At 42.2% G+C, this 576,716-nt stretch overlaps 5 protein-coding genes across 6 annotated transcripts; 2 read left to right on the forward strand and 3 right to left on the reverse strand.

Annotated features, from left to right (window-relative positions):
• Positions 1-19,956: 19,956 nt before the first annotated feature.
• On the forward strand, positions 19,957-101,333 carry CCDC3 (coiled-coil domain containing 3). Of its 2 annotated transcripts, none has more exons than XM_069956190.1 (3): positions 19,957-20,015; positions 60,379-60,544; positions 99,628-101,333. In XM_069956190.1, exons 2-3 carry the CDS (start codon positions 60,380-60,382, stop codon positions 99,901-99,903), a joined length of 441 nt encoding a protein of 146 aa, XP_069812291.1. In that variant the 5' UTR covers positions 19,957-20,015; position 60,379; the 3' UTR covers positions 99,904-101,333. The 2 variants fall into 2 exon arrangements, with proteins under 2 accessions (XP_069812291.1, XP_069812290.1); XM_069956189.1 differs by lacking the exon at positions 19,957-20,015 and adding an exon at positions 51,809-52,354.
• A 35,408-nt stretch (positions 101,334-136,741) lies between these two features.
• CAMK1D (calcium/calmodulin dependent protein kinase ID) lies at positions 136,742-390,198 on the reverse strand. The gene is made up of 11 exons (XM_069956192.1): positions 389,462-390,198; positions 268,222-268,353; positions 202,637-202,711; positions 167,226-167,364; positions 165,622-165,748; positions 164,051-164,126; positions 162,552-162,664; positions 156,724-156,802; positions 147,925-148,012; positions 145,522-145,654; positions 136,742-138,968 (listed from the first exon to the last, which is right to left on the reverse strand). The coding sequence occupies exons 1-11, from the start codon at positions 389,551-389,553 to the stop codon at positions 138,841-138,843; spliced, it is 1,182 nt and encodes a 393-aa protein (XP_069812293.1). The 5' UTR covers positions 389,554-390,198; the 3' UTR covers positions 136,742-138,840.
• A 58,323-nt stretch (positions 390,199-448,521) lies between these two features.
• On the reverse strand, positions 448,522-502,961 carry CDC123 (cell division cycle 123). Its single transcript, XM_069978732.1, has 13 exons — positions 502,593-502,961; positions 501,092-501,163; positions 499,363-499,423; positions 498,068-498,100; positions 496,878-496,973; positions 483,812-483,918; positions 468,567-468,615; positions 466,849-466,924; positions 464,308-464,430; positions 462,759-462,787; positions 458,627-458,743; positions 453,365-453,502; positions 448,522-448,738 (listed from the first exon to the last, which is right to left on the reverse strand). Exons 1-13 carry the CDS (start codon positions 502,664-502,666, stop codon positions 448,703-448,705), a joined length of 1,011 nt encoding a protein of 336 aa, XP_069834833.1. The 5' UTR covers positions 502,667-502,961; the 3' UTR covers positions 448,522-448,702.
• A 110-nt stretch (positions 502,962-503,071) lies between these two features.
• NUDT5 (nudix hydrolase 5) lies at positions 503,072-516,861 on the forward strand. The gene is made up of 10 exons (XM_069978733.1): positions 503,072-503,182; positions 505,357-505,422; positions 506,743-506,810; positions 511,694-511,746; positions 511,832-511,939; positions 513,062-513,157; positions 514,602-514,703; positions 515,064-515,072; positions 515,181-515,234; positions 515,876-516,861. Exons 2-10 carry the CDS (start codon positions 505,360-505,362, stop codon positions 515,983-515,985), a joined length of 663 nt encoding a protein of 220 aa, XP_069834834.1. The 5' UTR covers positions 503,072-503,182; positions 505,357-505,359; the 3' UTR covers positions 515,986-516,861.
• A 17,803-nt stretch (positions 516,862-534,664) lies between these two features.
• Positions 534,665-568,530, reverse strand: DHTKD1 (dehydrogenase E1 and transketolase domain containing 1). The gene is made up of 17 exons (XM_069978734.1): positions 568,306-568,530; positions 559,898-560,053; positions 558,894-559,105; positions 558,417-558,611; positions 554,888-555,157; positions 554,575-554,746; positions 552,099-552,297; positions 551,486-551,798; positions 551,249-551,333; positions 551,004-551,143; positions 549,437-549,587; positions 547,813-547,919; positions 547,510-547,674; positions 543,518-543,600; positions 540,306-540,475; positions 536,883-536,968; positions 534,665-535,768 (listed from the first exon to the last, which is right to left on the reverse strand). The coding sequence occupies exons 1-17, from the start codon at positions 568,475-568,477 to the stop codon at positions 535,667-535,669; spliced, it is 2,778 nt and encodes a 925-aa protein (XP_069834835.1). The 5' UTR covers positions 568,478-568,530; the 3' UTR covers positions 534,665-535,666.
• Positions 568,531-576,716: the final 8,186 nt, after the last annotated feature.

Raw genomic sequence — 576,716 nt, forward strand, 5'->3', positions numbered from 1 at the left:
TAGTCTTACCATAGGCAACAACATATCAAAAGATATGTTTGAGTGAAATATCTCTTTAATGGCTTATACCCAGGATATATCTTAAAGGACAAGTCCGGTGAAATTTTTTATTAAAGTATCGTATTGCCCCCCAAAGGTTATACAAATCACCAATATACACTTATTACTGGAAATGCTTATAAAGTGCTTTTTCCCCTGCACTTACTACTGCATCAAGGCTTCACTTCCTGGATAAAATGGTGATGTCACTTCCTGGATAAAATGGTGATGTCATGACCCGACTCCCAGAGCTGTGCGGGCTGTGGCTGCTGGAGAGGATGATGGCAGGGGACACTGAGGGACACAGGGCACTGGAGGGACACTGAGCATCCCTCTGCACAGCTCTGGGAGTCGGGTCGTGACATCATCATGTTATCCAGGAAGTGAAGCCTTGATGCAGTAGTAAGTGCAGGGAAAAAAGCACTTTATAAGCATTTCCCGTAATAAGTGTATATTGGTGATTTGTATAACTTTTGGGGGGGCAATTAAATACTAACGTAAAAATTTTTGCCGTACTTCTCCTTTAATTATCTAATTTATGTACAGCAAGTTCCATCATTGGAACTGAATTTTATGATCCACACATATTGTATCACAGAGGATTTCACACTGTGAGTTTTGCAGAGAAATTGACTGCAACACTGATTACCATTAAAGGGAAACTATCAGAAGGTTAGAAGATTATAGAAGCAGGTTATAGGATATCTTCCTATAGCACTGAGGATGGAGGTAAGTCTTTTAACTTCCTCCTCTGCACCATTTCTGTGATATTAGGAATTTAACCCCTATGCTAATTAGCTATTTTAGTGCACTGGGGGCAGGGCTACTGCCAGCTTGGCCCTCCTAATGAATATCAGCAGGGCGGGACAGCCGGGGGTGGATCGATAGTCCCACCCCCAGTTCACCAAAATGCCTAATTAGCATAGGGGTTAAAATCCTAATAGCACAGAAAAGCGCCAAGGATGGAGCTAAGAAACTTACCGTCATCTTCAGTGCCCCATGCACAGTAGGAATATATCAGCAGGTTAGATTCTTCAAATCTAAGTCTAAGGTCTAAACCTAAATCTAAGGCACTCCATTCACGCATTACACCACAAGAAAAAAGTGCCATAGCCTTAACCCCTTAAGGACGGAGCCCATTTTCGTTTTTGCGTTTTCGGTTTTTCCTCCTTGTGTTTAAAAGGCCATAGCACTTGCATTTTTCCACCTAGAAACCCATATGAGCCCTTATTTTTTGCGTCACTAATTGTACTTTGCAATTACAGACTGAATTTTTGCATTAAGTATACTACGAAACCAGAAAAAAAAAAACGCATTTCTTTTATTTGGGGGAACTGTGTTTTTACGCCATTCGCCCTGGGGTAAAACTGACTTGTTATGCATGTTCCTCAAGTCGTTATGATTAAAACTATATATAACATGTATAACTTATATTGTATCGGATGGCCTGTAAAAAATTCAAACCATTGTTAACAAATATACGTTCCTTAAAATCGCTCCATTCCCAGGCTTATAACGCTTTTATCCTTTGGTCTATGGGGCTGTGTCAGGTGTCATTTTTTGCGCAATGATGTGTTCTTTCTATCGGTACCTTGATTGCGCATATACGACTTTTTGATCGCTTTTTATTAAATTTTTTCTGGATTTGATGCAACCAAAAATGCGCAATTTTGCACTTTGGGATTTTTTTGCGCTGACGCCATTTACTGTGCGAGATCAGGAATGTGATTAATTAATAGTTCGGGCGATTACGCACGTGGCGATACCAAACATGTTTATTTATTTATTTATTTGTTTACTTTTATTTAAAACCTGGGAAAAGGGGGGTGATTCAGACTTTTATTGGGGGAGGGGGCTTTTTACTATAAACAATACTTTTTTTTTTTTTTTTTACACATATACTAGAAGCCCCCCTGGGGGACTTCTAGTATATATACTTTGATCTCTCATTGAGATCTCTGCAGCATAGATATGCTGCAGAGATCAATGAGATAGGCACTCGTTTACTTCCGGCTGCTGCAGCCGGAAGTAAACGAGTGCCGAGCCGGGGACGGCGCCATCTTGGACGAGTCCCCGGCCGGCATCAGTAACAGAGATCGCTCCTCCGGGACAATGTCCCGGAGGAGCGATCTCCCCCACTAGACACCAGGGAAAGGTTGCCTCCGATTAGCTAATTAGCGGGCACGGCGATCCGACCGTGCCCGCTAATAGCGGTGGTCCCGGGCTACACGCGGCACCCGGGACCGCGGCGCTTGAAAGTGCTTGAAATCGTTACTTAGAAATTGTTAATCGTACAATTGGACGAATTATCGCTTAGTGTAAACCCAGCATAATGGTGCGTTTACACAAACAGATTTATCTGACAGATCTTTGAAGCCAAAACCAGGAGCAGACTAAACAGGGATCAGGTCATAAAGGAAAGACTTGGATCTATCCTCTTTTTAAGTTCATTCCTGGCTTTGGCTTCCAAAATCTGTCAGATAAATCTTTCTGTGTAAACGCACCCTTATGGTGCATTTACACAGGCAGATTTATCTGACAGATTTTTGAAGCCAAAGCCAGGAACGGACCATAAACAGGGAACGGGTCATAAAGGAAAGCCTGAGATTTCTCCTCTTTTCAAATCCATTCCTGGCTTTGGCTTCCAAAATCTGTCATATAAATCTACCTGTGTAAACGCACCATTAGGGTCTATTTACACAGAAAGATTATCTGACAGATTATCTGCCAAAGATTTGAAGCCAAAGCCAGAAACAGACTATAAACAGAGATCAGGTCATGAAGGAAAGCCTGAGATTTCTCCTCTTTTCAAATTCATTCCTGGCTTTGGCTTCAAATCTTTGTCAGATAACCTGTCAGATAATCTTTCTGTGTAAATGGGCCCATAGACTTTAATAGTAATCAGTATCACAGTGAATTTCACTGTAAAACTTGCAGCAATGCAGGACGTGTAAATGGACCCTAAATTAAAGATCTCCTTTTCATTAAAGAGACCTTCGTTTTAAGTTTATTTTTAACAATTTATAAGAGAAGGCTGATAACTCTCCTTTGAGTGGTATGGTGTTTTATAATGATTGTACACTGTTTTAAGTTTCATGTATTTTACTATGTCCCCCAATGCGGAAGTACGAGAGGTTTGCCTTATAAAGGCTCAGTTTGTATTTTTGGAGCCAAAACGCATTGCCCGTTTTTAATAAAGATTGTGATGCGGTCATAGTGCGGTTTGAGTGCGTTCTCTGGGATTTGATGCTGTTTGCAGCGAGTAGGGGGAGTTTATTTGGTGCTCAGGTCTAGGTGGTGGCTCTTGCTGAATATTCTTGTAGCGAGCTGCTGCAATTTTCAGTTTTGTATCTGTATTTCAGCCATATGAAAAACTTGCACAGTGTGAATAGTGAAATTGGATGTACTTGCCATTTTTCTTGTTTCTCTGTGTTACATGTAAATGGAGTGGCTGCCTTCATTTGGCTTCTGCACTCAACCCATTCCATCCCATGGGTAATTAAAGGGGTTGTTGAGGTATCAAAAACCATGGCTACTTTCTTTCAGAAGCAGCACCACTCTTGTCCTCAGGTTGGGGGTGATTTTTGCAGCTCATTTCCATTGAAGGGAATGAAGGTGAATTATAACACCCAAGACAACCTTATAACAGGGGTGGTGCTTTTTTTTGCCAAAAAATAGTCTTTTATCTAATCTAAGCAGATTTTATCTTATCTAAACAGAGATTAGCTGGATCCTTTCTGGTTTCAGAAAGTTGTATAGGTTTGTAAATTACTTCTGTTTAAAAATCTTCAGTCTTCCAGTACTCATCAGCTGCTGTAATTCCTGCAGAAAGTGTTGTATTCTTTCCAGTCTGACACAGTGCTCTCTGCTGCCATCTCTGTCAGAGACAGGAACTGTCCATAGCAGTAAAAAAAATCCCCATAGAAGACCTCTCCTGCTCTGGATAGTTCCTGTCTCGGACAAAGGTGGCAGCAGAGAGCACTGTGTCAGACTGAGAAGAAAACACCACTTCCTGCAGGACATGCAGCGGCTGATATGTATGGGAAGACTTGAGATTTTTAAATAGAAGTAAATTACAAATCCCTCTTATCTTTCTGAAAACAGTTGATTTGAAGGCGAGAAATTTTTACTAGAGTACCCTTTAATAATATCCCAGGAGAGGTCAGTGTACAGAGTAGGTTCCATCCCTCTGAGATCGTCTTAACATGGCAGTATGGTACCCACTATTTGATCAAATCATATGCCAAGAACCTCATTTTTTTCTTATTTTTCCTATAGAAGTTTTGCTTTTCTAAATGCCTATCTTGACCATATGTCTTAGCATTTGCAGTGTGCTGTTGCACGTCAGAACACAGGAAGTGTCGTGTTTTCAACGATAACTTAAAAAAAAAAATGTAAATTGTAAACTTGCTTTTTTTCACATCTACTGTTGATTTAGGTTGTAAAAGTTATAACGACAGTGAGATGATGCAGGATTAACAGGCGCAACTACTCCAAACCGATGAAGTATAAAAAACTACTTCGTTTTTTATACTTCATCTGCTGGTAGTAGTTGCGCCTGTTCATCCTGCTAGAATTGGGAGAGGAGGACTGCCCTGGAGTGGATTTGCAGGAAGGCTGCACACTGGTTCCCTTCTTAAGGATACGCATGGAGAGTTGTGCCTCGATCTTGCTGAACTCAGCCAGGTGAGAGGGGACCCGGTTTCACTCCATTACTGAAATTCTTTTTTTTTTTTATTCTATATTTATTGCCACAAAAACAGCAAATGATGTACAGCAGAACTGACCCCCTTCAGTCTCCAAAACAAATACAAAATTCACTGTAGCACAGAACATGAGGTACAATGAGACATTATTTAGGTGCACTAACAGCTTCTGACTGATAAGGAGAGACCAGGTTGGTCCGCCCACACCACTTAGACCATTTTCACATCTTCAAGTATAGATAAAGAACAAAAAAGAAGAGAAAGAAAAAGAAAGAGCTGTAGAGAGAAGAAAGACAGGGACTGGGCACAGGAGGAGAAGGGAGGGGGGGGGGGACAACAGAGAAAGGATGGGAGGGAGGGAACGGGGAGGGAATGCGTGCCCACGGGCACCCACATAAGGTCCAGCAGAAAGGCCATTGACCCGGACGGCAAAGCCAAGACCTGGTCTACGTAATAATTTAATCTGGGGATCTCAGCAAATCTCTGTACTCAGCGGATTCCTGAAATTGTATCCATGGAAACCAGGTAGCGTGGAATCTCTTATTTCTGGAGTGTAACTCAGAGGTCAAATCTTCCATATGCATTAAATCATTCACTTTTGTAACCCACAATGACAAAGGAGGAGGTGATGTTTGCTTCCAGCACAGCGAGATGCATGCCCTGGCAGCCATCACCAAGAAACTCAAGATTGAACGCCTATATTTCTCTTGTAGAATCTTGCAGTGGTGGAGGAGGAACAGGGCAGGGCCAAGTCTTACAGTGGTACGTGTAACCAAAGTGGTCACCCTTTTCACCTCGGACCAAAAATGTTGCAGTCCAGGACAGTCCCAAAACACATGCAAGAAGGTCCCTTCCCCAGATAAACACCTCCAGCAAGTTGGATCAACCTGTGGTATAATTCTGTGTAACTTGGATGGCACCCTGGACCACCTCGTCAGCAGTTTATATCCTGCTTCCTGGAATTTGGAACTGATAGAGATCCTATGCGTCAGAAAGAAAATTAGTTGTCTCTGATTGTCAGTTAGCGTGAGTCCTAAATCAGATTCCCATTGCAAGAGAAAAGAGGGAGGAGGGTCCTCGGGGGTAGTGGTCAGGAACATGTAAGTCAGGGGTAGTGCATGTCGTATTGGTTCCTCAGCGGCACATAATGTCTCAAAGGGGGTACGCGTCCCAGAGAATGAAACAGGAGAGGGTAAAGAAGTCAGGTAGTGACTGAGTTGCACACTGCGCCAGGGACCCAAAGAACCGGTTCAGTCATGTCTCCTAACATGCCACGGACATCCAATTATTGTCTCGCAAGAAAGTTTCTGCCCGAAATATATCAGTCGCTATACATTTACGGAAAACTCTATCCGTCACACTAGGGGTGAAGTCTGGATGCCCCAAGACAGGAGTCATTCTGGAGGCAAGAGGAATAAAATGTCTGATCACCCTGTCTGAGCACACCTGTAGTGTGGGGCCAATGGTTGGGTGGTATTTGAGTTCCACAAGGAGGTTACTGGGAAGCCAAGCAATGCCATTCAGTGGTATCCCAGTGTACGATTGCTCAATAGAAACCCATGGCTTCCGTCCACCATTCCTACACCAATCCACAATGTGTGTAAGCTGTGTAGCTAAATAATATTTTTGGGGGTCCGGTAGACCCACCCCCCTAGGTCTTTCGGCTTTCTGAGATACGCCTTTCTGATCCGGCCCGGCTTCTCTCCCCATATGAAGCGCGTTTGTGCTGCTACCAAGGAACGGAAAAAGGCCACCGGGACTCGTATCGGGAGACATTGGAATAGAAAAAGGAGTCTGGGTAGTATATTCATTTTGTATATGGCACAGCGTCTAAACCAGGTGTGCAAGCCCTTCACCCAGCGAGTGCAGTCCGCTTTGATGTTGTTCAATAAAGGGACATAGTTCCGCTGATACAGAGTGCTCAGATTTGAGCTAGGTATATTCCCAAGTACTTGATTGAATGGGGGGCCCAGGTGAAACTAAAGGAAGACCGGAGTTGTTCTACCATCTCGGTTGCCAGAGAGACATTCAAAGCTTCAGATTTTGCAAAATTTATCTTGAAATAAGACAGCCTGGCATACTTGGCAAATTCTGCCATCAAGTTGGGTAGTGCTACCCGGGGATTAGATATGAAGAAAAGCAAATCATCAGCATATGCTGCTATTTTGTAATGGGATCCCTGGACTTTGACCCCCTCTATGTTAGGGTTGGCCCTTATGTAGCACAGAAATAGTTCTAGAGTTAAAAGAAAAATAAGAGGGGAGAGAGGGCATCCCTGCCGCGTACCATTATGGATGCTAAAACTGTCTGACATAATACCATTTGTCTTCACTCGGGCGCTGGGAGCAGCGTACAGCGCCGATACCCATGCGAGGAAGGACGGCCCAATGCCCAAAAACTGCAGTGTTTCCACCATGAAGGACCAGTTAACCCGATCAAACGCCTTTTCAGCATCAGTCGACAACAGCTTCAAGGGAGACCCTAGCTGGTTCGCCTTGTGTATCAGGTTAATGGCCTTCATGGTGTTATCCCGAGCCTCCCGCTCAGGCATAAACCTGCTTGGTCCGTATGTATGACGGGTTTCATGAGAACTACCAGGCGAGATGCCAATATCTTGGAGAAAAGCTTTAGATCTACGTTCAGTAAAGAAAAAGGTCTGTAATCGGAGCATTGGGCCTTATCCTTCCCCGGTTTGGGCACCACTGCAATGTCTGCCCAAGTAGCATCAGGCGGCAGGGATGCCCCCTGGGAGATGGAATTAAAGGCTGCGTATGTCTAAGTATGTCTATGAAAGTTTTATAGTAAGTCAACCCAAATCCATTGGGCCCCAGGGATTTGCCTGCTTGTGTAGATTTGATTGCAGCCGCGAGCTTTATATCTGTAATAGGGGCCTCCAACGCCTCAGCATCCTCATTACTTAGAGTCGTATTTTGTCCTTCTAAGTGGGGTCAAGTGAAGCAGGGTTGTCTTTGTCAACAGAATATAGATTAGTATAGAATTGTCTGAATGTCTCTGCTATGGATTCCGAGGTGTGAACACGCGTGTTGGCGGTGGTCTGTATGAAAGGGATATATGATTGTTGTTGCTGTGACCTAAGTACTCTGGCCAAGGCCCGCCCACACTTATTAACATACTCATAAAAGTGTTGCCGGCACTTAGCTAATTTAGCTTTGGCCAATTTAGTAAGATGAGTTCTAGGAAGATCACGGGCCTGCAGTAGCATAACTCAGTCTTCCTCTGACGCCGTTTGTTTATGCTGTACTTCTAAATCTCTCAATTTATCTAAGAGTCGCATGGTTTTAACCGAGTGTTCCTTTTTAAGTCTAGTGCCCTGCTTTATCAATACCCCTCTCGCCACACACTTATGCGCCTCCCAAAGGACACCTGGGGATACATCACCCGTAGCATTAGTGAGGAAATAATCGCTGATGGAGCGCATAAGGTCGGCTACGACAACTACATCAGAGAGCAATGAGTCGTTCAACCTCCAGTTCCATCTACGCGGGATGGGGTGCGGAAGCGTGAGCTCACACCCCTCGCTTTGGAATCGTCTGTAAAGCCATGGTAGGCAGCAGGATACTATCTGTTAGATAGCTGGAACAAAGCATTGGCAGTTATATGAGTTTCCTGGAGAAACGCCACCTTGACCCGCTGTGCTTTTAAAAAGTTAAGTAAAATAGACCGCTTACCTGGGTCATGGAGACCCTTCACATTCAGAGTACCTAGGGTAAAGTCCCGCTGAACTGAGGACGTCATCAACAGGTCTACCCGCTGGACACACACTCCCAAGGGAAGACAAAGAAAGGGAAGGAGCAAAGGGAGGGGACGAGGTAAGACAAGAAACCAAAACAGACACGAGGTAAGGAAAAACCGGAGGAAAGAACCAGGTATGCTAAAAAGGGAAAACAGACAGAAATATAGAAAGTGGAAGTAGGAAAACAAACAGTGGCACCAAAGTGCTTGTAGGTCAAATAGGCCTACTGTTCAAGAAGTGGAGAAGTAGAAAACCATGGGAGAGAGAGTCCCCCCACAGCGGCACAAATCTCTAACAATAATATATAATAATGAACACCTGTAAACAGACCCCATTATCACTATATAGGAAGGAGGGCAGATAAAACAGGAAACAGTAATAAGACAGAAAATAGCCCACAGGGATAAACAATCGGTTCAGAACTGTGAAAAGCATGAAGTAACAGGGAGAATCTGGAGTATAAAAGAGGTGAGCCATACCCATTGAAACTGAATCTTTCTAAAAATGGGAGGACATTGGTAATGGGCTCAAAGTCCAACTAAACTCTGAACAAGGGGGTTATTGCTGACTAATTATTCCAAGGGTTGGTATACGCTTTAGACTGATAATAGAGCATTCACACATAATATGAGAACAACCCTCTAGAACAGGCAAGGGTCGTCTCTCCCTGTGGCAACTCCACATGTAAAGTCACAATCAGGCTTCCTGTGGCATCGGGAGCGAAAGATCCCCAGTGAAATCTTCTTGCATTGGTTGTTCGGACCCATCTCTGGCAATTCTGTGGGATGCCTCCTATGTCTCGGTTCATTGTTGGGTTGGTCTAAGCGACCCAGAGCGAGCCAGTCAGGAATAGGGATCGCAGGTACATTGAGGAAAAGAAGCAACGCAGATAGATCGTCTGGATGTCGTAGTATAAATGAGGCCGAGTCCTTCCTAACCACTACATGGAATGGATGGCCCCACCGGTATGTGGCCCCAACCTCCTTGATCTGTGCCAACAAGGGTTGAATAAACCGACGCATATATAAGGTGCGAGCTGAGATATCCGCGTATACTTGGAGGTCTGTCCCTTCAAAACTGACTTGGTTGTTATCTCTCTCAGCGCCCTCGGGATCAGTTCTTTGTCAGTATAATAATGCAAACGGCACAGCACATCTCTAGGAACTGCAGTAGCTCCCTGGAACATTCTGGACACTCTGTGCACCCTGTCAATCCTGAATTAGGCATCAGCAGGCCTATCAGTCAGTTGGTTAAAGAGCAATGTGACCCGGTTTAGGAGATTATCAGTGTTAGGCAATTCCGGCAGACCTTTAATACGAATGTTATTTCTTCTACCCCTATTTTCCTGATCATCCAGGTGCAGTGCCATGGATTGCAAATGGCGCTGATTCACCCCCGCCTCCTGCTCCAATGCTTGGACCCTAGCCTCCAATGTGGTGACCACCGCTTCATTAGCACTAGTTCTGGTGTCCAATTGCACTATTCCTCCTCTCACCCCCTCTATTGCCTGTTGCTGGGCTGTTTCAATCCTTTCCACCACCCTGTGCAGGTCTTGCTTAGAAGGTAGTGCCTGGATCAGTTCTTTTAACATTTGTAGCTCTCTCTGCAGGGAGCCTACCTGCACCTCAGGGACTGGACCGGGCCGAGATCCAGATGCTGCAGAGGAGTGTGAGGGTGAGGGAGATGGATCGCGGGAGCCCCACTCTTCGGCTGGCGGATTCTCCAGTCTGTCTGGCAGGGAGAGTGAAGGGAATGCCGCCCGGTGCTCATCTCCTTGGCGCGTCGGCGCCATGACAGGCTGCGGCCCTCCACTCACGCCGGGACCGGTGGCGCACAAGAACCGCTCCAGGCTGTGCCGGAGCGACGCGTAGTGGGTCGGACAGTGCACGGGCTTGGCTGGCGTACGTTTACGCCCTCCGGGCATTACAGAGAGGCAGCTGGGGTCTGTTCTTCCCTCAGAAATACGCCGCTGCGGACAGAGCTCCTCACAGAAGCGTCCTCACGCCGCCATAGTTAAGCCACGCCCCCCCATTACTGAAATTCTATCCATCATATTGCATAGTGCATACTGGTCCTGCATATTGCATAGTGCATACTGGTCCTGCACATGGAGCGCTGTCTTTGTTCTCTTGATAACGACAGTGACACTTTCAACATGAGGAGGAAAAAACTAAGGTGCAAAAATGAAAATTGGTCTGGTCATTAAGGGGTTTAGAGACAATTGGTACACCAGAAAGCTGTTTGTGGAGATAATAATGCAGTAGGAAGAGCCCCTTGGGTTTGTTATTTCTTTTGCACAGCCATATACAGTACATAGGACTGGCTGCATTAACACATTGTAAAGCTAGTATTGTATAATACTGCTGTAGAAGAAATGTGTGGCCATCCACAGCTTCCACCAGCAATATCAGCTAAATGCCTGGGGTTTAGCAGCTAGACATGTGGGGAGTGGCAGAATACCAGGACCACTTTATGGTGACCAGTAGTTGGAAGCAGTCCTTTAAAGCAACTCTGTACCCACAATCTGCCCATCCCAAACCACTTGTACCTTCGGATAGCTGCTTTTAATCCAAGATCTGTCCTGGGCTCCATTCGGCAGCTGATGCAGTTATTGTCCTAAAAAACAACCTTTAAACTTGCAGCAACTTGCAGGGAGTATCTGTGCCCTAACTTTGCACCCCTCCGTCCCTCCTCCCCACCCTCTTCATCATTAGGAAATCCCACTGGAACATTTTCTCCATGCTGAATATTGCATAGGTGGCCTAACGATCCAGCCCATGTGCCAGGCTGACACAGCTGAGGAATAGGAGACAATCTGCCTGTAGCATTCCAAAAGAGGGTGGGAAGGAGGGACGGAGAGGTTGTGCTAGCCCAATGCATACACAATCTAAGCCACATCCGTTGGGCTCGGGGCTGCAAGTTTAACCCCTTAAGGTCTTTTTCCACTTTATGTTTAAAAGGCCATAGCGCTTGCATTTTTTCACCTAGAGACCCACATGAGCCCTAAATTTTTGCAAAACCTATTGTACTTTGCAATGACATGCATTATTTTTCCATAACATATGCTGCGAAACCGGAAAAAAACCATTTGCGCTGTCAAATTGAAAAAAAAAGGAATTTGTTTTGATTTCGTGGAGTTTTGCATTTAAGCCGTTCACCCTATGGAAAAACTGACATGTTATGCATGTTTATCAAGTCGTTACGATTACAATGATATATAACATGTATAACTTTTATATTATCTGATGGCTTGTAAAAAATTCAAACCATTGTTAACAAAAATATGTTCCTTAAAATCGCTCCATTCCCAGGCTTATAATGCTTTTATTCTTGCGTCTATGGGACTGTGGGAGGTGTCATTTTTTGCGCCATGACATGTACTTTCTATCGGTTCCTTGATTGCGCATATACGACTTTTTGATCACTTTTTATTACATTTTTTCTGGATTTGATGCGACCAAAAACGCGCAATTTTGCACTTTGAATTTTTTTGGCGCTTACGCCGTTTACCGTGCGAGATCAGGAATGTGATTAATTAATAGTTCGGGCGATTACACGCGTGACGATACTAAATATGTTTATTTATTTGTTTTTATTTATATTTATAAAATGGAAAAAGGGGGGTGATTTGGACTTTTAATAGGGGAGGGGATTTTTTATTAATAAAAAAACATTTTTACTTTTATTTTTACTTTAACTAGAAGTCCCCCTGGGGGACTTGTATATAGACAGCACTGATATCTCATAGAGATCAATGCTGTGTATATACACAGCAAAGATCGATCAGATCGTTGATAGATTGCTATGGCCTGCTGCAGGCCATAGCAATCTATTGCCGAGTCGGGATCAGCGTCATTCCGACGCTGAGGCCTGGCACGGGCAGAAGAACAGATCTCCCCCCCGCGATGCGATCCCGATGAGATCCGTCCCACTAGACACGGGGGATGTGCAGTACAAAGCCTCTAAGTGCAGCTGTCAGGTTTGACAGCTGCACTTAGATGCTTAATTAGCCGGCGCGGCAACAGGACCCGCGCCGGCTAATAGAGGCACTGCCCGGCTGCACATGTCAGCCGGGATCAGCGCTGTTCAGAGCGGGGTCCCGGCGGGACCCCGCTCTGAACACCCCCAGCAGCACCAGGACGTATTAGGTTGTGGGTACAGAGTCGCTTTAATTTCAGCCAGCACCACTTGCAGAGCCAGAAGAGGAAAGTAGGAGCCAGAGGGGAGCACTGCTGCAGCCTGCAGCAGGTGGGTAAGTTTTCTTTTTTTTCCTTTCCATTTTTACTAATAACACTACACTGATGGTTTCTTGAAGCCTCCCGAAAGACTTCCAGATCGGAGGTGTACCGCCCCCCGCCCTTGAGAAAATTCTGCATACACCCCTGGTCAGAACTCACAAAGTGATGCTATTTCCTGATACACTTTATTAACTTGTTCTGCTTGGTCTGATTTAAAGAATCCATCTGTCCTCTAGATGGTGATATTTATCCTTAAATGAAGCAGGAAGGTCCGTGCAGAATTGTTCCTATTCTTCATGGGGTTTTTGTCTTCTGAAAGCATTGCTTCTTTTAAAAATAATGTGTCGCTATACATACTTACAGTCCCTGTGCTACTATAAATACATATACTGTATATCCACACACTGTGTCAATGAGATTTTACACTGCCTCATTTTACCTCAGTTTGAGGAGGATTTCTACACCTTAAAAAGCAACTACTCGTACAACCAATAGTAAGGTATACTTTTTATGGTACGTCATAAATATGAAGTCCATACTTGTATGAAGCACTGGTTTCTTTTACGCTTTATGGATGACTGTATCTTTCTAGTGTTCCACTGTTGTGTTGATTAGCAAGGATTTCTGATGACTTCTGTTCCTTCCACAAGCTTCCTAACACTCCCTTCAGTGCATACATATACAGTACATTGTGGCTTCTGACCTTTAATGCACTACAATCTGGAACATGGCCCATACTTACTATCTCTGGGTGTGATGTGCCTGTTTTGGTGTTTATAGGGAAGTTATACTTTCGTGCAATGCCTGTTTAAGCGATTATAGTCTCTACACGGTGAAGCAATGTCTGGAAACTTTGGAAAAGTTAACTAATAAAAAATGACCAATGCGAACAGGCTTTGCAACAACAACATCCTTCTTACATAATCAGACTCTCACTTTCCAATGGCAATACACAGTGGCACAAAAGCACATAAGATTTATTGTACCGCTAGGCTGATGAAAATTTCATAGACAACCTTAATGCATGAGAGTAATAGCACATTGTTAAAGGGGTAGTGTCACTAATGGATAGCAATGTATACTAACCCTTTAAAACATCATGATGTATGTGTATGTCATGATGCTATTAAGAATGCATAGAAGAGAGCTCAGGAGCTGAGTTGCTTTCTGCAGATAACAGTCATGGTGTAGGAATAAGCTCCTGGGCATAAACAAAATGTATATTTCACTCAGGGTGGCATTAAAAATGAAAAAAAAAAAACATGCTTACCTACCCTTGGTCCTTGGCACCATCACACGAGACCGGACATCTGCCTGTGGGGATCGTTTTGTCTATTTAGACACTTCTTACCTGACTGTTAGGTGTGCTTTGTGACACTTGCGGGTGGAGCATATCATTAACAGTGCCTGATTCTATTATTGTCCTAGTGACATTTTGTTGTGGCAGTATTGACCCCGCTGCCTACTTCTTCTTTGGTCTCCTGATGATCCCAGAGGGGAGAAACGCGTAGAGAGCGGGATGGCAGATAGGTGCCTCCACACACTTTGTAAGATTTAAATTGCAAATAGGGGTATGGTGTGTCATTGCACACATGGTGGAACACAATATATTTTTGGTATAGTGCCGTAATTTATTTATTGACCTTTATTGAGTTTTTGTATATACCACGTTTTTAATGCATATCCAATAAAGTATTTTAGCTTTAAACCTACATGTTTTTCAGTGATAGGGTTACCTACCCTTAGGCCATGCAACTTCTGCCTGATGCTCTTGGTCGTTACTTGTCTCCAATGGTTCCTGGTGACACATCTTTTCAGTAGGAACTGGCGTACTCGGCCAATCACTAGAAACCAGTAACATCTGTGCAGATGCTCAGATTAGGTTTGTATAACTGCTTTTTTACATTTACACCACCCTGAGTGATATATACTTTTATATAATTTATGCCCAGACAACAACTTTAACCCCCCCAGGTGGCACTATTAATGCTGATAGTAGCATCTAGATGATTAGATGTTGAACAGGGTAACATCTGGGGTCCAGTAGCCACCCCTTGCCACAAAGTAATCGGGTGTCAGAGCAGCCCAAAGCCTTTGAAGGCTATCATGTAGGTACATTTTGCCCAGTAAACCCCTTCAAACCCATAAATCTGCAGACACTTTTGCAGGGCTGTCTTAACAGCATTATGGGTCCCTTGACATATACATATAGGGTCACTGTATACCGCATTATACGGTATACAGTGATACAACATGCATAGTTGCCAACATTTTTTCCCAGGGACACTTTAGCATTGACAATATAGGATCTGGCCTATCATGGGTGTGGCTTGTTCCCACACCCACTCTCCCGCGAGTTTTCCAGTTAGAATTTTACTGTCAAAACAACACAAAATAAGAATTACACACCCCACTATTAGGTCACCAGTATATTACATACTCCACTATCAGGCCCCCAGTATATTATACACCCCACTATCAGGTCCCCAGTATATTATACACCCCACTATGAGCTCCCCAGTATATTACACACTGTTTGCCATAGACCTTTGAGAAACTCAGTGAGTTACTGAAAAAAATGTATGGCTAGTGGTATTCTAAATAGGAGAGATGGGAGTTTATCAGATAGATAGGAGGTGCATATATGACAAATCAGATTCCTCAAAATCCTAAAATCAGAATAAAGACCCAGTGGGGATCACTTTGGTAACTATACTTCTGCCATCATCTAAACCTACAACAACCGGGAAAAGTGAGATTCACAGGTTGCTTCTTATGAATGCCAATCAACTGTAGTGTCCTCTGGTGACTATTTCTAATTATAATAAATAATATAATAAAAGTTACAAACACAACAGATAGTTTGTCCTTGCTACCCTAGCATACTTTTAGTTCACAGATCAAGCACATAAGCATGTGTGTGTATGTGTATATATATATATATATATATATATATATATATATATATATATATATATATATATATGTATAAATTATAATTGTCTAAAATAAAAAGCTTTAGCCTCCAAGAAAAACAGGCATTTAGGGGTTAGTACATCATTTTTTCCCCATTATATTACACACCCCACTATTAGGTCCCCAATATATTATATACCCCAAAATCATGTCCCCAGTATATTACACACCCCAGTATATTATAAACCCCACTATCAGATCACCAGTACACAGTATAATATGATAGGATTCGATACAGCAATATGGTAGACAATATCATACTGGATAGGATCACATACACAACTGAGCATAAAGTATCACATTATAGGAAAAGATATAGTGGGTCAGCAGACAAGATACTGGATAGGATTAGGTAAACAGCTGTGCACCCAGTATAACATGGTAATATCAGATACAGCAGTTCAGTAGACAATATCATACTGGGTAGGATCAGATACACAGTTGAGCAGATACTATCACATAATAGGATGAGATACAGTGGCTCAGCAGACAGTATCACAGTTAATGAGCTTAAATACACAGATCAAGCAGGAAAGGATACAGTTGTAGCTGGTAACATGGCTGCTGTGGATGACACTGAACCTTTGGCAGGCATGGGTCACCCTCAGAGCAGCATGCAGGCTATGGCCCAGAATTAGCACTCTACTGACTGACTGTATATAGTGGTAGTTTGTGCCCATATCGTCAAACTACTACCTCTTTGTCATCTTCCTGCCTCTCCATCATCACACTACTACCCTCTTCATCATCCTGCTCCTTCATCATTATACTACAACCCCTTCATCATCCTGCCCCTCTATCATCCTACTACTATCCCCTTCATCATCCTGCCCCTTCATCATCCTACTACTACCCCCTCATCCTCCTGTCCCTCCATCATCATACTACACTACTACCCCCTCATCCTCCTGCCCCTCCATCATCATACTACTACCCCTTCATCATCCTCCTATCCCTCCATCATCATACTGCTACCACCTCATCTGCCTGCCCCTCCATCATCATACTACTACCAGTCTTACATGGCTGTGTACCAGTCACAGCTATAATTTTCAGACACCTATTCCTGTATACTAGCCTCTCACACCTGTATGTATAGCTTATTCCTCATTTAGCATAAAGCTCCCTGCAGCACATGGCCATCTTCAATTCTCTCAGGCTTTTCTAGCCCAGTCATAGGAGTGATATCCCTGTCAGGACCTGTAGAGGTGGGAGAGAGTGGCCTCTAGTGGCTGAAGGCAGGATATACTGCCTCCAGCCAAAACTAGCAAGTTTGCTTTTAAAGGAGAAGTCTAGTCTCAAAATCTGCAAAAAAAGATTCTGGAGCCTCATTTAAGAGTCTCAAAACACAGGGCTAGCCAGATATCCCTCCGGGGAGGACCCAGCCAGGGAATGGTTTCTGTAGGGAAACCACCGTATTAAGTGGCCCTATAAGTCAATGTAATGACAAGGGGAAAACCAAGGCCAGGTAGCCATCCACATACAGCTGTTTCGGGTTTTCCCCTTGTCATTACATTGACTTACAGGGCCACTTAAAATGGTGGTTTCCTTACAGGAGTCACCCATTGGCTGGGCCCTTCCTGGGGGGATATCTGGCTAGTCCTGTGTTTTGAGACTCTTAAATGAGGCCCTTTTTTGCATATTTGTATATCCAAGGGAGCAATGCACCTAGGATTTCACTGTAGAGTGCTTTACCCAGCAGCCGACAATGCTATCTTTGGCTGGTCTCCCTGAGATCAGTGATCTGTTTCCTGTATGGCTGGGTTCACACTGCGTTTTTGCAATCCGTTTTTTTTTCATCCGTCTTTTGCAAAAAACTGATGAAAAAAATGGATGCATTTGTGTGCATCCGTTTTGATCCGTTTTTCCATTGACTTCCATTGTAAAAAAACGGATAAAAATGGATCCGTTTTTTTTAACGGACACAAAAGTAGTGTCAGCTACATTTTTGTGTCCGTCAAAAATCCTGATCCGTTTTGATCTGTTTTTTTACAATGGAAGTCAATGGAAAAGCGGATCAAAACGGATGCACACAAATGCATCGGGTTTTTTTTTTTTCAAAAAATGGATAAAAAAACGCATTGCAAAAACGCAGTGTGAACCCAGCCTATGTCTTCAAAATCTGGCAGGGGCAGGGGGGAATTTGATTAGGAGCATGAATTTATCTCTTCCTGTGCTGGGGGGCAGCATCGTGACTGACCTCGGGACCCCCACAGGGCTCCAGGATCTCCGGCACTGGCACGTCACGACCTGGCTGATGGACTTGCCGCTCAGCCAGTCAGTGATGTAATCAGTGATCAGTCAGCCAGTCTGTATAATCTGGAGGAAAGAAGGGAAAGGGGGGACATGATTGAAACCTTTGAATATGTTAAAGGAATAAATAAGGTTCTGGAGGGAAGTGTTTTTAGTAAAAAAAAAAACTGAACTTAAGAACTAAAGGACACAGTGAGAGGTTATCTGGGGAAAGATAAGAAGCAATCTGAGAAACTTTTACTTTACTGAAAGAGTAGTAGATAGTTGGAACAAACTTCCAGCAGATGTGGTTGGTAAATCTACATCAACAGAATTTAAATTGGGATAGACATATATCTATCCTATGATAATTAGTAGGGAAATACTAAAAGAGCAGACTAAATCGACTCAGTGGTCTTTTTCTGCCAACAATCTTCTATGGTTCTAAACTAGTTAATATAATAAGCAAGCCATTAAAAATAGTCAAACTGGCTCCTTAACCCCTTTACGACCTAGGGCGGCCATGTGGCCCGTGGCAATTAGTGGGCACAGTTCGACGACCGTGACTGCTAATTAGCCATTTAAATGCAGCTGTCAAAGCTGACAACTGCATTTAAATGGCTGTTTTACTCCATACCTGGTGGTCTAGTGGCGGGACCACTCCCCCGTGATGCGATCGTGGAAGAGCGATCCCTGCTTCTTGCTGGGTCGGGGCTTTGCACAGTAATGGTGTAATTTTTCTTGGCTGCAGCAGGTCTGAGCATATGTACATATGTACTGCATAGATCTCCGTGAGTCCCCCCCAGGGGGACTTCTAGTTAGTGTGTAGAAAAAAAATGTTTTTTTTTATTAATAAAAATTCCCTTCTTCTAATAAAAATCTGATCACAGATCATGGCGCAAAAAATGACACCTCACACAAGCCCGATAAGGATAAAAGGATAAAAGTGTTATAAGGACTGAAATATAAAATATAAGGAGCAATTTTAAGAACATTTTGGCCCAGATTTATCAAAGGGTGTAAAATTTAGACTGGTGAAAACTGCCCGCAGCAGCCAATCACAGCTCAGCTTTCAGCTCTGGTGAAAGGAAAGAGGAGCTGTGATTGGTTGCTGTGGGCAGTTTGCACCAGTCTAAATCTTACACCCTTTGATAAATGTCCCCCTTAGTTTAAAAAAAAGTTAAAATTTTTTAAAAGCCATCAAATAAAATAAAAGTTATATAAGTTACATATCACTGTAGGTGTACTTGTCCAAAGAAGATATAAAGAGGTATGGCACTCACCAGTAGATGTCTTCATGCAGGATACACTTTATTTGATCCACATAGGAATACAGACAGGTTACAAACTGTGAGAGGACGCCATCAGCGCTCACAGCGACAGCTGTTTCCTGCCCTTCTGCACTTCGTCTTGGCTGCGTGATGACGTTATGCAAACATCTACGTACTAATATAGTCCGTCCTACTTAATACGAAGGCGTGAGTAGTGTGATTAAAAACAAACATTTAAAAACAACTACAAAAAGGAATGAAGTTAATTTCTATCGTTAAGACCTAGAGGTCCTGTCGCTTCAAAGTGAGAAATTAGGTACGCTTCTCGTCTCAGCAGTAAATCATGTCTATCTCCGCCCCCTTCTGGTGGGAAGACTCGTTCCAGCCCTGCAAATCTAAGCCCATTTTAATCTAATATTTGCAGGGCTGGAACGAGTCTTCCCACCAGAAGGGGGCGGAGATAGACATGATTTACTGCTGAGACGAGAAGCGTATCTAATTTCTCACTTTGAAGCGACAGGACCTCTAGGTCTTAACGATAGAAATGAACTTCATTCCTTTTTGTAGTTGTTTTTAAATGTTTGTTTTTAATCACACTACTCACGCCTTCGTATTAAGTAGGACGGACTATATTAGTACGTAGATGTTTGCATAACTTCATCACGCAGCCAAGACGAAGTGCCGAAGGGCAGGAAACAGCTGTCGCTGTGAGCGCTGATGGCGTCCTCTCACTGTTTGTAACCTGTCTGTATTCCTATGTGGATCAAATAAAGTGTATCCTGCATGAAGACATCTACTGGTGAGTGCCATACCTCTTTATATCTTCTTTGGACAAGTTAAGTCACGACTGCACATAAGGTATAGAGCACCGCCGATGTCAAACATATCATTGCATCACAGAAGCCCGTGTTCCCAGTACCTCTGATATCACAGCCGTAGTGCCGTTTTCCTCCTCTACCCTGCCTTCATATCACTGTAGGTGTACTAACTTGGGGAACATATATGTCAATCTTACCATAAGGCAAACAGCATAAACCCAAAATCCCCCATAATAAAAAAAAATTGTGATTTTTTAATTTTATTTATTTTACCACGCAAATAATTTTTTCCCAGTTTCGCAGTTATGCAAAAATTAAGTCTGTCATTGTAACGTACAATTGGTGTCACAACAAAAGAGGGCTCATTTGGGTCTGTAGGAAAAAAAATGCACGTGCTATTGCCTTTTAAACATAAGGAAAACCGAAATTTGGACAGGTCTTCAAAGGGTTAAAAGGGTTATACAAAGCACGTTAACTGGTTTAGCAGCAAAAGTTACGATACCGTGGAATGTTTTCCAAATCTGTCATATCAGTATGTTCAGCTGATTAATTTTTTCATAAATAGCAAGCCTTTGTGTTTAGCATCTATGGGGAAAACTGTGAAATCTATAGAGACAATGACACTGTTATACTGTCTGTTCTGAAGACAAAAGAGATTTTTTGCTTTGCTGCTTATGTGCAAAAAATGTCTTCAGTCTATAATAATTTGGGCTTATGTGTATAACTAACTTTGAACCAGTCTCAAATTGGGCAATTAGGCTGTGAATAGTTTTATATAAATTAACTTTAGAATTGGTTAAGGTAATCTTGTGAAAACATGGAATCAGCCAAAGTGTACAGTAGGAAAGTAAAGGAATTTTCCTATTGTAAGGCTTTATGTTGCTTGTTCTATCAAATGTTATTAGCAGGGTGAAGTCATACACTGAAACAAATCTACATGTACCGGAACACAGTGGAACTCTTAAAGGGGTATTCCCCCCAAAATTATTTTGCATTAATACATTGCCCACCCGTAGCTTTCCATCTTTCCAATATAAATTTATTAAGGATTCTGCACAGTTTTGCTGTTATCTAGGTGCCCCAACCCCCACGGATTGCATAGAATCATCAGCTCTCAGTCCACTCCGACACCGCTCCCTGCTCCTGGCCCTGACCCTCCGAGACGGCATCACGTGTTCTCCATCTCTTCAATGGGCTGGGTTAGCGCTTCTAACCCAGTCCACTGAAGTGAGGGAGGACAGTGAGACGCTGCAGCTGTCTGCCTCTCTGACAGCAGCACCGCCCACTGTGTGCCCCTCGCCCTGGAGGTCACCAGCTCTATGTAACCTCCCCACCCTGAGCGTACCAACAGTCTGTGCCCCCGTCTCCCGGTGGCCACTGGCAGCCTCTGATAAGTGCAACTGTGTAGCGGCGCCCCCCACAGAGATCACCCATATCATGCATCTCCCTCCCCCCACACTGTGTGCACAACCCCTTCACTCCTCCCCTCTCCATCAGGCTGTGCATTTACCCCCGCTCACCCGGTGGCTGCCCGCAGCGCTCCTGTGCCTGCAGCCCCAACTGTGTGACGCCCCCAGCCCCCTCATCCGCGGCCGCCCGCAGCCTGCTCACCCCTGGACGCCCGCAGCCCTCTCACCCGCGGCCGCCCGCAGCCCTCTCACCCGCGGCCGCCCGCAGCCCTCTCACCCACGGCCGCCTGCAGCCGTCTCATCCGCGGCCGCCCGCAGCCGTCTCATCCGCGGCCGCCCGCAGCCCTCTCCCTGGGCCGCCCGCAGCTCTCTCCCCGCGGCCGCCCGAAGCCCTTTCACCCGCGGCCGCCTGCAGCCGTCTCATCTCAGCTCTGCTACATCGTTCTCACTATCTCAGCTCTGCTACATCGTTCTCACTATCTCAGCTCTGCTACATCGTTGTCACTATCTCAGCTCTGCTACATCCTTTACCCTATCTCAGCTCTGCTACATCGTTTTCACTATCTCAGCTCTGCTACATCGTGCTCACTATCTCAGCTCTGCTATATCCCCATTACATCTCAGCTCTGCTACATGGCCATCACCTTCTCAACTCTGGTACATCATCATCATTATCATCATCAGGCATAAGCATTGCATTATGGGAAATGTAGTTTCCTATCTTGGATATAGACCATCTTTTAGAAAAACTTGTAACTCAGGAACGGAAGCAGCTAGAAAGACGGGAGATGGCTCAAAATTCTCAGGGGGACTTCGTGAGTAAGACTAGCTAGGTTTGGAGGCATTTCATTTTTTTAGCTCTTGGGGGGAATACCCCTTTAAGGCCAGATTAGATGGCTCAAGCTGCACCGTAAATGAGCATTGATCGCCTAGATCATGCAAATCATGCAAAAATTCAGATTTTTTTTGTCACATGAAATCTCGAATTTTTTTTATCAAAAGTGATTAAAAAGTTGCATATATGAAAACAAGCTACCAATAGAAAGTACAGATCATAGCACAAAAATAGCACCTCAAATAGCCCCATGGACCAACAAATAAAAGCTTTTTAAGGATGGTAATAGAGCAATTTTAAACATTTGTTTGTGTGTTTTTTTAAAAGGTTGTAATTTTTTAAAAGTAGTTAAATAAAATGATAGTTGTATAAGTTGTCTATCATTGTAATTCTGTTGACTTGACAGTTTTACCATAGTGTGAACACGAAATCCCCCAAAATGAAAAAAAAAAGCTTTTTTTCTCTTCAATTTCAAAGCGCTAATTGGTATCGCAAAAAATAAGGGATCAATGGGGGTCTGTAGGTTAAGAAAGCAAGCGCTATGGACCTTTAACCCCTTAAGGACAGAGCCAATTTCGATTTTTGTGTTTTCGTTTTTTCCTCCTTGTGCTTAAAAGGCCATAGCACTTGCATTTTTCCACCTAGAAACCCACATGAGCCCTTATTTTTTGCGTCACTAATTGTACTTTGCAATGACAGGCTGAATTTTTGCATAAAGTACACTGCGAAACCAGAAAAAAATTCAAAGTGTGGTGAAATTGAAAAAAAAAACGCATTTTGTTTATTTGGGGGAAATGTGTTTTTACGCCATTCGCCCTGGGGTAAAACTGACTTGTTATATATGTTCCTCAACGTTACGATTAAAACGATATATAACATGTATAACTTATATTGGATGGCCTGTAAAAAATTTAAACCATTGTCAACAAATATACGTCACTTAAAATCGCTCCATTCCCAGGCTTATAACGCTTTTATCCTTTGGTCTATGGGGCTGTGTCAGGTGTCATTTTTTGCGCCATGATATGTTCTTTCTATCGGTACCTTGATTGCGCATATACAACTTTTTGATCGCTTTTTATTACAATTTTTATGGATTTGATGCGACCAAAAATGCGCAATTTTGCACTTTGGGATTTTTTTGCGCTGACGCCGTTTACCGTGCGAGATCAGGAATGTGATTAATTAATAGTTTGGGGGATTACGCACGCGGCGATAGCAAACATGTTTATTTATTTATTTATTTACTTTTATTTATAACCTGGGAAAAGGGGGGTGATTCAGACTTTTATTGGGGGAGGGGGCTTTTTACTAATAATGACCCTTTTTTTTTTACTTTTACACTTATACTAGAAGCCCCCCTGGGGACTTCTAGTATAAGTGCTCTGATCTCTCATAGAGATCTCTGCAGCATAGATATGCTGCAGAGATCCATGAGATCGGCACTCGTTTGCTTTCGGCTACGGCAGCGGAAACAAACGAGTGCCGAGCCGGGGACGGCGCCATCTTGGAGCGGTCCCCGGCCGGCTTCAGAAACGGAGATCGCTCCTCCGGGATAACATCCCGGAGGAGCGATCTCCCCACTAGACACCAGGGATGACACTGCGTCCGGTAATCGGATGCAGCTGTCATGTTTGACAGCTGCATCTGATTAATGTATTAGCGGGCACGGCGATCGGACCGTGCCCGCTAATACCTATGGTCCCGGGCTACAAGTGGCACCTGGGACCGCCGCGGTTCAGAACTCCCTTACCGGCATCAGGGCGTAAATTTACGCCCGATGTCGTTAAGGGGTTAAACACGAGGAGGAAAAAATAAACATGCAAAAATTAAAATGGGCTCGGTCCTTAAAGAAGCAGTCTGTTTTTTTTTTGTTTTGTTTTTTTATTATTCCCTAACATTGATCATCATTGGTAAATATATGTGGCAGCCTGTAATCACCCAGCTGGAAGGGAACAAAAAAAATCCAAATGCTTCTTTTAGGGTTTATCAGTGTTTGTTTCCATATGTCTACATTGGTGTTACTATTAGTCTGTGCTGCTGGGGCAGGCTGTAGTCAAAATAAATCTCCTTTGACAGCGGACAGTAGTCCTTGCTTATAGTTTAGTTTCACAATCCTAACCGGATGAAGTATCTTTTTAGCTACACTACCATGTTACTTTAGATGGTCTGATCCTATCCATATAAGCAGAAAGCTACTTCTTATGGCTGCTGTAAACGAAGAATTACTAAGCAGAGAAATGACTGCAGGAAGAGTGACAGGGAATCTGAGTTTGCATTTTAACTAACAGAACGAGAATTGTTTTATTGAATAGTTTTATTCTTATATAAATATAATATAGATAAAAAGGCCTACCTTGTCTACTCCAGTTCTGAAACAAAATAAAATCTATTTGTTTTGTATATCTGTAGTCCTCTCACTACTTTCTTTCAACAGTTCAACAATTGCAGAGCTCTACAATTCCAGAAAGCATTGCTTTCTTTCAGCTCTGTATCACAGCCCCTCTACCTGGCCTACTATCCTCTGACAGCACTTCTAACAGTTCCCTGGCCAGAGATGCTGCAGAAAAATGCATAGCATAATAGAACACTTAGCAGTGGCTACTGCGTTCATCCCCTGTCTGCCTGTGGTATTGTTCATCACAAAGTAGCATGGTATAAACACACCTCATTGAGATGTCCCAGTAAAGAAATATATGTATATGATGGGGACATAGTGATGTAGGCTGTTGGGGTATGTCCGGGGTGGTGGCATCTCTCAGGGAGAAGGGCTTGAGGTCAGAGACAAGACTTTAGCTAAGCCTCCTGAGACACCAAAGGATGATGCATGATCTCAGGAGGGAGGAGCCAGGGAGCTGCTGAGACACCACACTAAAAATGAAAGAACTACACAACTTCCTGTCAGGGCTGAATCACACTAAAGCATTCTGAAGCCAGTACAATAAGTGACAACACTAAATTAGTAAGTTTGGGTTTGATAGTTTGAATACAATTTTCTGATACCGGAATTCCCCTTAAAACTCTGCCACAGCTAAAGGGTCCTATTTCCAAAGTATTCTTTGAGTATTGACACTTTTTAGTCTCTTCTTGCTATCAGATTTCTTTTCTGTTTAAATTCTATCTCCCCATCCATCTACATACAGTACACACATGAGAACAGCCCTGCTTATCAATAAGTCAGCTTTTCTCCCTAAGACCTTATTGCTTCTATATTTATTTTTTTCCCACAGAGAAAAATTAAAAAAATTAAATTGGCCTAGATTTGTTTATCCAGATGCATAGTAGACTGTGATCAGGCAGCAATATTTGCAGAACAATGAGCATTTAGTAGGCTGGAATCCAGTTGAGGGTAACATATCTGTACTCTGTGGGAAACTGTATCCTAAACAGCAGTCACATGCTCTGTGTCACAGTGGGATGCCGGCTGGAGACAAAAGCAGTTCACAAGTCACGTAAAGTGTATTTGGCATCAAGTGAAAGCTAAACAAAGTTTTGAGTTTACCCAAATGTATAAACTTCTGATTTACATAAAAATTCAGTTACAGAATATACAATGTATACAAATATAGTTCTATAAATGCACAATTACAGCTTCCTCGTGTAACTCAAAGCTTTTTAGATCATTTTAGCCTTCTGTCTGTAAAGTAAAGTATTTGTGCTGTGGTAATTGCTACACAGAGGACGGCATAGCAAACAATGTTCACATATTGCAGTTTTATTGTGTATTGCATCATTTAATTGCAGTCCTGCATTATTTCCTTGTGGTACTGCATCATTTCCTTGTGGGACTGCATCATTTCCTTGTGGTACTGCATCATTTTGTTGTGGTACTGCATCATTTCCTTGTGGTACTGCATCATTTAATTGTGGTACTGCATCACTTCTGTAACATCCCTACCTCACCTTGACAGCATTGTAGTGAAACTCCAAGGTGTGTAAGCACAGCCTTAGTTCCCATTTCATGGCAATTACAGGTGGAGCAAATGTAGTACTTATCAGCCACCTGCATGCATTTTTCTTGTGCAGTTCTGTGCCACATACCAATTATCGTAGAAATTTAAGTAGGACTGTGGGAGACATTTATCAAGGTTGGCATACTCGTATGCCAGTCTTAGATAAAGCCCCTCCCCTTTTCCCAGATGGATTTACTAAGAGGCGTGTGTCTCTTCGTAAAACCGGCCTACCATGTGGCTGGAGCAGGCATTGCACAAAAGAGCTGTAGATGTAAATCTCTGTGGTTAAAGCGACTCTGTACCCACAATCTGTCCCCCCCCCAAACCACTAGTAACTTCGGATAGCTGCTTTTAATCCAAGATCTGTCCTGGGGTCCGTTCGGCAGGTGATGCAGTTATTGTCATAACAACAACTTTTAATCCAGCAGCGCTGTGTCTAACGGCCGGGGCTTACATTTGTATATGCATTAGGCTGGCACACCCTCTCTGTCCTTCCTTTCCACCCTCCTCAACATTTACTGCTGTTTGAGCTTTGCACAGGTGTATTAACGATTCAGCCCATGTTCATTATACACACAGTTTGGGAATAGGGAGCAATCTGCCTGGAGCATTGCTAATAAAGAGGAGGATGGGGAGGAAGGACAAAGAGGGTGTGCCAGCCTAATGCATATACAAATGTAAGCCCCGGCCCTTAGACACAGCGCTGCAGGATTAAAAGTTATTTTTATGACAATAACTGCATCCCCCGCCGAACGGATCCCAGGACAGATCGAGGATTAAAAGCAGCTATCCGAAGGTACAAGTGGTTTGGAGGGGTCAGATTGTGGGTACAGAGTCGCTTTAAAGGAGATTATTTGCTATCATTGTATTTCTTCCATTGCAAGAATAGACTAGGTACCATAATAAATCCACTAAAGAAGTTATAATAAGTGATGAGCAAACTTGGACTTGAGTCCAATGTCAACAATTTGGGTTTGGCCAGTTCGCTTATCACTTAGTAATAATAGTTTGGTCTATTTTGTTAGATCAGAATAATTATTAATGGCATATGGCTGTTCAATTTAAATAAGTATCACTAAATATAATGATATCTCTGTCTGCAAAGTCATGTGGGTTTTTTGTACTTTTATACTTTCCTTAGCTTTCATGTAAATTAGGAAACAAATGAGATACAGGCTCAGTTCCAGGATTTTTCGTGGTAATATTGTTTTGTTTAAGGAAGACCACTGAGTCTCTGAGATGTCTAAGAACATTTACACCTATTGTTCTGAAAGCCATATTGCCATACCAACTTGGCATTCTTTTTAAAAGCAGTATCTGTGAATTCATCTGATGTCATGCTGAATAATGGGACTTTGTTAAACTGTCCAGCTCTCTTCTAAGGGACATTACAAAACGCAATGATCAAATAAATTTAGATGTAAATCTGTAGCTGTGTGCCAGTGGGAAAGGACATTGTAATTCCTAACCTGCAATGCAGTCCTGTTTACCTGATTCCACCAGGAGGTTTCTGTTATATATACGTGTGGGCTCTGCTTGAGGTTACTCATTATCAGGATGGTAACAGGCGATTTTTGTGTCTTTTTCATTCATGTACTGAACATATCCTTTGCTGTTGGCTATTCACTACAGATCATAGCAGGAGCATAACACAAAGTGCCACATGCTTATTAAAGCGTTGAACTATATATAAAAAAAAATACATTTAAGATTAACCCCTTAAGGACAAAGCCAATTTTCATTTTTGCACTTTTTCCTTTTCCTCTTCCTGTTTAAAAGACCATAGCATTTGCATTTTTTTTTAGCTACAGACCCACATGAGCCCTTATTTTTGCTACACCATTTTTGCTGTACGAAGATAGACTTAATTTTGCCATAAAATATGCAGTGAAACAAAAAAAATTATTTGAGCTGTAAAATTGGAAAAAAGAGGAATTTGTTTTCATTTCTGGGGGTTTCATGTTTGTGCCGTTTGCCCTTTAGTAAAACTGACATGTTATCTATGTTCCCTAAGTCAGTACGATTACAATGATATGCAACTATGCAATGATGTGACCAAAAATTGACAATTTTGCTCTTTGGCATTTTTTTTCCACTTTTTCCGTTTACCCTGTGAGAGCAGGAATGCAATCATTTACTAGTTTAGGTGACTCTGCACGCGGCGATACTAAATATGTTTATTATTTTATTTATTTATTTTGTTTATAAGATGGAAAAATGGGGGGGGGCTGATTGAAACTTTTATTAGGTGATGAGATTTTTTTTATTAATTTTTTTATTAATTAAAAACCTTCCCTGTGGGACTTCTAATACACACACACACACATATATATATATATATATATATATATATATATATATATATATAAATATACGGCATTGATCTATAAGATCAGTGCTCCATTACTGTTGTGACGCTGAGGCCCTGGCCAGCCTGGGCAGAAGAATGGATCGTCTCTCCGTGATCGCATTGGAGCTTAAAGGGGTAGTGCGGCGGTAAACAATTATTCACAGAATAACACACATTACAAAGTTATACAACTTTGTAATGTATGTTATGTCTGTGAATGGCCCCCTTCCCCGTGTCCCACCACCCCCACCCGTGTACCCGGAAGTGTGGTGCGCTATACATACCTGTCACGTGCCGACTCATCTCCGATCTTCAGTCAGCGATGTCGTCTTCGGACGAATTCTTCCGTCCGTCCTGAGTGCCGGCCGCCCTCTGCCGCGTCATCAGCTGCTCAGCCGCGATTGGCTGAGCCAAACTGTGCTCAGCCAATCCCGGCTGAGCATCTGATGACGCTGAAGAGGGCGGCCGGCACTCAGGATGCTCGGAGGGATTTGGCCCGGCCGTCCGAAGACGACATCGCTGACTGAAGATCGGAGACGAGTCGGCACGTGACAGGTATGTATAGCGCACCATACTTCCGGGTACACGGGTGGGGGTGGTGGGACACGGGGAAGGGGGCCATTCACAGACATAACATACATTACAAAGTTGTATAACTTTGTAATGTGTGTTATTCTGTGAATAATTGTTTACCGCCGCACTACCCCTTTAATTGCAAGCAACAGCTGAACTGGAGACAAAAGTTGTGTTGTCTCTGGAAGAAATTGGCCATGTTTTTCTAATGCTGGATAACCCCTTTATGGGTAACTTTACAGGTACCGGATTGTAGCAGATTTCGTGCTGTGAGTTCTGCAGTGATACCCAGTACTGTCATTTTCTACATGAAAAATCTGCTGCTCGTATGTAAAGCCATAGAAAATGACAGTACCGCAGTGTTCAGCTTATTGACGAGATTCAGGTCTTCCCTCCCTGCCGGAGGAGAGCATTTCCTCGCTTGAATCTCCCATCACCGCTTTGGAATGGGAGTGGACGATCAAATCCTCCCCCTCGGGTAGGGCTTCGGGTCCAGACGGTCTGACTTTACCGTACTACAAGTCGTTCGGCCCCCTCCTTAAAGACCACTTCTTGTCTGCCTATAACTCTGACTTCACCGGCTCCACTCTTCCCCAAGACTCTCTCCGTGCCCATATCTCTGTCATCCCCAAGGATGGCAAGGATCCTTCGCAATGCCAGAATTAACGCCCTATTTCCCTCCTAAATTTAGACCTTAAATTCTTCTCTAAAATTCTTGCCGCCCGTCTCACTCCCTTGCTCCAGCCTATTATACATCTGGATCAGTTAGGCTTCATGCCTACTCGAGAGGCTCGGGATAACACAACTAGGGCAATTAACATTATCCATCATGTTCATTCCTCGGGCCTTCCCTCCATGCTCCTGTCCACGGATGCCGAGAAGGCCTTTGACCGAGTCAGTTGGCCTTTCCTTTTTGCCACACTTAGACATTTGGGCCTCGGTCCGAATATGTTGGAGTGGATTGGCTCTCTCTATTCTTGCCCTACGGCTCAGGTCTTGGTCAACGCCCTTCTCTCTTCCGCGTTCCCCATTGCTAATGGGACACGGCAAGGCTGCCCCCTATCCCCCCTCATTTTTATTTTGACCCTTGAACCTTTCCTCAGGCATGTCAGGAACAATGTTAACATTGCTGGGGTTTGAGTGGGGTCGGTGGACCACAAAATTGCGGCCTATGCAGACGATTTATTGTTTTTCCTTTCTCAACCCCTTGTCTCTCTGCCCAACCTTCTTTCCGAACTCTCTTGTTACCAACGTCTCTCTAACTATAAAATTAATCTGCAAAAATCCGAAGCACTCAACCTTTCTCTTCCCCCATCTGTTGCAGCCTCCTTGGGGACTTCTTTCCCTTTTCGGTGGTCGCGTTCTTCTCTGACGTACCTGGGGGTCCAACTTACTCCTGCGACAGCCGACCTTTTCAAAGCTAACTTCTTACCCATGCTCAAGCGCATTGAAGCAGACTTGCTCAAGTGGCACGGGGGTACCTTCACCTGGTTTGGACGCTGCGCGATCTTCAAAATGAATGTCTTGCCGCGCTTGCTATATCTTTTTCAAGCCCTTCCAGTTGCGGTCCCCCTATCCTACTTCCGGCAACTGTCTACATTCCTCACTAAATTTATTTGGGCACACAAGCAACCTCATCTCGCCAAATCAATCTTATACCGTCCGAAAGCAAAAGGTGGTCTGGCTCTTCCCAATCTTTATCAATACTATGTAGCTGCTCACCTTACTCGGGTACTCGATTGGCATCGCCACGCCCCCACTAAATTGTGGGTCGGCCTGGAAATGACGATTTCCCCAATCCCCTTATTGGCAGCTCCGTGGATCCCAGCCTTTTGCCGGCTCTCATCCCACTATTGTTCCCACACTGAAGATGTGTCATAAGCACCTTTCCACTGGCTTCCTGGCCCCTCCCTTCTCCCCCCTGTTTCCCATCTTGGGCAACCCTGCCTTTCCGATCAGCTTGGAGGACCCGGTCTTCCGAACCTAGTTGCGAGCTGGCTCCTTCCAAGCCACTACTTTCCTTCATGGCTCAGCATGGCGATCCCTTACTGACCTACGAGACCTCTCGGACCCAGCTCCCTTAGGGTTCTGGAGGGCGCTGCAACTTAACCATTTCCTCCGCTCGCTACCGGACCCTTCTGGTTTCGCTCGCCCCTCCACACACTTTGAAACCCTCTGCTTGGGCTCTGGTCCGCTCAGGCACTCCCTCTCTCTCCTATACAATCTGTTGGGCTCCCCACTGGATCAACCGCCACCCCCCTTCCTCACTGCTTGGGAGGCAGACTTAGATATCTCCCTCTCGGCAGCCCAGGTCGACAGGGTTCTTACCTGTACCCACTCCAGTTCCATCTCTTCGCGCCTTCAAGAGGCAGGCTACAAACTACTCTCCCGATGGTATTGAGTTCCCACTCGACTCCACCGGTTGTTCCCGGACGTTCCGCCACTGTGCTGGAGAAACTGCGGCGAGGAAGGCACTCTCGTACACACCTTCTGGAGTTGCCCCGTACTGGTACCTTTCTGGAAGGAGGTGTGACGTATCTCCTCTACTTTCGCAGATCGCCAGCTCCCCTTTTCCCCGGCACTTTTTCTCTTGCATATTGCGGACATCCCTCTCAAATCCTACCGACGCTCTGTCCTCCGACACCTGATTAACGCTGCACGAGCCTGTATCCCGGCCCTTTGGCTCCGTCCTGATCCTCCCAGTATAGCAATGTGGATTCGTAAAGTTGAGGACACCAAACATATGGAAGACCTTACAGCTCAGCTGCACGGACATAACGCACAGTTTTTTCGGACGTGGTTCTACTGGAACCAATTCACCGAGACGGATGAGTACCGGACCCTTCTGGCTCAGTGAGGAGCGGCCCTACCTGTCCCTCCCCCCCTCCCTACCCTCTCCCTCTTATTCTTTCTTCTTTCTCTCCCTTAACTTTGCCTTCTACTCTAGTAGTCCCCTTTTTGGTCCCCGCCTGGGTAGTCGTGTGCCCCAGGCTTTCTCTCACCAGTGCAAGCTCTCCCCTATAGGGTGCTGTGTGGTGTAAATTGCCTCTTTATTACCATAAATATCAGGTGCTTTTGTTGTCATGGTTTAATCGGGTTCTTTTTCTCTAAAGTATTGTTCCACCCTAACGGGTGTGGTTTACACTGCTGTTTTTCTTTTTCTTTTTTTTTTTATGTTAAATGTTTGGAAAATTTATAAAATTGAGAATTTAAAAAAAAAAAAGGAAATGACAGTACCGCAGTGGATTTCGCTACGAAACGCCCAATGCGTAATCCGCTGTGATCCTGTACGTGTAGAGCTTCCCTAAAGATGCATGGGTGTCACATGTTCATAATTCATCCATGTAACTTGTAGAAGTCTTTTTGTAATTTGGAGTATTTAAAAATAGTAAAGATAATAATTTCCCATAGCAGAGTTTTTCTGACTCAAAGGACACACAGCCAGACATCTCTACCCTTTACTATTTGTTCCCACAGGGCTTTACAATGAGACTTTGGCTAACTTTTGTTGTTGTCTGTCCTGACTTGTGCTCTCTAGGCCAACTTTTATTTCTACAGAGCCTATACAATGTTTAATATGGTTACACCCATTATATATTTACATTAAGTATGAAGGATACTGTGAGGAATTTTGATAATAATAATTTGAATTAAACAGCTATTATAAACACATTAAAAATCAAAGGAGAAAAGCATGACATTTGTGTTTCCAGTCACAGGGTAAGAGCTTAGCAGTTGGGTCGGGGAATCTAATGATTAAACTTAGGTAGAGAGTTCCCACAGTCCTAGGCTTTTTTAGAATAAATAAACAAAGTGGAAGGACTGTGGTGAAAATGCTATAATACGTCTTATAGCATGTATTTAATAATATGTACATTAAACACAAACATGAAAAACAGGTTTTATAATTAGATGATTATAGGTAGAGGTATAAGGGGTAAGGGGTAAAGGTACGAGATAGGTTACCCCTGGTTTAACCCTGCCTATTACTGAAGTGGGACCCCCTGGTTTAGGCGTCCCCAAACAACAGGAGGGACTGACCCTGTGCTAGGGTTGTGTAGGTCTTTCCCGTTACAGATGTCAGTTGTCACAGTCTCTGGTAATACGGTAATATACAAAGTGTGTAGCATATAAAAGGCAGGTGTAGATGTTTTTTTGTCGTGGTTCTGATATCCCTTCTTCCGTTTATCCAACGCGTTTCCCTTGTTCTATGGCGACAAGTTCCTCAGGGAGTAGGAAGAGTGTTGGAGTATCAATGGGATATGCCTTGATACATGTCTCAGTCTGATCCAGGAAAAATTGAATTTACAGATGAATTTTGTGGGTGCTCCCAAGTCTGTTGTAGGGGATCACCGTTGTATGTATAGAGATACGTCTGGTGGACAAGTTGTGGTCACTTTATCCAGATTTGTGTCTGGTCTTGTGTGTTAGTTGTTAGCAGTAGCCAGCACACGAGGACGCGCCTCCATCAGGCACCCTCGCACAGAGGGTAGATGTCTCAGCATCTCTGAGACCTCACAGCAGACTCAGTGCACGCTCCACAGCTCATCATTTTGCAGGAGAAAAGCTATCTGTATCAAACTAACTACATCTGTTTACTAACACCATCTGGGAACTGAGATTGCTGGTTACTTATCTACTACAGCTCGTATTAATACTATACAGTTGATCATACTGTAAAGGCAGAAAACACAACACAAACAATGGCTGTTATTAATGATGATGATCATAAGATTTTTGGTAAATTTATAACTCCTCACATTCAAAGAGTCATAACTCTTATATTTTTCCATATAATGAACCATACAAGGTCTTATTTTTGCAGGACAAATGGACCTTTTTAGTGACATCCTTCATTTTATCATAGGGCATACTGCAAAACAGGAAAAAAAAATATTTATGGATCAAAATTGTAAAAAAAAACAACTAACTATTTAGGGATTTTGCTTTTATATTGTTCACTGCATGGTCTGCATAATTACAGCAATAGGCAGTTTATATCCTTTTTTAGCTTTTTTAGTAACTAAAACTTTTTAGAAAAAAAAAACATGGTTGTGAATCACCATATTCTGACGTCTATACCCTCGTAATTTTTTTAGCTAATTCTGCATTTACGAATTCGAACGATAGTCGTACGTGTAAACACAGCGAACGATCAAACGACGAGCGAGAAATCGTTCATTTTGATCTTTAACCCCTTAACGACATCGGGCGTACCTATACGCCCCCTCAGGGTGGGCTTTAACGCAAACGGGCGTATAGGTACGCCCGATGTTTCCCCGATCGCTGTGTGTTCACACACAGCGGTCGGGGAAGATGGCCTGCTATAAATCATAGCAGGCCATCTTAGCTTCACGGCACGGGGGGTGGTTAACACCCCCCGTACTTACGATCGCCGCTATAGGCTGATCAATTCATATCAGCCAATAGCGGCGATCGGAACCTTTCTGGGTCATCGGCGACCCGATGACCCGGAAAAAAATGGCGGTCGGTGCTGTCCAAGGAAAAAGTAATGGTGATCGCCGTGCCACCGGCCCGATCGCCGTGAACGGCCGGTCGTTCACGGCGATCGGGCCGGTGGCACGGCGATCAGAGTCCCACAAAATAAAAAATACCTGCCCTGGACCCCTCAGCTAGGTAGCCGAGGGGTCCAGAGCAGGTATTTGTACATTACTCACCTGTCCCGGGCTCCTGATCGGCGTCTTCCGGGTTCGCGGCGTCCTCGTCTTCGTTCGGGTCTTCGGCTTCCTCCGTGACGTCACGTTCGGCTTCTCTCGGCTATTTTCAGCTCCAGCATCGGCTTTTTCCGTATTTAGCGCTCTGCTGCCCTCTAGCGGCTGATATGTGTAATACACTTATCAGCAGCTACAGGGATGTTCAGAATGTAGATAAAGTTTTTTTTTTTTTTTTCTATTTTCCGCACCCTATCGCCGCTGAGTGTTGATCAGCATCGCACGAAAGTGCGCTGCTAATCAGCAACTCCTCCTTTTTGGCGTAGGGTGTTTTTTTTCTATATTCTACTGCCACGGCCTGCTTATAAGTGCCGCACATAAGTGCGGCATTTATCAGCAACTCCTTTGTTGGCGTAGGTTTTTTTTTTATACTTACATACTTACTGTAAAAAAACACGTAAAAAACACTACATTACACCACACTACATTGAATAAAGTTTGACACTACACCACTACATACCCCATATACCAATCCCCGTATAAAGATGGCCCCCAGGGTGTTTTCGGTGTCGGACGCATACGTTATTGCCTCCGACACTGAAACAGCCAGTGAGGATGAATGGGGGGATCCTTCTTTCCTCCATTCATCCTCATCATCCTCATCATCCAGTGATGTGTCTGGGGGGTAGCGTAGTGTGCACTGCCCCCCAGACACGTCTTTTCCGCCAGTACCGTCCCAATAAGAGATGACGGTATGGTGTGAAATTCTACAAACTGTGTGAGCGTACCTCAGGGTACACTTACAGATTTAGGGTACGTGCACACTGCGGAATGGCGAAGGATAACCCTTCGTGCATTCCGCAGCTGGCACCCGCCGGCGGACTAATGCGGGCGCATGTCTCCACCCGTGTCATAGACTCCATGTTATGCATGGGCGGAATCCGTCGTCCATCCAAAGAATGAACACGTTGGACGGAGAGCGGAATCCGCCCGTGCATAGAATGGAGTCTATGACACGTGTGGAGACGTGCGCCTGCATCACTCCGCCGGCGGGTGCCAACTGCGGAATGCACGAAGGGTTATCTGTCGCGATTCCGCAGTGTGCACGTACCCTTAGAGTGTATGTAGGAAGGGACACCCGAATGCAGCCCCCAGATGCCCCCTCCCCCCCATCCTCGGAGTTAGTGGGAAGATCGTCCGGGAACTGATCTTCCCACTGCTGGATAAAGGTCACCACCTGTACGGGGATAACCTTTATACCAGCACCCCCTCTTCCGGTCCCTCGCTGCCCTATAGCTTGCGGCACGATCCGAACATATCAGAAGCAGTAATAGAGCCCTAATATTTAGCAGCCATGGAGCGGACCCAGCGCTTCTGGATATGAAGGACGCCGTATCGCACCAGGACAACATTTTCCAGGTGACATCCTCCACACTGGAGAACGGGAGACCCCAGAAGAAGTGTAGAGTGTGGCGTAACAGGGGGATCAGGAAGGACGCCATTTTCCAGTGTGACGCCTGTCCTGATCACCCCGGCCTCTGCATACTGGATCGCTCCAAGGCGCACCACACGTCACTGGGGTTCTACATTATCTAAATTCTGTCCCTTATTCCTATTTCAGGGGTCACGTTGGTCCAGGGATTATTCTGATCGCCAATATGGAGTCGGGAAGGAATTTTTCCCAGTGATGAGGCTACTGTCGTCTGCCTCACGAGGGGTTTTTGCCTTCCTCTGGATCAACACAGGTTGAGTTTGATGGACACCTGTCATTTCCAACCTTATAAACTAATAATTGGCCTAATACCCCCAAATAAATTAGAATTGTCCCTTTTCCCCAGCTAAGTAGGTATGGCCGCCATTCCCATTAGAGGATGCCATGATGCAATTACAAAGCCTCTGTGCGGCCAGGACAGTAGAAACCCCCCACAAGTGACCCCATTCTGGAAACTACACCCCATAAGGAATCTAACAAGTGGGGCAGCGGGGATATGGCCCCCTGGTGACGGCCACATTTGGGACGTGAAAATGAAAAAAATTGTATTTTTTATTTTCTAGGCACATGTTCTACGTAAGTGCCCGTCACCAGTGGGGTCCATATGCTCACTGCACCCCTTGTTAGATTCCATATGGGGTGTAGTTTCCAGAATGGGGTCACTTGTGGGGGGTTTCTACTGTCCTGGCAGCACAGGTGCTTTGTAATTGCGACATGGCCTCCATCCTCCATTCCAGCCTCTAAATGGCGCTCTGTCCCTTTGGTGACTTGCCCTGTGCCCATATGGCACATTATACCCACATGTGGGGTATTTTCGTACTCAGGGGACACTACCCTACACGTTTTGTGTTCATTTTCTTTTTTAACCCCTTGTGGAAATGGAAAAAAATCAAGGCTAGACCAACATTTAGTGTAATTTTTGTAAAATTTTTACTCTAAATCATTAATCTTGTCATGATTTTTTCATTTTCACAAGGGGTTAAAAGATAAAAAAAAACATTTATTGTGTAGCGCAATTTCCCCTGAGTACGGAAATACCCCACATGTGTACATAAAGCGCCATGCGGGTGCAGGGTAAGCCTCCAAAGGGAAGAAGCGCCATTTGGTTTTTGAAGGCTGGATTTGGATGGAATGGATTTCGAGGGGCCATGTTGCATTCAAAAGGCCCCTGTGTTGCCAAGACAGTTGAAACCCCCCACAAGTGACCCCCATTATGGAAACTGCACCCCTCAAGGAATGTAACAAGGGGTGTAGTGAGCATATGGACCCCACTGGTGACGGACACAAATGTGAATACCCCACATGTGGACATAAAGCGCCATGTGGGTGCAGGGCAAGCCTCCAAAGGGAAGGAGCGCCATTTGGATTTTGGAGGTTGGATTTGGCTAGAATGGATGATGAACGCCATGTCGCATTTACAGAGCCCTCGTGCTGCCAAAACACTGGAAACCCCCCACAAGTGACCCCATTCTGGAAACTGCACCCCTCAGGGAATCTAACAAGGGGTGCAGTGAGGATATGGACCCCTTGATGACGGGCACATTTGTGCCATGAAAGTGAAAAAATGAAATTTTTCCCTTTCACGTCACATTGTTCCACATTTGTGCCCGTCACCAGTGGGGTCCATATGCTCACTGAACCCCTTGTTAGATTCCTTGAGGGGTGTAGTTTCCAGAATGGAGTCACTTGTGGGGGGTTTCCAGTGTCTTGGCAGCACGAGGGCTCTGTAAATGCGACATGGCCCTTGAAATCCTTTTCAGTGAAATTCAGCTTCCAAAAGCCAATTGGCGCTCCTTCCCTTTGGAGGCTCGTCCTGCGCACCCTTGGCACTTTATCGCCACATGTGGGGTATTTCCGTACTCGGGAGAAACTGCGCTACACATTTTTTGTCTTTTTTTGCCTCTTATCTTTTTAAGAAAATGAAAAATTGAAGGCTAGAACAACATTTTAGTGTAAAAAAATGTTTTTTCTTTTTTCACGCCATATTGTTCGGAAAATCTGTGAAGCACCTGTGGGGTCCAGATGCTCACCGCACCCCTTGTTACATTCCTTGAGGGGTGTAGTTTTCTAAATGGTGTCCCTTTAGGGGTGTTTTTTAGGTTTTGGCACCCCAGAGCCTCTGCCAACCTGAAGTGGTACAGTCAAAAATGACCAAATATAACGGAGGCGTTGAAATTCACTAGGCACTCCTTTATATCGGAGGCTTGTGGTTGCGTCAAATAGCGCAATAGGGTCACATATGGGGTATTTCTATAAACTGCAGAAACGGGACAATAATTATTGGGGTGCATTTCTCTGGTAATAGGTTTATAATTATGAAAAATATTGGATTACAATAAAATCTCTGCACAGAAAATTAAAATTTTCAAATTCCTTACACACTTAGGGAGGCATTTATTAAGTCCGGCGTTTTTTACGCCGGACTTAAAAATGCCCCCGCAGCTCCGGCGGTACGGGGATTTATGTAGAGGCGGACTGCCTGTACATAAATCCTGTGCGCGCCGGTGCGCACCGCCGAAAACCTACGCCAGCTGAGGACTGGAGTAGGTTTTCGGCGTACATTTGGGCGGAACGGATGATAAATCGCGCGGACTCTGAGTCCGCGCCCTCCGTTCCGCCCACTTCCCGCCTACTTTCCGCCCCCTGGCGTACTCGGCGGAAAGTGCCGATTTGCGATTATTTTATTCGCAAATCGGCCATTTGCGTATAAAATAATACGCAAATCGGCACTTTCCGCCAAAAATCATCCGTCCGCCGGATGATACATGTGGCCCTAAGCTTTTATTTCTGTGACTCCCCTAAAGGGTTAAAACACTTTCTGTATATGCTTTTGCAGAGTTTGGGGGGTGCAGTTTCTGAAATGGGGTGCTTTGTGGGGCTTTCTAACATACAGGCCCCTCAAATACACTTTAAACCTGAACAGGTCCCTAAAAATATCTGATTTTGAAATTTTACAGAAAATTTGGAAATTTGCTGCTAATGTTTTAAGCTTCCTATCGTCTAAAAAAATTAAAGATAGTTTAATAAATGCCGCCAACATAAAGTAGACATGTTGCTAATGCTATTTAATATATAATTTATGTGGTATAACCACTTTCTGTATACGCAAAAAAGTTTCAAAGTTGGAAAAATGCATTTTTTCACATTTTTTCACATTATTTTTTTTTTTTTTATAAAGATTTGTTATGAGTATCGACTTCAATTTACCAGAAATGTAAAGTACAATATGTCACGAGAAAACAATCTCAGAATCAGCCGGATAGGTAAAAGCATCCCGAAGTTATTAATGACTAAAGTGACACTGGTCATATTCATAAAATTTGTCTCTGTCATTAAGGCCATTTCAGGCTCTGTCCTTAAGGGGTTAAACATGTTCTCAAATCATCGTTGATCGTACGCAAAAAATTCGCAGATCGTTCTGCGTGAACAGTCGTTCGCCAATTTAACCAATGTGTGAGATAGGCTTAAGTGATCGCAAAACAATCGCAAAACGAATTTTCTGTACGATATATCGTACCGTCTAAACGCTGATCGTTATGAAAAAAAAATTGTTACTCCGACATCGTTTAAAGCGACTCTGTACCCACAATCTGACCCCCCCAAACCCCTTGTACCTTCGGATAGCTGCTTTTAATCCAAGATCTGTCCTGGGGTCCGTTTGGCAGGGGATGCAGTTATTTTTTTTAAAACAATTTTTAATCCTACATCGCTGTGTCTAACGGCCGGGGCTTACATTTGTATATGCATTAGGCTGGCACACCTCTCCTTCCCTCCTCAGCATTAGGAATGATCCAGGAACATTTACTGCTGTTTCAGCTTTGCACAGGTGTCTTAATGATCCAGCCCATGTTCATTATGCACAAAGCTGGGGAGTAGGAAGCAATCTGCCTGGAGCATTCCTAATGATGAGGAGGGTAGGGAGGAAGGACATAGAGGTGGTGCCAGCCTAATGCATATACTAATGTAAGCCCTGGCCGTGAGACACAGCGCTGCAAGTTTAATTAAAAGTTGTTTTTAAAACAATAACTGCATCACCTGCCGAACAGACTCCAGTACAGATCTTGGATTAAAAGCAGCTATCCGAAGGTACAAGTGGTTTGGGTGGGGGGGGGGGATAGATTGTGGGTACAGAGTCACTTTAAAGAGTAACTGTCATGTTTTTTTTTATTGCAGAAATCAGTAGTATAAGCGATTTTAAGAAACTCTGTAATAGGTTTCATCAGCCAAAAAAGCCTCCTCCTGTACTCAAGAAGCAATTTCCCAGCCTCCCCCCTGACTTCTTATCTGTGCATTATCAGGCAAACACGTCTTCATTACAGAGAAGCCAGTGAAGATGGGCTCTGCTCTCTCCATTGTAAGCCTATGAAGGGGGGAGGGGCTGAGGGAGATGAGGGAGCAGGAAGAGGTGACATGAAGGTCAGCTGTTTGTAGACTCTCTGGGCACCTAAAACGCTAAATTCAGGTGTCAGAAAGGTCAGTGCTTATCTATGAACTTACTGAGAGAAGATTGCAGGGTGTTGTGCTTTGCAGAAATCCTCCGTGCTCAGTCACTCTTTACAGCCCCTCCCCTCTCCATAGCCACATAATGGAGACAGAAATCCTGCTTCATTTGATGTGAGGGGGGAGGCTGGGAGATTGCTTTTTCACTACAGAAGAAAACTCTTTTAGTACATAAAACCTATTACAGAGTTTCTTAAAATCGCTTGTACTATTAATATTTAATGTTTTCAGAAAAATGACCCTGAAATGACAGTTACGCTTTAAGGGAATCTGTCAGCTCCCGGGCACTACCTAAGGTGCTGACAGTGTGCTGTAGGTGGCAGCCCCCAGTAAGCATGGTGCCTTTTGGTAATTTTCTGTGCAGCGGATTATTTACAATCTTATATCTCCTACTGTACTAAAGAGCCACAGAGCAGTTGTTCGTGCCACACTTTGCATGCATCCTCCTCCCTCTTCATGAATAATCAATGCTGCCCGGCCTCCTGCTCGCTCAGCTGTCAGATTACAGATCAGTCCTCTGTAGGCAGTTTATGTCTCAAAGAATCTCTTCAGGCTAATGTGTTGGAGCTGTGGTCTAGGGGGTAGCTCACCTGCCTAGAGACCTGCCAGCAGATCATTCTCTGGTTCGAATCCCCTGATGGAACTTAAATAGATGTATTTTTTTCCCCCATTATTGTATCATTTTTAAGGCTATGTTCACACACAGTATTTTTGTTCAGTATTTTGGAACCAAAACCAGAAGTGGATTGAAAACACAGAAAGGCTATGTTCTCACGCTGTTGAAATTGAGTGGATGGACGATATTTATTGGCAAATAATTACTAATTTGAGACAACATCCGATTTCTGCTTTTGGTTGCAAAATACTGACCAAAATAGTAAGCAAAAATGCTGTGTGAACATAGCCTTAAAATTTATACAATAATGAGAAAAAGGACATCTATTTAATTTCCATCAGGGGATTCAAACCAGAGAGTGAACTGCTGGCAGGTCTCTTGACAGGTGAGTTACCCCTAGACCACAGCTCCAACACATTAGGGAAAAGAGATTCTTTCAGACATAAACTGCCTACAGAGGACTGATCTGCAATCTGACAGCTGAGTGAGCAGAAGGCCGGGCAGAATTGATTATTCATGAAGAGGGAGGAGGATGCATGCAAAGTGTGGCACGAACACCAGCTCAGTAACTCTTTAGTTCAGCAAGATTGTACAAATTACCAAAAATGCACCATGCTCACTGAGGGCTGCCAGCGACAGCACACTGTCAGCACCTTAGGTAGGGCCCGGGAGCTGACGGATTCCCTTTAATCGTATGATCGGGCCAATTATCGTTTTACGGAGACATATGAGGGCTTTTTTTGCACTATGATCAGTAGTTTTTATTGGTACCAACCAGACTTGGGCAGTTGGGTAATTTTATTAGCTTTTTATTTCATTTTATCTAATAGATGATATCACCAATGTTGGCATTTGGTGTTATTCTACATTAACGCTGTTTATCGTGCAGGATCAGTAATGGTTTATTTTAATAATTTAGACAATGCCGCATATGGCCATATCAAACATGTTTTTTACGGTTTTTATTATAAAAATGGGAAAAGGAGGGTAATATAAACTTTTAATAGTGTTAGTTTTTTTTCCCTTTACATTTTTAAGCCCCCCTAGGGACTATAATATGCAATTATTTTTATTTTTATATTAGGTTTATTTTTTCTTACCTCTAGTTGGATTACCCCTTTAGTAAAGGCCTTTTCTTGTCCCTATTTTGTAGATTGTGGAAACATAGCCTAATAGTAGTAGCTCATCTGTGTGTGAGCGTGAAAGGTGAACATCCCAGTGTAGTGCATAAGAAGACAAGTCTTCAATACATATGCAAGAGTTTAGGATGACCTATTTCGTTGAAATGTCCACTTGAAACGGTTGAAATATCCACTTGAAATCCATGATGCATAGATAAAGCAATGGACTTTACTTACAAATGATATACAGTGGTGCCTTGGATTACAAGCATAATTTGTTCCGGGTCCATGCTTGTAATCCAAATCCACTCTTGCACCAAAGCAAATTTTCCCTTAAGAAATCATTGAAATGCAGACAATTGGTTCCACACCCCAAAAATAATCTTTTTTTTTTTTTTTCATTCTGAATATGTGAAACAAATTAAACAAACATTTAGAAAGTTTAATATGTTATATTAAAGGTTACTGTACAATATAACAGTCAGCATGGGGAGTATAATGTATAGTAAGTGCATAAACCCTAAAAAACAGCAGCAGTTTGTAGAAATCAGGAAGTGAGAATCACAGAGCTGTGCAGGAGGACAGTGACAGAAACTTTGCTATACAGCAGTGTGCATAGTGGAGTGTAAGTGCAAGCACATTATAGCAGCAGTGTGTATAGCTGACTGTAAGTGCAGGAACATTATAACAGCAGGGTGTATAGCTGACTGTAAGTGCAAGCACATTATAGCAGCAGTGTGTATAGCTAACTGTAAGTGCAGGCACATTATAGCAGGAATGGAGAGGATGAGAAACACAAGGGCTGACAGACACTGCAGGAAGCATAAAGGAATAGCAGGGCATATGTGAGCACAGTATAGTAGCACTCTCTGTCCAGGGAGAGTGGAGTTACAGCTATGAAGAGATTACCTCCACAGTCCTGTCCCCTGTTGCAAGCCCCAGCCTTAAGTGGATCTGCTATCATTTCTAAGGTGAGGGAGACTTCCTGGGTCACAGTACAGAGCTGCAGACCCCGCTATGCAGACCATCACCCTCCCCTACCTCCCCTTTCCACCCAGTACAGGGAGCTCTTAAACCAAAGCAATGCTCTTAAACCAAGTCACAATTTTGAAAAACTGAGAGCTCTTCTTGCAAAACGCTCTCAATCCAAGTTACTCTTAAACCAAGGTACCACTGTATGTGCAATATAATTCCCCACAAAATTTTCTCACACATCTTATTTTTACAACATATAGACAGGGCCGGCTCCAGGTTTTTAAAGGCCCTAGTTTAATAAATAAAAAAGCAGGGTCCCTTCTAATTTTTATAACCAGCTAGAAAGCAAGCCAAAACCAAGCAGCAGCAGCTGCTGCCTGACGTTATCAGGATGGCAAGGGACATTTATTTTGGCCATTGCCAGCCTAATAATATCAGTCTGCTGCCGCCCAGTCCAGCCCTGGGATAATAACGGGGGGGGGGGGGGGGGTGTAAGTGTTGAGGGTTCTATTGGATAATGCTAAGTAATGGACACCATCTATTAGACTGCTTCCACTACTAAGCCAAAAATAAGTAGGGAAAAAACACAACAAAAATCTTTATTGAAATAAAACTCCCCAGAAAACCCTCATTGACCCTTTTATTAAATGAAAAGTAATAATTTCACTCAAGTACTGCGGTCTTCTTTATTTAAACCTGTAATATAAAAAAGTAAATAAAAATAAAGAAACTGTCACTGGGTAGTAGTCTACTGTCATTATCAGACCCTAATAATTAGGCCCTCCCCCTGCCTCTGTTGAGACCCCCTAATAATGACAGTAGACTAAATGCCACATTCCCCCTTCCCTCAACCAAATTGATAGCATCCCTCCTCCCCCTCTTAATACTTACCAGGTATTCAGTCTTTGCTTGCTTCCTGTGAGAGGTGGGACAACAATGACACACCATTGTGGCCAACCGAGACAAGTGACCTCAGAAGCTGTCACTTGGGGCATAGCCTAAGTGACTCGGGGCGGGGGGGGGGGGAGGGGGGGAGGTTGCTTCCACTGGTACCTACTACCTCCTGCAAATTTCCAGGTGCTCTTCTCTCTCAGTGGGCGGCCTGCAGGGGAAGTGGGGGGGGGGGGGGTCTAGGGTTGGGGGTGTTGTGGCTGCTTGGGCACTCAGAACTTCCTAGGTGCATGCAACGCCAGCCCTGAGTTCTGGGGTGGGGGTTCCTGGCTCTGTAGCTTCATGTCCTGGTTAAACACTGTTTAATCACATGTGAGGCAGGGGAAAGTCATGAACTCGTCATCAGGGTGGTGTCCGAGCTGTGACCAGGCTCTCTGCCTGTTAGCACTATGCAGGAGTGATTGAAAGGCAAAATGGCCTTTAACAGGACTTTTTTCCTGTGACTCACTCCCCTAGAGTGCGCTGATAGGCAGAGAGCCATGACTAGTCATGATTCAGACACCGTCTGTTTGGTTGAAGTACAGTACGTTCAACCAAAGGAGGGGATGGATAAAGGGAAGGGGTATGGGTGGATGAATCTGGCCATTTTCACACAATGTACTTTTAAGAAAAAGAATGGCCATTGTTTTCATCCTTTAATGGTTTCCATTGAAGGGTTCTTAAAGAACTCGGATCTGTGATTGCTGCCCCCCTGACAGATCTGTATAACCAATCCCTGCTAACAGGAGATGTTCCTGATGATTAGAGAGCGGCCAATGTTATACCCATTCACAAGAAGGAGTAGAGAACAAGACAAGATAATGGATCACCTAATGCTACGTTTACACGTAACGATAATTCGCCCGATCGTACGATTAACGATGTCGGAATAACGTTTTTTTTTTTTCATAACGATCAGCATTTAGACGGTACGATATATTGAACGGAAATTCGTTTTGCGACCGCTTTAAGATCGCTTAAGCCGGCCAAGAGCCCGCCTGCCCGCAGCCCGGCCCCCGCTCCTCCGCAGCCTCCGCAGCAATGATTGGCTGAAGAGGAGCTGTTTGAAATTCCCGGCTCCCCTCTTCAGCCAATCAGTGCTCCTCTTCAGCACTGATTGTCTGAAGAGGAGCTGTTTGAAATTCCCGGCTCCCCTCTTCAGCCAATCAATGCACAGCAGCAATGATTGGCTGAAGAGGAGCTGTTTGAAATTCCCGACTCCCCTCTTCAGCCAATCAATGCACAGCAGCACTGATTGGCTGAAGAGGAGCTGTTTGAAATTCCCGGCTCCCCTCTTCAGCCAATCAATGCACAGCAGCAATGATTGGCTGAAGAGGAGCTGTTTGAAATTCCCGACTCCCCTCTTCAGCCAATCAATGCACTGAAGAGGGGAGCCGGGAATTTCAAACACCCGCTATGCCGAGCAGGTAAGGTATGCTTGTGGCCGGGGCGGCGGGGGTCACGATCGGGGTGGCGGGGGTGACGTTCGGGGCGGTGGGGGTGACGATTGGGGTGGCGATCAAGCCGGCGCAGGGGGCTGTAGGATGCGTGGCCGGGCTGCGGAAGAGTGGGGGCCGGGCTGTGGGGGGGGCGGACTTTCGCGACGACCGTTTACACGAAGCGATCAGCGAAATTTTAGCGAACGACCAACGATGATTTGAGAACATGTTCAAAGATGAAAATTAACGATTTCTTGCTCATCGTTTTATCGTTCGCTGCGTTTACACGTACGATTATCGTTCAAATTCGATCAGTATCGCGCAAATTCGCACGATAATCGTTACGTGTAAACGCACCATCAGAATCAACAATTTGATGGATCCAAACCAGCATGGCTTTACTGCCGATTATGTCAGACTAATCTCATTGATTTCTTTGATAATGTCACAAAATTGCTGGATGAAGGTGGTGCTGTGGATATCGCCTATCTGGACTTCATCAAAGCCTTTGATACAGTTCCCCATAAAGAAAATTTGACTTAATTCCTGGATAGTTCAGTGGATTTGTTGTTGGCTGAAGGATGGATATCAGAGGGTTGTTGTTAATGGTGTATATTTCGAGCAGAGACTGGTTACAAGCGGTGGCCACAAGGATCTGTTCTGGGTCCTATTCTTTTTAATATGTTCGTAAGTAACATAGGAGAAGGTTTGGTAGGTAAAGTTTGTCTGTTTGGTGACGATGCAAAAGTGTGTAATAGGGTTGATATTCCTGGAGGTGTCAGTAACTTTGCTAGATAAGTGGTCCAAACATTGGCAATTGAAGTTCAATGTTTCCAATTGTAAAATAATGCACTTGGGGAGGAGGAATCCTCTGAGTATCATATCAGCAGTACTGTGTTGGAAAAGACTTCAAAAGAGAAGGATTTAGGGGTAGTGATTTCTGACAGCCTTAAAATGAGTCACCAATGCAACCAGGCAGTGGGGAAAGTAAATCCAATGCTGGGCCGTATAGCTAGAGGTATAACCAGTAGGAAGAGGGAGATTGTGATCCTGCTGTATAAAGCTCTACTGAGACCACATCTGGAATACTGTGTCCAGTTCTGGAGACCTCACCCAAAAAAGGATATTGATAAAATAGAACGGGTCCAAAGATGAGCTACAAAAATGGTGGAGGGTGTGAGGCATAAACCATATCAGGAAAGACTTAAGGATCTGAATCTGTATAGTCTGGAGGAAAGAAGAGAAAGAGGGACATGATTGAAACCTTTAAGTATGTTAAAAAAATAAACAGGGGCGTAACTAGAAATGGCAGGGCCCCATAGCAAACTTTTGATTGGGCCCCCCCCCCCCACGACTGACCACTAAACAGTCAAGTGAAGTCATAACTACATAACTGCTAGCTCCGGTCAGGAGTGCTTGCAGTTAAAGGGACATTTGCAAAACCCAGGAGACCAGCAGGGCCACCCGGTGCTGAAAATGATGACGGCTCAGGGGGCCCAGTGTATTGCAGGAGCAGGCCATGGGGCCCCCTGATGCGGCGGGCCCCATAGCAGCCGCTATGGCTGCTATAGTGGTAGTTACGCCCCTGAAACTAAATAAGGTTCAGGTGTGAAGTGTTTTTAGTAGAGATGAGCGAGTGGTGAAATACTCGACTTTCGAGAATTCAAATCGAATAGGCACCGATACTCGACTATTCGAACGAGTATTTGATCCCATTATAGTCTATGGAAAAAATTTTTTGCGGCACTTGGAAATCAAAATTCGACCACTTGGAGATCACCAAGTCCCCCATGAAACCTCCCTAAATGAAGCCAACACCTCCGGAATGACACTGGGACATTAGGGGGAGTATGCCTGGGTGCACCCAACACCCCAAAATCACAGTATAATGCCACTCTCTGCAGTTGCGAAGGAAAAATATTTGCGAACGCTTTACGAATGTTTACGGCAGTGTTCAAACATTTAGTTCGTATTTCTTGTGCAGTGTTATATACATGATTCCAGTGTGCGTCGCGTATTCGCGCGTATCACCCTTCATGCTGTACGAACGTTACTGGAACAGTATGTATGACCTGCCTTTTTCTGGGCTACTGGAACAATATGTATCACGTGCCTTATACTGGGCTACTTAAACAGTATATATCAGGTGCCCTTAGTGGGCTACTGGAACAGTATGTATAACGTGCCCTTAGTGGTGTTAAACAGGGACACTATAAGTCACTTGTACACACAGAGTACTGGAATGAATACTCCTGCTGATGCTGATGCTGCTGTTATATCATCTATTTGTTAGCACTGAGAAGTGCTTTTGATTCAGAGATGACTTTTTCGCTTGATTTTAGCCCTAAAAAGGACTTTTGGGTTCTGTAGTAAGCCTGCCTAACCATAACGCTACTAAAACCTATATGTCATGTGGTTCAGCTATCCAATGAGGGTAGACGCCGTTTTCGCGCTGCGTGCGTACTCCCAGGGTCCCTCACGGCCTCCCTGCATGGTCATTGGATTAAAAAAAGTGCCAACTGCGATGGGAGGGCTTTCGAATGTTTCCCGCGTATTCGCCTCACTACTCGATTGAATTCGAATCTTTCGAATAGCGCAATATTCGATCGAATAACTACTCGATCGAATAGTTTTCGCTCATCTCTAGTTTTTAGTAAAATACTGAGCTCAAGAACAAGAGGACACAGTGAGAGGTTAGTTGGGGGGAAGATCAGAAGCAACCTGAGAAAATATTACTTTACTGAAAGAGTAGTAGATACTTGGAACAAACTTCCAGCAGATGTGGTTGGTAAATCTACAATAACAGAATTTAAACATGCCTGGGATAAACATATATCTATCCTAAGATAAGAATGGAAATACTAAAAGGGCAGACTAGATGGACCCAGTGGTCTTTTTCTGCCGACAATCTTCTTTGTTTCTATGTTTCTAATAAGTCTATGGAGACAACGGCTGTTGGCACACACAATGTTTAGGCCGTCAAATTAATGTTCGTACCATTCATTTGCAGCCGTTATTGCGCGAACAGCAGTGGTTATTTTAAGTTGCTCACATATAGTACTCCGTCCTTTCTCCGTCCTTTGTATTAAAATCAAAGGGCTCCTATCATTTAAATAAATTTCTGACATGCCATAGCGACATTTTAGAGGTTTGTATCGGTCGAGCTTCGGGTGCTGAGACCCCTGCCAATCAATAGAATGAAGGGGCAGACGTGCAGCAGCTCGCACTCTGTCTCTTAATCTCCGTCTCACTGCTACAGAGATTGCTGGAAGTTCCATAGAGCTCGATTATAATCCTGTCCACCACTACTTTAGCAGTAAGAGGGAGATGAAGAGGTAGACCTCGGTCTACCCCTTCATTCTAATGATCGGTGGGAGTCTTAACACCCGGACCCCACCAATACAAACCTCTGACATGTCACTATGGCATGTCAGAAGTTTGTTTAAAGAGACACCCAAATGGGCCAACTTTGACTCTGAACCAGAATAATGCTCCAATGACCTTTGGAACATGCTAAAGCACAGCCGTTGCTTGATACTCAAAACACTGGCTGTTATTTTGAGCATCATATAATTCCCATAGAAAATTGTTGAATGTTGAGATGTCCTTTATAACTTAAAGGGGTACTTGATATCAGGTGAAAAAAATATATTTACAAAAAGTATCATGTACTAGGGTACTTGATATATTGCAATATTCATGATCATATGTAGCTTCAAAACACAATACACATGCAAATAAAGGTTTAAAAGTTCATACAACGAATGAATTTTAAAAAAAAGTTTATACAACATCCATAAAGATTGTAGGAAAAGATCAATAAATAATCCAAACTATGGGTGGGTTCAGACTGAGGAATTCTCGCGGAAAATGTCCACGGAATTCCGTCAGCTGTCCGCCCGCACGGGCACGCGCTTTTCCGCCGGCTCCATAGACACCATTCTATGGGCCGGCGTATTCCGTGATCCGCTGAAAGAAGTGACATGACACTTCTTTCAGCGTATAGTGGAATATGCCGGCCCATAAAATGGTGTCTATAGGGCCAGCGGAAAGGCGCCCAGATGTGCGGGCGGACAGCTGACGGAATTCCGCAGACATTGTCCGCGAGAATTCCATAGTGTGAACCCGCCCTAAGGGTGCGTTTACACAGACCGATTTATCTCACTGATTTTTCAACCCAAAACCAGGAACAGACTAAATACAAAGAACAGGTCATAACGAAAACACTTAGATTTCTCCTCTTTTCTAATCCATTCCTGGCTTTGGCTTCAAAAATCTGTCAGATAAGTCTGTCTGTGTAAACGCACCATGACTCTTGGTAGTATGTCATACCCTACAGGATCTTACAATCCACATATGGTAAATATAGGGTTATCTAGGGTACAAATACATATTGTATATGGATGAGTATTATTATGGCAGATGTACTAATGTTAATCAGTTTTACTCACCACTTTTATGATAAGTGTATATGACAGTAGTAGAGGTTAATATGTCCGGGTATACAATACTATGGTAGGGGTATTCGCTTACCACTCCTCTGCCCGCATTGATGTCTGGGGCCCTGGTCTCCCTGGGTGTTGTAAGATAAAGAATTCCCAGCTGCTGTCAGTCTGGAGACTCTGGAGACTATCTACTGCAGGGAGACAGAGATGGCAGTGCGCCAGGGATAGAAGCGCCACTTCTACTGGCTCTATCTAATGATCAGTGACATGAACACTTCTAACACAATGCTCCCCAGCTAAGCAGTGATCGTTTCTAGTTAAACATTTAGAATGCCCTGGTAAAGAAAGTGCTTGCCAGTGCAGTCCTATGGCAGGCAAATCAGGTTAATTGATAAAATGTGAATTTGGGGAAAGTTTACTTATGTGCATATTATCAACTATATTTAATATATATATATATATATATATATATATATATATATATATATATATATATACACACACAGTGGTGCCTTAGATTACGAGCATAATTCGTTCTGGGACCATGTTTGTAATCCAAATCCACTCTTAAACCAAAGCAAATTTTCTCATAAGAAATCATAGAAATGCAGACAATTGGTTCCACACCCCAAAAATAATGATTTATTATTCTGAATAATATGTAAAACAGATGAAACAAACATTCAGAAACAGCAGAATATGTGATATTATAAGTTACTGTACAGTAATGGAGAGGATGGGAAACACAAGGGCTGACAGAGACTGCAGGGAGCATAAAGGAATGAGCAGGACAGATGTGGGCACATACATGCAGCACTCTCTTTCCGGGGAGAGAGGGGTTACAGCTATGAAGAGATTACCTCCACAGTCCTGTCCCCTGATGTAAGCCCCAGCCTGAAGTAGATTTGCTATGATTTGGAAGGTGAGGGAGACTTCCTGGGTCAGAGTACAGAGCTGTAGACCCCGCTATGCAGACCACACCCCTCCCCCACTCCCCTCCCACCCCCTACAGGGAGCTCTTAAACCAAAGCAATGCTCTTAAACCAAGTCACAATTCTGAAAAACTGTGAGCTCTTAAACCAAAACACTCTTAAACCAAGTTACTCTTAAACCAAGGTACCACTGTGTATATATATATATATATATATATATATATATATATATATATATATATATAATATGTGCTGGCAGTACATAGCAAATAGATGTATACATAGGTACCAAGCACAGGTAATTGGCAGCTGTGTTTCCCAGGCATATTATGACTGAGAGACTATTTTAGGATAATAACATGCTTCAGGGCTCAGCCACATGTGAGCCAATTCTTTCCTGTCAGGAATCCTGAAGAGCAGTTCCTCCCCCTGCAGGGTGTCGTTCCTGCTGTTAGCAGACAGGGGGCGTGCTGAGCAGCGCTGGAGCCCCTCATTCTTGTGCTGTGTCCCTTATGCAGTGCTGAGCCGGGAGGCTGGCACTGCTGGAGGGGGGCTTGTATGTGCCATTGCATAGCATTATGAGCACAGGAGAGATGAGTGCAGGCAGTGCCCGGCACAAGGGACTATGACAGCTGGGTGTAAAGTTCGCCATTGAGAAGCAGTGATTTCTCCCAGCTGCAGTCTGCTTGGCTCCATCCATAATGCTGCACTTTGTGCTCACTGCCCTGGCTGTGTGGAGCGGGGCTCTGGGCTGTCAGCTGTCCTCTGAGTGGAGACACCTGAGTGAGGGCTGCAGAGCTGAGCTGGCCCAGATCATCGTCTATGCCAAGGTGCTGGCTGTCCATGAGGAGACCCACAGCAGTATATTCAGCACCATCTACAACTACCTGCCCTGGCAGTATGAGGCAGGGGGCAGCACCTTCTTCTACTCAGCTGAGATAGAGCTGATGTGTGACCAGGCTTGGGGCAGCATGCTGGAGGTACCTGCAGGCTCCAGACTCAACATCACTGGCCTGGGATACTTTGACTGTCACTCCTATACTGTAGTGGAAGGTCACTCCTACTTCTTCTTCCTCAGGTGAGTGCCATAGTATGTGCTTCTCTGCCATGGCTGACCTGGGTCACACTGTTTAGTGATGAAAATACTGTATCAGTTATTTATTTTTGGGATAGTGTCAGAGTTTTCCATTAACAAGTTATTTGGATAGGAGAAACTATTTGCATTTACTGTACTTTATGGATTTTATTAAAGGTTGGATTAGATTTTAATCTGATCAGATGATTTTTCAGATAGATTTTATCATTTTGCCCAATACTGACCTCTGTTGGTTGTATATGAATGACAAGGACTGAATTCCTTTTATATAAAGCCAGCCGGTATGGTGACAGACTGCTGGAACTTGTTGAATAGCTGCAATTTAGAAAACCATTACACTACACAAGTTGTTACTGCTAGGGATGAGCGAATTTACAGTACTAGCAAAGCAAAGTACTTCGCCTTTGAGCTCCATTCCACTCTGCTCCACACCGGGGGCCTGGAAAAGCTGCATCCAGTCCTAGGAAACTTCTTCCAGAAGAGCATATTTACTAGTTTCAGAAAGTTTAGTGTCTAGTCTGCTAACAAGTATCTGGCAGACAAGAATTACGTGCATACTAAGGCTAGGGCCACACTCTGTTTTTGCTGTACGTTTAACATGTCAGTTTAAAGGAAAAAGATGGATGGTAAAAAACAGATGCAGTTGTATGCCATCCTGCAGCATCAGTTTTCCATTGTCTTGAGAAAAATGTTGGAAACTGATCAATTTTTTAAAATATTTTTTAAAAGCTAATCTCTACCCATAGAATCACCCCCCAAACCACTGTTATTGTCATTAGATGAACACAAGTCCTACCCGGGTGTGTTTTTCAAAATGCTTCTGGTTCTGTCTTTGGGGTTGAAAAATCATCTTTATTTCTCCAGCAGCAGTGTCAACGAGGTGGGGCCTAGAGTGTCCGTGCCCTGGCCTTTAGTAGATAGCCCTCTGTGTAGTCCTCCTATTGTAGATGCCCCGTGTTTAACCCCCCTTATTATAGATGGACACCAGTGTAGTCCCTCTTTAGTAAATGGCCTCCTTTGTAGGTCCTCTTTTAGTAGATACCATCCTGTGTAGGTTTATCTTTAGTAGATATACCCCCCTGTGTAGGTCTATCTTTAGTAGATGGGAACCCAGGGTAGTCCCCCTATTGTAGACAGCCCCACTTGTCATACCCCTATAGTAGATGACCCCCTCCTGTGTAGTCCCCTTTATTGTAGATGGCCCCTCCTGTTTAGTTCCCCTATAGTACATGCCTAAGCTCCTCTAAAGTAGATAAATATAAAAGAAAAATAAACAAATTAAAAAAGTTCACCTCCTACATGCTTCCCTGTCAGTACTGCTCCTCTTCCGGTGCACACTTTCTTTTTTTAGTCTTCCAAGATAGGCAGTGTGTGTTACAGATGCTGCCTGCGCCAGGTATCCCACCCACCCGCCTGTCAGCACTATGTCAATTGCAGGTGTGCCCTAAAGGAGCACACACAATTGAATAAAGCGTTTACCCAGGGATCCGGGACAGTCATGGGTGTCATGGAGTCCTTAGACAGCCTGTGGCTGATGCTCCAGTGGTCCCCTGAGTGATGTGCAGCTGCAGTGACTCTTGCAATGTAGGATCAGATGTGGGCAGTTCGTCGGCTGTGGGCACCCAGGATTCTTTTACCCCAGAAAATTATGATCCGCCACTGGTCTGGATATACGCTCACCCCCTCCACGTCTTGGAGGGCTTACTGGTGTGGAATTGCCAGAAGTGAGTGCTGGGGAACAGAAAGCTTCAGCCATCTTCATCTTCCTGGACAACCCCTTTATAATCTATAGAAAAACAGCCACCTGTGCACACAGTGTAAAAAAAAGTTTGTTTTTACAATGTGTGCAGACAGACATTTTTTCATACTCTTTAATGTAGCATATTACTAGATAAGAAAAATAACCTCTTTGTTCCTTTTTTAGGGCCATATTTAACTGTTCGTGAACCTAGCCTGAAGGCTAAAAGTATCAGGAACTAGTTGAACTTTTTATTATATGTTCATGTCACTATAAATCAGTTCTTGTCACTATAAACACATTATAAATTTTGTTCACTAATACAGATGTGCCATCTGTACTTCATGGCCCATGGGCTATAATTGTAATGCTGGATTTTCTCAAGGGGGTTAAAAAAACATCTTGTGCACAATGCAATGTCCTGCATTCCTGTAACTCCTCCAACAACAAGCCTCTTCTTCTGAAGGATGTCCGCAGCCTGCCCTGACTGCCCTGGAGCTTCACTGCCAGGAAGGAACATTTACTAACAGTGGTAGAAGTTAGCAGGAGTTCTCTCCAAGCACTAGGACTGGCAGGGCAGGCTATGTACAGTACAGTAGACTATGCTTAGAAGAAAATGTGGGTGCTGGTATTTGGGGAGACCAGCAAAGCGTAGTCAGTGCTCAACAGTGTCAGCTGTATTTCTGAGTAATACAGCTATACAGATCCACAGTGTATATACTCACGCCAGACAATGGACTGGGCACCACACACACAAACACTGGTAACAGCTGTTTTGTGCTAAAGAGCACTTCCTTAGACCAGTTTGGAGCAGTTTAATTTTTCTCTCAGTCTGCCCCAGACCATCATGATGACTTGTTCCAGCCAGGACTTGTCTCTGCAGATTTTTGTTCCTAATTTTTTTACTGCCCTCCTTACCTTCTACACAAGCTTCTCATCCTTCTAAACCTAAATAGTACCATTCTGTGCCCTTATAACTATAGAATTTTCCCCCAATCAAAATAATTGTGACAGACAGTGTCCCAAATGGTAATTGTACCCCACACAGTTATACTATTCCCTCAACACAGCTTTAGTGTAACCGTGGGGCTTCATTACAGTCTGTTGAGCGAACAAGATGGATGTTCTGCTAAATGGAGCTCACTGCCATGCACTCCTCCCAGATGTACCTCAGGATTGAGGAGTGAGACTCACATGTCATGTCTAGAGATGAGCGAACCTGGAGCATGCTCAAGTCCATCCGAACCCGAACTTTCGCATTTGATTAGCGGTGGCTGCTGAAGTTGGATAAAGCCCTAAGGCTATGTGGAAAACAAGGATATAGTCATTGGCTGTATCCATGTTTTCCAGACAACCTTAGAGCTTTTTCCAAGTTCAGCAGCCCCAGCTAATCAAATACCGAATGTTCGGGTTCAGATCGACTCGAAACCGAACCCGTTTCGCTCATCTCTAGTCATGTCTGATGCAAATGACAGTAACACTTTAAATTAATAAGATTTAAGAATTTCATCCACATCCTGAGGAAAAAATCCATACAAAATCTGTGCATACATTAACCTGTGGTGCAGATTTTAGATCAACAGCACCACTTTTACCATAATGGGGTCCACCAAGTTTCCATCATGGTGTCTGTTGTTTCACCAAAAAAAACAATGCAGCAAGGTGCCCTTTACTAATTTTTAACTGTCAATAGTGCTGATTGGTTGGTTCCCTTTAGCGTGGGGGGGGGGAGAGAAGAATCCTGGATAAGTAAAAAGACAGTTTGAAGGAATCATGCTCGAACAGTTGCTCCTTCTAGAGTCAAACATCCTTCCTTTTGTTGGTACTTTCCGGTGAATACTGAAACATGAGGAAAACATCAGCGAGTATTCTCTTGAGGGCACTACCAGCATTAGGGGTATGTGGGGGCTGTTGCTGGATGGCAGACCTATTCCCTAGAAAAAATGCAGTTTGCAGAACAGAGATTCCTGCAAACTGTGTTTTGTTAAAGGGAACCTGTCACCCCGCGCAGCCCCCCTGAACCCACCCCACCCCTGGACAGGTCCCCGCCTACACACACGTTCCTGCATGTCCTCCTCCTGGTGCGAGTCCTGCTGCGGAGATCTGGCCGTCGGCTCATCTGCGTGCTCAATATGCAAATGAGCTGAGATGAGTCCATTGGCCATAGGAAATCACTGCTCCAGTAATTTCCTATGGCTAGCAGGCTCATCTCTACTCATTTGCATATTGAGCGCATAGATGAGCTGACAGCTCATCTTTTATATTGTGTATAAATACACTAAAACATAAATATAATAAGGAAATAATAAAAATGTGCTAAAAAAGGTGCAGATAATGCATTTCGGGACATAGTGTCCCTTCATCAGATCAGCTGAAGGGACGCCAATCAATGCGCCTTGGATTTTTATGTGAAGCAGCGCCGCAATACAAGATCATACCTTCTTTTTCCTTCATATTTCTTTAATGTCTGGCACAGTAAGTTTGGAGGAGGGAAGACATACAGATTCAGCAGGTCTGACTTTGGAAATGATAGGGGATCTATCCTCCAGGCTTTTGTAGATCATACTATGGCCACAAATTTTGGGGACTTCTCAGAGGCAAATAGATCTATTTTTTCCCCTGCAAAATGTCTGATCATTAAAGGAAATCTGTCAGCACCAAGGCCCTACCTAAGATGCTGACAGTGTGCTATATCTGGCAGTCCCCTAGTGAGCATGGTTCCTTTTGGTAATTTGTCCGTGCAGTGGATTATGTACAATCTCAGGTCTCATATTGTAATGAAGTGTCAAACAGGAGTTGTTTGCTCCAAACTCTGGCACACCTCACCAATCCTTCCTCCTCCCTCTTTTTCATGAATAATCAATGCTGCCAGGCCTCCTGCTCGTTCAACTGTCAGCCAGTGTCTCTGATGTCTCTGCAGATCAGTCCTCTGTAGGCAGGTTATGTCTGAAAGAAACACTCAGATGTAGTTGAATCTCTGACCCATAATGTGCTTGAGCTGTGGTCTAGAGGTAACTCTTCTGTCTAGAGACCTACCAGCAGGTCGTTCTTTGTTTCAAATCCCAGCTGAAATCGAGTGGATGGACGCCATTTAATGGCAAATAATTGATGTTGTTTTGAAAAAATTGCCATCATTTGCCATTAAATGGCAGCCATCCACTCAATTTCAACATTGTGTAAACATAGCATTTCTGTGTTTTCAATCTACTCCAGGGTTTGGTTGCAAAATACTGAGCAAAAATACTGTGTGTGAACATAACCTTAAAAATTATACAATAATGAGAAAAAAAATAAAGACCTATATTTCATTTCTATCAGAGGATTTGAACCAAAGGATGAATTGCTGGCAGGTCTCTAGACAGCTCCAACACATTTGGCTCAGAAATTCAACTGTATCTGAGTGTTTCTTTCAAACATAAACTGCCTACAGAGGACTGATCTGCAATCAGAGACACTGGCTGAGCTAAGCAAGAAGCAGGCCGGGAAGTATTGATTATTCATGAAGAGGAGGGAGGAGTGGTGGGGTGTGCCAGAGTGTGGCACAAATAACTCCTCTATGACACTTCATTACAGTAGGATAGTGCATAATCCGCTGCACAGACATATAACCAAAAGGCACCCTGCTCACTAGGGGACTGCCAGCTACAGCACACTGTCAGCACCTTAGGTAGGGCTGGTGCTGAAAAATTCCCTGAGTGATGCTGTTGTCAGAGTTAGTTTTTGCCCGGACAGGGCTTCCGCTATTTTTGTTTGTGTTACCCAGGACATACTGAGCTCTCAGGTCTGTCCTGCTGTCCAGAGCCAAAGCCCAAAATTCTAATGCTTCCAGGCATAAATTCCTTGACTTTCTGCCTCCCATTTTGTTCACTATGCAGTAAAAGTTTTGCTGTCCATATAAATCAGTACAGACTGTTTGTGGGAAAGTCACTGACACTTGACAAACTTACCTTGCTACCTGAAGTTTTAAAATATTTATGTGAAAGACTTTTTTTCTTTTCACCATGTACCTTAAAGATTCTGATCAAACTGCTTAAAAACGTATCCTTTTTTTAAGGTACAAAAAATGGAGTCAACCTCATTTTTGTATCTGTTGCTAGGGGAGTTCAGAGCGGGGCCGCGGTCCCAGGTGCCGCTTGTAGCCTGGGACTGTGGCTATTAGTGGGCACGGTCCGATCGCTGTGCCTGCTAATTAAGTATTCAGATGCAGCTGTCAAAGTTGACAGCTGCATCTGAGCAATTACTGCAGCCCTTCCCTGGTGTCTAGTGGGGTGGATCGCTCCCCCGCGAGAGGAGATCGCAAAGGGGCGATCCCTGCTTCTTACCTGGGTCTGCTCTGTAATGGCGCTGATCCCGGCTTGGCACTCTATTTCTTTCGGCTGCATCAGCCGAAAGCAATACAATGCCTATCTCATCGAACTATGCAGTATAACTATACTGCATAGATCTTAATGAGAGATCAGTATACTTATACTAAAAGTCCCCCTGGGGTTAGGGTTGTTCCCCCTTGGGGACTTCTAGTATAAGTGTAGGAAAAAAAGTGTTATTATTAATAAAAAAAAAACCTCTCCCCTAATAAAAGTTTGAATCACCCCCATGTTATAAAAAAATAAAATTAAATAAACATGTTTTATATCGCCGCGTGCGTAATCTCCCAAAATATTAATTTATCACATTCCTGATCTTGCACTGTAAACGGCGTAAGCGCAAATTGCAAAATTGCGCATTTTTGGTCCCATCAAATCCAGAAAAATTGTAATAAAATGTGATCAAAAAGTCGCATATGCACAATCAAGGTACCGATAGAAAGTACAAATCATGGCGCAAAAAATGACTACTCACACAGCCCCATAGACCAAAGGATAAAAGCGCTATAAGCATGGGTATAGAGCGATTTTAAGGACCATATATTTGTTAACAATGGTTTGAATTTTTTAAAAGCCATCAAATACAATAAAAGTAATGCAAGTTACATATCGTTGTAATGTTAATGACTTGAGAAACATATATACCAAGACAGTTTTACCCCAGTTTCTATTTTTTTCTGCTTTTGCAGTGTACTTTATGTAAAAATTCAGCCCGTCATTGCAAAGTACAATTAGTGGCGCAAAAAATAAGGGCTTATGTGGGTTTCTAGGTGAAAAAATGCAAGTGCTATGGCCTTTTAAGCACAAGAAGGGAAAAACAAAAATGTAAAAAATTTAATTGGCCCGGTCCTCTAAGGGTTAAAAAAAAAAAAGGATCCGTTTTGATCCTTCTTTTTTTTTTATTTTAAAATAATGAAAGACAATGGGAAAACGGATCGAAATGGATGCACACAAATGAATACATTTTTTAAAAAAACGGATGAAGAAGACGGATTGCAGAAACGCAGCGTGAATCCAGCCTTATTAGGGTGTGTCCTGTCTGACAACTTTAATTTGTTCATCTGAAGGTCACGGTGCTGACCTCTCTCTGGCAAGGCGGCAGATATTGCAACAGTGTTGCACTCCCAATCCACTTGAAAATGAGGGAAACTTTAGGTGAAGCAAATGCTTCATAAAGGGGGTTGTGTGCACTAGTGCCCAAAGAGATAGGAGGTGTTTCTTTATTCATTGTGGTAAATATGGTGTTTGGTGCAACTGTAGTCTTCCTCAAACAAAGACTCTTTACCCTAGACGCAGACGCCGCAGAGGAACATACGTCCTAATCCAGTCATGTCCAAACTTTTTTCGAAGAGTGCCAAATTTGATGAAGTGAACATGTGCGAGGGCCGACCATTTTACATGCTACATGCTATATGCTTTATAACACAGGCAGATAATAGCAAGCTGGATACCTGGGGGGCCGTAAAAGTTCGGAACGTGGGCCGCAAATGGCCCTCCGGCCGGACTTTGGACATGCCTGTCCTAATCCATACGGACTGCAGCCAAACGGTCAGTGCTGTCAGAACCCATCAGCTGGTGCTGGGTAGCTGCCTCCCGAAGAACAAAACAGCTTCTTTCTTGCAAAAACAGCACCACCCTTGTCCTCAGTTGTGTGTGGTATTACAATTTAGCTCCATTCACTTCAATGGAACTGAGCTGCAAAGCAAAGTAGTCATGTATTTCTAACCATTTTCACTAGATAGTGACAGTCTCTTGACATGATACAAACTGAACTAAATGACAGCCTGCACTGCACGCTAGGGATTTGCTAAATCAATTCTTCTACTGTGTGTTTAATCATCATTTTACTTTTTGCAGCATGATTTAAAGACATAGCTGAAAACATTTATTTTATTGTCTTGTAGAATGGATGAGAATTACAATTTGCTCCCACATGGAGTGAATTTTCAGGATGCAATATTTGCAGATACTCAGGACAACTGGAGACTCTTTTCTGGTCTCTTCCAGTACTCCAACTGTTCTCAAGGACAGCAAGTAATGTATGAATTGGAAAACCAAGAAGACAGTAGGGTAAGATTTAAAATTATACTTTATATCATGTCTCATATTCTTTAGGAATATTATAATATTATTAGGAATATTATTAGAATTATTTTACTATCTATATTTGAATAAAAATCCGGAAATCTTCTAAGTATTCATTTTGACCACTAAGCCTAAAACTAAGCTAATATGTTCTGTTTTGTCTGTGATGATAATGAGGCAACTACTGGAAAGTGATGTCTATAGCATTGCAGTGAATGGTAACACAACCTCGCATCCCCTTCCCTGTGAAATGCCCTGTGTAGAGGTCAAAGAACCTCTGTGACACCTTTTCCATTCATGTCGATGGGACAGGTCCTGTCTATGGCCATGGAGCTTGCTGTAAAGCATCTAGGGAGAAAGCATAATCCCATAATAAGTTTCCAAAAAAATAAATAAAATAATCAGAAAGTAATACACAATTAGAAAAGAAAACCTGTTTTGGTATCTGGCTTTAATTAGTTAAAAAAGAACAATGTATTTCCTTTAGGTTACAAACACACTTGCCGGATCTGCAGCGAGTCTCCTTGCTGCGTTTTTGCAGGGAGACTCGCTGCAGATCCCGGCCCTATACTTTCAATAGCAGAGAAACTCGCAGCAGGGATGTACATCCCTGCTGCGATTTTGTCTGCAGCCCGCCCCATTAACCCCCTGGCTGCCAGACATTATACATTACCCAGTCCCCGTTCCTGCTTGCTTCGGGGCTCCCGGTGTCTTCAAGGAACGTGCCGGGAGCTGCCGAAGCAAGCAGGAGCCGGGATCAGGTAATGTATATCCTGCCCGCCCCCCTGCAGCCCCGATCGCCCCCAGCCCCCGGCCGCATGATCGCCCCCAGCCCCGCAGCCCCCGGCCGCACGATCGCCCGCAGCCCCGCAGTCCCCGGCCGCATGATCGCCTGCAGCCCTGCAGCCCCCGGCCGCATGATCGCCCGCAGCCCCGCAGCCCCCGGCTGCACGATCGCCCGCTGGGGGCGATCGTGCGGCCGGGGGCTGAGATGCTGGGGGCGATCGTGCGGTCGGGGGCTGCAGGGCTGGGGGCGATCCTGCGGCCGAGGGCTGCGGGCGATCGTGCGGCTGGGGGCCATCATGCGGCCGGGGGCTGCGGGGTTGGGGGCAATCATGCAGTCGGGGGCTGCAGGGCTGGGGGCGATCGTGCGGCCGGGGGCGATATACATTACCTGATCCCGGCTCCTGCTTGCTTCAGCGGCTCCCGGCACGTTCCGCCTGGCCAATCAGTGCGCTGCCCCGCCGCAAGCAGGAACGGGGACCCGGTAATGTATAATGTCCGGCGGCCGGGGGGTTAATGGGGCGGGCTGCAGACTGCTATTGAAAGTATAGGGCCGGGATCTGCAGCGAGTCTCGCTGCAAAAACGCAGCAAGGAGACTCGCTGCAGATCCGGCAAGTGTGTTTGTAACCTTAAGCAGAGAGGGGAAAGAGCAGAAGTTCTTAGGCATTCTAACAATATCATATAAACCAATTAAAAAATGTACTGGTGTGTACAAAACAATGTAACCCACTTTCCTGAAGAGGAAGTTCATGGCCTGTAACTTGAATCGACCTACCAAGAGCTAGCTAAGCTAAGTGTTACTTACCCTAATGTTAAACAGCACTCTAATTCACCAGTCTGTGCCCCACATGTCTGGAGCATGATATACACAACTGTCAGGTCCTGTCCATAGTTGTCATTGCTATTTATAGGTTCATGTGGTTCAGGAAAGAAAAATAATTTCTCTGGGAATTAACAAGGAGTGATCAGCAACTTATAGTTTTAATGTTTTCTTGTCTAAGGAATTCTATCAGATAAAGCCAATCCCTGAACCTTACTAACCTCCTTATTGTCAGGCAACTTCCTAGACCATCTGTTGAACTTTTTTTTCTTTGCCCTCCAGTTTAAACTGTCATCAACCTTGAAATATTAGACCGTAAAAATGTCTCTGGTAGGGGGTTGGCCTGTGGGAGTGCTGGTAATTGTGTGTTTATATTCATTATTTCACTTATTTTTCATTTCCCTGTCAACAACCTCCTTCCTTGTGATCAGTCATTTGTTATGTTTTTTTGTCTTTACATATTACAAATCATACTATATTCATTTAGCCTTGGAAAGCTGATGAAGCATTTTGTGTATATTTTTGCATCTAACCCCTTTAAGACTATACCGCTTTGGCATTGAGAACCAGAACTGTTTTTCTTTTTCTTTTGCATACATTAATCATATTTAATAATTATAAAACCTAACACTTTGTTAAGGTTATATCTGTTATATATCATTTATACAACCGGTCAATGTGATTCTAGCCAATTTATAAATCATTAAATTTACCAAAAATTACTTCTAACCCTATAAAAAAGCATTAAAGTTTGGCCACTAGATATATCTCTCCCTTGTAATTTGCTGTCCCCTGCCTGCTGTCAGGAGAAATCTATCTCTGTAAATAGATTAGGGTAGATTACAGGAAGGGAGGGTGGGGGCTTAATATTTGCAATATGCAGGAAAGGTGAGAGAGAATCTAAGGAAGCCTGGACTGTGTACCTGCACAATGAACCAGATTCTTTGTTCAAGGTGATTTACACAGTTCCTCAAAGGTAAATCGAGGCTTCCCTCTCTTCTCTCACCTCCCATAAAATTAATGGCAGCTTCCCTTGTGCAAATACCAGCTTACCTACTGCTGTGTGCAGGGCCGTATTTACCACTAGGCACCCGTGGTGCGGTGCCTAGGGCAGCACCTTGCAGGAGGGCAGCACCAGGGAGCAGGGGGAAGGAGACAACCTTTTTTGTTTTTTATTTTTTTAGTCTCCCACTTCCCATTTAGACTTGCCAGTAAATCTGGTGTCTTTTTAAGGGGGTGAGGGGGTATGGTGGAATTGTTCAGGTCTGGAGTTACAACCTACCAATCTACCAATCCTGTGGTGAGAATTCAGTCAGACAATATGCAGACGGCTCTAATTATTGATTCAATGTTGAAATTTATTTATTTTTCAAGCAGTTAAAAACCATGAAAATTGTGACTTAGACAATGTTTCTACATGTAGAGAAATGCATGAGGCCAAAACAGCACTCCCCCACGCTCCCCAAGATGGGGCACCTTCAAGTTTAGTGCCTAGGGCAGCAGCAGTTGTTAATACGGCCCTGACCGTATGTCCACAATGCAGCCGCGTAATCTCCTCCTCCTCCTCCCTTTAGCTTCTCAGCAGGAGCAACAGTAGCAGCTCTATGCTAAGTCTATAATTTCTCTATACTGTGTTGCAGCTGTTTCTTTCTATAAGCCCACATAGCACCTTGAAACCCAGTGGATGAGTAGCTAATTCTCCCCCCACATGTTATTTTCTACTGATTGACTAGAGATGTAAGGGAAAGACATTTATGTTCCTGAACTACTGGCAAAAAAGCTCAGCTTTGGTTCTGCCCCTGAAATGTAGAAATTAATGATTTTACACACATATATTTAAAAAAGTTGTTAACAAAATAACTTTTTTTCTTTCCTTTTTTTTTACAGTTTCAGTTACTTTTAGTTACAAAAAAAACTTTTTTGTGTATATATTTCATTCAGTTTCACTTTTTAACTATAAATCAACTGGGATATCTCTATATACAATACATTAGTCTGTGTACTAATATTAGACAGACTATCATAAGAGCATACCTTAGTATGTTCTACCACTAGGAAATATTGTCTGACAACCCTGAGCTGGTATATTAGGTATGGGTTCTCAGTATTTTCCTTTGAATGCTATAACGAGCATTGATCATAGCATTTTAGAGGTTAAACAGCAGGGAGCAAAGGTTCCTACATAATGATGATCAGCAGAATAACTATGCTCATCTTATTCAGGGCCAGTTTGTGTGTTTTGGGGGAGTGGGGAGCAACTGCCTATGGCCCCATTCCCTAAGGCACCAGGCTTCAGGCCTTGTGTTCTGGACCCAGTAACTGTGTGCATACAGCTGAAATTCTGTACAAGAAATAGTATTTCTTTATGCTATTCCTATATCACCCAACCTAGAAAGACTCGTTATGTTTTTGGCCCAACACTTTTTAAATTTCTTGAGGGTACCACACTTTAATTATGGATTTGCTTCTATGCTATGGGGCAGATTATTTCATCAAAAATTCCACTTCCTAGAGATTGGAGATTTTTGAAATTTTGCTATCTCTGTCTCTTTCACTTTTTTTTTTTTTAAGAAAAAAAGCATTTTTGTTAGTCAGCAGAGAAAGTGCAATAATGTCTATTCCTAGAAACCAGCTGCTTCTGACCAGGTACTGTACTTCCTAGCTCCCCATTGAGTCATTGTTTGTAGTAGGTTTGCTTCTGGTGGTTTACGGAAAGATTACTTTAGGGAACTGTAAAAGATGCAAATTTTACAAGCTGTGTGAGAACCTCTTCCACGTTATTGTCATCCTCTAAAACACTTAAAATGTTTATTAGGCCTTTTATAGTCAAGATTAAAACAATAACTTGTCCAGACAACCTACACATGCCTTGAATGATGCTTATAGGAAGTTGTAATACATGAATCAGGGAAGATGTACTTTTTGCTGTAGTCACTGGGATTACATCATTTTTGGATTATTTTGACAGCTGAAATGAAACCCTACAATATTACAATTCCATTTTGAATGAAGTACCTATAGAATGAGCATAGGTTGCCGGAACACAAGGTCCCATATGTTCCTTAGTATACACCTATACTTTGTTACATTTAGATTTACTGAATACTTAGCACTGATATTACAGTTCCATTGCAGAAATTGTGAATTCAGCCTTATGGAAAAGGTTTTCCTCCTTGCTTTGGTTGCCAAATGGTTTTCTTGTAAGATAACCTGTGATTTTGGGGATGATTTAAAGTGACTCTGTACCCACAATCTGCCCCCCCCCCCAATTCACTTGTACCTTCAGATAGCTGCTTTTAATCCAAGATGTGTCCTGCGGTCCGTTTGGCAGGTGATGCAGTTATTGTGCTAAAAATTTACTTTTAAACTAGCAGCCCCATGCCCCACGGGGGTGGCCTGGATTATGTATGCATTAGGCTGTCACAACCTCTCTGTCCCCCCTCCCCGCCCTCCTCATCATTAGAAATGCTCCAGGCAGATTGCTTCCTATTCCCCACCTGTGTCAGCACGGTACATGGGCTAGATTGTTAAGGACCTGTGCAGTGTTCTGTATGGAGAGAATGTTCCAGTTGCATTACTAATGATGAAGAGGGTGAGTAGGAGGGACGGAGGGGTGGTGCAAAGTTAGGGCACAGATACTCTCATAGGGCACGGGGTTTTAAGTTTAAAAGTTGTTTTTATGGACAATAACTGCATCACCTGCCAAATGAACCACAAATGATCCTTTTCCTGTAATCTGTGCCAGAGCAGCGCAGGTCATTCCCTACAGGCTGCGTGCAATGAAATTACATAATTGTGCACGGTGCACAGAAGACGTGCGCTGCCCTGGTGTATTTAGAATTTTTCTTATCCAATGTTAACAAGCAGTCATTAAAATTAACTTACCCAATTACCAATAAAACCACATTTTAAATTAGATTGTGGGAGTACCAAACCAAAAAGAACTCCATTACCACCCTCTTTAACCCTTCCCTATTTATAGCACTTCTAAGAGTATTTGCACACCACAGAATATGAGCAGAACTTTGAAGTTCTGACTGTCCGGTAGAGTCAGTGATATTCTCAAACAAAATCCGCTGTCTGCCCAAAGAATTTACATGTTTGAGAATATCATTGAGTCTATGGGACATGCAGAACTTTAAGCGGTATCCACGCGCCGCAGTGTGCACATACCCTAAGGGACAACTCTGGTTCGAGCAGGGCTTGCACATACCTCTAAAGCTCAGGTTCACCCTTTCACCTTACTATCTTCTTACTCAACCGGTTACTTGGGTGTTTTTTTGGCCGCTTTACATCTGTGTCTGAAGAAAGCCTTAAAAAGCTGATCTGAACAGTTGTGGAATTTTCTGCATCTGCCACGTAAATATATGCAGGGGTTTTGTAGCTTTTATGTACCATGTTAGGATATTTGCTGGAAGTCAACATGTAGTAAATCAATTAAGCACATTGTAGGACATAATGGTTGAACATGACTTGTTGCTAAACACTGTTTACACATCACTAAGTGACTTCTGTTTTATTGCTGTGTACTTTTTCATTGTATTCTTTTAACTTGCAATAGGCATATTGTGGTTCCTTGTTTCATGGTCTGTTTGATGGTATTCCTGGCTGTTCACAGGGCAGTAAAAACCCACAGCTTTTTACTGCCTCTAGCTCCCTGTACAGTTGCCATCACTAATGCCATGGTAATTATATGTCTACTCATAGTTGGGTAGGAGGCCTAAACACACAAGTTCTGACAACTGGGATATTTCCCACACCATACATTTACATGACTTAAAAGATAAACTATTTAGATACTGTACCTGAATAGCAAGTAGAATGCTGGATTATAGAGCCAAAGGGAAAGTACTACTGTTTTTTATTTTTTTTTGCTATATCCACTGTGGTTAACAATGCCTTCCGCCAATAGATTAGTAACCACAAATTTTATGAATTTATAGCTGTTACATTAAATCTGAACATACATTTCTCACATGGGGTTTTACCAGTTTTTTTCTGTTCACTAGCATAAGTGATATCTAAGAGGTTGGTTTCTAAAGGGAAACTCAATTTGCCTGATTGTACTTTAGTCAGGCCCATAGTCACTAAGCACCTGATGGCAGGTACATAAAAAAAAAAGAAGCTTTTTTTATGTAGGTGCTGCCACCATGCTGTGACCCTGTAGCAGGGTTAACTTGATCACAATGACGCATTTATCTCGACACTCTAATTGACTTAGCATTGCTCCCTGACACAATTGTTGAGTGAGGGATCATGTTAACCCTGGCTACATCTGTATGTCATGAATGTGTTTTGAGATGCGATCTTTTAATTTTCGAATTGTGCATCAGACATAAATGACATTACATGTTGTGCATACTATGCAGTAAACAACTCCTTTGCTATTACAATTAATGAATGATTGTATGGAATATGATGTTTGTTGTTTGGAATCACTAATGCTGGGTTTACACGGAGCAATAATTCGCCCAATCGATCATTTAACGATTTTGAAACAACGATTTGGTTTTTATAACGATCAGCGTTTAGACGAATAAATCGTTAGAAAAATCGTAAGAAAATTCATAAGAAAAATCGTTAATGCAATCGTTTTTGAGATCGCTTAAGCCCATCTTTTACATAGGGTGAATCTTTGAAAGACTTTACACGAAACGATCTGCGAATTTTTAGCGAACGATGAACGTCGATTTGAGAACATGTTAAAAGATCAAAATAAAAGATTTATCGCTCATCGCTTGATCGTTTGCTGTGTTTACACGGAACGATTATCGCTCAAATGCGATCGTTATTGTGAAAATTCAAACGATAATCGTTCCGTGTAAACGCAGCATAAAGGTTTGAGCTTTGTGTGTGAACTGGCACATATTACATCTAGCTCCATTGCAAGGAAAAAAATCCTTTCTGTGTTAACCAAGTGGTGTTGGATTTGTTTTGTTTCAGTACAGTAGGTGAAACTATATTACCAATTGAAACACCTTTTTTGCCACAATTCTGCAATTGTCCTGCAGAACTGTGCGCAAAAACTGGTCTTGGTACAAAATGAGTAAATATTTTTGGATTATGTGTTTAACCCCTTAACGACATCGGGCGTAAACTTACGCCCTCGCGCCCTGGTACTTGGCGCATCAGGGCGTAAATTTACGCCCGATGTTTCCCCGATCGCTGCGTGTTCACACACAGCGGTCGGGGAAGATGGCCTGCTATAAATCATAGCAGGCCATCTTAGCTTCACGGCACGGGGGGTGGTTAACACCCCCCGTGCTTACGATCGCCGCTATAGGCTGATCAATTCAGATCAGCCAATAGCGGCGATCGGAACCTTTCCGGGTCATCGGTGACCCGATGACCCGGAAAAAAATGGCGGTCGGTGCTGTCCGAGGACGGCACCGACCGCCATTACTGTAAAAAGTAATGGTGATCGCCGTGCCACCGGCCCGATCGCCGTGAACGGCCGGCCGGTACCGGCCGGCCATTCACGGCGATCGGGCCGGTGGCACGGCGATCAGAGTCCCACAATATAGTAAATACCTGCCCTGGACCCCTCAGCTAGGCAGCCGAGGGGTCCAGAGCAGGTATTTGTACATTACTCACCTGTCCCGGGCTCCTGATCGGCGTCTTCCGGGTTCGCGGCATCCTCGTCTTCGTTCGGGTCTTCGGCTTCTTCCGTGACGTCACGTTCGGCTTCTCTCGGCTATTTTCGGCTCCAGCGTCGGCTCTTTCCGTATTTTGCGCTCTGCTGCCCTCTAGCGGCTGATATGTGTAATACACTTATCAGCAGCTACAGGGATGTTCAGAATTTTTTTTTTTTCAAATTTTTTTTTTTCTATTTTCCGCACCCTATCGCCGCTGAGTGTTGATCAGCATCGCACGAAAGTGCGCTGCTAATCAGCAACTCCTCCTTTTTGGCGTAGGGTGTTTTTTTTCTATATTCTACTGCCACGGTCTGCTTATAAGTGCCGCACATAACTGCGGCATTTATCAGCAACTCCTTTGTTGGCGTAGGTTTTTTTTTTATACTTACTGTAAAAAAACACGTAAAAAACACTACATTACACCACACTACATTGAATAAAGTTTGACACTACACCACTACATACCCCATATACTAATCCCCGTATAAAGATGGCCCCCAGGGTGTTTTCGGCGTCAGAGGGATACGTTATTATTACCTCCGACACCGAAACAGCCAGTGAGGATGAATGGGGGGTCCTTCGTTCCTCCATTCATCCTCATCATCCTCATCCTCCAGTGACGTGTCTGGGGGTAGTGTAGCGTACGCTGCCCCCCAGACACATCTTTTCCGCCAGTACCGTCCCAATAAGAGATGACGGTATGGAGTGAAATTCTACAAACTCTGTGAGCGTACCTTAGGGTACACTTACAGATTTCGGGTACGTGCACACTGCGGAATGGCGAAGGATAACCCTTCGTGCATTCCACAGCTGGCACCCGCCGGCGGACTGATGCAGGCATGTGTCTCCACCCGTGTCATAGAATCCATTCTATGCACGGGCGGATTCCATCGTCCATCCAAAGAATGAACACGTTGGACGGAGAGCGGAATCCGCCCGTGCATAGAATGGAGTCTATGACACGTGTGGAGACGCGCGCCTGCATCAGTCCGCCGGTGGGTGCCAGCTGTGGAATGCACGAAGGGTTATCTGTCGCGATTCCGCAGTGTGCACGTACCCTTAGAGTGTATGTAGGAAGGGACACCCGAATCCAGCCCCCAGATGCCCCCTCCCCCATCCTCGGAGTTAGTGGGAAGATCGTCCGGGAACTGATCTTCCCACTGCTGGATAAAGGTCACCATCTGTACGGGGATAACTTTTATACCAGCGCCCCCTCCTCTGGTCTCTCGCTGCCCTGTAGCTTGCGGCACGATCCGAACATATCAGAAGTAGTAATAGCGCCCTAATATTTAGCAGCCATGGAGCGGACCCAGCGCTTCTGGATATGAAGGACCCCGTATCGCACCAGGGCAACATTTTCCAGGTGACGTCCCCCACACTGGAGAAAGGGAGACCCCAGAAGAAGTGCAGAGTGTGGTGTAACAGGGGGATCAGGAAGGACAACATTTTCCAGTGTGACACCTGTCCTGATCCCCCCGGCCTCTGCATACTGGATCGCTCCAAGGCGCACCACACGTCACTGGGGTTCTACATTATCTAAATTCTGTCCCTTATTCCTATTTCAGGGGTCACGTTGGTCCGGGGAGTATTCTGATCGCCATTATGGAGTCGGGAAGGAATTTTTCCCCTGTGATGAGGCTACTGTCGTCTGCCTTACGAGGGTTTTTTTTTGCCTTCCTCTGGATCAACACAGGTTGAATTTGATGGACACTTGTCATTTTCAACCTTATAAACTAATAATTGGCCTAATACCCCCAAATAAATTAGAATTGTCCCTTTTCCCCAGCTAAATAGGTATGGCCGCCATTCCCATTAGAGGATGCCATGATGCAATTACAAAGCCTCTGTGCGGCCAGGACAGTAGAAACCCCCCACAAGTGACCCCATTCTGGAAACTACACCCCATAAGGAATCTAAGAAGGGGGGCAGCGGGGATATGGCCCCCTGGTGACGGCCACATTTGGGACGTGAAAATGAAAAAAATTGTATTTTTTATTTTCTCGGCACATGTTCTACGTAAGTGCCCGTCACCAGTGGGGTCCATATGCTCACTGCACCCCTTGTTGGATTCCTTATGGGGTGTAGTTTCCAGAATGGGGTCACTTGTCGGGGGTTTCTACTGTCCTGGCAGCACAGGAGCTTTGTAATTGCGACATGGCCTCCATCCTCCATTCCAGCCTCTAAATGGCGCTCTGTCCCTTTGGTGACTTGCCCTGTGCCCATATGGCACATTATGTCCACATGTGGGGTATTTTCGTACTGAGGGGAAATTACCCTACACGTTTTGTGTTCATTTTCTTTTTTAACCCCTTGTGGAAATGGAAAAAAATCAAGGCTAGACCAACATTTAGTGTAATTTTTGTAAAATTTTTACTCTAAATCATTAATCTTGTCATGTTTTTTCATTTTCACAAGGGGTTAAAAGATAAAAAAAACATTTAATGTGTAGAGCAATTTCCCCTGAGTTTGGAAATACCCCACATGTGGACATAAAGCGCCATGCGGGTGCAGGGTAAGCCTCCGAAGGGAAGAAGCGCCCTTTGGTTTTTGAAGGCTGGATTTGGATGGAATGGATTTCGAGGGGCCATGTTGCATTCAAAAGGCCCCTGTGTTGCCAATACAGTTGAAACCCCCCACAAGTGACCCCATTATGGAAACTGCACCCCTCAAGGAATGTAACAAGGGGTGTAGTGAGCATATGGACCCCACGGGTGACGGACACAAATGTGGAACAATGTGGCGTGAAAATGAAGTATTACATTTTTTACACTATAATGTTGGTTTAGCCTTGAATATATCATTTTCACAAGGGGTTAAAAGAGGAGAAAAAAAACTAAATGTGTAGCGCAATTTCCCCCGAGTCCGTAAATACCCCACATGTGGACATAAAGCGCCATGCGGGTGCAGGGCAAGCCTCCGAAGGGAACGAGCACCATTTCGTTTTTGAAGGCTGGATTTGGATGGAATGGATTTTGAGGGGCCATGTTGCATTCAAAAGGCCTCTGTGTTGCCAAGACAGTTGAAACCCCCCACAAGTGACCCCATTATGGAAACTACACCCCTCAGGGAATGTAACAAGGGGTGTAGTGAGCATATTGACCCCACTGGTGACGGGCACAAATGTGGAACAATGTGGCGTGAAAATGAAATATTACATTTTTTACACTATAATGTTGGTTTAGCCTTGAATTTATCATTTTCACAAGGGGTTAAAAGAGAAAAAAACACACAATATGTGTAGAGCAATTTCCCCCGAGTCCGTAAATACCCCACATGTGGACATAAAGCGCCATGTGGGTGCAGAGCAAGCCTCCGAAGGGAAGGAGCGCCATTTGGATTTTGGAGGTTGGATTTGGCTAGAATGGATGATGAACGCCATGTCACATTTACAGAGCCCTCCTGCTGCCAAAACACTGGAAACCCCCCACAAGTGACCCCATTCTGGAAACTGCACCCCTCAAGGAATCTAACAAGGGGTGCAGTGAGGATATGGACCCCTTGATGACGGGCACATTTGTGCCATGAAAGTGAAAAAATGAAATTTTTCCCTTTCACGTCACATTGTTCCACATTTGTGCCCGTCACCAGTGGGGTCCATATGCTCACTGCACCCCTTATTAGATTCCTTGAGGGGTGTAGTTTCCAGAATGGAATCACTTGTGGGGGGTTTCCAGTGTTTTGGCAGCACGAGGGCTCTGTAAATGCGACATGGCCCTTGAAATCCTTTTCAGTGAAATTCAGCTTCCAAAAGCCAATTGGCGCTCCTTCCCTTTGGAGGCTCGTCCTGCGCCCCCTTGGCACTCTATCGCCACATGTGGGGTATTTCTGTACTCGGGAGAAACTGCGCTACACATTTTTTGTCTTTTTTTGCCTCTTATCCCTTTAAGAAAATGAAAAATTGAAGGCTAGAACAACGTTTTAGTGTAAAAAATAAATTTTTCTTTTTTCACGCCATATTGTTCGGAAAATCTGTGAAGCACCTGTGGGGTCCAGATGCTCACCGCACCCCTTGTTACATTCCTTGAGGGGTGTAGTTTTCTAAATGGTGTCCCTTTAGGGGTGTTTTTTAGGTTTTGACACCCCAGAGCCTCTGCCAACCTGAAGTGGTACAGTCAAAAATGACCAAATATAACGGAGGCGTTGAAATTCACTAGGCGCTCCCTTATATCTGAGGCTTGTGGTTGCGTCAAATAGCGCAATAGGGCCACATATGGGGTATTTCTATAAACTGCAGAAACGGGGCAATAATTATTGGGGTGCATTTCTCTGGTAATAGGTTTATAATTATGAAAAATATTGGATTACAATAAAATCTCTGCACAGAAAATTAAAATTTTCAAATTCCTTACACACTTGGCTTTTATTTCTGTGACTCCCCTAAAGGGTTTAAACACTTTCTGGATATGCTTTTGCAGAGTTTGGGGGGTGCAGTTTCTGAAATGGGGTGCTTTGTGGGGCTTTCTAACATACAGGCCCCTCAAATACACTTTAAACCTGAACAGGTCCCTAAAAATATCTGATTTTGAAATTTTACTGAAAATTTGGAAATTTGCTGCTAATGTTTTAAGCTTCCTATCGTCTAAAAAAAATGAAAGATAGTTTAATAAATGCCGCCAACATAAAGTAGACATGTTGCTAATGCTATTTAATATATAATTTATGTGGTATAACCACTTTCTGTATACGCAAAGAAGTTTCAAAGTTGGAAAAATGCATTTTTTCACATTTTTTCACCTTATTTGGGTTTTTTTCATAAAGATTTGTTATGAGTATCGACTCCAATTTACCAGAAATGTAAAGTACAATATGTCACGAGAAAACAATCTCAGAATCAGCCGGATAGGTAAAAGCATCCCGAAGTTATTAATGACTAAAGTGACACTGGTCATATTCATAAAATTTGTCTCTGTCATTAAGGCCATTTCAGGCTCTGTCCTTAAGGGGTTAATGGCTGGGAATTGTTTACTATAAGCTGTGGAGAAAACAAGATCTTTTTAATCTCAAAAATTCTCCCACTGATACCACTTTTATTGTGTGGGAAGGGTAGCAACTCTCAGCTTGCAATATGCCATTGCCAGCAGTTGCCTTCCTAAATTGCCAAGTTACCACCCTTTGTTCAGTGGAGTCCCCCCTCAGACACAGATCCGAAAAATTTAATTTATCAAAAAACAAATCACTCGTGAAACGTAAATTTAAATGCTTAGAATTGAGAAAAGAGACGAAGTCTAGTACCGCCGCCACATCACGACCCCATATAGACAAGAGATCATCGATGTAACGGCCGTACCAGACCACGTCTCCAAAAAAAGTATTTTGTACATTAAACAAAAAAAGATCTTCCCACCATGACATATAAAGATTAGCGAGCTATGGTGAGAAACGGGAGCGAGAAACGTTTCCTTTTATCCATGTTGCAATGCCTGATCACCCACAGGTGAGGTCCTCTGCACTCCTATTCCGAAAAAGAGAATAGCCAGCTATATTGCAGCAAGTAAAGCATATACGGAGTAGCAGCGGAAAACCTTTTGCTTTTATACACTACCGTTCAAAAGTTTGGGGTCACATTGAAATGTCCTTATTTTTGAAGGAAAAGCACTGTACTTTTCAATGAAGATAACTTTAAACTAGTCCTAACTTTGAACAAATACACTCTATAAATTACTAATGTGGTAAATGACTATTCTAGCTGCAAATGTCTGGTTTTTAGTGCAATATCTACATAGGTGTATAGGGACCCATTTCCAGCAACTATCACTCCAGTGTTCTAATGGTACAATGTGTTTGCTCATTGGCTCAGAAGGCTAATTGATGATTAGAAAACCCTTGTGCAATCATGTTCACACATCTGAAAACAGTCTAGCTTGTTACAGAAGCTACAAAACTGACCTTTCTTTGAGCAGATTGTTACTGGAGCATCACATTTGTGGGGTCAATTAAACGCTCAAAATGGCCAGAAAAAGAGAACTTTCATCTGAAACTCGACAGTCTATTCTTGTTCTTAGAAATGAAGGCTATTCCATGCGAGAAATTGCTAAGAAATTGAAGATTTCCTACAACGGTGTGTACTACTCCCTTCAGAGGACAGCACAAACAGGCTCTAACCAGAGTAGAAAAAGAAGTGGGAGGCCGCGTTGCACAACTAAGCAAGAAGATAAGCACATTAGAGTCTCTAGTTTCAGAAACAGATGCCTCACAGGTCCCCAACTGGCATCCTCATTAAATAGTAAACGCAAAACACCAGTGTCAACATCTACATTGAAGAGGTGGCTGCGGGATTTTCGGCTTCAGGGCAGAGTGGCAAAGAAAAAGCCATATCTGAGACTGGCCAATAAAAGAAAAAGATTAAAATGGACAAAAGAACACAGACATTGGACAGAGGAAGACTGGAAAAAAGTGTTCCCAAGGCTGCTATAAAAGAGATCATTTGGCTTCTATCTGCCCAGTTGTAGGCTTATTCAGCCCAGGAGAAAATGGAGTAAAAGTAAGGCAGCTCACTGAACATCCGCTGGGAAGCCTGGATGGTGCACGGGACAGCTGTATGGCACACAGCAAATGCAAAGACGAAGAAAGAAGATCCGGCTCCAGATATCCAGTCCCATAAAAGCAAACTTTTATTTGAAGATGAAACAGATACTCCTAGTCCAAAGGATCGACATGTTTCGGGCTACATGCCCTTAAACTTAAACAGCCCAGGAGAGGCCACTGCTAGTGTGAAAATGCTAGAGTAGGGTCCATGTCTCGAGGACGCCTTAACGTTGGCGACATGGTACACTCTGTTTGATCAAAAAGATCCTCACTTTTCTAAAAATTTTCTATATTTTAATTTTTAATATCTACGGAGTAGGTGTTTACCGTGTGTACGCTGGGTGGAGTATATAAGGTGGGCCTTTACACCTGTGGGTTGCTGTTGCACCTTTAGTTTTTTGTCTGTACTTAAGCCACAAGCAGCGTGCAACCTGCAGTCATAGATCTGCTGCCAAAATTTCCCTTTTTTCTATTGGACAGAGGAAGACTGGAAAAAGTGTTGTGGATGGATGAATCCAAGTTTGAGGTGTTTGGATCACAAAGAAGAACGTTTGTGAGACGCAGAACAAATGAAAAGATACTGGAAGAATGCCTGAAGCCATCTGTTAAGCATGGTGGAGGTAATGTGATGGTCTGGGGTTGCTTTGGTGCTGGTAAGGTGGGAGATTTGTACAGGGTAAAAGGGATTCTGAATAAGGAAGGCTATCACTCAATTTTGCAACGCCATGCCATACCCAGTGGACAGCGCTTGATTGGAGCCAATTTCATCCTACAACAGGACAATGACCCTAAACACACCTCCAAATTGTGCAAGAACTATTTACAGCAGAAGCAGGCATCTGGTATTCTATCATAGGTAATGGAGTGGCCAGCGCAGTCACGAGATCTGAACCCCATTGAGCTGTTGTGGGAGCAGCTTGACCGTATGGTACGCCAGAAGTGCCCATCCAACCAATCCAATTTGTGGGAGCTGCTTCTAGAAGCGTGGGGTGCAATTTCTCCAGTTTACCTCAACAGATTAATAGCTAGAATGCCAAAGGTGCGCAATACTGTAATTGCTGCAAAAGGAGGATTCTTTGACAAAAGCAAAGTTTGATGTAAAAACAATGTTATTTCAAATAAAAATCATTATTTCTAACCTTGTCAATGTCTTGAATCTATTTTCTATTCATTTCACAACGTATGGTGGTGAAGAAGTGTGACTTTTCATGGAAAACACAAAATTGTTTGGGTGACCCCAAACTTTTGAACTGTAGTATATATATTATGGTTTGTGTGTAATGCAATATTCTTTACCTGTCCCCCATGGGCAACATCCCCTTATGAACTGAAGCTGTGCAGATGTAGCTCTCCTCTGCTGGCCTTACTCATATGTTTCATTTAGATATTCCAGATATTGCAAAACATCTTGGCTCATTTTGCAACCAATTTTAAGCAGTTCTGTTTTTTTATGTTCCTGTTTCTCCTAGGTGTAGGTTTCTCCTACAGAATTGATGTTACATCAATTTTAAAGTCCTGGCAGATAATTTCTCTACTGATAGGACTAATGTGACTTATATTGCTGGAGAAGCACTAGGGAATTGAATGATTCAGTGATTTGCAATTTTCAGGAATTCCTGATTAACTCCCAGAGAATTTCTGAAGAACCCAAACAGGCCTCCAATACAGTTTTATGAATGCTCTATTTGTGCCCAGAGCTGAATAGGAATACCTTCACACATTATTGTGCAATAGTCTTGTTTTATGTTGCTACACCAGCCTGTGTTTATCCTTCATTTCACCCTGAGACCAAAACAGTGTCCCAGGAAGTTAGGGAGAATTTGGTCAGGTGTCTCCCCGCAGGAGCTGGCTTCTTCATGACAAAAAACGTTGGAATTTTGCACCCCTGTATGGATCACTATGGACTAATGACATAAGATAAATATCCTTTGCCATTGATTTGCAAATCTTTTTGTTTTTCAATATAGGGTGAAAATGACTTTCAATTAGCGGCATCTCAGGTGGCTTACCATTGCATTCACATTGCTAAGGGTGAGGGATGGAATATAGGATTAAAATGTCCAAGAAAGACACATAAGGAACTTTGTGATACCCTTGAAGCTCAGCATATGGGACCTCATATACAGTATGTGTGTGTGTGTGATGGGGGTGGGGATTTGTTCTCATGTTCTCTTTTCATTTTAACTCCTTTCAGAAGGGCACAGCAAAAGTCAGAAAATCTTTCCTGAGGTTTGCCAATAGCTGCCAGCAGCTACACCTACCCCCAAAACGAGTATGCACTTTTTACTAGAGTTTGGGGCTGTCAAACTAGAGTTTGGGGCTGTGCAAATGCACAATGAGAATGGCCCTGTATTTCTCACCATGCATGTGCCGCAGCAATGAACAATATACGATGCATTAGTGTGCTGTGCTGCTTTGACCACAGTGCTGGCGTGGGAGGACATAATCAAACCCATGCCAGGAATATCCCTAAGATGAAGAAGGGCAGGCGAGAAGAGCAGTGGGGTGTAGCAGGCCTGGGGCCATCGGACCCGCCTCTTCTGACACTGTTAGTGCAGCAATAAAAGTAACGTTTTACAAAAAATAAAGACAGAGACTAGATGTATAGAGTTATATTGGCATTTAGTAAGGCCTACACAACAGTTCTGTCGGGGGTGACAGAATCCCTTTAAGATTATCTTACAGTTATTTGATGTATATGTGACCTTTCATTTATCAACTTCAAATAGTGAAAGTAACATTTTTCAGTTGTATTACTGATAAAAATTCTAGAATACCCTCCTTTCCATCACAACTGATTTATTACAGCTGTCTCCACTGTTCACCTCTAAAAGCATTTACATACATATATTTGCATATCATAGAAGAAACAATTTCTTATCCAGGGTATACTAGAATAAGGCTTGGTCTTCACAACAACTTCAAGTGTCTTGTGATTTGCGGGGAAACAATTGCATACAACCTTCATTATGGTGCTATTACATGTAGTGTTTTTGTAAAGAACGTTAAAAAAAATGCATAAAAATGCATCTAAACTACTCATTGACTAATTTTCAAGTAATATTTTGTTTAATGACAATTACTCAAAGAATGCAGAACACATGCATTTTAAGGCTGGGTTCACACTACGTATATTTCAGTCAGTATTGTGGTCTTCATATTGCAACCAAAACCAGGAGTGGATTAAAAACACAGAAAGGATCTGTTCACACAATGGTAAAATTGAGTGGATGGCCGCCATATAACAGTAAATAACGGCCATTATTTCAATATAACAGCCGTTGTTTTAAAATAACAGCAAATATTTGCCATTAAATGGCGGCCATCCACTCAATTTCAACATTGTGTGAACAGATCCTTTCTGTGTTTTCAATCCACTCCTGGTTTTGGTTGCAATATGAGGACCACAATACTGACTGAAATATACGTAGTGTGAACCTAGCCTTATAAAAAAAACAGACATGTCACAAGTTTTGATCAGTCAGGATCTCAGTGTTGAGACCGCATTGATCTTGAGATATAGTCGGGAGAAACATGCTTCCCTTCCCAGCTTGGCATTTATTCTGACTCTACTCTATTCTGAGTCTACCGAGTCTTACCACCTACCATAGGAGTCAAGTGCACTGCCGATTTGGAGATCAGTGGGGATCCTATGGTGGGTTTGCGCAAAGATTTATCTGACAGATTTTTGAAGTCAAAGCCAGGGTTTGAAATGAAAAGAAATCTCAGTCTTTCCTTTATGACATGTTCTCTGTTAATAGTCTGTTCCTGGCTTTTTTTTTTCATAACGATCAGCGTTTAGACGGTACGATATATCGTACGAAAAATTTTTTTGAAAACGTTTTGCGATCGCGCGCCCCAAGACAACACAGTCAACCGCAACCCCCTGTGCCGCCCCGATCGCCACCCCCGCCGCCCCGATCGCCACGCTGCCGCTGCTCTCATCGCCACCCCCACCGCCCCGATCGCCGCCGCCGCCCCGATCGCCACCCCATATTGCGAATATCAAAAGTTATGGTTGAGTGGAATACCCCTTTAATGATGATGCTGAGAGCTTCAAATTCCGTTCTGTAGCACATCGTCTTATGCTGCGTTTACACGAAACGATAATTGGCCCGGTCGTACGATAATCGTTACGTGTAAACACACCTTTAGCAAGAACCGTAAGTGCGGAAAGTGTGAATGCCCCATAAACAGCAATTGCTTGACCTGCTGTCTATATGAGGCTGAGACCAAACTTAGAAACCCTGGTAATCAAGAGGTTGGACTGCGACAATTCAGTGGTTTGTGATGTCTCTTACTGACATGCCATAAGACATTATTTTGGGAAAATTTCAGTAATTAAGTGAGCATGCCACACTTATGGCTGAGCTGTTTAGGGCTGGTTTCACATGAACATAATATGGACCATGCCATTAAAGCAGATTTATGGCATTATAACTACAGAATATGCATTGCTCATTAATTGTGTTGATTAGAAGCATCTGCCTTCTGCTTTGAAAGTGTATAGGAGGAAATGGATTGCTGACAGCACAGTTTTCCTAACGCTTTAATGTCTGTAGTGTTCTGTCACACGCTGGAATGTTTCCCAAGAGATTTAGAAAGAATGGCTAAAAAAAGACGCTCTGCAGATGCCAAGTGTTCTTATCTAGAATGTTTAAATAATTACATCAATCTGATGCATCCGAGATCCTCACAATCAGGAATTACTGGCTCAGCATCGATCCTTATGCTACGTTTACACGGAACGATTATCATGCGAATTTGCACGATAACGATAATCGTACATGTAAATGCAGCGAACGATCAAGCGACGAGCGAGAAATTGTTCATTTTGATCTTTGAACATGTTCTCAAATCATCATTGGTCGGTCGCAAAAAATTTGCAGATCATTTCGTGTAAACACTGTAGTTCACCGATTTAACCTATGTGATAGGTAAGATAGGCTTAAGCGATTGCAAAACGATCGCAAAAGATTTTTCCGTACGATATATCGTTCCGTCTAAATGCTGATCGTTATAAAAAAATTGTTACTTCAAAATCGTTGAATTATCGCTCCGTGTAAACGCAGCATTAGTCATGGGTGTAACTATCTATGGCAGTCACAGAAGCTGCCATGGGGCACAAAATTGAGGGGTCCACTCAGGTGCAAGCACTTAGTACATTTTTGTAGTAAATTACAGGGTGGTTGATATCTAGCATTACAAGTTCTGAGATATATGGCACTATTATTTCTTCCTATTGCTGTTTTAGTATGCAGCCTTAAGGTGGTGGTGACTCATTTTCATTTTGCTATGGGGACTAAGAATTCTGTCTATATTTGTAGCAACCCTTTACCCACAATCTGCCCCCTCAAGCCGCTTGTAACGTTGCATTGCTGCTTTTAATCCAAGATCTGTCCTGGGGTCCGTTCAGCAGGTGATGCAGTTATTGCCCTAAAAAACAACTTTCAAACTTGCAGCCCTGTGTCAAATTGGCTATCCGACTGTACAAGTGGTTTGTGGGGGCAGATTGTGGGTACAGAGTCACTTAACGTCAGGCAGATTGTGGGTACAGAGTCACTTTAACCCCTTAAGGACCGCGGGCGTATATTTATGCCCTGCGGTCGGTAAGGAAGTTCAGAGCGGAGCCGCGCGGAAACCCCGCTCTGAACCGCCGCAGTCCCGGGTGCAGCATGTAGCCCGCTAATCAGGTAATCAGATGCAGCTGTCAAAGTTGACAGCTGCATCCGATTACTTTCCGGAGCCGATCCCTGGTGTCTAGTGGGGTGGATCGCTTCTCCGGGATGTTGTCCTGGAGGAGCGATCCACACATCCTCACCCAGTCAGGGTCTGCGCCGTAATGGCGCTGATCCTGGCTTGGCATTTGGTTGCTTTTGGCTCCAGCAGCCGGAAGCAATCGAGTGCCTATCTTATTAATCTATGCTGTATATCTATGCAGCATAGATCTCAATGAAAGATATCAGTGTGCTTATACTAGAAGTCCCCCAAGGGGGCTTCTAGTATAAGTGTAAAAAAAAAAAAATGTGTTGTTATTAATAAAAAGCCCCCTCCCCTAATAAAAGTGTGAATCACCCCCCTTTTCCCATGTTATATAAATTAATAAATAAAAAAACATGTTTGTTATCGCCGTGTGCGTAATCGCCCAAAATTTTAATTAATCACATTCCTGATCTCGCACGGTAAATGGCGTAAGCGCCAAAAAATCCCAAAGTGCAAAATTGCGCATTTTTGGTCGCATGAAATCCAGAAATATTGTAATAAAAAGCGATCAAAAAGTCACATATGCGCAATTAAGGTACCAACAGAAAGTACAGATCATGGCGCAAAAAATTACACCTGACACAGCCCCATAGACCAAAGGATAAAAGCGCTATAAGCCTGGGAATGGAGCGATTTTAAGGAACATATATTTGTTAACAATGGTTGGAATTTTTTACAGGCCATCAGATACAATAAAAGTTATACATGTTACATATCGTTGTAATCGTAACAACTTGACGGACAAATATAACAAGTCAGTTTTACCCCAGGGCGAACAGCGTAAAAACAAATATACCCCAAATAAACAAAATGCGGTGGTTTTTTTTTTTCAATTTCACCACACATTTATTTTTTTTTTGGTTTTGCAGTGTACTTTATGAAAAAATTCAGCCTGTCATTGCAAAGTACAATTAGTGATGCAAAAAATAAGGGCTCATGTGGGTTTCTAGGAGAAAAATTGCAAGTGCTATGGCCTTTTAATCACAAGGAGGTAAAACCGAAAATGCAAAAAATTACAATGGCCGGCTCCTTAACCCCTTAGCGACCCATGACGTATCTGATACGTCATGGTGCCGCTCGGGGTGTTCAGAGCGGGGTCCCGCCGGGACCCCGCTCTGAACGGCGCTGATCCCGGCTGACACGTGCAGCCGGGCAGTGTCTCTATTAGCCCGCGCCGGCTAATTACCTCACGTCCCTGGTGTCTAGTGGGACGGATCTCCCCCCCGCGATGCGATCGTGGGGGGGAGATCCGTTCTTCTGCCCGTGCCGGGCCTCAGCGTCGGAATGACGCTGATCCCGGCTCGGCAATAGATTGCTATGGCCTGCAGCAGGCCATAGTAATCTATGACCGATCTAATCGATCTTTGCTGTGTATATACACAGCATTGATCTCTATGAGAGATCAGTGCTGTCTATATACAAGTCCCCCAGGGGGGCTTCTAGTTACAGTAAAAAAAAAAGTAAAAAAGTGTTTTTATTAATAAAAAATCCCCTCCCCTAATAAAAGTCCAAATCACCCCCCTTTTCCCATTTTATAAATATAAATAAATAAATAAACATATTTAGTATCGCCGCGTGCGTAATCGCCCGAACTATTAATTAATCACATTCCTGATCTCGCACGGTAAACGGCGTCAGCGCAAAAAAATTCCAAAGTGCAAAATTGCGCATTTTTGGTCGCATCAAATCCAGAAAAAATGTAATAAAAAACGATCAAAAAGTCGTATATGCGCAATCAAGGTACCGATAGAAAGAACACATCATGGCGCAAAAACTGACACCTCACACAGCCCCATAGACCAAAGGATAACAGCGCTATAAGCCTGGGAATGGAGCGATTTTAAGGAACGTATATTTGTTAACAATGGTTTGAATTTTTTACAGGCCATCCGATACAATATAAGTTATACATGTTATATATCATAGTAATCGTAACGACTTGAGGAACATGCATAACAAGTCAGTTTTACCATAGGACGGACGGCGTAAATGCAAAACTCCCCGAAATCAAAACAAGTGAGTGAATGGGAGAGAAAAGGCTGGGAGAGTGAATGGGAGAGAAAAGGCTGCTGGTGCACATGCGCACCAGCAGCCTTTTCATTGGCTGGAGCGCATCACATGGCTTCCAGCTTGCTCAGCCCTGATTGGCTGAGCTTGCTGGAAGCCATGTGATGCGCTCCAGCCAATGAAAAAGCTGCCGGTGCGCAAGCGCACTGGCAGCCTTTTCTCTCTCATGGACCCGGAAGCAAGAGACATCGCTGGACGGCGGACGCAGGTGACGGTGAGGCGGACGGCGGGCGAATGGAGTGGCGATCGTCACCGGAGGGATGGTGAGTATGGTGTCTGTGTTTTTTTTTTTTGGGGGGGGGGGCCCGCCGGAGTTGTCCTTTAAGGGGTTAAGCCAATATTGAGGGACTTTAAAAAAAAAAAAAAAAAGACCAAAAGCAAAAAATTGCTGGAAAGAAATATAAGTGTGGGAACATACAATAGCCTCACAAAAAATATGAACCTTTTGAATATATAGGCCCTAAGTTGGCCATTAAGAAATCTCTGTGCATAGGGTTAAAATATTTTTCATTATCTCAAAAAACTTACAGAAGGTCTTCCTCTTATCGATAAGGTATCATAAGATATATCATTAAAGCAGTCAGCTGTACAAAATTAAATAAATTGTATTCAAGGGAGGGTGGGAGGGAAATTCATTTTAAGGCTATGTTAACACTGCGTACGATTCCATCCGCAGTTCTTACGCCGCCGCACATGTGCGGCTGAAACTACAGGCGTGTGAAAAATCGACATGGCGCCGGATGCGTACGCACCGCGAACATACGCCCGTAGTACAGTTATGCTTCCCTAGCTTGTTTCGAAGCGATCTGAAACAGGTCATTTACTTGGAAATCTTCGCCCAGCCCTGTAAACCACACAGAACCTTTTGGATCGAAAAATCAAGTTCAATTTGGCTGAAATAAATACTTCGTACGGGACCGCATGGAAATCCACGGCCGTGAGTTTCAACATTTCCGTCCTCAAACAATGGTCTTGTTCATTTTTCACGGCGCCGTATACGATCCGGCCGTAAGCTCATACGTAGTGTGCACTGTGCGGGCGTATATCGTATACTTTCAAGCGAACGCATCAACCTCAAAACTATGTGCGTATATTCGCTGTTCGCACTACGGACGGATTCATACGCAGTGTGAACATAGCCTAAACATATACCAGAGTGGCATTTTTACATTTACTTTTAAAGCTGTCACTCACCCCTGTCTCTTTGAGGGGCCCCTTTTTCTGAGATCTCATTTTAGTGACTAAAGAATAAAGTAAGACATTATACATTTTTTTTACATATATGGTAAAACAATATATAGGTATCAACTTACCAAACAAGTCATATCATCTTGTTTTTCCATCCCGAAAAAATTATTTTTTTTTAACAGGATTAGAATACTTGAGGCTCTGGACCATAAAATTTCCTGAAACAAAAAATATCATTGGTAATTGGTAAAAAAATGTTTCTGAAAATTAAAGCAGTCAATCATGAAATCAATAGGATAGGTTATCATCTAATCGTGCACGCAACATTCCTGTAATCCTTTGTAATTCCATTCATAGAAATCTAAACTAGTGTTTCATCCATAAAAATAAAGTTGTAGTGTACATTGTTTATTGAATACACATGTTCGTAAAATATCCTTTAAAATATTTGAAGGTGTTAAATTGTATCATTCCTTTTGAACTGTGGCTCATGTTTCTACCTGCCAATATAGTAGTTAGTGCAGACAGTTATTTCCTTTCATATTTGCTCTGGGGTATGTCTCTTAAGAATCATGAGTGTCCTGTAGCTTGCAACCTTAATAACAACCTTATAACTTTAATATTTTTTTATCTTCATTCCATAGTTTAAAAGATTTGTTTATATATATTTACTGTATTTTATTTTATTTTTTATGTTTAACATGTTAAGGCCATGTTTACACATGGCAAAACAGCGGCCGTCCTATGACACGGCCGTGTCACAGAACGGCCGCTGTCTGAGATGTTCACCCAATCGGGTGCCCAGCACTTCAACTTAAGTGGAATGCGAGCACATTTGGGTGTGCCTGTACTCCAATTAGCCTTTACAGACAATGTAAAGTGCGGCTGGGAGCCACACTTTACATTGTGTGCACAGTCTATTTTGTGCGGCCGCTGTTCACTCAATAGCAGCCACACAAAATAGGTATGGAATCCCGGCCGCTGTATATACAGTGTGTATACACTACGGCTGGGATTCCATAGGGGTTAATGCGATCGGCCGCTGTTGCGAACTTACAACAACTGCCAGTGTTTAATAAAAAAAAATACATTGTGTGGCCTTACAGTTAGAATATATGTATAAACAAAATAATTTTATTTATATTGCACCAACACGTTCTGCAGCACTTTACAATTTTGGAAGTACATATATAGACAAACACATGTAACAGACAAAAGAAATGTAAGACACAGTGCCCCAGCATATAAGTCCTTATTTTAAACTTTTAGTTGCAGGTAGGGATCTCTTGCAACTGTACTTAATATTATGCAGAGGGGCTGGGGCCTAGACCTTTGGGCTGGCCTGTTCCAATGGTTGTTGAGAGGGCGTGGCCTATACTCCGATGTCATGGGGCGGGCCTGTGGTGGTGATGTGGGCGGGGCTAAGTGGTGCTGCGACCGTGAAGCCCCGTCCAAGTAGCACAATCCGCAGATGATAAAAGATCACTTTTTACTGGAACAAGCACCATGAAGTATGATATAAAATAAGGAATGAAAACTGCAGAATTTACTCTTCACACCTATGTAGAGAAGTCATAATGCAAAAAGGGGGTGACAGTGTTACTTTAAGTCTATCTGTTTATTGTGATCAATTCCCAACAGTTTTTTTTCCAGTAGTTGATGATTTTCTGAAATATCTGGGATAGAAGAGGAAAATCATTTGAGAGGCATCACTCTTGGCAGGAAAAAAGGATAACAGTATCTTACACATAACTTTACTGTTGACATCACCTCAACTGGCCATTCACCACTGACCTTGCCTCAGAACTGGTGCTTACTTTACTTTCTTCCTGTTTCCGGCAGCATTGGCTCTTTCGCTGGCTGATTATTGGGAATAAGTGTTCCTAAGAACATTCCTTTTGCCTGATAAAAGGCCTGGACAAAAAACACACATGTTAACAGAGTATATGGGAAAATGCAGTAACTCAGTAAATACAGTATAATGGGTAAGACTGCATAGCATTGTCTACACTCATCAGATGATAAACTACAATGGTATATCAGCAAGGACAGGGCGAATAGGGAGTTGGTGAAAACTGACTCTGGAGGAGAATTGTGGACAGATATATAAGGATAAAAACAGTCACACAAAACTGTGTCATTTCTGCTCTGTGGGCGGCCAAAGAACATTGTGATTTATTTCTGTAGATGGGACAGACTTATCCTCTAATTCTCTATATTTTAGAAATGGGGAAAGTTCTGTTGTATACTGCAATACTTCATTCCTGCAGAAATGTTAGCTGTAAGAAACAAAAAAAAAACACAAACCTTTTAATGTATTTAAAAAATAGATGCGTTTTAGGATGAAACCTGGCTTGAGGGTCCTTTTAGATGTAAAGACAAAGTATACACTGCATTTCAGTTTCTGGTTACTCTAGCTATCTTCAGGCAAACTTTGTATTTCTTTTTGTATTTGAACAGTCTCGGTAAAATTGAGAGATGTATGACAGCAATGAGCAGCCAGGCCAGAAGAGACATGCAGCTGGGCTGTAAAAATGCCTGCTTGTCAATGAGGCACAATCGTCTCAGCTGTCTGTCTGCATACTTCATTGTCCAGGATGCTGCTGGACACTGATACTTTCTTGGTTTTGAGCCAGAACAGTTATTTAACCATAAATACTCTCATTTATACAGCAATATCTGTATAAGACATATCACATTTACCTGTAGTAGAGTGCAGCATACAGTCTTTGGAAGTGACAAAATGGTACAGGAAAAAAGCAAAGCATTGGGTTCAGGTTAGTGTTTAGAGACCAGCAACCAGCAGGTAATGCTTTAGCATTATTTAGATCTTCCAATAAATATTTAGTCTTCTATGTAATAGTGACTGGTTACAATTATTTATTCAGGTAAATCTGTGTTTTTCCATTTGTGTAACTGCACCCTAATCCCATAGGTGTCTTTTGACTATAGCAGCCTATCTTAGGGTCAGAGGTCATTACAGTGGCAGTCTGTGGGCAGACAGGAATGTGGGGACAGCTATAACACACATTCCTATGAGATCCTATTGGTCCGTCTGCCTGTACAGTGTTTCAGAAAATCTGCACTGAATACTTTGAGAAATGCTACATGTCTTAATCCCCCAGACACTGTGAGATGACAGGAGGCTACAGACATTCAATGAATTCTCGTAAACATTAAAGTAGCTAAGACAGACAGGCAGTGGGATTTGGAATCTGGATTTGAATTTCAGCACATGAAGTTTGTGCTATTTTAATCTTTGCATAAACTTTAAGATAAGATATGATGATAGACTGATGCTTACATGTAGGTGATTAGATTATGTTCCAGAATAATCAAAAAACCTAATTCTCTCCTTAGGCTTCTGTAGACTAGAGTGTAAATTCAACCAGAATATCGTGTGTAACCAGGAGAGTTATGGGCTCTACCTCTTCTGTAATAGCTTCTTAAAGTCATTCCCACTGCAGTGATGTCAACTTTTTTGCTCTCTTTTTTTTCCCCCTCCTAACCTTATATATTCCAAAGCATTTTGTCTTGACACGCAGCTTTATTTTCTTTTGTGCCATTTGTTTATTTCTCAAAATTGTTGAAAGTTTTTCCGACAGGTTTACAAATACAACTGGAAAACAAAAAGGATATGGTATTAATCGCGTATCCTATAATCAAATTCATACAAGCATAAAGAAAGGGTATAAGCCACAGTGGACAAGGTGTTGGCACTATCCCTAGTGAGTCCAGTAATTAATCCATTTATTTTTTGTACAGTGTTAATGTAACGGAGGTGGAACATACAGTGTGAGATGCCAGTGTCTGGTAACAGACCTTATGCACAGCTAATAACACCCAGTGGTGCTGATTCAGGAGCAGAAATTCACAGTTCATATAGCACAAGCCAGAAAAGAGAGCAATAGGTTGCACTCACCATCCCAAAACTTGTTCTTTATTGTTGAATCTTCAGTACATTAGTAAGACATCACATCGAGGCAGGGAAGGAGGAAAGGGAAGTAGCGGCAGGAACGTTGGCTACAGCCGTTTCACGGACAATTCCAGCTTCATCTGGCCACATCCAGACTCCACAATAAAGAAGTTTTGTGATGGTGAGTGAAACCTACTGCTCTCTTTTTTGGCTTTTGCTATAAAGAAAAGATATAGCTGTAGCAAAAGACAGCCAAGGACATCTCCAATGAAATGATGAACTCTTCCAGTGAGCGCAAAGGACAGAACAATCTCAGAAGATGTGTTGCAGAGAGTCCCCCTTATTACAACACCTCTAGCACCTTAGACTGACTTGGGAGAATAACTTATGTAAGGTCTCAGAGGTATGATACCAGCAGAAAAGGAGCTTTATATTAGTTGCTATAGAGGTAATAAAGGCTTTCTACTCAGATATCATTCCCACTTAGCCATGTTTGAGTATTTATTAGTAGTGTCATTAATGGGGGACAGCAATGTCACCAATAGCTGCTATATCCTACGGGTAGAAGGATTCTGCTTGCCCAGTAATTCTAAGAATAAAGTTTGGAAGAAGGCAAATTGTCATAAGAGGGGATATGGGGGTAGTGGAGAGAGATTAAAAGGTAACTGACAGCACAGATATGCATACATACTTTTGGCAATTCTCTGTGATCTGGCATCATCGGTAATAAGCATCTTTATTCTGAGCTGACAGCGTCACAGAGGTGTGTCTGTGACATTGTCTGCTCCCTCCCTGCACTGCCTCAGCACACCCTGCTCTCACACACAAAATTAAAGCTGATAAACACACTCCAGGCTGATCCAACTTTGGTGTAATGTGCTTTAAACAAGTCAAAATGAAGCTCAGTAGTGTCTGTGGCCTCCACAAGCCTGTATGACCTCCCTACAATGTCTGGGCCACCTTCTGGACAGTCTGTAGTGCTTCGTGATGGTGGATTGAGCGAGACATGATGTCCCAGATGTGCTCAATCAGATTCAGGTCTGGGGAACAGGCCAGTCCATAGCTTCAATGCCTTCATCTTGCAGGAACTGCTGACACACTCCAGCCACATGAGGTCTGAAGAGCACCAAAGGGAAACAAAGTGCAACAAGGGGAAGTACAAAGTGTCTTTAGTGAAAAAAAAAAATGTATGTGAAAAAATACTTGGGACAAGGATTGTGCAATATAATGTAAACATAAGTGAAAAAGTGTAACTGAGATACCTCTCCCTGAAAAATATGCAAAAAACGCATGTGATTTATGAATATGTGGTATGACTGAGATCCGAATTGTGACATGTGCAATAGGACAAACGAGTCCTAAACAGAGGCACGTACAATTACAATACAATTAAGTTGAAACGGTGATAAAACGCTATGTATGAACTGGATTTTGGAGACTTTTTGGGTTCAAATCTAAGTGCCAGTGACACAATAGTATCATGCAAAGGTGATGGTTGTGAAGCTATAAATGTAATTGGTTTTTAAATATAAGAGATAAATAAAGATATATTTTACAGTTAGCTATCCTAAATTTCAGCAAATATATATATATATATATATATATATATATATATATATATATATACACACACACATATATATTTATTTTTTAACCAGTAAACATAACAATAACTATATAAATTAGGTATTTTTGTAATTATACTGACCCACCACAACAAATTGAACTTGTCAGTATTACCGCATAGTAAACAATGAAAAAAAATTAAACGTAATATTTAAAGAATTACATTTTTATTAAACAATTTTATTTACTACGCAATACTTCTAATACTACTATAAAGGTATGATAAAATGAAGGATGTTGTTACATTATTCTAGTTTAGGTGGACTAATTGGCCTTGGAGTGTGTCTTTAATTGTAAAGCCATTGAATTTAATGGTAAAAACGGTGAAAGGACAGTGACTAAAGAAAAACTGTTTGTGAACAAGTAAAAAACAATGTCGGCTCTTTGCATAGATGTCTGAAATTAATTGACATGATGATTTTTTTTTACGTCTGCGCAGATAATGTCTGTATATTGTTATTTTTTTACTTAATTTTTAGTCCTCCTAAGGGAATTGAATATTGTTGATCCCTTGTACAGTAGACATTAGTGCTATTTAGAGATGAGCGAACTTACAGTGTTAGTGAACGGCTTCGCTACACTTGGCCGTTGGCTTGTCAGCCAGCTGCCTTTGATATCCGCTCCACTCTGAGTGCCTCCAGGCACCCATAGAGGAGAAGAGATTAAAGGCAGCTGGCTGACAAGCCAACGGCCAAGTGTGGCAAAGCACTTCGCTAGCACTGTAAGTTCGCTCATTTCTAGTGCTAATGTCTTCCAGTGTGTGATGTTTAGCAGATCACTTTTGGCAGGGTATAGTATAGGTACAATCATAGCTGTCTGGGAGACCTATATAAGGCCCCTGGGGGTAAGGTGGGGAGTTGAACGGTGCTGGAAAGGAACCAGCACATAGAAACTAACTGCTGAGATGCTGAAGTCATTATTGAGAGGTATTGAGCTTCTGTAGGTGTATACACCATAGTTAACAATATAAAAATACATTTATAAAATTAATTAATAAACTTATCTAAGTAGAGAAGGGGAAACAATTTGATAAGAAACATTCTGTTGTTTTCTTTTCTTCATACATAGGACATAAAAGGTATAATTTTTTTCCATTCACATTGGGTATCCAGACAGTAAACCAAACCACACCCAGGAAAGTGGAAAAAAAACAGTGCCAAAACATAGAATTATATTAAAAATAACCAAGTGCCAATGGTCCACTTTTCTGACTAACACAGGAAGTTAGGTAATTCCTACAGTGCACTATAACTTTCCTTCTTGTCATTTTTCTTAAGTGAATTAAATCTCTACAGCTTGGTACTGGCAGCAATAAATAACAAAATCTGTATTGCTTATAATAAATACACATGGCTAACACACTTTTAGACTATGACGCTACCATCTCAGTACCTCACTTTTCTTTGTATATTTGAAAGGACACTAACAGCAGTTTAGAAGACTCTAACCTGGTGTTACCTTGCCATAGAACACAAGACATTGAAAAGAAGGTAGTTTTCTTACCTTCATCCTCAGCACTGGTTTGTGCATCCTATATTCTATTACTATTTTAGTAAGGTGGTTTGGTGCGCTAAAGGTTATACTTCTTGGTGCACGGATCCAAATGAATATACATTTGGAACTCTGCAGTGATAAGTAGATAGAGAGATGTCTCTGCAAAGCGATGCCTTAATATTCTAAAAGAGGGGCAGGCTGAATTGGTGCACTGAGGGCTGTAGTCTCACCCCTAGTGCACCCAACTGCCTAATTAGCATATCAATAAAACTAAGGGTTACACAAAAAAGCGCTGATGGTAAGAAAACTACCTTCTTCCTCAGTGCCCCATGCTCTATGGGAACATGCTCACTATGCAATACTATAGTATAATTGAACTTCAATAAACTGCATAGTTTCACAGTCAGTATATTCTATTCTTTTTAACTTGTCTGAAGAACTTAGTTTAGTTACATGTTTGCTTTAGAAATATGAAGGATTATATTGTAAAAATACAGACTAGACTGTACAATGTTTGTAAGTCAGTTATTCACTGGGAGCTTTAATATGCTTAAATTACTCTTAAATTACTCTTTTTTTTTGTTTTTGGAACAGTGAACATGGGAATCTCTTAGCACATGACATCTAGACAAAGCTATACCTAACCCTTGATAAAAACTTATAATAGCCTCACCAAAAGCGTCTTCTTGAACTTTCACTGCATGTATCTTCTGGCAACAGCCACCAATCCATTCGAACATTCAGCAGCCAACCACAGCTGGAATCAATCTATTTTTCAAGCTAAAAAAAAGACACGTAAGGCTGGGCTTCCAAATATGTATTTGGAATGAAATCCAAACACAGTGCCCCCCCCCCACACACACACACATAGACACACACAGTTCTCCTCCCATGATGTTGCCCATAATCCCTGCAACATTGCCCAGCTATAGGGGCTGAACAGAGGGCATGGTTTCCCCAGTGTTTGAATTGCAGTCTAAATGCCTTAGTGACCAGACATTGGCAGAGGCTTTTGTATCCCACTGTCTGCCCACTCCATGAAGAAGGTGGAGACAGCTTAAAGGGGAACTCCGAATAAGAAAAACTTGTTTTCTATTAAAAGTACATATCTAATTAAATATATGTGTTTATACAATGTATTACCGTATGTGTATGGTTCTGCCACACTGGTAGCTGATAGAAATCCAGGAAGTTAAAAAAAAAGGCCCCTGTGCAAATCCACATTGTCTCCTGCTCCTTCTGCTCTCCCCCCTTAGGAGACAAATCTTCCATGCCTCTGTCTCACATTGTGTGTGTTTGCTGAGATCAGGCTGATGATGCAGACAGGGGGCAGAGTGTGATCTCCCAGGAGGCTTGGCTGGATCCCCCAATCCCCTGAGTGATTCACTATCTCTGTCCGGTCAGAAGCAGCTGCTGCACTAATTTTACTGATTGTGCAGAAGTGTGCAGTGAAATTATGGCTGTGTTCACACATGTTGGAGTGTCATTGCAGTACTGCAGCGTATTCACAAAATTAATGCAGTAACACAAGTAAATGATGCTAAACGGCAGAGAGAATCAGAGCCTTATTGTGGGGCTCAACTTTTAAGATAACAGATGCTTGATCATAATATGTGTGTGGAAATGAGAAGAAAAAAAATTGAAAACGTTCTTTACTTTATTCCAGTATCAGCGTTACAGGTAGAGAATACAGCACGCTGTGTGGTGTTACAGGTAGAGAATACCGCCTGCTGTGTGGTGTTACAGGTAAAGAATACAGCGTGCTGTGTGGTGTTACGAGTAGAGAATACAGCATGCTTTGTGGTGTTACAGGTAGGGAATACAGCGTGCTGTGTGGTGTTACAGGTAGAGAATACAGTGTGCTGTGTGGTGTTACAGGTAGAGAATACAGTGTGCTGTGTGGTGTTACAGGTAGAGAATACAGTGTACTGTGTGGTGTTACAGGTAGAGAATACAGTGTACTGTGTGGTGTTACAGGTAGAGAATACAGCATGCTGTGTGGTATTACAGGTAGAGAATACAGGGTGCTGTGTGGTGTTACAGGTAGAGAATACAGCTGGCTGTGTGGTGTTACAGGTAGAGAATACAGTGTGCTGTGTGGTGTTACAGGTAGAGAACACACTATGCTGTGCTGTGTTACAGGTAGAGAATACAGCGTGCTTTGTGGTGTTACAGGTAGAGAATACAGCATGCTGTGTGGTATTGCAGGTAGAGAATACAGCGTGCTGTGTGGTGTTACAGGTAGAGAATACAGTGTGCTGTGTGGTGTTACAGGTAGAGAATACAGTGTGCTGTGTGGTGTTACTGGTAGAGAATACAGCGTGCTGTGTGGTATTACAGGTAGAGAATACAGCGTGCTATGTGGTGTTACAGATAGAGAATACAGTGTGCTGTGTGGTGTTACAGGCAGAGAATACAGTGCTGTGTGGTGTTACAGGTAGAGAATACAGGGTTCTATGTGGTGTTACAGGTAGAGATTACAGCGTGCTGTGTGGTGTTACAAGTAGAGAATACAGGGTGCTGTGTGGTGTTACAGGTAGAAAATACAGTGTGCTGTGTGGTGTTACAAGTAGAGAATACAGTGTGCTGTGTGGTGTTACAGGTAGAGAATACAGTGTGCTGCGTGGTATTACAGATAGAGAATACAGTGTGGTGTTACAGGTAGAGAATACAGTGTGCTGTGTGGTGTTACAGGTAGAGAGTACAGTGTACTGCGTGGTGTTACAGGTAGTAACTGTGTGCTGTGTGGTGTTACAGGTAGAGAATACAGTGTGCTGTGTGGTGTTACGGGTAGAGAATACAGTGTGCTGTGTGGTGTTACAGGTAGAAAGTACAGTGTGCTGCGTTGTGTAACAGGTAGTAACTGTGTGCTGTGTGTTTTGGACCACAATGAAATCATAAATTACTGCAAATAATTCAGTAACACAATGAACCTGCAATGCGTGAACACAGCCTAGATGTTCTGCAACAGCTTTGGGCGGGGAATAGGCAGGGTGAAGGACTGTGAGGAACAGCTGAGGGAAAGCATTGCATTCGGAAACCTGTAGTACTGTGTACAACTGATAAAACAGGAAGTGCAGAAACACAAAACAGAACAAAAACCCCCAAAACAAATGGATTTTTGTTAGTTTCAAAAATGGAATACATAGGTAATCAATGCTTTATGCTTCTTCAGATGTTTCATTTTTTAACCTCTACCTGGAGTTCCCCTTTAAGGCTGTACCAATGTTTTCCAGGCCGTCCTTGGTCTGCCCCCACCTCCTCCACGGAGAGGGCATGCTGATTGTTCTGCTTCATAGCCCACTTTGGTCATCTTTAATATTAGCCATATAAAATATTGTGGAAAGTTGAGGGAAAGATTCACCAATGCAGTTTTCCCACTTTCAGTTTATTTAATGTCACACATTCTAGTTGAATGCTGGGAGTCCCTGCTCTGAACTGTTTCCCACTCAGCAAGCTTCTGCTCCTACACAGGCCTCTGGCTATACAGCCATGGCCCGGCTTAGGCTGAGCAGGAGGCATACTGTGTATGCCTCATGACCAGTCTGCCATATTGGAGTAGTGAGATGCATTGCTACTTAACTTTTTTTGGTGGTAGACACAAAGTGGCGATCTGTAGAGATAATTGCTTACTGTCCCCTATCCCCTGGGATGAGCAATTTGTGCCTGGCCCTGTGAGGAAGGGGTTATTGGGAGTACACAGCACCCCCACTAAACCACTGGGGATCCAACAGTAAGTAGCCATCTATACAGATCGCTGCCTATTGTAGAGGGGCAGAACACCTGTCAAAATGACAGGGGTTCTGTTTCTTAGTAGGTATTTGGTATCATTCCAATTGGCAACTGTACATGTACTGAACATCATAAAGTGCAGCTAGGAAAATTGGTTAATTGGTATTCTAGAGCCTTTCACTTATTTTTTTGTACTGGTATTGCTGGGTCCAGCTTTTTGAGCCACTCAGATGTCTTCCAACTTCTACTACTTTCCCATCTCACAGCATTTAGTTTGCTCTGTTATGTTTTCTAATTTTGGAGGGGGTTGGGGAGTGTCTTGATTATTTAGTCAATCTACAGGCATCTAAAGGAAAAATTTAACTGCTTGGTGGTTGGGGGAAATGTCAGTAATAAGATATATTACAAAATTGCATGTGTTCATGAGTACTTTTGATTTATAGTAAACAATTATACAGAGACAGGAATGTATGCCCTTGTGCATATATGGATATGCCAGGTGTCGCTGTTACATTATGCTACTTTTTTCTCCCTTTTGTGCAGCATCCCAAAATTCAACATTTATATTGAACAAAGCCTCAGCACTACGTCAACTTTTTGTATTTTGTGTACAGACTAGTTTGTGTTTAGGGGAAGGGGAGCTGAAGGTCGGCGTTTTCATGCCATTTACTGTGCGATAAGTTGACATGTTACTTGCATTCCTCAGGATGGTACCATTATGTTATGTCACACAGTGAGCTATGTAGAAAACGGAGTCAACTGCTTCCTGCCCCATTCACATTATAGTTCTAGCACTGGAGGTGTGCTGAACAGATGAATAGCAAAGGTTCTGGGGGATGGAACCCTGCCCCTCAGCGAAGGCCTCTCCTGAGGATGAGCCATTACTTGTATTTACCCAGAAAACCCCTTTAAAATTTATGTTTTTCTTTGATTTGACTGCTGAAAAACTCATCTTATTGTTACCATGTGGATTTACTTGATCTGTTTGGCAATTGTTCTGCACGATAATCATTTACCTTAATGTGAGGCAAATCAATGTATGATGAAGTCCAACTGCATACTTACACGTTTCTTTATACCAATACTGAGCACATATAAAAAATGTATTAAAATGTATGCTATTCTTTTCAATTAGTTTCCCACTGACTTGCACTGAAACAAAAGTTATTCGTGTTTGGGATCTATTACAGCTAGCACATCATGCTATGGCATTGTGCACATAAAAATGTGTGCAAAAAATGAATGCTTTTTACAATATATTTTTTCTCAAAGAATCACTAAGCAGACATAATTATGGTAGAAACTTAGTGTAGGGCTATCACAGATTTAAATCACAGAAATGCAAACTAAAATATAACCTTTGTTGAGATAGGTTAAAATTACACCCGAGTGCCCATCATTTGCCCATTTCGGCCACAAAACTAATTTCTCGTGGTCTAGGACCTGGTTTATGTCCTTGTACACTGGATTTGTCCTCGTCCGAGGATGTGAGTGGGGAGGGATCTACGGATTCGCTCCCTGGTATGGATAAATGCAACTTCAATCCAAATATGGGCTGTTATAAAGTGCAGATCGCAGTCAATAGAGAACCAATAAGGTATAGGAATAAAAGGTTTATTAAATTACAAACACATTCATGGACAATATGACCACTTCTTCAAGTAACAAAGAGTGGCAAACAAACAAATACACCATTGTCAGGTTGAAAGGATCCTCCCATAGGGAGGCAACCATCGGAATTGAAACAAAAGTTTTTTTTACATGTAAAGGTTACAAAGTCACAGCAGCAGTTTAACATCTATAAAGACATAAAAAGTGACCATAATAGCCAAGATAAGTAAAACATATTTTAGCAACAAATAAATATATTACAGTTCCCACAATGTTTTTTTCTTGACGTTTTACAATTGCTTTTTTGGATGTCCGTCATTTTGACGCCAAAGCATAGCCATGTTATGCAAATAACACGTATATGTAAAAAAAAAAAAAAAAAGACTGGGAGCCATTAAGTGCAGCAGAGTAAACCTAAAAAATTAACAATGGTATGGATGAATATTGCCCTATGCCTAGGTGGAGTTGCTCTCCGACTCTGGAATATATCCATTCCTATTAATCCCTATAACCCAAAGAGGACCACCACACTATAGGTATAGAAAATAATGATATGGACAGTCTCCAGACTCGCTCTACACAAGACCATAACTATCTGTCCTGTCCAGGATAAGGTTAGATAATGTCCACCATTGTACTATAATATGAGTCCTCAGACGTATAGATACGAAAGAAGGCAAATTGTTGTCACCATATACTGTATTTACCAAGTCTGTTAGTGAATATCAGGTATGGCAGACCAGAAGAACTTAATACATTCCACTCCTCTGTACAATTCAACCTATTTCAACCATAGACCTCGTGATTCCAACCAATTACACTTATCAATCAGCAGTCCTAGTCAAGATTAAAAAAAAAAAAAATTGGATAAAAACATCCCAACAGTAGCCAGATACATGCTGTGAAAAAACTGAATGTGGAGAGGTAAGAATAGCATCTTAATTATTTACTATATAGTTGCAGCTGTATATAAAAAGTTCCCAATGGCGGAGTACCCCTTTAAATAGGTTTACTTTAGCCTTCTAAAATTATTTGTGCAGAAATAAAGTAAAACAGAATGTTGATAAATCTGTGCCTTGAAATGTTAATCGTTGTAATGGTCTAAAACAAGAAAAGGAACCTGTTCAATAGGTATGCTTATTCCTCTTATACCAGGAAAGAAGACCATACTAGGCATACACTATAACTTTTATTCTGCTAATTAAAATATCCCTTTAATCAATAAAAACACATAGTCGCATAGCTTATAGAAAAAGGTACCTAGCTTATAGAAAAATCGGTTTGGCCACCTTTGGAAAGTGGGGGTAGTAGTGCTTGTCTACTCTATGTAGCGGTTAGTCTGACCCTACCTTTTGGGGTGACCCACCTCCATAACAGGGTGGCCTCAACCACAATGGCAGTCCCTCCCTAATACTAGGTGCAAGGACTTATTATTAGGGAGGGTCTGCCACCGTGGTCAAGCACTACCCTTAATCCACTTTCCAACGGTGGCCAAGCTGATTCTTCTTTAAGGTATGTACATAAGGTATGTACATGTGTTTTTGTTGATTTTAAAGAGATTTTAGCAGACTAAAAGTTATATTTTAGGCCTAATGTGGTCTTCTTTCCTGGTTTTCAACATTAAAATTTTTTGTCCTTTTGGCGATTGTCCACCCTTAGGGTTATACGAGGACCCCCTCATCGTATATTTGTAAGTGACTTTTTATTCCTCTCATAGCAGAATATTTATTGGCAACTTTTATAGGTTTACTTTTTTTAAAACATATTTTTGTTCTTTATGCTTTCTAAAAGTGTTCTGAAACATCCAATTACTGTAATTGTTTTAAAAATTCTTGTGACAGCTGGTCCATGCTGACAGAGAGAATGAACCGAGACCCATATATGGTCAAAAATTAGTGGGTAAGAGATACATTTCAGTCACTGTCATACCTTACATGGAAAGTTCACTGAACCCTAAAAAAAAAGAGAATTAATTTAGTCTTCTGTAAGAAATGTACGCCCAGCTGAGCTGTCTTGGATATAATATCTTAAAGTCATTATCCCACCTCCTAGGTTCATGTTAGTTTTCTATTGTTGTTTTGCTGCTAAAAATATGCCACTATAAACAGCAGAGAATTCTAAGGATTTTTTCCCTAAATAAAAAGCATCATTTCCCTCAATAGCTGTATATTATTGCTTCAGTGTTGATTTAGGACTCAATCACATGGACTATAACTACTCTGTACAAGCTCTGATTTACATTACATTGCACTAATAGAATTGAATAGAATTTACCCTCATGGTGAGACTGACCATTCATTCCATACTTGTTATTATCTATTCACTCTCCTTCCCCTGGTTCTGAGCTGCTGATTTCTGCTCAAGACACAAAAAAACTGTGTGTGTACTTATTTCTTTGTCTCCCCTTCCTTTCCTTGACAGCTGATGTAAACAAGTCCCTAACTGCAACTTTGTAATGGCGGGAGGATTAATCACATTGAGTTCATTAGCAACTTGTCCTCGGATTAACCCTCTCAGCATTACAAAGTTGCAGGTACAGCCTGCAAGGGACTCATTTACATGAGCCGTCTCAGAAGAGGTAGGGGAAGGAACAGCTCAGACACAGATTTCTTTGTCTTCAGCACAAAGCAGCAGGATCAGAACTTAGGGAAGGAGACTGAATAGGTAATAACAAGTATAGAATGAATTGTCTCACCATGGGCAGAAACATATGAAAAGTTATGTTTGAGCGAAATACCATAATATACCATATCATATTTTCTCCTCTGGAAACATTAGTTCTAGAAGAGACCATCTCTGTAATGCATTGCTGTATAATGAAACTATATAGTGGCACTTTAGAGGTGGCATAATTCCTTAGATGTTTTGACCTGTCATATATTAATTGTTCTTCTTTTTTGCCCACAGCTTATGTGCTCATCTATTCAAAGTGCATTGTTTGAAGAAGAGGACCGGGTGAAGAAACTTCAACAGAAAGTAGCATCACTTGAGACTCGCAACAAACAGTTAAAAGATCGCATGAAAAAAGTTAAGAAATCTTTACGACAAGCAAAAAAGAATGGCAAGAATATGGAAGTGATGAATCGAAAACTGAATGAAAAACTGTCTTCTATGACAGGACAGAATACACATGTAAATTCATTAAAGCAAAAGAATTCCCATTCAACGTATCTGAAAGTATGAACCACATATAGAGACTACATAAGATTTTTAGCATAATTTCCATTAGATGGATATTCCAGGCTGCATTCCAAAAACCCTGGTTACTGGACACAGAGTATCATGTAGAAATAGTGTTCCAAGGGATTACAACTATGATAAAACATTGCACCTGACATGTTGCATGACAGATAAGATAGACTATTGATATGTATTGAATTATGTTATACACGATTCTGTATTTCAAATCAGGGGTTTCAGTGCTTGAAGGCAGGGCTGGCTCCAGGTCTTTGCAGGCCCTTAGGTGACAGAGCCTCAACAGGCCCCTTATTCATCCACTATGTACCAATCAGCAACACACTATGCTGACAAAGACACTTACTGACACACACACTGACAGACATTACTGACACACACATTACTCACTGACTGACACAAACGGCACTTACAGCTTAGGCTGGGTTCACACTCCGTTTTTGCAATCCGTTTTTTTTTTCATGTGTTTCTTGCAAAAAAGTCAACCACGTTTTTGTGTACGCTAAAAAAAAAACGTAGTGTGAACCCAGCCTTAGTCTTCTACCTTGTCCTCTATGTTGGGCTGATCACATGACCCGCAGGTTAAGGACCTGCGGGTCATGTGATCAGGTCCTTCAACCCTCATGCTGTTGTGCTTGTCACATGACCCGCAGAATGAGGACCTCATGCTGTTGGGCTGGTCACATGACCCGCAGGTTGAGGACCTGCGGGTCATGTGATCAGGTCCTTCAACCCTCAGTCTCTCTGTGCAGGATGCTGACAGTTCCAGCTCCTTCTCTGTCTTCTGATGTTCAGCTCGCTTGCTACAGTAAAGGAGCGGGCTGAACATTAGAGCATCGGGCCCCTCTCTCTCTTGGCCCTGGCACTTGCCCGGGTAAGCCCAGTGTTGTTGCTAGCCCTGCTTGAAGGGGTTATACAGATAACAATATTTCTGAACTATTCACAGGAGGGCTGATAAATGTTAGCTCATGGTGGTCCCCATTGTTTGGAGCTCCAGTGATCATTACTGTGGGGTAGAAAGTCCTTTTTTGCCTCATCAACCCATCCATAGTAGTGAATAGTTGCATTTAGCATTGCTCATGCATGCACTCTGCTGATTCATACAACTCCATGGGAGGTACTGAAACAGCAATATGGGAGCACTTGGCTGTCTTCCTATTTTTCATTGAGTTGTACTGAGTGACAGCGGGCATGCTTGATTGCAGACTTGCATCACCTACTCTATGCACCCAGTAGTTTGACCTATATGAATGTGACATAACTTCTTGAGAAACTATTGATTTCATGATTAACATTGTCCTATGTGAGAGTTGCTGGGCAGCTCCAATATATTAAACAGCTATTTCATATGTTGTTTTTTTTTTACCCATTGCCCAGTTATCCAGTGCAGTGCCATTTGTATACTGTATTTTGTAAAAATAAAAGAATACTATAATATTTTAGAAAATATTATGCTCATTAATTCTATTGTGTCCCAAGTACAGTTAGTGTCATGAACCTGTCAAAAAGGCTTCATGGATCTGTATGGAGTCATACAAGACTTGGAAGACGGATGCTATTTCATTACCCTATTTCTTTTCAAAAAGTAGTGCTTGTAATGCTATATTGAAGCAGATTCCAGCATATGAAATTGCACATCTTAGCCATCTACCAGTGACCATCAGCATTCTCTTTGCCGAAATCTGAGTGGGACCTATAGGGGGTAATGTTATTATGTAACTGTAATCATGTGCAGTTTAGTTTCTGAAGCACAAGATACAATTAGATAACACGTAGACTTCAGTATCACTTTAAATAGCCACAGTGTTTCTTTATGCAAGCATATTAAATGAGTATTTATACATATACACATTGGGAGGCACAATGTATGCCTTTTGACTAGCTTTACAAAAGTGCACCTTAAAGAGGTTGTCCTGAGAATTCTTAAAGAGTCACTGTCGTTAATGTTTTTTTTACAGAAATCAATAGTCCAGGCAATTTTAAGGAACTTTGTAATTGGGTTTATTAGGCAAATATGCCATTATCTGCATTTATCCTCTCCTTTCTGTCATCCACTGCTCAGAATCAGGAAATCTCGTTTATTTTTATCAGTCGGATCCTGTCTGGATTAGTCAGAGAGCAGAGAACAAAGGATAACACCACAGGGAGCCGCTGAAAGCCCCTATTCAGAGGTCAGAAAGGTCAGTGCTGATGTCAGAGGAGAGAGCCTGGTGATGTAAATTAACTCTTTGTTGTCCTGTTTTGGTGCCTCATCTCTCCCCTCTCCATAGAGAACAAGAGCTTCAAACTGCTTTTTCATGATAAAAATGTATTTTTCAGCTAATAAACCCTATAACAAAGTTTCTTAAAATTGCCTGTACTATTGATTTCTGCAAAATTAAAGTGTCTCTATTGTTATAACTTTCAAAATCTATATCAACAATAGATGTGAAATAAAGCAAGTTTGTAAATTTACATTCATTATTTTTTGTTGTTATCATGCTGTAAAACAAAACTGAACTTAACAGAAATCCAGGTCCAATGTTCTGAAGGCAGATTTTCTGACTTTTCTGACTGGTTGAAAAAAAAAAAAAAAACAGACTAAACACAGGAATTCCGGCCAGTACCGAAAGTCACAGCTCAATGTGTCCATCAATCACATGACTACCTTCTCTCTGTAAGCGCTCAGATGGCCTGGGATACACAGGAAGTGCCATGTTTTCCATGATAACTAAAAAATAAATAATAAGTGTAAATTGCAGACTTGCTTTATATCACATCTACTGTTGATTTAGATTTTGAAAGTTATAACGACAGTGACACTTTAAGCTATGCATTAAACAACAAACCAGCCATACTTACCCCCCTTACTCCCCATGTTGCTTTCACTGTGCGATCTTCCAGTCCTGCAAGAATGTTCGATACTGATATTTTTCCCTTACATTATTAACTGCTGATGCACTTTTATAGCAATCATTACAAATAGACTAGCAGTACCTGCAAAAGCCACTGTGAATTCCCTCCTATAAAGAGTCGAATAGATGTTCTGGGGCAGTAAAGTGGCCATGGCTGCAACACCTTTCACTGCTGGAAATTCTCACCCTCCCCACTCATCCAGCTATGATTGAAACACGGGGCTCTGTGCTATGAGTTTGCTGGCACAGGCCCAGTGAGGATGTCAGAATCATTGTCATCTGCCTCAGACAGCCAGCGCAGTAGTGTCACAGAGATTTTCTGGGTAACAGAGCCATTGGCTACTTGCCCTGCTAAACACTCTAGTTGCTTCCAGCAGCATTATGCCCGTAGTCATGAGGCGGCTCTCCTTCTATCCAGCTCAGTGCCTTATTGTGCATTTACACAGACAGATTTATCTGACAGATTTTGGAAGCCAAAGCCAGCACTGGATTTGAAAAGAGGAGAAATCTCAGTCTTTCCTTTATGACCTGCTCCCTGTTTATAGTCTGTTCCTGGCTTTGGCTTCCAAAATCTTTCAGATAAATCTCTCTGTGTAAACGCACCATTAGTAACGTCAGTGGGGAGGAAGAGGAGTTGCTGGTGGACTGAATTGAAGCCAGGTGACTATGGGTGTTTTTTTTGTAATTTTACAGAGGGGAAACTACCTGCTGAGAGGGCTAACTACTGAGGGTATTACCTGAAGGAGGTTGCCTATGAGGTGTCCCACTAGGGGTGTTACTATTGTTTACACCCTTTGCAACAGTCTGTACTTTTTGTGGTCTTTTTATTGTAAAAGTAGTATTGAAAGTTGACCACTAGATGTCGCTGTATTATGTATTGATATATGGAAGCTGCACAGCTGAAGGATCGCAAAGGTTTATTGTGTTTATGTGAACCAGAATCTGTGAACCAGTAGGATCTCTGCTTTCTTCTTTCCTATCACCTCTTCTCTCTATTCTTCTATTGCACTCTTTTCACCCAATCACAGCGCTTCCTACACGCTGTAGAGGAAGTTAGTCCCTTGGGTGGGGGAGGAGCAAGAGCTTTCCGCTCGGGACAGTGTGGAAGAAGGATGCAAGCTAGATAGCTCTTCACAGCAGTCTTGTCTGGGCCCTGGTCCTCTGCCAGGTCCCCGTAGTTCAGTCTTAGCCAGTGCCCCGCATGGGTAGGATGCAAGACAGCACACTGTTACCAACTTTCTCTCAAGTACTCACACAAAGCACTATGCGGTGTTAAACTTCTTAGGAGAGGACTAGTCAACAGATAACCTCAACCCATGCCGTGGACAAGAAAAAGTCACAGTGCAGGACAGTATCCACTATAGAGCCTAAGAGCTAGGAACTGATCTGGGTGGAGCAAAGTTGCAGTAAGCCTATGAAATCTATCTTGCAGCGCGGGTGTCAGCAGGGAACCCTCAGCATTACGCTCATCCCAGGTAACAAGGTCTTGAACCTGGGCCTTAGTACGGTTTGGCCAACCCTAGTGGGCATAAGGTGGTGTGAAGACTTAAGGGTAAAGACACAGGCACAGGTGTTCTTCTTCCTCTACACATACTCTATTATATCCTCCAACATCCTGGTAGAGCGCATTACCACATGGGTTGAGACTCTCACGGCATCCTCCTCTCTGCTACTCTACCTCGGCACAACTTTATCTACACAACTATTTCCTACGCAGTACTTATCTCACAGATCTGGTTGTCCTATGTTCTTTTTTTATTATTATTATTATTATTTAAATACTTTATTTTTACCAAATATAACAAATTAATACACATATTGACACTCACAAAATAACCTCAAGTTTAATTAAAGAAACAACTCCCATGTCGTCCATCCCCCCTTCCCCCCGTCCCCTTATCACTCCCGCTGAGTCGCAGAGAAAAAAAAAAACATAACTTATTGCCCCCTACTGCCCTCATAATATTTTTCATATAGTGTACAACACCTTCCCCACTGAACTCTACCCGGGGCTGTCGGGGAAATCCAACTCCGAGCCACTAATAGTTTAACGTAAAGAAAAACCTAAGTATCTTGTTTTTCTGTTTGTTAGAGATCTTCAAAGTCGAAGTATCCCCCAAGAGGGCTAAACCAGGTACCATTGGTAGCTCCACCCCCAGTTCTTTCTTCAGTTTATCATACACTTAAGACCATAACAGGGCAACCTCTCGGCACTCCCAGAGTAATTGTAAAGAACCCGCACCTAGTAATCCACATCGTGGACAACTATCATCCTTTCTTTTCTTAATTTTTTCCAGAAAAACCGGGGTGTAGTAGAGCTGGTGCACTATGTTAAACTGTATTAGTTGGTGACTACCAGAACCCGACACTTTTTAAATATTTTTCTAAATAATGACCAGTCTACTATCCCTTCACCACCTATCTCCTTCGCCCATTTTCCTTGTCTCTTGAAATCCCACACTCTTACTTTACAAAGCCCTCGATATAAGATAGAGATACATTTTTTCTTAATAGTTTGAGATCTAATTCCCCCAACCAGTGGAGACAGCTCCACCATTCGGCCTCTGTCTAATTTAGACCAGGTACACAAGGCACCCCTTAAGCTAGCATACTCCAACCAAGCATTCTCCGGTAGCCTAAATTTCTCCCTTAAGGCCAACCACCCTTTTATTCCTCCATTGTTCCATACATCTTCCAGTTTTTCAATCCCAGCCCTTTGCAATTTCTTCAGACCCCTAAAGGCATCTACAGACGGCAGGTTATAATTCCCCCACAACGGGGCAAAGCCAAAAAGACCCTTCACCCCCAGCCATTTCTTAAGTATTTCCCATACTCTCGTCAGAACCTTAACCATACCCCATCCTCTCCAAATATTCTGTTTCAAAATACCTGCTTCAAGCTTTTGGAATATGTCCCATCTCTGACCTCCCCTCTCTTCACCTATACCAACTAAAAATTTACTATTACTATTCTATGAAAGCCAGTACAATTGGGACACCAGGAAATACAACTTCAGGTTTGGTAGCCCCAATCCCGCTCTCTCCTTTGGGTTGTCCTCAATGTTATCTTAACAGTCTGTGATCATTCATCCCCACCTGCACAGCATATACACCGCAACCTTGGGACACTTCCCTCTTCTGTGGGTGGCGGATCCTACTATCCGGGAGGGTCATTACACTGTTCTGGCCACCTGTGACTACATCATCTGTGAAATTATCCCAAGGGACCCGGTAGCAACCCGGAAGGACACTGACCACAGGGGAAAAGGGTACACCCAGCCTTGTCAACTGAAAGCAGGCGTGCCATCACACCTGTTTGACCACCTGGCACTGGAGTCACGTGACAACATAATAAGGTCTGGCTGTAACTCGGCCATCCACCACCGGAGTGACACCACACCACAACACCTGGCAAGTGACCGTCCGTCCCTCTGATATACCACACTTCAGGAATACACCGCACCTAGATGGGAAACTATTTACAGAGGGGGGCTTACTATCGGGTATGCCCACATAGGGGAATACTACCTACTAAGTAGCTCACTACTGGGGACACCACCTTCAGAGAGGGCTCTTTACATAGGGGATTCTACCTACTGGGGGGCTAACTACCAGGGGGACTAACTACAAGAGGGATAGCTACACAGAAGATACTAGGGGGGCCTACCTGCACAGAGAGGCCTAAATATTGGGGCACAGAGGTGGTCTAATTACTACATGTAGGGCAAAGAGAGGCTCAATACTGTATGTGGTCAGAAAGGGAGCTGAACTATCCCATGGGGACACAGAGAGAACTTAACTACCATATTTGGGGTGCAGAAGGGACTAACTACTATATGGTGGCACAGAGGTGATTTAAGTATGTGCTGGAACAAGGAATCAAAAATGTTTTTTTTTTCTGTCAGATTTTGCAGAGTAGAGATGTGGCCTGGGCCACATAGAAAAGAAAACGAAAAGTGAGAGACTCAAATCAGAGAAGAAGCACCCTGTGAGTCACTGTATATAAGTACACTGTTATTATTTGTACGCTTTACGGAGCCTGTGTAGAATTGGTATCCACCGATGTATAGTTACTGTATAGGTAAATATTGGGCTTAGTATAGTATAGGATTTTATACAGTAACAGTGTTGTGATAATGGTAGTGGTCATTGTGTAATGGTATGATTAGTAATCCCGGTCTAAGGTTTACTCGATTTTCCAGCAACTAGCTCACTGTAATCTTGTTTTAACAAATCTCGTCTGCATGCTGTGACTAAAACCCTCACAAGCACAAGGTGAGTCTGGTAACCATTGCTGGTATCAACAGATTTGGCATCTGACAAAGTCTATGGATTATTACTTTTTTGCCCAAGATGTTTTTTTTCCTTTTTCTTCTCTATGCATACAATTATAATTGCACCACACAGGGAGAAGTCTAAGCCATAGAGCTTGAAATGACATCTTCCTCACTTGCCATATGATTGTGTTGTCTTTGTGTAAGCATTTAAAATGTTTTTATATTATCATATTATGGTTCCTTTGTCCTGTAATCAATATTAGACAGAAGTAAACCGTAAAACAGCTTTTTCTAAGAATTTCCAAGAAGATTCACTTTAAGTCAAACATACTGTATTTGTTAGGTTCTGTACATGCTGATGTCATGATTCATAATGAAAGCCATGTTGTGATGGATTCTTTATATCATGAATCTAAACAGCAAGCCATAGATCCTATTGACTTATAGTTAGGTTTGCCAAGGTTTTCGTCATTTTGATGGCAATAATAAAGCTTTATGCTGCAATGTTCTTGCTGTCAAAAGGGGTTTGACCTACAGCTTGTGTAAACACAGTTTTACATAACCCATTCACATCCAGAGTTCATAATGCTATAGACTTTACAGAATAAATTAAACAATTCCCTGGAAACTCCTCTCAAGAAGTTACATTTAGATTGTGAGAAGTGTAATCTTTACGCCAGGTCATTTACTAGTAAAGAACAAACTCTCCTAAATATCAGTGCACATTACCACACAATGAGCTTACGGTACTTCTTCATATATGTTACGTAAAATATGATATTTAGAGATGAGCGAACCTCAAGCACGTTTGGGTTCGTCCGGACGTGAACATTCAGTATTTGATCACCGGTGGCTGGAGACGTTACATGTAGCCCTAAGGCTGCCAGGAAAACATGGGTTCAGCCATGGGCTGTATCCATAATTTCCAAGACTCCCTAGTGCTGCATCCAACTTCTTCAGCCACCCGTATTCAAATGCTAAGAGTTTGGGTTTAGACAAACCCGGGTGTGCTCGAGGTTCGCTCATCTCTAATGATAAAATGTTAAAAAAAAAAAAAAGATAGCTCCATGAAGTATGAGTCAAATACAAAACTACATTCATCCTTACTTGAGCACTATCAGGCATGTCTTACCTCTGTTATACTGACTACTGTAATTGTGTTTGTTTTCCCACCTAACTAATTATACTGACAAGGATATGTCATTACTAGTAAGGTCTATGCTTTCACATTCTGATAGTTGGGGCTCTGACATCTGGGACCCCCATAGATCCTGAAACAAGGAGACAGAGTGCCCTTTAGCATTTCTCCTTTCAAGTGAATGGGCAGCGTCACAATTACATTTTGTACACCAAATAGTTACAAATGAAATACACAACTTAGTATAGTTAAGAGTGTTAAAAAATCACACAGAGAAGAAATGGGTCATGGACATAGTCTACTTAGCGTGTTAATCCCAGTCAGGAGGATACTACATCTTCAGAAAAGCCCTTTTCACTGACCCTGATATTTTGGAAGCTTTCTATTCTTTTCCAGTCTAATTAAAATTAATGTAATTATTGCTACTTCCCTACTTTTCTTGCATTTACGCAGCCAAGCAAAAACTGAAAATACAGGTGGGTGTGTGGGTTCAAGAAGTGGGTAATCCAATCACAGTTTGTTGGTTTTTTAAACTTGCCTTGATCTAGACATATGATATATGGGTTTATGTGATTTGAAGCAAAGAATTATATAATAGTATTATAAAAGTAACAATAATAAAAATCCTGAAAGGTGAGAGTCCTGCTTAATGTACACTACCGTTCAAAAGTTTGGGGTCACATTGAAATGTCCTTATTTTTGAAGGAAAAGCACTGTACTTTTCAATGAAGATAACTTTAACCTAGTCCTAACTTTAAACAAATGCACTCTATACATTGCTGCAAATGCACTCTATACATTGCTGCAAATGCCTGGTTTTTGGTGCAATATCTACATAGTTGTATAGAGGCCCATTTCCAGCAACTATCACTCCAGTGTTCTAATGGTACAATGTGTTTGCTCATTGGCTCAGAAGGCTAATTGATGATTAGAAAATCCTTGTGCAATCATGTTCACACATCTGAAAACAGTCTAGCTCGTTACAGAAGCTACAAAACTGACCTTCCTTTGAGCAGATTGGGGGAGATTTATCAAACTGGTGTAAAATATAATTGTCTTAGTTGCCCCTAGCAACCAATCAGATTTCACTTTTCATTCCTCACAGGTCCTTTGGAAAATGAAAGGTGGAATCTGATTGTTTGCTAGGGGCAACTAAGGCAATTCTACTTTTACACCAGTTTGATAAATCTTCCCCATTGTGTTTCTGGAGCATCACATTTGTGGGGTCAATTAAACGCTCAAAATGGCCAGAAAAAGGGAACTTTCATCTGAAACTCGACAGTCTATTCTTGTTCTTAGAAATGAAGGCTATTCCATGCGAGAAATTGCTAAAAAATTAAAGATTTCCTACAACGGTGTGTACTACTCCCTTTAGAGGACAGCACAAACAGGCTCTAACCAGAGTAGAAAAAGAAGTGGGAGGCCGTGTTGCACAACTAAGCAAGAAGATAAGCACATTAAAGTCTCTAGTTTGAGAAACAGACGCCTCACAGGTCCCCAACTGGTATCTTCATTAAATAGTACCCGCAAAACACCAGTTTCAACATCTACAGTGAAGAGGCGACACAAGGAGGAAAAAACGAAAATGCAAAAATTGAAATTGGCTGGGTCCTCTAAGGGTTAAGCATGGTGGAGGTAATGTGATGGTCTGGGGTTGCTTTGGTGCTGGTAAGGTGGGAGATTTGTACAGGGTAAAAGGGATTCTGAATAAGGAAGGCTATCACACAATTTTGCAACGCCATGCCATACCCAGTGGACAGCGCTTGATTGGAGCCAATTTCATCTTACAACAGGACAATGACCCTAAACACACCTCCAAATTGTGCAAGAACTATTTACAGCAGAAGCAGGCAGCTGGTATTCTATCGGTAATGGAGTGGCCAGCGTAGTCACCAGATCTGAACCCCATTGAGCTGTTGTGGGAGCAGCTTGACCGTATGGTACGCCAGAAGTGCCCATCCAACCAATCCAACTTGTGGGAGCTGCTTCTAGAAACGTGGGGTGCAATTTCTTCAGCTTACCTCAACAGATTAATAGCTAGAATGCCAAAGGTGTGCAATGCTGTAATTGCTGCAAAAGGAGGATTCTTTGACGAGCGCAAAATTTGATGTAAAAACAATGTTATTTCAAATACAAATTATTATTTCTAACCTTGTCAATGTCTTGACTCTATTTTCTATTCATTTCACAACGTATGGTGGTGAATACGTGTGACTTTTCATGGAAAACACAAAATTGTTTAGGTGACCCCAAACTTTTGAACGGTAGTGTACCTCACCAACACAGTTTTCCCTGTATGTCCCAATTGTACACCCCCTTTGTATTTTTCCTGTTTTATTGCATTACAACATGTATCATATGCTTAACACAACACTCCTACCACTTTGAGGGTGCTAAATATTTTTTAGGCTGGTGTCACACATTAAATCCTTGATGTAAAGTAGAATTGTCTTAGTTGCCCCTAGCAACCAATCAGATTCCACTTTTTTTTTCAAAGAATCTGGGAGAAATGACAGGTGGAATCTGATTGGTTGCTAGGGGCAACCGAGACAATTCTACTTTACACCAGTTTGGTAAATCTCCCCCTAGGTTTTTTTTTCCCCAGAAAAACTGATGTAAAGTGTTGGTGTAAAGCAGCCTTCAATCATGCCACAGGTCGTAATTTGGATTGAAGGACTGGCTTTGACTATGCTATGCTACGACATTTAAAGGGGCATTCTCACCTGGCCAATTCAGCTCAGCACCACTGCGTCGCGCTCTCAAAAGATCTTCTTTTCTTGACTACTAATTTGAAATACTTGAGAGAACAATGGGATCAGTCTACATGAAACTACTCTACAACCTCCACCTAGAATGGAAAATATTTTTCTCATCTGCACCCAAGCGTAGATGAGTTCCCCTTATACGGAAGCATGATGGGGCTGCAATTGTTAAGTTTCTTACTTATGTCAATCCATTTAAATTATGTTTCATATATAGTTTTAAAGGTCATATTTTTTATTTTTTTTGGGTGGGGGGGGGGGGGGTGTTTACAACCCTATGGCATTCTGGGACAAAATATTGCTACCAAGGCATACTGTAAATTGTTTTCTGCAGTTACTGTTTTGCATGCAACATCTAATTAACCATAATCGACTCCCTCATTAGCATATTGACAAAAGTTAAAAGGAACCGATCACGGCCAAAACGGCCATGCAGCTTTACATTTACTGTTATAAAACCCCCAGCACTCCTGTCCAGCCTCTGTATCTGCAGACCACCTCCTCCAGAATAAATGACAGCCAAAGGAGCCGGGGCCTGGAGATACAGCGGCTGGATGCACTAATGCACTAGGTAAGAATGTACTGCTGTGTGATCTGGAAACTGACAGCACAGATATATCTATATCTGTGCTGTCAGTTTCCATGGCTACAGGAATGATACAAGGATCGTTTGTGCAGCCCGGCTGCTTGATTTCTCATGGAATGTAAAGCACTACAAATGAATGCCAATCTCGCTGATCAGCGCTCATTTGTGGCTGCCTGTGGCCAAGAAATCGTGTAATGTAAAAGGATCTTAACGTCATGTGGTTACAAACACATGAAAGCCAAAAGCTGATTTATGCTGCGCTCCTTCTTAATTTGGTATGTAGTGGTTTCTACATATACAATTTAGGCTATGTTCACGCAATGTTTTTGGAGTTGAAAGTATGGCTGTATTTTGATAATTACAGCCGTACATAAAGAGCATGTTCATTATTTACATCCGCAATTATCAAAATGCTGCTGTATTTGTGTCTCTAAAAAGTTGTGTGAGCATAGCCTTAAAGGTAATTGAAAAAATACAAATATGTTTCATGGCATGCAAAATACCAGTTAGAAAGTAGAACTACAAGTACCAGATCATCATTTAGGCAAAATTGCCATAGCTACTTTTTTTTTAGTCTGTGGGCTAACACAGTATTTGCAGTGTAGTTAATGTATATGCTAGGAAAAGCTCCAGGAGTATACATTGAATGTATCTATAGTTAGTGGTAACTTGGCATACATTGGTATGTTTACATATTATTAAATATATAGTATATGAAATATGCTTGAAAATGATTCTGGGAGAGAGTTGAAATGTTGCAGTTGCATCTTATTGATGGAATAAATCACCATTCATTTTATGTTGGTGTGCTGCAGATTTATTTGACCATATGCTGAATGGCCTGTTCATTTACTATAATTAAAAGTGAACATATACAAGAATATGCTTACAATGAAAGCATTCATATGAAGTGAGATAACTGTCTGTTAAATGTCCGGAGCTTCTTAAGTTGTCCTTTCTAAAAAAAAAAAAAAATGATAAAAGGAACATTTTCTCTGCAGAAAATAGCTAAGAATGTGTAATTACTAAGTACGCAGTCATTTCCCATTGCTCTCCTTGTCATTAGAAACTGGAACATTAGTCAAGCAGTGCAGTGTTTTCCATCTCATAGAAAGCTCTGATAAGTTCATTGACCCAAGATGTCTGCCACATTTGTTTCTAATTGAGGGTCCACTAAAAAAAATATATGGAGAGCTGTATCAAGCAGTTTTAGGCTATGTTCACACAGTATATAAACAATGGCTGGTGTTTTGACTAGGCCATCGTTTGCCACGTTAAACAGAGGCTGCTGTTTGACGTGTCCCTGCCATACTGCCATATTGGCTGCAGGAACATCATTTTATTTTATTTGCATTGCCAGCACATTTGGGTGTGCCTGAAATCCAATTACACAATGCATTATATGGCCTTCAGAATAGCCATACATTGTGTGAAGAGAGTGTGAACAATGTTTGTTTATTATTTTTACCAGCTCGGCAGCTATTTAGATAAACGAGGCAGTTACCACATTCTCGCAGTGGAATAAAAAATGTAGCAGTAATGCAGGGCCATAGACTAGAATGGTACTGAGTATCGCAGTGGATTTCAGTGTCAAATTTGCAGTGTGAAATCCACTGCAAGCACTCTATGTGTGAAGGCACCCTATATTATAAGGGCTCTGCCACTCCAAATCCAGAGCGGATTTACCATACCGATTGTCCACTACTCACAGGCCAGTGCTGTGTGCTTGCCCCCAAGCTAAAATTTGCTAGCCATCCCCTGATATTGTGGAACAAGAAATAGAAGTGGGTCAGTAACTTTATTATATAATGTAATGTACATGTACTGAGCACAGTTAGAAACATAGAAAAAGCTACCCTGGTCCATCTAGTTCTCCCTTCTAGTAATTCCTTTCTTATTATCTTGGGATAGATATGTGTTTATCCTAAGCAGGTTTAAATTCTGAGTTCTTAATCTGTGGGAAGTAAAAAATCATTACTTAAAGGCGGTGGGGGTGGGGTAATACAAAACAAGTAAAAGTCACCTGTCTCGGTACCCATGCAGAACCGTGTACCGCTACCACTTTTTTCTGAACTCCCCACTGGTTACGCCACAACCTGGATAATCGTTGCCCCACTCAGCCAGTCAGTGACTGGGGCGGGACACCACTGCACTCACTGATTGGCTTAGCAGGCTAAATCCAACCAGTCTCTGAAGTGGAACCTGGGTCTTGACGTACCCAGAACCAGGGAGAAGATGACAGCCGGAGAGGTCCAGGAGCTATAACTTAATCTATATATTATTCTAAACATCTATGTAAATTTAATTTTTGGTTAGGCACGACTATCTCTTTGACAGTTCATTATTTGCAGAAAACACAAGATGGAAATATGATCAGTTTAGGCCACTTTCAAGGCCAGCAGTCTTTTGGTCCTGGGGTCTATTTTTTTTAAATATTTTTTTCCCTTTGCTCCTGGTTTTGGCATGCAAATACTGGTGCAGAATACTAAATGACTGTCATGTGAAGGGAGCCTTTAATAAGTTCAATAATAAGCATGGGATGTAATACTAATAGGTGGACACATTCAGTTGGAAATCTACAAATCTGCATGGCATGTTACACATGAGGATTTTGTGATGGATTTGCTGTTGCCAAACTTGTAGTAAAGTATATCCTCACACAAAAGCACAATTGCAAATGTTTTTGTACAGTTTCCTGACACCGTATCGGAAAGATCTCTATGCATTTCTATACATTCACTCTGATTAGCCCTTACTAAATCTGGCCAAAATGCTAGTGGCATTAATCATAAAAAGTCAGGCTCAGGAGGAGGCCACACCTTCTCTCTTCCCTTCCTTGTCACCCCCCCCATTAGGCAGACGGGCTTATGTCTAAAAATATTTACATAGTTTTGCAATGCAGCAATAATAATTCTAAGCCTAAGTTTTATTTTTTATTAAATTCCCCCATGCAATGCTTTTTGGATAAAACAGCAAATTATTATTAAAGTTACTCTCTACCAACAACTCCCCCCCCCCCAAAATAAATAAATAAAAAAAAAAATATATATATATATATATATATATATATATAAATGCTTGTACCTTCGAATAGCTTCTTTTAATCCAAGATGTGTCTTGGAGTCCGTTTGGCAGGTGATGCAGTTATTATCCTAAAAAAACAACTTTTTAACTTGCAGCCCTGTGTCAAATTGACATGGTGCCTTAGGCTTGCACCGCCTCTCCATCCCTCCTCCCCGCACTCTTCACCATTAGAAATGTCCCTGGGCAGGATTTCTCCAAATCATCACCTGTCTGAACACTGCACATGTGCTGGTTTGTTAAAACACATGTGCAGTGTTCACACAAGTGATGATTAGGAGAAATCCTGCCTCGGGATTTCTGTGTATGTCTTTTAGGTGGGATCAAGCAGCAATGCAACCTTAACTATAAGTAAAGCATGCATTCACCACTGGCAAGTATTAAAAGATGGTATTCCAGTAAAACTGCTTACAAAGTAATTGGTAAGGGGAACTGTGATAATTTCTTTACTAATATTGACTGTGTCATCTCAGAATTGTATTTTTACCTGTATTGCTACAGACAGACTGTTCAAAAAAGTCACAAAATCCTAGTGTCAGAAATCATTCTACTGCACTTTGTATCACTAAAACAGCTCATTGACAAGAAGTGTGGATTACCAAAGAGAGATTAAACTAGCAATGCCACCCTGCCATGTGACACATGTAAAGTGCTACTGCACCCAGCTAGCCCTGCACAGCAGAATGCCAGTTTTCATTTGTTTATCACCACAACTCAATCGAATCGTGTAAGGCCCTCTGCCAGGAACACGGCAACCTCAGGTATACTAAACAGACTGTTGTCTCATGGACCTAGACATCCAAATTTACAGAACACAGCAGGATCCAGCTAAACACTTCTTCATTTGAAATGTGCCCTGGACAGACTGGTGGAGTACAACAGACACTCTAATGTAGACATCCTTTAAATTCCCTTATGTAAAGAACTGGTATTTGTAATTTAGATATTGACCACATCCTGTATCATGTCTCCCTTTAGGAGATGAACACAAATAAAGTATGTCTGGACTTTGTACTCTTCAAAAATAGAAGAATTTGGAAATATGACTATTGTAAGACAAGTTACCAGTTATCAGAATACAGACTGGAACATTTCCAAAAGAGTAATAGACCGACAGGAAGCAATTACATTCCATTAAATAATGAAACTTGCGTTTTCTACTAGCCAGGACCTGCTTTCTGTAGCTGAGCAAGACATGCTCTCATACTGTATTGTTCAAATGCTGGAAGATCTCAGAACAGGCATTAAGAATATTAATTTAATGTAAATATCAATGATATCATCAGGTACAGCTGAGAAAACTAGGGACCATGTCAATCTGATTGAGACTGCACTATTTTTTCCTAGGTGTGAGTGCTTGGCCTTTGGGAAGACACCAATAGAAATTAATTGCTTTTATCAAGAGCTTTGCATATGGGTCTGGAGAGTTTTTCAGTTATTTTCCCACTAATGAACTTAAAATAACCAACTGTTAAGACATCTAGAAGAAATAATATCTGCAATGCCTAATGGAATTATTGATGCAATAATAGGTATGTATGTATAACCTACTATTTTTTTTTTTTAATACCGAAACATAGTGATAAAAGCAACTTAAGCATGCCGAGTCCGATCATTCAGCATTTGAATATCAGTGGCTGCAGTTGGATGCAGCCCCAAGAGCTCCCTCCATACACATACTCACCTTGTCCGTCGCAGCGTTCCTTCATCCTCCCAGCTCCTTGGTGCACGGGGGACCACACCCGGCCAGGTGAATAAGTTAAGCAAAGCTCTCAATCGTCCCGGATCCAGCAGGAGAGTCACGATTTTGGGGTGCTGTCCCATCCCGGAACTGCACCCTCAGTGTTCCATGTAAGTTAACCTCCTGTTAATTAGCGTCGCTGCAGCCTATGCCCAATACTGCAATGACATTAATTAACTTTCTCTGGAAGACACAGGCCAGGCACAGAAAAGTTCTATCATCCGTACAGGGCTGTTTCTAGAACTGGGCACCAGTACTAGCCCCCAGGTCCTCACCCAGCGGCACTTGACAGCACCGCCACCGCATCCTGGACCTCATTTAGCCAGTATAAACCCAGTGGTTAAGAACGAGTGGGGTTATCGGAAGTGCCCCCTCCTGCGCATACAGCCTTGGAACCCTCAGCATTGACATAGCTGTGCTGCTGGCACACTTTGATAAGGACTGGCAGGACTTCTATGAGTTCCATCCTCATCTGTCAAGTCGCCTGGACAGGGTGAACTCCAACTCCCCTGACAGGTCCTACGCTGCTGATCCCCTTGAGGGAGGCCTCAACTCCCTGGAGGACTTGACTGAGCATGACAGCAACTTCTCAGTCATGGGCGGTTTCAAATCCATGTAGAATCTGGTCAATGACTTTGATGAGAAGCTGACAGTGTGCTTCTGCAACTACACCATGACATGGGCCACACAGTGTGGCCTATCACTGAGGAGGGCATCATGAAGTGTGACGAGTGAGTGTGGCCGATCACCAGGAGCACTGAGTGTAGCCACACACATAAACGAGGGTGATAATGATAGAGAGGGAACAGTGATACCTCACAGTGTCATAGAACCAGGAGTACCAATGAGCTGATCAGCAGCACCAGCCAGATCCCACAGCAGGGCAAAGGACATTGACTATGGGGGCACAGCAGGGCAGGGGGCCTTAACTATACAGGCAGGGCAGGGGGCATTAACTACGCTGACTCTGTATCGTTTATAGATGCAGTGTGCCTCTAATTGGCTAATTGCACCTGACACCTGCCTATAAATCCCAGCTTTGTCCTGACCCCAGCATTGGAGACTCTACATGCTTACCCAGTGCGTGGTCCCAGCTCAGCCCATGTTCCTGCCCGTGGTTCTTGCCGTCCGTGCTCTGGTTCCAGTCGTGAGTCCTGCTGCAATCCTGTTTTTTGGACTTCAGCTATGGGATCATCACATGATAGTTCCCTTTTAACCTTTTATTGTCAGTCTTGCTCTTAAGTTAGGATATCGCCGCAGATTGTATGCTGTAAGATGCACAGATAAATCTGCTGTAATACTGAACACTATTAAATTGTAACCCTTCATTTGCGGGTGGCAGTATACGCTGTCAAGATTCTGCCGCTGCATTACCTGTGCAGGTGTGCGCCAGAGACAGAATTGTTCTGGCAGCCCCATAGATTGCATTGCATAGAATAGCGCTGGCAGAACAATTTTGACTTTGTATCCTGCCATTCTGACATTGTATTTGACATTGTATCCTGCACTGACGCAAGGGTCTGATCGATTGAATGAGCTGTCAGTGTAATGTGCTGTAATGTATTATATATATACCTGCAAAAGTAAAAAGTAAAAAAAATATCACACACACATTAATAAATAAAAAAAAAGGTTAAATAAATAAATATACACATTCCCCATCCCCCCTTTATAAATGATCCCCTATGAATAAAGTACACATATTTGGTATCGCCAAGTCTGTATTTACCCTGTCTATTTACCCATTACATTAATTATCCTGACCCATTAACGCAGTAAAAAAATTAAAAAAACTAACCAAAATGACATTTTTTTGTTAATCCCACTCCCTAAAAAATATAGAAAAAAGCTATTAAAAAGTCACATGTACCCAAAAGGTGTACCACTATAAACGTCAGCTTATGCCGCAAAAAAAAAAAAGCCCTCACATAACTTCATTGCCGAAAAACTAAAAATATTACCACTCTTACCACAATATGCAAGACATAAACCGTTTTTATAGTATATAAATGTCATAAACTATAACAAAAGTTATATAAAATAGATATCACTGTAATCGTACCGACCTGACAAATAAAAATAACATTTCAAATGTAATGTATAGTAAACGGCGTAAATGGCAAAAAAAATGATAAAAAAAGGCTGCTTTTTGTTTTTTATTGATACCACCTCATAAAAAATTTTATAAAAAATTATGAGGATGTCACATGTCCCCACAATGGTACCGATGGAAACATCAACTTGTGTTACACAAATATTTTGGCACTGCAAGGCCTCTGTCACATGGTATAATGGCTACAAAAAAAACTGAAATTAAAAAAAGGCCCAAAAATCCACCTGGTCTCTGTCATGTCTGCGGCCTGTGGTTGAGTCAGGTGATGCACTGCAGCCACATATGGGGGATTTCTAGAAACATTGGAATATGGAGAATAAATATTGAGTTCCATTTCTCAGTTAGTATTTACTGTGTTAGAAAAAAAACTACTGAGTGTATCAACCAAAGTATACCACAAACATAAAGAGGAATATGTCACGAAAAAACGATCTCAAAATAACGTAAAAGCGATGTAGTTATCACTACATAAAGAGAAACAGGTCAGATTTAAAAAAAAACAGGCCCTGGGCATTAAGGCCAAAACAGGCTGCGGAGTCAAGGGGTTAACATAAAGACTAGATTAACAAATGATGCCCTTTTATGATGATACGTTACCTTTAAACCTTTACATTTGTAAACCTCCCATAAAGCTTATCTTGGATCCATGTTTTGACTCACAGATTATCATTATTGGTCACTGTTTTCAAGAAGTTTTTTGAGACAAGTCTGTAATGTACATTTGGATAGATTCCTTTATACTAATGCCTGCTGTTAATTTGAGCTTTTAGCTGTAATAGATGAATCAGATGCTAGGAATGTACTGTGGATGATGTATTTCTTGCATAAATACACAATCTTGTCATAATGATGGTAACATGTCATTTTATTCAGCAGTGTATATTGCTGCTAAAGTTATTAAATTAGTTACATATGAATAATTTGGCTGCTGCACATAGTTTGAATAATACAATGCTTAGGTACTTTGTAGTCAGTTAATGAACATTAACAAATGACTAAGTCAAGGACAGTATGAGATATGTGCTTCATAATATTATAGTAGAATTATGGAGAGTCTGCTATGTATTATAATGGAATGTTAAGATGGTTTGTTTATAATTGTCTTTAATCCCGATGAAGGTCATATAGTATCCAAGAGAACATATGCAAACCAAACAGGATTCTGAGCATCTTTTCCTATTGTGTGGCTATGTACAAGATGTGTAGCCCCTTTCTTAAGCTAGATCTCTAAATTAATAATGTAGTTAATGTTCAGTTTTAGTCAAAATGGGCTCTTGTCAGACTTAAAGGGGTTATGGTATGAAGCAAAGTTGCTAAAATCAGATGTGTGCCACACACATATACTGTATGTAAACAAGCAAAAATGTGCTGTTTACACAGAGAGATGTGTGACCAATACAATGATTGTATAGGATACACAAAAGATCAAATCAGCCAATCAGCTTGCATTTACTCTCTCCTCGGTTGATTGCTGGCCTGTTTACATGGGCCAATTATTAATGAATGTTCCTAGGAGTGCTTGCTAGTGATACTCGGCTCATGTAAAATGACTTTAAGATTCTTCTGGGCTGTTCCTCTGATAGAAGGTTTAAAGGGTTTTCCTGAAAAATATTTTACTAATGGTGCATTTACACAGAGAGATTTATCTGACAAATTTTTAAAGCCAAAGCCAGGAACAGACTATAGAGAACAGGTCATATAGGAAAGATTGAGATTTTTCCTCTTCTCAAATCCATTCCTGGCTTTGGCTTAAAAAATCTGTCAGATAAATCTCTGTGTAAAGGCATCCTTACTGTGCTCATGGAGCAATTAAAAAGGAAGAAAAAAAAAATATGTTTACCCACTTGTTACCCCGCTGCCATTGCCATCTGTGCATTTTTCACCCTCTGTGCTGCATTTCCTCGTATTTGTGTCACACAAGGAACTTCCCGCACCGACTGTCAGTGGCAGGCTGTCAACAATATGGTCAATACCTTACTTAAAACTCCAAACATTACATAAACACTATTAATAGAAAAACTGTACAACAGAAATATGACAATGCACTGGCTGTGTCTGAAGAAAGACATTCCATATATCTCATGCTTCGTTGAACTGCCATAAGAAATAACAAGAAATCTGTGCTTCTGTCTTGAAGGCTTAAATGTAAACACCTAATATTCATGTAGAATGTGGGCAGCAATGAATAATTCAATAAAAGAAATGCCACAAGTCTAAATTTCAGTTTGTCTGTGTTCCTTTCTATTGGCAAGATGTGCTGGCAGCATGAAGGGAAATGGTTTGAATATGCTTGAAGCATCATGACTCATCATTGGCTTGACGAAGTAAAGCAGTAGTCATCGTACATTATTAGCATCAATAGAAGCTAACAGGGCAGGACCCAGCATTGTGTCTGTATTTTTTCACTTAGCTGAAACCTTACAAATTTTAAATGTTTAAATATTGGTTCTGGGCAAAAATTTCCGATAATTTCATTTTTTTTTTTTTAAACAATGAGAAGACCATTTTCAAAGAATATTTAAAGGAGTAAAAAATGACAGTTCATATTAAAATATAATATAATCCTTCATTAAAGAGAAGCTAACAGCAGGTTTTCAGATTCTAACCTGTTCCCATAGGGCACAGAACTCTGAGAATGAAAATCATTTCCTTACCTTCATCCTCAGCACCATTTTCTGGAAATCTTTACTTTATTCAATATGCAAATTATGATTCGTGCTCTGGGGGAGTGGCTATCTTTTACCATGCCACTTGGCTATGTGGATGTGTAAGCAGCTAGGATAGAAGGCATCAAAATGTGTATGTACTGTATGTGGCAGCGCTGCGAGGGGGAGGATTCACCAGACTCCCTGACAGTCAGACAGAATCTTGTTAGGTTAATTGTTGGATGTGCAGGCAGCTGCTGGTGTTCTCCTATTCCTGACCTGCTGCACTACAGATGCCCCTGGCCCCCCCTGAGGATAGGAAATCTGGACAATTGACCTTTCCCCATACCAACCCCCACCCCCAAATGTCAACCTTGCCTCTAGAAGACCTCATTTTATTGCAGTTGTGCTGGGTGGTCTTAAACAGGTTTCACTGTATCACTGTATTATCCACAAATATTGTAGATAAGTAAAGTAAGACAAGGAGTGTACACAGGAAGCGGTATAATATATACAATAATACCCAAAGGGGGTTAAAAAATTAATGGTTGTGATATTGTTTAGGTCAGAACCAGTTAGCAGACAGACACAGTGATTGGTTGCCATACTAGTTCACAGAAAAACTTGTTGTTATATTCAAAGTGTACCTCCAGTTTCCTGCGCTAGACCTGGTGTAATGTAATTCTATGGTGCTAGGTGTTACGCTGGAGACGGGAGCCATAGAAAAATAGCAGGAAGCGCTCTCTCATTAGGTATAATTAGATTTGTCGGGAAGCAGGTAGAACAGGCAATCAGAAACCTATCTTGGTGCCAAAATCAAAAAAAATTTTTTTTTTCAGAAAAACGCACAATTTTGACAGGACATACACTTTAAGGCTATGTTCACACTGCGTATGAATGCGTCCGTAGTGCGAACCGCAAATATACGCACGTAGTTTTGAGGTTGATACGTGAAAGTATACGATATACGCCCGCACAATGCACACTATGTATGAGCTTACGGCCTGATCGTATATGGCGCCGTGAAAAATGAACAAGACCATTGTTTGAGGACGGAAATGTTGAAACTCATGGCCGTGGATTTCCATGCGGTCCCGTACGAAGTACTTATTTCAGCCAAATTGAACTTGATTTTTTAATCCAAAAGGTTCTGTGTGGTTTACAGGGCTGGGCGAAGATTTTCAAGTAAATGACCTGCCTCAGGTCGCTTCGAATCAAGCTAGGGAAGCATAACTGTACTACGGGCGTATGTTCGCGGTGCGTACGCATCCGGCTGCATGTCGATTTTTCGCACGCCTGTAGTTTCAGCTGCACATGTACGGCAGCGTAAGACCCGCGTATGGATTCGTACGCAGTGTGAACATAGCCTTAGGCTGGGTTCACACTACGTATATTTCAGTCAGTATTGTGGTCAAAACCAAACCAACCAAAACCAGGAGTGGATTCAAAACACAGAAAGGATCTGTTCATACAATGTTGAAATTGAGTGGATGGCCGCCATATAACAGTAAATAACGGCCATTATTTCAATACAACAGCCGTTGTTTTAAAATAACAGCAAATATTTGCCATTAAATGGCAGCCATCCACTCAATTTCAACATTGTGTGAACAGATCCTTTCTGTGTATTCAATCCACTCCTGGTTTTGGTTGCAATATGAGGACCACAATACTGACTGAAATATATGTAGTGTGAACCCAGCCTTAAGAAAGATATTTGTATATTTCTCTCCAATTGGTGGATGAAGCCTTACCACCTTCCCATTAGTTCTCCCTATGGAGTGCAAGAATTATCACATAATTGTCCCCTAGGCACCTCATATAAGTGGAATAGAGTTTGATGAGGTTTAAGAAAAGAAATAAAAGAAGTTCTGTAAAAAGATGTGAATAGGGAGAATGAATTACTGGACAATCATGCCAGGTCCACTTTACAGGCATTTTACACATTTATCACTCTATAAATTTTCTTACATCTCTACCATACCACAATTGGCGTACATGGCTAATGGAAGAATTGTCTTGGACTTGTACATTGTAATTGCCTTTCCTGACTGATTTTTTTTTATTTAATTGAAAGTACGGTTTATGTCTCCCCATGTGTCTCATACACGTCTGTTTACCATCTGAGATAGACAGCTGGGTCTCTGATGCCTTCAAACAAACTGTCTGTTTAATTTAGTATTTCTGGATTTGTGTATGTCTAAATTCTGGTTCCTGCATGTATCTACATTTCTGTAAATAATCTGTACATCTGTACTAGTGTCCTTACCTCACCAGGAAACAATATAACATGAGGATTTCTTCTTTCCACCAAATCGCTCAGACAAAGCATGCTAAATCAATTTATAGCAGCAAAATAAGAAGGTTATACTCAGGTCACATGACTCACAGCAAAGAACAAAGAACAGTAAATATTGTTGGATGTCTGTTCTATATTCCAGAAACACAATCTATACCTTTGAAATGTATATCAAATAATCATATAAATAATATATTATTTATAATTTGTTTCACTATAAGGCCTCATGCACACATCAGTTTTTTTCTGTCCATAAACCAAGATCTTGAATTAGGCCCAATTCACATATCTGTAGCCCTCCCTGTAGCCGCAGACCAGCAGCTACAGACAGGACTATGTATGTTCATTCATAACCGTCTGCATTTGCGTGGACCCGTTCATTAAATAGGTGCTGTGAACTGTGTCACAAATATGTATAGCCGGTATAATGACTAGAGATGAGCGAACCTGATGGAGTTCTGGTTCGTATGAACCAGAACTCTTGGCGTCTGATTCCCGCTGTCTGCAGGCTCCGTGCAGCGGGTGGATACAGCCGGAGGACCACCTGGAAAACTGGGATACAGCCTATCCCAATTTTCCAGGCGGTCCTTAGGCTGTATCCACCCGCTGCACGGAGCCTGCAGACAGCGGGAATCAGACGGGAATTCATACGAACCAGAAATATGGCGGGTTCGCTCATCTCTAATAATGACTTGCCTGTTTTTTGGGGGGGTTTTGCCGCACAGATCACGGCCCCAACATGGATTTGTAACACCTACAGATATGTGTATGGTGCCAAAATAGACAATGGGGGCACATGTACAGATCAGTGGGTTAGTCAGTGGGTCAGTTTTAAAGTGATGACATTTGGTGCACAACACTAGGCAGGTTCCACCCAGTGACTTTTTTTTACCTTCCTATCCAAATAACGGATGCATCACTGATGCCATATGGATGGTTTCTCCAGGATATAACTGGTTCTGATTTATAAGGTCCCAGAGGAAAAACTGATGTGTGTGAAAACATTTACAAAAAGATAATATAAAAGGTTTGCGTGTTTTACCTTTTATCTTTCCAGGTACAGTAGACTTTTAAGAAAATGCTCCAATATTATCCTCATCTAATCACTAAATAAATTACAAACAAATTGGATTTTAACCCAATAGTAGCATACTTACAACTATATATTTATTTTTCTGTAATTATAGTGCTTGAAAAAGCACTATATTGTAATCCGTATTCTTCTTCCGTTTCTTCCAGCCATTTTTCTGCGATTAATACAGCCTGAACCGCTTTGCGCACAGACTCCATTCAAACTGCGTTTCGAAGCCCTCGGCGGTGAGAGGTGTGCTATCTATTTTTAATTCCAATCGGATTTGTCGTTTTTAAGAAATTTAAGTTTAAAACCTCTAATTTCCCATAGAAAATAATGGCCCATTGGAAATAATGGCCACACTCTAAACGCTAACAGCCAATCACAGCACATATGCAAATAGCTGAAATATAGCAGCCAATAGAAATTCTAAGGTCTTGTCAGTCAATGCCTCACAACATCCACACAGTCACATGTCCTTTATTGGCCAATAGAAGATGTAGAAGATGAAAGTTTAACAATTTGGTCTCACTAACATGAGTAAGATTGTCATGGTAACCAAGCAATGATTTTTACCATTATAAGTAGCAGAGCCGCTCTTAAAGAGACGGTACCCAAGCCGCTTCTAAAGGGATGGTACCCAAGTCGCTCTTAAAGGGACTGGACCAAAGTCGCTCTTAAAGGGACCTAAGTCGCTCTTAAAGGGACCCAAGTCGCTCTTAAAGGGACCCATGTCACTCTTAAAGGGACGGGACCAAAGTTGCTCTTACAGGGACGGGACCCATGTAGCTCTTAAAGGGACGGGACCCATGTCGTTCTTAAAGGGACGGGACCCAAGTCGCTTCTAAAAAGATAGCACCCAAGTCGCTCTTAAAGGGACCCAAGTCGCTCTTAAAAGGACCCAAGTCGGCTCTTAAAGGGATCCAAGTCGCTCTTAAAGGGATGGGACCCATTTCGCTCTTAAAGGGACGGGACTCATGCCGCTCTTAAAGGGATGGGACCCAAGTCACTCTTAAAGGGACCAAAGTTGCTCTTAAAGGGACCCAAGTCGCACTTAAAAGGACCCAAATTGCCCTTAAAGGGACTTAAGTCGCTCTTAAAGGCACAGGACCCATGTTGCTCTTAAAGGGACAGGACCCAAGTCGCTCTTAAAGGGACGGGGCCCAGGTCGCTCTTAAAGGGACAGGACCCATGTCACTCTTAACCCCTTAGGATGGAGCCAATTTTCGTTTTTGCATTTTAGTTTTTTCCTTATGTTTAAAAGGCCATAGCATTTGCATTTTTCCACCTAGAGACCCACATAAGCCCTTACTTTTTGCATCACTAATTGTAGTTTGCAATGACAGGCTGAATTTTTACATAAAGTACACTGCGAAAACCAGGAAAAAATTCTAAATGTGGTAAAATTAAACAAAAAAAAGGCATTTCTTTTATTTGGGGGGTATTTGTTTGTACGCCATTTGCCCTGGGGTAGAACTGACTTGTTATGCATGTTCCACAAGTTGTTACGATTACAACGATATATAACATGTATACTGTAACTTTTCTTTTATCTGATGGCCTGTAAAAAATTCAAACCATTGTTAACAAATATATGTTCCTTAAAATCGCTCTATTCCCAGGCTTATAGCGCTTTTATCCTTTGGTCTATGGGGCTGTGTGAGGTGTAATTTTTTGCGCCATGATGTGTTCTTTCTATCGGTACCTTGATTGCGCATATGCAACTTTTTGATCGCTTTTTATTAAATTTATTCGGGATTTGATGCGACCAAAAATGCGCAATTTTGCACTTTGGGATTTTTTTGCGCTTACGCCATTTACCGTACGAGATCAGGAATGTGATTAATTAATAGTTCGGGTGAATAAGCACGCGGCGATAGCAAACATGTTTATTTATTTACTTTTATTAAAAACATGGGAAAAGGGGGTGATTCTAACTTTTATTAGGGGAGGGGGCTTTTTTACTAACAATAACACTTTTTTTTTTTTTTTTTGCACTTATACTAGAAGCCCCCTTGGGGGACTTCTAGTATAAGTATACTGATCTTTCATTGAGATCTTTGCTGTATAGTTATACAGCAAAGATCAATGAGATCGGCACTCGGATGCTTTCGGCTTCTGCAGACGAAAGCATCAGAGTGCCGAGTCGGGATCAACGCCATTTTGGCGGAGACCCCGGTCGGCACCAGTCACGAAGAGCGATCTCCGCCACTAGACACCAGGGAAGTGCTGCGTCCGGTAATCGGATGCAGCTGTCATCTTTGACAGCTGCATCTGATTACTGTATTAGCGAGCAGGGCAATCGGACTGTGCCCGCTAATACCCGCGGTCTCGGGCTACAAGCGGCACCCGGGACCGCGGCGGTTCAGAGCGCGGTCGCCGCGCGGCCCCTCTCTGAACACCTCTTGCGGGCGCATGACATACGGGTAAGTCATACGTCCTTAAGAGGTTAAAGGGTCGGGACCCATGTCGCTCTTAAAGGGACGGGACCCAAGTCGCTCTAAAAGGGGCGGGACCCAAGTAGCTCTTAAAGAGATGGGACCCAAGTCGCTCTTAAAGGGACCCAAGTCGCTCTTAAAGGGACCCAAGTTGCTTTTAAAGGAATGAAACCCATTTCGCTCTTAAATTGATGGGACCCAAGTTGCTCTTAAAGGGACCCAATTCGCTCTTAAAGGGACCCAAGTTGCTCTTAAAGGGATGGAACCCATTTCGCTTTTAAATTGACGGGACCCATCTTGCTCTTAAAGGGACGGGACCCAGGTCTCTCTTAAAGGGACCCAAGTTTCTCTTAAAGGGATGGCTCCCAGGGTTAAAGTTTTTCTTAAAAGGAAGTCACTGTTAAAGGGGCGCTCTTTTCAAGCACTATGTATTTCCCTGGAAATGCAAATCAAGGTTTTTTTTTTTTAGTCCAACTAGAAGGACTTAAAGGAGAAGACAGGAGGCAGCTGGCAGGGGCAGGGCGGAAATTGATTTTAAGTAAAAACTTATCTCTCTCCATGCCCATGGTGGTGGCTGGAGTGGCCCGCCTGAAGTGATAGACTGGCTGCTCAACTAATCAGTGACTGGAGTGGTATCCCGCTCCAGTTACTGACTGGCTGAGTAGCTAGTCCAGCAGCCGGGTCGTGATGTGGACACCCTGGAGATCCCAGACCTTAGCATTAGTGTCATGGGCGAGAGGAGAGGTACTGCATTTACTGGATTTAAAGGGCCAGTGTGCTGTTCCATGTATCCTGACCAGTATCTGTTCCTCGGATTATGCTTGCCTGCTGGATACTTCGTTCTTTTTGCCTCTCGACTGACCCAGACTGTCTGACCTGTCTCTGATGTCGCCTGCCTTGATCTTGTGACTCCTTGACTATGCTGCTCTTTCTGCTCTGGTACTATGTTGATTCTCTCACTGATAACCTGGCTTGCTGATTGCGTTCATTTGGGCTGTTCTTGACTTTTGGGGAGACCTGGTGTCCTTTAGCAGAGGAAGTCCTGCTTCCACATCCTGGAAAAGGATGAAGTGTAAAGGCCTAGATGGCACTTAGACTTCACTCCCTGCTGTGGCTCAAAGTCAAACCATTTGGTATCACAGCAGGCCCACATCTGATGCCTGTTACAGCTGCCCCTTAGCAATGGCATAACTCAAGAACACTGTAGAGGGGTAGCTCAGAAAGTAACAAATATGGGCAGGTGGCCATACTGGTGCACCTAGAGGTAAAATTCCCCCAGGAAACCTAATAGCCTAATTTGCTTATCAATAAATGGCTATTAAATAGAAATGGAACACCAGAGGGTCATATTAAAAGATACCATAATCATCAGTCAACATCCCCCACTAGCCTCTGTTTGATGTTCTATTAGCAGTAGTACAAAAGTTTGCATATATCTTTCCTCTCGCAAGATAGAACCTCTATGCAACCTCTATTGCATAGAACTCTACTGTAAACCTTTAAAATACATCTATCTGAATAAAAAATCTTAACTGAATAGAATATTTCATGACCTGATAAAGAGATTGTTCCACTCTTGTAACACGTTGATCAATAGAACTGTGAATCTTCATGCAACCTTGGTTATGGGCACAGCTTTACCTGTTAACAATATAACCATGAAGATTATCCTCGATATGAGTCCTAGAGTAAACCACCATTTTCTTTCCCAGTCCTCGGATTCTTCTACCGAACCCTGTCAGGAGCCTTTGGAAGGTGACCAACATTTCTCTTTTAAATGTTGTGATGATGTGTGCCTTATGAGAGTGTTGATTTGCACAATTTGCAACATTTGGACCCCTTGAAAAAGGTTGTTTACCGAAACGTGCGTTGGGGTGGGGGCAGCTGTCCGGCTGGTATATCGTATCCACTTGGGTAAAGTATAATTATCTATATAGTCATCCTTTGATAGAGTTGGTTTAGGGTTCTGTTTATGGTATTATACCGTCGATTTGTATTCCTTTTCCCTGACCATTTCTCTACACATTGCCTGACAGTAGCACCCCTCATTTGTATGTATTCTGTTGGTTTTAATGTATTTTCTCAGTCGCAGTTCACTGTTTATCATGACTTTTTCTAAATATATGTTTTTTATTAAATAAAGAATCTTTGTATGTTAACTATTTATGGAGGTTCAGTTGTTTTTGTATAGGTATATGATTTATAACTAGAACCCATTGACACTATTCCAATACTACATCCTCCACTCATAGAATAACGCATATGTGTTTTAGTGTGGGGGAGATCTGCTATATCTCTTTCTTTTGTATATAACATTTGACATTAGAGGTTTATTAACTGTCAAACTATGGGAACTGTTATCGTGTCAGGTAACATAGAAACATAGAAGATTGTCAGCAGAAAAAGACCCCCTGGTCCATCTAGTCTGCCCTTTTAGTATTTCCATTCTTATCTTCGGGTAGATGATTATTCAAGGCATGTTTAAATTCTGTTATTGTAGATTTACCAACCACATCTGCTAGAAAATTGTTCTTTCAAGTGACTCTGTACCCACAATCTGACCCTCCCAAACCACTTGTACCTTTGAATAGCTGCTTTTAATCCAAGATCTGTTCTGGGGTCTGTTCAGCAGGTGATGTAGTTATTGTCCTAAAAAACAACTTTTAAACTTTCCTGATATGTTTTAAACTTTGCTGATATGTTTTATCCCTCACACCCTCCACCATTTTTGTAGCCCATCTTTGGACCCTTGTTATTTTATCAGTTTTTTTTGTAGGTGAGGTCTCCAGAACTGGACACAGTATTCCACATGTGGTTGCACTAGAGCTCTGTACAGCGGGGTCACAATCTCCTTCTTTCTACTAGTTATACCTTTAAGTAAACCCATTATGGTGACTCAAAGGTCCTAACTTTCCATTCTTATCTTCAGGTAGATGATTATTCCAGGCATGCTTAAATTCTGTTATTGTGTAGTGTAGATTTACCAACCACATCTGCTAGAAAATTGTTCTTTCAAGTGACTCTGTACCCACAATCTGACCCTCCCAAACCACTTGTACCTTCAGATAGCTACTTTTAATCCAAGATCTGTTCTGGGGTCTGTTCGGCAGGTGATGCAGTTATTGTCCTAAAAAACAACTTTTAATCTTGCAGCCCATGCCAAACGGGAGTATCTCTGCCCTAACTTTGCACCACCCCTCTGTCCCTCCTCCCCACCCTCTTCATCATTAGGAATGCCACTGAAACATTTTCTCCATGCTGAACATTGCACAGGTCCTTAACGATCCAGCCCATATGCCGGGCTGACACAGGTGGGGAATAGGAGGCAATCTGCCTGGGGCATTCCTAATGATGAGGAGGTTGAGGAGGAGGGACGGAGGGGTGGTGCAAAGTTAGGGCACAGATACTCCCGTTTGGCACGGGCTGCAAGTTTAAAAGTTGTTTTTTAGGACAATAACTGCATCACCTGCCGAACGGACTGTAGGACAGATCTTGGATTAAGAGCAGCTATCTGAAGGTACAAGTGGTTTGGGGGGGGGGGCAGATTGTGGGTACAGAGTCGCTTTCAGTAAAGTAATATTTTATTATGTTATTCCTGATTTTTTTCACCCAACTAACCTCAAATTGTATCCCCTTGTTCTTGTGTTTAGTTTCAAATTATAAACACTTCCCTTTTGAACCTTATTTATCTCTTTAACATAGTTAAATGTTTCGATTATGTCCCCTCTTTCCCTTATTTACTCCAGACTATACAGATTTAGATCCTTAAGTCTTTCCTGATATGTTTTATCCCTCATACCCTCCAACATTTTTGTAGCCCATCTTTGGACCCTTGTTATTTTATCAGTTTTTTTTGTAGATGCGGTCTCCAGAACTGAACACAGTATTCCACATGTGGTTGCACTAAAGCTCTATACAGCGGGGTCACAATCTCCTTTCTACTAGTTATACCTCTAAGTAAATCCATTATGGTGACTCAAAAGTCCTAACTTTTTTGTGGGGCACCTTTCAGGTAAGGTTGGGTGTAAGACAAGGAAATGTAAGTGTTGCTGTTGTGTATGGATATGTTGAATTAATAACTTATTATAACACAGGCCATATTTAAAAAAAGGAAATAAGTACAGAATTTAGGAAAAGGAAATAAGTACAAAAAAATATTCATACTTCATATTGAGGTGATTAAACTGGATTTATTAGAGGAAACAGTCTGGAATCCCTTCAGCTTCTTTTTAGGATGAAAATATTGATATGTAAATATGATTGTCAAGGCAGAAAATCATTTGCTACATAAAGCTTCATTACATTTGTGGAATTGAATCATATCTGGAAGTTTAGAAGCTGGCTGTTCTTTTTACATGCATTTTAGGATACAACCCCCCTGTTCACTGAAATAGAGACATAAAGGACACTTATTTTCCCCGCAACAGCAGCATTCATTTGGTAGGCTTCTATTTGATAGTTAAACGTGCAACATATTGCAGTGCATGCTGCATCTTAATACTCTTAGCCAATAGTGTAATTACCTTTCTGGCAAACCGAAAGAAACCACAAAATAACTGTGGCATGGTAAAATTGTTGATGTGGATAGAGTCCTATAACTTTTCATTTTTTAAACATACATAACATATACTTAGTTACACAATGCTACAAAGAACATGAGCACATAATGAGTTAATGGTACATAGAAGAACAAAGGAAATGGACATACAAACATGAAGCTAGAAAAATATCTGTGAATGTTCGGCCAGCTCCCTTACAGTGAATACTTTTCAATTTACTGTCTCTACTTCCAAGAACAATTTTCTTTTTAAGTACAAGCAACATATTTTGCAATCTGCATTAATAGTTATGCATGGGAAATAACAAATAAGGAAAAAAAAAACACCAATTCAGGTCCTGGGATAATGACTGTGCCAAACTAAAATTTTCCATATGGAGACTTGTATGGACATTGTCAGTTTTTGAGTTAAATTACTATTGACTGCCCATCTTCCTTACCTGTTTATATCGAGGATGTTGAATATAAGATGCCAATTCTAACTTACCAAGTTCATGCACTTAATTTGTATACAAACATTCCTAAATTCAATAGATACACACAGTAGTGGGTGAAACAGCTACTGTGTCAGGACAGTGATACACGGCATAAAAAGACAAAGACACATTAAAACATGCATAGAGAACAAGAAACGTTTTGTCAACGCACAGGAGTGACAATTATGGCAAGAGAATCTAGACACTTGACATACTGCATAGATAGTAAGCATAGGACATTAGGCCCAAGAATGTATTGCATCTTCTCAAGCCAAAACCATTTAATAAATCGAGCCCTCAGAATAACTGTTCTACTAAGAACAGACCGTTTAATTTGTGTGGATTGTTTCTCTTGAACAGTACTTTGGCCTGCAATTGTTCCAAAGAAAAGGAAAAGGCAACAGAAGTGAGAAGAGACTGTTATACAGTTCATCATGCATTGTCATTTCATGCAGTTTTATTAGATCTGTAGTATTTTTTTTTTCAATTATCTTTTTATATTTCAGTTTTTAATACTAGACAAGGTTTGCACTAACGTTTACATCAATGTGCAGGTCCATTGGTGCCAAACAGGTTGAGTTTCTTAAGAACACTGCAACTTTGATCTGTTCTGAGTGCACTTTTGCTCCTTCTTAAAATGACTCATGGACAAATAATTTATTTAATAAACCAAATAAAAAAGGTTAAGAAGTGGATAGCCCTGTATCTTCATGTAGATTTGTTTTGCTAGCATTTTCTTTTTTTGTACTTTTTTTTTATTAAAAAAAAATAGTATTACTTTGTAACATTGACATTACATTGATTTTACATGTAGGACTGCTGGATTTGTGTGCATAGTTTTGGTAGTGCCGTAACTTTGGGATGTACTACATTATTCTCAAGGGTTCATATTTAAATAGAATCCTTGCACAAACAAGTTCATTGTTGTGGAGAGTGTTATAAACTAGCAGTAGCTAAACACATTACTATTTGGTTGTAGATGGTATGGTAAGTCTGAATAATGTGCAGTCTATTGATTTAAATGCCCACTTACTCCACGCTAATAAATCCATTGGGTAGAGAGAATCAATGACTTTTCTTGCATGAGTGTTCTTACAGAGATAGATGAGTTGTTAAACATTGTCTAAGACCGTTCTCTGGCAACAGTCTAAAGTTAGGAGGGATTTGAAAAATTAAAAAGTTATACTAAAAGTTTTCATACAAAGCTATATATCAGGCGTGTATCAGTCTACCCATTCTACTCTAAAACAACATGCAAGCAGAGCAAAAGCCATTTCTTTATTGTTATACTTCTGCTCCTTTTTATAGACTTGTGTACAGCATATTGGAATGGTAGGCAGTGGCTATACCTGTGTACTAGCCAATAACTGAGCATGTGAGCATTGCATATGGTTTAAATCATGTCTGAGATCTCATATTCATACAAATTCAGCTGTAAGTTTAGATTAGTAAACCAACACATGGGCTGGGACAGGAGGGTGGGGTTTTGGTTCAGATTTGCCCATAATACACTTGTCTGCAAGGGGCCTTCATGTCTTTAGTACCGTGGAATATGTAGAAGCTATTTAACAGAAATTTGTCAGATGTATTTTAAGATTGGCCAATGTAAATATATTAGGAACCTCAACAAATATGATTCTCATAGTAGATGTAAGGTCAGGCTTACTGACCAAAATTTCTTGCATGGAGACACTTGCATGGTCATTGTATTTATCTGCATTTTACAGTTCACATTTAATGCTCATAATATTTTAACATTAAGCTTCAAACATGCATTATTTATTTTTACTGATCAGTATAGTGGTGTTTGTGCAGCATTTGCTTGGTTTCATACTAGCCCAATACTGATGAATAGGACAGTACCAGAAATGTTAGAGTAAATTTGTTGCAAATCAGAGAAAACTGAGGTCATTGTGTCATTTACTATATTAGTTATGCTTGTAAGTTTTGGTAGTAAAACATTTCGCCTTAAACCTCAAGGTGTCCTCTAAAATGGCTTAGCTTCCACAAAATGAACAATACAGTTTCAAACATACTTTACCTTTTCTGCTCTTCACATCCCAAGTTACTCTGATGGTTACAATCCTCTGCAATGACATTTCAACCATTGTGAAGATATGTCACTGAGACTGGCAATATGTCATTCCGTAGGTTCATAAACACTGGAGCAAAAGGGAACCAAGGAGGAGAAACAAAAAGGTATATAACAAATATATTCTGCTTTGATATGTTTTTTAATCTGTCTGGTGTCTCAGAGTATTTGTGACAGTTTTAAGGGCATTTTTTTCATAAATTTATGTGGCCTAAAAGTACTTTTAATTCTAATGTGCATTTCTTTATTATTCATTTATTTTATATTATTATTTTATTTTCAAATAGCAGATTTTTCTCCTATTTTCCCTTTCGTGTCTCTATGGGAAGTTTAAACCAGGGCTGTGGAGTTGGAGTCGTGGAGTCGTAGTCTGAGCTAGTTTTGGCTGGAGTCGGAGTCGGAACTAGCTTAGGCTGGAGTCGGAAAAAAATGTTTTTTCAAGTTTTGCTCATGAATATATATTATAAGCAACATTCTAATATGACACTGGCCCTATTACATAAGGGTGGTCATGGAAAAGTTGTCGGTCACTATTTAGCAGTTTGTTTCTGAGCTGGAAGAGTCCATTGTGTGGGGGGAGATCTGTGCTGTTCTCTTCCTGGATGCTGGATGACTGTAAATGAGCAGCAGTGTAATATGAAGATATCCTGTGTAATATAGAGGAGGAGGAGAAGACATAAGTAGTGTAGCTGTAACTTCTGTCCTCAGTGCGGTGTTTTCTCTCTGGAATTAGATTGTGTGTTTTTCTTCAGTGTTCAATGGCTGCAGCTGTGTGTGTGTGTGTGTGTGTGTGCGCTATGGCTGCAGTAGGCTGTGTGTGTGCTATTACTACAGCAGGCTGTGTGTGTGCCATGGCTGCAGCAGGCTGTGTGTGTGTGCACACTATGGCTGCAGCAGGCTGTGTGTATGTGTGCTATGGCTGCAGCAGGCTGTGTGTGTGTGTGCTATGGCTGCAGCAGGCTGTGTGTGCAATAGCTGCAGCAGGCTGTGTGGGTGTGTATGTATGCTATGGCTGCAGCAGGCTGTGTGTGTGTGTGTGTGTGCATGCTATTGCGTGCCCCCACAGTGACCTTCTATATCACTGTGTGATCTCTATATCACTATGCGTGACCCCTCTCTATATCACTATGTGTGGCCCCCTGTATATCACTATGGCTGACCGCTATATTACAGGTATCTGGCATTGTTAGCAGTGTTTCTTTAAGTATGGTGAATATTTAGTTAGAAACATAGAAGACTGTCAGCAGGAAAAGATCACCTGCTCCATCTAGTCTAGTTGTGAGTAGTTCAGGACATGGAGGCTGGAGACTGGCTGCATCCACTGTACACACAGGAGAAGCTGCTTTATATGTTTCCTTATTCCCTCAGAAGTCGCCCCAGGATCATGTAGGACATTAGGGAGAAGCTGCTGAGCCAGTGTGATAAATAACTCCCCTGGTTTATGACTGACCATTTATGAAGGAGCAGGAGTCGCAGTCGGTCCTGATAAAATTCAGGAGTCGGAGTTGGAGTCGGTCCTGATAAAATTCAGGAGTTGAAGTCGGAGCTGCGGCTTACCGACTCCACAGCCCTGGTTTAAACCCGTAAAAACTACTAGAAAACTGCCTGTTTTAAGGTTACAAAGTGAAAAAATGCATAGACAATACTAAAACGGCTGGTATTTTTTACAAACCAAAATAATTTCCCCCCTCCCACCCCTTCAAAAAAACAAGAAAGAACGGGTGTGAAGGAGGCCTTTAGACACTCGTTAATGTCTACAGACAGACATTATTATAACTCGTCTGGCAAACAGCTATATTACTTTTTTTTTTTTTTTTTTTTTTTTAACTACACATTCCCTGAAGAGCATTGAGAGGTAATGTACATACTTTATTATTACACTTTTAAAGTGAGTTCTGCACGGACATCGCTAACAATCTCTTGCACCACGAATATCAGTGATCAGTTGACATGTAAGAAAATGCCAGATTCTTGGCTGGCTGTATCTTTTATGTGTCAGTAAAATGTATAGTTATCACCCACACATCTCTCTGTGTAAACAGGAGACAAGCAGCCAATAACGGTGAATGTTATTGGCTGCACAATAAATCATGCCATATGAAGACACTTCAAAAAGGCTTGTGCTGATCAGTGCATGTTTGTGGTGGTACTTAGCGGTATATCTGCTAATGTAAAAGGATCCTAAGCCATAGGCACAGCTAACCTCCTTCTACTGTTAAAATCAGCTTAGGTAAGATGTCTGCCTCCATAATCATGTACAGAAACTATACTTTACGGTATTTATTATAGAAGTACCCTCAACAATCAGATTACTTTTTACTATTTTTTTTTTTAATCTCCCACAGAAGAATCTAGTGGAAGTCTTGTGTGGTGGCTTTTTCAGATCAAGCTAAATTGTTGGGTTACACAAATGTTTCAGTTTCTGCTGTTCATTAGCAATTTAAAAAGCCTATCATTCACAAAAATGATTTTCATACTTTAAATACTTGTGTTTGCTATTTTCCCATAGTTTTATCCTCAGATATAAGGTGAAAGTAACAGAAAATATGTTAAAAATAGATTATTTTTATTTAAAAAAAAAAAGAAAGAAAAAAAGAAAAATACAAAGCAAAATAAATTTTGTATTAAATGATTCAAAACTACATACAACAAAGTAAAAGTAGTTAATGACAAAAGTATATTGAAATACCTTTGCATGAAGTTCTGAAAATAAATGTTATGCCAGCTATTAACAAGTGAAGTCTATGAAACCTACGGTTTTCAGTGAAAACGTTCTGTTTGTAAATGATAACTTCCATCATCTTTCAACTTTCAACTTTTCAATGGATTATTCCTTGCTTGTATTTTTAATACGATATTTGTAGGTGCATCCATTCTGTGTAAATTTACACCTTCACAACAAGAAGAAGATGTCATAATGTTGCCCAACTTTTTAGCATGGCATTATGGTACAATGTGAAATTGACTGTGAATAGCTAATTTCAGAAGTTGAAAATTTTGTGCAAAATATTGGATAAAACATTTGACACATTATGTAATTTGCAACTTCACAAATACTATATTTCAAAGATTTTAAACTGAACATTGTCATTACCCACCTGCATCTTCAAGTGGCATCATACATTTTAATCTATCCTAATAGCTGAGAAAGCAGTTTCCATTTTGTAAAATATAACACTAGAGCAAGTCCCTTACAGTTAAATACTGAGCCCTTTTAGTAAACTTTCTTCTGCCTGGTCTTGGAAAGAAAACATTCCAAGAAATATTTTAGAGAATCACAAAAGGTAAACCGTGATATATAGAAGAGGCACTGCCTCTTTTTGTCTGCCTGGGAGTAAGATGGCTGATCGTGTGTTTACGTCCTCCTAACCTATAATCATCTTTTGTCAGCCACGCATTTCTATTACACATAGTGATGTGCGGCCAACGGCTGATGAAAGTGTAAAGAATATAATAAAGTTCCTACATTACTTCTCCATGATCCCCGGTGTCTTCCTGTCTTCTCCACACTCTCGGGGGAGCATGGAGAGATAATGTATATACTTTATTATTACACTTTAAAGCGAGGTCTGCACGGACAATAAAGGTGAATGTTAATGGCTGCACAATAAATGAGTGTTCCTAGAAATGAAGATTAAGGAAAATTGGCCTTGTAAAAGGGCCTTTACTCTTGGGAAGACAAAAAAAAGTGGAGTGCTTCTTTAAATGGTGTTATCACTGTACAGTACATTTACAGTATGCACTGTAAAAATAATTGCACCTAGAAAAACAATGTAGTGTAAAAACCTCTTGCTAAGTTATCTAAACAAGGATGGGTGAAACAGCTTAGCACAGCCATTAAATATAAACATTGATTTTCTATCTTTGAGATCAATGGGGGGACAACTCCACCACCCAGAAAAGCCCATCGATCATGAATGCAGCACTCCAACACTTACACTGTTAAATGAGGCATGGCAGTACATCAGTACATGCAGCCATGTCTGGTGCCGCAGCTCAACCTCCTTTGTGTTCAGAAGGACCACAGACTTTTCATTCTGCTGAGCAGTGAGGATCCTGATCAGACTTGATGGATTTTCCAAAGGATAGGCCATCAATATGTTTTACTTAAAGGCAGCCGCTAATCTGAAGATAGATGTGAGTCTTAGAGGTAGGACCTGTATCTAGGGGACACTTACAGCATATCCTGTGGAAAGATGTGAGGAAGTGGCTAGAATTGGCTGCTATTTTATAAAGAGGTGTTACTGTTTACATACTACAGTATTTTCCAGTGTTGTCAATTGCACGTTTATGATAAACATTTTTCTTTTTTTTTGTTTTGTTTACTTATTCCCTGTCTCCTTCAGAAAAAAGAACATAATGATTTCAATGCAAAGTATCAAAGAAGCATAAAAAATATAAAGTAAACCACCTAAATTAGTATTAATTAAATAATCCAGTCGAAACCTCAATTAATGAAAAAACACAACATATACAATACCAATACCCACATTGAGAATAAAGCAAATTATCAGAAAAAAATGTCCAGTAGTAAGAATATTGCAAGACTTGTGCAGCACCAGATATAGTCAAGCTATTTTGCCTTATTGGTGCTGAAGCCATTGCAGTTTATAATACATGAAACCATCTCTGTTGAAGTATAAAATATGGCCATAAAAAATTTCCTTTTATATACTATGAGTCCATCCTGCAGTGCACAATTCAGAATTAAATCAAATGAAGAGAGTCTGCTGTCTGACTCGATCTTTGGCTGCTTATTTGCTTCCAGTATGTACTGTTGTGATTGAGGACGGTCTTGGCCTATGATCTCCACCTACTGCTGTTATAGGGGAAGATGAGGTTACTCCGGACAGGAAGCTATATGGGCTGGATGGGGACTTACCTGTGGAACAAAATACAAATAACAATGTAACGGAACTACCAGGCAGCATATTGCTTATAAGCATTACAAAATTAATCTCACTGGCCCAGGTTTATCAAACTGCATGAGTATTTTTCCCACAGCTGCCAATCACAGCCAATTGTTAATTTTACCAGAGCTCATTATGGTATAAAACCTGAGCTGTGATTGGTTGCTGTGGGAAAAGCCAGACAGTGTATGTTTCAGGCAGCTGGATAAATCTGGGCCACTGTCATTTATAGGACATTAAGTATTTTTTGTATCCACAAATGTCATATAATATTTGATAGGCCTTTTCTTTTTTTGTTAAGGAAAAAAAACGAATAATCAATTAAAATTGCATAAATGTAATCTCAGTAAAACAGCTATTAAAGGCAAAAAAGTTACTATGAGAGAAGAAGCAGATATAACACGGAGTCTTTTAGTGGGTACACACATCTATTATTGTACCTTTGCCATGGCTACTTTAAAGAGGCTTTACAACTGTATATGGCAAACATTATAAAAGAGATACTGTATATGTTGCAGTATTATTACTAAACACTTCCCACTGATGTCAATGTATTGTGGAAACAGCATTTTTTGGGGGTATTTCTAGTACCTTTTTAGAGCCTCCCATAGACTGCCAGTACGACACGGAGGTTGACGGGATTCCGTAGAGGATAATTCAGCGAGTTTTACTCTGTGTGATCTGGCCCTTAGGCTAGGTTCGCACTGTGTTTTTGCACCCCTTTCACTGTATCCATTTCAGTATGTTTAATTTTATGGTTAACCATGATAGACATGCATGGAATGGCTGAGCATGTGTAAGTTCTCCTCTGGTGGTAGCTTGAAATCCAACATGGCTGACCTTTCTCTTCCTTAACACCTACCATCAGGGGAAAGCTGGAAAGCCACCATACACATTGGGTGTTTGACTGGTTCTTTTGAAATTGCGGGTTCAACTGACACTCATCAAATGTATACGGCCAACTTCAGTGCTAAACTGGTCATCATATCTGCTAAATTGGCAATACCAACCGAACTATAGTATATTCAACTTGGCAACAATTTTCAGACATGATTTCAGCACAAAGACTAGTATCCTATGAGTACTTTATAGAAAGAGCAGTAGATATCGCTGCAGTTTTATACCACTAACTGCAGCTAGTTGTGTATGACCCTTTTTAGTATTTTAGATTTCTTCTCCAGTATAAATGAAACCAGTAAAATAATCACCTAAGAAGTTTCTGGACAAACAAACTAATATAATATTTTCCTATGTGGTGAACAGTCATTGGAAACCTTATCCAAGGAAGATATGAAGAGATATGGCACACACCAATTGATGTCTTCGTTAAAAGGTGTACTTTATTTCATCCACATGGGAAAACAGACAGGCATAAACACAGTGAGAGGATGCGTTACTTGATACAGATTTAGAAAAGCCAAAAACCATTACCAACTTATGGTTATGTCATTTTCTAAAGCAAAATGTAAAACCTACAGTACAGTTAATTAGATACACTCCCATCTTGGTCACTCATGTTCTCTAAAAGCATATACTGTATAGGCTATGTTTACACACAATTTTTAAAGTGAAAAAAACTGCCTTTTTTCATAATGGGTGTAAAAAAATTATCATGTTTGCTATTAATGACCGTCCTTATCAAAATAGTGGCCATTAATAAATGGTGTGTAAGCAAAGCCATAGAAAGGTTTTGTCTTCATTAGGCCTCCTTTAAAGAAGCACTGTCGCATTTTTTGGGCCCATATAATGCACACCACCACTACTTCTTCTCTATCATCTGCTTTATCGAACCTCTACTGTATCCATTCTTTTATATGACTTCTGATAAGCCACCATGATTTTTTGGATTGCAGGATGCATCAGTGCTGCATCACATGGGCGGCTAGAGACAGTACCATCTCTGCCTGTTGGAAGGGCAGTGTATTAATCCTCATCTCTATATATCTATATATATTGAGGACATTTATTAAATGGCGGAGATGCCATGTTGTGGTGCAGATGGGCCCAATGTGTGTAAATATATTCACAAATGCTTGTTTTGCAAATATTTTATTCACATCAGGCCCTTCTGCACCATTTAAAGCAGAGGGGCGGGGAGGTGGCATAACAGGGAGTGCAGCTGTACACAGAGGGGGCGCAACCCCTGCATGCGTGGAATTTAACATTTTTCCACAGGAAAAATGTCAATGAGAACAGGGACAGATGGAAGTGTTGCTAGTGGTCATGTGTTGTCATGCCTACTAAGTTACTCTGAATGCAATGGTTAAATGGGCACTGTCACTAAAAAATATGTCTATGGGTTGCAGACACAGAAAGGGGATAGAAACCAGAGAGACATATCAAAAGTTTTTTTTTCTTTTATGACAAGTACTCTTTAGTTAAAGGAGATGTCCAGTGAAAGTTTTTATCAAAGTATTGTATTGCCCTCCAAAAGTTATACAAATCCCCAATATACACTTATTACGAGAAATGCTTATATTTGTCCCCTGAGGAAGTCCAGTTGGGTGGACAGAACGCGTTGGACTCTACCGTCGACACCCCGTCTTGTCCCTGTTCCCAGTTGATTTTGATGATAGCTTTACATATATTTGGGTTTCACTTTATTTGTTTGGTCACTGCTACACATTATTTATTTGAGTTTATATTCACATGATTTTCATTATTGTTTTGTACCAGCTTTGTATTGGAACATGGTGCATGATATATCTGTATAGGGGTGTCAATTTGGATGACACTAGACCTTGTGCCTCCATAGTTAGTCTTTTTAAGTGGTTTTAATCTTGGGACTGTCTTAATGTATCATTTTTTTGTACCTGTTGGAATAAAGTACTTATATATTTAAATGTATTCATGACAGTTGGTGTGCTAATTTACTATATGGCAATTCTTTTTCTGCGTCTTTGGTTTGGGAAATGCTTATAAAGTTCTTTTTTTCCTGCACTTACTACTGCATCAAGACTTCACTTCCTGGATAACATGGTGATGTCACGACCCGACTCCCAGAGCTGTGCGGGCTGTGGCTGCTGGAGAGGATGATGGCAGAGGGATGCTCAGTGTCCCTCTAGTGCCCTGTGTCCCTCAGTGTCCCCCTGCCATCATCCTCTCCAGCAGCCACAGCCCGCACATCGGGTCGTGACATCACCATGTTATCCAGGAAGTGAAGCCTTGATGCAGTAGTAAGTGCAGGGAAAAAAGCACTTTATAAGCATTTCCTGTAATAAGTGTATGTTGGTAATCTGTATAACTTTTGGGGGGCAATACAATACTTTAATAAAAATTTTCACCTGACTTCTCCTTTAAGCAAAACATAATATTGACCATATATGACTATTATTCTGTTGTATGTATTTTCCTATACAGATCTATCTAGTTTATTCTGGATAAAGGTTTCTTTAGAGATACTGTATGACAAGATGAAGAAAGTATAATTTCAAAAAAATGGCACAGAAAGGATAACCTAATTCCCAGGTAGATTCTGCAGGGAATCATTAAAATTATTATTTTGGATAGGTATGTCAGCTTTTTTTTACCATTACAAAAAGTAAAATCTGTTTTGCTGTCAAATGAGTCTACTCTATTCTTTAATTGCATTACTAAACCTCATAATTCATGTATGACACACATTCTGATGTATTTATGATCTTGCTAGGAAATTTGCCTTACATTTTATCCTATACAATTTAGCCAACAAGCAGAGAGAGTCAAATATTTTGAGACAATTTGGAAAATAAGTGGTATACCATAATATTACTGTATAATGATGATAATCTTTTTTATAACCCCTTTAACAATAGCCATATATGTATATACATTTCAACTGCTGATGCCCTATGCATTTGGAAAGTATATATCCATGGCTAGTGCGTGTGGTGCTTCTTAAGTGCGAGCAGCAACACACACATTAAAGTGATACTCTCACAGCAGTTTTCTTGTGAGCTGTTAATGGTACCATTAGTTACAGACGGTGTCACTAAGGCAGGCCTAGCATCCATCACATAGTATTTTGGCCAATGTTTCTGTCAGTATTTTGGACAGAATTTCTGTCAGTATTTGTAGCCAAAATCACAATTGGAACCAACAGAGAACAAATATAATGGAAAGATTTGAAACAGTTTCTGTGTTTTCAACTCACTCCTGGTTTTGGTTGAAAAAATACTGCTTAAAATGCTGTGCTAAATACTGTGTGCGAACCTAGCCTTAAAATGTTTGCATGTGACTGTGTTTTTTAATAATTCTTTAATAAAGTATTTTTTCTTAAATGTATTTTGTGCAAGTGACTTTTTGCTCCGCATGCCTATTTCATTATTGGTGATTTTATTGCCTCTTATGTTTTTGACAGCACTACTATATAGTAGAGTTATTAATAAATGAAAGGCGTTTCATCTAACCTCCCTGTCTTTCTTCCTCAATGTTCATTTCCCTTTATACAGTGGTAAGTGACCTTGTCTTCCTTCTGTTGTATGCTTTTAGACATAGAGACCTGGAAATATCAGCTTGGATTTTCCATGATCTGTACACTTATCAAAGCTGCCAGTGAAACATAGTGTATTGCAGTTCCTTGAATGTTAAATAATTCATTGCAAAAACTGGCCTGAAGAAAAAAAAAACGAAAGCACCCTGCTTTAGAATATAAGCATAGGGTACAACAAGACTGGGGTTTTTACTGTAAATGGCATTGGCCTAATATTTTAATTAATAATACATTTCATGGGAAATCTGTCATGAGAAGAGGACCTATTCTTTAGATCACATTTTTATGCTATTTAAAACATTTAAAATATTTTTTAGAATTCCATTTATGTTTTTATCTATTTTTTATTTTTTAACATCTACATTATACTATTATCTTACAACTCACAGTTTTTATTCCGTCTATTAATTCTAATAAAAAGCAGACACTTCCTGTCCTGTAGAGAAAACTTTTCTTCTTTATCACCACAGACAGTATTAGGCTATGTCCACACCATGTTTGTTTGCGAGGATACTGCTGTATGTTTAATATTACCATATTTTCACCTCAAAATGACAGTAACCTATAAAATATGTCTGAAAACAAATGTTATGTGAAGATAGCCTTACAGTAGAACTATCTTAAAGGTAACACCAGTGTATTGTAAGACTGAAACAGGCTATTCACAATAAGGTCATGTCAGAGCTCAGCAGCATCCATTCTACCCGCACAACTAACCAGCCTTGCCAAAGGCAAAACCGAGTAGGCACGAATATATGGCATACCTGAGGGCCTTCATTAGGCCCCCTGCTGCTATAGAAATTCATCCTTACCCCAGTCATTGTAAACTACAAGGCACAAAGGTTTCTCTGCTCTTGACAGTTACAGCAGAGTCCATGTACAGAAGTCCAGTACCAGGATACTTTTGTCTTGTTAACAAAAGACGTATTGTGGTCAATAAGGGGTTAAATGAATAGGGTACAGTCAACTCTGCCTATGTCCATGGAGTTTGCTCTAAAGCATATCTCTAAATGCTTTTAAAAGTAGCTCAGAAAAGATTGCTGCCCCCATAATAATGTACAAAAATTAAATGAAAAAACTATAATCAAAAATATAAACAGATAAGGAAAAAAGAACATGTATCAGTATTTAGGTCTTATCAGTAAAACATCTAAAAAAGGTAAATCTCAAAGGTAATGATATATTGCTGGGATATTTTAGTGAGACTAAAGCTCTCAGCATCTCTTTAAAGGGGTTATCCAGTGCTACAAAAACATGGCCACTTTCTTGTCTGCAGTTTAGGTGGGGTTTTGTAACACATTACTATTAAAGTAAATGGAGCTTAATTGCAAATCACATCTCAACTGGAGACAAGAGTGGTGCTGTCTCTGGATGGAAGTGGTCATGTTTTTGTAGTGCTGGATAACCCCTTTAAAGTAAAGCTCTAATTTTGCAATTTTAATGCTGATTACAAGATTAATATAATTTACTCTGTTGCCCTTTCTGAACTATAAGCGCTGTGAAATAAGGTGGTGCTATACAAATAATATTATAATTATTATTACAAGCAAATTATAGAACCTGTTTATGGCAGCCTATAGTATGTTAATGTACTGCTGGTAAAAAAAAAAAAAGGTATAATCCCTAGGAAAAAAAAAAAACCATGTTAATAGTTTGTATCAGCATTTCATTAACCATTCATGGTACAGTACCTGCATTTTGCTAGCTCCTTCTGTAAGATAAATGTGGGAAATTCTCTGATAATTATTTAATTCTGCATGATGAATCAGTTCTAATAATATTATATAAGAGACAAGGATGCACCTTAGTAGAGGAGAGCACAACTCAAACATGCTCAAGTCCAGTCGTTTAGCATTTTAATACCGGTGGCTGGAGAAGTTGGATGGAGCCCTAGGGGGTCCCGGATAATATGGATACAGCCATAGTCCATCCAAATTCTTCAGCCACCAGTATTCAAATGCTGAATGATTGGAATGAAGCATGCTCGAGTGCTTATCTCTAGTCCTTTGTACTAAATAAAATAAGTCTGTTATCGCTAAGGAAAATATACTTACAGTCTTTTCGATTTGTTCCATCTGGAAGAGAGCTTTCATGGTTATGTCTACTAGGCACATTAGAACTGTCTTGGCTGCTTCCAAGGTGCAATCTTCTCATGTGTCTAACTACTGCTGTAGCATTAAATGCTTGCTGAAAGAAGAATTTACATGTAAGCAAAGGTCATTTGCTAAACATCTTAACAAGTATCATAAAACCTTTTCTGTCAAAAGCAGATTACTAATTTACCCCCTGCCCCCAAATAACTAAATAAATAAATAAATAAATATTATATAATAATATGTTAGTCAGGGATCTGTCATCTAATGTTACTTGTTATCTTCAATCTTCAGGTCAGTACAATCATAACTATGCCCAATTTGTGTAGTTTTTTTTTATGATTTCCAAAAAATAAAACATGGTATTTTTAAATTTATATGGTTTTTTTAAATTTCCCTGAGGTATTTTTAAATTTCCATGCTCTGATGCCTATAACTTTTTTATTTTCCACCTAGGAACAAAGCTGTATGGGGGTCATGTATTGTGCCGTGACCTGTCTTTTTTACTGGTCTGATTTAAAGCAGCTTGGTTCCACCTCTGGGACAGAAAAACTGATTTTTATTAATCACCCCTTCCACTAATATTCCAATATATGGGATGCTGTATGGTGTACTGTCATCTTTGTGCAGATTCCCTTAGGGAAAGACATAAAAATAAGAAATGGTATAGTAAATTTCATACCTGTGTATCAAGAACAGTAGTCTATAAAATATGTAGAATCAGTGTGGATAACTTATATTTGCCTTGTCTGAATCTTTTAATATTGTAGTATCATGTATCTTTATACACCAAGCTATTCCTAAGATAAACTATCTTCTATACTATACCATGTCATGCTAGAGTATTTCACCCTTTGAGGACGAAGCCCCAAATAACCCAGTGGAGCGCGCCAATTCTCATTTTTGCGTTTTCGTCTTTTCCTCCAACCCTTCTAAGAGCTCTTTTTTCAGAAACTGTTGTATTTTGTAATAGCGTCTTTCATTCTACCATAACATGTAAGATGCAACCCCAAAAATATAAAATATAAATAGGTGAAATTGGAAAAAAGAATGCAATATGGTAACTTTGTGTGTGTGTGTGTGTGTGGGGGGGGGGGGGGGGGGGGGGGGTGTTCCTGTGTCTACATTATGCACTATATGGTAAAAGTGACATGATAACATTATTCTATGGGTCACTCTGAACACAACCATATGCAGATTTACAGATTTTCTAATGTTATATATTTTTTTATGAAATCCTGTTTTTTTCCAATGAATTATTAATGAAATGGTCCTATTTTGACTCATAACGGTTTTAGTTTCTCACCTTTGGGGCTGTATGGGGTGTCATTTTTTGCACCCTGATCTGCACTATATATATATATAGTAACAAAAAATCTGTGCTATATGTGCAAGCTATGGTAAATTATATATTTATTTATTTAATTATTTTTATATGTTTTATTTATAAAATGTGATAGCGGGTGATTTTAATCTTTATTAGGGGTGGGGCTTTGCGTACACTGATCATTGCTATGCCTCGCTGCAGCCTGTCACTTAGGACCCGTTCACATAGAGCAAGAACGGCGGAATTCCACGGTGGAATTGTCCGCTGTGGAATGCCGCCAGTCTCCGTGTCATAATGGCGCTCCTCTCCCCTCACTAAAGAATGAACATGTTCATTCTTCAGCGCCGAGAGATGCAACGCGCGCCTCCCATAGAGTGTCATTATGACACGGAGGCTGGCGGCGTTCCGCGGCGGACAATTCCACCGTGGAATTCTGCCGTTCTTGCTCTATGTGAACTGGGCCTAATGGTGAGGGCCCGGCTGCTCACTGCAACCGGCCCCCACCTGCTATGAAGCGTGCTTCTCTCCGAAGCGTGCTTCATAGCACTTTCGTGACCTATGACATACAGTTACGTCAAGGGTAGTCTGGTGACAGACATCCATAATGTAATTGTACATCGTGGGTCGTCTAGGGGTTAACAGAAAGATACAATTTAAATTTTATCTGTCTATACTAATACATTCTGTTCTAGCATTTAATGGCAAAAATATTAATTATGTAGATGGCTAGGAAAAGAATGTAGCAATAGTAGGTCTCTGGTAACTGAATATTAAAGTTTGTAACAGAGTCAAACTTTGTGTAAGACTGTGGTCTTCCACCATAATTTTGAATTCCATCTTCCTCTATAAGTAAATAACCAACACATCTGAATCAACTGTCATAGCATGGCTTGCCCTTTAACACATTTGTGTTTTCTGTTGGAATTTGCGGACCCACAAATTTGTAGCAGTGGCGTCGTCTGCCTTTATAGTAGCTACACCACTGTTTCAAGCATCTGTGGTACTAAAAGAGTAAAAACATTTTTAGAAACACTTACCCTCCATTTGCTTTTTGCAAAGTTTTTACGGATTTGAGCGCTAACAGATTCGTGTATGTTTTTACACAGAGCTGTATCTCCAGCAATCCTGAAAAATAGACCAAATTCTGGTATTATATATTTGCATTCAAAGTTTGGTAAACAGTGATAAATCTTTGTCTTGGACTTTCAAATTTCAAATGCAAAGTGGCAACACAGCTGAAAAGAGCAGCCACGCAACTTAAGGTCTCTTGGAGGTACAACTTGAGGCTCCTAGACCTCATTGAATTCTGTGACCGGGCCCCTCAACTAACATGTGCCATTTACAGTATAAGGCTATGTTCACACAATGTATATTTTTGTAAAACCACGTCCGTTGTATAATGATTTATATGAAAATATACGATTTATACAAAAAAATATATGTGCCACTGCTGCCTATAGGATCCCGGCCAGAGCATATACAAATAGTATACGCTCCGGTCGGGATCCCTAGCGGCACCATAAACAACTGACATGTCAGTTTTCTGCTGCCGCTATTCATTGAATCGACGTCAGTGAACTAACCAGACCTTCCTTCGGGAATGAACAACTAGGCCAAGGAATGTCTCCAATCAAGGAAACCACCCAATCAGGGTATCTATCCACAGACAGCTGTTCTAGGGTATTTGCCCCTCATCATTGTGGAGTAGGTTTCTGGCTAGTGGGAGCAATGCCTAGTAAGTGCATGCAAAAGGACGCTGATTGACCTCAGGGAGATCAACCAAAACACCACAGAGACACCATCACGTGTCTCAACCTCAGTGTATTCTAGAACATTGCCCCCTGGGAAATCAAATATGCAAAAGAACACTGCAGAGACACCATCACATGTCACATCACATGCAGTGTTCTTTTGCATATTTCATTTCCCAGGGGGCAATGTTCTAGAATACACTGATGTCGAGACACATGATGGTGTCTCTGTGGTGTTTTGGTTGATCTCCCTAAGGTCAATCAGTGTCCTTTTGCATGCACTTGCTAGGCATTGCTCCCACTAGCCAGAAACCTACTCCACACTGATGAGGTGCAAACACCCTGAAACATCTGTCTGTGGATGGATATCTTGCTTGGGTGGTTTCCTTGATTGGAGACATTCCTTGGCCTGGTTGTTCCTTCCCGGAGGAAGGTCTGGCTAGTTCAATGACGTAGAGATGGTGCCTCTGCAGTGTTCTTTTGCATATTTGATTTCCCAGGGGGCAATGTTCTAGAATACACTGAGGTTGAGACACGTGATGGTGTCTCTGCAGTGTTCTGCTTGACCTCCCTGAGGTCAATCAGCGTCCTTTTGCTATTCATTGAATAGCGGCTGTAGAAAACCATGTACACTGTGGAGCGAGCGGCTCCGGTAACTTGCTCCATAGTGTGCTGTGGGGAGTTCTGATGCGGGCGCGCACAGATGCGCCCGCATCAGAACTCTTCGGCCCAAAAGATCATCCGGCCAGTACTGCAGTACCGGCCTGGATGATCTTTTCAGAGACCGGCCGTTGTGTGTACACAGCCTAAGGGTATGTTCACACTGAGTAAAATAGGCGGAGAGCTCCACCGTGGAATTCTGCCTGCCTCAGTGTGTTATAGTATCTCTATGGGAGAGCGCACACTCCTCCGCTGCCACCGCTCTCCGCTGTCACTTCTCTGAGCGGAGAGCGGCAGCAGCGGAGGAGCGCGCGCTCTCCCATAGATGGGCTATGACACACTGAGGCTGGCGGAATTCCGCCACAGAATTATGTCTATTTTACTCAGTGTGAGCATACCCTAATGCTGACCATTTTATGGTGCAGAGCTTAGTTATTCCAAAATTATGGATTACAAATAAATATTCATTGTTTTGTAGACTAAAGTGAGGTATATACATTAGATACTGTATGTGTCAGCCAAACCCTGAGATTTTAGTGGGATTGGCCACCCTTAAGCATACAGCAACCTCCTGGCTGTTCCTTGAAAGCATTTGTTAAAGAAATTGTGATTAGGTCATGTGATCTCTGCATTAGACAAAATAAAGTGACAAGCTCTTATAGTAATGAAAATATATTCTTCGTCTTATACAGTGCACACATAACCTTTTTTTTAATATGTTTTTGAATAAAGAATATTTTTTAAGCAAAAAAAAAGCACTGAATCAGTACAGTAGTAGGCTATGTTCACGCTTTTTTTTTTGCTCCATTTAAAATGATGTCTGTCATTTTGAGTCTAAAATAACGGACGTCATTTAGCTGTCTGCTCTTCCCTTGCAATGACAGCTGTTGGTACGTTATTATAGTTTGAGGAGTTTGAGGTTACTAGTTGGACTTTGGGTGTGGCTTAATTGAAAAGTCCTTTGAATTTAATAGTAAAAACGTTGAAAGGACAGTGACAAAAGAAAAATTGTGTGTAAACAACTAATAAAAAAATCCACTGTTTGCAAAAGACGTCCGAAAATAATTGTCATGATCAATATTTTGAAGTCCACGCCAATAACGTCCGTTATTCAATACATTGTGTGCATTGGACTTCCGTCTTTCCATTGACTTTAATGCATTGCAGTCAGTTAAATCACGCCCAAAATGGACGTTACTTTAAATTGCAAAAGCGGCTGCCATTTCTCTATTTTTGACATTGTGTGAACATAGCTGTATACTTTTTTTTCCAACATGTTTTTTCAACATCTGTGTCTTGAAATACTGACCAGAATTGAGTGGCTTCAGCCAAATGTCTGGAGGCCCTTTTACACAGGCCGAGGGGTTTCAGGGGGAGATCTCATTTACTGTGACTTTACAAGACACAAATAATTGTGTGGCAGACCGTATGAACTACTGCTGCATCATTTGCGCAGCCCATTCAATGCATCATTGTTGGCCGCACATTACCTATTTACATAGGGTGATGTAAGGGCAACACCAATGCATTGAATGAGCTGCACAAAAGATCTAACCAGCCAATAAATCGCTATCTTTTTACGTGGGACAATTGTTGGCAATGAGTGTTCTGAGAAATGCCCATCAGATGAGAAGGGTCAGATATGTTGTATTTTAAGAGGTAAGCCAGCACCAAAGCTGTCTGGCAACTATTTGCCCCTAATTTTTACAATGAGGACAAATGACCATGAGAAAATGAGCAAATAAGTGTTCTTGGTTCTACTCCTGCTCATCTTTCTTTGATAACCAGTCAGACACCATGGGCTTGAATACCAGTGTGAACAAAGTAGGAGTAGCGTGGCTTATGCTGACACTTCCCATCCCAATCTTGCACAGGATGGTATGCTAGAAAGTTCTGTTTATTATGATAAATATAGGAGGAAAACTCGGCATCTCCATGTATGTGATACTTGAGAAGTTAAATACTGTATATTGATTTATATAAGCAAAAGGAATTATGTTTATATAATGTAACTACAATTCAATTTGCAGAAAGTATGTAAAAAAAAAGTTCTATATGTTTTGTACTGTTTTAAGCAAATAACTGAAGATCTAATGATTGATGCATTAGCAATTCCTGGAAAAACAAACAAGCCTGTACAAATACATGAAGTCAGTTACCCGGAGTTTATAATATGTGTATTCGGGAAAATACCAGAACATTAAATCACTTTTTTCCTCCAGATTGTACCTGTATAAAAGGGAACCAATCATGATGATTTAGGGCTCCGAGTAAAATAAGAATAATGATGTTATGAAGTATGCTGCAGCATTATCTATCATGTAAGCTGCTTGTTTGCCATTGTCTCCGTCTTCCCGAAAATGTATTTGTATCCCTCCCTACAATGCTTGCAAATCAGCAGCAACTAGTCATGTGGGTGGCGTCTGTCCCTCAACTAGTCACAACTCTCAGGCTGTAATCACTCCCCTCCATCTGTAATCCTGCCTCTCTGGGTCACAAGCCTCCTAGATCATTCAGGGGTGGGATTACAGTGCGGGGGGGGGGGGGGAATAATTACAATGTGAAGGAATATAACTACATTTTCAGGGAGACAATGACAGCAGCAAACAAGCAGTTTACATGGTAGGATTCTGCATTCTTCATAACAGTATTATTCTAACTCAGAACCCTAAATCATCATGATTGGTTCCCTTTAATTTGTTCTTGATGTATTTGCAGTATTTTTGCACTCAATGTTGCCTTTAAATTTGGTGGTATAAGACAGCTTTAAGGATGGTCCGAACCTGCCGAGGTTCGGGTTTGTATGAACCCGAACGCTCGGGATCAGATTCCCGCTGTCTGGCCTCTCCGTGCAGCGGGTGGATGCAGCGGGAGGACCGCCTGGAAAACTGGGATACAGCCTATGGCTATGGCTGTATCCCAGCTTTCCAGGCGGTCCTCCCGCTGTATCCACCCTCTCCACGGAGCGGGCAGACAGCGGGAATCATTGCAGAGAGTTCGGCAGGTTCGGACCATCCCTACACAGCTTATGATATAAAGCAATGTTCAAATGGTTTTCCAGTTGATTTAACTTTTTTAGACTTGATTTTTGCCTGCTGTTATCTCAGGTACAGGGGGTACGCCTCTGCTGTGCCATGCCATACCACCTGCCCGCCATTAAGGCAAACTTGGCTGCGCCTGTCAAATAATTAAAAAGAATCACAGATTTTTGCAAGTATTCCACAGGCACAGCAATGATATATTATGCCTTTTGCCTTTAGAGCACTTTTTTCTGCGCCATAAATTTGGAGCGTACGTGTGGCTGTGCCATTTCATCCATTAAAAAAGCGCATGTTTGCATTTTTATCAATTTAAGTCTAATTGTGCCATTTGTAAGTGTGGTCTGTACTGGAGTGGCTTTGCACCATTTTGTGCCTTTTTGCATCTTTTTTTGTGCTATTATGTTATTATATTATATGCTATTATATGCATTTATTAAATTAGCCATGGCACTGAAAACATTCGTACTAATGGACCTATTTTGAGAACAGACATAAGTGGTGTAGATTTTTTTTAAAAAATCACAAATATTTTCATCATGAAGCGATTGGGCAAAAATTTGCTTTTTTCTTTATGTCAAAATACATTTGTAAAACAATAATGAGTTCTCCCTACAGTGTTTTAATATAATTTATTCAGACACTGGCTATGTTCACACAACATCAAAAATAGAGAAAAGGTGGTCAATTTTGATATTTAAAAAAAGTAAGTTTTTGCCGCGATTTAACGGATTGCAATGTCAATGCATTGAGGTCAATGGGAAGACAGACGTCCAATGCACAAAATGCATTGAATAATAAACGTTTTTACCGTGGACATCAAAATAATGAACATGATCATTATTTTCCGAAGCCTTTTGCAAACAGCGGACGTTTTTTATTACTTGTTCATACACAGTTTTTCTATTTCCACTGTTCATTCTCTGTTTTTACTATTAAATTCAATGGACTTTTCAATTGAGCCACACCCAAAGGCCAATTAGTAACCCCAAACTAAAATAATGTACCAACAGCCGTCATTGCACTAAGTAGAGGCCAGACTGCTAAATGACGCCAATTATTTTAGACTCAAAATTTAACCCTTTAACGACCGCGGGCGTATATTTCTGCCCTGCTGTCGGTAAGGGTCCCGGGTGCCGCATGTAGCCCGGGACCGCGTCTATTAGCGGGCACGGTCTGATCGCCGTGCCTGCTAATCAAGTAATCAGATGTAGCTGTCAAAGTTGACAGCTGCATCCGATTACATGCTGCAGCCAATCTCTGGTGTCTAGTGGCGGAGATCGCCCCCCCACCCCCCGGGACGTTGTTCCAGAGGAGCGATCTCCATGACTGTTACCTGCCAGGGTCTCTACCAAAATGGCGCTGATCCCGACTTGGCACTCGGATGCTTTTGGCTGCAGCAGCCGAAAGCAAACGAGTGCCGTTCTCATTGATCTATGCAGTATAACTTTACAGCATAGATCTCAATGAGACATCAGAGTGCTTATACCATAAGTGTAAAAGTAAAAAGAAAGTGATGTTGTCAATAAAAAGCCCCCTCCCCTAATAAAAGTCTGAATCACCCCCCTTTTCCCATGTAATAAATAAAAGTAAACAAATAAATAAATAAACATGTTTGCTATCGCCGGGTGCGTAATCGCCCGAACTATTAATTTATCATATTCCTGATCTTGCACGGTAAACGGCGTAAGCGCAAAAAAAAATCCCAAAGTGCAAAATTGCGCATTTTTGGTTGCATCAAATCCAGAAAAATTGTAATAAAAAGCGATCAAAAAGTTGCATATGCGCAATCAATGTACTGATAGAAACAACACATCATGGCACAAAAAATGACACCTCACACAGCCCCATAGACCGAAGGATAAAAGTGCTATAAGCCTGGGAATGGAGCGATTTTAAGGAACATATATTTGTTAACAATGGTTTGAATTTTTTTACAGGCCATCACATAATATAAAAGTTATACATGTTACATATCGTTGTAATCGTAACGACTTGAGGAACATAAATACCAAGTCAGTTATACCCCCCAAATAAACAAAATGCGTTTTTATTTTCTATTTTACCATACGTTTATTTTTTTTCTGGTTTTCCAGTGTACTTTATGAAAAAATTCAGCCTGTCATTGCAAAGTACAATTAGTGGCACAAAAAATAAGGGCTCATGTGGGTTTCTAGGTGGAAAAATGCAAGTGCTATGGCCTTAAACGGAGCTAAAAAAAATGTTGTGTGAACATAGCCATTAGGTGATTAAGGTTGGTTTACAGGATATAACATTTTCTTTGGCTTCCTGATTTTCTGCACTGGATATGTGCAGATATCCAACATGTCACTTATCCAAAATGTAAACATGCAAAGAAAAAATGCTTGCCACCAATCACAGTACATGTCTAACTACAGCACATGTCCACTGAAATGAATGAAACAAGTATTTATAACATTTTACATAAATATTTAGGTGTGTATTACACTCCATTTTTTAACAGAAAGTTGTGGCAAATATCTATCAAATAATTATAACAGTATATGAAGTTGCCAAAGCCAGAGTTGTTAGGTTTGCGCTGTTGTTCCGTGACTACACTGTTCTTATTTATTCTTGTGATTTTCCTAATTAAGGCTGTGTTCACACTACTAATATTTTAGTCAGTATTGTGGTCGTCATATTGCAACCAAAACCAGGAGTGGATTAAAAACACAGAAAGGCTCTGTTCACACAATGTTGAAATTGAGTGGATGGCCGCCATTTAATGGAAAATATTTGCTGTTATTTTAAAACGGCTGTTATATTGAAATAATGGCAGTTATTTACTGTTATATGGCGGCCATCCACTCAATTTCACCATTGTGTGAACAGAGCCTTTCTGTGTTCTTAATCCACTCCTGGTTTTGGTTGCAATATGAGGACCACAATACTAACTTAAATATATGTAGTCTGAACCCAGCCTTAAACCGTGTGTTCTTAAGAACCCCTAGAGCACTGACAAATGGAAAGGATAGACTATAATCATGAATTAATGCTTTAGATACAGCACTAGAAAATATTTAGGGTTCATATCCCACTAAGGGCAACATCTGCAAAGAGTTTCTATGTTCTCTCCGTGTTTGCGTGGGTTTCCTCCGGGTACCCCGGTTTCCTCCCACACCCAAAAACAAACATTAAATATAAAAAGAAAATATTTAGGCTTTCATGTGCTTAAACAGTGTCTTTATTTTGCACATACAGTACTGATCCAGGCAAGTGAATTATACCCTGTTTCTCCAAAAATAAGCTCTACCCCAAAAATAAGCCTTAGCTTGATCTTGCAGGGTTTTTGGAGTAGGCTTAAAAATTTAAGCCATACTCCAAAAGTAAGTCCTAGTTACAGTCAGCACCAGGGTATGTCCTGTGACGTCACAGAGACAGAGAAAATGCAGCACTTAACAGTCCTGGACAAGTGTATCTCTACCTCTGCCACAACAGGGAAAAATCCAGTCACCTGGTCCCATCAACCAATTCAGCAGATTTGGGGCAAATCTACGAATAGATTTGCTCATCTCTAGCTAGTATACTGTGTAGGTATCAGTACGTTTTTGTCCCCAGACCACAGTTCAAAAAGAACTGTTGCAACGGCCGTTATTTATTGAAAATTTATGCTGTGTGAACTTATCCTAAGGCTTTTTTTGTCATGTAATTAAAAAGTTAAACTGATGCCAAACATGTGCACACATTCTCTTTGTAATTGGCATTATTACTTTCCACGACTGATATGCCAATAAATTAGTACATTGACAACTGGGTGGTCTCTATCATCTTGTGTCAAAGGGGTGTGAAAGTGCTTTGACACACCCTAATCAGCATGGGACTTGTGAGTCCTGCACCATCTTCCAAGACACTTCCTTCTGACCATAGCAGGGGGTGTAGGGTGCCTCAGGCAGCAACTATGGTGGTTTTATAAATATATATATATATATATATATATAAATCAGAAGAATACCGCAGCACTCATGGGATAGAATTCAACACAACGTGTTTTTTTCCCCAAACCGCGACGTTTCGCTCTCCACACTGAGAGCTTTTTCAAGCAGTGTGGAGAGCGAAACATTGCGGTTTGGGGAAATAAACACGTTGTGTTGAATTCTATCCCATGAGTGCTGCGGTATTCTTCTGATTTATATTACCTATACCGGGCGGTCGCTGGTATATACCGCCTGGCACCACATTCATCTCTACACGAGTGCTGCATTCATTCTGAATTTCTCTTATATATATATATATATATATATATATATATATATATATATATATATATATATATCTGGCATATGGCAAGAGGCTGTCTTGGTGAGACAACCTTGTGAAAAATCCCTTATTACTTAAGAAACATATTTGTCCAGTGAGTTATAATTACCATGGGTGTCTCAGGGCCTGTTCACATGTGTATCTCTTGTTTGGATCCTTTTCCATCAAATGACTGATAAAGTCTTTAGCTGTTGGGATACAAAATGAAAAGTTTATATGGAACAATTGCTAAATTGTTCTCTGTGATAAATGCAGCTGTTTCCTTTTTTGTAATTCTGGCGTGGAGTACAAAAATTTCTTCGCATTTATTTTCAAAATACCAGATGCTTATTTGTAAAATGTGTGTTACAGGGTTTATCCAGTGCTACAAAAACATGAGACAGCACTACTCTTGTCTCCAGTTCAGGCGTGGTTTGCACTTAAACTCCATTCATTTCAATTAAACAGAGTTACAAAGCCCACACCCAAACTGGAGACAAATGCAGTGCTGTCTCTGGAAGAAAGTGGCCGCAATTATGGACAGATTATGGACGTCAAACTGTAACCATCCACAATTGCATGGACTCATTGATTGCAGTGGGTGATCCGTGCCACAACTATGGACTTTACAATAGCTTGCCTATTTTGTTTGTGGCATGGATCACACCCCTACACAGAACTGTAACAACTATGGATGTGTTTATGGGGTCACAAAAATAAATGGGTCCACAATTTGTAACAATTGTTGATCAAATATGCAGATGTGTGAAAGAGGCCTGCAATAAACCAAAGGTATCATGTCAAGTAGCTAGCTAGCTGCAGTTCAAATATAAAAAAAAAAAAAATTAATAATCCAGTACATGATTGTTTGTCACAGGTTTGTTAGGGCCCTGTGCATTCAATATTGTGGTCTCTATGCTAAATCATTGGACCCCATTCATTGTGGGCAGAAAGACATATCCTAAACCTAATTGCCAGTAGTATACCGCAAAGCTACCACACTAGGATATATAGTTTCCCACAGTAAAACAAAAAGATATGTCGGGTGTTTATAAGTGTGACCGTCATACATGTAGAATGTGTAAATATGTGCATCAGACTAAGAAATTTTGTAACTCAGAGGGTACCGTAATCAAACACACAACATTAAGGAATTCTTTACCTGTGATACATAGAATGTAATGTATTTTATCAACTGTACGGCATGTAACCTAAAACGTTTCTTTGAAAATAAGGGACAGGGGCTTTTTTTTTCTCTAAAAGAAGGGCTAGGGATTATTTTCGGGTTATTTATACATGGTATGCCACTACACTGTAGCCACACTCTTTAAGGTAGTTAGCTACCATACCGTATGTGTCACTGTTGTTAGGCTCCTATATTGTAAGATCCCCTATAATTAGGCCTCTATCCTGTATACCTCCTTTTTCCTCTGTAGTTCTTCCCCCATACTGAATATATACCCCCTCTGCAGTAAGGCCTCCCCTATACTGTATACCTCCTTCCCTCTCTGTAGTTCTTCCCCCATACTGAATATATGCTCTCCTCTGCAGTAAGGCCTCCACCTCTGTAGTTCTTCCCCCATACTGTATACACCCCCTGCAGGTAGTCCCCATACACCTAACTCCCCTCTGTAGTTGTTCTCACATACTGTATACATCCCCCCACAGATAGTCCCCATACTGTATACTTCCCTCCCCCTCTGTAGTTGTTCCCCCATACTGTATACACCCCCCTGCAGGTAGTCCCCATACTTTATACCTCCCTCCCCCTCTGTAGTTGTCCCCCCATACTGTATACACCCCCCCCCCGTAGGTAGTCCCCATACTTTATACCTCCCTCCCCCTCTGTAGTTGTTCCCCCATACTGTATACACCCCCCTGCAGGTAGTCCCCATACACATAACTCTCCTCTGTAGTTGTTCCTCAATACTGTATACACCCCCCTGCAGGTAGTCCCCATATTTTATACCTCACTCCCCTCTGTAGTTGTTCTCACATACTGTATACATTCCCCCTATGCAGATAATCCAAATTTTACCACTCCACCAAGTATACACACCATGACAATATCCTTTGATTGCAGGATACACCTGCAGCTTCGCACGAATAATCAATCCTGGAACTCTATGCAATGTGATATTCTGTGGTAACAGTTCAACAAAGGTAATCCAATAAGGAAAGATGAGAAAACCACAGCACTAATTTAAAGTGACACTGTCACCCCCTATTTGCATTTTGACTGCTCTCCACAGGTGTAAAGGGTAAATGTTACAGCTTTCATTACATTGCTCCGCCCCTAGCGCCACTTAGCCCCCCATCTGTGACGTCATCGGCACATAGGCCCCGCCCCCTCAGCAGCCATTGGAAGGGGCAGCCTAAAGCTCTGGGCCTATGTTGCGATGACGTCACGGATGGGGATGGGGCTAAGTGGCGCTAGGGGTGGGGCGATGTGGCACAATGGCCGCAAGGCCCCACCCACATATACCAATCCACAGGTGAAAAACAACTTTTACCAGAACAAGCACCATGAGGTGTAATATAAAATAAGTAATGAAAGCTGTAACATTTATCATTTACACCTGTGGAGAGCAGTCAAAATGCAAATAGGGGGTGACAGTGTCACTTAAAATTTTCTGTGCTTTATTCCAACATGGACGTAAGATACAACAGGTAAGTCAGCAACAATCGTTTCACATTATTGCACTTTGTCATAGTCGATCCACTATAGTTTGACTATGACAAAGCACAATAGCACAAATCAATAGTTGCTGACCTGTTATATATCATATCCAAGTTGGAATAAACCAGAGAAAATTCTAGCAAGTGGTTTTCTTATATTTCCTTGTTGGAGTCCCCATAATATACCCCTCCCCCTTCTATGGTTGTCCCATGTACCCTCTGTCCTTTTATATTCAGTATCCGCTACTGTGCATAATTCTTACTACTCCTGCCTCTCCTGCAGCTTGTGTTGAGCAGGTGGGGGCGGAGCATAACAAGTCTGGCATGAACTGGCTAATGCTCAGCCACCCAGTGTCAGGGATTTGGTCAGCTGACTTATTTTTGGAGAACGGCTTCTGTTTCAAGCCTACTCCATAAAAGCCTGCAAAATAAGACTAGGTTTGATTTTCAGGGTAGGTATTTTCTGAGAAAATAGAACCTTAAGAGCATCAGAGCATCCGGCAGAAATTGCCTATAAAAGGGTGGGGAATCTATGCATGTCCTCAAAACATTTCATAAAAAGATGTAAAAATAATATGAATTTGCTCTGATTCACAGTATACCTCAAAGGTGCAACATGAGATGTTTCCTGATGGGTAGGGCATTCTGGATCTTTCATCTAGAAACTTGAGTGCTAAGAGGTCTAAACTTACACCAAGAAATCATGTTCCTTTACTAGAAAGTCTGGGAATAATTACCATATTTTCTGGCATATAAGGCGACTGGGCGTATAAGACGACCCCTGACTTTCAAAAAGATTATTAGGGGTTTGCCTTAAACGCCAGAAAATGTTAACCTGCTGCGTTTAGGCAGGGGTTAACTGCGGATAAATAATAATAATAATAATAATAATAATAAAAAAAAAACAGTTAACTCACCTGGGGCCCGTTTCCCGTTTCCAGCGCAGGCAGTGTGAGGTACACTGACTGCGGCGGGGATCCTTGAAGCTCTCCCAAGCAGCCGAGCATCTCATTGGAGAAGCTCGGAGACGCTCGGCTGCCGGGAGGGCTTCGGAAGAATATCAGAGGCTTCAGGTACTTTCTGAGCCTTTGTCATTCTTCTGAAGCTCTCCCGGCAGCTGAGCATCTCCGATGAGATGCTCATCTGCTCGGGAGAGATTCGGGGATCCCTGGTGCAGTCAGTATACGTCTTATTGCCTGCGCTGGTAACGGGACAGGAGGCGTGCAGAGGCCGGGAACGGGCCCCAGGTGAGTTAAATGTTTTGGGGTTTTTTTTGTAGTGGTCGCCCCATACGGTGGGGATGCGGGACATTTTTTAACTCCTTCACTGCATAGGGCAACCATACCCAACATATAAGATAACCCCAGACTTCTAAGAACATTTTTCGGGGTTAAAAAGTAATCTTATATTTGAATAGTAGGTGTTTGAACTGTGTCATCAATGCAAGCAGTTTTTAAAAAGTTTTTAATGTGTAGTGTACATATTATTATGTGTCCTAATATGTTTTTATATTTGTTCAGCCTATGAGGGGTATATTAGGAGTTTCTCATATATTGTCTGTCCAGTGTATTAGGAAATATGGAGCCATTACTAAGACTACATAGTCACATTTGAAATGTGTAATGCTTCACGGGCACTGCTTCTGACATAGATCCCGGCCTTGGCAAATCCCACGGATAAACAGTAAGATTACTGTTTATGATATTCTGTGGCTCTGTGCTTCTAAAGCCTGGGTTCTCTATCCTTAGGTGTATAATAGAATAGCTCATACACAGTAGGAATACTGTTTAACGGATCTGTTTTTTTTAACGGACCAAAAAATAGTGTCAGCAACATTTTTTCGTGTCCATCAAAAAAAACGGATCCGTTTTGATCCTTTTTTTTAATAATGGAAGTCAATGGAAAAACGGATCAAAACGGATGCACACAAATGTATCCGTTTTTTGCAATCCATTTTCCATCCGTTTTTTGCAGCCTAAGCCATATAACAGTATACTTACAGCGTAACCGTGGGATTTGCCAATGCGAGGACCTACAACAGAATCAAAGCCCATAATGAATATAAGTGGGCACAGGCAGCAGTAGCAGTGCTCCAAGGGCTTAGGTGCGACAAATATCCTAACTTGCATATTTTACATTAGATACATATCTTGGGAATTGATCAGCAGATTAAAATAAGAAAAGTACTGTTCAGCGTTATTATGTGGTATGGCAATGACAGATTCCCATGATAGTAGGTGACAGCACTCTGATTAGTGGTGGTGCTCGTAGATAACACCAGAGATAACACCAGAGAAGCAATGTACAGTAATTCCTTGAGTACCAAACACCTTGGTGTTTGAACATTTCAGTATTCAAACAAAATGTTTCCCTGAAGCTTTGTTCGGTACTCAAACATTTTTCGGTACCCAAACAAACTTAGAGGAGATAACTGGTAGCTGAGATAACTATTGTTTAGCTGACAGTTACTGAGGTGTTCCGACACCTCGGTTACACAAGTGGGGATTCCTGTCATAATGACGGGAATCCCCACTCTAAACGGGTGTTTCCCACAGCGGAGGCACAGAGAGAGAGAGAGAGGCAGGAGCAGGGCGGCAGTTTGAACTCGGTGCCACATTTAAACTGGGCAGCGCTGAGTTCTAACAGGACAGAGAGCAGTGGGAGCTGCACTAGCTGTGGGGACTCCTCTCCCAGCTGCCGGAACCTATGCTGCAGATTTTCCCGGGATGCTGCTTCTGCCCGCCATGGGATACAGCTCCTCCAGCCTGCCCTACATTTATATTGTTCCCTATGGGAACATACAGCTCAGTTCTTAAACTGCTTGGTTCTGGATCAGCCTTCCAGAACAATTTGTGTTCAAAAACAGAGGTATTACTGGCACTCACCAATGCAGTTTAGGTAGTGTTATCCACATTTCCAAAGTTATATATAGAGGATACACAGAATGCATTTCAGTCAATTGCCTTTATCAGCTATGAAAATTCCCATCTGCTCCAATATGGTACCAATAAAAACTATAGATCACGGCGCAAAAAATGAGCCCCCAAAGCCCCCTAAAAATTTGCCCCAGCAACATAGGTAGAAAAATAAAGCACTATGGCTCTTGAAAGGAAAAAAGGAATACATGTAGAGCCCTGCTTCAGTATGCATCAATGACTTTTGGTCATGAAGGGGTTAAATATCAACTGCTATTTTTAACATTACAGCATGAAAATAAAGTTGTTTGGCAATCACTTTATCCTTGACTATGTACAATATGTATATTAGTTTTTCTCTTACCGGAATCAGAGATGTCATCCCAATATGGAGAATCAAATTCATAATCTGCCTTCAGAATCTGTTCAAACAATTTAGAATCATTTTCATCGTAGAAAGGTGGATACCCACATAGTCTGAAAGGAAATATACATATAATATTACACATATCTATTATATCATAACATAATGTTTTACATTTACTAACGGTACGTGCCGTGAGCTGCACAGCAGCTTTATACAGTGATGCAGGGCTGATTGGTTCTCTTTAAAGAGAATTTATAACTTGTTGTATATGTTTTACTAATAAAAACAGATAATATATATTTTTTCTAATCAGTTTTTGATTTTCTGATTGTAGACTTTTTATTATCTGTTTTCTGCACATGATTATGGGGGCAGCCAACTTGCCTGAGCTGCTTTTAACAGCATTTAGATACACTTTATAATAGCTTCATGCACCAGAGAAACTTGTAGTGTAGAACTGATTGGGTGAAATTTATCAAACTCTGAGAAGTGCTGAGGAACAGTGGAGCAGTTGCCCCATAGCAACCAATCAGATTTCAACTTTCCTTTTTTTGGCAAGTGCTCCACTATTTCTCTGCACATATTTTAATGAATCTCCCCATTGATTTCTATGCAGCACGAGGTACTGTATGATAATGAGAAGAATGATAAAACACAGTCTCTACAGAACACGATGAGCCAGCTTATTGGTTCCCAAATTGAAAACTGAAAGACTTCAGGTTTTAATTTTAAATATAGTGAGATAGGAAATGAAAAGATATTACCAACATTTAAAAAAATATGTTCCTTCTTATATATGGTTATTTGTACTAATGCAGTTTTAGGCTATGTTCCCACTACGTAAAACTACGGTCGTAGTTCTCGCCGCAGAACTACGGCCGTAGTTTTGCGGGGTGGGACATAGCTTCATTTTTAATGGGATCCCGGCCGGAGCGTACACACATCGTATGCGCTCCGGCCGGGATCCCGTGCTGCGCCGAAAAAAACTGACATGGCAGTTTTCTGCGGCCGGAATTCAGTGAATTCCAGCCGCAGAAAGACCTGTCAGTTCACACAGTGAAGCGAGCGCCTCCGGCCGCTTGCTTCACTGTGTGCTGCAAGCTCAGTATGACTTGAGTTGACAGACAAAACAGTTTTTTCTTTATAAAGTCTTCTTTCAGGGTCCTTGATGATAGATTAATTATCTAGAGATTTTCTTTCACTCTTATTTGGGTGTTGGATATCCTCTCTCTCCCTGAAAATATTAAGATACTAGCGGGGTTCCTATTATCAGTAATAATATATCGGTAAACAGTACCCATACACTGTTTTTGAAATAGGGCCCTCTACTGCCCACCCCTACTGTTACCACTTCTGTAAGTAAAGGTAGTTAATTAGTTTTCTGTGCCTTTTGTGCCATGTACAGAATTCAGCTTCTTGGTGAGCTAGATTTGACAAATCTTCCCCATTGGAATTAAATTGTTATTCAAAAAGTTATTTTAATAGGCTATACTTACAGAATATATGCAATTACGCCAATGGACCAACAGTCTACTGCTTTGCTATAAGGTTTCTGGGCTAGGACTTCTGGAGCTGAAAACAAGAAAGACATACTTAAGTGTTTATATTTATAGACAAATAACCATACACATCTACAACTACGGCATAGGATTCTGTGGAGGAGATTGATTTAAATGAATTAAAAGTGGATAAGTTACCTGTGGCAGCTAACTAGTTGCTACAAGTTTGGCAAACAACTTATTAGCAGGGGTGCCAAGTGTTTGACCCCCAAATGATCAGATATTGATGGTCTATCCTGAGAAGCCACAGAATAGGCCATCCATGAAAAAGTACCTGGGATAAAATTGCATAACAAATAAATGGGTGTATTCCTGTGGTGGCACAAGGTGGATAGTGTGCACATTATATTGGGTACTGAAATGGCATGATAGAAGACTGTCAGTGGAAAAAGACCACTGGGTCCATCTAGTCTGCCCTTTTAGTATTTCCCCTCTTATTATCTGAGTATAGATATATGTTTATCCCAGGCATGTTTACATTTAGTTATTGTTATTTACCAATCACATCTGCTGGAAGTTTGTTCCAAGTTGGTTAAAAATTAGCAATTCACTCTGAGCACCATGCACCAACAATTAAATTGTATAGAAGAGTATAGCAGAGGATAGACTTTACATTTCGTCAGTGCTTTTCCAGCACTGCTGGTCCCCGCTGTCAGTGCTTCGTCTACAAAATTCCTGATGATTAGGAATTTCACAGAAAGCACACAATGACACACCGCACCACTGGTTGGCCAATATTCCTGTGTGAGAAAACCAAAGGAGGGTCGGTATTACTGATGAGGGCACTAAGGAGGCTCCTGAGTGGGAGCAGCAACACTGAGTGGTACAAATAAGAGGCACCGAGGAGGAGGAGGCATTAAGGGGCACCACTGCTGAGGGAAAGGAACCTTTACCAAGTGGGGACTCCATTAAGTGAGGTGTACAATTGCTGTGTGGAAGAAACAAAGTTGGCACCAAAGTTGGCTCCATTACCTTACCTTTTGGGTGGCTTATAGATGGTACTATTACTGTGTGGGCCACTGGCAGAGTCTAATGAATCTAAAGGCCAGGGATGCCAACCTAATTGTTTGTCTTTGTTTCTGGACAACTTAGGCAAAAATATGTACAGCTGACAAGGAGTTAATGACGATTGCTCAATTGCAGCAGTCTGTCATTAAGGGTGAGGGCCCGGCCCCCACCCGTTATATAGCGTGCTGGGCTCCTGAGTTCGCTTCATAGCTGTATATGCAGTCAGGACGTACTGGTAGTCGACTGCTGACAGGTGGTAGTGGCAAAAAAATCACATAAAATATGTATTATGGACAGTGGGGAGAAAAATCTTTATTTTTGGACAGTTGTCAACCAAGCTATGTACACTCCACTGGGCACTCTAATACATAATAAATTCATACAACATGCTGATATGAAATACAAAACTGTTTAGAGTTGTATAACATGCATTTATTCTTCATGTTATGTACAGTAAAAGGGAGAAGAAATCCCAGACAGCTGTGCAGTGTGTCACTTACCAACATACCCAGGTGTTCCACAGGCTGTGGACATCACATCTCCTTTACCTTCCATCTTTGAGAGACCAAAATCACTTATCATAATTTTTGACTCTCCTTCTTGGCTGAAATACAATAAATTTTCAGGCTAAAAGAAAAAAACAAAGGAAAGAAACAATTAATAAGCAAAGGGTAACTGGGTGAGCTCACACATCTCTGTACTTCTAGTATTATTAGTTAGTATTATTACTTTCTACACAGATAACTGACATATTTCTTTTGCATGCAATGTTTTTGTCTCTAAGAAGTCGGCGAATATTGATATAAAAAAGAAAGTCCACATGGGTTAGAATAACTGCAGAAAGATTTCCAGAGAGACTCTATGTGGAAACCTAAAGAATCAACTTATGTGAGAATTATGTTGCAGACTTTCCGCAGTGGATTCCAATGTCTAATCTGACAAAAACAAACAAACAGGTCAGTATACTTCCATTATGCTATGTAAAGGCTGCAAGGCTGCTTCTCCAGCCAGTTCTTGTACCTATTGCTCCAGGGATGACATGTCAACACGTGACTACTGAAATAGGTGATTGTCAAAAACCATGCATTATATTCTGATCAAATTTCATCCTATAAGATGCTCCCACTCAGTATTTTTATTCTGCTGTAACTAGTCTTATGAAGACAACCCTTGTCTATATGCCCTGTTAATTGTCTATTATGGTTTCTGGACACCATTATAAAGGTGCTGCTCTAGTAAAGTTATGCCACCTCTGTATTACATATGTGGCCATTTTTCAGTCACAAAGAACATTTGCCCTGCAGTGGCCATAGGATTACGCTTATAACCCCTTGATGACCACCCACTGTCATTTCATGCAGGTGGTGTGGGTCCCAATTCTGCAGTGTTGCCTTTTAGCATCGCTGAAGTAGAGGAAGGCTTGTGGCTCTGGGGCTGCTCCTGTACCCACAGCTCTATTTCTTAGGCATCCTTCGATCCTACCTGTTTAACTCTTGGTGACTTGATCAGAGCAAGGAATACCTTATTGATCATGTCAATCAGCCCTGGAAATCTAGAAAGGACCTTAGAGCTGCCTGTACTATACAATAAAGTTTTGAAATAGTAATCCCATTGTAATAACATAACAAATTGTTTTAACAGTATTTTATGTGAACTGTATATTTAAAAAATATTACATAATAAATATGCACAAACACATTTTTTTCATATTCAAAAATAAATAAATAAAAAATATACATCACATAGTGATTTATGTATATCACCAAACTACACCAAAAAAGTACAGTTTCTGCAGGATAAAAACAAGGGCTCATACAGTAACATTAATAAAAATATAATAAAGTTTTGGCTGTTTAAATGTAGGGAGACAAAAATAGAAGAACAAATAGCTGGTCATTAGGGCTTTTTTAGGCCTGGTAATTAAGTGGTTAAAGGGCTTTTCGACACATAATATTTTTATGTAATCCACCAGGTGATCTGATCAGGAAGTCATTTTCAACATTTGGAAATTCCTTCGATATAGCATACATGAATGCTTGATTTTCATCTCAGTGAAGTGGCAAAGCATTTATTGCTTATGTGAACTTTTAATAAACTATATTACCTTTAAGTCTCTGTGTACAATTCCAAGTCTGTGAAGATAGAAAACAGCATCTAACACTTGTCGGATGAGAGTGCTTGCATCCTTCTCGGTATAAAATCCTTTTTCCACTATTCGGTCAAACAACTCTCCCCCGGACACTCTAAAACAGAAGGTTTAAACAGTCAATTGTCCAGCCTAGTATATTATTATTCTGTATTGATACCATTGAAGTCTAGGTAATATATTATTAATAGATATTGACAGCCTTTCTTCTGTTTGCCTTAGAAATGAATGAATGCATGTCATAGCTCCTGGGTATAATTAAAGCTTTACCTCCCTGTAATAACTGTATACCTACTTCCCATAAATCGATTAACATTTGCAAATGTAAATGGACATATTGTGTTTGCAGGTAGGGAGCATTAAGTAATAATAATAATAAACATAATTAGTTAATTTAAGGATCACAGAGACCCAATTCCTATTACTTGTTAACACATATCAGTGTTAGGCTATGTTCACACATCGTTTAATAGTGTCCATTGCATAGCAACGGATGCACCTGCCGGGCTGCACTCAGCCAGTTCCTGCAGCCAATACCTCTGTATCGGCTGCAGGAATGTTCTTCTTTCACAATTGATTTGCGGGCACCGTTGGGTGTGCCCGCAAATCAGTTAGCCATTCACTTCAATGCAATGTACGGTCGCTGCTGCACATTGCATTGTGTGATCAGCTATTATTTCCAGATGATGTACACTGAACAGCATCCGGAAATAATTGACAGGCACATTATTCTAACGCCTGTTCTAAAGAACGGATGTTAGAATAACGATATGTGAACACAGCGGGCGGCATTGCATTGACTTCAATGCAATGCCGCTCCTGCAGTAAAGAACGGACGCTGAAGCCATTGCAATCAGCGTCCGTTCTTTAAAAAAAAAGTGTGAACTTAGCCTTACAGTATCAACAATGTTGAATGCAGAGAGTTCTTATAAGCAGCAATCAGTTTAGTATTGGTGAGACTAGGGTGTGAATCATATTTAATCTTTACCCTTGGGGTATGTTATTACAACATTTTTTAGGTGAAAATTTTGATTAAATACATGATCAAGCTCCAAATTACACCTGTAATTATAAAAAAAAAACAGCCATATTTTCACCTCAAAAACGTTGTGTGATCATACCCTAAATGGATTATCCAATGCCAGGAAAAAGAAAGTCCCCAGAAGGTATTAAGGCCTACCCAGCTTATTCCACAAAAAAAAATCTACATAAGGAGCACCTCTGTTAGCCCCCTCTTCTGGTATGGAAACACCATTCATTTTCCTTTGGGCAGCTTTGCATGAAGTCTAACACCACAAATCATTGTTTCTCCTGCTGTATAAATTCTAATCCTCCTACTTTCACTGATCACCATTTGACTGGCCCAGCAACTCTATGTGACAATGTAGTGTGCCCAGCTTGTAAACACTCATATAGCACTAGATCTAGGCATTGAACTGGGAGGTATTCACAAAAATGATACATCATTTGAGGGACAAAACCCCAATATATACTCCTCTTTCCCCAGTGACTTTAAAATGTTGCCTTTTTTAATATTCTTTAAAAATTGTATTCTGTGATAAGCGTATAGTGTGGCTTGCCCTATTATAGTGCTTAGATCATTCCACTAGGGTTCTATTGAGGGCAGACACTAAACACAAACGAGTTCCCCAGCCTGGGGGATTTATATCTTTGTCCTGTGGACACTGGGTAGCGAGCAATAAAGCTCAAGATATGCCCACTACCTGTTGTCTGCTTCCTTATATGACCTCCTATCTAGTCTTTGGGGGATTGTCTGAAATTCCAAGCGGAATCCCTGCCGCAGACTCCGAATAGGACTTCGTCTGCTTCAGTGTCTTAATGTTTGTTATCTATAGGGCGCCTCCACTCTCCGCTAAAAAAATCTGCTCAAATACCATGAAAAATTGACAACCTCTTACAAAAAACAGAACAAAATGGACAACAAACAAAACTGAAAAAAAACCCTGTAAATAAAATATCTATTTGATCCCTATTTTCATATGAAAGCCCAAGCAGTAGATTCTAGTAAACAAGTCCAGAAGACTTATGTTCTTGACATATTGGGATAAAAAAAAATGCAACAGAAACATCTCCCATCTGTTGACAAGATGTTTCAGTCTTTGAACATAACCAAATAAAATCTGTAAAACAATTTCTGCAAAAGTCCTACTTGAGTAAGCAGTGCAAGAATGGAGCCCCCTAGTGGCCTAAATGCTTTGGCATTAAAATGTTTCACACCGTGTTCTGACGTTTTGTTTTCTAGTGAAAATCCTAAAAAAAAAAAAAGTTTCACACCCTGCAAGATAATTAAATGTCACTGTTCAACATGTTGATATCTTAAAGCCTAATGGCAAGAAGCCATATAATGTCTTTGTATTTGGTTGTCATCAGATATAGCTTTTCATATTACCAGTATTCAATCTTCTGAAATTAACTCAGAAGCAAGCATTTCATAGACTTGATCCTAATATTGTGTTAGGATTTATTGATTACATATGGGATCTACTCCCATACTTAGCTCATGACCGATCACAGTCCTAAAAAGATGAATTCTCAGATAAAGCTGGGTTCACACTACCCTTTCGCTGTCCGTTTAAAGGAAAAAACTGAAACATGTGTTTTTCCATTGACTTACATTATAAAAAAAAAAAAAAAAAAAACAGGATCAAAACGCACTCTTTTTTTACATACACAAAAAACTTGGTCAGCGACATTTTTGGTATGCTACAAAACGAATGTGTTTTGATCCATTTATTTTTATAATGGAAGTCAATGTAAAAACGGATCCAAATGGATGGAAATATATGCTAATGAGGCAGTTTGATGAACTAGGGGAGACACTACTGGCCTCAGTGCCCCCTCTAATGAATACTTGGGGTGGTGCTCTGTAGTAACATCACTCCGGCTGCTCATCACTGCAGAGTGTCGGATGAATATTCATTAGAGGCGGGCGGGCCAGTGCACCAAACCGCCTCGTATTGATGAAATGACAAAGTACACAAAAACTGCGATGATGAAGGTAAGAAACTTAGAGGGACATATCAGCAGGTTTGATGCTTCTAACCTACTGATGGTTTCACTATAACTCCTTATAATATGTACAGTGCTCTGGAATCAAAAATAGAAAAAATATGGAACAAAATGTGTCTCATCTTTTCTTTTTTTATATTGTATCCCCTATCTGTTATAGTTATTTCCATATAGAAGATATATAGTTTTGGGTCATCAGGGATGGTCCTGGTTTGGGTTATTGGTGGCTTTTAGAGACGAGCGAACCTCAAGCACGCTCAGGTTTGTCCAAACTCGAATGCTCTGCATCTGATTACCAGTGGCTGAAGAATGTGAATGCAGCCCTAGGGAGTCCTCGATAACATTGATACAGTCTATGGCCGGGTTCACACTACAAGAAACTTTCTGTGACCCGGCGGGTGTTAGTGAAGATCATCCCAACCGGTACTGCAGTACCGTCCGGATGATCTTCATTTGTACTGCATTTGGATGTGGGCATCTGTGCGCACCCACATCCCAATTGATCACTGAACACAATGGAGAGCGCGGCCGGAGACGTACTCTCCATTGTGTGCACTGTCAGGGTTGTGCGGCTGCTATTCAATGAAAAGCAGCCGCACAAAACTGACATGTCAGCTTTTTGTGCGGTCACTAGGGATCCCCACCGGAGTAAATACTTTGTTTATAAACTCCTGCCATGATTTCACAGATGGCAGCAACAACGGCCGTGAATAATAGGAAACTTACCTTGTGTGAACATAGCCTATGGCTGTATCCATGTTTTTTAGGCAGCTTTAAAGCTGCATCCAACTTCTTCAGCAGCTGGTAATCAAATGCTGTACGTTTGGGTTGGGTCAGACCCGAGCGTGCTTGAGTTTCGCTCATTTCTTGAGTCTTTTTGTTGTATTTTGTTTTGGAAGAGGAGCATTTCAACATTACAATATTTGAATGGCTATTTCTCCATGTAACTATGGCTGACATTTTAGCCCTATTTGACCTCTAGACTGCACTGTAGACTAACTTACAGTGATTTACAGGTATGATGCACTTGCGAATGTCCTGTACCACTAGGCACATCGCTGTGTGCTTTTTTACATGAATAGACCTGGAGCAGGGATGCCGATGCTGCAGTCCATTTTTTTTTTTAACTGTGATTCGGTTGCCATGCCAGTTTATTTCCAAGCACCAGCTCCCAGTGTGACTCTCTCTTCTCCCCTCTGTGACGCAGCTCCATAGATTCTAATAAAGCTGCATCACAGAGCAGAGATTGTTACACTGGGGGGTGGTGGGCACACCTTCAGTGCTTCATGGCCAACCGGTACTTGGAAATAAACCGCAAAGCGATGTACCTAGTGGTACATTCACATTAATGTCCACTAAGTAAGCAATTAGAATACATAATGAATTAAACTGTTTTTTACAGGTTTATATAAAGTAAGCTAAACAATTGACATGCAAATGAATATACTACCCCATTATATATTGTCATATACTAGTATTGGATGTCTGCAGAAGTAGAATAGATGTTGTTTTACATTACAGAAGTTAAAAAGTAGTACGGCCACATCTTCTTAACCATATTGTGGGGAAACATCTTCTTAACCGTCCATTGTGGGGAAACTATTTGAGGGGCTTATAAGGGACTACATCCAGGAATATGTAGTGGCTAATAGTATTATAAGTGATAACCAGCATGGTTTTACTAAGGACAGAAGCTGTCAAACCAACCTAATATGTTTCTATGAAGAGGTAAGTAGAAGCCTGGATGGCGGCGCGGCTGTGGATATAGTGTACCTGGATTTTGCAAAAGCGTTTGACACAGTTCCTCATGGACGTCTGATGGGTAAGTTAAAGTCTATTGGTTTGGAAAATTTAATGTGTAACTGGATTGAAAACTGGCTTAATAATCGTACCCAGAGAGTGGTGGTCAATGATTCCTACTCCGAATGGTCCCCGGTAATAAGTGGTGTACCCCAAGGGTCAGTACTGGGCCCTCTTCTGTTTAACTTGTTTATTAATGATATTGAGAATGGAATTAACAGCAATGTTTCTATCTTTGCAGATGACACCAAGCTTTGTAGTACAGTACAGTCTATGGAGGATGTGCAGATGTTACAGGATGACTTAGACACACTGAGTGTTTGGGCGTCCACTTGGCAAATGAGGTTCAATGTGGATAAATGTAAAGTTATGCACCTGGGTACTAATAACCCGCATGCATCATATGTCCTGGGGGGAGTTACTCTGGGAGAGTCACTGATAGAGAAGGATCTGGGTGTACTTGTAGATAATAGACTACAGAACAGCACACAATGTCAGTCAGTGGCTTCTAAGGCCAGCAGGATATTGTCATGCATTAAAACAGGCATGGACTCTCGGGACAGGGATATAATATTACCGCTTTATAAAGCTTTGGTGCGGCCTCATCTGGAGTATGCAGTCCAGTTTTGGAACCCGATTCATAAAAAGGATGTTCTAGAGCTGGAGAGGGTACAAAGACGGGCAACTAAACTAATAAGGGGAATGGAGCATCTTAGTTATGAGGAGAGATTAAAAGAATTACATTTGTTTAGTCTGGAGAAGAGACGTTTAAGGGGAGATATGATTAACTTATTTAAATATATAAATGGCCCCTACAAGAGATATGGGGAAAAGATGTTCCAGGTAAAACCCCCTCAAAGGACAAGGGGGCACTGCCTCCGCCTGGAGAAAAAAAGGTTCAATCTCCGGAGGCGACAAGCCTTCTTTACCATGAGAACTGTGAATATGTGGAACAGTCTACCACAGGATCTGGTCACAGCAAAAACAGTAGAGGGCTTCAAAACCAGCCTAGACAAGTTCTTAGAGCAAAATAATATAAATGCATATGTATAGAACCTATCACCCCTCCCCCTTCCCTGTATCCATCCCCTCCTTGGTTGAACTTGATGGACATGTGTCTTTTTTCAACCGTATTAACTATGTAACTATGTAACTATATATTGTGTTAAAAAAGCTGAACAAAGAGTAAAAACAGTATATTCACATAGCAATTTTTATTTAATATATGATTAAGGCATCCTACATTGTATGCATTAGTTATTAAACTGTAGTTGTACTTATAAAACTGTACAGTAGGGGGAGCACTAGCACCATTCTGCACTGATAAACTCACCATACTACAAATCTCCCTGTATAAGCTGAGCTTTTGCTGGTGGCTAAAGAAACCAGTTACAGTTTTGTACAGACATGACTTCCCTAAAGCTAACAACATCTGTTATTGCTAAATATGTCCATCTGGATTTATGATGTTCAGGGATAAATTAGGAACACTTTTTTGCACCAACAATCTTAATAATGAGATTTTGATGTAAATCATGAAAAAATGGTTGTGACAAAAAAAGCCCCAAAAATTATCTAGAGAAAACAGTTAACATGAAATAGATGTTATACAGTTATGCCATTCTAATTACACGCTGAGACTAGCAGAACATTGGTAACCACTAAATTTGTCACAACTTAATATAAAAAAATGTGTGATCCTGTGGAGCTAAAAATAGTACATCACTTTAGTAGGTGAATGAAAATTGCACAGAATACATTACAAATACAGCAGGCATGGTTATACAGTACAGTATATTGTATATGGTAAAGCCTAGGAGACATCTCTAATGAAAAAGGGGATGACAGGTTCCCTTTAATAATGATGTGTGCCATTATTTTAGTTCACATTATTGGAGTAAAGTAAGCTAGCCCTGAGCTTGCGTAAAAGGGACATCTCATACCTGGCAAAATGCCCTAACTCTATAACATTTGCCTATTTTTTATGCTCATTAACAGATGTTGTAGGTTTTTTTGCTTAATCATTAGGATATCATGTGCAGTGGTGCCCAGAGCTGAAAAAGATCTTGGCCTTAAGAAAAGGGGCCAAAAAAATGAGTAATAAGTGGTCGAATCTGGAATTATGGGTTCTGATTTAGGGACTGAAGTCTAAACTGGGGTTAAATTGTGCCTGTATTATGGGGTCTGTATCATGAGGTCTGTATTCTAAATTATGGGTTCAGGTCTGTGGTCTGGAGTATTGTAGTCTAGAGCAGTGCGTACTTGATGTGGGCATTGTGGTACAACCATTGCTGCAGCCTGGTGACTGACAGATTGAGGAACTTTACATGTTACAAAATATCCATTTTATTCAGTAGCAGCAGTTATAATAATATCACGAGACATAGCTACATGAATGTTAATGTTCACTACCACGCTTCCTTCCTTTTTAAAGCTTGGAGCTAATGTTATTGCTTCTTTTACCATTGGCATGATATTGGCCCGCAGCACATCTGTCTTTGCTTGCTTCCATTACTTTCCTACTGATAAAATACTTTAACCTTCTGGTAGCCTCTTGTTCTGATGTTTTCTCAAGTCTGACAAATGCTGTTCTATGGTATTCCCCCAGGAGGGCACTGCGACTCTCTGTCACATTGTCTTGTGACAGATGACTGCGACGAGCACTGTCCTCTCGACATTCTTTAGTGCAGAGCAGAATTCTGTGACTATTTCGGACACATTTGTATTTTAAGAAGTCATTGCTAATGAGAAGAGATCTGTATGCTCTATTGGGTTACTTAATTCCCTTTAAAGGATTCACAGTTTTTGCTCCAAAAAGGGCAAAAGAGCATAATTAGTCATCTAGGATAAATACTCAGAACTCCTATGCCAATTAGTCACTAAGGCAGCAAACTAAATACTAATACAAAAGTCATTTCAAATAGTTTATATCAATAGCTTCTTAGCTAAAAAAAGATCCTCTTACTTTTTTAGAAAAAAAATCTAATAAATAATTATAGTTACAGTAATTATTTTCTTAAATAAAAGGTCCTGAATTCATTAACGCGAAATCTTATACATACTGGAGTCCCTAGCCCACTCTACTGTATACCCATCAACTCCTGCCTACTGTCATCTTCTGGAAGATGCTGCCAATAGCTAAAACTGAACGATGTCGATGCTGGCTATTTAACCATTTAGATGTCGCTTTCAAAAGTAACAGCTGTAATTACAATTACCTTACAGCATTACATTGGTAGTGCAGTGGTTCGGAATGGTTCCCCTCAATTCAGTTGCAGGGAGCTGATCTATTCTCAGGGCCGCCCCAGGTCTCTGCTAGGCCTCACATGACTACCTAACTCAGCTATTGATACAATCTGCCTTTGGCAAGCTGTAGCAATAGGGTGCAGATGTAACAGATCAATGCTGTATATATGTACTGCGTTGATCTTCATCAGCAATCAAATGATTATTCATACAAGTCCACTAAAGGAAGTAAAAAATGTTATATAAAAAATGTTTTGTATTATTGCTTGAGAAATTGGCCTACTGGATTAAATATTTAATGATCACATTCCAGATCCCACAGTCCAAAATTGCTTATTTTGGTCACATCAGAATAAAAAGTGATCAAAAAGGCACATAGAAGCAAAAGCAGGACTGATAAAAACTATAGATGCAGATCATGGCACAAATATCCTAAGCTTCATTACATTGCTGCAAAAATTTAAACACTTTCGCCGCTCTTGGCATCATATTGATTCATGATGTCGGGTGCAGATAGAGTCCCCAACACCGCATACTTGTCCATAGGTTCTGTGTTTTATGAAATATGACAATAAGCCCTAATGCTACATTTACACGGAACGATAATTCGCCCGATCGTACGATTAACATGTCGGAGTAACAATTTTTTTTCATAACAATCAGCGTTTAGACGGTACGCTATATCATATGGAAAATTCGTGTTCACACGGAACAATCTGCAAATTTTTTGCGAACGATTAACGACGATTTGAGAAGTTGTTGAAAGATCAAAATGAACGATTTCTCGCTTGTCGTTTGATCGTTCGCAGTGTTTACACGTACGATTATCGTTCCAATTCAATTGTTATCGTGCAAATTCGCATGATAATCGTCCCGTCTAAACGCAGCATTAGTCCATGCTATGTAAAGGGAGCAGCATAAACCTGACAGCACAAATTGGTTTAACCCCTCAAAAGGGCTTTTCAGGAGAAACAAATTAATGGCCTCTGCACATGTCAGCACCCGGCCAATTAGCTGTTGATGGGCTCTCCTGAGGAAAGGCCATAATGTGTTTTCTCTGGAAAAATCTTATAATGACTGCCCACCATATTTTGTGGTAAGGTCCCCAGTATGCAGCAATGTTTTTTCATGTTTCTACAACTGAGGAGGGTTTGTAGTTTGTCTCTATTCTCTACTGCTTTAAGAATAAATTTATACTAACAGCTCAGTTTCTTATGCTGGGTTTACACGGAGCGATAATTCGCCAAATTGAACGATTAACGATTTCTAAGTAACGATTTTTCTTTTATAACGATCAGCGTTTAGATGGAACGATATATCGTACAGAAAATTTGTTTTCTGATCGTTTTGCGATCGCTTAAGCCTATCTCCCACATAGGTAAAATCAGTAAAAGACTGTTTACACGGAACAATCGGCAAATGTTTTGCGAACGACGAACGGCGATTTAAGAACAAGTTAAAAGATCAAAATGAACGATTTCTCGCTCGTTGTTCGATCGTTCGCTGCGTTTATACGTACGATTATTGTTCGAATTCGATCGTTATCGTGCAAATTCGCTTGATAATCGTTCCGTGTAAACCCAGCATTAGGTTCCATTTACACTGAAAGATTATCTGACAGATTATCTGCCAAACATTTGAAGCCAAAGCCAAAAAAAGAACTAAAAACAGAGATCAGGTCATAAAGGAAAGCCTGAGATTTTTCCTCTTTTCAAATCCATTCCTGGTTTTGGCTTCAAATCTTTGGCAGATAATGTCATTAAATCTTACTGTGTAAATGGACCCTTATGCTGCGTTTACACGGAACGATAATCGTGCAAATTTGCATGATAACGATCGAATTCGAACGATAATCGTACGTGTAAACGCAGCGAACGATCAAGCGACGAGCGAGAAATCGTTCATTTTGATCTTACAACATGTTCTAAAATCGTTGTTTGCAAAAAATTTGTAGATCGTTCTGTGTAAACAGTCGTTCACCGATTTTTCCTATGTGCAAGATAGGCTTAAGCGATCGCAAAACGATTGCAAAACAAATTTTCCATGTGATATATCGTTCCGTCTAAACGCTGATCGTTATTAAAAAAAAATCGTTACTTCGAAATCGTTAAGGCTGGGTTCACACTGCGTTTTCAGCATCCGTTTAACAGATCCGGTTTTTTAACGGTCAAAAAAGTAGTGCCAACAGTACTTTATTGTGCGTAAAAAAAAACCGCATCCGTTTTGATCGTTTTTTTTTTTTTATAATAGAAGTCAATGGAAAAACGGATCAAAAACGGATGCACACAAATGCATCCATTTTTTGCAATCTGTTTTTTGCAATGGGCGAATTATCGTTCTGTGTAAACGCAGCATTTGATCCCACAGTCCATTACCATGGCATGATAATAGGCAACAGGATTTCCCATATACCTAATTATGAGTGGGAGAGTCCTCTGCAGTCAGTCCTGGGGAACTAGAAAGAAACCTGTTGGTCATTGCAGCCTGTGTCATATAGACTCAAATCATAATGTGCTAGCATACAGGGGTAAGCAAATACATTAAAGAAAAAAAAATAGTAATTCCTTAATAGGCTGAAAAAGGTAGGGAAATAAGGTAATAGGAAAGGAATTAATAAAAAGGGTAGACCAGGTGGTCTTTTTCTGCCGACAATCTTCTATGTTACTAAAAATAAAATCACTGAAGTGATTTTTTAATATAAAACCATTGAATAGTACATGAAACTTAAAAAAGAAACTATAAGTATTTGGTATCTACATGACCGTAACAATATGAAGAAATGATTTATGCTTTTATTTAATGTCTTACAGTATTACATAATGGTAATAATAAGTAATAACGCTGTTTTGTGTTTGATATAAATATATTATTTATAATAAAAGGAAATAGCAGCTGTATTTGCTACTAGTTGCTGTTCATGTTTCTCTAGAAAGCATGCTTAACAGGCTTCTGGGAAGTCATAAAATTAATATAGGTTTAAAAATAGCTGAATATTATGTGTGGGTATCATCTAAGGATTGCTTCTTGCTTTGTAACATCCTGCTTTAATAACTTTTCTCCCATTAGGTGATGCATATGTTTGTTTAGGTAACACAATTATAATGATGAAATCCAAGTTATGAAGTAATGTTGGCTAAATGACATCTTGCCTTTGCTTCAGTGAACCGTAACGGAACATGCTGCCTGATTACTGTAAAGTTCATGCATTGCATATCAGGATGAAAGGCGCTTTGAAATTCCAGTTCCAGCTATGGGCATTCAGTACACCCCCTGCAATGCATGCTGGCCACGACCTACACAACTCACAGAGGAAATCAGATTCATGCTACATCTGCTAGTATTTGTACATATGTAATTAACAAGTGTTTTAGATGTATTATTCTTGCATTGTACAAAGTACTACTGATGTATATATGTATTTACTGGATCAGCAAAGTCACAAATAATCTAGCTAGGTATAACTAGAAATGAATCACCTGTCAAAAAGACCTTAAAGGGAACCTGTCACCCCCCCCCGTGCCGGGGTGACAGGCTCCCGACCCCCCGCTACAGCCCCCTATACTCACCTGATCCCGCCGGGTCCCGCTTCTGGATCTGGTCGGGTCACGGAGATCTCAGCAGCTGCAGTCCAACGCACATAGAGAATGACAGGAGAGTCCAGCGCTCCGTCATTCTCTATGAGTGTTGGACTCATCTCTCAGCATGTGCGCTGGGCTGCAGTGGCTGATATCTCTGTGACCCGACCGGATCCAAAAGCAGGACCCGGCGGGACCAGGTGAGTATAGGGGGCTGTAGCGGGGGGTCGGGAGCCTGTCAACCCGGCACGGGGGGGTGACAGGTTCCCTTTAATATATTTGTATGAACAGAGCTCACACCAAATATATAAGAAAACGTGAAAAGAGTAGGATGCCACAGTCAGTACAAAATTTTAAGGGTTTTATCAGATGCTTAACTACCACTGTGGCAGCCATAGCGGATGCTATGGGGCCCGCTGTATCAGGGGGCCCACTCCTGCAATACACTGGGCCCTCTGAGCCATCATTTGCAACATCGGGTGGCTGAGTGGTCCTACCAGGGTTCTGAACATGTCCTTTTACCTGCAAGCACTCCTGACGAGTGCTGGTATACTTTCCTTATACCCATAAGAGCAAAAGGGAAATCCAAGGAAGGGGAGGGTATTAGAGAAAGGGGGAAATTATTTTCTTTTCCTTTTTTTCAAATAAAATAAAATATTAAAAAAAAAAACATGTAAAACACACATCTTATCAATTTTAGTATTTAGTATACACCTTTGTAACTTTTGCTAATTTAATGGGCCAACTTTCACTCCTCTCCACTTAACACAGGTGCATCCCTATCACAAAGCCCCCTCATCAAATTCTCAAAGGTACTTATGATACAATACCCCCCCCATCCCCTCGATGATTTTCACCCCTTAATGTACTTCAGATAATAAACCCCCCCATGCCCCCTTTTCACCCTGTAATGTGCATACATTACAGCCGTGCCGAAAGTTAAGCAATAATGGTCATTGTTTGTACAGTATAATGACAGACACTATAAAATAATGGATGTTATTTGCTATTAAAATAAAATTTGCCAATTTCGAGTGTTTTTCCTATATATTACTTCAACTGCCAATTTTATTCTAAAATATTTTTTTTCAAGTAGTCTCCTGAAAAAGAATAATAAAAGTATCTCTTATATTACAAAGATACATCTTCATACTGAAGATGAGATCCAGAAAACAGGAACAGGTTTTACTGTTTACACCTTTAGTGAAGTAATTCCTGTCCGAGGTGCATTTGTCTTATTATAAGAACATTTGAGCTCAGCACAGAGGATGTTATTAAAGTAATTTAGACTTGTAAGGCAGGAAATTAACAGACAATTTTCAGATGGTTTGGAACGTACCTCCATTAACCCCAGCAGTGCTGTCCAAGTGCAATATTGGACACTGTTAAAGCAAATAAATCAATTTAACCCTTAACTGCAGACAATTTTCATTTTCAGGCTGTTTTCTTCTCGTTATGGTTTAAAAGCTATAAATCCTTTATTTTTCTATTTGCTAAAGCATATAAAGGCTATGGTAACACACCGTAAAATAAATGTAAAATACTGGTGTCATTTTGAGGTAAAAATATGGACAGATTTTAATATAATAATGCACTGAATGCATTGAAGTATACGGGAAATTGCCCAGCAGTTCACACACTGTATAGAATAATAGCAGTAAATTCTGCATTTACCCAGCTTGGCTGTCAAGTGTTGCTCCTCCAGTGCTTTGGTCAGTGTTGGGGGATACACATGGCAGTGAAAAACAGAAAGAAAGAGTGGCATATAGATCCGAGCCTCCTCTGCTCCACTGACTTCATGGAGGCAGACAGAAAAGAAGACAGGACCATTGCAAGCTGCAACAGTTTTAGCTCCATGTACATCTAGGGCTCTTCATCAGCCTCTTTGATGGCTACAACCCTTGATCTCCTAGTCTGTCCTATGACCTGTTTGGGGAACAATTTTCCCTGTCCTCATATATGGATAGAGTAATGACAGACATAATATTTAGCCAGCCTAGCCCTGAACAGCATTGGGCTACAGAAAAATGTGCAGATGTGTAGCACCTGTGGCTACATTAGGGTACTTGGGATAAAATTCTTTTGGCATGTTTCTCTGTATTACTACAACAAGAATTGGAGAAGTCTCTCAGAATTTAGGAGGCCACACAGTTATGCTCAGCCAATTGCGGCTGAGCTGCTGATGACGCAGCAGAGGGGGGCCGGCATGAGGGACGGATGGAGCGGTTTGGCCAGCCTCCCAAAGACTACGTCATTGTCACAAGATGGCGGACGGAGGTCGACATGAGATGCGGTGAGTATAATGCTCCACACTTCCGGGTCTAGCGTGGGTAGGGGGCCATTTGTAATGTGTGTTATTTTGTGAATAATTGTTTAGCGCCGCACTACCCCTTTAAAGGAGAAGTCCGGCGGATTATAAACTTACCTCTCCCCGTGCCTGCAGTGAGTGGCGGGACCACCTAAGGATCAACTGAAGGCATTTTCCCCTGAGTCGTAACATCATCACAATGGCCCTTGTTGGCTGATGGACTGGCCGCTGAGCCAATCAGTGACTGGAGCGTTGTCCCTCCCCAGTCACTGACAGACTGAGCAGCCAGTCCATCAGCCAGGTCGTTAAATGTCAGCTTTGGAGATCCCAGAGCCCGTGGGGGTCACGTGGCCGGTCCCGCCGCTGACTGTGGGCACGGGGAGAGGTAAGTTAGAACTTGTAATCAATTTCCCCCTACTGACGGTTGGATTTTATAATCCATCGGACTTTTAATTTAATAGCCCATTTAAAAAGATAGAGGCCTTCCAACTATATCATTCTATGTGGGCTGATGTCCTTTTCCTTTAAGAGCTTCATATTTCAAAAGGTTCCTCTTCTAAATTTAAGCATGAAAAATTTCCTTTGTTTTTTTTAGCTCTGGAGGATGACCTATCCGCCAAACACAGGTCAGGTAAAATCTTTTCAGAGTATGTTTCAGACTCTTGCGCCCCTTTTTAGGGGTAAGCTGATATTTGCTAGGGACTCTAATTTGGCACTGGATGCCAGCTGGTGAAGCACCCAAGAATAGAGTCCCGACCAAATACGGCTTGAGTTTGGCTAAACTTTTTCATGCTAAAGATTTGATGCATGGTGGACAGCTAATCCTTCTTCTAAGGACTATACAACCCACTTTTATTATTACCAAATTAATCAAATTGTCCTCTCCTCACAGACCCTGATCAGACCATGATCTTTCTTCCTTGGAGGCTTAACCTCTTAAGGACGCATGACGTACCCGTACGTCATGCACCCGTAAGAGGTGTTCAGAGCGGGGCCGCACGGCGACCCCGCTATGAACCGCCGCAGTTCCGGGTGCCCCTTGTAGCCCGGGACCACGGGTATTAGCGGGCACAGTCCGATCGCCGTGCCCGCTAATACAGAAATCAGATGCAGCTGTCAAACATGACAGCTGCATCCGATTACTGGATGCAGCATTTCCCTGGTGTCTAGTGGGTGACATCGCTCCTCCGGGACGTTGTCTCCGTTACTGAGCGATCTCCGTTACTGAAGCCAGCCGGGGACCGCTCCAAAATGGCGCCGTCCCCGGCTTGGCACTCGTTTGTTTTCGGCTGCAGCAGCCGAAAGCAAACGAGTGCCGATCATATTGATCTTTGCTGTATAACTATACAGCAAAGATCTCAATGAGAGCTCAAAGTGTATATACTAGAAGTCCCCCAGGGGGGCTTCTAGTATATGTGTAAAAAAAAAAAAAAAAAAGTATTGTTATTAGTAAAAAGCCCCCTCTCCTAATAAAAGTTTGAATCACCCCCCCTTTTCCCAGGTTTTAACCCTTAGGGGACACAGCCAGTTTTGGTGTTTATGACAGCCAAATTTTTCAAATATGACATGTTTCACTTTATGTATTTTTAACTCTGGAATGCTTTTACCGATCCTTGTGGTTCCAAGATTGTTTTTTCGTGACATGATCCACTTTATGTTAGTGGTACATTTGGGTCGATACCTTTTAACTTTTTTTGTGAAAAACTCCAAAATGATGTGAAAATTTTTAAAAAATTGCATTTCTCTAAATTTGAAAGTCTCTGCCAATAAGGAAGATAGTTATACCACATAAATTATTGATTAATTCATATCTATAACATGTCTACTTTATGTTGGCAGCATTTGGTGAACATGCTTTAACTTTTTTAGGATTTTAGAGGCCGTTATTGTTTAGTAGCAATTTTCTAAATTTTTGTGAAAATTTAAACTTTGAATTTTTTTAGGGACCAGTTCAGTTTTGGAGAATATTCTAAAGGTCTGGATAGTAGAAACCCCCATAATTCACCCCATTTTCAACTCTTCACCCTTTGAAGTATTCAAATTGACATTTAAAAAAGTTTTTAACCCTTTAGGCATTTCACAGGAATAACTGCAAAGTAAGTGTGAAAAGTAAAAATTTCCATTTTCTTGGCAGATATTCCAATTCAATCTTATTTCTTTCATACCGCACAGCTATAAAAAGTGAAATGCAATAAAACATTTATTCCTCTGAATCTGCAGTTTTTACAAATACCCCATTTGTGGACGTTAAGTGTTGTGCGGGCGCACAACATGGCTCAGAAGAGAAGGAGCACCCTTTAAATTTTGGAGTGTGCATTTGGCTGGAATAAATGTAGGAAACCATGTTACAGTTACAGAGCCCCCCTAGTGCCGACACAGTGGAAACCCCCCACAAGTGACGCCATTTTGAAAACTACACCCCTTAAGGAATGTAACAAGGGGTACAGTGGGCATTTGGTACCCTACAGGTTTTTTACAGTTTTTGCAAAAGTGAGCAGTGAAAATGAAAAATCACATTTTTCACACTTATACATTGGTGAAACCCCTAATTTTTCAAATTTCAAAAAGCTTGGAGGAGAAAAAGCCCACCGATATTTGTAAAGCAATTTCTCCTGAGCACAGAAGTACCCCATTTGTGAACGTAAAGTATTGTAAGGGTGCACAACACGGCTCAGAAGAGAAGGAGCACCTATGTCTGTGTGTGCACAGACGTTTACTGACACTAACGGACACTGACTGAAGCTTACTCACTCTTACTAATGGACGCTGACTGACGCTTACTTACAGATGCTGACTGACTAACGGATGCTGACTGACGATTACTAACGGACGCTGATTGATGCTCAGTAACGGACACTAACTGACTCTTACTAACAGACGCTGAGTGATGCTGGCTGACACCTACAGAAGGTAACTGGCGCTTACTGACACCTGCTAATGGACGCTGACTGACGCTTACTGACACCTGCTAATGGACGCTGACTGACGCTTACTGACACCTGCTAATGGACGCTGACTGACATCTGCTAATGGACGCTGACTGACGGACAGTGAATGACGCTTACTGATGGACACTGACTGAGTTTTTTGGATGGACGCTGACTGAAGCTTACTACCGGATGCTGACTGATTCATACTGACGGACACTGACACTTACTGACGCTGACTGATCCTTACTAAGGGGCGCTGATTGACTCTTACCAACGGACGCTGACTGACACTGACGCTTACTAACGGACGCTGACACTGAAGCTTACTAACGGACGCTGACGCTTACTTACGGATGCTGACACTGACGCTTACTAGCGGACGCTGACACGGACGCTTACTAACGGACGCTGACTGACGCTAACTAACGGACGCTGACTGACAGACACTAACTAAGATCTCCCTTATTACTGGGAGATCACAGGGGAGGGGGTACTTTTTTTTTTATATGTGTGTGTGTGTTTTACACTATATGGATGCAGGCTCTGATCCCTCACAAAGTGAGGAATCAGAGCCTACATCCATGCTCTGCCACAATCAGATACTATGATTGGCAGCTCTGTGATCAGAGCTGCCAATCATAGTATATAGCAGCATGTACCAGCGTCATTACACAGACGCTGGTACATGCTGCTGCAGCAGGAGGGGGTCACAGCAGAGATCGCTCCTTCCCCCTCCTCCTCGCAGCACTGGCTCCCCGGACCCAAAACTCACTCTGAGCTCCGGGATCCGGGGAGCCAGTTCAGCGAGGAGGAGGGGGAAGGAGACATCTGCTGTGATCCTCCGGCACAGCAGCAACGGCGGCGATCGGGAGCTGCATGGGTATGGCCGGCACAAGGGGGGATCCGGGGGGGGGGGTGGTTTCAGCGGCAGGATTAGGGGATGCGGGGGAGGGAAGAACGGAGGACACAGCAGGGGTGACAAGGATCGGCGGACACGGAGGGGAGACATGGATCGGCGGACACGGAGGGGGAGACATGGATCGGCGGACACGGAGGGGGAGACATGGATCTGCGGACATGACGGGGGACACAGGGGGGCAGGAATGGCGCGGCAGCAGCTTCCCCCGCATCCCGGAACTCGGCAGAGACTGGGACCGGGGGTTTACTACTTGTTTCACCGGCATCAGTGGATGGTTACCGATCCCCTGATGCCGGTGATCGCTGGTGCTGGACCCCTTCAGGGGGTCCAGAGGCAGCTACACTAAACTGTCAGCTATCAGCTGACAGTTTAGTTTCGGCTCCCGGTCACTGTTTGTGTAAACAGTGAGCACCGGGAGCCGGGAAGTTATAGTACGTCCTGGTGCGGAAAGTAACCTCCTGCCAGGACGTACTATAACGTCCTAGTGCGCCTATGGGTTAAATAAAAGTAAATAAATAAACATGTTTGCTATCACCGTGTGCGTAATCGCCCGAACTATTAATTAATCACATTCCTGATCTCGTACGGTAAACGGCGTAAGCGCAAAAAAATCCCAAAGTGCAAAATTGCGCATTTTTGGTCGCATCAAATCCAGAAAATTTTTTATAAAAAGCGATCAAAAAGTCATATATGCGCAATCAAGGTACCAATAGAAAGAACACATCATGGCACAAAAAATGACACCTCACACAGCCCCATAGACCAAAGAATAAAAGCGTTGTAAGCATGGGAATGGAGCAATTTTAAGGAACGTATATTTGTTAACAATGGATTGAATTTTTTAAAGGTCATCAGATACAAGAAAAGTTATACATGTTATATATCGTTTTAATTGTAACGACTTGAGGAACATGCATAACAAGTCAGTTTTACCCCAGGGCGAATGGCGTAAAAACACAATCCCCTCAAATAAAAGAAATGCGTTGTTTTTTTTTTTCAATTTCACCACACTTTTAATTTTTTTCTGGTTTCGCAGTGTACTTTATGCAAAAATTCAGCCTGTCATTGCAAAGTACAATTAGTGACGCAAAAAATAAGGGCTCATGTGGGTTTCTAGGTGGAAAAATGCAAGTGCTATGGCCTTATATACACAAGGAGGAAAAACCGAAAACGCAAAAACAAAAAGTGGCCCCGTCCTTAAAGGGTTAACAAGACCCTTTTAACTAATCCCTCCTCTTATGAGGAAATAGCTGAAGTCAATACTTTTTTTTTATTGATATCGCCCAAGACACCTCCTTGTTAAACATGTACATTGTATTAAACAAATATGTTTGTTAAGTTTCCATACCTGTTACAGACTTTGTCTTTTTTCTTTTACACATGTTGTATTGCCTTAACCCCTTAGTGACCGCCGATACGGCTTTTTACGGCGGTCACTAAGGGTCCTTATTCTGCTGCCATCAGCTTTTTACGGCGATGGCAGAGAATAAGGCTGTGGGGCCGGGACGGCCCCCACCCCATCTCCCCAGCTACCGGAGGTAGCTGAGGGGTTGGGGCAGTGTGTGGGGTCTGTCCCGGACGTTATAGCAGCGGCCGTCGGTAAAGGGGATTACCGGTGCCGCCGCCGCCTTTCATCTCCCCCCGCCGTGAATCTACGGCGTGGGGGAGATGAAAAAAGTGTCCCCCAGACCTCATGTACCCACCCCAGATTACCTATAAGCACTTCAGTTTATCAGTAACAATCCCAGATTGTCTGTAACCCTTCCAGGTTGGACATAACCCCCCCAGGTTCCCCGTAATCACGCCAGATTACATGTAACCCCCCAGATTGCACGTAACCACCGCACGTTGCCTCTGACCACGCCATGTCGCCTCTGACCACCACACGTCGCCTCTGACCACGCCATGGCGCCTCTGACCACACCACGGCGCCTCTGACCACCCCAAATTGCCAATGACCCCCTTCAGATTGCGGTGCCCATGCCAGATTACAGGTACCCACCCCAGATTGCCTATAAGAACTTCAGTTTATCCGTAACCACCCCACGTTGCCCGTAACCACCCCAGATTGTCTGTAAGCACTGCAGGTTGCCCGTAACCACCCCACGTTGCCCGTAACCACCACAGATTGCCTGTAAGCACTGCAGGTTGCCCGTAACCACCCCACGTTGCCCGTATCCACCCCAGATTGTCTGTAAGCACAGCAGGTTGCCCGTAACCAGCCCACATTGTCCGTAACCACCCCACGTTGCCCGTAACCACCCCAGATTGTCTGTAAGCACTGCAGGTTGCCCGTAACCACCACACGTTGCCCATAACCAGCACACGTTGCCCGTAACCACCCCATGTTGCCTGTTACCACCCCAGATTGTCTGTAAGCACTGCAGGTTGCCCGTAACCACCACACGTTGCCCATAACCACCCCACGTTGCCTGTAACCACTCCAGGTTGCCGTAACCACAGCAGGTTGCCCGTGACCACCCCATGTTGTCCGTAACCACCCCAGATTACTTGTATCTACCTCAGGTTGCCCATAACCACCCCAGACTGTCCGTAACCACCCCACATTACCTGTTATCTCATTTTTTTTATTTTATTTTAGTAACTGCGCTATTCTAATAACCATTACTAGCTGCGGTTTTGTTCCAGTAAATTGGCGCTCCTTCCCTTCTTAGCCCTGCTGTGTGCCCATACAGTGGTTTATGCCCACATATGAGGTACCGTTTTACTCAGAAGAAGCTCAGAAATTTCAAACTAAACCAACATATTATTGGAAAAATTCGAGTTTTTCATTTTTACTGGCCAATTTTGAATACTTTTCTCTAATACCTGTGGGGTAAAAATGGTCACCACACCCCAAGATGAAGTCTTTGAGAGGTGCACTTTCCAAAATGGGGTGACTTTTGGGGGGAATCTATTCTGCTGACACTACAGGGGCTCTTCAAACGCACCTGGCGCTCAGAAACTTCTTCAGAAAAATCTGCACTGAAAATGCTAATTGGCGCTCCATCCCTTCTGAGCCCGGCTGTGTGCCCATGCAGTGGTTTATGCCCACATATGGGGTTCCCGTTCTACTCAGGAGAACCTGAGTTACATATATTGGGGTGAGATTTCTCTCCTGTTCCTCGTGAAATTAAGAAATTTCAAACTAAAGGAACATATTATTGGAAAAATTCGAGTTTTTCATTTTTACTGTCTACTTTTGAATACTTTCCTCTAATACCTGTGGGGTCAAAATGCTCACCACACCCCAAAATGAATTCTTTGAGGGGTGTACTTTCCAAAATGGAGTGACTTATTGGGAGATTTTACTCTGCGGACACTACAGGGGCACTGCAAACGCACCTGGCGCTCAGAAACTTCTGCAGCAAAATCTGCATTGAAAATGCTAATTGGCGCTCCTTCCCTTCTGAGCCCGACTGTGTGCCCATGCAGTGGTTTATGCCCACATATGGGGTACCGTTGTACTCAGGAGAACCTGTGTTACATATATTGGGGTGACATTTCTCTCCTGTTCCTCGTGAAATTGAGAAATTTCAAACTAAAGGAACATATTATTGGAAAAATGTGAGTTTTTCATTTTTACTGTTGTAACGCCTGGAGTAGTGGATCCACTGGACCGACACCAGCGATGGCACTAACCTCACCAGAAAGCGGAGTCTAAGGGGCCGCTGGTTTTCACCAGAGCCCGCCGCAAGGCGGGATGGACTTGCTGCGGCAGGCGACCCCCAGGTCGCTACCCCTGGCTTGGTTGCTAGTGACGGCAGGCGAGGCGTGGCAGGAGCAGTAGGCGGGAGATGGTGCTGGCAGAGGTCTGTAGGCTTAACCGCAGGTGACAGGCTGAACACAGGAGCAATGGTGTAACAGGGGAGCAGGAACCAGGAACAAGGACTAGGGACCAGGTAGCGGATAGGAATCAGGAACAGGGACTAGGTAGCGGATAGGAATCAGGAACAACAGGGAGCTGGGCCAAACGCTATGGGAAGCATGTGGGAAGCTTCCCAAACGCTATGGGAAGCAAGGCTCCAACACCTGTAGTGGGGCAGGGCTGGAATATATAGGGAGTGATTGGTGCAACTAACCAATTAGGGGCGGACTGGCCCTTTAAATCTGAGACAGCCGGCGCGCGCGCGTGCCCTAGGAGGCGGGGACGCGCGCGCCGGCCGGCACAGACGGAGACAGGAGCGGAGGAGAGGTGAGGCGCCCCCAGGGGCCGAACTAGCAGCAGCGCCGGGACCCTGCACAAGGACCCCGGCGGCTGCATGGGGCAGGAGGAGGTCGCGGCGGCGGCCCGGAACACGGGACGCCGCCGCGGCCGTGACAGTACCCCCCCCCTTTGGCCTCCCCCTCTTTCTTGCCTGCAGATGGAGGCATCAGGCAAGTCTTGGTATTCCGCCGGTAGGCCGGACAAAAGGCTTGGCGGGCTCGGGTGACAACATAGAGCACTTGGGCTGAGGTGACCTCAGACACTGGTTGGAACAGTCCTGACCCCAACTGAGAATCTTCCCGGTTCTCCAGTCCAGCTTAGGGGCCAAGGGAGTCCCAGGAGGATGGTGGAAGAAGAATGGGGCAGGACGTAAAAGGAGATCTTTTCCAGATGTGAAGTGCCCACCTGGAGGACTAGAGGTGCGGTCTGGTAGTGCACATGGTCGGTAAGAATCTCGCCCGTGACCGAGGAGATAGTCAGGGGTCTGGCTAGTGGGGTCACGGTTAGCCGCCATCTCTGGACCAATGTAGCTGCAATAAAATTGCTTGCTGACCCAGAATCGAGAAAGGCAGTAGTCTGGAGAGTTTGTCCTGAGGGTGTCTGGATGGAGACTGGCACAGACAACTTTGGAGAGGTGGCATTCACACTCAGGGGGACCTCTCCCACCGGACCTAGGTGCTGGCGTTTCCCGGACGCTTGGGGACGTTGGGGATATCTCAGCCGAAAGTGATCCGAACCACCGCAGTAGAGGCAGAGATTCAGCTCCAGACGACGAATTCTTTCATCAGGCGTCAGGTGAGCCCGTTCCACCTGCATAGGAATCTCAGGAGTCGTCTGGGACACCGGAACGTCAGGATTCTGGAAGACCGGCGCCAGCTGGTGATGGCGACGGAACAGGCTTAGTCGCCGTTCATGCCAGACCTCCTCCTCTCTCTCAGAAAAACGAGTATCGACCCTGGTGGCCAGTAGGATGAGTTTGTTCAGGGAGGTAGGTAGGTCTCGTGCGGAAAGCACGTCTCTCACACGACTGGACGGGCCCCTCATGAAGGTGGCTATTAGAGCGGCCTCATTCCAGTCTAATTCTGCTGCCAGGGTGCGGAACTGGATGGCGTAGTCACCAACAGAGGAGCTCCCTTGAGAGAGGTTGAGGAGAGCAGTTTCAGCTGAAGAGGCACGGGCAGGTTCCTCAAAGACGGAGCGAAACTCGACTAGGAAGGTTCGGAGACTGGCAGCAACAGGATCATCTCGGTCCCACAGCGGCGTGGCCCAGGCCAGAGCTCTACCCTCCAATAGGCTGATGATGAAAGCCACTTTAGAGCGCTCGGTGGGAAACTGACTACTTAAAAGTTCAATATGCATGGTGCACTGAGTCAGGAATCCTCTGCACAACTTGGAGTCACCAGAGTATTTGCTTGGGAGAGCCAGTCGAAGTGTAGAAAAAGCAGCAGGAGGTGGTGTGCACTGGGCTGTAGTATGCTGCTGTAAGGCGGCAGTGAGTTGCTGGATCTGCTGCGACTGTTGCTGGATTTGTTGAGCCTGTTGGGCGACCACTTGGGCTATGTCGTGGATATCAGGCACCTCGCCGGGATCCATGGTTGGAGCCTACTGTAACGCCTGGAGTAGTGGATCCACTGGACCGACACCAGCGATGGCACTAACCTCACCAGGGAGCGGAGTCTAAGGGGCCGCTGGTTTTCACCAGAGCCCGCCGCAAGGCGGGATGGACTTGCTGCGGCAGGCGACCCCCAGGTCGCTACCCCTGGCTTGGTTGCTAGTGACGGCAGGCGAGGCGTGGCAGGAGCAGTAGGCGGGAGATGGTGCTGGCAGAGGTCTGTAGGTGTAACCGCAGGTGACAGGCTGAACACAGGAGCAATGGTGTAACAGGGGAGCAGGAACCAGGAACAAGGACTAACGACCAGGTAGCGGATAGGAATCAGGAACAGGGACTAGGTAGCGGATAGGAATCAGGAACAACAGGGAGCTGGGCCAAACGCTATGGGAAGCATGTAGAGGCTCCAACACCTGTAGTGGGGCAGGGCTGGAATATATAGGGAGTGATTGGTGCAACTAACCAATTAGGGGCGGACTGGCCCTTTAAATCTGAGACAGCCGGCGCGCGCGCGCCCTAGGAGGCGGGGACGCGCGCGCCGGCCGGCACAGACGGAGACAGGAGCGGAGGAGAGGTGAGGCGCCCCGAGGGGCCGAACTAGCAGCAGCGCCGGGTCGCTGCACAAGGACCCCGGCGGCTGCATAAGGCAGGAGGAGGTTGCGGCGGCGGCCCGGAACACGGGACGCCGCCGCGGGCATGACAACTGTCTACCTTTGAATACTTTCCTCTAATACCTGTGGGGTCAAAATGGTCACCACACACCAAGATGAATTCTTTGAGGGGTGCACTTTCAAAAATGGGGTGACTTATGGCGAGATTTTACTCTGATGGCACTACAGGGGCACTGCAAACGCACCTGGCGCTCGGAAACTTCTGCAGCAAAATCTGCATTGAAAAAGCTAATTGTCGCTCCTTCCCTTCTGAGCCCTCCTGTGTGCCCATAGAGTAGTTTATGCCCACATATGGGGTACCATTGTACTCAGGAGAACCTGCGTTACAAATTTTGGGGTTCTTTTTTCCTCTTGTTCCTCGTGAAATTGAGAAATTTAAAACTAAATGAACATATTATTGGAAGAATTCGAGTTTTTCATTTTTACTGTCTTCTTTTGAATACTTTCCTGTAATACCTGTGGGGTCAAAATGGTCACCACACACCAAAATGAATTCTTTGAGGGGTGCACTTTCCAAAATGGGGTGACTTATGGGGGGTTTCCTCTCTGCTGACACTACAGGGGCACTGCAAACGCAACTAGCGCTCAGAAACTTCTTCAGCAAAATCTGCATTGGAAAAGCTAATTGGCGCTCCCTTCCTTCTGAGCCCGGCTGTGTGCCCATACAGTGGTTTACGCCCACATATGGGGTACCGTTGTACTCAAGAGAACCTGCGATACAAATTTTGGGGTGCATTTTCTCTCATGTTCCTTTTGAAAATGAGAAACTTTAATCTAAACGTATATATTATTGGAAAATTTTAATTTTCCATTTTTTTTACTGCCTAATTGTGAATATTTTCCTCCAGCCCCTGTAGGGTTAAAATGCTTATTATACCCCTAGATTAATTCTTTAAGGTGTGTAGTTTCCAAAATGGGGTCACATATGGGGGTTTTCAGGATACCAGACTTCTAAATTCATTTAAAAAAAGAACTGGTCCCTAAAAAAATCAGTTTTGGAAACTTTCATGAAAATGTGATAATTTGCTGATAAATTTCTAAGCCCCATAACACCCTAAAAAAGTAAAATATGTTTACCAAATTATGCCAGACTAAAGAAGACATATTGGTAATGTGACTTAGTAACTAATTTATGTGCTACGACATTCTTTTTTTAGAAGCAGAGAATTTCAAAGTTCATAAAATGCAATTTTTTAAAATTTTTCATGATATTTTGATTATTTTGATGTTTTTCACAAAAAACACACAAAGTAGTGACCAAATTTTGCCACTAACATAAAGTGCCATATGTGACGAAAAAACAGTCTCAGAATCGCTAGCATACTTTAAAGCATCACTGAGCTATAAGAGCATAAAGTGAGACAGGTCAGATTTTGAAAAATTAGCCTGGTCATTAAGGCCCAAACTAGCTGCAGCACGAAGGGGTTAAGATGTGCGAATGATGACTAAATATCCTTAATGTTTACTATATAAAATGCATGATGTGTCAGATTATAAGTGCTCCAAACTGATTTTAAAGCAATATGAAACAGATTTGTCTCTGATGGTGCTCATAATCTAGTAATATAATGAGAGAGTGACACGCACAGCAGGAGTAGAAGTGTACTGAAGTGTGCTGATGAAACAATTCATTTCAGAGCAGTCAAAAGCTTCAGCAATAACTTGCGTGGGAGGAAACAGGAAACAAAGTTAATAGGTGCTTCTGGATGTCAAATATTTTTTCTGGACGCTGCAAATATGAATATGTACTTAAAACAAGTGTCCTACTGCTCTAAAAACTACCACAATTTTTTTTCAATTAATCTAGTCATTTGTCACAGCTACTGATATTATGTTCAATATGAACAGGACAAAGCAAAAATAACCTATGGAAATGGTAGCCATCCAGGGGGAGTCCCCTGTCACTTACCGATCAGGACCCCCGCAGTGTGACTGCAGGGGTCCCGATCGTTGAAACAGACTGCCAGAGGTAGTCTCTCACCTTCCTCCGTGCGGTCCAACCGGCGATCTGCTTACTGAGCCTGCACAGACAGGCTCAATGAACATATTGCCGATCACACTGATCAATGCTATGCCTATGGCATAGCAATGATCAGTGTAGAAATCAAAGTAATGTATGTGAAAGTCCCCCAAAGAGACTTAAAATGTGTAAAAAAAAAAAAAGGATAAAATCACTAATACACCATCCCAAAGCCCCTCCTCCAATAAAAGTTTAAAACACCCCCTTTCCCATTATATAAATAAATTGTCCAATCTATTAAAATATAACAAGCGTCATTGCGAACAGCGAACGTCGTGCACGAAAAGAGGGAAAAAAGTGTGCTGATTACCGATTTGATGTTACATTATATATAAAAAAAAAATTATAAAAAGTGATCAAAACGTACGATCTTCACAAATATGGTATTAATAAAATCTAGAGATCATGGCGAAAAAAATGACGCCCCATACAGCCCCATAGGAGAAAAAATAAAACTGTTATAAGCGTCACAATAGGCCCATTTCATTAATAATTAATTGCCAAAAAAAAGGATTTCATAAAAAAAAAATATATAACATAAGAGAATCTGTGTAAACCTGCATATGGTTGTTTTCGGACTGACCTATAGAATAACGGTATCATGTCGCTTTTACCATATAGTGCATTACGTAGACACAGGAACCGACCAAAAGTTCCAATATTGCATTCTTTTTTACGATTTCATCAATTTATATCTTCATAAATAATATTTTTGGGGTTCCATCATACATGTTATGGTAAAATGAAAGACGCCATTACAAAGTACAACTAATCCTGTAACAAATAAGCCATTACATGGCCTTGTAGATAGAATACTGAAAGTGCTAGAGATCTTAGAAGGGGAGGAGGGAAAAACTAAAACACTAAGATCAAAATTTGCACGGTCCACTGGGTCATTTTGGGCCTGGTCCTCAAAAGGTTAATAGTCTAGGCGATTCCGCACGCGGAGATAGCATGTATGTTTATTTTTGTTTATTTGTATTTTAACCCCTGGAAGACCTATGATGTATGGCATGGTCATCGCTCAACAGACGACCCATGTCGTAGCCATATGCCATGTAAATATTAGGAGGGAAAAAACACAAGGATTGCAGATTTTTTTTTGCTACATTATATATAAAAAAATAATTTGAAATGATCAAAATGTCCAATGTACACAAATATTATACTAATATAATAATACTAGACATCATGGCGCAAAAATGACATCCCATACAGCCCCATAGGTGAAAAAAAAAGAAGTAAAACATTAGAAAAGTTATGAAAACATGCATATCCTTGTGTTCAGACTGATGTATAGAATAAAGATAACATGTCAGTTTTACCAAAAAGGGCATTATGTCGACATGGGACCCCCCCCCCCCCCATAAGTTACAGAATTTATTTCTTTTACTTTTTAATTTTACTCCACAAATAATATTTTTGGGGTACCGTCATACATTTTATAGTACATTGAAAGGCGCCATTACAAAGTACACTTGTTCCTGAAAAAAACAAAACAAGCCCTTTCATACTCCTGTAGATGGAGAAATAAAGGGACTATATCTCGTAAAGGGTAAGAAGGAAACAAACAAAAATGCTAAAATTAAAATTGGCCTTGCCATTTAGGCCCTTTTGGGCTGGGTCATGAAGGGGTTAATATAGGAAAAGGTGGGTGATTTAAACTTTTATTATGGGATGAAAACCTTTTTTATACACTTTTGTAGCCCCCCCCCCCCCCCCCCCAGGGGACTACTATGAGCAAAACCTTGATTGCTTATAGTAATCATTGCAGTACATATGTACTGCATTGATCCATAGCATCTGTACTTGATTTTTAGGGGCTGCGAAAGGCAGCCGCTAACAATTACTGAATACAGGCAGCCTTGGAGGCATAGAAGAGTGCCTCAGGGCTGCCTGTAGAACAGATCTGGCCAATAGACAACCAATGAAAGAAATAGAAAGCCATTTAAATACTGCTGTCAATTTTGACAGTAGCATTTAAATGTTTAAGTACTGTAGCTGGCACTGAGGGTAGCTCCAAACTGGATACTGGCAGCTGCCAGTGATTGTTTATTATGTTCCCCCATGCCCCTGTAGGCTGAAAAATTTTGAAAATTGCAGAACTCCTCCTTTAATCCTCTTTTAATTCATACCATTTTGGCATACGATTTATTTATTTGTTGACATGTATTCATTTATGTGTATGTGTGTGTGTGTGGGGGGGGGCACGTACAGTATATGGTCAATGTTTCTTGTCTGTGTTACAAAATTTGCAGTGCAACATTACATGCTTAACTATCATTTTTACTATTCAAATTTTTTTTTCTTTTTTTTTAAATTAAAACTTTGTTTAAAGGGAACCAGTCAGCCCACAGCAGGCAACATCCCACCATAACCCAGCAGACATCATGGGATACTTACCATCTTCTGGCAGATCCAGTCCCATTGCGTAGAAATCTCACAACACCGATTTCTACATGACAGGAATGGCATGTGGAGCGGGACAGTCAGGAGAGGGTGACCATCGCTGCTCCTAGGTAGGGGAGTTCCTGCCCAATGTCAGGGCTGAAGGGCTCCTTTTAACTTTATTTTTGTCTAACTATAAAACTCGAAGCTGCAATTGTCTCATAGCTTACATAGAGGTTTGAAATATTTGGCATTCCAAAGCATTACTGCCTGTCAGAGTAAAGGCTCATTCACACTTCCATATTACAGACCCAGATTCATTCCAATTTGCCTAATTAAAATTTTAGCAACATTTCAGAGCCAAAAAATTGTTAATCTTGTAACTAAAAACTCACAGATCTATATACTAAATACAGATTAAAAAAAACAACAACAGACAACTTATAAAGAACTCCAGGTACAGGTAAAAAAAAATAATAAACCTTCTGCAGAAGCCTATATCATTGCTTACCTGTCTATCCCAGTTTTGAAACTACCACAAATGCATTTGTTTTGGGGGTCTCCCTTCTGTGTTGTGTGGCTGTACTTCCTGGTTGAGCAGTTGTACATAGTACTACAGGTTCCAGAATGCAATGCTTTCCCTCAGCTGTTCATAACAGTCCTCTACCCTTCCCATTCCCTGAACATATAGGCTGTATTCACACATTGTAGTTTCATTGTGGTTCTGAATTACTTGCAGCACTTTATAATTTCATTGTGGTCCCACACCGTGCACTGTTACTACCTGTAACACCACACAGCACTGTATTCTCTACCTGTAATGCAGATATTGGAATAAAGTAAAGAACTTTTTAAATATTTTTTTTCTTTTCATCTCCACACATGTATTATGACCGAGCACCTTTTATCTTTAACCCCTTAAGGTCAAAGCCAATTTTCGTTTTTGCACTTTTGCTTTTTCCACTTTGTTTAAAAGGCCATTTTTTCACCTAGAGACGTATATAAGCGTTTATTTTTTGCTAAACCAATTGTACTTTGCAATGACAGGCATTATTTTTCCATAACATATGCTGTGAAACCGGAAAAAAAATCATTGGCGCTGTCAAATTGAAAAAAAAAGGAATTTGTTTTGATTTCGGGGAGTTTTGGATTTACGTCGTTCGCCCTATGGTAAAACTGACTGGTTATCCATGTTCCTCAAGTCGTTACAATTACAACGATATATAACATGTATAACTTTTATATTATCTGATGGCTTGTAAAAAATTCAAACCATTGTTAACAGATATATGTTCCTTAAAATCGCTCTATTCCCATGCTTACAGCGCTTTTATCCATTGGTCTATGGGGATGTTTGAGGTGTCATTTTTTGCGCCATGATGCGTTCTTTCTATCGGTACCTTGTTTGCGCATATGCAACTTTTTGATCACTTTTTATTAAATTTTTTCTGGATTTGATGTGACCAAAAATGCGCAATTTTGCACTTTGGAATTTTTTTGTGCTGACGCCGATTACCGTGCGAGATCAGGAATGTGATTAATTAATAGTTTGGGCGATTACCCGTGCGGCGATACCAAACATGTTTGTTTATTTGTTTATTTATTTATATTTATAAAATGGGAAAAGGGGGGTGATTTGGACTTTTAATAGGGGAGGGGATTTTTTATTAATAAAAAAACATTTTTACTTTTATTTTTACTGTAACTAGAAGCCCCCCTGGGGGACTTGTATATACACAGCACTGATCTCTCATAGAGATCAATGCTGTGTATATACACAGCAAAGATCGATGAGATCGGCCATAGATTGCTATGGCCTGCTGCAGGCTATAGCAATCTATTGCCGAACCGGGATCAGCGTCATTCCGATGCTGAGGCCTGGCACTGGCAGAAGAAAGGATCTCCCCCCCGCGATGCGATCCGTCCCACTAGACACCAGGGACCTGAGTTCTGAAGCCTCTAAGCTGTCAGGTTTGACAGCTGCACTTAGAGGCTTAATTAGCAACGGGACCCGCGCCGGCTAATAGAGGCACTGCCCGGCTGCACATGTCAGCCGGGATCAGCGCCGTTCTGAACACCCCCCGCGGCACCATGACGTATCAGATACGTCATGGGTCGCTAAGGGGTTAAAGTAGAGCCCCACAATAAGGGCTTTATCCAATATTATCTTACATGGGCTATACTGTTTATACCTCGATAGCATCATTTAATTGTGCTACTGCATAATTGTTTTGAAGACGCTGTAGTACTGCAATGACACTCAAACATGTGTGAATACAGCCCTAATTTCACTGCAGACTTTTGCATAATCAGTGAAGTTGCAGGCAGAAATCACGGCAGAAATCTACACCTGCTCAGAAGCAGGTGTAGATTTCTGTGCCCGCTGAAGCAGGAGCAGGTTCTGCTGGATTTAACTAAGAGGCATGCGCCTCCTATTAAACCCAGCAGGGTAAACGGGGGCAGAGTCGAATTTAAGACTGGTGTGCCTAGAGAACAAGCTTAAAGGGAATGTGTCATCAAAAATTACCCATTGTTTAAATATTGTTTTTAAAGAGAACCTATCATCTAAATTTCACTGTCCCTAATATAAAAGTCTATCTTTCCCTAAGTCTATTCATGAAGATACAGACTGCCTTTGCAGTCTGTATCTTTTACTTTACCCAATCCTCTGTTTCTGTGCAGCAAGGCCGGGCCCCGCCATCTTTATGGCGTCACTTGCGTCCAAGCGCTGAAACGCAAGGGACGTCATCAAGATGGCAACGACGGCCTTGCTGCACCGGTACAGAGGAGTAGGTAAAGTATAAGATACCGACTGTAAAGACAGTAAAAGAAAATTTAGGTGACACATTCCCTTTATTGAATGTATTTTCAAAAATTATAAAGTATAAATATATTACGAAGAAAAGGAAGGTGGACTCCGGCACTCCAGATGAGGAAATAAAACTTAACTTTTAATAAAATAGATTAAAACATGTTGTCCAAGAACTGACCTGGTCAGTTCTTGGACAACATGTTTTAATCTATTTTATTAAAAGTTAAGTTTTATTTCCTCGTCTGAAGTGCCGGAGTCCACCTTCCTTTTCTTCGTTCCATTTTCATGTGATTAGTGCCTGGCCAGCACCGGATACCCGTGCACCCTCCACCCTACATGTTACTGCACAGAACGGACTACACCTAGGTGAGCTGAATCTCCATTTTCTTATCATTTGTATATAAATATATTAGTTGAGATGGGAAAACCCCTTTAAGAACTAAGCTATGTTCTATGTAATAGTATGCCCATTTCAGGAAGGAGGTTCAACATCTAGAAAGGAGAAAAAAACTTTTCATTATAATGTACATTTTGAATTTACACCTAAAATGAATGGTTAAAAGTCATGCATCTCAGGGGAAAAAAATGTGCAATTATGTGTTTCTCATTATCTGTATAATGAAACATGATATACAACACTTTGGTTGTCATAGTAACATAGCAAATTATACCTACAGGCTATGACACCAGCACAGTATTTGTTTATCAAGCAGTATCTATGTATAAGGGCCCATTCAGACTTCTATATTAAAATGTGCAGTATAGATTTTTCTTTTTTCGATTATTGTGTTTTTTTCCCCGCATTGTATTTGTTCTGTATTTTGTTAAAGAATTGCGAATTTCGGCACTATTGTCAAAATCCAGATGTGAAAGCAAGTACATAAATATGAACTATGCAAATGCAAATTCAACCCACTGACTTCTATTGGCTTTAACCCCTTATCACACCATGGTGTATCTGTACATCAGGATGTTCAATATTTGTCACGGCCATTCTGTTGGCTCAAAAGTTGAGTACATGGAATCTCTGGTGGGAGTTGGCAGTTCATTGTAGCTGCACTCCTGCCACAGCTGCCGGGACCAATACTGGTGCCGGTTTAGGAAGTTGAACCCTATAGATCCTGCAGTCCTGACACTGCAACTATGGGGTTGACAGGGAGAGGCAGCTGAAGGCCAAATCAAATTAATTGTGAGGTTCCAGTGGGTGCCTTAGAAGCTAAAAGCCAAACAATTGCCTCTGGGTCTGCCACCTACAGAAGCCTGTGAGACAAGGACCCGCGTTCTTGTGATCCGTGGAGTTCCAGCAGTCAGACTTCCAATGATCACTTGCCGACTATCCTGTAGATGGGTGGTAAGTTTTAGTCTTGGGATAACAACTTTAGCTGGGTTCACACTACGTATATTTCAGTCAGTATTGTAGTCCTCATATTGCAACCAAAACCAGAAGTGGATTAAAAACACAAAAAGGATCTGTTCACACAATGGTGAAATTGAGTGGATGGCCGCCATATAACGGTAAATAACTTCCATTATTTCAATACAACAGCCGTTGTTTTAAAATAACAGCAAATATTTGCCATTAAATGATGGCCATCCACTTAACTACAACATTATGTAAACAGAACCTTTCTGTGTTTTCAATCCACTCCTTGTTTTGGTTGCTATACAGCCTCAAACATACAGCCTCAAATATACATAGTGTGAACCCAGCCTCACAGCAGATTTTCATTTTGCTGAAAGTAGCCACTGCCGGACTTTAGGCAAACTAATACATTACTTATCCACCAGGGACATAGCTAGGATTCATGGGGCCCCATGAATCTTATACGGTCCCCATATACTCATCTGGCCTGTGACGTCACCAGGCCAGATGTGTGTGTATGAGGCGGGGGTGGGGGGATTAAGGGTACCATGGGCCCTGGGCTATAGGGGAAGTACGGGCCCCCTTCCAGATCAAAATATTGAAGCAGATTATAATCTGATGTGGATTTAAAAACAGAAATGCCGTGGGGAAATTGTTCTGGGGAAATCTACAGAATAGAGCAAACAAACAGCTCCATAATGTCCTTTATCCAGCCAATGCTTATACAGTACATCTACACATGCAGGAAGTATTTTGCACTAATATATTTTATATTACTCTACCTATACACAGTATATTTCCTACCTCCCTTACACTGTGGCCTCTCTGGCAGGTGATTTGTGGAGTTTGCATATGAGTCCAGATGCTGAGACATCCTTATTACCATCTACCATTAGCAGGGTTCCACAATGAATGTGTCCACGAGCTCTGATTCCATAGAAATGCAGCATTCTTTTTACAAAAATGTATTGAAAATCCGAAGATGTGGACAGAGCATGTGGCCATAAGTCCTGCCTGAGGGTGTGTTCACATGTACAGGATCCACAGCAGATCTGCAGCAGATTTGATGGTGCAGATTGGAATCCGCAGCAGATCCGCAACAGATCTGATGTAGATCCGAAGCAGATTTGATAACTGAGATTTGCTTTGCTTTGAATCTCCAACTTCAAATCTGCAACATCAAATTTGCTGCGGATCCTGCACATGTGAACGCACCCTCTACTGATTACCTCAATAACTGACCTCTGAAAAACCCTACTTCTTATCTCTTTAGATATGTAAGGGAGCTGGAGAATTCAAGCCCGGTAATTTCCACAGCATTATCTGTGTGAGGTCACTGTGGGGCAGGGGATGGTATAGGGAGAGGAAAGAAATCACCAGGACATCTAAACACAAAGCGGGAGCAGAACACTCAGGCCCCCTGACGTCTAATAATAAGCACAGCCAGTGATATACAGCTGACACCCTCAGCGTCTGCATGGGCTATTATCAGAAGTGAGATCTTCCAGTAGTTTTACAGGCCCCCTGGGAGCCTGGGCCCGAAAGCAGCTGCCTAGTCTGACTCATTTGTAGCTACGCCACTGCTGCCTACATTCCTGCCTGCTTCTTCCTATATCAGGGAAAGGCGTCTGTCTATTGATAATGACGGCCGCTAATAATGATCATGATCAGTATTTGCGGCCGTCAGTATTAACAGACGGCTGTCTTTTCCAGTATGATCCTGTAATTGGAGCATGGCCTAAGGCTATGTTCCCATTTCCTGAAAATAATGGAAAGGCAACTGTCTTGTAAGATAGACGGCCGCTAATAATGATCATGATCATAAATAGTGTCTGTATATTTAACGAGACGGCAAATTGGGAACATAGCCTAAGGGTGCTTTTACATGTTGCTTTTAAACACATTTTAAAGCCAAGACTAGGAGTGGATTAAAAAAAACAAGAGAAGTCAAATAGATATAAGGCTGTATTCACATTTGAAAAGTAGCCTATGGAGTTCTGCCCAAAAAAAAACAAAAAAAAACCTGTATATACTTGCAAATGAACTAAAAGTGTAGTACTAGTAGACTACATTTAGCCCACTGAAGTAAATAAAGATGAAATGAGTATGCCATGGTATACAACAATATACTGTTCTCACAGTATGCCGATAAATATACCATATACATAGGCTACTTTTTCATGTAAATGTAGCACAAGGCTATTTTTATAACATGTTTATCCTATGTCAGAGGACGGATGTGTTTGGAGTGTTCCCAGATATATACCTCCAATATATATCGGTGACTTATGCCACTGTAGAGTCCTATAGTACCATAATTTGGGGGTTAGGGGGTGGATGCGGATGTGGGAAAGTAAGAAGGGCAGCAGAATATCAAAATTTTTTAAGTGCTTAAGTACCGCTTTTGGAAAATCACCGGCATCCAAAACAGCATATGTGGATGCATCTGCATTGCTTTTATACTTAAAACCTGTAATAAATGACTACTTACAGTTGCATGACCAGATACAAATGGCTTGGACTCTCATAGATATCTTCCAAGGCAACGATGTTCTCATGTTTGATTCTGAGGAAAACAGATAACAGTAAATCAGCATCTGGGTAAATCATTAACTTTAGTGAACTCCTCTACCTTAAAAATATGTTACTGATAATTTAGCCACAGGAATAACAATTGATGAAAAACATACTGAAATAAAAGGTCAATATTTTGGGGACATTTCATTTTTTTGGGTGGTTTTACACAGCATTTTTTTTTTAAATCACTGCAATTTCTGATATTAAAGCCAGAATTGGATCAGTCAGAAAAGAACAGTATAAGTCCTGTCAGCTGCAATTTGTGTTCCAAATTGCTGACACTGCTGACACTTTTAGGTCAAGGAGACACATGGTACCTTTTATATATTCATCTGTGCTTTCGAAACATAGAAAAATGCTAATATTTTTCAGTGAAGAATCATAGAGACTTTCCTAAGTCCCTGAAGTTCTAAAGGCTGTAACACCTCCTCACCCATATCCCTGCTTGGGGCTCAGCTCCCAGCTGACTGTCCATTAACCATGGATAGGAATGAGGGAACGGGGAGGTATTCTAGTTTGCAGCAATTGAGGGGCTTGGGAAGCCTATGACACCTTGCTTGTGAGGAAAAAAACCCTCTTTGTTGCAGAAGGCCAGATATATGAAGGGTACCATGTATCTGTTTGGAATGCAAATTGCAGCTGGCAGACTGACTTTAAATCTCTCATTCCTTCTGGATAGTGATGTGTAAACATGTTGGTAAATGTTCGTATGAACATGAGGCTAATTGTTAGCGGCCACTGATTACGAACAATTTGATGATCAGAATGGTTATAACAATCATATTTAAACATGTGAAAGTTTATCTCGCGATGTACGCAACTGCACAGATTTCCTCTCACCAATTTGAAAGAGCCAATGAACGTGTGGGGCAGGAAAGGCGCATCAGGTTATGTAGTAGCCATGTTCGTTACTGCCATTACTGTGATTGGCTGTCGATTAGCGTCATTACGTATGTTACGTACATGGTATCCTAATTATTGTGCTGTTCAGTAGGGAGAGTTAAAGGAGCAGGGACAGCATCTGAATTTAGCTAGGCAGCAATATTCACAGTGGTAATTAGTCAGTGTAAGGAGGGAGAACTGACCGAATAAGGCTTAGAATATGAAATTGTCAGTGTAGGGAGGGTGACAGAATCCAGCGTTTTAGCACTATAAGGATTCTTTTTTTAACCCTGTAGTGACCAGGCGTCCATCATATTCCATCTTGTCTATTATCTTCACAATGTATTTGAGTTCTCTGAGGCCAAAAGCGGAGGCTTGCTGGGACATCTTGACTTGCTAAGCTGACTGTATGCTGCGGCCAAGCATTCTTTGCACGTATTGAGTAATACATGTATGCATGTCATTGCGTATATACACACAGGTGAATAAAAGATACGCTAATGCTACGGACCTTGTAATTGCTCCGCTATCACGTATTTTAAGCCTTGCATTTTTTTGGAAAACTGCCACTGCAGTCTTTAATCCAAAATCAGAAGAGGATCCAGCAATTTACATCTCATTTGAATCCATCCAACAACTGCCGTGTGATTCCAGCCATAAAAGGATTCCTTGTAAAGTGTGTAGTGCATGCAGAAAAAAACATATTAAATATATATGTGCAGAACAAGGAGAAGCTGACTAAAACTTTCTTTAATAAATGGAAGTCATATATACAGGCCTGGGAGTCAGCTTTGAAAAGACGTCAGCTGATGCAACACTTCAAACTGACCACCTGGTACTATCAGGCAGATTTCAGTGGGTCTCTAGGGAACCTTAAAATTGATGCCTTCAGTTAACGGACGTTCACTCTCACCCGTGACCTACCTGCGTTTCTCCTGGGGTTTTCGCCCCAAGCGAACATCGAACTGTTCCCCCCCCCCCCCCCTTTTATTTTTTCCTCTCACGACTTCTTACCCTTTCATTTCATTTACTCACATTTATGTCTCACTCACGCTAGGTCAAACCGTCGCAGCAAACCCAGACTGGGTATACATAAGTATGTACTATGAAACAATAATTTTATTTCAATGACAATGTGGACTGGACTAGGTTTTATGTTTGTAGTTATTGTGTTTCGGTTCATAGTTTGACCTTTGATCATCCGCCGATGGCGGAATATATATAAATATATATATATATTTTTTTCTATTAAATAATTTTTATTTTACAACACGGTACCAAACGCTCAGGTAAAGAGCCATAAATATTACAAAAATTGATCAAGTGTTATACATTTTCCATTTTATCCCCGAACCCACCCACTCCCACCCATCCTGGACAGGGGAGGAGAACAAAACAAACAAAAAAAAAAATAATTAGACAAAGTCCCTAACAGAGGGGTAGAACAGAGATGTCCCAATTCTACCTATAAAGGCAAGTTAATTTATTCAAGGTCCCATTTTCCCCAGAAACATCGGTGCTTAAGAGCTCCATCTTTTTTATGTGAATACCAGGACCGTTCATACAGAATAATTTTATCAACCGTATTCATCCATTCTTGCACTGAGGGAGGAGTCGGGGAGATCCAATTTCTAAGAATCACTAACCTCGCATAAAACATCACCCTTACAAAAAGCATCTCATATTTTTTAATCCTGCAAGAGTCACCAAGAATCAGAGTTAACGGATCTCTGGGAACGCTATAGTTTGACCTATGGTCCAATATTCCGCATACCTCTCCCCAGTAGCTACAGATACTCCCACACGACCACAGCATGTGGATTAAGTCAGCATCCTCCTGCTCACATTTCGGGCACAAAGATTTTTCTGAGAAACCCATTTTCCCCAACTGTTTAGGGGAGTAATAAGCGCCATGCAAGATCTTGAACTGGATAAATTTATGAGCTTCACTCAGTGAAACCCTATTTAGGTTCCCAAGGATCCGCTCCCGACTATCTTCTTCTATCTCTCCCAGGTAGTTGCTCCATCTGGACCAGCATCTGTCCGTAGTCTTGCATGGAGCCGCCAAAGCCAGGGACTTATAGACATATGAAAGGGACTTCTTACATGCCGAATCGACAACCAATCTATTAAACAGTGCCGAACTTAAAATTGTAAACCTTTGCTCCTTTCCAGTGTGGATTTTTGCAAACTCTAATTGTTTATAATAAAAACAGTGATTTGCTTCCAGACCATAAGCCTCCCTAAGTCTATTTAAACTTTATAAGTGAACCGTTTACACAAATCTGACCCACCCTCGTAATCCAAAAATATCTATTGGATATTTCCGAAAACTGCTGCAAAAAGGAATTATTCCAGAGTGGAGTGAATTGTGTACTACCCACAATCCCACATTTATCTTTAATATATACCCACACCCTCATAATAAGTGTACAAAACGAAAAACGTTTAAATCTCCCTTCCAACAAATTCCCTGATTCTAGGAGCTCAAACCAATTATCATGTTTACTCAAAAACAATAAATGTGCAAAAACCTCGTTACTTTCCCCTTTAAGAATACATGCAAAATAACTTGCAACAAAATAAAGTCGGAGATTCGGCATGTTGAAGCCCCCCCTACTACTTGGAGCGGAAAAGGCAGAATATTTCAATTTAACCCTTTTTCTGCCCCAGATAAGACCACCAAGTTTCACCTCTATCCGGCAGATCCATGCATTGCTGATCCAAATTGGAGCAGCACCAAAAAGAAAAAGGATCTGAGGCAGTACCACTAACTTTATAATTGCGGCTCTGTCCAGGATAGCGATTGGCAACTTCGTCCATACCTTAATACGTTTCTTCAGGTTACGTTCAAAGGGTGTTAAATTAGCTAAAGCAAATTTCCCCGGATCTCTTGTTATCTGAATCCCTAAATATTCCAATGAATCAGATAGTTTCAGGATCCTAACTTTCCCCAGAGGAGAGGTAATTTCTTCGTCCAGAGGCAGCACATAGGATTTCCCCCAATTTATCTCCAGTCCTGAAAAAATACCATATTTCTCGAGTGCAGAGACAACACCCGGCAAGACCTTCACCGGTTCTCTCATAAACAACAAAATATCATCCGCATACAATAAAATTTTGTTAGCGGTACCCAAAGCCTTGAAATTCCAAGTGACGTCTTGCCCACTCCGCCAGAGGCTCCATATAAACTGCAAACAATAACGGGGAAAGAGGACACCCCTGCCGAGTTCCTCTAGATAGATCAAAAGAACGTGAAAGAGAATCATTAATAATTAATCTCGCTGACAGACTCAGGTACAATAGTTTAACCCACTCCAAAAAGCGTCCACCCAAGCCCATTTTTTCCATTACTGACCATAAAAAGCCCCACTCCATCCTGTCAAACACTTTAGTAGCATCAAGAGACAGGATGGAGTGGGGCCCAGGACAGTCCGCCTGAATAGCAGAAAATACCTTATGGATGTTATCATGGACCGTTTTGTTTGGCATAAAGCCACCTTGCTCCTCCCCTACAAGTGTAGTTACTACAGCTTTTAATCTCAAGGCAAGGATTTTAGCAAGTATCTTAACATCCGTATTCAGGAGGGATATAGGACGGTAGGATCCAATCTCAGTGGGATCCTTCCCCTTCTTTTTAATTAACACTATATGGGCTTCTCTCATTGTCTGTGGTAGCATCCCCCCCCCCTAAAGGATTCATTTAAGACCTCGAGCAGAATGGGCAAGACGACACCGGAAAAATTTCTATAAAACTAAAAAGGGAGTCCATCGGACCCAGGAGAAGAATTACCTTCGAAAGTACTAAGAGACTCATTGAGTTCCGCCAGGGTAATGTCCCCACACAAGATGTCTTTCTGCTCCTGAGTCAACCCTGGCAAATCAAGCTTACTCAAGAATAATGATTGGTCCTCAGTACTAGCTGGGGCCTCAGAGGTGTATAATGAGGAGAAAAAGGAAACAATTTCCTCTTCTATCTCCGCATCCACATTAGTTGCCATCCCCCCCTGGGTTTTAATGGCAGAGATAGAGGTCCTTTCTTGGGAACCCTTAAGGAGATTTGCAAGAATTTTATTTGGTTTACCCCCCGCTATAAACTTTCTTTGCCCCTGGAAAAACATTTTTTGTTGTGCTTTTACCCTTAAAATAGCTTCATATTTATTTTGGGCTTCGCGTAACGCTGTCCAGGACTCGTGGGTGTCGCATTGCTCATACATTACTTTTTTAACCTCCACTTCGTCAATTGGTGGAATATCTTTCTATATTTTATGGACAACTTCAGCTCCTCTCAGTATTCGAGACTAGGGTAAAGCTTCTATACTCCCGGTTGGGCGTATATACGTATCTTAGAGCCTCGAAGGTGTTTATCCTTGCTAATGCAGATATACTGAAATACTATAAGATGGCTCATAGTTATTTATCGTAAGTTACGTGCATATTGCTAACTTTTTTTCTTTGTCAGATGTTAATTACGGTATTGCAAAATGCTAAAAAAAAGTAATGAAAACTAGAAATTAATAGAATCAAAGATAAGGAGTATATGTGCATAATGTGAGTAATTGAAAAAAATGGAAAAATTAAAATAAAAAATGAGCTGAATATGCATGTGGAATAAAATGTGAGATGCAGCCAGCATGATGACGTTTGCAAATGTACAGTATATAAATGTAAAAAACAACATGAAAATGCACAACAATTACTGTGCTTAAGGGAGATCAGCAAAGAAAAAATTCCAATGGAGTACACATTCAGGAGTCTCCATTGAAACATCGACCCCTATAAAATTTGAATATGCAAGAAAGGGGTCCGTGGAGCCTCGGTTGTGAGTCTCAAAACATGGAAATAGGCAGATATCCCTTCAGGGAAGGAAACCTGTTGCCAAGGGGTGCCTCACAGTGGTGATATCAACAAACCACCTTGATACATAGCCCCTTAAAGCGTAACTGTCATTTCAGGGTAATTTTTCTGAAAACATTAAATATCAACAGTTCAAGCGATTTTAAGAAACTCTGTAATAGGTTTTATGTACTAAAAGAGTTTCCTTCTGTACTAAAAAAGCAATCTCCCAGCCTCCCCCCTCACATCAAATGAAGCAGGATTTCTGTGTCCATTATGTGGCTATGGAGAGGGGAGGGGCTGTTAGGAGTGACTGAGCACGGAGCAGTCCTGCAAAGCACAACACCCTGCAATCTTCTCTTAGTAAGTTCATAGATAAGCACTGACCTTTCTGACCCCAGAATCCTGCGGTTTAGGTGCCCAGACAGTCTACAAACAGCTGACCTTCATGTCACCTCTTCCTGCTCCCTCATCTCCCTCAGCCCCTCCCCCCTTCATAGGCTTACAATGGAGAGAGCAGAGCCCGCCTTCACTGGCTTCTCTGTAATGAAGACGTGTTTGCCTGATAATGCACACATAAGAAGTCAGGGGGGGAGGCTGGGAGATTGCTTCTTGAGTACCGAAGGAGGCTTTTTTGGCTGATGAAACCTATTACAGAGTTTCTTAAAATCGCTTATACTACTGATTTCTGCAATAAAAAAAAACATGACAGTTACTCTTTAAGTCCCACTCGGTTGCAAGTATTGGGACACAAATAGGGAATTTGGTCATAATACCGAAATACTGTGTGTGAACATAGTGTAATATTGAAAATTATAGCTGTATTTAAACTTTATTTTACAGTGTGTGAACATAGCCAAGCACTGGTGACACATGTCTTACTGTATCTGAGATGAGACTGTGTCCGCAAGGGATGACAATGTGTATGTAAACTACACTTGTTTCAATTCTCCATGAATATACACATTTGTATAAACATAAGGTAAGAGTATTAAAATCATTTTTGCACAGTGAAAAGATGTGGACAGTAACATAGAGCAAGGCACAAATAAGATAAATGGGTCATAGACCAGTGTGTAAAATATGCTAATGTATACCAGTTACGGTATGGAGGTATAATAAAGTTTCACTACTATAGTCTAAGTCTAACTGGCAGGCATATAATGATCCAAATATGTTTTCATTCACTTCGTCTTAGAAGAAAAGTATCTGCCCATACTCTGCATATAGATGAAAGGGTAATATACTGTATATGAAGTGGCCGACCCACATGTGCAGAAAGTAATCATGTAATTCGTAAGAATCAATACAAGAGAAATAGATCATAAAACAGAGAGGAGTTGTAGTAGGCAACTGAAGGGAAGAGACAGCAGTGACTTTTTATAAGCACAATGGAGAATATAATATTCTATCACAACCAGCAGATCTGTATTAACTCCTTCATGTCAGCTATATGGCTATATACATTCCTACTGCCAATGAATGTCCCATGCAGTATGAACATGTATAAACATTCCTGGTATATATACAGGGCACTGCTTTTAGAGCAGAGTGGTGGTTGCTAACCTAAACAACAAGCTATCAACAAGGAAAGAAAAAGAGCGAAATATCAGGAGAAGTAGGCATGTTTGCTAAATGAATGTATTTGTAGAAGTATTTAACCTGATGAGCCCTACAAGTTTAACTGTATTAGCTGGGATGTGAATACCCCTTACGCCCTGGCTACCTGTCACCAGACAACACAGGACGAACCCATACGCCATGAGTTTCTAATGTGTAGCAGCTCCTGCCCCTTACCGATTGGTACTCCCGCAGTGTGATTGCCAAAGGTGTCTTAACTTCCTCTGTGTGGTCTGGCCGGCGTTCCGCTAAAAAAGTCTGCCACAGGCAGACTCTATGTGCAGAGCGCCAATAACACTGATCAATGCTATTCCTTTGGCATAGCATTGAACAGTGTATGCAATCTATTGACTGCATGTAAAAGTCCCCCAGTGGGACTTAAAAAGTGATTTAAAAAAGTGAAAATGTTTTTTAAAAATACCCCAAAGCCCCTCCCCCAATAAAAATTTATTTACCTCCCATCCCATAATATAAATAAAGCATGTAAAAAAAACAAACATGTTGTATACTGTGGCGTGCATAATTGTCTGATCTATTAAAATATAACAATAGTGATCCTTGTCCCATCTATTAAAATATAACAATAGTGATCCTTGTCCCATCTATTAAAATATAACAATAGTGATCCTGCACGGCAAACAGTGTAAACGAAGAGGGAAAAAAGCGCCAGAATTGCATATTTTTTTGTTATATTATATATATATATATAAAAAAATTTAATAAGAAGTGATCAAAATGTCCAATCTACACAGTGACTGTGGTGGGGCCGTGCACTGATTGGCTGCACGGGACCTCCAGGAGCCATGAGCCTCAGATGCATCCAGATCGTGGAAGAGGTAAAGTATCTTCTCGGCGGCGGGGGTTAATGGGGCCGGCACTTACATACTCGCAGCGGGATGACAATCCCGCTGTATATAATCACACTAACACTGACAGGAGAGCATGAAAACCGCTGCGGATACGTTACGTGTGAATCTAGCCTATAGGTATATCCTTCGGGTTGATTGGCCAGCTGGGGAGTAAAGCATGCAGCTGTGTGCCTCCCACAGCTCTAACTACGAATGTGCTGCTTTTGGGAAAGTAACTTACATAGCTTTACTGTTTTTCTTTCCTTGAACTAATGACTCCCTAATTTCCTCTCTGAACTGTGACCCTACAGTCACAATACAACAATGCACACACTTTCCCATGATCCCCCGGCTGCCTGCACTGCCTGGAGATTGCAGATGAACTGAGCATGTATGCAGTGGGTCTTAACCAACAGCAGCAGGTTATCCAAGCAATGCAGGCACATAGGGGAATAGTAAGTCTCTGTCTCTCAAAAGCACAGTTTCAGAAATGCTATTTGAAATAGGTTTCCCACTGGACAGCTGCTTTGCCACTCGCTTTACAGGCTCCTTTCTTGTTTAGGCTAATTGAAATTAATCAGATTTGCTGCAGGATTTCCTGCAACAAGTATGAACAGTGGTTGCATATGTGCCTGCTGCCAAAACAACCTCATTAAGATGAATGAAACCATTTTTCAGCCTCAGAAGTTTTTGTAAAAATTTTGCCACGTTTAAATAAGCCATTGTTTATACACCAACCTGGACACTTCATAAACTATTACCTGTAGCTACAAGAAGACATGCATTTTTATGCAACTGTGTATTTTTACTATTACATCATGTAAAGGCAGTGGATGGTGGTGACATAAGGTAACAAATTATGTATTTAGATCAGATGTACATACATTATGAAAAAATAAGCTCCATACACACATTACTTTTCATGCCTAAAGGTCTGGTTACTTGCCAAAGATCAGAGGATCCAGGCATTACATCTGAAATTGCAGCATCTGACATCAAAGACCAGTACTGCCCTAAGGAAAATATGTGTGCTGAGTTAATCCTTTTAGTCTGTAAAAATATATTAGTAAATGCTGAATATGTTTGTGGGCAATCATATTTACATCTTCAAGGATGAGAGCCATTTGACCTATTCAAATAGAAGTTCTGCAAATCCGAACAGATCGTCTAGAAGAGTATTTCAATCTGTTTCATGTAAAAAAAAAAAGCCCCAAATACCTAATTGTAAGCACATTAGCAGGTTACTGGTGTTTCAATTATATTATATTTATAAGGTCAAAAAAAAGAAGAAGAAAAAGATTGCACAACTTCCTCCAAGTTGATGCCCAGCTCTTCTGGAGGATGGAAGGGGGCCGGGGCATTCTTAGTTCGGGGGCCGCTCTGATGGGAGGGGACGGACGCTAATGTCATCAGAGCGGCGCCCCAAGCTTTAATCTGTAACAGAGGCCAGAGCGGTTCCGGAGCTGAGACGTCCCCGGTCCCCTTTCCTTCCTCCATGCACGTCTCGTCTCGTGCATGGAGGAATGAAGGGGGCCGGGTACGTTTCAGCTCCGGAACTGCTCTGGCTTCTGTCACAGATGAAAGCCTTGGGGCGCCGCTCTGATGAAATTAGCGGACGCTCGTCTCCCGTAAGCGGCGCAAGATACCTGATGATGGGGTTAGCAGTAGATGGAGTTGGGGATGATGGGGCTAGTAGTAGGTGGAGTTGGGGGGGATGATGGGGCTAACCCCATCATCCCCCCTAACTCCATCTACTGCTAACCCCATCATCCCTCCTAACTCCATCTACTGCTAACCCCATCATCCCTCCTAACTCCATTTACTGTTAACCCCATCATCTTCCCAACTCCATCTACTACTAACACCATCATCCCCCCTAACTCCATCTACTACTAACCCCATCATCCCCCAACTCCATCTACTACTAACCCCATAATCCCCCCAACTCCATCTACTACTAACCCCATAATCCCCCCAACTCCATCTACTACTAACCCCATCATCCCCTCAACTGCCAGTAGATGGAGTTGGGGTGGGGGGATGATGGGGTTAGTGGTAGAAGGAGTTGGGGTGAGGGGGAGATCTGCAGAAGAGTGGGGGTTGATGCTGTGTGTGTGTGGAGGTACTATATATTTGTGTACTTTGTCATACAGGTCTCCCCACCCCCTCCATGTATACAATTTACTAGGCCCTGAAACACTATCAGGACCGGTTAACAGTATACATGGAGAGGGAAGGGGAATCCCATACAGAACCACCCCTGTATACTGAGTTACTGTAATATAAAGGATTCCCCTCCCCACTTCATGTATACTGTTTACTAGGCCTTGAAACACTATCTATCAGGACTCAGTTAACAGTATACATGAAGGGGGAAGGGAATCCTGTATGAGACACTAACCTGTAAGGTTTCGACGTGTTTATACAACGGGGAGGGGGGGGGGGGGTTGGACACGTCAGCACGCGAAGTGCCTAGGGCAGCATGAACTCCAAATACAGACCTGAGCAGATACCTGCCTGGTGGTGGCCATTTTGTGCACTGTGCATAGTGCAGAAATCCGCCATCACCAGGGACATGCCTGCTATAGTGTGTCTTCCCTGGCTGCTTTTCATGTAATTGCACTTTGTGAACAAGATGTCTTAGCGGAATGTTGAGGGCTACTACTATTTTCACTTATTGATGGATATGGTCTTTACTATTGATTAGTTGTGGTGTACTGCCAGGATGTAAGAATCACAGCATACAGGCGCCTACCTTTTGGATTTTGAATATAATGATTCACACACAGTAAAATAAAAAATAAAAAAATTACAACAGTAATGTACTGTAGGTTTAAAACGCTGCCGTATTTTGTGTCTCATAATGTGTTACATTATAGTCTATACAAACATTTTTCCATAGACTTTCATGTAGCACATTATTAGATTCAAAATATGGTTGCATTTTATACCCATTTTACTGCTCTATTTTGCTTTTATTTTACTATCTGAACATACTGTAGCCTAAATTACCATTAGACTAGGTCTCCACAACAACTCTTTTTCTGCCATTTTTTTTGGCTGCCCGTCATTTTGGCCACTAACTACAGGCATAATTTGCATGAAATGGCACCGAAATCCCGGCCATCTAAGAGGACACCTGCAAAATGGCCAAAAAGAGATGTTGTGGGAACATAGTTAAGGACCTTTAAAATATTTTTTTTCTTATATTTTTATGTTTTCTTCTTTTCTATTCTAGAGACATATAAAGGATTGATTTCATGCAGAACCAAATGTAGTTTGTAACAACACCCTCCATTTTACCATAAATCATACAGGAAAACAAGAAAAAAATGTTTGCTTGGGGCTGCTTTTTTTTATCCATTCATTGTGCAGTAAACATGATGTCATCTGTATTCCTCTGGTACGATTACAACACATCCCAACTGGTACAGTTTCTTTCATGTATTATTATTATTTTTAAAAATGAAAACTTTTAAAAAGAATCTTAAAAAACATATTTTTATTTTCTTTTTATGAGCCCTATATTCGAATTTTCCATATACAGGGCTGTTTTTGTTTTTTTCCGCACCATAGACAATAGTTTTAACTTGCATCATGGTTGCATAAATCAGACTTTTTGATCATATTTTCCCCATTTTTTTTTGTGGACTATGTTGGAACCAGGAAAATTGTGTTTTTGTTTGTTGTTTACTCCATTCACTGCAGAACACTCAATCAATCAAGATAAACATGCAAAAGGAGCCTTGTATGAAAGACTTTTCATTACTTGCATTACCAAGGGGGGGAATGACAAGAATAAAGTGATATTAAGCACCACTAGTGTGTTTTATCAAAGTGCAGCAGAGTATTGATTATTCTAGCAGAGAGGCAGATGGTCAGTTATCTAGAATCCAGACAACACAAAACACATATCACACACATTAACCATGTGTAGGTCCCAATTACTCATTCTAGGAATTCTGCAACCCTGTCTATAAAAATAAAAGTATAGTTGCCAACTTAATTGTATTTCATCCGATCTTATCCAGTTAGGCAAATGGGATATAAATAAACTCTTTAAAATGCATCCACATTTTAGAAAAGGGGAAATTTAAGGTGAACCTGTCACCTGAAAATGCAGTACCAAAGTGCTGACAGTGTTACATAGTTGTTGCCTAAAGGATACACATATTACCTTTCATTTAGCTTTCTGTGACTGTAATGTGCTAAGAAAATGCAGTCTAAGGCTCCCACTAAATAAAAATTAGATTTGACCTCCTGGAAGGCCGTTATTTTAGTCACATATGACGACTGTTTACAAAGTAATGAGAGCCACAAATAAAGTTCTTGATCATTATTTGCAGCAGCCAATAACAAAAGACAGGCATCTTTATGACAGCAGCCCAAAAAGATAGCTGCAAAATCCTGTTGTGGGAGCATAGTCTGAGACTATGTTGTATCATCTATCCCAATTTGTGAACAAAAATGTGTATCTCCTTAAATGCTTAGAGAGGTTGACTAGTACTGGAAACCCTATTGGTGAATTTTAAATTAATAGAGGTAAGGCCTTATGCACACACTCAGTATTTTTTTCAAGTCCGCAGATTGCTCTCGCTATTCACCAGTACAATCCGCTAAAAATCACGAATTGGGCATATGTAGTGCATCCGTATTTCTGCAAATCCTTTTTTTTTTTCAACATGTCAATTATAACTCATCCGTGTTTTTTTTTACAGAAATATGGATGCCAAACAGGTTACAATCTATGAAAAATAGTGGATCCCATTGATTTCTATGAGAGGATACGTAAAAAAAAATCTAGGTCCGCACTAGGACATGTCCTTATTTTTCAGCATTGGTTTGCGTCCTTGTAATGTACTGATCGTGTGACTAGCCCAATAGAACACAATGTGTACTAACTCGAATACAGAAATAAGGATCCATAGATCATGGAACTTGAGAATAAGGCCTATATCTGATATTTAGGACCTTCTTGCATTAGGCAGCGTTGAGAGGGACTACTGTATGTGTAGATAGTACATGAACAGCCAAATCATTTAGGGTGCCTTCACACGTACCGAGTTTCTCGCACATAAATCCACAGTGATACAGACTGCTATCAAGCCAATGTATGTGTATTCTCACTGCGTGTTTGGTGCGAATTTTACATGCAAGTTTTGTTTTTCATATGATTTTCACAGACGAGTTCAAAACCACAAAAACGCAGCTACTTTCATGCAAGTTTGATGCGAGTTTTGTGCAAGAAATAAGCAGTCATGCGGTACGTGTGAAGGCACCCTTAGGGCCCTATTCCACCGGACGATTATCGTTTAGATTATAGTTAAATCTTTCGAATCTTTACTATTATAGTTCAGTTGAAATGCAGTTAACGATTAACAACTGAACGAGAAATCGTTGATCGCTTTATAAGACCTGGACCTATTTTTATCGTTGTTTGTTCGCAAAACGATCGCAATTACGATCATAAGTAACGATTATCGTTCCATGGAAATGAATGAACGTTTTCAGGTCTTTCGCAATAGCGGTCGTTTGAGATCGTTAATCGTTAACGATTATGCAAACGATAATCGTCCGATGGAATAGGGCCCTTAGAAGAAGTAAGAATGCATTTCTTTCTGCCAAATTACAATAAAGACTACAGAGTACACTTTTACTTCTTGCAACCAGCCAACCAACCAGCATTCTTCTCATGTGTGGTCATCATAAAGGGGTATTTCTTTCTTATCTTTGCGCATATTTCTAGGATATTCCATACTATTTTGACTGACATGGAATCCAACTTCTGGTACTTATCCTGTGAATAAATTGAACAATATAATTTTTGGTTTTTTCCCCACAGAGCGATAAAACTAACTTGGTGCTATGCAGGGAACTGCAATGAAGCTCCATACAGTGAACTATTTGTCTCTGCTTCTACTGAAAACCCAATACAATCTTGTAGATGTGTTTTTAGCAACTATGAAGCAGCCATAAAAGTCACTTGAACAGAATTAAAACCTGACCTGCATGTAAATCCATCTAAATCTGCTAAACACATACAGATAATTTCTATCATGCTAGGTGACACTTACACTGGAGCTCTGTGTAGGGTCCCCAATGCAATTTCCATTCAAGAGAAGTAAACAGGAGCCAAATGGTCCACTACATGATGGACACTAATGGATTCTGAGAGACTCTACTGACATTAATATGGTATTTTGAGTTTCTATCTGACGTCTATAGTTTTGCAGGATCCTAACAGGACAAAAAATACTGCATGCAGTGTCTTTTGTCCCAGAATCTGCGACAACGGCCCCAAAAGGTGCCCAAATGTAATTGTGAACCTATCCTTAGCTACTTTAATCACAGCACAGATACATACATGTGCCAAAGGCTTGTGTCTTCTAAAGTGATCCATGTCACAGTGCTCCCTAACATGTATCTGCGTGTGCCTTCTCTGGTATATCCAGTGTATGTCACGGCCGCGGCGGCGGCCCGTGTTCCGGGCCACCGCCGCTACCTCCTCCTGCCCCATGCAGCCGCCGGCGTCCCTGTGCAGGGACCCGGCGCTGCTGCTAGTTCGGCCCCTGGGGGCGCCTCACCTCTCCTCCGCTCCTGTCTCCGTCTGTGCCGGCCGGCGCGCGCGTCCCCGCCTCCTAGGGCGCGCACGCGCCGGCTGTCTCAGATTTAAAGGGCCAGTCCGCCCTTAATTGGTTAATTGCACCTATCACTCCCTATAAATCCCAGCATGCCCTGTCCCTTGTGTTGGAGCCTCTACATGCTTCCCATAGCGTTTGGCCCAGCCCCCTGTTGTTCCTGATTCCTATCCGCTACCTGGTCCCAAGTCCTTGTTCCTGATACCTATCCGCTACCTGGTCCCTACTCCTTGTTCCTGGTTCCTGCTTCCCCGTTACACTTTAGTTCCTGTGTTCAGCCTGTCACCTGCGGTCACGCCTACAGACCTCTGCCAGTACCATCTCCTGCCTACTGCTCCTGCCACGCCTCGCCTGCCGTCACTAGCAACCAAGCCAGGGGTAGCGACCTGGGGGTCGCCTGCCGCAGCAAGTACATCCCGCCTTGCGGCGGGCTCTGGTGAAAACCAGCGGCCCCTTAGATTCCGCTCCCTGGTGAGGTCTGTGCTATCGCTGGTGACGGTCCAGTGGATCCACTACTCCAGACGTTACAGTGTATAGTTAAGGGCTGTAAATACTTACAGAAGACACACCTGTCTCATCTCTGTATTTGTTCTAATTATTAATATTAAGTAAGACATCTTTTTCCTAGCCGATTAAGACTTATAAGTGACACACCCTTCTGTCATGAATCCAGTCTGTTAGACACAATCTGACAAAATGTAGTTGACAAAGGTATTCCTCATGAGTGCATGCCTTGTATAATTGGTTTAATAATATGGCTGATATGCATTAGGCTCCTAATTCCACAATAAATGTGAGTGAATAAAAGACAATAATTTATAAGATAGTGGATAATAAGAGTGGATACCAATAAATTCTGTATATTTATTATAATCTTTGTAATTCTTTCTTTGTAGCTTTACCAATTATATTTACTCATGCTATAGAGCAGCGTTTTCCAACCGGGGTGCTGCGGCACACTGGTGTGCCGGGAGAACCTGCCAGGGGTGCCACGGGATCCCGGTGGGAAATGTGCGCTGTCACTTTAAGCATCCCGAGAAGCTGCGGCCGCGCAGCTTCTCAGGATGCACAGATCACTTTGATGTTCCGCCCGCACTGTGAGCAGGCGGAACATTAAAGAGCAGGAGCAGGAAGTGTCAGCATCCTGCTCCTACATTCACTCCCATTGGCTGCCGGCACTTCATGCCAGCAGCCTATGGGAGGCCGGGACGTGACCTCTCCGGCAGGCGTGATGATGTGACGGCACCCCTGGGGGCATTATTAGTTCATGGGGGGCACCTCTGGGGGCATTATTAGTTCATGGGGGGCACCTCTGGGGGCATTATTAGTTCATGGGGGCAATGTTGTCTAAGGCAATGTTCACACAACGCAATCGGCAACAACGGACGTTCTTTGTACGAAAATATACGTTGCCTTGCCTTCTACGTGATCCTGTCCGGAGCATATATACATTGTATATGCTCCGGTCAGGATCTCTTGCGGCGCCGTAGAAAACTGACATGTCAGTTTTATGTGGCCACTATTCAGTGAATAGTGGCCGCAGAAAACCCTGTCAGTGCACACAGTGGAGCGAGCGGCACCGGCTGCTCGCTTTATTGTGTGCTGTGGGGAGTTCTGATGCGGGTGCGCATGGATGCGCCCGCATCAGAACTTTGTGGCCCTAAAGATCATCCGGCCAGTATTGCAGTACCGGGTCACAGAATGGCCGGTCCGAGAAAGAGTGAAAAAACTAGTTGATTTGATAACATAAGTAATTGGCAGAAACTGAGCCACCATGCTGCTCAAAAGACTGTGATGTCACTGCTGACCCCTGTGACTTGGAAGTTCTTTATGTAAAGAAACACAGTTCAAAAAAGCAGCAACAGAGGAGGAGGCCCTGAGACACAGAGGCAAAAAAAGGTTAGAGAAAACCACTAAGGGAAAGGGACAGATTACATATTATTCACATTTTCAATAAATAAAATAAAATGTTGGACAACGTCTTTAAGTCATGACCCCCCAACCCAATGGGCAAGGTGCAAGTGTTTCTACAACACATCATACATACGGTTCATGTATGTTGATGTCTGACCAGAAGATATGTCTCACAATCGGCATTCCAGTTCTTTTTCTAAAATTGTTCAATATGGTTTAGGTCAGATCTTTTTGCAGGCTATTTGAATTACTGTATGCCAATTTCATCAATACAAGGGGGAAAGTTATCAAGCAGTCATATAGTAAGAATGATCTCAGAGCTCAGCTTTCATTTTACCAGGGCTCATGAATATTTGCAAGCTGAGCTGTGATTGGCTGCTGCTATTTGCAACAAAGAACATTCTTGTGGTAAGACTGCCTGGTAAATGATGTCTTTATTAATCTTGTTGTATTCTAAGTGTTATTGTCATGCAAGTTGGAAGCAGACAATTGTCGAAAATGGCTTTGTATGCTGTTGTGTTAAGGATATCTGTCAGTGGAAATAAGGGGATTGAGACAAATAATCAAAGACAGCGAGATATCATTAGACACTACATATTGCAGTACGTAGCATTTTCAAGGAAGCCTCCAAGCCCAGATTTGTTTTTCAGAATGTCAGATAAAACATGATTTATTACTCCAGAGTATGTTTTATTAGTCCAGGGTGGTGTGCTTTACGCTAGAGCAGCCAAAACGTGCTATTTTTTATAGTGATCTTAGGCATATATGCAGTACAGTACATTCACCAGGATGGGCACTCTTATACATGGGTCAGATGTGAGATGAGTGGCGATACACAGTGGCGTATCTACCATGGAGGATGCCCCCATGGTAGTAGCTACAACACTAACAGCAACCAACCCCCAACCCCAGACAGAAGCTCACACCAGCACCAACCCCACCTTGGAGAACATCTTAAACCAGCACCCACCAGCTCCTCCCATCTCCGACCAGCATATTCGTGTTCCCCCAGCATTCATTCTCCCTGCTTCTCGGTGAATGAGTGACATCACTAGGGGACTGTGCCTAGCTGGGTATGTGGAGGTGGCGGGCACATACAGGATTCATGGGGCCCCTAGCAATACATACAGTAATGTATGTATCGCCACTCACCTTACTGCACAATTAATGGGTCTGGTGTGAGAGTGAGATGGGTAGCAATGCATACAGTACTATATGGGAAACAGATCACTGATCTCATGGAGACCAGCCAAAGATAACACGGTCAGCTGCGCTTAATACAGTGAAATCCAAGGTGCATTGCTCCCTGGGAAACACAAATATGCAAAAAAGAGCCGTGGAGCCTCATTTAACCCCTAGACGACCCTGGGCATACCCGTACGTCCTGGGCCGCCTAGGGGACTTCAGAGCGGCAGCGCGCGGCGGCCCTGCTCTGAACGGTCCCGGGTGCCGCTTGTAGCCTGGCACCGGGCTATTAGCCATGCCCGCTAATTACGTTTTCAGATGCAGCTGTTAAAGTTGACAGCTGCATCTGAATCCTTTTTGCAGCCTTATCCCGATGTTGTCGTGGAGGAGCGATCCACGTATCCTTACACGGTCTGGGTCTGCGCCGTAATGGCGCTGATCCCGGCTCGGCACTCGATTTCTTTCGGCTGCAGCAGCCGAAAGCAATCCAGTGCCTATCTCATTGATCTATGCTGTATAACTATACAGCATAGATCTCAATGAGAGATCAGTGTGCATATACTAGAAGTCCCCGAGGGGGGGCTTCTAGTATATGTGTAACAAAAAAAAAAGTGTTATTATTAATAAAAAGCCCCCTCCCCTAATAAAAGTTTGAATCAACCCCCTTTTCCCATGTTATAAATAAAAATAAATAAATAAGCAAATAAACATGTTTGGTATCACCGCATGCGTAATCGCCCAAAATATTAATTTATCACATTCCTGATCTTGCACGGTAAACGGCGTAAGCGTCAAAAAATACCAAAGTGCAAAATTGCGCTGCCCCATAGACCAAAGGATAAAAGCGCTATAAGCCTGGAAATAAAGCAATTTTAAGTAACATATATTTGTTAACAATGGTTTGAATTTTTTACAAGCCATCACATAAAATAAAAGTTATACATGTTGCATATCGTTGCAATCATAACAACTTGAGGAACATTTATAACAAGACAGTTCTACCCCAGGGTGAACGGCATAAAAAAAAAAAAAAAAAATTTAAAATGTGGGTTTTTTTCCATTTTCACCACACATTTAATTTTTTCTGGTTTCGCAGTGTACTTTATGAAAAAATGCAGCCTGTCATTGCAAAGTACAATTAGTGACGCAAAAAATAAGGGCTCATGTGGGTTTCTAGGTGAAAAAATGCAAGTGCTATGGCCTTTTATACTCAAGGAGGAAAAAACGAAAACGCAAAAATTGAAATTGGCCGGGTCCTCTAAGGGTTAAGAGTATGAAAACACAGGACTAGCCAAATATCCCTCTGGGAAGGACCTGGCCAAGAAATTGCTCCTGTAGGAATACCATCAAAACCGCCATATTAAGTGGCACAGTACAGAATAGGCATATGCATCACATGTGTGAAACACGTGTTACTCACAACATGTGCGTATGCATGTATAAATTTTAATTTGTGTTTGCACTGGATATATGTATGTTTGATTCTGTACATCAGTTTAGTGTGCAAATGTGTTTGCACACATTTTGTGAGTATATGAATGTAAAGCTAAAGATACCTAGCAATGGGTGAATGATAGGTAACTGGAAAGTGGCAGCACTGATCCAATGGGGAAAATAAGTATTTGACACATTGCCAATTTTGCATGGTTTTTGAGAGATTTTGAGAGAGAGAAGCTATGAAAATTTTTTTAGAAAATCACATTGTTTGATTTTTAAATAAATATTTAGCATTTTATTGCATGAAAGTATTTAATACTAGAAAATCAGAATTTAATATTTGGTACAGAAGCCTTTGTCTGCAATTACAGAGGTCAGACTTTTTGTAGTTCTTGAGCAAGTTTGCACATATATTGCAACAGGTTTTTTTATAACTCCACCATACAGATCTCGTGATCATTCAGGTTTTTGGGGAAGTCACTGAAGAAAATTGAGTTTCTTCTGCCTCCACAAATTTTCTATTGGATTCTGGAAACTGGCTAGGCAACTCCAGGACTTTGAAATGCTTCTTAAGGAGCCACGCCTGCCCTGGCCTTGTGTTTCAGGTCATTTTCATGTTGGAAGACCCAGTCATGACCCATCTTCAATGCCCATAGGGCTCTATTACACGGGCACATATGGCCCCATGTAAAAAAGACAATGATCAGCTGAGCAGCCAATCACCATCTAATTGTTGGCTTTCATCAACTTTAAATATCATCCACCGACCGCGCATCACTAATGTAATAGTAGGTGCACAGTTGACGGCTGATGAGAGTATATAGAAAATAATAAAGCTATACTTTACCTCCCCAAGCTTTGCAGTCATAATGGCTTCTTCCCACTCAACACAGCCACCGCTTCTGAAGCCGCCTCTGAAGTGACAGGCTGTTCAGCCACTCAGTGACGGTGGCGCTGCCCGGCTAAGTGGCCGGTCACTTCAGAGAAGTGTCAGAAGTGCCAGCTGCGGCAAGTGGGAAGAAGCCAGAAGGACACTGGGAAGCAAGGGCAGGTAAAGTATAGCTTTATTATTTTCTATCCACAAAGTCTCAGCAGCAAAAGATTCAATAGTGTGTGGGTGCACGTTTCACCAAACCAGACCCAGGTTTGTATGGAATACCAGGATAAAGGAAGGAGACTGCACTTCCAAAGGAATTTTCACTTTTAATCACACCAGTGACGATGTTTCGGCTCAATGCGTAGCCTTTCTCAAGCAGTTTATTATTTTCTATATACATAACACAGCAAGGGCTGCTAACAATGTCCGTGCAGCCCTTGCTGAACGATCGACAGCTCTTTGGTCTTGGGTATGGTGGAGAGGTTGGAGAGTGACTGACTTGAGTGTGTGAGAGGGTTGTTTTTTAATACAGGTAACAAGTTCAAACAGGTGCAATTAACACAGGCAATGAGTGCAGAGTAGGAGAAGCTTTTTGCGAGCCAGAATTCCTGTCGGTTGGTAGGTGACCAAATACTTATTTCATGCAATAAAATGCACATAAAATAGTCAAATTATTTAAAAATGATTCAGTGTGATTTTCTGGCATTTTTTTTAAATAGATTCTGTTTCTCACAGTTGACATATAACTACAATATAAATCAAAGACCACTCCGTTCTTTGTAGGTCAGAAAACTTGCAAAATCGGTAGGGTATAAAATACATATTTTCCCATATACATGCTGTCAATTTCCCAGATCAGCAATAGACTATACAAACAATAGTTTATTACTGATTATCTTAATCGTGTCCCCATAAAATGATCTGGTGTATGACTGATAAAAGTAAATGCTGCTCATAGTGACATTTGCAAAAGGGATTGCTGCCAAGCTCCTGGTTTATGCAAAAGCTGTTGCTAGGCAACTATGATGCTCCAAGGATCGTCCTGATGGAACTGTCCATCACATACTGTACTTAGGAACTACTTTTTATACCACTGATCATTTTAAGTTTCATTCCTTCTAAAGGGACCTTTATTTCTTACTACCGCATAGTGGTGATGTTACTTTATCCAGTATATAGCACATAGTGGCAATATACATTATTAATGTATGGCGTTATAATTTATATGTGTAAGTAAACCATTCATTGAAGACCTTAAAGAAAATCGTACAGCACGTACACACACTAAAACACACATATACGTATACACGCACTGATATACTGTAGTACATACTGTACATACACATACATTACACACACACAGGACATAGATACATACAGCACAAACATACAGCACTTAAAGCTATCAGTCTCCCCTCTTCCTCTCTGCAGTCTGGGTGATGTTGCTCCACACTCTAGGTTTAAGGACCTGCAGGTCATGTGACCTTAGGTATTCTTGTACATGGTGGTTATGTTGTGGTTTTAGCAGTGACTTACTGTATGACTATAATATACAATATACAATAAGTTTTATGGCAAAAGTGTGTGCACGACTATTGGCTAGAGGCTAAATTGCCACCCCTGCAATTCTACCAGAGCACCACTTAACCCCTTAACGACGCATGACGGGTATACACGTCATGCAGCCGTTAAAGGTAAACAGAGAGGGCGCGGAGGGGAGATCCGTTGTAATGAGCCGGCTGGGGCTCAGCATCGGAATGATGCTGATCCCGGCTCAGCAATCTATTCAGATGGTCTGCAGCAGACCATTATAATAGAGCACCGATCTGATGGATTGGTGCTCTATTATATACACAGCATTGATCTCAATGGGAGATCAGTGCTGTGTATATAGAAGTCCCCCAGGGGGCTTCTAATTACTGTATGAGAAAAAAGAATAAAGTGTTTATTAATAAATAACCCCTCCCCTAATAAAAGTCCAAATCACCCCCCTTTTCCCATGTTATAAATAAAAATAAATAAATAAACAAACATGTTTGGTATCGCCGCGTGTGTAATCGCCCGAAATATTAATTTATTTAATTCATGATCCCCCACGGTAAACGGCGTAAGCGCAAAAAAATTCTAAAGTGCAAAATTGTGCATTTTTGGATGCATCAAATTCAGAAAAATTGTAATAAAAAGTGATCAAAAAGTCGCATATGCGCACTCAAGGTAGGATAGAAAGAACAGATCATGGCGCAAAAAAATAACACCTCACACAGCCCCATATATCAAAGGATAAAAGCGCTATAAGCCAGGGAATAGAGCGATTTTAAGGAACGTTTATTATCTGTAAAAGGTTTAAATTTTTTACGAGTCATCAATTCATATAAAAGTTGTACATGTTGCATATTGTTTTAATCGTACCGACTTGAGAAACATATATAACAAGTCAGTTTTTCCATAGGACAAACGGCGTAAGAACAAAGCCCTCCCAAAGAAAAAGAATTTTCTTCAATTTCACCGCTCATATAATTTTTTTCTGGTTTTGCAGCATATTTTATGCAAAAATTCAGCCTGTGATTGCAAAGTACAATTAGTGATGCAAAAAAATTAGGGCTTACGTGGGTCCGTAGGTGTAAAAATGCAACTGCTATGGCCTTATATACACAAGGAGGAAAAAACGAAAACGCAAAAATGAAAATTAGCCCGGTCCTTAAGGGGTTAAGGCAAGAACTTCAATGTGTCTCATGGACGGGAAACAGCCCTGCACTTACTCATCCCAGTGTCGCTCTCTAAGCAGTCTGGTGGCATGGAGCACTATGCGACTGCACTGACCACATATAGCTAAGGCAGACCATGTCCATATATATGTGTGTGTGTGTGTGTGTGTGTATATATATATATATATATATATATATATATATATATATGTGCAGGGCCGCCATCAGGAATTTCGGGGCCCCATACAACCAAAGTGTCAGGGCCCCCCACATTAATAAAAAAAAAATTGTGTGTTCGACCCACGCCTTGCTGGGAGGTATAATTTGGTTCAGATCAATTCTAGAGAACTGGCTCATATACCCCATTTTCCCCAGTGGCTTAAAATGTAACCTCTGTTATACAGTTATAAAATTGTAGAAACTAAATGTGAACAAGGTGCAATTTAAATGTCACCATACAGACACTTACTTGTATAGCTGTCTCTTGTGCTCTGTATGCAGTGCATTATATTCACCCTTGCATTGTAAAATTTATAGCGTGTCTACAAGCCCAGCGGGGCTCATTATGATGGAGACTAAAACTTATACAAGAGTGGGGTAGGGGTTCCCCTGTATTCAGAATGCTGTTGAGCACTAGGCAATGCCCTGTTTTGGGTTATTGAATTTCGAGGGGCTGGGGGGCTGTTTGATTTGTAAATGTTCACCAATATCCCCCCCCCCCCCCGTATGCTCACCAACATAGAATATGTTGATATGGCTAATATAATGAGTCTGTTCCATGTTAGTGAGCATATACAAATCACCCCCCCCCCCAGGCAGACTAGTTTAGCTCACCCAAGACAGTCATAGCGAATACATGGCGGTGAGAACGCTTTCTAGGAGATCCTGTTTGTGCAGCAGAGGTGTCTTTATCCTGCTCTGCACACACCCTCGAAATTCAATAATCCCAGACGGGGCATTGCCTAGCACTCAACAGCATTCTGAATACAGGGGAACCCATACCCCACTCTTGTATAAGTTTTAGTCTCCATCATAATGAGCCCCGCTGGGCTTGTAGACACGCTATAAATTGTACGTTGCAAGGGTGAATATAATGCACTGCATACAGAGCACAAGAGACAGCTATACAAGTAAGTGTCTATTTGAATTGCACCTTGTTCACATTTAGGTTCTACAATTTTATAACTGTAAAACAGAGGTTACATTTTAAGCCACTGGGGAAAATGGGATATATGAGCCAGTTCTCTAGAATTGATCTCACACACAGACACCAGCACACATGTATACAGACACCAGCACACATGTATACACACATACAGACACCAGCACACATGTATTCAGACATACAGACACCAGCACACATGTATACAGACACCAGCACACATGTATACACACATACAGACACCAGCACACATGTATACAGACACCAGCACACCAGGGCACGATGAAGTTTGAACTTCTGCAACCTGGAGAAATCACCTGATATCACCTGCAGTCCTATGTAACACCACATAACACAGTGGTATCTTTGAGTACAGATAATGTAGTAGATTTCACCTGCAGTCCTATGTAACAGCACAGATAACACAGTGATATCTCTGAGTACAGATAATGTAGATGTCACCTGCAGTCCTATGTAACACCACAGATAACACAGTGATATCTCTAAGTATAGATCATGTAGTAGATGTCACCTGCAGTCCTATGTAACACCACAGATAACACAGCGATATCTCTGAGTACAGATAATGTAGATGTCACCTGCAGTCCTATGTAACAGCACAGATAACACAGTGATATCTCTGAGTACAGATAATGTAGTAGCTGTCACCTCGGGGCACCCCTACTAAATAATGTTCTACAAAATAAGAAAAGTGTCATACAGTGACTCACAGGTGACGTCTTCTTTGATCTGAGGCGTCACTTTCCCTTTTCCTCTCCATCCGGCCCAGTCCTCCATGATGATTTATTCCAGATATGTTTCATCTTTTCAGAACCTGCGAGACAAACAATTTAGGCTCCACACATTTCTAGCAGCTTCCTTTCCTTTCTCCCCCCCCGTCGGCTCCCATAGTAACTGCGCTGTTTGGTGTTATGTGCAGTAAAGCGAGTAGGAATGTGGGATGCCCCCTGTATGTAGGATCCCATGCTGTGCCCCCTGTATGTAGGATCCCCTGCTGTGCCCCCATGAGCTAATAATGCCCCTATAGGTGGCCCCCATGAACTAATAATGCCCCCAGAGGTACCCCCATGAGCTAATAATGCCCCCAGAGGTGCCCCCATGAACTAATAATGCCCCCAGAGGTGGCCCCCATGAACTAATAATGCCCCCAGAGATGCCCCCATGAGTTAATAATGCCCCCAGAGGTGCCCCCATGAACTAATAATGCCCCAAGAGGTGCCCCCATGAACTAATAATGCCCCCAGAGGTGCCCCCATATACTAATAATGCCCCCAGAGGTGCCCCCATGAGCTAATAATGCCCCCAGAGGTGCCCCCATATACTAATAATGCCCCCAGAGGTGCCCCCATATACTAATAATTCCCCCAGAGGTGCCCCTATGAGCTAATAATGCCCCCAGAGGTGCCCCCATATACTAATAATGCCCCCAGAGGTGCCCCATGAACTAATAATGCCCCCAGAGGTGCCCCCATGAGCTAATAATGCCCCCAGAGGTGCCCCCATATACTAATAATGCCCCCAGAGGTGCGCCCATATACTAATAATGCCCCCAGAGGTGCCCCCATGAACTAATAATGCCCCCAGAGGTGCCCCCATGAACTAATAATGCCCCCAGAGGTGCCCCCATGAACTAATAATGCCCCCAGAGGTGCCCCCATATACTAATATAGCCCCCGGAGGTGCCCCCATGAACTAATAATGCCCCCAGAGGTGCCCCCATATACTAATAATGCCCCCAGAGGTGCCCCCATGAACTAATAATGCCCCCAGAGGTGCCCCATACACTAATAATGCCCCCAGAGGTGCCCCCATATACTAATAATGCGCCCAGAGGTGCCCCATACACTAATAATGCCCCCAGTGGTGCCCCATACACTAATAATGCCCCCAGAGGTGCCCCCAAATACTAATAATGCCCCCAGAGGTGCCCCCCATGAGCTAATAATGCCCCCAGAGGTGCCCCCATGAGCTATTAATGCCCCAGAGGTGCCCCCCATGAGCTAATAATGCCACAGAGGTGCCCCCCATATACTAATAATGCCCCCAGAGGTGCCCCTAAAAAAACAAACATCCTACTCATCTAATCCGCGCTGTGGCTGCAGGCAGCAGCTCTTCCTCCTCTTCGGGCGCCATCTTGCGAGCCGCAGGGACGGGACTTCCGGTAGGCGTGATGACGTCACATGATCACGCCTGCCGGAGAGGTCACGTCCCGGCCTCCCATAGGCTGCTGGTATGAAGTGCCGGCAGCCTATGGGAGGGAATACAGGAGTAGGACGCTGACAGGTCCTGCTCCTGTATTCTGATCGCTTTAATGTTTCGCCCGCTCACTGTGCGGGCGGAACATCGAAGCGATCAGTGCATCCCGAGAAGCTACGCGGCCACAGTTTCTTGGGATGCTCAAAAACAGGTGGCAAGGGGGGCCGTGCGCGGGGCGGCGGCCGGCGGGGCCCCCCCCATGTCTCTTAGGGTCCGGGCCCCATACGGCAGTACCACTTGTACTGCCCTATCGGCAGCCCTGTATGTGTGTGTGTGTGTTTGTATATATATATATATATATATATATATATATATATATATATATATATACATACATTTTTATAATATATGGGCTTTTTTCTTGACCACCTGTATCCAGACAAGGGCACCAAGATAATTATAAGACTGGAACACATCTCCGGAACCCTTACCTACTATTCAGTTGTTCTATGACAGTAAGGCTATGTATACACACAGTAAAATAATACCCAAATCAGCTGTAATTGTGAGTGAAAATGAAACAATGTATGAACAGGTGGAAAAAAAATAGTTTTTATGGAAAACTAGAAGATTTTAAATAATGAGCATGTTCAGTATTTCAGTCCATACTTAACTATAGCAGTTTTTCTCTACTGTATGAGTGATGCAAGAAAAATATAAGGTCATAAAGTCTGTTCTGTGTCACATTCTTGTATATAAATACTTGTTAATCTCCTCCCAAGGATACTAGCTGATAGAGAGTATTAGAAAAATGATGTGTGCTATATCTATCCATGTGTTCTCAAATAGAGAGCATCTAAAAATGTGTGCGATCGCTTGAGAGGAAGCAGCAGGATTTTCCTGATTAATGCTGAGTTTGACATATTTGGTCTAATCCCATAGAGAATGCATTTAAATCCCACATGGTTATAGTCTAGATATCACCACTTCCACTAGCCATAGGACAAACGACAATTATCTTAGTTTTTCATAAACATGTTAATTTTGCTTGGCTGAGAGCTTTAGAAAATGCAGATGTTTTGATGTTGTTATACAGATGAGGCTTGAGAGATTTGGATGGGGGGAACTTCTGGACCACATACTGAGTTTATTTTCCAACAGTATAGGACCCATTGATGGTTATGACTTTATGCACACGTCTGTGTTTTATTTAAATAGAAGTCAATGGATCCACAAATACCAATAATTGAGGTCTGCGAAAACAATAGGGTAGTGTGCAGGAAGCATAACCCTTTCAAGGCTGGAAAATGTTAGCTTTTTAAGTTAGTATTTTTAGTTATGGTAGCTTTTTTTTTCTTTAATAAATTCCATAAGTCTTTGATGTTGATGATTTATGTAGCATAGTTGATGTATTTATGCAGTGCAATACCCAGTTTACACAGCTTTTGTTTTTAATTTCTTTTAAAAATTATATTTGCTTAAAATAACCCTGTGAACCCTATAACTCTATTTTGCTATCTACGATCTATATTTTTTGTCTGTACAATTTTTGGGTAGATAGAACTTTTAGGACACTTTTTATTAAATTTGTATTGCTTTTTTTTTTTTTTTTTTAAATGAACAGTGACATAAGAACTTTCCCGGCACTACAAACAGGGCCACACTCATCAGAACACTGTGAACAGACCTGTTACTTGTCCATACTCAGGCTCTTGCATACCTTCGGGCTGTGCTCAGCATAAAACAGTTCATCTCATCAAAATGTATACAGGTAACAGATGCGGCACTCACCCATGGTAGTTTAAAACAGACCTTTATTCCATGCTTGGGTCACGCACCAGGCAGTAGGGCCTTGACAAAGTGCACACTGGCATCTGGCTGCCATCGTAACTGATTAGCATCCTGGAATTGCATTGTGGGGATGCCACTTAGAGGTCTTACAGGCTGGGAACCAGTCACACAACCCTCTAAAGTTTGCCATCACTATCGATCACAGCATTTTTAGGGGGTTAAATGGCTGGCAGCGGCGTGGTCCCTGATGTAGGTGATTAGCATTAGGTGTCAGCTGCAGATAGAAGCTGTTACCCACTGTGTATGGAGCAGGCTCAGCTCCTGAACGTTGTCAATCCTTCATCACCTAACCACCAACACATATGTACCTATGGTGGTCGTGAATGGGTTGCATAGGTGGATTCTACAGAAAGTTACAAGTGTCCTCTGGCTTATTTAAAAATTTAAGAGGGGATCACAAGGCTTCTGCAAATGTTTTGTTTCAAAACATCCAATAGAAAATACATACTGATTGCTTAGTATATGCAAAGATATATTCAGAAATTTCCCCCCAAAAAATAAACAATTTGTAAATAGCTAATAGCTAGCGATCTGGAATCAAGGGTGCTTAAAAATAAATAAAATAATAATAGCTGTCCAATAGCTGTTACAATGATGGGACTGCTTATATAAGAGTGCCAGTGAACAGTATTATCTGCAACAGTACAGGTGTATACAAAGAATACCTCTCTAAAATTTATCTTACTGTTTTCAAAGTCTCTTTAACAGGAAACAACTATAACAGTATTTGAGAAGTGGTGCTAGTAGGATATTGTTGTTTTTTTTTAAATGTAAGATGACAGATTTGTAGAACAAGCATCTGTACCTTCACAGTACATTATGGAAACTCAAATGACAGTGACACCAATAAGTCTTATTCACACCTCAGCAGGAAACTGTTTCCCAAAGATTATCTAACAGCAAAATTGAGATATTTCTGTCTTGTCAATGGCACCTAGAAGAATTTTGAAAGTAGATATGTTTATGAATTGAGAAAACTGTAAGACACAGGTAAAGGTTAGTAATATAGAAACAAAGCTGTAAACATCTCAACATATGTGATAAAGGCTGACAGATTAATAATGGTTTGATCAACCAATCAATAATTGTATAATATATTCGTCTATAGGATTTGTAACATGTGAAAATGAAATGAAAGACACAAAGGTCAGAAGCTTTATGATTGCTTATGAACAGAGAGAAGGATTAAATCATATCTGTACAATAAAGTTTATGACACTAAATTAAATTAGCAATTTAATTGTTAAGTAAAATTATCCAGATTTAGGATAGATTCACACGTACTGGATCCGCAGCAGATTTCAAGTTGCGGATCCCTTGCCTGTTAAAGGGGTAGTGCGGCGCTAAGAAATTATTCACAAAATAACACACATTACAAAGTTATACAACTTTGTAATGTATGTTATGTATGTGAATCGCCCCCTCACCGTTTTCCCCCACCCCCGCACGTGTACCCGGAAGTGTAGTGTACCATACATACCTGACGCGTGTCGTCCCCATCCCCGATCTTCTGTCAATGGCGTAATCTTCGGGAGGACGGCCGAATCGCTGCAGCCGTCCCTGATGCCGGCCCCCCTCTGCCCCGTCATCGGCTGCTCAGCCGCTACTTGTTGCCCGCTCTTCTCATTAAACAGACGTAATGGAGGAAGGAAGGTGCCTGAGACTTCTTAGTTCGGGGACCACTTCTGTCTAGTGTCGGCACCAGAGGAAATGATCCTTGGGGCCCACCAATATAGAACTAGTGAGACACAACATGCTGACCTGCTCCTTTCCTGGATTTATCTGTATCTGTGACAAATTCCTTTGGGAATAACAATTTCAGTCTAACTAAAACTCTTAGAATACCCTCCATTAATACAGCTCTCAGGGTATGCTGAGAGTTGCAGTTTCTGAGTGGATTTAACCCCTAGGCGACCTAGGACGTACTGGTACGTCCTGGAAGTCTGTCCCCAGACGACCCTGGACGTACAGGTACGTCCTGAGCTATGAAGCGCGCTCCGGAGCGGAGCGCGCTTCATAGCAGGTGGGGGCCGGCTGCAATCAGCAGCTGGCACCTCACTGTTAATGACACACTGCAGCGGCGGCGCGGCGCGGCAGCGGCGTTTAAGTGTAAGTGACAGGGGGAGTCCCCTGTCACTTACCGATCGGGACCCCCGCTGTCAGGTCTCTCACCTGCCTCCGTGCGGTCCGATCGGCGCTCTGTTCTCTGAGCCTGCACAGGCAGGCTCAATGAGCAGAGCGCCGATAACACTGATCAATGCTATGCCTATGGCATAGCAATGATCAGTGTAAAGATCCAAGTAATGTATGTACAAGTCCCCCAAAGGGACTTCAAATGTGTAAAAAAAAATTAAAGACACCAACACACTACCCCAAAGCCCCTCCCCCAATAAAAGTCTAAATCACCCCCATTTCCCATTATATAAATAAAACATATAAAAATAAATAAATAAATAAACATATAATATACCGTAGCGTGCGTAATTGTCCGATCTATTAAAATATAACAAGCGTCATTGCGAATGGTGAACGGCGTACACGAAAAGAGGGAAAAAAGTGCGAGGATTACCGATTTTATGTTACATTATATATAAAAAAAAATTATAAAAAGTGATCAAAACGTCCGATCTTAACAAATATGGTATTAATAAAAACTAGAGATCATGGCGGAAAAAATGACACCCCATACAGCCCCGTAGGTGAAAAAAATAAAACTGTTATAAGCATCACAATAGGCCCATTTTATTAATATTTAATTGGCAAAAAAAAGGATTTCATAAAAAAAAATATATAACATTAGAAAATCTATGTAAACCTGCATATGGTTGTGTTCGCACTGACCTATAGAATAAAAGTATCATGTCACTTTTACCATATAGTGCATTACGTAGACACAGGAACCCCCCAAACGTTACCATATTGCATTCTTTTTTACGATTTCACCCATTTATATCTTCATAAATAATATATTTGGGATTCCGTCATACATGTTATGGTAAAATGAAAGACGCCATTACAAAGTACAACTATTCCTGTAACAAATAAGCCCTTACATGGCCTTGTAGATAGAAAACTGTAAGTGCTAGAGCTCTTAGAGGGGGAGGAGGGAAAAACGAAAGCGCAAAGATCCAAATTTTCGCGGTCCACTGGGTCATTTTGGGCCTGGTCCTCAAAGGGTTAATAAATCACTGTGTGCAGAGGCTCCTGATGGCTGCAATCTGGGTGACAACCATCAGCCCTGAAGGTCCAGCAATACATCTGTCTACAGCAGCAGCTATCTGAGGATTCTACTATTGTACTACAACTCCCAGCATATCCTGAGGGCTGCAGACTGTCAGTACATGCTGGGAGTTGTAGTTCCTTCATCTTAGGAGTTGTAGTGCCTCATAGTTAAGTCCTAGGGGCATTATACATTGGATGCTTTGTGGCATATAAGAATACATAGATCGGAGGGGTAAGGGGCTCAATAAAGGCTGGGGGTCAGGGGGTGAGGTGGGGGGCAGGGGGAGAGGCTAGGGGCAGGACGAAGCGGTCGGGGGCAGCCAGAGGGCAGGGGGAGCAGAGGCAGGCTGGGCAGACTGTTCCACCCCCAATGCAGGTCCGGGGCCGGGGGGGGGGGGGGAGGGTATTGTTCGCCAGGGACTGGGGTTGGGGTGAGCTTCCGACACACACAGCCTGACAGAGGCCGGAAGCTCACAGCTGCAGCCCCGTGGTCCCAGACTTCTCTCCTGCTCGGCAGCTGTGAGCTTCCGGCCTCTGTTAGGCTGTGTGTTCCGGAAGCTCACCCCGACTCCATACAGCAAGTATGAAGTTTGATTCTGTCGTATATCACAAAGGCCGTTGTTAATTAAATTTATTCGTTTTAATTTAAAGACAAAACACACCTCTTGATGCTTGAAGTATGTCCTGGAGCATTTTAATTACAGAAAGTATTTCATAATGCACAGTACGTTTACTGCCTCTTTACTCTTTACTGCACTTTAGCAGGAAATCTGAACATTGATTAATGTGTGTATAAACATATGCATGTGATTGATAGCTGGCAGAACTGAAGAAAACAGATTTATATAATTATTCAATTAAAAGACTCAACTGGGCATGGATCATAAAATTCTATACACAATATTAGTTGCAGGATTTACATATAGAGCAATGCAGCTTATATTACAAATGAATGATTAAATTTTTAAATACCTTCTGCTTAACCCCTTATGTACTGCAGTGTGTAAGTGACACAAACCTCACTTACATCTTGCAGCATAAAAAAAGGGTTAAAAGCAGAAGAGAAGGAGATTTCTGCTTCACTGCTCGTGCACCCCTGACCTCTGCTGGAGCTTGGAGAACAGAGGTCAGGGGTTATCAGAGCAGTGAAACAGAGATCTCCTTCTCTTCTGCTTTTAAGCCTTTTTTTTGTGTTGCAAAGTGTGAACCACCTTACACAAAAATGCCTAATTTAAATCACTGGTTAAAGTCACCATCTTATTCTGCATTTACACAAAGCGATAAATCGCCCAATCGATTGTTTAACGATTTTGAAGCAACAATTTAGTTTTTATAACGATCAGCAGAATTATACATTTTCCAGATTGCGGGACATGTTACCTTAGGTAAAAAGCTATAGGAGGACACATTTTGATTCCTAAAGGATGAGGTAAATATTTTTTATGATTATCTTTAATTCTACGTAGGAAGCCATAATCAGGATTCATTTGAGAAATAAGGAGTTATTACAGGAATTTTATTTTTTATTCTGTAGAGGTTTTCTAGGTTTTTGCTGAATTTGTCCAAGCAAGGACTGAAAGTGTATGCAAAAACAAACACTCAAGCACTGCACTGCTCTGAAGAGCATCAATAACATCTTATACACTCTATATAAAACAATCGATCAATAGCCCCAGCAGTCATGAGCAAGAAGCAGTGCATGTAACCACCGAGGCCGGTGACTGGCCATAGTGCTCTTCTGCAGACTGCACAGGACATTGTTGGGGCAAATTTATGTAAAACCACAGAAAATCCCTTTTAAGAGGTAGCATATTTTAAATAAACTTTTGACATGTCTAACAGACATCAAAAGTTTTGATCAGTTTGGGGTCTTAATGAGTCCCCTACTGACTTATAATGGAGACTGTCCACTGCAATGAATTGTACTGAGCAGCAAACACTGTTTGAAAAACTGTGGCAGCCAGAATAATATTACAGAGAATACTTCCACAAAGTGGTGGTTGCCATTATATGTCCTACTGTACAATTGGGTTTTAACCCCTTAAGGACAGAGCCTAAAATAGCCTTAACCCCTTGCCGCAAAATGATGTTCCGGGAACGTCATGTATTGCAGGTAGTTAATGCAAAATGACGTTCCCGGAACGTCATTCTTTCCCTGCCTCCACCTGCTGTCCCTAACAATGATCGGGCAGCAGATGGAGGCTGTGTCATACAGCCTCCTCCTGCTGCCTCTGCCCGGAGTGGAGCCGCGCTTCCCTCCGGGCAGTTAACCGCGTAGACACCATGGTCCGGGTGGTGTCTATGGAGCAGCCGGATGGTGATCCGCTCCCTCTGACCCCCCCCCCTTCACCCCCCCTCCCCGGAGCCATGCGAGTGGGGGTAGGGGGTGGGGGTGGTGTTATCATAGCAACCCAGACGCTGCTTCCTGCGTCTGGGAGGCTATGGATGAGTATGATAAGGCCCCTGCACTAAGGCAGGGACCTGATCATATAAATGAGCTATCAGCTTCTGACAGCTCATTTATACTATAATGCATTACAGCACTGATCATGTGCTGTAATGTATTATAGATGGACCTGTAAAAGTGAAAGCACACACACACAATTACATGAATAAATACACAAATAAATTAAATAATAAATTAAAAAAATAAATATAAATGAATAAATAGATATACACATTCCCCATTCCCCTTTAAAATGGTCCACTATAAATGAGATACATATATTTGGTATCTCAGCATCTGTAATGACACCATCTATTAACCTGTTACATTAATTATAACGCACGATTAACGCCGCAAACAAAATTAATAAAAAAACTAATCAAAATGACAATTTTTTGTTAATCCCACCTCATAAAAATATAGATGAAACATTACCATCAACAAAACATCACATGTACCCAAAAGGTGTACCACAAAAAATTTCAGCTTATGTTGCAAAAAAAAAAAGACGTCACATAACTCCATTGGTGGAAAAAAATATATATTACTGCTCTTACAATATGCAAGACACAAACAGTTTTCATAGCATAAATGCCATAAACTATAACAAAAGCTATATAAACTGGATATCACTGCAATCGTGCCAACCTGATGAATAAAGATAGCATGTCATATGTAACATAAAGTAAACGGCGTACAAAAAAATGATCAAAAACAGCTGCAGAATTGTGTTTTTTATTCATACCACCTCATAAAATAATTTAATAAAAAATTATTGGTACCGATGGAAACGTCAACTCGTCTTACACAAATATTTTGGCATCCCAAGGCCTCCATGACATGGTATAATGGCTAAAAAAAACCTGGAAAAAATTATTAAAAGATAATTTCTGCCCCCCCAAAAAATGAAAATTTTTTAATTTCCCCTCAAACTTTTTTAAATCTCTGCAAAACACCTAAAGGGTTAATAAACTTAAGATATGTTACTTTGAATACTTTGAGAGGTGCAGTTTTTACAGTGGAGGGATTTATGGGGGTAACTAACGTACAGGCCCCACAAATCCACTTCAGAACTGAACTGGTCCCTAATAAAATCAGAGCTGAAATTTTCATTTAAATTTAACAAATCGCTGCAAAATTTCGAAGCCCTCTAACATCCTAACAAGTAAAAGGACGTTCACCAAATGACGTCACCATAAAGCAGACATGTTGTAGATGTTGCAGCAATAATTAGTTCATGTGGCATGACTATTTTTCTTAGGAAGAGAGTTTTGAATATAAAGAAATTTAAATTTTTCTATTTTTTGCGCAAATGTTGTGTTTTTATACAAAAAACTACTGAGTGTATGAACCAAAATATACCACAAACATAAAGAGGAATATGTCACAAAGAAACTATCTCAGAATAACCGTGATAGTTAAAAGCATTGCAGAGTTATCACTACATAAAGAGAGACAGGTCAGATTTGAAAAATAGGCCCCGGGCATTAAGGCCAAAACAGGCTGAAGAAGAGAGGGGTTAAAGGAAAAGTCCGGCGAAAATTTTTATTAAAGGATTGTATTGCCCCCCAAGTTTTATAAATCACAAATATACACTTATTAGGGGAAATGCTTATTTCCCCTGCACTTACTACTGCATCAAGGCTTAACTTCCTGGATAAAATGGTGATGTCATGACCCGACTCCCAGAGCTGTGCGGGCTGTGGCTGCTGGGCAATACAATCCTTTAGGGTACAAACCCACTTGACGTATTTGCTGCGTGAATCAGTCTTAAAAATAAGCAGGCAAAACGCAGGTTGGCTTTATACAATTGTTCTGTGTTAAAATACGCAATTGCGTATTTTTGAAGCATGAAGCTACATGCGTTTTTCACACAGGTTGTTAACAACTGATGCTTTGCTAACAACAAGCTTCATGCTTCAAAAATACGCAATTGCGTATTTTAACACAGAACAATTGTATAAAGCCAACCTGCGTTTTGCCTGCTTATTTTTAAGACTGATTCACGCAGCAAATACGTCAAGTGGGTTTGTACCCTTAGGGTGCGTTCACACCTACAGGATCTGCAGCAGATCTGCAGCAGATTTGATGCTGTGTTCAGTTATTTAAATGAAATCTGCTGCAGAAAATCAGCTGCAGATCCTGTAGGTGTGAACGCACCATTAATAAAAATTTTCACCAGACTTCTTTAAGGATCGGGCCAATTGTCACTTTTGCATTTTTTCCTCCTTGCCTTCTAAGACCCCTAACTCTTTTATTTTTCCACCTATAGGGCCATGTGAGGGCTTGTTTTGTTCAGAAGCAGGTGTACTTTGTAATGGCATCTTTCAATCTGCCATAAAATGAATGACAGAACCCCCAAAATGTTTACATAATGCACTTTACAGTAAAACTGACATTTTTTCTTTATTCAATAGGTCAGTCTGAACACAGTGAAATGCATGTTTACTAGGTTTTCTAACATGTTACTATTTTTATTAGCAGTAAAACTTTTCTTTGCAAATAGGTATACAGTGGTACCTCGGTTCTCGAACTTAATTGGTTCCGGAAGGCAGTTTGAGAACCGAGCAGTGTCTTCCCATAGGAAATAATGTAAATGTGATTAATTGGTTCCAGCAGCCACCAATAATTACCTACAATACTCATTTATTACACTAATAAGTGCTCAGTATAATCACTAAAGTACAGAACAGAACAGCACTATACTGTACAGGACATTAAACATAAGAAATTTTCATCAGAACCAGCAATTATAGTACAGTAGCCACCAACTCCTCACCCATCCTTTACTGTATAGCGTCCCCCCCATCCAAGCACTGTAATGTATGGGAGATGGTGGTGCACTGCCTGTACTACTACTGCACTGTATATGCACTCCAGCTGGGTTCACACTACGTATATTTGAGGCTGTATATTTGAGGCTGTATAGCAACCAAAACCAGGAGTGGATTGAAAACACAGAAAGGATCTGTTTACATAATGTTGAAATTGAGTGGATGGCTGCCATATAATGGCAAATATTTGCTGTTATTTTAAAACAACGGCTGTTATATTGAAATAATGGCCGTTATTTACCGTTATATGGCGGCCATCCACTCAATTTCAACATTGTGTGAACAGATCCTTTCTGTGTTTTCAATCCACTCCTGGTTTTGGTTGCTATGAGGACCTGACAAGAGGACCAAATACTGCCTGAAATATACGTAGTGTGAACCCAGTAATACAGTACTGTACTGTATGTGAAGCATCACCAGTGCTTAACTCACCATGTACAACCCACCATCCACGCTCGCAAAAACGTTCGTAAAACTTTCGAAAACCGAGCAAAGTTCGAATTCCAAACACTACTTGTGGGTAAATTTTCGTTCGAATACCAATTGTATGGGGCATCATTTTTTTGCACCACGATCTCTAGTTTTTATTGGTAACATTTTTTTCTAGAACAGACGTATTGATCACTTTTTATTAGAAATTTTACACATAAAATGTAATTTTAAAAAAAGCAATCCCTGTGTTGAGTGGCTGAACAGAATCATGTAAATAATACAGCATTCTGTTCAGCATTTCTGTCACTAGTTTATGCTGCCCTCATTTAAGGCTAGTGAAAGATTCCCTTTAAAGAATATCTCCTGCATCCATTCCTATCTCACCAGTAATACAGCTAAACAATTATCAATGTAGTAGTTGATTCTTGACTTGGCTGTTACTATTAAATAAACATGCTTTGCTCACCCATAATTGCAGCAACCTAGCTGTTTGTTCTGTTTGATGGTTATACTGATGCCCTGATCTCCATCAATCATTAAACTGGTTTTCTATGGTAAACAAAAAAAAAAAAAAACTCACCTATGTGCTGTACTTCATCTTTGAAATGCATAGAAAACAGTCTGAAAAACTAATGAGAATTGTAATTCTACTTAATCTATGTCATTATGAATAAATCCTTAGCAAACATTAGGTGTAATCATTCACATAAATTAAACCCCGCCTGTGTACTGTCACACCAAATTTATTTCGAGATGCATGTCTAATAATAATTATTATTATAACAATTTTTATATAGCACCAACATATTCCGCAGCACTTTACAATCCTGTACAAATCCCAGCACATCTGATGCTGCTGTTGTGACTATGCCAGTTCAGAACCACATCCACTTCCCAGATATAGCACAGATCAGCAAACAGCCAAACATTTTTGTGCAAACCAATAATGTATGGTGTGACACAACTAAAAAGTCTCCCCCAGAGAGACTGTTTATTACCATATACCTCTCCTTCAATTACCATATACACACCAGCCTTTTAGCATAGCAGGATATAGCATTAAACATAGCTAAATGCAATGGTCAAAGCAATAAAACACTTTACTCAGGAAGTGGTTAAAATTTCAAAGCAAAGTTATGGAGATGATTTCATGAAAAAAAAACAAAAAACAACTAGTCGAAGGAAATGTAGTCAGTAATAATGCATGACATCATTTTCTCTACATTGAGATGGAACAGGTAAAGTGAGAAATAAATAGTTTCTAGCTGTCTTGTTTTTGTAGAATGTAAAACTGGGGCTGGGTTTTAACATGCTCACATATAAAATAATCACAATAAACCTCTTGTCATTTGGATATGTAAAAGATGCCGCCTCTCTTGCTGTATAATTACCTTGCTTTCTGACATCCACACCTATTTTTCTTAGTTAAGCAGCTTGAATACTTAAGGATTACTAATTTTAATGTATTACGACACATGTTGTTTTTTGCTTTCTTTTCTTTACAGATTGCTATCGTTGGCTGTCATGATCTTCATATTCAGTCACAAAAATTTGATTTGTCTGCTTTGTGACCATACTGCTTAAAGTATTTAGCAGATAAACCAGCAGCACTCGCATATAGATGCAATCAAGTCCATTTATTGTACAAATCACTGACACATTTGTGGGGTACAAACAGTGGCAGCAGGGGTATTCCACAGGCGACGGCCCGTTTCGCGCTTCATGCGCTTCTACTGGCCTGGTCCACCGGCACAAGTAATCCTCTCGAGTTGGCTCCAGGCTCCTTACACTCACCCGATTCAGCTTACTTGGACCGAGCATTGCCGGTTTGCCTTCTTTCATTGCTATACTGCTTAAAGTGATACTCTGACCCCCTTTCTACAGTTGCCGTTCTTTACCTAATCTTATATGCTGCACATTATAAAAAATACCTTTATAAAAGTCTTTTCATTATAATTTTTTTTTTCATTGTTGGACAGTGTCACCGAAGCAGGGCTTCTTGGTCATTGAGTCACCTCTACCTGCCTCAGTCCAGGGCCACAATTCATGCCTTCTAGTGATGTCGCTGAGGGAGCCGCTCTAAATGCAGCACTAGCACCGTGTTATGTCTCAGTGGCGCAGTCAGTAAAATTGATGTATACTGACCTACCCTCATCGCATCTGCACCCGCACTCCTGCCTTTCTGCAGCTGGAAAATTTCACTATTGCTGCAGTTGGAGCACCCCCTCCAGCAACATCACTAGAGGGCATGGATTGCAAGACTGCGAGGATTCCAGGATTTATGTTCTCAAGATCAAGGGGCACCCTATCGGTCAGACTCTCAGTGATCTCTTAGTTATGGCCTATCCCGTGCATATTTTGGATAGGGTATAACTACCCCAGATGGGAATCCCATTTTAGAGACAACTGGCTGCAGCAGGAGCCTCCCCCACTCTTTGCTGTAGGACACTGAGATTAATAACCCTTAGCTAAACATCACCTCAGTCAAAAACAAAACCAGATCAGCAGGAAATGTAAGGTCCAAGCTGAAATGGTATTTTGTTATATGACTCATGTTCATCTCTTGCAAGACTCCCGACACCTTGGAATCTCTAGGTAAAAGTAATCAATGTATTATTAAGTGGTTTTCATTATCATTTTCATTACTGATAGCTATTGTATTTTTATGTAGTTTTTGCTAGTAGAGTTCTGTTGTACCGTGTTAGCCATAGAAATGAGTAGAATAGAGAAGAAATCAGGCGATACCTTTTAGAGCTTAACTGAGTATATTTGATTGTAAGCTTTCGAGAGTCTAGCTCCCTTCGTCAGACATGATGTTATACAAAACTGAAAAAAATCACAGACTTATGTACACACTGGACAGAGATCATCAAAGGATTTTAGAAACGTTAAAAATAACAAAATGTAATATACACAGGGTCTGCTATTTACAACAGGTCAATAAACTAAAGCTGGTGAGGTGTGACAAGAGGATGGTAAGCTCTTGTTGCTATCTGATTGTTGTCAGATTAATGGCCTAATAGCAATTAATGGTCTTCATATCCAGAACAGGTGACACATAGGTTGACATGAAGCTGGCATGGATATTGAGACCATGTTGCAAAGTTTTAAATTTGAGCATTAGTTTATATTCCCATTCCCTCCTTTCTCTTTGTGTCTTAAAATGTCCCATTAAGATCGTAACCCACAGGTCTTCAACTGTGTGTCCCTCTACGGAGAAATGTGCAGCCACAGGGAGATCTGTCCGGCCGTTGATAATATTAAAGCGGTCTGAGTTCATACGTTGACTGAGTCCCTGTTTCCCCCCACAATAGGGGCCTGTTGTTGGACATCGTACACATGATCAGATACACCACATTAGAAGATCTGCAAGAAAATAATCCCTTGATTCTGTGTACCTCCTGTGACTGTGGGACTGGTACACTGTCAGAGATATGGATATGAGTGCAGGTTTTGCACCGGTTTTATAGGCAGGGTGAGGTGCCATTATCTGTTGGGGCCTTCAGAGCACTGCGGACAATGATTTGTCGCAAGTTTGGTGGTTGACGAAATGAAAGCAGTGGGGGGGACTGGGAATATTTCTTTTAGTCTGCTATCCTTATGTAGCACAGATTGGAGTTCCCTAGCAATCTTTCGTAGGATCTCCAGATGTGGATTGTAGGTGACAACTAGGGGCATTCGTGGGCCTCCTTGTATGTCAGTAGAGTGTCCCTGTTGATGGCTGCTGCTTGGCTGATCTGTTTGTCCGTCATGTTTGGTTTGTAGCCCAATTGGAGGAATTCAGTCCTAAGATTAAGGAGGTGTTGGTCCAGGTCTGCTTTTTCTGAGCAGATTCGATTGTACCGAATAGCCTGGCTGTATATAATAGATTGTTTTGTATGTTTGGGATGGAAGCTGTCGCTTCTCAGGTAAGCAGTTCGGTCTATCGGTTTGCGGTATATTAATTTAATTATGATGTAAGGTCTTAAATGTGTATAGTTGTGTCCAAAAAATTGATTTCACTATGGAAATGGCTTAACTTGAGGTTGTTGGTGGGGTGAAAGTTGTTGAAGTCAATGTATCGAAGGTAAGTCATAGGTTTGGGGGTGCATGTTGATAGATATGCTCCTTCCAGTTCTGCCATAAAAAGATTTGCATACTGTGGTGCACATCTTGAACCCATTGATGTCCCCATTCACTGGAGCTATAGGTCATCTCCAAAGGCAAAATAGTTATGGGTTAGCAGGAATTGAATGAGTTGTGTGATTGGTTGTTGTTTTTGAGCATCCCACTTGCACGCATATGCACATAAGTGTTATAATACTAGTTCAAAATGAATAAAGCAAGTCGAAATAAAATGTATGGATAAGCTATATTATGCTTTAAGAAAATGCTGTTAAAAGAGGCATCTGGTCATAAAAAGAGAGTTTTGTTGGACATGATACTATACTGAAGGGACACATTTCTCTTTAATTAATCCTGTTCACAAGCTATATTGTATTTGCTTTAATGAACACAGAAAAGACGTTATGTAACAGCTCTAATAAAAGTCCAATTAGTAAGGCTAGCAAATACACTGTGACAGTTTGGACATATTAAAACTTTTTTTTCAGGAATTAAATTGTGTAAAATAACATAACTAGACTCAACCTAGCAGTGCTATAATGGCAATCTTTGCTAATATAAATGTTATTAAAGACATAGACTATGTTCACACAAAGTCAAAGAAAGAGAAAAGGCGCCCGCTTTTCAATTTAAAAAACGTCCGTAATTGCTGCAATGTAATTGACTTCAATACAACAGATTGAAGTCATTGGAGTGATGGACATCAAATGCACACGATGTATAAAATGACGGACGTTGTCTGCGCGGGTGGCAAAATAATGGTTATGACAATTGTTTTTGGACATCTATAGCAAATATTGGATGTTATTTCTTAGTTGTTCACACACAGTTTTTCCTTTTTCACCGTTTTTATTATTAAATTTAATGGCTCCTTAATTAAAGAAACACCCTAAGGCCAATAAGTCCATCTAAACTAGAATAATGTACCAACAGCTGTCATTGCACTGACGGGCAGCCAAACAGTGAAATGACAAATGTAATTTTAAACTCAAAATGATACAAGTCATACGTACTGCCTGCTTGCTGTATGTTTTTTTTTTTTTTTTACTCTTGTTTGGATATTGCATGCTTGCTGTATTTCACATGTCCCACTGCTAAATACTGCTACACAACATATAGTAAGGTATATTGTTACAGTACCTATCACCTTATCACCTGTTAACAACTAAAGGTTGTTCATTTTGATCTTTCAACATGTTATCAAATCGTCGTTCGTAAAAAATTAGCAGATCGTTCCGTGTGAACAGTCGTTCACCAATTTACCAATGTGTGAGATAGGCTTAAGCGATCGCAAAATGAATTTTCCGTACAATATATCGTACCGTATAAACGCTGATCGTTATGAAAAAAAAATCGTTACTCCGACATCGTTAATCGTACGATCGGGCCAATTATCATTTCGTGTAAACGCACCTTTAGGCTGGGTTCACACTATGTATATTTCAGGCAGTATTTGGTCCTCATGTCAGGTCCTCATAGCAACCAAAACCAGGAGTGGATTGAAAACACAGAAAGGATCTGTTCACACAATGTTGAAATTGAGTGGATGGCCGCCATATAACAGTAAATAACGGCCATTATTTCAATACCACAGCCGTTGTTTTAAAATAACAGCAAATATTTGCCATTAAATGATGGCCATCCACTCAATTACAACATTATGTGAACAGAGCCTTTCTGTGTTTTCAATCCACTCCTGGTTTTGGTTGCTATACAGCCTCACAAATACAGCCTCAAATATACATAGTGTGAACCCAGCCTTAGGGCCCTATTCCACGGGACGATTATCGTTCACATAATCGTTAACGATAAACAATCCAAACGACCGCTATTGCGAAAGACCTGAAATCGTTTACCCACTTACATGGAACGATAATCGCTACTTCTGATCGTTCTTGCGGTCGTCTTGTCGTCGATATTGCGTTCGTCACTACTGCGAATAACTAAACGACATCTTATTCAATGCGAACGATTTGCGAACGAGCAATGATAAAAATAGGCCCAGGTCTTATTAAACGATCAACGATTTCTCATTCGGTCATTAATCGTTAACTGCTATTCAAACGAACAATTATTGTTTAAATTCGAATGATTTAACGATAATCTGAATGATAATCGTCCAGTGAAATAGGGCCCTTACTCTACAATCTGTAACAGTTGTTACTTTTGCTACAGGTCAGATCTGGAGTCCTGTACATGGTGAATCACGGCATTGTTTAGTGTCAGTAAGTTTGCCCAAGACTACCTATAGTCCATGCTAAGAGGAAAATTCTTCTTAAGCCCCTGTTCCTATTCCAGACAGAGAAAATTGGCTGAAAGAAAGGGAACATTCACTTGCACTTACCTAACTTTATCACCATTAGTCAGAGCTAGTACCTAGTGGCTGCACATCACAGCTGTCTTATCAGCATATGCCCTTTACATGCGATTGTGCCCCAACCAAACTTCAACTGTGATTAAAAGTGTACACCGCAGTTACCAATTCTGTGGGAATCCTCTACAGTACATTCTGAGTTATTGGACAGCCTTGCACTATTATTGAACACCCTTAGCTATATTAAGCTGCATACTTCACCAGCAACATTTAAAGGGAAAGAAGTAGAAGCTAACTCGCTGATACAGTATGTCCTTATAGTGCATGGTAAGCTGAGGATGAAGGTAAGTCTCTTACCTTTATCTTCAGCACTGTGTTCCTGATATTACCAGTTTATTCCCTATGCTAATAAGGTGTTTTGGTGTACTGGGGTGGGAATACCATCCCCCAGTGCACCGATACGCCCTGGCAAGCCCGCCCTTTCTAATGATTAATAGTAGGGATGGTCCGAACCTGGTTCGGACGGGGTTCGTACGAACCCGAACCCTCCGCAATGATTACCGCTGTCTGCCCGCTCCGTGCAGCGGGCGGATGCAGCAGGAGGAACGCCTGGAAAACTGGGATACAGCCATAGCCATAGGCTGTATCCCAGTTTTCCAGGCGGTCCTCCCGCTGTATGCGCCCGCTGCACGGAGCGGGCAGACAGCGGGAATCCGATGTCGAGCGTTCGGGTTCAGCCGAACACGAACCTCGGTGGGTTCAGACCATCCCTAATTATTAGCACAGTGGACCAACTGGGGGGATGGGCCAGACTAATTCACTGGGGGTGATCTAGTCTAGTGCAACTAGTACACCAAAATGCCTCATTGGCACAGGGAATAAATGGCTAATATCACAGAAACGGTGCAGAAGGTAAAAAATGTATCTTCATTCCTAGCACCCTGTGCACTATAGGGACATGTCATCAGGTTAGATTCTTTGTTTTCCTGAAAGTGCTCTGAACGTATTGAGAGACTGTATTGTAGTAAACCTGCTCCCAGACCAATAGCATACTGTAGGTGAACTGTTACTTTATCTTAACTGTCCACTGCAAGTCATGTACTTAGTCTGTGTCATATAAGAAGTTTTACCTCTATTTCTACATAGAGACTGTTCAGTATAGTTTACAGTTGTTTTACAGAATCCTAGTGTCAGAAGTCATTTGCCTGCATTTTGCACCTATAAAGCATCTTATTGACAGACTCTATGCTGAACACTGAGTTCAGTTACCCTGGGCCTGTCTGCCTCCCATTGTCTTTGACCAGCACTAGAATTTGGCATTGCAGAGAAGATTAGGTTCTGTCCTGTATTTGGGCAGACAAATAAGGGAAAGTAGATCCAAGTGTGAGTACTGCTGTCAAACAGCCCGGCTTTGGTCCCCCCCTCATAGACAGGATTCTCTTGGGCTCAATAACAGCAGTAAGATCATTATCTTGTCACCACACTGGTTTAAAAATGATTTTAAACCTATATAATATGAATAAAATATAAAAATATAAGCTATTAGATATGCTATTATGAAAGTGTCTGTCACTAGTAGTTCTACCAGTTCAACTACAGCTACTATCATATAGAAAAAAAAATTGCCTAAAATGTATTCACCTATAGAATACAAAAAAAATGTGTAAAACACCACTAAAAGGAATTCTGGTTACCTTACAGATCATTCTCCGCAGTAATTACCTGTGAGACTCGCAGTAAGGCCACTGCAGCAATTTATTCCTAAAATAATTTCTGAGAAACACATCATAATCAGTTTGAGTGCTGACCTTCAGATAAAGCTTCAGCAGGCAAAGGTTAACTAGTAATCCCTGTTTAACTCCAATCTTCCAAGCCCAGGCAGTATGGGATATGAAGAAAATAGAACAAATGCTCATTCAATTTCATTGCTTTAAGCGAGTGAGAACTAATAAACAATATAACAATGTTCTCTTCTTTATTACGATAGATGCACTGCATCTAAATGGAGGCCACATCTTTTGCTGTAACAGTCAATATAGTTTGTGGCAATAAATCTTTTATTTCTTCATTTACGATGTACCAATGCTATCAGGAGAATAAACACATAAAGGTCAAAAAGGCATTTGGAAAAAGAGATATAACCTGATCAAGATTGAAGTGGGAATATTTAGGAATACAAGAATTTGGTGCTAAAACATAAAACTAATAAGAAATAACCGAACATAATATAAACTAAAACCAACAAAAGGTGGATTCAAAGACAAGTGCCAAAAGCAGCCTCAATAGGTTTACTGCGCAGAGAAACCATGTATTAGAGTAGCTTTACACATACCGGATCCACAGCAAATTTAACGATTCACGATTTCAGATTTTCTGCGAGTTTGCAGCGAAATCCGCTGCGGATCCTTGTAGTGTAAAGGTCTTTGGGTTAACATATCCGCAGCAGAATTTTCCTTCCGCTGCAGATATGTAACCTGGCCCCTTTAACAGCCCGCGGCCCGCAGTGTACATTACCTGCTCAGCGCCGCGGCTATATGTGCGGTTCCCGACTCCCGTCAATTCCCATCAGCCAATCAGTGCTGCTGTGAGTGCTGTGACCGATTGGCTGATGGGGAGCAAGGGGAGCTGGGAGCCTCACACACAGCCGTGGCGCCGAGCAGGTAATGTGTGCTCCGGGCCGCGGGCGGCAGGGGGGGTTAAAGGGGCCGGGTTACATACTGGCAGTGGAATGAAAATTCTGATGCGGGTGTGTGACCCATTCAACTTCACACTACCAGGATCCGCAACGGATTTCACTGCAAACTCCAGAACGTGTGGAGCTACCCTAAAGAGAACAACAAAAGAAAAACTCAGTAACAAGAGCACATGACCCAAAACAGATATTAAATGTCAGGAGACCCACTGCACCCAAAACACTTTTTACGTGGAAAAGCTTTAAATGATATATTGCTTTATAATAATACAGAATTTTTTAAGGGGTATTACAACACATTTTGCATGCATAGCAATACTGAGCCTCCCCTAATGTATGCATTAGAATAGAAATCAGACTTGGTGAAGCTATCTGCGTCACTATTTCTGCAGCTGCAGCACCATGTAGCAAAGTGAGCAGGGATAACTGCCAATCACTGTTTGCGCTGCACAGGCTGACGTAGCTGCAGCACTAGAGACACAAAAGGCTTCCCCATGCTTAATGTCTATTCTAATGCTAACATGCAATAGAGCAGACTTTAGGGAAGGCTCTGTATCACTAGTGCCCCATGCAGCAGTGCTAACAATATGTAACTGAGCAGAGACCAGGGCTTCAGCAGCCCTGCTGCTCCATAAACAGCCACTGGTGGCTGCAGAGAGGCCGTGTCACCCTTTACTGCTGCTAGTCAATATGAAAATGTAAAAGAAAATATATATATTTTTTTTAATTTTCCATAATAAACTTATTTTACAAAGATATATACCGTATTTTTCGGACTATAAGGCGCACTTAAAATACTATGATTTTCTAAGAAATTGTAAGTGCGCCTTATAGTCTAGTGCGCCTTATATATGGACCGGGACAGCTCCAGCCTCCATAGTGCAGATAGGCTGCTGAGCTCGCATCTCCCCGCCACACAGCACAGCACAGCGCTCCCTCACCTGGACTCCATGGCCATGGCTCCACAGGCCTGTCCTGCTGTCCCGCTCTCCCTGCTCTCCGCAGCCCGGATACAGGCTCAGGCATAGGCTTCAGGCATAGACTTTCATTCAATAGCGCCACCTAGTGGCCGGAGATTATAGAGCAACGCTGTACTGTACTGAGGCTCCTAACTATGGTGGCCACAATGCTCCATGCAGAATTCTGCCAACGGGACTCGCTGGCAGAATTCTGCCTATCCTGCATGGTGCATTATGGCCACCGTAGTTAGGAGCCTCAGTACTGTGACATAGTAAGGAGCTTCAGTAAATACAGTACTGTGATCAGCAGGTGACATAGTAAGGAGCCTCAGTAAGTACTGTGATCAGCAGGTGACTTACATTTGTCGTTCGTTCAAACTTATACACTGTAATGCGGTGCGCCTTATAGTCTGGTGCACCCTATAGTCCGGTGCGCCTTATATATGAACCTAGATGGCTTAGCAGGCTAAAATTGAAGGTGCGCCTTATAGTCCGGTGCGCCTTATAGTCCGAAAAATACGGTAGCTTTATTAACCCCTTCACATCCACAATATGAGTATATATACATTCCTGAACTGAAGGGGCTTTAAATGTGTGTAGGGCCACTCCAATGCGGGTGGGCCTGCACAAATCAGTGTCACCGGAGGCGGGCATAATGACTGGCTGTCGCAGCTGCACAGCAATTGGGGTGTTTAGGTAGTCAGTGAATAAGCACCTTGACTGACTTCTTTCTCAAGTGTCATACATACAACAGGTATCCAACGAGGCGTATGTATATATGTATATAAGTGTTTGTGTGTAAAACAAGGATTGGCCCACATCATGGCATCACAACCACGTGACCACACAAATACTTTAACCCATTAGGGTCTCAATACAAAACCAAACAGGTAAAATTCAAGAATAAAACTTAAAAGAAACAGATCGCTGATCTCAGGGAGACCAGATGAAAAATAACACCACCTTCTGCCAGTTAAAACGCTCAATGCAGTGAAATCCTAGGTGCATTGCTCCCTGGGAAACATAAATATGCAAAAGAAGAGCCCGTGGGGACTCATTTAAGAGTCTCAAAACACAGGACTAGCCAGACATCCCTCCGGGGAGGACCCAGCCAAGGGGTGGCTCTTGTAGGGAAACCACCAAAACCACCATATTAAGTGGTCCTATAAGTCAATGTAATGACAAGGGAAAAACCAAGGCCAAGTATCCATCCACAGACAGCTGTTTCAGGGAGTTTCCCCTCATCAGTGTTGAGCAGGATTCTGGCTATGTGAGAGCAATGCCTAGCAGAGCCATAAGAGAAACAGATCACTGATCTCAGGGAGACCAGCCAAACGACAGAACGATGGATACCTGGCCTTGGTTTTTCCCTTGTCATAACATTGACTTATAGGGCCACTTAATATGGTGGTTTTGGTGGTTTTCCTACAGGAGCCATCCCTTGGCCGGGTCCTTCCTGGAGGGATATCTGGCTAGTTCTGTGTTTCGAGACTCTTAAATGATGCTCCACTTATAATATAGCATATAAAAAACTTATTTTCTTGCGACCTGCGAAAAAACTGTTACAAGGAACTCCATAACATAGTAATGTAATAATATGACTTAGTATTTTCAATGATTTCATTCAACCTATAAGGGGGTAATGTGGATAGTTTAAAAATCCAGTGTTTTTGCAGATGTTGCCCTCCAGCACTGCACGGCTACAGTGCTAACCAATGAGCCACCATGCTGTTTATACCAGTTTATTCTATCAGTGGGGATATGTTCTAAAATAGTTAATATAGGGCAAATAGAATCTGATTGATGTTTCAAGGTAAAATTTTTAGATATACTATGCAATAAAAAGCTTTTTTTATGTTATGACGATGCTTGTTTATTCTTAAAAATATTTCACCTGTAGTTCGGGAGCCAAAGGTAGATTGTAGAATTTGCTCCTGAACTACAGGTGAAATATTTTCTGTACAGGGGAATTTCAGTTGTTCCACTCAGTTTGTTGTTTATTTGCTCGAGTACTCTTGCCATTTTCCGTATGTTGGGTTCAAGAATGAACAAGCATTGCCATAACATAAAAGAATCTTTTTTATTACATAGTATATCTAAACATTTTTTCTTGAAACATCAATCATTGATTAAACCAGTATAAACAACTGATCAACAGAGAATCTTACTGGATTTTTAAACTATCCCCATTAACCCCTTATTGGTTAATTGAAATAATTGAAAATACTATTACATTACTATGTTATGGCGTTCCTTGTGAAAGTTTTTTTTCGGGTCCTTTCGCAAGAAAATAAGTCTTTTATAAGCTATATTGTAAGTTTTATTCTTAAATTTTACCAGTAAGGTTTTGTATTGAGACCCTAATGTGTTAAAGTTTTCGTGTGGTCACGTGGTTGTGATGCCATGATGTGGGCCAATCCTTGGTTTTCATATATATACCTACGCCCATTGCACCTGTATTAGAGAGGAGGTATTTTAGTCTATTCTTTATCCCAGTATCATATAAAAGGCATAACCCGCAAAGAGGGGAAGAAATACCAGAATTGCTGAATTTTTATATTATATAATAAAAAAAATGGTATTAAGCGATAAAGATTTTTCTTTTACAACAATATCATAATAATAAATACAACATGTGAACCCGGCCTTAAAGGACAACTCCCACAAAAATTTTTTTTGGCTTATTTAACACACATTACAAAGTTATATAACTTTGTAATGTGGTTAAATAACTGGTCTGGCCCCCTTCCCCCACTTTCCGACCCCCGACCCCCCGGAAGTTAAAGAATGTATACATTACCGATTACGGTCGTCTTCTCCGGGGCGCCATCTGGTGACAACGACGTCAGAGTCGGGGGGCGGTTCGTGTCTTCTTCCTCCTCGGCGTCTTCATAGAAAGTGAATGGGAGAAAAAAAGGCTGCTGGTGCACATGCGCACCAGCAGCCTTTTCATTGGCTGGAGCGCATCACATGGCTTCCAGCTTGCTCAGCCCTGATTGGCTGAGCTTGCTGGAAGCCATGTGATGCGCTCCAGCCAATGAAAAGGCTGCCGGTGCGCAAGTGCACTGGCATCCTTTTCTCTCCCATGGACTCGGAAGTGAGAGACATCGCTGGACGGCGGCCGAATGAAGTGGCGATCGTCACCGGAGGGATGGTGAGTATGGTGTCTGTGTGTGTCTGTGTTTTTTTTTTTGGGGGGGGCCCGCCGGAGTTGTCCTTTAAAAGGCAAGGAGGCGACACTGATTCTTTGTGACTTAGACATCTGTGCATCAATTACCTCAGTCATAAAAATATTCGCTTTAGCCTGTGTGTACTATGTTTTACTATGACTTTTAAACTATGTTTTGGTTATAATTTTATGGCTAATGTGAAAACTGTGACATATATTTTTTTACACAATTGTTTGTCCTTTATCCTTTTCGTGTTTATTATTTTCAATGGGCTTGAAATAAAAAGTAGATGAAATAACACTCTGTTGATTGATGTGTTTTGTCAAATTCTATTGAATTGGTGGATGTGTGGCAGTACTGCCAGCCTGTTATCTCCACACTTCAAAAATGTAACAGGATGTGCAGTATAAAGCATTAGGGTGAACCAAACAATCTGACTGTATAAAATGAAAACAAACTCTTTTGCCTCTATCAGCCATTCACAGCTCAGGTTTCATAACTCGGGCTCAGAAAATCAAAGCTCAGATGTGATTTCTTGCCAAGCAATGTTTTTTTTTGGTCCCCCTGAAAGCTGTTTCTCCATTAAGTTTAATAGAACACATTATTAAAGGAAACATGTCACTGTGAAAATACTACCTAAGCTATTGGCATCATTTTATAGAGCTAAAGGAGATAAGGGGATTGATATATCTGTTTATGGGAAAAGATTCAGTATAATCTGTAATTTATTGATTTAAATTTGTGATGCTTCCATGCTAAGGAGTCTAGTCTATTGAGTGACACTGCCCCCTGGGCTCCTTAAAACTGAATGATCAAGAATTTCAATCAACACATTACAAGTTATGGAAAAACTCTGGTGTAAGAACTCTACCTCTAGTGCAGTTATGGAATGGGTGTATAGCGAGTGCACTACTTGGCTGGCACCAAATGACCTAATTAGTATGGCGTCCTACAAACACACTGCTTTAGATCATGGAATAAAAATATAAAATCCTCTGTTGTCTGGAGTCAATACGTGTGTTACTGTCTCTAATGCATCATAGCATGCCACCCAAAATTGGACTAAAAATTGTTTGATTCCGGCCGCTATCTCTAGACACATCTAAAAAATACAATCTAAACCGATCATATTGACTCACCCATGGCAGTGTGGTAGTGCTTGACCCCTACGCACGTTTCGCGTGGCTACGCTTCCTCAGGGGGCGTGAGGAAGCGTAGCCACGCGAAACGTGCGTAGGGGTCAAGCACTACCACACTGCCATGGGTGAGTCAATATGATCGGTTTAGATTGTATTTTTTAGATGTGTCTAGAGATAGCGGCCGGAATCAAACAATTTTTAGTCCAATTTTGGGTGGCATGCTATGATGCATTAGAGACAGCAACACACGTATTGACTCCAGACAACAGAGGATTTTATATTTTTATTCCATGATCTAAAGCAGTGTGTTTGTAGGACGCCATTTTTCTCATAACCTTTTGTAAACTTGTTTTTATGTGAGATATGTGATTTTTAATTTTTATGTGAAAATTAAACTATGAATTTCAGCTGTAAGCCTTGGTTTTGCTTTTCTTGTATAATATATGTTTTATAAAAGAGGCTTTTTATTGGAGATTTTTTAGTGGGTTTATAAGGATACAGGGGTAAAGGAACAGACCCCTTGGTGACAATTTATTGCTGATACCCATTGGAACGTGTGTTTCTGACCTAATTAGTAGGTATAATTAGTAGGCTCTCTAGCAATACCCCTAAAATATTATCTCGAAGTATAATTAAATCACAAGTAAATATGTAATTATAACACTTTATCTAAATCAAAATTAAAATTCATAAAAACATATAAACAAATGAACATGTAACTACACGCTTACAAAAAAATCTCTGTATATAAATCTCATGCGGTTGCAAATGGTACAATAGACTTGATTATTTGTAGGTTAAAATACATATAATGCGGTTAAAATTAATATAGTGCGGTTAAGTCTGCATGTAGTTGTTGCATACGGTGCGGTTAAAACCGCATGCGACTAGTGCAGGGCCCTTGCAAGTCGCCATGGTTTATTACTACTAGATTTGATCAAGTCAGTTATCACTGTTCTGTTTATCAGTTCAATATAAATTGCAACAGTTAGTGGCGCTTATTAGCGTTTTCACAGAAATATGTTAAAATATATTCGGTGGAAATCCACCTCTCACCGGTCTGAAGACTCTGATTCTATGAGGTCTGCGGCCGCAGACTGGTGGAAGCAGACAGAGGGTTATTTACTTGAAGATGTCGTCAGGAGCTCTCCTCATGTTCAGTGTTCCTCTTGTCGTGTGCACGGGGTCTTGTTTAGAGTACTGTCCGGTTTGGAGCTGAATGCTCAGTGCTCGGTTGTCTCTCCTGACATCAGATGGATGTTTACCCTTAAGAGCTGCTCCCGTGTTCTCTGTCAGCATAGGAGTATTTGTATCCATTCACTATGCTGTGAGCTAATAAATGGTGGGACCGGTGGTAGGTGGTTATGGCAGTTATGGCATAGACCTCATAGAATCAGAGTCTTCAGACCGGTGAGAGGTGGATTTCCACCGAATATATTTTAACATATTTCTGTGAAAACGCTAATAAGCGCCACTAACTGTTGCAATTTACTGTATATTGAACTGATAAACAGAACAGTGATAACTGACTTGATCAAATATAGTAGTAATAAACCACGGCGACTTGCAATGGCCCTGCACTAGTCGCATGCGGTTTTAACCGCACCGTATGGAACAACTACATGCGGACTTAACCGTACTATATTAATTTTAACCGCATTATATGTATTTTAACCTACAAATAATCAAGTCTATATCCTGTATTGTACCATTTGCAACCGCATGAGATTTATATACAGAGATTTTTTTGTAAGCGTGTAGTTACATGTTTATTTGTTTATATGTTTTTATGAATTTTAATTTTGATTTAGATAAAGTGTTATATATACATATTTACTTGTGATTTAATTATACTTCGAGATAATATTTTAGGGGTATTGCTAGAGAGCCTACTAATTATACACATTACAAGTTATGCTGAATATTTTTCCCACAAAGATATATCAATCTGCCCAGCTCTTCCTGCTCTATTACAGGATGGCCATAAATTAGATAGCTTTGTCTTGGTGACACATTCCTTTTAAATTGAAAAAATAGCTTCTTATACCTAAGCCATTTTCAAACATCCACTACTTTGGATGGTCATAGCAAACAGCTTTTTGGGCACAGAAAAGGCTTTTTTTCCTAATAAAACCTATTACAGAGTTTCCTAAAACCATCTGTACTATTCATTTCTAAAATATATTTCAAACAACTTACACTTTATTGTGAGAATCTTGACAGACTGAGCAGCCAGCTGGAGAGTGCATTGGGCTGCCGCTCTCCCTGACTACATGTTCCGATGAGAGTGGGTCTCAGTAGCAGGACCCACTGTGATCAATAACTTTTCACATGTCTAATCACATGTTAAAAATTATTTTTAGTCACCGTGCCCATTTTATTGAGAATTGGCGTTTAAGGAGCAATATGATTAACTATATAAACGGCCTATACTAAGACTAGTTCTTGAAATTAAATAACATTAAAGCATATATAGCAATATAGAATTTATCCATGATCCATCTCGCTTTCCTTTATTAACCCCTTCCCCCAGTATGACGTCCAGGGACGTCATGAAAAGCAGTGCCATTCTGCATCATGACGTCCCTGGACATCATGGTTTCTCTGCCTCCCCCCACTGTCCCTAGCAGAGATCGGGCAGCAGGAAGAGGCTGTGACACACAGTCTCCTCCTGCTGCCACTGCCCGGAGGGGAGCCGTGCTCCCCCTGGACAGTTAACCCCATAAACGCCGGAGAGTTTCTGTGTCTCCCGCAGATCGGGCGGCAGGAGGAGACTGCAGCACATTGCCTCCTCCTGCCGCCACTGCCATCATCCTCCGGTCCGTCTCCGGGTGTACCCCAAACTGTCCTCTCTGTGCTCTCCCTCCCCATGCCCTCCCTCTCTCTCCCCATGCTCACGCTCGCCCCCCCCAGCCGATCCGGCTTTGGCTCCCTCGTTCTCCCCCTCAGAGATCTGGCTTTCCTACCCCCCGCCCGAACCGGCTCCGACTCCCTCTCCCTTCCCGTGTCCTCGTCCCCCTGTGTTGCGCCCCCCCCCCCCCCCCCGCATCGCTCTCTGGCTCCCTCCCTGTGCGCCCCCCAATCCGTCTCCCGTCAACCTCCTCTTGCAACCTCCCCCCCCCCCCCGTGCCGGCTCCTCCCCCCCTCCTCACTATATAATGCATTACAGCACACATCATGCACTGTAATGCATTGTATATATATATCTGCAATTGTTATAAAAAAAAAACACACACACACACAAATAAATAAATTCATAAACAAATAAATTAAAACAAATTAAAAAATTAATTAATTAAATACATTAAATAAATAAATAAAAATAAATAAATAAATATACATATTCTCCATCCCTCCTTTATAAATGATCCCCTATAAATAAGATACACATATTGCCGCGTCCGTAATGACCCTGTCTATTAACCCGTTACATTAATTATCCCACCCGATGAACGCCATAAAAAAATAAACAAAAAACTAACCAAAATGAAAATTTTTTGTAAATCCCGCCCCCTATAAAATATAGAAAAAAGCTATCAAACCGATATATGTACCCAAAAGGTGTATCACTAAATATGTCAGCTTATGCCGCAAAACAAAATCCCTCACGTAACTCCATTTGCGAAAAAAGAAAAATATTACCGCTGTTACAATATGCAAGACACAAACAGTATGTATAGAATAAATGTCATAAAATATAACAAAAGCAATATAAAATGGATATCACTGTAATTGTACCTACCTGACAAATAACAATAACATGTCATATGTGATGTATAGTAAACAGGATACAAAAAAAATGATGAACAACACCTGCTAAATTGTGTTTTTTATTCCTACCACCTCATTAAAAAATAAATAAATATTGATCAGGGTGTCACATGTCCCCCCGAATGGTACCGATAGAAACTTCAACTTGTCTTACACAAATATTTTGGCACCACAAGACCTCTGTGACATGGTATAATAGCTAAAAAAAAACCTGAAATAAAAAAAGGCCCCAAAATTCACCAAGTCTCTGTCATGTCTGCGGCTTGTGGTTGATTCAGGTGACGCACTGCGGCCACATATGGGGGATTTCTAGAAACATTGGAATTGGAAACATTGAAATTTTAAATTTCCCCTCCAACTTGCTTAAATCTCTGCGAAACACCTAAAGGGTTAATAAACTTATGGAATGTTACTTTGAATACTTTGAGGGGTGCAGTTTTTACAGTGGAGGGATTTACGGGGATAACTATAATACAGGCCCCACAAATCCACTTCAGAACTGAACTGGTCCCTAATAAAATCAGAATTTGACATTTTCCTGAAAATGTTAAAAATCACTGCAAAATTTCGAAGCCCTCTAACATCCTAAAAAGTAAAAGGACATTCACCAAATGACGTCACCATAAAGCAGACATGTTGTAGATGTTGCATTAATAAAAAGTTCATGTGACATGACTATCTTTCTTAGGAAAAGAGAATTTTGAATATGAAGGATTGTAAATTTTGTCTAATTTTTGCGCAAATGTTGTGTTTTTTTACAAAAAACTACTGAATGTATCAACCAAAGTATACCACAAACATAAAGAGGAATATGTCACGAAAAAACTATCTCAGAATAACTGTGATAGTTAAAAGCACCGCAGAGTTATCACTACATAAAGAGAGACAGGTCAGATTTGAAAAATAGGCCCTGGTCATTAAGGGTTGCGGAGGCAAGGGGTTAATCCTCTTCTTTAGTTATCCTTGGAAATGTGTCTTTTATAACCTTACTAGCTATGTAACCATCATACAACCATTATTATTCCCTTTTATAATAAATAAATCCATGTGTAAAATATGGCATAGCTAGCAATGAAGTATAACTTGTGTTAGGGGACATATAGTCATTTTATACAGAAGCTCGAGTGCCTAGAGAAACACACATGCAACCAAACCATTTAATGTGCAAGTAAATGTGATAAAATGCTTGGGAAAGAAAGTACACTTGGTAGATTCCCATAGGGAAAGGATTACACACGCTATTTAGAGACCTTACAAGAACCTGGTCAGGGTAGACAGTTTCAGGCATGGTATAAAACAGAATGAAACAATTTGTATGGTAGTTGTGCTCAAAATCACTAAATTCTCCAGAGACACCTAGGATAGCAATGATTTGCTTTGTTCTCTCATGTGTAACACACAGTTCTTACTTCAGCCTGAAATTTCTGTTATCATGGGTAAATAAGAAAACCTTTTTTTTTATCTTGTTTTACCTGGGAGAAGTTGACTAGCATCACTTTTAGTATTTAAAATGTACAGAGGTATTCCTTTCTAAATAAGTTAGCATCTATCCACAACCAAGATACCAAGTTGAATGGTGTGTGTGTGTGTGTGTGTGTGGGGGGGGGGTCTGACCTCTGGGAGTCTCCACTGATCATGTAAACATGGACAAAATTGTTCCCGGAGTGAGTGAAGCACATAGGCATTGTACTGCCAGCACCATTTAACCTGCCAACTCGGCACAATTCCCCCCCCCCCCATCTTGGGATTGTGGAGGTTCTCGTGGTCGGATCCCCACCAATACTTTTACTATACCCTATCTTATAGGGTCTAACGTCTTCAGATGGGAAAACCCCTATAATAAGGAATTTTATGCTGTCTGCTAAATTCTATTACAGTTGTCGCCAATCCAATTTTTGGTTTATTTGAACAAAAAATTAGTAAACCTCCAAGATGTCTGTCACTACAATGTCTATGCTCCACAATATTTGTAATCATGTATTCTAAAAAATTACATTATTTACTGCATTTTTTAGGCTTTACTACATTTAGCCACATTGACTAGTCTACATAAATGCCTTCGTTATTCTGGTACCCTTATGCTCTTGAATAAAGGAGCACATTTGACTTCATAGACAAGTGTAAATTGGCTCTGCGGACATTAATTGGCTTATTTTACAGCCTTGTGTGGATGCAGATTGTTTTAGTTTGATGTACATCCTTAAAATAAACCTATAAAAAAAAAAGTACTAAGCTTTGAAGAAGAACGATGGCTTTCACATTCAGGAATAATTTATTTAGAGGGGACTGAATTATATTAAACAGGATTTGTTGTTTCATTAAGCTGCTTACATAACAGCAGGCAGCGGAAAAGAGGCGGATCAGTTATGCTCCAATGTCAATGAAATAATATTTTAAGACATAATTTCTGTTAAAATAAACAGGAACTTGTTAGCCTAACAAGGTTTTGATTTTCCTATTTGTTGATGAAAAAAATACATAAAATTACAATGGAAAATTTATACAACTAGTGAGTCATTTTGGCCAAAGCCAAATGAGTGGATAATGGTAAAATATCCATATAGAGTACAGTAATGGTCTCTAACCTGCAGATCTCATGTCGTTGAGAACATTCTCAATTCACAACCTTAGATCCAGAAGGTGGAGTATAAGATTAAATATATTTTACATACTGTTTATTTATTGTCAAAAAGCTTTCATTTTACTAGAGTTCATTACGATAAAAAAGCTAAGCTGCCATTGGCTGCTATGGCCAAATCACACCAGTTTTTGCCTCAGAGAGATGGATAAATCTGGGCCATAAAGTAGCTGGGAGTCAGAAAGATGCTTTGGTAGAAAAAAAGAACTATCGTATGTCTGTTTATAGAAACTAAGTGTGAATAAATCTTGGCTCTGCATTATTTCCACACAGACAAAAAGCACTGAAGTAGAACAAAAAGTTGTGCTGGAACACGCAGGTAATGGGTATGAAAACATCAGAGGTGTATAATTGTCAAGTCATTGCAAAAAAAAGATTAGCTGCCATGTTTGTTTTTACCTTCCAAAATAACTATACCATGCTTCAATGCAGTGGATTTTATTTAAAATTCCTTTATACAGAGGTCTCTTTCTTCACTGAGTAACACCTTAGCACCCACGCCATGTAAATTAGCAGGCTAATGGCATGTTTCCTGTGCCAGAAGTCCATCAGGTTTTGTGCTTTCTTTAGGATGAAGCAAGTTTTTATTTGCTATATCCAGAAGAAGTGTGTCCTGGCCTTACAGTCTTTTTCACAAGGCTTTTAACCCCTTCAAGACAGAGCCCTTTGATGCCCGGATGTCTGGGTCAAATGAATACAATGTTCCTCCCCGCCTTCTAAGAGCCAGAGCGTTTTTATTTTTCTACCTACAGGGCTGGTTGGGGTGTCATTTTTTGTGCCTCTAGTGATCTCTAGTTTTTATTAATATCATATTGGTGTAACAAAAAAATTTTGATTTAAATTTTTTTCTGATATATAATTTAATAACATCAGCGATCCTGGTTTTTTTTTTTTTTTCCTTTTACGCCTTTCACCGTGCAGGAACAATAATGTTATATTTTAATAGATCAGACAATTTTGCATGCTACTATATGTAATATGTTTATTTATTTCATATTTTTATTTTTATAATGGGCAAGGGAGTATTTTAAACTTTTATTGGAGGGGGGTTTATAAGGGTTTTTTAAATACTTTAAAAAACTTTTTTTATTAAATTTTTTTTTAATCCTTTTTTTACTGTACAACATGCAGTCATTAGATTGCATGTACTGATCTATGCTATGCCATAGCATAGCATAGATCAGTGTTATCGGCGATCTATGCAGGATGGAGGTAAGAGGCTTACCCCCGCCTGTCGGTACATGCGATCGGCACCCCCGAAGCTTGTTTTGTCACTGAGTACCTTAAATGCCACGATCGCTATAGATTGCAGTGTTCAAGGGGATAATGAGACGCAGCTGTGGGATCGCAGCTGTCTCTCATTACCTCTGATGTGTGCGGGACCGCTCTCACTGCAGTGGTCTTGCACACATCAGTAACCCCATGAAGTCAGGAACATATATATAAATTCCTACTGAATGGGGTATGTGCAGTAGTAACATATATATATGGATTACTGATGAGAAGGGGTTAACCTAGAAGACTGGACATGTTCTTTTCCAAGTTTGGTGTCAGACTGACATACTGTATTTACAATGGTTAAAATTATTTAAAGAGTTAAAAGTCAACTGCACTTGCTAAAATGAACTTCCAGTTATACATTAAAAATCATATGCTGCAGGCCATACAGTCTGAAATTTGCAAATTAGAAAAATCCTCCTACTGTCTGAACTTCAGCAGCAAATACACCTACGTGGACACTTCCATGAGGCAGTCAGGAGATGTGTGCCATTATAATCTCTGACATCAAGTTTAAGTAAAATGCATTGCCTGTGAAGAAATACTGATGTTCAGTTGTCATAGACAGCCTTGCATTGCTTTGCAGTCATTGCCCTAAAAGGAAACCAATCACTGTCAAAATGCCCAGGACGTGATATGTAGAGTGTAATGAAGCCCCCAGCACTGTTTCCAAACATGTACCTGACAAATATGAGCTTTGCATATACCCCCCGAAAATAAAGTTTATAATATAGTTTATATATAGTTTTATGTCCCGCGCCATATGCAAATTAACCTCAACTAGTCATGTGGGCATTTCTCAGCGCCATACTAGTTAGAGATGGTGCGCTAGAGTTGGCTGAAATCTCGTCTCTCTGGGAGCGTCAGTGTCCAGGAACAGCCCCTCTGGGCATGATTCTCAATGCAGGATCCTCCTGCTGGCATCCCTGGGTGCCAATGCTCCCAGAAAGGCAGCATTACAGCCAACTCGAGCGCACCATCTATGACCAGTTTGGCGCTGACGAACGCTAACATGACTAGTTGAGGGTAATTTACATACGGTGCAGGACGTTAACACACCACGCTTGGGGTGGGAATGCAAAGCTAATAGGTGTCAGTAACGCTGTACATATATCTTCCTGGGCATTTTGGCAGTGATCAGTTTCCTTTAAACTTTACCTTGTAGGATGGCTGTGTGGTCTATTGCCACTCTAGAACAGGATTAAAGAGCAGATGATTAGATTTGCATGAGGCCACTAGTTTATGGGGCCCAACATACACTGTATTGTTTTCTGAGAAACCTGCCCTGCTTCAGGACTTTTCTCTTGTCAGTGGTCTAAACACTGTGAACTGCTAAAGCCCCTATTACACAGAGTGATTTAGAGGAGCAAATAAGCACCGAAACTGTCAGGTCACCGCTCGTTGGCTCCTCTTTCTCTGCTCACTGCCGGCGCTATTACACACGTAGGCAGCGAGCGGGGAGCTGCAGGGGGGCTGCCCGGGTGATCGCTAGGTCGTCCAGGTAGCCCATAGAAGATAGCGGCGGTCTGCTGCCGCCACTTCTATTGCACATGGCGACAGCAACATATTGCTGCTATCCTCATCACTAAAGTTTCAACATGTTGAAAGACAATGATCAGCCGATATCATGCATGTTGGTTGATTGTTGTCTTCTATTACACTAAGCAATTATTGGTCGTAATGGCTGATATCGGACAAATACAGCTGATAAACGCTTCGTGTAATAGGGCCTTAAGTCTTCACTCCAACCCTGAGCTGTCACTACAGGTGGTAAAGATATAATGCCTGAAAGAACACACACAATTTCTCATGGAGGTAGAAGATGGGCTCCACTGAAAACAACAGGATATATCAGCAAGCTATGAATCTATATATTAAACTGGAAGTTTACTATGTAAATGCAGGAAATGAGATAGCCCTGTCTCCTGCACAACTACCTGTCTGCTGGAGTCAGAGGGACACCCAGCTTGCACACAGTGCAGCCAGTATTGTGTGTGAGCCAAACCTGTCAGACACCAGACGACAGGTAGGGGCTCAAATGTGCTTTATGGCTGTGCCACAGCGCCATTGCCGTGACAGCGCAGAATTAAGTGCAGACATATTGTATTGTTAATAGGCATCAGCCTGTCCTATTTTCTCAATATGTTTTTCTAGACACTAATAATAAATAATTTTATGTTTTTTTGCTTGTGTAACAAAGCTAATGTAAACAAATGTCTGTTACTCAATACTTTAAATGCACTAATTACTGATTTCCCAACAGACATAATATATGTCACAACTGGTCAAGTAAATGTCACTGATGTGACACCAGTTAGGACATTATATTGTAACATAATGATTGCAAATTCTTTTAGAGAATTTTGCTGCCCAAAAAAAAGAGATTAATGCAAAGGCATCTAACGTAATGATTGTGCTTAATATTCTATGGTACAGTGAATGCAGCGAGTTCTGCTCATTGTTGTCTACTCGAGGTATGAGAAAACCCACAGTGAGTACCTTGTAGAGGTCATAGTTACTAAGAAACTATTGAGAAATAAAGTAGTTATTCCAACCACTGTTACAAATAAGTAAAAGGAAACTACATAAGTAAATATTAGTCATACTAACAGGTGTTTAGAATACTAGATGACAGCTGACAGAAGCTATGGATGGACCAAAGTGCATCCAGGAGATGAGCATTTACCTTTCAGTTGATTGAATAAAGCATCAAGCTGTTTTTAAGCAAAAGCAAGTGCTGGGAATATCTCATTCCTAACTATCTGGGGACTGCCCCTATCCACATGCACCGCTGAACCTAAAGAGTGCCAACTAACTAATGGAGTGGGCTCTGGAGATAAGTCTGCTTCTTGTATGGCTGGTGCCTTAGTACGACTGACACCAATCATCAGCAGCTGGGTTTAGAGATAAGTCTGATCACAGGTATTCATACCGCTAGTCCATTATAAATATTCATTGGAATTGAGAATCCCCGAGCAGGCGAGATCCACCCTGATGCAGAACCTTAAGTTTAAAAAAAAAAAAAAAATAGTGTGCCTAGCCAAGTACAGTACTAACTATTTATCCCCCTTGGTACTGTCGTCAATAGCGACTTTGGCATCTAGGCAATTAGAAAGTGGATGGCACTCTATGATCCAAAAACCCACCCCCTCTGCAACACAAAGGCAGGGTATACTAGGAAATGTGTATTATTGTAGAGCATTAAATGAGTGATCTAAAAATGACTTGAAATATTATAAATGAAAATGTTAAAAGAAGTTTTTTTGTTTTTTTTTAATAAAGTATTTTAACACTTTTTCCTAGTAAAAGCTGGTAGCTTAATCCCAGTGGTAGTAATATACTGTGTGCCATGGTGAGTTTCCATTGTCTCCAGTGGCAATGTAATATATGCCAGCATCGTCTATATGAATGGATGTTCACCACCATCTGCCTGTCCACTGTCTATTTGGAAGCTAGGGGCTGGTGGAAAAGCCCTGGGAAACAGAAAAGAGGATATAGATAAATTTACTTTTTAGTTACTTTTTAGCCTTCACATTTACAAAACATATATGACATAGACAGTCTATAGTGACTGATGTGAGGAGACTGTACAGCTGCTCAAATTAGAAAATATATTCAGACTAAAAATACGACTTCTTGGACACACTTTTTTACGGAGTCATTTGTACTATACATAGCACCATTTGAAGAGGTAAAGGAGTTTAAAGGGGAACTCCGGGTAGAGGTTAAAAAAAATGAAACTTCTGCAGAAGCATAACGCATTACTTACTTGTCTATCCCAGTTTTGAAACTACCAAAAATCCATTTGTTTGGGGGGTTTTGCTCTGTATTGTGTTTCTGCCTTTCCTGGTTTAGCATTTCCCAGAATGCAATGCTTTCTCTCAGCTGACCATCACAGCCCCCAACCATTACAATTAGCGCTGCACCTGCTTCTGGCTGGCCTGAGATGGTGTATCACTCAGGGGATTGGGGGATCCAGCCAAGCCTCCTGTGATATCACGCCCTCCCACCTGTCTGTATCATCAGCAAACACACACAATGTGAGACAGAGGCATGTAAAATTTGTCTCCTAAGGGGGGATAGCAGAAGGTGCTGGAGACAATGTGAATTGGCACAGGGGGCATTTTTTTTCACTTCCTGGATTTTTATCAGCTACCAGTGTGGCAGAACCACGCAGATATGGTAATACATTGTATAGACACATCTATATAACTTTTAATGTACTTTTAATAGAAAACAAGTTTTTCTTATCTGGAGTTCCTCTTTAAAAAAAACACATACTACTAAAGTATTCTAAAAAATTACTAAATATTCAAAATATATGAAATAATATGTTGGAAGAGTGAAGTAATATGATATAATTGCAGAAATGGCAGAAAAGTCACGTATGGACACTCTGATCATACTGAGCATCTGCTGTAGTGGGAGAATCTGGAAAGAGATATGTAAATAAGCACTCACTTAGATTGTCGTGCTTATTTTCCAATTTTTTACATAAATCCACTTGAGCATATGGACTCTGGCTAGCCATGCTTCCATAAAAACAGAATGAACACAACATGTGATGCCAGGAGAAGCAGATTTTCAGTGTGGAGGATCTTAGATATACCGTAAGAAGGCACAATAAAATCCGATGTTACAGCTGAAACTATGTTTGTTTATTTGATGAAGGTGCTCTATTTCTATATATAAAAAATGCTTCCTACTAAAAATTACTAGGAAATAGAAGATGAGGGTAGAAGATCTTAACATAATACTGTAATTGTAGAAGGGTTATTTTAAATTTTCTAAAGGCATCTGCAGTGCCCCCCTTTCCCTCAGTCACTGATTGGCTGAGCAGGCAGTCCTGCTCTGACTACTTGTCTCAGAAACATGGAGAAGAGACAATGGGGGACCAGATGTCCATTAAATGGAAGCTGCAGGGGACCAGAGTGGGTAAGCATAGCTTGTGGCTTATTTTTAAATCATGCCCAACAAGAATTAAAAAAAAATATTTTCTTAGAATATCCCTTTAAGGGCTTTTCCCATCTCAACTAATATAGGTAAACTTGTAGGGCTCATCAAGTTAAATATTTTTTCAAATATGATCGTTTAGCAAACTTGCTTTCTTCCCTGGTATGTCTGCTCTTTCCCTCCCATTGTTGACAGCTCACTGTCAAGGTTGCCAACAACCACTTTGCTCTAAAAACAGTGGTCAGACGACCACATTTGCTAAATTAATGTATCTGCAAAAATTTTTAACTTAACAGGTCCTATAAGTTTAACTATGTTAGTAAAGATGGGACTACCCCTTTAATAAAGCCTGTGCTTCTTTGGTTCAGGATCTTCCCCTCATAAGCAGTTTTTCTCCACACAATAGAAATTAAAGAGGTTGTCTGGGACTTTTCAATAAACTTGCAATACATTGACTTCTGTGGGTGGTGTATGTTCTATATACTTTGATTATTTATTTCTAGCTCTTCTTGTGTTCTCAGGCTCAGTCACTTGACCACTCTGCTTGTGATTTCTTTACTTCCTTTGATGTCGCATAAAATTTCTGTTTCCTGTTCCGTCCACTGAAGATGATCACAGGTGGAGTCATCAGGTGGGTGGGGGAGGTGTCCCTCCCATGGGCTGGCTGGAATTCCACACTGATTTTATCCCTGCCCCTCAGGGCGGAGATAATATTGGAGCTCAGTAGAAGCTGCGGCAGTAAGGACAGCATGACATGGAGGAGAGCAGGGCTGATAGCTACCTTGTTGGACTCTAAGACTACAAGACAACAAGACTAACCAGCTAACCACCCTCAAGGTGGCTATCAGCCCTTGCTCTCCTCCATTTCATGCTGCCCTTTTTGCTACAGCTTCTACTGAGCTCCAATATTAGCTTCACCTACAGAAGCACAGCTAAAATCAATGTGACATTCCAGCCAGCCAATAAGAGGGACACCTGCCCCATCCACCTGATGACTCCACCTGTGATCATGTTCAGGGGAAGAAACATAGGAGACAGATACTAAACATGACATCACAGGAAGTAAACAAATCACAGACAGAGTGCTCATGTGACTGTGACTGAGAAATAAATAATGAAAGTGTAAATAGAACATACAATACCCACAAAAGTCAATGTAATGCTAGTTTATTGAGAAGTCCTGGACAACCCCTTTAACTAACACCCCAAATATAATGTCAGTCCCGAGTGAAATTGTTACGATTATTCTTGGATGATTGACCTATGTTCACCGGAGGAGGTAAGTGTGCTTAAAAATTAAAAACAGCTTTGCATATTTCCTATTTATCCGAGAAATTGTTATTTTCTTTTGTCATTTGATATCATAGGTACTTACTTCTTCAGAACAGTAATTTCATTTTCTATGCTGCTTTCTTTCCCCTTTAGTGCTTTCTTTGGAATACATTTCACAGCAAAAAGTTTACCAGTTGTCCTATCTTGAGCTAGAACGACTTCTGAAAATGCTCCCCTATGGAGAAATCAAAATAATAGCATTGGTTATTCTGCTAGAGCTTTTGGTATATTACATTGTATAGAGAAGTGTAAGGCTATGTTCACAATAAGTATAAACAACAGCCGCTGTTTGACATGTTCCTGCAGCCGATGGAGGAACATCATTTTATTTTATTTGGATTGTGGGCACATTTGGGTGTGCCTGCAATCAATTTATCCATTGAAGTCCATGCAATGTATTATTTGTGAGGCAGAAGGGGAACGATGCCGTTGTTCAATATAGTGTGTGAACAGTGACAGTTGTTCCCATATAGTTCAATGCAGTGCATTATTTTAAGGCAAGAACGGCCATTGTTTTACTAAACAACAACAGCCGTTCTTGTCTTACAACATACACTGTGTGAACCAAAATAGTCTTGTACAATTTAAGGCACATTTTGAACAAAGAAAACAAAAATTATCCTTTATTAACAATATTGTGATTGAAGGGGTATCCCAGCTTATTTCCTACCCATATGCCGCAATGGTTGTGCAGGGGCGGTCAAGGCTCCATTCATTCACAGCAATAAAGTATGGGCCTATTCTATGGGTGCCATAATATGGATATATGGATCCACTTTGTCATATTGACCCTTTTACTATAGAGTCATATACAGAGATCACTCACAAAATAATTTTTAGAGATATTACTTTAATACCATCTGTAGTTGTGTGTTTATGGCCAACATGGATTATCTTAGGCTCTTAAAAACCAATTGTTAACTAATCTTTCACATAATTGTTTACATAATGCGTTGCACAACTTGTTCTTATTTTATCTGAAGTCCTGGTTTATCAGCTTTGCATTGGCAGAGCTATTATGTCTAGTGTTTCATGGTTTGTGTATTGCTAAGTAAAACTAATGGTAGCTGTTTAATGCTTCCACAGAGCACTTGTCCACAGCAGAAGGGTGCCACAGACATTTCTGTATCTAAGGTACAGTATGTGCTCATATCAGGGTCTCTTCCCATTGCTAGATTCCCTTTAAATGCCACCACAGCTTTGTCTCAGTCAGTAGTGCAGCTATTAAAAAAAAAAACTTCAGAAAACTTAATTTCTCCATACAAATGTATTGGTAACACCTTATCTTAGATGCAAGTACTTTGAATGAACTTGTAGCTGAACAAAATGTAGCTGTCAGTGAATATACAGTTCAGCACTGATAAACCATAAAGATATATTAACCATTAGAAAATGCTCATTATACAGTATATACAGTATATGGTTACTGGATATCTTGACTCATGAATAGATTGTAAAGGCTAACATGACAACTATTTTGTGGCATATGGTACGCTCAGGTTCATCATCTGTGTTTTGAATTCTGCCAGTTCAAGTCACAGCTGAAGCAATGGCTTTGGTTTACACCCTGCAACTTCTAGAATGGGATCCAAATACTGTAACTAACAGTATTTAAAGAAAATAGCACCTACAACACACTTTGTAGCCATTCATTTTAAACAAAGGCATAATTATAGTTCTGCTACATTTAGCTACATTTAGCTGCATATAATTTTATGCATATAATGTTCACTATAGAGTTCAGTGCACTGTATAAAAATGATGAAGTGAGCTCCTAGGTTCCCCCTACTTTCTTTATATCTGTTCAAGAGATTCTGGGAAAGGTAAAAGGCAGCAGAGCCTTAATTACATAATGTTGTACCTAGTTACATAAAATATGAAAATGTAATGTTACATTTTGCTACAGGACTGAGCTCTATTGTTGACATCCTTAGCAAATGTTATGTTATGTAAAGATTGAAGAATCAAATCAGCTACTAAAATCTGCCCTGAAATTTCACAACACATCTGAAACGTTTAAACACACCCTTAGGCTACGTTCACACATCATCTTTTTTCAGCCTCTTTATGACGGCTGTCATTTTAAGGCCAAATAACGACTATGATTATACAACCAAAGCCATTATCATAAAATAAAAGTCCTTATTTGACCTCAAAATGCCGGCCATCCTATAAGGTGTCTGTCAAACAGCCTAAAATAGATTGTGTGTGAATGCAGCCTCAAGGTGTACTTTTTTAGTTTTCTATATTGGCAAACATATTTCCTATAATGGCAGATATATGCAACATACAATTGGATATGTTTGCACTCCTTTTAACAGTATGGGGGACATTTATGAGGCTAAAAGGCCCTGTTATGGCACAGATGGTCCTAATGTACATAAAAATATTGGCAATCGCTGTTTTTGAAAATATTTTATTCGTATAAGGCCTGAGATCTATAAATCCACTTTGCAGGTCTCAGAGGAAAATATAGAGCAATACCTACACTCCATCCCACTCCCTAGTCTGACTGCCGACCAAATAGAATTACTTGAGGCACCTTTGCAGTTGGAGGAGCTGGAGGAAGCCCTTCAGTCTTTTTCCAATGAAAAAGCCCCTGGTTGCGATGGCTTTCCTGCCGAGTTCTACAAACTACACCAGGAACTCCTTCTCCCACAGCTGTTAAAGGTCTATAAAAAGGCACTTGAGGTTGGGCTTTTGCCGCCATCCATGCGAGAACCTATGGTTGTGGTTTTACTGAAACCTGGTAAAGATTTAACAGACCCCGGGTCTTATCGACCCATCTCCCTTTTAAATAATGATGTTAAGCTCCTCGCGTGGGCGTTGGCGAACCGCCTAACACAGGTCATCACATCACTGATCCACCCAGACCAATGTGGCTTTATGCCTGATCGCTTAACAGCCCTTAACATCCGTAGACTGTATATGAACATCCAGCTTGGGGCGGGGGAGGGTGGTTGTCCGGCAGTGGTCTCACTCGACGCTGCCAAAGCTTTCAATAGCGTCAAGTGGGCCTTCCTGTGGGCAGTCATGCGGAAAATGGGGTTTGGTCCAGGATACATAGGCTGGGTGCAGCTCCTCTATTCCCAGCCTCGGGCTAAAGTAAGGGCAAATGGCGGGATATCAGGTGGGTTTGCGTTGAGGAGGGGCACCAGGCAGGGTTGCCCCCTGTCACCCCTCCTCTTCGCACTCACAATAGAGCCCCTGGCATGCCTACTGCGGTCCAGACCAGATTTGAGAGGGTTTCCGTAGGGGAACGTGGGAGGAACGTGCATCCTTATACGCAGATGACCTGTTGCTATACGTTCATGATGTTAACAGGTCCTTACCAGTGATTATCTCGCTTATTGAGCAGTTTGGCCGTAGATCCGGTCTATTAATAAACTGGTCTAAATCTGTTATGCCCTTACACCCGCTTCCAGACAAGGCCAAGGCATTACTAAACCTTACTGGATTCACAATTTATACCCCAATATGGCGGAATCCACAATTACCTGAGTTTTTTAAATTGGAGGGATTCTCCCCATGGAAAAGACGAGGTATAGTATATCTGCATCAACTAAAACAGGAGGATAATGTTATATCCTTTGACTATATCAGGGAGACTTATGATGTCCCTAACACGCAGTTCTACCAATACCTCCAGATACGCCATGCATACACGGCCCAAGAACGTACTGGACAAATGGCTACCCCCTCACATGTCTCCTTAGCATATGTCTCTACTGACAACTCGGCCAAGGGTCTTATATCGACAATATATGCTGACTTATTATGTGAACACCTCCAAAAGCACCCCCTCTCTATTAAAGATAAATGGGAAGCGGATGTGGGAGACATCTCAGATGATAAATGGACTGACATGCTTGAACTCACTAATAAGGTATCCCTAAGTGAGGCACAGCGTCTCTCACAACTGTATCTCCTTCACAGAGTGTATAAGACTCCAATCCTCCTACATAGGATAGGCTCGAGGCTGGAACCTAATTGCCCCTGTTGTGGTGCTGAGGAGGCAAACTTATTCCATATGATGTGGGGATGTGTACAGTTGGAGAACTTCTGGAGGGGGGTTGTGGACATTGTGAGGAGGGCTTACTCGGTGAGCCTTTCTTTTGATCCCAGGGCGTGTATACTGGGGATCCTCGAATTCCCAGATGAGGATAAGCATACTCTCATAGCTGTGCAGAGAATGCTTTACCAAGCCCGTAAGGTTATAGCTGCCCACTGGATACAGCGTGTCCCACCCACCAAACAAGAATTTATACAGAAAATGAATAACACCCTGAGGCTAGAGCGTGCTGTGTATATTAAAAGAAAGTGCTCTCAAAAATTTGAGAAAATATGGGGAAGATGGGTGGACACCCCGGGCCTCCCGTCTAGGGTGCTGTTGCAGAGTTGTAGACGACCACCACTCCCTCTCAGCAATGTCATGAATTAATATGTATGTACAGTCATAGGAGTGAAATGCAGATATATGGAGTCTCTCTACGAAGGCCCCGGACGAAGTGGCGAGACAGAACTGTTTTGTTTTCAAATTAACTCTTAAAATGGTTGTCATTAAATATATACACGTAAGGTTTAGATTCAGCAAATTACTACATATACTGTGGTATTTATACCAATTCTTTCTATAGCTGTTGCCTCCTGCGTGGGGAACTACACAATATTGGTTTGTTTCTTTTTCTCCTATGCTTGGCAATGTTTTTAAGTGTTTTGTTGCTTGTTTTTTGTGTAAAGCTGTTAAAAAAAAGGGAAAACTTTTGATAAAAAAATATCTGATTAAAAAAAAAAGAAATGAAGGCTATTCCATGCGAGAAATTGCTAAGAAATTGAAGATTTCCTACAACGGTGTGTACTACTCCCTTCAGAGGACAGCACAAACAGGCTCTAACCAGAGTAGAAAAAAAGTGGGAGGCCGCCTTGCACAACTAAGCAAGAAGATAAGCACATTAGTCTCTAGTTTGAGAAACAGACGCCTCACATGCCCCCAACTGGCATCTTCATTAAATAGTACCCGCAAAACACCAGTATCAACATCTACAGTGAAGAGGCGGCTGCGGGATTTTGGGCTTCAGGGCAGAGTGGCAAAGAAAAAGCCATATCTGAGACTGGCCAATAAAAGAAAAAGATTAAGATGGGCAAAATAACACAGACATTGGACAGAGGAAGACTGGAAAAAAGTGTTGTGGACGGATGAATCCAAGTTTGAGGTGTTTGAATCACAAAGAAGAACGTTTGTGAGATGCAGAACAAATGAAAAGATACTGGAAGAATGCCTGACGCCATCTGTTAAGCATTGTGGAGGTAATGTGATGGTCTGGGGTTGCTTTGGTGCTGGTAAGGTGGGAGATTTGTACAGGGTAAAAAGGATTCTGAATAAGGAAGGCTATCACTCAATTTTGCAACGCCATGCCATACCCAGTGGACAGCGCTTGATTGGAGCCAATTTCATCCTACAACAGGACAATGACCCTAAACACACCTCCAAATTGTGCAAGAACTATTTACATCAGAAGCAGCCAGCTGGTATTCTATCGGTAATGGAGTGGCCAGCGCAGTCACCAGATCTGAACCCCATTGAGCTGTTGTGGGAGCAGCTTGACCGTATGGTACGCCAGAAGTGCCCATCCAACCAATCAAACTTGTGGGAGCTGCTTCTAGAAGCGTGGGGTGCAATTTCTCCAGCTTACCTCAACCGATTAACAGCTAGAATGCCAAAGGTGTGCAATGCTGTAATTGCTGCAAAAGGAGGATTCTTTGACGAAAGCAAAGTTTGTTGTAAAAACAATGTTATTTCAAATAAAAATCATTATTTCTAACCTTTTCAATTTCTTGACTCTTTTTTCTATTCATTTCACAACGTATGGTGGTAAAGAAGTGTGACTTTTCATGGAAAACACAAAATTGTTTGGGTGACCCCAAACTTTTGAACAGTAGTGTATGTTTTTGGTGAGTTTGATGCTGTTTAGAGATGAGCGAACCTCGAGCATGCTCGAGTTGATCCGAACCCGAACTTTCGGCATTTGATTAGCGGTGGCTGCTGAAGTTGGATAAAGCCCTAAGGCTATGTGGAAAACATGGATATAGTCATTGGCTGTATCCATGTTTTCCAGACAACCTTAGAGCTTTATCCAAGTTCAGCAGCCCCAGCTAATCAAATACCGAACGTTCAGGTTCGGATCGACTCGAACGCCCGAACCCGGTTCCCTCATCTCTAATGCTGCTTCATTTGAAAAAAATTTATGGGCAAATGTGGTTTTAATGTAGCGCTAGCTAAACAAATCTCTTCTTGACAACCAGATGGTTGTTCAGTTGCTGATCTTGCTAACCATTTAAAAGAGTCTATGGGGGAGATTTATCAAACTGGTGTAAACTAGAATTGTCTTAGTTGCCCCTAGCAACCAATCAGATTCCACCTTTCATTTTCCAAAGAGTCTGTGAGGAATGCAAAGTGTAATCTGATTGGTTGCTAGGGGCAACTGAGCCAGGTTCACTTTACACCATGTTTGATAAATCTCCCCCTATGTGATTAAAAATAACCTGTCAAACGTTATTTGTCACAGTGGGTCTCACTGCTGAGACCTACTGTGACCAGGAGATATAGCCGGAGAGAGAGAGCACAGCAGCAGCATGTGCCACTCTCTCCGGTCATATCTACCATGGCCAGTGATTGGCTGAGCAGCCTGTCAGTTCAGAGACCCTCTCTGAATCTACAGCAGCGGCTTCGGGAAGCGGGTGATCCGCCCAGGGATCTCTGGCTTACAACACAAAGTAGGGCTAAATCACTTGACTCATCACATCTATTTCACAGGAACTTTGACTTCTGGAAGGCTCTTTTTCCCACCTGAGATCCCACTCTCTTTCCACACATAATTGGCAGTTTGATACCTGCAGTGATGGGATCCTCTCACCCTACTTTCCATCACATGTGATAGCGTTTGAAAAAATATCTATCTCTCAATAATTCAAAGAGAGAAGGATTCCTGATGACTCCACCCTTAGGTCCCTAATACCTTTTCTCCACCTCACCTTCCTCCACTTTGAACATTTTAAACATTGCTGTTTAAGACTTTTAGTGCAACATTTCTCCTTATGACCTCAGACTTTACAGCATGCCAACCTTTCCCAAGAAAAATCTCCCACCTATATCATTTGTTTTCAAACCATCAGGTCTCAAGCAGGCCAAAGGGGAAGGAGCTCAATGTACTGTATCTCTTTCAGATGCATTAGTAACAATTCTCAAATCATCTCTTGGATTTTTTTTTTAACTACTACTACTACTACTACTACTACTACTACTACTACTAATAATAATAATAATAATAATAATAATAATAATGATAATAATAATAATACCAATACAAATTGCTTACAAAATGGCATAAAACACCTGAACCTCCATCTGCCAACAAGTTCACTCCTAGGAAGTAAATCTGATCTGGACTAAACCTAATCACAGCAAAATCCTTGATCTCCTGGAAGTAGCTTCAGCAGTCACCTGCTATCATTTGTGGAATGGCAATACCAGATATGCAGATTTGAAGAGACATTGAATTGTGTCTAGGACACATGATACCTGATACCCCTGGCCCTTGTACCCATGTGGCTATCATGTTGTCATATCTTAAAGAGAAACTAACAGCAGGTTAGAAGACTCTAACCTGCTGTTATGAACCCACAGGGCTGCCACAAGCTCCAAAGACATTTGAGAATATTTAATTCCCTAAGCTTTAAAATATATGTATAAAGGGGCATTAGAACTCTAACCGCATGAGTGTACCAATAGTTGATTTAGAAAGTGGTCAATAAGAAAAAAAAAAGACTCTTTAGCACATTGGAGACTACCTGCTAATAGCTGTAAATATTGCTACTGGTTATCCTGTGTGAACTATGCAGGTAACACATTGATAATTGTCCCTATTAACATCTTGCCATACACCTACCTATGAAGCAATATGAAAAGAATGGCTACAAATGTTTTAGGTCACTCAAGAAAAAAAAGACATGTAAAATTACGTGATATCTGAATCACACAACATATTCTATGTAAACAGATAATTCTACTACTTTGATATGACTTCTTTGTCTGATAAAAAGAAAATGAATACCACTTTAAAACTGCTTCAAACAAAGCCAATGCCTTTCTGTGTCCTTTTGGTTGCTGAGTGACAAAGAAATGATAAGGTATTGAACTCACAGTCATGATGGATTAGTCCCAAGCTTGTGCCCACAAATCAGTACGGATCATTGATTTGTTTACTGATGATACAGCAATCGGCTGCATATAAAAAATTTTACAAGAAACATTGAGATTTTATCTAAGACTTCTGTATTCAGCCTTACAGTACTTGCACTCAAATGTAATGTGATACTAGAGTGCCGCATTCTAGAATCTGAACCTTGCTTAGCAAGATTAAGGGGCCTATTTATCATTTGAAAATTTTTACGCACGTCTCATGTACTGTGCACAAACTCACAGACCTTGCTCAAAATGTATCATTGAGCGCACAGGCCTTGATGAATCTAACCATTTTTTGAGTAGTTTGTTTGGTTTAAAAATTGGCCAAAAAACTATGCTAAATAAAAAGAATCACATAGGATAAATCTGACTGAAAAAGTAGCTACCTTAAACTACGCCCCTCCGAGCTAGAAATTTCAAAATGGGGCAGCCAGCATAAACTGCTTCAGTAAGGATGCGTAATATTTTACACAGTGCGCAAAAACAGAAAATATGCCCGAATAATGGCGCAAAAAGAATGATAAATGTGGCCCCCAAATGTATATTTTTGTCTTAAAGGGGTAGTCCACCCAAAAAAAATTTCTTTCAAATCAACTGCTGCCATGAAGTGCCAGAGATTTGTAATTTACTTCTATTAAAAAATCTCAAGCCTTCCAGTACTTATCAGCTGCTGTATGCCCAACAGGAAGTTGTATTATTTCCAGTCTAGAGAGCAGGAGAGGTTTTCTATGGAGATTTGCTACTGCTCTGGACAGTTCCTGACATGGACAGAGGTGGCAGCAGAGAGCACTGTGTCAGACTGGAAAGAAAACACCACTTCCTGCTGGACACACAGCAGCTGATAAGTACTGGAAGACTTAAGATTTTTTAATAGAAGTGAATTACAAATCTCTGGCACTTTATGGCACCAGTTGATTTGAAAGAAATTTTTTTTTGGTGGACTACCCCTTTAATACAGAACTATGATTACATAATATATTCTTAATGCAATTATTACCTATTCATTTATAAAAAAATGTACACAGTAATGTATAGAGATTATTGTCATTGGACCAGCCGGTCTCAAGGTTTATACTGTTTATACTGTCTTAAATTAGTGACAGAAATACTTAACAGATCAGTGTATTACTTACATGATTCTGTTCAGCTTTTCCTAATGTTTATAATATGCAGGAGAATAGGATTTTTGCCACAACCCTCCCCAACCCTCCAGCTGCTGATTGATAGGTGACTGCCTATACACATCATGGATAGATAACTGCCAATCAGCAGCTGGTGGCCGGAGTTTTCTGTATCTCATGAATATCCAGGACTACTGGGCTCATGCTTATAATAGAGCGGACTACTTATTGTCTATGTTATTCAGGAGGATATCTCTGGGCTAGCTGCACAGAACAGTGTAAGTAATACATTATTTTGTTCAGTTTCTCTGTCACTTGTTTAAGCTACCCTTACACAGCACAGTATAAACCTACTGACAGAGTCCCTTTAACTTGTAGGGCACATCAAGTTAAATTTGGTTAATACATTCATTTACCAAAATATGCCTCCTTCTCATGATATCCGCTCTTTTCTTTGCATTATTGACAACTCGTTTTCTAGGTTACCGACCAAAACTCTGCAGTGGTCTGGTTGGTGTATACAAAGCTACAGTACATAAAATATAGTCACAGTATAGTTAGCAGCACACCGCCAAAGTGTAGTATTGGGTGCCAGCAGGAGTGATCTTTATCACAATCCTTAATTAATAAGTAGAAAAATATCCCAAAGCACATCCAGGTCCAGTGAAGGAATGTTTTTTTTATTATGTGTAAAACAGCATAACAAGGTGCAGCACTGCAAGCAGATGCAACGTTTCAGTGAACTCCTTGACTGGTTGAAAAAGGCGGAGGAGTCCGCTAAAACGTTGCATCTGCATGCTGTGCTGCACCTTGTTATTCTGTTTTACACATAATAAAAACCACCTTTTCCTTCACTGGACCTGGATGTGCTGTGGGATATTTTTCTACCTATATATGTATATATATACAGTACACTATAGCCCATATTTATCAAACTGTAAAACAGAAATTGTTGCCCACAGCAAGCAATCACAGTTCAGCTTTCATGTTTCCAGAGCTGAAAAGCAGTTTACACCGGTTTCTGTTTTACACAGTTTAATAAATCTGGACCAAATTGTAGCTAAAATTGCGAATTGTGAAACTAAAATTGCCAGTATGCCCTGACAGCTTGCCAGTTTTCATCGTTTGAAGAGCCACAGACTGCAGATCCCTAATCTAACTTACAAGAATAAAATACATTTCAAAGACAAAGGTTTGGGGAATGGAACATAAATGTTACCAATTGACAAAGCTATTGGCAATGTTCTCTACTTTTATGTGCATTTCCATAAGTAAACATAAGTTGTAATAGCGGGTGTACCTTCAGTAGTATCGGGATTGTTATCCTTTTATATTTATATTAAAGGAGATATCCAGGATTAGAAAAACATGTTTGCTTTCTTCCAGAAACAGCACAATTCCCGTCCTTGGTTTGGGTGTGGTTTTGCAGCTCAGTTCTATTAAAGTAAATGTAGCTGAACTGCAATACCCCACACAAACTGAGGACAGGTGTAGTGCTGTTTTTTTTTTTTTTAAGAAAGTGACTGTGTTTCTTTCTAATCCTGGAAAATTGGAAAATCCCAGTCAGAGCGAGACAGCGTGAGATCACTGTGTATGTCTAACTGTCTCTGTACTTTCCCCTTGTAAGTTTATTCATGAATATAAAGACTGTCTTTGCAGTGTGTATCTAATACTTTACCTAATCCTTTGTACCCATGCAGTAGGGCTGGATGCCAACATCTTGATGATGTCACTTGCTTTCCAGAGGTGCATTCCAGTGCCAAAAAACGCAAAATGGCTCCGCCCAGCCTTACTGCACTGGTACCGAGGATTAGGTAAGGACTGCAAAAAAAATGGATGCATTGGTGTGAATTGATTTTCATCCTTTCTTCCACTGACTTCAATTATAAAAAGAAAGGGATCAAAAAGGGTCTATTTTTATTAATGTACACAAAAACATAGTCGATCACATTTTTGTGTATGTTAAAAAAAATGGATGCATTTTGATCTGTTTTTTTTTTTTATAATGGAAGTCAATAGAAAAGCAGATCAAAACGGGTGCACACAAATGCATCCGTTTTTCATTCTTTTTTTAATCCATTTTTTGGCAGAAACGGATGAAAAAAATGAGAAAATGATCTTCTTAGATCTTAACCTTACTTACACATTTCTTGGTTTGGTACAAATTGTAACTATTGGCTTGTATGATTTTGGCCACGGCCAGGGCTGGAGGAATTTTATTTCTGTAAAATAAACCCTTTTAATCAACCTGCTATAGTGAAAAACCAGGCAATGGCATGGACACTAGTATTGTAAGTAGATATGTAAGAACAAAACACATTTAATTAATGGTTGGTTGAACCTACAGTATAAATCTCATTAAAGGCCTACTCTGTACCTTTTACATAATGGAAACGTTTAAATTATTGTTGTATAAATGCTAGTATTATTATAATCATCATCATCACTCTAGTCGAGCATTCATACAGTTGTTTCTGTAGTTTTAGTCCACAGTGGTTCCCTATTCGTTTTACATTACTCCAACTCCAATTAATCCATACCTAATCTGTAATTTGGTGACTGCAACCATTTGCATTGTTGGCTGTACTGGAGTTAGTGAGGCAGAAAACAGCTAACAGTAAAAGTCTACGTTGCTGTGTACATTTCTAAAGTGCTGACTTCTCAGTGTAAAATGTGCTGAGTTTAGGCTCTCATTTTCCACTGCACTGACCCACAAGCACTGCGCTGTGCTTAAACAGGCTTGTGTTTCATCAGTCAATCATCACTTTTTCACATCTCTGTGCCTTGCTTCAATCTCATATCTACTCCAAGTTAAACAAACTATTGTTACTGAAAACACTTTCTTTACTTATTCATTTGAATTTTTGCTGCCTTAATATTTTATGAACGTAGTGTAAGTAGACTTGGCATTCACTCTTAACAGCTGTAATCTAAAAAACTTCTAGTAATACAAAAGCAGCTCATTCACAAAAAAAAATAAATGCAATTCTAGACTAACTTGCTTTCCTATACAATCAATGGCAAGGAAACAACATGAGTCATTATATGGGGCACAAACTAGGAGCATACAGTACACAGACTGGATTACAGGGGAATTGCAGCTACATACATCACATGCAAACATTAGCTACATACATACATACATACATACATACATACATACATTACATACATTACAATAGTAGGTTACTTTTGGTGAAAAAGCTTCTTTACAATTAACAAAAAGAAATGTGTTTTTGCCTTGAACATCTGCAATGACAGTAACCAGAAAAATAAACATGCACTAAAGCAGAACACCTGATTTTGTTTGAAGATTTGTGTTTTGTAAGAGAAAATGCAATCATGTTTCAACTACGTTTTAAAGAAACAATGAAAAAGGAAGTCCTAAAGTAAAGCCCACCTTACACTCACCAACACTAAAAGTCAAAAGGTCCAGTTTTATCAATTAAGGGAAAAACGTCCTGTTTTGCCCTTTGGCAACCAATCAGAGCTCAGCGTTTATTTCTCAGCTTGCTCTGTTAAAATTAAAGCTGTACAAAGCAGATCAGAGTATAGAAAAGGGGGTAAGATGTCATTTCACACAGTATGTTAATGAGAAGGAAAGCATACACAAGTCAGTGTACAGGGGGGAATCAAATACGCTATTTACAAGTGTAGATCGAAAGGAGAACACATGTGGATAAGTGCAAGTAGGATCGCAACACATACTTTTCAGCATCAATGACCCTCAGCACCAGTGAGAAAAGATCCCTCGTGGAAGAAAAAATGAGTTACAAAAATTAGGCTATGCTGATAGCTCAACACGAAAGCTGGTGAAGACACCAGCCTACTTTGAGAGACACAGGTTGCAAGAAACGGGTTACAAACTAAATATCAGGAAATCTGAAAATGAATAAAGTAATGGAAATTGCAGACTCCAACTAACAACCCCAACAAACAACCCTCTAACAAGTAAAATTAACATGTTTCCATTTCACATGTGTTAATAGCCGTTAAAGGGTGTGTGTGCATGTGTGTAATACATAGAATATATACAATCATTCTCATTTTATTACCATTATCTAACAAAAATAAAACTGATTGAAAAATCAATTTTTAAATACCCTATGATGATGAGGACAGCCCATTCAGGATCAATGGAATTTCCTAGATAAAGTTAACTGCCTTTTATTTTAAAAGAGTTATCCAGAATTAGAAAAATATACTGTAGCAATTTTCTTTTAAAAACAGTACCACGGTGTTACAACTTAGCTGCATTCATTTCAACTGAGCTGAGCTGCAAAACAACACTGAGGATTATGCTGTTTCTGGAAACAACCCCCTATGTTTTCTAATCCTGATAACCCCTTTAAGTAGGCTGTACTTTTTGCACAGTTCCTTTTTATCAAAGCAAAGCTGATCAGATGGAGTCTTGCTGCTAAGACCCTCAATGATCAAGTGTAATCTGGAACCTAGCAGTACAATTCCCCTTCAGTATCATCACAGAGGAAATAAAGCATTGTGTGCTGCTCTTTAAAATCAATAGGTGTCCAATAATGCAAGGATGTTCTAGACATGCTGGGTCCTCCAGAGTTAGAGACACTCTTTGAAATTTTTCATGCTATTTCTGCAATGATTTTGAAATGTAGCATGTCCTACATCTGTAAATTTGTGGGAAATTGTGATGAAAATGCAGTTCATTTTTAGAATTATTCGACGTTTTCTAGCACCGCATTGTATGGAATAATTGTTCTTATTCAGAAAGAAAACCAACCAGTAACATGTTCTGCTGGTGACTTTAAACTTATTTCATTGCAAGCAACATAAGGCAAACGCTGAGTACATTTGAAGGCATGTTTGTGGTTTGTATGACCAATAAGTGGATTTATCAGTCCCATGAGTACAGTACTTTTCACAAGCACTAAATCTTTTAATCCCTGAGTTGTGAAGCGTAAATGCCTTATGGACTACGTGTGGTATACACAGATGTGAACACAAATGTAATTCTAACATTCTAGGCCAGGCATTCAGCACCTAGTACCATTTTAATGAATCTCTAGGTGTTTCTGCTAGCCAATCTGTCCTGTAAAAATCTGTTGGAGTTATCCGGGTTTATTCCACCAGTTTAAAGCGTACCTGTCATTTTTGACATGTCATGCCTTATTTTTAGTGACAGTGCTAATTTAAGAATATTTACTTTGGGCAGATTTGACTGGAAGAACATTACATAGTAACCAGTAGAGATTAGCGCATCTTAAGCATGCTTGACTCCAATCTTTCGACATTCAAATACTAGTGGCTAAAGAAGTTGGATGCAGCCCTAGGGAGTCCTGGAAAACATAGATACATTTTCATGTATCTCAAGCTAAAACCTAATAACTTTTATTAGATATACGTAAAAATGTAAATGCAGATGGAATTGCAGGCTATGGTAACATGGTGTTTTTTCCTATCTGTTTATTATGTTTTTATATGTCAGTCATTTCGCGTTTTGATCGCCTGTCATTACAATAAAGGCTGCTGGTACATTATTCAAGTTCAGGTAGACTGATTGCCCTGTGCATCTTTAATTGAATTTAATAGTAAAGAGGGTCAAAGGACGGTTAAAAAAAACAAAAAAAAAAAACTGTAAACAACTAAAAAACAATGTCCACAAAAGATTTCAGAAAAGAATTGTCATGATTATTATTTTGACATCTGGGCAAACAACGTCCGTTATTTAGTTCACTGTGTGCATTGGGCGTCCGTCATTAAAATGCGTGAATAACGGGCGTTATTTTAAAAAGAAAAAGTGGACGCTTTTGCTCTTTTTTTTTTCTTCATGTGAACACAGCCGTAATACTGTACATGTAAAACATGGATACAGCCATAGGCTTTATCGATGTTTTCCAAGACTCCATAGGGCTGCATCGAAAGATCAGACTCAAGCTTTATGCTCATCTCTAGTAACCAGACGACTGTGTCTAGAGATGATCGACAGTACAAATGAAGTGAATCGCTTCATTAGCTCGGCAATCAGTTAATCAGCCGGCTGCCTATGAAGTCTGTGCTGCTCCTCCCCAGGTGCCTTGAAAAGCTGGATCCACTTCTGGAAGAAGTTTCCCAGGAACTTGAGCAGCACAGAGCGGCATGGGCTTCAAAAGCAGCAGTCTGATAAGCAAAGTGATTTGCTTCATCAGTACTGTATATTCACTCATCTCTAACTATGTCATAATAGCATAACTTTGATCCTTCAAAATTACATTGCCCTTTCATTATTAATTAACTGTCCCCCTTTAAAACTATTTTGTTGCTTTGGCAACAATATAACTATGCAGCTATTATTGCTAATACTTATAGGGAATCTGTTACATAGCTGTTAGGACAGATGGGGGGAGATTTATCAAAGGGTGTAAAATTTAGACTGGTGCAAACTGCCCACAGCAACCAATCACAGCTCAGCTTCCAGCTCTGGGGGAAGGAAAGAAGAGCTGTGATTGGTTGCTGTGGCCAGTTTGCACCAGTTTAAATTTTACACCCTTTGATAAATCTCCCCCATGATATCTTTCATATATCTGTCTGTGCTTCCAAAACATAGAAAAATGCTTTGAAATGCTGTAGTACATTATACCAGGCTGTAACATCTCCCCACTCCCCTCTCATACCTGACCCTGCTTGGGACTCCACTTGGGATTTTTTTTTTTACTTTTTGTTTTGTGCAAAATTAGAGAGCATTTTAACTTTCTTTTTATACCAATTTTCACCAAGTTGGGGAAAGCATTGATAAATTCCCTAATGATATTTAGTTATCAGCTACTATTTATCTGTAGATGATTCATTATTAGATTTTGTTGTAGAAGTTTTATTATGTGCCTACTGGTGCTCTGGACAGAATGCTACAACTGATTACAAGAGATAACAAGGATGTTTTTCAGAAGTTCAAGAATATTGTGCATCTCTTTGTTACAAAATCCTCTTTAGTGGATATTTGCACATACACACACATACATATATACAGTGCTGATGCCTGTGTAAAGTAGTTTCAGGATAAATCTATCACAGTGACAGAACAACATTCATGTAAAATATAGGGGTAGCAAAGCTAGTACTGCTGTTCATATTACACAGTAATTCAATATGTTTTGAACTTTTAAACTCCCAGATAATGTCACACAGGTTCAATATGATGCATGTTCATTACGTGTCATAAAGCCCCTATGCTACAGCTTTGTATTTTTAATGCCTTTTATACGGTTTATAACCCTTTTAACATGATTTGTGAGCCATTTGGGATTTTTAATGTTTGTATTTGTTACCTGGAGAAAGTAGGTTATGTTGGTTTGAACATTTCCCATTCATCATCTGTATTAGTTCTGTATCAGTATTTAACAATAGCTGCTCCCAGTGTATGGTGTAAAGCTCAGCCCTTAACCCAGAAAAAAACTTTTTTAACCTATAGTTACAGCTCTATGATGTTTTAATGTATCCAAACGATTCTGAGATTTTTTGTGACATATTGTAAATTTTTGGGGAAATCCATACAATTGTAATGTGAAAAACACCCACATTATATTTTTAATAGCTTTCTTTATTTATACATTTTATCTTTCTGTCCCACTAGGGGATCTCCTAATTGCATAAATAATCTGAACTGCAGTGTATTATGCCTGTCAGTTATACAGTGACAGGTACAGCAGATCCGACCAGACTGCAAAGTCTCATAGGCTTCCTTAGTTATGAATTTGAAGGCCTCAGTGAGGCCTCCGGTTGTCATAGCTTCCATCTGAACACTGTCATCACTTCCCAGAGCCCCAGTGGTAAGCAGAGGGAGATTTCTCTCTCTGTTAGCCCTGATAGATGCTGCAGTCACACAGCCTTCAGCATCTATAGGGTTAACAGAGGGAACGGAAGGCGATTGCAGCCCTGACAGGGCTGACTAGGCTATGATTGACAGCAGGGACCTGCTGCAGATAGCACGGGCACAGATTCTGTGCCTATTTCATCCATGGACGCAAATGTACATCTATTTGCAGTACCTCACAGCAAAAATGGACATACAGTTACAGTTGCGGGTACAGGTTAAAATTAAAATTTAAAAATTAAATTTAAAAAATTAAAATTAAATGTTTTTGCCCTCCCAACATGTTTGTTTTCTACACTTTAAGCAAAAAGTAGCAATATTGTGGCCACTATTATCAAGGTTTTTTATAGACAGTGACATTCTCACTTGTAATCCTGTAAAATATGGCACATATTGCTGCAGTTATTGATATACATATACAGTATTGTATGATAAATTGTTGAGATTCAAAATTCTACACAAATTGCAATAATATAATTACAAATAGCACTTACATTATTGATTTACTTAAAAAAAATCTAAGACATTGTGTGAATTGGATTTGCAGTTATTTGATTACTTTTTGAATTTTTTGACCTCATAAATATTTCCATTTCTTCTATAAAGCAAGGTACAACATGATTACAAATAGAACTGCTAAATCTGGAAAGAACATCATTTTTAAAAATGCAATTACTGGAAATGTCAGACAGAAAGCAAAGCGTAGAGCCCATAAACATAACTAAGTATCCATTTACAGTGTTTATGTCCATTATGTGCAATTCATAAATATCTATTTCTTGTAAATTGATTTTCCCTGATTTGTCCTCTTTTAGAATTTGTTCTGATTCAAAATCCAAATCTCCTGTGAAACTTAGGATTTCTGCTGTAATTGCAAACTTTAAATGTAAATGTTGTGCTACGGGAAAATAACTGCATAATAAAGTCTAAAGCTGGGACGTACGGCAGCGTTCACACGTTGCTGACCAAAATGCAACAGTGTAGCAGCTGTGAACCACAATGCTGTTGCCATCTAGTCCTGCTCATCCTGCTTAGCACCCTCCCTCATACCACTCACAGAACGAATATGGGCCATCTGACAATATGTCTCAGATTGCATATGTGCAGTGGGTTGACACACGTGTAATGCTGACAACAAATACAATAGAGGAGAAAACCAAAGAAAATCTGTGCCATGGCTAATTTTACCAACGCAACTTTCTTTAAAATGGCAAATAAGAGGTGGAAAAGGGCACAAAATGGCCGCCACTCGTCTGCTCCAGATTTATGACAGTGCCTGTGCCATTTTGATAAATTTGGTGCTGGAAAAAAAGGGTTCTAAAGGCAAAAGGCATACGATAGACCACTTTCCATTTAGAACAATTTTGAAAACAAATTAGAACACATTGAACTCTATTACCAGTTTTTTTTACCCCTTATCTGTCCCCTATCTTATCTTATTTGCGCTTATTTTACGAATCAGGCAGAGACACAGGCCGAGGAGCTGATCATCAGCAGACTTCTGTCTTTACACATGTAATAGGAGACGTGTGGCCAATGGCTGATTACAGCAAGGGCTGCACGTACGTTGCTCATGATGTCCAGGCAGCCCTGACGCGCGGTTCTCAAGCTGCGTTATAGGCTCAGTAAGCGAGTGCTGATCTAGCAGATTGGTGGTTACTTACAGTGTAGGGTCTGGACGTGTAATACGGCACTGGCAGATGGCTCTATCAATAGCCACCACAGTTAGAAGTGGCTCCCTCTAAAGGCCATTTGAGCTAGCTTGTTTATCTTGAGAGACATTAACTAGACTATAAAGAAATGTATATGTGACATTGTGCCTAGCTGTGGACTCCTTAGCCATTCTGACAGATTGCCCAGACATAGGATGTCTGGAGAAGGAGGATAAAGGCAGGGCAGCATGGACTCTTATCACCTTTCGATGGGAACTTTGCTATGAATGAAGCAATGTGTTGGCGTGTGACCCACAGCTCCACTCTATGGAGACACTAGAAATAGCCGTAATGTGTATTGCATGCCACGCCGGGTCCAGACTTTGTTACAGGTACACTTTAAAGTGATACTGTCAACCCCTTACTGTATGAGGACTTCTCTACACAGCTGTAAAGCCTTAATTCTGCAATTTTCATACCTTACTTCATTATAGATTTCTTGGTGGTTGATCCAGTGAAATGTTTTTTTATTGGTGGTTTGTGCCACCTGGGTGGGGCTTCACACCACTTAGCCCCCACCCACATTAGCGCCATAGGCCCGACCCTCCATGATCCATGATGTCATTGGCGTCTAGGTCCCTAGACCTCTAGGCCCTTTCCAAAGGCCGTCGAGGGGGCGGGCCTAGATCTCCATGACACGGAGGAGTGGGGCCCACAGCACCAATGTGGGCGGGGCTAAGTCAATCTGCAGATGTGAAGCCCCACCCAGGTGGCGCAAACCACCAAAGATAACAAGTATCTTTTTACTGGACCAAGCACCAAGAAATCTAAAATAAAGTAAGCTATGAATTTAGACAGAATTTAGGCTCTACAGCTGTGTAGAGAAGTCCTCACACAGAAAGGCGTCAACGGTATCACTTTAAGCATTTTGCTATTTCACTGTAATACAACAATTTTCATAAAAACATTTTTGTTAATTTGGACAGAAGGTTTTTCCTACCCACACTGTTATGAACTTCTGTATTAGTCATGTAATAATCAGATATTAACCACAAGGCAGTTGGCTAAACAAAACATTGGAATCACAGATGCTACAATAAAATAGATACCATATGTTTTTTAAGTCGAAGTACAAAGTGAAACAATTTTGCTCATTATCAGTTGTGAGAGTTTTGGAAACTTAAAGCGTAACTATAAAATATTTTGACCTTTCAGTTTTAGTTAGCTTAGGGCATGATAACAATTTTTGCAATATACATTAATAACCTAAAATGAACAGTTTTTTAAATACATAAGGCTGATTATGCCCTTACAGCTCTGGCTCTGACTTATTTCTGCATTCCTGCTGGACACGCCCCCTCCCTGCAGACCCGTACTTAGAGTACAGACTCTGACAGCAGCATCCGATAACAGCCCTGACACACACATAAACTAACCCTCCTCCCCCCCTCCGCTCTCCCCCCTCTACTCACAGAGATCACATAGCAGAGCTAAGGGTGTTGTGTCTGAGGAGCAGCGCAGGGGAAGAGCTGGATGGAGGGACAAGTACTCAGTGCTTCAACAAGGAGGGACATCCCAGCCATGACTCCAATGTGCTGCATGAGGGAGAGTGGGTAAGTCACTGAGGGGAGGACAATAAGTCCCAGCACAACACAGCTGAAGTCCTTCCATAGTACATATAACATTAACTATCAGATGTTTGCAGCAGGTCCCCCCACCTCCATGGCTGACATTATCCTACAGTGTTATGAGAGCAGATGACTGTATCTAATCCCACTGTGTGTGATACCATCTGCTCGGGCTCTGTATCTAATCTTACATTGTGATACTGTATGCTAGGGCAGTATCTGATCCTGCTATGTGTGATACATCTGCTAAGGTGCTGCTCAGTGAATGGAGGGAGCCAGTCAGGGAGATGAGGGATAGGCCACGCCCACTTTCTCTCAGCCAGAAGAAAAATTCATTTATTCTTCTGAGCCAAACAACTGGTGATATCTCAGCGAGCGTACACGCTATAAACACAGTTTAGGGCTCTTTTTAAAGGGTAACACGTGGGCTTTTTATTTGAGAATTTTCATTTTTTTTTGGCTACTGAAATTATAGTTACGCTTTAAAATATTTTTTAAATAACCCCCAAAATTACAAGGCTTAGGCACAGTTTATAATAAAAGTCAAATGATAAACAATTTTAGCTTTTCCAAATGAAACTACATACTGCGATATCTACAGTTAAAGTGACACTGTCACCTCCTTTTTGCATTCTGACATCTCTACACAGGTGTAAAGGGTAAATTTAGAGGTTTTCATAACTTATTTTATATCATACGTCATTGTGCTTGTTCAAGTAAAAAGTCATCTTTTATCAACTGCAGATTGTGTTAAGTGGGCGGCCATTGGAACAGGCTGGCCGAAAGGTCTAGACCCCACCCCCTTTACGTCGGCCAACCAATGGGCGTCAAGGGGCGGGGCCAGTGGGCCCGTTGTGGGCAGGGCTAAGTGGCGCTAATGCCGTGAGGCCACGCCCACTTAATACAATCTGCAGTTGATAAAAGGACACTTTTTACTTGAACAAACACCATGACTTATGATATGAAATAAGGTATGAAAAACGCTAAATTTACTCTTTACACCTGTGTAGAGATGTCAGAATGCACAAAGAGGGTGATAGTGTCACTTGAAGAGGAACAGTTCAAATAATTATTGTGATGCTTTTCTTCAGTTTTTACAGTAACTGAAATTTTCAAATGGTTTTAACTTAACATATGATGAAAAATTGTGTCATCATTTCTGATTCAAATAATTATAAAATGATTATTAATAGTTGAATTATTTATTCAAATTGATCTTTTGAGGTATTAAAAATATATAGAAGTAAATAAATATGTTTTAATGATGTTTTAAAGATAACATTAAAACTCTATAGGTCGTTTTTGTTTAATAAGATCAGTGCAGCACAGTTGTTTACGTGCTGCCAGGGTTTGCTGTGGGCAGAATTACCAATGTTAAAAACATAGTTCACATTCTTTTTCTTTTTTCCACTGATTTACAGACTGATTTACTAAGCTGTTCCCAGCCGCAAATTGTTGGGTTTTTATGCATTTTTTGTCCATTTTTAGCGGACCAACACATTGACTAAAGGTGTGCGACACAACTTGTCCAAAAACCCAAGAAGTAGATGTGATGTGAATGTTTCATGGGTGTGTCCTTTAAAACCCGCCACAACCAACAGATATACTAAACACACCGTCATTTTCTAAATGGGTTTTCTATTCTAAAAAACAGCCACTTCCAGTGTAGCGGGATGGCCAGATTTTAGTTTTGTCCTGTGCAAAACTTTTCAGATTTAAATAGGGCGTGCTCCACGTTAATGAATTTGGCGCAAAAAAAACTCCTTGGAAACACCAGCGCTGTCTTCACAAAGTCATGGGACCAAAGTTTTTAGGTGAAAGCAATAAGAAGCGTTTATTTCAGATAGCACAAATATAACGCGTTTCCAGAGCCTAAGCTCTCTTCATCAGATACAGTGCAAGTGAAATTGACACATTGTTATTAAATGAGGCCTTTCTTTACAGCTTAGTTGTTCTATTTCTATGCTGTTTTATCACAAAGTGTAGTAGGTTAATACTGTCAATGACTATTCAATGTCTTGACAGAAAACACACATTATGCTACTGAAACATAGTTTTGCTACTTAGATTCAGCACAATTTGCTGTCTGCTGCATAACATGGTAAACATCTGGGGGGGGGCAATGGAGATTGGGGGCAGCAGGCAAAGAAGAAGACAAAATTTGAGTAGTCTGGTACTTTGGGGAAGGAGGGAAAAAACACTAAGGGGGATATTTACTAACAAATCTAAAAACACGATTTTGTCAAAGATGTTTTGGCATAGTTTCCAATCTAATGTGTTTAGTCAAATTTATGTAAATTGTCTAATAGCATAGTAAATGTGTCTTTAAAATAATGGTCTTTTAATTAGTCTAATAAATTCACCTGGTTCGGAGCAGACGTAGTGATGCGTCAATATATGCGACTTGAGCAGTTAATAAATTTAGCTAAAAAAGAATTATGGCGCACTTTCGATCTAATTAAAGGGGTTGGCCACGTTATAGTAAAATAGGTCAGTACAAAGTATTAGTGTGCTCAATGTATATACTGACAGAAGCTTCCTGTGTACCTCATGGAGCTAATATCAGACTCCCCTTCACCAGGCTGGGCTGCCCTGCTCTTTTTTGTTTCAGTCAATAAAATGGCTGACATGGAGGAGCATGTGACCATGCCCTGTCCACTGTGTTCTCTATAGACATATACAGGCTCAGTGGTGGACACTGGGGGGGCGGGGCCTGGTCACATGCTTCTCCATGTCAGCAATCTTATGGACCAAAACACAGAGCAGGACAGCAAAGCCTGCAGGAGGAGAGCCTGATTTGATCTCTATGAGGTACACAGGGAGCTGCTGTCAGTAAGTGCAGTGAGTACACTTACTAATACTGTATACTAAGCAATTTTATTATAAAGTGGCCAACCCCTTTAACAACAAAAAATCTAATTCAAAAAGTGGCATCTAATTTGGATAGTCTTGTCTAAAAAAGCTTCATAAATTCATATTAGATTAATTTTGAGCGCAAACTAGATATATTAGACTAAAAACAGGCACAATTAGTTTGATAAATGTCCCCCTATCTGTTTGTACAAGTGAAGCTTTGAACACAGAAATGTCAGAATCATGGTAGTTTTCACAAATTTAACTGGCTTACTGGAGGTATTTCAGCTAATAACTTATAAATCCTATTGCATAGATCCCCTTTAAATTATATAGCTTTATTTTTAAACATCCTATGTGGCATTGTGGCATGTTTTATGTTATCATCTCCAAAAAGGTGACTGGTTTGCAGAGTTTTACATGAATGTAACTAGCTTTTGCCTCTAAGGGTATATTCACACGAACGGGCTCGCAGCGAGATTCTCGCTGCGAGCCCGGCAGGTCCTGGCAGTTCACATACACTACATACTTGCTGCGGTCTCAACGACCGCAGCGAGTATGTAATTCTGCCGCCCTTAACCCCTTCTGCTCCCGGCCGGCTCCCCCGCTGTAAGCATACTTTACCTGTCCTTGCTGCACGGGTCCGGCGTCCTGCTCTCCCGTACGGCCAATCAGTGGCTGCGGCTGGGCAACACACTAATTGGCCGGACGGGAGAGCAGGACGCCGGGACCCCGTGCAGCAAGGACAGGTAAAGTATGCTTACAGCGGGGGAGCAGAAGGGGTTAAGGGCGGCAGAATTACATACTCGCTGCGGTCGTTCAGACCGCAGCGAGTATGTAGTGTGTGCGAACTGCCAGGACCTGCCGGGCTCGCAGCGAGAATCTCGCTGCAAGCCCGTTCGTGTGAATATACCCTAAGGCTGTGTTTCCATTGCAGGAACGGGCGAACGGCCGGAAATAATTCATCATCATTATTTGCAGGCATCATTATCAATAGAGGGCCGCATTTCCCCGCTAAATGACAGCCAGTTCTCGTAGTGGGAACATAGCCTTTAGCACAATATTATTCATGCTTCTATAGCTACTGTATGTTCACACACTATTTTCACCACCATTTTTTAACAGTACAAAAATGAATGAACATGCTCATCATATGTGCACTGATTGCCTCATTTTTCAAGGATTTTATTGTGCAAAGTTCCACAGTGAAGTTCAGTTATGCCCTATGGCTTATGACTAGAGATGAGCAAACCTCGAGCATGCTCAGGTCGATCCGAACCCGAACTTTCGGCATTTGATTAGCGGTGGCTGCTGAAGTTGGATAAAGCCCTAAGGCTATGTGGAAATCATGGATATAGTCATTGGCTGTATCTCTGTTTTCCAGACAACCTTAGAGCTTTATCCAAGTTCAGCAGCCCCAGCTAATCAAATACCGAACGGTTCGCTCATCTCTACTTATGACATATCACCTTTAAAGGGAGTAAGACCCCACCCTCACCTCTAACTACCGCCCCATTTCGCTTATTAATCTAGATGCTAAACTTCTTACCTCTATTCTTTCGGCCCACCTTAACCCCTTCTTTCCTTCTTTAGTCCATGGAGACCAGGTGGGGTTTATCCCGGGGAGGCAGGCCCCAGACAACGTTCGCAAAGTGTTGGATATTTTACAATGGTCTAACGCTTATTCTAAACCTATAAAGAGTCACTGTTGTAAAACTTTTTTTTTGCAGAAATCAATAGTCCAGGCGATTTTAAGAAACTTTGTAATTGGGTTTATTAGACAAATATGCCATTATCTGCATGTAAAAAGCCTTTTCCCAGGTCCCCCCCTCCTCTCCTTTCTGTCATCCACTGCTCAGAATCAGGAAATCTCGACTGTTTTTTCATCAGTCGGATCTGTCTGTTCTATGAAGAGGGGAGAGGGAATGTTAATGAAGGAATGTGTCCTGTTTTGCTGCCTTTACTTTCTCTCTCCATAGGAAAACCATAAAGACAGGGGGGAGCTTCAAACTGCTTTTTCACGATAAAAAATTCATTTTTCAGCTAATAAAACTAATAAAGTTTCTTAAAATCACCTGTACTATTGATTTCTGCAATAAAAATGTTAACGACAGTGACACTTTAATGTTGTTAGCGCTTGACGTAGAAAAAGCGTTCGATAGCGTGTCTTGGGCCTTTCTCTTCAGGGTACTCCACCGTATGGGATTTGGGGGGTCTTTTGTCCACATTCTCCATCTCTTATACTCCTCCCCCTCTGCATTCCTAAAACTCCCCCTACTCTCACTTTCAGCTGATCAATATAGCCTAGGGAGCCCGCCAGGGGTGCCCATTGTCACCAGCACTATTCGCTTTGGCAATGGAGCCCCTGGCGACCTCCATCCGCCTGAATCCAAATATTCAGGGGGAAAATTGCTTCTAGAACATACAAATTACATCTTTTTGCTGAAGATTCCTTACTCTCGCTTACTAACCCCCTGACCTCCCTTCCTAACTTGTTCCAAGCTTTGTCCGAATTTGGAGCTGTCTCTGGCCTACGTATTAATCAGTCAAAGTCAGAAACGCTCTTTTGTAATGTGCCCCTTTCGCAAAAAGAGCTCATACAGTCGAACTTTGGCTTCCGTCCCCAGTCCCGATCTTTTCCCTACCTTGGAATTAAAGAGGATGTACTACCTGGTACATCCTCTTTAACCTGAACCCACGGATCGATCGGCGCCGGCACGGGAAAGCGTTTTTCGGACCGCCGCCCGGTTCTCGTGCACGGCGCCGTTCGATCCAGCGGTACCGGCTGGTGCTGAAGCACTGAAGGTCGGCCGGGCCACCCCCAGTGGGAGGGAATTTCCTCCCCTGTATGACGCGGCTCGCTTAGAATGAATGGAGCCGCGTCATACAGGGGAGGGAATTCCCTCCCATTGGGGGCGGCCCGGCCGACCTCCAGTGCTTCAGCACCTGCCGGTACCACTGGATCGAACGGCGCTGTGCATGGGAACCGGGCGGTGGTCCGAAAAACGGACCGCGGCACCGGCTTCGCCGTGCCGGCGCCGATCGATCCATGGGTTCAGGTTAAAGAGGATGTACCGGGTGGTAGATCCTCTTTAACCCTTTAAGGACATGGCCCATTTTCGTTTTTACGTTTTCGGTTTTTCCTCCTTGTGTTTAAAAGGTCATAGCACTTGCATTTTTCCACCTAGAAACCCCCATGACCCCTTATTTTTTGCGTCACTAATTGTACTTTGCAATTACAGGCTGAATTTTTGCATAAAGTACACTGCGAAACCAGAAAAAAATTCGAAGTGTGGTGAAATTGAAAAAAAAAACGCATTTCTTTTATTTGGGGGAAATGTGTTTTTACGCCATTCACCCTGGGGTAAAACTGACTTGTTATGCATGTTCCTCAAGTCGTTACGATTAAAACGATATATAACATGTATAACTTATATTGTATCTGATGGCCTGTAAAAAATTCAAACCGTTGTTAACCAATATACGTTCCTTAAAATCGCTCCATTCCCAGGCTTATAGCGCTTTTATCCTTTGGTCTATGGGGCTGTGCGAGGTGTCATTTTTTCCGCCATGATTTGATCTTTCTATCGGTACCTTGATTGCCCATATACGTCTTTTTGATCGCTTTTTATTACATTTTTTCTGGATTTGATGCGACCAAAAATGCGCAATTTTGCACTTTGGGATTTTTTTGCGCTGACGCCGTTTACCGTACGAGATCAGGAATGTGATTAATTAATAGTTCGGGCGATTACGCACGCGGCGATAGCAAACATGTTTATTTATTTATTTATTTGTTTACTTTTATTTAAAACCTGGGAAAAGGGGGGTGATTCAGACTTTTATTAGGGGAGGGAGCTTTTTACTATTAACAACACTTTTTTTTTTTTTTTACACATATACTAGAAGCCCCCCTGGGGGACTTCTAGTATATACACTGTGATCTCTCATTGAGATCTCTGCAGCATAGATATGCTGCAGAGATCCATGAGATCGGCACTCGTTTGCTTTCGGCTGCTGCAGCCGGAAGTAAACGAGTGCCGAGCCGAGGACGGCGCCATCTTGGACGCGTCCCCGGCCGGCATCAGTAACGGAGATCGCTCCTCCGGGACAAGGTCCCGGAGGAGCGATCTCCCCCACTAGACACCAGGGAAACGTTGCCTCCGGTAATCGGAGGCAGCTGTCAACTTTGACAGCTGCCTCCGATTAGCTAATTAGCGGGCACGGCGATCAGACCGTGCCCGCTAATAGCGGCGGTCCCGGGCTACACGCGGCACCCGGGATCGCGGCACTTCAAAGCGGGGCCGCCGCGCGGCCCCGCTTTGAAGTGCAAGTGAGGACATAGGACGTACCGGTACGTCCTATGTCCTTAAGAGGTTAAAGTGACACTGTCACCCCCTTTGTGCATTCTGACATCTCTACACAGGTGTAAAGGGTAAGATTAGCGTTTTTCATACCTTATTTCATATCATACGTTATGGTGTTTGTTCAAGTAAAAAGTGTCCTTTTATCAACTGCAGATTGTATTAAGTGGGCGTGGCCTCACGGCATTAGCGCCACTTACCCCCCCCCCCCCCGCAACGGCACCGTTGGACCCGCCCCCTTGATGCCTACTGGTTGGCCAGCGTAAAGGGGGTGGGGTCTAGACCTTTCGGCCAGCCTGTTCCAATGGCCGGCGAGGGGGCGGTGCCAACGGTGCTGTCATGGGCGGGGCTAAGTGGCGCTGATGCCGTGAGGCCACGCCCACTTAATACAATCTGCAGTTGATAAAAGGACACTTTTTACTTGAACAAACACCATGACGTACGATATGAAATAAGGTACGAAAAACTCTAAATATACCCTTTACACCTGTGTAGAGAAGTCAGAATGCACAAAGGAGGTGACAGTGTCACTTTAAGCTTACCCCCTCTTTGTCTACTCACTACTCTTCTAACTACCCTTCCCTTCTTACAGCGCTTCGGTCTGACCTGCATAGGTGGAATGTCCCACACTTATCTTGGTTGGGCAGGATATATATGGTCAGGATGGTGATATTGCCCAGGATTCTATATTATTTTCAGTGCCTGCCAATCCCCCTAGTGCGTTCTGATCTTGACAGCCTACAACGTGATGTACTAAAATTTATTTGGAACGGGAAACACCCCCGTATACCACAGAAAATTATGCTAATAATGAGACGGTGGCTTATCCGCACACCACTTTGGCCACTATTACACAGCCGCTCGTCTGGCTCAATTTTTATTAATCCACTCAACTGAACATCAACCACGGTGGGTGCGTCTTGAATCAGATCTAGTAAGACCCTACACACTAGGGATTTTAAGAAAAAACTACAATCCTTTATTTCCCCCCTACTACCAATATTTGGGAACCCCTTGTTTACCCCTGGCCTCTCCCCTACTCAGTTCCAATGGTGTTCCTCTAAGAACCTCACTAAATTACAAGACGTTTTGGGCCACAAACATTTACTCACCTTAGAAGCTTGAACTAGGCAACAGACAAATTTTTTCTTTCCTCAAATCCTACTGCCTTTTGGGCACTGATTGCTCACTCACTGATTTTGAGCGCATAGCCCGTTATTCCCCTGATAGAAAAGGAATGCTGTCATTATTATACTCTTAGTTAACAACTCCACCTATATGGTCCAATGGGAATCTGTCCTACACATTACTTTAACTCCACTACATGGAGAATGAGTAGTGAGGTACTTAGTATGGGGAGCTGGCAGGCATCCCTGACCGAAATGACCATTCTTACTACGTTCCAGCCTGGCTACATGCCATATACCCAGAGGTTTCCCCACTATGTTTTAGAGGCTGCTCGGCCATCGGCTCGATGCATCACATTTGGTGGTCTTGTCCCATAGTCCAGACTTTTTGGACGTGGGTGGTCCATATGGTCACAAGCATTATTGGCCGTTCATACCCTAAAACTCTCAAGCATGCCTTTTTGGGGTTAAGCCCTCTAGGCTCCCATTTCGGGCCTTCAAATTGGTTCAACATATTTTGCTGGCAGCTAGGATTCATATTGCCTCAAATTGGAAGCAGCCTTCATTACATTTAGACAAGGTTATCGATCGTGTAATTTCAGCTATTAGGGGGGACTCCTTGGCCGCGTTTGAAAAGCTCTGGGCACCTTGGTTCACGTCTGCTCATGTAGCGGACCTGTCTTATTACATTACCTCTTGACATCACCTTTTTTGTTTAATTTGATGGGCACCTGATTCTGTAATACTTGTGTTTTGCCTGTTAGACTGCGCTCTGACACTTTCTACTCTGTCTTGGACATGTTTAGGCCACTTTGCTGTACTTTGCATTCTTTTGCACTTCAATAAATTTGGTATGTTTGACAATAAAAGGAGTATGTAATCAGAAAATTACCTATTCTTTAAATAATATTTTATTTCAACCATTTTTGGTGACAATTTTCCATTTTACTTTCAAAATAATCTTGAAATCTTGCAGTTTTCATTCTTGCCACCAGGTCTAACCCTAAGCTGAGCCTTCCTGTTCTGCCTGTGGTGCAGTGGCGTAGCTACCATGAAGGCAGGGAAGGCAGTTGCTATGGGGCCCTGCACTGCAGGGGGCCCGGGGGCCCGCCTGGCCTGTCTCCCCTGTCTTCAAGGTAGCTACGCTACTGATGGTTAAGCACCCTGCCAGAGATGCAGAAGGGAGCGTCTGCAATCCCCTCTGAAACACCTCCGCACCTCCCCCTGACACAGGCTCAGAGCGTCCTGCACCAGTGTCCCCCTCTCCACAAGTGGAACAGTCCCGGGATGTTCCGCTAAGCCCCGCCCCCATCGCGGCAAGCCCCGCCCCCAGCGCCCACCGCGGGTGGGATATTCGCTCATCGCAGATGGCCTGAGGAGGAGACACAGCAGGAGGATGGTAACTATCACTGCCAGCTGGAAGTCACCAGCTTCCCTGGCATCCTGTATAATGGGGGTCACTCAGGCTCAGCTTCCCTGGCATCCTGTATAATGGGGGTCACCAGCTTCCCTGGCATCCTGTATAATGGGGGTCACCAGCTTCCCTGGCATCCTGTATAATGGGGGTCACCAGCTTCCCTGGCATCCTGTATAATGGGGGTCACCAGCTTCCCTGGCATCCTGTATAATGGGGGTCGCTCAGGCTCAGCTTCCCTGGCATCCTATATAATTGGGTCACCAGCTTCCCTGGCATCCTTTATAATGGGGGTCACTCAGGCTCAGCTTCCCTGGCATCCTGTATAATGGGGGTCACTCAGGCTCAGCTTCCCTGGCATCCTGTATAATGGGGGTCACTCAGGCTCAGCTTCCCTGGCATCCTGTATAATGGGGTCACTCAGGCTCAGCTTCCCTGGCATCCTGTATAATGGGGGTCACCAGCTTCCCTGGCATCCTGTATAATGGGGGTCACCAGCTTCCCTGGCATCCTGTATAATGGGGGTCACCAGCTTCCCTGGCATCCTGTATAATGGGGGTCACCAGCTTCCCTGGCATCCTGTATAATGGGGGTCACCAGCTTCCCTGGCATCCTGTATAATGGGGGTCACCAGCTTCCCTGGCATCCTGTATAATGGGGGTCGCTCAGGCTCAGCTTCCCTGGCATCCTATATAATTGGGTCACCAGCTTCCCTGGCATCCTTTATAATGGGGGTCACTCAGGCTCAGCTTCCCTGGCATCCTGTATAATGGGGGTCACTCAGGCTCAGCTTCCCTGGCATCCTGTATAATGGGGGTCACTCAGGCTCAGCTTCCCTGGCATCCTGTATAATGGGGTCACTCAGGCTCAGCTTCCCTGGCATCCTGTATAATGGGGGTCACCAGCTTCCCTGGCATCCTGTATAATGGGGGTCACCAGCTTCCCTGGCATCCTGTATAATGGGGGTCACCAGCTTCCCTGGCATCCTGTATAATGGGGGTCACCAGCTTCCCTGGCATCCTGTATAATGGGGGTCACCAGCTTCTCTGGCATCCTGTATAATGGGGGTCGCTCAGGCTCAGCTTCCCTGGCATCCTATATAATGGGGTCACCAGCTTCCCTGGCATCCTGTATAATGGGGGTCACTCAGCTTCCCTGGCATCCTGTATAATGGGGGTCGCTCAGGCTCAGCTTCCCTGGCATCCTGTATAATGGGGGTCACCAGCTTCCCTGGCATCCTGTATAATGGGGGTCACCAGCTTCCCTGGCATCCTGTATAATGGGGGTCACACAGGCTCAGCTTCCCTGGCATCCTGTATAATGGGGTCAGTCAGTCTCCCTGGTATCCTGTATAATGGGGTCAGTCAGTCTCCCTGGTATCCTGTATAATGGGGTCAGTCAGTCTCCCTGGTATCCTGTATAATGGGGTCAGTCAGCCTCCCTGGTATCCTGTATAATGGGGTCAGTCAGCCTCCCTGGTATCCTGTATAATGGGGCCATCCCGCTTCCCTAGCATCTTGTATAGTAGTCAGTATAATGGAGGTCACCCCCTGGACTCAGAGCTGCCCCAACCAGCAGGGACTCTAAACGGCCTACTACCACTCACCCCCCCACCCCACCCCAGGGCACAGCGTCTCAGAGCTGCCAAATGCAGGGGGACAGCTCCATATCGCTGGTAAAGGTAATATGTTGGGGGGCCCCATACACTTTTTTGCTATGGGGCCCCATGAATCCTAGTTACGCCCCTGCTGTGGTGATAAGAGGAGGCAGCTGTAAAGTGATCTGTACAGCATTGCAGCGACATTTGCAACCAGTAATACTATAGCACTGCAAAGATTTATTAGATTGGTGCTCTGATTAGTCTACCTGATAGTCTACCTGAGCCAGATTGTAATAGCAGTGAGACATCAGACAAGCTGCAACTGAGGTTTTGACCTTTGGCTTGTAAAGTACCCTACAGTCACCTTGCGGGGGGGGGTGCAGCACCTGTCAATCATCCATTTCAATGCTGCAGCTGCTTTACATCGTGGCAATAAAGGGGTTAAATGACTGCCACCAGCGGGGGTCTGATACACATAGTAGCTATCCCCTGCTGCCTATGGAGTGGGTAAATGCCGCTGTCATTTTGACAATGGAAACCACACAGTTAAGTAGCAGGCATGAGCAATAGCTCTGTTCCAGCTGTTTGAAGTTGCAGAGCTGTGAGTGCCTGGGGGGGGGGCAAGGAGGGGTGATATTAGGGGGCAGGGGCACAACACAGAGGAGATGGCACTCATCTTGTTTTCTCCCGTATACTTTATGTTAAGCCACACTATTGCTCTATTGCTTAATATAAAGAATTAGGGGGCAGGGGCACAACACAGAGGAGATGGCACTCATCTTGTTTTCTCCCGTATACTTTATGTTAAGCCACACTATTGCTCTATTGCTTAATATAAAGAATTGAAAACCAGGGAATGCTGATATCAAACTGATTTTAGGCATCTAGTATTGATACTAGTATTTATATTTCGGTGCATCATGCACCACTAACCTGAATCTGCATGTACTGTAAGACAAGCAGATACTATGATATATTTCCAGCAGCCAAATTTGCAAAAGGAAGAATATACCCTGTGTAAATCTCCCCTTACAGGAACAACTCCATCTACAATGTCTAAAGATATAGTAGAAAACCATGCTTAAACATTGGCATAAAACTTCAATTTCAGATTAATTATATTTTACAGGATGAATATTACTTTGTATTCTGCATTTTATATGGCATTTATCATTAATTGGAGTATGTTTGAAGTGTAATTCCATTTTTTAGTAAATTGACTCTAAGGAGCATATTGTCTTTTGCAAAATCTAATTTATAATCAAAACCACTAAATCAGATATTACAAATGACATTCAGAAGAACAGAGGGATATTATTTCTATGAAATAATTGTATTTAAAAGCATTAAGACTTCAACTGTACTGCTAGTAGAAGAATAAAGAGGACATGTGGATGAAGCTAACAATGTGAAACAAAATAAACATGGACACTGTAAGGCTGGGTGCACATACTGTATATCTGGTAGTCTGTCTTAGTTGTTTTATCACAAACTAATGCCACAAGTGATGGCAAAAATGTATCAGTTGTCAACTGTTTTTTTCATAGAAACCAACAGTAGCCATTAGTTGTCAGACAGAGCAGATAAGGAAATGATGCAAGCAGGGCTGTGGAGTCGGTAAGCCGCAGCTCCAACCCCAACTACTGAATTTTATCAGGACCGACTCCGACTCCTTCATAAATGGCCAGTCATATATCAGGGGAGTTATATATCACACTGGCTCAGCAGCTTCTCCCTAATGTCCTACATGATCCTGGGGCAATTTCTGAGGGAATAAGGAAACATATAAAGCAGCTTCTCCTGTGTGTGCAGTGGATGCAGCCAGTCTCCAGCCTCCATGTCCTGAACAACTCACAACTAGACTAGAAGGAGCAGGTGGTCTTTTAGTTTCTAACTAAATATTCACCATACACACAGAAATGCCAGATACCTGTAATATAGAGGTCAGCCAAAGTGATATAGAGGGGGTCACACATAGTGATATAGAGGGGTCACACATAGTGATATAGAGAAGACACACATAGTGATATAGAGGGGTCACTGTGGGTGTGGGGGCACGCCATAGCACACACATAAACACAACCTGCTGCAGCCATAGGATACACACACAGCCTGCTGCAGATATAGCATGCACAAATAGCCTGCTGCAGCCATAGCATACACACACAGCCTGCTGCAGCCATAGCACACACATAAACACAACCTGCTGCAGCCATAGCATACACACACAGCCTGCTGCAGCCATAGCATACACACACACAGCCTGCTGCAGCCATAGCATACACACACACAGCCTGCTGCAGCCATAGCACATTCACAGCCTGCTGCAGCCACAGCATACACACACAGCCTGCTGCAGACATAGCACACACACACAGCCTGCTGCAGCCATAGCACACACTCACACAGCCTGCTGCAGCCATAGCACACATACACACAGCCTCCTGCAGCCATAGCACACACACACACACAGCCTGCTGCAGCCATAGCATACACACACACACACAGCCTGCTGCAGCCATAGCACACACACACAGCCTGCTGCAGCCATAGCACACACACACAGCCTGCTGCAGTCATAGCACACACACACACAGCCTGCTGCAGCCATAGCACACATACACACAGCCTGTTACAGCCTTAGTACATACACAGATACACAGCCTTCTGCAGCCATAGCACATACACAGCCTGCTGCAGCCATAGCACATACACAGCCTGCTGCAGCCATAGCGCGCACACACACACCCACACAGCCTGCTGCAGCCATAGCACAAACACACGCACACACCCAGCTGCAGCCATGGCACACACACAGCTTGCTGCAGCCATAGCATACACACACAGCCTGCTGCAGCCATAGCATACACACACAGCCTGCTGCAGCCATAGAACAATGAAGAAAAACACCACATTAAGGACAGAGGTTACTGCTACACTACTTATGTCTCCTCCTCTATATTACACAGGATATCTTCATATTACACTGCAGGGCTCCAGATGGCGACCAAAATGGTCGCCAATGCGACTGATATTTTGCAAATGGCGCCCAGATTTATTAATCTGGGCGCCATTTGCGACTGGCCCCGGCGGCGGCGCGCCGTCTCTTTAAGTCCGGGTCCCCGGCTGATGCGCAGCTGCCGGGGATGTCCCATCCTATCCCCGGCAGCGCGGCGCATCAGTGAGCTGCCTGGGGCCCTGACTTCCGGCACAGGAAGCGCGCGTCAGAGACTCTTCCTGTGTCAGAAGTCACAGCCCCGGCGTACAGGGAGCTCACTGATGCGCCGCGCTGCCGGGGATAGGACGGGACACCCCCGGCAGCCGCGCATCAGCCGGGGACAGCGTCCGAAGAACAAGAGGATCGCCGGGGGAGCGGGTTGTCAGGTGAGTTTGTGTGTTTATTTTTTTTAAATACTGCTTAGCATAGAGGAAAGGGGGGGGGGGGCATTTATAATGGGAGGAAGAGAAGGGGGGGCATCTATAATGGGGGGAGAAGAGGGGCCATCTTCAAGGGGGGGAGAGGGGGCTAGCTATAAGGGGAGGGGGTATCTATAAGGGGGGGAGAAGAGGGGGCATCTATAATGGGGAGGAGGAGGGGGCATCTATAATGGGGGTAGAGGGGGTCATCTATAAGGGGAGGGGGTATCTATAAGGGGGGGAGAAGAGGGGGCAACTATAATGGGGGGGAGGAGGGGGCATCTATAATGGGGGGGAGGAGGGGGCATCTATAATGGGGGTAGAGGGGGTCATCTATAAGGGGAGGGGGTATCTATAAGGGGGGGGGAGAGGGGGCATCTATAATGGGGGGGGAGAGGGGGCATCTATAATGGGGGGGAGAGGGGATCATCTATAAGGGGAGGGGGCCATCTATAAGTGTAGGGCAAACTGGCTGCAGACACTGGGAGATAGATATATGCACAATTATTATTATCAGGGCCCCTCAGGTGTCTGTATTGTAGGGGGTCACTTGCATTAGTCACTAGGTGAGAGATATATCTATCTATATACACATCTTGTGGGGGGTCACTATGGCTGCAGTCATAAGTCTAGCTCAGTATGTATAGACTGTTGCAAGCTTTTAAAGGGAACCTGTCACCCCCGGTGACGGGGTGACAGGCTCCCAACCCCCCGTTAGAACCCCCTATACTCACCTCATCGCGCCGGGTCCCACTTCTGAAGATGGTCGGGTCACGGAGATCTCAGCCGCTGCAGCCCGGCGTGCGCTGAGAGATGAGTCCAACACCCATAGAGAATGACGGAGCGCTGGACTCTCCCGTCATTCTCTGAGCGTTGGACTCATCTCTCAGCGCACACCGGGCTGCAGCGGCTGAGATCTCCGTGACCCGACCATCTTCAGAAGCGGGACCCGGCGCGATGAGGTGAGTATAGGGGGCTCTAACGGGGGGTTGGGAGCCTGTCACCCTGGCACGGGGGTTAACAGGTTCCCTTTAAGTTCAAGTTCAGAAGAGTAAGCCTCATTAAAAGGCTAGCCAAGTGAGGCTGAAGTACTGAGTCAGACTGTATATGGTTGTCAAGTTGCAAGTTTCCATGTTGAACATTTTCAAACTAAGAAAAGAGAGAATCTAAAGGAGGAGGAGGCTGCCGTGGCCTCTGCACACAGTAAGTCCCATTTAACATAACATTAATTTTACATGGTTTAAAATGTTGGCGACCAAATATTCTATTTGGCACCTAAATTTTTCAGGTTAGGAGCCAATGGCTCCTAGGTAAATTTTTTAGTCTGGAGCCCTGCACTGCTGCTCATTTACAGTCATCCAGCATCCAAGAAGAGAACAGCACAGATCTCTCCCCCACACAATGGACTCTTCCAGCTCAGAAACAAACTGCCAAATTGTGACCGACAACTTTTCCTCGACCACCCTTATCTAACAAGGCCAGTGTCCTATTAGAATGTTGCTCATAATATACGTTGATAAGTTAAACTTAAATTAAAAATTCATATCAAAACTCAATTCTAAATTGTTCTAAGATTTTTTTTTTAAAGCTGGAGTCGGAGTCGGTACATTTTTTCCAACTCCGACTCCAGCAAAAACTAGCTCCGACTCCGACTCCACGACTCCGACTCCACAGTCCTTTATGCAAGATGTCTTATCCTGCCAGCGCCCAGATAGAAGTGACAGATATTATGAACTGTGCAAATGAAATCAATGGGATCAGTTCAAATGTCAGTTTTCCGTGCACCAGATTTATGCACAGGCAGCCAAAGACAGTATGATCTATTTACCATTGTGATTACTCAGCAAAAGATTTAGAATGCAATCCTAGTGGCAAAACTTAAAAACAAACATATCGATGAGTAATTTACCAATGCAATAACTTTAGTTTTCTGGTTTAATTGGCTAAAGAAAAACATGACTCAAAACTAACTGCATATTAACAAAGAGCCCCACCACCTTCTCACTCTTGAACACAACCAACTAGTTTGGAAAATCATCTAAATGCATTTTAATTGCCCATGGTGCAATGCATGGGCCCCTGGTCTACGGTGCAAGCAAAATAAAAATTGTGCCTACTAGCATAATTACAACAGGAGAATGCCAAATGAATAGAAGGATAAGGCTTACAGATGCAGAATCAGCATCTTTCAACCTACAGTATGTACCAATTACTATGATTTAAGAAGTGGGGTTTGGAGGTGACAGTTACTTTAAATATCATTCTCTGAGAAATCAAATCTGTTCTATATTCCCATAAGAGGGATGGACACAAGAAGGTGAATGTGACACTATATTTTAAAGCGACTCTGTACCCACAATCTGACCCCCCCAAACCACTTGTACCTTCAGATAGCTGCTTTTAATCCATGATTTGTCCTAGGGTCCGTTCGGCAGGGGATGCAGTTATTGTAAAAAAAACAACAACTTTTAAACTGGCAGCCCCGTGCCCTTTGGCTGTGGCTTAGTTTGTGTATGCATTAGGCTGGCACAACCTCTCTGTCCCTCCTCTTCACCATTTTTCCTATTCCTCTGCAGTGAAAACTACACAGATGCCTTAACGATCCAGCCCATGTGCCGTCCTCTCACAGCTGATGAATAGGAGGCAATCTGCCTGGAGCATTCCTGAAAAATTGCATTTCAGCATTATATCCCTGTTCCCCCAAATTCCCCCTACAAGATTGTCATGCCCCCTGCCCTCCTCACATTCCCTATAATATCACCATGTGCATAGTGCCCCTCACATTCCCCATACAAGAACTCCAGCACTCCCAGGTCCCCCCATTCAACATGATTAATGCCTCAGCTGAGTATCCTGAGGCTCCACGGACTCTTGTTTTGCATATTTAAATTTTTGGGGGCATCAGTGGAGACTCTTGATTGAGTACTTCATTGGAATTTTTTTCGCTGTTCTCCTTGAGTTCAGTGATCACTGTGTTTTGTTGGTTGATTTTTTATTGCCCCAACTAGCCAGAATCCTACCCCACACTGACGAGGGGCAAAAACCCCGAAACGGCTGTCTGTGGGTGGAAGCCTGCCTTTGCAAGCCCTTGTCATGATCGCAATACTCGCACCTTGAGTTAGACATTGACAAAAGGGGCCACCCTGTTGTTTCCCTGTCTATGTTCCAATACTCGCAACCGAGTGGGACTTAAGGGGTTATTTATCAGGGTGGTGTGGTGCTCTCCCCATCGTGGAGGCACCCCGTTGGCAACAGGCTAGAGATATCTGGCTATCCCGTGTTTTGAGACTCGTACCTGAGGCTCCACGGACTCTTGTTTTGCATATTTAAATTTTTGGGGGCATCAGTGGAGACTCTTGATTGAGTACTTCATTGGAATTTTTTTCGCTGTTCTCCTTGAGTTCAGTGATCACTGTGTTTTGTTGGTATCCTATCCTGTGACCTGACAGCAGTCTAATCTGCAGGGACCTCAGAGCAATAGTCAGGGAGAGAAGATCCAGGACAGGCACAGTGCAGCATCGCAGTGTGTATGGGACAGCACTATAGATAACAGTGTGCGCCCTGCGGTGACCAGATTTTTTAACTGTTTGAGCCACTATGGGCCCCCTGAGAGCTTCAGGCAGCTGCCCCAAACAACAATCTGCAACTGCTGACCTCAGGAGCTGGAGAAGAGCCATAAAACGGGCTGCTCTGTTAACTCTTTCAGTACTACAGAATGTAGAGTATTAGTGTGCATCACTTACATTCTGCAATACAGAAAGAGTTAACAGCAGAGCAGAACATTACTTTTATGCCTCTTCTCCTGCTCTTGCACTATGCTAGGGTCAGCTCGGAGTTCGGCAGTGCAGAGAAGACATAATATAGCGTCGCCACTGTTAACTTTTTCTTTTCTACAGTGTATAAGTGATGCAGAGTATAATAACTCTGCATTATTGAAAGGGTTAACAGCAGGAGACACTATATCTATGTCCTATGTGATGTGAATACCTCCAGTGCCTCCTCAGCGCTTCTCATGAGGCAACTGACAGGAAACACGGCTGGGCACTGAGCCGTAACTAGTTGTAATTATAAGGACACAGGACGCTGATGCCGCCCCCCTCAAGGGCTGTGTTATTTGCCACCTGAGGCAAAGACTTCACTTCGCCTCATGGCAGATACGGGCCTGTGTGCTAGCCTAATGCATACACAATGTAAGCCACGGCCAAAAGGCACGGGGCTGCCAGTTTAAAAGTTGTTTTTTATTACATTAACTGCATTACCTGCCGAACGGACCCCAGGACAGATCTTGGATTAAAAGCAGCTATCTGACGGTACAATCGGTTTGGGGGGGGGTCAGATTGTGGGTAAAAAGTTACTTTAAGGACATTCACTAAAAACCCAAACTTTAATATTGTCTGTAAATTACAAAATAAGACCACAAATATAAATGACATAGAATGACATTAAGGTACAGTAATAGATAGGTAATGGCCAAAGCCTATGTCCCTGTAGCACTCTACCACAACTATGACCCAACCAACACTGGTACATTTACCCTGGTAACAGCTATCCCATACTTGAACCTATCCCAGAAACTCCCTATGTTGAACCTTGCTATATAACTCTTGAAAGAAAAATGCTAATCCCATCTCTTATCTTTTCGTTTTTTCCTGTTAGCTTGCAGTGTTTTGTGACACACACAATCTGTGTCTTTATTTTCCCATATGGACTATCATGTTTAGACCTGCTACCTTTTGATATTGCATATGATAGTTGAAAGGTAAAGAGCAGCTTTTAGTCTCTGGACATAACAGATAGGATTACCTCTTTGCCCTCTGAGAATTATATAACCAGAGTTGAGCTAGGGTTGCCTAGCATAGAGTTCAAGTGTGGGATCATCCCTATACTGGCGGACGTCCTGCTGAAGTAAGCTGGAACTAGAGGCTTTGGCCATCATCTACACCCAATACCTACCCTTTTGTCATTATATGTCATTTAGGTTTGGTATCTTATTTTGTATTTTAATCACAATAAAAAGGTGAAATGTTGAATTTATGTCTTCTAACCTTTACTATGTACTTTGTTGACAGTACAAGTTAACACAACATGTCAAAGGTGCATTGGCAGAACATAAGAAAAAAAATTAGAACATTCATTTCCATTATGGTTCTTTGTTTTAAAAAATGCAAGCTAAGCTGCTTTCTGATTGATTGACTACAGTACGTTGAAGCTGATTCCTGATAATGGCTTTGCTTTTATTTCGCTTTTGTTCATCGATGTAATATATTTTACAGTGTTGGACAAAACTCTGGTTGGCATCCAAGCAAAAAACATGAAATGAAAATAGCTTAGATTACTTGGATGAATTGGCAATACCTCTGGGGCTGAGTGAAATCCTGAAAGTTGTGGTACAAGGAGAACACAAGGGTAAAGGTTTGTAGAAATGCCAGGACTTATACAGAAATACATTAGACCTGATTACTCTCTCCACTCAGCTAATGTATCTTAGCCTTACACACTAGGTGCCAAAAGAAGTATACTGCAATTTCAAGAGTTAGTCAATGGCTACTAGGGGAATATAACACAGTTTAACAACAAGTAATGGCCTGCCTAAAACCATAAAAACACCTCTTATTGAATTGTATGTGGATTTTATTATGGCACTATAATATAGCCATGTGCATGATGCATGAATTAACAATAACATGGATACAATGCAATAAAAAAGAGTGAAAATAGTGAAATAACCTACATACATATTTGTTAAAAACTTTACACATGGCCCCTATGTCCTCAAACCTGACACAGACTGTAAATAATGTGTGCATGCTATGACTCTACAAGTGTGTGGAAGTGATCCATTATGTTTTTAGTGGTAAGACTTACTCCTGTGATCCCATAACCCAATGGCTCTAGTTCTAGTGCTACAGTTTTATAGCTATGACCAAAGATCTACAGTATAGGTAGTATTTCTTATGTACATAGCATACATTGTGCACAACCCCTTATTAAATTCCCACTGTTATACACTTATAGGAGATATAAAGATTTCAGATAAGACGAAAAATAAAATAACCAAATTTTTTAAACCAATGAAAGAATATTGAAATCACCTTGTATTTTGCGTTACAAATAGAAATGAGAAATCTAATTTTTTATGTACTAAGGAATTGTGAATAAAACTCATTTCAATTTACATCAGATATCATCTATTATTAACATTTATCCAAACCATTGAATTTCTGTCCATAACAGTAATAAATGATAGGCTAGGAATGCAGCGTATGAGCAATATATCTTTATGCCATTGTTGATAAGGTTAAAAAAAAGAATATACAAATAGGCTATATAAAAACCTACATTAATTTGTAGGTTGGATTAAGCTTGAAAAAAGACACAGTTCCAACATTTAATCCTACCTGTTTATCCAGAGAAAAACAACAGTGCCAAACTAGAGAGAAAATGCCAATTTTTTTTATAACTTATATTTTATAAAATTTTCACAAAATTTATAAAAGGTATACACACACCTAAGGAACAGCATTGGTTTGCATACCTAGTAATACGTTCTACATCAGCATACAATCATCAGAGTAATAATGGACCTAGGAATTTAGCTGAGCAATGGAACAAGCTACCTAAGTTACCCTGATTCGGTGAGTAATACGCAGTGGTGCAAGGGGCACTAGCACCATACTTAATTAGAATGTAATCTTTGCAAACCCAATGCAACACATCAAATGTAACATACTGGACCAGTATCAACCGTGTACCGGTCAAAATAAGCATGAACAATCAAACAAACCAACAAAAAAACAAACAAGGAAACAAACAAACAAGTAAGAGAGGGTGGTACAAGGGAGTCAAGGTACTATCAGTAAGGTCAGAGCATGATCCGCTCCAACAGAAATCTAGCATAGCATATTGGTAATATAAAACAGTGTGCAACGATCATATGCTAATCATCAATGGACTTAAATGTTCTCCACTTATCCCATAACTTAAGGAAGGGCTGTAGACTATTCGTCTTAGCACTAATTGTGCGCTCCATATTGTAGTTGTAGTGGACCCCATTTAAGACCTCAGGTATGGAAAGTAAAGTCACACTCTTCCATTTCTGAGCAACCTTATTCTTGGCCCCTATAAAGATATGGACCGCTATAGTAGCATCTGCCTTATAAATTGACTGGGGCGAGGGGGACTCCACCCTCAGACACCATATTGATCTACCAATTGGGCAAACTGATGCAATCCCTGAGGACCATACATATCTTTAAGCAGTACTATTCCTCTTGATTTCCAATCGCTAAAGTTGGAGTCTGAGTAACATCTATCGGTAGATTTAGATAGCGTGTAGGTAGAATATGTGGGGAGTTTGCTACCGTCTTCCACACATGAATTGTGGCCTTTAGTGTCGTGAGATTGGGTAAGGAAAGGGACCCAGAGAGCCTAGTGTGCCATAGTGCTAATTGAGGGTCTGCGATCTGCAGTATCTCTATCTCGGCTTCGAACCATTGTTTAGACGTGTCTTTGACCCATATGCTTTTGATCTGGTCCAAGATAGATGCATAATAATAAGGCACTACATGGGGGCATCCCAATCCTCCCAAATTAGGAGGTAGGCATAAAATTTGTTCTGTCACCCTGGCCCTTTGGTTTTTTCAAATGAAACGCATCAGTAGTTTTTGAAATTGTTTCAGGCGATGAAGGGGGAGCATGATAGGCAAATTCCTAAAATAGTAAAGGATTTTAGGTAGCAACATCATCTTAGTGACTGATATGCGACCCATCCATGAAATAGGTAAGTGGGCAAAGAATGCTATATCATTACTGATTATTGTGAACAGGGAGTTCAAGTTAGTTACAGCTAGTTTGGATGAAGGGTAATACCTAGGTAGGGAATACTACCATCTGACCAGGGGAACGGGAACTGGTGTTGCAATGATTGGCGCAGCGCATCAGATACACCCATATTTAAAATTAGTGACTTTGTAAAGTTGACTTTGTAATAGCTGAGGGACCCAAACGTGTTTAAAATGTCCATAACTCCCCCCAAGGATACCTCTCGATTAGGCAGACACAGAATCACATCGTCTGCAAAGAGACGGATGCGGTGCTTCTTGGGCCCAATGCTGACTCCAGTGACCACAAGGGACTCTCTAATGCGCTATGCCAATGGTTCCATTATAAGGGCGAACACAGGGGGCACCCCTGCCGTGAACCATTGGTTATCTAGTAGCTATTCGATAGGGTGCTTAAAGAGTAGACCCGGGCAGTCGGTAAGGTATATAAGGCCATGGTGGCTTTGTGGATATCTCCCATTAAGCCAAATTTATTTAGGACCTGATCAAGATACCCCCGAAAATGGCATTTTTTTGGCCTTTTAGTTCAGTGTTAAAACATTTGGTATCCCAACATAAATAATATATTGATATGTGTTATTAGATACATGATGTGCACTACACATTTGTATCAACTGTAATTCTGCAAAAATGAATTGGTTGCTCTAGTTTTCAGAGTAATTTGTGTTACTATCGTGTTGCCTATGTGTCAGAAAATAGAAAATGTGCTGTGGTGATAACAAAGACAAATACACATCTCTGATCCCTGACTCTAGAACCTGCTAATCTTCCTTAAGTTTCACAGGGTGATGAACTCAAGAGATTCTGTTATGCACCTGCCTGATAATCTCTATAATCCTTTTAATAATCCTGATTTACACTAACATAGATTTGGATCTGGATTAGCATCCATGTTTTAAAATTGCAGTGGGTAAAAAGGATTAATACACGCTAGTTATATCTTTTTAGTTACATGTTTTTTTTTTAAATGGCATAAACTAATGAAAGAGTTACCATCCCCCAATGGTCTACTTCCATAGACATTGGCAACATTTAGCAGAAAAATACATTTAGTGAAAAAATCATATTGTTATATCAAAATATACCTTTTCTTTCTTTTTTGCAAATAAAATGTAAAAGACATAAAAGCAACAACCACATGTCTTTGATAGTAATTTTTTCCTATGGAAGGTTGCAATTTTGAGCTCAAATAACAGATGTAATTTACAAATCTGATCCACCACCATCCACAGCTCTCCTGGGTGATAATAATGCAGTCAGTCACCTGTCAGGTGATTGTTGGGACCAGGGCTGTGGAGTCAGAAAAAAAGTAGTGATTCCAGGTTTAAAATGTTTTTCAAAATTGTATAATTAAATTCAATCAATAAGTATCAATCTAAGGAGCTTATTTTATAAAACCAGAAAAATCCTTTCTCATATACATTTAGTTTTCTCCATTTATCAGTAATAAAGCACTGGCCCTATTACATAAAGATGGGCAGGGAAAAGTTGTTGGTCACTATTTGGCAGTTTCTGAGCTGGAAGAGTCCATTTTTAATGGGGGATGTGTGCTGTTCTCTTCCTGTGCTTGAGTGTTTGAGCTATGGCTGCAGCAGGCTGTGTTTGTGCTATGGCTGCAGCAGGCTGTGTTTGTGCATGTGCTATTGCTGCAGCAGGCTGTGTGTGTGTGCTATGGTTGCGGCAAACTATATGTGTGCGCTAAGGCTGCAGCTATGTGTGTGTACTATGGCTGAAGCAGGCTGCGTGTGTGTTTGGAAGAAAGAGAGGCAAAAAATAAAGGGGTATTCTGGCAATAGTGAAAAATCCAGGGGGGGTGGAGGATGGTGGGGACATAATAAAGAAGTCCTATTTACCCATCCCCATGCCCCCTCAGTGCAGTGTAAGTTATAAAGTGGAATGGTCTTTTGCCAATCGGAAACATTCAGAGTCCTTGATAAAGCACTTGTGAAGAGCACTTGTAATCAGTGTTCATTGTGGTACAGAGTACCCCTTTAACTTTTAAGAGTTAATTGACACAGCGTCCATAGTAAAGTTTTTTCTATAAACACCAGTAAACAAATAAGTCTGGTGACTGCTGTAGTGGTGACGAGATGCTGAACGCACACCACTTGACGGCTGTGGACGCCTGGGCTCCTCATCCTCCCCAGGCCATCCCCGAAGCACTGGTAGATGCCAAAGCTCCTCATCTTTCTTAGCCCACTCCATAAAAACATGTGGACAGCCGTACTCCAGGTGAGCATGTTGATCATGACCACCTGCACCCAGCTACCAACCTGTCACCATACTTTTCTCTACTCTAGACACAGTTCCACAGGTAGAAACACAGGGGTGGAGATTCAGCTTCCTAATGGTGTTTAGCAGGCTTTTCTGGTTTTGATGCTTATTGTTGCAGCTCATTTTTTGCTGCAAAGAAACAAAAAACAAAACAAACAATGGTACCAATAGTGTAGCTGCCATAAATAGGCTATTTTACAGTAGTTCATTTAAGGTTTATGGACTTTAAGGACATTTAAGAACTTTTAAAAAATGTCATCAATATAACATATACATATTATGTTACTAATTTGTGTGATATTATTGTCTTACAAAGAGAAACACTGAAGTACACGTTTTCAAAATTTTATAATTTTTTTTTAACTAAACATGAAACATATTAAAGGAGAAGTCCGGTAAAATTTATTATTAGAGGATATTATTGCCCCCCCCCCAAAAGTTATACAAATCACCAATATACACTTATTACGGGAAATGCTTATAAAGTGTTTTTTCCCCTGCACTTCCTACTGCATCAAGGCTTCACTTCCTGGATAAAATGGTGATGTCACGACCCGACTCCCAGAGCTGTGCAGGGTGTGGCTGCTGGAGAGGATGATGGCAAGGGGATGCTCAGTGCCCCTCCAGTGCCCTGTGTGCCTCAGTGTCCCTCTGCCATCATCCTCTCCAGCAGCCACAGCCCACACACCTTTGGAAGTCGGGTCGTGACATCACAGGAAGTGACGCCTTGATGCAGTAGTAAGTGCAGGGAAAAAAGCACTTTATGTGCATTTCCCGTAATAAGTGTATATTGGTGATTTGTATAACTTTTGGGGGCAATACAATACTTTAATAAAAATTTCGCCAGACTTCTCCTTTAACCAAAATTACCACGAAACTAAAGAATAAATACAAAGATTTTTAATCTGTTTAAAACATTAACTAGTTGCCCATAGCAACCAATTAAAGCAGCTCAGGTTTAACTATATCAAAGCTGTGATTTGTTGCTATGAGCAAATTCCCCCAGTTTTTGTTAAACACAGATTACTTAATCAGGACCAAAAAGTCACAATCTCAAAATGACATGCAAAAGTAGTAGGGGTTATTACAGCATAAATTAACATGCCAGGTTTGAAAAAACTGGGCTGTATCCTAAAGGCTGGTAAGCATTCAGTATTTTAAGTAACAAAAGGACAACTGTGTATATTTTACCTATCTTAGCTAGCCATTTTGTGCAATAACTAATGTTGATCATTTTCTCTGTCTTCTCCAGGCATTGACCTGGTATTGCAAAGCATCCAGGTTCGGTGCACAAAAAAAAAAGTTAAAGGGAACCAATCAGCCCGTGGCCGCAGCAGGTGCTTTATAACGGAGAAAATGACTTTTATTCCCCGGCTCGTGACTAGATACGAGCGGGGAAGTAGTCATGGTGGGCGGCTCTCCGCTCGTATCTAGTTACTGCGCTCTGCCTGTGAGCGCGCTCGGCGGGATGATTGACAGACAGAGGCCAGTAACGAACCGCTCTGCCTGTCAATCATCCCCTCTGAGCGCGCTGACAGGCAGAGCGCAGTGACTAGATACGAGCAGGGCCGCTCTAACCAGAGGGCACATGGTGCACGTGCACCGGGCCCACTTGTTAAAGGGGCCCCCCGAGCAGGTCGGCCGTTGCTATGTGCGACTAGTGCGGTCGCACAGGGCTCCGGCCACCAGCCTGTCAGGGGGGAGCGCCATGGATGGGTAATCTACTTACCCCTCCATGGTGCCCCCTGCAGGGCCCCCCCGTCCGCTGCTGCCCCCGCCCCCTGCTGCGGCGCTTCAGCAGCAGCGATACTGACAGAGAGAGCCATTGGCTCCCTCCCTGTCAGTCACTCTTGTGGCCGCACTTCCTGCGGTCACAAGAGGCCGCACTCTCCCTCTAGCGCCGGACGTCACTGAAGCGTCGGCGCGAGGGTAAGGGGAGTGCAGCCTCTTGTGTCTGCAGGAAGTGCGGCCACAAGAGGGAAGGTAGTGACTAAATCCCATAACGCAAAAAGGGACCTCACTGGGTGCGCGCACACAGCTCCCAGGCAAGCCCCGCCCCGGCCGGGTTTCATTGGCTGCTCCACTCCGGGCTTCCTATCAGTTAAAATCAGACCCTGCCGGACCCCCGACCCTAATTCGAGCATTTAGTATTAGGGTTAGGGTTGGGGGTCGGATTAGGGTTACTAAAATCATCTAACTATCCCCTTCCCACACAACAACCCTAACCCTCAGGGTTGGTGCTAATCAGGAGCGTTAGGGTTAGGGTTGGGGCTGTGGGGAGGGTTAGACTCAGAATCAGTGGGACGTAACCCTAATCCGACCCCCAACCCTAACCCTAATACTAAACGCTCGGATTAGGGTCGGGGGTCCGGCAGGGTCTGATTTTAACTGATAGGAAGCCCGAAGTGGAGCAGCCAATGAAATCCGTCCGGGGCGGGGCTTGCCTGGGAGCTGTGTGCGCGCACCCAGTGAGGTCCCTTTGCGGTATGGGATTTAGACACTACCCAAGAGGGAAGAGAAGAGGAACGCGTGGACCTAGGTGAGTAAAAGTGTTTGTTTTTTTCAATGTTATATGGGAGGGGGAGCGCATATGCTATTGGGGAGCACAGGGGGCTATATACTATGGGGGAGCACAGGGGAGCTATATACTATGGGGAAGCACAGGGGGCTATATACTATGGGGGAGCACAGGGGAGCTATATACTATGGGGGAGCACAGGGGAGCTATATACTATGGGGGAGCACAGGGGAGCTATATACTATGGGGGAGCACAGGGGGCTATATACTATGGGGGAGCACAGGGGGCTATATACTATTGGGGAGCACAGGGGGGTATATACTATGGGGGAGCTTTATACTATGGGGGAGCACAGGGGAGCTATATACTATTGGGGAGCACAGGGGAGCTATATACTATTGGGGAGCACAGGGGAGCTATATACTACTGGGGAGAGTGCACAGGGGGGCTATATACTAATGGGGGAGCACACAGGAGGGCTGTATATAACTAGAGGAGCACATGAGGGTCTATTTACTACAGGGACACCTTAAAACTATTCAGGCACAGAGGGGTGTAACTATGTAGGGGTACAGAGGGGTGTAACTACTGTATAGGGGTACAAGGGACCTAACTACTGTATGTGTTGGAGCCTAAAATATTTGTCTGGCAGATTCTGGAGAGAAGATTCACAGCCACAGCCACTGGATGTAACTGCACTCTGTTATAGGGTTGTAGTGTTAGGGGTCATGATGTGGCGGTATTATGTAATGGTATCATTGGTGATATCTTTCTGTTTTGTTTAGTGCAGTTTTTATGTAATATGTAATCACTGTATGGTGGAAATAGTGTTATAAGGTAACTACTGTATGTATTGGGGCTCTTGATACAGTGTGGGGGCAAATTCAGTACATTATACAATGTGCCAAAAGGGACGGGGGGGGGCCCACTCTTGAGGGCTGTGCACTGGGCCCACCAATGTATTAAAACGGCCCTGGATACAAGCTGGGAAGTAGTCATGGTGGGCGGCTCCCCGCTCGTATCTAGTCACTGCGCTCTGCCTGTCAGCGTGCTCAGAGGGGATGATTGACAGGCAGAGAGGTCCGTTACCGGCCTCTCTGTCTGTCAATCATCCCGCCGAGCACGCTGACAGGCAGAGCGCAGTGACTAGATACGAGCGGGGAGCCGCCCACCATGACTACTTCCCCGCTCGTATCTAGTCACGAGTCGGGGAATAAAAGTCATTTTCTCCGTTATAAAGCACCTGCTTCGGCCGCGGCCGGTACGTGCCGGGGCCGCTCCAGGTGCTTTATACAATGCTCAAGGGAACCATATCAGCCCAAACGGGCTGATTGGTTCCCTTTAAACATTTCACAAGGTATTGCATATACTTTTACACAACAGAGCTATAAAGCCACACGTCTTCCATTTACTTTGTAAAGACTGCTCTGATTTATATTTCTTATTATTTTACAAAGAGCTCTAAAATTATACTAATCTACTCAATGCAGGGAACTCAATTTCTGCTAGAGACGTTTTCTCTTTCAATGAGGCAAGAACCCTCAAACATTTAATATGTTTTGAGATAGGAAAATTGTTACCAATACCTAAAGTGCACACTTTAAAATGTATTATGTTATGACTGGAAGCAGTGGTGTATATGGGTTAACAAATATGAAGAAATCTGGGAAAGTGCATTCTATTTTTCAAAATGTACCCGTGAACATAAGCAATGTAAACATGTTTTTATTATTTTCTTCTGAAACAAATAAATGAAGGTGCTACCTCCTAATAAACAAAACAAGTAGTCCTCAAAGGGGATGTCTGGCATAAACTGGAAATCTACTGTTCTCCTAGGGCTGCAGGAGACACAACAATGCGGTATTCTTACCTGCCCCACTCCTCCAAAGCTGCCATTTCCAGGGCTCCCCACTAGGGACGGTCCGAACCTGCCGAGGTTCGGGTTCGTATGAACCCGAACGCTCGGCAGCAGATTCCCGCTGTCTGCCCGCTCAGTGGAGCGGGCGGATCCAGCGGGAGTAACGCCTGGAAAACTGGGATACAGCCTATGGCTATAGCTGTATCCCAGTTTTCCAGGCGGTCCTCCCGCAGCGAGAATCATTACCGAGGGTTCGGGTTCGCACGAACCCGAACCGAACTCGGTTCGGACCATCCCTACTCCCCACTCTTTATCATTGTGATCATTTGTAAAACATCCGTTGACATGCCACTCACACTGGAAATGACCGTTTTGCATAGTTTATAGCACAGTATAGTGCAGTCAATGCTGAGCGTCCATTTTCAGTGGGATCGGCATGTCAGCTCTGACCCAAATCATGTGTTTCCCAACCTCTTTATTCCTGCTATAATGTGCCTGCACTCACACTCAGCTATACAAACTGCTATAATGTGTCTGCACTTACACTCCCCTTTACACTGCTGTATAGAAATGTTTTAGTCACTGTTCTCCTGCACAGCTCACTTATTCTCACTTCCTGATTGGTCCATGCTGAACACATGTCCCTTCCCCACTGCTGTCATGTGACCACACAGACCTCTGACAGCAGCCCTGCTTTTTTATTCTATCCTGTTGTACTTCGATACTGCATTATGGGGATCTGCAGTTCCATCTACAACCTGCAGCAGTTTTTTTCATTCTTATGCACTTACTATACATTATACTCCACATTCTGGTTGCCATACTGTACAGTAACTTATAATATCACATATTCAGCTCTTTCTAAATGTTATTCAAAATAGAAAATACTTATTTTGGGGGGTGTGGAACCAATTGTCTGCATTTCAATTCTTATTCTGATTTCTTATGCGAAAATTTGCTTTGGAACAGAAAGCAGTGCAAAGATTTATAAGCAAAACACATTCAAGGACAGCTTTAACCTTTTCAAGAACAAGAACGTAACTGTACATCCCTTAAGCGCAGCAGAATCTTTTGGTGCTATACAAATAAATATATTATTTTTCCAGTGCGTTCATGCTCAGTGACGTACAGTTATGTCCTGTGATAAAACAGGTGCAGGAGCTGCGCCTGTGCTTTCCACGGTGGGTCCCGGCTGTCAGTAATAGCCAGGCACCCACCACATTTGTCGAAACCCTAGCCGGGCCTAGATTGTGGCTGTTAACTCTATAAGTTCTGCGATCAGTGCGATTGCAGCATCTACAGAGTAGAATAGAGGGAGAATTCTCTCTGTGTTCACATCAGGGCTGTGCAAAATTGTTTTTCACCCAAGTTATCCTTTAAGGCTATGTACACACTACGTAAGTTCCGTAATAATCACGGCAGTTGTAACCACGGCCGTGATTACTATGGAACAAATGTAGTGCTGCCTTCTAAGGAATCCCTGCCTGATTGTATACACATGGTATACACTCCGGCTCAGGATCCCTAGCGTCGCTGCAAGAAACTGATATGTCCCTGAATAGCGGCCGCAAAAAAACAGTTAGTGCACAAAATGGAGCGTGCGGCTCCATCATGTGCAGCGGAAAATTCGGATGCAGGCAAATTCAGTGGCAGTGAAGATCATCTGGCCGGTAAGGCAGTACCGTCTGGAATTATCTTCTGACACCGGCCATTCCGGCCTAATAATGATGAGCCCTTAAGATATTATTAAGTAGAAGTTATGAACCCATGTTGGTATTCTCTTCTTTATGGATTGTAATTATGTGTGAATATATGTTTACTGAAAATACTTAATAAATATTAGATTTAAAGAAAAAACATTGAGGAAATGTGAGCAGTTCAAATAGTAAATTGATGTTTGGTTAAACACCACCAGAGGTTTCTTCCAAATATTCTAAATGAAGAACATACCTTTATACATCTGGACAAAAAAACTACCAAAATAATATAACAGGCACAAGTTATGCTAATGTCAATTCAAAGTAAGTATGTACAGTAGCAATAACAAATAACTACTCCTGGAGAAGGGAAACTGGCAGAACGTATACATGCATATATGTGTCAGTTTAAGATCACTAGCTTGAAAAATGCACTATAAAGTAAATCTCCACTGTTGCTTACTGACAACCCTGTCTTAAATGGCAACTGACTAATAATTTCTAGGGTTAAAGGACAAGTGCCATGAAAACTTTTTCCCAGTAATTGAAGCACATTACAAAGTTATATAACTCTGTAATGTGCTTCAATCACCTATCTGCCTCCCTTCCCTGTCTTTTCCCCCCTCCACCCCCCACCAGGAAGTGTCCTGACTCACACAGACCTGATTACTGTCGTCACCCTCACCAAGCTCTTCTCTCAGCTCCTTCTCCTGTTACACTAGCCTCCCCCCTCCCCTGCCTTGTCAGGTGACAGGCTTAATCAGCTCCCATTGGCTGAACAACTGCAAGCCATCACTTGTCACATCTCACTTGCTTATCTTCCCTCCGACTGACTCCGGCACATAGGCAGCTCCCCCCTCCCCTCATACCCTCTCTCCCCCTCCCCTCATACCCTCTCTCCCCCTCCCCTCATACCCTCTCTCCCCCCTCCCCTCATACCCTCTCTCCTGCTGCCGTGGTCTCAGTGAAGGAGTCATGTCACTAGAGAAGATAAGCTGAGCAAGCAGAGTCACCTGACAAGGAGGGGAGGGGGAGGCTTGTGTAACAGGACCTAGAGCAGCCCTCCTGCTGATGACTCATCCTCACAAGAAGGAGCTGCCTGGTGACGGTGACGACAGTAATCAGGTCTGTGTGAGTCAGGACACTTCCTGGTGGGGGGTGGAGGGGGGAAAAGACAGGGAAGGGAGGCAGATAGGTGATTGAAGCACATTACAGAGTTATATAACTTTGTAATGTGCTTCAATTACTGGGGAAAAGTTTTTCATGGCACTTGTCCTTTAACATTAGAGATGAGCGAAGCAAATCTGACTGATTCTGATTCGCAGTGAATTGGGCATTAAATTTGCTTCGTAACAATTTACAAATTTGCCAGATTCACTTCGCAAATCCACTTAACACGGTGGCCGCACAGAACTGTCTTTTGGCGGGAGCAAGGGATTATCCATAATTCCTTGCACCCGTCCAATCAGCTGCAAACCCCACAGTAATGTCAGCAACCCCCCCTCCTCACCCTCCATATAAAGTGATTGGCTTCCTGGAGGCAGCCAGTCAGCTGTGTATAGTGGAGAGCAGGTTGCAGCAGTAAGTTACAGCAGGGAGAGAAATACAGAGAGATAGGGACAGAGAGGAGAGATAGAGGGGTGGATTGTGGGTGGTTTTCCATGGGAGCAGTGAAGCTATTGTCCAGTATACCAAGTAACTGGGTGACTGTTGTTCATTATACCAAGTTGCTGGGTATGCATTATAGGAAGTCACAGTGAACACAGTGTCCACCTTAATAACTCACTAGGTGCTCATTTACCAACGTCAACTCCTGTCCTGGGAGAAAATTTATACTATGTCACTGATCCACCAACGTCCACTACAGTCTATGGCGGAAACTGAATGTTTGAAAGGCTAATTGACATTTTTTAAAAACTGACTTTTGAGATTTTGACACTGTCACAGCAACAGCTGTTGAAAAAAAATCGCTACTCTGTAATAGTCCCACTATTGTAGCTATTATAGTTTGCCTTTTTTTAATAAAAATTTGTTTGTATGTGATTTGCGAATTCAAGCAAATATTTGCGACACCTCAAACAGCCCCATAGACCAAAGGATAAAAGCGTTATAAGCATGGTAATAGAGCGATTTTAAGGAACGTATATTTGTTAACAATGGTTTGAATTTTTACAAGCCATCACCGAATGTAAAAGTTATACATGTTACATATCATTGTAATCGTAACAACTTGAGGAACATATATAACAAGTCAGTTTTACCCCAGGGGGGAACGGCGTAAAAACAAATACCCTCCAAATAAAAGAAAAAAGAAATGCGTCATTATAAAGTACAATTAGTGGCGCAAAAAATAAGGGCTTATGTGGGTTTCTAGGTGAAAAAATAAATGCAAGTGCTATGGCCTATTAAGCACAAGGAGGAAAAAACGAAAAACACAAAAATTTAAATTGGCCAGGTCCTCTAAGGGTTAACAAGGGAAATTTCATAAATATATTCAAGTGGAATGGCTCAAAACAGAGTTATAAGAAAATATTTAGCAGAATTGTTATTTCATGGGAAAAACAAGTACAGTGGTACCTTGGTTTAAGAGTAACTTGGTTTAAGAGCGTTTTGGTTTAAGAGCTCTCAGTTTTTAAAAATTGTGACTTGGTTTAAGAGCATTGCTTTGGTTTAAGACCTCCCTGTACTGGGTAAGAGCGTGAATGGGGGAGGGGCATGGTCTGCATAGCGGGGTCTACAGCTCTGTACTCTGACCTAGGAATTCTCCCTCACCTTCCAAATCATAGCAGATACACTTCAGGTTGGGGCTTACATTAGGGGACAGGACTGTGAAGGTAATCTCTTCATAGCTGTAACCCCTCTCTCCCCGGACAGAGAGCGCTGCTATACTGTGCCCACATCTGTCCTGCTCATTCCTTCATGCTCTCTGCAGTCTCTATCAGCCGTTTTGTTTCCCATCCTCTCCATTACTGTACAGTAACGTATAATATCACATATTCTGCTGTTTCTGAATGTTTGTTTCATTTGTTTTACATGTTATTCAGAATAATAAATCATTATTTTTGGGTGTGGAACCAATTGTCTGCATTTCTATGATTTCTTATGGGAAAATTTGCTTTGGTTTAAGAGTGGATTTGGATTACAAGCATGGTCCCAGAACGAATTATGCTCGTAATCCAAGGCACCACTGTACTTCCTAAAAAAGGCTGGTGAGTAGTGTGGACAGCCCCACTTTAAGAAGAACAATTGGAGGCTTTCCACCACCTACGAGACAAGGCTTTCATTGCTGTAATATAAGGTTAATTTAGTTTATGCAGACATGCATGGTACATGCATGTAAGGACTGCTAATACAAAATATTCCACCTTGAAAACAGTTATATTAAGCAGAGTTACCTTTCTAGGTTTGGTATTTAAGAAACCAGACAACTAAATGCATTATGTACAAGTAATACAAGTAACTATACTTCACTATTTTATGTGTATTTAAAAAAAAAAAAATAGAAAAAGAAACCTGTAAAACAGTATCACACAGGGTTGGTTTATACAGTAGAGTAGATGGGTGCTATAGATCCTTTATCTTTATAATCCTTCGGCCTTGTATGACAAACCAATAAAAACCAATGCTTAGCTTTTGCATTGATTTTCAGATAATAAAGGCAGAGATTGTTAGGCACGTTTCACAGCAGGGCAAAGGTTTAGCAAAATGGAAATCAGTCATGTTGGATCCACAACAGAAAAAATGTGGGTGACAACAATGGTTTCCACCGAGGCAGTCATTTTCCAAGCAACTACCGTACATGTTCATTCCAAACCTCAAACTTCGAATGGCCTATTCTTTAGAAAATAATCTAGTAATCACACACTGAAATTATATAAAAAGCAGCACAGTGTGTGAAATTTAATTTTTGTAGGCTAAATAAATGTATAAACTCCAAAATGCCCATGTAGCAAATGAAAAAGGGACATATATATTATATATATATATATTACATACACACACACACATAATATACACATAATATACATGCAGCCAGTCAGTTCTTGAAGTTGTAAAGGGAACCCCCGAATTAAAGGTAGAGCACAACCTTATTAGCTACAACAGAGAAAGAAAAAAGTGTTCTGTTAATAACCCCTGAGACATATATATTTCCGATTGTAAGCCCTCGTGGGCAGGGTTCTCTTTACCCATGTACTAGTCTGACATTTACTGTTATGTAATGTATTTTTGATCTTGTAATGTTCTGTTTGTCACCCCCTATCGCTTGTATAGTGCTCTGGAATTAAGGGCACTATTATAAATAAATAAATAATAATCTTACATAAACCAACTAAGGGCTTGGCCACACTAGCGTTTTTCTTTGTTTCTAACGGATCCGTCTATATTAATTAAACAGATGAGCATAAACTGATGAGCAGACTGATGCAAACGGATTGCAAAATGTTCATCTTTTTTTAATGGTCCGTTTGTATTTTGGCTTAAAAAAAAACAGACTTTTGTACATCAGTTTGCATCCGTTTGCATCAGTCAGCATCCGTTTTTCTAGCCGTTTATTTTTCTTCTTTGGTTTCTTGATGCTTCTGCGCATGCTCAATGCAAAAACGGATGAAAAAAAACGGATGTGAACGGAAATACCTTCCGTTTTAGATTCGTCCTCATTGACTACAATGTAAAAAAAAAAACGGAAGTGCACTTTCCGTTCGTGATCCGTTTTTTTAAGTGGAAAGAAAAATACTGCAAACACAATTTTTTCTTCCATTCAAAAAAACGGATCTTGAACAGATTGCATGCAAACGGAGCACAATTAGGGCAAACGGAGCACACTAAAATAGCATGGGAATCTAGGGGGATTTTAATGGATCCAACAGTTTCCGTTTTGCTTACTCTAAAACGGAAAAGGTAGACGGAATGGTGCGAGATGGTCAAACGTAGGGATGGTCCGAACCCGCCGAGGTTCGGGTTCGGCTGAACCCAAACGCTCGGCATCAGTTTCCCGCTGTCTGCCAGCTCCGTGCAGCCGGCGGATACAGCAGGAGGACCGCCTGGAAAACTGGGATACAGCCTATGGCTATGGCTGTATCCCAGTTTTCCAGGCGTTCCTTCCGCTGGATCCGCCCGCTGCACGGAGCGGGCAGACAGCGGTAATCATTGCGGATGGTTCGGGTTCGTACGATCTCCGTATGAACTCGGTTCGGACCATCCCTAGTCAAACGCTAATGTGAACGTAGCCTAAAAGGGAAATTATCAGCATGGTAGAGGACTTTAAAATGCTCTTACGTTCCCATAGGGCCAGGTACTAGGGATGGTCCGAACCTGTCAAGGTTCTGGTTCGTACGAACCCGAACTCTCGGCAATGATTCCCGCTGTCTTCCACTTCCGTGGAGAGGGTGGATACAGCGGGAGGACCGCCTGGAAAACTGGGATACAGCCATAGCCATAGGCTTCAATAAATCTTCACTTTACTTATTATGCAAATTAGGTGATCTGGTGCTCTGTGCACAGACTACTGCCCTCAATGCACCAATCCGCCCCACCAGCCTGTCCCTTCAAATGCTGCACACATCAACAGGTAGACACCAGTGTGGTGCATTTTCTAGGACTTCAACATGTACAATTTTATGACAGTGGAGGGGACATAGTGATTTTATTAGGAAAAGTGACTCGGGCCTATTTATCACATTTTTTTTGCACTTGCACCCTTTCTACATGTTGCACAAAAACTCACAGACATTACTCAAAATTTATCATTAGGCGCATTAGGCCCTTAATGAATGCAAATTTTTTTAGAACAGTTCCTTTGGCTTAAACATTGGCTAAAACTATGCAAGGTTCTGACTGGAGTACTGCTGCACAATTTTTTTCTGAGCAAAATTAAAAAACCACACAAGATACATCTAGCTGAAATATTAGCTAAGCTAAACCAAAATTTTAAAAAAAATGGGGCGGCTGGCGTAAACTTATCAAAAACAGCACAAAATGATTCATAAAACTTTACATTCTGCACATAGACACAAAATATGCTTGAATAATGGTGCAAAAAAATTATAAATATGTGAATGTGAGAAGCGATCTCAGCGTTCTGAGTTAATGTAACTCCTTAATGAATGTATTTGATCACTTAATCAAAATCACTGTCATATCATTGTGAATAATTGTCACCTTCCTTTTAGATGATTTCCTGAACAATGGTAGATGTCTACGTACTAAAAATGCTGTCTCAGTGTTTAAAAGGGGAGGCACTTGCCACAGTGTACATAGCATGGAAGATGTGCATAAGTTATAGGCTAAGATTGTGCATCTGAGTACTAATAACCTGCCTGCCTTAGGCTGGGTTCACACTACGTATATTTCAGTCAGTATTGTGGTCCATATATTGCAACCAAAACCAGGAGTGTATTAAAAACACAGAAAGGCTCTGTTCACACAATGGTGAAATTGAGTGGATGGCCGCCATATAACAGTAAATAACTTCCATTATTTCAATATAACAGCCGTTGTTTTAAAATAACAGCAAATATTTACCATTAAATGGCGGCCATCCACTCAATTTCATCATTGTGTGAACAGACCCTTTCTGTGTGTTTAATCCACTCCTGGTTTTGGTTGCAATATGAGGACCACAATACTGACTGAAATATACGTAGTGTGAACATAGTAGTGGAGCGTTTACACAGACAGATTTATCTGACAGATCTTTGAAGCCAAAACCAGGAGCAGACTATAAACAGGGATCAGGTCATAAAGGAAAGACTGGGATCTAACCTCTTTTTAAATCCATTCCTGGCTTTGGCTTCCAAAATCTGTCAGATAAATCTTTCTGTGTAAACGCACCCTTATGCTAAGTTTACACGGAGCGATAATTCGCCCGATCGTGAGATTAACGATTTCGAAGTAACCTTTTTTTTTTTTTTTTTTTAATAACGATCAGCGTTTAGATGGAACGATATATCGTACAGAAAATTCATTTTGCGATCGTCTTGCGATCGCTTAAGCCTATCTCACACATAGGTAAAATCAGTGAACGACTGCTTACACGGAACGATCGGCGAATTTTTTGCGAACGACGAACAACGATTTAAGAACATGTTAAAAGATCAAAATGAATGATTTATCGATCGCTCGCTGCGTTTACACGTACGATTATCGTTCGAATTCGATCGTTATCGCGAAAATTCGCCCGATAATCGTTCCGTGTAAACGTAGCATTATACATCCTAAGGGGAGATAAACTGTAAGAGTCACTAGTCTATCTGTGTGTGTGCGCATGTGTGTCTATCAATCTAATAAAGGTTCTGTATAGTAAAAGCTTTTCCCTTTTCCCCTGTTCTGAGGAACTACAACTTGTAGTTTTGCTTAGACAATGTTCACTGTGTATTTTTGCACCCATAAAATGGCCATTTTAGGCTATGCTCACATCACGTTTTCATGCCCACATCAGGCTACACGTCGTGAATTAATGAAAAAAGGATGCTAACATGCATGCGGCCAATGGCCCCATTGACTTGGATGGGCAGGATGCCTAGGTCTGTTAAGTTTATATGTACTATTTTGGTATTTATTTTCCTTTATCTTTTATGATTTCTTACTGGGATGACATTTTGGGTACATTGTAACCAATTACACATTTTCCATAGAGTTATAGACTCAACATACTGTACAATGGTTTCAACATACAATGGTCCTCGAAGGAACCAATAAATTCTGTATATTGAGGGACCACTGCAAATAGTGTTAAAAAATTCTTAAATAATTGTTCTTTCACAAGGTCATACTGTAGTTTTCGGTTGGTTCCAATTTGCTCAGCAATTACTTATCCGTAACAATGTTGATTACATTTTGCAGAGGGATTAAGACAAGACTTGTAATGCTTTAAAAACGTGAATCTACATTCAGACATGCTAATCGGTGATGCATAGCACTATGAAGTTAATAACTGTGTAAGAAGCAGAACAGAAACAACCTAGTGCAGCATGGGATATGTTTACACAACGTTTTATCCTCTGTTTTTTAAATGAAAAAATGATGTCCATCATTTTGAGTTCAAAATGACGGACGTCATTTTGCTGTTTGACCGCCAATCGGTGGAATAACGGCTGTTGGTACATTATTCTAGTTTAGGTGGACTATTGGGTGTGTCTCTATTTGAAAAGTCTATTGAATTTAATAGTAAAAACGGTAAAGGATGGTGAAAAAAAGAAACTGTGTGTGAACTTAAAAATAACGTCAGCTGTTAGAAAAGACGTCCGAAAATAATGGTCATGATCATTATTTTGTCGTCCGCACAGATAACGTCTGTCATTTTTTACACTGTGTGTATTGTAGGTCCTTCAATGCATTGCATTGAAGTCACTTAAATCGCAGCAATAACGGACGTCTTTTTACGGACGTCTTTTTTTGACTTTGTGTGAACATAGCCATGTAACCACCTCAAACCTTTAATGAAGATTTAGTATTAAACTTCAGGAACAAGTACACATGTCTGTACACAACAAGGTAAAACTACACATTTTATAAATCAAAAAATTCCTTATAATAGGGTAGAATAAAATAACATTTCTATAAACCAACATTCTGCAGAGCAGAGTAACTTCCAAGAAAACAGTCATGTTACAGCCTTTCCTTTAAAGGGCTACTCCGGGCCGGGGGGTATTCTTGACAATCACCGGGGAGGGGGTGGAAATTGAAGCCGAAGGTCACTTACCTCCCCCGTTCCAGCACCGGTGCCTGGCTCACGCCGCCTGGTACTCCCGTCCTGTGGCCGGGGGTTAACCTACAAACACGCAGTGGGATGTCAATGCTGGTGCGAGTATGTATTCTCATAGGGATGCACTGACACTGAATCCGCAGCAGATTTCACTGCAAATCCACAGCACCCTTTAGAACAGCTTTTATTCAAAATCAGATCCATGGATCCCATTGCGGTCTACTCTATGGTTTACATCAGACAAGGGGGGCAAGTAAGCTTGTTTGTTTGTAACACTATATACAGTATATATGTTTTATGCAAACCTTGTTTTCATGCAGTGATCAAGACGTTTCTCATGTCGAAACGCATCAGATTTACTGTCTGTATGAACATCATTTTACTCGATGTTGAATAAAAGTTGGTTTTAAAAGGGAAGGTTGTAAGCCTTGTAAGGTTGTTTCCTTGGAAGTTGCAATGCAGACCCGGTGAGTCCCTGGGCGTTACGGACACCTCCCTATACCAAATTCACCGCTCAGGAGATGGTTCACACTAATTAATAAGGCATGATTATGGTTGCAGTGGTTTTTCATTTTTTTCTCAGAGCAGTGTAATGCTGGGCTGTCTGATATTTAGACATGGGCATGAATTTTATGTATTTTATGTGTTCACCACTCCTAGCCCTGAAATATAATTTTGTTTTGCCTGGATAACCGCTTTACAAACATTTAATAAGCACAGGCTTTTTTATTATTATCTTTGATATTTTATATTCATTTTATCAGGTTGCTAAATCGCTATGAAATAGATTCTGTTGCTAACATTTAACCTATCTACATCTGAAATAAATACTAAAAAGTTTCTGGTTGCCGCTGACAATCCTTATCAGCCCTAGTATGTGGAGTTTCACCTCGCTTTTTATGTGTCTGCAGTTGAGCTATGTACTATTCTATAGAGCTGCCTCCAAGTTTTTCCTTATCGCAGATCTTTTTTTTCCCAGAGTAAAACAAGATTGCTGAGCAAATACACAACACTTCTGACAGGAGACATTTCCCCACACATCTGACAAATAATACTTTGTGATAGATATGTAAAGTATTATTATTATTAATTATTATTATTAATAATAATAAAGGTAACCAATCAGCACCTTTGTGCTGATTGGCCCCCAGAACGGCTGGACAGACCTCGCAGCCGGGTCTCCTATGGTGTAGGGGTTTCCAGGCTCCATCGGCTTCATGTCAGTTGAATAGCTTTTTAATCCTGTGCGCAAGGCAGGGGGAGAGTCCGGAGAGAGACATGAACCAGTTCCATTGAAGTGAACGGAGCCTAATTGCAAACCACACCTGAACTGGAGACAAGTCTTGCTGTTTGTGGAAGAAAGTGGCCATGTTTTTCTAACGCTGAACAACCCCTTTAGGGTACAAACCCACTTGACGTATTTGCTGCGTGAATCAGTCTTAAAAATAAGCAGGCAAAACGCAGGTTGGCTTTATACAATTGTTCTGCGTTAAAATACGCAATTGCGTATCTTTGAAGTGTGAAGCTACATGCGTTTTTCGCACAGGTTGTTAACAACTGATGCTTTGCTAACAACAAGCTTCACGCTTCAAAAATACGCAATTGCGTATTTTAACGCAGAACAATTGTATAAAGCCAACCTGCGTTTTGCCTGTTTATTTTTAAGACTGATTCACGCAGCAAATACGTCAAGTGGGTTTGTACCCTTAAGTAATTTTATTGTGCAAAATGCAGAGTATATTTACTGGTGCACAAATTGTTAATTTTCTATGTAGTCTATACTATATTCATCCATGTTTTGTGTGCTCTCTCAATTCAGACAATTTAAAGAGATAACTGGATAAATGTGGTTACTCATAAATGAGTTCACACCATGTTTCTGCATCCAGATAGAATAAAAGGTACCTTTTCAAACAATATAAAACACAAATACCTATCTAGTTCTGCCCTGTTCTATACCATTGAGTACTACTGCACAAAAGCATGAGCTGCCTAGTTTCTGTTCTGTGAAAATAAAATAGAATAATAAAAAAACACCACTCCCCATAGTATAAATACTGACATACACAATAGAAAGGTCAGGGGTGGGGAATGTGCTCACCTGATGGGGTTGTGCTAGTACCAAGCACAACTCAAAAGCAAATGTAGTTGCAGCTCCTATTAGCATTAGGATCCTATTACATGAAGTGATTTTAACAATTAACCCCTTCAAGACAGAGCCCATTGATGCACAAAAGTCTGGGTCAAATTAGTGCAATGTTCCTCCCCGCCTTCTAAGAGCCATAGCGCTTTTATTTTTTCACCTACAGGGCTGGTTGGGCTGTCATTTTTTGCGCCATTATGTCTAGTTTTTATTAATATCACATTGGTGTAACAGAAAACTTTTATCACTTTTTGTTATTTTTTCTCTGATATCTAATATAAAAAAAAATCAGCAATCCTAGTGTGTGTGTGTTTTCTTTTTTTTTTTTCCGTTTACGCCGTTCACCGTGCGGGAACAATAATGTAATATCTAAATAGATCGGACACTTCTCCACACTACGATATATAATATGTTAATTTATTTTATTTTTTTAAAATATTTTTATTTTTATAATGGGCAAGGGGTATATTAAACTTTTATTCGGAGGTGGGTTTATAAGGTTTTTTTTAAAACTTTTAAAAACATTTTTTACTAAACTTCTCCCCCCACACACACTTTTTTCACTATAAATTATGCAATCATTCGATCAGTGTTATCGGCGATCTGTGCATAAAGCCTGCTTGGGGAAAGACTCTTTACACAGATCGCCGAACCGACAGGACCGAGGTAAGAGGCTTACCCCCGCCCGTCGGTACATGTGATCGGGACCCCCGCAGCATGGCTCTGGGGGTCCCGATTACTCAGTGACAGATGATTGATCTGTCACTGATTACCTTAAACACCGCGATTGCTATAGATCGTAGCGTTTATGGGGTTAATGAAATGCAGCTGCGGGATGTGTGCTTGTCTCACTGCAGCAGTCCCGCACACATCAGGAAGCCCCGTCAGTGCAGGAACATATATAGATTCCTAATGCACGGGGTATGTGCAGTAGGAACGTATATATAAAGATTGACGATGGGAAGGGGTTAATGACTAGTGATAAACAAAGGCAAACAAGATTGTTTATTGTTAACCTGAAATTGTTCACCATATTACACAGGACGCTAGTCGTTACCACAATCATTACTATGATCGTATACTCCATCTGATCCCAGCAAATGATTAGTGAACAATTAACAAATGGTTAACAATGATTTTAGGGTCAGATCTAAATCAACGATCAATGACATACTAATGATTTTTTGATCATTGTCTGCAATTATGCTGCGCTTACACGAAACAATAATTGGCCTAATCGTACGATTAACGATGTCGGAGTAACAATTTTTTTTTCATAACGATCAGCGTTTAGACGGTACGATGTATCGTACAGAAAAATCGTTTTGCGATCGCGCGCCCGCAGCCCGGCCCCCCCGCTCATCCGCAGCCCCTTGCACTGGCTCGATCGGCACCCCAGCCGCTCCGATCGCCCCGCCGCCGCTCTAATCGCCCCCGCCGGCCCAGCCGTGAGCATGTTACCTGCTCCGCGTAGCAGGTCTTCTACATCCCCGGCTCCGCTCTTCAGTGCACTGATTGGCTGAAGTGGGGAGCCGGGAATTTCAAACGGCTCCTCTTCAGCCAATCAGTGCTCCTCTTCAGCACTGATTGACTGAAGAGGAGCCGTTTGAAATTCCCGACTCCCTTCTTCAGCCAATCAATGCAAGGCAGCACTGATTGGCTGAAGAGGAGCCGTTTGAAATTCCCGACTCCCCTCTTCAGCCAATCAATGCAAGGCAGCACTGATTGGCTGAAGAGGAGCCATTTGAAATTTCCGCCTCCCCTCTTCAGCCAATCAATGCAAGGCAGCACTGATTGGCTGAAGAGGAGCCGTTTGAAATTCCCGGCTCCCCTCATTAGCCAATCAGTGCTGAAGAGGAGCACTGATTGGCTGAAGAGAAGCCGTTTGAAATTCCCGGCTCCCCTCTTCTGCCAATCAGTGCACTGAAGAGCGGAGTCGGGGATGTCGAAGACCTGCTACGCGGAGCAGGTAACGTATGCTCGCGGCCGGGCCGGCGGGGGCGATCGGAGCGGCGGCGGCGATCGGAGAGGGGGTGGCGATCGGAGCGACGGCGGCGATCGGAGAGGGGGTGGCGATCGGAGCAACGGCGGCGGGGGTGGCGATCAGAGCGGCAGTGGGGGTGTCGATCAGAACGGCGGCGGGGGCGATCGGAGCGGCAGCAGCGAGGGTGGCGATCGGAGGCGGGGGTGGCGATTAGAGCGGCGGCGGCGGGGGTGGCGATCGAGCCGGCGCAGGGGGCTGCGGATGAGTGGGGGGGCAGGCTGCGAGCAGGGGGCCGGGCGGCGTGCGGGGCTGCGGGACTATCACGCGACGACTGTTTACACGGAACGATCGGCGAATTTTTTGCGAACGACGATTTGATAACATGTTAAAAGATCAAATTGAACGATTTCTCGTTCGTCGTTTGATCGTTCGCTGCATTTACACGTACGATTATCGTTCGAATTCGATTGTTATCGCGCAAATTTGCACGATCATCGTTACGTGTAAACGCAGCATTACACAGGATGATTATAGTTTAAATTTAAGTGATAAAATAAATTTTTCACACGATAATCGTCCCATGTAAAAGGGCCCTTACTGTAGGGCTTCAGAGAAAGGATCAAGAGAAGCTCTGTATACAGAGAGGTGTCCAGTAATGACTTTAGCAAACATGGTTTAATAGGACAACATATTTTCAGATACGCTAGACCTTTAACAAGACAGAAGAGCACTGCCTCTTGCATGTAAGAGCTGAGGCCAGTGATTGGCGGTTGTGGCCTGGGTACAGTGTATTGTGATATCACCATACAATCCTGCTGGTAAGTTCTGACAGTGGAGTGGGACCTGAACAAGCTGGGGGAAGAGTATGTTTTTTATTTCTTCTGACCTTTCCTGCTAGCCAGCCATTTTTTAATGTCTATCATGTGACTAATCTGGCAATGCTCTCATTTTGTGACATGACGTCAAAAGGGCTTAAGCTACATTGTATGTGATTAGAGATGAGGAAATCAGCATTCGTTTAGCTATGTTAGCTATGCGATCAGCATTCGAATACTGCAGTCTGCCCGCTCTTTGAAGAATGTGGATACAGCCCGAGGACTGCCTGGAAAACATGTATACAGCCTATGGTTTTCTAGGCAATCCTCAGGCTGTATCCAGCCTCTTCATGGAGCGGACAGACTGTGGGATTCAAATGTCAATTGTTTAGCTTCTTACGAAGCTAAAGAAATCCCACTTCCTCATCTCTACATGTTGCTGTAAAGGTGTAACACTTTTTCTATGATGTTTTTTTTTTTAATTGTTAAAAAATGAAGAAACACAGTATGTCTTTCAACTGGAACACCATTGCCTTCATTGCAAATGAACGAGAAAACTGATGAAGCTGCATTTATAAGCAGGTTTCACTGTGTAGTTTATTAGGGTATGTTCACACTGCGTAAAATAGGCGAAATTCCGCGGTGGAACTCTCCGCCACAGAATTCCGCCTGCCTCAGTGTGTCATAGCCAATCTATGGGAGAGCGCACTCCTCCACTGCCGTGGCTCTCCGCTCAAAGAAGTGACATGTCCCTTCTGTGGGCGGAGAGCTGCAGAAAGGGAGGATCGCGTGCTCTCCGATAGAGATGCTATGAGACACTGAAGCAGGCGGAGTTTCTGCCTATTTTACTCAGTGTGAACATACCCTTAGCTTCGCACGTACCGGATCCGCAGCGGATTTCATGCTGCAAGTTTGCAAGGACAGCTATACAAGCTATGTTACAATACCAACACATAAAATAAACAAAAAAAAAATCAACGCAAGAATAGCCCAGAGTATAAAGCACATACATTTCCACATTTCTGACAAATAATAATGCTACATACTCTTACAGATAGCAAAATACACCTTTTTATGTTTGGATGGCAATAATACAGCACTGGTGTCAAAAATGTTATCAGTTACTTAACACTTCTAGTCTGAAGATGTGCAGCGATAATGGAAGCTCCTGGCTGAGATGTGTGCCAGAATGCATACAGTATTTATTCAAAGCTATCATTTTATAAGATCACTCTGTGTACCCACCAAAACTGTGAAGCACTAAAATACTTTACATGCCTGTGTAATCCTCCAACAAAAAGAGGATATCTTATTACATTACAGTGTATACAGTTACGGAATGATCCCTCTTAATATAAAATTGATACACCTGTACATAAGACAGGGTTCAAGCTAAATGGTTAAGTCTGTAATACGTAAAAATAACAACTTAGACTGTACTATAGCAGTCTGAATTATCCATAAGTGTAACCTGTTGTTTTCTAAAACAATGAATAACTTGAGCCAGGCTCCATGCTGGATGACCTGAGTGAGAAAAGGAGGTAAATAATAATCCAAAATACGGTGGTGCCTTGGTTTACGAGCATAATTCGTTCCGGGGCCGTGCTTGTAATCCAAATCCAAATCAACCAAAGTACCACTGTAGGAGTAAATTGAAAATAGTATACAATAAAATGGTTTATGATGAAAATGGTGTTTAATGGTGATTCAATGATGGGAATAAAAGCACATTATGACTATGCAAAAATGCTTTTCTAGTGCTTTCCTTCTCAGGGAGACAAAACTACAATCTAATCTATGTATTGAAAACAACAACCATCATGTGAAATAGTGGAAGTTCATAAATAAGAGGAAATCTCAAACATTGTAATATTAGGTCCTCCAGATTGGTCTTTACCCGTTAGTACAAGCTGCATTAGGTTATGTTCACACAACGTTGAAAAAAGAGAAAACGCGGCCGTCTTTTCTATTTAAAAAGACGTCCGTTATTGCCGCAATTTTATTGAGCTCAATTTACTGTATTGAAGTCAACGGAATGATGGTCGTCCAATGTACACCGTGTGTTAAATGATAGATGTTGTCTGTGCAGACGTCAAAATAATGATCATGACAATTATTTTCAGATGTCTTTTGCAAACAGTGAACGTTATTTTCTAGATGCTCACACACACAGTTTTTCTTTTTTTTTCACCATGCTTAGGGCCCTTTTACTCCAACAGATGTCTGACAGATTATCTTACAGATTTTTGCAGCCAAAACCACAAACAAACTATAAGCAAAGAAGAGGTGATAAAGGAAAGACTGATACTTTTCAAATCCACTCCTGGCTTTGGCTGGAAATCTGTCAGACATTTGTTGGTGTAATAGGGCCCTTACTAATAAATAAATGGACTTTACAATTAACCCCTCAAGGACCGGTCTAATTTTAGTTTTTGAGTTTTCGTTTTTTCCTCCTTGTGTATATAAGGCCATAGCAGTTGCATTTTTACACCTACGGACCCACATAAGCCCTTATTTTTGCGTCACTAATTGTAATTTGCAATGACAGGCTGAATTTTTGCATAAAATATGCTGCAAAACCAGAAAAAAATTATATGCGCTGTGAAATTGAAAAAAAAAAGTTGTTGCGATTAAAACGATATGCAACTTGTATAACTTTTATATTAATTGATAGCTTGTAAAAAATGAAAACCTTTTACAGAAAATAAATGTCCCTTTAAATCGCTCTATTCCCAGGCTTATAGCGCTTTTATCCTTTGGTCTATGGGGCTGTCTGATGTGGCATTTTTTGCGCCATGATCTGTACTTTCTATCGGTACCTTGATTGCACATATGCGACTTTTTGATCGCTTTCTATTACAATTTTAACCAAAAATGCACAATTTTGGACTTTGGATTTTTTTTGCGCTTACGCCGTTTACCATGAGGGATCATGTATTAAATAAATTAATATTTCAGGCGATTACGCACGCAGCAATACCAAACATGTTTGTTTGTTTATTTATTTACTTATTTATTTTTATTTATAAAATGGGAAAAGGGGGGTGATTTGGACTTTTATTAGGGGAGGGAGATATTTATTAATAAAAACACTTTATTCTTTTTTTACATACAGTAATATGAATCCCCCTGGGGGACTTCTATATACACAGCACTGATCTCCCATTGAGATCAATGCTGTGTATACAACAGAGTACCGATCCATCAGATCCGTGCTCTATTATAATGGTCTGCAGCAGACCATCTACGTAGATTGCCGAGCCGGGATCAGCGTCATTCCGACACTGAGCCCCGGCCAGCTCATTATAACGGATCTCCCCTCTGTGATCGCATCGCGGGGGGGAGATCCCCCACTAGACACCAGGGAAAGGGGGCACATATACTATCGAAATGCAGCTGTCAGCTTTAACAGCTGCATTTGAATAGTTAATTAGCCGGCTAAGACCTGCGGTCCCTGGCTGCACGTAGCAATCAGGGACCGCAGGCTGCAGATCTGTTTACCCCTAATGGCCGCATGACGGGTATACCACACAGGGGTTAAATACACACCCAAAGGCCAATTAGTCTTTCTAAACTAGAATAATGTACCAACAGCCATCATTGCACTGATTGACAAACAGCGAAACAATGGACATAATTTTGAACTAAAAATGCCGGACATCAAAAACGTTGTGCGAACGTAGCCTTAGATGCAGAGAGCTGTAGAGATCCTGCCATGTTTTAAAACTTGTTGTGCATAAAACACTGACCTTCCTGTCCAGACATTTCAGAAGATATATAACATTTAGCAGAGCTTACTAAAATGCACTGTACTATTTACTTTCTACTGTGAAGAATAAGGAATAATTCCACTTTCATATAGACATATTTCAGGTGTGTTTTTAACCTGTATAACAGTCAAGTGCCCCAACTGCAGGTTTACTGACCTAAACTCACAGCAGTATTTTCTATTTTAGCTTGTTAAAGAGGTTGGCCGCTTTAATGGGTTATCCACCCAAGAGCTAAAATATTAAATGCTCTCAAACCTAGCCTTACTCATCACATCCCCCTGGGTATTTTGAGCCATCTCCTGTCTTTCTAGCTGCCGCCATGCCTGAGCTACAAGTTTCTCTAAAAAACGGTCTATATCAAAGATGGCGCCATCTGGGAAACTACATCTCCCAGCATGCATTGCACCTCACAGTGAAGTTTAACAGGCTTTATTCAGATTTAGGGTGCCTTCACACATACCGTATCACTCCGTATTTATCACACAAAACTTGCACGAAACTCGCATGAAACTCGCACGAAAGTAGCTGCGTTTTTTGTGGTGTTAAAGAGTCACTGTCCTATTTTTATTTATTTTTTTTGCAGAAATCAATAGTCCAGGCAATTTTAACCCCTTCGTGCTGCAGCTAGTTTGGGCCTTAATGACCGGGCTCATTTTTCAAAATCTGACCTGTCTCACTTTAACCCCTTAGCGACCCATGACGTATCTGATACGTCATAGTGCCGCGCGGGGTGTTCAGAGAGGGGTCCCGCCGGGACCCCGCTCTGAACGGCGCTGATCCCAGCTGACATGTGCAGCCGGCAGTGCCTCTATTAGCCGGCGCGGGTTCCGTTCCCGAGATCCGTTCTTCTGCCCGTGCCAGGCCTCAGCGTCGGAATGACGCTGATCCCGGCTCGGCAATAGATTGCTATGGCCTGCAGCAGGCCATAGTAATCTCTGACCGATCTAATCGATCTTTGCTGTGTATATACACAGCATTGATCTCTATGAGAGATCAGTGCTGTTTATATACAAGTCTCCCAGGGGGACTTCCAGTTGAAGTAAAAATAACAGTAAAAAACCCCTCCCCTATTAAAAGTCCAAATCACCCCCCTTTTCCCATTTTATAAATATAAATAAATAAATAAATAAACAAATAAATAAACATATTTAGTATCGCCGCGCGTAATCGCCCAAACTATTAATTAATCACATTCCTGATCTCGCACGGTAAACGGCGCAAGCGCAAAAACATTCCAGAGTGCAAAATTGCGCATTTTTGCAAAATTGCAAAAAAATGTAATAAAAAGTGATCAAAAAGTCATATATGCGCAATCAAGGTACCAATAGGAAGAACACATCATGGCGCAAAAAATGACACCTCACACAGCCCCATAGAACAAAGAATAAAAGCGCTATAAGCCTGGGAATAGAGCGATTTTAAGGAACATATATCTGTTAACAATGGTTTGAATTTTTTACAAGCCATCAGATAATATAAAAGTTATACATGTTATATATCGTTGTAATCGTAACGACTTGAGGAACATGCATAACAAGTCAGTTTTACCATAGGGCAAACAGCGTAAATGCAAAACTCCCCGAAATCAAAACAAAATCCTTTTTTTTTTTCAATTTGACAGCGCAAATGATTTTTTTCCGATTTCGCAGCATATGTTATAGAAAAATAATGCCTGTCATTGCAAAGTACAATTGGTTTTGCAAAAAATAAGCACTCATATACGTCTCTAGGTGAAAAAATGCAAGCGCTATGGACTTGTAAACATAAAGTGGAAAAAGCAAAAATGCCAAAACGAAAATTGGCCTTGACCTTAAGGGGTTAAGCGCTTACAGCTCAGTGATGCGCTAACGTATGCTAGCGATTCTGAGATTGTTTTTTCGTCACATATGGCACTTTATGTTAGTGGCAAAATTTGGTCACTACTTTGTGTGATTTTTGTGAAAAACATCAAAATATCATGAAAAATTTAAAAAATTGCATTTTATGAACTTTGAAATTCTCTGCTTCTAAAAAAAAAAAAAGTCGTAGCACATAAATTAGTTACTAAGTCCCATTACCAATATGTCCTCTTTATTCTGGCATAATTTGGTAAACATATTTTACTTTTTTAGGGTGTTATGGGGCTTATCACATTTTCTTGAAAGTTTCCAAAAATGATTTTTTTTAGGGACCAGTTCTTTTTTTAAATGGATTTAGAAGGCTTGTATCCTGAAAACCCCCATAAGTGACCCCATTTTGGAAACTAGACACCTTAAAGAATTCATCATGGAGTATAATGAGCATTTTAACCCTACAGGGGCTGGAGGAAAGTATTCACCATTAGGCAGTAAAAAATGGAAAATTAAAATTTTTTATAATATATACGTTAGATTAAAGTTTCTCATTTTCAAAAGGAACATGAGAGAAAAAGCACCCCAAAATTTGGAACGCAGGTTCTTCTGAGTAAAAAGGTACCTCATATGTGGGCATAAACCACTGCATGGGCACACAGGGGGGCTCAGAAGGAAAGGAGCGCCAATTAGCTTTTTCAATGCAGATTTTGCTGAAGAAGTTTCCGAGCGCCAGGTGCGTTTGCAGTGCCCCTGTAGTGTCAGCAGAGTAAAATCTCGCCATAAGTCGCCCCATTTTGGAAAGTGCACCCCTCAAAGAATTCATTTTGGGGTGTGGTGAGTATTGTGACCCCACAGGTATTAGAGGAAAGTATTCAAAACTAGACCGTAAAAATGAAAAACTCGAATTTTTCCAATAATATTTTCGTTTAGTTTGAAATTTCTCAACTTCACGAGGAACAAGAGAGAAAATTTACCCCAGAATCTGTAACGCAGGTTTTTTTGATTAGAACGGTACCCCATATGTGGGCATAAACCACTGTATGGGCACACAGCGAGGCTCAGAAGGGAAGGAGCGCCAATTAGCTTTTCCAATGCAGATTTTGCTGAAGAAGTTTCTGAGCGCCAGGAGCGTTTGCAGCGCCCCTGTAGTGCCAGTGGAGTGAACCCCCCATAAGTCACCCCATTTTAGAAAAGACACCCCTCAAAGAATTTATCTTGGGGTGTGGTGAACATTTTGACCCCACAGGTATTAGAGGAAAGTATTCAAAATTGGCCAGTAAAAATGAAAAACTCAAATTTTTCCAATAATATGTTGGTTTAGTTTGAAATTTCTAAATTTCACAAGGAACAGGAGAAAAAATGTACCCCAAAATCTGTAACACAGGTTCTCCTGAGTAGACTGGTACCCCATATGTGGGCATAAACCACTGTATGGGCACACAGCAGGGCTCAGAAGGAAGGGAGCGCCAATTTGCTGGAGCAAAACCGCAGTTAGTAATAGTTATTAGAATAGCGCAGTTACTAAAATAAAAATAAAAAAATGAGATTACAGGTAATGTGGGGTGGTTACAGGCAACCTGGGGTGGTTTTGGGTAATCTGGAGGTGGTTACGGGCAACCTGGGGTAGTTACGGGTAATCTGGAGGTGGTTACGGGCAACTTGGGGTGGTTACGGTCAACATGGGGTGGTCACGGGCAACCTACTGTGGTTACGGCAACCTGGGGTGGTTACAGGCAAGGTGGGGTTGTTACGGGCAACGTGGGGTGGTTACAGGCAACGTGGGGTGGATACGGACAACCTGCTGTGGTTACAGACAATCTAGGGTGGTTACAGGCAACCTGCTGTGGTTACGGGAAACGTGGGGTAGATATGGGCAACGTGGAGTGGTTACGGTCAACCAGGGGTTGATACGGACAACCTTCTGTGGTTACAGACAATCTAGGGTGGTTACAGGAAACCTGCTGTGGTTACGGGAAACGTGGGGTGGTTACGGGCAACATGGGGTGGTTACAGGCTATGTGGGGTGGTCCTGCAACATGGGGTGGTTACTGGCAACATGGGATGGTTACAGGCAACATGGGGTGGTTACGGACAATCGGTGGTGGTTACGGACAATCTGCGGTGGTTACGGACAATCTGGGGTGGTTACGGATAAACTGAAGTGCTTATAGGTAATCTGGGGTGGGTACCTGTAATCTGGCGTTGTTACAGCAATCTGGAGGGGGCCATTGGCAATTTGGGGTGGTTAGAGGCAAAGTGCGGTGGTCAGAGGCAATGTGCGGTGGTCAGTATCGACGTGCGGTGGTCAGTGGTGACGTGCGGTGGTCAGTGGCGACGTGCGGTAGTCAGTGGCGACGTGCGGTGGTCAGAGGCGATGTGTGGTGGTAAGAGGCAGCGTGTGGTGGTCAGAGGCGACGTGCGGTGGTCAGAGGCGACGTGCGGTGGTCAGAGGCAGCGTGCGGTGGTCAGAGGCGACACTGCGGTGGTCAGAGGGGACACTGCGGTGGTCAGAGGCGATGTGCGGTGGTTACATGCAATCAGGGGGGTTGCATGTAATCTGGGATGATTACGGGCAACCTGAGGGGGTCACTGGCAATTTAGGCAGCGGCGGCTCTGGCAATGCCCGTTACCGGCGACCGCCACTATAATGTTAATAGCGGCGATGGCCGGTATGGGGGCCAGGCGGGAGGGACCCCACACACTGCCCCATCCCCCCAGCTACCTCTGGTAGCTGGGGGGATGGGGTGGGGGCCTTCCCGGCCCCGCTATCTTATTCTCTGCAGAATAAGGCCCCTTAGTGACCGCCGTAAAAAGCCGTATCTGCGGTCACTAAGCGGTTAAGAAACTTTGTAATTGGGTTTATTAGCCAAATATGCCATTATCTGCATTTAAAAAGCCTTTTCCCAGGTCCCCCCCTCCTTCCTCTTTTCCATCCACTGCAAAAAATCAGAAAATTGTGACTTGTTGCATCAGACATACTCTGTCTGTTCTAGGGAGAGGGGAGGGGGAAGAAGGAAGGAGGGAGTTAGCCAGCAGCAGAAAGCAGATAACTGAGGATTACAGGCACGGATCTGGGTGAACGCTGTAATCCGAGCTCAGAGAGGTCAGTGGTGACTATCAGAGGAGATAACGGGTAAGGTATTTGTAGATTAACTCTTTTTTGTCCTGTTTTGGTCTTTTGTTTAGCTCTCTCCATAGGAGAACAATGAAGACAGGGGGGAGAGCTTCAAACTGCTTTTTCATGATAAAAATGCATTTTTCGGCTAATAAACCCAATTACAAAGTTTCTTAAAATTGCCTGGACTATTGATTTCTGCAAAAAAAAAATTCACGACAGTAACACTTTAAACTCTCCTGTGAAAATCAAAACTAGCATGTACAAATCGCACAAAACACGCATCAAAATCGCACCAAACACGCAGCGAGAATACACATACATTGACTTTATAGCAATCAATATGACTGTGGATTTATGCGCAGGAAACTCGCATCGATAAATACGCCGCGATATGGTACGTGTGAAGGCACCCTTATAAAGCAAACTCCAACAGAAAGAAACAACAGCGCTGACAATGATGCCACCAATACACAGTAGACAGAAAAAGCCCTTTAAAAGCAAGTTAGGAATAGGTGGTCAAACAGGTATGTCATTACTTGTAATCATTTGTAAACAAAGCTGATGTAACTGAATCTATAAAAATGACTAGTTGTAAGGGTTAACTCACAGCATTTATCTGTTATTTTAAAAACGTGTGCTGCAACTGATAAATCTAAGCTGTTCAACAAAGCATAAACACTGGAAACTAATAGAAGAGACAAATAAATTTGAAAATTGATTGTACTTCATTATCAAGATGCAATAATTTTATTTAAAAAAGATACAGATCAGCTGAAAAAAATATCACCACTACCAAGCGGAAGCTGATGACAGTACAGCTAATGGAGTGTGTCAGAGTGACCTTTTTTACAGACATGCATTTAACCAAATCAAAATAACCAACTTGGCCTCACGATCAGAAATATTCTGTTGACTTGAGTTGAAAACATATTAGAATCTCAAACTAAACAAACTAAGCATAACCCTTTATTTTTACCAAATGGGGAAATGTACAAAGCTTTTAAATAGTGGAGGCCTTAAGACTTTAGGTAATCGCTCCAAATAGCTCTAGCATCATCTTGTTTGAGGAGGTAAAAAAAAAGGATTTAGAAAAAGGCTATTTTGTTTTAATTGAAAAAGTGGGTTTCCTCGCCATTCCGCAATAAAAGCAATTCTAGCTTATTATGCCCAAATTCAAAAGATCTTGTATCTGTACTCTATAAATGCCTATTTAACAACAGCACACCACCCACCCATTTTATATTAACAATGGCACCATCTGGAGTCAGCAGATCCATCTGGGAGACTGTGGTATTTGGCAATTCAAAGTTTACTTAATATAACAGAGGTCTTGTTCACATCTGCACTGGGGGCTCGGTTATGCACAGATCCTGTTCAAGGCCGAAAAATGGTTCATTGCACAACTGAGACCATGGGATGCCAACAAATATTAACATATTCTATTGAATTTGTTACAAGAGTATTAACGCAAATATATATAATGTTTGAAACATTACATACACACCCTTCCTTCTCCACCACTTTTCCCTAAGAACCCCCCTGGCCTTGGTTATTACAAACTGTTCATACTAATATAGTTACACTTGTAGGACTTAAGTGAAATAATTTTGCAAATACAGTCATTTAGCAAACTTACCTTCTTATCCTGGTATGCTGCTCTTTACCTCCCATTGTTGACAGCTCATCCCCTAGGTTACAGACCACCACTGTGCTCTAAAAGCAGTGGTATGGCAGGTTTATATAGATACAGTATACTTATATTGTACAGTATATTTACACTGTAACTCTATACATCTACATTATAGCTATATATACACCAGCCAGACCACTGCTTTTAGAGCAGAGTCGTAGTCTGTATCCTAGACAACCAACTGACAATAGGAGGAAAAACGCAACATATCAGCATAGAAGGAGGCAAGTTTGTTAAATTAATGTATTTGCAAAAATATTTAAGGTTCAAAATATTTTTATTAACAAAGATTTTCACATAAACAGTGGTTGTATTAACCAGGCAAGCCCTGGTGAGGATTTTAAATCCATCCATGATCTCCACCTGATGTTAAATTTGGTCCCTGTATTATACTCATCTGACCTCAACTCCTCCATACGCATGATCAGGTTAAAGGCCTCTACCCATTGGCTCCTAAAAGGGGCAGACTGTGACTTCCACAACCTCGGTATAATCTGCCTGGTTGCCAACAAGACATATCCCAAGAGACCCTTCTTGATTTTTAGAGAGGGGGCCAGGCAACACCGACAACAGAGACATTTCCGGGGTAAGAGTTACAGATGCCCCTGTGACCTTATAGTACAGATCCTGAACTCCTCTCCATAAGTTGGCAACAGGTGTACAGGACCAGCAAATGTGCATCATGGAACCCACCGCTGAGGAACAACTCCAACACTGATTGTATACTGAAGGATACATTTTATGTAGTTTTTCCGTAGTCCTATACCAGTGTGTCAATATTTTATAGTTGAGTTCCTAAAGTCTACTGGACACAGAAAATTTATGAGTCAAAATAAAGAACTTTGACCATTCTTCTTCGGTGAGCTTTCTACCCAGCTCTCCCTGCCATGCGGTCTGGAACCCCAAGGGCAGGTCCCCTGTCCCTTCAGAAATGAGAATGCCATAAATTAATGAGATGGTATGCGTAGGTGCCTCAGAGGCCATACAGAGTTGTTCAAACAACGTTAAAGAGGCTGTCAACACCGATATCGGGGCCAAGGACTTAGTTTTCCCTCTAAGTTGGAGGTACTGAAACCACATGCCTGCTTGCATAGGCCTATCTCCTCTGATGTCATTTAAAGTTCGCACCCCCATCTGTGCAAAAATATTGAAATGGTGATCATTAATTCTGACCATGGGTAGTGTTAAACAACGGCTGTTCATGCGGAACGCTCGTTGTTTGTACAACATGTGAACATAGCCTTAACATTAACTATTCCTGCAGATAGGCATAAGTTTAAACCCATTTTTAAGGTTCCTGCTCATGGATGCACACCTATGGGGTGACAAGGGCACAGAGGCAGTGCCCTTGTCATCTGCATTGGATCTTGTCTGTCAATCATAGCCAGGCACTTGTCACAACTGTGGGAGCTAGGTCCACACTACAATTCCAACAGTTAGCCATATAGAGGCAACGGTCAGCGTGGTTACAGAGTGCGATATCTCCCTTTGTTCACCATCAGAGCTCTGCGAAGCAATCCCAATGTTAACCATGGAAACCAGAAGCCTCAATGAGACCTGCCATGTCCTGGCTATGGAAGCTAGACAGACTCTGCCCTGAGGCATTGTAACACTAACAGGCATAATACACTGCAGTACCGATTGGTAATGCAGTGTATTATACCAGCCATCAGCAGTAGGCATAGTCAAGTCCCCTACTGGGACAGTAAAAAAATTAAAACTAAGAAATAAACAATAAATTAAATAAACACACAATCCCACCATTACACATACCCCCCCCCCCCCCCCCATGCAAATAATTATGGGGAAAAAGTACACATATTTGGTATTGCCACATACGTAACAAAGTTGGCAATAAATGTATTACATTACTTAACTAGCACATTGAACGCAGAGAATTTAAAAGTGAGAAAATGCAAGTTTCGTCATTTTTTTCATAAATGTGAGCATTTTTCACAAGAAAATTGTAAGAATATCTTAAAGTACAACATGTTATCAAAAAAACAAAATCACTCAGAATCACTTGAATAGGTGAAAAACATCCCACAGTCAAACCAGTGGAAATTATCAATAGACACACTGTATCAAAGCAGAAGTAGCTGTCACATGGATCAAAGACAGAAGAATGTAACAAGGCACTCATACCACATTATCTTTAAGTGCAGTATCATTATAACTGGTTGCGTGAACTTACACCTGAGTACTGCTATGGTTATATCCAGAGAGGATATCACTTGCCTTCCCCGAACACATTAGTGGAAGCTCCCAGACAGACAGGTCTACTTAGATTAGGAACTGAAATTGACATTTTGACAAATTACATCACAGACCTGCTTGCCTTTGGGTGGTTATTATAGAATCCTATGATGTCATACAAATGTCAGAGATTTCCAAGTATCGTGTGGGTCATGGAGCTGATACCTCCTGTGCCGGTAGCAATAAGATCAAAGTTACAGTATATATGATCTCAACTAGAAAAACTGAGATTATAGCTACGTTCCCAGTACGGGAAGGTGCTGTCCCATACCAGGGGGAAAGAGTGCGTCTATTCATAATGATGGCCGCTAATAATAATCTTGATTATTATTAGCAGCCATAATTATGACTAGACGGCCGCCATTCCCCAATATGAAATGGCACGTTCCCGTAATGAGAACATGGCCTATATATTCCTAGGCAGGGCCATATTTGCCACTAGCTAACTGTGGGCCTGTGTCTAGGGAAGCAGTGTTGAAGAAAATAAAAAATAGTAAATACTCAAGATGTAGCTGCTGAGGTGTGGATAAAAAAAATGTTTACATTTAGCTGAATCCACATGGGTCAGCAATGCTGTGAACTTTACCTGCAGATTTGCATCTTGTGGATTTGTGATTGATTTCCCCACCTTCTCTGTATTGGGTGTGACCCATGGTGAATTTGCAACCCTGTCCAGTGACCCTGTCTTTCTGCTGTATACTTCTATAAGGTTTTTTTCTCCTGTTGGAAAAAAAACACTGAGTTTCACACAATTTTTAATTCAGCCTTTTGTCATGCATTGGAATTGTTTCATGCAGATCTTTCACAAATATACTCCGAAAACTGAATGTGTTTACACAGACAGATTACCTGCTAAAGATGTGACGCCAATGCCAGAAACAGATAATTCGCCCGACCGTACGATTAACGATTTCGAAGTAACAATTTTTTTTTAGAACGATCAGCGTTTAGATGGAACAATATATCGTACAGAAAATTCGTTTTGCGATCGCTTAAGCCTATCTCGCACATAGGTAAAATCAGTGAACGACTGTTTACACGGAACGATCTGCGAATTTTTTGCGAACGATCAACGACGATTTATTAACATGTTCAAAGATCAAAATGAACGATTTTTAGCTAATCGCTTGATCGTTTGCTGTGTTTACACGGAACAATTATCGCTCAATGCGATCGTTATCGCGAAAATTCGCCCGATAATCGTTCCGTGTAAACGTAGCATAACACATTCAGTTTTCGGTGTATACTTGTAAAAGATGTGCTTGAAACAATTCCAATGCATGACAAAAGGCTGAATTAAAAATTGTGATAAAACGCTGTGTGAAACTCAGTGTTTTTTCTCCCAACAGGAGAAAAAAACTTATGGAAGTATATAGCAGAAAGACAGGCTCACTTATTGGGTAGAAAAAAAAAATGTCACTGGCCAAAAATTCTCCCCAAATAAAGAAAAAGGCCACACATAGAAAACGGATATAAAATTCCCTATTGACTTCCAGCTAACTTATGGCCACCCTATTTTCTTCACAAGTATTTTATTAGGTGTTTTTTTCTGGCATTTTTTCTAAATGCCATGAGTGACATCACCCTTAAAGGGGTATTCTTATTCAGGTATGTTGTCCCCTATTCACAATGTTTTGTTTTTGTTTTTTTTAAACCACTCTGTGAATAACCCACCTTTTTTAGGTTTCTTTATGTAGTTTTTGAAGCCAAATTGTACTTCCCCTCATTTTTTTTAAACCACTCCTAATTTGCCTTCAGATACCACTTTAAAAACACCTGGCAAAAAAATGTGCTCAAAAGCTGAATGTGTACAGGCAGCCTTAATTCACACATAAAAACTTCATAATACAGCGCCCATTTTTTTTGTTTACCTTCTTTTCTAAACCACAATGCGGAGCCTGAATATAGGGTTAATCCACATATGAAATCCTTGGCAGACGAACTGAAAAGCCACAGCTGAAATCCAACAGTATTCCCTGGGTTTTTGCTATGGATCCACAATAGATTTTTTTTCTCCTGTATTTTGTACCATCTGACCATTCCCTAATTGATTCTGCTACTGACAATTGTTGAGTAATATGAGACACCAGAAAGGAAATGAGCCTTTACCGCATATGGTGATCACAACAAACATGGCAGGTCGACCGTGGTTAAGGGTTAATGTTGTAACTGCAGTACTGAGGCTTCCCAAGGAAGGCTGCATGTGAACATCAGCGCAAGTGTAGTTTAATATTAACCCAGCCATCTTATGTTACAGTATTATATTGTTTCCCTGGATGCATTTAACATACCTGTATTTATAGACTGAAGCTGAAGCCCTAAATGTTTAATGTCACATTATCTATGTAATTATTGCAGCCAACCCTGGGTCAGATGAATCTACAAATCCTACTCCTCTTTTCTTGGGATGAATGAAAAAGAGATTAGTGATGACTGGGGAGAAACCTGAGCATTCTTAACAAGAGATAATTCACATCTCTTAGCAAACAGTGTACAGGGAAGTTACGTCACTATCCATTAGCTGAACAAAAGCAGATACGCATTGTAAAGATGGGGCTATTCATTAAGCTATCTGCTTCCCTTTTAAAATTATAATGTTTGAATCTTTTATTGATAGAAACAGCACATTCTTATCTCTTGCACTACAAATCAATCTGAAAGCAAGTGAATTGCAAGCAATATCCAGATAAATATCACCACTGTGTATAAATAGTGATTCAATCATTCAGAGAGATCACGCACACAGCACATGGCTCTAGTAAGATAGAGCTGTTTTTGTTTACAGCGGTGTACAACGAGCAAAAAGACACTTCATTATACTCACAATTCCTGACACAATTAGAATATACAACAGCAAGAGAAAACTAGAACAAAGTAAATTGAAGAGGCTTTGCCCTTTAACAGCATGACTGCAGTAATTGTATCATACACATATGCATGTACCCCAAATAGTCTACAGCTTTGTTCCCACTTCGTAATAATATCAGCAGAAGGTGATCATCTCATTAAATAGATGACCGCTAATAATGATCAGAATTATTATTAAAGTCTGTCTATCTTACAAGCCCCCTTTCCCCCGATATTCTCCCAAAGTGGGAACATAGCCTCAGACTGAATTTAATCCAGTCATCTTTTTTATCTGCGATGTGCTAGGAACGGTTCTTTGTTTCAGTTGCTTTGTACATGTTAATAGTCTAGGTTTGGCACTGAAAGAAGTACAACGCATGAATTTTAAATTGGTTCCTACTCATTATTAACAATAAACACCCAAGGCTCTCCTATTGTTAGTTGTGAACTGTGGAGCTGTGAGGGTGCCCTCACACACAGTTTTTTATGTGGCGATTTTCTGGCCTCCAAAAATACGGCAAAAAAAAACGCTAATGCAGCGTATGGCATTTTTTTCCTGCTTTTTTCTGTTTTTTTTTTCTAGCATTTTTTAGGCCGGGTTTACATATGTCCGGCGGTGCGGCAGCGTTTCCCTCCGGCGCAGGAGAAAAGCGCCGGAGGGAAACGCATCTTTGAACTGATCCCATTGTTTTCAATGGGATCGTTCAAAATGTGCGGCGGTGAACTAGTGGCCGCCGCATCGCCGGACCGTCGGTGGGTTAGGACGCATCTTGCTGCGTCCTGGCGGACCGCCGCTCCGGTGATGCGGCGCCGCACCAATTCAATCGAATAGAGCGCCGGATGCCTCGCCGGGCAGGACGCATGCTGTTCGGCTCTGGCATCCGGCGTTCAGGCAAATAGTAACCACAAAATAAACATATATCTCCCCCTGTGTGCTCTCCCCCTCCCCTATAGTCCCCCCTTGGTCCCCCAGTAGTATATCACCCCCCCTGTTTCTCCTCCAGTAGTATATAGCCCCCCTGTTGCCCCCCCAGTAATATTTAGCTTCCCTGTGTGCTCTCCCCCAATTAGTATACAGCATTGCTGTGCGCTCTCCCCCAATAGTATATAGCCCCCCCATGTGCGCTCTCCCCCTCCCATATAGCCCCCCTGTGCGCTCTCCCCCTCCCATATAGTTCCCCTGTGCGCTCTCCCCTTGTAGTATATAGCCCCCCTGTGAGCTCCCCCAATTAGTATATAGCCCCCGTGCGCTCCCCCGCAAATCCCATTGAAAATTACAGGAAAACATACTGGGGAAAAAAATGTCAACTGATGAGCGCAACTTGTGACAACTGATGGGAACTGATGACAACTGATGGAAACTCATGGCAACTGATGGTTTTTAATGAAAAGACGGATAGAAAAACTGATCACAACTGATGCATTTTTGGCATCAGTTGTGACATCAGTTGTGTTCAGTTTTTAGGCAAAAAACGCAACTGATGCCAACTTATATATGTAAACCCAGCCTTACTTTATGTGTGAATAATCTTTTTTGTGATTTAGGCATTTTTGTGTGCACCAAGATGCCTAAACTTCCTTTTCATCTTCCAACACATGGCATAGCTGTTAGACCAAAAGGATACTAAAAGACCAGAATAGAAATGCCATACACACAGCAATGGCGTTTTTGAGACAACTAGAACATTCCCACTGAAGTCTATGGGAGAGAAATACCACATTTTGCAAAAAAAAAAAAGAGTCATGTGTGTAAGGCATATCATAAACCTCCATTGACTTCAAGATAACATCTGGACGCTGGCGTTTTTGCAAAAAGGAAAGAAAAAAAAAGCCATGGAGTTTTTGATGGCGTTTTTTCACAATTTTAAAATGACTGTACCATCAGGCCCGGGATGAAGCACTAGAGGCGGGCCAACCCACCCCCAGTGGGAGAAAACCCCTGCCCCTCCATGACATTACTCCATTAGAATCAATGGAGCCGTGTCATAGAGGGACAGGGGTTTCCTCCCATTGGGGGTGGGTCGGCCCGCCTCAAGTGCTTCAGCCCTGGCCTGATGGTACAGTCACTTTAATGCAGTGTGAAGCCAGCCTGAAAATAGGTATGTAATAGTGAAGGTTACTCCCATTGTTGCAAAGAATACTGTGCTTCCTGATGGAGGAGTTGCTGTTACATGCACTGCCTTCCCCTAGCTCTTCATCACAGCCCCCTACCCTTGCTAGGCTAGTATGCATCAACATATCTTTATACTTTTTTTTTACACTGTTGTTGACCTATACTGAATGTCTATACATCTGTGGAATATACTTGGAATTTTCCCAACCTACTGCATACTCTGATGGGAGGCTTTAGATTGACTAAACAGACTTTGATGGCATATCCTAAAGATATGTTATCAATGCTTGTCTTCATACAAATTCTTTAATGTGAAGAAAATGTGAAGTGACCAAAGTCTTAGGTTTTATATGCATTACACAGAGACACCCAAAGGCAAGCAGACAGCAACAAAAATTCACAGAGGAACCTGTGTATCCATGTGTGAGCCTCTGAATGTAAGGATCAAAGGAGTTTCACCAGGGAACACCATAGGCAACATATTTCATTCGTACAACAATAATCCCTAACACATTCAAATAAATTAGGTCTAAATGTTTTTTTATTAGAATCTGAGAGAACAAAATATGAATTTACACTGTCATATTTTTTAAATGCAAACAAAAACTCATGCTAACTCATTTACTCAATGCAGGAGTCACTGAGAGTGAAGATTGTGCTTTTTCAAGCACCATCCATTTGTCACCAAACTACAGGCTGTTGCAGTGTAACAAGAACAGCGCTCTAGGGAAAGAAGCAACATAATCACATTTACCCAGGGTCTTCTGAACTCCCATGGGTGTGATTTGCTTCCAATAAGCACATTTTCCTGGCTGTCTCACGCCTAATGCAAAGGTTTGGTTTATTTCAAAATCACTGCCTAAGGGATCACGCATCATGTGTAAAAATTATCCCTAGAAACTTGCAAGAAGATATTGAGTCATTACCTTTATTTAATGCATCAAAGAGAGCATGCATTTGAGTAAATATGTACATTAGTTTGTCCCCTGCTGATGAATTTTACAATCCCTTAAAACAATGCTTTAGTAGGAGGGATGCTTTAAAGGGGAACTCCAGCAATCCCATAAAAAAAATTAAATGCACAAAAAGAATATAGGTGAACTCACCGATCCACCAATGGTTTGACACTAGAGATGAGCTAAGCGTGCTTTTTAGGCTTCCTACGAAGTAGAACGCTTAACTTTTGAATCCCAGTGTCTGGCAGCTCTGTAGAGAAGGGTAGAGACAGCCTGAGGTTTGCCTGGAAAACCTGGATACAGCCTGTATTCATGTTTTTCAAGCGATCCTTGGGCTGACTTCACCTTTTTCATGAAGCTGCAAGACATCAGAAGCCAAAAGTTGATTGTTCTGCTCCGTACGAAGCTTACATAAGCATGCTTAGCTCATCTCTATTTGACGCCTCTCCCACTTGTCTACGCTGTTCCTAGCCTCAGGTTTAAACCTTTACAAACGATTCCAGTTTTACTTCATGGCACCCAGCCAGGAAACTACATTTCCCAACCTCCGTAGTACTCATTTCTGTCTTGTAGTATCTGCCCACCACTGGACTTTCATCATTGGCACCAACATAATAACAGGACTGTTTGAGCCGCTTCTCTTTGAATTATCTATTTGTCTACCTATCTTTCTATTCATATACATAGATAGATTAGAGAAAGAGAGCGGGATGAATCAACAGTGTGTCCTTTGCCATATACTGCTCAGGAGAGGCAGTATGACCAGGTGATCACTGTGTGATGTCAGTGGTTGGTGGGGTTACAGATTAGGTGTTACAACTGGCAACAAAAGAGACAGAGATCTGTCTCAGAAGGAAGGCTATATACGTCAGAAAGTGCCAGATATTTTTAAATTCCTCCTATTAAAAAAAAAAATCAGTCTTCCAGTATTTATCAATTTCTGTATGTCTTACAGGAAGTGGTGTATTGTTTACAGTCTAACACAGTGCTCTCTGATGCCACCTCTGTCCATGTCCGGAACTGTCCGGAGCAGTAAAAAATCCCCATAGGCCTGTATCCCCTGTAGCAAAACCTCTCCTGCTCTTCAGATTGGAAAAATACACCACTTCCTGCAGAACTTACATCAGCTGATAAGTACTGGAAGACTTAACATTTTTAAAAAGAAGTAAATTACAAATCCCTGGCACCAGGTGATTTGAAAGATTTTTTATTTTATTTTTTGCTGGAGCCTTAAAAGCAGTTGTTCAGGCAAAATGTTGAAAAAAGCTGGGAAACAGGGTACTGTAAAGTAGTGACACTCACCCTTCCTGCTCCAGTTCAGCTGTTGCGCCACCCCTCTAAGTCCCTTGCTTATCTCCTCTGTGATGTCATGACACCACAGAAACTGCCCACTTGTGTTTATAGCACCCTCTGCTATGCAGCATTTAAAAACAATTGCCTAAATAACCCCTTGAATTCCAAATAAAATATGGGTACAAAGAATGTGTAACTATAGTGCATGTATAGTAAAGTGAACAACCTAGACCTTGATGATGAAATAATGAAATTACAATAAACAGTGAAACAGGAAAATTCTATAGTACTGTTCCTAAGAAAGCAGATGTCAAGTCAGCTTTAAATTCTGTAACTGCTGGCATTGCCTGCACTGTGCCCTTGCGGATTGCACAATGTCCTTCATCCAGATGCACGAAATGCTGTATATGTTTTTACAGTACATCTACCTTCATGATCTTTAATAAAAATAAAAATAAGCTTGTCATGAAACATTCCTTAAAGCCCCATTGGCAATGTTTTTATTCTTTGTGTCACCAGCACACCATATTTTCATACCATTGTATTCATGCAATAGACCTTCATGTGACTACGGAACATGTATCACAGATAATTTACAGTCATTGCTTCTTATATGTCCAATACTGTTCTCCTACATTATAATGTTCAATAGACAAGGGGAAAGTACCACAATGGTCATTTCAGTCACACAGACTACAGATCTACAATCCGAACATTTATTTAAAATAAATAAATAAATATATATATATATATATATATAAATACCAATAGAGAGAGAAAACACAATATTAAATTGGAATAATAAAATATAGAGTAAACCCTATATATACTAAGGTCCCATGATTATTCCCATTAGTCAAATAATATTAGTAAAAAAGTTGTATCATATTTTATCTTTTGAATTTCAGAAAATCTGCAGACATGTATATTTCTCCTGTAAATTGGATGACACTGTTACAATCAGAGCAGTTGTCACATTGAGACCCAGTGGTTCTAACACCGGGCCAAAACAGGCAATATAGTCAGGGGCAGGCAGCAAGCAGGGATGGTCAGATATAGAAAGCAGAAGGGTCAGAACAAACACAGAATAGCAGAGACAGAAGCAGGCAGAGACAAACTCAATAACCAACAAGGAGTACACAGACTGGGGTTGTTATATAGGAGGCCAGGGGTCCAGAATACAATTGGACCATCCCCCTGATCTCCCAGCACAGACAACTGACAACAAAACACATCAATTGGCAGGAAGACCTGTCAGTCACAGAAAGAACCAAAACAAGATTAACCATGACAGACAGAACTGAACAGGTGAAGTCGGGTGTGTCCATGAAATCAAGTGAGCAGACATAATAAACCAGTGTTCAGCCTAATGCAAAAACAGAGCACAGAAACAGAACAAATACAAGAAAATCAGCGTCTTCTCGGCAGCACAGCATGAGCAGAGGAGTGCATCAAGCTCCGCAGAGATACAGTCTTGACAATAATATTAAATTATAATAGATAATAAAGATATAACAGAAGAGAAGGATATAAGACTAGTTTGCGCTTCTTTACTAAACATATAGTGATTCAGGTCAGAAATGTGTAAAATGTATTTTCTGACAAACACCAAAGGTTTCCATAGCATGTACAATCAAACAGTAAATAGAACTGCTATAAGTAACGCCTTTAAAAAACATCAATTTCCTGACTGCCACAAAACAATGCGATAAAGATATGTGACCATGGGCTTCTGTTTGCATTTAAAGGGGTTGTCCGGCGAAAAAAAATTATTCACAGAATAACACACATTACAAAGTTATACAACTTTGTAATGTATGTTATGTCTGTGAATGGCCCCCTTCCCCGTGTTTCCCCCCACCCACGCTAGACCCGGAAGTGTGGTGCATTATACTCACCGCATGTCGTGTCGTCCACGGTCTCCGATCGTCAGCAGTGACGTCTTCTTCGGGAGCTTGGCGGATCTTCCCGAGTGCCGGCCACCCTCTGCAGCGTCATCCGAAGCTCAGCCGCGATTGGCTGAGCATAACTGTGCTCAGCCAATCGCGGCTGAGCGGCTGATGACGCGGCCACGTCATCAGCTGCTCAGCCGCGATTGGCTGAGCACAGTTATGCTCAGCCAATCGCGGCTGAGCTTCGGATGACGCTGCAGAGGGCGGCCGGCACTCGGGAAGATCCGCCAAGCTCCCGAAGAAGACGTCACTGCTGACGATCGGAGACCGTGGTCGGCACGCGACAGGTAATGTATAGCGCACCACACTTCCGGGTACACGGGTGGGGGTGGTGGGACACGGGGAAGGGGGCCATTCACAGACATAACATACATTACAAAGTTGTATAACTTTGTAATGTGTGTTATTCTGTGAATAATTTTTTTTCGCTGGACAACCCCTTTAAATTACTGATCTCTTACCCACATCAAATATAGTATACTAGTTTTTATATGTTTCTTCTGCTTTGCCTGCTGTTGGCACAGGTCTGCTACATTACTGAAACAAAGGTTAAGATGTAAAGTACAATGATGTGTCTAGCAAATATATGCATGTCATATATATATACACACACACACACACACACACACACACACACACACACAGTGGTACCATGGTTCAAGAGTAATTTTGAGGGTGTTACACCAGGGGACAGAACTGTGGAGGTAATCTCTTCATAGCTGTAACTCCTCTCCCCAGTTGTATAGAAAAGTTTCTGTCACTGTCCTCCTGCACAGCTCTGTGATTCTCACTTTCTGATTGGTCCATGCTGAACAGCCAATGGGAGCTGAGCAAGCTGTGTCACCTGACAAGGCAGGGGAGGGGGGAGGCTGTTGTAATAGGAACTAGACCAGCCCTCCTGCTGATGACTCATCGTCACAAGAAGGAGCTGAGAGAAGAAACTGGTGACGACAGTAATTAGTTATGTGTGAGTTTCCTGCACTTCCTGGTGGGGGGTGGAGGGGGGAAAAGACAGTGAAGGGAGTCAGATAGGTGATTGAAGCATATTACAGAGTTATATAACTTTGTAATGTGCTTCAATTACTGGGAAAAAGTGTTTTTTATGGGAGTTGTCCTTTAACTTTGCCTATGGGTGGCATATGTCCTTCATTGTGCTAACGTGAAGGTAGCACATACAGGTCCTGTGAGTGGCTTGTATTTGGCATCATGAGACCAGGGTGTGTTTAGCGTATGAGTGGTGTGTAGAGTATGCATCCAGGATATGACTGGTACATTTATCTTTTTTCAGTTTTGTTGGCAATAAATGTAGGGTGGGGGTGTGCATAATTGTTGACTAGGGTGTGTATGCTGTTACCAAATGTAAAATAATGCACTTGGGGATAATTAATCCTCTGCCATCTTATCCTATTGGCAGTTCTATGTTAGCAAAGACCTCAGAAGAGAAGGAGTTTGGGATAGTGCTTTCTGATAGACTTAAAGCGACTATGTACCCACAATCCGACCCCCCCCCCCCCCCCCCAAAACCGCCCGCATCCCCGGACAGCCGCCCCCAATCCAAGATCTGCCCTGCAGCCCGCTCCGGCAGGCGATGCAGTCACCGTCCCAAAAAAACACTCTCAAACTTGAAGCCCTGTGTCAAACCGGAGTATCTGTGCCCCAACCCTGCACAACCCCTCCGTCCCTCCTCCCCACCCTCCCCATCACCAGGAATGCTCCAGGCAGATTGTTTCCCATTCCCCACCTGTATCAGCCCGACACATGGGCTGGATCGTTAAGGACCCGTGCAATGTTCAGCATGGAGAAAATGTTTCAGTGGCATTCCCAATGATGAAGAGGGCGGCGGGGGGAGGGACGGAGTGGCGGCGCAAAGCCAGGGCACAGACAGTCCCGCCCGGCACGGGATCCAAATTCCAAAGCATTCTCTAGGACAACAACTGCACCACCCCCCGGACCAAAAGCAGCCGTCCGAAGGCACAAGCGGCCTGGGGGGGGGGGGGGGGGGGGCCAGACCGTGGGCACAGAGCCGCTGCTTTAAACTAAGTCGCCAGTGCAACAGTGTATGCTGTTAGCGTCACATCTTGGTGTTAAACAGTAGACTGATTGGTCTATTTACCGTAATGTATGTAATGATTGTAACAAGTACATCTCAGTATATGTTTGAACGCCTTGCTGTGAACATATACTTTGTACATATTGGTAAAACGTGATGTAAATAGGGATTATATTATTCATCAGACAGGCAGTTTCATAAAACAGAAAACATAGGTATATATGTATAACTAGAATGTATTCTGATTAACTACAAGCTATGCTGTAATATTATAGCATACTTATTTCCTCTAGTCATTTTATGACACTGGCCTACGTCAATAAAGCACCAGCTCAGTCAGTTTCATCACACACACTCCGCACTATCACGCTGTAGATAATCATTTATTTCCTTCTCTAGCATCACTTGATACTACTATAGGTCAACCTCAGGTTACCATGGTAACGCCGTACACTAATCCAGGAAGATTTTCTGCAAGTGTATCGAACCCAGATCACAGGCAACAAGGGAAGTGTTTAAATTCCACTTTTATCACAAGGTTGATTCATAAACGACAAATAACATGTGTATCTTTACCAATTCTACAATGTGATTCACAACATCAAAGAAGCCTACTCATCCCTATAATTAAACCACTTTGGCAGCTCATTGGTTCCTGGGTAGATATTATTTGGTTTTAATTAGCCAAACAACCTGTGTAATTGACAAGTATTAGTCATAAAGCGAGCAAGTCACAAAGGGTCAGGTCACATGGGCATTTTACAGATGTGCGTAATGAACTGCAATTGTTTCAGTGTATTTTACATTGTGCATTTTATTGTACATTGTGCGTGTTACTGATCAGATGAATGCAGCGTCTCTACATATAACTGATACAACTGTAACACCAGCCTCAGTGGTAAGTGTACTCAGGATGGATCCTGCCACAGTCCAGAGACATACAAATAGTTTACATGGTTTCATCGAATATTGGACATCTACATGAACTAGTGATAAGGAAATGTCTGTTAGACTTTTGTGGATAGACTGGTAGGAGTGGTTACCGCACTACAGAATATATTGCTGCAAGATAAATTTTTCTACATTTTTCACATTTTCTACATTAGATAAATTCTATCATTCTCTGATAGAGTTTACAGTTCATTTAGGGGGAGGGGTGAATTATCATTAAGTTCATGCCAAGTTTGGACATAAAAAGTTACAAATTTCTGCACAAAAATGTGTAACTTTTTGATGGGTTTACACTGCCCAGCTACTTAAAAAAGAAGTGGGCAGTGCTTAGCATACAAAGAGGACAGGGTCTCCACGGTTTAGCAGATTTACCAGTAGCTGTTTTAAACTATAGCAGGTATCTACACTGGCTCAGAGCTAAGGTACAAGACTACATGCAGCACACAGGCAACAGCTGCAGTTCCAGATTCATCAAATAAATGTATTTGCCAACTTGATGGACCCTACAAGTATAACTATATCCGTTGAGATGGGAATACCCCTGTAAATGTAGATTTATCAACCTGCCTGAAAGCAAAACTGTTTTGTCCATAGTAACCAGTCACAGATGATGTTAAAATGAGATGTAGTTGGTTGCTATGAGAAAAACTAGGCACTTGTTTTCAGACAGATTGATAAATCGGGGTTGTAGACTTTTTTATTATTATTATTAGTAGTAGTAGTAGTAGTTTTTAAAGTGTCCTTAATTCCAGAGTGCTCTACATATTCTAAGGAATTAACATACAGGATGTACACTTACAGAATGTAACATATAATCAAGAAAGTGACATCAATAAATGGGAGACTGGTACATAAGGAGAGGACACTACCTACGAGGGCTTAAAGGGAAACTCTTGTTTTCTATTAAGGGTACAAACACACACACCGTATATGCAGCAGATACGCAGCAGATCTGCAGCAGACTTGGTGGTTCAGATTTGATGCTGTGTTCAGTTATTTATATCTAATCTGCTGCGTATCTGCTGCGTATCGCAGCAGTAAATACGCTGCGTATACGATGTGTGTGTTTGTACCCTTAAAGTACATGAAAAGTTATATAGATGTGTCTATACAATGTACAATTCTGCCACACTGGTAGATGATTGTCATCAAAGAAGTGAAGAAAAATAACCTCTCGTCAATCCATATTGTCTTCTGCTCCCTCTGCTATCCCACCTTAGGAGACAAATCTTCCATGTCTCTGTCTCACATTGTGTTTGCTGAGATCAGGCTAATGATGCAGACAGGGGGCAGGGCATCCTGTCACATGAGGCTTTGTTGGATCCCCCAATCCCCTGAATGATTCACCATCTCTGACCGGCCAGATGCAGCTGCTATACTGATTTCACTGATTTTGCAAAAGTCTGCAGTGAAAATAGGGCTAGGTTCACACATGTTGGAGTTTTTATTGCAGTACTGCAGCGTACTCACAAAAATTATGCAGTAACACAAGTAAATTATGCACAGAAGATCAGAGCCGGCACTGGCAATCAGTGGCGGTCTTTGGCACCAAGCACCCCAAGCGATCGCTTGGGGCCCCCAAGATCCAGGGGGGCCCCCACGCCCCGCTGATGTGCTCAAGACCGCTGGACAGGGCCACTGCCCCGTTCGCTGATGCCATCTGAACTGTAACTATGAGCACTCGTAATGAGCGCTCATAGTTACATGCAGCAGCACTGACAGGGCGGGAGACATTGGCTCCCTTCCTGTCAGTCACTCTTGTGGCCGCGGGAAGGGTTTTCCCTGCGGTCACAAGTGGCAGCTATGTCCTTGTGGTGTCGGCGCTCCAGTGACATCACTGGAGCATCGGCGCCAGGACAAGGGGAGTGCGGCCTCTTGTGATCGCGGGGAAAACCCTTCCTGCGGCCACAAGAGTGAAGAGAAGAGGAGACGCCCGTACCCAGGTGAGTATAAATGTTTGTTTTATTGTGTTATATACTATATGGGAGGGGGAGCAAACAGGGGTCTGTTTAACTGGGGGAGCGCACATTGGGGATCTATATAAATGGGGGGAGTACACAGGGGGGGCTATATAACAGGGGGAGCACATAGGGGGGCTATAGACTACTGGGGCTTCACAGAGGGGTCTATATACTACTGGGGGCAGCACACAGGGGGTCTATATACTACTTGGGGCAGCAGAATGGGGTCTATATACAACTTGGAGAGCACACAGGAGGTTTATATCCAAGTGGGGGAGCACGCAGGGGGGCTATATACTACTGGGGTAGCACACAGGGGTCTATATACTACTGGTGGGGCACACAGGGGGTCTATATACTACTGGGGGAACATACAGGGGTTCTATATACTACTTGTGAGGCACACATGTGGTCTATATATAACTGGGGAGCACACAGGGGTCTGTATACTACTGGGACAGCACACAAGGGGTCTATATAATACTGGTGGGGCACACAGGGGGTCTATATACTACTGGGGGAACCACACAGGGGTCTATATCCAAGTGGGGGAGCACACAGGAGGTCTATATCCAAGTGGGGGAGCACACAGGGGGGCTTAATACCCCTGAGGGAGCACACAGGGGGCCTATATACTAGTGAAGGAGCACACAGGGGGTCTATATACAACTGGGGAAGCACACAGGAGGTCTATATACTTCTGGGGGAGCACACGGGGGGCTATATATAACTGGGGGAACACACAGGGGTCTATATACTACTGGGGGAAGCAAACAAGGGGTATATACTACTGGTGGCAGGACACAAGGGGTATATACTATTGGGGGCAGCACACAAGGAGTATATATTACTGGCGGTAGCGCACAAGGGGTATATACTACTGGGGGCAACACACAGCAGTCTATTGTTTTGAAACGCGTGTCGAGGGGGGGGCCCAGACATAACTTCGCTTGGGGCCCCAGAAATACCAAGACCGCCCCTGCTGGCAATCCCACCTGGTCAAAAAACAAGGCATAAACAGTGTATCCCATGTAAGATAATATCGGATAAAGTCCTTATTGTGGGGCTCAACTTTAAAGATAAAAGATGCTTGATCATAATATGTGCCTGGACATGAAAAGTTTAAAAATTTAAAATTAAATTCAAAAAGTTCTTTACTTTATTCCAATATCAGTGTTACAGGTAGAGAATACAGTGAGCTAAGTGGGGGGAAGGGGGCACAATGAAATGAAATAAAGTATTGCAAATAATTCAGTAACAGAATGAAACTGCAATGTGTGAACACAGCCTAGATGTTCTGAAACAGATTTGGGAGGGGAATGGGCAGGGGGGAGCACTGTGATGAACAACTGAGGGAAAGCATTGCATTCTCGGACCTGTAGTATTATGTACAACTGCTCAACCAGGAAGTACAGCCACACAATACAGAACAAACCCCCCAAACAAATGGATTTTTGGTAGTTTTAAAACTGGGATAGATAGGTAAGTAATGCTATTTGCTTCTGCAGAAGGTTTATTTTTTTTACCTCTACCTGGAGTTACCCTTTAAAATCTACAAGGTGCGGGGAAAGAGACATTGGGTGAAAGGATAAGCTAGTCACAGTACTCCCAGATGGGGGGGGGGGCTGCCTGTTATTCAGCATGCAATGGAATCAGTAATCCCTTTACAGTACATCTGAAATTACTCTTTTCGCTACTGCATTATAATTTAATATAACTACTATTGAAAGCAATAAATATTATTGACAGCTTCCAGCAATATCTCTGCTAAGAATGTAGCATAATAATTAGCATATAGGCATGCTCAATAAAAGTGGATTTACAAAGATTACAACAAAGTATTTATTTTTTTTTAAATTCCATTCATGAATTCTTTTGTACCATGTTGTAGTTTATGTAGCATAGCATTTGTTCATATCTCTACTAGATCTATTCAAATGTCAAACAAAAACTACATAGCAGGGATGCCTTGATAAATATTACATAGTATCATAGACATACCATGGTTTAGAGAAAAAAAAATGCTGTGTAAATGTGCTGTGCCGCGCATAATATATAAGCTGCACATAAAAAAGCTCAGTGTCACAAAAAAGAAAAGCATCTTTGAATACATTTATCTAAAGCTGTGACTGATGTGTTTTTTGAGCCTTATTCTGAGCCATAAATGGCTGGGAAAAAATGGACGTACAAAACCTTTGTGAAAATAAAAACTGGTAAAAATAAGGTTCAAAAACAGTTTGTGAACATAACACAGTCTAATCTAAAGGCCCTATTACACAAAGCGTTTATCGGTCCTATTCGGCCGATATCAAGCGTTACAGCCGATAATCGATTAGTGTAATATAATACCACGTTCAGCCATAATCCATGATGTTGGCTGATCATTGTCTTTCAACATGTTGAAATGTCAATGATGACGATAGCAGCGATATGCTGACATCACTCCGTGTAATAGGAGCGTCAGCAGCAGCACCTATAGGGCTGGTTGGGGTTTTATTGGTATCATATTGGTGTTGGCTTTTTATACATTTTTTCTGATTATGTAATTTTCAAAAATCAGCCGTCTTGGTGTTTTAATTTCTCTTTTTATAATGTTCATCATGTGGGAACAATATTGTTATATCTTAACAGATCGGACAATTCTGCACGCTACGATATATAATATGTTTATTTTTTATATTTTTATTTGTATAATGGGAAAGGAGGTCATTTAAATGTTTAATGGAATTTCATTTTATTAGGGTTTTTTTTAAAGTATGTTTTAAAACCTTTTTTTCCCCACACATTTTATAATTCCCTTTAGGGGACTTATATATGCAATGCTCAGATTGCATATACTAAGGAATGCCATGCCATAGTGTAGCATTGATCAGCACTATCGGCAATCTGTGCATAGAGTCTGCCTGACAGCAGACTCTATGCACAGCTCACAAATCTAAAAGGATAAAGGTAAGTGTTTTACCCCCCCCCCCCCCCCAAAGTCAGTGATCAGGACCCCCGCAGCCATACTGGTGACTGGTGCTTAGCTTGTCACTGACTTCCTTAAATGCAGCGATAACCATGCATCGCAGTGTTTAAGGGGTTAATGGCAGCCAGCTCTAATCCCACTGAAACAGCCCTACACATTACAACCTATTCATAGCCACAAACGTTTATATACATTCCTGGTGCACAGGTCATCGGCAGCAAGACTGTATATAGCCGTATGGCTGACAAGAAGGGGTTCATAATATGCGTGGGATGTAATTTGTGTCATGTTCTTTACATAACCATTCTGGGGTGAATCTAATAGCCATAGTTGCCTTTAAAGATTTTGTTAGGCCGGTGGTTGACTGGGCACCCATAGTAGGATGATATAGGAAGTCCTTTGCCTTCGTCGAACCACATACTGTCGTGCTCACCTAAAGCATTTAACAGAGCGCTTATATATATTTATTTTTATTTGTGTTTTGAATATGGATTTAACCTGTACCACACATGTGCATTCATAGACGCAATCACCTTTACCCTTTGCGGACGGCAGGCTCTGTGAATAGCGAGCTGCAACCCAAGAGGAATACTGAACATGGAGCATCTCTTCATCATGCTACTAACATGCAGACGGTACAGCCAGGAACCTTGGGTTTTGATTCAGCTAAAAGTAAGACTATTTGTGCAGTTATATGTTACACTGTAGATTATCTGCTTTTTGAATCTGTTATTTATTTGTTTATATTAGTGTGAACCCGGAAGTAATCATGCTACTTGTTTTTTTTTTATACCCTTTAAAAGTTGTGATCAAAGGCAGTAGTTTATGCTTGAGAAAGGCTGCCCTTTATTCGGCTGGCTGAAACACATTGCTAAATAAAACTACACTGTTTGAATCCTATCACTCGTGTAACTGGTCTACTTGGATATGCTCTGCATTGTGGAATACCTCTTAGCCTACCTGCACCCTATGCACACCTGGGTTTCCTATGGTCCATAGATCCCTTGTGGATCTCACTCTACGTTTAACAGAGAGGATAACCGGTTTCTCTAATCCCAGCTGTCATAGCCAGGCTCCCCTGGTGATCATATGGATCACAGAGTGCTAAGTTAAAGGGGTAGTGCGGCGGTAAAGAAGTATTCACAGAATAACACACATTACAAAGTTATACAACTTTGTAATGTATGTTAAGTCTGTGAATGGCCCCCTTCCCCGTGTCCCCCCACCCCCACCCGTGTACCCAGAAGTGTGGTGCGCTATACATACCTGTCACGTGCTGACCCTCGTCTCCGATCTTCAGTCAATGACGTCTTCTTTGGACGGACTGCGAACAGCTCCGACTGTCCCGAATGCCGGCCGCCCTCTGCAGCTTCATCCGATGCTCAGCCGCGATTGGCTGAGCATAACTGTGCTCAGCCAATCGCGGCTGAGCACAGTTATGACGCGGCAGAGGGGGGACGGCGGCAGCGATTCGGCCGGCTGGCCAAAGATGAAGTTTGGCACAAGATGGAGGACATGCGCAACACGGATCAGGTAATGTTTAACGCACCAACACTTCCGGGTACACAGGTGGGGGTGGTGGGACACAGGGAAGGGGGCCATTCACAGACATAACATACATTACAAAGTTGTATAACTTTGTAATGTGTGTTATGTCTGTGAATAATTCTTTAACGCCGCACTACCCCTTTAAGACATTTCATGATATACTTGAATGTCATGGTGCATCAAGGGGTAAATGTAAAGGCCTCTGGGGGGCAATCTGTGGACATCCTAAGGAACTGCTTTTAGAAGAAAAAGCTGATCACTTGAAAAAAAAAAGGCTTGGATGACTTATTAAAAGAAAACAAGATGAATGCTTAGGTAAATGTACAGAATCTTTGTTCAAATGTTGATCCTGTCTGAAGGTTCTGCAACCACACCCTAGACACTAGAATTTATCTGGCCTATATTTAACTCTAAATAGTGGGCTGGGCCCTTTCTTCCATTTGCTGCTTTATCCCTTCTTCACTATAAGCTAGTAGTATTTTTATTGTTATGTGCTGTACATAAAGAAAGAAGGTGTCAAACCACAGCCTTCTCCCTCTAACCCTCTACTTTGCCCCAAACAATTGATGTAATGCCCCAGCATGATGCCCTGTACACAAACAAGTAAAGAAGGGTGGGGATGTGAGTTAGGAGGCGTGCCAATGCAGCTCAAAAAAGTGCCTCTGACTTTAACTGGACAAGAAGAGTCACATAAAACAGATGTACAGTTCATTTTTGCTTACTATGACCTAACTGATGGGGTTTGCAGCTCCATACTTCATACAGAGCTTACAGACTCCCTTTAAGAATGAACATTTTTGGAAAAAATTGAGTAAGGTCCTCCTGTTCCTTTTTTTATTCACATCATCTCTCATCCTGAATAACGTGGGACTTTTTTAACAATCTATGAAACAAAACTATAAAGATGTAAAGGCTTCACCTTGTATGAACAGTTCATTTACATTATACCATCAAGTGTACCCAGCTAGGAGCTTAACACCTGTAGGTGCTCACAGGCCATCACAGCCATAGGTATTGCCTGTGATTAGCGCAAATGGCCAGCCAGCACCTGAACTTAAAGATTAAAACAAAGGCATGTCTAGGTGTTGCTCAGCTATTAGCACTGGCTGAAATCATCTGTGTAAGGGTACTATTACACGGAATGATAATCGTCCGAATTGGCCCGATTTGGCCGATTATCGTTCCGTGTACTAAAGACAACGATCAGCCGATGATCGGTGTCATCGGCTGATCATTGATATAAGTTCAGACCTATAATCGTCGGGTGCCGACCGTGCAACGCTACGTGTAATAGCGGTGCGCGGCGATGCTGACAAATAGCAAAGAAGAATACATACCTAATCCATGGTCCAGGGTTCCTCTTCCTCAGAGCTTCTTACCGGGTCCCGTGTGCTCCGGCTTCTCTGCGGCCTGTGTCAGCTGACAGGCCCCTCGGCCAATCACAGGCCGGAACCGTCGCAGCCAGTGATTGGCCATGCGGCCTGTCAGCAGAGACAAGCCGCTGTGAAGCTGAAGTGCGCAGACCCGGGGAGAAGTTAAGAAGAAGAGGAACCCTGGACCATGGATTAGGTATGTATACAGTTTAAACAAAGGCTGCAAGGACATCGGTAACGATGTCCCTGCAGCCCTTGTTTAACGATTATCGGACCGTGTAATAGACCAAGTAAACGAGCAACGATCTAGCAGATCGCTGCTCGTTTACAGGTATTATCGGGCCTCCATCGGCCCGTGTAATACCACCCTAAGAGCGCCCTTGGACTGTGTTAACACGTCCATGTTCATTGCGTTACTGCATCATTTTATGGCAGTAATTAATCATTTAATTGTTGTTTAGCTGTTCTTCATTGCATTAATACAATGAAACACCAGCAGGTGCAAAAATACAGCAGGTGCAAGAATGAAAATACTTTAAAAGGTTGTCCAAGAAAAAAAAAAGAGACTTTTCCGCTATCCACAGGATGGACGAAATGTAGGAGGCCGCGGGGGGCCAATCTCTGTATTGAGCACCGCCATCTCCGATACGGAGATTAACAGGAAGTACAGAGGTCAGACACACTCACACCGCCCACCCAGCACAACCTCCCACATTTCTACTTAGGGGAGAAGTCCTTTTTTTCCTGGACAACCTCTTTAATGTAAGACAATTAACAATAACTTCACTTTTACACAACTACTTTTAATAACAACATCAACAACAACATGGCTGGGAGCAGACCATAATGGCACACAAAGACAATACAATAAATCAATAAATAAAATAATAACTGCTAAGTATTGCTTTAAAACTCTTGTTACTAATACTCTGAGCAGGATGTGCACACAGCTATGCACCACTTTACTTAACCCGGAAATATAAGTGGCAACTTGTATTCTTAACCAGTGAAGTGGTTCTTATTAAGCATTAAGTAATATAGACATGTAGCTTAATTTGTTTGCCTCTACATCCATTTGTGCTATAATGTTTCTACAGCTTGACTACTTGATCATTTTAACTTGTGTAATCTATTCTGCGAATGGACCGAGGTCATTCCCATGCAACAGCTTTCATCTGCTCCTCTGGAAGAAATTTTATACATATTTATAGATATCTTGGCTAAGGTACAAAATTATAGTCATCTTAATACTCTGATACCTTTTTAATGGCTAACTGCAAAACTACAATACTGCCATTAAATGCATTGTTTATTTAGACATCCTGAGCTTTTAGCGGCATCCACTGTTTATGTCTTGGTCTGAATGGGATCACATTTGTATTGACCGTTTCATAAAGGAAACATAAATCTGTAAAAGCTATTTTATGAATCTGTAGAAAGGCAGAATGAAATCAGTTTTGGGATATGCTATACGCTTCAATTTTCCCCAGAAATGCTGATAGCAGCAGAACGGATGAGAACTAGAATATATAAGCCACCCACTACAGACAGAAATCTGCACAAAATCTGTGCAGAAATTGATCTGCTGTGTGGATTTCAAATCTACAGCTTGTCACTTTTGGTACTGGATCCATGGTCGATTTTCCCCATTGACTTAATTGGGGAAGTCCAAATCCGCAGTAAATCTGCAGCGTTGCAGATCTTTTTTTCAACTGCAGATCTTTACATAGCAAAACTTTGACCTCAACATCTGCAGTATTTCTGCTGCATAAATGACATGCTGCAGATTTAGGCTATGTTCCCACTATGGCTATGAACATTAATTACGGCATCCATTATGGATAGATGGTGGTCATTGCATGCTAAAATCATGTAGTGGGTAGTGATGAGGGAACATGTTCATAAATGTTCAAATGTTTGTGCGAACATGACGCTAAGTGTTTGTGTTTGCAGATTACAAACAATTTGTTTGATCATCGGCATGGGTATAATGATCATTTTCAAACATATTCGAACATGTGAGTGTTTATCTCACAATGTACGCAACTGCGTACATTTTCTCCCACCAATTTGAAAGAGACAATGAACATGTTGGGAATGAAGAGCACATCAGGTAATGTAGTAGCCATGTTCACTACTGGCATTACTGTCATTGGCTGTACGATTAGCGTCATTATGTACATTACGTACATGCTATAATAACGCAATGCTGAGGCAAATTTTCTCACAGTCTTTCCTGATTCTTGTGCCGTTCAGTAGGGAGAGTGAAATGAGCAGGGACAGCATCTGAATATAGTTAAGCAGCAATATTCACAGTGGTAGTTGGTCAGTGTTGACAGGGAGAGCTGATTAAATAGGGCTTAGAACGTTGTGAAATTGTCAGTGTGGGGAAGGTGACAGAATTCAGCATTAAGGCCAGGTTCAGACTATGTAACTGTGCGGCTGTATTTGCGGCTGTAATTGTGCGGCGGTATTTTTGGTGGTTCATGCATACGCTGGAAAGTATAGGATATACGGCTGCACAGTGCACACTATGTATGAATCTACGGCCCGATCGTAAACGGACCCGTAAAAAATGAACAAGACCATTGTTTGCGGCTGGACATGCGGCCGAGGATTGACAGGCGGTCCGTACGGAGTACATCAAAAATAGCCGGCAATGATGCCGAATGCCGATGCCTCTAATAGTTAATATATTAAATTAATAAAACACATTTTCTTTGTAATAAATTCAGTTTCGTTGGTCAATAATTTAATTCTAACGAATCCATCATTTGGCAATTAAATATACTGTTAAAATAAATAGATATATAAATAAATGTATATTTATATATATATTTATTTTTTGACAGCATATTTAATTGCACAATGATGGATTCGTTAGAATTAAATTATTGACCAACGAAACTGAATTTATTTAATCGAAAATGTGTTTTATTAATTAAATATTAATTAGTACAGGAAGCTCCATAAGCCGTTAATTCATATGCCGGCAATAGAGCTTTCTGTACTAATCATCACTTTACTTTAATGAAAACATCAAATGTTTCTTCTAATTATGTTATCACAATAGCATTATTAGAAGAAACATTTAGAATTATATGTGCGCTCAGCTGATTGGCTAATCGGCTCAGCGCACATATAATGAGCCGGTCCGCAGCACAGTGACTTCATTGTGCTGCGGACCAGCGAAGAGGACACATCGGGGTGAGTATAGAGCTCTCCCCACCCCCTCCCCAGCACTGCACCCCTCCCAGCAAAGAAGGGGGGGTCAGTTAACCCCTTCCTTGCTGGGATGGGTGCAGTCTAACTGACCCCCCCTTCCTTGCTGGGAGGGGTGCAGTGCTGGGGAGGGGGTGGGGAGAGCTCTATACTCACCCCGATGTGTCCTCTTCGCTGGTCCGCAGCACAATGAAGTCACTGTGCTGCGGACCGGCTCATTATATGTGCGCTCAGCCGATCAGCCAATCAGCTGAGCGCACATATAATTCTAAATGTTTCTTCTAATAATGCTATTGTGATAACATAATTAGAAGAAACATTTGATGTTTTCATTAAAGTAAAGTGATGATTAGTACAGAAAGCTCTATTGCCGGCATATGAATTAACGGCTTATGGAGCTTCCTGTACTAATTAATATTTAATTAATAAAACACATTTTCGATTAAATAAATTCAGTTTCGTTGGGCAATAATTTAATTCTAACGAATCCATCATTGTGCAATTAAATATACTGTCAAAAAATAAATATATATATAAATATACATTTATTTATATATCTATTTATTTTAACAGTATATTTAATTGCAAAATGATGGATTAGTTTAAATTTAATTAGTGAACAACGAAAGGCACTTTATTACAACGAAAATGTGTTTTATTATTTTAATAGATTAGCCATAAGAGACATCGGCATTACTGCAGAGGATCGCAAACCCCGGTAATAGCAATTCATGTAAACTGTTTCCCTGCTTTCCCAGATGCATCCAGAGGTGTTTGCATCACTTTCTTAAGATTTTATTTGTTATTTTTAGTTGAACCAGATTTCCAAGTAAATGACCGTATGTTTTGAGCCGCATGTCTATTTTTTCCCACGGCCGGAGTTTCATCCGCACATTTACAGTCGCATAAAAAATACAGCCGCACAGTTACATAGTGTGAACCTAGCCCCCAATTGACACTGTCACCCCCTTTGTGCATTCTGACATCTCTACACAGGTGTAAAGGGTAAATTTAACGTTTTTCATACCTTATTTCATATCATACGTCATGGTGCTTGTTCAAGTAAAAAGTGTCCTTTTATCAACTGCAGATTGTATTAAGTGGGGGTGGCCTCACTGCAATAGCGCCACTTAGCCCCGCCCACAACGGCACTGTCGACCCCGCCCCCTTGACACCCATTGGTTGGCCGACGTAAAGGGGGTGGGGTCTAGATCTTTCGGCCAGCCTGTTCCAATGGCCGGCGAGGGGGCGGGGCAAACTGTGGCGTTGTGGGCGGGGCTAAGTGGCACTAATGCCATGAGGCCCCGCCCACTTTACACAATCTGCAGTTGATAAAAGATGACTTTTTACGTAAACAAGCACCATGACGTATGATATAAAATAAGGTATAAAAAACGCTAAATGTACCCTTTACACCTGTGTAGAGATGTCAGCGTGCAAAAAGGAGGTGACAGTGTCACTTTAAGCACTATAAGGATTAATTTCTTAACCCTGTAGTGACCAGGCGTCCTCTGTGAAAAATGTAAGTAAAAAATGTAAGAACCCAACAGTCCTTTTTAGGGCTAATTCATATATATTTTTTCCATTAATCTGTCTGGCTCTGCTGTGTGCTATGTACATTTGTTATTTGTTTGTAAATGTTGGGCAAACATGAACCGATAATCTTTTTTTTTTTTTATGTTCGTATTCGAGATCTGAACCGAACATCATGACGTTCGCTCATCACTAGTAGTGGCAACATAGCCTTAAACTACATATGACAGGTCATTTTACCTTTGGATTTTTACACAGCATGTGGATGAGATCTCTACAAATCCTGTCCGCTTTGTAGCTACTCTGTAATACACTGCAAACTTTCCCTATGGTCCTTTTACACGGAACGATTTATTGTTCGAATTTATTCGATCGAATTCGAACGATAATCGTACATGTAAATGCAGCGAACGATCAAACGACGAGCGATAAATCATTCATTTTGATCTTTCAACATGTTCTCAAATCATCGTTGATCGTTCGCAAAAAATTCGCAGATCGTTCAGTGTAAACAGTCTTTCAACGATTTCACCTTTGTGTGAGATAGGCTTAGACGATCGCAAAACGATCGCATAATGAATTTTCCGTACAATGTATCGTTCCGTCTAAACGCTGATCGTTATAAAAAAAACATTGTTCATTTAAAATCATTAATCGTGCGATCGGGCGAATTATCGCTCCGTGTAAAAGTACCATTACATAACTCTGCTGTGGCAAATCCTCAGATTATCTAACCTGTGTGAACATATCACCAAACAAGTCCATATATCAACTTTTGCTTGGAGACACATCAGAGTAAAAATTGGGACCTCTGTTAAGGGGTATTTTTTGTTTGCGTTTGTTTTGTTTAATGTATTTCTTATTTCTCACCAATGTAAAGAGAACCCATCATTATTTTCATGCTGCCTGAACCAGGACTAATCAGGATGCTCCCCGGAAGCTTTCTACCAGCCTTGAATAACAGATCTCTCCCTATACCCCCCAATAGGCTAGGTGGACATGGAGAAGCGGCCAGGGGATTCCTCACTGGCTTGTGGTTCAGGAAATATGATGGTGATGACAAATTACTTTTATACTAAAAATATTCAAATATTTGCCACCATGAAAACCCTACTGATGCAAATAAAAAGAAATAAATAGCTGAAATATATAAAATAATATAAAATAAACAACTCTCTGCCCTTGAATGTACATTTAGGCATTAAAGTCCTTGGTCACAAAGGGGTTAATATGCTACTTTACCCAGCCACTTTAATTCATGTTGGTGCTTTCCTTTATAAACATAGGGGATTTTGATAAATAGAGAAGGTCAAACAGTTATGTCAGAAGTTGTACATGTCAAGTTATAAGCATTGGGGGAACCTATTGCACAGACAAATAAAACATGTGCTCCCCAGTTGTCTATCTACATCTATAAATGTTTACTTTGTCACTTTTTGTAACCAGTAGCAAATTTATCACAAATCTACATAACTTAAGAAAAAGGCCGCCACTGGCATGTTGTTCTGTTATATAATCAAGAACTGGCAATGAAATCTTTTAGTTGAAGAATGAAAAATTAGATGCGGTTAGTATTAGACTTAATTTAGAATGTCAAACTGATTAAAGGGGTATTCTCAAATATTAATTTTGATATGTTGCTGCCCATGGTGAGACTAACAATTCCTATCATACTTGTTATTATCTATTCAGTCTCCTTCTCACAGTTCTCAGCTGCTGCTTTCTGCTAAAAACATAAAAATCTGTGTGTGAGCCTCTCTCCCTGTCTCTCCCTCCTCCCTTCTGGGACAGTTGATGTAAACAAGTCCCTGACTGGCTTTATCGGCAACATTGTAGCTTCTCTGTAATGCTGGGAGGGGGATCACAGTGAGTTCATTATCACCTTGACCTCAGAATAACCCTACCGGTATTACAAAGAAGCTACAATGTTGCAGATAAAGCCTATTAGGGACTTGTTTACATTAGCTGTCTCGGAAGGGAGGGGGGAAGGGGAGGAGGCAGTAAGAAAGGCTCACACACAGATGTTTGTGTTTTCAGCAGAAATCAGCTCAGAACTGGGAGAAAGAGACTGAATAGATAATAATTATAGAAGAAATTGTTAGTCTCACCATTGGCAGCAATATATCAAAGTTATGTTTGAGTGGCATACCCCTTTAAAAACATTTAGGCATATAGTATAATTTTTACTTCTTCACTACATAGGGAGAAGTAAATAATAACAATTATGAATGCACTCTAGAAGCTGTATAATAACAAAGTCCTTTACTGTTCAATACTATAAGAATATAATGGACTTTGTGTGCCACAGTACACTGCAATATGTATGTTTAGATGCAATATGTTGCAATATGTATAAAGCTGTTCTCTCCAAGTAGCAAGGCTTTGTGCATGAGACCCTCTACTGTGTGTCAGGTAGGGCGGTGTAACGCCTGGAGTAGTGGATCCACTGGACCGCCACCAGCGATGGCACTAACCTCACCAGGGAGCGGAGTCTAAGGGGCCGCTGGTTTTCACCAGAGCCCGCCGCAAGGCGGGATGGACTTGCTGCGGCAGGCGACCCCCAGGTCGCTACCCCTGGCTTGGTTGCTGGTGACGGCAGGCGAGGCGTGGCAGGAGCAGTAGGCAGGAGATGGTACTGGCAGAGGTCTGTAGGCGTGACCGCAGGTGACAGGCTGAACACAGGAACTAAAGTGTAACGGGGAAGCAGGAACCAGGAACAAGGAGTAGGGACCAGGTAGCGGACAAGAAACAGGAACAACAGGGGGCTGGGCCAAACGCTATGGGAAGCATGTAGAGGCTCCAACACAAGGGACAGGGCATACTGGGATTTATAGGGAGTGATTGGTGCAACTAACCAATTAAGGGCGGACTGGCCCTTTAAATCTGAGACAGCCGGCGCGCGCGCGCCCTAGGAGGCGGGGACGCGCGCGCCGGCCGGCACAGACGGAGACAGGAGCGGAGGAGAGGTGAGGCGCCCCCAGGGGCCGAACTAGCGGCAGCGCCGGGTCCCTGCACAAGGACCCCGGCGGCTGCATGGGGCAGGAGGAGGTCGCCGCGGCGGCCCGGAACACGGGACGCCGCCGCGGCCGTAACAGGCGGAAACCAACCACAGGAGTAACAAGTCAATCCCAACCCATGCAGAGAACAAATTATACAGTGGTCAGGGCCTGCCAAAAGTGGTCCAAGGTGGGACAAACTTTGAACTGCACACAGGGTCAAAGCATCCAAGGTTTGCTGATGTATATGGGAAGTAAGGGCAGTTTCACAGAGGACCTACTGTGGCACAAGCTGCTAAAAAGGTACACCAGAGCAGTGTGATTCTCTGGGCAGTGTTCTGCTGGGAAACCTTTGGTACTGCCAATATTGGGAATGTTACTTTTATATGTGCCACCTACCAAAATATTGATGCAGACCAAGTACACTGCTTCATACTAACAGTACTCCCTAATGTTAGTGGCCTTTTTCAGCAGGATAATGTGCTCCAGCACACTGCAAAACATTTTCAGAATATGACAAAAAGGTTAACGTGTTGACTGGGCCTTCAGATTCCCCAGGTCTCAATAAGGCCCAGCACCTATGCAATATGCTGCAAATCTCTAGAGGTCCCATCTGGAAATATGCAGAACATAATAGACCCACTGCTAAAGTCTTGGTGCCAGATACCACAGAAAACCTTGAAAGATCTTCTAAAGTATATGCCTTGATTGGTCAGGGGTTTTGGTGTTACAATAGTGACCTAAAGATATAAGGCTGTTTAAAGGAGAAGTCCAGGTAAAATTTTTATTAAAGTATTGCATTGCCCTCCAAAAATTATACAAATCCCCAATAAACACTTATTACGGGAAACACTTACAGGCTGGGTTCACACTACGTATATTTGAGGCTGTATGTTTGAGGCTGTATAGCAACCAAAACAAGGAGTGGATTGAAAACACAGAAAGGCTATGTTCACATAATGTTGTAATTGAGTGGATGGCCGTCATTTAATGGCAAATATTTGCTGTTATTTTAAAACAACGGCTGTTATATTGAAATAATGGCAGTTATTTACCGTTATATGACGGCCATCCACTCAATTTCAACATTGTGTGAACAGAGCCTTTCTGTGTTTTCAATCCACTCCTGGTTTTGGTTGCTATGAGGACCTGACTTGAGGACCAAATACTGCCTGAAGTATACAGTGTGTGAACCCAGCCATAAAGTGCGTTTTTCCTGCAATTACTACTGCATCAAGGCTTCACTTCCTGGATAAAATGGTGATTTCACGACCCGACTTCCAGAGCTGTGCAGGCTGTGGCTGCTGGAGAGGATGATGGTAGAGGGATGCTCAGTGTCCCTCCAGTGCCCTGTGTTCCTCTGTGTCCCACTGCCATCATCCTCTCCAGCAGCCACAGCCTGCACAGCTTTGGGAGTCGGGTCGTGACATCACCATTTTATCCAGGAAGTAAAGCCTTGATGCAGTAGTAAATGCAGGGAAAAAAGCACTTTATAAGCGTTTCCCGCAATAAGTCTATATTGGTGATTTCTATAACTTTTGGGGGACAATACAATACTTTAATTTAAAAAATTTGCTGTGCTGTACTGTTTACAGCACCACTGATGTATACACTCATTAGATATAACAGTGTGCCTCTTTAAAAACCTAAGTTGGTAATTAAAAATTAAAACAAACTGTTAAACGGGATTTTCCACCAAAATGTAAGAGGGTATAAACAAACAAAATGTGTCTGTGAAAGGCTAAAGACAATAAATGCATTCCACATAATAATACCTATGTAGAAATCTACTTAGAAACGGGATTTAATCAATTTGACATTCCCAGTGCTCAACATGAAAAACACAATGCTGCTGACCAGAGACAGGAACAGAGTAGCCTTCAGCTATAAAGGATGATATTACAGTATAGAACTCATGTAGGTCACAGAAATGCCAATCCCTTATTGACTTCTACATTACAAAACAACATACTTTATACGCATTGCAAGCTTTTGTAATGAGTTTTGTAAAAAGTATTTTTCAATACTGTAAGATATATATATATATCTACCTATATATATATATATATATATATATATATATATATATATATATTTCCTTTCCTAGTGTGCTGAAGAATAGGATTTCTATATTGCTTGGACTCATGACCCTATACATTAACATCCACATTTGTTATAACTGTGGTTGGAGGTTATATGTGTAATATACACTACCTTTCAAAAGTTTGGGGTCACATTGAAATGTCCTTATTTTTGAAGGAAAAGCACTGTACTTTTCAATGAAGATAACTTTAAACTAGTCCTAACTTTAAAGAAATACACTCTATACATTGCTAATGTGGTAAATGACTATTCTAGCTGCAAATGTCTGGTTTTTGGTGCAATATCTACAAAGGTGTATAGAGGCCCATTTCCAGCAACTATCACTACAGTGTTCTAATGGTACAATGTGTTTGCTCATTGGCTCAGAAGGCTAATTGATGATTAGAAAACCCTTGTGCAATCCTGTTCACACATCTGAAAACAGTCTAGCTCGTTACAGAAGCTACAAAACTGACCTTCCTTTGAGCAGATTGTGTTTCTGGAGCATCACATTTGTGGGGTCAATTAAACGCTCAAAATGGCCAGAAAGAGAGAACTTTCATCAGAAACTCGACAGTCTATTCTTGTTCTTAGAAATGAAGGCTATTCCATGCGAGAAATTGCTAAGAAATTGAAGATTTCCTACAACGGTGTGTACTACTCCCTTCTGAGGACACAAACAGGCTCTAACCAGAGTAGAAAAAGAAGTGGGAGGCCGCATGGCACAACTAAGCAAGAAGATAAGCACATTAGAGTCTCTAGTTTGAGAAACAGACGCCTCACAGGTCCCCAACTGGCATCTTCATTAAATAGTACCCGCAAAACACCAGTGTCAACATCTACAGTGAAGAGGTGGCTGCGGGATTTTGGCCTTCAGGGCAGAGTGGCAAAGAAAAAGACATATCTGAGACTGGCCAATAAAAGAAAAAGATTAAGATGGGCAAAAGTCACAGACATTGGACAGAGGAAGACTGGAAAAAAGTGTTGTGGACTGATGAATCCAAGTTTGAGGTGTTTGGATCACAAAGAAGAACGTTTGTGAGATGCAGAACAAATGAAAAGATGCTGGAAGAATGCCTGACACCATCTGTTAAGCATGGTGGAGGTAATGTGATGGTCTGGGGTTGCTTTGGTGCTGGTAAGGTGGGAGATTTGTACAGGGTAAAAGGGATTCTGAATAAGGAAGGCTATCACTTAATTTTACAACGCCATGCCATACCCAGTGGACAGCGCTTGATTGGAGCCAATTTCATCCTACAACAGGACAATGACCCTAAACACACCTCCAAATTGTGCAAGAACTATTTACAGCAGAAGCAGGCAGCTGGTATTCTATCGGTAATGGAGTGGCCAGCGCAGTCACCAGATCTGAACGCCATTGAGCTGTTGTGGGAGCAGCTTGACCGTATGGTACGCCAGAAGTGCCCATCCAACCAATTCAACTTGTGGGAGCTGCTTCTAGAAGCGTGGGGTGCAATTTCTCCAGCTTACCTCAACAGATTAAAAGCTAGAATGCCAAAGGTGTGCAATGCTGTAATTGCTGCAAAGGTGGATTCTTGGACGAAAGCAAAGTTTGATGTAAAAACAATGTTATTTAAAATACAAATCATTATTTCTACCCTTGTCAATGTCTTGACTCTATTTTCTATTCATTTCACAACGTATGGTGGTGAATAAGTGTGATTTTTCATGGAAAACACAAAATTGTTTGGGTGACCCCGGTACTGTGAAAGGTAGTGTGTATGTGTGTATGTGTATATATATATATATATATATATATATATATATATATATATATATATATATATGCTTTTTGTTTGTTTTGTGGCCCAGGAAAGTGTACAGTATCCAGGGAAGGACACAGTTAAAAAGTAGCTTGCACTATAGTTCACACTTGCTCACTTAGGAAATCCTCTGGGAACCTATCCCTACAAATGGAAACCCCATCAGTAGCCCTGTGTAGGAGAGTTATTTTCTGCTCTTCTGTTACTAGACATGGCTCAGCACTTAAACAGATGGGATTAGTTTGACAAGCTAGTTTGCTTGTTGTGGCTTAGGATTTTAAAGGGGTATTCTGGTGACTGACAATGTCTTCAGCTGTCTGTCCTCAACTGTATGGAGTGTTTTTACATTTATGCATTATACAGATCCATAGACTAAAAGTGTGTCATTTAGGCCTCCATATGCATTGGGTTTGTTGAATGGAATAGTGCAGACTTCTGCGTTATTTAAATGAGCTAGATCCCGTGAAAAAAAAGAAAAAGTATAGCATGTAACATACATTTTTTTTTTCTTTTTTTTTTGTTCCCATGGCACCCTGTACGACAGATGCCACTAAGTGGTATAAGCTGCATATACATCAGGGACTCCCCTGGCATATATGTCTTATGAACACTGATGGTGGTGTGAAATTAGCCTGATCCTGATCATCATTTACGGCCATCAATATTACGAGACGGCCGCATTTCTCTGCTTTGACTCTTAGTGGGAACATAACCTAATGCTGTACATATCACCACAGGAGCCTCCTTTATTACCGCAGAACAGAACAGTAAGTTTCAGCTTAGACTGAGAGGTGGAAATAAAAACTGCAAGATCTCAGGATTATTTTACAGTATAGATATTATACTTTAAGTAAACGTCAGCAGGTACATACAAACACAAGAAACAACCATTTTATGCTTATATGCTTCTACCAGCGACATGGCTGTTGCCTGTGTTTCTATATACCTGCTGTTTTGTTTAACCCACTATGGATTATAATTAGAGATGAGTAAAGTTGGTTTAAATAAGGTTTGTATGAAGCCGAAGGTGGATAAAGTGTGACAACTGCCTTGAAAACATGGCTACAGCCATAAACCAATAGCTGTATCCATGTTTTCCAGGCTGTCCTCGGGCTGTATTCACCTTCTACACAGAGCAAGCAAACAGCGGGATTCAAACACTAATAGTTCAACTTCATACCAAACTTAACGAAACCAACTTCAATCACCTCTAGTTATGATTTTCTCTCACTCTTCACTCATCTCTACAGGATTTTAAAGAGAAACCAAAGGGTGAGTGCCACTCTTTTCACTTCTATTAATAATAATATAAATAAAAGCATATTTCTTGTGTAGAAAACATTATACTTATTATGTATTGTTGTTGAATCCATTAAACAGCAAAAGAAAAATGTGTCTGCAATGAACAGGAAAGATAAGTATATACCTTTCAGCAAAAAAAGCAAAAAGCAAAAATAAAAAAAACCCTATCCACTCTACTTCCGATGCATTCCTGTTTTTTTTTTTTTCTTCAATGATTAGTCAGCTCTAGGCAATTCAGTGAAGTCAGAGTGAATTACAGATACACAGAACATGATGTGCAAAATGCAGGCAAATATAAACAAGAGATGCTTCACTGGATAGAAAATCAGGATGTCACAAACCAACAGACTGTAGGACCTTAAATAGTAACAGCACCACAATTTACTGCACAGCAATTATGATCTATAGGTACTTAAAATAGATTACCTAAATTTACATCCTTGAAGGGAAATTGTCACCTTAGAATTACTTTGCATTACATGCATAAATAGCAATACACACATGCAGCAAAATAGTACCATTGTTTTTTGGTGGCAGTTTCTGTATTATTTAATCCCTTAACCCCTTCATGACGCAACCATTTTTCATTTTTGCACTTTAGTTTTGTTCTCCTCTTGTTTAAAACACCATAGCTCTTTAATATTTTGATCAACAGACCCAATTAATCCCCTTCAGCATTGTGGACACATAATGGGGGGTGAGGGGTGCTATGCACCAACTGATGCTTTTATTTCATTGTGGACATAATAATGAGAATTGGAATGGTGTCGAGCAGAGCTGGGCGAACTTGCCAAAAGTTAAGCCTATAGCTTTATATATGTTTTCCAGGCAGTCCTCAAGCTGCATCCACCTTCTCCAGGCAGTGGGATTCAAATGTCATTCAGGTTTGTCCAAACCCAAACTTTCAGCAAGTACGCTCATCACCAATTCTGGACATAGAACTTATTTTTGCTCAAACACGGTCTGACCTACAAACCATCTACTGTATATTACTGCCATTACAGAGTCATCTTATTACACTAATTGTTATTGTCATTGTTCCATGGTATTCACCATCAGGTTAAGTCACAATATGATATTTTAATTTATGTGGAAGTCTAACAGGTGCCCTGACCTTTGATTGGCACCCCTGCAATGCATAATTAACATGGCTGTTAGAGGCCTTCTTGGTTAACATGGTAGAGGCCTTCTGAAGGTTCCCATCAGGTTAAGTGAGCCACACTATTATATTTGCATTTAGGTGGTGGTCTAACAGGTGCCCAGACCTCAGATGCAATGCAATTGTGAGGTGCCATCCGGTTAACATGGCAGTCAGAGGCATTCTGAAGGCCCACATTGCCTTTATTGCTAGTAGAGTACCGATTTCACAGATCAATGTAGTGTAATAGCACTGCAATGAGCAGTATAAGCAATCAAATCACTCAAAATTCCTCTAAGGTGACTTAAAAAGTGTAAAAAGAAACAAAAAAAATGTATTAAAGGTTAAAAAAAAACTTTTCCCAGTTTGCAAATAAATCTAAATTAAATAATCCAGGCTATTTATCTTTCTTTTACCATAGACCAGTCACATGATCCTTCTTGGCTAATCAGTGAAGATGGATTCCCCGATAACAACTACTTCCTTGCCAATACTGAGACACCTAATTGCTATCTTAATTTAAAGAGCCCTGACTGGTGATAGAAAATGTCTGTGGGTACAGAAAGACAGAAATGGTTAATGCAACAGCTGTCTGACACAAGTTGTTTGCCCCATACTCATTTCCTGCTCTTAAAAAGTTAAATATTGTTTTGTTTAATCTTCTGCTTCTAGGGTTACAATGATAACCGCAGACTGTACAAGGAGCTGAGAAAGCATTCGTCCACCTGTTCACTTTATATACTGACTACTCATCTTGTTAGCTAAGAACAGAATTAAAATCACAGAACAGCTAGTCGAAACAAAAATCGGTAAAATTCTAATGGAAGCCCAATGCAATCTATAGGACAATGGATACTTTCTTCAGCTTTTTTATTTTTAGATTTTTGTCTAGGATGCATGTATATATCTCTACAGCAATTGTTTTTGTTTTACTTTTGATTAGTAAAGACCTGCATACTTTCTAAATGTCATACAGTATAAGGCTGGGTTCACACTACGTATATTTCAGTCAGTATTGTGGTTGAAATTGAGTGGATGGCCGCCATATAACGGTAAATAACGGCCATTATTTCAATATAACAGCCGTTGTTTTAAAATAACAGCAAATATTTGCCATTAAATGGCGTCCGTCCACTCAATTACAACATTGTGTGGACAAATCCTTTCTGTGTTTTCAATCCACTCCTGGTTTTGGTTGCAATATAAGGACCACAATACTGACTGAAATATACGTAGTGTGAACCCAGCCTTAGGCTACGTTTACACTACGTAAGTGCCGCGGAAATCACGGACATTGTTACAACAGCTGTGATTCCTGCGGCACTTACGTAGTGCTGCAGGCTGAGGGCTAATCTCTAGCAGCGGCATAGAAAAGTGACATGTCAGTTTTCTGCGGCCGCTATTCAGTGAATAGCGGCCGCAGAAAACCCTGTCAGTGCACCGCTCCCTCCATAGTGTGCAGTGGGGAGTTCTGATGTGGGCACACACAGATGCGCTAATGATCATCCGGCCAGTACTGGATGATCTTCTCAGAGACCGGCCGTTCCGTGACCCGGCCGGGTCATGGAACAGCCGGTCTCTTACTATGTATGAACATAGCCTCATAATTTATCCTGTATAAATAGAGGCATAATGGTACCTGCATGTTCACATTTATTCATTTTCATTACATTATTGTGGTAACCAGAATTAAAACTTTGTTGTTGGCATTACTGGGAAAACTAGAACAAGTGAACTGTGTACCCCATAGACCACACTCTTAACACGGGTTTTCTCAGACGATACAAATACAATATACAATAACTACCGTATTTACGTTTTTCGGTGTACAGAGGAAATGTAGTGAAATACTTGCCAGAAAGGGAATTGATAAGAATGGTTGCCAAAAACACACAAACCAGGCACATACTGTTATATAAAGCAAAATTAGCTAAAATTAGGAAATGGAAATGGTCAAGATTTCAGACAAAATATTGGGAGTGGTCAAAAACAGAAAAAGAGATCAAAGGCTATGTTCACACAACGTTTTTTCAGCTCTGTTTAAAATTACGTCTGTCATTTTGAGTCTAAAATAACGGACATCATTTAACTGTCTAGCCTTCCCTAAGTGCAATGACTGGTGTTTGTACATTATTCTGGTTTGGGTTACTAATTGGCCTTTGGGTGCCGCTTTAATTAAAAAGTTCCCTAAATTTAATAGTAAAAACGGAGAAAGAACGGTAACAAAAGAAAAACTGTGTGAGAACTAATAAAAAAACGTCCGCTGTTTGCAAAAGACGTCCGAAAATAATGATCATGTTCATTATTTTGACGTCCGCGGTAAAAACGTCGTTATTCAATACATTGTGTGCATTGGACGTCCGTCTTCCCATTTACTTCAATGCATTGCCATTGCAGGCAGTTAAATCGCAGTAAAAACTGACTTTTTTTAAATATCAAAATCGGCCGCCTTTTCTCTATTTTTGCCGTTGTGTGAACATAGCCAAACACTGGTTTAGGCATGAAGTGACAAAAACCAAAAAAAAAAACATTTGCACAGGCTGATCAGGGGAGACGACGTTTCTAGGAACATTTGTTCTGATCATAGCCCAGCATAAACATCACATCGATCAGCTGAAAAACAGGCAAACACTCATTTGTTGGCTAATCGCATCTTTTATGTAGACATTAAAGTCTTTGTTTATCAGCAGCACATCCACCAGCCTAAACAGAGAACATGCTGCCAACAATGCCTGGCAGAGCAAGGGGTATCAAAGTAAGGGGCATGAATAATAAATTGCAAGAAAAAAATTTGATAAAGCCCCTTCTGGTAATTGGCAAGTGAAATTGAAAATAAACAAGCGGCCATGAACTTCCTTTATCATGAGTCATTCATCTGTAATTCATCTGCATGTGTATAAGGACGGCCCGAGCCATGCTGTAAACTTGTTTACAGGGCCTATAACAAGGCTCGATAATCATGTGGCCATAAGATTAATCAGCCATAATCCCCTATTACATAGAGAGATGCGCATCCGACATTACAGTGGTACCTTGGTTTAAGAGTAACTTGGATTGAGAGCTTTTTTTCACAAAGAGCTCACAGTTTTTCAAAATTGTGACTTGGTTTAAGAGCATTGCTTTGGTTTAAGAGCTCCCTGTACTGGGTGGGAGACGGAGTGGGGGAGGGGCATGGCCTGCATAGAGGGGTCTACAGCCCTGTACTCTGACCCAGGAAGTCTCCTTCACCTTCCAAATCATAGCAAATCCACTTCAGGCTGGGGCTTGCATCAGGGGACAGTATGTGGAGGTAATCTCTTCATAGCTGTAACCCCTCTCTCCCCGGACAGAGAGTGCTGCATGTATGTGCCCACATTTGCCCTGCTCATTCCTTCATGCTCCCTGCAATCTCTGTCAGTTCCCATCCTCTCTGTCAGTTCTCCTATGTTTCCCATCCTCTCCATTCCTGCTATATTTTGCCTGCACTTACACTCAGCTATACTCACTACTGCTATAATGTGCCTGCACTTACATTCAGCCATTCACACTGCTGTATAGAAAAGTTTCTGTCACTGTCCTCATGCACAGCTCCTCTGACAGCAGCCCTGCTTCTTTACTCTAGCCTGTTGTACTATGCTACTGCATTATGGGGATCTGCAGTTTCCTCCTGTATAAACAAACTGCTGCTGTTTTCTTAGGTTTATCCAGATGGCGATTGCTATACTGTACAGTAACTTATAATATTACATATTCAGTTGTTTCTAAATGTTTGCTGCATTAGTTTTACATGTTATTCAGAATTTTAAAAAAATATTTTTTGGGGTGTGGAACCAATTGTCTACATTTCAATAATTTCATACGGGAAAATTTGCTTTGGTTTAAGAGTGGATTTGGATTACAAACACGGTCCCGGAACGAATTAAGCCAAGGCACCACTGTAGATTATTTTTTTGACGGGTTAGGACTGTACGGTCAGCTGACAAGCGAGCATTTGCTCATTCATACACAGGGTGATATCTACCTGATTTGGCAGGTAATTGTCCCATGTAATAGGGCCTTTATATTTTAAAGGGGTTATCCAGCGCTATAAAAACATGGCCACTTTTCCCCCTAATGTTGTCTTCAGTTCAGGTGCGGTTTGCAATTAAGCTCCATTTACTTCAATGGAACTGAGTTTCAAAACACACACCCAATATGGAGACAACAGTAGGGGGAAAGTGGCCATTTTTTTGTAGCACTGGATAACCCCTTTAAATAGTGTGCTCTCTTCACTGGTTAGTCAGTAGAATCCAGCCTCCAATAGAGCACAAATTGGTGGCACCAGAACCTGCAGACATAGGCTACATTCACACAAACTAAAATTTCTATTAATCTTGTTACATAATTTCTATTATGTAGCAACGACCGTGATTAATAGAATTTTAATGTTGCATTACAGTCAGAGGGAATCCCGGCCGGAGTATATACACATAGGGGGAGATTTATCAACCATGGTGTGAAGTGAAACTGGCTCAGTTGCCCCTAGTAACCAATCAGATTCAACCTTTCATTTTCCAAAGAGTCTGTGAGAAATTAAAAGTGGGGGGCTGGCACGAGGGACGGATGGAGCTGTTCGGCCGGCCGCCTGAAGATGACATCAGTGTGAGGGGGGCTGGCACGAGGGACGGATAGAGCTGTTCGGCCGGCCGCCTGAAGATGACATCAGTGTGAGGGGGGCTGGCACGAGGGACGGATAGAGCTGTTCGGCCGGCCGCCTGAAGATGACATCAGTGTCCCAAGATGGCGGACAGGGATCAACACGAATCAGGTAAGTATAGTGCATCACACTTCCGGGTCTGGCGTGGGTGGGGGGAAACACGGGGAAGGGGGCCATTCACATACATAACATACATTACAAAGTTGTATAACTTTGTAATGTGTGTTATTTTGTGAATAATTGTTTAGCGCCGCACTACCCCTTTAAGAAACTGTATGAGAGATTATCATCAAATTCGAAAGTCCAAGTTTAACATAATTACCAGTAAAACAACGCATTGATTCATATTTTCCAAAAAAAACATTTATTTACAGCTATGCTTATGCTGTCAAAACTCACTGTTCATCAAGCCTGACTCATTTGAGTATTACTAGTCATACAGATAAAGTATATAAATAGTTAAGCAATCACTAAATCACCTTTTACCTTGGGGGTTGTTATGCAAAATATAGTTGAACTGAACAAACATTCCCAATCAGTGTCCAGTGTAAATGTATGGCAACTGCACAAGCACCAAAGCTTGCTCATTTCCCACTGATCGACTCTTGCCAAAAAAAATATTATTTGTTAATTTCTCTTCTGAGGATCATTTTATAGATTTTTGATTAAAAAGGGGTAGTAATATTGTGTAAATCTGTACATTCGCACTCAGACTCAGTTCACTCTCATGGCTTTACTAGAGAAGTGTGAAAAATGCCTCATTTATCTGAGCTATCTTCTACAGACATTAATTTTCACTCGTATTTAAAGTGTCACTGTCGTGAATTTTTTTTTTGCAGAAATCAATAGTCCAGGCGATTTTAAGAAACTTTGTAATTGGGTTTATTATCCGAAAAATGCATTTTTATCATGAAAAAGCAGTTTGAAGCTCTCCCCCCTGTCTTCATTGTTCTCCTATGGAGAGAGCTAAAGAAAAGACCAAAACAGGACAACAAAGAGTTAATCTACAAATCCCTCACGGGATATCTCCTGTGACAGTCACCAGTGACCTGTCTGAGCTCGGATTACAGCTGTCACCCAGCTCTGTGCCTGTAATCCTCTGTTATCTGCTTTCTGCTGCCGGCTAACTCCCTCCTTCCTCCTCCCCCCTCCCCTCTCCCTAGAACAGACAGGGTACGTCTCCTGCAACAAGTCACAATTTTCAGATTTTTCAGAGTGGATGAAAAAGAGGAAGGAGGGGGGGACCTGAGAAAAGGCTTTTTACATGCAGATAATGGCAGATTTGGCTAATAAACCCAATTACAAAGTTTCTTAAAATCGCCTGGACTATTGATTTCTGCAAAAAAAAAAAAAAAATACGACAGTGACTCTTTAACTTCCGAGCAAAATAATTAAAGTTATGTTTTAGGCTATGTTCCCACACAGTATTTTCGCTAACAAAACCAGAAGTGGATAGAAAACACAGAAAGGCTATAAACATACTGTTTAAAATGAGTGGATGGCCGCCATTTAATGGCAAATAATTACTATTATTTTAAAACCACGGATGTAATTTGATGTTAAATGACGGACATCCATTCGATTTCAACAGTGTGTGTGAACATAGCCTTTCTGTGTTTTCAATCCACTCCTGTATAGACCAATACTGACCAAAAATACAGTATGGGAACATAGCCTTTCTGTGTTTTCAGTGGATATTCATTCTTATATAAGAAACAAGCACTGTTCAGAAACTGAAAGCAAAGGTTTGGTTCCCTGCTGAAAACCTGCTTCACTTATACAACAGTTTTCCTACATGTATTGGTGTGTGTTCTATTTATGTAAATATATGTCAGCACTTTCTTTGGCATGCAGCAACCAAAGCACATTCCCTATTGATTAGATATAACTACTGGCAACTGCTGGAACTTCCCACTGATCCACTAGCTGTATACCAAGTGCAACAATACGGCCCATATTTATCAACCTGTCTGAGACCGAAACAGCCGTCTGATTTGCCCATAGCAACCAATAACAGTTCAGCTCTTATTTCTCTGATTGCTTTGGTAAAATATAGGCTGAGCTCTAGCTGTTCTAGGTGGACAGTCTGTGTCTCAGACATATTGATAAAGCTTGGCTATTTGAAATTAACAATACAGTAAAATTCATATAATTATTATGTATCATAAAAAAAAATGTACTGCACATCAATTTAGGCTAAATTAACATGCAAAAATAAAGATATTTCTTATATATTATTTATCACTATAGCTTATTGTTAGTCTTCTTACTCATAAGTATGGAAAGTTGGTGGTGGTAAAAGCAGCTTAGGCAGTGTTTATAAAATGCCTATAATATATTCATGCAAAGTCGATTGTTTTATGATTTACTACATGTCAGCAGTGATCTCCACCGAACACAATGACTGTTCAATCAGGCCAGTGCTCTTTGTAGGTCTTGTCTTATCAGGTATTACAGACCTGTCATATCTCACTCACATTGTGTATAATACGGATATGCTCCATGTATCACACTGCACACACACTAAGTATCATACTATCATATATACACCTGCATTCTAAATCACTAGAGGCTTTCACACTTTGTACCACACTAAAGTACCACACTCCCTCTATCACTCCAGGTGCCACACCACTGTATCTGCTCACTGTCTTCATGTACCCCACCACTGTCCCTAATACCTTTCTCACTTTTTCTCTCCCTTTATATGCTACCCACAGACCACTGCTTTCCTTTCCTTTATAGAACATACAACTGTCCTTTATCACCTCAGGTACCACACCACTGTCCTTCCTCACCCCAAATATTACACCACTTTCCTTCCTCACACCAAATACTACACCACTGACCTTTCTTACCTCAAATACTACACCACTGTCTTTTTTAACCTCAAATACTACACCACTGACCTTCCTCTCCCCAAATACTACACCACTGACCTTCCTCTCCCTAAATACTACACCACTGTCCTTCCTCGCCCCAAGGTACCACACCACTGTCCTTCCTCTCCTCAGGTACCACACCACTGTCTTTTTCCACTTCAGGTACCACACTACTGTCCTTATTTTTGTTACCACACTACTGTCCACGTCACACACTTTATGCACTGTGTATATTGCACACCACTGTCCTACATCCATTTATCACCATGCACCTTCCCCCCTTTACCATACAACTTATCCACCCTATAATTTATTACCCTATTATCCTTCCTCCATTTAACATTGGCTGCCTTACCTTCCTTTACTATACCACTGCCCCCCTCCATGTACCACAGGACTGCCCCCTCCCTGTACCACAGGACTGCCCCCTCCATGTACCACAGGACTGCCCCCTCCATGTGCCACAGGACTGCCCCCTCCCTGTACCACAGGACTGCCCCCTCCCTGTACCACAGGACTGCCCCTCCATGTGCCACATGACTGCCCCCTCCCTGTACGACAGGACTGCCCCTCCATGTGCCACAGGACTGCCCCCTCCATTTACCACAGCACTGTGCTCCCTCCATGTGCCACAGGACTGCCCCCTCCCTGTACCACAGGACTGCCCCCTCCATTTACCACAGCACTGTGCTTCCTCCATGTACCACAGGACTGCCCCCTCCCTGTACCACAGGACTGTTCCCTCCCTGTACCACAGGACTGCACCCTCCATTTACCACAGCACTGTGCTCCCTCCATGTACCACAGGACTGCCCCTCCCTGTACCACAGGACTGCCCCCTCCCTGTACCACAGCACTGTTCCCTCCCTGTACCACAGGACTGTGCTCCCTCCATGTACCACAGGACTGCCCCTCCCTGTACCACAGGACTGCCCCCTCCCTGTACCACAGGACTGCACCCTCCATTTACCACAGCACTGTGCTTCCTCCATGTACCACAGGACTGCCCCTCCCTGTACCACAGGACTGCCCCCTCCCTGTACCACAGCACTGTTCCCTCCCTGTACCACAGGACTGCCCCCTCCATTTACCACAGCACTGTGCTTCCTCCATGTACCACAGGACTGCCCCCTCCATTTACCACAGCACTGTGCTTCCTCCATGTACCACAGGACTGCCCCCTCCCTGTACCACAGGACTGCCCCCTCCATTTACCACAGGACTGTGTTCCCTCCATGTACCACAGCACTGTGCTCCCTCCATGTACCACAGCACTGTGCTCCCTCCATGTACCACAGCACTGTGCTCCCTCCCTGTACCACAGCACTGTGCTCCCTCCATGTACCACAGCACTGTGCTCCCTCCCTGTACAACAGCACTGTGCTCCTTCCATGTACCACATCACGGTGCTCCCTCCCTCCATGTACCACAGCACTGTGCTCCCTCCATGTACCACAGCACTGTGCTCCCTCCCTGTACCACAGCACTGTGCTCCCTCCATGTACCACAGGACTGCTCCCTCCATGTACCACAGCACTGTGCTCCCTCCATGTACCACAGCACTGTGCTCCCTCCATGTACCACAGCACTGTGCTCCCTCCATGTACCACAGCACTGTGCTCCCTCCCTGTACCACAGCACTGTGCTCCCTCCATGTACCACAGCACTGTGCTCCCTCCATGTACCACAGCACTGTGCTCCCTCCCTGTACCACAGCACTGTGCTCCCTCCATGTACCACAGCACTGTGCTCCCTATATTCTTGCACTTGACTAAACCTTTCACACTTGATGTCACACATGTCTGCCCTCATCCCCCTCATGGAGCAGCACATCACGGTGCTCCCTCCCTCCATGTACCACAGCACTCTCCTCCACCCCTCACACACCGTACCACCACTCCGCACAATTCTGTACTTACGAGCCAAGGACCTCTTTGAATTCGAATATCTTCTTTATGTCCTCCACCTGCTTTTTCCAGGAGGTGCTATTCTCTCCGTTCTCCCGAGCCATGGCAACAAGTAAGTCTTCGGATGTCAACCACAAAGCAAGAGTACCTCACAGTGCCCCTTCCTCTTCTCCGTCCTCGGTTCCTCTTTCAATAAATACTTCCTGGTTTGCTTAACCCCAAATAAGTGACACCAATCAGTCTGACTGTCCTGTTACATGGAAGGTGCTTCTTCCCCCAGCCTAGGGATGTGCTGCTGTGCTGCTCCGCTGCCTCTCCAGCCTGACTAATGTCCTGCACTGTGCTGTGCACTCAGAAGGTGAGGAGGAGAGCTGAAGAGCAGGTATCCCCCGTCATAGAGAGCTCCCTCCCCGTAGACAGCAATGCATAGCAGTGTTATCAGACACAAGCAGGGGGTGGTGCTGCCAATTGCAGGCTGGGCTCCCCCTACTGCTGCTGTGATATCACAGGAGGATTAGTGTATGTTGTTATGGGGATAGCACACTGTAGCTGTGTGTGAGCTCCCTGCTCAGCCTGACAGCACTAACTCAATAATGACTTGAGAGATAATTCGCATTGCACCAAAACCCTGTGCACGTCAATGAGGCTCCTTTCCTGGGCTGGGAGTACAAAGCAGACAAGAAACATTGTGGCAGCAGCTCTGGAGGAGCGCCATCTGCTGGAAGCAATACGCCACGCAGCTAAGAAGCCAGAACGGAGCGCACTTTGGAAGTTACACACAGGCTATGGGGAGATTTATCAAACATGGTGTAAAGTGAAACTGGCTCAGGTGCCCCTAGCAACCAATCAGATTCCACCTTTCATTTTCCAAAGAGTCTGTGAGGAATGAAAGGTGGAATCTGATTGGTTGCTAGGGGAAACTGAGCCAGTTTCACTTTACACCATGTTTGATAAATCTCTCCCTATGTTTACACACAGTATTTCCAGCAGTATTTTGGTCAGGTTTTTTTCAACCAAGACCAGGAGTAGGCTGAAAAAAAACAGAAACTGCAAATCTTTCCATTATAAATTTGGTCTGCCAATTCCACTTCCGATTTTAGCTACAAATACTGATCAAAATACTATGTGTGAATATAGCCTTGTTGTATATGTATATTATTATAATTGATACAGGCACATACACTATCAATAACATTAAACCTTTATTTACACAGCAATTGTTTTTGTTTTTGTGGGAAAAGTTGGATTTTATTGTAAATTACACCATTGTTTTATAGGTTTTATTCCTATGATATTCACTGTACAGGTCAATTCAACTCCAGCAATAACAAAGCTATATAGTTCTTTAGTTATGCTTTACTATTTAAAAAAAAATACTTTATGCCTTGCATCAACATATGCTTTTCATTTTGCTATCAAAGGAGCTGTATGCGGGCTTTGTATTGAGAGTTGTTAGCATTGGTACTCTTTTAGAGTACATACAACTTTTTGATCACTTCTTAGTGACAGGAACTCTGTACCCACAACCTGACCCCCCCAAACCACTTGTACCTTCGGATAGCTGCTTTTAATCCAAGATCTGTCTTGTGGTACGTTCGGCAGGTGATGCAGTTATTGTCCTAAAAAAATACTTTTAAACTTGAAGCCCATGCCAAACGGGAGTAACTGTGCCCTAACTTTGCACCACCCCTCTGTCCCTCCTCCCCACCCTCTTCAGCATTAGGAATGCCACTGAAACATTTTCTCCATGCTGAACATTGCACAGGTCCTTAACGATCGAGCCCATGTGCTGGGCAGACACAGGTGGGGAATAGGAGGCAATTTGCCTGAAGCATTCCTAAAGGGGTAGTGCGGCGGTAAGCAATTATTCACTAAATAACACACATTACAAAGTTATACAACTTTGTAATGTATGTTATGTTAGTGAATGGCCCCCTTCCCCGTGTTCCCCCCCACCCCGGAAGTGTAGTGCTCTTATACTCACCTGATCCGTGTCGACCCCCATCCGCCATCTTGCAACAATGATGTAATCTTCGGGCGGGTGGCCGAACCGCTCCGACTGCCGCGTCATCAGCTGCTCAGCCGCAATTGGCTCAGCACCTGAGGATCCTTAATGCATGTGGAGAGTGAAGGCTTGCCAATCTGGCCTGATCCCACACAAAAGCTACTCTATCACAATCTGATGAAGAAGGTGGCTATAACAAACAGGTGTCAGAAAACAAAGAACATAACAACTTGCTGTGTATGGAATGTGCACTGTTTAGTTGGCGCCAGGATGTCCTGTTGCACCATGGGAAGAAGAAAATCTTGCAGAGGCAGTGTGATTCTCTGGACAATTTTCTTCTCGGAAACCTTGGGTCTTGGCATTCATGGGGATGTTATTTTGATGTGTATCACTTGCCTAAATATTGTTGAAGACCAAGTGGCAAGAGCATTTAATGTCTCCACTGCTGGAATTACCCCACCTTTTTTTGTTGCTGTTGTGTTCAGGGACACAAATACCAATTTTACCAATAGAGAGCAGTGTTTTTAAATACATAGAGAATAACCTTTTTCATTTCGAGCTGATTAATCGTTTTTAGCTGCCCAGAAACATAATTTCCATTCAATTTTGCAAACGGTGGCTCAACAGCATTTAATTTAACCTCTTCCTGCATCAGTCAGTACATTTACGTCCTGATGCGGGGGGGTTCAGAGGGGGGGCCACGACCCCGCTCTGAACCGCCGCAATCCTGGGTGCTATTTGTAGCCTGGCATCGCATCTATTAGCGGACGCGATCCGATAGCCGCGCCCGCTGATTATACAATAACCCTTTAGGGACCAAGCCCATTTGGACCTTAATGACCAGGCTCCTTTTTTAAAATCTGACCTGTCTCACTTCATGTGCTTATAGCTCAGTGATGCTTTAACGTATGCTAGCGATTCTGAGATTGTTTTTTTCCTAACATATGGTACTTTATTTTAGTGGCAAAATTTGGTCACTCTCTTGTGTGTTTTTTGTGAAAAACATCAAAATATCATGAAAAATTAGAAAAATTTGCATTTTACAAACTTTGAAATTCTTTGCTTCTAAAAAAAGAAAGTCATATCACATAAATTAGTTAGTAAGTCACATTACCAATATGTCCTCTTTTTTCTGGCTTCATTTCGTAAACATATTTCACTTTTTTAGGGTGTTACGGGGCTTAGAAGTGTATCAGCAAATTATGAAATTTTCATAAAATTTCCAAAACTGATTTTTTTTTAGGGTCCAGATCTTTTTTTAAGTTGATTTAGGAGGCTTGTATACTGGACACCCATAAGTAACCACATTTTGAAAACTAGACACCTTAAAGAATTATTCTAGGGGTATAATGAGCATTTTAACCCTACAAGGGCTGGAGGAAGTATTCACAATTAGGCCGGAAAAAAATTGAAAATAGAAATTTTCCAATAATATATGTGTTAAGATTAAAGTATCTCATTTTCATATTAAACATGAGAGAAAATGCACCCCAAATTTTGTAACGCAGGTTCTCCTGAGTACAATGGTACCCCATATGTGGGCGTAAACCACTGTATGGGCACACAGCCGGGCTCAGAAGGGAAGGAGCACCTATTAGCATTTCCAGTTCAGATGTTGCTGAAGAAGTTTCTGAGCGCCAGGTGCGTTTGCAGAGCCCCTATAGTGTCAGCAGAATAACCCCCCCCCCCAAAAGTCACCTCATTTTGGAAAGTACACCCCTCAAAGAATACATCTTGGGGTGTGGTGACCATTTTGACCCCTCAGGTATTAGAGGAAAGTATTCAAAAGAAGACAGTAAAAATGAAAAAATTGAATTTTTCCAATAATATGTTTGTTTAGTTTGAAATTTCTCAATTTCACAAGGAAGAGGGGAGAAAACTCACCCCAATATATGTAACGCAGGTTCTCCTGAGTAGAACGGTACCCCATATGGGGGCGTAAACTACTGTATGGGCACATAGCCGGGCTCAGAAGAAAGGGAGCTCCAATTAGCATTTTCAGTGCATGATTTTTCTGAAGAAGTTTCTGAGTGCCAGGTGCGTTTGCAGAGCCCCTGTAATGTCTGCAGAATAGAACCCCCCCAAAAGTCACCCCATTTAGGAAAGTGCACCCCTCAAAGAATTCATCTTGGGGTGTGGTGAGCATTTTGACCCCACAGGTATTGGAGGAAAGTATTCAAAACTAGACAGTAAAAAAGAAAAAAATTGAATTTTTCCAATAACATGTTTGTTTAGTTTAAAATTTTTCAATTTCACTAGGAACAGGGGAGAAAAAGCACCCCAACATTTGTAACGGAGCTTCTCCTGAGTACAATGGTACCCCATATGTGGACATAAACCACTGTATGGGCACACAGCATGGCTCAGAAGGGAAGGAGTGTCATTTTAGTTACAGGCAATATGTGAGTGTTTACTGGCTATCTGGGGTGGTAATGGACAATCTTGGGGTGTTTACTGGCTATCTGAGGTTGCGACAGGCAATCTGGTGTGGTTATGGGCAATCTGGGGTGGTTACGAGCAGTCTGTGCCAATCTGGGGTGATTACGGGCAATCTGGGGTGGTTACGGGCAATTTGGGGTGGTTACAGGCAATTTGGGGTAGTTACAGCCAATCTGGGATGGTTACGGGCAATCTGGGGTGGTTATGGGAAATCTGGGGGTGTTTACTGGCTATCTGGGGGTGTTCACTGGCTATCTGGGGTGACGACGGGCAATCTGGGGGTGGCGACGGGCAATCTGGGGTGGCGATGGGCAATCTGGGGTGTTGACGGGCAAACTGGGGTGGTGATGGGCAATCTGGGGAGGTGACGGGCAATCTGGGGAGGTGACGGGCAATTTGGGGAGGTTGCGAGAAATCTGGGGTGGTCAATGCGAGCAATTTGGGGTAGCTATGGGCAGTCTGTAGCAATCTGTGGTGGTTACGGGCTGTCTGCGATGGTTACGGGCTGTCTGCGATGGTTACGGGCAATCTGCGTGGTTCCGGGCAATCTGGGGTGGTGATGGGCAATCTGGGGTGGTTACGGGCAATCTGGGGTGGTTACGGGTAATCCAGGGCACTTGACTTTGGTGACGGGTAAAAAAGTGCCGACACCATGTGGAACAAGCAATCAGTGGTATATAGTATATACCGCTGATCGCTTGTACTGGGACCACAGCGGGTGGTCACCGATCATTGCCCCATGCTCTCCGCCACCTCTGGTGGTGGAGAGAATGGAGCTTTGATCATTTTTAGAAATTCCATCACTGTGAACAGAGTCTGTTCACAGTGATGGCGGCGGCCATCTTGGATCAGATGGCCGCCCAGGGAGGGGAGGGTCAGTGACCAGGTCACTAGGGTTAATTCTGGGGACAGGGGGGGGACATATTCTCATCTCCTCTCACCGTGGATTCACTGTGAGAAGAGATTAAAGCGTTCAGCTGCGCTGGCAATGTCCGTTACCGGTGGCCACCGTTATACTGGTAATAACGGCGATCGCCGGTGTGGGGAGGAGGGGGCTGCGGGCATTACCGGCGCCGCTGCACTATTCTGCACCATCGCCATAAAGAGCTGATGGCAGCAGAATAGAGCCCATTAGTGATCGCCGTAAAAATCCGTATCGGCGGTCACTAATAACACAATATATGTATTCTTTTATTTTTTAACTATTATCACTTTGGCGCAATAGAAACTATCTTCCTAGCAAAAATCCACAAAAACTGTCGCCGCATTGCAAGATCCATAGCTTTCTTATCTTTTGCGCAACAGAGCTGGTTTGGGGCTTATTTGTTGCGGGAAGATCTGTAGTTTCTATTGATACCAAATATTATATGTATATGACTTTTTTAATCTCTTTTATGACGTATTTTCTAAAGTGGATTGATAAAATACAGCTATTCTGGTAATGTTTTTTTTATTTTTTTTTTACAGCGTGTGTCGTGCGATATAATTATTGATATAGTTTTATAGATTGGGTCGTTACGGACGTAACGATACCAAATATGTATAGGATTTGTGTTTTTGATCACTTTTATGTCACGTTTTATTGGGTATAGGGAATGTAATGCATCTTTATTATTGGGGGGATCTGTGTTGTGTTTGGTGCACATTTTTTTTCACTTTTTTTTACTTTTACACTAGTGTACATTACTGTACACTAGTGTAAAATACTTAAATCACTGTTACAATACATGCAGTACAGGCAATAGCCACGGCCACCCCTGTCAGCATGAGGCATCTCCATGGTGACCCCGGGGACCTTCATTAGGACCCCGGGATCACCATGGAGAGATCGGAGGACCAGACGGCGCCGCGGGACATCGCGATCACGTAAGTGACCCACGGCGCCGACCGGGATCCACCGGAACCCGTTAGATGTTAGATCCTCCGCTCCGGGCCGTTACAGGAGGGGGTCAGCGGTCACACTGACTGCTGATCCCCCGTCCTGCAGCCGCCACCAGGCGGTAATTTGTTCCGATGCGTCCGCCGTTAAAAGGCATACGCATCGGAATAAAGCCCATTAGTGGCCGCCGTGAAAAGGCAGCATGGCGGTCACTAAGGGGTTAAAATACAGATGTCAAAACTGACAGCTGCATTCAAATGCTGTGCCCCATTCCCTGGTGTCTAGTGGGGGGATCTTCTACTTACCGGGCCAGGGCTCAATGTTGTACTGATGCTGATCCCGGCTCGGCAATCGATGAATCTGGTTTGCTGCAGACCAGAGTAATGCAGCAATAATCTAATTGATCATTGCTGTAAAAGTTAAAGTGTACTGTGAAAAAAAGTGTCTGACAGTGCAGACAATGTAAAGTGCAGCTCAGGACGCACTCTACATTGTCAGCTATGGTGAATTGTAATGCGGGCACATCCGTATGTGCCCGCATTCCAATTCAAAAGAAATTAAGTTTATCCGGCTTGTACATATGTCATTACAACAGCGTCCAACTTGGACCAAAATAACAGCTAATTTACATTAGGGAACATGCCCTAATATGCCGCTACACTGTACCACAGTAAGTCCCCCTCAACGTACGTTCGCGATCACTGCTTTATCAGGAAGGCATGAAGTGGTGATTGCGAAATGTACTTTGAGGGGGACTTACATGCCCTCCTGATAAAGCGGTGATCGCAAAACGTACGTTGAGAGGGACTTACTGTGGTACAGTGTAGCGGCATATACGGGTGAGTGTGAGGTGGAATGTGCACAACATGTTCCCTAATGTAAATTATCTGTTATTTTGGTCCAAGTTGGACACAGTTGAGTCGTATGGACATTATTTGTATATGATGCTGCTAACGTGTTCACGGAGTCTGGTTTCTTTGCTTGATTTAATATTCTATTTTGTCTTTTAATCAATAAAATATGTTTTTTTTATGTGAACTAGTCTCAATTGTCTGTTGCATAAAGTTTATGGTAATAGACGTTTATGTTATATAAGGGTTAACTGGAGAGGACCTTATATTTAAGTTTTGTACTTGTGACATATATCTATAGGTGGAATTAGAGTATAATTATATTGCATAAATTATGTATACTGGAGGAAACAATACACCTACACTTTCCTGACAGGGTCATCTTAGTGACATCACATTTAAGTGTGACAAAAATAATGTATGGTACTCACACAGTATGTTGATATTTGTGCATTTCTTGAAATCACCATCTTGATGTGCTGTCACAAGAATGATTTGAATAAATGTAGATCATATTTGAAGTTTTACTTGTCTCTGTCAGAGTAAGGATGGGTTTTTGAAATCTTTTTTTCTCATCTGTTTTATGCAAAAAAACGAATGCATTAGTGTGCATCCGTTTTCATCATTAACTTCTATAAAAAAAAAAAATCAAAACACATCCGGTTTTTAACTAACACAAAAACATGGTCGACCACATGTACGCTAAAAAAACAGGTGCGTTTGATCCATTTTTGATCCTTTTTCTTATAATAGAAGTGAATACGTAAACGCAATAAAACGGATGCATCAGTTTTTTATCCATTATATGCAAAAAAAAAAACATTACAAAAACCCAGTGTGAACCCAGCCTAAGGCTATGTTCACACAATGTTGTTTTGCGGCTGTCAATTATGATCATTATTTCAATATTGTCAAAAGACAGCCATCTTTTGCCATCAAAATGATGGCCTTAAAGATTTTTCTTCAAGAGAGAAGTGCTTGTTGTTCTGGGAGAACTTCTACATGCATCCAGATGGCTAGATCTAATTTTGCAAACTGTATGATAGGAGATTATACATTAAATCAGTGAAATTTCACAGCTTTAAACGCATATTTTTTGCTTGGCTTTTCAACCCCATATGCACTCATAAAAAGTCAGTTATGCTAACATTTGCATTGCGTTTGGCATGTAGTAATCATTCAAAAACATCCAGGATAAAGATTGATTCATCAAAGTGACATTTAGAGGACATTTTCACAATTAAGTTTATTGCCATGCATATGTTCATACCTGCCTCTCCTTGGAATGACGACATAACAGCCAAAGGCAGTAACAAATGAGTTAACATACATATATGAAGAACTGCTGAAACATTGCCAGACTGCCGGTCATAAAGCAAGTCTCCACAAACTCTTAAGGCTTGTCCCCACCCATAAATACTTTTACACACTCATATAGAAGGCCAATTATAAAGATTAACCTAATGATTTTAGAGTTAAATTCCTTGTGACTTTATTGAGAACTGCTCTGTGTATTATTCAGTTCACTGGAGAATTGTACGTGCTATGACATTATAATACTGTCATCGCCATCAAAGTGGTTGGTTTATTAGAGAATACAGGAATACTAGGGGATATTTACTAAGACTAGCATTTTGCTGGGGGTTATTTTTGCCAGTATTAGTTGAATCCTGCATAGTATAGGCTTACTATCAGCCAAGGAGAGGCCATAGTTAGGGTGCAATCACACGTACAGGATCCGCAGCAGATTTGATGCTACAGATGTCAATATAACTAAAGGCCATATTCCACAGGCCGACTGACAGGAGCAAACGAGCGCTATTAGCGCTCATTTGCTCCTCGCTCCCCGCTTGCCTTAAATGACTAAACACAGCATCAAATCTGTGCCATCAAATCTGCTGCTGATCCTGTCATGTCAACGCAGCAGATTTGCGTTCCATCCTGGGCATGAGGCCACCTTACTGTGGTGGGATGGTATACACTACTTCCAAATGGTATGGAGTTTTAGGGTACAAACACACACAGCAGATACGCAGCAGATTTGATACTGTGTTCAGTTATTTAGATCTATTCTGCTGCGTATCTGCTGCGTATCGCAGCAGTAAATACGCAGCGTATAAGCCGTGTGTGTTTGTACCTTTATGGAGATTTTCTTCAGTAGTTGGGGGGGGCTGCTTTTAGTGATTTTCATATCTCTATTGTTTTGCCGGTTTATGTTTTGCCGTTAGCAGTGAGCTTTTGCTTTTTTGTTCTTTTAAGTGTCTTGCGGAAACCCCTGCCAGTGGTGCTCTTGACCTAAATGTAATAATGGCTTGTTTACACATGCAGGTTTTTGGTTGCAATTATTGAAAACAAAGGAATGAATTTGAAAAGAGAAACAAACTCAGTCTTTCCTTTAAGACCTGTTCTCTGTTTATAGTCTGTTCCTGGCTTTGGCTTCTAGAACCGCACTGGAAAATCTGTCTGTGTAATCACACCATAGGTGCAGGCCTCTTGATAAATCTAGTTGTCTCTGTGGCTGCCCAAAAAATCAGGCTGTTATAGATTTCCACTGCAATTTTCTCTGTGTGAAGTAATGCCTCAGTCTGTGCTTAGCCCTGCACACTTGTTGATAGCAGAACAGATTTGCATTTTGCCAATCTGTGCCAGGCAGATTCTGCCTTTCGCCTGAAGAATGAACAGGTTCATTCTTTGGGCAGATGGTGGAATCTGCCTGTGCATAGATATGGCAGGGGCGGAGATGAGGGCAGCAGCAAGCAGGGGTGAGCTGCGGAATCCCAGCGGGTGATCCTCCCTCACACACCCTTAAAGTGTGGCTCGACCAATCGACCAAGGTTAATTATTGGTCTAACTGGACAACAATGGACCAGCAGCTCAATGAGCTGCAGTGAGGCAATGTCTTCTACTAACTTATCACCTTGCTCCCAAGGGGTACACTACTGTAATTCCTGTTACAGCTCTCATCTGAGCAGGCATAGAACTCATCACTGCCATTGTGGATACCAATAAATTCCCAGCCAAAATATAATCACAGAATGGAAATTAAAACATAACTTTTATTATTAAATCTCCAATACTCTTGTCAATATTCCAATCCAAAAAAATTAAAAAGCCGTGTCATGTCTGGTAAATGGATGAATCACACACAGCCAGCTGTACAATTACATAAAGCGTCAATGTTCACTATGCCTTTACTCGAGGCGTCCTCAGGTGCCCCAATAGTATGTGGCCTGGGATGCAGGATGGGAGATGGGTCAGGATAGGCTGGGGACAATGGGTCCTTTAATGCCCTAGCCTATACCCTACTGTAAAACCTGCCCTAGGCGGAGTTAACACCCCGATAGGGCGGCCCTGCACTGGCATAAAACTCCTCCAACAGTATTCTCCACAACGTACCTAACGAAGGGTTAGAACGACTTTGAAAGGTGACGTTTTTTCTACTTCATTCATGACTATTGTTTCCTGGCATGAGGCATACAGACAGAGAAGTTTTTGATTTATGTTTCTAGTGCAGGATGGATACTATACTGAAGCCATAATAGGATATTTTTTCTGCTACTCATAGAGTTGTACCTTACCTTTCACAGCAACATTTGATGAGTGCATTCCCACATGATTGATGCCTAATACTTTTGAGTGTTTTACACCCTAGAATATGGGGTGCCTTTTGTCTTGTTGATTCTTTTGCGTCTAAGTGGCATATGTGGAGTAACAGAGCACAACCTGCCACTGAGAGCTCTGAAAAAAATTACTGTTTTATTAAATTAATTTTCACTGTAATTTATAAGATCTTCTTAGGAATGGGCACAGTACAAGGTTACTGTGCCCCATCTTCTCTCACCAACCAGCAGCATGATTTTCTAGTTTCTGAACATCATATTGATATCTGATCAGTCTTAGGCCACGTTCCCACATTTACTGTGTGTCACCACATGCAGCTGAAACCAGACCCTCATGCGGTAACCAATAGGGGTTTGGCCAATTATCCTGGTAACAGCACATGACTACTAGGGACTACTACCCTACATGGATCAAAATGAAAGGGATCATGGAGAAGAAGGGGATTATGCGTTTGACTTCACTTTTCAATAATCTTAATTATTTGGAGATTAATAAGGTGCAGGAATGGAAGACTTGGCAGAGGCACAGGGAAGTGGGGGAAATTATGAAATGTGATTCTAGCTTACTTGGAATATTATTAGATAGCACAAGGAAAAAAAAGCATATTTAAAAAAAAAATAGGGAACTGCTTACGTAGGTAAGAGAAAGAAGGTGCATTTAGCTAAATTGTGGGAACAGATGTATGTCCAGGAGATAAAAGGGATTGGGAGAAGATTTGGTAATAAGGAAAAGAAACAGCACAACATAATTCACAGCCTAGAGGGTGGCTTCTAAGTGATTCAGAGATGATATATAGCTACTATTGTAAATAAAATGGACAATTGAAAAAAGTTGGATGGCAAAAGATACTCCCAGCATAGAGATTTTATTTAGGTATTTAAAAGACTAATTAATGAAGAAATTTATAAATATGATATAGAGGTTTTCATTCTCCATCTCGCTCCATGGGGACAAGTTGTAGCTGGGAGTCTTTATGATGGCCCATGCCAGAAGGAGAAGAAAAAGAAAAGTGAATGACTCTGATGAGATAAAGTGTTACTGGCAATTTACTCAAAGAAGATGCCCCCTGTGAGTAACTGGATTTAACTGACTGTACACATATGGTGCAGAAGGGTGTGTGTGTGTGGGAGGGGGGGGGGGGGTGATTAAATTATGGCTGGCTCAGGCATGTTCTTTGAACAAGGTCTCTCTTGCCCAGGGAAACATAATGCCTGCCAGTAGCTGTTGTCTTTTAATTTCCTATAAACAAGTCAAATGCCTAATTATGCTCTGCATAACACTTGGCTATAAAGGTTTATAGTCAAGTTCTTGTAAAATTTAATAAAGTCAAAGATTGCCCTAAAGTCTATTGCTAAAAATATGTCTAAAGACAGGTCAACTACGAAGTTACTTCATAGTTTATCGCTGTTTATTTCTTCATGCAGACTTTACAGAATTGAGAAGTTGTGCCTTCCTGGTTAAAAAACTTCTACTGTCCTACTAGGAAAGGAGAAACCTCCTGATAGATTAACCCTTTACATGCCATGGTCATATTGGACCAAGACTTGTCAAGAGCGCAGCACAGTACTTCCTCATTGTGAAGGTCCCAAGCCTGCCATGAATGCCTGAGTACCCAGCTATGTCTGCAAAATGAAATACATATTCAAAAATAGTACCAATAAAAAGTACCAGCTTGTCCCACAAAAATAAGCCCCCATACAGCTATGTCAATGGAAGATCACCATTGAAAAAATGTAAAAAAAAATTACTTGAACATTACACTTCTGACAGTTCATCCCAGAACCACTGCATCCTGCTCTCATTTTCTGGTTTGGTTAAAGGTGTGGGGGAGTTCAGCATGAGCAAAGTGACAGCAGAATGCATTGATACTGAGCCAAATCAACTCTACACCCTTGTCTTGCACTAGAAAGCGCCTCGATCTCTCCTTTTGTTTTGTACTTGTCTTGCACTGAGATCCCCAATGGCCCAAGGGATGATCCACAAGCATTGGCATAACTACCATAGAGGCTAGGCAGCTGCTATGGGGCCTGTGCAGTAGGGGGGCCCAGGGATGCAGAAGGAAGATGAAAGCCATCCTGTGTCCTTCTGCTTAACCCCTTACGTACTGCAGTGTGTTAGTCACCCAGTGTTCACTTACATGCAGTAGCTGATTATAAAAGGTCCATTTCAGGCGGTAGCCCGGGGCCCTGGGGCTTTGAGTGGTGTGTTGTCTCCTGGCTACAGTTCTGTCGTGACTTGCAAAAAAAAATTATTTTGAGATCCAGTGTCTGTATTTAGGGGTCTGGTTGAGGTCTGGAGTAATGCTGTGAATTTATTTGGGAGGGAGGTAGTACATTATTTTATACTTTAACCCCTTGATGACACCCATCTCCAGCTATGGCATAGCAGTGATCAGTGTGAGAAATCTAATGTAATAATGTAAAAGTCCCCTAAGGGAACTTAAAAGTTTAAAAAATGCCCCAAAGCCCCTCCCCCAATAAAAGTGAAAATCACCCCCCCTTCCAATTTTATACATAAAACACATAAAAATAATGTTAATTAACATATAATATTGTACCGTAGCGTGCGTAATACCGTAGCGTGCGTAATTGTCTGATCTATTAAAATGAAATAATAATATTACCGTATGCATTTTACGACAGATTGAAATATGCCATTACAAAGTACACCTGCTCCTGAAAAAAACAAGCCCTCACATGGCCCTGTAGGTGGAAAAATAAAAGAGTTATGGGGCCTAGAAGGCGAGAAGGAAAAAACGAAAATGCAAAAGTGACAATTGGCTCGGTCCTTAACCCCTTCCCGCACGAGGGCTTAATTGTATGTCCACGCTCGGATGGGGGAGTTCAGAGCGGGGCCGCAGACCGCGGTCTGCGCCGTAATAGCGCTGATCCCAGCTCAGCATTCTATTGCTTTTGGATGCAGCAGCCAAAAGCAATAGAACACTGATCTCATCGATCTATGCAGAATAACTATACAGCATAGATCTCTGAGAGATCAGTGTACTTGTATTATAATAAATTACCCCCCTTTTCTCAATTTATAAATAAAAATAAATAAATAAACATGTTTGGTATCACTGCATGCATAGTCGCCCAAAATATTAATTTATGACGTTCCTGATCTCGCACGGTAAACAGCGTAAGCGCAAAAAAAGTCCCAAAGTGCAAAATTGTGCATTTTTGGTTGCATCAAATGCAGAAAAATTGTAATAAAAAGTGATCAAAAAGTCGCATATGCGGTATCAAGGTACTCATAGAAAGAACACATCATGGCGCAAAAAATGACACCTCACACAGCCCCATAGACCAAAGGATAAAAGTGTTATAAGTATGGGAATAGAGCATCAGATCAGAGTCATCAGATACAATAAAAGTTATACATGTTCAGGGGCGGAACTACCGCCGTAGCAGCTGCTACGGGGCCCCTAACATCAGGGGGCCCGTGGCCTTGGCCCCCCGAAGATGACCGCTTGCAACACCCGGCGGCCGAGCGGGCCTCCCGGGTGTTCAGTGTTCTGACTGACAGCGCGAGAAGCCATAGGCTTCCCGCCCTGTCAATCATTCTTGTGACCGCAAGCAAGCATTCTGCTTGCGATCACAAGAGTGTCCCACCCAATAAGCAGCTCTTTGGTGAAGTCCTGGCAGCGTCATCGCTGAGCACTCAGTGTGCGCCGCCGCGGCTGGGACTTCCGGTACTAAGAACACAAACCGGAAGTCCCAGCCGCCGCCGCGCACACTGAGCGCTCAGCGATGACGCTGCCGGGACTTCACCAGAGGGCTGCTCATCGGGCGGAGGCAGAGAGAAGAGGAGACCGTCGACCAACGGGGGAGCGTGGGGTTAGGTGAGTTATGTGTTTGTTTTTTTAATCAGAGGGGCAACACTGCGGGCTATGTGGGGAAGGGGATGCACAACACTGCGGGCTATGTGGGGAAGGGGATACACAACACTGGGGGCTATGTGGGGAAGGGGATGCACAATACTGGGGGCTACAACACTGCGGGCTATGTGGGGAAGGGGATGCACAACACTGCGGGCTATGTGGGGAAGGGGATGCACAACACTGCGGGCTATGTGGGGAAGGGGATGCACAACACTGCGGGCTATGTGGGGAAGGGGATGCACAATACTGGGGGCTATGTGGGGAAGGGGATGCACAATACTGGGGGCTATGTGGGGAAGGGGATGCACAATACTGGGGGCTATGTGGGGAAGGGGATGCACAATACTGGGGGCTATGTGGGGAAGGGGATGCACAACACTGGGGGCTATGTGGGGAAGGGGATGCACAATACTGGGGGCTATGTGGGGAAGGGGATGCACAATACTGGGGGCTATGTGGGGAAGGGGATGCACAATACTGGGGGCTATGTGGGGAAGGGGATGCACAATACTGGGGGCTATGTGGGGAAGGGGATGCACAAAACTGGGGGCTATGTGGGGAAGGGGATGCACAATACTGGGAGCTATGTGGGGGAGGGGATGCACAATACTGGGGGCTATGTGGGGAAGGGGATGCACAATACTGGGGGCTATGTGGGGAAGGGGATGCACAATACTGGGGGCTAAGGATAGACAACACTGGGGGCTAAGGATAGACAACACTGGGGGCTAAGGATGGACAACACTGGGGGCTACATGGGGGATGCACAATACTGGGGGCTATATGGGGGATGCACAATACTGGGGGCTATATGGGGGGATGCACAATACTGGGGGCTATATGGGGGATGCACAATACTGGGGGCTATATGGGGGGATGCACAATACTGGGGGCTATATGGGGGATGGGAATGCACAACACTGGGGGCTACCTATATGGGGGATGGACAACACTGGGGGCTACCTATATGCGGGACGGGGATGGACAACACTGGGGGCTACCTATATGCGGGACGGGGATGGACAACACTGGGGGCTACTTTTATGGGGAATGTGGGCCATCTAAAAGGGGAACTACACAGAGGGGCCATTTATGAAGGGGACTAGGGGGCATCTATAAGGGGAACTACACTGGGGGGGTTGACACAGAGGGGTCATCTAAGAGGACTACACAGAGGGGACCATATACTGTAGGGCAGGGATAGGGAACCTTGGCTCTCCAGCTATTGCAAAACTACAGCTTTATTTTTGACTGTCCATACATGATGGGAGTTGTAGTTTTGCAGAAGCTGGAGAGCAGAGATTCCCTACCTCTGATATAGGTGATGCACAGAGGGTGTCATCTACTATAAATGGATTACACAGAGGGGGATCTCTACTATAGTAGATGCACATGGGGCCATCTATATGGAGGACTGAACAAGGGGAAATCTATAAGCTGTCTACACAGAGCCTAATTTGTCTGTCTGGCAGATTCTGTGGATTCGTGGCTCGGAGTTCTTATAATGGCCCAGGACAGATGGAGAAGAAAATGAAAAGGAAACAACTCTAATGAGAGAAGGCGTCCCCTGTGAGTCACTTAATATAACTGCAGTGTAATTTATATGGTGTATAGAACCTGTGTAGAGCTGGGTGTGTTGATGGCATAGTGGGTGGTCGAGGAGGGGGGGGGCCCCAATCAAAAGTTTGCTGTGGGGCCCAGCCATTTCTAGTTACGCCCCTGTACATGTTACATATCATTATATACACGATAGTTCCAATGGACATTTACATCATTATATTGGTCTCTGCCTAGCAGAGTTAATTAACCACACCTTACTCTGTCCAGAAATATACCATATGATAGCCTTTCTATCAAACAAGTACACAATACAAGGCTATACTTTTAAAAATTACATAATTTTTATTAACATGAATAAAAATCTCTTAACATATTATACTGCAAAAAGGATCCAGTAAAGACAGACAGAAACCACAATATAAAGTCATATAATCGCATAAACAAGTATAGGTAAGCGTCTTTGGAAAATAAATATCAGCACATGTAGTGTAGCCACATGGCCTCAGGGCTGCTAAACACAGACTGAAAAGTGTCTACCAAGGATATAAGTATCGCTTACCCATAGTGGAGTCTGGCGTCTGTAACCCCGACACACGTTTCGCGTAAGATAGCTTTCTCAAGGGGCGCCCCTTGAGAAAGCGATCTTACGCTTTTTTTTTCTGGTTTCGCAGCATATTTTATGCAACAATTCAGTCTGTCATTGCAAAGTACAATTAGTGACGCAAAAAATAAGGGCTCATGTGGGTCTGTAGGTGTAAAAATGCAAGTGCTATGGCCTTTTAAGCACAAGGAGGAAAAAACGAAAACGCAAAAAGGAAAATTAGCCCGATCCAGAAGGGGTTAAGCCCGGTCCTTAAGGGGTTAAGGCCCAGAATGTAAATTAGGGAAGGGGTAATATTTTTGTGCATCATCTGTATGAAAATAGAGGACCCTGGTCACATGATGCCTCTCAGCCAGTAAAACAGAGCCTTGTCCAACCATTTTTTCCAGGCTATAAGGAGAGGACTTAAAGTGATATTGTCACCCCCTTTCTGTATGAGGAAAATGCTTTTTATCATTGCTGGATTGTGCCACCTGGGTAGAGCTTCACAACCTCTGTGCCACTTTTCCCCATTCACATCAGCGCCGCAGGCCCCGTCCTCCCTGACATCATCAACTGATCTTTAAAGGGAACCAATCACACAAAAATTGGCTATAAAGCTAAGGAAACGTGCTGGTAGATCAGCCAGCACGCTTCCTAACCATCCCCCTGTCCCCTCCGTCCTCTGTACATAGAGCCCGCAAAGTTAGTTTATTAGTCTCCTGGGCTCTATGCAAATTACCATGGAAGTAGTCACGGTGGGCGGGCGGCTTCTTCAAGTGGTCACGGTGGGCGGGTGTCTTCTTCAAGTAGTCCGTGTCCTGGGCCGGCTCCAGCGCTGTAATCACGCCCCTCTGGGTGTGTGTAGAAAGCGCCGCATGGTGACGTCATTGGGGGGGGGGGGCGGCATTACTAAGCTTTACTAAGCTGCGCATGCGCAGTACTGTGGGTGAAGCCGCTGCTGTACTACGCCACGCAGGCGCAGTACCGCAGCGTCTTCTCCGGCTGCACTGCGCATGTGGAGCTTAGTATAGACGTCAACCAGGCCGATGTGCAATGCCGCCCCCCCCCCTAATGACGTCACCATGCAGCGCTTTCTACACACACCCAGAGGGGCGTGATTACAGTGCCGGAGCCGGCCCAGGACACGGACTACTTGAAGAAGCCGCCCGCCCACCGTGACTACTTCCATGGTAATTTGCATAGAGCCCGGGAGACTAATAAACTAACTTTGCGGGCTCTATGTACAGGGGACGGAGGGGACAGGGGGATGGTTAGGAAGCATGCTGATCTACCAGCACGTTTCCTTAGCTTTATAGCCAATTTTTGTGTGATTGGTTCCCTTTAAGCTGACAGCACAGATATATAAATATCGGTGCTGTCAGTTTTCTTTTATCGTTATCGGGCTCGCATCCCCTGTTTACACAGGACAATATGTGCCCAACAGCGATAAATTTAAAAAACTGCTCTAAAGACCCGTTTTCAGCTGATCAGTGTCACTTTCACACGTACAGATTAACAGACACAGGAGCCATTTCTAGCAACACTAGTTGCTGATAATCGACCCATGTAAAAGGCCCTTTAGCCAGTGATTGATCAATTTGGTGACAAAACATCACAAGAACCAGGAAATCAGCAGTAAGGACAGTGAGTTTTTGGAATGACCGCTGTAGGGAACCTAGGTGTTAGTGAGCAGAGATTCTTTGTTATCTGAGCACAATCCACATGCTAACCACACAAAGTTGAAAATCAGTTTAGGGTTTTTAAAATACAAAATTGTGACTGCTTGCACATACTGTTACAGTGATGTTTAGTTGAATAGTCCTAATCCTTTTAAGTATTTACTTATTTACAGACTGCAAACACCATGTAAAATAAATGCTGAGATTTTGCCAAAGGGCAATTTTCTAAATGGATATGGAAATTGTAATATTCCAGAGGATGTAATTTGCAACCATTATTAACCATTTAAATGACTAGTAATTATTAATTGGTAAATAATGTATTTCTGACAATTATGTGTAGACTATGTACTATGTACTTTACCCAAAGTAGCTAAAATATTTCTGTGGCCATTATTTTCTTGAGCGATCCAAACAGATTCATGGTTTTAATTTCGAGGTGGTAAGACGTATGTAGTCATGTCTCCATGGTAACCAATGCTGTTATCTATTTGTTCTCCACAGCAGGGCTTCAGCCTCTGGATTATTATTATCTAATCTGTTTTTGTTGTTTCTACCATGTAATACTGTATGTTTAAAGGCCCTATTACATCAAGCGATTATCAGCCATATTTGGCCGACTATCGTCCATTACTGCCGATAATTGCTTGTGGTAATAGCTCCTGTTAAAAGGCAACGATCAGCCGACATGCACAATGTCGGCTGATACTTGTGTTTCAACATGTTGAAAGATTTCATGTAATAGCAGAAGGGGCAGCAGACCGCCCCTATCTCCTATGGGCTCCTATGAGCCCCTCCTGCAGATTCCTGTGGCCCCTTCTCACCAGCTCGCTGTCGGCACGTGTCATAATGGCGGTAGTGAGCGGGGAACAAGGAGCAAGCAATCAGTCATCTGACGGATCGGCACGGTCAGGTGCATATACCTTCCAGCAAAGTCATCCAAATCGACAGTGTACACATGCATACACATTGTAATGGCGGAGCATGCAGCTGTTATGGGGCCAGTGGGATAGAACACAGATTAAATTAAATGGACTGACTCATTAGAGATAACCCATTTGACATTGCAGAATCATGAAGATCAGCTGATAACCATGGGTAACTCCCCCAGCATCCTAGCTGACTGTCCTGGGGTAAGCTATTCTCAATGAGTGGCTCTCTGTTTGGGGCTTTTGATTAGGTTACTTTCTTTATTATGTCCATATGCCCCTCCCAGTCACTTTCTAGTCCCATATAATGAAGCACCAAAGAGAAGCAGAACAAAGCTGTAATTGAAACATTTCCCCTAATAAGGAAAATTAAGTGCAACCAACATATAGAACACTACATTGGCTTTGTTAGACGTACACTGTATATGGAGAGGTCTTCTCGTTGGCAGTTTTATTTGGGCACAAAAATAGTAAAATACATAATTAATAAAAAGAAATATTTTTAGCAAGACAGCCAGACTGTCTACAAAAGGCAGCTCTTCTCTGTAGAGATAGAGCAACCTTCTGCTGGCTCTGAAGTCTCCTATGCATCATCAGCTGGCATACAGCTACAGAACTGTACTGCATGAGAACTCTCTCTGATTAGAATAATGCAGAAGAGTCAGACCATAATGTAGACCTTTATTAATAGGTTTTTGCAGCAAGACTTTACAACAAAAATGCCAAGTGTAAATTAGTGGGAGTGAAAGAACTGCATTGAAGATGAGCAGGAGAAGTTGCAGCATGCCCCCTAAATTGTAGTATACATAACAGTCACTGTCTCTGGTGAAAGGGGCAGTCGGAGGGAAGGACAGGTATTAGGTGAGCATTCCTCGTGAATACAACAGACTCATAACTCTCCACTGTTCAGGACCTTGAGAGGCCCTTAATACGCCCCTCTATGGTGAGCTGCTGTATATAGCCGCTACGGTCATGGCCTACAATGTAATGCCTAAAAGAAGTCTTCATTATGGCCCAGCATGAATGGAAAAGTGAAAGTTAACAACTGATGATAGAAGATGACAACTGTAAGTCTCTGGATGTAACTGCACCCTAATCACAATATTGTTACAATATGGGGGTAATGTTGGACTCTTTACAGAGGTGCTCATTCAGTAGCAGAACCAATGGTATTTTTCAGTGATTGGCAGTGGTAATATGTGGTAAGGATGTTGCAGCATTGTTTGTTCCCAGTGTAGTGATATTGATGATAATATTTAGTCACTATAAGGTGGTAATACATATGTGGTCATTGCATGGTTGTATTATTTGTCCTTTTTATATTGGTCTCAGGACAGTAGTCTTTGTTCAATATCTGTATGGTGATAATATGTATGATGATCATATTTGTTCCTTGTATAGTGGTATTATTTGGTAACAGTATAACTATTATATAAAGGTATATGGGAAACCTTAACTAAAACTATTTTATACTTAAAGTGGTATTATCACCTCTTACATTTTTTAAACTGTTAGATAATACAAAAGTAAGCAATTGTGAAAACGATTTTGCTTTTGCCGCTGTGCCCTGTACTCTGTTTCTATTGTTTACTGCCAATGACCTCGGTCACAGACCGCCGCCCTGTCAATGGTGGCCAGGCTGCTGCTATCATTCACTGCCGACATCACTCAGCATCACTGCGTCCCAATCCAGATTAGAATAACTTTTTAAATTTTGGTTTGGTGGTTTTATTTGGTGGTGGTAATTGTGTATGTGCGTGTGTGTGTTTGTGGGCGGGGGGGAGGGGGGTCGGAGAGTACGCATAAGTTTTGGTCTCAGGTAGCAGGGAAGCTAGAAATGACACCTTTTGTGTTAGGTGCCTTTAGCTAAAATGTAGGGCTAAAGCAGCACATCAGCCTCCATCATCAGCCTCCATAATATGCTGCCATAAGGACACCTTTTTTTATGGACTGACATTTAAGTAATTACTTCTTTAAGTGTAAACTCTTTTATCTTATTTATTACATCAATTCCAAAGGACATTCTTTGCAAATATTTAATTATCTACATTTTTTTTTTCTCGCCTTGTTTTCAGCAGGAAATTTACAAGGACTATTTCAGGATTAGATTCCCAGCTGATAATTTAGTTTCCAAAATTAATGAACTGTGAATCAATTTTATTTTCGACTCAAATTTTTAATAACAGTTGAATAGTCTTTCCCATTCAGTGAGTGATGACTTTTAATAAATACTATACAAATGTGAAGATTTGTATATTTTTAATAAAATAGCTAATGTACAAAAGATATGACTGATCTAAGCAGCTTAGTCTACTGTTCAGATTCTTTACAGTTCTGAAGCTTTATTGTTCATATGTCCTTTTGCTGCATAATTTGGGGCTTATAGAGGACATTCATCCATCATGGTAGCCCAAAGGTTTAGTGCTTTCGTTGATATGTTTAACTTTCATGGTGAATGAGCTTTATAAGGCTGGGTTCACACTACGTTTTTGCATAGTTTTTTTCAAAATGAATGCAGACAAATGCATCCAAATATTTTGCAAAACCGGATGGAAAAAAATGGATTGTAAAAACGTATTATAAACCCAGCCTTAATTAAAAGAAAAAAAAACTTTGACGTATAAACCTGAATTGTATTTTGCACCAAATTATTAAGAATGTATGGGATAGAGAAACTGCTTCCAGGAAGTTTATCTAACAGAAAAATCTATCATCTGCATCCTAAAATAACTTCACTACCAGTGCACATTAACAATATTTTTAATAGATATTTTTGTAATTTCTCATTAATCTAATAATACTGCCAAACTCTGACTGAACGATGACATTCTATGAGGATTTTGTGATATTACTTTACAGCAACTAAATAATGCAATAATACATTGATTGAATATGTTCCCCATACTTTGGATGGTTTTCCACCACATTTGGGAGACTTGTTGGGAGATTTGTCAAACATGGTGTAAAGTTAAACTGGCTCAGTTTCCCCTAGCAGATTCCACTATTCATTTTCTAAAGAGTCTGTGAGGAATGTAAAGTGGAATCTGATTGGTTGCTAGGGGCAACTGAGCCAGTTTCACTTTACACCATGTTTGATAAATCTCCCCCTTGCTCTCCCCCAGGTCCCGCATGAGGGTTTTTTTTTATTGAAAATAAAATATAATGATTGTGACAATTATGGCCCTTAACATTAAAAGGTCGAATTACATCCTGCCAATTTACCCCCTTAATAGGCAGAGAACTTTGTCTTCCCTTGTCAGACTAAAGAAATTGCTCATCATCTGTACTTCTATTTGTCCAAGTAAAGAGGAAAGCACTCATCAGTACAGAAGTTCCAGTGAATGGCTGACATAATTAATATTTCAAATGCATTCTATTACATCTTATAAGGTCAGAATGATTGACATAATGAAACTACATCCATGCCAACAGAGGATGAACCAATTATATACCATTTGCTGTACCTCTACATTTTAAGTACCCTTTAAATACACACTTTAAATACCCTTTAAGGTTACAAACACACTTGCCGGATCTGCAGCGAGTCTCCTTGCTGCGTTTTTGCAGCGAGACTCGCTGCAGATCCCGGCCCTATACTTTCAATAGCAGAGAAACTTGCAGCCCGCCCCATTAACCCCCCGGCCGCCGGACATTATACATTACCCGGTCCCCGTTCCTGCTTGCTTCGGGCCTCCCGGTGTCTTCACGGCCCGCCCGGCCAATCAGTGCGCTGCGGCGGGGCAGCGCACTGATTGGCCAGGCGGAACGTGCCGGGAGCCGCTGAAGCAAGCAGGAGCCGGGATCAGGTAATGTATATCGCCCCCAGCCCCCGGCCCCCGGCCGCACGATCGCCCCCAGCCCTGCAGCCCCCGACCGCATGATCGCCCCCAGCCCCCGGCCGCACGATCGCCCCCAGCCCCCGGCTGCACGATCGCCCCCAGCCGCACGATCGCCCCCAGCCCCGCAGCCCCCGGCCGCACGATCGCCCCCAGCCCCGCAGCCCCCGGCCGCACGATCGCCTGCAGCCCTGCAGCCCCCGACCGCACGATCGCCCCCAGCGGGCGATCATGCAGCCGGGGGCTGCGGGGCTGGGGGCTGCGGGCGATCATGCGGCCGGGGGCTGCAGGCGATCGTGCGGCTGGGGGCTGCGGGGCTGGGGGCGATCGGGGCTGCAGGGGGGCGGGCAGGATATACATTACCTGATCCCGGCTCCTGCTTGCTTCAGCGGCTCCCGGCACGTTCCGCCCGGCCAATCAGTGCGCTGCCCCGCCGCAGCGCACTGATTGGCCGGGCGGGCCGTGAAGACACCGGGAGCCCCGAAGCAAGCAGGAACGGGGACCGGGTAATGTATAATGTCTGGCGGCCGGGGGGTTAATGGGGCGGGCTGCAGACAAAATCGCAGCAGGGATGTACATCCCTGCTGCGAGTTTCTCTGCTATTGAAAGTATAGGGTCGGGATCTGCAGCGAGTCTCCCTGCAAAAACGCAGCAAGGAGACTCACTGCAGATCCGGCAAGTGGGTTTGTAACCTAAATACGCTTTAAAAACACACTTAGGGTAGCTTCACACATACCGGATCCGCAGCGGATTTCACGCTGTGAGTTTGTAGCGAAATACGCTGTTAATCCTGGGGTGTGTGAAGTTGAATGCGTCACACACTTGCAGCAGAATTTGCCAGTATGTGACCCGGCCCCTTTAACCCCCTGCCGCCAACAGCCCCCGGCCCGGAGCATACTTTACCTGCTCGGCGCTGCGACTGTGTGTGAGGCTCCCGACTCCCCTTGCTCCCCATCAGCCAATCAGTGCATGGCAGCACTGATTGGTTGATGGGAAGCGAGTGGAGCCGGGAGTCTCACACACAGCCAGGGCACCGAGCAGGTAATGTATGCTCCAGGCCGGGAGCTGCAGGCTGCGGGGGGTTGAGGGGGCCGGGTTACATATCCGCAGTTGAATCAAAATTCCGCTGTGGATATCTAACCCCAAATCCACTGCGGATCCGGTACGTGTGAGATACCCTTAAGTACACTTTAAATGATTTTTTTGCCACACAAGCTTAATATACCATGCATAGTGAGATTCAGCAACTTTTTCAAATTAATATGCATACTGCACAACCATACAAATCATGCTAGTATAACATTGCCCATTACACTATGCTATGTAAAATAATCATGGGGAAGAATAAATTATGTGTACTAAATATACCTCCAGCTATACAATTACCATTACTGCCTCCTAGGTTGATACATTGTAAACTGAGATAAGCAAAACTCATGTCAGGAGTAAAGTATATTGCTCTCATCAGTAGATTCTCCCATTCAAGAAGTGTAGGTAATAAAACATCTATTAACAGTGGAGGAATGTTTACATAAAGCAAGGGAATAAATTTTTTTTCATATAGATAGAAAATAAAAAATAGAGTAAGAGACACTCAGATGCCCAGCAGTTTAACCACATGAAATCCACAATTCTCTCAACAATCACTCCAAAATAAATCCAAATCCAATCCAAATAAAGTACTGTAATTCATATGGTCCCAGTACCTTTAATGGGGTTATATGGGAAGTATGGGAAGAAAAAGAAAATCTTTATAGGAACTTACACGTGTGCTAGTAAACCAATCATCCTCTGGTCATGTTTATTAAAAGAATCCATACATAGTGAGAAAACTAACTATTATAGAGAAAAGTTGCCAAGAGGCTTTGGTAAAGGACTAGAGACGAGCGAACCTAGAGCAAGCTCGAGTCTATCCGAACCCGAGCATTCGGCATAGCGGGGGCTGCTGAAGTTGGATAAAGCTCTTAAGCTGTCTGGAAAACATTAATACATGGATATGTTTTCCACATAGCCTTAGGGCTTTATCCAAGTTCAGCAGCCACCGCTATGCCGAATGCTCGGGTTTGGATAGACTCTAGCATGCTCGAGGTTCGCTCGTCTCTATTAAGGACAGATTGAGAAATCACTCACTAGTCCAATTCCTGACCACACCAATGTCATTGAAAGAAAGCATAATCAGCACTCACAATCCGATGTCTTCATGCTGACATCGCACAGAAAAAAAACAGCTCTTGATATATAAGATAAATTCACCCTAAACAACCCTAACTAGTTAACCCTAGCAACACTGTCTCTTTCCTGAAGACAAGGCCCAGTTTATGACAGCATTGCCTATTTTCGGGAAAAGGCATTTAAATGTAAACAGTGTTATTTCTATTCACTAACAGCAAGCAGAAATCTTACAAAACACAGTGGAATTTAAAACATAATAGGCCTCATTTATCACACGTTTAACAGAAAACTTGGCACTGTTGCTAATAACAAATAGTCCTAGAAACTGCTCTGAAAATAAGTACTGTGATTAGTTATTATGGCCATCAAGATCATTTTTGTTTTTGAGAAATGAGGTTGAGGGTGCGTTCACACCTACAGGATCTGCAGCAGATCTGCAGCAGATTTGATGCTGTGTTCAGTTATTTAAATGAAATCTGCTGCAGAAAATCAGCTGCAGATCCTGTAGGTGTGAACGCACCACTAATGTATATTAATCTGCATAAATGAGGTGGTTATAGGGAAAACCAACACCTTTTTATCGGCGGTTTTTACACACCACACATAGAACCATTAATGGCTTATTATTATGTTTTATATGTAAGAACAGGCAAGTAGCTCTATTATAGCAATTAGCCTACAATGTCTAATACATATATTGTGGGTGTAAGGAAGCCCCTGGCTCCCTGCTCCACCATTTATCTCTCCCCAAGGTACAAGCAGTGTGATTACGTTATCATTCTTTTCCTAGATGCCCAGTCCATCAATACCAAGATCTAAACAAAATAAAACCTAGGGCCTAAATAGGCTGGTCACGGAGGCTGCATTTACACGTTCAATCATTTTTATGGTCCCTGGATGTCCACTATCTATCTCCGTGATCCGTGAAAAACCATCCCTTTTGCATACATCTTGCATCCATGTCCATGTTTTCCAAGGATCTCTTTAAAGCTTTTTAAATTAGGCTAGGTTTACACTGCCTTTTTGCAACTTTTTTTTTTTTTTTTTTTCGTTTTTCCATTGTAAAAAAAAAAATGGATCAAAACGGATCCATTTTTTTTTTCTGGACACAAAAACATAGCTGAGACTACTTTTGTGTCTGTAAAAAAAACGGGTCAGTTTTAAACCGTTTTTTTTTTTTTTACAATGGAAGTCAATGGAAAATCGGATCAAAACGGATGCACACAAATGCATCTGTTTTTTTCATCCTTTTTTTGCAAAAAACGGATGAAAAAAAAAACAGATTGCAAAAACGCAGTGTGAACCTAGCCTTACACTGATTGCATCACATCACTGTTTTTTTATGGATTGCAAGGATGTACATGTAAAATAAGGAATATACTTGATTTTTCAAATAATAAGTATCTTTGTCCAACTGGTTTAGGAGAACTGGAGAGAACAGTCGAAATCCCACCCCTTGTTATCACTTTTTTTTTTGGTTTATAGAAGTAAAATGCTCAACTGAACACTTTGGTTGACTAATTTCAAGAAAAAATGTATTAGTTTTATGACCATTAGCTTTTTATGTCAACCACTTTATGAATGATGTTCAGTTACTTTAGCAAAAACAGGAGAAAGATTTCTCACAAGGAGGAAAAAGTCAATATAAGCCTTGGAAAGCAGCAAAATGCCAAGAAGTTTAATTGCAGCTTGCCTTTTTGCCATCTCATAATCATGTTATCTCCGAGGCATCATTTGCTTTATTACTATAGCACAAGAATGCATGTGCAGTGACTAGTGGAAAAAAAACGTTATAATAACATTTGTAGTGTGAAATTTTTTGTGAAATGTCTCTGCATATAAAGTAAGTAGCGCATGTGTCCAGCAAATTTGTTAGAATTATAAAGTAAGCTTCATGTAATCATGGAATTACTATTGGCTCTGGAAGAAAAAAGTGCACAAATGCGCAATACCAATGAAGAGGGGGCACTATATGTTTGCATTAAAGCGCCATTATTGCATTACTTACAGACTTGGCTCATGTTACCACAATGTACTTACACTTTTTTTCATCCTATGGTTTCATAGGATGAAAAAAGACATGTCTACCAAGTTCAACCTAGTTCTTATTTTGTTTTCAGATCCAATCCAGGTCTTGGGTCAGGTCCCTATTCCACGTAGCAAAAATCGGGCGAATCAGCCGCTTATCGGGCAGTGTATGGGCTCAGTAAGTGAGTGCTGATCTAGGAGGTCGGTTTTTACAGAAAGTCATTAGGCCATATAATAGGGCTTTAAGACTTAGTTAACACCAATGTTGTTCCTTACATCATTCTGCTTCATTATTAGAGTAATATAATGGGAAAAAAAATACACAGATGCATCTATTACGTGCCAGTCACCACTTGTACCCAAATGACTTATTGACTTTAAAGGCGTTTGTTGGGACAGACATGGGGGGATTTATCCAAACGCCAGTCCTAAATAAAGCCCCACCCCCTTTTCCTCGACCTGATTTACTAAGAGGCGCACGCCTCTTAGTACAGCAGGCCGACCCTGAGCCAGGCGCAGACATTGTGTCAGAGATTGGTAAAGCAGTGCTGCGGGGGCACAGGAATGGGTAAGTATACTTTATTATGTTGTCTAGTATGGCATATGAGTGCTTGTGAGACAGAGTGTTACCACTGCAAATATCCTGTATTTACTCTTTGTGTGCCTCCTCTCACCAGGTTCACAATAAAGAGACTAGCCCTCAGTACCCTCTTTCCCCAGTGGCTCCTTAAAAAGTAACTTTTATTAAGATTTTATTTAAAACATATATATGAAAATTGGGTGCTCAAGTGATTCCCTTGTATCCCTGGGCACTCAACAAAGACATTTGCCTAATACCCCAACACAGGGTATGCATGCTAGTTCTTGCTATAGGTATTGATATAAATGGGCAAAGTCTTCCTCAGCCACTGCTGTTGTGGAAAGTCAGACTTCCAACACAGGCACGTGCAGGATGGCTGCCTTCAATATCATATACAGAAAAAAATACAATCACAAAATATCAGATCTTCCCCTCCCCTTTTTCAAGAGACTTCTAGGTATTATAGGAGAGTTGACAAGTATTCTATTTAAAATAAGCACTGGTGGTCTTCATTGATACTTGTCATCAAAAAATGAAGTGGCAAGAACATAGTGCAGGTCTAGTGCAAATTTCTATTTTACAGCTATGTTTCCACAGTATTTTTGCTCAGTATTTTGCATTCAAAACCAGGAGTGGATTGAAAACATAGAAAGCTATGTTCACACACTGTTGAAACATAGTGGATGGCCGTCATTTAATGACAAATAATTGCTGTTATTTTTTTAATCCACTCCTGGTTTTGTTTGCAAAATACTGACCAAAATTACTGTGCATGAACATAGCCCAAAAGCAAAGGTCTGTATGTCTTCTATAGCATAGTTGCCAAGATTTCAAATTTTGTTCCAAGGACACTAAGTTTGACAGTGGAAGTGGCTTAATTTCAGTGTCCTAGTGGCCTATTGTGGGTGTGGTTTTAATTCAGACAAGACTTGCATAATACCTACCACAGAATAGGGCCCACAATATGTGACCCCAGTATCAGGCCCACAGTGTAAGGCTATGTTCAAACTATGTTTAACAGCGTCCATTGCATTGCAATGGACACTGTTAAACTGCTGGCCGCCGGGCTGCATTCAGGACCTCTGTATCGGCTGCAGGAACTTTCTTTTTTTGCAATTGACTTGTGAGTACCGTCGGGTGTGCCCGCAAATAAATTAACCATTCACTTTAATGTAAAGTGTGGGCGCCACTGCACTTTACAATGTGTGAACAGCTTTTATTTCAGGAACGAAAAGACCGGTACATTATTTTAAAGCCCGTTCTATAGAACAGGCGTTAACATAACGATATGAGAACACAGCAGGCGGCATTGCATTGCCGCCCCTGCAGTAAAGAGCAGACGCTTATTCCATTACTCAAAAAGTACGACATGTGAACATAGCCAAATTCAGACCCTAGAATCAAGCCTAATACATAACAGAGCCCAGAATAAGATCTCAGTATCAGGCCCCCTGCATAATATAAACCCCCAGAAGCATTTTCCCATCCCAGACTTGGGATTATTTTATAGGAGTAGTAATTTTAATGGTACATAGGTCATATAGGGGGTATGGAAGGGATGGAAAAAAAGTGCTTTAAAGTTGCCCTCTGCACCATAGAATGGAAAAAAAAAAAATAATTATATATATATATATATATATATATATATATATATATATATATATATACACACACACATCTTTTTTACATTATTTTTATTGAACATTCTTCTAAAATAACATTTTATAACCAGTGACTACAATATTGCAATATGGTGTCAAACAAACATAACTCATCAAGGTTATGAGTAAAAGAAATAAAGTTCCTTTACATAGTGTTATAGTTGAAAATGAGAGTATATTGACTTTATTGTTTTCTTCTGTATGATAGCATTGATACCAAATTTTTATATACACTACAAAAAGTTAGGTATACTCAGCTTGCAGGTGAAATTGATGAAAAATGTAAATGAAAAAGTTCATGCTACAGTGATATATCATGAAAGTAGGACATTTAGGTTTAGAAACATGCAATGGTGACTTCCGCATCTTAAACAATTTATTGAAACAAAAGCCAACCCCAGTGGTGAGTATACCCCAGTACAACATAGCAATGTCATAATAACTTCTTATGTGCTATTGAGCATCATTTACAGCTTGACATTGACGTCACCTGCTTTTCACAAGTCGACTTCTTGTCTGCTGAGGCAGTGCTGTTCCAGCAGAAACCAATGATTGGATTAATGATGTTAAGGGCTTGTCACTGTACAATTCATAAAGTGACTAGACACACCTGGCCACACTGTAACACCACAAACGGCAACAGTGACTGATACATAGCGCTGTCCTTGATGTCTCCAACATCTTTGGTAGTCATAATTTCTGCCTACCATGAATTGACTTTTGATCAGTGAATAGCACTGAGGCCCACCGGTCCCTCTTTCAGCTTAAATGGGTAGTGCTATGCATTACTGTAGCGTTAACTTTTTACTTTTTTTTTTTTTATAAATTTCACTTGCAAGCCACATACACTGCTTCTAAAAAGTTAGGGGTATGTACAACCTCTTTGCATATGCAAAGGAGGCCCATAGGTAAGATGGCCTAATACAACCTAAAAACAAGTAATAGAGGTGCTCTGTAAAGAGCTAGCGGAGATCTGTCTATTTAAGCATCAATTTATAGTACATTTATTGTCTTTTACATTCCTCTATCCATAGGCGTGTCTCTGATTTCCAGTGCAGTTTAGGTATTATGAGGAGCAGCGAAAGAGTTAGTCTCACTCTGGTTGGATAGCTATAGCCTCAGCACATAAGAGTGCGAGAGCTTTATTTAGTTATTATGAGTAACCCACATGAGTCACAGTCTATTCACAGGATCGCGAAGTTGCTTCCATCTTTAGCATTCATGGTAAAAGACTAATGAATCCACAATCACAATTATTTTCGTACCTTTTTCATTTCTAAACATGTTAGGGAATAATTAATTCTAACAGAATTGTCTTTCAAGAAACACCTTGTATTTTCTCGGTTTTAGTATTTGTAGAACTTTCAGCTACATATGATTTAAAACAGATGACAAATTTAAAATTCTTGGTGCAATAGTGGAGAGAAGTGCGGAAGTACCGGGAAATATTTTACCTCTGTACCTGGGATCTTTTCCAGACATCTAACTGCAAATAAAACCTAAAAAAAAAAAACCTATTGAATAAAACATTCATATTTTAAGTACATATATGCCTATATTTTCTGAAAGTTGATAACACCACACTGCATCAGAATACTAGCCAGCACCTTAAGGCTGTGTCCTCACACAGAGTTTATAAATCATGAAGCGCCCTTATTACACTTCAAAAAAACACATTTTTCACTTTAGTTTTTTAAATGCTGCACAGTTGGCGTGCTGTAATTATTATGGCTATAAAAGAAATGATGTCACACATTTCAGAAATAATACTATTTACATGTGTAGTACACTTAAACCAACTCTGTACCCACAATCTGACCCCCACAAACTGCTTGTACCTTTGGATTTTTTAATCCAAGATCTGTCCTGGGGTCCGTTCGGCAGGTGATGCAGTTATTGTCCTAAAAAAATACTTTTAAACTTGCAGCCCTGTGCCCAAAGGTCAGGGATTAGATTGTGTATGCATTAGGCTGGCACACCCTCTCTGTCCCTCCTCCCCACCCTCCTCCTCATTAGGAATGCTCCAGGGAGATTGTCTCCTATTCATCAGCTGTGTGAATACTGAACATGGGCTGGATCGTTAAGGCACCTGTGCAATGTTCAGACAGGAGAAAATGTTCCAGTGGCATTCCTAATGATGAGAAGGGCGGGGAGGAGGGACGGAGGGGTGGTGCAAAGTCAGGGCCTGCCAAACGGACCCCAGGACAGATCTTGGATTAAAAGCAGCTATCCGAAGGTACAAGTGGTTTTGGGGGTTAGATTGTAGGTAAAGAGTCACTTTAATTTGACATCTACTTTCACAAGTAATTTGATGCTTAAATGCACCAGATTATGCAAGGGTTGCAAGCAATGCCTCTTTTGCATAAAATGCTTTGATAATGAACCCTGAAACAGACATAAAACAAACTAAACAAAAACCTTTCTTTTTTTTACTAAACGCTCCCCTGTCCAATCCATCCTAAATGCAGCAACCAGGCTCATCTCCGTGTCCAACCACTACACCAATGCCCCCCTGCCCCTTTGCCAGTCGCTACACTGGTTGCCCAGTACAGCGTACAACTCATGAGTATAAACTCATCTTGTCCACTCACAAAGCTCTTCTCAATGCTGTATCTCCCTATATCTCCTCAATTGTTTTGGTCTACCACCTCTCAGCAGTTCCAGCATGGATCATGAGGGAGGGATTTAGCGAAGACTGGCATACAGGTATGCCGGACTTAACCCCTTCAGGACTGGACTGATTTTGGCCTTCAGGACCAGAGTCCATTTTTTATATCCAAACTGTCTCACTTTATGCGGTTGTAGCTATGTGATCCTATAACTTTATTCAGGTAAAGTCTGTGAATGCGGGAGAGCTTACGTAGGGCAAACCAGTAGACAAGTTAAGATCAGAATTAATGAACACAAAGCCCTGATTAGAAAGTTCATAAGAAAAGAACAGATAGATGCAGTAGGAAAAACATTTGGGGAGACCACAGTAGCATGAAATTTTAGGGAAAGGAGACATCAGGTACATGAGTTGAAATTGCAGGTTATGGAAGAGATAGATAATAGAGGCACACAGACCAGCGTCAGGAAAAGATTACTACAAAGGAAATGCTATTGGATAAGAACATTGGATAGCGTGGAGCCCAAAGGGTTAAACGAAATCTGTAGTTTTAGATCATTCCTATAAGGGTTAATATGAGAACCTTTCATTACCTTTTACAAAGGTCCGGTACATTATATGCTGAAACGTATATGATTAATGTATGTAATACAGCAAAATGCATATGTAATGATTTACTTACTCGAAATACTTCTCATGATGTCATAACTAGAGGTCGGGCTGTATGGAGTAAAAGGGAGAGGTGTGTATCCCGTCGGCACGCATGAGTAAGAGGGACACGCCCTTGAAACGTCCCATGGCAGACGGGACCCACGCCAACTCCGTGGATGCAGACCTCCTAAGCCTCCTCAGCTGAAAATACGAAAAAGAAAATGAATAAAATATGAAGACGGCAAAAAGTGAGTCTATCTTCTTTATCAATTTCATCATCGTATAATTGTTGCATAGGTGATGCACGCTGGCTTCAATTTTCATTGTATGCTATAACTTTACTTTCTGATTCTGATTTTTTTTTACATATTGTTCTTTAGGTTAGTGGTAAATTTTGGCCAATATGCAAAACAAGTTTTGTAAAAATGCATTTTTTTCATAAAAATAATTACAAAATTAGCAAACTTATTACACATTTATTACATTATGTGCACCTTTTTTTTTTTTTTTCTAACATTTATTATTGTATTGGGGGCTATGGGGATTATATATGAATTTTACTTTATTATTAATATTTGTTGGTGGGTTTTTTACACTTTAATTTATTGTGCCACCATGGGGACTTCCCTATGTAATTGCCTGATTACAGGCATATTGCATTGCAGTGCTGATCAGCACTGCAATACAATATGCCTGTAATAGGCAAAGCTGATCAGACCCAGCCTTAGGCATCAGGAAGGTCTCCTGATGTCACAGCAACTATCGGGACTGTGCGATCGAAGCACACAGCCCGATGGGGAACGAAGTGTGTATTCTCCCTTCTTGCAGCACTATAGGTGCTGCAATCACAGTTAATTTGAAAGAAGAAGATTTTCGCTGGAGTACCCTTTTAAGTCTTTCCTGATTTTTCCTGTTTTATGCCTGACACCTTTAACCATTTTTGTAGCCCGCCTTTAGACCCGTTCTATTTTATCAGTATCCTTTTTGTAGGTGAGGTCTCCAGAACTGGACATAGTATTCCAGATGTGGTCCCACTTGAGCTCTATACAGCGGGATCACAATCTCACTTTCTACTAGTTATACCTCTAGCTATACAGCCCAGCATACAATTAGCTTTCCCCACCACCTGGTTGCATTGGTGACTTATTTTAAGGCTGTCAGAAATCATCACCCCTAAATCCTTCTCTTCTAAAGTCTTTGTCAAAACAGAACTGACGATATGATACTCGGATAGAGGATTCCTCCTCTCCAAGTGCATTATTTTACATTTGGAAACATTGAACTTCAATTTCCATTGTTTGGACCTTATCTAGCAAAGCTAAATTATTTTCCATATTACTAACACCTTCAGGAATATCAACGCTATTGCACACTTTTGTGTCATCAGCCATATCCCATATATCCATCTATGCTTACAGAACATAGGAAAATACTTTTATTCTATAATACAGAGTCAAAGTGGCATTCTCAAGCTCCTGAAATGCAATAAGCTCTAAAGCCCTCTCATTCCCTGCTCCCATATCTGACCCGGCTTGGGACTCCAGGTATCAATTAGGCAGGAAGAGGATGCAATACAGCTTGCAGCTTTTCAGGAATTGGAAAAGCATCCTAGACTTTTTGTATTAGAGAATTAAAGCGTTTTTCTACATTCTGGAAGCACAGATGGATATATGAAAGGTACCATATGTCTCTTTGCCCCAACAGCTATCTAACAATGTCAGCCGTTTGAAATGATTACAGTTGACACATTTCCTTTATGTATTTAATATACTGTATAAAAAGTGTCCTTTTCAGGAGAAGCTGTACTGTGGGTGGACATGAGTAAAAGTACTATTTGTGGACATTATGTAATTTATACATGGCATCTTTCACCAGCTGGTGGGTGGAGACTAGCTGCTCTGATGTCTCCTTAACTGCACAAAGGATGAGGTCTTGCTTCCAAATGTCTCCACTGCTTTCCTTCAGAGGTAGCAGTAAAATTGTGAATGATATAGAGCAGTACTGAGCAGTTCAGGCTGTGAATCCAGCACTGGGGTGAGATATAACACATATTAGATTTTTTGTTCCCCTGTGTCTTTCCCTGCCTCTGTATCATTCTGCAGCCAACTCTTCTACTCCATAGGCATTTATGGGCAGCATGTAATCCGGACCCTGTGTGAGCTGATTACCTTTTTACTTGTCTTGTTACTCAAGATGCACTTGAATTTGGGCTGGTATGTGTAGAATGGGACAGTTTCCCTAATCAGATACATTATAAATAGAGATCAGCGAACCTGGAGCATGCTTGAGTCCATCCAAACCCGATCGTTCGGCATTTGATAAGCGGTGGCTACTGAAGTTGGATAAAGCCCTAAGGCTATGTAGAAAACATGGATATAGTCATTGGCTGTATCCATGTTTTCCAGACAACCTTAGAGCTTTATCCAAGTTCAGCAGCCACCGCTAATCAAATGCCGAACGTTCGGGTTCGGATGGACTCGAGCATGCTCAAGGTTCGCTCATCTCTAATTATTAAGTTTCTTATGTTCAATTGATTTATGCAAAGTTTGTTGAAAAGTTAGTGACCTTTTATATCAGTTTGCTTATTACATGTACTGCATTTATATTACGTCCTTGTTTGCCATAAGGTCAGGGCCGGTTTTAGACTAAATGTGGCCCTGGGCAAAGTTGAAGGTGGGGCCCCAAATGCTGAAATATTGTAGCAGCAATTTAAGGTTCCCATACACTTGTTGGTGGTACCTGCTGCTCGTGGTGGGTTCGGCCATCAGTGTAAGGTGAATGGGGCTCTTTGTACAGTCCTCTGACATGATATCAGTGGACATATGGGGTTGGGCTTGATGGAAAATCAACATCCAACCTCTTTGTTCTTAGAGAGACAAGCCGTCATCAGATCTGTCTGGCTATGGCTTACCCCTCCTATAGAGAACACAGAAACGCTCAGCTGTGCCGAACATTCCTGTGTATGGGGAGGACAGGGCCAGATGAGATTATATATATATATATATTTTTTTTTTTTTTTTTTTTTTTTTTTTTTTTTTTATCTCATTAGTGATGTGTGTGCAGCCCTTGCTGTATATAGTGAACAATGAAGATATATACTACCTGATCACATTCCCTGGTGTCCTCAGGCCTTGTCTGTGGGATCCCCCAGTCCCAGCTCTCACTTCTGGTCCTCTCTCTGAGGTGACAGGCCGTTCAGCCAATCACTGGCCGTAACAAACAGACAAGGCCTGATGACACCGGAGAACGTGATTAGGTAAGTAACAGCTTTATTATGTTATAAGCACAATCATCAGACAATGATTTTTACACTTGCCAAAAGACAATGATCAGCTGATTACAGTTGTCTCTATATACACAGAGCGATATCGGCCAGGTTAGTCACATTGAGTCAATTCAGAAGGTTACATGCCTGGACTGCCGCTACATGCCGGGACTGCAGCTACATGTCAGGACTGCCGCTAGTAGTGTAAACACAAAAACTATTTATATGCATTGTTTTAAAAAATCACTCTATCAGGACCAAATATTACCTCCATACCGTTAATGAAGAAAACGTTACTATATATAGGCCAATACTACCACCATAAAGTGACCGCCCCATAATGACACTATATACACGCCAATATTAGCACCACACCATGACCGCCACATAATGATTCTATATACACTATATACAGACCAATATGACTACTATAGACTGACCACCGCATAATGACTCTGTATACACTATATACATACCAATATTACCGCCATAGACTGACCACCGCATAATAACTCTATATACAGACCAATATTACCGCCATAGACTGACCACCGCATAATGACTCTATATACACTATATACAGACCAATATTACTGCCATAGAGTGACCACTGCATAATGACTCTATATACACACTAGATACAGACTAATATTACCGCCATAGACTGACCGCCACATAATGACACTATATACAGACCAGCACACACCATGACAACCACATAATGACTCCATATATACACCATATACAGACCAATATTACCAGCATAGTGTGATCACCACATAATGACTCTATATACACACTATATACAGACCAATATCATGTGGTGGTCACTGTATGGCGGTAATATTGGTCTGTATATAGTGTATATATAGAGTCATTATGTGGCGGTCACTCTATGGCGGTAATATTGGTCTGTATATAGTGTATATATAGAGTCATTATGTGGCGGTCACTCTATGGCGGAAATAACTCTATATACACTACATACAGACCAATATTACCACCATAGACTGACCACTGCATAATGACACTATACACACTATATACAGACCAATATTACTGCCATAGACTGACCACTGCATAATGACACTATATATACACTATATACAGACCAATATTACTGCCAAAAAATGATCACTGCATAATGACACTATACACACTATATACAGACCAATATTACTGCCATAGAGTGATCACCACATAATGACTCTATATCAGGCATGTCCAAACTTTTTTCGAAGAGTGCCAAATTTGATGAAGTGAACATGTGCGAGGGCCAACCATTTTGCTTGACATTCTTTGGACCATTAAAATGAATGCAAATAAACTTTTTTTTTACAAAGTTTATTGAAAACTGCATACTTTTTATTTTATGACTTGTATGACAAATCTAAACAGGTGTTTAATCAATCTGCCTTAGGCCCCGTTCCCACTGAGCAAAGCTAGCGGAATTCCGCGACAGAATTGTCCGCCGCGGAATGCCGTTAGCCTCCCTCTCATAATGGGAGTCTATGGGAGGCGCGCGCTCCTGCTCTGTACGCGCTGAAGAATGAACATGTCTCGGAATTCCGCTAGCTTTGCTCAGTGGGAACGGGGCCTACTCTAGTGCACGAAAAAGGAAAGCCGAAATCTCGGACATCGCGAGATTTCGGCTTTCCTTTTCCGTGGACTAGAGCGGCAGCGGCAAAGGTATCTGCTGCTGGATACCTGGGGGGGCCGTAAAAGTTCGGAACGCGGGCCACAAATGGCCCGCGGGCCGGACTTTGGACATGCCTGCTCTATATACACACTATATACAGACCAATATCATGTGGCGGTCACTCTATGGCGGTAATAATGGTTTGTATATAGTGTATATAGAGTCATTATGCATTATGTGGCGGTCAGTCTATGGCAGTAATATTGGTCTGTATATAGTGTATATAGTCATTATGTGGCGGTCACTCTATGGCGGTAATAACTCTCTATACACACTATATACAGACCAATATTACACCATAGACTAACCACTGCATAATGACTCTATATACACTATATACAGACCAATATTACCGCCATAGAGTGACCACCGCATAATGACTCTATATACACTATATACAGACCAATATTACCGCTATAGACTGACCACTGTATAATAAATTACTCTATATACACTGTATACAGACCAATATTATGTGGCTGTCACTCTATGGCTGTACTATTGGTCTGTATATAGTGTATATATAGAGTCATTATGTGGCAGTCAATCTATGGCAGTAATGACTCTATATATACGCTATATACAGACCAATATTACCACCATAGACTGACCACTGCATAATGACTCTATATACACTATATACAGACCAATATTACCACCATACAGTGACCTCCACCTTATTTTTTTCTCAATAAAATACACGGTATTGCCTTAGTGACATCATCATACACTATACATAGGAGCTGCAGCCAATCATCGGCCTCAGTGGTCACCGGCAGCAATTACATAGGACTGATGAGGCCAGAGAATGGCTGCAGCTCCTATATACAGTCTATTCACCTCAACACTTGGAGTCAGCAGTGCTAATACACACACACTAATATATATATATATATATATATATATATATATATACATACACACACACACACACACACACTAACACATCCATGAAAACACATTATACAAATCCAAACCATCCAGTCCACACACTACACACATGACATGTAACACACACTGCATTCATCCATTATACACATAGCATTCATACACACACTGCATGTACAGTATACTTACCCCCTCTAACAGCATGCTGGGTGTAGTTGTCCTTGTCCATGGCGGCAGCAGCAGCAGGAGGCTGGGATCCTCACCCTGCAGACCTCTCCTCTATCGTCCCGACTGCCAAACCAGCCTCACCAGGAAGACGAGAAAATCACATGGTGCAGAAGGGAGGGGGAGGGGGAAGCTACACACTCCGGAGCAGAGCGTCCTGTAGCCTCTGTGTGACCCCTGATAGCAGCCATAAGCTGCAGCCAGGGATCACTGACAGAGGCTGCAGGATGCTGTCTGTGCGGTCCTGCACCTAACACTCACTGTAACTGGGGTAGGGGGCCCCTGGGCAACTGCCCTCTTTGCCCCCCCCTAACGCCGGCCCTGCATAAGGTTACATTAAGTATGAATAAAAACTTTACAACTAGATTAGCATCAGTCATGGATTGAAGCCATCAAACCACTAGTGCATAATTACAAAACTATTTATGAATTATCAATTTCAATATCTTAAAGTTTCAATCATATTTGTTTTTGAAGTATTTTAACCCCTTAGTGACCGCCGATACGGCTTTTTACGGCGGTCACTAAGGGGCTTTATTCTGCTGCCATCAGCTTTTTACTGTGATGGCAGAGAATAAGATAGCGGGGCCGGGAAGGCCCCCATCCCATCTCCCCAGCTACCGGAGGTAGCTGAGGGGTAGGGGGAGTATGTGGGGTCCGTCCCGGCCGCCCCCCATACCGGCGATCGCTGCTATTAACATTATACCGGCGGCCGCCGGTAACGGGCATTGCCGCTGACGCCGCTGCCTTTTATCTCCCCCCGCTGTGAATCCACAGCGGGGGGAGATGAAATAAGTGTCCCCCAGACCTCAGATCAGCCCCCCCTAGTGCCCCGGTAACTAACCCCCGTCCCCCGGCGGCCATCGCTGTGACTTATGTCTGTTCACAGCGATGGAAAAGTGAAAATGAATGAAAGCCCCATGCTCTCTGCCACCGGAGGTAGCGGAGAGCATGGGGCAGTGATAGGGGACCCCCTGGGGATCCCGGTACAAGCGATCAGCGGTATATACTATATACCTCTGATCGCTTGTGCAATGTGCTCCCGACACTTTTTATCCCCTGTCACCATAAATGATTGGTGACAGGGGATAAAAAGTTATGTGTCAGTCCCCTCCTCGGTGTACAGGCTGGTTCTGAAGTGCGCATGCGCTCCACAACCAGCCAACTTTGAAAATTTTAAGTGACAGAGACCAATTTGGTCTCTGTCACTGAACTATGATTACTGTGATAGAAAATATCACAGTAATCATAGTAATATAGTGAAAATAATGTGTAAAAGTACAAAAAGTGAAAAACATACAAAAGAATAAAACACACACTTTTTATTATAGTAATAATTGCAGTTTACTCCCAAATTACCCCTAACCCCCCCCCAGATTACCCGTAACCACCGCACGTTGCCCATAACAACTGAACATTGTTCGTAACCACCGCACATTGCCCATTACAACCGCACGTTGCCCGTAACCCCCGAACATTGCCTCTAACCACCGCACGTTGAACGTAACCACCCCAAATTGCCAGTGACACCCTCCAGATTGTCTGTAATCACCCCAGATTGCCCGTAACCACCCCAAATTACATGTACCCACCCCAGACGACCTATAAGCACTTCAGTTTATCAGTAACAATCCCAGATTGTCTGTAACCCTTCCAGGTTGCACATAACCCCCCGCACAGGTTGCCCGTAATCACGCCAGATTACATGTAACCCCCCAGATTGCACGGAACCACCGCATGTTGCCTCTGACCCCCTCCAGATTGCGGTAACCACGCCAGATTACATGTACCCACCCCAGATTACCTATAGGCACTTTAGTTTATCCGTAACCACCTCACGTTGCCCATAACCACCGCACATTGCCTCTAACCACCGCACGTTGAACATAACCACCCCAAATTGCCAGTGACCCCCTCCAGATTGTCTGTAATCACCCCAGACGACCTATAAGCACTTCAGTTTATCAGTAACAATCCCAGATTGTCTGTAACCCTTGCACATTACCCCCCCCAGGTAGCCCGTAATCACGCCAGATTACACGTAACCCCCCAGATTGCACGTAACCACCGCACGTTGCCTCTGACACCGCACGTTGCCTCTGACCACCGCACGTTGCCTCTGACCACCCCACGTTTCCTCTGACCACCCCAAATTGCCAATGACCCCCTCCAGATTGCGGTAACCACGCCAGATTACATGTATCCACTCCAGATTACCTATAAGCACTTCAGTTTATCCGTAACCACCCCATGATGCCCGTAACCACCCCAGGTTGCTGTAACCACAGCAGGTTGCCCGTGACCACCCCATGTTGTCCGTATCCACCCCAGATTACCTGTAACCACCTCAGGTTGCCCGTAACCACCCCAGGTTGCCCGTATCCACCTCCAGATTACCTGTAACCACCTCAGGTTGCCCGTATCCACCTCCAGATTACCTGTAACCACCTCAGGTTGCCCGTATCCACCTCTAGATTACCTGTAATCTATTTTTTTATTTTAGTAACTGCGCTAGTCTAATAACTATTACTAGCTGCGGTTTTGCTCCAGTAAATTGGCACTCCTTCCCTTCTGAGCCCAGCTGTGCGCCCATACAGTGGTTTATGCCCACATATGGGGTACGGTTTTATTCAGGAGAACCTGCGTTACAGATTTTGGGGTACATTTTTTTCTCCTGTTCCTTGTTGAGAAATTTCAAACTAAACCAACATATTATTGGAAAAATTCGAGTTTTTCATTTTTACTGGCCAATTTTGAATACTTTCCTCTAATAACTGTGGGGTCAAAATGGTCACAACACCCCAAGATGAATTCTCTAAGGGGTGTACTTTCCAAAATGGGGTGACTTATGGGGGTATTTCACTCCGCTGGCACCACTGGGGCACTTCAAACGCACCTGGCGCTCAGAAACCTCTTCAGCAAAATCATGCACTGAAAATGCTAATTGGCGCTCCCTTCCTTCTGAGCCCGGCTGTGTGCCCATACAGTGGTTTATGCCCACATATGGGGTACCGTTCTACTCAGGAGAACCTGCGTTACAGATTTTGGGGTGAATTTTCTCTCCTGTTCCTCGTGAAATTGAGAAATTTCAAACTAAAGGAACATATTGGAAAAATTCGAGTTTTTCATTTTTACTGTCTACTTTTTTTTTTAAATCAGATCTTTTTTATTGAAAAAACTGTTTTACAAACACAACAAGTGTTTCATTTTCACCCTCTATCCCTCCCACGCCCTCCCTCTACTCCTCCCACCCCCTCCCTCTCCCTCCCAACATCTCAAACAATGGGACAAACACAGGAAAACAATAGAAAAAAATATATACTGAAACGGAGTTTTTCAGGTAGCTTAATAAGACATAAATCCAGCATACAACCCTAGGCAAGAGAAACTGTTACAGCAATAGATTTGGGAGATTTTATCCCCCAGCCGCGGTCACATATTGGCAGACAATGAGAGGAAAAGAAAACAGAAGGAAAAGTGGGGGGGAGCCCCCTCCTGACGAACAATGTCGCAATACAGAGGCAAGGGAAGAGGAAAGAGGAGGGGGGGGGGGGGGTGAGAAATCAATTCGGGTAGTGGGTGACCCTAGTCCGCAGCACCCCGCCTCCCGGCACCACTAGCCGTTTGATCTGCAAGCAATAAGAAAGCCTCCATCGGGGACCTCCGGAGAGACCTGGAAGGAATACCGGGGACGTCTATCCAGGGGCCCCAGACGGACTCAAACCTCTACATGGCTTTGCGCTTCTTATATACACCTTTTTCCAGGCGAACAATGTTATTAACTTTAGCAATCAGTTCTGTCACTGTGGGTGCGGTAGGTGTTATCCAATGTTTGGCTATAAGTTTACGTGCTTGGTATAAGACCCTGCAAAGAGCCAACTCAATGCCCGAAGGCTCATCATCCTCTCCCACTAGACCCAGAACACATCTCAGAGGTTCCAACGGTACCGCAATCCCAAACACACGCCTTATGAGTGCTACCACTCCCCTCCAGAAGCTCTCCAGCTCCACACAGCTCCACATGAGATGTAAGATATGCGCCTCTTCCAAGCCACAGCGAGGGCATTTTGATTCCGTACGAACCCCTATTTTAAAGAGAAATAAAGGCGTTCTATACACTCTATGGAGAAGAAACAATTGTGAGAGTCTGTGTGTTTCTGATATAGCTAATTTTGGCGTTAAGGCCATTACCCGTATGCCACTGTTCGTCCGATATGGGTCCTATGTCCGCCTCCCACTGTTCCTTTATCGTCAAGGGTCAAGTAGACATGTAAGAAGCCAATAGCTCTTTATATATAAGGGAAATGAGACCTTTAGAGTCTGATGCAGTTAATATAGTGTCTAACAGGAAATGGGAAGAAACGCCAGGAGCAGACCGTCCAAACTGCGCCTCAACAGCATGGCGCAGCTGTAGGTACCGGAAAAATACAGAATGAGGTAGATCTAACTCCTCCCGCAACTGATCAAAGGACTTAAGAGCATCCCCCTGAAACAACTGCGGGAGAACAGTCAATCCTCTCTGTTCCCAAAACGTAGCACCATCAAGACTTCGTAAATGTGGGAAACTAGCATTATTCCACAGTGGGGTATACTTCGTATATGTACCACAGTCTAGAAAACGCTTAATCTGCGTCCACACTTTTCTCAGCATGGGCAGAAGAATAGGCACGTCCGGAGGTCTGGTCTGGGCTGCAATCTCCAACAGGTAGACAGGAACTCTCCCCCCAGAGACACTCTGAAACAGCAGCCCTGTAGGAGCCATATATTCCGATCCACCCCATCCCCTTAACTGCTGAAACTGGGCAGCAAGATAGTATAGGTATGGGTTAGGGATCGCGAGGCCTCCACTGTCTTTGTCCCGTTGTAATGTGTCAAGTCTAATTCTAGGTGTCCCTCTGTCCCATATTAGCTCTCTAAATAATGACTGCATGCGTTTAAAATGCACCATTGGTATCCAGATGGGCGCATTGTGCAAGACATAAAGGAGTTGTGGCATTAGGATCATTTTTATTAGATTGGCTCTACCCACCACCGATAGGGGGAGTTTGCGCCAAGTTTTTACCTTCTGCACAGATCTGGACAGCAACGGAAGCAAATTAAGGGATAAATACGTGGTAATGTCAGATGTAATTTGGATACCCAGGTACCGAAACTGGGTCACAATAGGGATGGAAAGCCCCTCCACAACTAACGGCTGCGGTATAGGATCCAAGGGCAGAATCGCCGACTTGTCCCAATTAATCAGTAATCCTGAGTATTTTCCAAAGGTAACAATAAGATTCATGACAGGGGGCAGGGAGCGACAAACATCCCCAAGAAACAGTAGCATGTCATCCGCATATAATGCAATGCGGTCCTCCATGCCCCCATGTCTGAACCCAACCACGTCACTTGAGGCTCTACCCATACATGCCAAAGGCTCAATTGCTAAGGCAAAAAGAAAAGGAGACAGGGGGCACCCCTGTCTCGTACCTCGCTGCATGGGGAAGGGCTCTGAAAGTAAGGGGAAGGGCTCTGTAAGTATTCGGAGCCAACGGTTCCGAATACAGGAGCTTTACCCATGAGATATAATTGGGGCCAAAGCCCATACAGGTGAGAACACACCAAAGATACTCCCACTCGACACTGTCAAAAGCTTTGGCAGCGTCGAGTGAGAGCACAGCACGAGCACCCCCCCCCCCCCCCTCACGTGGAGCCTGCAAATTATAAAACAGCCTCCTAATATTATCTGCAGTACATTTACCTGGCATAAATCCTGTCTGATCATGGTGAACTAGATCAGAAATGATTTGAATCAATCTGTTGGCCAGGGCCTTTGCAATGATTTTAACATCCGTACAGAGCAATAAGATCGGCCGGTAGGAGCTCACCTGGAGGGGGTCCTTTCCCGGTTTTGGTATCAACACCACCACCGCCTCTTGCATAGACCGAGGCAGCAGAGTCGCACTGACAGAGGAGCAGAAGGTGGCCAGAAGGGGAGTCAGCAGGGACTCACTGTGCATCTTAAAGAACTCGCCAGGAAGGCCATCTAGCCCCGGGGAGCGTTCATTTGGAAAATCCTTCAAGGCCACCTCCAGCTCCTCCACCGTCAACGGACCCTCCAACTGCTCCCTCTGAGCCCTCGTCAGCCTGGGGAGAGAGGCACCAGAGACAAAGTTCATCACCTCATCAGAGGTATAAGACAATTTGGAGGAGTATGTGTCCTTATAGAAGGCCACTATTTCCCGCAGAATGTCCCCGTCCCCCGTGACCAACTCCCCACCCTCCCCCAGCAATTGTACTATAAATGAGGAACCCCTTTGAGCTGAGGCTATATTAGCTAGTAGTCGCCCTGTACTCTCCCCGCTTTCAAAGTAGGACAGTTTTTGAAAAAATCTCTTACGGTCGGCAGTCTGTTCCAGATGTTCCCTATATATAGATTGGGCGTCATCCCAGGCCTTACGGGTGTCTGTAGAGGGGCAATCCACGAACGCTCATTCCGTAACCTGCACCCTGTTCTGTAGCGCATTGTGAATTTCTTTGGTTTTGGTTTTACATGTACTAATATCTCTGATTAGGATACCCCGGATATAGGCCTTTAGGGAGTCCCAGACCATGGAGGGTGAAGCAGTACCTCTATTTATATCTAAGAATAGCTTTATTTCCTCAGCCAGGGGAGGAGTGGATCGGAGGATTTGCAGCCAACATGGATTTAGCCTCCACGGTGCTCTAAGGACACCCTGCCGGAGACCGCACCTCACCCCAACTCTCAGCGGGGAATGGTCAGAGAGGCCACGGGGCAGATATTCAATATCCACAACCAGGCGCCTCATGAGATCATTGCCCACTGCTATGTCAATACGGGATAGTGTACCGTGCGATACTGAGTAGCAAGAGTATTGTCTGGTGTTAGGATTACGTATGCGCCACAAGTCCACTAACTCCGTCTCCTCCAGTAATTTTGCCATACCAGTCGGGTTGGGAATTGGTCCATTATATGATGGGTTAAGCTTATCTAAATGGACATCAATAACATTATTATAGTCTCCAATGATTATGATCGGAGCAACTGGCACTGACGTCAGAAAAGTAAGAAGTGAGCGTAGAATAGCATGTGAATAAGGGGGGGGGAATATAGACTGCCATAATAATATAACGCACATGGTGTAATTCACAGTAGAGACATACATAGCGCCCCTCATTATCCACCAATGATTTAAGTTCAGTGAACATCACATTCTTGTGGATAAGAACACTAACACCTCTGGCATGAGAGGAATAGGAGGAGTGATATGCATGGCCCACCCACACTTTGTCAAGAACCCTATTGGTGTCAGCAAGCAAATGTGTTTCCATTAGACATAAAATGGCTGGCTGAAAAGCTTTTAAGGCTTGAAACACCGCCATCCTCTTAGTGGGAGAGTTCATGCCTCGCACATTCCATGCTATAATATTAACCTCGTTCGCCATTCTTTTGGGAAAGAAATAAGTTGTAGTCTACCAGTGAGCACGGCTGGGGGAGAACCACATTCATACGTTACATAGAAAATAGTATGGTACCATAATAGCTGTATTGCAGCAAGAATAAAAAGGTGAAAGAAACAAATAGCTACCTCAAACACATAAAGTACCCGCAACTGGCGGTATTGGGGGCTTAAACATAAGACCTGAACAAGAGACCACATGCCCAGTATGGTCCACATAAAAACCAGCATAGCACAATTGAAATTTGCTCCTTTCAGCGGTAACTGTAATAGACATCCTGCACATGAAAAGATAACACACAAGAGGAGGGGGAGACAGGGATAGAGGAGAAAAAGATTAAATGCAGTGCAGCAGGCGGCGGCATACTGGAAACGACCCAAAAAGCCGCATCTATTTGCAGGTAGTGTAAATAGCAGGAGTACAGTCATCATAAGTGATACAGGCTTCTCAGCTCAACCAAGGTAGAACAATCAGGAAAAGTTATCAGATATAAACCAGCAGTAGAAAGTCAAATTGACAACAATGAACACAACAGCTGAACCATAGAAAACCGGTGCCGTTGATGAATTCTAAGAGGCACTTGACAGAGACCACAAGGGTCCCTTGGTATACAGCTCATAGCAACATGCGGTGTTAGTCTGGGTTGCGCCTATTCATTCTGCGGAGGCGCTCCTCATTTTCATCTAGCCAGGATAAGGCTGCAGAAGGTTCCTCAAAAATATGTGTAGATCCCAGTGCTGCAGCCGGGCTGGATATAGCATAGAGTAGGGTATTTCCAGAGATCTCAGTCTCTTCTTTATTTCCATGTACTTAGCACGTCTCTTCTGAACTTCCGCCGAGAAGTCTGGGAAGATAGAGATGTTATGTCCATCTATACAAATGCGCTCCAGATCTCTGGCCTTGCGTAAAATTATATCCCGATCCTTGTAGTGCAGGATCCTGATTAGCACAGCCCTTGGTGGAGCCCCAGGTGGTAAAGGGCGGGATGGCACCCTGTGGGCCCTCTCCACTGCAAACAAGGGGGTTAAAGTATCTTTGCCAAAGGTGTTGAGGAGCCAGGTCTCAAAGTAGTCGCCGGGGTTCCTCCCTTCCACCTTCTCAGGGACCCCGATAAGGCGAATGTTGTTACGTCGCAGACGATTTTCAATGTCGTCCGCTTTTGCCGCCAGCACTGACAAATGAGTCACTACTCTTTTCATGTCTTTCTTCATAGGAGACACCTGGTCCTCCAAATCCCCCACTCTGCCTTCCACAGCCCCCATGCGCTCAGACACCTTCTGCATGTCATGGCGCAGGAGGTTAAACTCCTCTCTCATACCTCCCATAAGCTGCGTCAGTTCATGGTTGCCTTTAGAGATTGCCACAAGGATATCCTGCAGAGTTGGGGCGGGTATGGTAGGCTGAGGGCCCTCTCCTGCATTCTCCCCGACGCCACTCTCACCTTCTACTGTCGAGCCGGGCGCCATCTTGGATAACGGAGCACCCCCGGTCACAGGCCCGTCACTAGTGCCAGGCGCGAGCCAGTCCCGCTGGGCTGCTCCCAGGTCACTCCAGTCCTCCGCAGATGCTGCCATGTTTGTGCCGCGGACGTAGCAGCGCAGCTGTGAGGCTATGTCAGCCGGCGGATCTCGTGACAAAGATGGCGCCCGTTGTGCAGTGCCGAGCGCGGTGCCGCCTTTACCCGGCTTATCCTTGGTGGGTCCTTTCTGTTTTTGGGGCATATCACCGTCTGCCGTCTCTGCGTACCCCTCCGATGCTGTATAGGACTCCAGGAGCAGAAAAGTGGCAGGATGCCTAGGATAAATGGAGGATTAGTAGCAGGAGCTCTTCACAGCACGTCTGCTCACATTGCAGGCTAAGCCACGCCCTACTGTCTACTTTTAAATACTTTCCTCTAATATTTGTGGGGTCAAAATGCTCACCACACCCCAAAATGAATTCTCTGAGGGGTGTACTTTCCAAAATGGGGTGACTTATTGGGAGATTTTACTCCGCTGGCACTACAGGGGCACTGCAAACACACCTGGCGCTCGGAAACTTCTTCAGCAAAATCTGCATTAAAAAAAGCTAATTGGCGCTCCTTTCCTTCTGAGCCCTCCTGTGTGCCCATACAGTGGTTTATGCCCACATATGGGGTACTGTTGTACTCAGAAGAACCTGCGTTACAAATTTTTTTCTCTTGTTTTTAGTGAAATTGAGAAATTTCAAACTAAACGAACATATTATTGGAAAAATTCGCGTTTTTCATTTTTACTGTCTAATTTTGAATATTTTCCTGTAATACCTGTGGGGTCAAAATGGTCACCACACACCAAGATGAATTATTTGAGGGGTGTACTTTCCAAAATGGGGTGACTTATGTTTTTTTTTCTTTCTGCTGACACTACAGGGGCACTGCAAGTGCACCTGGCGCTCAGAAACTTCTTCAGCAAAATCTGCATTGGAAAAGCTAATTGGCGCTCCCTTCCTTCTGAGCCTCGCTGTGTGCCCATACAGTGGTTTACGCCCACATATGGGGTACCACTGTACTCAAGAGAACCTGCGTTACAAATTTTGGGGTGCTTTTTCTCTCATGTTCCTTTTGAAAATGAGAAACTTTAATCTAAACGTATATATTATTGGAAAATTAACATTTTCCATTTTTTTATGGGCTAATTGTGAATACTTTCCTCAAGCCCCTGTAGGGTGGATATGCTCATTTTACCCCCAGATTAATTCCATAAGGTGTGTAGTTTCCAAAATGGGGTCACTTATGGGGGTTTTCAGGATACCAGACTTCTAAATCCATTTAAAAAAAGAACTGGTCCCTAAAAAAAATCAGTTTTGGAAACTTTCACGAAAATGTGATAATTTGCTGATAAATTTCTAAGCCCCATAACACCCTAAAAAAGTAAAATAGGTTTACCAAATTATGCCAGAATAAAGAAGACATATTGGTAATGTGAAATAGTAACTAATTTATGTGCTACGACTTTCTTTTTTTAGAAGCAGAGAATTTCAAAGTTAATAAAATGCAATTTTTTTTTATTTTTCATGATATTTTGATCTTTTATACAAAAAACACACAAAGTAGTGACCAAATTTTGCCACTAACATAAAGTGCCATATGTGATGAAAAAAGAATCTCAGAATCACTAGCATACATTAAAGCATCACTGAGCTATAAGCGCATAAAGTGAGACAGGTCAGATTTTGAAAAATTAGCCTGGTCATCAAAGGACAACTCCCGCGGGTCCCCCCCCCCAAAAAAAAAAACACAGACACACACAGACACCATACTCACCATCCCTCCGGTGACGATCGCCACTCCATTCGCCCGCCGTCCGCCTCACCGTCACCGGCGTCCAGCGATGTCTCTGATTTCCGGGTCCTGGGGATGGAAAAGGCTGCCAGTGCGCTTGCGCACCGGCAGCCTTTTCATTGGCTGGAGCGCATCACATGGCTTCCAGCAACCTCAGCCAATCAGGGCTGACGAAGCTGGAAGCCATGTGATGCGCTCCAGCCAATGAAAAGGCTGCTGGTGCACATGTGCACCAGCAGCCTTTTCCGTCCCATTCACTCTCTATGAAGACGCCGAGGAGGAAGAAGACCCGGGCCGCCCCCCGGCTCTGACGTCGTCATCACCAGATGCCGCCCGGGAGAAGAGGACCGTGACGATCGTAATAGGTAATAAATATATTCTTTAACTTCCGGGCGGGGGGTCGGGGGTCCGAAAGTGGGGGAAGGGGGCCAGACCGGGTATTTAACCACATTACAAAGTTATATAACTTTGTAATGTGTGTTAAATAAGCTAAAAAAAATTTTCGTGGGAGTTGTCCTTTAAGGCCCAAACTAGCTGCAGCACGAAGGGGTTAAAGAGGTGCTGTTACAAAAAAAAAAAGTTTTTTTAAGAAATCAACATGATTTGTAAACTTAAGCAGTTTTGCAATATACTCACTTTTAAAAAAAAGTTTTCTCTGTTTAAATTATTGCTATACATATGGCAGGGCTGTGAAAAAGCGTAGGCAGGGGTAGGCGATGGCCTAGAGCGCCAGTGGTGGATTACAACGTGGGTAGACATATAGGGCAGCCGTTTGGGGCCCACCTGAGCATTCTCCAATCCTCTGGCCCCCAAGTTATGTGCAGCTGCAGCGCATTCCCAGAGCACATGCCCTGGTACACTGACCAGCAGCGGGGACTTCCGCCACAGGCAGAGTCTATAACACGCTACCTGTGCCGGAAGACAGAGAAGGAGAGCTGCACATCGGGAGAACAGCAGGTACATTTTTTTTTGTTTTTTTTTTAATCTGTTATCAGCATGGGGGCCATATCTTCACTAGAGATGAGCGGATTTGCTGAAGTTTGGGTTCGTACGAACCTGAACTATCAGCTTCTTATTCCCACTGTCTGCAGCCTCCGTGAACAGGGTGGATACAGCGTAAGGACCGCCTGGAAAACTGGGATACAGCCTATGCCAATGTCTGTATCCCAATTTTCCAGGCGGTCCTCAGGCTGTATCCACACTGTTCACAGAGGCTGCAGACAGCAGGAATCAGAAGCCGATAGTTCAGGTTCATACAAACCTGAACTTCGGCATATTCGCTCATCTCTAATCTTAACAGGGGACTACAAAGGGGGCATTATATGTCTGTATGGCTACACTGGAGGCACAATATAAGTTATTAACTACACAGAAGAGTACAAGCTGAGCTATATACTACAATGGGGGGGGGGGGCATAGTTTGAATTATTGAATCATATACTGTGAGCCACTATCTAAACTATTAACTACGCTGTTGGGCATTATATGAGATATAAAAATACACTGGGGGCTCTATCTGAGATATTTAACTCACTGTCAGATACTGTGCATATGTCATAGCCAGGTGAAGTCGTCATAGAAGTCTGGGCTGAGTGGAAAAGAAAAGAACATCTACAATCAAATAAGACGTTGCCTGTAAGTCACTGGATGTAACAAAACTGTAAACCACTTATATGTTCTGCAGAGTCTGTGAGCAGCTGGTATCCAATAGTGTATGGTCACTATATGGGGTTTATTTTGGTCTATGTATATTGTGTTCTCATTAGAAACAGTGTGGTGTTATAATTTAGTCACTATGAGGTAGTAAGGTGGTATTAATTCTCCTACTTTATTGGTATTTCTGGTGTGATATTCTCTTCTTTAATAACAGTATATTGGAGGTATTCAGTTACTGTGTGGTTGTGATGTGGTATGATTTGTCACATGTATACTGGTATTATTTGTAATGTTAGTCTTAGTATATTGAATATAATAATATGTCTCCCTAATAATCGTGCTACTTAGAAGCTGGCAGAGGTATTTCATATGAATAGAATTATTTATAAATAGGTTTTATGGTTTAAGGCTTAATGCATTTTGGGGCTCCTCTTAACCCTTTCCTTAGTGGCTTACAGGATTGTCAAGGATATTGGGAATTGTTCCTGTTCTTATAGAAAATTCTAGGTCACATGGTGCAAACTGATTCTAAGTAAAGTAGAAAAAGCTGGACTGGATCCCATCACTGCTCACTGTTAGACTATAATCACACAGCTTTTTTTAAGGAGAAAATACAGCTGTATTTCGATAATTTTGACCGTAAATAATGATCATGGTCTTTATTTTCTAACAAAATGATCAAAATATGGCCGGATTTTCCCCTTACAATATGTTGTGTGAACATACATAGCCTTCCATTTTAAGGCCATGTTCACATGTGAGTTAAGTATTAATCACAGCCGTAGTTACAGATTTGCAACACAGCCGGGATTAATACTTAACTTATACTGTGCTGCAGCTAGAGGAAATCCCGGCCGGAGTGTATACACATAGTATACACTCCGGCCGTAATCGATAACGGCCACACAAAAAACTGACGTCAGTTTTCTACGGCCGCTATACATTGAATAGAGGCCGCAGAGTACCTGTCAGTGCACACAATGAAGCGTGTGGCTTCTGCTCCATTGGGTGCTGTGGGGAGTTTGGATGTGGGCACACATGGGTGCGCTCGTTTCCGAATTCAGCCGAAATTAAGATCATAAGGCTGGTACTGCACTACCAGGTGTTCTGTGATCCCGCCGGTTTTATACGCCATGGGAACATGGCCATAAACTGTAATATTGTCCATCTACTGAAGTTGAGACAGTGAGACAAAAAAAAAAACCATTATGGACGACAAATAAACAGAAGACAAGGGGAAACAAAGAAAATGACTATAACATTTCTATACTGTATATAAGGGGTGTCAAACTCAGTGGGCCAAAATTAACACAGTTGGCCAAAATTAAAAAAAATTGAGAAAGTCGCGGGCCAACCTTAATATTTAATGAAGAGTGCATGCAGCGTTCCTGGCACTGCGCCACATACTAGCGCCACATACTAGCCAGGCCTACTATAAGAGCCCCACAAAGTAGCCAGCCCTTGCAATAGTTTCTTGTACAGTAGCCAGCCCTCAGTAGTGTCTTAGATAGTAGCCAACCCTTTCAATAGTGCACAATATAGTAGCCAGCCCTCCCAATAGTGTCTTATATAGTAGCCAGCCCTTTCAAATAGTCTCTTATATAGTAGCCAGCCCTAGCCAATAGTCTCTTATATAGAAGTCAGTCCCTAAAATAGTCTCTTATACAATACCACCCCTCCCCCATAGTTTTTTTTTTATAATCGCCAGCTCTCTCCAATAGTCTTACAAAGTAGCCAGATCTCCCAATAGTCTAGCAGCCAGCCCTCCCCAATAGCATTCAATATATAAGCCAGCCCTCCAAATAGTCTCTTATATAGTAGCCAGTCCTCCCAATAGAAGCCAGTCCCTAAAATAGTCTCTTATCTAGTAGCCACCCCTCCCTCATAGTTTTATATAATAGCCAGCTCTCCCCAATAATCTCTTTTGTAGAAGCCAGTCCTCCCCAATAGTGTCTTATATAGTAGCCAGTCCGAGTGGCTGTCTGGACCACCCATATTGTAATCTGCTGCAACGTCAGGCGGGCCAGATTTAATACAGCAATGGAAAAGCTCAGCGGGCCAAAAAAATGACACTGCAGGCCAGATTTGGCCCGCGGGCCAGAGTTTGACATGACTGCTGTATATGATAGATATGCACCCTTGTTTCAGGGAAACCATCGAGATGACTATAGTCTCCTTACTAGAAACCCAATCCCTCCTATACCACATAACAAGAGATACATTACAGACATCAGAAACTACCAATTCACAACCCTCAAATAACAAAGATATAGAAAACCATGACCACACAAAATCGACAGGACAGTACAAACATGCAAAAACAGTACATTATCAACTTACATAATCCAATCTACAAATACACCCAGAAAAAAAGTGTACACAGATGAAAGAGAGGATAAAAAAAAGTAGAGACCCTGACACAATCACTAACTAAAATGGGCAAAAACTTTTAGAGACTCCAGAACATATGCTCCAGTCAATAAGCAAAAAGGTCCACAGAGCCTCAGTATAAAGGCTCAAAACACAGGACTAGCCAGATATCCATCCAGTGGCACCTTTAGTTAATATCAAACTCTATTACAAGTCTAATGATATGACCAGGGAAATAGCAAAACCAGACATCCATCCACAGATAGCTGTTTCAGGGTGTTGCCCCTCATTAGGGTGGAGCAGGATTCTGGCTAACGGGGCAATGTCTAGTAGATAAATCCAGTGACATCCTCAATCCAGTGAAATATGCTCCAGTGAAGTCTGAAACTTACATTGGTATAGAGAAGTATGTACATAGACTATGTTTGATAAAATATTTCATGAAACATTCAGTTAAGTCCACAACCAACTGCCCAGAGCGATATAAACACACTGGGGGAGATTTATCAAACATGGTGTAAAGTGAAACTGGCTCAGTTGCCCCTAGCAACCAGTCAGATTCCACTTTTCATTCCTCACAGATTCTTTGGAAAATGAAAGGTAGAATCTGATTGGTTGCTAGGGGCAACTGAGCCAGTTTCACTTTACACCATGTTTGATAAATCTCCCCCATTGCTCTTTTAAATCCCATTTAATGCTCTTCAAAAAGCAGTGAAAGGAGATTTTATAAAATAAGGAATAACAGTAAAGTACCAGACAATCTAGTTGGAAGGTGAAGTTAAAAACCACAAAAAACAGACTAGATAAGAGTGTCCGCACCCCCCAAATGGGTATATCCCAGTGGTCCAAAACACAATCTCAGAATTCACAGACTAAAGCCCCTTTTAGACGGGGCGATTCAGAGGAGCAAGTGAGCGCCGCCCTGTCAGGTCAGTGCTTGCTTGCTCCTAGTTCCCTGCTCGCTGCCGCCGCATGTAATAGTGCCAGCAGCGAGCAGGAAACAAGGAGTGAGCAAGTGCTGACCTGACAGGTCGGCACTCACTTGCTCCTCTGAGCAAGCAAGCACTTGCTTCTCTGAGCAAGCAAAAGTGGGTTAGAGCCTGGGGGGCCATGAGGAGCTGCCCAGGTGATCGCTAGATCTGGGTAGCCCATAGAAGATAGTAGCAGTCTGCTGCCACCACTCCTATTGCTCTGGGTAATGGCAGCATATTGCTGCTATCGTGATTGTTGATTTTTTTCAACATGTTGGAAGACAATGATCAGCCGATATTGTGCATGTTGACTGATCGTTGCCTTTTATTACACAAGACTATTATCGGACGATAATCGCTTCATGTAATAGGGCCTTAAGGCTGAATTTACACACACAGATAATTAACTAAGGGCCCTATTCCACAGTAACGATAATCGGCCGGATCAGCCCCATTTGGCCCGATTTGGCCGATTATCGTTTGGTGAAATAGAGAGAACGATCAGCCGATGATCGTGTCATCGGCTGATCGTTCATTTAGGGCCAGACCTAAAATCATCGTTCCCCCACCGCGCATCGCTACTGTTGAATAGCGGTGCACGGCGGGCTACCGACGATTTGAGAAGCAGCAGCATCATAAATTACCTGTCCAGGCTTCTTCTCCGCGCTGTTTTTGGTGCAATATCTACATAGGTGTATAGAGGCCTATTTCCAGCAACTATCACTCCAGTGTTCTAATGGTACAATGTGTTTGCTCATTGGCTCAGAAGGCTAATTGATGATTAGAAAACCCTTGCGCAATCATGTTCACACATCTGAAAACAGTCTAGCTCGTTACAGAAGCTACAAAACTGACCTTCCTTTGAGCAGATTGTGTTTCTGGAGCATCACATTTGTGGGGTCAATTAAACGCTCAAAATGGCCAGAAAGAGAGAACTTTCATCTGAAACTCGACAGTCTATTCTTGTTCTTAGAAATGAAGGCTATTCCATGCAAGAAATTGCTAAGAAATTGAAGATTTCCTACAACGGTGTGTACTACTGCCTTCAGAGGACAGCACAAACAGGCTCTAACCAGAGTAAAAAAAAAAGTGGGAGGCCGCGTTGCACAACTAAGCAAGAAGATAAGCACATTAGAGTCTCTAGTTTGAGAAACAGACGCCTCACAGGTCCCCAACTGGCATCTTCATTAAATAGTACCCGCAAAACACCAGTGTCAACATCTACAGTGAAGAGGCGGCTGCAGGATTTTGGGCTTCAGGGCAGAGTGGCAAAGAAAAAGCCATATCTGAGACTGACCAATAAAAGAAAAAGATTAAGATGGGCAAAAGAACACAGACATTGGACAGAGGAAGACTGGAAAAAAGTGTTGTGGACGGATGAATCCAAGCTTGAGGTGTTTGGATCACAAAGAAGAACGTTTTTGAGACGCAGAACAAATGAAAAGATGCTGGAAGAATGCCTGACGCCATCTGTTAAGCATGGTGGAGGTAATGTGATGGTCTGGGGTTGCTTTGGTGCTGGTAAGGTGGGGGATTTGTACAGGGTAAAAGGGATTCTGAAAGGGGAAGGCTATCACTCAATTTTGCAACGCCATGCCATACCCAGTGGACAGCGCTTAATTGGAGCCAATTTCATCCTACAACAGGACAATGACCCTAAACACACCTCAAAATTGTGCAAGAACTATTTACAGCAGAAGCAGGTAGCTGGTATTCTATCGGTAACGGAGTGGCCAGCGCAGTCACCAGATCTGAACCCCATTGAGCTGTTGTGGGAGCAGCTTGACCGTATGGTACGCCAGAAGTGCCCATCCAACCAATCCAACTTGTGGGAGCTGCTTCTAGAAGCGTGGGGTGCAATTTCTCCAGCTTACCTCAACAGATTAATAGCTAGAATGCCAAAGGTGTGCAATGCTGTAATTGCTGCAAAAGGAAGATTCTTTGACGAAAGCAAAGTTTGATGTAAAAACAATGTTATTTCAAATACAAATCATCATTTCTAACCTTGCCAATGTCTTGACTCTATTTTCTATTCATTTCACAACGTATGGTGGTGAAGAAGTGTGACTTTTCATGAAAAACACAAAATTGTTTGGGTGACCCCAAACTTTTGAACGGTAGTGTGTGTGTGTGTGTGTATATTATATATATATATATACACTCACCGGCCACTTTATTAGGTACACCATGCTAGTAACGGGTGGTCTTCTGCTGCTGTAGCCCATCTGCCTCAAAGTTGGACGTACTGTGCGTTCAGAGATGCTCTTCTGCCTACCTTGGTTGTAGCGGTTGGCTATTTGAGTCACTGTTGCCTTTCTATCAGCTCGAACCAGTCTGCCCATTCTCCTCTGACCTCTGGCATCAACAAAGCATTTTTGCCAACAGAACTGCTGCTCACTGGACGTTTTTTCTTTTTCAGACCATTCTCTGTAAACCCTAGAGATGGTTGTGCGTGAAAATCCCAGTAGATCAGCAGTTTCTGAAATACTCAGACCAGCCCTTCTGGCACCAACAACCATGCCACGTTCAAAGGCACTCAATCACCTTTCTTCCCCATACTGATGCTCGGTTTGAACTGCAGGAGATTGTCTTGACCATGTCTACATGCCTAAATGCACTGAGTTGCCACCATGTGATTGGCTGATTAGAAATTAAGTGGTAACATGCAGTTGGACAGGTGTACCTAATAAAGTGGCCGGTGAGTGTGTATATATATATATATATATATATATATATATATATATATATATATATATATATATACACACATACATACACATACTCTGTGACGAGGCCAAAAAAAAAAAGAATAAAAAAAATCTCCTGTGGCCAGGGGAATAATCCTATGGCTATATACATAGGTGCAGCAGATAAATTTCGTATGAGGACTGTGTGGTGTTTCAAGTGATATTGTCATCCCTCTCACTTTATCTCCACACCATCAACACGCTTAGATGCAGCACATTCAATATAAATCTGTATAAAACTTGTCTTTCTTCTTTCTGCTCTAAAATCGATTAATTTCATCAGGGGATAATGTCATCTAGGTGGGGCTTCACAGCTTCTGGGCTCTCTCCTCACCAGGGAGATGAGACTCAACTGCCGTGAAGCCCCACCTAGGTGACACTGTTAACCGATGAAACAAAGGGATAGGGGGAACAGTATCACTTTCAACACGATAGCTGTATACCCGAAGATACCCGAGCTGGCCAAATCCACATAGAGTTTCAGGCAGGAATCTAAAACACCTCCAAATAAATGATGGGGCAGTAAAAACCTGAAAACACTTCCAGATATCAACCTTTAAAAAACTTTAAGAAAAAAAGTGTCAGAAAAGAATTGTCCAGTCAGCTTTTTCATAAATATTCTTTTTTTGCAAAGTTTTTTTTTGAATGTACACTATGTCTTCTGTTTTATTTCAGTGGCGAGTGGTGTTACTTCTTTTGCAGTCACACTCATTGCTAAAAAGCACACAATATCAAAAGGATACAGCTATTCAATTTTCATAGACTCAACAAAAGCATGGTTAAAACGGTTGAAGAGCTCAGTAACTTTGAAAGCAGCAATAAGGTGCCAACTTTGCAACATGTAATTTCTGCTCAGCTCTTGATAATCTGGTCAACAGCAAGGGGTTACTGTGAAGTTTAAATGTTTAGGAACAACAGGAGTATAGTGGTGGGAAACAGAGACCACTGGTTTATTAGGATGCAATATCACCATGACATCTTACCTTGTGGAGTATAAAGCTACTTTCACACAATGTGTGAACAACGGCCATTATTTGACACTCAAAACAACGACCTGTTTTGAGTATCAAACAACAGCCGTTGTTTTGAATAAAAATTGCAAGTCTATGGACAATGGCCTGAAAAAGCTGACATGATCAATATTTCGACTGCCGTGGCAAACAGCGCCCATTGTTCAATACACTGTTAAAAACGGCCATTGTTTGCATTGCAAATCATTGCATTATGAAAAGAACGGCCGTTGTTTTAATTGAAAACAACAGCCATTCTTTTCATAATAGGTACGGTTTTTGAACATAGCCTAAACCTGTAACAAAATCTAAATGTCTAAAAAGCTCTGATCTTTCCTTATATTGTGATATATAAACAACTGTACAATATAAATATTATTTATTAGAAAGCAAGATATATCTGTTTATTATTCCATGGTTAAGAAAGAGTCCGTAATATTTCTGGCATGAACTACAGACTAATGTCTACTGATAAAGTTTAACTAGCAAAATTATAAGATTTACAGAAACTCAGTTTAAGAAAAAAAGGTATCATTACTTTTTATTTATAGTGGTAGAAACATTAGATTGAAGACAAAACTGATTTGCTTTAGTTCCGGAAGTGCTTCTTATAGTTAAGTCTTGTTTGTATCCCTATAAGACAAGGTCACATACAGGGCAGCAGAAAGCGAACTGACTGACAATTAGGGATTAACCTAATCATCCGAGTCCTCTTCTTGTTGATTCCGATTCTGTTAGAGAAGAAAAGTATAATTGATTAAACAATTTTCATCAAACAAGATAAAAGCAAGATGTGATGCTGATCCAGAAATGAGTGTATTATACTGGACAGGCACCACCAATATAAAGGTGATAGCTCCCTTTAGGTTACTGCATTGCAAAATGAACATCTAGTAGTAAATTTAGTTTTTGCTCCAATTGCTAAACATTTATTAGGGTGAGTTCACAGCCGACTCCAACAATACTCAGTAGCATTATAGTCTATAGTCTCCAAACTGTGGCCCTCCTGCTGTTGCAATACTACATTTCCCTGCATACCTGGATAGCCAAATCCAAAGCTTTAGCTGTCTGGGCATGAAGGGAATTATGGTTTTGCAACAGTTGGAGGGCTGCAGTTGGGGGGCCATGACCTATGGCTCTGCATTCTCGCAGTGGATTTTCATTTTACTGTCAAAATGTAGTGAAAGCCATATTTAGCTAATTAGCTGCTAGTAAAAATAATAAACAGCATCTTCTTACCTGCCCAGGTTCCCTTGTTGCGCTCCGGCACTAGTCCACCAATCAGAGTGCTGCACCGCTGCAGCCAGTGATGAGCAGGGACTAGGAGACTTGAACAGGAACGCAGGAATGCAGGGCAGCAAGTATTGTAGTGGATTTGCTGTGAAACTCGCAGCGTGAAATCCGCTGCCAACTCACTACATATAAATGCACCTTGAGGCTATGTTCACACTGCGTATAATTCTGGCCGTAGTGCAAACTGCGGATATACGCATGTAGTTTTGAGGTTGATGCGTTCGCTTGAAAGTATACGATATACGCCCGCACAATGCACACTAAGTATGAGCTTACGGCCGGATCGTATGCTGCGCCGTGAAAAATGAACAAGACCATTGTTTGAGAACGGAAATGTTGAAACTCACGGCCGTGGATTTCCATGCGGTCCCGTACGGAGTACTTATTTCAGCCAAATTGAACTTGATTTTTCGATCCAAAAGGTTCTGTGAGTTTTATTGGGCTGGGCGAAGATTTCCAAGTAAATGACCTGTTTCAGATCGCTTCGAAACAAGCTAGGGAAGCATAACTATACTACGGCCGTATGTTCGCGGTTCGTACGCATCCGGCCGAATGTCGATTTTTCCCACACCCGTAGTTTCAGCCGCACATGTACGGCAGCGTACGAAATGCGTCCGGGCTCATACGCAGTGTGAACATAGCCTAATGTAGATCAAAACTAATAATAAAGTAAAATATAGGTACCAGACACAGTGGTACTTCTGTTCAAGAACCTAATTGGTTCCGGAAGGCAGTTTGAGAACCGAGCAGTGTCTTTTTCGTAGGAAATAATGTAAAAGTGTTTAACTGGTTCCTGCACCCACCAATAATTACCTACAATACTCATTTATTACATTGAAAGGTGCCAAGTTTAATCTCTACAGTACAGTATAGCACTATACTCTATAGCACAGCTTAAACAAGAACAAAACCAGCAATTATAGTACAGTAGTCACCAACTCTTTACTCATCCTTAATGTGTAGTGCCCCCCCACCCCAGCACTGTAAAGGATGAAAGGTGGCGGTGCACTGACTGTACTACTACTGTACTGTATATGCACTCCAGCAATCTTATACAGTACTGTACAGTATGGGAGATGGTGGTGCACTGACTGTACTACTACTGTACTGTATATGCACTTTAGCAGTCTTATTTAGTACTGTACAGGATGGGAGATGGTGGTGCACTGACTGTACTACTACTGTACTGTATATGCACTCCAGCATTCTTATACAGCACTATAAAGGATGAGAGGTGATGGTGCACTGACTGTACTACTACTGTACTGTATATGCACTCCAGCAGTCTTATACAATACTGTACAGGATGGGAGATGGTGGTGCACTGACTGTACTACTACTGTACTGTATATGCACCCCAGCAATCTTATACAGTACTGTACTGTATGTTAAGCCTCACCAGTGCTACACTTACCTTGTACAACCCACAGTCCATGCTCATGAAAACATTCAGATACCGAGCAAAGGTTGAATTCCAAACGTTACTTAGGGTACATTTTTGTTCGAAAACTGAACATTTTGAATTCAGAAGCGTTCGGACACCAAGGTATTACTGTACTTCATAAATGGGTGCCGAAAAAAGTATTTAAGAACCGAGCAAGAGTTTGAGTTCTGAAGCAAACTTTCCTTGAAAATACTGGTTGAGAACTGAATTGTTCAGAGCAGTTTGAGAACCAAGATACCACCGTATATTAATGGTTTAGATATTACAAAACTCATTACAGGGGTTTCAAGACCACAAAATTGACCGACTCTCTAAACAGCTGACTAATGTAGCTGCTAACCCCCCCCCCCCCCCCAAACCAACCTGAAACCAACCCCATGCATAGGCCATGAATACTTCAAAAAGAGGTTTAACCCCTTAACGACATTGGGCGTAAATTTACGCCCTGATGCCGTTAAGGACGTTCAGAGCGGGGCCGCGCGGCGACTCCGCTCTGAACCGCGGCGGTCCCGGGTGCCGCTTGTAGCCTGGGACCGTAGGTATTAGTGGCACGGTCCGATCGCCGTGCCCGCTAATACAGTAATCAGATGCAGCTGTCAAACATGACAGCTGCATCCGATTACCGGATTCAGCCGTTTCCTGGTGTCTAGTGGCGGAGATCGCTCCCCCGGGATGTTATCCCGGAGGAGCGATCTCCGTTTCTGAAGCCGGCCGGGGACCGCTCCAAGATGGCGCCGTCCCCGGCTCGGCACTCGTTTACTTCCGGCTGCAGCAGCCGGAAGTAAACGAGTGCCTATCTTATGGATCTCTGCAGCATATCTATGCTGCAGAGATCTCTATGAGAGATCAAAGCACTTATACTAGAAGTCCCCTAGGGGGGCTTCTAGTATAAGTGTTAAAGTAAAAAAAAAAGTGTTAATAGTAAAAAGCCCCCTCCCCTAATAAAAGTCAGAATCACCCCCCTTTTCCCAGGTTATAAATAAAAGTAAATAAATAAATAAACAAACATGTTTGCTATCGCCGCGTGCGTAATCGCCCAAACTATTAATTAATTACATTCCTGATCTTGCACGGTAAACGGCGTCAGCGCAAAAAATCCCAAAGTGCAAAATTGCGCATTTTTGGTCGCATCAAATCCAGAAAATCCGATCAAAAAGTCATATATGCGCAATCAAGGTACCGATAGAAAGAACACATCATGGCGCAAAAAATGACACCTGACACAGCCCCATAGACCAAAGGATAAAAGCGCTATAAGCCTGGGAATGGAGCAATTTTAAGTGACGTATATTTGTTGACAATGGTTTAAATTTTTTACAGGCCATCAGATACAATATAAGTTATACATGTTACATATCGTTTTAATCGTAACGACTTGAGGAACATATATAACAAGTCAGTTTTCCCCCAGGGCGAATGGCGTAAAAACACATTTCCCCCAAATAAACAAAATGCTTTTTTTTCAATTTCACCACACTTTGAATTTTTTTCTGGTTTCGCAGTGTACTTTATGCAAAAATTCAGCCTGTCATTGCAAAGTACAATTAGTGACGCAAAAAATAAGGGCTCATGTGGGTTTCTAGGTGGAAAAATGCAAGTGCTATGGCCTTTTAAGCACAAGAAGGAAAAAAATAAAACGCAAAAATCGAAATTGGCTCTGTTCTTAAGGGGTTAAAGCGGCACTATCATATGCCGCTGTAGCTGCCTCCTTCAGTTGTAGATTGCAGTTAGTTACAGCCCTGTACGCCCCCGTATTGGTTCTAAAAACGCTAAATGCTCTTATGCAAGTAAGTAGCATAAGGCCGATCCTTCCGGTGGTCACTCAAGACTTGAGTATAAGATAGACTTAGGGTGCGTTTACACAGAGATTTATCTGACAGATTTTGGAAACCAAAGCCAGGAATGGATTTGAAAAGAGGATAGATCCCAGTCTTTCCTTTATGACCTGATCCCTGTTTATAGTCTATTCCTGGTTTTGGCTTTAAAGATCTGTCAGATAAATCTCTCTGTGTAAACGCACCATTATACTCACGCCTTGATTGACTTCCCGGAGGATCGGCGGCCCGGGGGGGGGGGGGGGGGGGGGGGGGATCACGCATGAGCAGGAAGCAGCCTGTCTCCGGCGGGCCTGCTTCCCTGCGCAGCCATCCTGTACAGAGCCCACTATGCAGTTATGAATGTGCATAGTGGGCGGGACGGCAAGGGACGGGCCACGGCGATGCTCTCTGGCCCAGAGCAACGCCCTAAATGCTCTTATGCTACTAATTTGCATAAGACCATTTAGCGTTTTTAGAAACAATGTGGGGGCATACAGGGCTGTAACTAACTGCAATCTACTACTGAGGGAGGCAGCTACAGCGGCATGCCAGCAGGTTCTCTGCAAAGAACCCGCTGATAGTGCCGCTTTAATCCTACTTAATTGTTGCTAGACCAATTGCACTTTGTGTATAGATGCCGTGAATGCAGAGAGCTAATGTCCTGAGCCCTCTCTATACCACCTTACTGGCGCCATGATGTACGAGGTACACCATGGTGCCTTAAGGGGTTAAACAAAGAAAAAACTAAACTTCCATTATTGAGGTAAATTAATGTTATACCGACAGATAAATGGACTGCTCACCAGTTTAAGAAAGTCAATAAGCTTATGTGCATCTTCTCCTGTAGAAAGATCAACAAAATCCTTTGGTAACCGGAAACTCAAGTAAGGGCTAGGTTGGACTGTGACCTCACTAGTTGTATTACGGAACGTAGGGTAATCCTGGAGGAAAAAACATAAGAATGTTAGAGGGGTTGTCCAAAGGTAATATATAAAAAAAGAAAAAGAGCACGGAGAAGACTACGATGATTGTAGGTACTAGATAAACAATTTATAAACAATTGATAAAATCACAAGCAATAAATATATAATACAAACTTTCCAAAAAAGAGCATAAATGTCCCAAGGTGAATAGCTGCGATCATAGGCTGGTGTTGTGAATGCCGATCTTACTCACAGTTCATTACGCTAAGCGGCCGGATAAACAGCTAATGTTCACAGAGTCTAGTCCATGAGAATGGAGCAACCAGATGGTGTAATCCTCAGCGTGTGATCTTTCAGACGCCATGCCGTGGCCACAGCACGTGATATCCGCACGTGATATGATTGGTTGTCTTGGACGTAGAGAGACTCCCAGCAGAGTCGTACTAGGATCGCAGTTAAAGTAGATTAGATAGATGTATGATGGGGATAGTTGTCCACCGAATTATACTGTGCTAGACGTGTTTCGGAAACTCTCTTTCCATCTTCAGTAGCGAAATGGTTAATTCATTATTACAGGAGACAATTTATAGTAACAAAAAAGGAGAGAAAAGGAAAAAGGTAAAAAAGTAGATGGATGATTTTGACCTGGGTCTTTGGTATGTTCTAAAGCCCAGATCCTGTCTGTTCAACTGGAGCTCACATCTAGAGTTGACTCTGATCCAAAATCATTTTTAGAACTTTAAGTAGCTTAATGTTGTAACATGTCCACTAAGTGTCCTAGGTGGCAGCGGGTAACTGAGCAACCGTCGTTAGCCTGAATAGGTGCAACACTGGTTTATCTCTTAGTAATAAGTGTTGTGTTAAGTACTTAACAGAAGTACACGGGCCCCTGCTTTCATCCGCAGCTGTCAGCTCCAGCCCCTTGAAGTGTCTACACTTTGTCAAAGTGATGTCACACAACACTTATTACTAAGAGATAAACCAGTGTTGCACCTATTCAGGCTAAGGACGGTTGCTCAGTTACCCGCTGCCACCTAGGACACTTAGTGGACATGTTACAACATTAAGCTACTTAAAGTTCTAAAAATGATTTTGGATCAGAGTCAACTCTAGATGTGGGCTCCAGTTGAACAGACAGGATCCGGGCTTTAGAACATACCAAAGACCCAAGTCAAAATCATCCATCTACTTTTTTACCTTTTTCCTTTTCTCTCCTTTTTTGTTACTATAAATTGTCTCCTGTAATAATGAATTAACCATTTCGCTACCGAGGATGGAAAGAGTTTCCGAAACGCGTCTAGCACAGTATAATTCGGTGGACAACTATCCCCATCATACATCTATCTAATCTACTTTAACTGCGATCCTAGTACGACTCTGCTGGGAGTCTCTCTACGTCCAAGACAACCAATCATATCACGTGCGGATATCACGTGCTGTGGCCACGGCATGGCTTCTGAAAGATCACACGCTGAGGATTACACCATCTGGTTGCTCCATTCTCATGGACTAGACTCTGTGAACATTAGCTGTTTATCCGGCCGGATAGCGTAATGAACTGTGAGTAAGATCGGCATTCACAACACCCGCCTATGATCGCAGCTATTCACCTTGGGACATTTATGCGCTTTTTTGGAAAGTTTGTATTATATATTTATTGCTTGTGATTTTATCAATTGTTTATAAATTGTTTATCTAGTACCTACAATCATCGTAGTCTTCTCCATGTTTTTTTTCTTTTTTCTATTTCTTTAAGTGTAAACAGGTGTACACTCTGGAGTATAGACTCTGATAGTAGGCAGTTACAAGTTGGTGGGACGTTTTCTTCTCTTTTGTCTTTCTGTTTTAATATATAAAAAAGCAAGCAAAGGACAGCATCTCCTCATCAAGGTGCTATTACTTTATTGTGCCAGTTTGCATAGAAAAAAGTGCAAAGTTTCAGCTCTATTTCATGAGCCTTTGTCAAGCATTAAAAAAGAGTAATACAAATCGCCATTTTATATTACAAATACCCAATCACCAAAAGACATCAATTAAAAACATCTAATCTCTACAGAGTGTGCAGAACATAGCATATCAACAAAATTATAAATCCGAATCCACGGAATAATTACTCATTCATTATATATCCTATTTTCATAACCTAATAAGTTAATTCAGACCTCATGTTTAGCCTTAAAAACATACCCGATCCTCCCAGCAACACGACAACGCATCTGCACTGGCTCCGGCACTCAGCTTGTAAACAACTTCACAGAGCTTGCGCACATAGAACACCATGGCGGGAATCCTGACGTTATATAGATCACATGGGGCTCCACCAGCCACGTCAGCTTCTCTCACAGTGGACGCCCCTTTGTTGTCTTGGTAACCGGAAGCAACTCAGTCTCTCTGCACATCATCTTATGGGCGTCATTTTGTTTACTACGGTAACAAACCATGGCACTCAGCTAGTCCCGATTCCCTGGATTCCGCCATGTCTCTAGATACATACAAGCATGTCCATAGACCTACATCATCTAGTTCACATAGTAGCGGGCCAAGTTTCCAATTGCATTTCACTCACTCCAGAGTTTGAATTCAGCTATGCCTCTAGATATACACACGAATGTGCATAAGCAAGCCTCTCCCAGCTACCGCATCCATTCCACAGGTAAGTGTTCACATTAATGGACTTGCAGTTCCCTGCTTCACATAAAAGTCAGTATGGACAAAGATGATCTTCTCAGACCACAGTAGATTATCATGCAAATATATTCACTACAGTAATCTTGTTAGTCTCACACTCAAAGGAAAGTAAAGATACAGCGCTCTCGTCACTTCAAAGGAAAGTAAAGATACAGCGCTCTCGTCACTTCAGAGTATGCAGACTGGCAGGTCTGGAAATCACAAAAAATACAAAAAAATACAAAAAAACTCTGTAAAGATTGGATGTTTTTAATTGATGTCTTTTAGTGATTGTGATTGCATTACTCTGTTTTATGCTTGACAAAGGCTCATGAAATAGAGCTGAAACGTTGCCCTTTTTTCTATGCAAACTGGCACAAAAAAGTAATACCACCTTGATGAGGAGATGCTGTCCTTCACTTGCTTTTTTTGAACCCTGAGAGGACCGTGCATCTCACACTGTGTTTCCGCGGACCTAGCCTCGTTTTGTGTATATATATATATATATATATATATATATATATATATATATATATATATATGAAAAGGGATAACTATCCCAGTTTCCTGCAGCTGCTATTCCTATGCTCCCAGTCCCTGCTTTTTTTTTGGATGCTATGACATGTCGTTCCCACATGAACTGCCTGTTTAACCATTTAACCAGTCACTAACTGAGGTGTGACACACTGTTATGGCCAGTGATTGCAGGAGTAGGGCATTTCCTCACAGGACAATGTATCACAGGGACCAGGAAGGAGTGAGAAAAACTGGGGACAAGGAGCATTGGAGTAGTAACTGCAGGAGACTTGGGTAAAAAAAGCCCTCTTTGGTAGCCTTATAGAGAATGAATGGAGCTGCACCATGTGTGTGGCCCCCAGCTCTATTCTCCAGGGATTTTTGGGGTCCCTGTTTTCAAGATTTCAGTGGGCTCCAGCAGTCAGATTGATAAATCCGCCACTATGTTTATAAATTTCATAACTGCTCTACTTGTGGTGTGCTTCATACTTAAAGTGTCACTGTCGTTATAACTTTTAAAACCTAAATCAACAATAGATATGAAATAAAGCAAATTTGCAATTTAAATTAAATTTTTTTTTTTAGTTATCATGGAAAACATGGCATTTCCTGTATTCTGACTACCAGTGTATCCCAGGCCATCTGAGCGCTTACAGAGAAGGCAGTCATTTGATTGACAGACACATTGAGCTGTGACTCTCTGCACAGGTCAGACATGCGTTTAATTTCTTTTTTTCAACCAGCACAAGACTAAAAAGCTAACCCAGATACATTTTTCTTTTTCTATAAAATACTTAATTATATATACTGTAAAACAGAGTACAAAAAGGTTAGAGAAAACCACTATTACACGGGCCGATGAAGGGCGACCGCGCATCGCTACTTGTAATATCTGTGCGCGGTTGACGATTAGCAAAGAAGAATACATTACCTATCCAGGCTGCAGAGCTCCTTTTGCTCTGTGCTTCTCCCCGAGTCTCCTCCAGCTTCAGAGCGGCCTGTCTCAGCTGCCAGGGCGCTCAGCCAATCAGTGGCTGGGACCGCCGCGGCATGTGATTGGCTGAGCGGCCTGTAAGCTGAGACAGGCCTCTCTGAAGCTGGAGCGTGCGGACCCGGGGAGAAGCACACAACAAAAGGAGCCCTGCAGCCTGGATAGGTAATGTATTCTTCTTTGCTAATCGTCAGCGCCAGCCGCGCACAGATATTACAAGTAGCGATGCGCGGTCGGCGCCCGACAATTATAGGTCAGAACCCATATCAACGATCATCGGCTGATCGTTGTCTTTATTACACGGAACGATAATCGGCCGGGTAGGGCCGATTTAGCCGATTATCGTTCCATGTAATAGTACCCTGAGGTAAAGGGACAGATTACAAATTATTCACATTTCCAATAAGAATAAAATGTTGGACAACCTCTTTAACAATAAAGCATAACATTGTATATAACAGATAAAGGATATAAGGGACCCAATGGCTTCACACAGGGAACACATCGCATAGTAAACAAAATTTATAGGTATGCTAAAAGGAAACAGAAAGGAAGGAAGGATTGTAGAAAGGAAGAAAAGTCTATTCCAAGAATCCTTACAGCATTAAGAGCGGGAGCTCATAAGAGGAAGAGACATGAGTGGTAAAACTAGGGTGAGCTTCTGAACGCCAGGGGTGCCAAACATGTAGTGGTATCATTTATTATACTTGTTAGTTATACATTAACCAAACAATTATCAATCAGTTTAAACTGGGACTGATTAAGGCTTGGGGGGGGTTGTTAGTTGCCATGCTGTCTGGGAATCCTTAGACTTGTATTAGGTTCAACACATAGGTCTGTAGTAGAACAGCTATAAAAACAATTAACAGGCCATCCGAGGACAGCATGCACAAATCTCCTTAAGACCAGGTGCGTAAGAACTTTACACATTGATTGAATTGTTTCAATTCATTATTGCAAACTCCTACCTGGTCAATACCCTCCTCGTCCCCTGCTACTCGACCATTCATCAGTTCTTCCCAAGTAAATAACAAAGAGTCGGTTACTTCTCCAAATGGGTTAAAATCTATTAGCCATATTTTGCCCTGAAATCATGGATAACATCACTGTAGATCATTTTAATTTCATACTACAAAAAAATACAAAAGTTTAAAATACAACTAGCTACAGCTGCAATATGGCTTTACACAAAGATATTAAGGGTAGATAAACACATAATGAATACGCAGTGGATTTCATGCATGCCGTGCTGGTAAAAATAATAAAGACACCATGCTTCCCTGCTCTCGTCTGCTTCTTTGGATCCCGGTTCACTGGCAGTATGTTCAGCCAATCACTGGCTACGACAGACCCAGAGAAGAAGATAGCAGCAGGTAAGCATGGTGTCTATTATTTTTACCAGCATGGAAGTAGTTAAAGAAAGTTGCTAATACATTCTCGCAGCGAAATTGCAAACTCGTGCATGTAAATCTACTTTAAAAGTTTATACATAGACAATTTGCACATTATGTATTTTTTTTTTTTCATTTTAGTCTGAAGCAATAAAAAAATGGTTGCAAAAAGGAACATAGCTTAAAAATGACCACACAATGATCCATCGCTACAGCTAACAAATCAATTCAGCCTCGTTCCATTAACTTTACATGACTAAAAATAAATCTAAATAAAAATTCATGCCACTTTAATTAGTTGATCAACTTTACACCACTGTGAGCATAGCTTAGAATATAAAATAGCAAGGCCCTGCTACAATATAAACAAAGTTGTTAAAACGTTACCACTAATGGAGATGAATGAATTAATATTAGGAATCTGAAATTACGGACATAAAACACCCAGGATGTCAAGTGAACAATTATCTTGAGCAAACAAAATGAAAACCTGTCACATATATAAGAACTAGTTTTACAATTAAAATGCACAATGTCGTCATAATTAAATAACACTGCCATTTATTACAGACAGCTCGGCATTTCACAGTTTAATGTTATGAAACAGCCGATTGAGGAGAAGACTAATACCAAATTATCACCTTACTGCAATATGTGCGTTATTGTGCACTATATCATAGACTGGATATACTGCTGCAACCAATAACAGTTTATTAACAATAACATTTATTTTGGGCATTACAAGAGGCTGTCACCATAGTACAACCCCCACAAAGGAAAAAACACAGTTACTTCTTGGTCAAACACATTGCTGGTCGCAATCTTCATTAGACAATTTGTATTTTAAATACTGAAAAGGAAGAAAGTCCAACTAACAGGGACACTACATTCTCTGATCAAGGGCACACCTGCAAATCAGTACTGATGCATCAACTGAACCCCCTTATGCTCAGTCAATCCCCTGTCTGCTATCCATCTGCCATTATGTTCCGTGACTACCAAGGTCAAGCTTACTTTGGTCAACTAAACCAATCCACCCTGGCCAAAGTATAGAACTGTGGTCCAGCCTCACACCTTGAGGCTGGGTTCACACTACGTATATTTCAGTCAGTATTGTGGTCCTCATATTGCAACCAAAACCAGGAGTGGATTGAAAACACAGAAAGGATCTGTTCACACAATGTTGAAATTGAGTGGATGGCCGCCATTTAATGGCAAATATTTGCTGTTATTTTAAAACAACGGCTGTTGTATTGAAATAATGGCCGTTATTTACTGTTATATGGCGGCCATCCACTCAATTTCACCATTGTGTGGACAGAGCCTTTCTGTGTTTTCAATCCACAATATGAGGACCACAATACTGACTGAAATATACGTAGTGTGAACCCAGCCTAAAAATGAACGCCTAGCCAGACATCCCTTATATACTTGATGCCCAGTTTATGATATTCACATGTGGTTTTCCATAACTTAAAAACAATGATCACCTTTGCAGCCATTTTTTATTTCAGTCTATGTTTTTTATTAAATAAAAATATTTACAATTGGATGCATTTATTTATTTTACGTTGCACCATCTGTCTTCTGCAGCTTGGTTGTCATACAGTGCTAGCTTCTACCAGACAAGCTCTCCGATAGCTCAAGTCTGCAGATCCACTCTGTTCTTACCGGAATTTTAAACTGAGTTTTAAAGATAACAGCTTAGATTATCTTATTTGGTTTTATTAGTTAAATAGTTTTGCCATGATTCAGGTGCACATTTGACAAAGAATAATAAGCTAACCCAGCCTCCCACTGAATTCAGTGGACTGACAAACCTGCAAATTTAGAGAAATATTCATCTTCTTTAAAGGGACCTGTCACATTGAAAATGCAGTCCAATCTGCGGGCATCGTGTTATGAAGCAAGAAAAGCTGAATAGGTTGATAAATAGATTTATAGGAAAAGTTTCAGTATATCTTATAATTTATTCATCTAAATCTCTGGCAATAGTATTTCTCACCTGATCATCGCTCATTTGCAGAAGTACACGGCCAAATATCGCAGCGTGTAAAAGGACCCTAAGAAAAGGATCCAGAGCTGTCAATCTAAGATGCACTACTACTTGAATGTGCAGAGACTTAAATGAGTAAATGAAAAGTTCTCCTGGAACACAAATCTATGTATCAGTCTGCTTAGCTACGATATGTTGCCCGCAGATCTGACTTGCATTTTTTTTTCTAACATTTTATTAAAGTGTATATCCAATACAAACAATGATTGTAATTAACAATTATCAATACAGTTTCATAACAATAAAGAATTACAGCAGTTCAACAATTGTCAATCATTGAACATACTCTTAGGGTACAAACCCACTTGCCGGATCTGCAGCGAGTCTCCTTGCTGCGTTTTTGCAGCGAGACTCGCTGCAGATCCCAGCCCTATACTTTCATTAGCAGAGAAACTCGCAGCAGGGATGTACATCCCTGCTGCGATTTTGCCTGCAGCCCTCCCCATTAACCCCCTAGCCGCCGGACATTATACATTACCGGGTCCCCGTCCCTGCTTGCTTCGGGGCTCCTGGTGTCTTCACGGCCTGCCCGGCCAATCAGTGCGCTGCGGCAGGGCAGCGCACTGATTGGCCGGGCAGAACGTGCCGGGAGCCGCCGAAGCAAGCAGGAGCGGGGACCTGGTAATGTATATCCTGCCCGCCCCCCCTGCAGCCCCGATCGTCCCCGGCCGCATGATCGCCCCCTGCATCCCCCGGCCGTACGATCGCCCCCCGCAGCCCCCGGCGGCACCCGAGGGCTGCAGGGGGCGATCGTACGGCCGGGGGGTGCGGGGGGCGATCATGCGGCCGGGGGCTGGGGGCGATCGGGGCTGCAGGGGGGGTGGGCAGGATATACATTACCAGGTCCCCGCTCCTGCGGCTCCCGGCACGTTCCGCCCGGCCAATCAGTGCGCTGCCCCGCCGCAGCGCACTGATTGGCCGGGCGGGCCATGAAGACACCGGGAGCCCTGAAGCAAGCAGGAACGGGGACCCGGTAATGTATAATGTCCGGCGGCTAGGGGGTTAATGGGGAGGGCTGCAGACAAAATCGCAGCAGGGATGTACATCCCTGCGGCGAGTTTCTCTGCTAATGAATGTATAGGGCTGGGATCTGCAGCGAGTCTCGCTGCAAAAACGCAGCAAGGAGACTCGCTGCAGACCCGCCAAGTGGGTTTGTAGCCTTATGGTGCGTTTACACAAAGATTATCTGCCAAAGATTTGAAGCCAAAGCCAAAAGTGGATTTGAAAAGAGAAGAAATCTCAGGCTTTCCTTTATGACCTGATCTCTGTTTATAGTCTGTTCCTGGTTTTGGCTTCAAATCTTTGGCAGATAATCTGTCAGATAATCTGTGTAAACGCACCATAAGACTAAAATATAAATATTGCAATATTAACATATACTGCATAATTGAGTAAATGTGGTGGAATCCTGCATCAGTGTGACACTGCTTCTCTATGGGGGGGGGGGCTTGCGCACCTCTGCTCCTGCTGCTTTCCGTTCAAAGAATTGAGAAGAGAAGCAGTCTCACACTTAGGCAGGTAGAGTTACGCCGCAGAATTCCGCCCCATTTACTTACGTGTGAACATACCCTAGAGAATTAGTCATTTCTCCAACATTCAGACTACATTTTCAATGTGACAGGTACAGTTAAGAGAAAGATAAATTTGACTTACCTCACTATCTTTGTATATGTCAAAAACAACTAGGAGACAAAAAAAAAAAAAGTTACTTAGATGTACAGTACCAGTGATATACAGAACTAGTATTAGAATCTATTTGTTCTGTGTAAAAATCAATGTCTATGCAAATGTTATGAAAGATGAATTGTGAAACTAAACAAGGATGAAGAGAACTGACATTCACTTTAGTTGTAAAGTGAAACATATTTATATATTTATTTGAAGTGTCACTGTTGTTTAAATTTTTTTTTTTACAGAATTCAATAGTACAGGCGATTTTAAGAAACTTTGTAATTGGGTTTATTAGCCAAAAAAATGCATTTTTATCATGAAAAAGCAGTTTGAAGCTCCCCCCACCCTGTCTTCATGGTTCTCTTATGGAGAGGGGAGGGGTGGAGGGAGATGAGGCACTAAAACAGGACAACAAAGAGTTTATTTACAGCTACATCACCAGGCTCCAGCTACATCCTCTGAAGTCAGCACTGACCTCCGACTGTGTAATCCTTTCTTCGCTGCTGCCAACTAATCTCCCTACTCCCTCCTCCCCTCTCCATAGAACATACAAGGCACGTCTGATGTAACCAGTCAACCAGTTGAGATTTCCTGATAATGAGCAGTGTATGAGAGAGAGGAGGGAGGGGGACCTGGAGAAAGTCTTTTTGAATGCAGATAATGGCATAAATCCAATTACAAAGTTTCTTAAATTTTTTTCCACAAAATGATAAAAAAAGTTTTATATAAATGATACCTAAACAGAGAAAATCATGTTTGCAAGCTTTCTGGGCACAGAGGCTCCTTTACCAAGCAAGCTTACAGATGGCCCCAAACAGAACATACTACAGTATTTCATCTGCACCACACTGCTTTTCACATACAATAGCCGGCCCAGCCGGCCAATCAGTGGCTGCGGCTGGGCAACACACTAATTGGCCGGACGGGAGAGCAGGGCGCCGGTCCCGTGCAGCAAGGAGAGGTAATGTATGCTTACAGTGGGGGAGCCGGGCGGGAGCAGAAGGGGTTAAGGGCGGTAGAATTACATACTCGCTGCGGTCGTTCAGACCGCAGCGAGTATATAGTGTGTGGGAACTGCCAGGACCTGCCGGACTCACAGCGAGATTCGTTCGTGTGAATATGCCCTAAAGGAAAAGTCTGGCGAAAATTTTTATTTAATTATTGTATTGTCCCCCAAAAGTTAAACAAATCACCAATATACACTTATTATGGGAAATGCACATAAATTGCTTTTTTCCCTGCACTTACTACTGCATCAAGGCTTCACTTCCTGGATAAAATGGTGATGTCACGACCCGACTCCCAGAGACATCACCATGTTATCCAGGAACTGAAGCCTTGATGTAGTAGTAAGTGCAGGGGAAAAAGCACTTTATAAGCATTTCCCATAATAACTGTATATTGGGGATTTGTATAACTTTTATGTTGTAATACAATAAACATTTGCCAAATTGGACAAACCCTTTAAATGGAAAAATTGTGGAGCAAATCCAAATGCCTAATTGCAGGCATTAGAAATAAAACTACTTACAATCCTCATCAAGGAACTTGTACTGGATGTTTTCTTTGAAAAAATCCTCTATCGATCTGCGGATGTCCTCTTTTTGCTTACAGATGTGCTCATAATACTGTGTGTAATCTCTCTGAGATATACCTGAAAAAAAAATTTATGAGAACACTTCTAACCAACACAATAGTTACAGTACCCTTCATTAGAATTCACAAATGTACTTTAATATTCAAGGAAAATAAATCACAACTGTCTATGGTGTTCTGCCAATGTTATAGGCAGACCCAATGACATCACCAATTTTCAATTTCCCTTGTATGACATAGGGAAAATATAAGAGTCCCGCCGGATCCCGGTCAACGCCTGCCGTGGTTTCACTGTCCGACGCCTGTCTCCCCCGAGCCTACTCGGGCCCCAGCCTCATTCGGACCTCCAGTTACCAACCAGACCCCTGATAAAGGTGTCACCACCGAAACGTCGGATTTATGTCTGTGATTACACTTTATGCAAAAATAAAATTGTGCACAAGAGCACTTGCATCAAAACTACGAGCATTGCTTCTATGATCATTGTCTACACAGTGGATAATTTTCTAATAAGAATACCTCTATTTTCCACTTGGAATTGAATAACTGAGTGCTACTCCTTACGCCTAGAATAGGGAAAATATAATACAGTATTAACTATGGTCAAACATAAATTGAGTGGAGTAAGGCTTTAATAACAGCAAATTCCAGTTCCACCACTTCCAGGCTGGGCTTGTCAGTCCCTTCCGAACCAGGCACAGCTATGTTTAGTTCTTTTTAGTACATGCAGATATGAAAGCTATAATGTCCCTGCCTTGTTTCTGGACAACCTAGTTGTCACTGACAGCCAGCTATCCTGTAGCTGGAAGAACGTTTAGAAACTTCCAGACATTTGAAGACAGCAGGAGGTTGGGAGGTGGTTAAGGGTTTATTCACATTAAAATTGTGGCCAAGAATGGCATAAGACTGTGTTAAAAATTCCAACAAGAACCATATAGTTCAGTATGTGAATGCACCCTAAAAGAAGCATAACATGTTCTAACTGAAATAAGGGACTCCTATTTATCAGTCTAACACCATGAATGGATATATTATTTAACGCCTTGTGTTTTGGGTAATCAAAATGTAATTATGGAAAAGATCCATGCAGTTAGTGAGTCATCACATAGCAAGAAAGGTTGTGAGAATAAATCTGAAGTTTAGGATAAAGTGCTGAGGCTGAATACTGGAATTTCTTGTCAGCCGTCTTCAGTATGCCTAAAAATGACTAAAATATTATTCATAGAACCGAGGCATCATATACTTTGTATCTAAGCCAGGGAATTCTTATAAATCCATTTCACATATGCCAATGAAAAAAAAAATGTGCTTATTATAGGTTTGTTAATAAACACCTAAACTACTGGTAAACATACCCCAGTAATATAAAGTGCAATTATATACACAAGTCAAAGCAAAAAGACATACCCCTAATCTACAGGTGTATGTGAATAATACAAAAAAACTACTAGTAAAAATAAAGTGACCAGTGCTGAGGAAAGGCAATAGTAGGATATCACCATGTGGAGTGCATTGAAAGACTAAGAGCCCTACTACACGGGACGATTATCGTGCGAAAAATCATTATATCATTCGAATTTAAACGATAATCGTTCTGTGTAATTGCAGGCAACGAACGAAAAATCGTTCGAATGTCGTTGATTTAGATCTGAACCTAAAATTATCGTTAATCGTTCGCTGTAATTCCGCATTTTTTCACTAATAGTTCAGTGTATTAGCACATTGCCCATTGTTTTCCTTAGATCAGAAGGAATAAACGATCGCAATAACGATCGTAATAATGATCGTATCTATCGACCATCGTTCTGTGTAATATGGTGAACGATTTCAGGTTAACGATAAACCTTCTCGTTTGCAATCGTTTATAGTTAGTCGTTAATCTTTAAAAATCGCTCTGTGTAATAGGACCCTAAGGGTCCTATTACACGGAGCGATTTTTAACGATTAACGACTAACAATAAATGATTGCAAAAAAGATTGTTAACGATTAGCGTTTAAATTCGAACGATATAACAATTTTTCGCAGGATAATCGTCCCGTGTAATAGGGCCCTAAGGGTCCCTTTACACAAAAAGATTATCTGACAGATTATCTGCCAAAGATTTGAAGTCAAAGCCAGAAATTGATTTGAAAAGAAGTTTCTGGCTTTGGCTTCAAATCTTTGGCAGATAATCTGTCAGATAATCTTTCTGTGTCAAGGGACCCTAAATCAGCGCTGTAATCCCTTACATCATTAATAAGGTGTGAGGTAACAAATAATTTCCAGTAAAGCACAACACAGATTCCTGCACTTATATTGGGGGCCTTTTGCTCTAAAAATTAAAGGTTATAATTAATTTATGCCTTAATAGATCACATAGAAATGAGTGGTTTATAGATATCCTCTATAGTAACAAAATTGTTCACTTTTCCCAACTTGACTTTTATTCTTGCCCACATAGATATGTTAATGGATCTTACACACAGGTGTACTTACCTATTAGTTTGTTTTCCTTAACAAAGCATCTGAACTCAGCACCTGGAATGAGCTCACACCACTTTCTGAGAACAAGCTAAAGGGGGAGGGGGGGGAAAGTCAAAATGCTAATAACATAATAAGAGGAGCTAAACATAGATGACATCTGTTGAGGGTAAAACCAATAAAGAGAATGTAATGGTCTCTTATACTGCGTTTACACGGAACGATAATTTGCCCAATCAAATGATTAACAATTTTAAAGTAACAATGTGTTTTTTATAACGATTAGCGTTTACACAGAACAATATATTATTTGGAAAAATCGTTATTGCGATCGTTTTAAGATCGCTTAAGCCTATCTCACACATATGGTGAATCAGGGAAAGACTGTTTAAACGAAGCAATCTGCGAGTTTTTAGTGAACGACCAACGATGATTTTTTTTAAATTTTTTTATTTGTATAGCGCACACAGTTTCCGCAGCGCTTCACCTATCTGTATGTTTTTGGGTGTGGGAGAAAACCGGAGTACCCGGAGGAAACCCACGCAAACATGGAGAGAACATACAAACTCTTTGCAGATGTTGCTCTTGGTGAGATTTGAACCCAGGACTCCAGAGCTGCAAGGCTACAGTGCTAACCACTGAGAACATGTTGAAAGATCACAATGAACGATTTCTCGCTCGTCGCTTGATCGTTCGCTGTTTACACAAGCGGATTATCGCTCAAATGCGATCGGTATGGCGGAAATTCGAACGATAATCGTTCCGTATAAACGCACCATTAGACATGTGATGTACTTATACAATTTCGCAGAGTGTGAAAGTGGTGGGTTAGTCCACCAGCAGTATGTGTGTGTGTGTGTGTGTAATTCATGTGAAAGCTATAATAGATCACTGTGACTTTCAAGAAAACAAATTCCTAAAAATTATACTACAAAAATTCTCCATCTTATTAGTAACACCAACAAGAGAATGATCTAAAGTCAGAAATAAAATGTAGCTCAGCAACAAAGCTGCCAAACAACTGTACAAAATCTCAATGTGTTTCTTGTTATACTGCTTCGAGGCCGACATAGTTTTAAGAAAACTACATCATCTGTAACACAATACAATGATACAGCCATAATAAAACCCTGGAGGTCAGAGTGACTGCCAGTGTAACACCTTAAATTTCTATTAGTCTTAATGCAGAGAAAGTAATGAATGTATAATGAATCAATCTTGATGCATAAGTCTGTGTGGCCTGTGGCAATCTGTTCCCTGCTCTGTTAGCTAAGGCTGGAATTCACCTACCAAGGAGTACATCTCATAGAAATATGGACATTGGTATTTCCCAAGCACTGTAACTACAGGACAAGGCTGGAGTTATTTGCCATGGAAAGGCTTTATCAGGTACAGCAAGATTTTGCTGAATAGGTAGTACTTTAATTTTGTTAGTATAGTGGTATTAGGTTACGCAGTTTTGGCATAAAATATAATAAAAAAGGGTTATACATGTATAGGGGAGATTTACTGTGCTGTAAGAATGCAGTGACAGAGGAAGAAAAAGTGATGGCGCAGAAAGGCTGAAGATGTAAAGACTGCTTTACTGTGTGTGCGCTAAAAAATAAATAAAAAAAAAAAAATTATATATATATATATATATATATATATATATATATATATATATATATATATATATATATATACACACACATATACACACACACACACACACACAGTCAAGGTATATTTACCTCATATTTCACGCTAGGATCGGGAGAATCATCTGTACAGTGAATAAACCTGTAAATGAAATATGAATGAGTGGTCTACAATACAGATACCACTAAAAACAACTGTTTATTGCCCAGTAACCAAGAATCATTACAATGTTATTTACATAAAATGCAGCACTGTCAGCAGTTTTAAGCCCTAAATAATAATAATAATAATAATAAATAATAACAATAATAATAAAAAATGGGGAGAGGCATTAAAACTTACCTAAAGTTCTATGATGTCAATTCTCAGCGGGACGTCCAGCCGGGGATCCCAAAACCAAACCGGATTGTGGAGCAGGTAATGTAGGCTCTGTCCGGCAGGGGGTTAAGGGGGCTGTCACTTACATACTCACAGCGGGATGTCAATCCCACTGGGAGTATGTATTCTGATTGAGAATGACAGGCAAGGGATCCGCAGCCGATTTCACAGCATGAAATCCGCTGCGGATCCTGTGTGTGTGAATCTAGCCTTAATGTATATACCTTATGCTCTAAACAATTCCCTATCCCTCCTCTAAGCTCATAGTGACACGTCTCTATATGGAACCAGTAACTCAGAGATACCCTTTAAAGAGGATGTACCACCAGGCACATCCTCTTTAAGCTAAACCCAGGGATCGTACAGAGCAGTCACAGGAAGGCCGGTGTCACGGTCCGTTCTTCAGCACCGGCCGGGCACCGGCTTCCCTGTGACTGCGCCGTTCGATCCGTGGGTTCAGCTTAAAGAGGATGTACCTGGTGGTACATCCTTATTAGGGTGCATTCACACCTACAGGATCTGCAGCAGATCTGCAGAAGATTTGATGCTGTGTTCAGTTATTTAAATGAAATCTGCTGCAGAAAATCAGCTGCAGATCCTGTAGGTGTGAACACACCATTAAAGTCCTGTTTAAACTTGATTGTTCAAACCGAGAAAAATGTAAGAAAAAGTGATTTTCAACAACATATAACAATAACAAAAACAAAACCCTTCTTTTGAGCAGTATAGCCTGTTAGCCTTTAGCTGTGAGACCATAATGGAACTCTTACTTTTACAAAAGCTGTCAAGCGAGTGATAAAATAGACTTTATGGTCTAGTCAAGTTTTTCCAAACAACATTAGTGCATAGAAGCAGTATATTTAGCTCAAACAATGCGTGTAGATTATATCTGTATTAAAAAAGGTAAGTTAAACAGTCACTACTAGCCAACAATAGACAGTAATATTAAGTATTTGTGACCTGAAGGTCATAATCAGAATAAGATGGAATATCAGACTGTGAATCACACAATGTGCATGTAATATAACAGTCTGGAGACAGCTTTGATGTATTATACATCTCTTCACTGCCTTTTGCCTATAAATCTCATTCACAGAAGACAAACCATTGCAAGTCTGTATGCAACAAAATCCATAATGCTACAGCAAAGACACAATAAATACATATTGTAGTAATTAAAAAGTGTATTTATAAAAAAAATAATAATTAAAGGGGTATGCAGAGTTAATTTTAGTTGTCCCCTATCCACAGGTCAGACCCCTGCAATTGACAATAAAGTAATTCCTTAGGATGATAATGCACATGCATGTAAACAAAGATCAGTATTCAGATCATTTGTTATGGCACTTGAAATTTAGCTCTGGGGTCCTCCCATTTCTTATTAAAGGGGTTGGCCACTTTATAGTAAAATTGTTCATTTATAGTATTAGTAAGTGTACCTACTGTATATACTGACAGCAGCTCCCTGTGTGCCTCAGAGCTAAAATCAGACTCCCCTCCTCCAGGCTGTACTTCCCTGCTCTGTGGTGAGTCTGTCCATAAAATGGCCAACATGGAGGAGCATGTGACCATGCCCCACCCCCTGGTTCCCTCATAGGCATATATAGGCTCAGTGGTGGACAATTGGGCTGGGCTCCACGGTGGCCATCTTATGGACAGACTTACCACATAGCAGGACAGCACAGCCTGGAGCAGAGGAGTCTGATTTTAGCTCTATGAGGTACATAGGGAGCTACTATCAGTAGTATCAGTATGAAAACCAGGAAAAGCAATCACTAAGTTGACAAACAGGATAAATGGATAGGGACTGTAGGCCTAGCTTCAGAAGAATTTAGGGAATTGCGTTTCGAGCAGCTGATTAGGGTATAAAGTTACTTTGGGAAGGAGCACGATATGCCCTGCATGCTGAAACATGATCTGGAGGTGTATGAGTTATATGTGGGAATGCTGAGAGACCCTCCTTTTTAGGGCAGTTGGGAATGGGAAGGAGATTAGAAGTTTGGTTCTGGTTAGACAGGGTTCAGACTATATTTTTTGCATTTCTTTTTTTCATCCGTTTTCTGCAAAAAACGGATGAAAAACGGATGGGAGAAAACGGATACATGTGCATCTGTTTTGATCTGTTTTTCCATTGAATTCCATTATAAAAAGAACGGATCAAAATGGATCAGTTTTTTTTTTTTACGTACACAAAAACTTAGTCGACCTCATTTTTGTGTCCGTTTTTTCCATCCGTTTTTTCAAACAACGAATAGCAAAAACGGATTGCAAAAACGTAGTGTGAACCCAGCCTTAGGGTGGTATTACACGGGCCGAGCAGGGGCCGATAATACCTGTAAACGAACGCTGATCTGTTAGATCGTCGCTCGTTTACTGGGCCTATTACACGGCCCGATAATTGTTTAACAAGAGCTGCAAGGACATTGTTACCGATGTCCTTGCAGCCCTTGCTAAACTGGCATACATTACCCATCCACGTTCCAGGGCTGCTCCTGCCGTCCGCTTCTCGCCGGGTCCCGCGCGTGCTCTAGCTTCACAGCGGCCTGTCAGCTGATAGGCCGCTCAGCCAATCACAGGCCGGGACCGCCGCGGCCTGTGATTGGCTAAACGGCCTATCAGCTGACAGGCCTCTGTGAAGCTAGAGCGTGCACGGGACCCCGGGAGAAGCGGACGGCAGGAGCAGCCCTGGAACGTGGATGGGTAATGTATATCGTCAGTCGCCGGCCGCGCACCGCTGTTAAACGCAGGCCAATCGGGCCAATTCAGCTGATTATCGTTCCGTGGAATAGTACCCTTACTGTATACTTTGTCTTGATTTACAAAAACAGTGTGTACACAATATGTGGACACGGTATTTCTTGTAACACTGTGCTATTGTATTGTACCCTGTTTATAAAGAGATCTGGTTAAAAATGTTTAAACAAGAAAGGACATTAAGGCCTTAAGAGAAAAATATATAGCCATGAAGAAAGACATAAAAATAAATCTTAAGTTTTGGAACTGAAACAAAATGTTAAAAACAAAATACTATTACCTCATTTGTATATCGAGAAAATAATTGCATATTTTATATATTTAATTTTTGACATGGTAGGATAGTTTTACAGGTTTGAAAATGCAAGGAACAGCATTACAGACCATGCAAATGGCAAACTGGTCTAATTATACAGATGTACAATATTATGCCATTAAGCAGCCAGTAATTCTACAAGACTAAATCCTCTGTGCACTGCTGGTCCTGTGCTGATAAGACGCAAACAGGTCTTTCTAATATAGAAGAGCAGAAGCAAATCCAAATCCAAAATTTCTTTCCTTCAAAAACAACTGAACTGAAAAGTTAATGTACTTCTGACACACCAATATTTTTTATGTACACTAAAGGCTCTACTACAATAATATCAGCGCTTGTCATTACATCAGTAGAATCATGCTGTGAAGTGCAATTTCTTATGTAAAATCTTTATAGATCAGCCAATATGTGACAAGTCCTGCTCAGCATAGAAAAGGGTTGAACCTACAGTAATCAATAAAACTGTATCTAAAAAGATTATGCTAGCAAGACAAACTAAATAGTTATTTTTCTATGTATTTTAAAACAAGTAGTATTTATTTAAAGAGATACTCCTCATGCTGCGTTTACACGGAACGATTATCGTGCAAATTTGCACAATAACGATCGAATTCGAACGATAATCGTATGTGTAAACGATCAAGTGACGAGCGAGAAATCATTCATTTTGATCTTACAACATGTTCTAAAATCATCGTTCGTAAAAAATTTGCAGATCGTTCCGTGTGAACAGTCGTTTACCGATTTTTCCTATGTGCAAGATAGGCTTAAGCGATCGCAAAACGAATTTTCCGTATAATATATCGTTCCATCAAAACGCTGATCGTTATAAAAAAAATCGTTACTTCGAAATCGTTAATCGTACGATCGGGCGAATTATCGCTTTGTGTAAATGCAGCATCAGTTATCTAAATATTCAACTGCTGCCTGCTATGGCTGTACCTGCACTCTAGTTACTATGATTACTTCACCTGACCACATGCTGTCCCACCTTTTATGATGACATTCTAAACACATTGCAGCCAGTTATGCTGCATTTACATGGAACGATTATCGTGCGAATTCGCACAATAACGATCGAATTTGAACGATAATCGTACCTGTAAACGCAGCGAACGATCAAACAACGAGCGAGAAATCGTTCATTTTGATCTTTCAACAACTTCTCAAATAGTTGTTGATCATTCGCAAAAAATTTGCAGATCGTTCCGGGCAAACAGTTGTTTGCCGATTTAACCAATGTGTGAGATAGGCTTAAGCGATCGCAAAATGAATTTTCCATACGATATATCGTACCGTCTAAACGCTGATTGTTATGAAAAAAGAAAAAATCGTTACTCCGACATCGTTAATCGTACGATTGGGCGAATTATCGTTCCGTGTAAAATAAGCATTAGTGAGACTGCATCAGGAGAGCTGGGACAGTTAGGTAAGAAAATAGGTGGAATGGAGGGAATCAGAGCTGGGGCAGAAAATATCACTGCAGTTTATTATTTTACAGGCCTAGCAGGCAGCAGTTTGTTTTGTAATTAAATTGGAGAACCCCTTTAACCCCTTAACGACATCGGGCGTAAACTTACGCCCTCGCGCCCTGGTACTTGGCGCATCAGGGCGTAAATTTACGCCCGATGTTTCCCCGATCGCTGCGTGTTCTCACACAGCGATCGGGGAAAATGGCCTGCTATAAATCATAGCAGGCCATCTTAGCTTCACGGCACGGGGGGTGGTTAACACCCCCCGTGCTTACGATCGCCGCTATAGGCTGATCAATTCAGATCAGCCAATAGCGGCGATCGGAACCTTTCCAGGTCATCGGTGACCCGGAAAAAAATGGCGGTCGGTGCTGTCCGAGGACGGCACCGACCGCCATTACTGTAAAAAGTAATGGTGGTCACCGTGCCACAGGCCCGATCGCCGTGAACGGCTGTCCGGTACCAGCCGGCCGTTCACGGCGATCGGGCCGGTGGCACGGCGATCAGAGTCCCACAAAATAGTAAATACCTGCCCTGGACCCCTCAGCTAGGTAGCCGAGGGGTCCAGAGCAGGTATTTGTACATTACTCACCTGTCCCGGGCTCCTGATCGGCGTCTTCCGGGTTCGCGGCGTCCTCGTGTTCGTTCGGGTCTTCGGGTTCCTCCGTGACGTCACGTTCGGCTTCTCTCGGCTATTTTCGGCTCCAGCGGCGGCTTTTTCCGTATTTTGCGCTCTGCTGCCCTCTAGCGGCTGATATGTGTAATACACTTATCAGCAGCTACAGGGATGTTCAGAATGTAGAAAAAGTTTTTTGTTTTTTTTTCAAATTTTTTTTTTCTATTTTCCGCACCCTATCGCCGCTGAGTGTTGATCAGCATCGCACGAAAGTGCGCTGCTAATCAGCAACTCCTCCTTTTTGGCGTAGGGTGTTTTTTTTCTATATTCTACTGCCACGGTCTGCTGATAAGTGCCGCACATAAGTGCGGCATTTATCAGCAACTCCTTTGTTGGCGTATTTTTTTTTTTTTTTATACTTACTGTAAAAAAACACGTAAAAAACACTACATTACACCACACTACATTGAATAAAGTTTGACACTACACCACTACATACCCCATATACTAGTCCCCGTATAAAGATGGCCCCCAGGGTGTTTTCGGCGTCAGAGGGATACGTTATTATTGCCTCCGACACCGAAACTGCCAGTGAGGATGAATGGGGGGATCCTTCTTTCCTCCATTCATCCTCATCATCCTCATCATCCAGTGACGTGTCTGGGGGTAGCGTAGCGTACGCTGCCCCCCAGACACGTCTTTTCCACCAGTACCGTCCCAATAAGAGATGACGGTATGGTGTGAAATTCTACAAACTCTGTGAGCGTACCTCTGGGTACTCTTACAGATTGAGGCTGGGTTCACACACTGTATATTTCAGGCAGTATTTGGTCCTCAAGTCAGGTCCTCATAGCAACCAAAACCAGGAGTGGATTGAAAACACAGAAAGAATCTGTTCACATAATGTTGAAATTGAGTGGATGGCCGTCATATAACGGTAAATAACTGCCATTATTTCAATATAACAGCCGTTGTTTTAAAATAACAGCAAAAATTTGCCATTAAATGACGGCCATCCACTCAATTACAACATTATGTGAACATAGCCTTTCTGTGTTTTCAATCCACTCCTGGTTTTGGTTGCTATACAGCCTCACAAATACAGCCTCAAATATACATAGTGTGAACCCAGCCTTAGGGTACGTGCACACTGCGGAATGGCGAAGGATAACTCTTCGTGCATTCCGCAGCTGGCACCCGCCGGCGTACTGATGCGGGCGCATGTCTCTACCCGTGTCATAGACTCCATTCTATGCACGGGCGGAATCCGTCGTCCATCCAAAGAATGAACACGTTGGACGGAGAGCGGAATCCGCCCGTGCATAGAATGGAGTCTATGACACGTGTGGAGACGTGCGCCTGCATCAGTCCGCCGGAGGGTGCCAACTGCGGAATGCACGAAGGGTTATCTGTCGCGATTCCGCAGTGTGCACGTACCCTTAGAGTGTATGTAGGAAGGGACACCCGAATGCAGCCCCCAGATGCCCCCTCCCCCCCCATCCTCGGAACTAGTGGGAAGATCGTCTGGGAACTGATCTTCCCACTGCTGGATAAAGGTTACCACCTGTACGGGGATAACTTTTATACCAGCACCCCCTCTTCTGGTCCCTCGCTGCCTGAGCTACTGTAGCTTGCGGCACGATCCGAAAATATCAGAAGCAGTGATTAGAGCCCTAATATTTAGCAGCCATGGAGCGGACCCAGCACTTCTGGATATGAAGGACCCCGGATCGCACCAGGACAACATTTTCCAGGTGACGTCCCCCACACTGGAGAAAGGGAGACCCCAGAAGAAGTGCAGAGTGTGGCGTAACAGGGGGATCAGGAAGGACACCATTTACCAGTGTGACACCTGTCCTGATCCCCCCGGACTCTGCATACTGGATCACTTCAAGGTGCACCACACATCATTGGGGTTCTACATTATCTAAATTCTGTCCCTTATTCCTATTTCAGGGGTCACGTTGATCCGGGGATTATTCTGATTGCCATTATGGAGTCGGGAAGGAATTTTTCCCAGTGATGAGGCTACTGTCGTCTGCCTCACGAGGGGTTTTTGCCTTCCTCTTCATCAACACAGGTTGAGTTTGATGGACACCTGTCATTTCCAACCTTATAAACTAATAATTGGCCTAATACCCCCAAATAAATTAGAATTGTCCCTTTTCCCCAGCTAAGTAGGTATGGCCGCCATTCCCATTAGAGGAGGCCATGATGCAATTACAAAGCCTCTGTGCGGCCAGGACAGTAGAAACCCCCCACAAGTGACCCCATTCTGGATACTACACCCCATAAGGAATCTAACAAGGGGGGCAGTGGGGATATGGGCCCCTGGTGACGGCCACATTTGGGACGTGAAAATGAAAAAAATTGTATTTTTTATTTTCTCGGCACATGTTCTACGTAAGTGCCCGTCACCAGTGGGGTCCATATGCTGACTGCACTCCTTGTTAGATTCCTTATGGGGTGTAGTTTCCAGAATGGGGTCACTTATCAGGGGTTTCTACTGTCCTGGCGGCACAGGAGCTTTGTAATTGCGACATGGCCTCCATCCTCCATTCCAGCCTCTAAATGGCGCTCTGTCCCTTTGGTGGCTTGCCCTGTGCCCATATGGCACATTATGCCCACATGTGGGGTATTTTCGTACTCAGGGGAAACTACCCTACACGTTTTGTGTTCATTTTCTTTTTTAACCCCTTGTGGAAATGGAAAAAAATCAAGGCTACACCAACATTTAGTGTAATTTTTGTAAAATTTTTACTCTAAATCATTAATCTTGTCATGATTTTTTCATTTTCACAAGGGGTTAAAAGATAAAAAAAAACATTTAATGTGTAGCGCAATTTCCCCTGAGTATGGAAATACCCCACATGTGTACATAAAGCGCCATGCGGGTGCAGGGTAAGCCTCCGAAGGGACGGAGCACCATTTGGTTTTTGAAGGCTGGATTTGGATGGAATGGATTTCGCGGGGCCATGTTGCATTCAAAAGGCCCCTGTGTTGCCAAGACAGTTGAAACCCCCCACAAGTGACCCCATTATGGAAACTGCACCCCTCAAGGAATGTAACAAGGGGTGTAGTGAGCATATGGACCCCACTGGTGACGGGCACAAATGTGGAACAATGTGGCGTGAAAATGAAATATTACATTTTTTACACTATAATGTTGGTTTAGCCTTGAATTTATCATTTTCAAAAGGGGTTAAAAGAGGAAAAAAAAACAAAATGTGTAGAGCAATTTCCCCCGAGTCCGTAAATACCCCACATGTGGACATAAAGCGCCATGTGGGCGCAGAGCAAGCCTCCGAAGGGAAGGAGCGCCATTTGGATTTTGGAGGTTGGATTTGGCTAGAATGGATGATGAACGCCATGTCGCATTTACAGAGCCCTCGTGCTGTTAAAACACTGGAAACCCCCCACAAGTGACCCCATTCTGGAAACTGCACCCCTCAGGGAATCTAACAAGGGGTGGAGTGAGGATATGGACCCCTTGATGACGGGCACATTTGTGCCATGAAAGTGAAAAAATGAAATTTTTTACTTTTACGTCACATTGTTCCACATTTGTGCCCGTCACCAGTGGGGTCCATATGCTCACTGCCCCCCTTGTTAGATTCCTTGAGGGGTGTAGATTCCAGAATGGGGTCACTTGTGGGGGGTTTCCAGTGTCTTGGCAGCACGAGGGCTCTGTAAATGCGACATGGCCCTTAAAATCCTTTTCAGTGAAATTCAGCTTCCAAAAGCCAATTGGCGCTCCTTCCCTTTGGAGGCTCGTCCTGCGCCCCCTTGGCACTTTATCGCCACATGTGGGGTATTTCCGTACTCGGGAGAAACTGCGCTACACATTTTGTGTCTTTTTTTGCCTCTTATCCCTTTAAGAAAATGAAAAATTGAAGGCTAGAACAACGTTTTAGTGTAAAAAATAAATTTTTCTTTTTTCACGCCATATTGTTCGGAAAATCTGTGAAGCACCTGTGGGGTCCAGATGCTCACCGCACCCCTTGTTACATTCCTTGAGGGGTGTAGTTTTCTAAATGGTGTCCCTTTAGGGGTGTTTTTTAGGTTTTGGCACCCCAGAGCCTCTGCCAACCTGAAGTGGTACAGTCAAAAATGACCAAATATAACGGAGGCGTTGAAATTCACTAGGCGCTCCTTTATATCTGAGGCTTGTGGTTGCGTCAAATAGCGCAATAGGGTCACATATGGGGTATTTCTATAAACTGCAGAAACGGGACAATAATTATTGGGGTGCATTTCTCTGGTAATAGGTTTATAATTATGAAAAATATTGGATTACAATAAAATCTCTGCACAGAAAATTAAAATTTTCAAATTCCTTACACACTTAGCTTTTATTTCTGTGACTCCCCTAAAGGGTTAAAACACTTTCTGGATATGCTTTTGCAGAGTGTGGGGGGGGTGCAGTTTCTGAAATGGGGTGCTTTGTGGGGCTTTCTAACATACAGGCCCCTCAAATACACTTTAAACCTGAACAGGTCCCTAAAAATATCTGATTTTGAAATTTTACTGAAAATTTGGAAATTTGCTGCTAATGTTTTAAGCTGCCTATCGTCTAAAAAAAATGAAAGATAGTTTAATAAATGCCGCCAACATAAAGTAGACATGTTGCTAATGCTATTTAATATATAATTTATGTGGTATAACCACTTTCTGTATACGCAAAAAAGTTTCAAAGTTGGAAAAATGCATTTTTTCACATTTTTTCACATTATTTGGTTTTTTTTCATAAAGATTTGTTATGAGTATCGACTCCAATTTACCAGAAATGTAAAGTACAATATGTCACGAGAAAACAATCTCAGAATCAGCCGGATAGGTAAAAGCATCCCGAAGTTATTAATGAATAAAGTGACACTGGTCATATTCATAAAATTTGTCTCTGTCATTAAGGCCATTTCAGGCTCTGTCCTTAAGGGGTTAATATCTATTTATCCAGAGCATGCCATACTATGTTAAAAGTTAAGGAAATCTCTTCATATGTTCTCCAATGTAGAGGTACTCTTCCATCATATCTATAGCAAATTTAATTTTGTTATTTTACAAGGGACATTTCACCCATTAGGTGCCACCTAAATAATGATTAGCTGAAAACTTCATACATAGAAAGTTTTAGTACATATGGGCCTATATGCAAATTTTAGAGTAGGGTAGACAGCATTTAAATGCACCAGATATATCAATGTGGTGCTGCTATTTCATAAATGTGTTGCATCTGAAGACTGTGTCTCTATCTATCTATCTATCTATACACACACACACACACACACAGAATTGCTTATTGCCTGTGGGCCCCCATAGGGGGAATGCAACTGCCAATTAGCACATTGGCAGTATTTTAACATGTTGGTACTTGTTTTGACAAAATACTGAGAGAGATAAGTGAATTAACAGTTTTAGCGAAGAGCTTTACTACACTTGGCCGTTGGCTTGACAGTCAGCTGCCTTTGATCTCCGTTCCCCTCCGGGCGCCTGGAAAAGCTGGATGCAGTCCTGGGAGCAGTTTCCTAAGAGTGTATCCCACATTTCCAGGTACCCAGAGCAGAGATCAAAGGCTGTCAGGCTGAAGGAAAAGTGTTCTCTACTGAAATACAAATGTTACCAGCACCTTCTCTTGTTAACATTTTACAATACATGATTCCATATAAAAATATAAAAAAAAAATCACATTAAAGAGTGAACAAGCTGTTTTAAATGGGTACTGTCATTATGAATAAATAATTTAAAATCAGCAGGGGAAGTGATATACTACATCTTTGCAATGGACTTCATTTATTTTTTGTTTGTTTCCTATATGAAATAAAACGCTATACTTTCAGGCACTTGGTGTCTCACTTATTGGAAAACTGGAGTCCAGGCTCCATCACTAATGCCATTTGGTCTTTAGTAACCACAAAAAAAAAAAAAAAAAAAAGACTAAATGCAGAAAGTTAAGTCAGCTGGGCCATGTAGGCATTAATTAAATATTTGTTTGAATTCTTTTATTTTTTATTTGTCATGACACTTGAAAGGAAAACAAAATAAAACAATGGGCACAAAATAGTAATAATAATAATAATAATAAATATATAAATAAATAATTAAATGGGATATTCTCAGCTGCAACCCCCCCCCCTCTTTTCATGCTCCTAGCCTGATTTCACTTCCATTTCACTTCCCTATTTGGGTGCAGGGCGGGCACCTCCACAGACACAGGCTGTTCTGACCAGCAGCACTGTGCTCCTCTGCACTCTGCTGTTCTGTTCAGCTCTGCTATGACAGGGGCAATTCTGACAGCTCCACGGGCTGAGATCTGTCACTGCAAAGATGCATTACTGCTGATAAAGTGGCTAAGCAGAGGAGCCGTGCTCTGAGATCCCAACCACCTCCACTTGGCCACCACTTACACAGAGAGGTGGTCGGGAACCTAGACAACCAAATGTAAAAGTAAAAGACAGCTCAGAGTGCTCTAGCAGGAAGACACAGCTAAACAGGTAAACAGAACCAAGTGCAACATTTCTAACTTTTAACCCCTTAAGGTCAAAGCCTATTTTCGTTTTTGCGCTTTTGCTTATTCCATTTTAAGTTTAAAAGTCCATAGCGCTTGCATTTTTTCACCTAGAGATGTATATGAGCGTTTATTTTTTGCGAAACCATTTGTACTTTGCAATGACAGGCATTATTTTTCCATAACATATGCTGCGAAACCGAAAAAAAATCATTTGCGCTGTCAAATTGAAAAAAAAAACGAATTTGTTTTGATTTCGGGGAGTTTTGCATTTACGCCGTCCATCCTATGGTAAAACTGACTTGTTATGCATGTTCCTCAAGTCGTTACGATTACTATGATATATAACATGTATAACTTATATTGTATCTGATGGCCTGTAAAAAATTCAAACCATTGTTAGCAAATATACGTTCCTTAAAATCGCTCCATTCCCAGGCTTATAGCGGTTTTATCCTTTGGTCTATGGGGCTGTGTGAGGTGTCAGTTTTTGCGCCATGATGTGTTCTTTCTATCGGTATCTTGATTGCGCATATACGACTTTTTGATCGTTTTTTATTAAAATTTTTCTGGATTTGATGCGACCAAAAATTCGCAATTTTGCACTTTGGAATTTTTTTGCGCTGACGCCGTTTACCGTGCGAGATCAGGAATGTGATTAATTAATAGTTCGGGCGATTACGCGCGCGGCGATACTAAATATGTTTATTTATTTATTAATTTATATTTATAAAATGGGAAAAGGGGGGTGATTTGGACTTTTATTAGGGGAGGGGATTTTTTATTAATAAAAACACTTTTTTACTTTTTTTTTAACTAACTAGAAGCCCCCCTGGGGGGCTTGTATATACATAGCACTCATCTCTCATAGAGATCAATGCTGTGTATATACACAGCAAAGATCGATTAGATCGGTCATAGATTACTATGGCCTGCTGGAGGCCATAGCAATCTATTGCCGAGCCGGGATCAGCGTCACTCCGAAGCTGAGGCCCGGCACGGGCAGAAGAACGGATTTCCCCCCCGCGATCGCATCGCGGGGGGGAGATCCGTCCCACTAGACACCAGGGACGTGAGGTCTGAAGCCTCTAAGTGCAGCTGTCAGGTTTGACAGCTGCACTTAGAGGCTTAATTAGCCGGCGCGGCAACGGGACCCGCGCCGGCTAATAGAGGCACTGCCCGGCTGCACGTGTCAGCCGGGATCAGCGCCGTTCATAGCGGGGTCCCGGCGGGACCCCGCTCTGAACACCCCGAGCGGCACCATGACGTATCAGATACGTCATGGGTCGCTAAGGGGTTAATGGCGATCTGTTTTAGCCATAGTTGTTGGGATAAGAATACTAGAGATGAGCAAATCTCGAGCATGCTCGAGTCCATCCAAACCCGAACTTTCGGCATTTGATTAGCGGTGGCTGCTAAAGTTGGATAAAGCACTAAGGCTATGTGGAAAACATGGATATAGTCATTGGCTGTATCCATGTTTTCCAGACAACCTTAGAGCTTTATCCAAGTTCAGCAGCCCCAGCTAACCAAATACCAAACGTTCGGGTTCGGATGGACTCGAACCCGGTTCGCTCATCTCTAAAGAATACCCTATTAAGTGACAAACAACATATATAAGTAATCCATCAATCGTTTCTACACTAAAAACATTACAAATTGGAGATTTTGATGTATAACATATGCGTATAATAAACTTACAATAACAGTGTATTAAAAACACACTTCTAATGCTTAGCACAAGCCGTTGCTCCGATAAAGTGGATCAGATTTCTCAGCAGCAGTACCTAGCAACAGACGACTACTGACACACAGTAAAGTAAACCGCCCAAAGTACGGTCTCAGCAAATGATCTTACATGGGGCATGTTTGCTTTGAAGATTACTGATGAATGAACATTTTCCTGTCAGGTTATTCACAGTCTGGTGATTGTTTAGCTAGGTTCTACAGTATTCCTGTCCATAGAGCCTGCTTAGAAATGCTCCATCTATTACTCATTTTACATACCTGTAGAAACTGGTGGACATCCTAAGCACTGCTCTATAAATTATTATCGATGACTTTACACTTCCTTCATCAGAATGTAAAATCTGAAGCTCCATACATTCTCGTGCAGTGTCAGCATCTCCTAGCACATTTTGATAGTATGAAATATGTTGTGCTTAGGAAGAAGATCAATAAAGCAATTGGTTCCCTCAGTAACTCAGCAGATCTGTTATATACAATGATACTTACAATATTCATTCAACATAATATTTGTGATAGAAAATGCCAATATCACAAAATATTGAAAAAGGAAACTAACCACTAAGGTTATTCTCACATTGCACCATTTAGTGTCCTTCTGAGGTATACATTGGGACAATACAGATTAAGGATGCCACTTAGTAAGGTGTTCTGCATCAGGTAATGAGTAGATACAGTTAATAAATGAGAATGTATTATGTGAATGTGTAGTATATGGATATTATATTACAAAAGAAAAAAGGATATATTGCTGGTAGTGTGTGGACTCGTCATCAAAGTAGGGGGGTATATGTGTCCTATTGTGGTTTGCAGTGAGGGACCTGTCTGTATGTCTAAGAGCACATATAGTCTAATAATGGAATTGTTGTTTACAATGGCAGCATGGTCAATTAAAAAGCCTTCTAATGCAAGAATAAATGCATCGGGAGAAAAAGGCTACAAACCTGAACATGTGCAATAGGCCATATGTGCAGGAAATTGGTGATTTGTATAAGCCTCTATAGAGAGCAAATGTAACATGATTTTTCACAGGATAGGTGGCACCTTTGTACAGAGCATAGCATAATACGATGTCAGCTATATCCAACAGGTCTTGATGTGCGTTTAGCTATATATGCAAATGTTTATCATGTAGGAAACTATAGTAGGTATTTAAGGTGGTAATTGTTACTATGTTTATTAAACCCAAGATTAGAAACTAATGCGGAGCTGTAGAAAAGGAATATAGTGGGATGCAGCAAGAAACCATCTGCTGGAGAGGGCAGGGAGCTGCTGCTGGCTTGGTTTATTTTTATAACAGCGGTGGCACTCCCACTTAGCACGTCTATTAAAAGACTGGAGCAGATACATGTTCCAGAAAGCATCAAATCAAGTTTTCTATTTTGCATTAACAAAAGGAAGATCAGATATTCTGTATTTAGGGTAAGCAAAAAGAAATCACTGGTGACTGAAAGGTGCAACCTCATCAACATTGTCAGACACATGAGTTATGGCCATTTACATTTACTTCACTGAACAGAAAATGTGCAATTAAAATTCTCCCTACTTACGGTTGTGTGAAGTCATGTGTCACAAAATCCGAGCTCTTGAAGAGTAGAAAGATGTCACTCAGGCTTTTACATTTCAATGAGCTGTTCATTGCGATCCAATAGGCATCCTAGCCAGAGCACAAAAATAAATATAATAAAATAACTAAAATGTTTATGGTGTTTCCTTAAAGGAAGCTGTAACCTAGAAAATAGCTGACGCAATTTCATAGCAATCATAAAAAAAAAAATTTACATTGCAGTTTGTTTTTTTCTACTGGAATAGCATAACTAATGCTATTTTAGCTACTTTTTTTGTGTTATGATGACATCATAATGATTTTATTTACATAGTGCTGACATATTCCACAGCACTTTACAATTTCAGGCGTGCATACATACACAAAACAGACATTACATTACAGAGATATGCATGCAACATGAAGATGGCCCTGCTCACAAGAGCTTACAATTTATGAGGAAAGAGTTGGAGACAAAAGGCAGAGGGGATAAAGGGGTATTCTGCTTCAACTTTTTATATGTTGCTGCCCATAGTGAGACTAACAATTCATTCCATACGTGTTATTATCTATTCAGTCTCCTCCTCCCAGTTCTCAGCTGCTGCTTACTGCTGAAGAGCTTTTTTCTCTGTCTCCCACTCTCTTCCCACATGGCTGATATAAACAAGTCTCTGGCAGGCTTTATCTACAACTTTAGCTACTTTGTAATGTTGGGAGGGTTAATCTGAGGTCAAACTGCTGATAAATTAATTGTGATGAACTCTTCCACCATTACAAAATTGCTACAAAAGTTGCAGATATCGACTTGTTTACATCAGCCTACTCGGAAGGAAGGCGATAGGTGGGAGAGACAGCCATAAAAGCAGCAGGATCAGACCTGGGAGAAGGAGACTAAATTAATAACAAGTATGAAATAAATTATTAGTTTCACCATGGGCAGCAACATATCAAAAGTTATGTTTGAGGGGTATTTAAACTTTTTGCTTTAGTGCTGGGGCTGCATAGAGAATAATATTCATCCTTTTCTTACCTAACCACGCTCTCCCAGACTTCCCGGGTCCCTCACTAAATGCTTTGGTCTCATCTCGGCAGTGACAGTGTGCTCATTCAATCATTAACTAAGGCAGGAGACAAAGTCAGCAACTGGCTAGGCAGGCCAGGCACTGCCAGGAAAAGCTACTTTAAAAATGGTGGCAGGACGGTTCAGCTGGGGAGCTGTAGGTAGGAATAGGATGAATATCGTTTTCTGTGCAGTCCCAGAGGTAAAGCAAAGACTTTACCTGGCCGAAGAACCCCTTTAATGGTCCCACCATATTTTGTACATAGGATAGTGCAAGTGGCAGCACGGTGGCTCAGTGGTTAGCACTGTAGCCTTGCAGTGCTAGAGTCCTGGGTTCAAATCCCACCAAGGGCAACATCTGCAAAGAGTTTGTATGTTCTCTCCGTGCTTGCGTGGGTTTTCTCCGGGTACCCCGGTTTCCTCCCACATTAAAAAAAAAAACCTATACAGATAGGTAAAGCACTGCGGAATCTGTGTGGGTTATACAAATAAAAAACTAAAAAAAACAAGTGAAGTTAGGTGAACCAGTCAATAAGCAATCTTTGTTTGTAAAGTGCTTAGAGTGTAGGGGAACAGCAATTTTAGGGGGTGTCCAAATTAGGGAACCCAGTATTATATTTTTTCCACAACAATTTCTCCCAATTTGTGTTTTATTTCTTTCTTTTTGCTTATACATTCAGGCTGGGTTCACACTACGTATATTTCAGTCAGTATTGTGGTCCTCATATTGCAACCAAAACCAGGAGTGGATTAAAAACACAGAAAGGATCTGTTCACACAATGTTGAAATTGAGTGGATGGCCGCCATACAACAGTAAATAAATGCCAATATTTCAATATAACAGCCATTGTTTGTTTTTTTTTTGAATAAAGTTTTATTTGGTTTCCAAAGAAATATAAAAGCCATTTCTGAAGTAATGCACGAAATCTCGTGAACACAGTCGTTACGCTAAAACAGCAATACAAAAACAAAACCATGATAGTACAGGATTGTTGCCATCAAAAGTTTTCCATCGCTCTTAGCAGATGGGAGGGGGGGATGAAAGTGGCAGGACAAACACAGGTCCAGTCTGCTGCTAAACACTGGTGTACCTGTGGCAATGAGTATAGAAGATAAGGGGGGGGCCAGGGTATGTCATATGTGAGTTACTCGTGATCTCTTGACGAAGGCGGTAAACTTAGGGGCCCTAGGGTGTTAGCAATGTCCGCCTTGCAGTACCACTCCGTTAGGCGGAATGGGCGAACTATGTTCGCAATTTCTTGAGTGTCGTAGTGTGCAATAAGGAATGTTCTCCATTTCTGGAAGAATTTCTTAGTGCCTCTCTTCTTATGTCTTTCAGCATCAATACGATCCACCCCAAAGAATAGTTTTAGTTGTGATATAACTAAGGGAAGATCAGGAGGGGAGGCCGATAACCAATTGAGAAATAGGCATCTAAGAGCCACTAAGAGGATTACACTGACCAGCTGTGGAGGTGCACGCCCCTCATCCACCTCTTCGGGGGGACGCAGTTGATGGAATAGTACAGTTTGAGGCGTCAAAGCCAGTCTAAGTTTCCAATATCTCTGTACATAGTCAAGTACTTCCTGCCAAAATTGTGCAGTATATGTGCAGGACCATACGCCGTGCCATAAGTTAGTAAGAGGGATCTTACATTTAGGGCATGAAGTAATTCTGTCGGGGAAAGCAGGAGACGGGAGAATGTTAAAGCCATATTAGGCCCCATGGGCCAGCTTGAAATAGGTTTCTCGCCATCTTTCATTTATGACACATTTCCGTATCCTTTGCCACCCCGCTAGGATCACTTCTACTATATTCTGGTCTCGGGTATAATGTGCCCACTGTTTGAATAGTTGTTGTTTGCTCACTTTCAGGATATGATTCCTAAGAGCCACGTATAGGAAAGAGATAGAAGCGTGGCCCGGTGCAGAGCCAATTATGTCATCAAATACATTAGTTGAGGATTCTTTGGACAAGTCTCGCAGTCTGTTAGTATAGAAAGTATGGATCTGATAAAATGAGTTGTGAGGAGGGGATGCTGAACTTAGCTACAAGTTCTGCAGCCAAGTGCCATTTATGGTGTTCCCGGTCCATGAGGTCCCCCACTACTCGAAGCCCCCTAGCTGCCCACTGAATGAGCCCTGGCTGCGCGCAGCCCTGAGCCATCTCAGGGTGCCTGGAAAGAGGTATATATTTAGAAAGAAGAAAGCGTAAGCCATGTGCTTTCCGTACCTCCTTCCAAGTCACTATAGTGTCCCTAAGCAGTACTGATGTCTTAACCTCCTTCAGGAGTTTTGCATAGGCCGTGTGACACAAAGTCCTAAGATCCCATGGCAAAGCAAGTTCTTTCTCTAGCTCAAGGTTAGAGGAGAAAGAAGAGCTTTGAAACCAATCTAACAAATGGCGGAATATGCAGGCTAGATTGTAACCCCTAATACTCGGGAAGTTCAGACCTCCCTCCATTTTGCCTAGCATTAATTTCTGTAAAGAGATCCTCGGACGTTTTCCCTGCCAAATGAAGGTGGAGAATGCTTTGTGTAATTTTTTAACATCTTTGTGCTTCACTAGGACCGGCAAGGTCTGCAGAGGGTAGAGCAAACGGGGGAAGGAAATCATCTTGATTAGATGGCAGCGTCCCATAAATGTAAGGGGTAAGTTATGCCAGTCATGTAGCTCTGATATTATCTTTGTTATAATGGGGCCGTAATTCAAGGCATAAAGTGTGTCTGAGGTCCTACCAATTTTAATGCCCAGGTACGTAATCGATGAATGGGCTAGCTTTATATGCAATCAGTCTGCCTCCGCTTTCCATTGAGGGGCCCGTTTACCCAGAGGAAGGATCTCGCTTTTGGCTACATTTATTTTGTAGCCTGAGAACCGGCCGTAGAAGTGTAGGAATTCTATTATTTTGGCTATGCTGTTCCCTGGGCTACGTAGGAACAGGAGAATATCGTCTGCGAACATTGCAGCTTTCACTGAGTGCGACCCAACCCCTATTCCCTCATACAAGTCAGAATCTATTAGGTGGCGAGCTAAGGGTTCAATTGCCAGGTCAAACAGAAGGGGAGAGAGGAGGCACCCCTGTCTGGTCCCTTTCTCCAACATTAAGGGGGTAGACAATACACCTGGATTGTGGACCTGTGCTCTCAAGTCGCTATATAGCCCCTGGAGAAATACCCTGAACGTGCCTGTCAGCCCGAATCTATCCAGCACCGATCCCAGCCAGTCCCATCTGACGTTATCGAAGGCTTTTTCCGCGTCAAGTGTTAAAAGCGCTGGTTGTTCACCTGGCTGGGGCCGGTGCTGCACCCTATCTAGTGTCAAGAGAACTTTGGGGATGTTGATAACCGACGCCCTATTGCGAACAAAGCCTACTTGGTGTGACCCAATGAGGTCAAGTAAAAAGGAGGAGAGTCTATTTGCTATAATCTTTGAGATAATTTTCAGGTCCTGATTTATGAGTGATATTGGTCTATAAGATCCAGGGTCTGCAGGGTCCTTGCCAGGCTTAGGAAGCACTTTTATGTAAGCTAATTTGGCGTCCTGAGAGATACGACCTGTGTGTAGGATGTCATTGAAATAATTCGCTAAGGGTATAGAAATTTGGGGTGTTAAGAGTTTATAAAATTCTCCCGGTTAGCCGTCTGGCCCTGGGGATTTCCCGTTGGGAAGAGACTGAATCACTGCTGCTACCTCTTCCCCAGTGACATCGGAGTTTAAGAGTTCTAGTTGCTCCGGGGTCACTGTGGGGAGAGAAAGGGTCTGTAGGAAGTTGGGGTCAGCTTGATCTGCAGGGCTAGAGCCATATAATGAGGCGTAGTATTGCCTCAGCTGTGCGTTGATGGTGTGGGGCTGCGTGTGTTTGGTCCCAGTGCTGTCTTTGAGGACCTGGATGTGGGACAAGTTGCATCTGCCTTTGGCCAAGCGAGCCAAAAGTCTGCCTGTTTTATTTCCCTGCCTGAAAAGGTCCGTTTCAAAGTAGGACCTGTGCATCTGCTCACGCTTGTCTATCCAAAATTCAAAGGCAGAGCGCGCCACTTTCCATTGTTCCTGATGGGTTGGTGTGGGGGAACCCAGGAACCGGGAATAGGCTTCTTTCAGTGAGGCACTAGTTGCCTGATAAGCCTGCTGTGTTTTCTTCTTGATGGCACTATGGTGAGCTAGGATGCGTCCCCTAGGGACCGCCTTCGCTGACTCCCAGAAGAGTGCTGGGTTGTCCTTATGGGCACTATTATGGTAGTCGAATTCCAGCCACCATCCTTGTAGAAGCTCCTGAAAAGCTTCGTCTCTGGCTAGGTAGGTGGGAAATCTGGAGTTTCGGGGATGGAGTCTGGAATTCAACTGATATGGGGGCATGGTCTGAAATGACTAGATCAGCTATCTGTGCGTCCGTCATACGTCCAATAAGTATAGGGCTCAGCAGTAGATAGTCAATTCGAGACCAGGAACCGTGGACATGAGAAAAATTTGTAAAGTCGTGACCGTCGGGGTGTTGCGCTCTCCAGCTGTCATTCAGGTCAGTCATCTCTAGTACTGTGGAGAGTATCTTATCTCTCAATCGTGGCTGAGGGGGGGGGGGGCGAGGTGGTGTGTTTCCTATCAGCCACAGGATCCTCTACTGTACTAAGGTCTCCCCCTACCAGTTTTGTGGGTATTGCGTCTGACTGGATCACCGAGATGAAGCGATCAAAATAAGGTTTGTTCTCCCCGTTTGGAGCGTAGAGGTTGTATATACTGTACGGCTCACCATTGTGTTCCAGCTCCAGACGGGAGAACCGACCCGCCTCATCCGCAGAGTGCGCCAGTAATGAAAAGGAAAAGGATTTGTGCACAAGTGTGATCACCCCTGCGTTCCCCTCTACAGCCGGGGAGCCAAAAACAGATCCAACCCAGAACTTTTTCAGCCGAAAAAAATCAGACGCTGATAAGTGTGTCTCTTGCAACAGAGCAATGTCTGGGCGTAGCTTTTTAAGGTGGCGCAGAATTTTTACCCGTTTCTGAGGTGAGCGTAGGCCTTTTACATTCCATGAGATCACTCGTTTGGATTCAGCCATTGGTGATCAGTGGGGGGGGGGGGGGGGGGGGGGGATAAGAGGACTACTAAAACATGGTAAATTAGGAATGGTGCTGTCGTAATTGGGTCGGATCTGTTTTCCCCTCCCATGATTACATGATTTAAATCTGGACAATCCTGTGTAACAAAACCATCAATACAAATAATGCAGGAATTTGTAAAATAGCTAAACATAGCTCAACCTAGCTCAACAGTAAGAACAAATAAAATAACAATACATCCCGTGACAAGAGTGGCGGTGGTCTAAGAACCACTCCCGCCTAGTGGGTATGAAACTCCCTTTTTTCGAGGATGCGTCCGGCACCGCCAATCCCACAGCCTGGAGGAAAGAATACTAGAATCCAAGTCCCTGAGATGCAAGATTACCTCAAGAGAGGGGGGGGGGGTCATCGTGTCCCGGTCCAGGAGTTGGGACTGTCTCTGCCAAGTTCGAGCCTCTTCCCCCCAGGTAAGGTCTGATGTGAACAAGCAAAGCTTTGTACTTGAGGGGGTGGGTATGGGAGTCCATATGCAGTCGGGACCATGAGCAGTCATCAGGTGTCAAGCAGGTGAGGGATCTCACAATATATGGGACTCCCCGAATCCGTGGCAAAATACATCCACTGCTACATGCTCCCAAGGGATGGTGGGGGGATTAGGGTAGAAGGGGGCATATCCCATAGACTCGTCAGCCAAGAGGGTTACGATAGACAAGGTGTTGGCAAAGGCCAGCGAGGGAGGGTGTGGGATGGGTGAGACGGAGAAGGGCTGGCCTAAACATAGTGGGGTTAGGTTGACAGTACCTTGTAAAGACAGCAGATCAGTTCCAATGAGAAGGCGAGTGTCCCAGGTCAGTCTGGAGAAGGCGTGCGGCTACCACCTGTGCGGGCGTTCAGATGAGTGTCTTCTCCTCTTGCGTTCCGCATGTTTCCTTGAGTTGTGACGGTGTCGAGAGTTAGAAAAGGAGTGCCTAGTTTCCATAGGCGAGGATGATCGGCCTCTGCTGTGGCGATGGGATGAGCGATGCTCAGAGTCACGTGAAGGAGTAGTAGGAAGGTTTAGAGCGTCCGCTGCAGCCTCTGGCGTTTTGTAGGAAGAAAAGGAGCCATCACTGTGGAATACCCGCAGAATGGCGGGGTACTGCAGATGAAAGTGTCTATTTGCTTGGTATAATGAAGAGCAGATTGAGCTGAATGCCCTCTGTTTTTTGGTGGCATCTACAGAGAAGTCTTCAAATAATAGGATTTTAGCGCGATAAAACATTAGGGGCTCCTTACGTTTGCGGAAAGCCCTTAGTAGCTCTACTTTGTCATTGTAGTCAAGGAGTTTGAAGATAACCTGGCGCGGGCGTTGTGATAGAGCTGAATTCCCTGCCTGGGTAGCGGTTTGTGCGTCCGGAGGGGGGCCTAATCTGTGCGCTCTTTCGACTCTGCATGGGTGTTGTAGTCCCAGCGCTTTGGGCAGATCTTTCTCACAAAACGTCTGCAGTTCATTAGGCAGAACCCTCTCGCTCACTCCTATAAGGCGTAGGTTGCTACGGCGGGAACGGTTTTCCAGATCTTCTAATTTTTCATTGACCCTGGCCATTTCATCCTCCATTAGCTGTAACTTGTCATGTGCCTCCTTCTTTTCATCTTCTAGTGAGGACACTCTGGTCTCTAACTGTGTTATGCGTACAGAGTGTTCAGTTACCTCAGCCTGCAGCTGTTGTAGTGAAGATCTTATTGTCTGCTCTACTGATCTCTGTATTTCTGGTGTCATGAGCTTTACTACCTCTGCTGCCAATTGCTTATAATCAAAGGAAGAGGTAGGAGAAGGTGACAGGGGGGAGCCTGTGGACATAGTCTGTGCCCCAACTGCAGGGGTTAACATTGTAGCCGTGTCCTGTGTTTGCTGGGGGCCGCCTGTCACTCTGTGCTGCTGCTGTGTGGAGCTTGTCTCCATGTCATGTGTCTCCTCACCTCCCGCTCCGGGTCCGGCGCTCGGCGCAATCTTGGACGCGGCTTTCTGGTGTTCCGCTGCCGGCTGTTGCGGGGGGAGCTGCTTCGGCGCTCCTTTCTGGACGAACTTGTCCATCGGGTCCTCCTGGCACGTAGGGGAGCCTGCAGGGCTGCGCTCAGTCGTCCCGGAGGACTGTTGTTGCCGGGTACAGGCTGGGGTCGGGCAGGAGCTCCGGCGTGCGGCTGCTTACATCCCCGCGCCGGAACCGGAAGTCTATGTGGTTTTTAACTGAGGAGGTGGAGGAAGGAGCTGTCACTGTCTCTGGGTGAGGTCCCGGCTACAGCCATTGTTTTAATATAACAGCAAATATTTGCCATTAAATGGCGGCCATCCACTCAATTTCAACATTGTGTGGACAGAGCCTTTCTGTGTTTTCAATCCACTCCTGGTTTTGGTTGCAATATGAGGACCACAATACTGACTGAAATATACGTAGTGTGAACCCAGCCCCAGTGTGGATTATAAAGCACTGTAAAATGGTTTAGCATGGCAACATGATTTTCACACCACTACCGACACCTTTACATTGATTTGTATGTATGTATGTGTCTGTAAATTAAAATATTTTTATTTCTAAACGTTAAGCTGTTTACACTTATAGAACTTTAGATCACCTGGCATTCGCAAAAGCCGATTCCAGATACTAAAATGCAATACAATAAGGTTAGCTGCATTCCTCCAGGGAGCTGACTATTTTTTCTTTTATTTAGTTAAAGGAGCAGATTATGGAGGATATTAGTTCTAAATTATTAGCACAGCATAAAGTATGAGCAACCAATCACAGCTCAGCTTTCAGCTCTGGCAAAATAAAAGCTGGGCTGTGATTGGTTACACCATTTTATAATTTACACCATTTGATAAATCTGGGCCATATGTCTTTGCCCACACATTTAAATGTATACAAAAATATAAAAACCTTTATCTACCACTGGTATAATTTTTGGAGCACAGACTGGGAAATACAGTGGGAATCCATGGTCCCAGTGCAGAAAAATACCTAGCAGGACCATCATGTGGAGGAATGCAAGTAGGAAATAGTGGAATAGTGTTTACATCACCAAAACGCTGCCTATTATTTTACTACAGAGCAGGGGTGACATTACTGAGAATGCAGCCTATCCATTCACTAGGGGGCAGGGTGACTTCATCAAGCTCTCAAATACAGAGAACATTTATATCTGCAGTGAAATGGCGTCCCCTAAAAGCAAAATACTGTAAACTATTTCTACCCAGCAGAACATCTTCTACCTAAAGTTCCTATTTGCGAAAGAACATGTTAACCCAACTCAGTCCTACTATAAAAGGATACAAATTCAGAGAGCAGCTACTGCATGTGGACAAAGTTGTGGCCAATATCCAGATAATATTACAGGAAAATGTGGCAGTACAGGCAAAATCATATCTGCATGTTAAGCCGTGCCCACATGCTGTAGCCACTTTACAAAGCCTGCTGGGCAAATCATTACAGTTTGGAACAGGTTTGCCATTCATTACAAAGAGGTATCTGCTGCACATGTGGTAAGAGGGTGGCATGCATATAAGGTAGGCATGGCACCTAATATATCATGTCACGCCATGATAAAATAATGTAGTAGGGCTAGATGGTACAGTTTACTGCTATAATGCAGTAGAATTATAGACAATTGATAGGACCTGCCCTTACCCAGTGTCAAGAGAAAAACACATAGCAAAATATAATCCTAAAGTTATCTACAGAGTGAACAGAGTCTGAGTGCCTCTGTCTGCAGGTAACCTGCAGGCTATACGCACAGCGGGAAGCATGCTACAGGTGGACCCAGGAGATGCAGCCTCCTGAATAGAGCCCTCAGCCTGCAGAGCATTGCATCTTAACACTTAAGCTCTATTTCATCAAGCGATTGTCGTTTAAAGATTCACTGTAACAATATAATTTTTGCAGTCGCTACATGGCCGCTTAATTGTTCGTGAGAGAGAAAAATGGTTTATCATGTAGGTTTTTTTTACGAAAGACTTCTTATAACACGCACAGATTAGCAAATTATTATTCATAGACCAGCAGGTTTTTTTGGGGACGATGAAAGGTCATGATGAACAAGAATATAACAATTTTGTGTTTGTCGTTCACTGGTTTACACCTATTACAATTTACACCTAACAAGGATTGGTAACGATCAATCGTTTTAGTGGGATTTGGAAACATAATGGCTCCATGTAATAGGGCCTTAACTCATGCCATGCATTTCTAGAAAGTTTTAGCTTTGTGTGTAACAATCCACTCCCAGCCTACTCTACACAGACTCTCATCAATTTACCTGCAGTCGACCAATGATTGTGCACCACAGGAAAATTTAGTACAACTTAGAGTCAGGCATAACGTGGGGTCAGTACCCTTTAAATGTACTGCATAATACACAGTTTAAACCCCCGCTGTACAAAGTGTGGAAATAGAGGGGTATATTCCTCTATGCATCACAGGGCAGGAACACAGCTTAGTATGGACACGTGTCAGACCATCCGGGACATTAGGACAGTGACCCCCAATCCAGGACAATTGAGAGGTATGTGCCAGGACACATAACATGTTTTATCACATGCAAATCTGCTTTTAGTACACTGTAGCCCAAGGTTTAGGCTTCACAATACACTGCTTTGTTTTATGATTGATATGTTATTTAATTCATTTCACAAAGTTACCGATTCGGAAATCTTGCCTTGTGTCAAAAAACAGACTGTCTTTATGATGAACTTGTCAGCTGCTATTTGGCCGATGAACTGCATATCGTGCAGTGAATTCTTGGCCCTACTCGTATTGCTAATGGCAAGAGAAATAAAAATCTTGCACAGCACAATTGCCTGTCACTTCCTCAGCACTCCTGGTGACATTTTCTTGTCCACATTAAACTGGGAGTATGCTCGAAGTACTGCGGATTATAAAAACACTTTGAATAATGCTTAAAATCTTCCCAGCACGTGCACAAGACAAAAAAAAAATATTAACACCTTGAAGACCCAAAGAATTTTTGTATTCGGGAAGTCTTAACTTTTATTTTTAGGTGAGCAAAGCAAAATTAGTTTTTATTAAAGATTCTATTATTTAATGCAAAGAATTATTTTGTCAGTTTTATGTCTAACGGCCTGTTCACACTGAGCAACAGTAGCGGAACTTCAAGTGAAGCCCATGCTGCAGACGCCACTTGAAATTTTGCATCTCACATTGTTTTAATGGGATTTCTCGCGCACCTCCGCTCTTCACCCAAAGTGACATGCCAATTTTTGGGGCGGAAAGCGGAGGCACACAAGAAACCCCCATTGAATTATTGGGACCCCATTGAAACAATGTGACATGTTTTGAGACTCGCAACTGGGGCTCCACGGACTCCTTTTTTGCATATTTAAATTTATAGGGAACAATGTATCAATTGAGACTCTTGAGTGAGTACTCCTTTGGATTTTTTTCACTGATCTCTCTGAGAACAGTGATTACTGTGTTTTCTTGGTCTACTTTTCATTGCCTCCATTAGCCAGAATCCTGCTCCACACTGACAAGGGGCAAATACCCCGAAACAGCTGTCTGTGGATGGATACCTTGCCTTGGTAACCCTTGTCTTGTCGCAATACTCGCAACAGAGTTAGACTTTGACGCAAAAAGGGCCACCCTGATATTTTCCAATTTATGTTCCAATACTCACAACCGAGTGGGACTTAAGGGGCTACGTATCCGGGTGAAATGGTGATCTCCCCACTGGGAGGCACCCAGTGGCAACAGGCTTTCCTTCCCTGAAGGGATATCTAACTATTTCTTTGTTTTGAGATTTGCAAGTGCGGCTTCACTGAACCCTTTTTTTTGCATATTTAGATTTATAGGGGACAATGTGTCAATAGAGACTCTTGAGTAAATACTTCATTAGATTTTTTCACTGATCTCCCAGAGATCAGCGATTGCTGTGTTTCGTAAGTATATTTTTACCCCTTCTAATGTCTCACTCTGTCCCTGGGACTGTCTGTGATTTCAGTGGAAGCTCCCTCCGCGCCATATGACACTTGAAAAAGAAGTCAGCATGACTTTGAAATGCATTGTGTCTGTTTAATAAATAAAATAATTTAAAATTCATATTGCTTCTCCCTTGGACCTGCGCCCGTTACACCTGTACTGGAGTGGAGAAAAAGTTGTCTGATGTTCATATCCCTTGAGGATCGTACAGGAGTGACAGCAGTTCTGCATTGCTGGTATACGCCCTTGAAATTGCTGTGCCTTGTTTTTGCACATCCTAATCAGGTGAGAGTTACCATCTTATATCCCCCATATTGAGACCCAACAATCTACATCATGAAGCGCTGTTTGTCTTTTCATTGTGGGCAAAAGTAGCCTGAATTCATGGCCGAGATCACTGATGTGGATCCTAATAGGAAGAACTAAAAATATATGGCTGCATTTCTGTCACTTTTGCAGACATGGTCATGACACTGAACAGAGAAATGTCAAAGCCTCTATAAGTAAAACAAACTTAAAAGGAGAAGTCCGGTGAAAATTTTATTAAAGTATTGTATTGCTCCCCAAAAGTTATACAAATCACCAATATACACTTATTACGGGAAATGCTCATAAAGTGCTTTTTTTCCCTGCACTTACTACTGCATCAAGGCATCACTTCCTGGATAACATGGTGATGTCACGACCCGACTCCCAGACCTGTGTGGGCTGTGGCTGCTGGAGAGGATGATGGGAGGGGGACACTGAGTGACACAGGGCACTGAAGGGACACTAAGCATCCCTCTGCCACCATCCTCTCCAGCAGCCACAGCCCGCACAGCTCTGGGAGTCGGAAAGTGAAGCCTTGATGCAGAAGTGCAGGAAAAAAGCACTTTATAAGCATTTCCTGTAAAAAGTGTTTGTTGGTGATTTGTATAAGTTTTACAATACTTGTAAATAATGTCTTCTGTAAGTATATAATAGAAGAAGTATTTTGAAAACGTACCCTGGGAGAGCTCCAATTCAGCTTAGGAAAAACACTGCCTCCTAGGGAATTAATGGCCTCTTGTACTTTTGTAGAAAATTCTGGAAACTCTGGTGCCTGTAAGAAAAAAATTCCCAGAAGAAACTCAGAGGGTAATACCAGAAATGGTTCACATTGTCTTACTTTGTGGCCCTAAAGTGTCTCTACCATGGATGGCTAGGGGTGGCCACTCCAGACATGATAGTCTCCCAACTTAAAGCAAATGTAAAATCAGGTACAACAATTTTTTTTTCATTACCCTCTTGGCGCATTTACATTACCCTGTTGGCCCAACAGGAAATCAACAATTTAGATGTACTGAAAAGTATAGGCAAAATGACCTTGCGAACACATTGGGAGCTCTTTGTCTCCCCATGCCCATTACTCTGTCGAGTGTCCACTTAGCCACATGGCATATATTTTATTATGCCTGGTTGTGGTTTTTGATGTGAGGAGAGCCAATTATCATTCATCCACCTCACCGAGATCAGACAACATGGTTAGGCGATACATGTCAGGATGTCCAGAATGTCCCCTTGCCTAATCAATGTAATTGTATGTTTTTGTTACTGGTTTTCTTTCCTTTTTTTGTTATTCCTTTTCTGGATTGTTTGTTAAATGAAAATGGTCAAAATCCTAAGTAAAAATATATTTAAAGAAAAAATTCCCAAGCCGAGGTTTGATTACATTACTTTCATACAAAAGACCACCAGACTTTTAAATGTCTTTAAAGGGATACGCTAGCCATTTAAAATTTACACTATAGTGCTGGGCAGCATAGAATGTAACAAATATATTATTCTTACCTAAGCAAGCTGCTCCTGAGGTTTCTTCGGGTTACCCGCTGAATGCTCCCACCGCTACTTCTGAGGCAGACTAATCTCTGCAGTCGCAGCTCAGGGCAGTGGCACTGTCCTGCCTCAGGCAGTGATTGGCTGATTGGGCTGTCACTGCAGAGAGAAGTCAGTCTCGAAAGCAGCAGCGTGAGTGTTCAGCAGGGGACATGAAGATACTGCAGGAGGACCAAGGTGGAGCATAGTTATGCAAGAACAGCATGTGTATTACGTTCTACAGTATGTTGCCCCAGCACTATAGCAAAAAATGTAAATGGCCAGAGTACCCCTTTAAGCATAAAATGTTAAATGCAACATTTCTGTGAAAGACGGACCTACCGTAAGTGTTGTTGTGTTTTCGTCATCTGACCACTGAGGGTTTAAAAAAAAAAAAATAAATTTCATTATCGTGGGAGACAGCAGACAACTATTTAAAAGGGCTGTAACAATCAAAACATCTTAGCGTTAAGAAAACATCACAAATAGAAAATCATGTGTTTTATATGCCACAGTTATAAGTAACATTTGTCATTTTAAAGATAAGGAAACCATTAGGGAAAGCAAGGATACAGAAAACGGGAACTCTAAGCAGGTTAAACAGATCTAACCTGCCGATATGTCCCTATTGCAGAGGAGATGCAGTTAGCCTTTTGCTCCACTGCCAGCCCCCATAGAACCGATCAGGCCTACCCCTGGCCGCTCCCCTCCATTCATTATCATTAGAAAAGGGCCGGTGATCAGCACTATGGGGGCGGGCAGTGATTCTAATGGAATCACCGGACCGTGGAGAAAAAGACTAATGGTGTGTTTACACAGACAAAATTATCTCAAAGATTTTGGAAACCAAAGCAAGGAATGGATTTGAAAAGAGGAGAAATCTCAGTCTTTCCTTTATGACCTGTTCTCTGTGTATAGTCTGTTCCTGGCTTTGGCTTAAAAAAATCTGTCAGATAAATCTGTCTGTGTAAACGCACCAGCCTAAGGCTGGGTTCACACTACGTATATTTCAGTCAGTATTGTGGTCCTTATATTGCAACCAAAACCAGGAGTGGATTGAAAACACAGAAAGGATCTGTTCACACAATGGTGAAATTGAGTGGATGGCCGCCATTTAATGGCAAATATTTGCTGTTATTTTAAAACAACAGCTGTTATATTGAAATAATGGCCGTTATTTACTGTTATATGGCGGCCATCCACTCAATTTCAACACTGTGTGGACAGATCCTTTCTGTGTTTTTAATCCACTCTTGGTTTTGGTTGCAATATGAGGACCACAATACTGACTGAAATATACGTAGTGTGAACCCAGCCTAAGACTTTCCTCCTCTGCATCTTCTGTGCAGACATATCAGCAGGTTAGATTCGTCTAACCTGCTGATAGTTTCCCTTTAACCACTTCAATACCATGGTAGTTTATTTCCCCTTCACAAATCGTACTCCCATCCTATAAACGGATTGCATATCACTAGGATATCGGTGGGAGTCCAACTTCTGAACACCCACCTGTCCTAAAAATAATTTAAAGCTGTGTCCCCTACACGGTTTTTCCCTGTCCAGTAGGCTGTCTATTTTTACTAATTAAAGTGCCCAAGCATTATAAAACAAGCTATGAGGAGGGGTATAAACATTACCTGCACCTCTTCTTCTTCATCACTGTTAAGGTCTGGCTGGGAACATCCTACAGAATCTTCCCTAGATAAGAAAAGAAACAATATATATATATTATTTTATTTTTTATTTTTTTAATCTGCATAATAATCTGTTGCCGTTGTGTGTATTGCCGTTGTTAACAGATGTTACAGCATTGTTCCCCAACCAGGGGTTTAGAAGCCATGTTGTTTACTAGCTTCAAGATATAGATACGATTGTGTACCAAAATTGCCAGGAATGTCACAGCTTTAAACCAGATTCCGATGCATATACCACAGGCCTAGCAGCTGGTCACAGTCAGGGTCTTATAAGTAACATTTTCTTCCTCTGTTTTTTTACTCTTAACGTTTCTCAAAACTTCTAAATGATTAAAAAAAAGTTTAAAGCCTCTGAACTACAGGATACATGATAACCACAAACCACTTGCCAGCTACCGACCTATCATATTTTTAGGCCATGTTCACACATGGCAAAAATAGCGTCCTTTGTTTGACACAGCTGTGTCAAACAACAGCCGCTGCCTGAGACATTCACCTTGCCGATACTGCAGTACTGGCCGGGTGAGCATCACTTCACTTTAATTGGAATGCGGGCACATTCGGGAGCCATACTTTACATTGTGTGTACAGCCCATTTCATACGGCCACTGTTCACTGATTAGTGGCAGCACAAAATAGACATCAGTTTTTTGAGCGGCCGCATGGTACCCCAGCCCTAGTGTATACACTATTGCTGTGGTTCCATAGGCTGTAATGTAATTGGCTGCTGTGTTGACACCTACTCCATTTGACTGAGGGCTACTAAATAAAGAGGATATGGTCTGAGTGTGCCTGGGCTTTTGCGTGCTGTGGAATGTCTCTTGGGCCTCATTTACATATTAACTATCTATCCATGTGTTTACTTACACTACAGTTTTCCTGCAGAAAGGTCAGCTTTAAAGGAGAAGTCCACCCAAAACAAAAAATATATTGCAAGTGGGGTGGGGGTTGGACATAATAAAGAACGAATACTTACCCGTCCCAGTGCCCTGTAGTTCTGTCCCTGTTGGCCCCCTGTAGCTCCCGCTGAAAAAAATGCTCCCTCAGTCAGTCAGGGACTGGGACAGGACACCCCTGCAATCACTGACTGGCTAAGCAGGCTCATCCCAGTCGGTTTGACAACACTGGAACCTGGGAAAAACCTGGGAGCCCAGCAGCGATAAAGGAGCTGCTGATGCGGTGCTGCGGGGACACAGTGAAGAGTATTGATTTTTTATTATGTTCCTACATCCCCTGCCTGAAACGTATTTTTTTGTTTTGGCCTAACTTCTCCCTTAAAGTGAATGTACCATCAGGCCTGGGCTGACGCACTGGAGGCAGGCCAACCCACCCTCAGTGGGAGGAAAACCCTGCCCCTCTATAATGCGGCTATATTAGAATCAATGGAGCCGTATCAAAGAGGGGCAGGGGTTTCCTCCCACTGGGCATAGGTTGGCCTGCCTCCAGTGCTTCAGCCCAGGCCCGATAGTACATTCACTTTAACTAAACTAAAATGTGTTATTAGCGGACCAAATTCTCTTTGTTCTTTGGCTCCTTGTTCTACTATTATTTGTCTAATTTTATACAAGTACACTGCTCATACCAGTTTATCTTTGCTGCAAAGATATTTAATCTATCTATCCATCCATCCAACCATCCTTCTATACAATGATATGAAATCTAAACACATTACCTTCCAGAGACCACCAGGGTGCCATCATCAAGCAAATAGTCCTTTACATTTTCTGGTAGAGGAATAATAACACTAAAAAGACAGGAACTGAATTAGTCCATGCAGTTATTTCAAGATGGGAAAAGTAGTGCAGTGTAAGAGCAAAAGTTCCAGATAAATATGAATGTGCCTTTGATCATTTGCATTAATGTTTTACTATCCAGTAAATCTTTTCATAATAATAATTTTTATTTATATAGCGCCAACAGATTCCGCAAGCAATTTAAAATTCTGGGGGTAATTACAGAGTTTTATTTGCAGGATATAAGACAATAGTAGCCAAAACAGTGCTCACTTCCCACCATTTGAGTCCCCATTACCTTATGTGCTGCAAATATAGCTCTGTAAGGAGACATCTGTCCAGTAGCTAAATAAGAGATTTGTTTCTCTCTAATTATGATTCAGGTACCTATATATTATGCTTTAAACAACTTGATTTGTATAGAAACCTAACAATTAATAGAAAATAAAGACACATGAACCAGATTATATGAAAGAACTGTATTTCTCAGCAATATAAACATTTGCATTAGAACTGCTGGGTTGAGACAAGACAGGAAGCCGGGAGAAAATGAAAACAGGCAGCTGTCAATGAGCTGTTTATGCGGGGGTACAGGGATGGGTAAGTATAGATTCTTTATTGTGCTCCCCCTACCCCCACCAGATTTTTAGTTGTGGTCCAGAGATCGCCTTTAAACTGTACCGGTCATTAGAAAAAAAACTTTTCACATGTCACACATACAGTCAAACATGTTTTATCGGTCTGAGTGTTCAGGTGAACGAGCCGTGACCTATAAGGTGAAGAAGCCAGAAGTCCGCCTTCCTGTGTGCTCCTCTCTCCCCTGTGTCCGTCTGACCCAGGCAGACCAACAGACTTATGTTATGCGGCCGTCCAGATCACATGACACAGAGAGGGAGAACACACAGCACATGCACTTCTCTCAGCTCATGAACACAGACCCTTATTTGACATGTCTGGGTGTGCTGCATGTCCTAGCACAGTCTGCCACTGTCACCTCTGATTGGAAAACCTCCTGACTGGTAACACCCAGTTGGTAATTTAGCATTTTTACTAATAATAAGAGGCATAACATAGCTATAAGAATGTGTCTTCAGGAATTATCACTTCATGGAGAATACAAGTATTCACTACAGCAGAAAGGTCAGGAGTGGTCAGTCCTAAAAGAATACAGTACCTTCCTGTGGAAGCATTAGCAATGTTCAGTCATGTCTCCCTCTAATACTAGCTGCTATGTATGTTTAGGATAGTGGAGGGGTAGGGAACCTCGGCTCTCCAGCTGCTGAAAAACTACAACTCCCATCATGCCTGGACAGTCAAAGCTAAAGCTTCAGCTGCCCAAGCATGATGGGAGTTGTAGTTTTGCAGCAGCTGGAGAGCCGAGGTTCCCTACCCCTGGTATAGAGTATACACAGGGCTCTGCAGCGTGGTGACACGTCTCACCTCCTGATGCTGAATTTCTTGAACCTCGGATACCACACTGAGAACTGACAGTTCACTACTTGCTCCTTCTTCATGCTGGAAGCAGTAGGACAGGAAGTGTCCTACCTCAAATAGCTTCCTCGGAATCTAAAGCTAGAGAACACCAATCCGCTCACCGCTGTTGTTCACAACAAGACCTCTGGGAAGCATTGCGTTAGCAAGCCAAGGGAACTGATGACACGTTCAGTCATCCTTCTTTACAGTCCCCAGCACGACATGTCAGATTACGGCTGAACCTGTCTCTAGCACGTGGATCCGCTGCTAAGGCTGTAACCTAAATACTTTCATAGTTTAATACACATAGATAATGTGGACGGCGCGCATAAGGTTAATGGGGCAGTTGCCTACAGCGTTTCACGCCTCGTTCTGACAGCGTTTCTTTAGCTGGTAGGACGCTGGTAAAAGTAGGCGTGTCTTCATCAGGTGAGAGGCGTGGAGCGCACCGTGTCTTCCGGGTGGAGGGGGTGTGGCTTGTGGTTGTGTCAGTGTCTCGGCTATCGCATGCTGATTCTCACCTGGTTGTAGCAGACCTGCGCTCGTTTGTTATACAGGTAGGCCAAGATGGCGAGTGATTGTCTCCGCATAACTATCTGCCGCAGTCGTGTTACTCTGCTCTCTATACTCTCGTGCATGCGCTAGGAGGTGGGAGAAAAATGCGGCTTATACGTAATGATCTTTGTTCTTTTTATACAGTCTTGTGGATGGAAAGATCCTTGAAGCCGAGAAGATCTCCCTGTGAGATAGTTCCCCCACATTCCCAGCTGCTTCCACACGTCAGCTCCCCCATACACTGCAGCAGCCTGACCTTGCACTGATGATGGACTTAGTGCTTGGTTACTTTTCCTTTACACATTTACAGAGCGCCAAAAACTTTCTGCTGACTCCAGAGTCACATACTGGCCTCCCCCATTACGGCTGCTGCTGCCATAAACCAAACCAGTCCTTGTCCAGCTGGTGCAGAACCACAACTCCCAGCATGACTGCAGCTTTGCAGCAGCTAGAGAGTCACACCTGCAGTGTTTGCAGCATAGTCTGAGACTATAGGTTTCATTATACAAATGTATATAATACCGTGAGACTACATGCATTGTAGCCTCTAATGGGAACTATCACATTCAATTAGCAATAATTACACAGGTCAGTGACGTCTGCTGGGTGCGGTCAGTATGTGGTACAACAGATCTGGCATAGCTTTATGCTGCGTTTACACAGACTGATAATAGTACGATTAACGATAAGGAGGTAACAATGTGTTTTTTTACAACGATCAGCGCTTACAAAAAACTGTGAAAGACTGTTTACACAAAGCGATCTGCGATTTTTTTAACCAACGACTATTTGAGAACATGTTGAAAGATCAAACTGAACGATTTCTCGCTCGTCGTTTGATCGTTGGCTGTGCTTACACGAGCCGATTATCGCTCAAATGCGATAGTTTTCATGAAAATTTGAACGATAATCGTTCCGTGTAAACGTAGCATTACATTCTGGCATTGACAAACGATGGGATATATGGATGTCCCTGCTGTCAGTTTCCCTTTATGATAATTAAGATGTTATCCATGACACCTGAATGATTTTAGATTAGTAACTGGTACAGGTGTGGGTGTAGCAGCTCCATTTACTTTATCGGAAGGGATCATTCATAGGTTTTGTGACTTACTGCTGTGTCAGTGAGTGAAGTCCCGCAAAAAAATAACACTTTCAGCTCTTCCGGCATAATAATACATGTCACCGGGAGGTCTGTTATTCCTTTACACAGCTTCATGCTCTGTAGGGTCCATAAATAATGGAGCATGTGATTAATTCCCAAACTGAGTTGCAAAGCCACAAACAAACTGAGAAAAAGAGGTGCTGTTTCTGGAAGAAAGTGGCCTTGTTTTTTTCTAATCCTGGATAATTTCTTTTATTGATTTTATTATATGGAAATATGGATTGGCTCACTGTGCTGGAGAAAGAGAGGGTTTTCCAGAGGAGGGCCCTTACTATTATTATTGGTCAGGCTTTAAGCGACTCTGTACCCACAATCTGCCACCCCAAACCACTTGTACCTTCGGATAGCTGCTTTTCATCCAAGATCTGTCCTGGGGTCCGTTCGGCAGGTGATGCAGTTATTGCCCTATGGGTACAAACACACTCACCGTATACGCAGCGTATTTACTGCTGCGATACGCAGCAGATTAGATCTAAATAACTGAACACAGCATCAAATCTGCATCATCAAATCTGCGGCGTATTTTCTGCGTATACGGTATGTTTGTACCCTAAAACAACTTTTAAACTTGCAGTCCTGTGTCAAATTGGTGTGGCCTATAGTACCTGTGCTCAGGCCTGACTGCTCTCAGTCCCTCCCCCCCCCCACCCTTTTCACCATTATGAACACCCCTAGAAGGAGTTCTCCTATTCATCACTTGTCTGAACACTGCACATGTGGGGGATCTATAAGGCGCATGCGCAGTGTCCAGACAAGTGATTATTAGGAGAAATCCTGTCTGACGCATTCCTAATGGTGAAGGGGAGGAGGGACGGAGAGGCTGCAAGTTAAAAAGTTGTTTTCTAGGACAATAACTGCATCACCCGCCGAACGGACCCCAGGACAGAGCATGGATTAAAAGCAGCTATCCAAAGGTACAAGCGGTTTTGAGGGGGAGATTGTGGGTACAGAGTCGCTTTAAGTTAAACTTCCTTTCAGAAATTTATTAGTCGCTCCTTTTAATTCCTTTAGAGAATGGATAACCAGAACTCAGAGGGACCTGCCAGTGTTACTAAAGACACCATAATAAAAGAAGAGGTACGTTTCATGCTAGTAACTTGTGTTTTAGCTCTGCATGATGTGCATGCACTAAAATGACATTTATTTTTTTGAGTTACGAATCAAGCCATGTGTTTTTTCCCCCTTGTAATGCACTGTCATCACCATTGTTCCTACAATGCCATCTGTTTTATTCTAGCACAGCTGCATCTATACATTTCAGTACTGTAGCTGGATAATGTGGCTAGCACATAAGACGACATAACTTATCAGAACCCTTCTGGCAGCTTAAAGCGTAACTATAATTTCAGTAGTCAAAAAATGAAATTCCTCAAAAAGCCCATGTGTTACCCTTTAAAAAGAGCCCTAAACTGCGTAGATATCTTGTGCGCTCACTGAGATATCCCCAGTTGTTTGGCTCAGAAGAAAAAATTTATTTTTCTTCTGGCTGCATGAAAGTGGGCGTGGCCTATCCCTCACCCCCCTGGCTGCGTCCCTCTATCCACTGACCAGCACCTTAGCAGATGTATCACACATAGCAGGATCAGATAGAGCCCAAGCATACAGTATCACACAGTAAGATTAGATACAGAGCTCCAGCAGATGGTATCACACACAGTGGGATTAGATACAGTCATCTGCAGGGAGGGGGCGTGTCCAGCAGAAATAAGTCAGAGCCAGACAGAGCTGTAAGGGCACAATCAGCCTTATGTATTTAAAAAACTGTTCATTTTAGGTTATTAATGTATATTGCAAAAATTGTTATCATGCCCTAAGCTAACTAAAACTGAAAGGTCAAAATATTTTATAGTTACGCTTTAAAGCCTCCTCCCCACCTAGCTATGTCTGTAAGCTGCTGTTTTTATGGCATCTAAATATATAATCGTAATACAGTGCCTATTTTTTAAAGTTTATGTACATGGTCTGCTCCCCCACATACATGATGGTGGCGTGGTCCATTTTGAAAAGGCCGCCCTCTTCCCGCAATCTGCGCTGGTTTCTTTGTGTACTTTGACCCGCTTTATGCACTGGAGGTAGTCTGTCACCAAGTGGAGGGGATATTGGTCCACTGGGGGTGCCGGGCCTGCCTCCAGTGCATAGAGTGGGCCAAAGTGTACATAAAGGAACTGGGCGGCATTTTTTTTAAAAAAAATAAAGCTTCTTGGGACAGGGTGACAGGGGTGCATGCTAAGGCTATATTTGTGTTTGTGTATTAGGTGTGTATTACATGCCAAAATGTGTGTAACGTGAGCAGGGATATATGTTTAGTCTCTGAGAGGAAACCAGTTGAGATAAATGTATGGTTTATAAGACAACAGTTTGTAATTGAAAAAATATTTACTTTTTTTTTATTATTAGACGCTGGTGAAAGGTAAATGGGTTCAGCTTGAGGAAACAACATATGTTGACCATGAAGGAAAAACCAGGTTGGTAGCATGATCTACTGTTAAGTCTTACAAAGCAGCTGAGCCCATAAATGAGCTCCATACATTCCATCATGTGCTTGCTGCGGTTATGGTGTTCTAGCAGTTCTGTGTCATTCATTCTGAATAGCTAGGCAAAATATGTTCAGCTTTAGTTCAGCTCATTTTTATCATCCTTTCTTTTTTTTGTAACAATGTATGAATGTACGTAGTTGAGCTGCTGTAAGTCTGGAGTTGCATCGTATCATGATCAGAAATATATCTAGCAGCTACATAATGCATCTAGTGTGAATCATAGTTAATATCACAGTTAAACCATTCCAGTAACAGATGACCCTCAAATTTCCCAGTCCCAGCACCCGTGCAGTGCCGCATCCCGCTCCTGAACCCTAGCTGTCTTCTTAGCGTCCCTCTGGGAAGGTGACGACCAGGCTGACAGATGGCTCGCTTAGCCAGTCACTGATTGGCTCAGCAGGCTAAATCTCACCCATCTGTGACATTTAAAGCGACTCTGTACCCACAATCTGCCCCCCCCCCCCCAAACCACTTGTACCTTCGGATAGCTGCTTTTAATCCAAGATCTGTCCTGGGGTCCATTCGGCAGGTGATGCAGTTATTGTCCTAAAAAACAACTTTTAAACTTGCAGCCCTGTGCCGGCTGTGGCTTGGAGTATCTGTGCCCTAACTTTGCACCACCCCTCTGTCCCTCCTCCCCTCCCTCTTCACCATTTTTCATATTCCTCTGCAGTGAAAACTACACAGATGCCTTAAAGGAGAACTCCAGGTAGAGGTTAAAAAAAGTGAAACTTTTGCTGAAGCATAACGCATTGCTTACCTGTCTATCCAAGTTTTGAAACTACCAAAAATCCATTTGTTTGGGGGGGGGGGGGGGGGGTTGTTTCTGTCCTTCCTGATTGAGCAGTTCCCAGATTGCAACGCTTTCCCTCAGCTGATCATCACTGTCCCCCACCCATCACAATCGGTAAAATTAGTGCTGCACCTGCTTCTGGTCATTCAGAGATGGTCGATCACTCAGGGGATTGGTGGATCCAGCCAAGCCTCCTGTGACATCATGCCCTGCCCCCTGTCTGCATCATCAGCCTGATCTCGGCAAACACACACAATGTGAGACAGAGGCATGGAAGATTTGTCTCCTAAGGTGGGAGAGCAGAAGGAGCAGGAGACATGGTGAATTGGCACATGGGCCATTTTTTTTTCACTTCCTGGATTTCTATCAGCTACCAGTGTGGAAGAACTGTACAGATGTGGTAATACATTGTATAGACACATCTATATAACTTTTAATGTACTTGTAATAGAAAACAAGTTTTTCTCATCCGGAGTTCCCTTTAACGATCCAGCCCATGTGCCGGGCTGATGAGTAGGAGACAATCTGCCTGGAGCATTCCTAATGATGAGGGTGGGGAGGAGGGACAGAGAGGTTGTGCCAGCCTAATGCATACACAATGTAAGTCCCGGCCCTTGGGCACAGGGCTGAAAGTTTAAAAGTAGTTTTTTAGGACACCAACTGCATCACCTGCCAAACAGACCCCAGGACAGATCTTGGATTAAAAGCAGCAATCCGAAGGTACAAGTGGTTTGGGGGGGGGGGGTCAGATTGTGGGTACAGAGTCACTTTTAGTCGGGTTGTGATGACACCCGGCGGGGTATAGGAACCCAGTATTTGTGGCACACTGCAGGCAGACGGGACAGGTAAGAATTGTCGCTTTTTTATTATCCCCCAGCCAGTTATGATCTGTCAGGGGAGAGTCAGAAGGGTCCATCTTTACACAAGACAGTCCAACTTCTTTTATTAGGGCCATTTTCTTTTTCATTAAAAGGGTTATCCAGCGCTGTTGTCTCCAGTTTGGGTGGGGTTTTGAAACTCAGTTCCATTGAAGTAAATGGAGCTTAATTGCAAACTGCACCTAAACTGGAGACAGCAGTAGGGGGAAAAGTGCCCATGTTTTTTTTGCGCTGGATAACCCCTTTAACCATGTGCGACAGATGTGTAATCTGTGATTTGTGTATATAAGATGAAGTAAATAATGTTGGTGATCATGCTGTAAGTATCTGATGCCATACTTTTTGCCATGGTTTGTATTGATCACATGTTTAATTCTTTAGTAAAGCGTGAAGCAGTGATTTCCCCTGCTTCAGACATGTATCCCTTAGTTACACCACATGATGCATCATGCAGAAAATTGATTTTTATTTTTTTTTTTTTAACTAATACAAGTCTGGCTTGTAACCATATTTTGGTATCCAGATGTCAACTGACGCATACACAATGCATATTATATGTTAAAACTAGTTGAGTGGAAGCTGGGTACATCATGCATCCCTTGTAGTAATTTCTTCATGCCTTCCTCTAAGCACATACCTATTCCATCCTGTCTGGCGGACTCTGCCTTTCATTATGCATTCCTGACTGATGTAGAAACCAAGGGGGAGATTTATCAAAGGGTGTAAAATTTAGACTGGTGCAAACTTCCCACAGCAACCAATCACAGCTCAGCTTTAGGCAGTGCTGAAAGGAAAGCTGAGCTGTGATTGGTTGCTATGGGCAGTTTGCACCAGTCTAAATTTTACACCCTTTCGTAAATCTCCCCCCTAGTTTCTGACTATAGTTTTCACTATACAAATGTGTATATAACATTGAGGCTACATGCATTGTAGCCTCTAATGAGAACTGTCACATCCAACAGCAATAATTACACAATTGAACAGGCTCCTATAATTTTAATCACACATTATAAAATATCAAAATATAGAATAAAATAAAATAAAAAAAATCCACAGGGCCCTTGAGGAAAAGGTAATTAAATCATCAGTAGCTAAAATACAAATACCATGTAGAGGTCTAAATGAGAATACAGCAGTAGATAAAACCAGTGTTCATCCAGTCTTGTCAGAGCTCTCAGTGCTGTTAGGATGTGCAGCACTGGGGATGGGAGATCTGGCATATGCTACGTTTACACGGAAAGATTTATCTGACAGATTTTGGAAGCCAAAGCCAGGAATCTTTCCTTTATGACCTGTTCCCTGTTTATAGTCTGTTCCTGGCTTTGGCTTCAAAGATCTCACAGATAAATCTTTCTGTGTAAACGCACCAATAGCCTTACATTCTGGCATTGACAGACAAACAATGGGATATTTATTTAGCTGTTCTGGTCACATGGCTAAAAAACAAAGCCTGCGGTTCTTGATATGGAAAATGCACTCATATCTGCCTCAGAGCAACATGATTGTACCTATAAAACCATTTCCTATCGATCTCTAATGGAAAGGAGTGTAACATTGCGGTGCTTTATTTGCCATGTGTCACTACTCTCTGTCTGAGGAGGGTTTGTGTGTGTGTGGGGGGGGGGGGGGGGGGGAGGAGAATCTGTACATGGTTTTTACCTATGTGAGCATGCTTGCATAAAAATAAAAGCTACTTTACACCCCTGATGAAGGTGTCCCTGTTATGTGCAAAAAAACTATTTAGCTTTAATTGTTCAGGGTCAGGGTGTTCAAACTAGAGATGAGCGAACCGGGTTCGAGTCGATCCGAACCTGAGCGTTCGGCATTTGATTAGCGGGGGCTGCTGAAGTTGGATAAAGCTCTAAGGTTGTGTGGAAAACATGGATACAGCCAATGACTATATCCATGTTTTCCACATAGCCTTAGGGCTTTATCCAACTTCAGCAGCCACCGCTAATCAAATGCAGAAAGTTCGGGTTCGGATCGACTCGAGCATGCTCCAGGTTCGCTCATCTCTAGTTCAGAGGCAGGAGAAGCACGCTGCTGTGTGTTTCAGTCCCGGATAGCTGCTTTCGGTCCACAGAGACCTGTGTATTTGCAGGCAACAATCAGAAAATCGTTCGTATGTCGTTTATTTAAATCTAAACCTAAAATTATCGTTAATCGTTTGCTGTAATTCTACATTCGTTCCACCTTTTTCCACTAATCATTCAGTGTAATTGCACATTGTTCATTGTTTTGCTGGGAAAAAAAGGAATAAGATCGCAATAACGATCGTAACTTACGACTATCGTTCTGTGTAATATGAATTGCACATTGTTCATTGTTTTGCTGGGAAAAAAAGGAATAAGATCGCAATAACGATCGTAACTTACGACTATCGTTCTGTGTAATATGGAGAACGATTTCAGGTTAACTATAAACAATCTCGTTTGCGATCGTTTATCCTTAGTCATTATTCGTTAAAAATCACTCCATGTAATAGGACTCAATCACTCAATAGGTAATAGGTTCAGACGGAATTTATCTGTGCGGATTCCGTCGCCAGTACCCACTCATGGCCGTGTGCCTTTCCACCGGCTCCATAGACACTATTCTATGGCTGGGCGGGTTCTGCATTCTGACGAAAGAATTAACATGTCAATTCTTTTGGCAGAATTTGCCTGCCCATAAAATTGAGCCGTGAGCGTGTACAAGCGACGGAATCCGCCGGAATTTATCTGCGCAGGTTCTGTAGTGTGAACCCACCCTTACAATGGAGCCCATCTCCTGCAGCAAGATGAGGAAGATGGGTGGGGGGAGGTATTCTTTTTATCATAACTAATTTGTTTGTACATGTTTTATTCACAATGGATATCTCAACATAGGGCCTGGGTGCCCAAAATAGCAATCCATCCTCTTACATTCGACAATATCTTGTGGTGTTACTTTGATAAAACAAATTAAAGGAGACTGGATAACAAAAAAAAAAATCATGACGCTGGGAAGTGAAGTGGCCACGCAATTGTTCTACTGGCTATTAGAAATCAGTTTGGATCTGAACGCCCAGACCAATGTGTCAAAGTTTTTGTATCTTGTATCTTTTAATGAGTGAAAATATTTTCTGATTCAGCCTTTAATACTACTGTGTTATCCAATAGAACATGGGAGACTGTAAAACGAACAACAAGAAGAGAATGCAATGCAGTAGATGGTAAGTAGCTGTCATTTTATTGGGGCTATAGATCTTCTGTAGGAAGGAAATATTTCCATTACGTTTTCCTTTATTCACTGAATAGGAGTAGCAATAATACCAGTACTACAAAGAACACTGCATTATGAGTGCATGGTGCTCGTCAAACAGTTCAGACCGCCATTGGGTTGCTACTGTCTGGAATTTCCTGCAGGTATTTGTTTCTATAATGTATATGTGTCAGAACTTTTCTGTTTGAGTATGAAACCAACGTTTAAAGTGTCACTGTCGTGAATTTTTTTTTTGCAGAAATCAATAGTCCAGGCGATTTTAAGAAACTTTGTAATTGGGTTTATTATCCGAAATAATTTATCAAGCATGGTGTAAAGTGAAACTGGCCCAGTTGCCCCTAGCAACCAATCAGATTCCACCTTTCATTCCTCACAGACTCTTTGGAAAATGAAAGCTGGAATCTGATTGGTTGCCAGGGGCAACTGAGCCAGTTTCACTTTATACAATGTTTGATAAATCTCCTCCTATGTGTCTATATCATATATAGTGTATATATACTGTATAATGTATACTCTATCTATAAATAATACCAGCCAGATCACTGCTTTTAGAGTAGAGGGGTGGTCTGTTACCTAGAAAATAAGCTGTTGACAAGGGGAGGTAACGAGCAGGCGTTTCAGGAAAAGGAAGCAAGTTTGCTAAATGAATGTATTTGTAAATTATTATTTGTAAATTACTGTATGTTAGCTAAGATGAGAAAGGGTTTCTACACCAGTATTTAGCCCCTGGGCAAAGAAGCGCTTAGGTGAGCAGTTCTTCCCACTCGCTCTACTGAAACCTCTAGCTTTCTAGAAGCTAAGTCCGACACCCAAAGTTTCCCGAATTTGTGTGAAGTGTCAACTTTTGGAATACACTCCCTTTTCTAAGTTTACTAGTCAGATAACCTTGTTAATAAAGTAAATCACAGCCGGTGATGCTTCATCTAACCAGTGGTGAGCTATTAGATGCGGCCCATGTAAAGCATTTTGGTCACAGCAATTTTATGGGGATCAGTCATTCTCTACTCCTCGGCATAACACAGAATACTCTCAAAATCACTTGTTTAGTTTTCCACATATTTATTTTAATACAGTATATAATAGTAGGAAGAGTCGTGACTCCTCCCCTGGAATATGACTATATGAATATCACTTTTTAGCAGGTTTGATGCTGAAAGTATCTTATCGTCCAAAAAATGTTATTTGTATTTGTTTCGTATAGTAAGAACCCACCTGATCCTATAGTTTTATTGTTTTTACTTAATTTGTTTATGCAATCATAATAGGTCTTATAGATGAAAACGAAACTGCAGAGCAAGCAGCACTTCGAGAACTGGAAGAGGAAACTGGGTATAAAGGAGAAGTCATTGAGTGCTCTCCAGGTCTGTAAATAGTAGTATGGCCATACTTCAGGTTGACCTACCAAATATCAGATGTGTCATAGAGACATGTCATGTGTTTGGATTGGTGGGGTCCAGGTGGTAAGTCTTTCCTACTGATTACTAGAACAAAGAGGCAAAGGCACTAAGTACTGAGCCCATGTTTTTTCTTTTTGTCTCTACCAATGACGTGATGTACGAACCTAGTGAAAGTCTCATAGACCCAGACCTCCATGTCAAAATTCCATGTTTTCCAGGCAGTCCCTGGGCGGTGTCCTCCCTCTGCACAAAGCGGCCAGCCTTAGTGATACCAGTGCAGATCAGTTTTGCTTTGTAGGAAGTAAAACAAATCTGGTTCGCTCATCTCTGTTTTTATCCTGCCTGTCTTTATGGAACAGTGTAGGTTTTGTATAGGTAAAGGACCTGAAATGTTATATACAAGATCCAGTGAAACTAAACATGGAAAGCACAGGGTAGATACTTTTCAGGAACAGAAGGACTCTTTCTAATTTCTTCCTGTTTCTCCAGCCTCTCCTGGGCAGGAGTGAGAACTCCAGGTCCTCTTCCACCTTCTACTGGGCTGTCAGTATAAGGGCCAGTTCACACTGAGCAAGATCATCGAAATTCCACGGTGAAGCTCTCCACCGCGAAATCCTGCCGTGGTCAGTGTGCTGCTGTAAGTGAATGGAGAGGGCGTGCGCTCGTCCGCTGCCGTCACTCTCTGCTCAAAGAACTAACATGTTCATTCTTTGAGCAGAGAGGGAGCGGACGAGCGTGCGCTCTCCCATTTGCCTAAAGCAGGACACTGAGTGGAATTACGTCGTGTTTCCTCAGTGTGAACCGGCCCTAATACAGTTTATAACCCCCTGTCCAGTCCCGTTGTTTACAAAAGGTGAGGGGGGGGGGTTGATAATGCTGCTATGAGGGGGAGAAATGAGGAAGATGTGAAACCTGCAAGGTGGGTAGAGGGGTGGGAATAGGGGTAAGATTGCTGAACTGTGGTGTTGGTTAACCACAGGTGGAGCTGTTTGTATTTCTGTACTGTGGTGTTCGGTGACTACATTTGGTTGGAGTAGTATTTATTTCTGCAGTGTGGTGTTGGTTTATTACAAATGGAGCAGTATTTATTGTTGCACACCAGTGTTAGTTTATTACAGGTCGAACAGTATTTAATTCTGGGCTGTGGTGCTGGTTTGACACTGCTAGGGCATATTATGTGCACTACATGGTGGTATTTTGCTCTGCGAATAAGCATTTGTTTGTCTGAGAGGCCCTAGCATCAACGTGGATTGCCTGGTGAGTCCAAAATGTTTGAGAAGCCCTAATCTATTCTATAATGGCAGAATATAGGAACAGAGCCTAAGTAGTAAATAAAGATTAAAAACATTGCTTGCATAGAAATATACTTTGTGGGGTAAACTTTTCCGTTCTTTCTTTTATTATTTAGTGTCCTGTTTAGATCCTGGACTATCAAACTGCACAACATATGTTATTACTGTTCACATTAATGGGGATGATTCTGCAAACATCAAACCTAAAGCCAAGCTTGGTGAGTAAATAAACTGTCAATCTCTACTGTAATCCTAAGTTATATTTAATGCCAACAGATAGATGATACAAGGTTAATTCCTTGCTTTGTGTGTTTTTTTTCTCAATTGTCTTTGAGATAAAATACCAGCCTTTCTTATTTTCCAAAAAAAGAGGGGAAGGAGGGCAAAGATTATGTTTAGACTCTTTATCTTAGCGAAGTATAGCTGATATTTAATAGACTTTAGAACCGGGTATAACCTGTGCATTGTTTATAAAATACAATTCTATAAATTTCAAACCTAACTTTATAGTAATCATTGACATTTTTTCTTTTTTTTTTCTCCCCATGTTTTTATGCTTGCTATCCCTACCATATTAGCGGAAGGAGGTAAGTCAAATTTTTAGCCACTATGTATAGTGTGAAATGTTTGGATACAGGTTTTTTTTTTTGTTTTGTTTTTTTAAAGTCACGCTTTTGATGTTACTGTTTTTATAGAATTTACACAGACAATACTGATGCCTAAAATAGAATTTCGAAAGCGCATTGATGGTATGTAAATATACACTATTATTTATTGTGTCCTAAAATTATATAGTTTTTGGGGGGATTTGCCCGATAGACTGACTGAAGAAAATGTTCATCTTTTAAATACAGTCTTGGGCCTCGTTCACACTATGTATTTTTAAATTAACGGCCGTTGTTTATTCACAGCGGTCGATTGCATTAACTACTATGGAATCCTGGCCGGAGTGTATAGACACAGTATACACTCCGGCCGAGATTCCACGCAGCAGCACTGAAAACTGACAACTATTTTATTTCATTGAATAGCCGCCGCAAGAAATAGACTGTGCAGGCTATATAAAAAAACGGCTCCGGACGCTCTAGAAAAAAGTCTTAACTCAGGAAGTGCTGTTTTTTCCATAACAAAAAAATAATGTAAATCGCGAACTTGCTTTATATCACCTCTAGTGTTGATTTAGAAAGTTATGATGACAGTGACACTTTAAAAACAACTGTAATGTGGATGAGCCCTTTAAAAGTCCTGTCAACAGAAAAAAAGCATAATTTACTAACTAGCCAGCTAACCAGCAAAATTAAGAAAGCAATACCAATGAAATGTTTTCATTCCTAAATCTCTGTAATATTACAATTGTTACACTTTTATTGATGTTTAATTGTATTTTCAGAGCTGGTTGCAAAGGAAAAACTGGTGGTGGATGCCAGAGTCTACACCTATGCCTTGGCCCTGGAGCATGCTGTTGCTAAACCTTATGAGCTCCCATTTTTGAAGGGATAAACAGTCTCACTTTGGATATGGACCCGGATTTCGCACTTAAATCATTCTGTTTTTAAAAGATTAGCAGCCTATCTGATGTGACTCTCTATTATCTATGTAAACCTTCCTAGTTTTATAGCACTTGGATGTTTTTGCTACAATAGATGCAGGAAAAGGGCAAATTGACATGATTGTATTTTCTGTTTGTGTGCACTATTGTTACCAGACACAGAAGCGGGCTCCTGCACATGAAAGCAGGAAAACCTTTCTGCTCTTGCAAGAATTTATGGATTTAACACAAAACAAAAATATATCAATGTTTATGCTCCCATAGGTTTTATTTGCAGTTAGTTTAAAAAAACAAAAACAAACACATTACTTTTTGGGAAATCTCATTATATTAATTTGTCAATTAAATCAACTATAGGCATTCAGAGGGAGACTAAGACTAATGACTTGCATGTGTTATGGACATGTGATGCCTGCATGACCTTAATGTATATAATGTGTGTACATTGAGGATAGAAATTCTCATGACCGGAACAGATACAAAATCCATGATGTAATTCTTTCACCACAAATTTTACTCATTATTTTGTAACTTGTGCTGAAACCCTTTGTTACTTAATTGAAATTAATATAGTATAGAAAGTGCAGGATTAGATTCAGTGACCAGTAGTACTGATCACCCTACATCTTTTATAGCTTATCAGTCAGTGTTGTGATAAAAACAAATCCCTACCTCTGAACACTACAAAGTGTAAAGTAAGATACTAGACTAGGGGAATGCTTGAAAGATAAGTGAAAGTTAAGCCTAACGCTACATTTTTTGTATTAGTATAGGTGCATTCATTATACATAGGAACATTTTTATACATTAAAGAAGTTTAAAACAAAGTTTGCATTCTTTTGCAGTAAAAGTACATTCATATACTAAGTAAACTGCATAAAAGTTAAACAGTACATTATGTTTTTTTTTTGTTTTTTTTTTACTATTTGTTTTACAGAGCTCCAAATCTTACTTGTCATGGAAAAATAACTTGATATGTCACATGGTATTTCAGAGTTATTGATCACAGCGTGTCCCAGGCTCGTTGTGATCAGGAGATATTGCCAGGGAGAGAGCACAGCAGGCCCTGGCTGGCCCTTTATTTCGGCAATGTAGCCTCATAAACTTTACATTGGTGGAACTGGACGTTACGGGGGTAGATACTGCTGCCGTGGTTTCTCCCTGGCTATATCTCCTGATCACAGCAGGTCTCAGAACTTAGGTAATCTAGTATCTCCAAAAACTTTATATAGTGCTGTGGCTTTAGAGAAAAGGAAAAAAAAAAAAAAAAAACTATACTTGCCTACCTTTGGTTCCCTACAGCTCCTCATCTCCTTATTACTTCTCAGGTTCCTTTGGTGTTCATTAGTTTTTTCTACTTCCCTGTTGAATGGTCAGAACTGGACTGGCCCGCTCAGCTAGTCATTGGTCAAAGCAGTGCACTCCAACATTATATAATGTTTTTGGGGACACCACAATATCCATATAAGTATCCCACAGGCCCTGATGGCAGATCACAAGGCCCCCCCCCCCCCCCCCCCCCCGTAGCTATAGCAGCGCTAAAGTGGTGTTTCTTCAAACCTTAAATTATTCAAGGGGTATTCCATGCAGGTAAAGTACATGGTGACACAAAATGGCCGGTACTGTAGCACTTGCCGGATAAACTTAATTTTTATTGAATTGAGATGCATTGTGTGCTATTCACCATTGCACAAAATGAGAAGTGTGGCCAGCGCCGCACTCTCCATTGTGTGAACTTTCAGTGCTGTGCGGCTGCTATTCAATGAATAGCGGCTGCAAAAAACTGACATCGGTTTTCGTTGCGGCTGCTTGCGATCCCGGCCAGAGCATATACACTCCGGACGGGATTTCATTTGCTGTAGCACAATGTAAATTATCAGTTTATCATGTCCATTGTTGCAAATTGCAACAATGGCCATGATTAATTGATAGGCTACATTTACACAATGTAAATTGAGTCACACCCAGCCACCCTTCCATACCTATCACCTTTTCCCCATCAACATGACAGCACCACCAGAGACAGGGACTCAGCCCCCCCCCCGGGACAGGAAACCTAGAGAATAAAAGGAGAAAGACCCACCTCTCCTCCCTCCAGTGGTTTCCTGTCCCTGCGGGGAGTCTGGATATGCAAGCAGCCCTGAGCTCCCTCTATTCCCTGGTGCCGCTGGTGGCCGAGGGGGAGATTTGAACGAGTCCTAGCCTGGGTCCAAAAGACCTCACTCACCCCTTCCAGAAGACCGCTCACGGCCGCCATGAGGATTGCCGGAAGTGATGCGCCGTGGGAATCTTCTCCCAGTTCTGAGCCTGCTGCTTTCTGATGAAGACAGAAAACTGTGTCTTAGGTGTTCGCTCTGTCTCTCCCTCTTTTCTGAGACAAAGCATTGGTATTGACTGCACATCTCCTGATTTTACCGGCGACACAAAAAATTGAATTAGATGATTAGTAGACGTGCTGTATTGTGTTTCTGTTCTTCCTGGTTTGGCATTTCTCAGAATGCAATGCTTTCCCTCAGCTGACCATCACAGCCCCCACCCATCCCAATCAATAAAATTTGTGCTGCACCTGCTTCTGGTTGGTCAGAGATGGTAAATCAGTCAGGGGATTGGGTTATCCAGCCAAGCCTCCTGTGACATCACGCCCTGCCACCTGCCTGCATCATCAGCAAACACACAATGTGAGACAGGCATGGAGGATTTGTCTCCTAAGGCAGTGATTTTCAACCTTTTTTGAGCCGCGGCACACTTTTTATACTTAAAAAAATCCCGGGGCACACCACCAACCAAAATGGCACAAAATGACACTAAAACAGTACATATTATACATATAGTTAATAATATAGATTCTAAATGTTTTTATACTCACTCAGTGTGAAACCTGGGCCTGTTTTCTTCTCCCCCCTGTGGTTCTCTCCACCATACTTCTCCCCCCTGCTTCTCTCCTGTGCTTCTCTCCACCATACTTCTCCCCCCTGCTTCTCTCCACCATACTTCTCCCCCCTGCTTCTCTCCACCATACTTCTCCCCCCTGCTTCTCTCCTGTGCTTCTATCCCCCGTGCTTCTCTCCCCCGTGCTTCTCTCCACCATACTTCTCCCCCCTACTTCTCTCCTGTGCTTCTCTCCACCATACTTCTCCCCCCTGCTTCTCTCCACCATACTTCTCCCCCCTGCTTCTCTCCTGTGCTTCTATCCCCCGTGCTTCTCTCCCCCGTGCTTCTCTCCACCATACTTCTCCCCCCTACTTCTCTCCTGTGCTTCTCTCCACCATACTTCTCCCCCCTGCTTCTCTCCACCACACTTCTCCCCCCTGCTTCTCTCCTGTGCTTCTATTCCCCGTGCTTCTCTCTTGTGCTTCTCTCCTGTGCTTCTCTCCACCATACTTCTCTCCCCCCTGCTTCTCTTTACCAAACTTCTCTCCCCCCTGCTTCTCTCCGCTGTTTCTCTCCCCCATACCCATGTTTCTCTCCCCCCTGCTTCTCTCCCCTGTTTCTCCCCCATCCCCAGGTTTCTCTCCCCCATTGTTTTCTCCTGTTTCACAGGGGCACCATAGTTTGGGGAACTTTCCCCGCGGCACACCCGACCATGTGTCACGGCACACTAGTGTGCCACGGCACACTGGTTGAAAATCACTGTCCTAAGGCATACCTCCCAACTGTCCCGGATTCACCCCGTTTTCGGGGTGCTGTCCTGCGGTCCCGGAACAGCACCCAGTGTCCCGCATTATATGTGGTCCCACCGAAAAAAACAATAAACCAGTAGCTCACCTGTCCGCCGGTCCCAGCAGCTCCTCTCCTGGCAGAGCGCGCACTCCCGTCATCTTCCGGGGCGGGCAGCGGGGTATACAGACACTGACTGTGCTGGAAGTGATCTGTAGCCTCTGTCATGAATTACTTCCGACACAGTCTCTATATGCCCTGCTGCCCGCCCCGGACGATGACGGGAGTGCGCGCTCTACCGGGAGAGGGGCTGCTGGGACCGGCGGACAGGTGAGTTACTGGTTTATTGTTTTTTTTTGGTGGGGCCACACAAATGGGGGGATTGGCTACTCTGTGGGGTGCTATATGGGGGGATTGGCTACTATGTGGGCACTATATGGGGGATTGGATAATATGTGGGGCACTATATGGGGGGCTTTGGCTACTATGTGGGGCATATATGGGGCATTGGCTACTATGTGGGGCACTATATGGGGGTATTGGCTTCTATGTGGGCACTATATGGGGGCATTGGCTACTATGTGGGGCACTATATGGGGGGATTGGCTACAATGTGGGGCACTATATGGGGGATTGGATACTATGTGGGGCATATATGGGGGCATTGGTTACTATGTGGGCACTATATGGGGGCATTGGCTACTATGTGGGGCACTATATGGGGGGATTGGCTACAATGTGGGGCACTGTATGGGGGAATTGGCTACTATGTGGGGCATATATGGGGGCATTGGCTACTATGTGGGCACTATATTAGGGGGATTGGCTACTATGTGGGGCACTCTATGGGGGATTGGCTACTATGTGGGGCACTCTATGGGGGATTGGCTACTATGTGGGGCACTATATGGGGATTGGCTACTATGTGGGGCACTATATGGGGGATTGGATACTATGTGTGGCACTATATGGGGATTGGATACTATGTGGGGCACTATATGGGGGATTGGATACTATGCGGGGCACTATATGGGGGATTGGATACTATGTGGGGCACTATATGGGGCATTGAATACTATGTGGGGCACTATATGGGGATTGGCTACTATGTGGGGCACTATATGGGGGATTGGCTACTATGTGGGGCACTATATGGGGGGATTGGCTACTATGTGGGGCACTATATGGGGCATTGGATACTATGTGGGGCACTATATGGGGGGATTGGCTACTATGTGGGGCACTATATGGGGCATTGGATACTATGTGGGGGATTGGATACTATGTGTGGCACTATAATGGGGGATTGGATACTATATAGGGCATTTTTGGGGGATTGGATACTATGTGGGGCACTATAATGGGGGATTGGATACTATATAGGGCATTTTTGAGGGGATTGAATACTGTATAGGGCACTATTCAGTCAGCAGCATGTGGTGACTGTAGGGGCAGGGCTATGGAAGGTGACTATGGGGCCGTGGCTATGGGGACCGCGGCGCACATGTCCCTCTTTGCTCTTTGCAAAAGTTGGGAGGTATGTCCTAAGGTGGGAGAGCAGAAGGAGCAGGAGACAATGTGAATTGGCACAGGGGCCATTTTTTTTCACTTCCTGGATTTCTATCAGCTACCAGTGTGGCAGAACCGTAAAGGTACAGTAATACATTGTATAGACACATCTATATAACTTTTATTGTACTTTTAATAGAAAACAAGTTTTTCTTATCTGGAGTTCCCCTTTAAAGTGGAACTCCAAATAGCCTTACTTACCTATCTATCCCAGTTTTGAAGCTACCAAAAATCCATTTGTTTTGGGGGTCTTAGTTCTGTATTTTCTGGTTTATCAGTTGTTTACAGTACTACAGGTTCCAGAATGCAATGCTTTCCCTCAGCTGTTCATCACAGTCCTCCACCCTGCCTATTCCCCACTCCGTATAAGATGACCTGCATCGTGTACCCCCCCCCCCACACACACACACACACACAAGAATCCAATAAAAACCTGGTAAACTAATCCAAACATGAATTATATATATTTATATATATATATATATTATATATACACTCACCGGCCACTTTATTAGGTACACCATGCTAGTAACGGGTTGGACCCCCTTTTGCCTTCAGAACTGCCTCAATTCTTCGTGGCATAGATACAACAAGGTGCTGGAAGCATTCCTCAGAGATTTTGGTCCATATTGACATGATGGCATCACAGAGTTGCCGCAGATTTGTCGGCTGCACATCCATGATGCGAATCTCCCGTTCCACCACATCCCAAAGATGCTCTATTGGATTGAGATCTGGTGACTGTGGAGGCCATTTGAGTACAGTGAACTCATTGTCATGTTCAAGAAACCAGTCTGAGATGATTCTAGCTTTATGACATGGCGCATTATCCTGCTGAAAGTAGCCATCAGATGTTGGGTACATTGTGGTCATAAAGGGATGGACATGGTCAGCAACAATACTCAGGTAGGCTGTGGCGTTGCAACAATGCTCAATTGGTACCAAGGGGCCCAAAGAGTGCCAAGAAAATATTCCCCACACCATGACACCACCACCAGCCTGAACCGTTGATACAAGGCAGGATGGATCCATGCTTTCATGTTGTTGACGCCAAATTCTGACCCTACCATACAAATGTCGCAGCAGAAATCGAGACTCATCAGACCAGGCAACGTTTTTCCAATCTTCTACTGTCCAATTTCGATGAGCTTGTGCAAATTGTAGCCTCAGTTTCCTGTTCTTAGCTGAAAGGAGTGGCACCCGGTGTGGTCTTCTGCTGCTGTAGCCCATCTGCCTCAAAGTTGGAGGTACTGTGCATTCAGAGATGCTCTTCTGCCTACCTTGGTTGTAAGGGTTGGCTATTTGAGTCACTGTTGCCTTTCTATCAGCTCAAACCAGTCTGCCCATTCTCCTCTGACCTCTGGCATCAACAAGGCATTTCCGCCCACAGAACTGCCGCTCACTGGATGTTTTTTCTTTTTCGGACCATTCTCTGTAAACCCTAGAGATGGTTGTGCATGAAAATCCCAGTAGATCAGCAGTTTCTGAAATACTCAGACCAGCCCTTCTGGCACCAACAACCATGCCACGTTCAAAGGCACTCAAATCACCTTTCTTCCCCATACTGATGCTCGGTTTGGACTGCAGGAGATTGTCTTGACCATGTCTACATGCCTAAGTTGCCGCCATGTGATTGGCTGATTAGAAATTAAGTGGTAACGTGCAGTTGGACAGGTGTACCTAATAAAGTGGCCGGTGAGTGTATATATATATATATATATATATATATATATATATATATATATATATATATATATATATATATACACACACACACACAGGTACTCTGGTTTAAGAGTACCTTGGATCATTTTTTTTAAATTGTAACTTAGGTTTAAGAGCATTCATTGCTTTAGTTTAAAGTGACTGTACCACCAGACCCAGGCTTAAGCACTGGAGTCGGGCTGACCCACTCCCAGTGGGAAGAAACCCCAGCCCCTCCATGACGTGAATCCATTAGAATCAATGGAACCCTATCATAGAGGGGTGGGTGTTTCCTCCCATTAAGGGTGGGTCGGCCCGCCTCCAGTGCTTCAGCCTGGGCCTGGTAGTACAGGGAGCTCTTAAAGTGACTGTACCAAGTGGAAAGGTGAGTGGGGGGAGGGGTGTGATCCGCATAGCGGGGTCTACAGCCCTGTACTCTGACCCAGGAAGTCTCCCTCACCTTTCAAATAATAGAAGATCCACTTCAGGCTGGGGTTTGCATCAGGGGGCAGGACTGTGGAGATCTGCAGTTCCATCCTGTATCTACAAACTGCTGCTGTATTTTCATGTTTACGCACTTACTATACATTATACACCACATGCTGATTGCTTTACTGTACAGTAACATAATATCACATATTCAGCGGTTTCTAAATCTTTGTTTCATTTGTTTAGAATAAAAAAATATGTTTCCCTTACGTCCCATTGGCATCACAACGATAGGGGTATTTTCGCCCCTGCGAGCCCCTGGGACGAAGGAATATTTAATGAAATCAAAACAAACTTTAATGGACTGACAATAAACCCCTCCCACAGGAAGTATAAGTAGTCCCTCCTCCCCACAACCATCAGTCTTTTTTTTTCTTCGTTCCTCTTAGCCCCCAGGGACCTTGCTCCCTCCCCTTAGGTATTCTTACTTGTTGAGCAGGGTGGAATTCTTTCCTCTTTTGCTCAGATTGTAATAGTTCGTTCCTCTTGATAGGCTTACCAGTATGCGGACGCAGTGGTAGGTGTCCGGGATATATTTAGTATATGTTTGTTTCAGGACGCGCGATCGCGTCATCATTGAACGCCGGCGCTGCCCTTGTGATGCGTTTTGCATCATCATACAGCCGAGTCCAGGATTCGTTCGTGTCATATGACGCCGCGCGTCACGTGACATGCGTCACGTGACGTTCTCACCCGGAAGCGGCGGATACAGAGGCATGCTTATAAGGACCTCAAACTAGGTAAGACTAGGTCTGACTTCTTGGAGTCCTGCCTTCTCAGGAGACTGTACTGCTGCGCTGCTGTGCTGTGTGCTGCTGGGTTAGTGCTATTTGCTGTGCATATTAAAGCTACTTAAAGATCTCCTGCTTACAAGTAAGTGATCTTTGACTGCCCTCTTGTGGTTTCCTGAGATATGGCAACTCATTTTCTCAGGCTAGGCCTGTTGTATTGAGTTTTTTTCCATATATGTCTTTAATAGATGTCTGCTATGGAGTCCAGCCCTCCAGGGAAAAGGGGATCTAAGCGCAAACATTTTATATGTGCTGAATGTGAAACTCCACTTCCAGATGGCTATGAATATCGTACGATGATTCTTCTAGCAAATTAAGGTTTTTCTTACATATATGTTGAATCTTACAATGTGATATATATTTCAGTACGTTGTGCCTCCTGCCGTCCTAAGAACACTGGAGAACCTGATACTCAGGACGTGGTTATCTGGGTGAAGGATTTTGTTGAGAAATCCCTTGCGGCTAGAGATTGTCATCATGCATGTCGTAAAAAGAAATCTAAGCGTAGCATTTCTCCCTCTGTTTCTCATCGTGTGAGTATCTGTAGCCTAGGGCTTACAGTGTGTGTATTCGATTTGCTAAGTCTAGTTTTTTTCTGCCTAGGGATCTGAATACAAAGTAATTGATGAGATTGGATCTTCCTCTGACTCCGACTCATCTTCTACTTCTGAAGATGATAATGAAGCGTTTAAAGGTTATTTTCCTGTGGAGAGTATCCATAAATTACGTAAGGCGGTTCAGGCTGAAATTCATCCTGATGAAGTAGAAGATGGTCCCTCTGCTAAAAAGCCTAGGGCTTTCTCTGTAGGGGAGATGTCCATGTCTATGCTACAGATAGAATGGAAAAAACCGGAAAAAGCTCCGGTATTAAGCAAACGATTTAAAACCTTGTATGTCCTCAAGGAGGAACAATCCAAGGACTGGGCTGATCCTCCAAAGGTAGATACTGCCATAGGGAAGATATCGAAGAATACTGTTCTTCCGGCAGAGGATGGGTCTAACCTAAAGGATCCTATGGATAGGAGGATAGAGGTAGCCTTTAAGAGATCCTATGCGGCTGCAGCAGCCCAAGGGGCAGTTGCTATATCCTCTTTTGAGGTAGCCCGGAGCCTTAGAAGATGGCTTGCAAAGGCTCAGGAGGATCTTGAATCTGGAGTGAACCGGGACAAGGTCCTACGTTCATTTAAGAATGTCAATATGGCGATCGACTTTCTGTGCGATGCAGCATCTCAGGAGACTAGACTGGCATCTAAGTCTATGGCTCTGTCCACTGCAGGTCGGCGTGCTTTATGGTTAAAGCCTTGGGCTGGGGATACTAACTCTAAATTCCAGTTATGTAACTTGGAATTTCAGCCAGGAAGACTATTTGGGTCTGAACTGGATAAATTGATGGAAGAAGTTTCAGACAAAAAAGGTAAATCATTACCTCTAACCTCTTCCAGCGGATCGTATAGAGGTAACCGTAGTTCCTTTCGTAAAGGTAGATCGCCTCAACGTGGTAAAACTAGGTACCAGTTCAAAGGAAGAGGAAAATACTACAATAAAAGAAGCTCTGGTAAGCAACAAAATAAAGATGGAAGTAAAAAGCCAGACTTCTGACGCCAGAAGTATTCCGGTAGGAGGGCGTCTTACCATGTTCCTTCCCGCTTGGATAAGATTAATAAAGGACCCTTGGGTCATCAACATTATCCAGAACGGGTACGCGCTTCCTTTATCGGCGTTTCCTCCCCAAAGGTTTCTTCTCTCCCGTCTTCTAGGAGCAGCAAGACAACCTATTTTAGAAGAAGAAGTCCTGCACCTCCTGGACATCGAGGCTCTGGAGGATGTTCCTCCTTTAGAAATCGAGACAGGAATCTACTCACCGATATTTCTCGTGCCCAAGCCGTCAGGAAGGTGGAGGACTATTATCGATTTAAGATACTTGAACAAATTCATGGTAAAGAAAAAGTTCCGGATGGAAAACATAAGATCCGTAAAGAACATCCTCCAGGAGGAAGACTTTATGGTATCGATAGACCTGCAGGACGCTTACTTCCACATTCCTATTCTGCCTGCGCACAGAAAGCTTTTGAGAATTGCCGTTCATCTGCGAGGAAGGGTAAGACACCTTCAGTTCAGAGTGCTTCCATTCGGCATAACATCAGCCCCCTTTGTATTCACAAAGGTAGTTTCGTCTATGATGGTCCTATTCAGACTTCAGGGAATAAAGATTATTCCTTATTTAGACGACTGGTTGATTATGGCCCAAACTCAGACTCTTCTGAGTTCTCATCTGAGTTATGTCTTGGACATTCTTCAGCAGTTGGGGTGGATAATCAATATGGAAAAGTCGGATCTGACGCCATCCAAGGAAAAGATTTTTTTGGGTTTCATCATAAATTCCTCTCAAATGAAACTGTTCCTTTCGCCTCCCAGATTAATGCGAATTCAGAGGGGTGCTCAGTTTTTAATTCCTCCGCGCCAGATTTCGATTCGGACTCTGATGAGATATCTGGGGCTTCTCTCATCAGCAGCAGACGCTGTGCCATGGGCGTTGTGGCACATGCGATATCTTCAGAGGGAAATTCTGGCAGTCTGGAATCGAGAGATGGAAGATTTAGAGACTCTTCATGTGCTGTCGACAAGAACCCGACAATCCCTAACCTGGTGGAGACAGGTCAGACACGGAGCCGACATAGTAGAGCCGCATTGGATAACCATTACCACGGATGCGTCGGGCTCAGGTTGGGGAGCACATCTGGAAGAAATGACTGTAGCTGGAACTTGGAACAACCAGGAAGCAGCTCTTCCGTCCAATGTGCGAGAACTGAGAGCTATTTATCTAGCCCTTCTTCATTTCTCCCCAAGATTATTACGGATGGCGGTCAGAATCCGAACGGACAACATTGCCTGTGTTGCATATCTCAACAGGCAGGGAGGTACCAAGTCTCCCCTACTTCTCAGAGAAGTAGAACACATTTTCAACTGGGCGGAACCCAGAATAACGAGACTTACTGCACTCCACATAAGAGGTGTCCACAATACACTGGCAGACCGTCTGAGCCGAGGACTGACGATTCCAGGGGAATGGTCACTTTCAAGGAAAGTGTTCGTCCAGTTAACCCAAAAGTGGGGACATCCTCAGATAGATCTGATGGCAACGAGAAACAATGCCAAACTGAGGAATTTTTGTTCCCTCTACTCGGCAGACAACCCGACGGTAGTGGATGCCATGTCAATCCAGTGGAAGTTCCACTTGGCATACATTTTTCCACCGATCTCAATGATTCCCAGGGTACTGTTGAAGATCAGGCAGGATCAAGCATCTCTCATCATGATCACGCCATTTTGGCCGAAGAGATCGTGGTTCGCCCTACTCATGATGATGAGCAAGGGAGAATTCTGGAAGCTTCCTCTCCTACCAGACCTGATATCTCAGGGTCATCACCTCTGCCAGGACCTTCACAGCCTCAACCTCGCGGCTTGGAGGTTGAAGGGTCCTTATTAGGACCAGTGGAGTTTTCTGAGAAGGTCCTTCAAACATTAACACATGCCCGAAGCCATTCAACTAACCAGTCTTATGCCCGCATATGGAGAATTTTTCATTCATGGTGTGATTCTAGAGGTTTGGATGCGTCTAAACCCTCTACTGCCCAGCTCCTGGAATTTTTCCAGGAAGGATTTGATAAGGGCTTAACTCCAGGGTCTATCAAAGTACAAATTGCGGCCTTATCAACTCATCTAAAGTTCAAACTTTTGCAGATATCCGAAGTAAGGAGCTTTGTTAAAGCAATCACTAGATTAAGGCCAAGATTGACCAGACATATTGACCACTGGGATTTGTCTTTGGTTCTTCAACAACTATGTCTTCCTCCATTTGAACCACTGAATTCTGTGGATTTAAAATTCCTCACGCTGAAGTGCACTCTTCTGGTAGCAGTCACTTCGGCTAAACGTGTAGGAGAGCTGCAAGCTCTTGGAGCAACTTCTCCATATATCGTATTTGCAGAAGATAAAGTTACTCTTAGGTTTTTGCCGGGGTTTATCCCCAAAGTGCCCTCTTTTGTCAACATAAATGAACCTATTGTCCTTCCGGTTTTTTCACCATCGGATCCATCCCAACGTGGGATTGATTTTTCCTTACTAGATGTACCCAGGGCATTGAAGATTTACCTAGACAGAATGGCTCCTTTGAGAAAGGAAGAAAATCTACTAATCCTGTTTACAGGAAGAAACAGGGGAAAGAAGGCTTCAAAGCCGTCCATTTCTAGGTGGATCTGTGAGGCTATAGAGTTATGTTACTCATCAGCTGGTAAATCTCCACCACCCTTTACCAGAGCCCACTCCACCAGGGCTGTCGCCTCTAGTTGGGCAGAGAGATCGTTGGTGTCTTTGGAAGACATCTGTCAAGCTGCTTCATGGTCGTCTGCCTCAACGTTCGTTAAGCACTACAGGCTTGATGCTAAATTTTCTTCCAGAACAGCCTTTGCCAAATCGGTGCTTAATGCCGCTGTTCTGGATGTCCCGCCCGTAGGGGATGATACTTGCTAGTTCCCCTATCGTTGTGATGCCAATGGGACGTAAGGGAAGCAAAAATTATAATGTTAATTTGTTTTCCCTAAGGCCCATTGGCATCACAAGACTCCCTACCCTTGTTTTTTCTTGTTATTGACTGATGGTTGTGGGGAGGAGGGACTACTTATACTTCCTGTGGGAGGGGTTTATTGTCAGTCCATTAAAGTTTGTTTTGATTTCATTAAATATTCCTTCGTCCCAGGGGCTCGCAGGGGCGAAAATACCCCTATCGTTGTGATGCCAATGGGCCTTAGGGAAAACAAATTAACATTATAATTTTTGCTTGGCGTGGGGAACCAATTGTTTGCAATTCAATTATTTCTTATGGGAAAATTTGCTTTGGTTTAAGAGTGATTTGGATTACAAGTGCAGTCCCGGAATGAATTATACTCGGAATCCAAAGCACCACTGTGTGTGTGTATATATACACTCACCGGCCACTTTATTAGGTACACCTGTCCAACTGCACGTTACCACTTAATTTCCAATCAGCCAATCACATGGCGGCAACTCAGTGCATTTAGGCATGTAGACATGGTCAAGACAATCTCCTGCAGTTCAAACCGAGCATCAGTATGGGGAAGAAAGGTGATTTGAATGCCTTTGAACGTGGCATGGTTGTTGGTGCCAGAAGGGCTGGTCTGAGTATTTCAGAAACTGCTGATCTACTGGGATTTTCACACACAACCATCTCTAGGGTTTACAGAAAATGGTCCGAAAAAGAAAAAACATCCAGTGAGCGGCAGTTCTGTAGGCGGAAATGCCTTGTTGATGCCAGAGGTCAGAGGAGAATGGGCAGACTGGTTCGAGCTGATAGAAAGGCAACGGTGACTCAAATAGCCAACCGTTACAACCAAGGTAGGCAGAAGAGCATTTCTGAATGCACAGTACATCGAACTTTGAGGCAGATGGGCTACAGCAGCAGCAGACCACACCGGGTGCCACTCCTTTTAGCTAAGAACAGGAAACTGAGGCTACAATTTGCACAAGCTCATCAAAATTGGACAGTAGAAGATTGGAAAAACGTTGCCTGGTCTGATGAGTCTCGATTTCTGCTTGAACATGACAATGAGTTCACTGTACTCAAATGGCCTCCACAGTCACCAGATCTCAATCCAATAGAGCATCTTTGGGATGTGGTGGAACGGGAGATTCGCATCATGGATGTGCAGCCGACAAATCTGCGGCAACTGTGTGATGCCATCATGTCAATATGGACCAAAATCTCTGAGGAATGCTTCCAGCACCTTGTTGAATCTATGCCACGAAGAATTGAGGCAGTTCTGAAGGCAAAAGGGGGTCCAACCCGTTACTAGCATGGTGTACCTAATAAAGTGGCCGGTAAGTGTATATATATATATATATATATATATATATATATATATATATTATATACACACACACATTAACTCTAAATATACCTCAATTCTTGTACTAACAGGAACATAAATCATAAAATCAGTATGTGAGGATGAGATTCGGGCATCAGTTTAATCCATTTGGAATGAACATCCAATATGATCCTTTGTTCATTAATTTGCACTTGTGATCTCCTCCACTAACAGGACGTGTTACCTTCTTTACACCTATAAACCTCAAAGAGTCCGTTAACCCTGTGTGTACCATGCAAAAATAACGGGTTTATGTTTTGCTTGTCCTGTTAGTGCAATAATTTGTATAATGTGTACATACAAAAGCCTTTTTTTTATACACAATCTTATATATGTATGAGCTATGCTTGGATTCATTCTCCAGGTTTTTATTGGGAGATGCACAATGCAGGTAACCTCGCCCAGAGTTGTTTTAAACAAGTTTTGCAATTTTGTATGTATACCATGATTAAGGGCTTATAGCCTAAAACGTTGGTTTCCTGGACTATGGAGTGTTCGTTTTACTGATATTAGAGATGTGTGAACTGGAATCTCATACTAGTGCGGGACCGCCATCTTTTTTTGGTTCATGTCACAGGTTATTTATCCGATGGTGCCGTCATGGTAAGAAAATGGTCAAGTAGTTATGAATGGTCACTGAGGAAGGAGGAGTTTGTTTCCTCCAAAACATCCGCGAGGAGGACGTACCTGGGCGTCCGAATGTGATGTTTACATGAGCTGTGGGCTTTGAGCTTTTGTATATGCTTCATCTACGCTCTAAATAAATGAATTTAAAGTCATGAAGACGTTGTGAATATACTGTGCCCTGTATTTACAGAGTATATTGGGTTTCATGAATCCGAAGATGACAGCATTTGGTGAGAAGCTTTTTCCTCCATACCTATTATCTCATTGTGTTGCTGAACTGGACTGGTGGAGTCTGGTAGTGTAGAGGCTGCTAATAGCACAGTTAGTGCGGACTTATACTGATTTATTGGTGTAGTAGCACTGTGTGTGTCTGTGGGTATGTTTATACAGCAGAGCTGTGTATGGATGGATATAATGTACTTTCATGGAGAGTGTTAAAATGGCCCTGTCATTTCAATAAACTTTGACCCCTTTACTGCCTTAGACCACCAAGGAAGTTTATTAACATGATCTTTTCCCCATTTTCAGTTGTCTAAACCAGGAATGTGTCTAATAGTCAGGTGCATCTTAAAAAGCGAAAAATACCTATTTTGGATCGGCATTAGATCCAGGGTGCTAAACATATGACATAATTGCATCATGTGCAAACCAGAGCGGAGCGCGCTTCATAGCAGGTGGGGGACGGCTGCAATCAGCAGCCGGCACCTCACCGTTAATGACACGCTGCAGCGATCGCGCTGCAGTGTGACATTAACTCCTTAAACACCGCGATCACACGCGGCCGCAGCATGTACGTGTAAGTGACAGGGGGATTCCCCTGTCACTTACCAATCGGGACCCCCGCAGTGTGACTGCGGGGGTCCCGATCATTAAAACGGACCGCCGGAGGTCTCTCACCTGCCTCCGTGCGGTCCGATCGGCGATCTGTTCACTATGGCATAGCAATGATCAGTGTAGAAAATGAAAGTATTGTATGTACAAGTGCCCCAAAGGGACTTAAAATGTATATAAAAAAAAACATTTTATATATAAGCATTTATAAATAAAACATATAGAAATAAACATATAATATACCGTAGCGTGCGCAATTGTCCGATCTATTAAAATATAGCAAGCGTCATTGCGAATGGCAAACGGCGTAGACGAAAAGAGGGAAAAAAGTGCGCGGATTACAGATTTTATGTTACATTATATATAAAAAAAAATTAATAAAAAGTGATCAAAACGTCTGATCTTCACAAATATGGTATTAATAAAAACTAGAGATCATGGCGGAAAAAAATGACACCCCATACAGCCCCATAGGTGAAAAAATAAAACAGTTATAAGCGTCACAATAGGCCCATTTTATTAATAACTAATTGCCAAAAAAAAGGATTTCATAAAAAAAATATATATATATAACAGAATCTGCATGTGGTTGTGTTCGGACTGACCAATAGAATAATAGTATCATGTCGCTTTTACCATATAGTGCATTACGTAGACACAGGAACCCCCCAAACGTTACCATATTGCATTCTTTTTTACGATTTCACCTATTTATATCTTCATAAATAATATATTTGGAATTCCATCACACATGTTATGGTAGAATGAAAGACGCCATTACAAAGTACAACTATTCCTGTAACAGACAAGCACTTACATGGCCTTGTAGATAGAAAACTGAAAGTGCTGGAGCTCTTAGAAGGGGAGGAGGGAAAAACGAAAACACTAAGATCAAAATTTGCCCGGTCCACTGGGTCATTTTGGGCCTGGTCCTCAAAAGGGTTAAACCTTAACTCTTAGGAGAACAAAATATAATGTAAAAGTAAAACAGTGGCCCTGATTCATCAGTCAATCTGGGCACAAAGCTCAGCTACCATTTCTCCAATTGCTATAAGTTTTTGAAAACATTCCTGTACAGACAGGCAGCCACAAAATAAGCAGTATTCATATCAAAGAGCATAGCTCTCACATAGATAAAACCTATTATTTGAAGTAGAGATTCTTTGTAATGTAATTAATTTATTTAATGTAATTTTTCATTTCTATTGATACTTACTGAGATACACTTGAGGTACACTTAAAAAAAACAGTACAATAAATCACAACCAAATAAAGCATATTATATACACATTTCCAAATCAGAAAATACATATCAATAAAGTTTTATTCAATTCCAACCTATTTTAAGAGACACATCCAAAAAAACAAAACCAAAAAAAACACTATTTTTCAGGTTCTACTTCAATTTACGGTTTACCAACATTAAGGTTTTCTACACAGGTAGTTTAGCCCCATATTCATTGTGCTACACATTTTGGACAAAAACAGCATAGAAAAAAAAATACAAAAAGTCTCTTGAACAAGGATAGAAACCAGGGTAGGACCCAATTCTGTCACTGGTTAAAAAAAATATTTAAAATGTAAATTAGCCCTTAATTACAATCGCCAATATAAAATTTGCTAAAATTCAATGTCTTTCTGAAAATTACATTATCTGCCTAAGGCTATGTTTACATATTTTTTCCTCTCCGTTTAAAATGATGTCCGTCATTTTGAGTTTTAAATTACGTCCATCATTTCGCAGTGACGGCTGTTGGTACATTATTCTAGTTTAGATGGACTTATTGGCCTTTGGGGGTGTCTTTAATTGAAAAGTCCTTTGAATTTAATAATAAAAACAGTGAAAGGACCGTAAACTAAAAAATTACGTCTAAAAATAATTGTCATGAACATGATTTGATGTCTGCGCAGACATCCGTCATTTAATACACCGTGTGTATTGAACGTCCGTCATCTGATTGACCTCAATGCATTCCATTGAAGTTAATTAAATTGTGGCAAAAACCTGACGTCTTTAGAAAAATAGAAAAAGCAGATGGCTTTTCTTTTTTTGACGTTGTGTTAACATCATATTTATCTAGCAGTATTTATCTAACACTACAGTTCAAATATTTCATGGAGAAAGAGTTAGGTTCCATTCGTTCTGCAAACATCTGTACTCCCAACAGGTTTTTTTTTTGTTTTTGTTTTAGGAAAATCTGCAATAAACTATACTTAGATTACACTACAGGCACTTTTTAATACATATATGTGTGTATTACAATGTTGCAACAGAAGGTTAATTTAGGCTCTGTTCACGCTGCTATCATGGCTTCCACTACAATGGAAAACCTGTTCAGCGACAGACACAACCCATACTTGGCGAGACCCTAATCCCTTATAATAAAGTCTATCCGATTCCGCCGCAGTGCCGTTGCTTTGGAAGGGAAGACTAAGGGTGAAAAATTGTTAAATTGTTCAAATTTAAACGATAATCGTTCTGTGTAATTGCAGGCAACGATCGAAAAATCGTTTGTATTTTGTTGATTTAGATCTGAACCTAAAATTATTGTTAATTGTTCGCTAATCGTTCGCTGTAATTTCAAATTCGTTCGCTCAAGTTCCGTATTTGTTCACTAATCGTTCAGTGTAATTGCACATTGTTCAATGTTTTGCTGGGATCAGAAGGAGTAAACCATCATAGTAACTATCATAATAACGATCGTAACTAATGGTTATCGTTCTGTGTAATATAGTGAACAATTTTAGGTTAACGATTAACAATCTCGTTTGCAATCGTTTATCGTTAGTCGTTAAAAAAATAGCTCTGTGTAATAGAATCCTAACACTGCACATTGCATGTTTTCTTCCTATCAAATCTCACCAAAATAGCAACAGAGGCATCAAACAGAGCATCGGACAGAAGTGTGGACAGAGCCTTAGCTGTAAAATGTAAACAGCATATATTGCAAAATTATGAGAAGAACATGCAATTACCTTTTCTTACCCCTATCTTTCTCATTAAGGGAAGCTTCACGCTGCGAGTTTGCAGCAAAATTTATTGTGATTCACGGTATGGTCACTTTTAAGAGGTTTACATACTCGCAGCAGAATTTTCATCCAGCTGCGAGTATGTATATTCCATCCCTCTGAATACTTTACCGCTCCACGCTCTGGCCTGCTTCTGATACTCCCGGCTCCCTGAAGTCCAGTGGCAAGCTGAAGCGCAGACCGGTTAAGTATTCACCGGGCCGTGGCGGGTAAAAGGGGGCAGTGTTTACATATTTGTAGTGGGATGAAAATTCTGCTGCAAGTATGCAAATCTAATTTTCTTTACCATTATAAGGCCACTGGATGTAACTGTCAAGGGGCTGGTATGAAATTAGCTCTTAAAGAGACAGGGCCAAATGAGCTCTTAAAGGGACTGTACCAAAGTCACTCTTAAAGGGTCGGCACTATAGTCACTCTTCAAGGGACGGTACTTCAGGCACATTTAAAGGGACAGTACATAATTAGCTTTTAAAGGGACGGCACCAAAGTCGCTTTTAAAGGGAGGGTATCAAAGGTTAAAGTTTCTCTTAATGGGAAGTCACTGTTTAAGGGGCTTTAAAGCAGAATTGTCTTAGTTGCCCCTATTCCGCCTTTTACTCCTCAAAGATTCTTTGAAAAATTATAAATTTGATAAATCTTCCCCTATGTGTTTTCTTGTGGAAATGCACATCTAGGTGGTAAGTGCAATAACAATGCTTGACCTATTACTGAAGACCATTATTTCCCTACTGTACCTGAACCACCTTGTTAACATATTACACATGCAATATAGGTGTTGTCTTTACAAAATTTAGAACTTTATCAAAAACTAGCAGCTTGAAATGGTTAATTTTAGCAAAGTAAAAACTATATCTATGTTAGTGTTTTGATCCCTGTCCTGAGAGGAATGAAGTATTGCAGATAAGAATTTGTGTATTTCATTCAATTTTCTAGAGAAGCATGTCTGGATACAGTCAAACATTGATACTGGAAAAAGTACTTTATCCTAGTTATGCAAACGTTTTTCTAAGGATATCTTCTTGTTGCTGTTGGTGTAGAGTCCCAATTCCCACAGCAGGTGCAGGAAGAGCAGGTCTGCTTACAAGCTTCAACTAAAAGAAAAAAAAAATGTAGAAAGCAATTTACTTACACCAAATACTGTACCAAAGAGTCATCTTAGGTCAATCCCCTATGTCCTGGCCCCCCAGGACATAGAATCCTCTATGCACCCCACACACACTTCCCGAAACGAAGATATATAGTAGAAAACATTGTTAAAAATTGTGCACTGCTATTGGCATTATAATATTCATCCTAGTGGCAGGTTTCCTTTAAGACACTAAAGCTGCTTTCAGGCTTATTAAAAAAAAAAATTGGCTTTTCTCTATCTCTTTGCTTACCATCTTCCTTTATGGTGATTGGTCAGGCCACTCCCATAACCCCTTACGCCTCTCTTCCCCTCCTCCCCAGCCACACTTCACGTTTAGGTGTTAATTCTTGTTTGATAACTATAATACATTGGAATGTTACTGTACAATTGCCCGTGGCTCATGCATGCCATAGCTGTCCCACGGGCTTATGCTTAGAGCCTGTTTTTGGCATTCTTTTCGGCTATGCCATTATTGTTACTCCTGTGGATCTGAGTCCCATTTTAGGCAAGCGATTGTAACTTTTCCCCTTTTGCTCATCCTGTTGAGTTTGGCACTTGCTTTGACATATGTTTTAAAAATAAAAAAGGGAATTGATATAAACAAAAAAAAAAAAGAAAAAAGAAAGAAATCGGCTGCTGGTAGGAATTGCGATTACAACAACAAAGCTATACTTACCAGTTTAACCCACTGCCATTATTGTGGCCCACAGACTGCCCACACTGTGGATATGGTCACCTTTGCAACCATGTAAACAGGGCCAGCAGAGAGGACCAGAATGATTGTGCACTGGAGACAATAGCTTTGGTTGTTATTTATAACAAGTTCTAATAGTGGTCGCAAAAAGTTGCAAAACTCCTATAAACAGCCATGGAGATGAACGGAAACCTATTAAACACTAAACCAACCTGGCTGAATCCATTTTATATTTTACTATAAAAGCACAATATACTTTTGATTTTCACAACTAGTCATCTCGGTTTAGCCATCTGTTTCTGGTTCTGTGTGATACCATTTGTACAGAGAACTATACAATTCAATAAAAATTATAAAATAAAAATTTACACAGAAACCTTACCTTCTGCCCCAACTGCTTCTCAAATCTAGGTGCAACAAAAGTCCAAGCACCCATATTCTGAGGTTCCTCTTGACTCCAAATGAAATCTTGAAAATCAGAGTACAAGTAATTGGTTTTGGATTAAATTTTACATGGCTTTACGATTAGCATTAAGTAAATTCTCTGCTCCTAAGCGTTTTCATTGGTTATGGTACACAGTGTTCATTTGATCCTGCTCTTTCCCCTTTAAGAAATGTATTCTATTTTTGACAAAATATTATTAACCAAAAGCCTACTTTATCATCAAGTAGATTTCTTATATCATCAATTCTATTATCAATCAAATACTACTGCATAGTTGCAGTACAGAACTTCCTTTAGCATATTAAAGCATGAGATTTAGCTCTGGGCATCTAGAATAGTGTGTACAGGTTAAAGGGGCTATCCACTTTCTTCCAGAGACAGCACAACTCTTGTTTCCAGTTCAGATGTGGTATGCAATTAAGCTCCATTTACTTTAATGGAACAAAGTTACAAAACCCCACACAATCTGGAGACAAGAGCGGTGCCGACTCTGGAACAAAGTGTTTTTGTAGCACTGACTAACCCCTTTAATAGTGCCTCATCAGGTCTTGACCTGCTACCACCCATATGAAACATGGATAAAAATCAGGCGATGATGTGATCTGCAACAACAGTAGATGTAAAGGCCAGTTCAAAACTGGAGAGTTCCGCCACGGAATCCCGCCAGCCTCTGTGTCATACAGGCAGTCTATTGGAGGGCTCACGTGCCACGTTTCTGCTCTGAAGAATTGACAAGTGAATTCTTCAGAGTGGAGAGAGGAGGCACACGAACCCTCCCATAGCCTGCCTGTATGACACGAAGGCTGGCGGGATTCCGCAGCAGAAAGTTCCGCCGCAGAATTCCACCAGTTTTACTCCGCGTGAACTGGCCCTAAGGGTCCTGTTAGACAAAGCGATTTTTTGTGTTCACCAATTAACAACAAGAAACAATTGCAACCAAGTGCTTGGGAATTACATGAAATGATTCACCTTAATACACACAACCACAGTCGCTAGTTACTGATCGTTAATACAATTATATACTCCATGTTTACTTTAGAGTGGACTCTACACCTAAAAGGGGAGGGTCTATACATGGCACTCTGCTTTCAATATGTATACGCTGCTAAATGCTGTTTGCCAGTCTTGTTCTGGCAATATAAGGGAAATACAGATACATTTTATACTGCATTAAGCATTGTATGTTTGCTGGGAGCATGCCCTGGCCAGTGGCACCACTTCTATCAGCACACAGTGTCCAGTGTGAACAGCTAGTAACATCACTACATTGGGCTACAAAGGTTTATGTGGGTCAGAAAGTGGGTCTAGTGGCGTCACTAGCTGCTCACACCGGACTTTATGTGCTGGTAGAAGCGGTGCTGCCAGCTCCTAGCCACCATACAAACCATTGGACTATACACCAACCAAACATTGTGGAATACAGTCCTTATAAGGATTCAGCGTAAAAGAATCTGAATACATAAGATGATCTCCCATAGTGAGTATTGAAACCATTTATTATATTGTTGTGACGCAATCTGCATGCATACATATGACATCTAGTGGCCAGATTGTATAACACACAGTGGGGCGCTTAATGCAATATTAAATAAATCTGTTCATTTACGCTATACTCCTCTATACTGTCAACAAGAACAGCGCTGAAAATTATTTGTATCCATGTAATTTAGCTGAGGTGGCTATTTGCAGTGCTTCTTGTCAGAAGGCTCTGTTGAAAGGATCCCGCTGGATGGAATGGGCCACTGTACAAAACCTTTTACCTTGTTTCACCTCTATTAGGCCCCGTTCACACGGAGCAAAAATGGCGGAATGAGCGAGAGGGTGCTGCTCTCCACCGTTTTTGCTTAGTGTGAACGGAGCCTAATAGAGGTGAAACAAGGTAAAAGTACCTGTTTTTTACAGTTATGCCCCGTTCACATTAAGCAAAAACGTTGGAGAGCAGACACGTGCGCCCCCTCTTATTCACTCACTGCAGAATACTGAGCATGGCGGGAATCCCACCCTGCTCAGTATCCTGTTCTCCGACACGGAATCCCACTGTGCTCAGTATCCTGCTGTGAGTGAATGAGAGGGCTTCCACCGCTCTCCGACGTTTTTGCTCAGTGTGAATGGGGCCTTAGTTTGTAATTAGAGATGAGCAAATTCACAGAAAAACAAAGTGAAACACTTCGTTAGCTCAGCAGTTGGCTGCCTTTGACGTCTGTGCCACTCCTCCCTGGGAGCCAGTTTCCCAGGACTGGATACAGCTTTTCCCAGCACCCGGAGAAGAGCAGCACAGAGTTCAAAGGAAGCAGGCTGATCAGCCAACTGCCGAACCAACAAAGAGTTACTTCATTTTTACCATAAATTTGCTCATCTCTAGTAGTATTCTATTGTGGGCATAGCCCTCTAACTGTTTAGGCTGATGAATAGTTAGTTACTCTGTAATGTTTGGTTTTGTTTGTACACTTATATGCAATTCTGCTCTGACTGGGATAAAATTGGAAAAACCTATATTGACCATCCCTAATCCCCAACATCCTTTCTTAAGGTGGCCATACACCTTCAATAACTAATGGCCTAACGATTGCCCGCTGCCCATCCTTCCACACAAAGGAATGTTTGGCACGGCTGAGCGTTATTGTATTCTCTATGGGATGGGGAGGGGTAAGCTGCAGCGAGAGTGCACTAGCCGCAGCTTCTCTCTCTCTCTCTCTCTGACCAAAGGGGTCAGTCGTGATTTTCCATCACAGTCAACCACCTACTACCACAGACACCATTTGTTGGTGGTTGTTTGGAGACGGCCCCATACACCTTATATGGATGGCTAAATCTGCAACCAGCAGCAAGTTCGGACGTCTAAAGTCTAAATGGTATGGGGACCTTTATGGTGCCAGTCTCCATTGTCAGTGCTACCTTGAGTCAGTGCTCCCAGAGGGTAGTGCCTGATCAAACAAACATTGGCCAGAGCCAGGACACTGCTGCAACCAGTAATTATCAGAGCAACCATACATTTTAGAGGTAAAGGAATCACACTGACACAGCCTTCATATATCAGTCTGTGCTCCCAGAATTTAGAAAAATGCAAGCTTTAACCTTACTCCCTTCTCCCATACCTGATTCTGCTTCGGACTTCGGCTAATCAAGGAGGGAGAGGGGAGAGAGGAGGTATTCCAGCTTGCAACAGTCCATGAGCTTAGAAAAACCTCTTTGACTCTTTGTACCAGAGAATAAAAACACTTTTCTACATCATGGAAGCACAGCTGGATATATGAAAGGTACCACTTCTCTCCTTGTCCTAAGTGTCAGCAGTTTGGAACATGAATTGCAGATGACAGATTCCCTCTTTAAATTTGGGAGAAAGGTGTCACTTAAACTCACCTTTGACTTTTGAATATTTTCCTATTTCATTCTGGAGTGAGTCTAATGGAAATGGACATAATTCTTCTATCCTAATGATGGCAAATCTGTGTCCTTGTTCTCCTAGTGTTTCTTTCTGTTTAGCCAATGCATAGTAATGTTTTCCAGAACAGAGAATCACTGTGTTAACACTGTAATGAAAGAGAGGCAAAAAACATAAGTACTTGTGATCTATTCATGGAACCATAAAAGGTTCAAGACATTATATAATAAACATGCATTTTAATAGGGTTGATGTAATACTTAGATTTAAAACATTTTAAACACATACATTAATCAGTGGGTAGGAGTAGAAAAACAAGCAAACAATGAATGTCATGGGATTTTTTTATGTAGATTTTAAAACATTATGCCCCCACAAAAACAAGAGACATTTTCATCCGTACAATGAACAAAAATGAAAATAAATGGCCACACAATCTATACGTTCCCCTCATTGTTCATGCACCTAAAGTGTTACTGTTATAACTCTTAAAATCTAAACAAGGAATGTGATATAAAGCAAGTTTGCAATATACCTTATTATTATTTATAGTTATCAAGCTGTAAAACAAAGCTATACTTACTTACTATCCAGGTCAAGTCACCTAAAGGCAGCTTTTTAGTCTTGTGCTGGTTGGAAAGAAAACCAGACACGGCTCAATGCATCCATCAATCAAATGACTGCCTTCTCTGTGAGCGTTCAGATGACCGGGACAAATGCGTTCAGCGGTACAAATGTGCATCTGTAGTGCTCTGTGGGGATGGGTCAAGGAGAAGAGAAAGTAGCTGCCACAGAAGAGGAGGTGAAGAAGGGAGCCAGTATTGCTGTGTGTGCATTTGTATGTGCGCCTGTGTGTAAATATATATATGTATATTTATATTTATTACACACAAATAGCCAGGTGACAAGAAAGGGGTGTTATAGAGGCAGGAGTGCTGCAGTGTGGTGCTGGTTGACTGGTAGAGTAGTATGTAGTAGTGCAGTGTGGTTAGGGGTACTTGTTAACTGTCTGCGGGCTGGGGAGTCCTGCTGTGGTCGCGCAGGGGTTAACTCAATCAGCTGGCAACCTACTTTGACTGTCATTGGAAGCAGCGTCCAGAAAAAGGTAGCACCAGCAGGTGCCGGATAAGCGTGAGGTGGTGGGGCTGGTGGTCTGGGGGAGCAAAGCTAAGTCCGGGCAGGCTGCTTGCAGTGTCCCCAGCCACAGTGAGAGGCACCTGCGGCAGCAGGATGACAGGTAGCGCCAGTGGGTTCCGCAGTAAAGGTGGTCCGGGGAAGGAGAGGCAAGGTCCAGACGGGCTGACTGCAGTATCCCCGGCTGCAGAAAGAGGCACCCGCGGCAGCCAGGGAACATGCATCTCCAGAAGATGCCGGACCAGTGGGGGTGGACAGACTCTGGTGGGAAGCAGCTGTACGAGTTGGCTGAAAGGGAAAAGGATAATCCGGTGGTGGCTGGACAGGGAAAGGCAGCACATGCTTGTGATGCAGTTTGTATTTGAAATTAGGGCAATTAACTTAGGTTACGTTAAAAACTTATACTAACTAATGCATGCTTACTGGGCCGATCAATACCAAGCCATGTATGTGAGCATGCAAAGGGCCGTGACTTCCTGTGTTCTGTCTCTTTTTATTAACAAAGAAAAGACAAGGTGAAAGCATGAACTGCAGTTTTGACAGGAAGGGAGACACCCAGTGGACATATGTTTAACATTGATTTAAACATAGAAAATGTTAAAAATAAAATAAAATAAAAAAGTGTATTACAAAAGTGCTTGCAATCACATTTTCATTAAAAAAACAACAAAAAAAACCCCACAACAAACAAACACACAACACATTTTCGCGACAGTGCCTCTTTAATTGAGTGTATTTTGAGACTGGTTCCACAGGGGTCTATTCTGGGTCCTCTACTTTTTGATATGTTTGTAAGTGACATAGGAGAAGGTTTGGTAGGTAAGGGTTGTCTGTTTGCTGATGACACAAAAGTGTGCAATAGGGTTGATATTTCTGTAGGCATCTGCAGTGATATACCTGTGGTCACATCACCATGATCTCACAGGTCCTTGAACCACTCTGTACATTTCAATGTGGAGAGGTGATGTGGAGCTGCTGAGAAGCTACAGCAGAGGTAAGAAAAGAGTGACATCTTCCATAATCAGAACATCTCATTCCCGCCTCCAAGACTTCTCTTGTGCTGCACCAATTCTCTGGAACTCCCTACCCAAACACATCCGACTCATACCCAATACTCACAGTTTCAAGCGTGCCCTGAAGACTCATCTCTTCAGGCTCGACTATAACATTCCCTAAACGGTTTCCCCCTTCTGTTGTTTCCCTTGCTCTATCTCTGATGGTTCCTGCACTTTATATGTTTACTTGCATCAGACATTGGCGTTGTTACTGGCTTATCGTGTATTTCTAACTATGTACAATGGCTGGACCATGGACAAATAAAGCACTTATGCCTGGTGTCAACGAAAATTTATAGTCTGTAAGCTCCAATGAGCAGGTCTCGTTTATACTTTGTATTTTTGTTTTTATTTATGTTCTTATTTATTCCAATTTAACTGTACCTCTATTATGTATTATGTATTATGTACTGTATGCATAGAAAAAAAAAGCGCTGCGGAATCTGTTGGCGCTATATAAATAAATGTATTATTATTACATCCAGGAACTCTCTGCTGAGCAAGTAAGAATACAAGTACCAGCAGACCCTGCCCTCTCACTGTGTCCCCCCTCAGGGTCACTGTACAAAAGATAGATCAGCAACATGAATCTTCTGTCCCCAAAATGTCTTCCATTGACATACAAAAGAACAAGAAGGATAGAGCTGCTAGGAGGGATTTGATAGATGAGGATATAATCATAGAGTTCTTATAAAGTCAGTAACAAAGGAGAAACAGATATCCAGTCTAGACATTAGTGTGCGTGTTATTTTCTAGTTGTCACACGACCCATCTTCAGTAATGAAATGTATGGATGTTGTTGGAAAGCAACAGTTGCCACTTCAGAAATACTGGTGGTGAATGTGCATTATATGGACAGAAAACCCTGGAGCTTTTTTTTCCAAGTAATATAATATACAGTATGGGTGCCATATAAAAACACAAATGTGCAATATAGTCAGGTGCATGGACCCTGTTTATAACTGCTTTTTATATAATATAAATAGAAATAATCAATGTACCTTTTAGGGTCTGCAGCAGGGTCTCCTAAAACAGGTTTAAAGGTACTTCCAGGTGCCATATCTTCAAAGCTTGAAACAGCAGCCTACAAAAAAATACACATAAGAAATTAAATAACTTTTCTTAAGTGGCTCTGGAAGCTTAACATTCTGCTCTTCTTAAGCACAACATATTACACCTTTGGGCCAACAATTGTTTTACAGCAGGCCAATAAGCCAAAACACAAAAGAGCTACCTGATGAAGAAAAGTGGTAGTGGAGTGCCTGGCCTCCACCGTCCCCTTACCTAAACCTAATAGAGATTAAGTTGGATCAGAGAGCTGTGAAAAACAGCCAACGACTATGTTTGCACATATTATTTCCATTAGTCTTTTCTACCAAAACCAGAAGTGGGTTGAAAACACATAAAACTTAGCAAATCTTTGCATTATAATTTTGCCCTGTCAGTTCCACTCCTGGTTTTCGTTGAAAAAAGACTGACCAAAATATTGTGTGTTAAAGGGGTAATGCGATGCTCAACATTTATTCACTAAATAACACACATTACAAAAAGTTATACAACTTTGTAATGTGTGTTATTTAAGTGAATGGCCCCCTTCCCCGTGTTCCCCCCACCCCTGGAAGTGTGGTGCATTATACTCACCGCATTACTGTCAACCCCAGCCACCATCTTGGGACAATGACGTCTTCAGGAGGCCGGCCGGACAGCTCCCAAAATGTCGGCCGGGGTCGAGAGTAATGCGGTCAGTATAATGCACCACACTTCCGGGGTGGGGGGGAACACAGGGTTGAGGGCCATTCACTTAAATAACACACATTACAAAGTTGTATAACTTTGTAATGTGTGTTATTTATTGAATAAATGTTGAGCACCGCACTACCCCTTTAACACTGAAGTTGGCATATCTAGATCGCCACATACTTAGAGACCTGCATGTTCACATACTAGTGCCTTGACTTTTGCTGTAAATGTACCCACAAGCAAATCACATGCATAAAGTTTTTTTTAAAAAGTATTAATGTACAGACAGCTGTTTGACATTGACTTGATGAGTCTATGCATTTTCAATGTTCATAAATAGGCTTTCCAGGAAAACTCCATACCTCTTTGTGCACTAAAACAGTTACCATCTGCATATTTACTTTTTTCCATCTTCCAATGATGTCCCTATTACCGTTCAGCCAATCACAGAGGAGAGTGGGTGAGGTAAGTTTGCATTTGTTGCTTTAGTGCACAGAGAGGTTAACCTGGAAAAACTGTTTAGGCCATGTTCACACATGGCAAAACAGCGGCCGTTGTGTGACACGGCCATGTGACAGAATGGTCGCTGTCTGAGATTTTTCTCCCGGCCAATACTGCGGTGAACATCATTTCAATTTAAATGGAATGCGGGCACATTCGGGTGTACCCGCACTCCAATTAACCATAGCACAAAATGTAAACTACAGCTGGGAGCCGTACGTTACATTGTGTGCACAGAATTTTGTGTGGCCGCTGTTCACTGAATAGTGGACGCACAAAATAGACCAGCCGTGGTTCCATAGGCTGTAATGTAATTGGCCACTGTCATTAAAGGGAACCTGTCACCCCCCGTGCCGGGGTGACAGGCTCCCGACCCCCCGTTAGAGCCCCCTATACTCACCTAATCCCGCCGGGTCCCGCTTCTGGAGGTGGTCGGGTGATGGGGATCTCAGCCTCTGCAGCCCGGCGCGCGCGCGCTGAGAGATGATTTCAGCGCTCATAGAGAATAACGGAGCGCTGGACTCTCCTGTCATTCTCTATGGGTGTTGGACTCATCTCTCAGCGCGCGCGCGCCGGGCTGCAGCGGCTGAGATCTTCATCACCCGACCGCATCTAGAAGCGGGACCCGGCGGGATTAGGTGAGTATAGGGGGCTCTAACGGGGGGTCGGGAGCCTGTCACCCCGGCACGGGGGGTGACAGGTTCCCTTTAAACAACAGCCTTTATTACAAAACTGGAACAACGGACGTTTTTTAATAAATAAAAAAAATACACTGTGTATACTTGGCCTCAAAGAAAATATGCTATTATGGTCAGCTAGCATACCATTCCTATACTCCTAAGGGGTATACAGTGGGGAAAATAAGTATTTCATACACTGCCGATTTTGAATGTTTTAATACCTACAAAGAATGGAGAAGTCTGTAATTTTTTTTTTGTACACTTAAACTAAGACAGAATCCATAAAAAATACATTGTATGCTTTTTAAATAATTTGCATTTAATTGCATGAAATAAGTATATGATCACCTTCCAACCAGCAATAATACTGGCTCTCATAGACCTGTAATGGTGGTTTTACACGGAGCAATAATTCGCACGATCAACGATTTTGAACAATGTTTTTTTTATAACGATCAGCGTTTAGACGGAATGATACATCATACGGAAAAATCGTTTTGCGATCGCTTAAGCCTGTCTCACACATAGGTGAAATTGTTGAAAGAATGTTTACACGGAACGATGCAAATTTTTTTGCAAACGATCAACGACGATTTGAGAACATGTTGAAAGATCAAAATGAACAATTTCTCGCTCGACGCTTGATCATTCGCTGCGTTTACACGTACGATTATCGTTCAAATTCGATCGTTATCGTGCAAATTCGAACGATAAATCGTTCCATGTAAAACCACCATAAGTTTTTCATTTTAGCAGCTCTCCTATTCTGCACTCATTACCTGTATTAACTGCACCTGTTTGAACTCATTAATATGTATAAAAAAAAAACCCTATCCTCACACTCAAAACTCCAACCTCTAACTATGGCCAAGACCAAACACCTGCACAAGGCTCCTGGACAATAGGCAACAACTGTTGGCGCAATTATCAGAAAATGGAAAAGTCACAAGATGACTGTCAGTCTTGCTCGGTCTGAGGGCTCCATGCAAGAGCTCGCCTTATGGGGTAAGGAAGGTTCTGAAAAAGTTCAGGAATCAGCCAAGAACTACATGGGAGTACCTGATCAATTACCTGAAGAGAGCTCAAAGATTACTGTCAGTAAGACACATCTCCATTATGGATTAAAATCCTGCAGGACAGGCAAGGTTTCACTGCTCACATCAGCACATGTCCAGGCCTGTTTAAAGTTCACCAACGATCATCTGGATTATCCAGAGGAGGCATGGGAGAAGGTCATGTGATCAGAAGAGAACGAAATATAACTTTTTAGAAGAAGGATGGGTACAACCCCAAGAACACAGACCCAATCATGAAGCATGGTGGTGGAAACTTCATGCTTTGGGGGTGCTTTTCTGCAAAGGAGACAGGATGACTGCACCTTATTGATGGGATCATGTATCTGGAGATTTTGGCCAACAACGTCTTCAAGAGTATTGAAGATAGGTTGTTGTTGGGTCTTCCAGCACGACAATGTCCCAAAACACACAGCCAGGGAAACTAAGTAGTGGCTCCATAAGAAGAATTTCAAGGTCCTGGAGTGGCCTAGCCAGACTCCAGACCTGAACCCAATTGAAAATTTTTGGAGGGAGCTGAAATTCAATGTTACCCAGCAAAGCCCCAAAACCTGAACGATCTGTAGAAGATCTGTATGGAGGAGTGGCATAAAATCCCTGCTACAGTGTGTGCAAACTTGGTCAAGAACTACAGGAAACGTCTGACCTTTGTAATTACAATCAAAGACTTCTGTACCAAATATTGAGCTCTTTCTATTGTATAAAATACTTATTTCATGCAATACAATTCAAAATAATTAGATGCTGTCTCTCACAGGTAAAGTGTACCTACAATACAAAATTACACACCTCTCCATTCTTTGTAGGTTGGAAAACTTACAAAATTGTGTATCGAATACTTATTTTCAACACTGTATAAGAAGCAGCCAGATGTGCACTGTATCCACAATGTTAAAACATATTCCAAAACTTTAAGTGACATGAAAAAGGCTTTCAGTTTTAAAAGTTTGTTTTATTTTTAGCAGAACAAAATATGAACTGGAGAAGAAAACTGGTTACCGGATATCTGAGCAACATTTTTGGAGAGGCCATAATTAGAGGTTTTCTAAAGTTTCGTATCATTTGTCGACGTAACAAATGAAAATACTGTGCTGGCGTCGTGGGGTGAACAACAGACATATTTACTGTATCACCATCTACTCCTCCTTCTGTGCTGTCACACATCTATATAAAGAAGAAAGAAAAAACTTAAAGTAATAAATATGGAACTAAAAGCTTAACTGACTAATTATTATCTGCTCTCAAAATTGCTATAACTATGTGGCAGAAGTATTAAGTCAGGTTTCTTATAACTGGGACTACCTGTAAAAAGCGTTCAATGCGGCAGGAAGAATGTTCTGGACCAGCGCCGTCATAACCATGTGGAAGCAGAATCACAATGCCGCTCTGTAAAAGCCACTTTGCCTCACCTATTTGGACAAAAAGAAACCTTGAAGCAGTGTAGTAAGATATTCTGGCCACTGTCACACCTATAGTCAGTATTTCAAACTTGTAAGGAAAGGTGTAAAGAACAGATGTTAAAGAGACTTGCTTTAGTTCTGTAGGTCTACAAATACTGGAAACTAACATTTCGTTATCCAGCTGACTTACTGTTATCACTAGCAACTAGTCACAGCTCAGCTTTCATTTTGCCAGAGTAATATGAAAAAAGCTGAGCTCTGACTGGCTGCTATGGGCAACACAGATAACTCATTATATTGCTATGACTCCCCTACATGTCCCCGATGCCTTCTTAAGAACAGCACATTTCTACATCTGTTCTTATACTCTCCAATTCTGGAGATGACCCTGCATTTATTGACTGGACGATGGGCCTGCCTAGAGTCTTTGCCCCTTAAGTTTGTTTATAGTAGATGATCCAGTTCACTCGGCTAAATCTAGGTCCATAATAGATCTACTACTTTTTAATAGAAAAAAAAAAATTAAAAACATCCTTATGAATTGGAAGCACCCCAAACTCCCAAACCTATCCATTTGCAAAACCTCACTAAACTCCCTTCTTTCCATGTTTAGGCTCAGCTACAATTTGGAACATTTGGGTGGTTAACCCCATACAGCCAGGAGACCTTCCTAGATGTAAAGGCCTCATTCTATGGAATGTGTTTATTTCCCTATAATCTACACAAAAATTATTATACCTCTGTTTCTATGGAATATATGTTAATTCCCCGATAACATGTACATTTATCCTGGTAATTCCAGTCCTATTGTGCACAGAATAATTAATACAGATCTGTTTTTTTTGGATAATTTTCAACCACGCACATGAAATTAGGCCTATTTTGTTCTACCTCATAAGGGTTTTTGCCTTCCTCTGAATCTACACAGGTTACACTTTATGTCAACTTTATCACCTTAAATAAAATGGATAAAAAAGACAGTTTATGTTACAAAGCAGTGTCTTTATTATATTCTTACAGTACTTAATAGGTGGTCAGCTTAACACTTTACAGGATCTCTAAGGGTCCATTTACACAGAAAGATTACCTGACAGATTATCTGCCAAAGATTTGAAGCCAAAGCCAGAAACAGACTATAAACAGAGAACAGGTCATAAAGGAAAAACTGAGATTTCTCCTCTTTTTAAATCCATTCCTGGCTTTGGCTTCAAATCTTTGGCAGATAATCTGTCAGATAATCTTTCTGTGTAAGAGGACCCTAAGAGAGTTTCCTGAATCCATTATAAGATCACACCTTCCATTCCAAAACATATTTCCATATTTGCAGTCAGTTTCTATTATGTTATATAGAAAATGGTAAAACCACCAAACGCTAGTCTGTGTAGAGTTCTTAGTAGTGAGACATGTATCATACATGATGCCTTCAATTACACTAGTATCACAACTGCTCTATACCCTAAAACTATTATTGTAAGTTTGCCCTCCTTATTTTGTGGCTGATTTGTTAATGTATAAAATCATCTTACCTCCGGAAATAAAGGTGTCAAATATTATCTGTGCTCCATTGAAGAAATCTCCAAACTGGGCCTCCCAAATCGGAAGCAACTTGGGACTTTCTAAACTCATGCCATATTCAAATCCAAGGACAGCTTCCTCTGATAAAGCACTATTGCTTACCTGTGGTGAAGAGAAAAAAAAACAACTACTGCACTGCTGGATTATAGCAGCTCTTATCAAAATGGACTCAAACTGAGACCATAGAAACTGCTCAAGATGCAGTATTGATGTATCAGGTAATATGTACACAAATAAGACATGTATCCATTTTTACTCACTGGCACTGCATAAATACCTATAATATATGCTGCAACACCACATGATACAAATAATTACATTGTATGTAAATAAAGTAAAAAATCCTTTATTGTAGACTATGGAAATACAGAAAATCTGATAATATGGATATTACCAGGACCTACTGAATAGAATTTTCGTTTATTTTGAAAATGTAATGAAAATAGGTATTTTGATGATGGTAAGGCAACATTAAGTACCAGTATTAACAGAGCCTCTCCAAAAACACAAAATGTTATAAAATTATAAATTAAGGCAAACTTCTGCGCTAAATGGGTTGGCCACTTTTTAATTTTAACTTATTTTTTTTTCTTAAACTTAAAAAAAAAAATTGCACTGTTATTTGCTGGGGGGAAAAATAGAATCTTGATGGACCCATTGTAAGTCAAAGGTATCCTTTAAAGCCACTCTGTACCCACAATCTGCCCCCCCCTCCCTAAACCCCTTGTACCATCAGATAGCTGCTTTTAAATCAAAGATCTGTCCTGGGGTCCGTTCGGCAGGTGATGCAGTTATTGTTCTAAATAACAACTTTCAAACTGGCAGCCCTGTGCCCTACATTGTGTATGCATTAGGCTGGCACAACCTCTCTGTCCCTCCTCTCCGCCCTCTTCATCATTAGGAATGCTCCAAGCAGATTGCTTCCTATTCCCCACTTGTGGCAGCCCTGGATCATTAAGACACCTGTACAAATGTTCAGCATGAAGAAAATGTTCCAATGGCATTCCTAATGATGAAGAGGGTGGGGAGGAGGGACGGAGGGGTGGTGCAAAGTTAGGGCACAGATATCCTAAGCCACGGCCGTAGGGCACAGGGCTGTAAGTTTAAAAATTGTTATTTAAGACAATAACTGCATCACCTGCCAAACGGACCCCAGGGCAGATCTTGGATTAAAAGCAGCTATCCGAAGGTACAAGTGGTTTGGGGGGTTAGATTGTGGGTACAGAGTCGCTTTGAGCCATTAAACAATAGAGCTATGTTACCAGTCGTATTATGCAAATTACACTTTTTTTCGCTGTATTCCAGCCGTATTTTTGGATAGATGACATTTTCAGGTTCAACTGTGGAATGCAAATTGCAGCTGTATTTTCATTTGAAAATGACGGCAGCCCAAAAATACATCCAAAAATCTGCCATTGCTCAAGTGCTTCAACATTAGTGGTAACTAATGCCATGATGCCAATGTGAATATAATATAGAACACATTAGTGCTTTATAAGTAATTTTAAGAAAACATACCTCTAAAAAGCCTTTCTGGTCAGATACTATATGGTTCAGAGGAATATAAGTGTCATAAGTCTCTTGACAAACCACCATGGCATGTCTCTGGCTGAACGTTCCACGTCCTACATCTTGTCCACTGATTCTAACATGAAATCCTTAAATAGGGTATGCAAGACAAAGGGTATATGTAAGACAGAAATCCACACAAACATTACAGCTACTAAGTATGAAAAACAAAACAAAAACAAAAACCTACTCACCTTGGCATAACAAAGAGCCAAAAGCCAAAGCTTCAGATGTAGCCCAATCTAACTTTGTTCCTTCCAGTAGCTTCTGTATTCTAGACTAAACATATGAACACAGAAAACAATCATATTATCAGTTTGCAGATTAGTTTAACCATCAATACAGCCAAATCTACCCTGATTTGCTGAAGTAGATAATGAAGAGTAAATCCCAGAAATATAAAATGTGACGGACAAGAAATAAGACCCCACCTGTGCATGCATCTTTAGGAGATGGCTGTGCATTTGAATTTCCTCTGGAACCTCTACAGATTTGGCCCCAATAAACTTGAGCAAGTCAGCAGAAACACCAGTGTCCCACGCTGTTATCCGAGCACTTGGTTCAACCATCTCACTCCAGTTAGCCTGCAGGTTGGTAGGTGGTGGTGTGTAAAAAGTCATATTTGCAAGATGGTCATTTAATTTGGTGTAATATGTAGATTTTATATTTCCAACTTCTTCTGTAGTAAATAGTCCATCAGATATTAAATTTTCAGCATATACATCTGGAATGCTTTTTCTAGACCTGCACAAAAATCATTTAACATCATAACCAAAAAAAAGCAAAAAAAGTAAAGAAAGGTGTTTTGTTTTTTATTTCTACAGCAGTAGAGGCAATGTATTTTTCCTGACAACTTTTGACATACGTAGTTTTCAGAGATTTCTGTAAGCCAGACATAATTTAAGAATATCCTTTGCTGGTTGTAACCTGGATGCAACTGCAGTAATAATATTTATTTATTTTTTTGGTAAACAAATGTGGTGTGAACAAAACTTTACTTGTCTGGGTCTACTTTAGTATGGTAAATATAAGATGTGAACTCACCGGATTATTTTGTACATTCCAGGATTAGTAAAGAAGGGCTCATCCAGCTCATTATGGCCCCACTGCCGATAGCACAATAAATCCACAATCACATCCTTTCTAAAAAGTCTTTGATATTCAATTGCTAGTCTTGTGGCTCGTACAACTTCTTCTGGACAATCTCCATTGACATGGATTACTGCACAACCAACTATTTTACCTAAATTACAGAAAATCATGAAAGAATCACTAGCGCTGTATACAACATGCAGATACCAGTATTTTCGCTAAAATCATGCTATATGTAACCTCTAAATGCACATGTGAACTTTCTGTATGCATTTTTAATGTGGATGAATAAACTCTTCAGTTTACAGACACAGGCTGTGCTGAAAATGCTTTGCCACAAGATTTGGCAAATAAGGACCAATATTTCTAAGTCGAGTGTACAATCATGAATAAATTCTGTGTTTTTGTGTGTTTGAAATTTCAGTCATAGCAACATGCTCCTGCCTAGTGTGAATGGTGTTCTAGGAGAGCTGACCAAAATGGTCTTTTTTTCTGTGTTTCAGATGTGGGGAGTGGCTTCCTCCACTTGGTTGTGCATTCCACCCATGCCATCCCAGGTGGTGTAATTACTTTTGCCGGTATAAGGGTGGGTTCATACTGAGGAATTCTTGCGGATAATGTCCGCGGAATTCCACAGTATGTCCGCGCGTCTTTCCACCGGCTCCATAGACACCATTCTATGGGCCGGCGTATACCGCTATCCGCCGAAAGAAGGGACATGTCCGTTCTTTCGGCGGATAGCAGAATACGCCGGCCCATAGAATGGTGTCTATGGAGCCGGCAGAAAGGCGTGTGGACAGCCAACGGAATTCCGCAAGGTTTATGCAAAAGAATTCCGTAGTGTGAACCCACCCTAAGATGGATCTTGCATGCCATGGAGAGGCTTGTACAGTGTAGGTCCACCCCGGCATGAGGCCACCTTATCGTTGGTGGGGTGGTTTACACTGTTTGCAAATAGTAGCCAAGAGCCCCATTATTTTTAAGGAAATTTTTTTTAGCAGTTAGGGGGGGGGGGGTGTACAGTGTAGGTCCACCCCGGCATGAGGCCACCTTATCGTTGGTGGGGTGGTTTACACTGTTTGCAAATAGTAGCCAAGAGCCCCATTATTTTTAAGGAAATTTTTTTTAGCAGTTAGGGGGGGGGGCTACTTTTAACTATTTTCATGTCTATGGTGGGTCTGTATCTTGCCATTGCGGTGAGCTGTTGCATTTTTCTGTGTTTCTGAGTGTTTGCATTTTCAGCCATAGCAATGTGCTCCTGCCTAGTGTGAATGGTGTTCTAGGAGAGCTGACCAAATTTGTCTTTTTTTCTAAGTAAAACAGAGAGAGCCTTTAAGCTCCCTCAACCTTATCCCATGTGTGTGTCACACACCAATCATCATCAGATTTAATTATCTCCTGGCCTGGACTACTGCAACATTTTCCTCTCTCGTCTTCCATCTATCAATGCTGCCCCCCAAGAGTTATCTCTGTCGCCCAACTGATTCACCTCTCCCCTTTGCCAATCCTCCCACTGGCTCCCCAATGCCTAGCAACTTAATTTTAAATTGTTAACCATGACATAAAAGGCCATTCACAACCTGTCCCCTCTGATCTGATTTCAAACTACCATCCCTCACACAACCTCCGTCCGTGCTCTCCCTCAGTCTGCTTCTCACACATCCGCCTCCAAGATTTTGCCTGAGCTTCCCCCATACCCTGGAACTCACTACCCTGACCAGTTCGGCTCTCACCCACCATCAAGACATTGAAAAGCAACTTTAAAACACATCTCTTTGGACTAGGCTACAACCTATAGTAAGGGCCCTATTCCACCAGACGATTATCGTTTGCATAATCGTTAACGATTAACGATCTCAAACGACCGCTATTGCGAAAGACCTGAAAACGTTCACTCATTTCCATGGAACGATAATCGTTACTTATGATCGTAATTTCAATAGTTTTTTCTTCGCTATTTATTCGCTATTGCGTTCGTATCTATTGCGAACGACTGAACGACGTCTTATTCAATGCGAACGATTTGCGAACATTTTGCGAACGAGCAACGATAAAAATAGGTCCAGGTCTTATAAAGCGATCAACGATTTCTCGTTTGGTCGTTAATCGTTAACTGCATTTCAACCGAACGATTATCGTTCAGATTCGAACGATTTAACGATAATCTGAACGATAATCGTCTGGTGGAATAGGGCCCTAACTCTGCAACACACCTTAACTAGCTGTCTCCTTTGACTCCCTCCCCTCACCCTGCAGATTGCAAGTCCTCGCAGGCAGGGTCCTCTAAAATGTATGTTTGGGTTAGCCGACTGGAAAGAAACAGCAAATCTAGTACAGTCAATAATTTAGAAGGGTTTAGAACCAGAGTTTAATCCAAAACAAGAGACGTAATACATTTTTAGACTATTTTCAAGGGTTGGACACTTACCAACATCACTGCAATACAACGATGATCTACCCCGATCAGCCGGAGTCGTGTATCCTAGCTGATTGTTGACAATTAAATGAATGCTTCCTCCAATTCGGTAATGAGGTAGGTTTGAAAGTGTAAACGTTTCAGGAACTATGCCTTGGCCAGAAAAAGAAGCATCTCCATGAACCTTAGAAAAATAGACAATACCGAATAAACTGCAAAGTACACAAAAATAATTCAGGTCTTGCCTGAACTTCTATGGTATTGCTCATCTCTAGCCAACGGATTAATATGAATTCTAGCTATTACAATGCATAGTTATAGTTACCTGAAGACATACAACTTTGTCACCAGGTTGGGCAAAGTTATCTGAAGAGTAGTCTCCCTCTGACAAAGATTGTTGCCTTGCACGGGTTTTGCCAACAGCAACAGGGTTAATTGCTTCCAAGTGTGAAGGATTTGGTAACATTGTGACATGAAGAGTCTTATTAGATCCAAAATCCAGATCGACTGAGGAGGTCAAATGGGAAAGAACATCACCTGTCGCTGGGGAGTTTTCAGGGAACTCGCTTAAGCCACGCATTTTACGAAACATAAGCTGCAATTAAAAGGTTAAAAAAAATGCTTAGCAAAATACTTATCAAAGGGGGTGCAAAGGTACAGTAGAAGGGCTGGCCACAGCAGCCCATCAAACAGGATTCACTGCTCTACTTTTGGCTTTCAGTTTTAATACATTACCCTTTATATATGAAGTTCTGATATATTTGTTAACAGAAGCCCTCTAATATAAACTGACAAGTTAAACATGTAATAGAAACAGAGAAGCGGGGCGCTTCCTAGTGCATTAACATGTAGGCGAGTTCTAAGCAATGAAGCTCACTCACTTGGTCGAGTTGTGCTACGAGATAGGCACAACTCTATGAAGCGTTTGAGAATGGTGTCACCGCAGCCAGGATAGGAGCACCAATGAACCAATGCACCAGCTCAGCACATTATTCAGTTCAACCGTTCTCCTAATATGCAGGAGAATAGGATTCTTGCCACACCCTCCCCCCCCCCCCCAGCCCTCCACCTGCTGACTGACAGGTGACTGCCTATACACAGCATGGATAGATAATTGCCAATCAGCACCTGGTGGGAGTAGTTTTCTGCTTCTTATGAATATCCAGGACTACTTATTGTCCATGTTATTATGAAAGATATCACTGGATCAGCTGCACAGAACAATGTAAGTCATGGGTGTCCAAACTGTGGCCCTCCACCTGTTGCAAAAACTACATTTCCCACTATGCCTGGACAGCCAAATCCAAAGCTTTAGTTGTCCAGGCATGATGGGAGTTGTAGTTTCGCAACAGCTGGAGGGCCGCAGTTTGGAGATCCATGATGTAAGTGATCATTCTGTTCAGCTTCTCTGTCACTACTTTATGTTACCCTGAGAAAGGACAGTCTGAACCAGGCGACAGAGTCTCTTTAACAACACAGATCATATTTTAAGATCCAACTTGCTGCTTTATTGCAATTGAACTTGGTACAGCATCTCAGTCTGAATGCATGCATTATTCTGTTATTTTACCTTTTAGTTACTAAACAGGGTCTAGGAGGACTGAAATATCAATTTATTTCTATTACCACAAAATAATTTTTATGAAGAGCTGTTCCGGAGAACTGCTGAATGGTGCCAGAAGCCCAGCACCATCTACTGCAGCTCAGCTCCTGTACAATTCATTAGGAACTGAGGTGCAGTAGCCTGTAAAGTAACCTATACTGTGGAAAGGCCATCAACATTATAAACATGAACAACACCTTTAATATGTCAAAAGCAGATAAGTAAAGCATCACTTTATTTATACATACATCACATGTCCTTTGGCAACTACAGTATTACTGTGCTTTGTTATGACTGAGAGGTCATCTGCTGCTGAACACACTGGACCACAGACATTTGTCTAGGTTCCCTTGCAGTGGCGTAGCTTTCATGTAGGCAGGGCAGGCAGCTTCTATGGGGCCTGGGTTCCCAGTGGGCCCATAAAACTACTGAAAGATCTCGCTTCTGATAATAGCCCATGCAGACACGGAGAGTGTGTCAGCTATACATAACAGACACTTTCTGGCTACGCTGATTACCAGATGTCAGGGGGCCTGAGTATTCTGCTCTTCTTTTGGTTATAGGATCTGGTGACCTCTTCTCTCTCTATATACATACACCGTCCCCTGCAGGGCCGCCATCAGGAATTTTGGGGCTCCATACAGCCAAAGTGTCAGAGCCTCCTATTAGCAGAACCAATCCCAAAAATTTGTGATGTATCCTTAACTGTTGTGTTTTGATTGGCATGCAGAAACAGGTGCTTTGGATACGTCGTACACCAAACTTGTTCCATGCATGAGCCCTAATAATTAAAATAAAACATGTTGCTCGATCTCCCAGCAGTAGCTACATCTGCACGCTACTCCGGAGACATTAACTTTGTTGGAGGCACCGTTCAAGAATTACTGTCATTTAAATTAAAGGGGTACTCCAGCCAAAATTTATATTTTACTATTGCATTGCCCCACAAACGTTATATAACATCTACATACCAGTATACTGTCTCTACTGCTTCTGCACGCATAGTGCTATATTATCTGCACTTGAGCTTTTTTCTCATCTCTCTAGCTAGGATCAGGGCCAGGCTAGGAGGTCGCCTTTTACCCGCCCCACTTCTCGTCTTTTGCAAGACTTGGCAACTGAGCAGATAGTGATGGTCCCTGTCTCTGTATCTGATGTTACCAAGTCTCGCAAGAGACGGGAAGTGGAGCGGGGAAAAAGCGACACCTTAGCCATGGCGCTAGGACCATGGCAACCAAGCAGACACATCACGGACCCAAGATGGCGCCAGATCCTAGACAGGGAGATGAGACAAAAGTAATTTTTTTTTTTTTATCAAGTTCAAGATTGCAGATAATGAGTACAGATAACATAGCACTATGCCGCCAGAAGCAGTAGAAACTGTATATTTAGATGTTATATAACTTTTGTGGGGCAATACAATAGATATATATTAATTATAGCAGGAGTTCTTTTGACATGCGTGCAACATGTATGAAGTTTAGACTGGTCAGTGTCTTAACCCCCTCCAATAGTTACCTATAGCAAAGTAATGTGCACAGTAGTATGGTTCACTCCCTAGCTCAGTGCACAGTCCAGCTGATCACAGGAAATGGGCTCCATAGACTATAATGGAGCCCCTCTCCTATAATCAGTTGCACTGCAAGTGCTGTATTACACGGCCTGATCACTAATGTAAGTGAGTTCCGATCTGCTTGATCGACGCTTGTTTACTGAGCCCATATACGGTTCAATAATCGTGCAGCAAGGGCTGTGTGTGTGTGTGTGTGTGTGTGTGTGTCTATATATATATATTATATATATATATATATATATATATATATATACCCATTAGTGATGTGCATGCAGCTCTAGCCCTAGTGTAAAATAATAAACCACGCATCCGCTGTTCTTCTTGCTTCTGTCCACAGCTGCCGCTGGAACTTCTGAGACAGTCTCTAACGTGACAGGCTGCTCAACCAATCACTGGCCATGGTGGTCCCTTCTCAGTCAGTGATTGGCTGAGCGGCCTGTCATTTTAGAGACCGGCTCAAAGGTTCCAGTGGCGGCTGCAGAGTTATAAACTGCTTCAATATTTTGATCTGGAAGAGGGCCCACAATTACCATACAGCCCAGATTAAGGTACCCTTTATCTGCCCCTGTTCCCTTGTGAGTAATGCAGCCCAGGGGCTTGGAGATTCCTTCATATTTGTCAGACAAAAAAAAAAATCCATATAATACACCAAATACATTTCTATTTTTAAACTATTACCTCTGGTGGAAATTGAAGAAGTCCAGTGAGTAGGTTAAGTCGCCCCCTGTGTGGCATTCCTATAACCACATCTGTGACACCACTGAAAGAACACATTTTAAACATCTCATGGAAGAAACCCATCATACTTTCAGCTCCCTCTCCTCCGTATCGTTTCACAGTTGAGAATTTAGTAGCCAAAAAATGATCAAATTCCTGTGTAAACAAATATTAAAAAATAAAATAAACGAGGGAATTTATTATAGTGTACGAGTATGCCATCACTTACAAAAGTAGCACATGTGTGCAAAAAAAAAAAAAAAAAAAACAGAGGTTTTTTTTTCACTTATGCACTGCTCATGGTAAGGCTGGGTTCACACTACAATCCTGGATTTTATCTTTAAATTTCAAACCTATTTCAGCAAGGTCTATAACAGAAAGCACTGACAAAACACACACGTTCAAGAGTTTCCTTAAAAAAAGTGTTCATTGATTTACCTGGCACTCAAGCATTAGCCATGCCAGATGTTTCTTCTCTTCTGTAGAAAAGGTTTCCCATTTTAACTCTTCAAATCTTCTGGAAAACCATTCCCGTTCTTCTACGCTTTGTAACTGGCTTGTTTCAATAGATACTTGTCCACAGTATGTGTGATCAAGGTATGCCAAAACCTCTTCAAGTGTTGCTTGTTCTTTCCCTATATTTAATAAACCTGTTTGTAGGAAGAGAATAAAATAATGCTTAGAGGCATCAAATCCCACACCCAGCAAATCAGCCAAGGTTCAGAAGGCAGCATGAAAGCATTGTGGGTAAATCCTGCTATTTTAATGGCAGTGGTAATACAATCTATTGTGTTCCTCTTCCCTAAAGATTAACAAACACCTTCAATGGACGAACCACTTGTACCTTTGGATAGCTGCTTTTAATGCATGCTCTGTCCTGGGGTCTGTTCGGCAGGTGATGCAGTTAATGTCATAAAAAACTTTTAAACTGGCAGCCCTGTGCCCTTTGGCCGTGGCTTACATTGTGTATGCATTAGGCTGGCACAACCTCTCTGTCCCACCCTCCTCATCATTAGGTATGCTCCAGGCAGGTAGCCTCCTATTCATCAGCTGTGAGAGGACGGCACATGGGCTGGATCTTAAGCAGCTGTGTAGTTTTTACTGCAGAGGAATAGGAAAATGGTGAAGAGGGTGGGGAGGAGGGACGGAGAGGTTGTGCCAGCCTAATGCATACATAAACTAAGTCATCAGAAAATGACCTTTTGTTAAAATCAAGTTTTTATGTTAAACATATTCAAAGGGAGTCTGTCAACTGTAATTCATATTCCAAATTGCTGACACTATTATATAGCTGTAAGGTCATACAGAGAAACATGAAACATTACCTTTAAATGTGACAATTCTGCAGATCCTTGCTCTGCCCCTACTAATAGTATGAAGATGCAAAGACAAGCACAGGCAAAACTGTAGAGGCTATGGCTATCACATTTTTTCAACTTTACCTGCTGTACAGAAAGGCCCATGCAGAATATCAGTTAGTACTTGTATTTCTGGTACCATATCCATCACTGCTTGTCCTGTAAACAATGGGTTAATTTTTGCAGCTTTGTGTCCATGTTCACGGTAAGCTGTAAGAAGTCTTGCAAGGCCATGATCCACTGAAAAAGGTACATTAAAAAAAACTATCAGAAAACTTGCATTCATCCCAGTGTAAATATCTAGCTCTAATATACAAGGTTTGTGTTAAAGGGGTAGTGCGGCGGTAAAGAATTATTCACAGAATAACACACATTACAAAGTTATACAACTTTGTAATGTATGTTATGTCTGTGAATGGCCCCCTTCCCCGTGTACCACCACCCCCACCCGTGTACCCGGAAGTGTGGTGCGCTATACATACCTGTCACGTGCCGACTCGTCTCCGATCTTCAGTCATTGAAGTCATCTTCGGACGGCCGGGCCAAATCCCTCCGACCGTCCTGAGTTCCGGCCCCCCTCTGCCGCGTCATCGGCTGCTCAGCCGCGATTGGCTGAGCATAACTTTGCTCAGCCAATCGCGGCTGAGCAGCCGATGACGCGGCCGCGTCATCAGCTGCTCAGTCGAGATTGGCTGAGCCAAACTGTGCTCAGCCAATCGCGGCTGAGCAGCCGATGACGCGGCCAATGACTGAAGATCGGAGACGAGTCGGCACGTGACAGCCGCACTACCCCTTTAAAGTGCACCTGTCGCAAAAAAAATTAAAAAAATTAGGAAATCAGAAGGGGTTTGATCACAAGCAGTTTTGCCATATAGTCTCTTTAAAGATTTTGCACCATCAGGTACACTCTCTTTAAAATTACACATGAATTGAACAGCGCCGACACAGGGAAGCCGGTGCCATGGTTCTTTTTTTTGAACTGCAACCAGGCCCGGTAACCATGAATAGAACAGCGCCGTACGGGGAACCGGGCTGCGGATCGAAAAAAAAAGGACAGTGGCACCAGCTTTCCCGTGCCAGCGCCATTCGATTCATGTGTAATTTTAAAGAGAGTGTACCAGATGTTACATCCTCTATAAGTTTTATGTTTAAATCTACATTATACATTTGGCAAAAATGTGGCCTGTCCTCTCTCTGAGACAATATTTGTTCCTTTCTATGTTAAAAAATTAAAAAAATAAAAAAGGTGACCAAACACAGGAAGTCCCAGTCATTTGCACATTTACACAAGGAAAGACACCTGTTCATCATGCAGATTGTATATCAATTGAGGCCAATTAACTTAGGATAATTAATAACTTTTACTAAGTATATTATGAACCATGTAGCTTACCAGGAGACAATGATCATAGTTATGCAACAATTCAGTCATTATAATGTCACTGTGGTTACAGAGGTTTTGGTGCTGTATAACAGCAGAGCTGACCATACAATGTGAGCAACCCCAGGATTCTCTGCTACTGAATGTGCGCACACACATGCTCAGTGAAGACTTGTCCTGCTCTGTGCGGGCTCAGAAATGGATATCAATCAATACCAAGCCATGTGTGAGTGCGCAGAGAACTGGGGCTTCCTGTTCTTGGTCTTTTTTTTTTTTTTTACAGAGAAAAGACCAAATATCAGCATGGAGGAAGCATGGATCACAATTTGACAGGAAGGGAGACACCTAGTGGCCATATGTATAACATTGATTTAAACATATAAAACTTAAAAAAGTATATTGCAAAACTGCTTGCGGTTACAACCCATTGATAGCTTTAAGAAAAAAAAAATAGAATGTGACAGTGCCTCTTCAAATGTAACATTGTGGAGGAGTGGGTTATATTTTTCCTTTTAATTCTGCCACAAGAATTCAGCAATATACGATCCATGCACAGACTGTATACTGCGGACCAGACCTCGGAAGGCATCATTACCATTGCAAAACTGTTTAAATTCTCACACTACTGTTCGGACAGTGTGTAAGTACAATAGCATGAATATTTAAACAGTTTCAGAGCTCAAGGCAGCATAATGAAGGATGATCCCAGGAGTTTTGAGGTCTGGTCCAGCCCAATACTTAGTGTAGTGCAGGCATGCCTTAGGGGCCATTCACACAGGGCTGACTACTATATGGGGCACTACTGAGAAGAGTTAACTACTATTTAGGGCGCAGACTACTATACGGAACACTGTTAATGGGGCTGAATACTATAAGGGGCACACTACTGTATAGGACACTATTGGTGGGGAGGGGGGGGGTCTGATTACCGAATGGATGATAATTTAGGGGAACTATTTTATGAGGCAGTGTTGTGAGGTACTATTAAGGTACGACACTGTTGTACATACTGTCCATGGCGCTAGGCTGCATCCCAGCCATCCCCATAGGACACCAGTATGTCCATCAGGCAGTACATGAAATGGCACATGCCTGACAGTGCTAGGAATGTCACACCGCTCTGACAGTGTCAAGAATGCTGCACACACGCTTAAATCAATATCAAGGTCGGTCTGCAACTTTGTCCAATTTGTAAATTATGGCCCACTATGTATTTCAGTTTGACACCTCTGATACACTGAGAATGTGGATGGAAGCAGTTGGCTCTGTACTCCGTGTTGCGGCAGTGCGTTACAGTAGTCTCTATTCCCTTCAATAGGAACCAAGGCTGCAGTATTGCAGAAACGCCACTACACCGAGTACAGAGCCAACAGTTTCCAGCCCCATTCTCTATTGATAGTCTAACTGCTTTATTAGAGTGGTGTTAAAGTACAAATGTCAGAGATGCAACATCAGCATGGGCTTTCCAAAAGGGAAACATCAACTCAACAGCTTATCGGAGGAGTTTATTAGAAATGCTACTGTTTAACTATGTAAAGTCCAAATTCCAGGAGGTACTGCTGCTCAAATGTCATGGAAGCAGAAGGAGTACAACTGCTACCTCAAAGGAGAAACTGATCCCTGGATGTAACATGAAACAGAACGTACTAGATGGTGAAAACACCAGATGCTCAAAGCTGTCACAAGTTTCAATCACAACTGTCAGAAAAGCTTTATTACTCCTGTTTGTTACATTGACTCGGGTATACAAAGTGGCACTTACATGCTGTCAAAGGCAACAGAAGCAATATACACTTGTATGAAACATTGCCTACAGTCTAAAATATAGCTTACAATCATAGGTCTCCAAACTGCGGCCCTGCAGCTGTTGCAAAACCACTATTCCTATCATGCCCGGAAAGCTAAGCGCTTTGGATTTGGCTGTCCAGGCATGATGGGAAATGTAGTATTGCAACAGCTGGAGGGCCACAGTTTGGAGACCCATGTATCATAGTATAGGATGGCCACAGATTGTAATAAAGTGTTTTTTTTATAAGATTGAAGTACAACCACAGAGAATGTGAATTTCCTGTTTATTGACAGTTCTAATGCTACGTTTACACGAAGCGATATCTCGCCTAATCGATCGTTTAACGATTTTGAAGCGAATGATCGTTATAATTGTGATCGTTTTTAAGATCGCTTAGGCCCATCTTTTACATAGGGTAAATCGATAAATGATTGTTTACACGAAGCGATCTGCGAATTTTTGACGAAGGACGATTTAAGAACATGTTGAAAGATCAAAATGAACGATTTTTCGCTCATTGCTTGATCGTTTGCTGTGTTTACACGGAACGATTATAGCTCAAATGCGATTGTTCTTGCAAAAATTCAAACGATAATCGTTCCATGTAAAAGCAGCATTATACAGGGCGATATTGGCCTGTTCAGCTGATAAGCAATGTATTAAGGCTCCTACTGTGTGAACATAAAATAAGACAACATAAGCATACAGCTGGTTCGCTCCAGATTTAATTGTGTCAATTCTTCCATGATAATCTGAAGTACAGCTCATTTCATGTGAATGCGGATAAAGCTCAATGGGCACACTACAGAAAACCCCCTATGGATTAGAAAGCACACTGCTGATTTCCATATCGTCAGCATGCCCAACAGCAGCGATTTCTGACACTTAGATTATCAAAAAATATCTATGACAATAGTACACTGACATAAAATCTTGCTGTTAAAAGTTCCAGAATAAGGTGTCATTTATTCATGTAAATCTATGCCCATCCAGATGCCCATGGGCAGACCTACGCGGTGACTGACAGTTATCTATGGATATGTGCGTATGGGCAGAGCTGTCAGACTGTCAGTAGGACTGCTCGCTTAGCCAGAAATCAGCAGAGGACTACACAAACCAATGGCTATGTTCCCACACTGCAGTCACTGCATGCACCCTAACCCCCCCCCCACCCACCCACCCACACACACACACACACACACACCCACACACACAGACACAGACACTGGTAGCTGCTGCATGTTGCGGGGAGTGGCTGGCTACATAGCGCCAGGTGCGCTGACTGCAATGTGAGAGTGCAGGCTAGAACTTTTCCAAGAAAACAATAGAACAATCTTCTAAGCTACTCTTGCTATGGAATTCACCCTCGATGTCACTGCACTTAGCACTGCCTTGCCCTGTAATTGTGGCATAGACATGTGTGCAGCAAGGCTCTGCATGCCCAATGCTCAGAACGAGATGTACACCTGACGGCTTCCATGGGCTGGTACCGCTTATAAAGTCTCATCCTTCCTCAGTCTGTCAATATTTTATTTGATTCCAAAGTGTTTTGTATTTGCAATGACACAAGTCTTTGTACTGGCAAATAAGCATTGTCAATATTTTAGATTGGTCTGAGCACTGATGTGCCAGCAAGTGTCACCGGGATGTAGTGGTGTGACAGGAGAGGTTATCATAATGTAATGCCACATGCTTATACACAAGACACTATATAAGCAGTGGTGTGACAGGAAGGGTTATCATAATGTAATGCCACATGTGTATGCCGGCCATGGAGGACAGGTCACTATAGAAGTAGTGGTGTGACAGGAGGTGTTATCAGGATGTATACCACATATGTATGCCGGCCATGGAGGACAGGTCACCATATAAGCAGTGGTGTGACAGGAGGTGTTATCAGGATGTATATCACATGTGTATGCTGGCCATGGAGGACAGGTCACTATATAGTGGTGTGACAGGAGGTATTATCATAATGTAAACCACATGTGTATGCCGGCCATGGAGGACAGGTCACTATAGAAGTAGTGGTGTGAGAGGAGGTGTTATCAGGATGTATATCACATGTGTATGCTGGCCATGGAGGACAGATCACTATATAGTGGTGTGACAGGAGGTGTTATCAGGATGTATGCCGGCCATGGAGGACAGGTCACTATATAGTGGTGTGACAGGAGGTGTTATCAGGATATATACCGGCCATGGAGGACAGGTCACTATATAGTGGTGTGACAGGAGGTGTTATCAGGATATATACCGGCCATGGAGGACAGGTCACTATATAGTGGTGTGACAGGAGGTGTTATCAGGATGTATGCCGGCCATGGAGGACAGGTCACTATATAGTGGTGTGACAGGAGGTGTTATCAGGATATATACTGGCCATGGAGGACAGGTCACTATATAGTGGTGTGACAGGAGGTGTTATCAGGATGTATACCGGCCATGGAGGACAGATCACTATATAGTGGTGTGACAGGAGGTGTTATCAGGATGTATGCCGGCCATGGAGGACAGGTCACTATATAGTGGTGTGACAGGAGGTGTTATCAGGATATATACCGGCCATGGAGGACAGGTCACTATATAGTGGTGTGACAGGAGGTGTTATCAGGATATATACCGGCCATGGAGGACAGGTCACTATATAGTGGTGTGACAGGAGGTGTTATCAGGATATACACCAGCCATGGAGGACAGGTCACTATATAGTAGTGTGACAGGAGGTGTTATCAGGATGTATGCCGGCCATGGAGGACAGGTCACTATATAGTGGTGTGACAGGAGGTGTTATCAGGATATATACTGGCCATGGAGGACAGGTCACTATATAGTGGTGTGACAGGAGGTGTTATCAGGATGTATACCGGCCATGGAGGACAGGTCACTATATAGCGGTGTGACAGGAGGTGTTATCAGGATGTATACCGGCCATGGAGGACAGGTCACTATATAGTGGTGTGACAGGAGGTGTTATCAGGATGTATACTGGCCATGGAGGACAGGTCACTATATAGTGGAGTGACAGGAGGTGTTATCAGGATGTATGCCGGCCATGGAGGACAGGTCACTATATAGCGGTGTGACAGGAGGTGTTATCAGGATATATACCGGCCATGGAGGACAGGTCACTATATAGTGGTGTGACAGGAGGTGTTATCAGGATGTATACCGGCCACGGAGGACAGGTCACTATATAGTGGTGTGACAGGAGGTGTTATCAGGATATATACCGGCCACGGAGGACAGGTCACTATATAGTGGTGTGACAGGAGGTGTTATCAGGATGTATGCCGGCCATGGAGGACAGGTCACTATATAGTGGTGTGACAGGAGGTGTTATCAGGATGTATGCCGGCCATGGAGGACAGGTCACTATATAGTGGTGTGACAGGAGGTGTTATCAGGATGTATACCGGCCATGGAGGACAGGTCACTATATAGTGGTGTGACAGGAGGTGTTATCAGGATGTATATCACATGTGTATGCTGGCCATGGAGGACAGATCACTATATAGTGGTGTGACAGGAGGTGTTATCAGGATGTATGCCGGCCATGGAGGACAGGTCACTATATAGTGGTGTGACAGGAGGTGTTATCAGGATGTATTCCGGCCATGGAGGACAGGTCACTATATAGTGGTGTGACAGGAGGTGTTATCAGGATGTATACCGGCCATGGAGGACAGATCACTATATAGTGGTGTGACAGGAGGTGTTATCAGGATATATACCGGCCATGGAGGACAGGTCACTATATAGTGGTGTAACAGGAGGTGTTATCAGGATGTATACCGGCCATGGAGGACAGGTCACTATATAGTGGTGTGACAGGAGGTGTTATCAGGATATATACCGGCCATGGAGGACAGGTCACTATATAGTGGTGTGACAGGAGGTGTTATCAGGATGTATTCCGGCCATGGAGGACAGGTCACTATATAGTGGTGTGACAGGAGGTGTTATCAGGATGTATACCGGCCATGGAGGACAGGTCACTATATAGTGGTGTGACAGGAGGTGTTATCAGGATGTATACTGGCCATGGAGGACAGGTCACTATATAGTGGTGTGACAGGAGGTGTTATCAGGATGTATGCCGGCCATGGAGGACAGGTCACTATATAGTGGAGTGACAGGAGGTGTTATCAGGATGTATACCGGCCATGGAGGACAGGTCACTATATAGCGGTGTGACAGAAGGTGTTATCAGGATGTATACCGGCCATGGAGGACAGGTCACTATAGAAGTGGAGTGACAGGAGGTGTTATCAGGATGTATGCCGGCCATGGAGGACAGGTCACTATATAGTGGTGTGACAGGAGGTGTTATCAGGATATATACCGGCCACAGAGGACAGGTCACTATATAGTGGTGTGACAGGAGGTGTTATCAGGATGTATACTGGCCATGGAGGACAGGTCACTATATAGTGGTGTGACAGGAGGTGTTATCAGGATGTATACTGGCCATGGAGGACAGGTCACTATATAGTGGTGTGACAGGAGGTGTTATCAGGATGTATGCCGGCCATGGAGGACAGGTCACTATATAGTGGAGTGACAGGAGGTGTTATCAGGATGTATACCGGCCATGGAGGACAGGTCACTATATAGCGGTGTGACAGGAGGTGTTATCAGGATGTATACCGGCCATGGAGGACAGGTCACTATATAGCGGTGTGACAGGAGGTGTTATCAGGATATATACCGGCCATGGAGGACAGGTCACTATATAGTGGTGTGACAGGAGGTGTTATCAGGATATATACCGGCCATGGAGGACAGGTCACTATATAGTGGTGTGACAGGAGGTGTTATCAGGATATATACCGGTCATGGAGGACAGGTCACTATATAGTGGTGTGACAGTAGGTGTTATCAGGATGTATGCCGGCCATGGAGGACAGGTCACTATATAGTAGTGTGACAGGAGGTGTTATCAGGATGTATTCCGGCCATGGAGGACAGGTCACTATATAGTGGTGTGACAGGAGGTGTTATCAGGATGTATGCCGGCCATGGAGGACAGGTCACTATATAGTGGTGTGACAGGAGGTGTTATCAGGATGTATGCCGGCCATGGAGGACAGGTCACTATATAGTGGTGTGACAGGAGGTGTTATCAGGATGTATTCCGGCCATGGAGGACAGATCACTATAGAAGTGGAGCACTGCACACCAGAACTTGCCCTCCTGTTGGTCTCCCCCGCCTGCAGGGTGTAGAAGGCTTCCCCCTCCCCTGTGCCCCGTCCTCCTCAGTCACACACAGCAGACATGATGGGGCACCAGGTGTGACAGATGGTGCCAGCCCCCACCCACCTGCACTGCCACCCGCTGCCTGGTAGCCCTGCTCCGTCACACGGCCGCCCGCAGCCTCGCTCCTCTTTGGTCTGTAGCCGTACACCCCGCGCTCGGTGCGGTAGAACCTCGTACACAGCGCAGGCCGCCACAGGCCGGCACCCAGCGCGGACAACCTGAGCCAGGCCGACATGGTGACTGCTACACCGACAGCCGGCACCGCAGCGACCAAAGGGTTAACAGCACTAATTACGGGCTCCTGCGCAATCTCAATGCAAGAAAACGTGGTAAGCGCTGACGGGAGACGCCCCCTGCACACGATTGGTTGGTTCTGGGGGCGCGATGATAAGGAACGCAAGGGGGAGGAGCTACGCGGTATTATTTTGAGTATAGAAAAGTGCCACTCCATAGGCTGGCAGTGCTGAGGTTACATGAGGAGACTCTGTGTGGGGTGTAACTGCGGGCTAGTCTATGGCTGTGCATCACTAGTGCTCCATGGACCTCTGCAGAACCCAGAAAGGACAGAGCCAGTGTCGGACTGGGGTGCCTTGGGCCCACCCCTCAGCCACCACACTTATCTGTGGTAACATTAAAAAGGGCTCCATTTACACTGCGTGATATGGGGCAGTATATGGCAGCAAACGATTGCTAATCAGCAGGACGTGAATACACAGAGATGTGCGGCCGACAGCAATGATTCTTACAGCCGCACAAATGATCAAATCAGCCGACTATGGGGCATTTGCGTGTCAGCTGATGTCTGGGACTTTTACATGGGACTTCCTGGGAGCGCTTGTTATCGATAATTGCCCTGTGTAATTGGGCTATAAGACAATTTTCTTTGTATGATAACACTGTATACTTAGATACAAAAGTCATACAGCTACCAATGACACCAGTATATGAAGAGCAAATATCCCCACACATATTACCGCCATACTGTTACTGACCAGATCCTGTATACCAATATTACCAGTATACAAGGGGGAAATATTACCGACACACCACAACCATTACACCACAACCATTACTACCATATTGTTACTGACCAAATCTGGTATACTAAGACCAATAAAACACAGTACCGGATTACAAGCAACAAATACCACCACATACTGACTAATACCACCACTGCTACTGACTGATAACACCACATACTGACTAGCACCACTGCTGCTACTGACTAATACCACCACATACTGACTATCACCACCACTGCTACTGACTAATACCACCACATACTGACTAGCACCACTGCTGCTACTGAATAAGATTTACTGTACACAGATCACCATCACCTCATACAGTCATATAGAGGTGGACGCAGCCCTACACAGGCTCTGTACACCATATACATTACAGTGCAGTTATATCAAGTGACTCACAGGGGACGTCTTCTCTGATCAGAATTTCTTCCCTTTTCATCATCTTCTCCATCTGCCCTGGGCCATTATGAGAACTTCTATGAGCCACCAATCCACAGAATCTGCAAGAGAAATATATTAGGCTCCTTACTCTGCCACCATCCTCATCTCTCTACAAACTGCACATCTGCATTGGCCCCTGTACACCCTCATTTAGTAGGCAGCCCTGACTCTATGTGTGTGTGTGCGTATATATCTTATCTATCTATATATATATCCCTTACAGTATATGGTCCCCTCTGTGTTGTCCCCATTAGAGATGGCCTCCTCTGTGTTATCCCCCTTATAGATACCCCCTGTGTTGTCCCCCTTATAAATGGCACCCCATATTGTCCATCCCCATATATATAGCCCCCTCATGTTGTCCTTCTTCAATATAGATATCCCCCTCATGTTGTCCATTCCCCCCATATAGCCCCCTCATGTTGTCCATTCCCCCCATATAGCCCCCTCATGTTGTCCATCTCCCCCATAGCCCCCACCCCTCATGTTGTCCATCTCCTCCCATAGCCCCCTCATGTTGTCCATTTCCAGCCTATAGCCCCCTCATGTTGTCCATCTCCCCCCATAGCCCCCCCCCCCTTCATGTTGTCCATCTCCCCCCTATGCTCATCTGTCGGGGCGGTGGCACGCTTGCGATCGCAAGCAAGACTCTGCTTGCGATCACAAGGGAGATTGACAGGGCGGAAAGCCTATGGCTTCTCGCGCTGTCAATGGGAACACTGCTGCATTTAACTGGAAGCGATTGTTGCGATCGCTTGCAGATAAAAGGGAAGGTGCGGGCCGGCAACTGGCGGCTGAGTGGGTCCCCCGGGAGCACAGGGGCCCCTGCTGGGCTTACTGTGTGGAGACAGAGTTCCCTACTCCTGCTCGGGGCCCACCGGGTGGGTTCCCCTGTCCTCCGATGGCCCACTCAGACCCTGGACAGAACCCAAAATGACCCTGAGGACTGCAGCAAGTTCCTGTTTTGTAATGTCTGCTTTGCGGTCTCTAGTTTTTATTAATATTTGTGTAGAGTGGACGTATTGATTACTTTTTATAATTTTTTTTAGAAAATGTAATAAAAAAAAAAAATCACTAATCCTGGCGTTTTTAATGCTTTTTGTTTATGCAATGTGCAGGAATACTATTGTTTTATTTTAATAGATGAGACAATTATGTAAGTTATGGTACATAATATGTTTATTCATTTTTATTTGTTTTATAAAATGGGAAAGGGGGGTGATTTAAACTTTTATTGGAGGGGGCTGTAATTTTTTTTTTTTTATGTTACACTTTTTAAGTCCCCCTAGGGGACTAACGTTTTTACATTATATTTCTAACACTGATGACTGTTATGCCATAGCATAGATCAGTGCTTCTCAATTCCTGTCCTCAGGCCTCACTAACAGGTCATGTTTAATGCTGCGTTTACACAGGCAGATTTATCTGACAGATTTTTGAAGCTAAAGCCAGGAACAGACCATAAACAGGGAACGGGTCATAAAGGAAAGGCTGAGATTTCTGCTCTTTTCAAATCCATTCCTGGCTTTGGCTTCCAAAATCTGTCAGATAAATCTGCCTGTGTAAACACACCATTAGGCTATCCCATACGAAGAACACCTGTGCTAATACCTGATGCATTAAGTATAATTATATCACCTGTGAAATACTAAGGAAATCCTCAAAACATGACCTGTTGGTCAGGCCTGAGGACTGGAATTGAGAAGCACTGGCATAGATCAGTGTTATCTGTGATCAATGCTATGCTTGTGGCAGACTATGCATTGATTGCTGATCTGACTGCCGGGAGCAAGGTAAGGGACCTCCGGTCATCAGTAACAATGTTCGAAACCCCCGCAGTCAGTGTGACAGTGGGAGTTTTGATCAGACAGTGATAGGAGTGCAAATGTAAAAAAAAAAAAGAAAGTACTGAACCAGCACACCCAAAATATGTATCACAAAATATAAGTTTATTGAAGTACAGACACAAACATAAAAACATTTAAAAACATATACATATAGTGCATACCATGATAAGTCGCACTAAAACCATTGTCCATAAGATGGCAGCAAGTAGCTGCCTAAATCCAACAATGAGGAAAAAAGAGATGATCACTAACTGTGTATAAAGGCAAAGTGCAGGTAGTGCAAAATAAAGTATCACAAGTGCATAATAAACTGCCACTTTCCCTTATAGACAGACGGGCCCAAGTACAAACATACACTGGCCCCAGAAAAAAGGGCTGATGAATACAACCTGTACCGCAGCCAATGTCAAATGGACAATAGGTAAGAACCGCCCAACGTGTTGCGTCGCACAGTGCGACTTTGTCAGGGACCAGTGATAGGAGTGCAGGATCACAGCACTGCAGGGGTTAATGTCGGCCCGCTGCACAATCGCATCAGACCATCATTAGGGTGCCTTCACACAGAACCTGCCTCCTTAACCCCTTAATTGGCTCCCGCTCTGTCTGTATTACCTGTCTCCTTGCTGCACAGGGTCCCGGCTTCCTGCTCTCCCGCCCAGCCAGTTAGTGGCTGCGGCCGGGCAACACACTGATTGGCTGGGCAGCAGAGCAGGAAGCCGGGACCCCGTGCAGCAAGGAGACAGGTAATGTATACAGACAGCGCTGGAGCCGATTAAGGGGTTAAGGGGGCGGGTGAATTACATACTAGCAGCGGTCTCAAAGAGTATGTATTCACAGGGACCTGCCAAGACCTTACCTGGTAGCGGATCTCACTGCAAAACTTGCAGCGAGATTTCCGCTGCGAGACATCCTGTGTGAACCCACCCTAATAGTGAGGACCTCCACGTGCTAGGATGTGAGTGCAGCTTCTAAGCTTACTTCATAGCACCGCCAAACCCACTGGCATACCAGTAAGTCATGGGTCCTTAAGTGACAGGCTGCCATGACGTATTGGTCCTTAAAGTGACTGTACCACCAGGCCCAGGCTGAAGCACTGGAGGCGGCCGACCCACCCTTAGGCCCTATTCACACATCCTGTTCCTGTCCGCAATTGCGGATCCGCAATAATATAGGACCAATGTATTTCAATGGACCTATACACACATCCGTGTTGTGTACTGGGCTGCAATCCGTTCCGCAAAAAAAAAAGGACAGACCCTAGTACGGACAGTAACTGACACATCCAATACAACTCTATGGGGTCTGTATTTTACTGAAGCAATACGGATGCAATACGGATGCAATACGGACTGAATTTGCGGATTGTATACTGACTGAAATTTGCGGATTGGAAAAATATACTGACGTGTGAATAGACCCTTAGTGGGAGGAAACACCAGCCCCTCTATGATAGGGTTCCATTGATTCTAATGAAGTCACGTCATGGAGGGGCTGGAGTTTCTTCCCACTAAGGGTGGGTCGGCCCGCCTCCAGTGTCAGAAAGTACCAGAGAATTGTAATTTACAAATCAGCTGCTGTATGTCCTACATATCCAGTGGTGTAGCAATAGGGGTCGCAGCGGTCGCCATGGCGACCAGGCCCCTACGCTAGGGGGGCCCACACGGCCCCTCCTTGCCACTTGTCTCTTTAAGCATCTCGAGAAGCTGTGGCCACACAGCTTCTCGGAATGCACAGATCGCTTTGATGTTCCACCCGCACAGTGAGCGGGCGGAACATTAAAGCAAGCAGAATACAGGAGCAGGACCTGTCAGCGTCCTGCTCCTGCATTCCCTCCCATAGGCTGCCGGCACTTCATACCAGCAGCCTATGGGACGCCAGGATGTGACCTCTCCGGCACGCGTGATGATGTGACGTCATCACGCCTGCTGGAAGTCCCGTCCCTGCGGCTCGCAAGATGGAGCCCGAAGAGGAGGAAGAGCTGCTGCCTGCACAGCGTGGATTAGGTGTGTAGGATGTTTTTTTTTTTAGGGGCACCTCTGGGGGCATTATTAGTTCATGGGGGCCACCTCTGGGGGCATTATAAGTTCATGGGGGCCACCTCTGGGGGCATTATTAGTTCATGGGGGCCACCTCTGGGGGCATTATTAGTTCATGGGGGCCACCTCTGGGGGCATTATTAGTTCATGGGGGCCACCTCTGGGGGCATTATTAGTTCATGGGGGCCACCTCTGGGGGCATTATTAGCTCATGGGGCCACCTCTGGGGGCATTATTAGCTTATGGGGGCCACCTCTGGGGGCATTATTAGCTCATGGGGGGCACCTCTAGGGGCATTATTAGTTCATGGGGGCCACCTCTGGGGGCATTATTAGCTCATGGGGCCACCTCTGGGGGCATTATTAGCTCATGGGGGGCACCTCTGGGCATTATTAGTTCATGGAGACATCTCTGGGGGCATTATTAGCTCATGGGGGCACAGCAGGGTGCATTATTAGCTCATGGGGGAACCTCTGGGGGCAATATTAGCTCATGGGGGCATTATTAGCTCATAGGGGCACCTCTGGGGGCATTATTTGTTCATGGGGGCATTATTAGTATATGGAGGCCACCCCTGGGGCATTATTAGTATATGGGGGCACCTCTGGGGTGGAAAAGGTTGGGAAGCACTGCACTAATCTGTCCCGCTGCGCCTGCTGGCACATGCTGTCATCTGATTGGGCCTCTTACCCAATCAGATGACAGCAAGTACCAGCGCCCCCTCCTCCAGACATCTGTGCTGGCGGCCCAAGCTGTGTCCTATGGCCGTACCTTTACAGCGTTGAGCTCCAGCTTGTGCTACAATCCACCTCTCCTCAGCGTTGAGGCCCCTCCCCCAGGTGACATCACTGTACAGCCGGCAAGTAACATCAGAGAGTACAGCAATGTTGTGATCCGGTGGGGGGAGGAGCCTCAACCCTGCGGGAGCCACTTACACCAATGAGAGGAGAAGTGGACTGCAGGTGACATCTACATTATCTGTACTCAGAGATATCACTGTGTTATCTGTGCTGTTACATAGGACTGCAGGTGACATCTACATTATCTGTACTCAGAGATACCACTGTGTTATTTGTGCTGTTACATAGGACTGCAGGTGATATCTACATTATCTGTACTTAGAGGGATATCACTGTGTTATCTGTGCTGTTCGAGGGATATCGCTGTGTTATCTGTGGTGTTACATAGGACTGCAGGTGACTACTACATTATCTGTACTCAGAGGGATATCACTGTGTTATCTGTGGTGTTACATAGGACTGCAGGTGACATCAGGTGACTTATCCAGGTTGCAGAAGTTCAAAATTCATTGTGCCCTGCTGACAGTTTATTATGGGAGTTGTAGTTTTGCAGCATGTGGCTCTTCAGGTTGCAGCACTACAACCCCCATCATTTCCAACTGGCAGTTCATGATGAGAGTTGTAGTTTTTCAGCTGGAGAGTCAAAGATTGGAATACAATGATTAGACAATGACACAGTACAGTCCATTAATGATAGGGGGCAGTAGTGCAGTACATGAGGTGGAGGCAGTGACAGGGCATTAGAACATGGTGGCACATTAGAGTAATTGGATATAACGTTAGATATGACTTTGCCTGATCGGGTGAGATGGGGGGGCCCACAAGCTAACATTTTGCACCAGGGCCCATCAGCCTTTAGCTACGCCCCTGTACATATCTATGTCTTTGTCTATGACGTACAGCAGCATATAAGTACTGGAGGACTTGAGATTTTTAAATAGAAGTAAATTACAAATCTCTGGCACTTTGACACCAGAAAGTTGATTTGAAAGAACAAATTTTTTGCTGGCGTTGCCCTTTTACCTGTTTTTTTTTTTTAGAGGGGTTGTGTAGCGAAAATCTTTTTTCTTTCAAATTAACTGGTGGCAAAAAAATAAAAGAACATTTCCTGCATGACAAACAGCAGCTAATACGTATGGGTAGATTTTTTTAATAGAAATAGTTCTATATAACTTTCTGAAACCAGTTGATTTGAAAGAAAAACATTTTCGCTGGATGACTCCATTAACGGCACAGATCATTCTCTGTACACACGTTCAGACATGTGAATGGGGCCATATGTTATATCCACATTTTCGGACAGAACTAGGGACATGTGAATAAGCCAGGTGTATAACTTTTATGGTGTGTCGTTGGGATACAGAAGAACTTTTCACACCTTTGGAGGTAAAAGTTAGCTAACCTAAGGGTGTACCTGTCACTTTAGGAGTCCCATAGGCTTCTCTAGAGGCCGCCTCAATAGCATGAATAGAGCTGAAACACAGCATATTTGGCCTGCACTTTACCTAACTACATCCAGCCCTTGGTGGGGTCTCCGCATGTGTCCAAAGTTATTGGAAGTGACCACTTAAAGGGGTTATCCAGCGCTACAAAAACAAGGCCACTTTTTCCCCTCTCGTCTCCAGTTTAAGTGCAGTTTGCAATTAAGCTCCATTTACTTCAATGGAACTGAGTTTAAAACACCACCCAAACTGGAGACAAGAGAGGGGGGAAAAGTGGCCATGTTTTTGTAGTGCTGGATAACCCCTTTAAGGGTGTGTACATTCTGTTCAAATGCTGACAATCCCCCCTCACCTTGAATTTCATGAACCTAAATAGGTTCCCGTCTGAGTGTTCCAATACCGCTGCTGTCTGGCAAGGTTCTCTTAGACCAGGGGTGTCAAACTCAGGTTCACCATCTGTTGCAAAACTGCAATTCCCATCATGCATGAACAGCCAAACCTTTAGCTTTGCCTTTCCAGGCATGATTGGAACCTTATGGTACTTTTAGGCCCCCTTCACACGTCCGGAAAAACCACCCGGATTTCCAGACGCATAGACTTTCATTAGACACGGACACCCTTCCGGAATTTTCCGGAAGGGTGTCGGTTCCGGAAAATAGGACCGGATTTTTTAGAACCGGTCCTATTTTCGTCCGGAAATCCAGCCCGGACGCCCCCATAGGAGTCTATGGGAGCGCCCGGGCCCCGGACGCTTTCCTGATGCACATCAGGAAAGCGTCCGGAGTTCCACTCACCTTCCACCTCTGCCCCGGCCTCCTGCTGCCTCTTCGTCCGCATCCTTGTCTGCAGGTACCCCCGGCGGCCACTCGCGTCACCCAGG

Source organism: Dendropsophus ebraccatus, chromosome 1 (genome assembly GCF_027789765.1).
Source record: "Dendropsophus ebraccatus isolate aDenEbr1 chromosome 1, aDenEbr1.pat, whole genome shotgun sequence".
Classification (NCBI taxonomy): Eukaryota; Metazoa; Chordata; class Amphibia; order Anura; family Hylidae; genus Dendropsophus; species Dendropsophus ebraccatus.

Excerpts from the sequence above, each read along its gene's own strand:
- CCDC3 (XM_069956189.1), top strand. The coding sequence starts at position 51,978 with ATGCTGCACTTTGTGCTCACTGCCCTGGCTGTGTGGAGCGGGGCTCTG. Across the intron at positions 52,355-60,378 it reads TCCTACTTCTTCTTCCTCAG|AATGGATGAGAATTACAATT; the intron begins GTGAGTGCCATA and ends ATTGTCTTGTAG. Across the intron at positions 60,545-99,627 it reads AAAACCAAGAAGACAGTAGG|CTTATGTGCTCATCTATTCA; the intron begins GTAAGATTTAAA and ends TTTTGCCCACAG.
- CAMK1D (XM_069956192.1), bottom strand. The coding sequence starts at position 389,553 with ATGGCTCGGGAGAACGGAGAGAATAGCACCTCCTGGAAAAAGCAGGTG. Across the intron at positions 167,365-202,636 it reads TTGTATCTGGTCATGCAACT|AGTGTCCGGGGGAGAGTTGT; the intron begins GTAAGTAGTCAT and ends CTTCTGTTTTAG. Across the intron at positions 165,749-167,225 it reads TTGTACACAGAGACTTAAAG|CCTGAAAATTTATTGTATTT; the intron begins GTAATATAGTTT and ends TTTTTCTTTTAG.
- CDC123 (XM_069978732.1), bottom strand. The coding sequence starts at position 502,666 with ATGAAGAAGGAGCAAGTAGTGAACTGTCAGTTCTCAGTGTGGTATCCG. Across the intron at positions 496,974-498,067 it reads AAAACACAACAACACTTACG|GCACCAGAGTTTCCAGAATT; the intron begins GTAGGTCCGTCT and ends TTTTTCTTACAG. Across the intron at positions 458,744-462,758 it reads ACATATACAAAGATAGTGAG|GGCAAAATATGGCTAATAGA; the intron begins GTAAGTCAAATT and ends CCATGATTTCAG.
- NUDT5 (XM_069978733.1), top strand. The coding sequence starts at position 505,360 with ATGGATAACCAGAACTCAGAGGGACCTGCCAGTGTTACTAAAGACACC. Across the intron at positions 511,940-513,061 it reads CTGTCTGGAATTTCCTGCAG|GTCTTATAGATGAAAACGAA; the intron begins GTATTTGTTTCT and ends CAATCATAATAG. Across the intron at positions 513,158-514,601 it reads AGTCATTGAGTGCTCTCCAG|TGTCCTGTTTAGATCCTGGA; the intron begins GTCTGTAAATAG and ends TTTATTATTTAG.
- DHTKD1 (XM_069978734.1), bottom strand. The coding sequence starts at position 568,477 with ATGTCGGCCTGGCTCAGGTTGTCCGCGCTGGGTGCCGGCCTGTGGCGG. Across the intron at positions 549,588-551,003 it reads ACCAGAAAGGCTTTTTAGAG|GTAAGCAATAGTGCTTTATC; the intron begins GTATGTTTTCTT and ends TCTTCACCACAG. Across the intron at positions 543,601-547,509 it reads AAATGTTGCTCAGATATCCG|GCTGCTGTTTCAAGCTTTGA; the intron begins GTAACCAGTTTT and ends ATTTTTTTGTAG.